This window comes from Oncorhynchus mykiss, chromosome 5 (assembly GCF_057628025.1).
Source record: "Oncorhynchus mykiss isolate SJ-2025 chromosome 5, ASM5762802v1, whole genome shotgun sequence".
Taxonomy (NCBI): Eukaryota; Metazoa; Chordata; class Actinopteri; order Salmoniformes; family Salmonidae; genus Oncorhynchus; species Oncorhynchus mykiss.
Window position 1 is genome coordinate 937,501 of NC_143026.1, and position 502,500 is coordinate 1,440,000.

The window sequence follows — 502,500 nt, forward strand, 5'->3', positions numbered from 1 at the left end:
TGGTGCTCTCGCATTAGTTGAATTATAACATTCAGATGTTTATTATTTTAGTCCAGACTTTTATAATTAACCACATGTCAATGATTTGGAGAAATGAAAACGTTATTGTTGAAATGAAACTGTTCCACAAAAATATGCATATATAAATGTTCAAAACTGGCTTGCCTATTGGTCGAAGTGGAAGGATAAATTGTGAGCTTCAAGCTTGAAACTCATGAGCTGCTGGTCTTACTATTACACTCTTTAAAAACACGTCCAAGTGAGTGCATACAAAAAGGGCCGGCCTATGGAAATCAAATACCCCTCCTACTGATTCCATCTGGTTCTGGAAATCAAATGCTCCTCCAACTGATTCCATCTGGTGCTGGAAATCAAATACCCCTCCAACTGATTCCATCTGGTGCTGGAAATCAAATGCTCCTCCAACTGATTCCATCTGGTGCTGGAAATCAAATACCCCTCCAACTGAATTCATCTGGTGCTGGAAATCATATGCTCCTCCAACTGATTCCATCTGGTGCTGGAAATCAAATACCCCTCCAACTGATTCCATCTGGTGCTGGAAATCGAATGCTCCTCCAACTGATTCCATCTGGTGCTGGAAATCAAATACCCCTCCAACTGATTCCACCTGGTGCTGGAAATCAAATGCCCCCCCAACTGATTCCATCTGGTGCTGGAAATCAAATGCCCCTCCAACTGATTCCATCTGGTGTTGGAAATCAAATGCCCCTCCAACTGAATTCATCTGGTGTTGGAAATCAAATGCTCCTGCAACTGATTCCATCTGGTGCTGGAAATCAAATGCCCCTCCAACTGATTCCATCTGGTGCTGGAAATCAAATGCCCCTCCAACTGATTCCATCTGGTGCTGGAATTCAAATGCCCCTCCAACTGATTCCATCTGGTGCTGGAATTCAAATGCCCCTCCAACTGATTCCATCTGGTGCTGGAAATCAAATGCCCCTCCAACGGATTCCATCTGGTGCTGGAAATCAAATGCCCCTCCAATGGATTCTATCTGGTGCTGGAACTCAAATGCCCCTCCAACTGATACCTTCTGGTGCTGGAAATCAAATGCCCCTCCAACGGATACCTTCTGGTGCTGGAAATCAAATGCCCCCCCCAAAAATACCTTCTGGTTCTGGAAATCAAATGCCCCTCCAACTGATTCCACCTGTTGCTGGAAATCAAATGCCCTCCCAACTGATTCGATCTGGTGCTGAAATCAAATGCCCCTCCAACTGATTCCATCTATTGCTGGAAATCAAATTCCCCTTCAACTGATTCCATCTATTGCTGGAAATCAAATTCCCCTTCAACTGATTCCATCTGGTGCTGGAAATCAAATGCCTATCCACTTGATTCCTTCTGGCTCCGGTTCTGTTTATCATGTTGAATTCTGTCTATTGTACTTTGTCTTAAATGATTATTGATTTGCCTGTTTAAAGTACACATTTATGTGTTCTCCTGATTTGCAGTGGTGTCATCTCATTCTTGACCAAGGGACTGCTTGGAAAATAGTTGTCAAAGGAATTCTCAGTTGTGTGAGTTATTTAGGCCTGTTTACAGGAGTTTTGCCTATATCGTTTTGTATATTGCTCTTTATCTGAACATAACCTACATTTCATTATTTTTCTCTGTTTTTGGACTAAAGCTTTACCTTTTTTTGTAAATATATTCAGCACATATTCACTGCTCTCCATCTTTATGGCACTTACTGCACACCCTCCACATCAGCAATCTTTATGGAATTTAAAAAAAATAAATATTATTTAACCTTTATTTAACAAGGTAGGCCAGTTGAGAACAAGTTTTCATTTACAACTGCTACCTGGTCAAGACTTTTCTGATTTATATTTTTTATTTCACCTTTATTTAAGTAGGCAAGTAAGTTAAGAACAAATTCTTAGTTTCAATGATGGCCTAGGAACAGTGGGTTAACTGCCTTGTTCAGAGGCAGAACAACAGATTTTTACCTTGTCAGCTCGGGGATTCGATCTTGCAACTTTCGGTTACTAGTCCAACACGCTAACCACCTAAGATAAAGCAAATTAGTGTGACAAAAACAACACAGAGTTACACATAAACGAACGTACCATCAATAACACACACAAATAAAAATAGAAAGATCTATGTCCAGTGTGTGCAAATGTAGAAGAGTAACATGGTAGGCCATAAATAGGCCATAGAGGCGAAAACAATTACAATTTAGCATTTACACTGGAGTGATTGATGTGCAGATGATGATGTGCAAGTAGAGATACTGGGGTGCAAAAAAGCAAGAGGGTAAGTAATAATATGGGGATGAGGTAGTCAGGTGTGCTATTTACAGATTGGCTGTGTACAGGTAGAGTGATCGGTAAGCTGCTCAGACAGCTGATTCTTAAAGAGGGAGATATAAGGTTTTTGCAATTCGTTCCAGTCATTGGCAGCAGAGAACTGGAAGGAAAGGCAGCCAAAGGAAGTGTTGATTTTGGGGATGACCAGTGACATATACCCGCTGGAGTGCGTGCTACGGTTGCTATGGTGCTATGGTTGCTATGGTGACCAGTGAGCTACCAGGTACAGGTAAGAGCATGCACTTAGTTTTACTAGCATTTAAGAGCATGTGGAGGCCACGGAAGGAGTGTTGTATGGCGTTGAAGGTCGTTTGAAGGTTTGTTAGCACAGTGTCCAAAGAAGGGCCAGATGTATACAGAATGGTGTCGGCTGCGTAGAGGTGGATCAGAGAATCACCAGCAGCAAGAGCGACATCATTTATATATACAGAGAAAAGAGTCTGTCCGAGAATTGAACCCTGTGGCACCCCCATAGAGACTGCCAGAGGTCCTAACAACAAGCCCTTCGATTTGACACACTGCACTCTATCAGAGAAGTAGTTGGTGAACCAGGTGTGGCAGTCATTTGAGAAGCCAAGGCTATTGAGTCTGCCAGTAAGAATGCGGTGATTGACAGAGTCGAAAGCCTTGGCCAGGTCGATGAAGATGGCTGCACAGTACTGTCTCTTATGGTGGTTATGATATTGTTTATGACCTTGTTCGTGGCTGAGGTGCAGCCATGACCAGCTCGTAAACCAGATTGCATAGTGGAGAAGGTATGGTGGGATTCGAAATGGTCAGTGAACTGTTTTAGAACCTTGGTTGATGCTTCTACTGTGAAGGAGGGGGGAATGGGAGTTAAATGAGTCAGTGGTCTGTCAGAGTGCCACGAGCTGGTCACGCATGTTCACGTGAGAGTCAGCTTGCGTTCCATTGCATTTCTGAAGACAAAGGAATTCTCCAGTTGGAGCATTATTGACGATTTATGATAAAAACATCCTAAGGGTTGATTCTATACATCGTTTCACATGTTTCTATGAACCATAATATGACTTTTCTTCTGAACTTTCGTCTGGGCCTGCCCGCACGTTGTGATTTTGGATTTGTGAACTGAATGTGCTAACAAAAGGAGGTATTTGGACATAAATGATGGACTTTATCAAACAAATCAAACATCTATTGTGGAACTGGGATTCCTGGGAGTGCATTCTGTTGAAGATCATCAAAGGTAAGTGAATATTTATAACGCTATTTCTGACTTCTGTTGACTCCAACATGGCGGATATCTGAATGGTACTCAGATTATTGCATGGTTTGCTTTTTCCGTAAAGTTTTTTTGAAATCTGACACAGTGGTTGCATTAATAAGGAGAAGTATATCTCTAATTCTGTGCATAACACTTGTATCTTATATTAAAGTTTATGATGACTATTTCTGTAAATTGATGTGTCTCTCTGCAAAATCACTGGATGTTTTGGAAGCAAAACATTACTGAAAGTAACGCGCCAATGTAAACTGAGGTTTTTGGATATAAATATGCACTCCTAGGAGTGTCATCTGATGAAGATCATCAAATGTTAGTGATTAATTGTATCTCTATTTCTGCTTTTTGTGACTCCTCTCTTTAGCTGGAAAATGGATGCGTGTTTTTGTGACTAGGCTCTGACCTAACATATGTTATGCAAATGTTCCTTTTGTTCCATAGATTATTTTTTATACCCAAAATACCTCCTTTTGTTGGTCACGTTATGTTGAGAAGGCCACCGGAAATAGCGGTATGAGGTAGCCATTTTTCCTCCCAGGTCCTAGTGAAAAGCCAACTGTCCCGGTTGATATATTATCGAACAGATATTTGAAAAACACCTTGAGGATTGATTATAAAAAACGTTTGCCATGTTTCTGTCGATATTATGGATATAATTTGGAATTTTTGTCTGCGTTGTCGTGACCGCTATTTCCGGTGGATTCCTAGACATAACGCATCAAACTAACGGAGGTATTTGGATATAAAAAATATCTTTATGGAACAAAATAAACATTTGCTGTCTAACTGGGAGTCTCGTGAGTGAAAACATCCAAAGCTCATCAAAAGTAAACGATTAATTTGATTGCTTTTCTGATTTTCGTGACCAGGTTACCTGCCGCTAGGTGTACATAATGTTTTCTTGTATATCGATAAACTTACACAAACACTTGTATTGTTTTCGCTGTAAAGCATAATTACAACATCTGAGAAGACAGGGTGATTAACAAAAGGCTAAGCTGTATTTCGCTATATTTCACTTGTGATTTCATGAATGTGAATATTTTCTAGTAAGATTATTTGACTGTTGCGCTATGCTATTTAGCGTAGTTGATGACAATTATCCCGGATCCGGGATGGGTGGTTCAGGCCGTTTTCCAGAACTTCTTGGACCCACAGAGAGAGAACTGCTGCTTAAAGTAACTAACTTTCCGGATAGCCTGAGTTCACTTATTTCTCATTTGCCTGAACGAGAGTCAGTCAGCCTGAGTATGCGTGTGCCAAGCCTTTGGCCAAATGTAATTCTTGAGGTGGAGTAACTCTGCAAGATCACGGTCGAACCAAGATCACGGGGCTGAACCTGTTATTAGTTCTCATTTTCTTTATTTGGGGGCGTTTGTTAACAATACCACTGAAAATATCAAAAAAGAAGGTCCAAGCATCTTCGACAGAGGGGATCAAGCTGATTTTAGACACTTGTACAGATTGTGTAGGAACTAACTGCACACCCTCTGCATCAGCTATCTTTATGTTCAATGTGATGTTTATGTTTTTCTGTTCCTTGTTTCTTTCTTCTCTGTGCTGCAGTTCTTTTAGCAACTTGATGGTATAGCAGTAGCCTATTCTATCTATCTGACTAAATTTACATGAGACCAGATCACGTGGAGGTGACGATCACCGCGCTGGAATGGTGAATATTGACTAGACCAGCCAGAATACAGCACAAGCTGATTATAGTAACTTGGTATGAACTTTGAACCATTATTCACTAAAGAAGTGATACATCCTAGACGTCGAGATATCAGCTGCACCTGTAAATGTACGTGGAAAGGACAGACAATCTCCTAATAAGAACGAGAGGGTACAATGTATTCGCCATATAACACTATCGAACAGACAGATTCTACAAAAGACAAGGGCGTTCTCTGCTGGGCAAACCAGTCTTCCATCTTCGACCCAGCTATCGAAGCGCAGCTCAGAGGAAATATATATCTTGCCTTTTCCCATTCCGAATGAGTGGTTCTTAGAATGCATAAGATTCTGTATTTACGGTAGCATATCTTCTCAAGGGACCCAATCCCTTTGTCTTCCCGCTCTTTCATTCAAACTAAACCCCCTTCCTTTGTGTCACCAGCCATCATATCGGATTAGTTTCATGACATGATTAGTAATCAATGTATGATCTGTCCTGTGCATATATATATATGTAATTCTGCGTGATTATTTAGGTATTTAGTAAATAAATTATTAAGCCAATTTGTGTATTTCTAACTCAACTTGGTAGCTAAGGTTTGTGTAGATCACCAAGTACTTACGACGATCAGAATGAGATTGATGGAGGTGACGATTAATAATTGACTGCAATTGATATAAAAGATCTTCAGATCTTTAAGAGAATTCAGGAGATAACAGCTCTATATAAATGAATGCATCCGTGGTGCCCCAGGTTATTAATGGTTTAATTGTTGAATGGATAAATCCAATCACGTAATCAATTAAACGTTAGGTAATCGATTTGGTAAAATAGCATGTCATATAATTTAGTCATAGTCAGAGAGACGACCCTTGTTAAAAGTTCATTTATGGAATTTCTTTCCTTCTTAATGCGTTTGAGACAATCAGTTGTGTTGTGAAAAACTAGTTGGCAAAAGACCAAGTCCATATTATGGAACAGCTCAAATAAGTAAAGAGAAATGACAGTCCATCATTACTTTAAGACATGAAGGTCAGTAAATCCAGAACATTTCAAGAACTTTGAAAGTTTCTTCAAGTGCCGTCGCAAAAACCATCGAGCTATGATGAAACTGAACCGCCACAGAAAAGGAAGACCCAGAGCTACCTCTGCTGCATTAGAGTTACCAGCCTCAGAAATTGCAGCCCAAATAAATGCCTCACAGAGTTCAAGTAACAGACACATTTAAACAACTGTTCAGAGACTGCGTGAATTAGGCATTCATGGTTAAATTGCTGCAAAGAAACCACTACTAAATCAAATCAAATGTTATTGGTCACATTCACATGGTTAGCAGATTTTATTGTGGGTGAAGCGAAATGCTTGTGTTCCAGGCTCTGATGGTGCAGTAATATCTAAGAAATTACACAACATATACCCGATACACACAAATCTAAGTGAAGGAATGGAAGTAAGAATATACAAATATATGGACGAGCAATGTCAGAGAGGCATAGACTAAGATAGAGTAGAATAGTATAGAATATAAACATATGATATGAGTAATGCAAGCTAGATAGTGGTTAGCGCTTTGGGCCATCTATAATTCCATGTCTATAACTTGTATTATCATCTACATTTATGATGAGTATTTCTGTTGAAACGATGTGGCTATGCAAAATCACTTTTTGGAATGAGTGAATCTAATGCGCCAATGTAAACTCAGATTTTTTAAATGAACTTTATCAAACAAAACATGCATGTATTGTGTAACATGAAGTCCTATGAGTGTCATCTGATGAAGATAATTCAAGGTTAGTGATTAATTTGATCTATATTTTTGGTTTTTGTGAATGCTATATTTTGCTGGAAAATGGCTGTGCTTATTGTGGTTTGGTGGAGACCAAATCGGACACTTTGGTGGGATTAACAACGAGAATAGCTTTAAAATGATATAAAACACATGTATGTTTTAGGACTTGTAATTATGAGATTTCTGTGGTTTGAATTTGGCGCCCTCTATTTTCACTTGTAGTTGTCATATTGCAGCCATAACAGGTTAAGGCAGCCCCCCACACCTTTCTGATTCAGAAGGGTTGGGTTAAATGCAGAAGAGACATTTCAGTTGAAGGCATTCAGTTGTACAACGGACTAGGTATCCCCCTTTCTCTAAGCTTTATTAAAGTGACAGGTGTTCAATTTATTAAACTGGCCAGTTTAAATCTGTGTATATATGCAGCAACCTCTGTGCTAATGATGGATATGTAACAGTCTGATGGCCTTATGATATAAGCCGTTTTTCAGTCTCTTGGTCCAAGCTTTGATGCACCTGTACTGACCTCGCCTTCTGGATGATGGTTGGGTGAACAGGCAGTGGCTCGGGTGGTTGTTGTGCTTGATGATCTTTATGGCCTTCCTGTGACATTGGGTGTTGTAGGTGTCTTGGAGGGCAGGTAGTTTGCCCCCGGTGATGGAGAGTTGGGCAGACCGCACCAACCTCTGGCAAGCCCTGCGGTTGTGGGTGGTGCAGTTGCCGTATCAGGCGATGATACAGCCCAACAGGATGCTCTCAATTGTGCACCAATTGTGCATCTGTAAAAGTTTGTGAGGGTTTTAGGTGACAAGCCAAATTTCATCAGCCTCCTGAGGTTGAAGAGGTGCTGTTACCACTGCATCGCAGCGCTAGCTGTGCCACCAGAGACTGGGTTTGCGCCCAGGCTCTGTCGCAGCCGGCTGCGACTGGGAGGTCCATGGGGCGACGCACAATTGGCCTAGCGTCTTCCGGGTTAGGGAGGGTGTGGCCGGTAGGGATATCCTTGTCTCATCGCGCACCAGCGACACCAAGGTAGCCAGGTGCACGGTGTTTCCTTCGACACATTGGTGCGGCTGGCTTCCTGGTTGGAGGCGCACTCTGTTAAGGGGTAATACTTTCAGAAGGCACTGTAGCTAGCCTGTATCGTTGGTCTATTCACCCTAGTAGTAGCTAGATAGATCTTTCCCGAACAAGCTAGCTATGTCTGATAGCCGGTATCATTGGTCTACTCACCCTTTTCCAGCTCTGATTTGTCGTCAGCTTTGCTTTAGAAACTGGCAACCAGAATAAAGCTTACAGATTTAGCTACTAGATTTACTTATTTCCTGGTTTGCTTAGTTATACAGAGAACCTTTATCCTAAGAAGGACTATGTATGATTATACACACTCCCATCCATCCCCTGTCCTCTCAGCATTAGCCTGCCACCACTATCCTCCTGTATGTCACTGTGAGCTGATCAGAACAAGATATAGTGAAGTAGATCAATGTGTTAGATTATTTCAGTAGATATATTAAAATATGTTAGATTAAACTGTTGGCATCACTGTTTAAATAAAACTAAGCTTAAATCCCAATGATGTCAGATACAGACTGCACAGTGTTTTGTGTTGGCAGGACAGCCTCACTGTGTTAAAACCACCAATGTTGCTGATGGCTACAGTAACAGCGGCACTAATATAAGAACTACATGACAGCACTAATAACTATATGACATCACTAATAACTACGTGTCTACAATCCACATCTCTAAATAATAGGGGATCACAGTTTGGGCTTCATGCAGTGGTTTGTGTAGCAAATAATCCCCCAAATTCCACTTGATGTGTAATGATGAAATATGATTAAAGAACCATTGATGTGTAATGATGAAATATGATTAAAGAACCATTGATGTCTAATATTGTAATATGATTAAAGAACCAGAGCATTACTGAGAGTACCTGTCTTAATCAGAGCCAGGGATTCGTAGATTTCTCTATGTAGATAAAATGTTTGTTGATTAATAATTGACTGTTTCCCACATGCAGTAGCTACCTGGTGTCATGGTGACCAGATGGGCCCTAACCCTAACACCCTAACCCTAACAAAACCTAACCTAACCCAACCTAACATCTAACCCTAACATAACCTAAGCCAACCTAACCCTAACCCAACCCTAACCTCTAACCCAAACCCCTAACCCCTAAACCAACCCTAACCCCTAACCTCTAACCCTAACCCTAACCCCTAACCCTAACTTCTAACCCAACCCTAACCTCTAACCCTAACCCTAACCTCTAACCCAACCCTAACCTCTAACCCAACACTAACCCAACCCTAACTCTTCATGACCTAATTGGATTTCTCCATGTAGAAGCACAGGACACCCTCAACAGGTCAGTCCCCTAACCTAACCCAACCCTAACCTCTAACCCAACACTAACCCAAGCCTAACCTCTAACCCAACCCTTACTCTTACTGACCTACGTAAGTGGATTTCTCCAGGTAAAAGACACAGCCATGCCTGGAGCATGGGACACCCTTTACTGTCTCAAATAGCTGACCAATCAGCCTGTTGTGACTTTACTTTCATTAATCTGATGACTGTTATTTATTGAATCAACTAACTATGTTTAATTGTTACCCGATTAAATTAATCATGTAACAATTAACTCATTAGGATCTAGGGCACCATGAGACCAACTGATTAAAGGGTTACCATCTCCCGAATTAAACTCTAAAGGTCTTTATCTATCACATCCATAAAACAGTCAACTTGTGAAGCATAAACTCGTATCATATCGTCATTCTGAACAGTCGTAACCTCCTGCATCTGCAAGAACCCCAGCTTTACTTATGATTCAGTACTACACAAATTGGTTTAATTATTTATTTACTAGCTAACTAAATGGTAACACATGATAAACATACACACTTAATACATTAGAACCATATCTCCATAGGACTGACACAACATGGTGGCTGAGAGAGAGAGAGAGAGAGAGAGAGAGAGAGAGAGAGAGAGAGAGAGAGAGAGAGAGAGAGAGAGAGAGAGAGAGAGAGAGAGAGAGAGAGAGAGAGAGAGAGAGAGAGAGAGAGAGAGAGAGAGAGAGAGAGAGAGAGAGAGAGAGAGAGAGAGAGAGAGAGAGAGAGAGAGAGAGAGAGAGAGAGAGAGAGAGAGAGAGAGAGAGAGAGAGAGAGAGAGACTTAATACTTTGTTACATTTAGAAACTACTCTCACAGTAATCATCCTAAACAGAACTACAGAGTTGATTCCCTTCCATTTGATCCTGAAGCTGCGTCTTTGAAGACTTGCTTGCCAGATGGTTCTTGTGGTGGTGATGAGAGTTGCATACCACAGTGATTTGAGTAGCAGAATGGTCCCACTTAAGTTCACTTTTCTAGATACTTTACTTAGGACAGCTAATCAGCCTTACCTGTGATAGTCTGGGAGGTAATGTTATTGTCTCTACCTCGTGTTGAGTTCTAACCACTTTGGACGTGAGCTGCAACTCAACACCTCTCTGGTCTCATATGTTAATTCGTAACCCATCATTATATGCAGTTCTTCAACCCATAACCCATATGGCATGAGTGTTATTTTAGGTCACCTCTGCCCATAATTTTTTCCGTTATTCGCTTTAGAACGTTTTTCGGCGGGAAAATGTTTGTGTTGACAAAGGCACACTCCTGTGTGAAAATTTAAGAGGCATGTTCTCTCCTTGATTTACAACAGGGTGTGAGCTGTCAACCTCCAACCAGTTACCTCCCCCCTCTGTGGCTGTGGGAGTGCAGTGTTTAAAGTCAGAACATCTGCTGTCATATAACCAAGGGTAACCAAAGGTGTACCCCAAAGCTCAATCCTAGGCCCCCATGCTCTTCTCAATTTAAATCAACATAGCTCAGGCAGTAGGAACCTCTCTCATCCATTTATATGAAGATGATACAGTCTTATACTCAACTGGCTCCTCCCCGGATTCTGTGTTAAACACTCTACAACAAAGCTTTCTGGTGTCCAATAAGCTTTCTCTGAACATAACTTCTTATGGTATAGGGGACGTTTGCGTTCCACTTGGCCAAAAGCCAGGGAAAATGCAGCGCGGCAAATTCAAATAAAATTATATAAAAATCTAACTTTCATTAAATCACACATGTAAGATACTAAATTAAAGCTACACTCGTTGTGAATCCAGCCAAAGTGTCAGATTTTAAAAAGGCTTTTCGGCGAAAGCATAAGAAGCTATTATCTGATGATAGCACAACAGTAAACAAAGAGGGTAGCATATTTCAACCCTGCAGGCGCTACACAAAACGCAGAAATAAAATATAAAACATGCCTTACCTTTGACGAGCTACTTTTGATGGCACTCCAATAAGTCCCATAAACATCACAATTGGTCCTTTTGGTCGATTAATTCCGTCCATATATATCCAAAATGTCAATTTATTTGGCGTGTTTGATCCAGAAAAAAACAGCTTCCAAATTGTGCAACGTCACTACAAAATATCTCAAAAGTTGCCTGTAAACTTTGCCAAAACATTTCAAACTACTTTTGTAATACAACTTTAGGTATTTTTAAACGTTAATAATCGATGAAATTGAAGATGGGTCTATCTGTTTTCAATAGAGGACGAGAGGAAACTATCGCTACTTTCAAGTCTTGCGCAACTCTCAACAGTGTTTCCCATTTCCTAGATGGCCGTACTTCTTCATTGCACAAAGGAATAACCTCAACCAAATTCCAAAGACTGGTGACATCCAGTGGAATCGGTAGGAACTGAAAACAAGTGCCTATGAAATATCGTTTCCCAATAGCACTATTTTTATGTTTGGAAAAATAACGTTCCCAATGTAAAAGCCTATTTCTCAGGCCCATATGCTAGAATATGCATATAATTGGCAGATTAGGATATAAAACACTCAAAAGTTTCCAAAACTGTCAAAATATTGTCAGTGAGTATAACAGAACTGATATTGCAGGCGAAACCGGAGGAAAATCAAACCAGGAAGTGGCTTCTATTTTGAAAGCTCCATATTCCATAGCCTTCCTTCGCTCCTTTTAAAGGGATATCAACCAGATTATTTTTCCTATCGCTTCCTCAAGGTGCCAAATACTTGTCATGTAATAAAATGCAAATGATTTACTTAAAAATCATACAATGTGATTTTCTAGATTTTTGTTTTAGATTCTGTCTCTCACAGTCGAAGTGTACCTATGATAAAAAATTACAGACCTCTACATGCTTTGTAAGTAGGAAAACCTGCAAAATCAGCAGTGTATCAAATACTTGTTCTCCCCATTGTATATACATTTCAAAACAAACTACCATGTTGGGCACATATACTACATTTCAAAAGTGTCATTACAATCAAAGGCCCTCCCGCATTTGTAAAGACTCTCAGGTACGCCGTTGGTCCCCTCTGGACAATGGAGATTTATAATGTTGAGCGCATCACTGTGAGCCAATTTGGTGGTTGACACCACAGTAGACTACAGAGAGCAGAGACTCATCTTCAGTGCACTTGCCCTCTCTTCCCTGTCTTCCAATTTGATTGCGTCCATCTATGATATCCCTGTCCATCTGTGTTGTCTCTACCTTCATTGTCCCCCCTGCATTCACAAGAAACAGACCAAGTCAGAAGAAGCTTGTAAGTATATAAGCATGGATTAGTCCACAGGGTTAGAACGGAGCAGAAGGAAACACGATGAGGGCAGGACGTAAAGAATCAAAAAGAGAAGGGCACATCATTTATTTGTCGACTCTTCCTGTGTTCCATACACAAAAAAACACTCAAAACTATACTAGATAAAGAAAATAAAAACATGACATTAAACTTAAAAGGACATTTGGGCTTGAAAAAATTAGTATTATTGGAAGGGATTAAAGTTTAAAGATGCTTTATGGATTGCTACTGTAGGTTAGTCCTACAAGAAAAATGATCAGACTGCAGGTTTTATGTGTAGGATTCCTGTAGGGACAGGAAGAATCTAGCAGGATTGATCCTGCAAGACCGTTCCTGCAGGAATCCTGATGGCTGTCCCACAGGGAAATAATCACTGTGGGATTTCCTGCAGCACTCCATGATATCCAACAAGTAACTGTAAAGAAAAAGACATCACTGTTGCTATGGTTATTCCTTGGCTATCAGCCTGAAAAGAAGTCCCTGTAAAAAATAGTCTCTACAAGGCAGAATGTTGAATAAAATAATATTTACACTTTACTGGTTGTACAAGCTGTTTTGTCCTTTTTGGCGGTAGAAGGTAGAAGGTGGAGATGATGAGATGCGCCCTTTGTGGTGGTGACGATGGCATGTGTTGTTTACCCCTGTCTTTGCAGCGCCGGTAGGTTCTGTCGCTTTTCAATCTGTTGACGCATTGAACGTGATGCACAATATGTAAACAATACCCCAATGTAACCGAACTTAGTCAACCAAAGCACATTTCCTTCCTTGCAATCAGCTTTAAGTGTTTAAGTGTCCATTCAGTCTGTGGCCGCTTAGTCTCGGGCAAATGATAAAGGTGTTTGTCACGTGCTAATTGCACCAGTATTGAAAATAAAAACCGGAGTACAAACCATATACAGATCAGCATATTGATAGTCGGGTTAATAACACTTCTCTGTGGATATTTTGTGTCACATTTCAGGCTCCTGAAGCACAAACTGTACAAACAACCGGTAGAGCAAGTTGAAATAGAATTTTACTCAACATTCTGGCTTGTAAGGAACATTTACAACATGCACACAACCAGTTCATTACATATTACAGCCTGATGAATCAGACTACCTGTGATTCATTTCCTGTTTTGTTGTTAGGGTAGTCATAATAAAGCCCAGGACAGATATCTGGCTCCACCTGCAGGCTATGTAATGGAGCACAGTCCTATACAGACACGTGTGAATTGTTAATTTTCACCTTTGACTGAACTTCTTCTCCTAAAAACGTTGCAGGTTGACCAACACCAGAATATGGATTAAATTCATTAATTAAAGGTTAGACAACACCAGATATGGATTAAATTCATGAGTTATAGGTTAGACAACACCAGAATCTGGATTAAGTTCATGAGTTATAGGTGTGTGTGCTGGAGTGTGAGTGTGTTGGTAGAGTCCAGAGTCAGTACATAGACCCAGTTCAACAGAATGACGACATCAATGAGATGTCCTTTTTAGGGTACGTTAATCTGAAGCTAGGGAGTATTCCAGGTCTTGAAACCAATTCAGGGAACAGAACTGAACAACACATTTTTTCAAGGAACAGAATCAGAACCTTAGACAAAAGTGACCTATGCTATTCCGGAACAGAACCGTTAGATACTGAAAGTGAATGCTTAGACAACACCTTAACTGTTGTAACCATGCCTTAAACAAAGGCACCAAAAGCACAAACACATTTTCTGCTTTGCACTTTGTTTACATTTCTGCAACACCCTTGCAAAACAGTACACACTGTTTCTTACATTAGACACTTTGTCCAAGAATGAAATCTCTTGCAATCTTTGGGAAAACACATCTACTCAAAATGCAAAACATACCTGAACATGGCAACACCCACAGACACACATGAAAACACTTTTACAGCAATTGAACACCAATTAGTCTGATCCTTACCACTACAAATAGACCTCAGGTAAGATCACCTCTCTTGTGAGATTTTTGTAAACATGGAGGCAGTGAGAGCGAGAGAGAAAGAGAGAGAGAGAGAGAGAGCAAGAGAGAGAGAGAGAGAGAGAGAGAGAGAGAGAGAGAGAGAGAGGAGGACAAGAAAAAAGAAGAGGGTCAGGCAATAGACGGAGACATTTTTCCCACGACATTAGGGCCATTTTGGTGGACCATGTCATAAATCATGGCCTGACGATGAGGGAGGCTGGGCAGAGTCGCTACAAGGTAGAATCTATACCACAGACATTTAGACTGGAGAAAAGGTATGTCTTCAACTTTCTACGCTAGACCGTACCTATGTAGTTGTTGCACATCGTTCTGCATCACAGTACAATACAATTTAGTCCTACAATATTATGTCTACGTTCCTCATTGAACAAAACAAATAGGTGTAGTACTGCGAAGTACATGTACTACAGTTTTGATGTTACTGTGTACAGTATGACAGTACAGGATGTCAAAAATTACCTCACCAATGACATCATATTCTTCCATTTTCTACAGAGCTGCCGGAAGACCTCCTGAGGGTGGAAGGCAACGTCTGTTCACCCATGAACAGGAACTGGCCGTCGTCAATCTAGTGTTGGCAAACAACACCATCCGCCTACATCAACTACGAGAGAAAATCATCTCAAATCACACAACATTCCATAATAATCAACCGTTTCAGTATGTCGACAGTCTGCCACATCTTGCGTCAACACCAACTTACGATGAAGCGGCTGTCCAGGGTTCCATTTGAGAGGAACAGAGTTGGAGTCAAAGACCTTCGCTATGACGACGTGTTAGTAAGTGTCACTGTACTATACAGTAATGGCAGTATATTGTGTCCTATTGGCACTGTATAGATACATTCAGACAAAGCAGTATGTGACCCCCATTCTGGGGGGGGGCACCTGCCTTGCCTGTAACTTGTAGTTTTGACTGAATGTGTCTTACCCAACCCACCCCCCACCCCCATCCTTGTGTGAAAATGTAGACATTGTAGTCCTGTGTTTTGAGTTACACCACATTCACAGTACAGTGTGTTTGCATTTTCTGTTCCAGAGAGTCCTGGACTTTGATACAGCTGCACAGCCTCATGAGGTCATTTTCACTGATGAAGTTGGATTCAATTTAAAACCAGGTGTCAGGGCAGGAATGTTATAGGACAAAGAGTCGTTGTGATTGTCCCTGGGCAGCGACGGGGAATGTTATAGGACAGAGAGCCGTTGTGAATGTCCCTGGGCAGGGCGGGGGAATGTTAAAGGACAAAGAGCCGCTGTGATTGTCCCTGGGCAGCGACGGGGAATGTTATAGGACAGAGAGCCGTTGTGAATGTCCCTGGGCAGGGCGGGGGAATGTTATAGGACAAAGAGCTGTTGTGAATATCCCTGGACAGCGAGGGGGAATGTAATAGGACAAAGAGCCATTGTGAATGTCCCTGGGCAGCGCAGGGGAATGTTATAGGACAAAGAGCCGTTGTGAATGTCCCTGGGCAGCGAGGGGGAATGTTATAGGACAAAGAGCCGTTGTGAATGTCCCTGGACAACGAGGGGGAATGTTTTAGGACAATGAGCCGTTGTGAATGTCCCTGGGCAACGAGGGGGAATGTTATAGGACAAAGAGCCGTTGTGAATGTCCCTGGGCAGCGAGGGGGAATGTTATAGGACAAAGAGCCTTTGTGAATGTCCCTGGACATCGAGGGGGAATGTTATAGGACAAAGAGCCGTTGTGAATGTCCCTGGACAGCGAGGGGGAATGTTATAGGACAAAGAGCCGTTGTGAATGTCCCTGGACAGCGAGGGGGAATGTTATAGGACAAAGAGCCGTTGTGAATGTCCATGGGCAGCGAGGGGGAATGTTATAGGACAAAGAGCCGTTGTGAATGTCCCTGGACAGCGAGGGGGAATATTATAGGACAAAGAGCCGTTGTGAATGTCCCTGGGCAGCGAGGGGGAATGTTATCGGACAAAGAGCCATTGTGAATGTCACTGGGCAACGAGGGGGAATGTTATAGGACAAAGAGCCGTTGTGAATGTCCCTGGGCAACGAGGGGGAATGTTATAGGACAAAGAGCCGTTGTGAATGTCCCTGGGCAGCGAGGGGGAATGTTATAGGACAAAGAGCCTTTGTGAATGTCCCTGGACATCGAGGGGAAATGTTATAGGACAAAGAGCCGTTGTGAATGTCCCTGGACAGCGAGGGGGAATGTTATAGGACAAAGAGCCGTTGTGAATGTCCCTGGACAGCGAGGGGGAATGTTATAGGACAAAGAGCCGTTGTGAATGTCCATGGGAAGCGAGGGGGAATGTTATAGGACAAAGAGCCGTTGTGAATGTCCATGGGCAGCGAGGGGGAATGTTATAGGACAAAGAGCCGTTGTGAATGTCCCTGGGCAGCGAGGGGGAATGTTATAGGACAAAGAGCCGTTGTGAATGTCCCTGGGCAACGAGGGGGAATGTTATAGGACAAAGAGCCGTTGTGAATGTCCCTGGACAGCGAGGGGGAATGTTATTGGACAAAGAGCTGTTGTGAATGTCCCTGGGCAGCGAGGGGGAATGTTATAGGACAAAGAGCCGTTGTGAATGTCCCTGGGCAGCGAGTGGGAATGTTAAAGGACAACGAGCCGTTGTGAATGTCCCTGGGCAGCGAGGGGGAATGTTATAGGACAAAGAGCCGTTGTGAATGTCCCTGGACAGCGAGAGGGAATGTTATAGGACAGAGAACCATTGTCAATGTCCCTGGGCAACAAGGGGGAATGTTATAGGACAAGGAGCCGTTGTGAATGTCCCTGGGCAGCGAGGGGGAATGTTATAGGACAAAGAGCCTTTGTGAATGTCCCTGGGCAGCAAGGGGAATGTTATAGGACAAAGAGCCGTTGTGAATGTCCCTGGGCAGCGAGGGGGAATGTTATAGGACAAAGAGCCGTGGTGAATGTCCCTGGGCAGCAAGGGGAATGTTATAGGACAAAGAGCCGTTGTGAATGTCCCTGGGCAGCAAGGGGGAATGTTATAGGACAAAGAGCCTTTGTGAATGTCCCTGGGCAGCAAGGGGAATGTTATAGGACAAAGAGCCGTTGTGAATGTCCCTGGGCAGCAAGGGGAATGTTATAGGACAAAGAGCCGTTGTGAATGTCCCTGGGCAGCAAGGGGAATGTTATAGGACAAAGAGCCGTTGTGAATATCCCAGGGCAGCGAGGGGGAATGTTGCGCCGGGAGGGAAATATCCCCTTATATGCCGCCATTAGTCTGCAAGGAGTTCTCCATCAACATGAAAACCTCGGTCCCCACAATACTGCACATAATCATATTTCTGGAGGCACTACATAATACAGTTGTTCAGGACGGACCAGAGCAGCCCAGGTTTGTTGTCATCTGGGATAATGTTAGTTTCCACCGGGCTGCTCTGGTCAGGGACTGGTTCACCAACCACGATAACTTCACAGTTGTTTACTTGCCCCCTTACTCCCCATTTCTCAATCTGATTGAGGAATAATTTTTGTCTTGGCGTTGGAAAGTGTATTACCGCCAACCTCTTCTGCAAGCAATGCAAGAGGCATGCGGAGACATAGAGGTCAGTCCAGGGTTGGCAATATTTTCCCCGTTGCCTAGCCAGGGATGCTTGTGATGAGGTGATGTAACCTAACATGTGACCCTAACAGAAGGCGGGATCCATGAACCATCCACCCCATCCCTTACAATACTATTTTGTGTTTACCACTGCACTGTAATTTTACTGTAGTTATTTGTTTATGTGAGTTTACAGTAACATATTGTACTGATTACTGTACTGTCCTATTTGCACCTCTGCTACTCTGTTATTATCTATGGCTAGTCACTTTAACTCTACCAACATGTACAAATTACCTCAATTACCTCAACTAACCGGTGGCCTCACACATTGACTCTGTACCGGTACCCCCTGTATATAGCCTCCACATTGACTCTGTACCGGTACCCCCTGTATATAGCCTCCACATTGACTCTGGACCAGTACCCCCTGTATATAGCCTCCACATTGACTCTGTACCGGTACCCCCTGTATATAGCCTCCACATTGACTCTGTACCGTAACACCCTGTATATAGCCTCCACATTGACTCTGTACCGTAATACCGTGTATATAGCCTCCACATTGACTCTGTACCGGTACCCCCTGTATATAGCCTCCACATTGACTCTGTACCGGTACCCCCTGTATATAGCCTCCACATTGACTCTGGACCAGTACCCCCTGTATATAGCCTCCTCATTGACTCTCTACCGGTTCCCCTTGTATATAGCCTCCACATTGACTCTCTACCGGTTCCCCTTGTATATAGCCTCCACGTTGACTCTGTACCGGTACCCCCTGTATATAGCCTCCACATTGACTCTGTACCGGTACCCCCTGTATATAGCCTCCACATTGACTCTGTACCGGTACCCCCTGTATATAGCCTCCACATTGACTCTGTACCGGTACCCCCTGTATATAGCCTCCACATTGACTCTCTACCGGTTCCCCTTGTATATAGCCTTCACATTGACGAGCTATTGTTATTCTACTGCTGCTGTTGAATTATTTGTTACTCTAATATTTTATTTTCTATTTTTCACTTAACATTAATTTTTTCTTCAAATCGTAAAACATTGTTGGTTAAGGGCTTGTAAGTAATCATTTCACTGTAAGGTCTACATCCTTTGAACTCGGCGCACGTGACAAATAAACTTTGACCTGATTTGATTACACAGACGCACAGATATTTCCAAAACAAATCACATTTTGATAAACTCTCATATCTACTGGGTGAAATTCCACAGTGTGCCATCACAGCAGCAAGATTTGTGATCTGTTGCCACAAGAAAAGGGCAACCAGTGAAGAACAAACACCATTGTAAATACAACCCATATGTATGCTTATTTATTTGATCTTGTGTCCTTTAACCATTTGCACATTGTTAAAACACTGTATATATATTATATGACATTTGTAATGTCTTTATTGTTTTGAAACTTCTGTATGTGTAATGTTTACTGTTATTTTTTATTGTTTTTCACTTTATATATTATCTACCTCACTTGCTTTGGCAATGTTAACACATGTTTCCCATGCCAATAAAGCCCTTGAATTGAATTGAATTGAGAGAAACCCTAGCTTCTAGAACAGAGAGAGAGAAACCCTAGCATCTAGAACAGAGAGAAACCCTAGTTTCTAGAACAGAGAGAGAGATAAACCCTAGCTTCTAGAACAGAGAGAGAGAGATAAACCCTAGCTTCTAGAACAGAGAGAGAGAAACCCTAGCTTCTAGAACAGAGAGAGAGAAACCCTAGCTTCTAGAACAGAGAGAGAGAGAAACCCTAGCTTCTAGAACAGAGAGAGAGAAACCCTAGCTTCTAGAACAGAGAGAGAGAATCCCTAGCTGCTAGAATAGAGAGAAACCCTATATTCTAGAACAGAGAGAGAAACTCTAGCTTCTAGAACAGAGAGAAACCCTAGCTTCTAGAACAGAGAGAGAGAAACCCTAGCTTCTAGAACAGATACCGAGAGAAACCCTAGCTTTTAGAACAGAGAGAGAGAAACCCTAGCCTCTAGAACAGAGAGAGAGAAACCCTAGCTTCTAGAACAGAGAGAGAGAGGACCCAAGCGGATAGCACAGAGAGAGAGGGCAAGAGAGAGACCAGTCTCAGTGTGGGATTGTACCGTGTTCAGTAGCTCTGTCTACCTCTGTCAAAACCTAACCCTCTCATCTCCCAAGTTCAGACCCAGACCAGGACCTCTCTCCTCTGATCTCTCCAGTTCAGACCCAGACCTGAACCTCTCTCCTCTGATCTCTCCAGTTCAGGCCCAGACTAAAACCTCTCTCCTCTGATCTCTCCAGTTCAGGCCCAGACTAAAACTTCTCCCCTCTGATCTCTCTAGTTCAGGCCCTGACTAAAATCTCTATTCTCTGATCTCTCCAGTTCAGGCCCAGACTAAAACCTCTCTCCTCTCATTTATCCAGTTCAGGCCAAGATTAGAACCTCTCTCCTTTCTGTGACAATTCAAACCCAGATGAGAGCCTCTCTGTGACAGTTCAGGCACAAACCAGAGCCTCAATCCTCTCTGTTACCACTAGATGGAGGCATGGGACCTGCAACAAACCAGGTGAATCTAAAAAACCTCTGCTGCTGCAAGAACAGCACTAGAGTCTGTCCCAAAGATACAGACCTGATATAAGCCCTGTAGGGAACACTAGAACAACACTAGAGTCTGTCCCATAGATACAGACCTGATATAAGCCCTGTAGGGAACACTAGAACAACACTAGAGTCTGTCCCATAGATACAGACCTGATATAAGCCCCGTAGGGAACACTAGAACAGCACTAGAGTCTGTCCCATAGATACAGACCTGATATAAGCCCTGTAGGGAACACTAGAAAAACACTAGAGTCTGTCCCATAGATACAGACCTGATATAAGCCCTGTAGGGAACACTAGAACAACACTAGAGTCTGTACCGTAGATACAGACCTGATATAAGCCCTGTAGGGAACACTAGAACAACACTAGAGTCTGTCCCATAGATACAGACCTGATATAAGCCCTGTAGGGAACACTAGAACAACACTAGAGTCTGTCCCATAGATACAGACCTGATATAAGCCCTGTAGGGAACACTAGAACAGCACTAGAGTCTGTCCCATAGATACAGACCTGATATAAGCCCTGTAGGGAACACTAGAACAACACTAGAGTCTGTCCCATAGATAGAGACCTGATATAAGCCCTGTAGGGAACACTAGAACAACACTAGAGTCTGTCCCATAGATACAGACCTGATATAAGCCCTGTAGGGAACACTAGTACAACACTAGAGTCTGTCCCATAGATACAGACCTAACATAAGCCCTGTAGGGAACACTTGAACAACACTAGAGTCTGTCCCATAGATACAGACCTGATATAAGCCCTGTAGGGAACACTAGAACAACACTAGAGTCTGTCCCATAGATACAGACCTGATATAAGCCCTGTATGGAACACTAGAACAGCACTAGAGTCTGTCCCATAGATACAGACCTGATATAAGCCCTGTAGGGAACACTAGAACAACACTAGAGTCTGTCCCATAGATACAGACCTGATATAAGCCCTGTAGGGAACACTTGAACAACACTAGAGTCTGTCCCATAGATACAGACCTGATATAAGCCCTGTAGGGAACACTAGAACAACACTAGAGTCTGTCCCATAGATACAGACCTGATATAAGCCCTGTAGGGAACACTAGAACAACACTAGAGTCTGTCCCATAGATACAGACCTGATATAAGCCCTGTAGGGAACACTAGAACAACACTAGAGTCTGTCCCATAGATACAGACCTGATATAAGCCCTGTAGGGAACACTAGAACAACACTAGAGTCTGTCCCATTGATACAGACCTGATATAAGCACTGTAGGGAACACTAGAACAACACTAGAGTCTGTCCCATAGATACAGACCTGATATAAGCCCTGTAGGGAACACTAGAACAACACTAGAGTCTGTCCCATAGATACAGACCTGATATAAGCCCTGTAGGGAACACTAGAACAACACTAGAGTCTGTCCCATAGATACAGACCTGATATAAGCCCTGTAGGGAACACTAGAACAACACTAGAGTCTGTCCCATAGATTCAGACCTGATATAAGCCCTGTAGGGAACACTAGAACAACACTAGAGTCTGTCCCATAGATACAGACCTGATATAAGCCCTGTAGGGAACACTAGAACAGCACTAGAGTCTGTCCCATAGATACAGACCTGATATAAGCCCTGTAGGGAACACTAGAACAACACTAGAGTCTGTCCCATAGATACAGACCTGATATAAGCCCTGTAGGGAACACTAGAACAACACTAGAGTCTGTCCCATAGATACAGACCTGATATAAGCCCTGTAGGGAACACTAGAACAACACTAGAGTCTGTCCCATAGATACAGACCTGATATAAGCCCTGTAGGGAACACTAGAACAACACTAGAGTCTGTCCCATAGATACAGACCTGATATAAGCCCTGTAGGGAACACTAGAACAACACTAGAGTCTGTCCCATAGATACAGACCTGATATAAGCCCTGTATGGAACACTAGAACAGCACTAGAGTCTGTCCCATAGATACAGACCTGATATAAGCCCTGTAGGGAACACTAGAACAACACTAGAGTCTGTCCCATAGATACAGACCCGATATAAGCCCTGTAGGGAACACTTGAACAACACTAGAGTCTGTCCCATAGATACAGACCTGATATAAGCCCTGTAGGGAACACTAGAACAACACTAGAGTCTGTCCCATAGATACAGACCTGATATAAGCCCTGTAGGGAACACTAGAACAACACTAGAGTCTGTCCCATAGATACAGACCTGATATAAGCCCTGTAGGGAACACTAGAACAACACTAGAGTCTGTCCCATAGATACAGACCTGATATAAGCCCTGTAGGGAACACTAGAACAACACTAGAGTCTGTCCCATAGATACAGACCTGATATAAGCCCTGTATGGAACACTAGAACAGCACTAGAGTCTGTCCCATAGATACAGACCTGATATAAGCCCTGTAGGGAACACTAGAACAACACTAGAGTCTGTCCCATAGATACAGACCTGATATAAGCCCTGTAGGGAACACTTGAACAACACTAGAGTCTGTCCCATAGATACAGACCTGATATAAGCCCTGTAGGGAACACTAGAACAACACTAGAGTCTGTCCCATAGATACAGACCTGATATAAGCCCTGTAGGGAACACTAGAACAACACTAGAGTCTGTCCCATAGATACAGACCTGATATAAGCCCTGTAGGGAACACTAGAACAACACTAGAGTCTGTCCCATAGATACAGACCTGATATAAGCCCTGTAGGGAACACTAGAACAACACTAGAGTCTGTCCCATAGATACAGACCTGATATAAGCCCTGTAGGGAACACTTGAACAACACTAGAGTCTGTCCCATAGATACAGACCTGATATAAGCCCTGTAGGGAACACTAGAACAACACTAGAGTCTGTCCCATAGATACAGACCTGATATAAGCCCTGTAGGGAACACTAGAACAACACTAGAGTCTGTCCCATAGATACAGACCTGATATAAGCTCTGTAGGGAACACTAGAACAACACTAGAGTCTGTCCCATAGATACAGACCTGATATAAGCCCTGTAGGGAACACTAGAACAACACTAGAGTCTGTCCCATAGATACAGACCTGATATAAGCCCTGTAGGGAACACTAGAACAGCACTAGAGTCTGTCCCATAGATACAGACCTGATATAAGCCCTGTAGGGAACACTAGAACAACACTAGAGTCTGTCCCATAGATACAGACCTGATATAAGCCCTGTAGGGAACACTAGAACAACACTAGAGTCTGTCCCATAGATACAGACCTGATATAAGCCCTGTAGGGAACACTAGAACAACACTAGAGTCTGTCCCATAGATACAGACCTGATATAAGCCCTGTAGGGAACACTAGAACAACACTAGAGTCTGTCCCATAGATACAGACCTGATATATGCCCTGTATGGAACACTAGAACAGCACTAGAGTCTGTCCCATAGATACAGACCTGATATAAGCCCTGTAGGGAACACTAGAACAACACTAGAGTCTGTCCCATAGATACAGACCTGATATAAGCCCTGTAGGGAACACTTGAACAACACTAGAGTCTGTCCCATAGATACAGACCTGATATAAGCCCTGTAGGGAACACTAGAACAACACTAGAGTCTGTCCCATAGATACAGACCTGATATAAGCCCTGTAGGGAACACTAGAACAACACTAGAGTCTGTCCCATAGATACAGACCTGATATAAGCCCTGTAGGGAAACTAGAACAACACTAGAGTCTGTCCCATAGATACAGACCTGATATAAGCCCTGTAGGGAACACTAGAACAACACTAGAGTCTGTCCCATAGATACAGACCTGATATAAGCTCTGTAGGGAACACTAGAACAACACTAGAGTCTGTCCCATAGATACAGACCTGATATAAGCCCTGTAGGGAACACTAGAACAACACTAGAGTCTGTCCCATAGATACAGACCTGATATAAGCCCTGTAGGGAACACTAGAACAGCACTAGAGTCTGTCCCATAGATACAGACCTGATATAAGCCCTGTAGGGAACACTAGAACAACACTAGAGTCTGTCCCATAGATACAGACCTGATATAAGCCCTGTAGGGAACACTAGAACAACACTAGAGTCTGTCCCATAGATACAGACCTGATATAAGCCCTGTAGGGAACACTAGAACAGCACTAGAGTCTGTCCCATAGATACAGACCTGATATAAGCCCTGTAGGGAACACTAGAACAACACTAGAGTCTGTCCCATAGATACAGACCTGATATAAGCCCTGTAGGGAACACTAGAACAACACTAGAGTCTGTCCCATAGATACAGACCTGATATAAGCCCTGTAGGGAACACTAGAACAACACTAGAGTCTGTCCCATAGATACAGACCTGATATAAGCCCTTTAGGGAACACTAGAACAACACTAGAGTCTGTCCCATAGATACAGACCTGATATAAGCCCTGTAGGGAACACTAGAACAACACTAGAGTCTGTCCCATAGATACAGACCTGATATAAGCCCTGTAGGGAACACTAGAACAACACTAGAGTCTGTCCCATAGATACAGACCTGATATAAGCCCTGTAGGGAACACTAGAACAACACTAGAGTCTGTACCATAGATACAGACCTGATATAAGCCCTGTAGGGAACACTAGAACAACACTAGAGTCTGTCCCATAGATACAGACCTGATATAAGCCCTGTAGGGAACACTAGAACAGCACTAGAGTCTGTCCCATAGATACAGACCTGATATAAGCCCTGTAGGGAACACTAGAACAGCACTAGAGTCTGTCCCATAGATACAGACCTGATATAAGCCCTGTAGGGAACACTAGAACAACACTAGAGTCTGTCCCATAGATACAGACCTGATATAAGCCCTGTAGGGAACACTAGAACAACACTAGAGTCTGTCCAATAGATACAGACCTGATATAAGCCCTGTAGGGAACACTAGAACAACACTAGAGTCTGTCCCATAGATACAGACCTGATATAAGCCCTGTAGGGTACACTAGAACAACACTAGAGTCTGTCCAATAGATACCTGATATAAGCCCTGTAGGGAACACTTGAACAACACTAGAGTCTGTCCCATAGATACAGACCTGATATAAGCCCTGTAGGGAACACTAGAACAACACTAGAGTCTGTCCCATAGATACAGACCTGATATAAGCCCTGTAAGGAACACTAGAAGAGCACTAGAGTCTGTCCCATAGATACAGACCTGATATAAGCCCTGTAGGGAACACTAGAACAACACTAGAGTCTGTCCCATAGATACAGACCTGATATAAGCCCTGTAGGGAACACTAGAACAGCACTAGAGTCTGTCCCATAGATACAGACCTGATATAAGCCCTGTAGGGAACACTAGAACAACACTAGAGTCTGTACCATAGATACAGACCTGATATAAGCCCTGTAGGGAACACTAGAACAACACTAGAGTCTGTACCATAGATACAGACCTGATATAATCCCTGTAGGGAACACTAGAACAGCACTAGAGTCTGTCCCATAGATACAGACCTGATATAAGCCCTGTAGGGAACACTAGAACAACACTAGAGTCTGTCCCATAGATACAGACCTGATATAAGCCCTGTAGGGAACACTAGAACAACACTAGAGTCTGTCCCACAGATACAGACCTGATATAAGCCCTGTAGGGACCACTAGAACAACACTAGAGTCTGTCCCATAGATACAGACCTGATATAAGCCCTGTAGGGAACACTAGAACAACACTAGAGTCTGTCCCATAGATACAGACCTGATATAAGCCCTGTAGGGAACACTAGAACAACACTAGAGTCTGTCCAATAGATACAGACCTGATATAATTCCTGTAGGGAACACTAGAACAACACTAGAGTCTGTCCCATAGATACAGACCTGATATAAGCCCTGTAGGGTACACTAGAACAACACTAGAGTCTGTCCAATAGATACAGACCTGATATAAGCCCTGTAGGGAACACTTGAACAACACTAGAGTCTGTCCCATAGATACAGACCTGATATAAGCCCTGTAGGGAACACTAGAACAACACTAGAGTCTGTCCCATAGATACAGACCTGATATAAGCCCTGTAGGGAACACTAGAACAACACTAGAGTCTGTCCCATAGATACAGACCTGATATAAGCCCTGTAGGGAACACTAGAACAACACTAGAGTCTGTCCCATAGATACAGACCTGATATAAGCCCTGTAGGGAACACTAGAACAACACTAGAGTCTGTCCCATAGATACAGACCTGATATAAGCCCTGTAGGGAACACTAGAACAACACTAGAGTCTGTAACATAGATACAGACCTGATATAAGCCCTGTAGGGAACACTAGAACAACACTAGAGTCTGTCCCATAGATACAGACCTGATATAAGCCCTGTAGGGAACACTAGAACAGCACTAGAGTCTGTCCCATAGATACAGACCTGATATAAGCCCTGTAGGGAACACTAGAACAACACTAGAGTCTGTCCCATAGATACAGACCTGATATAAGCCCTGTAGGGAACACTAGAACAGCACTAGAGTCTGTCCCATAGATAGAGACCTGATATAAGCCCTGTAGGGAACACTAGAACAACACTAGAGTCTGTCCCATAGATACAGACCTGATATAAGCCCTGTAGGGAACACTAGAACAGCACTAGAGTCTGTCCCATAGATACAGACCTGATATAAGCCCTGTAGGGAACACTAGAACAACACTAGAGTCTGTCCCATAGATACAGACCTGATATAAGCCCTGTAGGGAACACTAGAACAACACTAGAGTCTGTACCATAGATACAGACCTGATATAATCCCTGTAGGGAACACTAGAACAGCACTAGAGTCTGTCCAATAGATACAGACCTGATATAAGCCCTGTAGGGAACACTAGAACAACACTAGAGTCTGTCCCATAGATACAGACCTGATATAAGCCCTGTAGGGAACACTAGAACAACACTAGAGTCTGTCCCATAGATACAGACCTTATATAAGCCCTGTAGGGAACACTAGAACAACACTAGAGTCTGTCCCATAGATACAGACCTGATATAAGCCCTGTAGGGTACACTAGAACAACACTAGAGTCTGTCCAATAGATACAGACCTGATATAAGCCCTGTAGGGAACACTTGAACAACACTAGAGTCTGTCCCATAGATACTGACCTGATATAAGCCCTGTAGGGAACACTAGAACAACACTAGAGTCTGTCCCATAGATACAGACCTGATATAAGCCCTGTAGGGAACACTAGAACAACACTAGAGTCTGTCCCATAGATACAGACCTGATATAAGCCCTGTAGGGAACACTAGAACAGCACTAGAGTCTGTCCCATAGATACAGACCTGATATAAGCCCTGTAGGGAACACTAGAACAACACTAGAGTCTGTCCCATAGATACAGACCTGATATAAGCCCTGTAGGGAACACTAGAACAGCACTAGAGTCTGTCCCATAGATACAGACCTGATATAAGCCCTGTAGGGAACACTAGAACAACACTAGAGTCTGTACCATAGATACAGACCTGATATAAGCCCTGTAGGGAACACTAGAACAACACTAGAGTCTGTACCATAGATACAGACCTGATATAATCCCTGTAGGGAACACTAGAACAGCACTAGAGTCTGTCCCATAGATACAGACCTGATATAAGCCCTGTAGGGAACACTAGAACAACACTAGAGTCTGTCCCATAGATACAGACCTGATATAAGCCCTGTAGGGAACACTAGAACAACACTAGAGTCTGTCCCATAGATACAGACCTGATATAAGCCCTGTAGGGACCACTAGAACAACACTAGAGTCTGTCCCATAGATACAGACCTGATATAAGCCCTGTAGGGAACACTAGAACAACACTAGAGTCTGTCCCATAGATACAGACCTGATATAAGCCCTGTAGGGAACACTAGAACAACACTAGAGTCTGTCCAATAGATACAGACCTGATATAATTCCTGTAGGGAACACTAGAACAACACTAGAGTCTGTCCCATAGATACAGACCTGATATAAGCCCTGTAGGGTACACTAGAACAACACTAGAGCCTGTCCAATAGATACAGACCTGATATAATCCCTGTAGGGAACACTTGAACAACACTAGAGTCTGTCCCATAGATACAGACCTGATATAAGCCCTGTAGGGAACACTAGAACAACACTAGAGTCTGTCCCATAGATACAGACCTGATATAAGCCCTGTAGGGAACACTAGAACAACACTAGAGTCTGTCCCATAGATACAGACCTGATATAAGCCCTGTAGGGACCACTAGAACAACACTAGAGTCTGTCCCATAGATACAGACCTGATATAAGCCCTGTAGGGAACACTAGAACAACACTAGAGTCTGTCCCATAGATACAGACCTGATATAAGCCCTGTAGGGAACACTAGAACAACACTAGAGTCTGTAACATAGATACAGACCTGATATAAGCCCTGTAGGGAACACTAGAACAACACTAGAGTCTGTCCCATAGATACAGACCTGATATAAGCCCTGTAGGGAACACTAGAACAGCACTAGAGTCTGTCCCATAGATACAGACCTGATATAAGCCCTGTAGGGAACACTAGAACAACACTAGAGTCTGTCCCATAGATACAGACCTGATATAAGCCCTGTAGGGACCACTAGAACAACACTAGAGTCTGTCCCATAGATACAGACCTGATATAAGCCCTGTAGGGAACACTAGAACAACACTAGAGTCTGTCCCATAGATACAGACCTGATATAAGCCCTGTAGGGAACACTAGAACAACACTAGAGTCTGTAACATAGATACAGACCTGATATAAGCCCTGTAGGGAACACTAGAACAACACTAGAGTCTGTCCCATAGATACAGACCTGATATAAGCCCTGTAGGGAACACTAGAACAGCACTAGAGTCTGTCCCATAGATACAGACCTGATATAAGCCCTGTAGGGAACACTAGAACAACACTAGATTCTGTCCCATAGATACAGACCTGATATAAGCCCTGTAGGGAACACTAGAACAGCACTAGAGTCTGTCCCATAGATACAGACCTGATATAAGCCCTGTAGGGAACACTAGAACAACACTAGAGTCTGTCCCATAGATACAGACCTGATATAAGCCCTGTAGGGAACACTAGAACAGCACTAGAGTCTGTCCCATAGATACAGACCTGATATAAGCCCTGTAGGGAACACTAGAACAACACTAGAGTCTGTCCCATAGATACAGACCTGATATAAGCCCTGTAGGGAACACTAGAACAACACTAGAGTCTGTACCATAGATACAGACCTGATATAATCCCTGTAGGGAACACTAGAACAGCACTAGAGTCTGTCCAATAGATACAGACCTGATATAAGCCCTGTAGGGAACACTAGAACAACACTAGAGTCTGTCCCATAGATACAGACCTGATATAAGCCCTGTAGGGAACACTAGAACAACACTAGAGTCTGTCCAATAGATACTGACCTGATATAAGCCCTGTAGGGAACACTAGAACAACACTAGAGTCTGTACCATAGATACAGACCTGATATAAGCACTGTAGGGAACACTAGAACAACACTAGAGTCTGTCCCATAGATACAGACCTGATATAAGCCGTGTAGGGAACACTAGAACAGCACTAGAGTCTGTCCCATAGATACAGACCTGATATAAGCCCTGTAGGGAACACTAGAACAGCACTAGAGTCTGTCCCATAGATACAGACCTGATATAAGCCCTGTAGGGAACACTAGAACAACACTAGAGTCTGTCCCATAGATACAGACCTGATATAAGCCCTGTAGGGAACACTAGAACAGCACTAGAGTCTGTCCCATAGATACAGACCTGATATAAGCCCTGTAGGGAACACTAGAACAACACTAGAGTCTGTCCCATAGATACAGACCTGATATAAGCCCTGTAGGGAACACTAGAACAGCACTAGAGTCTGTCCCATAGATACAGACCTGATATAAGCCCTGTAGGGAACACTAGAACAACACTAGAGTCTGTACCATAGATACAGACCTGATATAAGCCCTGTAGGGAACACTAGAACAACACTAGAGTCTGTACCATAGATACAGACCTGATATAATCCCTGTAGGGAACACTAGAACAGCACTAGAGTCTGTCCCATAGATACAGACCTGATATAAGCCCTGTAGGGAACACTAGAACAACACTAGAGTCTGTCCCATAGATACAGACCTGATATAAGCCCTGTAGGGAACACTAGAACAACACTAGAGTCTGTCCCATAGATACAGACCTGATATAAGCCCTGTAGGGACCACTAGAACAACACTAGAGTCTGTCCCATAGATACAGACCTGATATAAGCCCTGTAGGGAACACTAGAACAACACTAGAGTCTGTCCCATAGATACAGACCTGATATAAGCCCTGTAGGGAACACTAGAACAACACTAGAGTCTGTCCCATAGATACAGACCTGATATAAGCCCTGTAGGGTACACTAGAACAACACTAGAGTCTGTCCAATAGATACAGACCTGATATAAGCCCTGTAGGGAACACTTGAACAACACTAGAGTCTGTCCCATAGATACAGACCTGATATAAGCCTTGTAGGGAACACTAGAACAACACTAGAGTCTGTCCCATTGATACAGACCTGATATAAGCCCTGTAGGGAACACTAGAACAACACTAGAGTCTGTCCCATAGATACAGACCTGATATAAGCCCTGTAGGGAACACTAGAACAACACTAGAGTCTGTCCCATAGATACAGACCTGATATAAGCCCTGTAGGGAACACTAGAACAACACTAGAGTCTGTCCCATAGATACAGACCTGATATAAGCCCTGTAGGGAACACTAGAACAACACTAGAGTCTGTCCCATAGATACAGACCTGATATAAGCCCTGTAGGGAACACTAGAACAACACTAGAGTTTGTAACATAGATACAGACCTGATATAAGCCCTGTAGGGAACACTAGAACAACACTAGAGTCTGTCCCATAGATACAGACCTGATATAAGCCCTGTAGGGAACACTAGAACAACACTAGAGTCTGTCCCATAGATACAGACCTGATATAAGCCCTGTAGGGAACACTAGAACAGCACTAGAGTCTGTCCCATAGATACAGACCTGATATAAGCCCTGTAGGGAACACTAGAACAACACTAGATTCTGTCCCATAGATACAGACCTGATATAAGCCCTGTAGGGAACACTAGAACAGCACTAGAGTCTGTCCCATAGATACAGACCTGATATAAGCCGTGTAGGGAACACTAGAACAGCACTAGAGTCTGTCCCATAGATACAGACCTGATATAAGCCCTGTAGGGAACACTAGAACAGCACTAGAGTCTGTCCCATAGATACAGACCTGATATAATCCCTGTAGGGAACACTAGAACAACACTAGAGTCTGTCCCATAGATACAGACCTGATATAAGCCCTGTAGGGAACACTAGAACAACACTAGAGTCTGTCCCATAGATACAGACCTGATATAAGCCCTGTAGGGAACACTAGAACAACACTAGAGTCTGTCCCATAGATACAGACCTGATATAAGCCCTGTAGGGAACACTAGAACAACACTAGAGTCTGTCCCATAGATACAGACCTGATATAAGCCCTGTAGGGAACACTAGAACAACACTAGAGTCTGTCCCATAGATACAGACCTGATATAAGCCCTGTAGGGTACACTAGAACAACACTAGAGTCTGTCCAATAGATACAGACCTGATATAAGCCCTGTAGGGAACACTAGAACAACACTAGAGTTTGTAACATAGATACAGACCTGATATAAGCCCTGTAGGGAACACTAGAACAACACTAGAGTCTGTCCCATAGATACAGACCTGATATAAGCCCTGTAGGGAACACTAGAACAGCACTAGAGTCTGTCCCATAGATACAGACCTGATATAAGCCCTGTAGGGAACACTAGAACAACACTAGAGTCTGTCCCATAGATACAGACCTGATATAAGCCCTGTAGGGAACACTAGAACAGCACTAGAGTCTGTCCCATAGATACAGACCTGATATAAGCCCTGTAGGGAACACTAGAACAACACTAGAGTCTGTCCCATAGATACAGACCTGATATAAGCCCTGTAGGGAACACTAGAACAGCACTAGAGTCTGTCCCATAGATACAGACCTGATATAAGCCCTGTAGGGAACACTAGAACAACACTAGAGTCTGTCCCATAGATACAGACCTGATATAAGCCCTGTAGGGAACACTAGAACAGCACTAGAGTCTGTCCCATAGATACAGACCTGATATAAGCCCTGTAGGGAACACTAGAACAACACTAGAGTCTGTCCCATAGATACAGACCTGATATAAGCCCTGTAGGGAACACTAGAACAGCACTAGAGTCTGTCCCATAGATACAGACCTGATATAAGCCCTGTAGGGAACACTAGAACAACACTAGAGTCTGTACCATAGATACAGACCTGATATAAGCCCTGTAGGGAACACTAGAACAACACTAGAGTCTGTACCATAGATACAGACCTGATATAATCCCTGTAGGGAACACTAGAACAGCACTAGAGTCTGTCCCATAGATACAGACCTGATATAAGCCCTGTAGGGAACACTAGAACAACACTAGAGTCTGTCCCATAGATACAGACCTGATATAAGCCCTGTAGGGAACACAAGAACAACACTAGAGTCTGTCCCATAGATACAGACCTGATATAAGCCCTGTAGGGAACACTAGAACAACACTAGAGTCTGTACCATAGATACAGACCTGATATAATCCCTGTAGGGAACACTAGAACAGCACTAGAGTCTGTCCCATAGATACAGACCTGATATAAGCCCTGTAGGGAACACTAGAACAACACTAGAGTCTGTCCCATAGATACAGACCTGATATAAGCCCTGTAGGGAACACTAGAACAACACTAGAGTCTGTCCCATAGATACAGACCTGATATAAGCCCTGTAGGGAACACTAGAACAACACAAGAGTCTGTCCCATAGATACAGACCTGATATAAGCCCTGTAGGGAACACTAGAACAACACTAGAGTCTGTCCCATAGATACAGACCTGATATAAGCCCTGTAGGGAACACTAGAACAACACTAGAGTCTGTCCCATAGATACAGACCTGATATAAGCCCTGTAGGGAACACTAGAACAACACTAGAGTCTGTCCCATAGATACAGACCTTATATAAGCCCTGTAGGGAACACTAGAACAACACTAGAGTCTGTCCCATAGATACAGACCTGATCTAAGCCCTGTAGGGAACACTAGAACAACACTAGAATCTGTCCCATAGATACAGACCTGATATAAAACCTGTAGGGAACACTAGAACAACACCAGAGTCTGTCCCATAGATACAGACCTGATATAAGCCCTGTAGGGAACACTAGAACAACACTAGAGTCTGTCCCATAGATACAGACCTGATATAAGCCCTGTAGGGAACACTAGAACAACACTAGAGTCTGTCCCATAGATACAGACCTGATATAAGCCCTGTATGGAACACTAGAACAGCACTAGAGTCTGTCCCATAGATACAGACCTGATATAAGCCCTGTAGGGAACACTAGAACAACACTAGAGTCTGTCCCATAGATACAGACCTGATATAAGCCCTGTAGGGAACACTAGAACAACACTAGAGTCTGTCCCATAGATACAGACCTGATATAAGCCCTGTAAGGAACACTAGAAGAGCACTAGAGTCTGTCCCATAGATACAGACCTGATATAAGCCCTGTAGGGAACACTAGAACAACACTAGAGTCTGTCCCATAGATACAGACCTGATATAAGCCCTGTAGGGAACACTAGAACAGCACTAGAGTCTGTCCCATAGATACAGACCTGATATAAGCCCTGTAGGGAACACTAGAACAACACTAGAGTCTGTCCCATAGATACAGACCTGATATAAGCCCTGTAGGGAACACTAGAACAACACTAGAGTCTGTCCCATAGATACAGACCTGATATAAGCCCTGTAGGGAACACTAGAACAACACTAGAGTCTGTCCCATAGATACAGACCTGATATAAGCCCTGTAGGGAACACTAGAACAACACTAGAGTCTGTCCCATAGATACAGACCTGATATAAGCCCTGTAGGGAACACTAGAACAACACTAGAGTCTGTCCCATAGATACAGACCTGATATAAGCCCTGTAGGGAACACTAGAACAACACTAGAGTCTGTCCCATAGATACAGACCTGATATGAGCCCTGTAGGGAACACTAGAACAACACTAGAGTCTGTCCCATAGATACAGACCTGATATAAGCCCTGTAGGGAACACTAGAACAACACTAGAGTCTGTCCCATAGATACAGACCTGATATAAGCCCTGTAGGGAACACTAGAACAACACTAGAGTCTGTCCCATAGATACAGACCTGATATAAGCCCTGTAGGGAACACTAGAACAACACTAGAGTCTGTCCCATAGATACAGACCTGATATAAGCCCTGTAGGGAACACTAGAACAACACTAGAGTCTGTCCCATAGATACAGACCTGATATAAGCCCTGTATGGAACACTAGAACAACACTAGAGTCTGTCCCATAGATACAGACCTGATATAAGCCCTGTAGGGAACACTAGAACAACACAAGAGTCTGTCCCATAGATACAGACCTGATATAAGCCCTGTAGGGAACACTAGAACAACACTAGAGTCTGTCCCATAGATACAGACCTGATATAAGCCCTGTAGGGAACACTAGAACAACACTAGAGTCTGTCCCATAGATACAGACCTGATATAAGCCCTGTAGGGAACACTAGAACAACACTAGAGTCTGTCCCATAGATACAGACCTTATATAAGCCCTGTAGGGAACACTAGAACAACACTAGAGTCTGTCCCATAGATACAGACCTGATCTAAGCCCTGTAGGGAACACTAGAACAACACTAGAATCTGTCCCATAGATACAGACCTGATATAAAACCTGTAGGGAACACTAGAACAACACCAGAGTCTGTCCCATAGATACAGACCTGATATAAGCCCTGTAGGGAACACTAGAACAACACTAGAGTCTGTCCCATAGATACAGACCTGATATAAGCCCTGTAGGGAACACTAGAACAACACTAGAGTCTGTCCCATAGATACAGACCTGATATAAGCCCTGTATGGAACACTAGAACAGCACTAGAGTCTGTCCCATAGATACAGACCTGATATAAGCCCTGTAGGGAACACTAGAACAACACTAGAGTCTGTCCCATAGATACAGACCTGATATAAGCCCTGTAGGGAACACTAGAACAACACTAGAGTCTGTCCCATAGATACAGACCTGATATAAGCCCTGTAAGGAACACTAGAAGAGCACTAGAGTCTGTCCCATAGATACAGACCTGATATAAGCCCTGTAGGGAACACTAGAACAACACTAGAGTCTGTCCCATAGATACAGACCTGATATAAGCCCTGTAGGGAACACTAGAACAGCACTAGAGTCTGTCCCATAGATACAGACCTGATATAAGCCCTGTAGGGAACACTAGAACAACACTAGAGTCTGTCCCATAGATACAGACCTGATATAAGCCCTGTAGGGAACACTAGAACAACACTAGAGTCTGTCCCATAGATACAGACCTGATATAAGCCCTGTAGGGAACACTAGAACAACACTAGAGTCTGTCCCATAGATACAGACCTGATATAAGCCCTGTAGGGAACACTAGAACAACACTAGAGTCTGTCCCATAGATACAGACCTGATATAAGCCCTGTAGGGAACACTAGAACAACACTAGAGTCTGTCCCATAGATACAGACCTGATATAATTCCTGTAGGGAACACTAGAACAGCACTAGAGTCTGTCCCATAGATACAGACCTGATATAAGCCCTGTAGGGAACACTAGAACAACACTAGAGTCTGTCCCATAGATACAGACCTGATATAAGCCCTGTAGGGAACACTAGAACAACACTAGAGTCTGTCCCATAGATACAGACCTGATATAAGCCCTGTAGGGAACACTAGAACAACACTAGAGTCTGTCCCATAGATACAGACCTGATATAAGCCCTGTAGGGAACACTAGAACAACACTAGAGTCTGTCCCATAGATACAGACCTGATATAAGCCCTGTAGGGAACACTAGAACAACACTAGAGTCTGTCCCATAGATACAGACCTGATATAATTCCTGTAGGGAACACTAGAACAGCACTAGAGTCTGTCCCATAGATACAGACCTGATATAAGCCCTGTAGGGAACACTAGAACAACACTAGAGTCTGTCCCATAGATACAGACCTGATATAAGCCCTGTAGGGAACACTAGAACAACACTAGAGTCTGTCCCATAGATACAACCCTGATATAAGCCCTGTAGGGAACACTAGAACAACACTAGAGTCTGTCCCATAGATACAGACCTGATATAAGCCCTGTAGGGAACACTAGAACAACACTAGAGTCTGTCCCATAGATACAGACCTGATATGAGCCCTGTAGGGAACACTAGAACAACACTAGAGTCTGTCCCATAGATACAGACCTGATATAAGCGCTGTAGGGAACACTAGAACAACACTAGAGTCTGTCCCATAGATACAGACCTGATATAAGCCCTGTAGGGAACACTAGAACAACACTAGAGTCTGTCCCATAGATACAGACCTGATATAAGCCCTGTAGGGAACACTAGAACAACACTAGAGTCTGTCCCATAGATACAGACCTGATATAAGCCCTGTAGGGAACACTAGAACAACACTAGAGTCTGTCCCATAGATACAGACCTGATATAAGCCCTGTAGGGAACACTAGAACAGCACTAGAGTCTGTCCCATAGATACAGACCTGATATAAGCCCTGTAGGGAACACTAGAACAACACTAGAGTCTGTCCCATAGATACAGACCTGATATAAGCCCTGTAGGGAACACTAGAACAACACTAGAGTCTGTCCCATAGATACAACCCTGATATAAGCCCTGTAGGGAACACTAGAACAACACTAGAGTCTGTCCCATAGATACAGACCTGATATAAGCCCTGTAGGGAACACTAGAACAACACTAGAGTCTGTCCCATAGATACAGACCTGATATGAGCCCTGTAGGGAACACTAGAACAACACTAGAGTCTGTCCCATAGATACAGACCTGATATAAGCCCTGTAGGGAACACTAGAACAACACTAGAGTCTGTCCCATAGATACAGACCTGATATAAGCCCTGTAGGGAACACTAGAACAACACTAGAGTCTGTCCCATAGATACAGACCTGATATAAGCCCTGTAGGGAACACTAGAACAACACTAGAGTCTGTCCCATAGATACAGACCTGATATAAGCCCTGTAGGGAACACTAGAACAACACTAGAGTCTGTCCCATAGATACAGACCTGATATAAGCCCTGTATGGAACACTAGAACAGCACTAGAGTCTGTCCCATAGATACAGACCTGATATAAGCCCTGTAGGGAACACTAGAACAACACTAGAGTCTGTCCCATAGATACAGACCTGATATAAGCCCTGTAGGGAACACTAGAACAACACTAGAGTCTGTCCCATAGATACAGACCTGATATAAGCCCTGTAGGGAACACTAGAACAGCACTAGAGTCTGTCCCATAGATACAGACCTGATATAACCCCTTTAGGGAACACTAGAACAACACTAGAGTCTGTCCCATAGATACAGACCTGATATAAGCCCTGTAGGGAACACTAGAACAACACTAGAGTCTGTCCCATAGATACAACCCTGATATAAGCCCTGTAGGGAACACTAGAACAACACTAGAGTCTGTCCCATAGATACAGACCTGATATAAGCCCTGTAGGGAACACTAGAACAACACTAGAGTCTGTCCCATAGATACAGACCTGATATAAGCCCTGTAGGGAACACTAGAACAACACTAGAGTCTGTCCCATAGATACAGACCTGATATAAGCCCTGTATGGAACACTAGAACAGCACTAGAGTCTGTCCCATAGATACAGACCTGATATAAGCCCTGTATGGAACACTAGAACAGCACTAGAGTCTGTCCCATAGATACAGACCTGATATAAGCCCTGTAGGGAACACTAGAACAACACTAGAGTCTGTCCCATAGATACAGACCTGATATAAGCCCTGTAGGGAACACTAGAACAACACTAGAGTCTGTCCCATAGATACAGACCTGATATAAGCCCTGTAGGGAACACTAGAACAGCACTAGAGTCTGTCCCATAGATACAGACCTGATATAAGCCCTGTAGGGAACACTAGAACAACACTAGAGTCTGTCCCATAGATACAGACCTGATATAAGCCCTGTAGGGAACACTAGAACAACACTAGAGTCTGTCCCATAGATACAACCCTGATATAAGCCCTGTAGGGAACACTAGAACAACACTAGAGTCTGTCCCATAGATACAGACCTGATATAAGCCCTGTAGGGAACACTAGAACAACACTAGAGTCTGTCCCATAGATACAGACCTGAAATGAGCCCTGTAGGGAACACTAGAACAACACTAGAGTCTGTCCCATAGATACAGACCTGATATAAGCCCTGTAGGGAACACTAGAACAACACTAGAGTCTGTCCCATAGATACAGACCTGATATAAGCCCTGTAGGGAACACTAGAACAACACTAGAGTCTGTCCCATAGATACAGACCTGATATAAGCCCTGTAGGGAACACTAGAACAACACTAGAGTCTGTCCCATAGATACAGACCTGATATAAGCCCTGTAGGGAACACTAGAACAACACTAGAGTCTGTCCCATAGATACAGACCTGATATAAGCCCTGTAGGGAACACTAGAACAACACTAGAGTCTGTCCCATAGATACAGACCTGATATAAGCCCTGTAGGGAACACTAGAACAACACTAGAGTCTGTACCATAGATACAGACCTGATATAAGCCCTGTAGGGAACACTAGAACAACACTAGAGTCTGTCCCATAGATACAGACCTGATATAAGCCCTGTAGGGAACACTAGAACAACACTAGAGTCTGTCCCATAGATACAGACCTGATATAAGCCCTGTAGGTGTAACGACGTTCGTCTGTAGGAGGAGAAGCCGACCAAAAAGCAGCATGGTGGTTATTCATGTTCTTTAATGGAAAACTGAACGATACATGAAATAACTCAAATCTACAAAACAACAAACGGAACGTGAAAACCTATACAGCCTATCCTGTGACAACAAACACAGTGACAGGAACAATCACCCACAAACACACAGTGAAACCCAGGCTACCTAAGTATGATTCTCAATCAGAGACAACTAATGACACCTGCCTCTGATTGAGAACCATACTAGGCCGAAAACATAGAATGCCCCAAAACATAGAAAAACAAACAGACTGCCCACCCAACTCACGCCCTGACCATACTAAATAAATACAAAACAACAGAAATAGAGGTCAGAACGTGAAAGTACCCCCCCCCCAAAGGTGCGGACTCTGGCCGCAAAACCTTGACCTATAGGGGAGGGTCTGGGTGGGCGTCTGTCCGCGGTGGCGGCTCTGGCGCGGGACGCGGACCCACTTCACCATTGTCTTAGTCCGCCTTATTGTCCGCCTCCCTGGCTTACTCACCATGGCCACCCCTCTCAATGACCCCACTGGACAGAGGGGCTGCTCGGGACAGAGGGGCAGCTCGGGACAGAGGTGAAGCAGCTGCTCGGGACAGAGGGACAACTGCTCGGGACAGAGGGGCAGCTGCTTGGGACAGAGGGGCGATAGCAGCTCGGGACAGAGGGGCGATAGCAGCTCGGGACAGAGGGGCGATAGCAGCTCGGGACAGAGGGGCGGCAGCTGCTCGGGACAGAGGGGCAGCTGCTCGGGACAGAGGGACAGCTGCTCGGGACAGAGGGACAGCTGCTCGGGACAGAGGGGCAGCTGCTCGGGCGGCCCCTGGCTGACTGACGGCACTGGCGGCCCCTGGCTTACTGGCGGCCCCTGGCTGACTGGCGGCACTGGAGGCCCCTGGCTTACTGGCGGCACTGGCGGCCCCTGGCTGACTGGCGGCACTGGCGGCCCCTGGCTGACTGGCGGCACTGGCGGCCCCTGGCTGACGGGCGGCACTGGTGGCCCCTGGCTGACGGGCGGCACTGGCGGCCCCTGGCTGACGGGCGGCACTGGCGGCCCCTGGCTGACGGGCGGCACTGGCGGCTCCTGGCAGACGGGCGGCACTGGCGGCTCCTGGCAGACGGGCGGCACTGGCGGCTCCTGGCAGACGGGCGGCACTGGCGGCTCCTGGCAGACGGGCGGCACTGGGCAGACGGGCAGCACTGGCGGCGCTGGGCAGACGGGCAGCACTGGCGGCGCTGGGCAGACGGGTAGCACTGGCGGCGCTGGGCAGACGGGCGGCGCTGGGCAGACGGGCGGCACTGGCGGCGCTGGGCAGATGGGCGGCACTGGCGGCGCTGGAGAGGAGGAAGGCTCTGGAACCGCCGGACTGACGGGCGGCACTGGCGGCGCTGGGCAGACGGGCGGCGTTGGCGGCGCTGGGCTGACGAGCGGCACTGGCGGCGCTGGAGAGGAGGAAGGCTCTGGAAGCGCTGGACTGAGTAGCTCTCGTAGCGCCGAACAGGCGGGAGACTCCGGCAGCGCTGGAGAGGAGGAAGGCTCTGGTAGCGCCGGAGAGGCGGGAGACTCCGGCAGCGCTGGAGAGGAGGGAGCCCCTGTAAGGATGGGCCGGAGAGACAGCCTGGTACGGGGGGCTGCCACCGGAGGGCTGGTGCGTGGAGGTGGTGACGGATAGACCGGACCGTGAAGGCGTACTGGAGATCTTGAGGGCAGGGCTGGCACCAACCGCCCTGGCTGGATCTTCACCCTAGCCCGGCAGATGTGGGGAGCTGGGATGTAGCGCACCGGGCTAAGCACGCGTACTGGGGACACCGTGCGCACAACTGCATAACACGGTGCCTGACCAGCACCACGCCCGCCACAGTTAGCACTGCTAGGAGCACCGTAGTGCTGAGATGGCACAGGACGTGCAAGGCTAGGGAGATGCCCAGGAGGCCTGGTGCGTGAGGCTGGCACAGTCTTCACCAGACCCCTCGCTCGTACCTCAGGATGAGTATGGAGAGCTGACCCCGGTGCCATTAAATCCCTGACACGCTCCGTCGGGCGAATGTCGTGCCTCATGCACCAAACCAGCAAGTCCCTCATATCACTCTCCTCCAATTTCCCCATTAACTCCTTCACAGTCTCTGCTTCGCTCACCTCCAACACCAGCTCTGGTTCTGAGCTCCTCCTTGGCTCCTCACGATAAACGGGGGGAGTTGGCTCAGGTCTGACTCCTGACTCTGCCACACTCCCCCTGTGCCCCCCCCCAAGAAAATTTTGGGGCTGACTCTCGGGCTTCCGTCCGCGCCGCCGAGCTAGTTCCTCAGAATGCCGCCTCTCTGCTTTTGCTGCCTCCAGCTCGGCCTTGGGGCGGCAATATTCTCCTGGCTTAGCCCAGGGTCCTCTCCCGTCGAGGATTTCCTCCCATGTCCAGAATTCCTTACTACGTATCTCCTGCTGCCGCTGTTGCTTCTCCTGCTGCTCCTGCCTGTTGACACGCTGCTTGGTCCTGTTGTGGTGGGTGATTCTGTAAGGGCGTTCGTCTGTAGGAGGAGAAGCGGACCAAAAAGCAGCATGGTGGTTATTCATGTTCTTTAATGGAAAACTGAACGATACATGAAATAACTCAAATCTACAAAACAACAAACGGAACGTGAAAACCTATACAGCCTATCCTGTGACAACAAACACAGTGACAGGAACAATCACCCACAAACACACAGTGAAACCCAGGCTACCTAAGTATGATTCTCAATCAGAGACAACTAATGACACCTGCCTCTGATTGAGAACCATACTAGGCCGAAAACATAGAAATGCCCCAAAACATAGAAAAACAAACATAGACTGCCCACCCAACTCACGCCCTGACCATACTAAATAAATACAAAACAACAGAAATAGAGGTCAGAACGTGACAGTAGGGAACACTAGAACAGCACTAGAGTCTGTCCCATAGATACAGACCTGATATAAGCCCTGTAGGGAACACTAGAACAACACTAGAGTCTGTCCCATAGATACAGACCTGATATAAGCCCTGTAGGGAACACTAGAACAACACTAGAGTCTGTCCCATAGATACAGACCTGATATAAGCCCTGTAGGGAACACTAGAACAACACTAGAGTCTGTCCCATAGATACAGACCTGATATAAGCCCTGTAGGGAACACTAGAACAGCACTAGAGTCTGTCCCATAGATACAGACCTGATATAAGCCCTGTAGGGAACACTAGAACAGCACTAGAGTCTGTCCCATAGATACAGACCTTATATAAGCCCTGTAGGGAACACTAGAACAGCACTAGAGTCTGTCCCATAGATACAGACCTGATATAAGCCCTGTAGGGAACACTAGAACAACACTAGAGTCTGTCCCATAGATACAGACCTGATATAAGCCCTGTAGGGAACACTAGAACAACACTAGAGTCTGTCCCATAGATACAGACCTGATATAAGCCCTGTAGGGAACACTAGAACAACACTAGAGTCTGTCCCATAGATACAGACCACCTGATCCAAGCCTTTTACTTTTTTCTCCTGTTGTTGTGTTACAGCCTGATTTTAATATGGATTAAATTGAGATGTTGTGTCACTGGCCTACGCACTTTATTAAGGTCTACAAATTACTAAAATATGAAAAGCTGAATTGTCTCGAGTCAATAACCCTTCTGCTTTCGCAATCCTAAATGAGTTCAGGAGTAAAAATGTTCTTAAAGAGTCACATAATATGTTGCATGGACTCAGTCTATGTGCAATAATAGTGTTTAACTATATGTTTTAATGACTACCTCATCTCTGTACCCGCATATACCATTTTCTGTAAGGTCCCTCAGTCGAGTAGTGAATTTCACAAAGACCAGGGAGGTTTTCCAATACCTCACAAAGAGTGGCACCTATTGGTATATGGGTAAAATGAATCAAAAGAAAGCAGACATTGATTATCCCTTTGAGCAAGGGGGTAAGAGAAAACTGAGGATGGATCAACAACATTGTAGTTACTCCACAATACTAACCTAAATGGCAGAGTGGCAGTTTTCCCAAAGTTTGCAACAGCAAACTTATTCAGTCCAAATGGATCTAAGTCTAATGGACCTTATGGACTCCGTAGCCTCGCTTTAATCCCATGTCTAGAATATGAACTAGGTTTGGACCAAAAAAATGCTAACGACACTAATGCTAACGACCCCGTCAAAAATATGGTATAGTGGTTCTCGTTAATGGCCAAACGGAAAATGGCGAGCGGCGGGAGTGTGTTGTAGATCTCCAATCAAGTTGATTTATCATCAACATCAGTATCACATTGGTTAAGGGAGATTTGAATTTAACATTGAGCTTCAACCAATGACGAGCAGAACTACTATAATATAGTGTACTACTGTTGACCAGGGTCAAAGTAGTGAACTGTGAAGGAAATAAGGTGCCATTGGGGACCCAGGGAATACCCAGAGGTAGTAGGCTGAATGAAGCAGATTATAAACCTATCGTTCTGCTCTAAGAAGCAGATACTTTCATAGAGAAATGAAAGCAGGGCCCTCCACAATAGATAAAGAACACATATCTGACCGAACCAGCTCACAGAGGAGGATATTTACATAGAGAAATGAAAGCAGGGCCCTCCACAATAGATAAAGAACACATATCTGACTGAACCAGCTCACAGAGGAGGATATTTTCATAGAGAAATGAAAGCAGGGCCCTCCACAATAGATAAAGAACACATATCTGACTGAACCAGCTCACAGAGGAGGATATTTTCATAGAGAAATGAAAGCAGGGCCCTCCACAATAGATAAAGAACACATATCTGACTGAACCAGCTCACAGAGGAGGATATTTTCATAGAGAAATGAAAGCAGGGCCCTCCACAATAGATAAAGAACACATATCTGATTGAACCAGCTCACAGAGGAGGATATTTTCATAGAGAAATTAAAGCAGGGCCCTCCACAATAGATAAAGAACACATATCTGACTGAACCGGATCACAGAGCAGAGACCCAAATAAGTGATTGATTGAGTTTTAAAGCTGCAGGGAAATAGAAAGAAAGAAGGGATGACATCCTCAAATGTGTCAAATTCTCAGCGACCCTCCAATGTTCCTCTCTCGCCTGGCCTTGCTTCATATTTACACACAGATAATTTTTTTAGGGATTTCATGCTAGTCTCAGAGGAACATTGTATCTTTCTGATTAAGAGGGTTGGACCATTAAAATCTTCAGGGGTTAACAAACTCCAGTTAATAAAGGCTAATAGAATTCAAAATGAAAAAACTTTTGAGAACAGTCACATTCAGAAGCTTCTGCTGGAGTGAGATCCTCCACACGGGACTGTTAAAAGGGGGACTGTACCCCTCCTCTACTGCTGCTAGTCTTCCTGAATACTGTGGACTGTATCCCTCCTCTACTGCTGCTAGTCTTCCTGAATACTGTGGACTGTATCCCTCCTCTACTGCTGCTAGTCTTCCTGAATACTGTGGACTGTATCCCTCCTCTACTGCTGCTAGTCTTCCTGAATACTGTGGACTGTATCCCTCCTCTACTGCTGCTAGTCTTCCTGAATACTGTGGACTGTATCCCTCCTCTACTGCTGCTAGTCTTCCTGAATACTGTGGACTGTAGCCCTCCTCTACTGCTGCTAGTCTTCCTTAATACTGTGGACTGTATCCCTCCTCTACTGCTGCTAGTCTTCCTGAATACTGTGGACTGTATTCCTCCTCTACTGCTGCTAGTCTTCCTGAATACTGTGGACTGTATCCCTCCTCTACTGCTGCTAGTCTTCCTGAATACTGTGGACTGTATCCCTCCTCTACTGCTGCTAGTCTTCCTGAATACTGTGGACTGTACCCCTCCTCTACTGCTACTACTCCTCTTCCTGAATACTGTGGACTGTAGCCCTCATCTACTGCTGCTAGTCTTCCTGAATACTGTGGACTGTTCCCCTCCTCTACTGCTGCTACACCTCTTCCCGAATACTGTGGACTGTATCCCTCCTCTACTGCTGCAACTCCTCTTCCTGAATACTGTGGACTGTAACCCTCCTCTACTGCTGCTACTCCTCTTCCTGAATACTGTGGACTGTAGCCATCATCTACTGCTGCTAGTCTTCCTGAATACTGTGGACTGTACCCCTCCTCTACTGCTACTACTCCTCTTCCTGAATACTGTGGACTGTACCCCTCCTCTACTGCTGCTAATCTTCGTAACTATTGTGGACTGTACCCCTCCTCTACTGCTGCTACTCCTCTTCCTGAATACTGTGGACTGTACCCCTCCTCTACTGCTGCTAGTCTTCCTGAATACTGTGGACTGTACCCCTCCTCTACTGCTGCTAGTCTTCCTGAATACTGTGGACTGTACCCCTCCTCTACTGCTGCTACTCCTCTTCCTGAACACTGTGGACTGTAGCCCTCATCTACTGCTGCTACTCCTCTTCCTGAATACTGTGGACTGTACCCCTCCTCTACTGCTGCTACTCCTCTTCCTGAATACTGTGGACTGTACCCCTCCTCTACTGCTGCTACTCCTCTTCCTGAATACTGTGGACTGTACCCCTCCTCTACTGCTGCTACTCCTCTTCCTGAATATTGTGGACTGTAGCCCTCATCTACTGCTGCTACTCCTCTTCCTGAATACTGTGGACTGTAGCCCTCATCTACTGCTGCTAGTCTTCCTGAATACTGTGGACTGTTCCCCTCCTCTACTGTTGCTACTCCTCTTCCTGAATACTGTGGACTGTACCCCTCCTCTACTGCTGCTACTCCTCTTCCTGAATACTGTGGACTGTAGCCCTCATCTACTGCTGCTACTCCTCTTCCTGAATACTGTGGACTGTACCCCTCCTCTACTGCTGCTACTCCTCTTCCTGAATACTGTGGACTGTACCCCTCCTCTACTGCTGCTAGTCTTCCTGAATTTTGTGGACTGTACCCCTCCTCTATTGCTGCTACTCCTCTTCCTGAACACCTTGGACTGTTTCCCTACTCTACCGTTACTAGTCTTCCTGAGTACTGTGGACTGTACCCCTCCTCTACAGCTACTCATCTTCCTGAATACTGTGGACTGTACCCCTCCTCTACTGCCGCTACTCCTCTTCCTTAATACTGTGGACTGTATCCCTCCTCTACTGCTGCAACTCCTCTTCCTGAATACTGTGGGCTGTACCCCTTCTCTACTGCTGCTACTCCTCTTCCTGAATACTGTGGACTGTACCACTCCTCTACTGCTGCTACACCTCTTCCTGAATATTGTGGACTGTAGACCTCATCTACTGCTGCTACTCCTCTTCCTGAATACTGTGGACTGTAGCCCTCATCTACTGCTGCTAGTCTTCCTGAATACTGTGGACTGCACCCCTCCTCTACTGTTGCTACTCCTCTTCCTGAATACTGTGGACTGTTCCCCTCCTCTACTGCTGCTACTCCTCTTCCTGAATACTGTGGACTGTAGCCCTCCTCTACTGCTGCTAGTCTTCCTGAATACTGTGGACTGTACCCCTCCTCTACTGCTGCTACTCCTCTTCCTGAATACTGTGGACTGTACCCCTCCTCTACTGCTGCTACTCCTCTTCATGAATACTGTGGACTGTACCCCTCTTCTACTGCTGCTAGTCTTCCTGAATACTGTGGACTGTACCCCTCCTCTACTGCTGCTAGTCTTCCTGAATACTGTGGACTTCACCCCTCCTCTACTGCTGCTAGTCTTCCTGAAAACTGTGGACTGTTCCCCTCTACTGCTGCTATTCTTCCTGAATACTGTGGACTGTACCCCTCCTCTACTGCTGCTACTCCTCTTCCTGAATACTGTGGACTTCACCCCTCCTCTACTGTACCCCTCCTCTACTGCTGCTACTCCTCTTCCTGAATACTGTGGACTGTACACGTCCTCTACTGCTACTACTCATCTTCCTGAATACTGTGGACTGCACCCCTCCACTACTGCTGCTACTCCTCTTCCTGAATACTGTGGACTGTACCCCTCCTCTACTGCTGCTACTCCTCTTCCTGAATACTGTGGACTGTACCCCTCTTCTACTGCTGCTAATCATCCTAAATACTGTGGACAGTACCCCTCCTCTACTGCTGCTACCTCTACTGCTGCTACATCTCTCTCTCTGTCCCAGCCGTCTCTCTATCTGTCTCTGCCAGCTCTCTCTCTGTCCCAGCCACCTCTATCTCTCTCCCAGCCAACTCTCTCTCTGTCCCTGCCACCTCTCTTTCTGTCCCAGCCACCTCTCTCTCTGTCCCAGCCACCTCTCTCTCTCTTTCCCAGCCACCTCTCTCTCTCTGTCCCAGCCACCTCTCTCTCTCTGTCCCAGCCACCTCTCTCTCTCTGTCCCAGCCACCTCTCTATCTCTCTCAGCCACCTCTCTCTCTGTCCCAGCCACCTCTCTCTCTCTCCCAGCCACCCCTCTCTCTGTCCCAGCCACATCTCTCTCTCTTCCAGCCACCTCTCTCTCTGTCCCAGCCACCTTCTCTCTGTCCCAGCCACCTCTCTCTCTGTCCCAGCCACTTTTCTCTCTCTGTCCCAGCCAGCTCTCAACATTTATTCAGCAGTTGTATCCATATAATTTAATTCCAGACCCCAAGCCAGTCATTATGTATCTAGTTTATATTCAGATTATAAAGATAGGCAGTTACTGGTTATTTGTTGACATGAACGGTGAGCCATTTCCCTCCCCAGCTCCGTCTCCAGTCCCATCCCTATCGCTACTCCATCTCCAGTCCCCACTCCATCTCCAGGCCCATCCCTATCGCCACTCAAACTCCAGCCCCAACTCCAGCCCCTTCTCCAGCTCTAGCCCCCACTCCATCTCCAGCCCCCACTCCATCTCCAGTCCCATCCCTATCGCCACTCAAACTCCAGCCCCAACTCCAGCCCCTTCTCCAGCTCTAGCCCCCACTCCATCTCCAGCCCCCACTCCAACTCCAGCCCCCACTCCATCTCCAGCCCCCACTCCAACTCCAGCCCCAGCTCCAGCCCCTTCTCCAGCTCCAGCCCCTTCTCCAGCTCTAACCCCCACTCCATCTCCAGCCCCTTCTCCAGCTCCAGCCCCCACTCCATCTCCAGCCCCCACTCCAACTCCAGCCCCCACTCCAACTCCAGCCCCAGCTCCAGCCCCTTCTCCAGCTCCAGCCCCTTCTCCAGCTCCCACTCCATCTCCAGCCCCCACTCCAACTCCAGCCCCCACTCCAACTCCAGCCCATCTCCAGCTCCAGCCCATCTCCAGCTCCAGCCCATCTCCAGCCATAATCCCATTTCCAGCTCTAATCTCATGTCCAGCTCTAATCCAATGTTCAGCTCTTATCTCATGTCCAGCTCTAATCCCATTTCCAGCTCTAATCTCATGTCCAGCTCCAGCCCCTTCTCTAGCATAATACTCTAGTTGCAGGCTGAGATATATGAATTGGAACCATCTCAAAATTCTCAAAAATATTTCCATTCACTGAGGTTCTCCTAGTGTGTTTACGATAAAACAATGGCTGAGACTGAGTCCTAAGTAGTGGCCTATCCCCTATGAAGTGCATTACTTTTCACCAGGGCCCACAGAGAATACGGTGGCATTTGGGACACTTGTCCCAAACAGACATAGAAAGTAAAAACAGACATAGAAATTTGGACTCTGCAGTTTCGTAATCCCCTGTTCTTAATAAAACAACCCATGTGTCTCTAATAGAGATGGAATATGGTCCTCAATGGAGCCATCTCTGGATACTGTGGTGTGTTTTGGTCCTCAATGGAGCCATCTCTGGATACTGTGGTGTGTTTTGGTCCTCATTGGAGCCATCTCTGGATACTGTGGATGGTTTTGGTCCTCAATGGAGCCATCTCTGGATACTGTGGTGTGTTTTGGGTCTAAATGGAGCCATCTCTGGATACTGTGGTGTGTTTTGGTCCTTAATGGAGCCATCTCTGGATACTGTTGTGTGTTTTTGTCCTAAATGGAGCCATCTCTAGATACTGTGGTGTGTTTTGGTCCCTAATGGAGCCATCTCTGGATACTGTGGTGTGTTTTGGGTCTCAAATGACCATCTCTGGATACTGTGGTGTGTTTTGGTCCTCAATTGAGCCATCTCTGGATACTGTGGTGTGTTTTGGGTCTCAATGGAGCCATCTCTGGATACTGTGGTGTGTTTTGGGTCTCAATGGAGCAATCTCTGGATACTGTGGTGTGTTTTGGGTCTCCATGGAGCCATCTCTGGATACTGTGGTGTGTTTTGGTCCTCAATGGACCATCTCTGGATATTGTGGTGTGTTTTGGGTCTCAATGGAGCCATCTCTGGATACTGTGGTGTGTTTTGGTCCTCAATGGAGCCATCTCTGGATACTGTGGTGTGTTTTGGTCCTCACGGAGCCATCTCTGGATACTGCGGTGTGTTTTGGTCCCTAATGGAGCCATCTTTGGATACTATGATGTGTTTTGGTCCTCAATGGAGCCATCTCTGGATATTGTGGTGTGTTTTGGTCCTCAATGGAGCCATCTCTGGATACTGTGGTGTGTTTTGGTCCTCACGGAGCCATCTCTGGATACTGTGGTGTGTTTTGGTCGCTAATGGAGCCATCTCTGGATACTATTGTGTGTTTTGGTCCTCAATGGAGCTATCTCTGGATACTGTGGTGTGTTTTGGTCCTCATTGGAGCCATCTCTGGATACTGTGGATGGTTTTGGTCCTCAATGGAGCCATCTCTGGATACTGTGGTGTGTTTTGGTACTCAATGGAGCCATCTCTGGATACTGTGGTGTGTTTTGGTCCTCAATGGAGCCATGTCTGGATACTGCGGTGTGTTTTGGTTGTCAATAGAGCCATCTCTGGATACTGTGGTGTGTTTTGGTCCCTAATGGAGCCATCTCTGGATACTGTGGTGTGTTTTGGTCCTCAATGGACCATCTCTGGATATTGTGGTGTGTTTTGGGTCTCAATGGAGCCATCTCTGGATACTGTGGTGTGTTTTGGTCCCTAATGGAGCCATCTCTGGATACTGTGGTGTGTTTTGGTCCTCAATGAAGCCATCTCTGGATACTGTGGTGTGTTTTTGTCCTCACGGAGCAATCTCTGGATACTGCGGTGTGTTTTGGTCCCTAATGGAGCCATCTTTGGATACTATGATGTGTTTTGGTCCTCAATGGAGCCATCTCTGGATACTGTGGTGTGTTTTGGTCCTCAATGGAGCCATCTCTGGATACTGTGGTGTGTTTTGGTCCTCACGGAGCCATCTCTGGATACTGTGGCGTGTTTTGGTCCCTAATGGAGCCATCTCTGGATACTGTGGTGTGTTTTGGTCCTCAATGGAGCCATCTCTGGATACTGTGGTGTGTTTTGGTCCTCACGGAGCCATCTCTGGATACTGCGGTGTGTTTTGGTCCCTAATGGAGCCATCCTTGGATACTATGATGTGTTTTGGTCCTCAATGGAGCCATCTCTGGATACTGTGGTGTGTTTTGGTCCTCAATGGAGCCATCTCTGGATACTGTGGTGTGTTTTGGTCCTCACGGAGCCATCTCTGGATACTGTGGTGTGTTTTGGTCGCTAATGGAGCCATCTCTGGATACTGTGGTGTGTTTTGGGTCTCAATGGAGCAATCTCTGGATACTGTGGTGTGTTTTGGGTCTCCATGGAGCCATCTCTGGATACTGTGGTGTGTTTTGGTCCTCAATGGACCATCTCTGGATATTGTGGTGTGTTTTGGGTCTCAATGGAGCCATCTCTGGATACTGTGGTGTGTTTTGGTCCCTAATGGAGCCATCTCTGGATACTGTGGTGTGTTTTGGTCCTCAATGGAGCCATCTCTGGATACTGTGGTGTGTTTTGGTCCTCACGGAGCCATCTCTGGATACTGCGGTGTGTTTTGGTCCCTAATGGAGCCATCTTTGGATACTATGATGTGTTTTGGTCCTCAATGGAGCCATCTCTGGATACTGTGGTGTGTTTTGGTACTCAATGGAGCCATCTCTGGATACTGTTTTTGTGTTTTGGTCCTCAATGGAGCCATGTCTGGATACTGTGGTGTGTTTTGGTTGTCAATAGAGCCATCTCTGGATACTGTGGTGTGTTTTGGGTCTCAATTGACCATCTCTGTATACTGTGGTGTGTTTTGGGTCTCCATGGAGCCATCTCTGGATACTGTGGTGTGTTTTGGTCCTCAATGGACCATCTCTGGATATTGTGGTGTGTTTTGGGTCTCAATGGAGCCATCTCTGGATACTGTGGTGTGTTTTGGTCCCTAATGGAGCCATCTCTGGATACTGTGGTGTGTTTTGGTCCTCAATGAAGCCATCTCTGGATACTGTGGTGTGTTTTTGTCCTCACGGAGCAATCTCTGGATACTGCGGTGTGTTTTGGTCCCTAATGGAGCCATCTATGGATACTATGATGTGTTTTGGTCCTCAATGGAGCCATCTCTGGATACTGTGGTGTGTTTTGGTCCTCAATGGAGCTATCTCTGGATATTGTGGTGTGTTTTGGGTCTCAATGGAGCCATCTCTGGATACTGTGGTGTGTTTTGGTCCCTAATGGAGCCATCTCTGGATACTGTGGTGTGTTTTGGTCCTCACGGAGCCATCTCTGGATACTGTGGCGTGTTTTGGTCCCTAATCGGGCCATCTCTGGATACTATGGTGTGTTTTGGTCCTCAATGGAGCTATCTCTGGATATTGTGGTGTGTTTTGGGTCTCCATGGAGCCATCTCTGGATACTGTGGTGTGTTTTGGTCCTCAATGGACCATCTCTGGATATTGTGGTGTGTTTTGGGTCTCAATGGAGCCATCTCTGGATACTGTGGTGTGTTTTGGTCCCTAATGGAGCCATCTCTGGATACTGTGGTGTGTTTTGGTCCTCAATGAAGCCATCTCTGGATACTGTGGTGTGTTTTTGTCCTCACGGAGCAATCTCTGGATACTGCGGTGTGTTTTGGTCCCTAATGGAGCCATCTATGGATACTATGATGTGTTTTGGTCCTCAATGGAGCCATCTCTGGATACTGTGGTGTGTTTTGGTCCTCAATGGAGCTATCTCTGGATATTGTGGTGTGTTTTGGGTCTCAATGGAGCCATCTCTGGATACTGTGGTGTGTTTTGGTCCCTAATGGAGCCATCTCTGGATACTGTGGTGTGTTTTGGTCCTCACGGAGCCATCTCTGGATACTGTGGCGTGTTTTGGTCCCTAATCGGGCCATCTCTGGATACTATGGTGTGTTTTGGTCCTCAATGGAGCTATCTCTGGATATTGTGGTGTGTTTTGGGTCTCAATGGAGCCATCTCTGGATACTGTGGTGTGTTTTGGTCCCTAATGGAGCCATCTCTGGATACTGTGGTGTGTTTTGGTCCTCAATGGAGCCATCTCTGGATACTGTGGTGTGTTTTGGTCCTCACGGAGCCATCTCTGGATACTGCGGTGTGTTTTGGTCCCTAATGGAGCCATCTTTGGATACTATGATGTGTTTTGGTCCTCAATGGAGCCATCTCTGGATACTGTGGTGTGTTTTGGTACTCAATGGAGCCATCTCTGGATACTGTGGTGTGTTTTGGTCCTCAATGGAGCCATGTCTGGATACTGCGGTGTGTTTTGGTTGTCAATAGAGCCATCTCTGGATACTGTGGTGTGTTTTGGGTCTCAATTGACCATCTCTGTATACTGTGGTGTGTTTTGGGTCTCCATGGAGCTATCTCTGGATACTGTGGTGTGTTTTGGTCCTCAATGGACCATCTCTGGATATTGTGGTGTGTTTTGGGTCTCAATGGAGCCATCTCTGGATACTGTGGTGTGTTTTGGTCCCTAATGGAGCCATCTCTGGATACTGTGGTGTGTTTTGGTCCTCAATGGAGCCATCTCTGGATACTGTGGTGTGTTTTGGTCCTCATGGAGCCATCTCTGGATACTGCGGTGTGTTTTGGTCCCTAATGGAGCCATCTTTGGATACTATGATGTGTTTTGGTCCTCAATGGAGCCATCTCTGGATACTGTGGTGTGTTTTGGTCCTCAATGGAGCCATCTCTGGATACTGTGGTGTGTTTTGGTCCTCACGGAGCCATCTCTGGATACTGTGGTGTGTTTTGGTCGCTAATGGAGCCATCTCTGGATACTGTGGTGTGTTTTGGGTCTCAATGGAGCAATCTCTGGATACTGTGGTGTGTTTTGGGTCTCCATGGAGCCATCTCTGGATACTGTGGTGTGTTTTGGTCCTCAATGGACCATCTCTGGATATTGTGGTGTGTTTTGGGTCTCAATGGAGCCATCTCTGGATACTGTGGTGTGTTTTGGTCCCTAATGGAGCCATCTCTGGATACTGTGGTGTGTTTTGGTCCTCAATGGAGCCATCTCTGGATACTGTGGTGTGTTTTGGTCCTCACGGAGCCATCTCTGGATACTGCGGTGTGTTTTGGTCCCTAATGGAGCCATCTTTGGATACTATGATGTGTTTTGGTCCTCAATGGAGCCATCTCTGGATACTGTGGTGTGTTTTGGTACTCAATGGAGCCATCTCTGGATACTGTGGTGTGTTTTGGTCCTCAATGGAGCCATGTCTGGATACTGCGGTGTGTTTTGGTTGTCAATAGAGCCATCTCTGGATACTGTGGTGTGTTTTGGGTCTCAATTGACCATCTCTGTATACTGTGGTGTGTTTTGGGTCTCCATGGAGCCATCTCTGGATACTGTGGTGTGTTTTGGTCCCTAATGGAGCCATCTCTGGATACTGTGGTGTGTTTTGGTCCTCAATGAAGCCATCTCTGGATACTGTGGTGTGTTTTTGTCCTCACGGAGCAATCTCTGGATACTGCGGTGTGTTTTGGTCCCTAATGGAGCCATCTTTGGATACTATGATGTGTTTTGGTCCTCAATGGACCATCTCTGGATATTGTGGTGTGTTTTGGGTCTCAATGGAGCCATCTCTGGATACTGTGGTGTGTTTTTGTCCCTAATGGAGCCATCTCTGGATACTGTGGTGTGTTTTGGTCCTCAATGAAGCCATCTCTGGATACTGTGGTGTGTTTTTGTCCTCACGGAGCAATCTCTGGATACTGCGGTGTGTTTTGGTCCCTAATGGAGCCATCTTTGGATACTATGTGTTTTGGTCCTCAATGGAGCCATCTCTGGATACTGTGGTGTGTTTTGGTCCTCAATGGAGCTATCTCTGGATATTGTGGTGTGTTTTGGGTCTCAATGGAGCCATCTCTGGATACTGTGGTGTGTTTTGGTCCTCAATGGAGCCATGTCTGGATACTGCGGTGTGTTTTGGTTGTCAATAGAGCCATCTCTGGATACTGTGGTGTGTTTTGGGTCTCAATTGACCATCTCTGTATACTGTGGTGTGTTTTGGGTCTCCATGGAGCCATCTCTGGATACTGTGGTGTGTTTTGGTCCCTAATGGAGCCATCTCTGGATACTGTGGTGTGTTTTGGTCCTCAATGAAGCCATCTCTGGATACTGTGGTGTGTTTTGGTCCTCACGGAGCCATCTCTGGATACTGCGGTGTGTTTTGGTCCCTAATGGAGCCATCTCTGGATACTGTGGTGTGTTTTGGGTCTCAATGGAGCAATCTCTGGATACTGTGGTGTGTTTTGGGTCTCCATGGAGCCATCTCTGGATACTGTGGTGTGTTTTGGTCCTCAATGGACCATCTCTGGATATTGTGGTGTGTTTTGGGTCTCAATGGAGCCATCTCTGGATACTGTGGTGTGTTTTGGTCCCTAATGGAGCCATCTCTGGATACTGTGGTGTGTTTTGGTCCTCAATGGAGCCATCTCTGGATACTGTGGTGTGTTTTGGTCCTCACGGAGCCATCTCTGGATACTGCGGTGTGTTTTGGTCCCTAATGGAGCCATCTTTGGATACTATGATGTGTTTTGGTCCTCAATGGAGCCATCTCTGGATACTGTGGTGTGTTTTGGTACTCAATGGAGCCATCTCTGGATACTGTTTTTGTGTTTTGGTCCTCAATGGAGCCATGTCTGGATACTGTGGTGTGTTTTGGTTGTCAATAGAGCCATCTCTGGATACTGTGGTGTGTTTTGGGTCTCAATTGACCATCTCTGTATACTGTGGTGTGTTTTGGGTCTCCATGGAGCCATCTCTGGATACTGTGGTGTGTTTTGGTCCTCAATGGACCATCTCTGGATATTGTGGTGTGTTTTGGGTCTCAATGGAGCCATCTCTGGATACTGTGGTGTGTTTTGGTCCCTAATGGAGCCATCTCTGGATACTGTGGTGTGTTTTGGTCCTCAATGAAGCCATCTCTGGATACTGTGGTGTGTTTTTGTCCTCACGGAGCAATCTCTGGATACTGCGGTGTGTTTTGGTCCCTAATGGAGCCATCTATGGATACTATGATGTGTTTTGGTCCTCAATGGAGCCATCTCTGGATACTGTGGTGTGTTTTGGTCCTCAATGGAGCTATCTCTGGATATTGTGGTGTGTTTTGGGTCTCAATGGAGCCATCTCTGGATACTGTGGTGTGTTTTGGTCCCTAATGGAGCCATCTCTGGATACTGTGGTGTGTTTTGGTCCTCACGGAGCCATCTCTGGATACTGTGGCGTGTTTTGGTCCCTAATCGGGCCATCTCTGGATACTATGGTGTGTTTTGGTCCTCAATGGAGCTATCTCTGGATATTGTGGTGTGTTTTGGGTCTCCATGGAGCCATCTCTGGATACTGTGGTGTGTTTTGGTCCTCAATGGACCATCTCTGGATATTGTGGTGTGTTTTGGGTCTCAATGGAGCCATCTCTGGATACTGTGGTGTGTTTTGGTCCCTAATGGAGCCATCTCTGGATACTGTGGTGTGTTTTGGTCCTCAATGAAGCCATCTCTGGATACTGTGGTGTGTTTTTGTCCTCACGGAGCAATCTCTGGATACTGCGGTGTGTTTTGGTCCCTAATGGAGCCATCTATGGATACTATGATGTGTTTTGGTCCTCAATGGAGCCATCTCTGGATACTGTGGTGTGTTTTGGTCCTCAATGGAGCTATCTCTGGATATTGTGGTGTGTTTTGGGTCTCAATGGAGCCATCTCTGGATACTGTGGTGTGTTTTGGTCCCTAATGGAGCCATCTCTGGATACTGTGGTGTGTTTTGGTCCTCACGGAGCCATCTCTGGATACTGTGGCGTGTTTTGGTCCCTAATCGGGCCATCTCTGGATACTATGGTGTGTTTTGGTCCTCAATGGAGCTATCTCTGGATATTGTGGTGTGTTTTGGGTCTCAATGGAGCCATCTCTGGATACTGTGGTGTGTTTTGGTCCCTAATGGAGCCATCTCTGGATACTGTGGTGTGTTTTGGTCCTCAATGGAGCCATCTCTGGATACTGTGGTGTGTTTTGGTCCTCACGGAGCCATCTCTGGATACTGCGGTGTGTTTTGGTCCCTAATGGAGCCATCTTTGGATACTATGATGTGTTTTGGTCCTCAATGGAGCCATCTCTGGATACTGTGGTGTGTTTTGGTACTCAATGGAGCCATCTCTGGATACTGTGGTGTGTTTTGGTCCTCAATGGAGCCATGTCTGGATACTGCGGTGTGTTTTGGTTGTCAATAGAGCCATCTCTGGATACTGTGGTGTGTTTTGGGTCTCAATTGACCATCTCTGTATACTGTGGTGTGTTTTGGGTCTCCATGGAGCTATCTCTGGATACTGTGGTGTGTTTTGGTCCTCAATGGACCATCTCTGGATATTGTGGTGTGTTTTGGGTCTCAATGGAGCCATCTCTGGATACTGTGGTGTGTTTTGGTCCCTAATGGAGCCATCTCTGGATACTGTGGTGTGTTTTGGTCCTCAATGGAGCCATCTCTGGATACTGTGGTGTGTTTTGGTCCTCATGGAGCCATCTCTGGATACTGCGGTGTGTTTTGGTCCCTAATGGAGCCATCTTTGGATACTATGATGTGTTTTGGTCCTCAATGGAGCCATCTCTGGATACTGTGGTGTGTTTTGGTCCTCAATGGAGCCATCTCTGGATACTGTGGTGTGTTTTGGTCCTCACGGAGCCATCTCTGGATACTGTGGTGTGTTTTGGTCGCTAATGGAGCCATCTCTGGATACTGTGGTGTGTTTTGGGTCTCAATGGAGCAATCTCTGGATACTGTGGTGTGTTTTGGGTCTCCATGGAGCCATCTCTGGATACTGTGGTGTGTTTTGGTCCTCAATGGACCATCTCTGGATATTGTGGTGTGTTTTGGGTCTCAATGGAGCCATCTCTGGATACTGTGGTGTGTTTTGGTCCCTAATGGAGCCATCTCTGGATACTGTGGTGTGTTTTGGTCCTCAATGGAGCCATCTCTGGATACTGTGGTGTGTTTTGGTCCTCACGGAGCCATCTCTGGATACTGCGGTGTGTTTTGGTCCCTAATGGAGCCATCTTTGGATACTATGATGTGTTTTGGTCCTCAATGGAGCCATCTCTGGATACTGTGGTGTGTTTTGGTACTCAATGGAGCCATCTCTGGATACTGTGGTGTGTTTTGGTCCTCAATGGAGCCATGTCTGGATACTGCGGTGTGTTTTGGTTGTCAATAGAGCCATCTCTGGATACTGTGGTGTGTTTTGGGTCTCAATTGACCATCTCTGTATACTGTGGTGTGTTTTGGGTCTCCATGGAGCCATCTCTGGATACTGTGGTGTGTTTTGGTCCCTAATGGAGCCATCTCTGGATACTGTGGTGTGTTTTGGTCCTCAATGAAGCCATCTCTGGATACTGTGGTGTGTTTTTGTCCTCACGGAGCAATCTCTGGATACTGCGGTGTGTTTTGGTCCCTAATGGAGCCATCTTTGGATACTATGATGTGTTTTGGTCCTCAATGGACCATCTCTGGATATTGTGGTGTGTTTTGGGTCTCAATGGAGCCATCTCTGGATACTGTGGTGTGTTTTTGTCCCTAATGGAGCCATCTCTGGATACTGTGGTGTGTTTTGGTCCTCAATGAAGCCATCTCTGGATACTGTGGTGTGTTTTTGTCCTCACGGAGCAATCTCTGGATACTGCGGTGTGTTTTGGTCCCTAATGGAGCCATCTTTGGATACTATGTGTTTTGGTCCTCAATGGAGCCATCTCTGGATACTGTGGTGTGTTTTGGTCCTCAATGGAGCTATCTCTGGATATTGTGGTGTGTTTTGGGTCTCAATGGAGCCATCTCTGGATACTGTGGTGTGTTTTGGTCCCTAATGGAGCCATCTCTGGATACTGTGGTGTGTTTTGGTCCTCACGGAGCCATCTCTGGATACTGTGGTGTGTTTTGGTCCCTAATGGAGCCATCTCTGGATACTGTGGTGTGTTTTGGTCGCTAATGGAGCCATCTCTGGATACTGTGGTGTGTTTTGGGTCTCAATGGAGCAATCTCTGGATACTGTGGTGTGTTTTGGGTCTCCATGGAGCCATCTCTGGATACTGTGGTGTGTTTTGGTCCTCAATGGACCATCTCTGGATATTGTGGTGTGTTTTGGGTCTCAATGGAGCCATCTCTGGATACTGTGGTGTGTTTTGGTCCCTAATGGAGCCATCTCTGGATACTGTGGTGTGTTTTGGTCCTCAATGGATCCATCTCTGGATACTGTGGTGTGTTTTGGTCCTCACGGAGCCATCTCTGGATACTGCGGTGTGTTTTGGTCCCTAATGGAGCCATCTTTGGATACTATGATGTGTTTTGGTCCTCAATGGAGCCATCTCTGGATACTGTGGTGTGTTTTGGTACTCAATGGAGCCATCTCTGGATACTGTTTTTGTGTTTTGGTCCTCAATGGAGCCATGTCTGGATACTGTGGTGTGTTTTGGTTGTCAATAGAGCCATCTCTGGATACTGTGGTGTGTTTTGGGTCTCAATTGACCATCTCTGTATACTGTGGTGTGTTTTGGGTCTCCATGGAGCCATCTCTGGATACTGTGGTGTGTTTTGGTCCTCAATGGACCATCTCTGGATATTGTGGTGTGTTTTGGGTCTCAATGGAGCCATCTCTGGATACTGTGGTGTGTTTTGGTCCCTAATGGAGCCATCTCTGGATACTGTGGTGTGTTTTGGTCCTCAATGAAGCCATCTCTGGATACTGTGGTGTGTTTTTGTCCTCACGGAGCAATCTCTGGATACTGCGGTGTGTTTTGGTCCCTAATGGAGCCATCTATGGATACTATGATGTGTTTTGGTCCTCAATGGAGCCATCTCTGGATACTGTGGTGTGTTTTGGTCCTCAATGGAGCTATCTCTGGATATTGTGGTGTGTTTTGGGTCTCAATGGAGCCATCTCTGGATACTGTGGTGTGTTTTGGTCCCTAATGGAGCCATCTCTGGATACTGTGGTGTGTTTTGGTCCTCACGGAGCCATCTCTGGATACTGTGGCGTGTTTTGGTCCTTAATCGGGCCATCTCTGGATACTATGGTGTGTTTTGGTCCTCAATGGAGCTATCTCTGGATATTGTGGTGTGTTTTGGGTCTCAATGGAGCCATCTCTGGATACTGTGGTGTGTTTTGGTCCCTAATGGAGCCATCTCTGGATACTGTGGTGTGTTTTGGTCCTCAATGGAGCCATCTCTGGATACTGTGGTGTGTTTTGGTCCTCACGGAGCCATCTCTGGATACTGCGGTGTGTTTTGGTCCCTAATGGAGCCATCTTTGGATACTATGATGTGTTTTGGTCCTCAATGGAGCCATCTCTGGATACTGTGGTGTGTTTTGGTACTCAATGGAGCCATCTCTGGATACTGTGGTGTGTTTTGGTCCTCAATGGAGCCATGTCTGGATACTGCGGTGTGTTTTGGTTGTCAATAGAGCCATCTCTGGATACTGTGGTGTGTTTTGGGTCTCAATTGACCATCTCTGTATACTGTGGTGTGTTTTGGGTCTCCATGGAGCTATCTCTGGATACTGTGGTGTGTTTTGGTCCTCAATGGACCATCTCTGGATATTGTGGTGTGTTTTGGGTCTCAATGGAGCCATCTCTGGATACTGTGGTGTGTTTTGGTCCCTAATGGAGCCATCTCTGGATACTGTGGTGTGTTTTGGTCCTCAATGGAGCCATCTCTGGATACTGTGGTGTGTTTTGGTCCTCATGGAGCCATCTCTGGATACTGCGGTGTGTTTTGGTCCCTAATGGAGCCATCTTTGGATACTATGATGTGTTTTGGTCCTCAATGGAGCCATCTCTGGATACTGTGGTGTGTTTTGGTCCTCAATGGAGCCATCTCTGGATACTGTGGTGTGTTTTGGTCCTCACGGAGCCATCTCTGGATACTGTGGTGTGTTTTGGTCGCTAATGGAGCCATCTCTGGATACTGTGGTGTGTTTTGGGTCTCAATGGAGCAATCTCTGGATACTGTGGTGTGTTTTGGGTCTCCATGGAGCCATCTCTGGATACTGTGGTGTGTTTTGGTCCTCAATGGACCATCTCTGGATATTGTGGTGTGTTTTGGGTCTCAATGGAGCCATCTCTGGATACTGTGGTGTGTTTTGGTCCCTAATGGAGCCATCTCTGGATACTGTGGTGTGTTTTGGTCCTCAATGGAGCCATCTCTGGATACTGTGGTGTGTTTTGGTCCTCACGGAGCCATCTCTGGATACTGCGGTGTGTTTTGGTCCCTAATGGAGCCATCTTTGGATACTATGATGTGTTTTGGTCCTCAATGGAGCCATCTCTGGATACTGTGGTGTGTTTTGGTACTCAATGGAGCCATCTCTGGATACTGTGGTGTGTTTTGGTCCTCAATGGAGCCATGTCTGGATACTGCGGTGTGTTTTGGTTGTCAATAGAGCCATCTCTGGATACTGTGGTGTGTTTTGGGTCTCAATTGACCATCTCTGTATACTGTGGTGTGTTTTGGGTCTCAATGGAGCCATCTCTGGATACTGTGGTGTGTTTTGGTCCCTAATGGAGCCATCTCTGGATACTGTGGTGTGTTTTGGTCCTCACGGAGCCATCTCTGGATACTGTGGCGTGTTTTGGTCCCTAATCGGGCCATCTCTGGATACTATGGTGTGTTTTGGTCCTCAATGGAGCTATCTCTGGATATTGTGGTGTGTTTTGGGTCTCAATGGAGCCATCTCTGGATACTGTGGTGTGTTTTGGTCCCTAATGGAGCCATCTCTGGATACTGTGGTGTGTTTTGGTCCTCAATGGAGCCATCTCTGGATACTGTGGTGTGTTTTGGTCCTCACGGAGCCATCTCTGGATACTGCGGTGTGTTTTGGTCCCTAATGGAGCCATCTTTGGATACTATGATGTGTTTTGGTCCTCAATGGAGCCATCTCTGGATACTGTGGTGTGTTTTGGTACTCAATGGAGCCATCTCTGGATACTGTGGTGTGTTTTGGTCCTCAATGGAGCCATGTCTGGATACTGCGGTGTGTTTTGGTTGTCAATAGAGCCATCTCTGGATACTGTGGTGTGTTTTGGGTCTCAATTGACCATCTCTGTATACTGTGGTGTGTTTTGGGTCTCCATGGAGCCATCTCTGGATACTGTGGTGTGTTTTGGTCCTCAATGGACCATCTCTGGATATTGTGGTGTGTTTTGGGTCTCAATGGAGCCATCTCTGGATACTGTGGTGTGTTTTGGTCCCTAATGGAGCCATCTCTGGATACTGTGGTGTGTTTTGGTCCTCAATGAAGCCATCTCTGGATACTGTGGTGTGTTTTTGTCCTCACGGAGCAATCTCTGGATACTGCGGTGTGTTTTGGTCCCTAATGGAGCCATCTTTGGATACTATGATGTGTTTTGGTCCTCAATGGAGCCATCTCTGGATACTGTGGTGTGTTTTGGTCCTCAATGGAGCCATCTCTGGATACTGTGGTGTGTTTTGGTCCTCACGGAGCCATCTCTGGATACTGTGGCGTGTTTTGGTCCCTAATCGGGCCATCTCTGGATACTATGGTGTGTTTTGGTCCTCAATGGAGCTATCTCTGGATACTGTGGTGTGTTTTGGTCCTCAATGGAGCCATCTCTGGATACTGTGGTGTGTTTTGGTCCTCACGGAGCCATCTCTGGATACTGCGGTGTGTTTTGGTCCCTAATGGAGCCATCTTTGGATACTGTGGTGTGTTTTGGGTCTCAATGGAGCAATCTCTGGATACTGTGGTGTGTTTTGGGTCTCCATGGAGCCATCTCTGGATACTGTGGTGTGTTTTGGTCCTCAATGGACCATCTCTGGATATTGTGGTGTGTTTTGGGTCTCAATGGAGCCATCTCTGGATACTGTGGTGTGTTTTGGTCCCTAATGGAGCCATCTCTGGATACTGTGGTGTGTTTTGGTCCTCAATGGAGCCATCTCTGGATACTGTGGTGTGTTTTGGTCCTCACGGAGCCATCTCTGGATACTGCGGTGTGTTTTGGTCCCTAATGGAGCCATCTTTGGATACTATGATGTGTTTTGGTCCTCAATGGAGCCATCTCTGGATACTGTGGTGTGTTTTGGTCCTCAATGGAGCCATTTCTGGATACTGTGGTGTGTTTTGGTCCTCACGGAGGCATCTCTGGATACTGTGGTGTGTTTTGGTTGCTAATGGAGCCATCTCTGGATACTATTGTGTGTTTTGGTCCTCAATCGAGCTATCTCTGGATACTGTGGTGTGTTTTGGTCCTCATTGGAGCCATCTCTGGATACTGTGGATGGTTTTGGTCCTCAATGGAGCCATCTCTGGATACTGTGGTGTGTTTTGGTACTCAATGGAGTCATCTCTGGATACTGTGGTGTGTTTTGGTCCTCAATGGAGCCATGTCTGGATACTGCGGTGTGTTTTGGTTGTCAATAGAGCCATCTCTGGATACTGTGGTGTGTTTTGGGTCTCAATTGACCATCTCTGTATACTGTGGTGTGTTTTGGGTCTCCATGGAGCCATCTCTGGATACTGTGGTGTGTTTTGGTCCTCAATGGACCATCTCTGGATATTGTGGTTTGTTTTGGGTCTCAATGGAGCCATCTCTGGATACTGTTGTGTGTTTTGGTCCCTAATGGAGCCATCTCTGGATACTGTGGTGTGTTTTGGTCCTCAATGAAGCCATCTCTGGATTCTGTGGTGTGTTTTGGTCCTCACGGAGCAATCTCTGGATAGTGCGGTGTGTTTTGGTCCCTAATGGAGCCATCTTTGGATACTATGATGTGTTTTGGTCCTCAATGGAGCCATCTCTGGATACTGTGGTGTGTTTTGGTCCTCAATGGAGCCATCTCTGGATACTGTGGTGTGTTTTGGTCCTCACGGAGCCATTTCTGGATACTGTGGTGTGTTTTGGTCCCTAATGGAGCCATCTCTGGATACTATGGTGTGTTTTGGTCCTCAATGGAGCTATCTCTGGATACTGTGGTGTGTTTTGGTCCTCAATGGAGCCATCTCTGGATACTGTGGTGTGTTTTGGTCCTCACGGAGCCATCTCTGGATACTGCGGTGTGTTTTGGTCCCTAATGGAGCCATCTTTGGATACTATGATGTGTTTTGGTCCTCAATGGAGCCATCTCTGGATACTGTGGTGTGTTTTGGTCCTCAATGGAGCCATCTCTGGATACTGTGGTGTGTTTTGGTCCTCACGGAGCCATCTCTGGATACTGTGGTGTGTTTTGGTCGCTAATGAAGCCATCTCTGGATACTATGGTGTGTTTTGGTCCTCAATGGAGCTATCTCTGGATACTGTGGTGTGTGTTGGTCCTCATTGGAGCCATCTCTGGATACTGTGGATGGTTTTGGTCCTCAATGGAGCCATCTCTGGATACTGTGGTGTGTTTTGGTACTCAATGGAGCCATCTCTGGATACTGTGGTGTGTTTTGGTCCTCAATGGAGCCATCTCTGGATACGGTGGTGTGTTTTGGTCCTCAATGGAACCATCTCTGGATACTGTGGTGTGTTTTGGTCCTTAATGGAGCCATCTCTGGATACTGTGGTGTGTTTTGGTCCTCATTGGAGCCATCTCTGGATACTGTGGATGGTTTTGGTCCTCAATGGAGCCATCTCTGGATACTGTGGTGTGTTTTGGGTCTAAATGGAGCCATCTCTGGATACTGTGGTGTGTTTTGGTCCTTAATGGAGCCATCTCTGGATACTGTTGTGTGTTTTTGTCCTAAATGGAGCCATCTCTAGATACTGTGGTGTGTTTTGGTCCCTAATGGAGCCATCTCTGGATACTGTGGTGTGTTTTGGTCGTCAATGGAGCCATCTCTGGATACTGCGGTGTGTTTTGGTCCTCAATGGAGCCATGTCTGGATACTGCGGTGTGTTTTGGTCCTCAATTGAGCCATCTCTGGATACTGTGGTGTGTTTTGGGTCTCAATGGAGCCATCTCTGGATACTGTGGTGTGTTTGGGTCTCAATGGAGCCATCTCTGGATACTGTGGTGTGTTTTGGGTCTCCATGGAGACATCTCTGGATACTGTGGTGTGTTTTGGTCCTCAATGGACCATCTCTGGATATTGTGGTGTGTTTTGGTACTCAATGGAGCCATCTCTGGATACTGTGGTGTGTTTTGGTCCCTAATGGAGCCATCTCTGGATACTATGGTGTGTTTTGGTCCTCAATGGAGCTATCTCTAGATACTGTGGTGTGTTTTGGTCCTCAATGGAGCCATCTCTGGATACTGTGGTGTGTTTTGGTCCTCACGGAGCCATCTCTGGATACTGCGGTGTGTTTTGGTCCCTAATGGAGCCATCTTTGGATACTATGATGTGTTTTGGTCCTCAATGGAGCCATCTCTGGATACTGTGGTGTGTTTTGGTCCTCAATGGAGCCATCTCTGGATACTGTGGTGTGTTTTGGTCCTCACGGAGCCATCTCTGGATACTGTGGTGTGTTTTGGTCGCTAATGAAGCCATCTCTGGATACTATGGTGTGTTTTGGTCCTCAATGGAGCTATCTCTGGATACTGTGGTGTGTTTTGGTCCTCATTGGAGCCATCTCTGGATACTGTGGATGGTTTTGGTCCTCAATGGAGCCATCTCTGGATACTGTGGTGTGTTTTGGTACTCAATGGAGCCATCTCTGGATACTGTGGTGTGTTTTGGTCCTCAATGGAGCCATCTCTGGATACGGTGGTGTGTTTTGGTCCTCAATGGAACCATCTCTGGATACTGTGGTGTGTTTTGGTCCTTAATGGAGCCATCTCTGGATACTGTGGTGTGTTTTGGTCCTCATTGGAGCCATCTCTGGATACTGTGGATGGTTTTGGTCCTCAATGGAGCCATCTCTGGATACTGTGGTGTGTTTTGGGTCTAAATGGAGCCATCTCTGGATACTGTGGTGTGTTTTGGTCCTTAATGGAGCCATCTCTGGATACTGTTGTGTGTTTTTGTCCTAAATGGAGCCATCTCTAGATACTGTGGTGTGTTTTGGTCCCTAATGGAGCCATCTCTGGATACTGTGGTGTGTTTTGGTCGTCAATGGAGCCATCTCTGGATACTGCGGTGTGTTTTGGTCCTCAATGGAGCCATGTCTGGATACTGCGGTGTGTTTTGGTCCTCAATTGAGCCATCTCTGGATACTGTGGTGTGTTTTGGGTATCAATGGAGCCATCTCTGGATACTGTGGTGTGTTTGGGTCTCAATGGAGCCATCTCTGCATACTGTGGTGTGTTTTGGGTCTCCATGGAGACATCTCTGGATACTGTGGTGTGTTTTGGTCCTCAATGGACCATCTCTGGATATTGTGGTGTGTTTTGGTACTCAATGGAGCCATCTCTGGATACTGTGGTGTGTTTTGGTCCCTAATGGAGCCATCTCTGGATACTATGGTGTGTTTTGGTCCTCAATGGAGCTATCTCTGGATACTGTGGTGTGTTTTGGTCCTCAATGGAGCCATCTCTGGATACTGTGGTGTGTTTTGGTCCTCACGGAGCCATCTCTGGATACTGTGGTGTGTTTTGGTCCCTAATGGAGCCATCTTTGGATACTATGATGTGTTTTGGTCCTCAATGGAGCCATCTCTGGATACTGTGGTGTGTTTTGGTCCTCAATGGAGCCATCTCTGGATACTGTGGTGTGTTTTGGTCCTCACGGAGCCATCTCTGGATACTGTGGTGTGTTTTGGTCGCTAATGAAGCCATCTCTGGATACTATGGTGTGTTTTGGTCCTCAATGGAGCTATCTCTGGATACTGTGGTGTGTTTTGGTCCTCATTGGAGCCATCTCTGGATACTGTGGATGGTTTTGGTCCTCAATGGAGCCATCTCTGGATACTGTGGTGTGTTTTGGTACTCAATGGAGCCATCTCTGGATACTGTGGTGTGTTTTGGTCCTCAATGGAGCCATCTCTGGATACGGTGGTGTGTTTTGGTCCTCAATGGAACCATCTCTGGATACTGTGGTGTGTTTTGGTCCTTAATGGAGCCATCTCTGGATACTGTGGTGTGTTTTGGTCCTCATTGGAGCCATCTCTGGATACTGTGGATGGTTTTGGTCCTCAATGCAGCCATCTCTGGATACTGTGGTGTGTTTTGGGTCTAAATGGAGCCATCTCTGGATACTGTGGTGTGTTTTGGTCCTTAATGGAGCCATCTCTGGATACTGTTGTGTGTTTTTGTCCTAAATGGAGCCATCTCTAGATACTGTGGTGTGTTTTGGTCCCTAATGGAGCCATCTCTGGATACTGTGGTGTGTTTTGGTCGTCAATGGAGCCATCTCTGGATACTGCGGTGTGTTTTGGTCCTCAATGTAGCCATGTCTGGATACTGCGGTGTGTTTTGGTCCTCAATTGAGCCATCTCTGGATACTGTGGTGTGTTTTGGGTCTCAATGGAGCCATCTCTGGATACTGTGGTGTGTTTGGGTCTCAATGGAGCCATCTCTGGATACTGTGGTGTGTTTTGGGTCTCCATGGAGACATCTCTGGATACTGTGGTGTGTTTTGGTCCTCAATGGACCATCTCTGGATATTGTGGTGTGTTTTGGTACTCAATGGAGCCATCTCTGGATACTGTGGTGTGTTTTGGTCCTATATGGAGCCATGTCTGGATACTATGGTGTGTTTTGGTTGTCAATAGAGCCATCTCTGGATACTGTGGTGTGTTTTGGGTCTCAATTGACCATCTCTGTATACTGTGGTGTGTTTTGGGTCTCCATGGAGCCATCTCTGGATACTGTGGTGTGTTTTGGTCCTCAATGGACAATCTCTGGATATTGTGGTGTGTTTTGGGTCTCAATGGAGCCATCTCTGGATACTGTGGTGTGTTTTGGTCCCTAATGGAGCCATCTCTGGATACTGTGGTGTGTTTTGGTCCTCAATGGAGCCATCTCTGGATACTGTGGTGTGTTTTGGTCCTCACGGAGCCATCTCTGGATACTGTGGTGTGTTTTGGTCGCTAATGAAGCCATCTCTGGATACTATGGTGTGTTTTGGTCCTCAATGGAGCTATCTCTGGATACTGTGGTGTGTTTTGGTCCTCATTGGAGCCATCTCTGGATACTGTGGATGGTTTTGGTCCTCAATGGAGCCATCTCTGGATACTGTGGTGTGTTTTGGTACTCAATGGAGCCATCTCTGGATACTGTGGTGTGTTTTGGTCCTCAATGGAGCCATCTCTGGATACAGTGGTGTGTTTTGGTCCTCAATGGAACCATCTCTGGATACTGTGGTGTGTTTTGGTCCTTAATGGAGCCATCTCTGGATACTGTGGTGTGTTTTGGTCCTCATTGGAGCCATCTCTGGATACTGTGGATGGTTTTGGTCCTCAATGGAGCCATCTCTGGATACTGTGGTGTGTTTTGGGTCTAAATGGAGCCATCTCTGGATACTGTGGTGTGTTTTGGTCCTTAATGGAGCCATCTCTGGATACTGTTGTGTGTTTTTGTCCTAAATGGAGCCATCTCTAGATACTGTGGTGTGTTTTGGTCCCTAATGGAGCCATCTCTGGATACTGTGGTGTGTTTTAGTCGTCAATGGAGCCATCTCTGGATACTGCGGTGTGTTTTGGTCCTCAATGGAGCCATGTCTGGATACTGCGGTGTGTTTTGGTCCTCAATTGAGCCATCTCTGGATACTGTGGTGTGTTTTGGGTCTCAATGGAGCCATCTCTGGATACTGTGGTGTGTTTGGGTCTCAATGGAGCCATCTCTGGATACTGTGGTGTGTTTTGGGTCTCCATGGAGACATCTCTGGATACTGTGGTGTGTTTTGGTCCTCAATGGACCATCTCTGGATATTGTGGTGTGTTTTGGTACTCAATGGAGCCATCTCTGGATACTGTGGTGTGTTTTGGTCCCTAATGGAGCCATCTCTGGATACTATGGTGTGTTTTGGTCCTCAATGGAGCTATCTCTGGATACTGTGGTGTGTTTTGGTCCTCAATGGAGCCATCTCTGGATACTGTGGTGTGTTTTGGTCCTCACGGAGCCATCTCTGGATACTGCGGTGTGTTTTGGTCCTCAATGGAACCATCTCTGGATACTGTGGTGTGTTTTGGTCCTTAATGGAGCCATCTCTGGATACTGTGGTGTGTTTTGGTCCTCATTGGAGCCATCTCTGGATACTGTGGATGGTTTTGGTCCTCAATGGAGCCATCTCTGGATACTGTGGTGTGTTTTGGGTCTAAATGGAGCCATCTCTGGATACTGTGGTGTGTTTTGGTCCTTAATGGAGCCATCTCTGGATACTGTTGTGTGTTTTTGTCCTAAATGGAGCCATCTCTAGATACTGTGGTGTGTTTTGGTCCCTAATGGAGCCATCTCTGGATACTGTGGTGTGTTTTGGTCATCAATGGAGCCATCTCTGGATACTGCGGTGTGTTTTGGTCCTCAATGGAGCCATGTCTGGATACTGTGGTGTGTTTTGGTCCTCAATGGAGCCATCTCTGGATACTGTGGTGTGTTTTGGTCCTCACGGAGCCTTCTCTGGATACTGTGGTGTGTTTTGGTCGCTAATGAAGCCATCTCTGGATACTATGGTGTGTTTTGGTCCTCAATGGAGCTATCTCTGAAAACTGTGGTGTGTTTTGGTCCTCATTGGAGCCATCTCTGGATACTGTGGATGGTTTTGGTCCTCAATGGAGCCATCTCTGGATACTGTGGTGTGTTTTGGTACTCAATGGAGCCATCTCTGGATACTGTGGTGTGTTTTGGTCCTCAATGGAGCCATCTCTGGATACGGTGGTGTGTTTTGGTCCTCAATGGAACCATCTCTGGATACTGTGGTGTGTTTTGGTCCTTAATGGAGCCATCTCTGGATACTGTGGTGTGTTTTGGTAATCACGGAGCAATCTCTGGATAGTGCGGTGTGTTTTGGTCCCTAATGGAGCCATCTTTGGATACTATGATGTGTGTTGGTCCTCAATGGAGCCATCTCTGGATACTGTGGTGTGTTTTGGTCCTCAATGGAGCCATCTCTGGATACTGTGGTGTGTTTTGGTCCTCACGGAGCCATTTCTGGATACTGTGGTGTGTTTTGGTCCCTAATGGAGCCATCTCTGGATACTATGGTGTGTTTTGGTCCTCAATGGAGCTATCTCTGGATACTGTGGTGTGTTTTGGTCCTCAATGGAGCCATCTCTGGATACTGTGGTGTGTTTTGGTCCTCACGGAGCCATCTCTGGATACTGCGGTGTGTTTTGGTCCCTAATGGAGCCATCTTTGGATACTATGATGTGTTTTGGTCCTCAATGGAGCCATCTCTGGATACTGTGGTGTGTTTTGGTCCTCAATGGAGCCATCTCTGGATACTGTGGTGTGTTTTGGTCCTCACGGAGCCATCTCTGGATACTGTGGTGTGTTTTGGTCGCTAATGAAGCCATCTCTGGATACTATGGTGTGTTTTGGTCCTCAATGGAGCCATCTCTGGATACTGTGGTGTGTTTTGGTCCTCAATGGAGCCATCTCTGGATACTGTGGTGTGTTTTGGTCCTCACGGAGCCATCTCTGGATACTGTGGTGTGTTTTGGTCGCTAATGAAGCCATCTCTGGATACTATGGTGTGTTTTGGTCCTCAATGGAGCTATCTCTGGATACTGTGGTGTGTTTTGGTCCTCATTGGAGCCATCTCTGGATACTGTGGATGGTTTTGGTCCTCAATGGAGCCATCTCTGGATACTGTGGTGTGTTTTGGTACTCAATGGAGCCATCTCTGGATACTGTGGTGTGTTTTGGTCCTCAATGGAGCCATCTCTGGATACGGTGGTGTGTTTTGGTCCTCAATGGAACCATCTCTGGATACTTTGGTGTGTTTTGGTCCTTAATGGAGCCATCTCTGGATACTGTGGTGTGTTTTGGTCCTCACGGAGCAATCTCTGGATAGTGCGGTGTGTTTTGGTCCCTAATGGAGCCATCTTTGGATACTATGATGTGTGTTGGTCCTCAATGGAGCCATCTCTGGATACTGTGGTGTGTTTTGGTCCTCAATGGAGCCATCTCTGGATACTGTGGTGTGTTTTGGTCCTCACGGAGCCATTTCTGGATACTGTGGTGTGTTTTGGTCCCTAATGGAGCCATCTCTGGATACTATGGTGTGTTTTGGTCCTCAATGGAGCTATCTCTGGATACTGTGGTGTGTTTTGGTCCTCAATGGAGCCATCTCTGGATACTGTGGTGTGTTTTGGTCCTCACGGAGCCATCTCTGGATACTGCGGTGTGTTTTGGTCCCTAATGGAGCCATCTTTGGATACTATGATGTGTTTTGGTCCTCAATGGAGCCATCTCTGGATACTGTGGTGTGTTTTGGTCCTCAATGGAGCCATCTCTGGATACTGTGGTGTGTTTTGGTCCTCACGGAGCCATCTCTGGATACTGTGGTGTGTTTTGGTCGCTAATGAAGCCATCTCTGGATACTATGGTGTGTTTTGGTCCTCAATGGAGCCATCTCTGGATACTGTGGTGTGTTTTGGTCCTCATTGGAGCCATCTCTGGATACTGTGGATGGTTTTGGTCCTCAATGGAGCCATCTCTGGATACTGTGGTGTGTTTTGGTACTCAATGGAGCCATCTCTGGATACTGTGGTGTGTTTTGGTCCTCAATGGAGCCATCTCTGGATACGGTGGTGTGTTTTGGTCCTCAATGGAACCATCTCTGGATACTGTGGTGTGTTTTGGTCCTTAATGGAGCCATCTCTGGATACTGTGGTGTGTTTTGGTCCTCATTGGAGCCATCTCTGGATACTGTGGATGGTTTTGGTCCTCAATGGAGCCATCTCTGGATACTGTGGTGTGTTTTGTGTCTAAATGGAGCCATCTCTGGATACTGTGGTGTGTTTTGGTCCTTAATGGAGCCATCTCTGGATACTGTTGTGTGTTTTTGTCCTAAATGGAGCCATCTCTAGATACTGTGGTGTGTTTTGGTCCCTAATGGAGCCATCTCTGGATACTGTGGTGTGTTTTGGTCGTCAATGGAGCCATCTCTGGATACTGCGGTGTTTTTTGGTCCTCAATGGAGCCATGTCTGGATACTGCGGTGTGTTTTGGTCCTCAATTGAGCCATCTCTGGATACTGTGGTGTGTTTTGGGTCTCAATGGAGCCATCTCTGGATACTGTGGTGTGTTTGGGTCTCAATGGAGCCATCTCTGGATACTGTGGTGTGTTTTGGGTCTCCATGGAGACATCTCTGGATACTGTGGTGTGTTTTGGTCCTCAATGGACCATCTCTGGATATTGTGGTGTGTTTTGGTACTCAATGGAGCCATCTCTGGATACTGTGGTGTGTTTTGGTCCCTAATGGAGCCATCTCTGGATACTATGGCGTGTTTTGGTCCTCAATGGAGCTATCTCTGGATACTGTGGTGTGTTTTGGTCCTCAATGGAGCCATCTCTGGATACTGTGGTGTGTTTTGGTCCTCACGGAGCCATCTCTGGATACTGCGGTGTGTTTTGGTCCCTAATGGAGCCATCTTTGGATACTATGATGTGTTTTGGTCCTCAATGGAGCCATCTCTGGATACTGTGGTGTGTTTTGGTCCTCAATGGAGCCATCTCTGGATACTGTGGTGTGTTTTGGTCCTCACGGAGCCATCTCTGGATACTGTGGTGTGTTTTGGTCGCTAATGAAGCCATCTCTGGATACTATGGTGTGTTTTGGTCCTCAATGGAGCTATCTCTGGATACTGTGGTGTGTTTTGGTCCTCATTGGAGCCATCTCTGGATACTGTGGATGGTTTTGGTCCTCAATGGAGCCATCTCTGGATACTGTGGTGTGTTTTGGTACTCAATGGAGCCATCTCTGGATACTGTGGTGTGTTTTGGTCCTCAATGGAGCCATCTCTGGATACGGTGGTGTGTTTTGGTCCTCAATGGAACCATCTCTGGATACTGTGGTGTGTTTTGGTCCGTAATGGAGCCATCTCTGGATACTGTGGTGTGTTTTGGTCCTCATTGGAGCCATCACTGGATACTGTGGTGTGTTTTGGTCCTTAATGGAGCCATCTCTGGATACTGTTGTGTGTTTTTGTCCTAAATGGAGCCATCTCTAGATACTGTGGTGTGTTTTGGTCCCTAATGGAGCCATCTCTGGATACTGTGGTGTGTTTTGGTCGTCAATGGAGCCATCTCTGGATACTGCGGTGTGTTTTGGTCCTCAATGGAGCCATGTCTGGATACTGCGGTGTGTTTTGGTCCTCAATTGAGCCATCTCTGGATACTGTGGTGTGTTTTGGGTCTCAATGGAGCCATCTCTGGATACTGTGGTGTGTTTGGATCTCAATGGAGCCATCTCTGGATACTGTGGTGTGTTTTGGGTCTCCATGGAGACATCTCTGGATACTGTGGTGTGTTTTGGTCCTCAATGGACCATCTCTGGATATTGTGGTGTGTTTTGGTACTCAATGGAGCCATCTCTGGATACTGTGGTGTGTTTTGGTCCCTAATGGAGCCATCTCTGGATACTATGGTGTGTTTTGGTCCTCAATGGAGCTATCTCTGGATACTGTGGTGTGTTTTGGTCCTCAATGGAGCCATCTCTGGATACTGTGGTGTGTTTTGGTCCTCACGGAGCCATCTCTGGATACTGCGGTGTGTTTTGGTCCCTAATGGAGCCATCTTTGGATACTATGATGTGTTTTGGTCCTCAATGGAGCCATCTCTGGATACTGTGGTGTGTTTTGGTCCTCAATGGAGCCATCTCTGGATACTGTGGTGTGTTTTGGTCCTCACGGAGCCATCTCTGGATACTGTGGTGTGTTTTGGTCGCTAATGAAGCCATCTCTGGATACTATGGTGTGTTTTGGTCCTCAATGGAGCTATCTCTGGATACTGTGGTGTGTTTTGGTCCTCATTGGAGCCATCTCTGGATACTGTGGATGGTTTTGGTCCTCAATGGAGCCATCTCTGGATACTGTGGTGTGTTTTGGTACTCAATGGAGCCATCTCTGGATACTGTGGTGTGTTTTGGTCCTCAATGGAGCCATCTCTGGATACGGTGGTGTGTTTTGGTCCTCAATGGAACCATCTCTGGATACTGTGGTGTGTTTTGGTCCTTAATGGAGCCATCTCTGGATACTGTGGTGTGTTTTGGTCCTCATTGGAGCCATCTCTGGATACTGTGGATGGTTTTGGTCCTCAATGCAGCCATCTCTGGATACTGTGGTGTGTTTTGGTCCCTAATGGAGCAATCTCTGGATACTATGGTGTGTTTTGGTCCTCAATGGAGCTATCTCTGGATACTGTGGTGTGTTTTGGTCCTCAATGGAGCCATCTCTGGATACTGTGGTGTGTTTTGGTCCTCACGGAGCCATCTCTGGATACTGTGGTGTGTTTTGGTCCCTAATGGAGCCATCTTTGGATACTATGATGTGTTTTGGTCCTCAATGGAGCCATCTCTGGATACTGTGGTGTGTTTTGGTCCTCAATGGAGCCATCTCTGGATACTGTGGTGTGTTTTGGTCCTCACGGAGCCATCTCTGGATACTGTGGTGTGTTTTGGTCGCTAATGAAGCCATCTCTGGATACTATGGTGTGTTTTGGTCCTCAATGGAGCTATCTCTGGATACTGTGGTGTGTTTTGGTCCTCATTGGAGCCATCTCTGGATACTGTGGATGGTTTTGGTCCTCAATGGAGCCATCTCTGGATACTGTGGTGTGTTTTGGTACTCAATGGAGCCATCTCTGGATACTGTGGTGTGTTTTGGTCCTCAATGGAGCCATCTCTGGATACGGTGGTGTGTTTTGGTCCTCAATGGAACCATCTCTGGATACTGTGGTGTGTTTTGGTCCTTAATGGAGCCATCTCTGGATACTGTGGTGTGTTTTGGTCCTCATTGGAGCCATCTCTGGATACTGTGGATGGTTTTGGTCCTCAATGCAGCCATCTCTGGATACTGTGGTGTGTTTTGGGTCTAAATGGAGCCATCTCTGGATACTGTGGTGTGTTTTGGTCCTTAATGGAGCCATCTCTGGATACTGTTGTGTGTTTTTGTCCTAAATGGAGCCATCTCTAGATACTGTGGTGTGTTTTGGTCCCTAATGGAGCCATCTCTGGATACTGCGGTGTGTTTTGGTCCTCAATGGAGCCATGTGTGGATACTGCGGTGTGTTTTGGTCCTCAATTGAGCCATCTCTGGATACTGTGGTGTGTTTTGGGTCTCAATGGAGCCATCTCTGGATACTGTGGTGTGTTTGGGTCTCAATGGAGCCATCTCTGGATACTGTGGTGTGTTTTGGGTCTCCATGGAGACATCTCTGGATACTGTGGTGTTTTTTGGTCCTCAATGGACCATCTCTGGATATTGTGGTGTGTTTTGGTACTCAATGGAGCCATCTCTGGATACTGTGGTGTGTTTTGGTCCTATATGGAGCCATGTCTGGATACTATGGTGTGTTTTGGTTGTCAATAGAGCCATCTCTGGATACTGTGGTGTGTTTTGGGTCTCAATTGACCATCTCTGTATACTGTGGTGTGTTTTGGGTCTCCATGGAGCCATCTCTGGATACTGTGGTGTGTTTTGGTCCTCAATGGACAATCTCTGGATATTGTGGTGTGTTTTGGGTCTCAATGGAGCCATCTCTGGATACTGTGGTGTGTTTTGGTCCCTAATGGAGCCATCTCTGGATACTGTGGTGTGTTTTGGTCCTCAATGGAGCCATCTCTGGATACTGTGGTGTGTTTTGGTCCTCACGGAGCCATCTCTGGATACTGTGGTGTGTTTTGGTCGCTAATGAAGCCATCTCTGGATACTATGGTGTGTTTTGGTCCTCAATGGAGCTATCTCTGGATACTGTGGTGTGTTTTGGTCCTCATTGGAGCCATCTCTGGATACTGTGGATGGTTTTGGTCCTCAATGGAGCCATCTCTGGATACTGTGGTGTGTTTTGGTACTCAATGGAGCCATCTCTGGATACTGTGGTGTGTTTTGGTCCTCAATGGAGCCATCTCTGGATACGGTGGTGTGTTTTGGTCCTCAATGGAACCATCTCTGGATACTGTGGTGTGTTTTGGTCCTCATTGGAGCCATCTCTGGATACTGTGGATGGTTTTGGTCCTCAATGGAGCCATCTCTGGATACTGTGGTGTGTTTTGGGTCTAAATGGAGCCATCTCTGGATACTGTGGTGTGTTTTGGTCCTTAATGGAGCCATCTCTGGATACTGTTGTGTGTTTTTGTCCTAAATGGAGCCATCTCTAGATATTGTGGTGTGTTTTGGTCCCTAATGGAGCCATCTCTGGATACTGTGGTGTGTTTTGGTCGTCAATGGAGCCATCTCTGGATACTGCGGTTTGTTTTGGTCCTCAATGGAGCCATGTCTGGATACTGCGGTGTGTTTTGGTCCTCAATTGAGCCATCTCTGGATACTGTGGTGTGTTTTGGGTCTCAATGGAGCCATCTCTGGATACTGTGGTGTGTTTGGGTCTCAATGGAGCCATCTCTGGATACTGTGGTGTGTTTTGGGTCTCCATGGAGACATCTCTGGATACTGTGGTGTGTTTTGGTCCTCAATGGACCATCTCTGGATATTGTGGTGTGTTTTGGTACTCAATGGAGCCATCTCTGGATACTGTGGTGTGTTTTGGTCCCTAATGGAGCCATCTCTGGATACTATGGTGTGTTTTGGTCCTCAATGGAGCTATCTCTGGATACGGTGGTGTGTTTTGGTCCTCAATGGAACCATCTCTGGATACTGTGGTGTGTTTTGGTCCTCAATGGAACCATCTCTGGATACTGTGGTGTGTTTTGGTCCTTAATGGAGCCATCTCTGGATACTGTGGTGTGTTTTGGTCCTCATTGGAGCCATCTCTGGATACTGTGGATGGTTTTGGGTCTAAATGGAGCCATCTCTGGATACTGTGGTGTGTTTTGGGTCTAAATGGAGCCATCTCTGGATACTGTGGTGTGTTTTGGTCCTTAATGGAGCCATCTCTGGATACTGTTGTGTGTTTTTGTCCTAAATGGAGCCATCTCTAGATACTGTGGTGTGTTTTGGTCCCTAATGGAGCCATCTCTGGATACTGTGGTGTGTTTTGGTCGTCAATGGAGCCATCTCTGGATACTGCGGTGTGTTTTGGTCCTCAATGGAGCCATGTCTGGATACTGCGGTGTGTTTTGGTCCTCAATTGAGCCATCTCTGGATACTGTGGTGTGTTTTGGGTCTCAATGGAGCCATCTCTGGATACTGTGGTGTGTTTGGGTCTCAATGGAGCCATCTCTGGATACTGTGGTGTGTTTTGGGTCTCCATGGAGACATCTCTGGATACTATGGTGTGTTTTGGTCCTCAATGGACCATCTCTGGATATTGTGGTGTGTTTTGGTACTCAATGGAGCCATCTCTGGATACTGTGGTGTGTTTTGGTCCCTAATGGAGCCATCTCTGGATACTATGGTGTGTTTTGGTCCTCAATGGAGCTATCTCTGGATACTGTGGTGTGTTTTGGTCCTCAATGGAGCCATCTCTGGATACTGTGGTGTGTTTTGGTCCTCACGGAGCCATCTCTGGATACTGCGGTGTGTTTTGGTCCCTAATGGAGCCATCTTTGGATACTATGATGTGTTTTGGTCCTCAATGGAGCTATCTCTGGATACTGTGGTGTGTTTTGGTCCTCAATGGAGCCATCTCTGGATACTGTGGTGTGTTTTGGGTCTCAATGGAGCCATCTCTGAATACTGTGGTGTGTTTTGGTCCCCATTGGACCATCTCTGGATACTGTGGTGTGGTTTGGTCCCCATTGGAGCCATCTCTGGATACTGTGGTGTGTTTTGGTACTCAATGGAGCCATCTCTGGATACGGTGGTGTGTTTTGGTCCCCATTGGAGCCATCTCTGGATACTGTGGTGTGTTTTGGTCCCCATTGGAGCCATCTCTGTATACTGTGGTGTGTTTTGGGTCTCTATGGAGCCATCTCTGGATACTGTGGTGTGTTTTGGCCCTTAATGGAGCCATCTCTGGATACTGTGGTGTGTTTTGGGTCTCAATGGAGCCATCTCTGGATACTGTGGTGTGTTTTGGGTCTCAATGGAGCCATATATGGAGACTGTTTTTTGACCTACTCCTGTTGATTTATATTTCTTGAAGCAGTCATTTATTGGTGCAGGGATTAGTGTGAAATGTCTCATTGTACTGTATTTGTAATCTACACAATGATGCACACACTGCTGCCCTCTTCTGAAATATTTGTTGTAGTGAGTTATTACCAATATTAAAAGAGATACATTATTATAATATTAATATTTCTGCCATTACGCTAACGTAGAAATGGCTAATGTGTTTCCAGTGGGATGTGTGATGTATTGAGGAGGGCAGGGGAGCGGAGTTTAAAGATTGGAGATCAATTGGGCCGTTACCTGGATACAACACATTCAATTACACTAAATATTGTAACACAAGACGTGGAAATAAAAGTAAGCTCAGTACTACAGTCACTCAAACATACACACACATGGCACGCACGCACGCACACGCACACACACACACACACACACATGCACACACGCACACACACACAAGCTTTGTAATATGATATTTTCACATCTTGACATTACTCAGTTTCACAGACAAATGAAACATTTCCTTGCCTACAGTCTGACCTTGTTCATATCAGTAGCAAGGTGCTAAAGCAGCAGACACTTCCCAGTGTTCTCACTCTCAACCAGAATCCTATTAGTGAACACGTTTTTCCCTTTCAGATGCTCTCATATTCACATCACTACAATTAGTAGTACTATAGTACATACAGTGTGTCGTTTCTTTGGCTATGCCGGATTAAGTGATATGACATGCTATTCTATAAAATAATTTCTCTGTAATTAATATTACCTGATTAAGCTAATCGGGTAATGTAATTAACTAGAAAGTCGGGGCACCACGAAATAATGTTTATAGAGCTGTTATCTTCCGAATAAATTCTTAAACATGTAGTAATATTTTACATCTATAGCAGTCAATATTTAATCATCACTTTATTCAGTCTCATCTGAAAGTTGTACATTCTTGGTTATCTTCACAAACCCTGGCTAACAAGTTGAATCAGCAATAAAACAGTGGGTTAAATTATTTATTTACTAAATACCTAAATAATCACATAGAATTACATCTACACAGAATGGATCATACATTGATTACAAATTATGTCATAAAGGAAAACGTCCCTAGTGGACAGAACAGACATGATAGCTAGTTACACAAAGAAAGGTGGTTGGATTTGAATGAAAGAGCGGGAAGACCGAGGAACAAAAATATTTTGTATAGGCAGATATGCTATCGTAAATACAGTATCTTATGCATTCTAAAGAAAAGCCCACTTGAAAAAGGAAAATGCAATAAGTATTTACTCTGAGCTGGGCTTCGGAAGATTGGTTGTAGATAGACGGCTGGGTTGTTCAGCATGGATATCTTGTCCTCTGAAGAATGGCTAGGAGGTATCACTTCTTCAGTGAATAAGAGTTGAAAGTTCATACCAAGTTGTCATACTTTATAGTCGAAATTCATCCTTTCAGCGTGTGGATCGTGACCTTCACATTGAAATTCGGTGCTAATTTCTTTAGGTTCTTGTTGCTCAACCAGAGCTCACGCTGAAGTTGGCTTAGTTCTGTAGGTGACCTTGAAGGTGACCGACCACAAGTCCTCACGTCCTTGGAACAGGAAGTGTAAATTTCATCAACGGGTTTATATAGTGGTGAACGAAGGGCGTGTTTCATAGTTTACAACCAAAGTCTTTTCACTTGGGCCTCTGAGTGAGCAGAGTTTACGCTATGACAACCAATTCTCTCCTTTCACAAATAGTTTAATATTTAAACATTTAACTTCTTGACGCTACCCATCCCTTTAGCGGGATAATTGTCATCAACAACCGCTGAATAGCATACCGCCACATTCACATAATATAACTAAAAAAATTATATTCATGAAATCACAAGTGCAGTATTGCAAAACACAGTTTAGCCTTTTGTTAATCCACCTGTCGTCTCAGATTTTGAAATGATGCTTTACAGCGAAAGCAATCCAAGCGTTTGTCTAAGTTTATCGATCGCATGACAAAACATTAAGTACAGTTAGCATCAGGAAGCTTGGTCACGAAAATCAGAAAAGCAATCAAATTAATTGTTTGATGACCATTGATGATCTTCGGATGTTTCACTCACGAGACTCCCAGTTACACAACAAATGTTCCTTTTGTTCCATAAAGATTATTTTTATCTTATTTTTATATCCAAAATACCTCCGTTTGTTTGGCGCATTATGTTCAAAAATCCACAGGAAAGAGCGGTCCCGACAAAGCAGACGAAAATTCCAAATAATATCTGTAATGTCCACAGAAACATGTCAAACTTTTTTATTAATCAATCCTCAGGTTGTTTTTAAAATATATAATCGATAATATATCAACCGCAAATGTCTTTATCAGTAGGAGAGGGAGAAAACAGTAGCTGTCCAAACTCTGTTGCGTGAGCAAAACTCATGTGACCACCTGACGCCAGAATGCTACCTAATATAATGTTCCCTACATTACTCATCTCATATGTATATGTATATACTGTACTCTATATCATCTACTGCATCCTTATGTAATACATGTATCACTAGCCACTTTAACTATGCCACTTTGTTTACATACTCATCTCATATGTACAGTGCCTTGCGAAAGTATTCGGCCCCCTTGAACTTTGCGACCTTTTGCCACATTTCAGGCTTCAAACATAAAGATATAAAACTGTATTTTTTTGTGAAGAATCAACAACAAATGGGACACAATCATGAAGTGGAACGACATTTATTGGATATTTCAAACTTTTTTAACAAATCAAAAACTGAAAAAATGGGAAAAAATGTCAGTCTCTCGATGTGCAAAACTGTTAGAGACATACCCCAAGCAACTTACAGCTGTAATCGCAGCAAAAGGTGGTGCTACAAAGTATTAACTTAAGGGGGCTGAATAATTTTGCACGCCCAATTTTTCAGTTTGGTGTCTCGTTGCCATGAGAGAGATGGGTTAAGAAAGATGGAAGAGAGAGAGGGAAAAGAGAGGGAAGAGAGACAGGTAAGAGCGGGGAGAGAGAGAGGGAAGAGAGAGGGGAGAGAGAGATAGGGAATAGAGAGGGAAGAGAGAGCGGAGCGAGAAAGGGAAAAGAGAGAGAGGGAAGAGAAATATGGAAGAGAGAGAGGGAAGAGAACGATCGAAGAGAGATAGGGAAGTGAGAGATAGAAGAGAGAGGTGGAAGAGAGAGAGGGAGGAGAAATGGAAGAGAGATGGAAGAGAGAGGGAAGGGAGAGAGGGAAGGGAGAGGGAAGAGAGAGGGGGAAGAGAGATAGGGGAGAGAGAGAAGAGAGAGTGAAGAGAGAGAGGGAAGAGCGAGAGGGGAGAGAAAGAGCGAGAGAGGAGAGAGAGGGAAGAGAGAGAGAGGGAAGAGAGTAGTGTAAGAGAGAGAGAGGGAAGAGAGAGAGGGGAGAGAGAGAGGGAAGAGAATGATGGAAGACAGAGAGGGAGGAGAGAGGGGGGGAAGAGAGAGAGGGAGGAGAGAGAGGGTGGAGAGAGAGGGAAGGGAATTGGAAGAGAGAGAGGGAGGAGAGAGAGGGAAGAGAGGGGGAAGAGAGATAGGAAGAGAGAGAGGGAGGAGAGAGGGGGAAGAGAGAGAGGGAAGAGAGTAGTGTAAGAGAGCGAGAGGGAAGAGAGAGAGGGGAGAGAGAGAGAGGAGAGAATGATGGAAGACAGAGAGGGAGGAGAGAGGGAAGAGAGAGGGAAGAGAGATAGGGGAGAGAGGGAGGAGAGAGAGAGAAGAGAGAGGGAAGAGAGAGAGGGGAGAGAGAGAGGGGGAAGAGAAATTTGGAAGAGAGAGAGGGAAGAGAAAGAGGGAAGAGAGAGAGGGAGGAGAGAGAGGAAAGAGAATGGGGAAAGAGAGAGGGAGGAGAGAGGGAAGAGAGAGGGAAGAGAGAGAGGGGAGAGAGAGAGGGGGAAGAGAAATTTGGAAGAGAGAGAGGGAAGAGAAAGAGGGAAGAGAGAGAGGGAGGAGAGAGAGGAAAGAGAATGGGGAAAGAGAGAGGGAGGAGAGAGGGAAGAGAGAGAAGGAGGAGAGAGAGGGAAGAGAGAGGGAAGAGAGAGAGGGAGGAGAGAGGGGGAGGGAAGAGAGAGGGGGAAGAGAGAGAGGGAGGAGAGAGAGGGAAGAGAGAGAGAGGGAAGAGAGGAGGAAGAGAGAGAGGGAAGAGAGAGGGAGGAGAGCGAGGGATGAGAGAGAGGGAAGAGAAAGATGGAGCGGAATCTATCTGCTCTCCGTGCACTCCATTGTGCTCTACATCATAGTTAAGTGAGGACAGGATCAAAGCCTCCATCTTTGTTTCTCTGTCTCTGTAATGGTCTGTGGCCAGGCAGGCAGAGGAGAGCAGAGACAGAAGTTACAATGGTATTATTGTTGTATCCAGAATAGATTCCTCTATTTGTCCACACAGCAGACTTCACCTGGAATACAGCCAAGGCAGATGTGAGGGGGGAAAACACCCTCTTTCCTTTTATAGTGTACTAAGGTCTAAAGGGCTCTGGTTTAAAGTAGAGCACTATGCAGGGAATACAGTGCCATAAAGGATGCACACAGTGATTTATATAGTTTACAATTGATATACTCTAACACATCCCTAATGGATGTAGTCTAAGCTGATATCACTATACTAAAACACAGCACCATTCCAGCCTTTCTAGGGAGTTTTTCCTAGCCACCGTGTTTCTACATCTGCATTGCTTGCTGTTTGGGGTTTTAGGCTGGGTTTATTTACAGCACTTTGTGACATTGGCTGATGTAAAAAAAAGGCTTTATCAATACATTTGATTGATTACTAATGGATGTGGTCTAAACTGATATTACTATACTTTGACACTTGGTCTTTTTATTTTACCTTTATTTAACTAGGCAAGTCAGTTAAGAACAAATTCTTATTTACAATGAAAGCCTACCAGGGAACAGTGGGTGAATTGCCTTGTTCAGGGGCAGAACGACAGATTTGTACCTTGTCAGCTCAGGGATTTGAACTTGCAACCTTCCGGTTACTAGTTAAACGCTCTAACCACAAGGCTACCCTGCCGCCCAAGGACGTGCTGGACACCAGAGCGTCTCTCCCCCAGCCAACTTAATGGACTCTGTTACAACATGTACCATGCAGCTGGGAGGGGGAGGTCATAGCATCTGGCTAAAGGTAAAGTCTGAAAGACGATGGAGAGAGAAATATGGGAGGTGGTTCTAGTTCATAGTCAGAGAGAGAGAGAGAGAGACTCATTCCAGACTCTTAAATTGGAAGCCGATGCCTCTCTGCTTAATGCATCTCAGCATTAACAAGATACCTTGAGGGACTAGGCTTCTTACTGTGTGTTCTATGTAATAGTAGACATCTTACTGTGTGTTCTATGTAATAGTGGACATCTTACTGTGTGTTCTATGTAATAGTGGACATCTTACTGTGTGTTCTATGTAATAGTAGACATCTTACTGTGTGTTCTATGTAATAGTAGACATCTTACTGTGTGTTCTATGTAATAGTTACATCTTACTGTGTGTTCTATGTAATAGTGACATCTTACTGTGTGTTCTATGTAATAGTTACATCTTACTGTGTGTTCTATGTAATAGTGACATCTTACTGTGTGTTCTATGTAATAGTAGACATCTTACTGTGTGTTCTATGTAATAGTAGACATCTTACTGTGTGTTCTATGTAATAGTAGACATCTTACTGTGTGTTCTATGTAATAGTGACATCTTACTGTGTGTTCTATGTAATAGTTACATCTTACTGTGTGTTCTATGTAATAGTAGACATCTTACTGTGTGTTCTATGTAATAGTGACATCTTACTGTGTGTTCTATGTAATAGTGACATCCTACTGTGTGTTCTATGTAATAGTAGACATCTTACTGTGTGTTCTATGTAATAGTTACATCTTACTGTGTGTTCTATGTACTAGTGACATCGTACTGTGTGTTCTATGTAATAGTGGACATCTTACTGTGTGTTCTATGTAATAGTAGACATCTTACTGTGTGCTCTATGTAATATTGGACATGGCCTCACACCTCACTGCTGGCTCTCTGTGGACTTCTGTGGGCTCAGATGATCAGTGAAGCCCGTGTTTGTGTGTGTGTGTGTGTGTGTGTGTGTGTGTGTGTGTGTGTGAGTGTGTGTTTGAGTGTGTGTGTGTGTGTTTTAGTGTGTGTGTTGTAGTTATGGAAGCGATGTGATTATTTACAAACACATGCTATTCCATAATGACTGTGGTCACCCCTGGCAACTTTGGGGCGGCTGTGTGATGAAGTTTGTTTTTCAGAGCCGTGTGGTCATCTCTCTCTCTCTGAGCTGGAGGATCCAAGATGCACTGTGGTCTGTAGAAACACAAATACACACACACATGCTTCAGTTTGGTGGGCTGTGATTGGTAGGTTGGTATCTGGACCACAGGCAGAGATGAGTGTGTGTGTCCTTATATGCCTTCCAGTGAGACCAAAGCCTTCCAGACCAAAGCCTTCCAGACCAATGCCTTCCAGACCAAAGCCTTCCAGACCAAAGCCTTCCAGACCAAAGCCTTCCAGTGAGAGACCAAAGCCTTCCAGACCAAAGCCTTCCAGACCAATGCCTTCCAGACCAAAGCCTTCCAGACCAATGCCTTCCAGACCAAAGCCTTCCAGACCAAAGCCTTCCAGACCAAAGCCTTCCAGTGAGAGACCAAAGCCTACCAGTGAGAGACCAAAGCCTTCCAGACCAAAGCCTTCCAGTGAGAGACCAAAGCCTTCCAGACCAAAGCCTTCCAACCAAAGCCTTCCAGTGAGAGACCAAAGCCTTCCAGACCAAAGCTTTCCAGACCAAAGCCTTCCACTGAGAGACCAAAGCCTTCCAGACCAAAGCCTTCCAGACCAAAGCCTTCCAGACCAAAGCCTTCCTGACCAGAGTATAAACGCAAATTGCAAAGATTTACTGAGTTATAGTTCATGTAAGGAAATCAATCAATTGACATGAATTCATTAGGCCCTAATCTATGGATTTCACATGACTGGGAATACAGATATGCATCGGTTGGTCACAGTTACCTTAAAGAAAAGGTAGGGGGCGTGGCTCAGAAAACCAGTCAGTAGCTGGTGTGACCACCATTTGCCTCATGCAGCGCGACGCATCTCCTTCACATAGAGTTGATCAGGCTGTTGATTGTGGCCTGTGGAATGTTGTCCCACAATAATTGGGATATTTTCAGCTTCCAGGAATTGTATCCAGATCCTTGCGACATGGGGCTGTGCATTATCATGCTGAAACATGAGGTGATGGATGTGGAGGAATGGCACGACAATGGGCCTCAGGATCTCATCACTGCATACCTGCATATCTGTCCATTCAAATTGCCATTGAAAAAATGTAATTGTGTTCATTGTCCGTAGCTTATACCTGCCCATACCATAACCCCACCGCGACCATGGGGCACTCTGTTCACAACATAGACATCTGTAAACCGTTTGCCCACACAACACCATCTGCCATCTGCCCGGTACAGTTGAAACTGGGATTCATCCGTGAAGAGCACACTTCTCCAGCGTACCAGTGGCCATCGAAGGTGAGCATGTGACCAATGAAGTCGGTTACGACGTGAAACTGCGGTCAGGTCAAGACCCTGGTGAGGATGACGAGCACGCAGACGAGCTTCCCTGAGATGATTTCTGACAGTTGATGCAGAAATGATTTGATTGTTCTAACCCACTGTTTCATCAGCTGTCCGGGTGGCTGGTCTCAGACCATCCCCGAAAGGAGAAGAAGCCAGATGTGGGGGTCGTGTTCTGGCGTGATTACACGTGGTCTGCTTTTGTGAGGCTGGTTGGACGTTCTGCCAAATTCTCAAAAACAACCTAGCATTAAATTCTCAGCATGCCAAATGAACCCTTCCTCAAAACTTGAGACATCTGTGGCATTGGTTTATATATGCCTGTGTTCTACTGTAGTCGGGTCTATACATTCCTCTGTTCTACTGTAGACGGGTCTATACATTCCTCTGTTCTACTGTAGTCAGATCTATACATTCCTCTGTTCTACTGTAGTCGGGTCTATACATTCCTCTGTTCTACTGTAGACAGGTCAATACATTCCTCTGTTCTACTGTAGTCGGGTCTATACATTCCTCTGTTCTACTGTAGTCAGGTCTATACATTCCTCTGTTCTACTGTAGTCAGGTCAATACATTCCTCTGTTCTACTGTAGTCAGATCTATACATTCCTCTGTTCTACTGTAGTCAGATCTATACATTCCTCTGTTCTACTGTAGTCAGGTCAATACATTCCTCTGTTCTACTGTAGTCGGGTCTATACATTCCTCTGTTCTACTGTAGTCAGGTCAATACATTCCTCTGTTCTACTGTAGTCGGGTCTATACATTCCTCTGTTCTACTGTAGTCAGGTCTATACATTCCTCTGTTCTACTGTAGTCAGGTCAATACATTCCTCTGTTCTACTGTAGTCGGGTCTATACATTCCTCTGTTCTACTGTAGTCAGGTCAATACATTCATCTGTTCTACTGTAGTCGGGTCTATTCATTCCTCTGTTCTACTGTAGTCGGGTCTATACATTCCTCTGTTCTACTGTAGTCGGGTCTATACATTCCTCTGTTCTACTGTAGTCAGGTCTATACATTCCTCTGTTCTACTGTAGTCAGGTCTATACATTCCTCTGTTCTACTGTAGTCAGGTCTATACATTCCTCTGTTCTACTGTAGTCGGGTCTATACATTCCTCTGTTCTACTGTAGTCAGGTCTATACATTCCTCTGTTCTACTGTAGTCAGGTCTATACATTCCTCTGTTCTACTGTAGTCAGGTCTATGCATTCCTCTGTTCTACAGTAGTCAGGTCTATACATTCCTCTGTTCTACTGTAGTCAGGTCTATACATTCCTCTTTTCTACTGTAGTCAGGTCTATACATTCCTCTGTTCTACTGTAGTCAGGTCTATACATTCATTCATTCTGTTCTACTGTAGTCGGGTCTATACATTCCTCTTTTCTACTGTAGTCAGGTCTATCCATTCCTCTGTTCTATTGTAGTCAGGTCTATACATTCTTCTGTTCTATTGTAGTCAGGTCTATACATTCCTCTGTTCTACTGTAGTCAGGTCTATACATTCCTCTGTTCTACTGTAGTCAGGTCTATACATTCCTCTGTTCTACTGTAGTCGGGTCTATACATTAATCTGTTCTACTGTAGTCAGGTCTATACATTCCTCTGTTCTACTGTAGTCTGGTCTATACATTCCTCTGTAGTCAGGTCTATACATTCCTCTGTTCTACTGAAGTCAGGTCTATACATTCCTCTGTTCTACTGTAGTCAGGTCTATACATTCCTCTGTTCTACTGTAGTCAGGTCTATACATTCCTCTGTTCTACTGTAGTCAGATCTATACATTCCTCTGTTCTACTGTAGTCAGGTCAATACATTCCTCTGTTCTACTGTAGTCAGGTCTATACATTCCTCTGTTCTTCTGTAGTCAGGTCAATAAATTAATATGTTCTACTGTAGTCAGGTCTATACATTCCTCTGTTCTACTGTAGTCAGGTCTATACATTCCTCTGTTCTACTGTAGTCAGGTCAATACATTCCTCTGTAGTCGGGTCTATACATTCCTCTGTTCTACTGTATTCAGGTCTATACATTCCTCTGTTCTACTGTTGTCAAGTCAATACATTCCTCTGTAGTCGGGTCTATACATTCCTCTGTTCTACTGTAGTCAGGTCTATACATTCCTCTGTTCTAATGTAGTCGGGTCTATACATTCCTCTGTAGTCAAGTCAATACATTCCTCTGTTCTACTGTAGTCAGGTCTATACATTCCTCTGTTCTACTGTAGTCAGGTCAATACATTCCTCTGTTCTACTGTAGTCAGGTCTATACATTCCTCTGTTCTACTGTAGTCAGGTCTATACATTCCTCTGTTCTACTGTAGTCAGGTCTATACATCCCTCTGTTCTACTGTAGTCAGGTCTATACATTCCTCTGTTCTACTGTAGTCAGGTCAATACATTCCTCTGTTCTACTGTAGTCAGGTCAATACATTCCTCTGTTCTACTGTAGTCAGGTCTATACATTCCTCTGTTCTACTGTAGTCTGGTCTATACATTCCTCTGTAGTCAGGTCTATGCATGCCTGTGTTCTACTGTAGTCAGGTCTATATATTCCTCTGTTCTACTGTAGTTGGGTCTATACATTCCTCTGTAGTCAGGTCTATACATGCCTGTGTTCTACTGTAGTCGGGTCTATACATTCCTCTGTTCTACTGTAGTCAGGTCTATACATTCCTCTGTTCTACTGTAGTCGGGTCTAAACATTCCTCTGTAGTCAGGTCAATACATTCCTCTGTTCTACTGTAGTCAGGTCTATACATTCCTCTGTTCTACTGTAGTCTGGTCTATACATTCCTCTGTTCTACTGTAGTCTGGTCTATACATTCCTCTGTTCTACTGTAGTCAGGTCTATACATTCCTCTGTTCTACTGTAGTCAGGTCTATATATTCCTCTGTTCTACTGTAGTCGGGTCTATACATTCCTCTGTAGTCAGGTCAATACATGCCTGTGTTCTACTGTAGTCAGGTCTATACATTCCTCTGTTCTACTGTAGTCAGGTCTATACATTCCTCTGTTCTACTGTAGTCGGGTCTAAACATTCCTCTGTAGTCAGGTCAATACATTCCTCTGTTCTACTGTAGTCAGGTCTATACATTCCTCTGTTCTACTGTAGTCTGGTCTATACATTCCTCTGTTCTACTGTAGTCTGGTCTATACATTCCTCTGTTCTACTGTAGTCAGGTCTATACATTCCTCTGTTCTACTGTAGTCAGGTCTATATATTCCTCTGTAGTCAGGTCTATACATTCCTCTGTTCTACTGTAGTCAGGTCTATACATTCCTCTGTTCTACTGTAGTCGGGTCTAAACATTCCTCTGTAGTCAGGTCAATACATTCCTCTGTTCTACTGTAGTCAGGTCTATACATTCCTCTGTTCTACTGTAGTCTGGTCTATACATTCCTCTGTTCTACTGTAGTCTGGTCTATACATTCCTCTGTTCTACTGTAGTCAGGTCTATACATTCCTCTGTTCTACTGTAGTCAGGTCTATACATTCCTCTGTTCTACTGTAGTCAGGTCTATATATTCCTCTGTTCTACTGTAGTCGGGTCTATACATTCCTCTGTAGTCAGGTCAATACATGCCTGTGTTTTACTGTAGTCAGGTCTATACATTCCTCTGTTCTACTGTAGTCGGGTCTATACATTCCTCTGTTCTACTGTTGTCAGGTCTATACAGTCCTCTGTTCTACTGTAGTCAGGTCTATACAGTCCTCTGTTCTACTGTAGTCAGGTCTATACATTCCTCTGTTCTACTGTAGTCAGGTCTATACAGTCCTCTGTTCTACTGTAGTCAGGTCTATACTTTCCTCTGTTCTACTGTAGTCAGGTCTATACATTCCTCTGTTCTACTGTAGTCGGGTCTATACATACCTCTGTTCTACTGTAGTCAGGTCTATACAGTCCTCTGTTCTACTGTAGTCAGGTCTATACATTCATTCATTGTGTTGTGTGAATTATTATATATATTTTGCACATTTTAGAGTGGCCTTTTATTGTGCCCAGCACAGGGTGCACCTGTGTAATGATCATGCTGTTTAATCAGCTTCTTGATATGTCACACCTGTCAGGTGGATGGATTATCTTGGTAAAGGAGGAATGCTCACTAACAGGAAGGTAAACACATTTGTGCCCATTTCAGAGAAATATGCTTTTTGAGTGTATTTTCTTTCAGCTCATGAAACATGGGACTAACACTTTAAATATTGCGTACATTTTTTTGTTCAGTATATTTGACTATTTTAATTGGTGTGGAAACTATTAAAATATATATAACTGTCTTTTCATAAAAGCATAGCTGTTATGACATGTTTTGCCGCTTCTCGAGGAGTCGACGAGAATTTCAGCTCATTATTTTACCCACTTTGAACAGCGAGAAAACGGGTCCTATAGACTAATATGCAAATGTTCTCCTCGAATCTGAAAATGACCTGTCCTCTGTTTATTTTGTGTTTCACATTCTGTGGTGGTTTGAATGAAACATAAAAACAAGAGAATTATCTAGTCAAACATTACCCTTCGACAAGGTTCTCTAACAGTATGGCTCTAACAGAGTGGCTTTCACTGTTATATCTAACAGTGTGGCTCTAACTGTTATTCTGTTATATCTAACAGTGTGGCTCTAACTGTTATTCTGTTATATCTAACAGAGTGGCTCTAACTGTTATTCTGTTATATCTAACAGTATGTCTCTAACAGAGTGGCTCTAACTGTTATTCTGTTATATCTAACAGTGTGGCTCTAACAGAGTGGCTCTAACTGTTATTCTGTTATATCTAACAGTGTGGCTCTAACTGTTATTCTGTTATATCTAACAGAGTGGCTCTAACTGTTATTCTGTTATATCTAACAGTGTGACTCTAACTGTTATTCTGTTATATCTAACAGTGTTGCTTTAAGGACCCATTTAGGTATCAAAACAAAAACACTACCATTCAAAGGTTTGGGGTCACTTAGAAATGTCCTTGTTTTTACAGAAAAGTACATTTGTTTGTCCATTAAAATCACATCAAATCGATCAGAACTACAGTGTAGACATTGTTAATGTTGTAAATTACTATTGTAGCTGGAAATGGCAGATTTTTAATTTAATATCTACATAGGTGTACAGATGCCCATTATCAGCAACCATCACTCCTGTGTTCCAATGGCACGTTGTGTTAGCTAATCCAAGTTTATAATTTAAAACGATAACTGATCGTTAGAAAACCCTTTTGCAATTATGTTAGCACAGCTGAAAACTGTTGTGCTCATTAAAGAAGCAATACAACTCTCATTCTTTAGACTAGTTGAGCATCTGGAGCATCAGCATTTGTGGGTTCAATTACAGGCTCAAAATGGCCAGAAACAAATACCTTTCCTCTGAAACTTGTCAGTCTATTCTTGTTCTGGGAAATAAAGGCTATTCCATGCGAGAAATTGCCAAGAAACTGAAGATCTCGTACAACGCTGTGTACTACTCCCTTCACAGAACAGTGCAAACTGGCTCTAACCAGAATAGTAAGAGGAGTAAGAGACCCCGGTGCACAACTGAGCAAAAGGACAAGTACATTAGAGTATCTAGTTTGAGAAACAGACGCCTCACAAGTCCTCAACTGGCAGCTTCATTAAATAGTACCCGCAGAACAGCAGTCTCAAAGTCAACAGCGAACAGGCGACTCTGGGATGCTGGCCTTCTAGGCAGAGTTGCAAAGAAAAAGCCATATCTCAGACTTTCCAATAAAAATAAAAGATTAAAATTGGCAAAACACAGACACTGGACAGAGGAACTCTGCCTAGAAGGCCAGCATCCAGGAGTCGCCTCTTCACTGTTGACGTTGAGACTTATGTTTTGCGGGTACCTGATACAGACAACATCTTGGAGTCATTTTACCTTATGATCTGTGAACATTTAGTGATATGACCCATTTTACACATAGACGTTATATGTCATTAACGATTCTCCTTCTTTAGAATTGTACATTCAGCAAATCACCAGCATCAAGTTCCCTTTGAATCCATGTACCATTCAAAGTGGTGGTGCTGATAAAATTGTGTCATATCTTCAGAATTAGCAGAGAGCCCACTGTGGAAATGTGATGTACTTGTAGAGTTGTTTGAGATAATATGTCTTACAATGAACACAATCTAAAAAGGTAGTTTTGAGATGTTCATATTAATAGTTTATGTTGAATAAATGAATGTTTTTCAGAATCTAGACATACTCCATATGTTAAGGTATAAAGTATAAAGTATAAAGTATAAAGTTGAGTGATATGGCATCATTTAGATTTCCTCCTTAAATAGATATACCCAAATGTAATTATTTTTCATGAAATGGACATAAACAATTACTGAGTTTTAGAACGTTCTGGAACATTTTTGTATACATTTCTGACCTGTACTCACTTGAGGACAAACACTCAAGTATGTAATACTGTTAGGGATTTCCTCCTCTTCTTCCGAAGAGGAGAGGTGAAAAGGATCGGAGGACCAATATGCGGCGTGGTAAGTGTCCATGGTTCTTTTAATAAGAAATAGTACACATGAACAACTGAATACCAAAACAATAAGCATGGAAAACCTAAACAGCCTTATCTGGTGCAAACAAACACTGAGACAGGAACAATCACCCACGAAACACTCAAAGAATATGGCTGCCTAAATATGGTTCCCAATCAGAGACAACGATAAACACCTGATAACGATAAACACCAACCGATAAACACTGAAAAACACAAAATACTAAGACCAGGGCGTGACAACTACAAATACTATGACCAAAGGAAAGTTTCTATGAAATTACTTAGTAATGTTGAGAGCTCTAAATCCATCTGAGAATGTCACAGCGAAATGAAACGACTTTTGTTGCATCCGCTATATTCTCCCATTTCATATGTGCAGCTGTGAGTTTTACAGACACAGCAACTCGTTACAAATCTACGGTAGCAGCAACACCTGATCACCAGACGATGATTCAACAAGGTCATGTACTTAACTTATTGAATTAAACAGTAACCAATCAAATGTGTCTTGTGGGTTGGGTTGATGAGGAGATGCAAATGCAACAATGGGAACGTTGGTTTTGCATGGCACGTTGGCCCGGGTGGGTGGAGATTTCACTTAATGTTTTAACAACATCTTAAGGATCGGACCCTTTTTTTTAATGATCACCTAAAATGACATTCCCAAATCTAACTACCTGTAGCTCAGGACCTGGTGCAAGGATATGCATATTCATGATACCATTTGAAAAGGAAACACTTTGAAGTTTGTGGAAATGTGAAAGTAGGAGAATATAACACATTAGATCTGGTAAAAGATGTGAAATGTGAAAGTAATGAAGGAGAATATAACACATTAGATCTAGTAAAAGATAATACATAGAAAAACATTTTTGTACCATCATCTTTGAAATTCAAGAGGAAGGCCATAATGTATTCCAGGCGCAATTTAGATGTTGGCCACTAGTTGACAGCAGTGTATTTGCAAAGTTTTAGATTGATCCAATGAACCATTGCATATCTGTTCAAATGTTGTATCAAGACTGCCCAAATGTGCCTAATTAGTTTGTTAATACATCCTGTCTAGAACCAGCCCTTGACATAAACCAGCCCTTTCAGACATAAACTTCCAACCGGTTCTCCGGTTGTCGAGTCGGAGTCAGAGGCCTTCTCTGGTCTCTACTCCTCCCGTTACGTCTGAGTCTGAGACGCCGAAGCTTCCCACCATTAGCTCTGACAAGTTAAAAACCCTAGTCATTGGCCACTCCATTATCTGCAGTATTAGACTTCAAATGAATCATCCAGCGATCATACACTGTTTACCAGGGGGCAGGGCTACAGATGTTAAGGCTGATCTGAAGATGGTGCTGGCTAAAGCTAAAACTGGCAAGTGTAAAGACTATAGGGATATTGTTATCCACGTCGGCACCAACGATGTTAGGATGAAACAGTCAGAGATCACCAAGCGCAACATAGCTTCAGCGTGTAAATCAGCTAGAAAGATGTGTCTGCATCGAGTAATTGTCTCTGGCCCCCTCCCAGTTAGGGGGAGTGATGAGCTCTACAGCAGAGTCTCTGGCCCCCTCCCAGTTAGGGGGAGTGATGAGCTATACAGCAGAGTCTCTGGCCCCATCCCAGTTAGGGGGAGTGATGAGCTCTACAGCAGAGTCTCACAACTCAATCGCTGGTTGAAAACTGTTTTCTGCCCCTCCCAAAAGATAGAATTTGTAGATAATTTGCCCTCTTTCTAGGACTCACACACAAACAGGACCAAGCATGGACTGCTGAGGAGTGACTGACTCCATCCTAGCTGGAGGGGTGCTCTCATCTTATCTACCAACATAGACAGGGCTCTAACTCCTCTAGCTCCACAATGAAATAGGGTGCAGACCAGGCAGCAGGCTGTTAGCCAGCATGCCAGCATAGTGGAGTCTGCCACTAGAACTGTCAGTGTAGTCAGCTCAGCTATTCCGATTGAGGCCTTGTCTGTGCCTCGATCTAGGTTGGGCAAAACTAAACATGGCGGTGTTCACCTTAGCAATCTCACGAATAAAGACCTCCATTCCTGTCATTATTGAAAGAGATTGTGATATCTCACATCTCAAAATAGGGCTACTTAATGTTAGATCCCTCACTTCCAAGGCAGTTATAGTCAATCAACTAATCACTGATAATAATCTTGATGTGATTGGCCTGACTGAAACATGGCTCAAGCCTGATGAATTTATTGTGTTAAATGAGGCCTCTCCTCCTGGTTACGCTAGTGACCATATCCCCCACGCATCCCGCAAAAGGCTAACATGTTGCTAACATTTATGACAGCAAATTGAAATTTACAAAATAAAAAATGTCTGCGTTTTCATCTTTTGAGCTTTTAGTCATGAAATCTACGCAGCCTACTCAATCACTTTTTACTGTTTACAGGCCTCCTGGGCCATATACACTGAGTTCCCTGAATTCCTATTGGACCTTGTAGTCATGTCAGGAAATATTCAAATTCTTGTTGACTTTAATATTCACATGGAAAAGTCCACAGACCCACTCCAAAAGGCTTTCGGAGCCATCATCAACTCAGTGGGTTTTGTCCAACATGTCTCTGGACCTACTCACTGCCACAGTCATACTCTGGACCTAGTTTTGTCCCCTGGAATAAATATTGTGGATCTAAATGTTTTTCCTCATAATCCTGGACTATTGGACCACCATTTAGTTGCGTTTGCAATCGCAAACAAATAATCTGCTCAGACCCCAACCAAGGATCATCAATAGCCGTGTTATAAATCCTCTGAATACCCAAAGATTCCTAGATGCCTTCCCTCCACCTACACAAGGATGTTGGAGTACAAAATTGGTTAACCACCTACATTTCAAGTGACAAGTTTACATACACCTTAGCCAAATACATTTAAACTCAGTTTTTCACAATTCCTGACATTTAATCCTACTAAAGGTCAGTTAGGATCACCACTTTATTTTAAGAATGTGAAATGTCAGAATAATTGTAGAGAGAGTGATTTATTTCTGCTTTAATTTTTTTCATCTCATTCCCAGTGGGTCAGAAGTTTACATACACTCAATTAGTATTTGGTAGCATTGCCTTTAAATTGTTTAACTTGGGTCAATCGCTTCGGGTAGCCTTCCACAAGCTTCCCACAATAAGTTGGGTGAATTTTGGCCCATTCCTCCTAACAGAGGAGGAACTGTAACTGAGTCAGGTTTGTAGGCCTCCTTGCTCACACACGCTTTTTCAGTTCTGCCCACAATTTTTCCATAGGATTGAGGTCAGGGCTTTGTGATGGCCACTGCAATACCTTGACTTCGTTGTCCTTAATTAAGCCTTTGGAAGTATGCTTGGGGTTATTGTCCATTTGGAAGAACCATTTGCGACCCGCCTACTTTTTATTGTTCTTCCACCGATGCTGCTCTGGTCTTGTTTAAGTTTAGCCGCCGTGTTGGCTCTCCACAGCCGACTGGTGTCTTGAAATGTTGCTTAAAAATATCCACATAATCTATTTTGTGAAGTGCACCAGTCCTTCCTGTTGCAAAGCACCTCCACAACATGATGCTGCCAACCCCGTGCTTCACAGTTGGGATGGTGTTTTTCAGCTTGCAATCCACACCTTTTTTCCTCCAAACATAACGATGGTCATTACGGCCAAACAGTTTTATTTTTGTTTCATCGGACCAAAAAGTACTATCTTTGTCCCCATGTGCAGTTGCAAACAGTAGTCTGGCATTTTATGGTGGTTTTGGAGCAGTGGCTTCTTCCTTGCTGAGCGGCCTTTCAGGTTATGTCGATATAGGACTCATTTTACTGTGGATATAGACACTTTTGTACGGGTTTCCTCCAGCATCTTCACAAGGTCCTTTGCTGTTGTTCTGGGATTGATTTGCACGTCCACCTCTAGTAGACAGAACGTGTCTCCTTCCTGTGCGGTAAGCCGGCTTCGCGGTCCCATGGTGTTTGTACTTGCGTACTATTGTTTTTACAGATGAATGTGGTACCTTCAGGCATTTGGAAATTGCTTCCAAGGATGAACCAGACTTGTGGAGGTCTACAATTATTTTTCTGAGGTCTTGGCTGAGTTCTTTATATTTTCCAATGATGTCAGGCAAAGAGGCACTGTTTGAAGGTAGGCCTTGAAATACATGCACAGGTACACATCCAATTGACTCAAATTATGTCAATTAGCCTGGCAGAAGCTTCTAAAGCATGACATAATTTTCTGGAATATTCCAAGCTGTTTAAAAGCACAGTCAACTTAGTGTATGTAATCTTCTGACCCTCTGGAATTGTGATACAGTGAATTAAAAGTGAAATAATCTGACTGTAAAAAATGGTTGGAAAAGTTACTTGTGTCATGCACCAAGTAGATGTCCTAAACGACTTGCCAAAACTATAGTTTGTTAACAAGGCATTTGTGGAGTTTTAATGACTCCAACCTAAGTGTATGTAAACTTCTGACTTCAACTGTAACTGAAGATCTTAATTTAACCTTGTATAATACCCCAGAGGCAGTCACACCTCTCAAAACAAAACATATTTTTTTCTCCCTGGTATACAGAAAATACCAGATCACTGAAGCTTCCAGAGAACTGGTACAGAAATAACGTTCCACCAAACTGGAAGTCTTCCGACTAGCTTGGAGAGAGTCCCGTGCAGTATCGAAGAGCCCTCACTGCTGCTTGATCATTCTATTTTTCCAACCTAATTGAGGAGAATAAGGAATTTTTGATACGGTCGCAAAGCTACAGTAACTAAAAGCAGTAATCAATAAGAGAGGATATTGTGCTTCCCACTAAGCAGTAATACATGATCATAAGAAAGCAAATTACAGACTCAACTTTAAATCGGCGTATTTCTCCAAAGCTCAGAACGCGACTTATGTTTGGGTGTTGTTGAACGCTGTTCAATGCTGAAACCTGAACTAAAGACCTCGGTTTAAAAGCTGACAGTGTTTTTAAATACTTTATTTTATTTTGGATCCTGCGGTTCTGTTAGGTTAAATTGCTGTGAGCACTGCTATCTGTCCCGGGATCCTGCCAGATTCCGTATAGGGGGAGATACACGAAACCCAGCTAGCTGGCTAAGCGGTCTCAAAATGAGGCCGCTATTGAACGTTTCCAGCACTGAAGGAGCTGTGTTCCGGGACAATGTGGACCGCACTGACTTTCAATGTACCAACTGCTTGCTTACGGAGGACTACAGGAGTGAAGTAGCTACTCTTAGCAAGCAAGTAGCAAACCTTCACAAGCTACTGGGGAACCCACGCCCGCCTACTTTTTATTTTTCTTCCACCCCAGTAGCTGGACGCCGCTCTGGTCTGGAGGAAGTTTAGGCACCGTGTTGGGTCTCCAGAGCCGACTGGCCGGTGCTTGGCTGTTCTACACAGGAGCACGAGTACAGGACATAACAAGGCTGCTTCTGACTGTTCTACCACAGGAGCACGAGTACAGGACATAACAAGGCTGTTTCAGACTGTATTACCACAGGAGCACGAGTACAGGACATAACAAGGCTGCTTCTGACTGTTCTACCACAGATGCAGGGAGCTGACACTGTCGTAGTCCATGTGGGGTCAAACGACAACAGGAGGGCCAGCTCAGAACATTTGAACTGATTTTAGCATTAAAAGACTCCAAAAAATGGCCAATCATTTCAGGTATCATATTTGGTGTGAAAGATTCAGCAGACTGCTGGCATTACATATCTTTATTTCACTTTTATTTAACCAGGTAGGCTAGTTGAGGACAAGTTCTCATTTACAACTGCGACCTGGCCAAGATAAAGCAAAGCCGTGCGACACAAACAACAACACAGAGTTACACATGGAATAAACAAACATACAGTCAATAATACAATAGAGAAAGTCTATATACAGTGTGTGCAAATGAGGTAGGATAAGTGGGGTGAGGCAATAAATAGGACATAGTGGCAAAATGATTACAGTATGGTCAATTAAACAATGGGTGATAGATGTGCAGAAGATGAGTGAGCAATTAGCAGTACTGGGGTGCAAAGGAGCCAAATAAATCAAATATATAACAATATGGTGATGAGGTAGTTGGATGGGCTATTTGCAAAATTAGCTATGTACAGGTGCAGTGATCTGTGAGCTGCTCTGACAGCTGGTGCTTAATGCTAGCGAGGGAGATATGAGTCTCCAGCTTCAGTGATTTTTGCAGTTCGTTACAGTTATTGGCAGCAGAGAACTGGAAGGGAAGGTGGCCGAAGGAGGAATTGGCTTTGGGGGTGACCAGTGAAATATACCTGCTGGAGCGTGTGCTGCAGGTGCTGCTATGGTGACCAGTGAGCCGAGATAGGTGGGGCTTTACCTAGCAACAACTTATGGATGACCTGGAGCCAGTAAGTTTGTCGACGGATATTAAGTGAGGGCCAGCCAACGAGAGCATACAGGTCGCAGTGGTGGGTAGTAGATGGGGCTTTGGTGACGAAAAGGAGGGCACTGTGATAGACTGCATCCAATTTGCTGAGTAGAGTGTTGGAGGCTATTTTGTAAATGACATCACCGAAGTTAAGGATCGGTAGGATAGTCAGTTTTACAAGGGTATGTTTGGCAGCATGAGTGAAAGATGCTTTGTTGCAAAATAGGAAGCCAATTTTAGATTTAATTTCATATTGGAGATGTTTAATGTGAGTCTGGAAGGAGAGTTTACAGTCTAACCAGACACCTAGGTATTTGTAGTTGTCCACATATTCTAGGTCAGAGTAGTATGCTAGACGGGCGAGCTGGAGCAGGTAGCAATCGGTTGAAGAGCATGCATTTAGTTTTACTAGCATTTAAAAGGCCACGAAAGGAGAGTTGTATGGCATTGAAGCTCGTTTGGAGGGTTGTTTATACAGTGACCCCTCAACAATGTGCGAAGAGGTGGATCAGAGAATCGCCCCCAGCAAGAGCGACATCATTGATGTATACAGAGAAAAGAGTTGGCCCGAGATTTGATCCCGGTGGCACCCCCATAGAGACTGCCAGAGGTCCGGACAACATGTCCTCCGATTTGACACACTGAACTTTATCTGAGAAGTAGTTGGTGAACCAGGCGTGGCAGTCTTTTGAGAACCAAGGCTGTTGAGTTTGCCGATAAGAATGCAGGGATTGACAGAGTCGAAAGCCTTGGCCAGGTCGATGAAGACAGCTGCACAGTGCTGTCTTTTATCGATGGCGGTTATGATATTGTTTAGGACCTTGAGCGTGGTTGAGGTGCACCCATGACCAGCTCGGAAACCAGATTGCATAGCGGAGAAGGTACGGTGGGATTTGAAATGGTCGGTGATCTGTTTGTGAGCATATGAATCATGAGCCTATGAACCAGAGTTACACTGTTAGCACTGAGGCAGTGTGTTCTAGTAGGAAGTCCACTTTGTGCAGCTCACCCTGCACTATGAGCTCCAATATAAATAACTTGAGGAAGTCTACTTCTGATAAGCTTCCCAGTAAAGCTTACAAACAATCAAGAAACCCAGAAAAGTGCTAGAAATAGCCCATATTAACATATGCAGCCTGAGAAACAAGTTCCATGAAGTCAATAACAGATTACATTCATATTCTGACTATCGCTGAAGCTCCCTTAGAGAATACCTTTGATGATACAGTGGTAGCAATTCAAGGTTATAACATCGACAGAAAAGACAAATGCCAAAGGGGGTGGTGTTAGTCTATATTCAGAAGCACATTCCTGTAAAGCTTAGAGACGATCTCATGTTGAATACTGTTGACGTAATCAGGCTTTACCTGCCTCACCTGAAGCCCATTCTGGTGGGAAGCTGCTAGGGACCACCAAGTGCTAACAGTCAGTATCTGGATAATATGTGTGAAATGATTGATCATGTTTTTGATATCAACAGAGAAGTATATTTTCTGGGTGATTTAAATATTCACTGGCTCTCATCAAAGGCCCACCATGGCCTTTTTTTTGCCTTTACCTCCCTTATCTCACCTCATTTGCTCACATCGTATATAGACTTGTTTATACTGTATTATTGACTGTATGTTTGTTTAACTTCATGTGTAACTCTGTGTCGTTGCATGTGTCAAACTGCTTTGCTTTATCTTGGCCAGGTCGCAATTGTAAATGAGAACTTGTTCTCAACTTGCCTACCTGGTTAAATAAAGGTGAAATAAATAAAAATAAATTTGAAAAACTGCCCACCCAAGAAAAAACATTAAACTGTAACCAGAGCCTGCAACCTGGTACAGGTTATCAGTCTACCTACCAGGGTAGTTACAAACAGCACAGGAATGAAATCATCAACATGTATTGATCACATCTTTACAAATGCTGCAGAAATTTGCTTTCAAGCAGTATCCAGATCCATAGGATGTAGTGATCACAATATAGTAACCATGTCTAGGAAAACCACAGTTCCAAAGGCTGGGCCTAATATAGTGTATAAGAGGTCATACAATAAGTTTCATAGTGATTAATATGTTGTTGATGTAAATAATATTTGCTGGTCTGTGGTGTGGAATGAGGAGCAACCAGACGCTGCACTTGACACATTTATGAAATTGATTATTCCAGTTACTAATAAGCTCATTAAGAAAATGACTGTAAAAACGGTTAAATCCCCGTGGATTTATGAGGAATTGAGGGCCCTCCGAGAGCGATGTCAGGAAAATAACCTCTCACTCAACTTCAACAAAACAAAGGAGATGATCGTGGACTTCAGGAAACAGCAGAGGGAGCACACCACCACCCTCCATCCAAATCGATGGGACAGTAGTGGAGAAGGTAGAAAGTTTTAAGTTCCTCGGCGTACACGTCACGGACAAATTGAAATTGACAGCATGGTGAAGAAGGCGCAACAGCGCCTCTTCAAACTCACAAGGCTGAAGAAATTTGGCTTGTCATCTAAATCACTCACAAACTTTTACAGATGCACAATCGAGAGGATCCTGTCAGGCTGCATCACAACCTAGTATGGAAACTGCACCACCCTTTACCACAAGGCTTTCCAGAGGGTGGTGTTGGTCTGCACAACGCAAACTACCTGCCCTCCAGGACACCTACATCACCTGATGTCATAGGAAGGCCAAAAAGATCATCAAGGACAACAACCACCCGAGCCACTGCCTGTTCACACCGCTATCATCCAGAAGGCGAGGTCAGTACAGGTGCATCAAAACTGGGACCGAGAGGCTGAAAAACAGCTTTTATCTCAAGGCCATCAGTCTGTTAAACAGCCATCACTAAACATAGAGAGGCTGCTGCCAACATACAGACTCAAATCTCTGGCTACTTTAATAAATGTACTTAATAAAGGTATCACAAGTCACTTTAAATATCTTCACTTTAGTAATGTGTACATATGCTATATTACTCATCTCATTATGTATATACTGTACGCTATACCATCTACTGCATCTTGACTATGCCACATGGCCATCTCTCATTATGTGTACATATTCTTATTCATTCATTTACACTTTTGTGTATAAGGTAATTGTTGTGAATATAATAGGTAGATTTGGATAGAAAACACTCTAAAGTTTCTAAAACGGTTAAAATAATGTCTGTGAGTTTAACAGAACTGATATAGCAGGTGGAAACCTGAGGAGAATCCATCCAGAATATATATTTTTTTGAGCTCACCACTCTTTATAAGGGCTGTCTATGGGAATATAAAAGGAATACCTCCCAGATTTGAGTTCCTAGGGCTTCCACTAGATGTCAACAGTCTTAAGAAAGATTTTCAGGCTGGTTTTTTGAAAAATGAGCTAGAATTTGAAAAAAATGATTCAGAAAAGCTGTGCCATGCTTTTGTCACTTCTAGATTAGGCTACTGCAATGCTCTACTCTCTGGCTACCCAGATAAATCACTAAATAAACTTCAGTTAGTGCTAAACATGGCTGCTAGAATCCTGACTAGATCCCAAAAATGTGATCATATTACTCCAGTGCTAGACTCTCTACATTGGCTTCCTGTTAAGTCTAGCGCAATTTTTTTATGTTTTACTGTTAACTTACAAAGTATTACATGAGCTTGCTCCTACCTATCTCTCAGATTTGGTCCTGCCGTACATACCTATAAGACGCAGGCCTCCTTATTGTCCCCATAATTTCTTTAGGCATGGTTTTCTCCTATACAGCTCTATTTTTATGTAATGGTCTGCCTACCCATGTGAGAGATGCAAACTTGGTCTCTATCTTTAAGTCTTTAGTGAAGACTCATCTCATCAGTAGTCTGGCCCAGGGGTGCGAAAGTGAATGGCAAGGCACTGGAGCGACGAACTGCCCTATCTGTCTCTGCCTGGCTGACTCCCCTCTCTCCACTGGGATTCTTTACCTCTAACCCTGTTACGGGGACTGAGTCACTGGTTTTCTAGTTCTCTTCCTAGCCATCCCTAGGAGGGGTGCATCACTTGAGTGGGTTGAGTCACAGAGGTGATCTTCCTGTCCAGTTTTGCGCCCCCTTGGGCTCATGCAGGGGAGGAGAATGGGGTTATATCCTGCCTGGTTGGCCCTGTATAGCCGGAGGGGGCCACAGTATCCCCCAACCCAACCCATCCCTGTCTCAGTCTCCAGTATCTATGCTGCAATAGTCTATGTGCCGGGGGGCTAGGGTCAGACTGTTATATCTGGTGAAATTCTCTTATCTTGTCTTATCTGGTGTCCTGTGTGAATTTAAGTATGCTCCCTCTAATTTTCTCTCTCTCTCTCTCTCTCTCTCCCTTCCCTCCCGAAGGACCCGAGCCCAAGGGTCATGCCTTGGCATGTACTTTTACTTTACTACATTCCTATTGAAAATGATCTACTTTTTACTCCATACATTTTCCCTGATACCCAGAAGTACATTTTAATAACTTTTAATACGTTTTTTCCTGCCTCTCTGTCTCTCTCAAGTTCCATTTAAGGGCTTTATTGCCATCTGAACCTTTTTTGGAACATCATTATTTTAGTCTTACTGAGATGTACTGTCAGGGCCCAGGTTAGACAGAATCTGTGCAGAATATCTAGGTGCTGCTCTAGGTCCTCCTTTGTTGGGGAAAGAAGCACCAGATCATCACATTTGATTCTAGTAGGGTGAGGCCGGATGCTGCAGGCTGTTCTAGTGCCCTCGCCAATTCGTTGATATATATGTTGAAAAGGGTGGGGCTTAAGCTGCATCCCTGTCTCACCCCACAGCCATGTGAAAGAAATGTGTCTGTTTTTGACCAGTTTAACCACACACTTGTTGTTTGTTTACATGGATTTTATAATGTTGTATGTTTTCCCCCAACACCACTTTCCATCAATTTATATAGCAGATCCTCATGCCAAATTGAGTCAAAAGTGTTTTTGAAATCAACAAAGCATGAGAAGACTTTGCCTTTGTTTTTGGATTGTTTTTCAATTAGGGTGTGCAGGGTGAATACGTGGTCTGTTGTACGGTAATTTCGGAAAAATACATTTGCTCAGTATATTGTTTTCACTGAGGAAATGTACAAGTCTGCTGTTAATGATAATGCAGAGGATTTCCCCAAGGTTGCTGTTGACACATATCCCACAGTAATTCTTGGGGTCAAATTTGTCTCCACTTTTGTTGATTGGGGTGATCAGTCCTTGGTTCCAAATATTGGGGAAGATGACATGGATGATGTTAAAGAGTTTAAGTACAGCTAATTGGAATGTGTGGTATATTTGATCATTTCATTGAGGATCCATCAACACCACAGGCCTTTTTTATTTATTTATTTTATTTATTTTACCTTTATTTAACCAGGTAGGCAAGTTGAGAACAAGTTCTCATTTACAATTGCGACCTGGCCAAGATAAAGCAAAGCAGTTCGACAGATACAACAACACAGAGTTACACATGGAGTAAAACAAACATACAGTCAATAATAAAGTATAAACAAGTCTATATACAATGTGAGCAAATGAGGTGAGAAGGGAGGTAAAGGCAAAAAAGGCCTTGGTGGCAAGGTAAATACAATATAGCAAGTAAAACACTGGAATGGTAGTTTTGCAATGGAAGAATGTGCAAAGTAGAAATAAAAATAATGGGGTGCAAAGGGGTGCAAAGGAGCAAAATAAATAAATAAATTAAATACAGTTGGGAAAGAGGTAGTTGTTTGGGCTAAATTATAGGTGGGCTATGTACAGGTGCAGTAATCTGTGAGCTGCTCTGACAGTTGGTGCTTAAAGCTAGTGAGGGAGATAAGTGTTTCCAGTTTCAGAGATTTTTGTAGTTCGTTCCAGTCATTGGCAGCAGAGAACTGGAAAGAGAGGCGGCCAAAGAAAGAATTGGTTTTGGGGGTGACTAGAGAGATATACCTGCTGGAGCGTGTGCTACAGGTGGGAGATGCTATGGTGACCAGCGAGCTGAGATAAGGGGGGACTTTACCTAGCAGGGTCTTGTAGATGACATGAAGCCAGTGGGTTTGGCGACGAGTATGAAGCGAGGGCCAGCCAACGAGAGCGTACAGGTCGCAATGGTGGGTAGTATATGGGGCTTTGGTGACAAAACGGATTGCACTGTGATAGACTGCATCCAATTTGTTGAGTAGGGTATTGGAGGCTATTTTGTAAATTACATCGCCAAAGTCGAGGATTGGTAGGATGGTCAGTTTTACAAGGGTATGTTTGGCAGCATGAGTGAAGGATGCTTTGTTGCGAAATAGGAAGCCAATTCTAGATTTTACTTTGGATTGGAGATGTTTGATATGGGTCTGGAAGGAGAGTTTACAGTCTAACCAGACACCTAAGTATTTGTAGTTGTCCACGTATTCTAAGTCAGAGCCGTCCAGAGTAGTGATGTTGGACAGGCGGGTAGGTGCAGGTAGCGATCGGTTGAAGAGCATGCATTTAGTTTTACTTGTATTTAAGAGCAATTGGAGGCCACGGAAGGAGAGTTGTATGGCATTGAAGCTTGCCTGGAGGGTTGTTAACACAGTGTCCAAAGAAGGGCCGGAAGTATACAGAATGGTGTCGTCTGCGTAGAGGTGGATCAGAGACTCACCAGCAGCAAGAGCGACCTCATTGATGTATACAGAGAAGAGAGTCGGTCCAAGAATTGAACCCTGTGGCACCCCCATAGAGACTGCCAGAGGTCCGGACAACAGACCCTCCGATTTGACACACTGAACTCTATCAGAGAAGTAGTTGGTGAACCAGGCGAGGCAATCATTTGAGAAACCAAGGCTGTTGAGTCTGCCGATGAGGATGTGGTGATTGACCGAGTCGAAAGCCTTGGCCAGATCAATGAATACGGCTGCACAGTAATTTTTGAGTTAGAGGGTTTGTATTTTGTCCTGTAGATCATTCAATGTAATTGGAGAATCCAGTGGGTTCTGGTAGTCTTTAATAGTGGATTATAAGATTTGTATTTGATCATGTATATGTTTTTGCTATTTGTTCTTTGTTATAGGGCCAATAAGATTGGAGAAATGGTTTACCCATACATCTCCATTTTGGATAGATAACTCTTCGGTATTGTTGTTTGTTTAGTATTTTCCAATGTTCTATAGATTAGTTAATTACATTAAGCTGATTCCTGATGTGCTGTTCCTTCTTTTTCCATAGTGCTTTCCGTCTGTATTGTTTTAGTGATTCACCATCAGCGATGGTGTAGGCTCAGGTTTTCTGGGTCTCTATGTTTTTGGTTGGATAGGATTCTCAATTTCTTTCTTAGGTTTTTGCATTCTTCCTCAAACCATTTGTCATTGTGATACATTTTCTTCAGTTTTGTGTTTGAAATGTTTAGATTTCAAATCAAATCAGAGTTTATTTGTGCGCCGAATACAACAGCTGTAGACCGTAGTGAAATGCTACAGGCCCTAACCAACAGTGCATTTTCTAAGTAAAAAACAATATGTCAGGTGAACAATAGATAAGTAAAGAAATAAAAACAACAGTAAAAAAGACAGTGAAACATAACAGTAGTGATGCTATATAGAGGCGCTGGTTAGTCAGGCTGATTGAGGTAGTATGTACATGTAAGTATGGTTAAAGTGACAATGCATATATGATAAACAGAGAGCAGCAGTAGCGTAAATGAGGGTTTGGTGGGTGGCGGGACACAATGCAGATTGTCCGGGTAGTCAATGTGTGGGGCACCGGTTAGTTAAACAGAGATTTGCAGCAGTGTAATAGAGCGGTTGGGGGAGGTCACATAATGCAAATAGTCAAACCTGTTCAGGAGTCTTATGGCCTGGGGGTAAAAAACTGTTGAGAAGCCTTTTGGTCCTAGACGTGGTGCTCCGGTACCGCTTGCCATGTGGTAGTAGAAAGAACAGTCTATGACTGGGGTCGTTGACAATTTTTAGGGCCTTCCACCACCTGGTGTAGAGGTCCTGGATGGCAGGCAGCTTGGCCCCAGTGATATATTGGGCCTTACGATGTGTTGCTACCTACCCGCACCACATGGGGGTGGCCCGTCAGGAAGTCCAGGATCCAGTTGCAGAGGGAAGTGTTTAGTCCCAGGATCCTTAGCTTAGTGAAGAGCTTTGAGGGTACTATAGTGTTGAACGCTGAGCTGTAGTCAATGAACAGCATTCTCACGTAGGTGTTCCTTTTGTCCAGGTGGGAAAGGGCAGTATGGAGTGCAATAGAGACTGCATCATCTGTGGATCTGTTGGGGCGGTATGCAAATTGGAGTGAGTCTGGGGTTTCTGGGATAATGGTGTTGATGTGAGCCATGACCAGCCTTTCAAAACAGTTCATGGATACAGACGTGAGTTCTACGGGTCTGTAGTCATTTAAGCAGGTTGCATTAGTGTTCTTGGGCACAGGGACTATGGTGGTCTGCTGGAAACATGTTGGTATTACAGACTCAATCAGGGAGAGGTTGAACATGTCAGTGAAGACACCTGCCAGTTGGTCAGCTCATGCCTGGAGTACACGTCCTGGTAATCCGTCTGGTCCCGCAGCCCTGTGAATGTTGACCAGTTTAAAGGTCTTACTCACATCGGCTATGGAGAGCGTGATCACACAGTCATCCAGAACAGCTGATGCTCTCATGCATGCCTCTGATGCTTGCCTCGAAGCGAGCATAGAAGGGATTTAGCTCATCTGGTAGGCTCGTGTCAATGGGAAGCTCTGGTTGCACATTTAACACGTTGATAGACATTAGGTAGAACTGATTTAAGTTTCCCTGCATTAAAGTCTCCAGCAACTAGGAGCGCCGCCACTGGGTGAGTGGTTTCCTGTTTGCTTATTTCCTTATACAGCTGACAGTGCGGTCTTAGTGCCAGCATCCGTCTGTGGTGGTAAATAAACAGCCACGAAAAGTATAGATGAAAACTCTCTTCATAAATAGTGTGGTATGGAGTTTATCATGAGATACTCTACTTCAGGGTAGCAAAATCTAGAGACTTCCTTAGATTTCATGCACCAGCTGATGTTTACAAATATGCACAGACTATCTAGCTGGTGCAGCGTATATCCCGTTAGCTGAATATCCATGTCGTCATTCAGCCACGATTCCGTGAAACATAAGATGTTACAGTTTTTGATGTCACGTTGGTAGGATATTTGTGATCATACCTCGTCTAATTTACTGTCCAATGTTTGCATGTAACATTGTAGGTAAAGGCAGCTTTCCCACTCGCCTTTCTTACGAAGCACCCCGCTCTGTCCCCCTGTACCTGTGTCTCTTCCTCTTGCCAATAACTGGGATGTTGGCCCTGTCGGGTGTTTGTAATATGTCCTGTGCATCCTGCTTGTTGAAGAAAAAATCTCTGTCTAATCCGAGGTGAGTGATCGCTGTCCTGATATCCAGAAGCTCTTTGTCTGATCCGAGGTGAGTGATCGCTGTCCTAATATCCAGAAGCTCTTTGTCTGATCCGAGGTGAGTGATCGCTGTCCTGATATCCAGAAGCTCTTTGTCTGATCTGAGGTGAGTGATCGCTGTCCTGATATCCAGAAGCTCTTTGTCTAATCCGAGGTGAGTGTTCGCTGTCCTGATATCCAGAAGCTCTTTGTCTAATCCGAGGTGAGTGTTCGCTGTCCTGATATCCAGAAGCTCTTTGTCTAATCCGAAGTGAGTGATCGCTGTCCTGATATCCAGAAGCTGTTTGTCTAATCCGAGGTGAGTGTTCGCTGTCCTGATATCCAGAAGCTCTTTGTCTGATCCGAGGTGAGTGATCGCAGTCCTGATATCCAGAAGCTCTTTGTCTGATCTGAGGTGAGTGATCTTTTGCATATGAAACATTATGTACAAAATAAGTTACAAATAAGGAAATGAAACACATAAAAGCACAATTGGTTGGGCGCTGTAAAACTGCTGCCATTTCTTCCACGGCCATTTTATATTTGATAAGGAAGCTGAGAGGTCAAATACACTGTTTAGATTTTCTACTGCCAAGTTTACACATTCACTATTACAGTGGAACGTTATTTCCAGGAAGTTGTCTGAAAAGGATTGAATTTGTTAATGAATGCCTATTTCTTAGTATTATCCAGTTCCTTTCGTTATGATGTCTCATGATTGAATATTGCTATGTTCAGGTAGACTGTGATTTTGCTGTGATCTCATAGGGGTGTCAGTGGGCTGACTGTGAACACTCTGAGAGACTCTGTGTTGAGTTTGGTGATAAAGTACTCTACAGTACTACTTACAAGAGATGAGCTATAGGTGTACCTACCGTAGGAGTCCCCTCAAAGCCTACCATTGACTATATACATACCCAGCATGCGACAGAGATGCAGGAGTTGTGACCCGTTTTTGTTTGTTATGTTGTCATAGTTGTGCCTAGGGGGGCATATGTGGGAGGGAATGTTGTCACCTCGAGGCAGGTGTTTGTCCCCCTGTGTGTTGAGGTTGTAAGGTTCTTGTCCGGTTCTGGCATTTAGGTCTCCACAGACTAGTACATGTCCCTGGGCCTGGAAATGTTTCATTTCCCCCTCCAGGATGGAGATGCTGTCTTCATTAAAGTATCAGGGTTCTAGTGGGGGGATATAGGTAGCTCTCTCTCTCGCCCTCTCTGTTCCTGCAGTAAGGTGAGTGATGGCTAGGGGGTGCTGTGTCCTCACAGAGAGGCAGTGTGAAGCTAATGTTTTCCTGCCTCTCTCTCTCTCTCTCTCTCTCTCTCTCTCTTTCTCTCTCTCTCTCTCTCTCTCTCTGCCGGGGCTTGTCACATGGGGAGTTTTTTAAATGCTTTAGTCTCCTCAGCCAGTACAGAGCCAGACACTGACAGAGAGACACAAAAAGCTCACCTCGTCCTGCTCACACATCAACCAACCTTTTAACCCTACAGCAACTTTCTGGATTGGAGAAACACACAGTGTCATTAATACAGAGGAACGAGGAACAGGATAGCGAGAGTGCACGAGAGGAGAGCGCAAAATATTTAAAGTGAGTACCTGCTTTCATTGGTGTGTGCTTCTGCTGAATCTGTCGGTGTGTTGGAGAATTGACGGAGAAATATGAACGTCTGTCTTCTTCATAATCAGATGACTTGAATAGTTCAGAATGGATGGAAGGACAGTGGATTGCTGCTTGGATCATATGGAACTACTGTTTCTATGCTGTAGCTTTATCTGGGGCTTTCATTCAAACACATACTGATCCTCAGTAATCATCTATGGTCTCATTAATTCAAACACATGCTGACCCTCAGTGATCTATTGAATGTATTCAGATGGAAACAGTTGTGTTGCATCATGGACCTGCTATTAATGAAATGCACTTTGCTCAGCTGCCCACTCGTTCTAAAAAAAACACAGTTCCCTCTCTCTCTCTGGCCACGCTGTTACAAAGTAGATGCTCTGCAAAGGGAGAGAGAGAGAGAGAGGACGGAGCCGGGGTGAGAGCGCTAGGAGATAGAGAGAGGAGGGAGCCGGGGTGAGAGCGCTAGGAGATAGAGAGAGGAGGGAGCCGGGGTGAGAGCGCTAGGAGATAGAGAGAGGAGGGAGCCGGGGTGAGAGCGCTAGGAGATAGAGAGAGGACGGAGCCGGGTGAGAGCGCTAGGAGAGAGAGAGAGAGGAGGGCGCTGGGGTGAGAGCGCTAGGAGATAGAGAGAGGAGGGAGCCGGGGTGAGAGCGCTAGGAGAGAGAGAGAGGAGGGAGCCGGGGTGAGAGCGCTAGAAGAGAGAGAGAGGAGGGAGCCGGGGTGAGAGCGCTAGGAGAGAGAGAGAGGAGGGAGCCGGGGTGAGAGCGCTAGGAGAGAGAGAGAGGAGGGAGCCGGGGTGAGAGCGCTAGGAGAGAGAGAGAGAGAGAGAGAGAGAGGAGGGAGCCGGGGTGAGAGCGCTAGGAGATAGAGAGAGGAGGGAGCCGGGGTGAGAGCGCTAGGAGAGAGAGAGAGGAGGGAGCCGGGGTGAGAGCGAGGAGGGAGCTGGGGTGAGAGTGCTAGGAGAGAGAGAGAGAGAGAGAGGAGGGAGCCGGGGTGAGAGAGAAAGACAGGAATTAGGGAGAGAGTGGAGGGCATTGAAATAAGTGACACTGGACAGACAATTAGCTGAGGATTCCAATGTGTGGCCCATGGCAGAGGTCAGGGGACAGGCTGACCCTTGTAAATGATCCAGCATGGAACCATTATCCTCCTCTGATTGATTAGTTTTAGTAGAAATCAGTTAAGAACAAATTCTTATTTTCAATGACGGCCTAGGAATAGTGGGTTAACTGCCTGTTCAGGGGCAGAATGACAGATTTGTACCTTGTCAGATCAGGGGTTTGAACTTGCAACCTTCTGGTTACTAGTCCAATGCTCTAACCACTAAGCTAATAGAGATGCTACCATCAGATATTGATTAGAGGTGCTACCATCAGATATTGATTAGAGATGCTACCATCAGATATTGAATAGAGATGCTACCATCAGATATTGAATAGAGGTGCCAACATCAGATATTGAATAGAGGTGCTACCATCAGAATTTGAATAGAGATGCTACCATCAGATATTGAATAGAGATGCTACCATCAGATATTGAATAGAGATGCTACCATCAGATATTGAATAGAGATGCTACCATCAGATATTGAATAGAGATGCTACCATCAGATATTGATTAGAGATGCTACCATCAGATATTGATTAGAGATGCTACCATCAGATATTGAATAGATATGCTACCATCAGATATTGATTAGAGATGCTACCATCAGATATTGATTAGAGATGCTACCATCAGATATTTATTAGAGATGCTACCATCAGATATTGATTAGATTCAACCGATCGCTGCCTGCACCCGCATGCCCGCCTAGCATCACCACCCTGGATGGTTCCGACCTAGAATATGTGGACATCTATAAGTACCTAGGTGTCTGGCTAGACTGCAAACTCTCCTTTCAGACTCAAATCAAACATCTCCAATCGAAAATCAAATCAAGAGTCGGCTTTCTATTCCGCAACAAAGCCTCCTTCACTCACGCCGCCAAGCTTACCCTAGTAAAACTGACTATCCTACCGATCCTCGACTTCGGCGATGTCATCTACAAAATGGCTTCCAACACTCTACTCAGCAAACTGGATGCAGTCTATCACAGTGCCATCCGTTTTGTCACTAAAGCACCTTATACCACCCACCACTGCGACTTGTATGCTCTAGTCGGCTGGCCCTCGCTACATATTCGTCGCCAGACCCACTGGCTCCAGGTCATCTACAAGTCCATGCTAGGTAAAGCTCCGCCTTATCTCAGCTCACTGGTCACGTTGGCAACACCCATCCGTAGCACGCGCTCCAGCAGGTGTATCTCACTGATCATCCCTAAAGCCAACACCTCATTTGGCCGCCTTTCGTTCCAGTACTCTGCTGCCTGTGACTGGAACGAATTGCAAAAATCGCTGAAGTTGGAGACTTTTATCTCCCTCACCAACTTCAAACATCAGCTATCTGAGCAGCTAACCGATCGCTGCAGCTGTACATAGTCTATTGGTAAATAGCCCACCCATTTTCACCTACCTCATCCCCAAACTGTTTTTATTTATTTACTTTTCTGCTCTTTTGCACACCAATATCTCTACCTGTACATGACCATCTGATCATTTATCACTCCAGTGTTAATCTGCAAAATTTTAATTATTCGCCTACCTCCTCATGCCTTTTGCACACATTGTATATAGACTCCCCCTTTGTTTTCTACTGTGTTATTGACTTGTTAATTGTTTACTCCATGTGTAACTCTGTGTTGTCTGCTCATACTTCTTGGGCTTTATCTTGGCCAGGTCGCAGTTGTAAATGAGAACTTGTTCTCAACTAGCCTACCTGGTTAAATAAAGGTGAAATAAAAAAATAAAAAAGAGATGCTACCATCAGATATTGATTAGAGATGCTACCATCAGATATTGATTAGAGATGCTACCATCAGATATTTATTAGAGATGCTACCATCAGATATTTATTAGAGATGCTACCATCAGATATTTATTAGAGATGCTACCATCAGATATTTATTAGAGATGCTACCATCAGATATTTATTAGAGATGCTACCATCAGATATTGATTAGAGATGCTACCATCAGATATTTATTAGAGATGCTACCATCAGATATTTATTAGAGATGCTACCATCAGATATTTATTAGAGATGCTACCATCAGATATTGATTAGAGGGTCAACCATCAGATATTGAATAGAGATGCTACCTCCCACCTCCCAACTAAGATGTGATGTGATATCTCCCTTAACATATTTACCCTCTGGATCAACATCCTGAACCAGATGTCAGAGTTAAGATGGATAAGAGAGAGATGAGAGGGGGAGAGAGATAGGAGGGTTCAGAGAGAGAGGAGAGGGTGGGGGGGAGATAGGAGGGATCAGAAAGAGGAGAGAGGGGGGAGAGAGATAGGAGGGATCAGAGAGAGAGGAGAGAGGAGAGAGTTAGGAGGGATCAGAGAGAGAGGAGGGGGGAGAGATAGGAGGGATCAGAGAGAGAGGAGAGAGGGGAGAGAGAGGAGAGGGGGAGAGAGAGAGTTAGGAGTGATCTGAGAGAGAGGAGAGAGAGGAGAGGGGGAGAGGGGAGAGAGATAGAAGGGATCAGAGAGAGAGGAGAGAGGAGAGAGTTAGGAGGGATCAGAGAGAGAGGAGAGGGGGAGAGAGAGTTAGGAGGGATCAGAGAGAGGAGAGAGAGGAGAGGGAGAGAGGGGAGAGAGATAGGAGGGATCAGAGAGAGAGGAGAGAGGGAAGAGAGATAGGAGGGATCAGAGAGAGAGGAGAGGGGGGAGAGATAGGAGGGATCAGAGAGAGAGGAGAGAGGGGAGAGAGAGGAGAGGGGGAGAGAGAGTTAGGAGGGATCAGAGAGAGAGGAGAGGGGGGAGAGATAGGAGGGATCAGAGAGAGAGGAGAGAGGGGAGAGAGAGGAGAGGGGGAGAGAGAGAGTTAGAAGGGATCAGAGAGAGGAGAGGGGGAGAGGGGAGAGAGATAGGAGGGATCAGAGAGAGGAGAGGGTGAGAGGGGGGAGAGATAGGAGGCATCAGAGAGAGAGCAGAGAGGGAGAGGGGAGAGAGATAGGAGGGATCAGAGAGAGAGGAGAGAGGGGAGAGAGAGGAGAGGGGGAGAGAGAGAGTTAGGAGGGTTCAGAGAGAGGAGAGGGGGAGAGGGGAGAGAGATAGGAGGGATCAGAGAGAGGAGAGGGTGAGAGGGGGGAGAGATAGGAGGGATCAGAGAGAGAGGAGAGAGGGGAGAGAGGGGAGAGAGAGGAGAGGGGGAGAGAGAGAGTTAGGAGGGATCAGAGAGAGGAGAGGGGGAGAGGGGAGAGAGATAGGAGGGATCAGAGAGAGGAGAGGGTGAGAGGGGGGAGAGATAGGAGGCATCAGAGAGAGAGGAGAGAGGGAGAGGGGAGAGAGATAGGAGGGATCACAGAGAGGAGAGGGGAAGAGGGGAGAGAGATAGGAGGGATCAGAGAGAGAGGAGAGAGGGGAGAGTGAAAGGAGGGATCAGAGAGAGATGAGAGGGGGAGAGGGGAGCGAGATAGGAGGGATCAGAGAGAGGAGAGGGGGAGATGGGGAGAGAGATAGGAGGTATCGGAGAGAGATGAGAGGGGGAGAGCAGAGAGAGATAGGAGGGATCGGAGAGAGATGAGAGGGGGAGAGGGGAGAGAGATAGGAGGGATCAGAGAGAGGAGAGGGGGAGAGGGGAGAGATAGGAGGGATCAGAGAGAGAGGAGAGAGGGGCGAGTGATAGGAGGGATCAAAGAGAGATGAGAGGGGGAGAGGGGAGAGAGATAGGAGGTATCGGAGAGAGATGAGAGAGGGAGAGGGGAGAGAGATATGAGGGATCAGAGAGAGACGAGAGGGGGAGAGGGGAGAGATAGGAGGGATCAGAGAGAGAGGAGACGGAGGAGAGGGGGAGAGGTGAGAGAGATAGGAGGGATCAGAGAGAGAGGAGAGGGGAGAGAGTTAGGAGTGATCAGAGAGAGAGGAAAGGGGAGAGAGAGAGTTAGGAGTGATCAGAGAGAGAGGAGAGGGGAGAGAGAGAGTTAGGAGTGATCAGAGAGAGGAGAGAGAGGAGAGGGGGAGAGTTAGGAGTGATCAGAGAGAGGAGAGAGAGGAGAGGGGGAGAGGTGAGAGAGTTATGAGGCATCAGAGAGAGAGGAGAGGGGAGAGAGTTAGGAGGGATCAGAGAGAGAGGAGAGAGAGGAGAGAGAGGAGAGGGGGAGAGAGAGAGTTTGGAGGGATCAGCGAGAGGAGAGAGAGGAGAGGGGGAGAGGGGAGAGAGATAGGATGGATCAGAGAGAGAGGAGAGGGGGGAGAGGGGGAGAGAGGCGAGAGATAGGAGGGACCAGAGAGAGAGGAGAGGGGGAGAGGGGAGAGAGATAGGAGGGATCAGAGAGAGATGAGAGGGGGAGAGGGGAGAGAGATAGGAGGGATCAGAGAGAGATGAGAGGGGGAGAGGGGAGAGAGATAGAAGGGATCGGAGAGAGATGAGAGGGGGAGAGGTGAGAGAGATAGGAGGGATCAGAGAGAGGAGAGAGGGGAGAGCGATAGGAGGGATCAGAGAGAGATGAGAGGGGGAGAGGGGAGAGAGATAGGAGGTATCGGAGAGAGATGAGAGGGGGAGAGGGGAGAGAGATAGGAGGGATCAGAGAGAGATGGGAGGGGGAGATGGGAGAGAGATAGGAGGGATCAGAGAGAGAGGAGAGGGGGGAGAGATAGGAGTAATCAGAGAGAGAGGAGAGGGGAGAGAGATAGGAGGGATCAGAGAGAGAGGAGAGAGGGGAGAGAGAGGAGAGGGGGAGAGAGAGAGTTAGGAGGGATCAGAGAGGGGAGAGGGGGAGAGGGGAGAGAGATAGGAGGGATCAGAGAGAGGAGAGGGGGAGAGGGGGGAGAGATAGGAGGGATCAGAGAGAGAGGAGAGAGGGGAGAGAGAGGAGAGGGGGAGAGAGAGAGTTAGGAGGGATCAGAGAGAGGAGAGGGGGAGAGGGGAGAGAGATAGGAGGGATCAGAGAGAGGAGAGGGTGAGAGGGGGGAGAGATAGGAGGCATCAGAGAGAGAGGAGAGGGGAGAGAGATAGGAGGGATCAGAGAGAGAGGAGAGAGGGGAGAGAGAGGAGAGGGGGAGAGAGAGAGTTAGGAGGGATCAGAGAGGGGAGAGGGGGAGAGGGGAGAGAGATAGGAGGGATCAGAGAGAGGAGAGGGGGAGAGGGGGGAGAGATAGGAGGGATCAGAGAGAGAGGAGAGGGGGGAGAGATAGGAGGGATCAGAGAGAGAGGAGAGAGGGGAGAGAGAGGAGAGGGGGAGAGAGAGAGTTAGGAGGGATCAGAGAGGGGAGAGGGGGATCAGAGAGAGAGGAGAGAGAGGAGAGAGGGAGAGGGGAGAGAGATAGGAGGGATCAGAGAGAGAGGAGAGGGGGGAGAAATAGGAGGGATCAGAGAGAGAGGAGAGAGGGGAGAGAGAGGAGAGGGGGAGAGAGAGAGTTAGGAGGGATCAGAGAGGGGAGAGGGGGAGAGGGGAGAGAGATAGGAGGGATCAGAGAGAGGAGAGGGGGAGAGGGGGGAGAGATAGAAGGCATCAGCGAGAGAGGAGAGAGGGAGAGGGGAGAGAGATAGGAGGGATCAGAGAGAGGAGAGGGGAAGAGGGGAGAGAGATAGGAGGGATCAGAGAGATTGGAGAGAGGGGAGAGTGATAGGAGGGATCAGAGAGAGATGAGAGGGGGAGAGGGGAGAGAGATAGGAGGGATCAGAGAGAGATGAGAGGGGGAGAGGGGAGAGAGATAGGAGGGATCGGAGAGAGATGAGAGGGGGAGAGGTGCTAGAGATAGGAGGGATCAGAGAGAGGAGAGAGGGGAGAGCGATAGGAGGGATCAGAGAGAGATGAGAGGGGGAGAGGGGAGAGAGATAGGAGGTATCGGAGAGAGATGAGAGGGGGAGAGGGGAGAGAGATAGGAGGGATCAGAGAGAGATGAGAGGGGGAGAGGGGAGAGATAGGAGGGATCAGAGAGAGAGGAGACGGAGGAGAGGGGGAGAGGTGAGAGAGATAGGAGGGATCAGAGAGAGAGGAGAGGGGAGAGTGTTAGGAGTGATCAGAGAGAGAGGAGAGGGGAGAGAGAGAGTTAGGAGTGATCAGAGAGAGAGGAGAGGAGAGAGAGAGAGTTAGGAGTGATCAGAGAGAGAGGAGAGGGGATAGAGAGAGTTAGGAGTGATCAGAGAGAGAGGAGAGAGAGGAGAGGGGAGAGGTGAGAGAGATGTGAGGCATCAGAGAGAGAGGAGAGGGGAGAGAGTTAGGAGGGATCAGAGAGAGAGGAGAGAGGGGAGAGAGGGGAGAGGGGGAGAGAGAGAGTTTGGAGGGATCAGAGAGAGGAGAGAGAGGAGAGGGGGAGAGGGGAGAGAGATGGGAGGGATCAGAGAGATAGGAGAGGGGGGAGAGGGGGAGAGAGGTGAGAGATAGGAGGGACCAGAGAGAGAGGAGAGGGGGAGAGGGGAGAGAGATAGGAAGGATCAGAGAGAGATGAGAATTGGAGAGGGGAGAGAGATAGGAGGGATCAGAGAGAGATGAGAGGGGGAGAGGGGAGAGAGATAGGAGGGATCAGAGAGAGAGGAGAGAGAGGAGAGGGGGAGAGAGGAGAGAGATAGGAGGGATCAGAGAGAGGAGAGGGGGAGAGAGGAGAGAGATAGGAGGGATCAGAGAGAGATGAGAGGGGAGAGGGGGAGAGAGGAGAGAGATAGCAGGGATCAGAGAGAGATGAGAGGGGAGAGAGATAGGAGGGATCAGAGAGAGATGGGAGGGGAAGATGGGAGAGAGATAGGAGGGATCAGATAGATACTAGAGGGGGAGAGAGAGATAGGAAGGATCAGAGAGAGATGGGAGGGGAAGATGGGAGAGAGATAGGAGGGATCAGATAGATACTAGAGGGGGAGAGAGAGATAGGAAGGATCAGAGAGAGATGAGAATTGGAGAGGGGAGAGAGATAGGAGGGATCAGAGAGAGATGGGAGGGGAAGATGGGAGAGAGATAGGAGGGATCAGATAGATACTAGAGGGGGAGAGAGAGATAGGAAGGATCAGAGAGAGATGAGAATTGGAGAGGGGAGAGAGATAGGAAGGATCAGAGAGAGAGGAGAGAGAGGAGAGGGGGAGAGAGGAGAGAGATAGCAGGGATCAGAGAGAGATGAGAGGGGAGAGAGATAGGAGGGATCAGAGAGAGATGGGAGGGGGAGATGGGAGAGAGATAGGAGGGATCAGATACTAGAGGGGGAGAGAGAGTTAGGAGGGATCAGAGAGAGAGGAGAGAGGGGAGAGGGGGGAGAGATAGGAGGGATCAGAGAGATACGAGAGGTGGAGAGAGATTTATCAGTGATCAGAGAGAGAGGAGAGATTTTGGAGGGATTAGAGAGATACGAGAGGGGGAGAGGGGAGATAGTTAGGAGGAATCAGAGAGAGAGCAGAGGGGAGAGAGTTAGGGGGATCAGAGAGAGAGGAGATAGGGGGGAGAGGGTTAGGAGGGATCAGAGAGAGGAGAGGGGGAGAGGGGGGAGAGATAGGAGGCATCAGAGAGAGGAGAGAGGGAGAGGGGAGAGAGATAGGAGGGATCAGAGAGATTGGAGAGAGGGGAGAGTGATAGGAGGGATCAGAGAGAGATGAGAGGGGGAGAGGGGAGAGAGATAGGAGGGATCAGAGAGAGGAGAGGGGGAGAGGGGAGAGAGATAGGAGGGATCGGAGAGAGATGAGAGGGGGAGAGGGGAGAGAGATAGGAGGGATCAGAGAGAGGAGAGGGGGAGAGGGGAGAGATAGGAGGGATCAGAGAGATACGAGAGGTTTATCAGTGATCAGAGAGAGAGGAGAGATTTTGGAGGGATTAGAGATATACGAGAGGGGGAGAGGGGAGATAGTTAGGGGGATCAGAGAGAAAGGAGAGAGGGGGGAGAGGGTTAGGAGGGATCAAAGAGAGAGGAGAGGGAGGAGAGGGGGAGAGATGAGAGAGATAGGAGGGATCAGAGAGAGAGGAGGGGGAGAGGGGAGAGAGATAGGAGGGATCAGAGAGATACGAGAGGGGGAGAGAGAGTTAGGAGGGATCAGAGAGATACGCGAGGGGGAGAGAGAGTTAGGAGGGATCAGAGCGATACGAGAGGGGGAGAGAGAGTTAGGAGGGATCAGAGAGATACGAGAGGGGGAGAGAGAGTTAGGAGGGATCAGAGAGATACGAGAGGGGGAGAGAGGAGAGAGATAGGAGGGATCAGAGAGAGAGGAGAGAGTGGGGAGAGGGGAGAGAGTTAGGAGTGATCAGAGAGAGAGGAGAGAGGGAGAGGGGAGAGAGATAGGAGGGATCAGAGAGAGGAGTGGGGGAGAGGGGAGAGAGATTTAGGAATGATCAGAGAGAGAGGTGAGAGGGGGGGAGAGATTTAGGAATGATCAGAGAGAGAGGAGAGAGGGGGAGAGATTTAGGAGGGATCAGAGAGATACGAGAGGGGGAGAGGGGAGAGAGATTTAGGAGTGATCAGAGAGAGGAGAGAGGGGGGGAGAGATTTAGTTATGATCAGAGAGAGAGGAGAGAGGGGGGAGAGAGGGGAGAGATTTTGTAGACCAGGACAGCTCAGAGAGAAGAGTTGTGTGTCTTCAATCAGCTGGTTCTGAAAAGAGGCAGAGGAACGGATGCTGAGCTGTGAGTGTGTCTCTGAGTTGTCTCACAAGCTCATGAAGGGACTGGCTCACTCTTCTCTCTCTGCTGTCTGATGACCAACACATTTCTATAGTAGATTTGATCTCCTCTCATATTTCCCCAAGTCTGAGTTAGGCTGTCACTATACATTGTTTAATTGATTTTATTTTATTTAACCTTTATTTAACTAGGCTTAAGAACAACTTCTTATTTACAATGACGGACTACGAAAAAGGCCTACTGGGGGAACGGGGGCTGGGATTAAAAATAAATACATAAAATATAAGTACAGGACAAAACAAGAGAGACAACACAACATAAAGAGAGACCTTAGACAATAATATAGCATGGCAGCAACACAACATGACTACAACATGGTAGCAACACAACATCACAACAACATGGTAGCAACACAACATGACAACAACATGGTAGCAACACAACATCACAACAACATGGTAGCAACACAACATCACAACAACATGGTAGCAACAGAACATGACAACAACATGGTAGCAACACAACATGACAACAACATGGTAGCAACACAACATCACAACAACATGGTAGCAACACAACATCACAACAACATGGTAGCAACACAACATGACAACAACATGGTAGCAACACAACATCACAACAACATGGTAGCAACACAACATGACAACAACATGGTAGCAACACAACATCACAACAACATGGTAGCAACACAACATGACAACAACATGGTAGCAACACAACATCACAACAACATGGTAGCAACACAACATGACAACAACATGGTAGCAACACAACATGACAACAACATGGTAGCAACACAACATGACAACAACATGGTAGCAACAGAACATGACAACAACATGGTAGCAACACTACATGACAACAACATGGTAGCAACACAACATGACAACAACATGGTAGCAACACAACATCAAATCAAATCAAAATCAAATCAAATGTATTTATATAGCCCTTCGTACATCAGCTGATATCTCAAAGTGCTGTACAGAAACATGACAACATCATGGTAGCAACACAACATGGTAGAAGCACAAAACATGGTACAAACATTATTGGGCAGAGACAACAAGACAATGGCAAGAAGGTAGAGACAACAATACATCACACAAAGCAACCACAACTATCAGTAAGAGTGTTCATGATTCTTTGAATGAAGAGATTTTTTAAATATATTTTTTTATTTCACCTTTATTTAACCAGGTAGGCTAGTTGAGAACAAGTTCTCATTTACAACTGCGACCTGGCCAAGATTAAGCATAGCAGTGTGAACAGACAACACAGAGTTACACATGGAGTAAACAATTAACAAGTCAATGACACAGTAGAAAACAAAGAATCTATATACAGTGTGTGCAAAAGGCATGAGGAGGTAAAGCAATAAATAGGCCATAGGAGCAAGAGCGAATTATTACAATTTAGCAGATTAATAACACTGGAGTGATAAATGATCAGATGGTCATGTACAGGTAGAGATACTGGTGTGCAAAAGAGCAGAAAAGTAAATAAATATAAACAGTATGGGGATGAGGTAGGTAAATTGGGTGGGCTATTTACCGATGGACTATGTACAGCTGCAGCGATCGGTTAGCTGCTCAGATAGCAGATGTTTAAAGTTGGTGAGGGAGATAAAGGTCTGCAACTTCAGAGATTTTTGCAATTTGTTCCAGTCGTAGGAAGCAGAGAACTGGAAGGAAAGGCGGCCAAATGAGGTTTTGGCTTTAGGGATGATCAGTGAGATACACCTGCTGGAGCGAGTGCTACGGGTGGGTGTTGCCTTCGTGACCAGTGAACTGATATAAGGCGGAGCTTTACCTAGCATAGACTTATAGTCCTGTAGTCAGTGGGTCTGGCGATGAACATGTAGCGAGGGCCAGCCGACTAGAGCATACAGGTCGCAGTGGTGGGTGGTATATGGTGCTTTAGTAACAAAACGGATGGCACTGTGATAAACTGCATCCAGTTTGCTGAGTAGTGTATTGGAAGCTATTTTGTAGATGACATCGCCGAAGTCGAGGATCGGTAGGATAGTCAGTTTTACTAGGGTAAGTTTTGCGGCGTGAGTGAAGGAGGCTTTGTTGCGAAATAGAGTTTGATATGAGTCTGGAAGGAGAGTTTGCAGTCTAGCCAGACACCTAGGTACTTATAGATGTCCACATATTCTAGGTCGGAACCATCCAGGGTGGTGATGCTAGGCGGGGATGCGGGTGCAGGCAGCGAACGGTTGAAAAGCATGCATTTGGTTTTACTAGCGTTTAAGAGCAGTTGGAGGCCATGAAAGGAGTGCTGTATGGCATTGAAGCTCGTTTGGAGGTTAGATAGCACAGTGTCCAAGGAAGGGCCAGAAGTATACAGAATGGTGTCGTCTGCGTAGAGGTGGATCAGGGAATAGCCCGCAGCAAGAGCAGCATCATTGATATATACAGAGAAAAGAGTCGGCCCGAGAATTTAACCCTGTGGTACCCCCATAGAGACTGCCAGAGGACCGGACAACATGCCCTCCTATTTGACACACTGAACTCTGTCTGCAAAGTAGTTGGTGAACCAGGCAAGGCAGTCATTAGAAAAACCGAGGCTACTGAGTCTGCCGATAAGAATATGGTGATTGACAGAGTCGAAAGCCTTGGCCACGTCGATGAAGACGTCTGCACAGTACTGTATTTTATCGATGGCGGTTATGATATCATTTAGTACCTTGAGCATGGCTGAGGTGCACCCGTGACCGGCTCGGAAACCGGATTGCACAGCGGAGAAGGTACGGTGGGATTTGAGATGGTCAGTGATCTGTTTGTTGACTTGGCTTTCAAAGACCTTAGATAGGCAGGGCAGGATGGATATAGGTCTGTAACAGTTTGGGTCCAGGGTGTCTCCCCCTTTGAAGAGGGGGATGACCACAGCAGCTTTCCAATCCTTGGGGATCTCAGATGATACAAAGGAGAGGTTGAACAGGCTGGTAATAGGGGTTGCGACAATGGCGGCGGACAGTTTCAGAAATAGAGGGTCCAGATTGTCAAGCCCAGCTGATTTGTATGGGTCCACGTTTTGCAGCTCTTTCAGAACATCTGCTACCTGGGGGGGGGGGGGGGTGGTGTTGGCCGAGGTTGGAGTAGCGAGGAGGAAGGCATGGCAAGCCGTTGAAGTTTTCGATTATCATTGATTTATCGGTGGGGACAGTGTTACCTAGCCTCAGTGCAGTGGGCAGGTTTGAGGAGGTGCTCTTTTCTCCATGGACTTTACAGTGTCTCAGAACTTTTTGGAGTTAGAGCAAATTTCTGCTTGAAAAAGCTGGCCTTTGCTTTCCTGCCTGACTGCGTGTATTGGTTCCTGACTTACCTGAACAGTTGCATATCGCGGGGACTATTCGATGCTATTGCAGTCCGCCACAGGATGTTTTTGTGCTGGTCGATGGCAGTCAGGTCTGGAGTGACCCAAGGGCTATATCTGTTCTTAGTTCTGCATTTTTTGAACAGAGCATGCTTGTCTAAGATGGCGAGGAAGTTACTTTGAAAGAAGGACCAGGCATCCTCAACTGACGGGATGAGGTCAATATCCTTCCAGGATACCCAGGCCAGATCGATTAGAAAGGCCTTCTCGCAGAAGTGTTTTAGGGAACGTTTGACAATGATGAGGGGTGGTCACCGTAGCGGATACAGGCAATGAGGCAGTGATCGCTGAGATCCTGATTGAAGACAGCAGAGGTGTATTTGGAGGGCAAGTTGGTTAGGATAATGTCAATTAGGGTGCCCATGTTTACGGATTTAGGGTTGTACCTGGTGCGTTCCTTAGATTGTAGGACTGCCGGGGTGTTAAGCATATCCCAGTTTAGGTCACCTAACAGAACAAACTCTGAAGCTAGATGGGGGGTGATCAATTCACAGCTGGGAACTGAGGGGGGTCGGTAGCAGGCGACAACAGTGAGAGACTTATTTCTGGAGAGATTGATTTTAAAATTAGAATTTCGAACTGTTTGGGCATAGACCTGGAAAGTATGAGAGAACTTTGCAGGCTATCTCTGCAGTAGATTGCAACTCTTCCCCCTTTGGCAGTTCTATCTTGATGGAAAGTGTTATTGTTGGGTATGGAAATCTCAGAATTTTTGGTGGCCTTCCTAAGCCAGGATTCAGACACGGCAAGGACATCAGGGTTGGCAGAGTGTGCTATAACAGTGAGTAAAACAAACTTAGGGGGGAGGCTTCTGATGTTGAGATGCATGAAACCAAGGCTTTTTCGATCACAGAAGTCAACAAATGAGGGTGCCTGGGGACATGCAGGGCCTGGGTTAACCTCCACATCACCCGAGGAATGGAGGAGTAGGATGAGGGTGCGGCTAAAGGCTATCAAAACTGGTCACCTAGAGCGTTGGGGACAAGGAATAAAATGAGCAGATTTCTGGGCGTGGTAGAATAGATTCAGGGCATAATGTGCAGACAGGTATGGTGGTGTGCGGGTTCAGCGGGGGTAAGCCCAGGCACTGGGTGATGATAAGAGAGGCAGTATCTCTGGACATGCTGGTTGTAATGGGTGACCGCATGTGTGGGAGGTGGGACAAAGGAGGTATCAGAGGTGTGAGGAGTGGAACTAGGGGCTCCATTGTAAACTAAAACAATGATAACTAACCTGAACAACAGCATACAAGGCATTTTGATATTTGAGAGAGACATACAGCGAAGCATAAAGTAATCGCAGGTCTTGATTGGGAGAGCTAGCTAAAACAACAGCAGGTAAAATGGCGATGACTAGGCAGAGAGGGTCGGATTAACTACACACAGAGCCTGAGTTTGCGGCTGGGGCCGACAGATTAAAAAATAAATAAACAGAATGGAGTACTGTCACTTAAAACATACACTATACTTGCAGTGAAGTCGCTCAACAACTACAACACATTAGTCATCTAACTGCCTACCATCTAGAGCGACACACAGATGCAACCAGGGTCAATGCCCTGCTCAAGGGCACGTCGACAGATCTCCCACCAGCCCTCCAGGATCCTCCCCACAGTTCCCCAAGAGCTGCCCCTCAACCTTTCAAGACCACCCCCAGGGTCCCGTCCCCCCTGAGAAAAATAAATAAATACAATAATTCCAAGACCCTCCCCATGCACCAACAACCAACAAAATAAACAAAAGAGAAAAAAAGAGAACGACAAAGGAAAATAAGAAAACAACAATGCAAAAAAAAAAGCCATCAAGGAAAATAAAAATCATAACAGCAAGGCCAACTGAATATGTTTATAACAGCAAGGCCAACTGAATATGTTTATAACAGCAAGGCCAACTGAATATGTTTATAACAGCAAGGCCAACTGAATATGTTTATAACAGCAAGGCCAACTGAATATGTTTATAACAGCAAGGCCAACTGAATATGTTTATAACAGCAAGGCCAACTGAATATGTTTATAACAGCAAGGCCAACTGAATATGTTCATAACAGCAAGGCCAACTGAATATGTTTATAACAGCAAGGCCAACTGAATATGTTTATAACAGCAAGGCCAACTGAATATGTTTATAACAGCAAGGCCAACTGAATATGTTCATAACAGCAAGGCCAACTGAATATGTTTATAACAGCAAGGCCAACTGAATATGTTTATAACAGCAAGGCCAACTGAATATGTTCATAACAGCAAGGCCAACTGAATATGTTTATAACAGCAAGGCCAACTGAATATGTTTATAACAGCAAGGCCAACTGAATATGTTTATAACAGCAAGGCCAACTGAATATGTTTATAACAGCAAGGCCAACTGAATATGTTTATAACAGCAAGGCCAACTGAATATGTTTATAACAGCAAGGCCAACTGAATATGTTTATAACAGCAAGGCCAACTGAATATGTTCATAACAGCAAGGCCAACTGAATATGTTTATAACAGCAAGGCCAACTGAATATGTTTATAACAGCAAGGCCAACTGAATATGTTTATAACAGCAAGGCCAACTGAATGTGTTTATAACAGCAAGGCCAACTGAATGTGTTTATAACAGCAAGGCCAACTGAATATGTTTTTTACATGTATTTACTATTTACATGTGTGTGTTTGTGTAGGTGCACATGGGTGCATTTGAATGAGAGTATGTGTATATTGCATGTGTACAAACACCTTGCATGGCCTCAGCCTCAGGCCAACCGGCATTAGCTGTAAAAACTCTCTCATTCAAACTTACTTGTTGTTATGTTATATTTGACTTTATTTTTTATCTTTGACCGTCATTCTATCCCCCGCCCAGCATCTTCACAACCCACTTGCCTCCAATTCCACATCCCAACACTCAGCTTCCCTCAGCCCCTCCCATCTATCTCCAGTTCCACATCCCAACCCTCAGCTTACCTCAGCCCCTCCCACCTATCTCCAGTTCCACATCCCAACCCTCAGCTTCCCTCAGCCCCTCCCATCTATCTCCAGTTCCACATCCCAACCCTCAGCTTACCTCAGCCCCTCCCATCTATCTCCAGTTCCACATCCCAACACTCAGCTTCCCTCAGCCCCTCCCATCTATCTCCAGTTCCACATCCCAACCCTCAGCTTCCCTCAGCCCCTCCCACCTATCTCCAGTTCCACATACCAACACTCAGCTTCCCTCAGCCCCTCCCACCTATCTCCAGTTTCACATCCCAACACTTAGCTTCCCTCAGCCCCTCCCATCTATCTCCAGTTCCACATGCCAACCCTCAGCTTCCCTCAGCCCCTCCCACCTATCTCCAGTTCCACATCCCAACACTTAGCTTCCCTCAGCCCCTCCCATCGATCTCCAGTTCCACATCCCAACCCTCAGCTTCCCTCCGCCCCTCCCATCTATCTCCAGTTCCACATCCCAACATTCAGCTTCCCTCAGCCCCTCCCACCTATCTCCAGTTCCACATGCCAACCCTCAGCTTCCCTCAGCCCCTCCCACCTATCTCCAGTTCCACATCCCAACACTTAGCTTCCCTCAGCCCCTCCCATCGATCTCCAGTTCCACATCCCAACCCTCAGCTTCCCTCCGCCCCTCCCATCGATCTCCAGTTCCACATCCCAACCCTCAGCTTCCCTCCGCCCATCCCATCTATCTCCAGTTCCACATCCCAACCCTCAGCTTCCCTCAGCCCCTCCCATCTATCTCCAGTTCCACATCCCAACATTCAGCTTCCCTCAGTCCCTCCCACCTATCTCCAGTTCCACAAACCAACCCTCAGCTTCCCTCAGCCCCTCCCACCTATCTCTGCTGGCCACCCTCTTCGAATTTCTATGCACCATATATCTTTCAACTATGCTGTGATGTTTAACGTACGTTTTCAATCTATCTAATCGAATAGAATCCATAGATTGCGAGTTGAAGATAAATACTTTTACTAAGAGTATTAGTATATTAGTAATTGACTGACCCGGTCTCTCCAGATCTCCTAACAGTACTATATCTAGGGTCAGTTTTAGATCAATGTTCTGCATTTTCAGCCATTCCTGAACCTGAGACCAGAAACAGGCAACCTGAGGGCAATACCAAAATATTCTATTGATTCTGTCTCCTCACAGCAAAATCTGCAGAGCTTCGATGATTTTATCCCCCAAATATTCAATATTTTGTTGGAGGCAAGAATTCTATATAATAATTTTAGCTGAAAAGCACGAAGTCTTGAATCTTGCGTTGTTTTATTTATCAACTCATACACCCTGTACCATGCAATAGGTACATCAAAAATCTCTTCCCAACTATTTTGCAATCTGTATGGCACAGATGTCGACATCCTGGTCCTCAAATGAAACTGCTATACTTTCCTATTTATGCTATTTATATTCCTCTGACAGTTTTGATCCTTTATATTGGGCAGACAGACCAGTTCCCTCCCTCCTCCCACTGCCACCCTCCTCCTCCAGTTTTGATCCTTTATATTGGGCAGACAGACCAGTTCCCTACCTCCTCCCGCTGACACCTGCCTCCTCCCTTTTTGAAGTAATGCTGTAATCAATTGGTTGTAATATTTTGCTTGAGCAGGCCTTCCCATACAATTCTGATAACTCTATGAAGGACGTAACTCTACCACTCCAATTTACAATATAATTTAAGAACAAAATACCCTTTTCAAACATCTTTCCCATAAATACAGGTATTTTATCAACCAGCACATTGAGTTCAGCCATAATATTTGTTGTGTCTTTTCAGGGGGGTGAAATTGTAAACAGTTCTGCAATGCTTGCTTGAAAAAGTGAGATACTTTGAAAAAAGTGTCATTGTCAATTAATCGAAAATGAGACATGGCAATCTGCACAATGGCAAAAAAGCAATTTTTAAACAATGGATGAGCTTTTCTTAGTAATCTACTTGAGAACCATTTAAGGTTCAAGTAAATATTTTGAATAAGTGAAGCTTTTAGAAAGAGGTTTAGTGCTTTTATATTTAATCATCTCAACCCATCCAATTCATATTCATTATATAGATAGCCTCATTTTATTTTGTCTGGTTTAGCGTCCCAGATAAAGCTAAATATTTTTTTGCTCATGAAAAACTAATCATCAGGAGTAGGCAGCGCCATAAGTAAGTGAGTAAACTGAGAAATGACTAAGGGCTTTCCATAAATAGACAGGTATTTACCTCTCCATGGTTGCAGGGTCTGTTATATTGATTGTTGCAAACAAGGAAATAGAATTATCTTCATCTGTAAAGAAGCATCATTCTCCTGGAGGTTTGAGAAGCAAAGTCTGGCTTAGTTAGTTCATCAATATGCTCAGTTGACCAATCAGAGTTAGTCATTAACAGTAACTCTTTAGCCCATAGAGTTGACCAATCAGAGTTAGTCATTAACAGATCACAAATATTGCTGCTGTGATTGCACACTGTGGTATTTCACCCAATATATATGGGAGTTTATCAAAATTGGTTTTGTTTTCAAATTATTTGTTGATATGTGTGATCTGAGGGAAATATGTGTCTCTAATATGGTCAGACATTGGGCAGGAGGTTAGGAATTGCAGCTCAGTTTCCACCCTATTTAGTGGGCAATGTGTACATAGCCTGTCTTCCCTTGAAAGCCTGGTCTGCCTACCTTTCTCAATAGCAAGGCAATGCTCAAACCTTCCTCAAAGTTCGGGTGGCAGATAGCCTAGTGGTTAGAGCGTTGGGCCAGTAACCGAAAGGTTGGTGGATCGAATCGTAAAACTGACAAGGTAAGAATCTGTCATTCTGACCCTGAACAAGGCAGTTAACCCACTGTTCCTAGGCTGTCATTTTAAATAAGAATTTGTTCTTAACTGACTTGCCTAGTGCCGGGGTGGCAGGGTAGCCTAGTGGTTAGAGTGTTGGACTAGTAACTGAAAGGTTGCAAGTTCAAATCCCCAAGCTGACAAGGTTCAAATCTCTTGTTCTGCCCCTGAACAGGCAGTTAACCCACTGTTCCTAGGCCATCATTGAAAATAAGAATTTGTTCTTAACTGACTTGCCTAGTTAAATAAAGGTTAAAAAAAATGCTCACTGAGTCTGTACATAGTCAAAGCTTCCCTTAAGTTTGGGTCAGTCACAGTGGTCAGGTAGTCTGCCACTGTGTACTCTCTGTTTACGGCCAAATAGCGTTCTAGTTTGCTCTGTTTTTTTGTTAATTCTTTCCAATGTGTCAAGTAATTCTCTTTTTGTTTTCTCATGATTTGGTTGGGTCTAGATGTGTTGCTGTCCTTGGGCTCTGTGGGGTCTGTTTGTGCACAGAACCCCTGGACCAGCTTGCTTAAATGTATTCCACCCTGCATACCACTGCTGGCTTGCTTCTGAAGCTAAGCAAGGTTGGTCCTGGTCAGTCCCTGGATGGGAGACCAGATGCTGCTGGAAGTGGTGTTGGAGGGCCAGTAGGAGGCACTCTTTCCTCTGGTCTATAAAAAAATTATATATATCCCAATGCCCCAGGGCAGTGATTGGGGACATTGCCCTGTGTAGGGTGCCGTCTTTCGGATGGGACGTTAAACGGGTGTCCTGACTCTCTGAGGTCATTAAAGATCCCATGGCACTTATTGTAAGAGTAGGGGTGTTAACCGAGTAGGGGTGTTAACCCCGGTGTCCTGGCTAAATTCCCAATCTGACCCTCAAGCCATCACGGTCACCTAATAATCCCCAGTTTACAATTGGCTCATTCATCCCCCTCCTCTCCCCTGTAACTATTCCCCAGGTCGTTGCTGCAAATGAGAATGTGTTCTCAGTCAACTTACCTGGTAAAATAATGGATAAATACATTTTGTCCTGTAAAACATTTTTTTTTTAACCTTTTTTCAACAAGTCAGTTAAGAACAAATTGTCATTTACAATGACGGCCTAGGAACAGTGGGTTAACTGCCTTGTTCAGGGGCAGAACAACATATTTTTACTTTGTCACCTCGGGGATTCGATCTAGCAACCTATGCTGCCTGGGAATTGAACCTAGGTAAAAATAATGGGAATCTTCCATTATACCACTACACCAGTGGGGACTCTTCTCCAGGTTCATCTCTCTGTAGGGTGTGTTTGTGTTTGTGAACAGAGTCCCAGGACCAGCTAGCTTAGGGGACTCTTCTCCAGGTTCCTCTCTCTGTAGGTGATGGCTTTGTTGTGGAAGGTTTGGGAATCGCTTCCTTTTAGGTGGTTGTAGAATTTAACGGCTCTTTTCTCTATTTTGATCATTTGTGGGAATCGGCCTAATTCTGCTCTGCCTGCATTGTTTGGTGTTTTATGATTTACACAGGGGATATTATTGCAGAATTCTGCATGCAGAGTCTCAATTTGGTGCTTGTCCCGTCTTCTGAATTCTTGGTTAGTGAGTGGACCCCAGACCTCACAACCATAAAGGGCAGGGAAACATGTTAACCATATAAGTGATTCAAGTATTTTTGCCAGATCATAATTGGTATGTTGAATTTTATGTTCCTTTTGAAGAAATAGAAGGCCCTTCTTGCCTTGTCTCTCAGCTCATTCACAGCTTTGTGGAAGTTACATGTGGCGCTGATGTTTAGGCCAAGGTTTTGTGTGATCTAGTGTAATGGTGTCTAGATGGAATTTGTATTTGTGGTCCTGGCGACTGGACCTTTTTTGTAACCCCATTATTTTTGTCTTACTGAGATTTACTGTCAGGGCCCAGGTCTGACAGAATCTGTGCAGAAGATCTAAGTGCTTCTGTAGGCCCTTGTTGGTTGGGGACAGAAGCACCAGATCATCAGGAAACAGTAGACATTTGACTTCAGATTCTAGTAGTGTGAGGCCGGGTGCTGCAGACTGTTCTAGTACCCTCGCCAGTTTGTTGATATTATATTTAGAAGAGGCTTAGGCTGCATCCCTGTCTCATCCCTGTCTCATCCCACGGCCCTGTGGAAAGAAAGGTGTGTGATTTTTGCCAATTTTAACTGCACACTAGTTGTTTGTGTACATAGACTTTATTATGTTTTATGTTTTCCCCCAACACCACTTTCCATCCATTTGTATAGCAGACCCTCATGCCAGATTGAGTCAAAGGCTTTTTTGAAATCAACAAAGCATGAGAAAACTTTGCCTTTGTTTTGGTTTGTTTGTTTGTCAATTGGGGTGTGCAGGGTGAATACATGGTCTATCGTACTGTAATTTGGTAAACATCCAATTTGACATTTGCTCAGTACATTTTTTTCACTGAGGAAATGTACGAGTCTGCTGTTAATGATAAGGCAGAGGATTTTCCCAAGGTTGCTGTTGACGCAGATGCCACGGTAGTTATTGTGGTCAAATGTTTGATCAGTCCTTGGTTCCAAATATTAGGGAAGATGGCAGAGCTGAGAATGTTAAAGACTTTAAGTACAGCCAACTGGAATTTGTTGGCTTCATATTTAATCATTTCATTGAGGATACCATCAACCCCACAGGCCTTTTTGGGGTTTGTATTTTGTCCTGTAGTTCATTCAAGGTAATTGGAGAATCCAGTGGGTTCTGGTAGTCTTTAATGGTTGATTCTAAGATCTGTATTTGATCATGAATATGTTTTTGCTGTTTGTTCTTTGTTATAGGGCCAAAATGATTGGAGAAGTGGTTTACATCTCCGTTTTGGATAGATAACTGTTCCTGTTGTTTGTTTAGTGTTTTCCAATTCTTCAAATACATTGAGCTGATTTCTGACGTGCTGTTCCTTCTTTTTCTGTAGTGTATTTCTGTATTGTTTTAGTGATTCACCATAGTGAAGGCGTAGGCTCAGGTTTTCTGGGTCTCTATATTTTTGGTTGGATAGGTTTCTCAAATTCTTTCATGGGATTTTGCATTCTTCATGTTATTGTTGTTAATTTTCTTTGGTTGTCTGCTTGACATTTTCGATTTGATAGGGAAGCTGATAGGTCAAATATACTGTTTAGGTTTTCTACTTCCAAGTTTACACCTCCACTATTACAGTGGAATGTTTTGTCCAGGAAGTTGTCTAAAAGGGATTGAATTTATTGTTGCCTAATTGTATTTTGGTAGGTTCCACACTACATTCCTTCCTTCTATAGCATTTCTTAATATTATTCAGTTCCTTTGGCTTTGATGCCTCATGATTGAGTATTGCTCTGTTCAAGTAGACTGTGATTTTGTCTGATAGGAGTGTCAGTGGGCTGACTGTGAGCGCTCTGAGAGACTCTGGGTTGAGGTCAGTGATAAAGTAATCTACAGTACTACTGCCAAGAGATGAGCTATAGGTGTACCTACCATAGGAGTCCCCTCGAAGCCTACCATTGACTGTGTACATACCCAGCATGCGACACAGCAGCAGGAGTTGTGACCCATTTTTGTTAGTTATGTTGTCGTAGTTGTGTCTAGGGGGGCATATGGGGGAGGGATTGCTGTCACCTCCAGGTAGGTGTTTGTCCCCCTGTGTCAGGTTCTTGTCCAGTTCTGGCATTTTGGTCGCCAGAGACTAGTACATGTCCCTGGGCCTGGAAAAGATTGATTTTCTCCCCTAGGATGGATAATCAGTCTTCGTTAAAGTATGGGGATTCTAGTGGGGGGGTATATGTAATACACAGGAGGACATTTTTCTCTGTGAAGGTAATTTCCTTTAGAATTTCTAAGCAAATGTAAAATGTTCCTGTTTTGATTAATTTAATAGGGTGAGTCAGGTCTACTCTATACAAAATTAGCATACCCCCTGAGTCAATTCCCTGTTTCACACCTGGTAGTTTGGTGGATGGGACTACCAGCTCTCTGTAACCTAGAGGGCAACCAGTGGGTCCGTCTCCTTTATACCATGTTTCTTGTAGGATGACAATGTCTGTATTTCCGATATCTTTGGTGAAGTTCAGGTTCCTGCTCTTTAGGCCAAAAGCAGATGATCTAAGGCTTGGATATTCCAGGATGAGATAGTGAAGACTTTGTGTTCCATAAAGTGTCCAATGTTGTTAGTCGTGTGGTTTTTCTCTCTCTGTCTCTCAATTCAATGTAATAACGGAGCTGTGAGACGGGAAGCAGGTGAAACGTTTAATAAAACAACAACACCAATAACGAGACATTTACATATAAAGGGGAGGAAATGATGAAGGTAATGAAGCCCAGGTGTGAATCACAATGATGAGTGCCAGGTGTGAATCATAACGATGAGTGCCAGGTGTGAATCATAACGATGAGTGCCAGGTGTGAATCATAACGATGAGTGCCAGGTGTGAATCATAACGATGAGTGCCAGGTGTGAATCATAACGATGAGTGCCAGGTGTGAATCATAACGATGAGTGCCAGGTGTGAATCATAACGATGAGTGCCAGGTTGAATCATGACGATGAGTGCCAGGTTTGAATCATAACGATGAGTGCCAGGTGTGAATCATAACGATGAGTGCCAGGTGTAAATCATAACGATGAGTGCCAGGTATGAATCATAACGATGAGTGCCAGGTATGAATCATAACGATGAGTGCCAGGTATGAATCATAACGATGAGTGCCAGGTGTGAATCATAACGATGAGTGCCAGGTGTGTGTAATGATGAATCACATGACTGGTGGTTAGTATTCTGGCGACGTCGTACGCCAGAGAGGATCGGCAGGAGAATATGTGACTTTCAATTTATTAAGGGACTTTTTTGGTATGGGAGACATATGTTAACATGGCTCTTTACTGGTATGGGAAACATATGTTAACATTGATCTTTATTGGTATGGGAAACATATGTTAACATTGATCTTTATTGGTATGGGAAACATATGTTAACATTGATCTTTATTGGTATGGGAAACATATGTTAACATTGATCTTTACTGGTATGGGAAATTGGTATCTACAAGACCCTGCTAGGTAAAGTCCCCCCTTATCTCAGCTCGCTGGTCACCATAGCATCACCCACCTGTAGCACGCGCTCCAGACGGTATATCTCTCTGGTCACCCCCAAAACCAATTCTTTCTTTGGCCGCCTCTCCTTCCAGTTCTCTGCTGCCAATGACTGGAACGAACTACAAAAATCTCTGAAACTGGAAACACTTATCTCCCTCACTAGCTTAAGCACCAACTGTCAGAGCAGCTCACAGATTACTGCACCTGTACATAGCCCACCTATAATGTAGCCCAAACAACTACCTCTTTCCCTACTGTATGTATTTTATTTTACTTATTTATTTATGTATTTATTTTTGCTCCTTTGCACCCCATTATTTTTATTTCTACTTTGCACATTCTTCCACTACAAATCTACCATTCCAGTGTTTTACTTGCTATATTGTATTTACTTTGCCACCATGGCCTTTTTTTGCCTTTACCTCACTTATCTCACCTCAATTGCTCACTTCGTATATAGACTTGTTTCTACTGTATTATTGACTGTATGTTTGTTTTACTCCATGTGTAACTCTGTGTTGTTGTTTGTGTCGAACTGCTTTGCTTTATCTTGGCCAGGTCACAATTGTAAATGAGAACTTGTTCTCAACTTGCCTACCTGGTTAAATAAAGGTGAAATAAATAAAAAATAAATAAAAATGTACAACTCTGCCTAGAAGGCCAGCATCCCAGAGAGCATCCCATGAGACTGGTGTTTTTGCAGGTACAATTTAATGAAGCTGCCTAGTACTAAAATGCATTTTATGCTCGCTTCGAGGTAAGCAACACTGAAGCATGCACGAGAGCACCAGCTGTTCTGGATGACTGTGTGATAACGCTCTCGGTAGCCGATGTGAACAAAACCTTTAAACAAGTTAACATTCACAAAGCCCCTGGGCCAGAGGGATTACAAGGACGTGTACTCAAAGCATGCGCTGACCAACTGGCAAGTGTCTTAACTGACATTTTCAAGCTCTCACTAACTGAGTCTATAATACCTACATGTTTAAAGCATACCTCCATAGTCCCTGTGCCCAAGGAAGCGAAGGTAACCTACATAAATGATTAGGCTCGGTACTGGTGCCCCCTGTATATAGCCTCGTTATTCTCGTTAGACCAGGACCACAGGGAAGTATTACCTCGTACTAATTATCATCGTACTCTTTATCATATTAGCCACGTACTATTTATCATACCTAGTACTATTTATCATACCTAGTATTATTAGTCATACAACACTCTGCATCCAGAGGCTATTTACCTAGGACTGAAAAGCTGTTGGAAAGAGAAGCACCTCTATTAATTCTACTGAATGCACATGTTTCTATAACAATGTGGGTTCTAAATAACAGATCACTGATTAAATAGTATGGTTACCTTCATCACTGATTAAATGGTATGGTTACCTTGATCACTGATTAAATGGTATGGTTACCTTGATCACTGATTAAATGGTATGGTTACCTTCATCACTGATTAAATGGTATGGTTATCTTCATCACTGATTAAATGGTATGGTTATCTTCATCACTGATTAAATGGAATGGTTAACATGATCACTGATTAAATGGTATGGTTACCTTCATCACTGATTAAATGGTATGGTTAACATGATCACTGATTAAATGGTATGGTTACCTTCATCACTGATTAAATGGTATGGTTACCTTCATCACTGATTAAATGGTATGTTTACCTTCATCACTGATTAAATGGTATGGTTACCTTCATCACTGATTAAATGGTATGGTTACCTTCACCACTGATTAAATGGTATGGTTACCTTCATCACTGATTAAATGGTATGTCTACCTTCATCACTGATTAAATGGTATGGTTACCTTCATTACTGATTAAATGGTATGGTTACCTTCATCACTGATTAAATGGTATGGTTACCTTCATCACTGATTAAATGGTATGGTTACCTTCACCACTGATTAAATGGTATGGTTAACATGATCACTGATTAAATGGTATGGTTACATTCAACACTGATTAAATGGTATGGTTACCTTCATCACTGATTAAATGGTATGGTTACCTTCATCACTGATTAAATGGAATGGTTAACATGATCACTGATTAAATGGTATGGTTACCTTCATCACTGATTAAATGGTATGGTTACCTTCATCACTGATTAAATGGTATGGTTACCTTCATCACTGATTAAATAGTATGGTTACCTTCATCACTGATTAAATGGTATGGTTACCTTCATCACTGATTAAATGGTATGGTTACCTTCATCACTGATTAAATGGTATGGTTACATTCATCACTGATTAAATGGAATGGTTAACATGATCACTGATTAAATGGTATGGTTACCTTCATCACTGATTAAATGGAATGGTTAACATGATCACTGATTAAATGGTATGGTTACCTTCATCACTGATTAAATGGAATGGTTAACATGATCACTGATTAAATGGTATGGTTACCTTCATCACTGATTAAATGGAATGGTTAACATGATCACTGATTAAATGGTATGGTTACCTTCACCACTGATTAAATGGTATGGTTACCTTCATCACTGATTAAATGGTATGGTTACCTTCATCACTGATTAAATGGAATGGTTAACATGATCACTGATTAAATGGTATGGTTACCTTCATCACTGATTAAATTGAATGGTTAACATGATCACTGATTAAATGGTATGGTTACCTTCATCACTGATTAAATGGTATGGTTACCTTGATCACTGATTAAATGGTATGGTTACCTTGATCACTGATTAAATGGTATGGTTACCTTCATCACTGATTAAATGGTATGGTTATCTTCATCACTGATTAAATGGTATGGTTATCTTCATCACTGATTAAATGGAATGGTTAACATGATCACTGATTAAATGGTATGGTTACCTTCATCACTGATTAAATGGTATGGTTAACATGATCACTGATTAAATGGTATGGTTACCTTCATCACTGATTAAATGGTATGGTTACCTTCATCACTGATTAAATGGTATGTTTACCTTCATCACTGATTAAATGGTATGGTTACCTTCATCACTGATTAAATGGTATGGTTACCTTCACCACTGATTAAATGGTATGGTTACCTTCATCACTGATTAAATGGTATGTCTACCTTCATCACTGATTAAATGGTATGGTTACCTTCATTACTGATTAAATGGTATGGTTACCTTCATCACTGATTAAATGGTATGGTTACCTTCATCACTGATTAAATGGTATGGTTACCTTCACCACTGATTAAATGGTATGGTTAACATGATCACTGATTAAATGGTATGGTTACATTCAACACTGATTAAATGGTATGGTTACCTTCATCACTGATTAAATGGTATGGTTACCTTCATCACTGATTAAATGGAATGGTTAACATGATCACTGATTAAATGGTATGGTTACCTTCATCACTGATTAAATGGTATGGTTACCTTCATCACTGATTAAATGGTATGGTTACCTTCATCACTGATTAAATAGTATGGTTACCTTCATCACTGATTAAATGGTATGGTTACCTTCATCACTGATTAAATGGTATGGTTACCTTCATCACTGATTAAATGGTATGGTTACATTCATCACTGATTAAATGGAATGGTTAACATGATCACTGATTAAATGGTATGGTTACCTTCATCACTGATTAAATGGAATGGTTAACATGATCACTGATTAAATGGTATGGTTACCTTCATCACTGATTAAATGGAATGGTTAACATGATCACTGATTAAATGGTATGGTTACCTTCATCACTGATTAAATGGAATGGTTAACATGATCACTGATTAAATGGTATGGTTACCTTCACCACTGATTAAATGGTATGGTTACCTTCATCACTGATTAAATGGTATGGTTACCTTCATCACTGATTAAATGGAATGGTTAACATGATCACTGATTAAATGGTATGGTTACCTTCATCACTGATTAAATTGAATGGTTAACATGATCACTGATTAAATGGTATGGTTACCTTCATCACTGATTAAATGGTATGGTTATCTTCACCACTGATTAAATGGTATGGTTAACATGATCACTGATTAAATGGTATGGTTACCTTCATCACTGATTAAATGGTATGGTTACCTTCATCACTGATTAAATGGAATGGTTAACATGATCACTGATTAAATGGTATGGTTACCTTCATCACTGATTAAATGGTATGGTTACCTTCATCACTGATTAAATGGTATGTTTACCTTCATCACTGATTAAATGGAATGGTTAACATGATCACTGATTAAATGGTATGGTTACCTTCATCACTGATTAAATGGAATGGTTAACATGATCACTGATTAAATGGTATGGTTACCTTGATCACTGATTAAATGGTATGGTTACCTTCATCACTGATTAAATGGTATGGTTACCTTCATCACTGATTAAAAGGTATGGTTACCTTCATCACTGATTAAATGGAATGGTTAACATGATCACTGATTAAATGGTATGGTTACCTTCACCACTGATTAAATGGTATGGTTACCTTCATCACTGATTAAATGGTATGGTTACCTTCATCACTGATTAAATGGAATGGTTAACATGATCACTGATTAAATGGTATGGTTACCTTCATCACTGATTAAATGGTATGGTTAACATGATCACTGATTAAATGGTATGGCTACCTTCATCACTGATTAAATGGTATGGCTACCTTCATCACTGATTAAATGGTATGGTTACCTTCACCACTGATTAAATGGTATGGTTAACATGATCACTGATTAAATGGTATGGCTACCTTCATCACTGATTAAATGGAATGGTTAACATGATCACTGATTAAATGGTATGGTTACCTTCATCACTGATTAAATGGTATGGTTAACATGATCACTGATTAAATGGTATGGCTACCTTCATCACTGATTAAATGGTATGGTTAACATGATCACTGATTAAATGGTATGGTTAACATGATCACTGATTAAATGGTATGTTTACGTGTTAATAATGGCTGCAGGAAACGTAATAGCTGACAGGGAGGCATTCAAGTGTGAGTAATTTCAAGACCAGTGACACTCGCATAGCCTGCTGTGGGAGGTAAAATATAGGCGATCTAGCTGCTGGGTCAGAGAGACAGAGAGAGAGAGAGAGGAAGTCAGAGAGAGATGGAGATAGACACAGATTGCCATTCTGAAATGATGACCAAGGATTTGAACACTCCCTGCATGGTCTCCCCCCCCCCCCCTCCCCCATTTCATTTAAAGAAAAAGAGGAAAGAAAATAGCCCCCCCACTGGTCTGTTGGGAACATTGAGCTCAACGTCTGTGCGTAAGTCAGTCAGTCCCAGGAAACGGCCATGTCAACTCTCGGAGTGCGTCCACAATGGTACCCAGCTCCCTATATAGTGTACCCCATGGTCCTGGTCTAATATAGTGTATTACTGCCCCATGGTCCTGGTCTAATATAGTGTATTACTGCCCCATGGTTCTGGTCTAATATAGTGTAATACTACCCCATGGTCCTGGTCTAATATAGTGCTATGTATAGTGTATTACTGCCCCATGGTCCTGGTCTAATATAGTGCTATGTATAGTGTATTACTGCCCCATGGTCCTGGTCTAATATAGTGCTATGTATAGTGTATTACTGCCCCATGGTCCTGGTCTAATATAGTGCTATGTATAGTGTATTATTACCCCATGGTCCTGGTCTAATATAGTGTATTACTACCCCATGGTCCTGGTCTAATATAGTGTGTTACTGCCCCATGGTCCTGGTCTAATATAGTGTATTACTGCCCCATGGTCCTGGTATAATATAGTGTATTACTACCCCATGGTCCTGGTATAATATAGTGCTATGTATAGTGTATTACTGCCCCATGGTCCTGGTATAATATAGTGCATTACTGCCCCATGGTCCTGGTCTAATATAGTGCTATGTATAGTGTATTACTGCCCCATGGTCCTGGTCTAATATAGTGCTATGTATAGTGTATTACTGCCCCATGATCCTGGTCTAATATAGTGCTATGTATAGTGTATTACTGCCCCATGGTCCTGGTCTAATATAGTGCTATGTATAGTGTATTACTGCCCCATGGTCCTGGTCTAATATAGTGCTATGTATAGTGTATTACTACCCCATGGTTCTGGTCTAATATAGTGTATTACTGCCCCATGGTCCTGGACTAATGTAGTGTATTACTGCCCCATGGTCCTGGACTAATATAGTGTATTACTACCCCATAGTCCTGGTATAATATAGTGTATTACTGCCCCATGGTCCTGGTCTAATATAGTGCTATGTATAGTGTATTACTACCCCATGGTCCTGGTATAATATAGTGTATTACTGCCCCATGGTCCTGGTCTAATATAGTGCTATGTATAGTGTATTACTGCCCCATGGTCCTGGTCTAATATAGTGCTATGTATAGTGTATTACTACCCCATGGTCCTGCTATAATATAGTGTATTACTACCCCATGGTCCGGTTCTAATATAGTGCTATGTGTAGTGTATTACTGCCCCATGGTCCTGGACTAATATAGTGCTATGTATAGTGTATTACTGCGACTAATGTAGTGTATTACTGCCCCATGGTCCTGGTCTAATATAGTGTATTACTGCCCCATGGTCCTGGACTAATGTAGTGTATTACTGCCCCATGGTCCTGGTATAATATAGTGTATTACTGCCCCATGGTCCTGGACTAATGTAGTGTATTACTGCCCCATGGTCCTGGTCTAATGTAGTGTATTACTGCCCCATGGTCCTGGACTAATGTAGTGTATTACTGCCCCATGGTCCTGGTCTAATATAGTGTATTACTGCCCCATGGTCCTGGACTAATGTAGTGTATTACTGCCCCATGGTCCTGGTCTAATATAGTGTATTACTGCCCCATGGTCCTGGACTAATGTAGTGTATTACTACCCCATGGTCCTGGTATAATATAGTGTATTACTACCCCATGGTCCTGGTCTAATATAGTGCTATGTATAGTGTATTACTGCCCCATGGTCCTGGTATAATATAGTGTATTACTGCCCCATGGTCCTTGTCTAATATAGTGCTATGTATACTGTATTACTACCCCATGGTCCTGTTATAATATAGTGTATTACTGCCCCATGGTCCTGGTCTAATATAGTGCTATGTGTAGTGTATTACTGCCCCATGGTCCTGGTCTAATATAGTGCTATGTATAGTGTATTACTGCCCCATGGTCCTGGACTAATGTAGTGCTATGTATAGTGTATTACTGCCCCATGGTCCTGGACTAATGTAGTGCTATGTATACTGTATTACTACCCCATGGTCCTGGTCTAATATAGTGTATTACTACCCCATGGTCCTGGTATAATATAGTGTATTACTGCCCCATGGTCCTGGTCTAATATAGTGTATTACTACCCCATGGTCCTGGTCTAATATAGTGCTATGTATACTGTATTACTGCCCCATGGTCCTGGTCTAATATAGTGCTATGTATACTGTATTACTACCCCATGGTCCTGGTATAATATAGTGTATTACTACCCCATGGTCCTGGTATAATATAGTGTATTACTGCCCCATGGTCCTGGTCTAATATAGTGCTATGTATAGTGTATTACTGCCCCATGGTCCTGGTATAATATAGTGCTATGTATAGTGTATTACTGCCCCATGGTCCTGGTCTAATATAGTGCTATGTATAGTGTATTACTGCCCCATGGTCCTGGTCTAATGTAGTGCTATGTATAGTGTATTACTACCCCATGGTCCTGGTCTAATATAGTGCTATGTATACTGTATTACTACCCCATGGTCCTGGTATAATATAGTGTATTACTACCCCATGGTCCTGGTATAATATAGTGTATTACTGCCCCATGGTCCTGGACTAATGTAGTGCTATGTATAGTGTATTACTACCCCATGGTCCTGGTATAATATAGTGTATTACTGCCCCATGGTCCTGGACTAATGTAGTTTATTACTGCCCCATGGTCCTGGACTAATGTAGTGCTATGTATAGTGTATTACTACCCCATGGTCCTGGACTAATGTAGTGCTATGTATAGTGTATTACTGCCCCATGGTCCTGGACTAATGTAGTGCTATGTATACTGTATTACTACCCCATGGTCCTGGACTAATGTATAGCTATGTATAGTGTATTACTGCCCCATGGTCCTGGACTAATGTAGTGCTATGTATACTGTATTACTACCCCATGGTCCTGGACTAATGTAGTGCTATGTATAGTGTATTACTGCCCCATGGTCCTGGTATAATATAGTGCATTACTGCCCCATGGTCCTGGTCTAATATAGTGCTATGTATAGTGTATTACTGCCCCATGGTCCTGGTCTAATATAGTGCTATGTATAGTGTATTACTGCCCCATGGTCCTGGTCTAATGTAGTGCTATGTATAGTGCATTACTGCCCCATGGTCCTGGTCTAATATAGTGCTATGTATAGTGTATTACTGCCCCATGGTCCTGGTCTAATATAGTGCTATGTATAGTGTATTACTGCCCCATGGTCCTGGTATAATATAGTGCTATGTATAGTGTATTACTGCCCCATGGTCCTGGTCTAATATAGTGCTATGTATAGTGTATTACTACCCCATGGTTCTGGTCTAATATAGTGTATTACTGCCCCATGGTCCTGGACTAATGTAGTGTATTACTGCTCCATGGTCCTGGACTAATATAGTGTATTACTACCCCATAGTCCTGGTATAATATAGTGTATTACTGCCCCATGGTCCTGGTCTAATATAGTGCTATGTATAGTGTATTACTACCCCATGGTCCTGGTATAATATAGTGTATTACTGCCCCATGGTCCTGGTCTAATATAGTGCTATGTATAGTGTATTACTGCCCCATGGTCCTGGTCTAATATAGTGCTATGTATAGTGTATTACTACCCCATGGTCCTGCTATAATATAGTGTATTACTACCCCATGGTCCGGTTCTAATATAGTGCTATGTGTAGTGTATTACTGCCCCATGGTCCTGGACTAATATAGTGCTATGTATAGTGTATTACTGCGACTAATGTAGTGTATTACTGCCCCATGGTCCTGGTCTAATATAGTGTATTACTGCCCCATGGTCCTGGACTAATGTAGTGTATTACTGCCCCATGGTCCTGGTATAATATAGTGTATTACTGCCCCATGGTCCTGGACTAATGTAGTGTATTACTGCCCCATGGTCCTGGTCTAATGTAGTGTATTACTGCCCCATGGTCCTGGACTAATGTAGTGTATTACTGCCCCATGGTCCTGGTCTAATATAGTGCTATGTATAGTGTATTACTGCCCCATGGTCCTGGTATAATATAGTGTATTACTACCCCATGGTCCTGGTATAATATAGTGCTATGTATAGTGTATTACTGCCCCATGGTCCTGGTATAATATAGTGCATTACTGCCCCATGGTCCTGGTCTAATATAGTGCTATGTATAGTGTATTACTGCCCCATGGTCCTGGTCTAATATAGTGCTATGTATAGTGTATTACTACCCCATGGTCCTGCTATAATATAGTGTATTACTACCCCATGGTCCGGTTCTAATATAGTGCTATGTGTAGTGTATTACTGCCCCATGGTCCTGGACTAATATAGTGCTATGTATAGTGTATTACTGCGACTAATGTAGTGTATTACTGCCCCATGGTCCTGGTCTAATATAGTGTATTACTGCCCCATGGTCCTGGACTAATGTAGTGTATTACTGCCCCATGGTCCTGGTATAATATAGTGTATTACTGCCCCATGGTCCTGGACTAATGTAGTGTATTACTGCCCCATGGTCCTGGTCTAATGTAGTGTATTACTGCCCCATGGTCCTGGACTAATGTAGTGTATTACTGCCCCATGGTCCTGGTATAATATAGTGCTATGTATAGTGTATTACTGCCCCATGGTCCTGGTATAATATAGTGCATTACTGCCCCATGGTCCTGGTCTAATATAGTGCTATGTATAGTGTATTACTGCCCCATGGTCCTGGTCTAATATAGTGCTATGTATAGTGTATTACTGCCCCATGGTCCTGGTCTAATATAGTGCTATGTATAGTGTATTACTACCCCATGGTTCTGGTCTAATATAGTGTATTACTGCCCCATGGTCCTGGACTAATGTAGTGTATTACTGCTCCATGGTCCTGGACTAATATAGTGTATTACTACCCCATAGTCCTGGTATAATATAGTGTATTACTGCCCCATGGTCCTGGTCTAATATAGTGCTATGTATAGTGTATTACTACCCCATGGTCCTGGTATAATATAGTGTATTACTGCCCCATGGTCCTGGTCTAATATAGTGCTATGTATAGTGTATTACTGCCCCATGGTCCTGGTCTAATATAGTGCTATGTATAGTGTATTACTACCCCATGGTCCTGCTATAATATAGTGTATTACTACCACATGGTCCGGTTCTAATATAGTGCTATGTGTTGTGTATTACTGCCCCATGGTCCTGGACTAATATAGTGCTATGTATAGTGTATTACTGCGACTAATGTAGTGTATTACTGCCCCATGGTCCTGGTCTAATATAGTGTATTACTGCCCCATGGTCCTGGACTAATGTAGTGTATTACTGCCCCATGGTCCTGGTATAATATAGTGTATTACTGCCCCATGGTCCTGGACTAATGTAGTGTATTACTGCCCCATGGTCCTGGTCTAATGTAGTGTATTACTGCCCCATGGTCCTGGACTAATGTAGTGTATTACTGCCCCATGGTCCTGGTCTAATATAGTGCTATGTATAGTGTATTACTGCCCCATGGTCCTGGTATAATATAGTGTATTACTACCCCATGGTCCTGGTATAATATAGTGCTATGTATAGTGTATTACTGCCCCATGGTCCTGGTATAATATAGTGCATTACTGCCCCATGGTCCTGGTCTAATATAGTGCTATGTATAGTGTATTACTGCCCCATGGTCCTGGTCTAATATAGTGCTATGTATAGTGTATTACTGCCCCATGATCCTGGTCTAATATAGTGCTATGTATAGTGTATTACTGCCCCATGGTCCTGGTCTAATATAGCGCTATGTATAGTGTATTACTGCCCCATGGTCCTGGTCTAATATCGTGCTATGTATAGTGTATTACTACCCCATGGTTCTGGTCTAATATAGTGTATTACTGCCCCATGGTCCTGGACTAATGTAGTGTATTACTGCCCCATGGTCCTGGACTAATATAGTGTATTACTACCCCATAGTCCTGGTATAATATAGTGTATTACTGCCCCATGGTCCTGGTCTAATATAGTGCTATGTATAGTGTATTACTACCCCATGGTCCTGGTATAATATAGTGTATTACTGCCCCATGGTCCTGGTCTAATATAGTGCTATGTATAGTGTATTACTGCCCCATGGTCCTGGTCTAATATAGTGCTATGTATAGTGTATTACTACCCCATGGTCCTGCTATAATATAGTGTATTACTACCCCATGGTCCGGTTCTAATATAGTGCTATGTGTAGTGTATTACTGCCCCATGGTCCTGGACTAATATAGTGCTATGTATAGTGTATTACTGCGACTAATGTAGTGTATTACTGCCCCATGGTCCTGGTCTAATATAGTGTATTACTGCCCCATGGTCCTGGACTAATGTAGTGTATTACTGCCCCATGGTCCTGGTATAATATAGTGTATTACTGCCCCATGGTCCTGGACTAATGTAGTGTATTACTGCCCCATGGTCCTGGTCTAATGTAGTGTATTACTGCCCCATGGTCCTGGACTAATGTAGTGTATTACTGCCCCATGGTCCTGGTCTAATATAGTGCTATGTATAGTGTATTACTGCCCCATGGTCCTGGTATAATATAGTGTATTACTACCCCATGGTCCTGGTATAATATAGTGCTATGTATAGTGTATTACTGCCCCATGGTCCTGGTATAATATAGTGCATTACTGCCCCATGGTCCTGGTCTAATATAGTGCTATGTATAGTGTATTACTGCCCCATGGTCCTGGTCTAATATAGTGCTATGTATAGTGTATTACTGCCCCATGGTCCTGGTCTAATATAGTGCTATGTATAGTGTATTACTACCCCATGGTCCTGCTATAATATAGTGTATTACTACCACATGGTCCGGTTCTAATATAGTGCTATGTGTTGTGTATTACTGCCCCATGGTCCTGGACTAATATAGTGCTATGTATAGTGTATTACTGCGACTAATGTAGTGTATTACTGCCCCATGGTCCTGGTCTAATATAGTGTATTACTGCCCCATGGTCCTGGACTAATGTAGTGTATTACTGCCCCATGGTCCTGGTATAATATAGTGTATTACTGCCCCATGGTCCTGGACTAATGTAGTGTATTACTGCCCCATGGTCCTGGTCTAATGTAGTGTATTACTGCCCCATGGTCCTGGACTAATGTAGTGTATTACTGCCCCATGGTCCTGGTCTAATATAGTGCTATGTATAGTGTATTACTGCCCCATGGTCCTGGTATAATATAGTGTATTACTACCCCATGGTCCTGGTATAATATAGTGCTATGTATAGTGTATTACTGCCCCATGGTCCTGGTATAATATAGTGCATTACTGCCCCATGGTCCTGGTCTAATATAGTGCTATGTATAGTGTATTACTGCCCCATGGTCCTGGTCTAATATAGTGCTATGTATAGTGTATTACTGCCCCATGATCCTGGTCTAATATAGTGCTATGTATAGTGTATTACTGCCCCATGGTCCTGGTCTAATATAGCGCTATGTATAGTGTATTACTGCCCCATGGTCCTGGTCTAATATCGTGCTATGTATAGTGTATTACTACCCCATGGTTCTGGTCTAATATAGTGTATTACTGCCCCATGGTCCTGGACTAATGTAGTGTATTACTGCCCCATGGTCCTGGACTAATATAGTGTATTACTACCCCATAGTCCTGGTATAATATAGTGTATTACTGCCCCATGGTCCTGGTCTAATATAGTGCTATGTATAGTGTATTACTACCCCATGGTCCTGGTATAATATAGTGTATTACTGCCCCATGGTCCTGGTCTAATATAGTGCTATGTATAGTGTATTACTGCCCCATGGTCCTGGTCTAATATAGTGCTATGTATAGTGTATTACTACCCCATGGTCCTGCTATAATATAGTGTATTACTACCCCATGGTCCGGTTCTAATATAGTGCTATGTGTAGTGTATTACTGCCCCATGGTCCTGGACTAATATAGTGCTATGTATAGTGTATTACTGCGACTAATGTAGTGTATTACTGCCCCATGGTCCTGGTCTAATATAGTGTATTACTGCCCCATGGTCCTGGACTAATGTAGTGTATTACTGCCCCATGGTCCTGGTATAATATAGTGTATTACTGCCCCATGGTCCTGGACTAATGTAGTGTATTACTGCCCCATGGTCCTGGTCTAATGTAGTGTATTACTGCCCCATGGTCCTGGACTAATGTAGTGTATTACTGCCCCATGGTCCTGGTCTAATATAGTGCTATGTATAGTGTATTACTGCCCCATGGTCCTGGTATAATATAGTGTATTACTACCCCATGGTCCTGGTATAATATAGTGCTATGTATAGTGTATTACTGCCCCATGGTCCTGGTATAATATAGTGCATTACTGCCCCATGGTCCTGGTCTAATATAGTGCTATGTATAGTGTATTACTGCCCCATGGTCCTGGTCTAATATAGTGCTATGTATAGTGTATTACTGCCCCATGATCCTGGTCTAATATAGTGCTATGTATAGTGTATTACTGCCCCATGGTCCTGGTCTAATATAGCGCTATGTATAGTGTATTACTGCCCCATGGTCCTGGTCTAATATCGTGCTATGTATAGTGTATTACTACCCCATGGTTCTGGTCTAATATAGTGTATTACTGCCCCATGGTCCTGGACTAATGTAGTGTATTACTGCCCCATGGTCCTGGACTAATATAGTGTATTACTACCCCATAGTCCTGGTATAATATAGTGTATTACTGCCCCATGGTCCTGGTCTAATATAGTGCTATGTATAGTGTATTACTACCCCATGGTCCTGGTATAATATAGTGTATTACTGCCCCATGGTCCTGGTCTAATATAGTGCTATGTATAGTGTATTACTGCCCCATGGTCCTGGTCTAATATAGTGCTATGTATAGTGTATTACTACCCCATGGTCCTGCTATAATATAGTGTATTACTACCCCATGGTCCGGTTCTAATATAGTGCTATGTGTAGTGTATTACTGCCCCATGGTCCTGGACTAATATAGTGCTATGTATAGTGTATTACTGCGACTAATGTAGTGTATTACTGCCCCATGGTCCTGGTCTAATATAGTGTATTACTGCCCCATGGTCCTGGACTAATGTAGTGTATTACTGCCCCATGGTCCTGGTATAATATAGTGTATTACTGCCCCATGGTCCTGGACTAATGTAGTGTATTACTGCCCCATGGTCCTGGTCTAATGTAGTGTATTACTGCCCCATGGTCCTGGACTAATGTAGTGTATTACTGCCCCATGGTCCTGGTCTAATATAGTGTATTACTGCCCCATGGTCCTGGACTAATGTAGTGTATTACTGCCCCATGGTCCTGGTCTAATATAGTGTATTACTGCCCCATGGTCCTGGACTAATGTAGTGTATTACTACCCCATGGTCCTGGTATAATATAGTGTATTACTACCCCATGGTCCTGGTCTAATATAGTGCTATGTATAGTGTATTACTGCCCCATGGTCCTGGTATAATATAGTGTATTACTGCCCCATGGTCCTTGTCTAATATAGTGCTATGTATACTGTATTACTACCCCATGGTCCTGTTATAATATAGTGTATTACTGCCCCATGGTCCTGGTCTAATATAGTGCTATGTGTAGTGTATTACTGCCCCATGGTCCTGGTCTAATATAGTGCTATGTATAGTGTATTACTGCCCCATGGTCCTGGACTAATGTAGTGCTATGTATAGTGTATTACTGCCCCATGGTCCTGGACTAATGTAGTGCTATGTATACTGTATTACTACCCCATGGTCCTGGTCTAATATAGTGTATTACTACCCCATGGTCCTGGTATAATATAGTGTATTACTGCCCCATGGTCCTGGTCTAATATAGTGTATTACTACCCCATGGTCCTGGTCTAATATAGTGCTATGTATACTGTATTACTGCCCCATGGTCCTGGTCTAATATAGTGCTATGTATACTGTATTACTACCCCATGGTCCTGGTATAATATAGTGTATTACTACCCCATGGTCCTGGTATAATATAGTGTATTACTGCCCCATGGTCCTGGTCTAATATAGTGCTATGTATAGTGTATTACTGCCCCATGGTCCTGGTATAATATAGTGCTATGTATAGTGTATTACTGCCCCATGGTCCTGGTCTAATATAGTGCTATGTATAGTGTATTACTGCCCCATGGTCCTGGTCTAATGTAGTGCTATGTATAGTGTATTACTACCCCATGGTCCTGGTCTAATATAGTGCTATGTATACTGTATTACTACCCCATGGTCCTGGTATAATATAGTGTATTACTACCCCATGGTCCTGGTATAATATAGTGTATTACTGCCCCATGGTCCTGGACTAATGTAGTGCTATGTATAGTGTATTACTACCCCATGGTCCTGGTATAATATAGTGTATTACTGCCCCATGGTCCTGGACTAATGTAGTTTATTACTGCCCCATGGTCCTGGACTAATGTAGTGCTATGTATAGTGTATTACTACCCCATGGTCCTGGACTAATGTAGTGCTATGTATAGTGTATTACTGCCCCATGGTCCTGGACTAATGTAGTGCTATGTATACTGTATTACTACCCCATGGTCCTGGACTAATGTATAGCTATGTATAGTGTATTACTGCCCCATGGTCCTGGACTAATGTAGTGCTATGTATACTGTATTACTACCCCATGGTCCTGGACTAATGTAGTGCTATGTATAGTGTATTACTACCCCATGGTCCTGGTATAATATAGTGCTATGTATAGTGTATTACTGCCCCATGGTCCTGGTGTAATATAGTGCTATGTATAGTGTATTACTACCCCATGGTCCTGATCTAATATAGTGTATTACTGCCCCATGGTCCTGTACTAATGTAGTGCTATATATAGTGTATTACTGCCCCATGGTCCTGGACTAATGTAGTGTATTACTGCCCCATGGTCCTGGACTAATGTAGTGCTATGTATAGTGTATTACTACCCCATGGTCCTGGTCTAATATAGTGTATTACTGCCCCATGGTCCTGGTCTAATATAGTGTATTACTGCCCCATGGTCCTGGTCTAATATAGTGCTATGTATAGTGTATTACTGCCCCATGGTCCTGGTCTAATATAGTGCTATGTATACTGTATTACTACCCCATGGTCCTGGTATAATATAGTGTATTACTACCCCATGGTCCTGGTCTAATATAGTGTATTACTGCCCCATGGTCCTGGTCTAATATAGTGTATTACTGCCCCATGGTCCTGGTCTAATATAGTGCTATGTATAGTGTATTACTGCCCCATGGTCCTGGTCTAATATAGTGCTATGTATACTGTATTACTACCCCATGGTCCTGGTATAATATAGTGTATTACTACCCCATGGTCCTGGTATAATATAGTGTATTACTAACCCATGGTCCTGGTATAATATAGTGTATTACTGCACCATGGTCCTGGACTAATGTAGTGCTATGTATAGTGTATTACTACCCCATGGTCCTGGTCTAATATAGTGTATTACTGCCCCATGGTCCTGGACTAATGTAGTGCTATGTATAGTGTATTAATGCCCCATGGTCCTGGACTAATGTAGTGTATTACTGCCCCATGGTCCTGGACTAATGTAGTGTATTACTGCCCCATGGTCCTGGTCTAATATAGTGCTATGTATAGTGTATTACTGCCCCATGGTCCTGGTCTAATATAGTGCTATGTATAGTGTATTACTGCCCCATGGTCCTTGTATAATATAGTGTATTACTGCCCCATGGTCCTGGTCTAATATAGTGCTATGTATAGTGTATTACTGCCCCATGGTCCTGGTATAATATAGTGCTATGTATAGTGCATTACTGCCCCATGGTCCTGGTCTAATGTAGTGCTATGTATAGTGTATTACTGCCCCATGGTCCTGGTCTAATGTAGTGCTATGTATAGTGTATTACTGCCCCATGGTCCTGGTCTAATATAGTGCTATGTATAGTGTATTACTGCCCCATGGTCCTGGTATAATATAGTGCTATGTATAGTGTATTGCTACCCCATGGTCCTGGTCTAATGTAGTGCTATGTATAGTGTATTACTACCCCATGGTCCTGGTCTAATATAGTGCTATGTATAGTGTATTACTACCCCATGGTCCTGGTCTAATATAGTGTATTACTGCCCCATGGTCCTGGTCTAATGTAGTGCTATGTATAGTGTATTACTACCCCATGGTCCTGGTCTAATGTAGTGCTATGTATAGTGTATTACTACCCCATGGTCCTGGTCTAATATAGTGCTATGTATAGTGTATTACTACCCCATGGTCCTGGTCTAATATAGTGTATTACTACCCCATGGTCCTGGACTAATATAGTGTATTACTGCCCCATGGTCCTGGACTAATGTAGTGTATTACTGCCCCATGGTCCTGGTCTAATATAGTGTATTACTGCCCCATGGTCCTGGACTAATGTAGTGCTATGTATAGTGTATTACTGCCCCATGGTCCTTGTCTAATATAGTGTATTACTGCCCCATGGTCCTGGTCTAATATAGTGCTATGTATAGTGTATTACTGCCCCATGGTCCTGGTCTAATATAGTGCTATGTATAGTGTATTACTGCCCCATGGTCCTGGTATAATATAGTGCTATGTATAGTGTATTACTGCCCCATGGTCCTGGTCTAATATAGTGCTATGTAAAGTGTATTACTGCCCCATGGTCCTGGACTAATATAGTGCTATGTATAGTGTATTACTGCCCCATGGTCCTGGTCTAATATAGTGCTATGTATAGTGTATTACTACCCCATGGTCCTGGTCTAATGTAGTGCTATGTATAGTGTATTACTACCCCATGGTCCTGGTCTAATGTAGTGCTATGTATAGTGTATTACTACCCCATGGTCCTGGTCTAATGTAGTGCTATGTATAGTGTATTACTACCCCATGGTCCTGGTCTAATATAGTGTATTACTGCCCCATGGTCCTGGTCTAATGTAGTGCTATGTATAGTGTATTACTACCCCATGGTCCTGGTCTAATGTAGTGCTATGTATAGTGTATTACTGCCCCATGGTCCTGGTCTAATATAGTGTATTACTGCCCCATGGTCCTGGTCTAATATAGTGTATTACTACCCCATGGTCCTGGTCTAATGTAGTGCTATGTATAGTGTATTACTGCCCCATGGTCCTGGTCTAATGTAGTGCTATGTATAGTGTATTGCTACCCCATGGTCCTGGTCTAATATAGTGTATTACTGCCCCATGGTCCTGGACTAATGTAGTGTATTACTGCCCCATGGTCCTGGTCTAATATAGTGCTATGTATAGTGTATTACTGCCCCATGGTCCTGGTCTAATATAGTGCTATGTATAGTGTATTACTGCCCCATGGTCCTTGTATAATATAGTGTATTACTGCCCCATGGTCCTGGTCTAATATAGTGCTATGTATAGTGTATTACTGCCCCATGGTCCTGGTATAATATAGTGCTATGTATAGTGCATTACTGCCCCATGGTCCTGGTCTAATGTAGTGCTATGTATAGTGTATTACTGCCCCATGGTCCTGGTCTAATGTAGTGCTATGTATAGTGTATTACTGCCCCATGGTCCTGGTCTAATATAGTGCTATGTATAGTGTATTACTGCCCCATGGTCCTGGTATAATATAGTGCTATGTATAGTGTATTACTGCCCCATGGTCCTGGTCTAATATAGTGCTATGTAAAGTGTATTACTGCCCCATGGTCCTGGACTAATATAGTGCTATGTATAGTGTATTACTGCCCCATGGTCCTGGTCTAATATAGTGCTATGTATAGTGTATTACTACCCCATGGTCCTGGTCTAATGTAGTGCTATGTATAGTGTATTACTACCCCATGGTCCTGGTCTAATGTAGTGCTATGTATAGTGTATTACTACCCCATGGTCCTGGTCTAATGTAGTGCTATGTATAGTGTATTACTACCCCATGGTCCTGGTCTAATATAGTGTATTACTGCCCCATGGTCCTGGTCTAATGTAGTGCTATGTATAGTGTATTACTACCCCATGGTCCTGGTCTAATGTAGTGCTATGTATAGTGTATTACTGCCCCATGGTCCTGGTCTAATATAGTGTATTACTGCCCCATGGTCCTGGTCTAATATAGTGTATTACTACCCCATGGTCCTGGTCTAATGTAGTGCTATGTATAGTGTATTACTGCCCCATGGTCCTGGTCTAATGTAGTGCTATGTATAGTGTATTGCTACCCCATGGTCCTGGTCTAATATAGTGTATTACTGCCCCATGGTCCTGGTCTAATATAGTGTATTACTGCCCCATGGTGCTGGTCTAATATAGTGCTATGTATAGTGTATTACTGCCCCATGGTCCTGGTCTAATATAGTGCTATGTATACTGTATTACTACCCCATGGTCCTGCTATAATATAGTGTATTACTACCCCATGGTCCTGGTCTAATATAGTGTATTACTGCCCCATGGTCCTGGTCTAATATAGTGTATTACTGCCCCATGGTCCTGGTCTAATATAGTGCTATGTATAGTGTATTACTGCCCCATGGTCCTGGTCTAATATAGTGCTATGTATACTGTATTACTACCCCATGGTCCTGGTATAATATAGTGTATTACTACCCCATGGTCCTGGTATAATATAGTGTATTACTAACCCATGGTCCTGGTATAATATAGTGTATTACTGCACCATGGTCCTGGACTAATGTAGTGCTATGTATAGTGTATTACTACCCCATGGTCCTGGTCTAATATAGTGTATTACTGCCCCATGGTCCTGGACTAATGTAGTGCTATGTATAGTGTATTAATGCCCCATGGTCCTGGACTAATGTAGTGTATTACTGCCCCATGGTCCTGGACTAATGTAGTGTATTACTGCCCCATGGTCCTGGTCTAATATAGTGCTATGTATAGTGTATTACTGCCCCATGGTCCTGGTCTAATATAATGCTATGTATAGTGTATTACTGCCCCATGGTCCTGGTATAATATAGTGTATTACTGCCCCATGGTCCTGGTCTAATATAGTGCTATGTATAGTGTATTACTGCCCCATGGTCCTGGTATAATATAGTGCTATGTATAGTGCATTACTGCCCCATGGTCCTGGTCTAATGTAGTGCTATGTATAGTGTATTACTGCCCCATGGTCCTGGTCTAATGTAGTGCTATGTATAGTGTATTACTGCCCCATGGTCCTGGTCTAATATAGTGCTATGTATAGTGTATTACTGCCCCATGGTCCTGGTATAATATAGTGCTATGTATAGTGTATTACTGCCCCATGGTCCTGGTCTAATATAGTGCTATGTATAGTGTATTACTGCCCCATGGTCCTGGACTAATATAGTGCTATGTATAGTGTATTACTGCCCCATGGTCCTGGTCTAATATAGTGCTATGTATAGTGTATTACTACCCCATGGTCCTGGTCTAATGTAGTGCTATGTATAGTGTATTACTACCCCATGGTCCTGGTCTAATGTAGTGCTATGTATAGTGTATTACTACCCCATGGTCCTGGTCTAATGTAGTGCTATGTATAGTGTATTACTACCCCATGGTCCTGGTCTAATATAGTGTATTACTGCCCCATGGTCCTGGTCTAATGTAGTGCTATGTATAGTGTATTACTACCCCATGGTCCTGGTCTAATGTAGTGCTATGTATAGTGTATTACTGCCCCATGGTCCTGGTCTAATATAGTGTATTACTGCCCCATGGTCCTGGTCTAATATAGTGTATTACTACCCCATGGTCCTGGTCTAATGTAGTGCTATGTATAGTGTATTACTGCCCCATGGTCCTGGTCTAATGTAGTGCTATGTATAGTGTATTGCTACCCCATGGTCCTGGTCTAATGTAGTGCTATGTATAGTGTATTACTACCCCATGGTCCTGGTCTAATATAGTGCTATGTATAGTGTATTACTACCCCATGGTCCTGGTCTAATATAGTGTATTACTGCCCCATGGTCCTGGTCTAATGTAGTGCTATGTATAGTGTATTACTACCCCATGGTCCTGGTCTAATGTAGTGCTATGTATAGTGTATTACTACCCCATGGTCCTGGTCTAATATAGTGCTATGTATAGTGTATTACTACCCCATGGTCCTGGTCTAATATAGTGTATTACTACCCCATGGTCCTGGACTAATATAGTGTATTACTGCCCCATGGTCCTGGACTAATGTAGTGTATTACTGCCCCATGGTCCTGGTCTAATATAGTGTATTACTGCCCCATGGTCCTGGACTAATGTAGTGCTATGTATAGTGTATTACTGCCCCATGGTCCTTGTCTAATATAGTGTATTACTGCCCCATGGTCCTGGTCTAATATAGTGCTATGTATAGTGTATTACTGCCCCATGGTCCTGGTCTAATATAGTGCTATGTATAGTGTATTACTGCGACTAATGTAGTGTATTACTGCCCCATGGTCCTGGTCTAATATAGTGTATTACTGCCCCATGGTCCTGGACTAATGTAGTGCTATGTATAGTGTATTACTGCGACTAATGTAGTGTATTACTGCCCCATGGTCCTGGTCTAATGTAGTGCTATGTATAGTGTATTACTACCCCATGGTCCTGGTCTAATATAGTGTATTACTGCCCCATGGTCCTGGTCTAATATAGTGTATTACTGCCCCATGGTCCTGGTCTAATATAGTGCTATGTATAGTGTATTACTGCCCCATGGTCCTGGTCTAATATAGTGCTATGTATAGTGTATTACTGCCCCATGGTCCTGGTCTAATATAGTGTATTACTGCCCCATGGTCCTGGTCTAATGTAGTGCTATGTATAGTGTATTACTACCCCATGGTCCTGGTCTAATGTAGTGCTATGTATAGTGTATTACTGCCCCATGGTCCTGGTCTAATATAGTGTATTACTACCCCATGGTCCTGGTCTAATATAGTGCTATGTATAGTGTATTACTGCCCCATGGTCCTGGTATAATATAGTGCTATGTATAGTGTATTACTGCCCCATGGTCCTGGTCTAATATAGTGCTATGTATAGTGTATTACTGCCCCATGGTCCTGGTCTAATATAGTGCTATGTATAGTGTATTACTGCCCCATGGTCCTGGTCTAATATAGTGCTATGTATAGTGTATTACTGCCCCATGGTCCTGGTATAATATAGTGCTATGTATAGTGTATTACTGCCCCATGGTCCTGGTCTAATATAGTGCTATGTATAGTGTATTACTGCCCCATGGTCCTGGTCTAATGTAGTGCTATGTATAGTGTATTACTGCCCCATGGTCCTGGTCTAATATAGTGCTATGTATAGTGTATTACTGCCCCATGGTCCTGGTATAATATAGTGCTATGTATAGTGTATTACTGCCCCATGGTCCTGGTCTAATATAGTGCTATGTATAGTGTATTACTGCCCCATGGTCCTGGTCTAATATAGTGCTATGTATAGTGTATTACTGCCCCATGGTCCTGGACTAATATAGTGCTATGTGTAGTGTATTACTGCCCCATGGTCCTGGTCTAATATAGTGCTATGTATAGTGTATTACTACCCCATGGTCCTGGTCTAATGTAGTGCTATGTATAGTGTATTACTACCCCATGGTCCTGGTCTAATGTAGTGCTATGTATAGTGTATTACTACCCCATGGTCCTGGTCTAATATAGTGTATTACTGCCCCATGGTCCTGGTCTAATGTAGTGCAATGTATAGTGTATTACTACCCCATGGTCCTGGTCTAATGTAGTGCTATGTATAGTGTATTACTACCCCATGGTCCTGGTCTAATATAGTGCTATGTATAGTGTATTACTACCCCATGGTCCTGGTCTAATATAGTGTATTACTGCCCCATGGTCCTGGTCTAATGTAGTGCTATATATAGTGTATTACTACCCCATGGTCCTGGTCTAATGTAGTGCTATGTATAGTGTATTACTGCCCCATGGTCCTGGTCTAATATAGTGTATTACTACCCCATGGTCCTGGACTAATATAGTGTATTACTGCCCCATGGTCCTGGACTAATGTAGTGTATTACTGCCCCATGGTCCTGGTCTAATGTAGTGCTATGTATAGTGTATTGCTACCCCATGGTCCTGGTCTAATGTAGTGCTATGTATAGTGTATTACTACCCCATGGTCCTGGTCTAATATAGTGCTATGTATAGTGTATTACTACCCCATGGTCCTGGTCTAATATAGTGTATTACTGCCCCATGGTCCTGGTCTAATGTAGTGCTATGTATAGTGTATTACTACCCCATGGTCCTGGTCTAATGTAGTGCTATGTATAGTGTATTACTACCCCATGGTCCTGGTCTAATATAGTGCTATGTATAGTGTATTACTACCCCATGGTCCTGGTCTAATATAGTGTATTACTACCCCATGGTCCTGGACTAATATAGTGTATTACTGCCCCATGGTCCTGGACTAATGTAGTGTATTACTGCCCCATGGTCCTGGTCTAATATAGTGTATTACTGCCCCATGGTCCTGGACTAATGTAGTGCTATGTATAGTGTATTACTGCCCCATGGTCCTTGTCTAATATAGTGTATTACTGCCCCATGGTCCTGGTCTAATATAGTGCTATGTATAGTGTATTACTGCCCCATGGTCCTGGTCTAATATAGTGCTATGTATAGTGTATTACTGCGACTAATGTAGTGTATTACTGCCCCATGGTCCTGGTCTAATATAGTGTATTACTGCCCCATGGTCCTGGACTAATGTAGTGCTATGTATAGTGTATTACTGCGACTAATGTAGTGTATTACTGCCCCATGGTCCTGGTCTAATGTAGTGCTATGTATAGTGTATTACTACCCCATGGTCCTGGTCTAATATAGTGTATTACTGCCCCATGGTCCTGGTCTAATATAGTGTATTACTGCCCCATGGTCCTGGTCTAATATAGTGCTATGTATAGTGTATTACTGCCCCATGGTCCTGGTCTAATATAGTGCTATGTATAGTGTATTACTGCCCCATGGTCCTGGTCTAATATAGTGTATTACTGCCCCATGGTCCTGGTCTAATGTAGTGCTATGTATAGTGTATTACTACCCCATGGTCCTGGTCTAATGTAGTGCTATGTATAGTGTATTACTGCCCCATGGTCCTGGTCTAATATAGTGTATTACTACCCCATGGTCCTGGTCTAATATAGTGCTATGTATAGTGTATTACTGCCCCATGGTCCTGGTATAATATAGTGCTATGTATAGTGTATTACTGCCCCATGGTCCTGGTCTAATATAGTGCTATGTATAGTGTATTACTGCCCCATGGTCCTGGTCTAATATAGTGCTATGTATAGTGTATTACTGCCCCATGGTCCTGGTCTAATATAGTGCTATGTATAGTGTATTACTGCCCCATGGTCCTGGTATAATATAGTGCTATGTATAGTGTATTACTGCCCCATGGTCCTGGTCTAATATAGTGCTATGTATAGTGTATTACTGCCCCATGGTCCTGGTCTAATGTAGTGCTATGTATAGTGTATTACTGCCCCATGGTCCTGGTCTAATATAGTGCTATGTATAGTGTATTACTGCCCCATGGTCCTGGTATAATATAGTGCTATGTATAGTGTATTACTGCCCCATGGTCCTGGTCTAATATAGTGCTATGTATAGTGTATTACTGCCCCATGGTCCTGGTCTAATATAGTGCTATGTATAGTGTATTACTGCCCCATGGTCCTGGACTAATATAGTGCTATGTGTAGTGTATTACTGCCCCATGGTCCTGGTCTAATATAGTGCTATGTATAGTGTATTACTACCCCATGGTCCTGGTCTAATGTAGTGCTATGTATAGTGTATTACTACCCCATGGTCCTGGTCTAATGTAGTGCTATGTATAGTGTATTACTACCCCATGGTCCTGGTCTAATATAGTGTATTACTGCCCCATGGTCCTGGTCTAATGTAGTGCAATGTATAGTGTATTACTACCCCATGGTCCTGGTCTAATGTAGTGCTATGTATAGTGTATTACTACCCCATGGTCCTGGTCTAATATAGTGCTATGTATAGTGTATTACTACCCCATGGTCCTGGTCTAATATAGTGTATTACTGCCCCATGGTCCTGGTCTAATGTAGTGCTATATATAGTGTATTACTACCCCATGGTCCTGGTCTAATGTAGTGCTATGTATAGTGTATTACTGCCCCATGGTCCTGGTCTAATATAGTGTATTACTACCCCATGGTCCTGGACTAATATAGTGTATTACTGCCCCATGGTCCTGGACTAATGTAGTGTATTACTGCCCCATGGTCCTGGTCTAATGTAGTGCTATGTATAGTGTATTGCTACCCCATGGTCCTGGTCTAATGTAGTGCTATGTATAGTGTATTACTACCCCATGGTCCTGGTCTAATATAGTGCTATGTATAGTGTATTACTACCCCATGGTCCTGGTCTAATATAGTGTATTACTGCCCCATGGTCCTGGTCTAATGTAGTGCTATGTATAGTGTATTACTACCCCATGGTCCTGGTCTAATGTAGTGCTATGTATAGTGTATTACTACCCCATGGTCCTGGTCTAATATAGTGCTATGTATAGTGTATTACTACCCCATGGTCCTGGTCTAATATAGTGTATTACTACCCCATGGTCCTGGACTAATATAGTGTATTACTGCCCCATGGTCCTGGACTAATGTAGTGTATTACTGCCCCATGGTCCTGGTCTAATATAGTGTATTACTGCCCCATGGTCCTGGACTAATATAGTGTATTACTGCCCCATGGTCCTGGACTAATGTAGTGCTATGTATAGTGTATTACTGCCCCATGGTCCTGGTCTAATATAGTGTATTACTGCCCCATGGTCCTGGTCTAATATAGTGCTATGTATAGTGTATTACTGCCCCATGGTCCTGGTCTAATATAGTGCTATGTATAGTGTATTACTGTGACTAATGTAGTGTATTACTGCCCCATGGTCCTGGTCTAATATAGTGTATTACTGCCCCATGGTCCTGGACTAATGTAGTGCTATGTATAGTGTATTACTGCGACTAATGTAGTGTATTACTGCCCCATGGTCCTGGACTAATGTTATTGCTATGTATAGTGTATTACTACCCCATGGTCCTGGTCTAATATAGTGTATTACTGCCCCATGGTCCTGGTCTAATATAGTGTATTACTGCCCCATGGTCCTGGTCTAATATAGTGCTATGTATAGTGTATTACTGCCCCATGGTCCTGGTCTAATATAGTGCTATGTATAGTGTATTACTGCCCCATGGTCCTGGTCTAATATAGTGTATTACTACCCCATGGTCCTGGTCTAATATAGTGCTATGTATAGTGTATTACTGCCCCATGGTCCTGGTATAATATAGTGCTATGTATAGTGTATTACTACCCCATGGTCCTGGTCTAATATAGTGCTATGTATAGTGTATTACTGCCCCATGGTCCTGGTCTAATGTAGTGCTATGTATAGTGTATTACTGCCCCATGGTCCTGGTCTAATATCGTGCTATGTATAGTGTATTACTGCCCCATGGTCCTGGTCGAATATAGTGCTATGTATAGTGTATTACTGCCCCATGGTCCTGGTCTAATATAGTGCTATGTATAGTGTATTACTGCCCCATGGTCCTGGTATAATATAGTGCTATGTATAGTGTATTACTGCCCCATGGTCCTGGTCTAATATAGTGCTATGTGTAGTGTATTACTGCCCCATGGTCCTGGTCTAATGTAGTGCTATGTATAGTGTATTACTGCCCCATGGTCCTGGTCTAATATAGTGCTATGTATAGTGTATTACTGCCCCATGGTCCTGGTATAATATAGTGCTATGTATAGTGTATTACTGCCCCATGGTCCTGGTCTAATATAGTGCTATGTATAGTGTATTACTGCCCCATGGTCCTGGACTAATATAGTGCTATGTGTAGTGTATTACTGCCCCATGGTCCTGGTCTAATATAGTGCTATGTATAGTCAATCAAATTCAATCAAATTTATTTTATATAGCCCTTCGTACATCAGCTGATATCTCAAAGTGCTGTACAGAAACCCAGCCTAAAACCCCAAACAGCAAGTAAGTATAGTGTATTACTACCCCATGGTCCTGGTCTAATGTAGTGCTATGTATAGTGTATTACTACCCCATGGTCCTGGTCTAATGTAGTGCTATGTATAGTGTATTACTACCCCATGGTCCTGGTCTAATATAGTGTATTACTGACCCATGGTCCTGGTCTAATGTAGTGCTATGTATAGTGTATTACTACCCCATGGTCCTGGTCTAATATAGTGTATTACTGCCCCATGGTCCTGGTCTAATGTAGTGCTATGTATAGTGTATTACTACCCCATGGTCCTGGTCTAATATAGTGCTATGTATAGTGTATTACTACCCCATGGTCCTGGTCTAATATAGTGTATTACTGCCCCATGGTCCTGGTCTAATGTAGTGCTATGTATAGTGTATTACTACCCCATGGTCCTGGTCTAATGTAGTGCTATGTATAGTGTATTACTGCCCCATGGTCCTGGTCTAATATAGTGTATTACTACCCCATGGTCCTGGACTAATATAGTGTATTACTGCCCCATGGTCCTGGACTAATGTAGTGTATTACTGCCCCATGGTCCTGGTATAATATAGTGTATTACTGCCCCATGGTCCTGGTCTAATATAGTGCTATGTATAGTGTATTACTGCCCCATGGTCCTGGTATAATATAGTGTATTACTGCCCCATGGTCCTGGACTAATGTAGTGCTATGTATAGTGTATTACTGCCCCATGGTCCTGGACTAATGTAGTGCTATGTATAGTGTATTACTGCCCCATGGTCCTGGACTAATGTAGTGCTATGTATAGTGTATTACTGCCCCATGGTCCTGGACTAATGTAGTGCTATGTATAGTGTATTACTACCCCATGGTCCTGGTCTAATATAGTGCTATGTATAGTGTATTACTACCCCATGGTCCTGGTCTAATATAGTGTATTACTACCCCATGGTCCTGGACTAATATAGTGTATTACTGCCCCATGGTCCTGGACTAATGTAGTGTATTACTGCCCCATGGTCCTGGTCTAATATAGTGTATTACTGCCCCATGGTCCTGGACTAATATAGTGTATTACTGCCCCATGGTCCTGGACTAATGTAGTGCTATGTATAGTGTATTACTGCCCCATAGTCCTGGTCTAATATAGTGTATTACTGCCCCATGGTCCTGGTCTAATATAGTGCTATGTATAGTGTATTACTGCCCCATGGTCCTGGTCTAATATAGTGCTATGTATAGTGTATTACTGTGACTAATGTAGTGTATTACTGCCCCATGGTCCTGGTCTAATATAGTGTATTACTGCCCCATGGTCCTGGACTAATGTAGTGCTATGTATAGTGTATTACTGCGACTAATGTAGTGTATTACTGCCCCATGGTCCTGGACTAATGTAGTGCTATGTATAGTGTATTACTACCCCATGTTCCTGGTCTAATATAGTGTATTACTGCCCCATGGTCCTGGTCTAATATAGTGTATTACTGCCCCATGGTCCTGGTCTAATATAGTGCTATGTATAGTGTATTACTGCTCCATGGTCCTGGTCTAATATAGTGCTATGTATAGTGTATTACTGCCCCATGGTCCTGGTCTAATATAGTGTATTACTATCCCATGGTCCTGGTCTAATATAGTGCTATGTATAGTGTATTACTGCTCCATGGTCCTGGTATAATATAGTGCTATGTATAGTGTATTACTGCCCCATGGTCCTGGTCTAATATAGTGCTATGTATAGTGTATTACTGCCCCATGGTCCTGGTCTAATGTAGTGCTATGTATAGTGTATTACTGCCCCATGGTCCTGGTCTAATATAGTGCTATGTATAGTGTATTACTGCCCCATGGTCCTGGACTAATATAGTGCTATGTGTAGTGTATTACTGCCCCATGGTCCTGGTCTAATATAGTGCTATGTATAGTCAATCAAATTCAATCAAATTTATTTTATATAGCCCTTCGTACATCAGCTGATATCTCAAAGTGCTGTACAGAAACCCAGCCTAAAACCCCAAACAGCAAGTAAGTATAGTGTATTACTACCCCATGGTCCTGGTCTAATGTAGTGCTATGTATAGTGTATTACTACCCCATGGTCCTGGTCTAATGTAGTGCTATGTATAGTGTATTACTACCCCATGGTCCTGGTCTAATATAGTGTATTACTGACCCATGGTCCTGGTCTAATGTAGTGCTATGTATAGTGTATTACTACCCCATGGTCCTGGTCTAATATAGTGTATTACTGCCCCATGGTCCTGGTCTAATGTAGTGCTATGTATAGTGTATTACTACCCCATGGTCCTGGTCTAATATAGTGCTATGTTTAGTGTATTACTACCCCATGGTCCTGGTCTAATATAGTGTATTACTGCCCCATGGTCCTGGTCTAATGTAGTGCTATGTATAGTGTATTACTACCCCATGGTCCTGGTCTAATGTAGTGCTATGTATAGTGTATTACTGCCCCATGGTCCTGGTCTAATATAGTGTATTACTACCCCATGGTCCTGGACTAATATAGTGTATTACTGCCCCATGGTCCTGGACTAATGTAGTGTATTACTGCCCCATGGTCCTGGTATAATATAGTGTATTACTGCCCCATGGTCCTGGTCTAATATAGTGCTATGTATAGTGTATTACTGCCCCATGGTCCTGGTATAATATAGTGTATTACTGCCCCATGGTCCTGGACTAATGTAGTGCCATGTATAGTGTATTACTGCCCCATGGTCCTGGACTAATGTAGTGCTATGTATAGTGTATTACTGCCCCATGGTCCTGGACTAATGTAGTGCTATGTATAGTGTATTACTGCCCCATGGTCCTGGACTAATGTAGTGCTATGTATAGTGTATTACTACCCCATGGTCCTGGTCTAATATAGTGCTATGTATAGTGTATTACTACCCCATGGTCCTGGTCTAATATAGTGTATTACTACCCCATGGTCCTGGACTAATATAGTGTATTACTGCCCCATGGTCCTGGACTAATGTAGTGTATTACTGCCCCATGGTCCTGGTCTAATATAGTGTATTACTGCCCCATGGTCCTGGACTAATATAGTGTATTACTGCCCCATGGTCCTGGACTAATGTAGTGCTATGTATAGTGTATTACTGCCCCATGGTCCTGGTCTAATATAGTGTATTACTGCCCCATGGTCCTGGTCTAATATAGTGCTATGTATAGTGTATTACTGCCCCATGGTCCTGGTCTAATATAGTGCTATGTATAGTGTATTACTGTGACTAATGTAGTGTATTACTGCCCCATGGTCCTGGTCTAATATAGTGTATTACTGCCCCATGGTCCTGGACTAATGTAGTGCTATGTATAGTGTATTACTGCGACTAATGTAGTGTATTACTGCCCCATGGTCCTGGACTAATGTAGTGCTATGTATAGTGTATTACTACCCCATGTTCCTGGTCTAATATAGTGTATTACTGCCCCATGGTCCTGGTCTAATATAGTGTATTACTGCCCCATGGTCCTGGTCTAATATAGTGCTATGTATAGTGTATTACTGCCCCATGGTCCTGGTCTAATATAGTGCTATGTATAGTGTATTACTGCCCCATGGTCCTGGTCTAATATAGTGTATTACTATCCCATGGTCCTGGTCTAATATAGTGCTATGTATAGTGTATTACTGCCCCATGGTCCTGGTCTAATATAGTGCTATGTATAGTGTATTACTGCCCCATGGTCCTGGTCTAATATAGTGCTATGTATAGTGTATTACTGCCCCATGGTCCTGGTCTAATATAGTGCTATGTATAGTGTATTACTGCCCCATGGTCCTGGTATAATATAGTGCTATGTATAGTGTATTACTGCCCCATGGTCCTGGTCTAATATAGTGCTATGTATAGTGTATTACTGCCCCATGGTCCTGGTCTAATGTAGTGCTATGTATAGTGTATTACTGCCCCATGGTCCTGGTCTAATATAGTGCTATGTATAGTGTATTACTGCACCATGGTCCTGGTATAATATAGTGCTATGTATAGTGTATTACTGCCCCATGGTCCTGGACTAATATAGTGCTATGTGTAGTGTATTACTGCCCCATGGTCCTGGTCTAATATAGTGCTATGTATAGTGTATTACTACCCCATGTTCCTGGTCTAATGTAGTGCTATGTATAGTGTATTACTACCCCATGGTCCTGGTCTAATGTAGTGCTATGTATAGTGTATTACTACCCCATGGTCCTGGTCTAATATAGTGTATTACTGACCCATGGTCCTGGTCTAATGTAGTGCTATGTATAGTGTAATACTACCCCATGGTCCTGGTCTAATATAGTGTATTACTGCCCCATGGTCCTGGTCTAATGTAGTGCTATGTATAGTGTATTACTACCCCATGGTCCTGGTCTAATATAGTGCTATGTATAGTGTATTACTACCCCATGGTCCTGGTCTAATATAGTGTATTACTGCCCCATGGTCCTGGTCTAATGTAGTGCTATGTATAGTGTATTACTACCCCATGGTCCTGGTCTAATGTAGTGCTATGTATAGTGTATTACTGCCCCATGGTCCTGGTCTAATATAGTGTATTACTACCCCATGGTCCTGGACTAATATAGTGTATTACTGCCCCATGGTCCTGGACTAATGTAGTGTATTACTGCCCCATGGTCCTGGTATAATATAGTGTATTACTGCCCCATGGTCCTGGTCTAATATAGTGCTATGTATTGTGTATTACTGCCCCATGGTCCTGGTATAATATAGTGTATTACTGCCCCATGGTCCTGGACTAATGTAGTGCTATGTATAGTGTATTACTGCCCCATGGTCCTGGACTAATGTAGTGCTATGTATAGTGTATTACTGCCCCATGGTCCTGGACTAATGTAGTGCTATGTATAGTGTATTACTGCCCCATGGTCCTGGACTAATGTAGTGCTATGTATAGTGTATTACTGCCCCATGGTCCTGGTCTAATATAGTGTATTACTGCCCCATGGTCCTGGTCTAATATAGTGCTATGTATAGTGTATTACTGCCCCATGGTCCTGGTCTAATATAGTGTATTACTGCCCCATGGTCCTGGTCTAATATAGTGTATTACTGCCCCATGGTCCTGGTCTAATGTAGTTTATTACTGCCCCATGGTCCTGGACTAATGTAGTGCTATGTATAGTGTATTACTACCCCATGGTCCTGGACTAATATAGTGCTATGTATAGTGTATTACTGCCCCATGGTCCTGGTATAATATAGTGCTATGTATAGTGTATTACTGCCCCATGGTCCTGGTCTAATGTAGTGCTATGTATAGTGTATTAAAACCCCATGGTCCTGGTCTAATATAGTGCTATGTATAGTGTATTACTGCCCCATGGTCCTGGACTAATGTAGTGTATTACTGCCCCATGGTCCTGGACTAATGTAGTGCTATGTATAGTGTATTAAAACCCCATGGTCCTGGTCTAATATAGTGCTATGTATAGTGTATTACTGCCCCATGGTCCTGGACTAATGTAGTGTATTACTGCCCCATGGTCCTGGACTAATGTAGTGCTATGTATAGTGTATTACTACCCCATGGTCCTGGACTAATATAGTGTATTACTGCCCCATGGTCCTGGACTAATGTAGTGCTATGTGTAGTGTATTACTGCCCCATGGTCCTGATCTAATAAAGTGTATTACTGCCCCATGGTTCTGGTCTAATATAGTGTATTACTGCCCCATGGTCCTGGTCTAATATAGTGTATTACTGCCCCATGGTCCTGGTCTGATATAGTGCTATGTAAAGTGTATTACTGCCCCATGGTCCTGGTATAATATAGTGTATTACTGCCCTATGGTCCAGGTATAATATAGTGTATTACTGCCCCATGGTCCTGGTCTAATATAGTGTTATGTATAGTGTATTACTGCCCCATGGTCCTGGTATAATATAGTGTATTACTGCCCCATGGTCCTGGACTAATGTAGTGCTATGTATAGTGTATTACTGCCCCATGGTCCTGGACTAATGTAGTGCTATGTATACCGTATTACTACCCCATGGTCCTGGTCTAATGTAGTGTATTACTGCCCCATGGTCCTGGTCTAATATAGTGTATTACTGCCCCATGGCCCTGGTCTAATATAGTGCTATGTATAGTGTGTTACTGCCCCATGGTCCTGGTATAATATAGTGTATTACTGCCCCATGGTCCTGGTCTAATATAGTGTATTACTGCCCCATGGTCCTGGTATAATATAGTGTTTTACTGCCCCATGGTCCTGGTCTAATATAGTGCTATGTATAGTGTATTACTGCCCCATGGTCCTGGACTAATATAGTGCTATGTATAGTGTATTACTACCCCATGGTCCTGGTATAATATAGTGCTATGTATAGTGTATTACTGCCCCATGGTCCTGGTATAATATAGTGCTATGTATAGTGTATTACTACCCCATGGTCCTGGTATAATATAGTGTATTACTACCCCATGGTCCGGTTCTAATATAGTGTATTACTGCCCCATGGTCCTGGTCTAATATAGTGCTATGTATAGTGTATTACTGCCCCATGGTCCTGGTCTAATATAGTGTATTACTGCCCCATGGTCCTGGTCTAATATAGTGCTATGTATAGTGTGTTACTGCCCCATGGTCCTGGTATAATATAGTGTATTACTGCCCCATGGTCCTGGTCTAATATAGTGTATTACTGCCCCATGGTCCTGGTATAATATTGTGTTTTACTGCCCCATGGTCCTGGTCTAATATAGTGCTATGTATAGTGTATTACTGCCCCATGGTCCTGGTCTAATATAGTGTATTACTGCCCCATGGTCCTGGACTAATGTAGTGCTATGTATAGTGTATTACTGCCCCATGGTCCTGGTCTAATGTAGTGCTATGTATAGTGTATTACTGCCCCATGGTCCTGGACTAATGTAGTGCTATGTATACTGTATTACTACCCCATGGTCCTGGTCTAATGTAGTGTATTACTGCCCCATGGTCCTGGACTAATGTAGTGCTATGTATAGTGTATTACTGCCCCATGGTCCTGTACTAATGTAGTGCTATGTATAGTGTATTACTGCCCCATGGTCCTGGACTAATGTAGTGCTATGTATAGTGTATTACTGCCCCATGGTCCTGGACTAATGTAGTGCTATGTATAGTGTATTACTGCCCCATGGTCCTGGTCTAATGTAGTTTATTACTGCCCCATGGTCCTGGACTAATGTAGTGCTATGTATAGTGTATTACTGCCCCATGGTCCTGGTCTAATATAGTGTATTACTGCCCCATGGTCCTGGTCTAATATAGTGCTATGCATAGTGTATTACTGCCCCATGGTCCTGGTCTAATATAGTGTATTACTGCCCCATGGTCCTGGTCTAATGTAGTTTATTACTGCCCCATGGTCCTGGACTAATGTAGTGCTATGTATAGTGTATTACTACCCCATGGTCCTGGACTAATATAGTGCTATGTATAGTGTATTACTGCCCCATGGTCCTGGTATAATATAGTGTATTACTACCCCATGGTCCTGGTATAATATAGTGCTATGTATAGTGTATTACTGCCCCATGGTCCTGGTATAATATAGTGCTATGTATAGTGTATTACTACCCCATGGTCCTGGTCTAATATAGTGTATTACTGCCCCATGGTCCTGGTCTAATATAGTGCTATGTATAGTGTATTACTGCCCCATGGTCCTGGTCTAATATAGTGCTATGTATAGTGTATTACTGCCCCATGGTCCTGGTCTAATATAGTGCTATGTATAGTGTATTACTGCCCCATGGTCCTGGTCTAATGTAGTGCGATGTATATTGTATTACTACCCCATGGTCCTGGTCTAATGTAGTGCTATGTATAGTGTATTACTGCCCCATGGTCCTGGTATAATATAGTGCTATGTATAGTGTATTACTGCCCCATGGTCCTGGACTAATGTAGTGCTATGTATAGTGTATTACTGCCCCATGGTCCTGGTCTAATATAGTGTATTACTATCCCATGGTCCTGGTCTAATATAGTGCTATGTATAGTGTATTACTGCCCCATGGTCCTGGTCTAATATAGTGTATTACTGCCCCATGGTCCTGGTCTAATATAGTGCTATGTATAGTGTATTACTGCCCCATGGTCCTGGTCTAATATAGTGCTATGTATAGTGTATTACTGCCCCATGGTCCTGGTCTAATATAGTGCTATGTATAGTGTATTACTGCCCCATGGTCCTGGTCTAATGTAGTGCGATGTATATTGTATTACTACCCCATGGTCCTGGTCTAATGTAGTGCTATGTATAGTGTATTACTGCCCCATGGTCCTGGTATAATATAGTGCTATGTATAGTGTATTACTGCCCCATGGTCCTGGACTAATGTAGTGCTATGTATAGTGTATTACTGCCCCATGGTCCTGGTCTAATATAGTGTATTACTATCCCATGGTCCTGGTCTAATATAGTGCTATGTATAGTGTATTACTGCCCCATGGTCCTGGTCTAATATAGTGTATTACTGCCCCATGGTCCTGGTCTAATATAGTGCTATGTATAGTGTATTACTGCCCCATGGTCCTGGTCTAATATAGTGCTATGTATAGTGTATTACTGCCCCATGGTCCTGGTATAATATAGTGCTATGTATAGTGTATTACTACCCCATGGTCCTGGTCTAATATAGTGTATTACTGCCCCATGGTCCTGGTCTAATATAGTGTATTACTACCCCATGGTCCTGGTATAATATAGTGCTATGTATAGTGTATTACTGCCCCATGGTCCTGGTCTAATATAGTGTATTACTGCCCCATGGTCCTGGTATAATATAGTGTATTACTGCCCCATGGTCCTGGTCTAATATAGTGTATTACTGCCCCATGGTCCTGGTATAATATAGTGCTATGTATAGTGAATAGGCTGCCATTAGTCCTGGGCCTTATTTACTTTTTATACAATGACATTTTCTGCCAACTTTTCTGTATCCTCTTCTATATATCTGAATGGTATTGTGGTATCAAAGCCAAAACTTTTATTTCCGACTAATTACCTACTAACAATTTCGTAAAAATTGTGCTTATGTCTTAATATGAAACATAGCCATAATACTGAGGCGGTATTGACACGCACTGCGCTCTTCATCTCTTGATGGTTGCTAGGCAGCACACTTCTGCAATCCTCCTGGCATGTCACTTCACCCATCTCTTCACATAGCCTGTCACATGCACTGTTTTCTAACAGCAGCTGGATGCAGATTTACTGTGGGTATAAATGTCACTGATTTAACAAAATATTTGAATATAGTAGACTGATCCAATTGAAGGCATGTATCAAATTGTTGCTTACTGAAACTCCCATGTTGGTCAACTAGATGATAATTACAACACCGATTTGATTGGGACAGCGCCATCGTACTGTTTTGAGACAAGCGTTGGGACTCTTGATAAATCAATCAATGTCAGATCTATTTTTGGATATTTGTCAGGTTTCAATTAGACTTTGGAAATTTTAGCTAAGTTGTGAGTGAGCAGCACTCTGGGTGGGGTTTCTGAAGGGTTGTAGCTTCAATGGCACGTCCCATTCTGTCACAGACACTTTAATGGTGCAGATATAAAGATGAGTCCTCTATCTACCTCTCTGGAGATATAAAGATGAGTTCTCTATCTATCTCTATGGATTTTCCTCTAAGATTGTCTGCTCCATTCTGATTCTTTTTTTATCCTGAAACTCCCCAGTCCTTAACGATTACAAGCAACAAGCATACCCATAACATGATGCGGCCACCACTATGCTTGAAAATATGAAGAGCGATTACTCAGTAATGGATTTTCCCCAAACACAACACTGTTTTCAGGGACAAAAAGTGAAATGCTTTTATTTCAATATTACTTTAGTGCCTTGTTGCAAACAGGAGGCATGTTTTGGAACATTTGCATTCTGTACTTCTTTTCACTCTGTAATTTAGGTTAGTATTGTGGAGTAACTACAATGTTGTTGATTCATCCTCAGTTCTCTTATCACCCCCTGTAACTGTTTTAAAGTCCCCATTGGCCTCAAGGTGAAATGCCAGAGAGGAAAGTAACTGCTCAGGGAACGGAGCATGTATCTTTGTAGTGACTGGGTGTATTTATTGTTACGGTGCGTGAATGAGGACCCAAAAGCGAATTAACGTAAACAGAGCTTCTTTAATAACAAAACATACGTAGGCTCAGATGGACCGGCAGATTCCGACAGGACAGGACAAGGTTGCAGCAAACATGACGATAGTCTGGTTCAGGCATGAATAACACAAACAAGAATCCGACAAAGACAGAAACAAAAACAGAGAGAGATATAGAGGACTAATCAGAGGGAAAAAGGGAACAGGTGGGAAAAGGGGTGACGAGGTAGTTAGGAGGAGACAAGGAACAGCTGGGGGAAAGAGGGGGAGAAAAGGTAACCTAATAACGACCAGCAGAGGGAGACAGGGTGAAGGGAAAGGACAGAAACAAGACACAACATGACAATACATGACAGTACCCCCCCACTCACCGAGCGCCTCCTGGCGCACTCGAGGAGGAAACCTGGCGGCAACGGAGGAAATCATCGATCAGCGCACGGTCCAGCACGTCCCGAGAGGGAACCCAACTCCTCTCCTCAGGACCGTACCCCTCCCAATCTACTAGGTACTGATGACCACGGCCCCGAGGACGCATGTCCAAAATCCTACGGACCCTGTAGATGGGTGCGCCCTCGACAAGGATGGGGGGGGGGGGGGAAGACGAGCGGGGGCGCGAAGAACGGGCTTGACACAGGAGACATGGAAGACCGGGTGGACGCGACGAAGATATCGCGGAAGAAGAAGTCGAACTGCGACAGGATTAATGATCTGGGAAATACGGAACGGACCAATGAACCGCGGGGTCAACTTGCGAGAAGCGGTCTTAAGGGGAAGGTTCTGAGTGGAGAGCCAAACTCTCTGACCGCAACAATATCTAGGACTCTTAGTTCTACGCTTATTAGCAGCCCTCACAGTCTGCGCCCTATAACGGCAAAGTGCAGACCTGACCCTCTTCCAGGTGCGCTCGCAACGTTGGACAAAAGCCTGAGCGGAGGGGACGCTGGACTCGGCGAACTGAGATGAGAACAGCGGAGGCTGGTACCCGAGGCTACTCTGAAAAGGAGATAGCCCGGTCGCAGACGAAGGAAGCGAGTTGTGGGCGTATTCTGCCCAGGGGAGCTGTTCTGACCAAGACGCAGGGTTGCGAAAAGAAAGACTGCGTAAGATGCGACCAATAGTCTGATTGGCCCGTTCTGCTTGACCGTTAGACTGGGGGTGAAAGCCGGAAGAGAGACTGACGGAAGCCCCAATCAAACGGCAAAACTCCCTCCAAAATTGAGACGTGAATTGCGGACCTCTGTCCGAAACGACGTCTGACGGAAGGCCATGAATTCTGAAAACATTCTCGATGATGATTTGTGCCGTCTCTTTAGCAGAAGGAAGCTTAGCAAGGGGAATAAAATGAGCCGCCTTAGAGAACCTGTCGACAACCGTAAGAATAACAGTCTTCCCCGCTGACGAAGGCAGTCCGGTGACAAAATCTAAGGCGATGTGAGACCACGGTCGAGAGGGAATGGGAAGCGGCCTGAGACGGCCGGCAGGAGGGGAGTTACCGGACTTAGTCTGCGCGCAGACCGAACAAGCAGCCACGAAGCGACGCGTGTCATGCTCCCGGGTGGGCCACCAAAAACGCTGGCGAATGGAAGCAAGCGTACCCCGAACGCCAGGGTGGCCGGCTAACTTGGCAGAGTGAGCCCACTGAAGAACGGCCAGACGAGTAGGAACGGGAACGAAAAGAAGGTTCCTGGGACAAGCGCGCGGCGACGGAGTTTGAGTGAGTGCTTGCTTTACCTGCCTCTCAATTCCCCAGACAGTCAACCCAACAACACGCCCCTCAGGGAGAATCCCCTCGGGGTCAGTGGAGGCTACTGAAGAACTGAAGAGACGAGATAAAGCATCAGGCTTGGTGTTCTTAGAGCCCGGACGATAAGAAATCACGAACTCGAAACGAGCGAAAAACAGCGCCCAGCGCGCCTGACGCGCATTAAGTCGTTTGGCAGAACGGATGTACTCAAGGTTCCTATGGTCAGTCCAAACGACAAAAGGAACGGTCGCCCCCTCCAACCACTGTCGCCATTCGCCTAGGGCTAAGCGGATGGCGAGCAGTTCGCGGTTTCCCACATCATAGTTACGTTCCGACGGCGACAGGCGATGAGAAAAATACGCGCATGGGTGGACCTTGTCGTCAGAGAGGGAGCGCTGAGAAAGAATGGCTCCCACGCCCACCTCTGACGCGTCAACCTCGACAACGAACTGTCTAGAGACGTCAGGTGTAACAAGGATAGGAGCGGATGTAAAACGATTCTTGAGGAGATCAAAAGCTCCCTGGGCGGAAACGGACCACTTAAAGCACGTCTTGACAGAAGTAAGGGCTGTGAGAGGAGCTGCCACCTGACCGAAATTACGGATGAAACGACGATAGAAGTTCGCGAAGCCGAGAAAGCGCTGCAGCTCGACGCGTGACTTAGGGACGGGCCAATCAATGACAGCCTGGACCTTAGCGGGATCCATCTTAATGCCTTCAGCGGAAATAACAGAACCGAGAAATGTGACGGAGGAGGCATGAAAAGTGCACTTCTCAGCCTTCACAAAAAGACAATTCTCTAAAAGGCGCTGGAGGACACGTCGAACGTGCTGAACATGAATCTGGAGTGACGGTGAAAAAATCAGGATATCGTCAAGGTAAACGAAAACAAAGATGTTCAGCATGTCTCTCAGGACATCATTGACTAATGCCTGAAAGACAGCTGGAGCGTTAGCGAGGCCGAAAGGAAGAACCCGGTATTCAAAGTGCCCTAACGGAGTGTTAAACGCCGTCTTCCACTCGTCCCCCTCCCTGATGCGCACGAGATGGTAAGCGTTACGAAGGTCCAACTTAGTGAAAAACCTGGCTCCCTGCAGGATCTCGAAGGCTGAAGACATAAGAGGAAGCGGATAACGATTCTTCACTGTTATGTCATTCAGCCCTCGATAATCTATGCAGGGGCGCAGGGACCCGTCCTTCTTCTTAACAAAAAAAAACCCCGCTCCGGCGGGAGAGGAGGAGGGGACTATGGTACCGGCGGCAAGAGCTACAGACAAATAATCTTCGAGAGCCTTACGTTCGGGAGCCGACAGAGAGTATAGTCTACCCCTGGGGGGAGTGTTTCCCGGAAGGAGATCAATACTACAATCATACGACCGGTGTGGAGGAAGAGAGGTGGCCCTGGACCGACTGAACACCGTGCGCAGATCGTGATATTCCTCCGGCACCCCTGTCAAATCACCAGGCTCCTCCTGTGAAGAAGAGACAGAGGAAACAGGGGGGATAGCAGACATTAAACATTTCACATGACAAGAGACGTTCCAGGAGAGGATAGAATTACTAGACCAATTAATAGAAGGATTATGACAAACTAGCCAGGGATGGCCCAAAACAACAGGTGTAAAAGGTGAACGAAAAATTAAAAAAGAAATGGTTTCGCTATGATTACCAGAGACAGTGAGGGTTAAAGGTAGCGTCTCACGCTGAATCCTGGGGAGAGGACTACCATCCAAGGCGAACAAGGCCGTGGGCTCCCTTAACTGTCTGAGAGGAATGTCATGTTCCCGAGCCCAGGTCTCGTCCATAAAACAGCCCTCCGCCCCAGAGTCTATTAAGGCACTGCAGGAAGCTGACGAACCGGTCCAGCGTAGATGGACCGACAAGGTAGTGCAGGATCTTGAAGGAGAGACAGGAGTAGTAGCGCTCACCAGTAGCCCTCCGCTTACTGATGAGCTCTGGCTTTTACTGGACATGAAGTGACAAAATGACCAGCGGAACCGCAATAGAGACAGAGGCGGTTGGTGATTCTCCGTTCCCTCTCTTTAGTCGAGATGCGGATACCTCCCAGCTGCATAGGCTCAGCACCCGAGCCGGCAGAGGAAGATGGTAGTGATGCGGAGAGGGGGGCAACGGAGAACGCGAGCTCCTTTCCACGAGCTCGGTGACGAAGATCAACCCGTCGCTCAATGCGAATAGCGAGTTCAATCAAGGAATCCACGCTGGAAGGAACCTCCCGGGAGAGAATCTCATCCTTTACCTCTGCGCGGAGACCCTCCAGAAAACGAGCGAGCAAAGCCGGCTCGTTCCAGCCACTGGAGGCAGCAAGAGTGCGAAACTCAATAGAGTAGTCTGTTATGGATCGATTACCTTGACATAGGGAAGACAGGGCCCTGGAAGCCTCCTCCCCAAAAACAGATCGATCAAAAACCCGTATCATCTCCTCCTTAAAGTCCTGATACTGGTTAGTACACTCAGCCCTTGCCTCCCAGATTGCCGTGCCCCACTCACGAGCCCGTCCAGTAAGGAGAGATATGACGTAGGCGATACGAGCAGTGCTTCTGGAGTAAGTGTTGGGCTGGAGAGAAAACACAATATCACACTGGGTGAGGAACGAGCGGCATTCAGTGGGCTCCCCAGAGTAACACGGCGGGTTATTGATTCTGGGCTCCGGAGATTCGAAAGCCCTGGAAGTGGCCGGTGGATCGAGGCGGAGATGGTGAACCTGTTCTGTGAGGTTGGAGACTTGGGTGGCCAGGGTCTCAACGGCATGTCGAGCAGCAGACAATTCCTGCTCGTGTCTGCCTAGCATCGCTCCCTGGATCTCGACGGCTGAGTGGAGAGGATCCGAAGTCGCTGGGTCCATTCTTGGTCGGATTCTTCTGTTACGGTGCGTGAATGAGGACCCAAAAGCGAATTAACGTAAACAGAGCTTCTTTAATAACAAAACATACGTAGGCTCAGATGGACCGGCAGATTCCGACAGGACAGGACAAGGTTGCAGCAAACATGACGATAGTCTGGTTCAGGCATGAATAACACAAACAAGAATCCGACAAAGACAGAAACAAAAACAGAGAGAGATATAGAGGACTAATCAGAGGGAAAAAGGGAACAGGTGGGAAAAGGGGTGACGAGGTAGTTAGGAGGAGACAAGGAACAGCTGGGGGAAAGAGGGGGAGAAAAGGTAACCTAATAACGACCAGCAGAGGGAGACAGGGTGAAGGGAAAGGACAGAAACAAGACACAACATGACAATACATGACATTTATACACCATCCAAAGTGTAATTGATAACTTCACCATGCTCAAAGAAGGTGCCGTTCTTTGCGAGTCATTGGAAAACCTCCCTAGTCTTTGTGGTTGAATGTGTGTTTGAAATTCACTGCTTGATTTTTTTATTTTACTAGGCAAGTCTTACAAGAACAAATTCTTATTTTCAATGACAGCCTAGGAACAGTGGGTTAACTGCCTGTTCAGGGTCAGAATGACAGATTTGTACCTTGTCAGCTTGGTGATTTGAACTTGCAACCTTCCGATTACTAGCCCAACACTCTAACCACTAGGCTACCCTGCCGGGACCTTACAGATAATTGTATATGTGGGCTACAGAGATGAGGTAACCATTAAACAATCATGTTAAACATCTAACTTCTGTGACTTGTTAAGCATGTGTTTACCCCAGAGCTTATTTAGGCTTGCCATAACAAAGGGTTTGAATACTTATTGACTCAAGACATTTTAACTTTGAAATAATTTGTAAAAAAAAATTGAAAAACATAATTCTGCTTGGACATTTTGGGCTAATGTGTCTAGGCCAGTGACACAAATCTCAGTTGAATTCATTTTAAATTCAGACTGTAACACAATGTGGATAAACTCAAGGGGGTGTGAATACTTTCTGAAGGAGGTGTCCTATATTAGACCAGGACCATGGGGTAGTAATACACTATATTAGACCAGGACCATGGGGGAGTAATACACTATATTATACCAGGACCATGGGGTAGAAATACACTCTATTAGACCAGGACCATGGGGTAATAATACACTATATAGAACACTATATTAGACCAGGACCATGGGGTCGTAATACACTATATAGAGCACTATATTAGACCAGGACCATGGGGTCGTAATACACTATATAGAGCACTATATTAGACCAGGATCATGGGGTAGTAATACACTATATTAGACCAGGACCATGGGGTAGTAATACCCTATATTAGACCAATACACTATATTAGACCAGGACCATGGGGTAGTAATACCCTATATTAGACCAATACACTATATTAGACCAGGACCATGGGGCAGTAACACACTATATTAGACCAGTACCATGGGGCAGTAATACACTATATTAGACCAGGACCATGGGGTAGTAATACACTATAATAGACCGGTACTATTGGTGTACGTTGAGCGTCCCCCTTCATGCTCTGTGTAATAGAAAAGGAGTGACAGACAGCCAATAAACACTACGTGTAAATTGGAGAAAGACAAGCCATTGAAGTTGATTATGTTGTAAAATGCACCCTATACCTGCTTTGACGAACCAAGCAGGGTTCTGGTGTATTGTGTTGGTCCAAAGCAAGGAGTGGTAACCAATTTCTCTTGACCATTATGTGTGCTGTTTGGACTTTCATAGGCAGTGAAGTCGGACAGAGGTTCAAAGTTCATGTCAAAGGTCTTCCAGAAAGTGCTACAGCAGTTGGGTGTTACCTATTTCCCCTCTAGTGCCTACCACCCAGAGTCTCAAGGGGCTCTGGAGAGATTTCATCAGACTTTGAAGTCTATGTTGAGAGGTTACGGCTTTGAGTTTGAGAAAGACTGGGATGAAGGAGAGTTATTCAGGAGTCTCTCGGTCTTAGTCCGAATGAGCTCGTGCTTGGACACGTCCTTTGAACTTGCTGATTGAGGTTGTTGCAGGACAACACCTCAAAGAAAAACAAATCTGTTGGAGCACATTAGCACTGATACAGATGACACCGTTCCTGTGTGTAGAAAGTGGAGCAAACCCAAACAGCACAAAACATAAAGGTTCTGTTCAACAAGCTAAAGAACAGGACAACACACATATAAAGGTTCTGTTCAACAAGCTAAAGAACAGGACAACACACAGATAAAGGTTCTGTTCAACTAGCTAACGAACAGGACAACACACAGATAAAGGCTCTGTTCAACAAGCTAAAGAACAGGACAACACACATATAAAGGCTCTGTTCAACAAGCTAAAGAACAGGACAACACACATATAAAGGCTCTGTTCAACAAGCTAAAGAACAGGACAACACACAGATAAAGGCTCTGTTCAACAAGCTAAAGAAGAGGACAACACACAGATAAAGGTTCTGTTCAACAAGCTAAAGAACAGGACAACACACAGATAATGGCTCTGTTCAACAAACTAAAGAACAGGACAACACACATATAAAGGCTCTGTTCAACAAGCTAAAGAACAGGACAACACACAGATAAAGGTTCTGTTCAACAAGCTACAGATCAGGACAACACACAGATAAAGGCTCTGTTCAACAAGCTAAAGAACAGGACAACACACAGATAAAGGTTCTGTTCAACAAGCTAAAGAACAGGACAACACACAGATAAAGGCTCTGTTCAACAAGCTAAAGAACAGGACAACACACATAAAAAGGTTCTGTTTAACAAGCTAAAGAACAGGACAACACACAGATAAAGGCTCTGTTCAACAAGCTAAAGAACAGGACAACACACAGATAAAGGTTCTGTTCAACAAGCTAAAGAACAGGACAACACACAGATAAAGGCTCTGTTCAACAAGCTAAAGAACAGGACAACACACAGATAAAGGTTCTGTTCAACAAGCTAAAGAACAGGACAACACACAGATACAGGTTCTGTTCAACAAGCTAAAGAACAGGACAACACACAGATAAAGGCTCTGTTCAACAAGCTAAAAAACAGGACAACACACAGATAAAGGCTCTGTTCAACAAGCTAAAGAACAGGACAACACACATAAAAAGGTTCTGTTCAACAAGCTAAAGAACAGGACAACACACAGATAAAGGCTCTGTTCAACAAGCTAAAGAACAGGACAACACATATAAAGGCTCTGTTCAACAAGCTAAAGAACAGGACAACACACATATAAAGGCTCTGTTCAACAAGCTAAAGAACAGGACAACACACAGATAAAGGCTCTGTTCAACAAGCTAAAGAACAGGACAACACACATATAAAGGCTCTGTTCAACAAGCTAAAGAACAGGACAACACATAAAGGCTCTGTTCAACAAGCTAAAGAACAGGACAACACACATATAAAGGCTCTGTTCAACAAGCTAAAGAACAGGACAACACACATATAAAGGCTCTGTTCAACAAGCTAAAGAACAGGACAACACACAGATAAAGGCTCTGTTCAACAAGCTAAACATAAGGGTGTAGCTCTTCCACATCTCTTTTTCCAAGCAAAACACTTAGTATCATCTGTGTCAAAACAGGTGAACCACTTTATGACTAACGAGGACAACACATGAAACCATCCTGACCAAAGAAAACCAATCTCAAAAATGAAATAGAGAGACGCACACACACAGACACACACACACTGGGACTGGCCTGTAAATCTGCATTGACAACCTGTTTTCTATTCTAAACCAATGTTTTCTCCCCTACCAATTGGTGTTTGCTGAACCTGTATTTGGTCAGGAGTTGTCTCTGTTTTGCATCTCTGACAGAGGGGAGATGTTCTGCCAATTTGTTTTCTCTTTATACTCAATTCAATTCAATTTAAGGGCTTTATTGGCATGGGAAACAAGTTTACATTGCAAATACAAGTGACAAAGTTAATAAACCAATGTGAAATAAACAATAGCATTTAACTTCTCTGGGATATGTGGGACGCTAGCGTCCTGTCAACAGCCAGTGAAATTGCAGGGCGCCAAATTCAGAACAACAGAAATTTCATAATTAAAATTCCTCAAACATACAAGTATTATACACCATTATAAAGATAAACTTCTTGTTAATCCAGCCACAGTGTCTGATTTCAAAAAGGCTTTACGGTGAAAGCACACCTTGCGATAATGTTAAGTCCGCGCCTAGCAACAGAAAACCATACAGCCATTTTCCAAAGAAGAAGAGGTGTTACTGGTCGTAGAAACATGTCAAACGATGTATAGAATCAATCTTTAGGATGCCTTTAACATAAATCTTCAATAATGTTTCAATCTGACAATTCCTTTGTCTTTGGAAATGAAAAGGAATGCAGCAGACTCTCATGGCCGCACGCGAGACTTAGCTCATGGCATTCTGCCAGACACCTGATTCATTCAGTTCACATTCCCCCCCCCTTCACAGTAGAAGCCTGAAACAAGGTTCTAAAGACTGTTGACATCTAATGGAAGCCTTAGGAAGTGCAATATGACCCCATAGACACTATATATTGGATAGACAAAGACTTGAAAACCTACAAACCTCAGATTTCCCATTTCCTGGTTGGATTTTTCTCAGGTTTGTGCCTGCCATATGTGTTCTGTTATACTCACAGACATAATTCAAACATTTTTAGAAACTTCAGAGTGTTTTCTATCATCATCTACTAATCCTATGCATATTCTAGCTTTTGGGCCTAAGTAGCAGGCAGTTTACTCTGGGCACCTTATTCATCCAAGCTACTCAATACTGCCCCCCAGTCCCATGAAGTTTAACAGTAAATATTACACTCACAAAAGTTCCGAAAGCATAAAGACATTTCAAATGTCATATTGTGTGCAAACAGTTGAAGTACACAAGGGAAGATAAACATAAATATGGGTTGCATTTACAATGGTGTTTGTTCTTCATTGTTTGCCCTTTTCTTGTGGCAACATGTCACAAATCTTGCTGCTGTGATGGCACACTGTGGTATTTAACCCAATAGATATGGGAGTTCATCAAAATTAGGATTGATTCAGAATTATTTGTTGGTCTGTGTAATCTGACGGAAATATGTATATCTCATATGCTCATACATTTGGCAGGAGGTTAGGAAGTGCAGCTCAGTTTCCACCTCATTTTGTGGGCAGTGTGCACATAGCCTGTCTTCTCTTGAGAGCCATGTCTGCCTACGGCAGCCTTTCTCAAAAGCAAGGCTATGCTCACTGAGTCTGTACATAGTCAAAGCTTTCCTTAAGTTTGGGTCAGTCACAGTGGTCAGGTATTCTGCCACTGTGTACTCTTTGTTTATGGCCAAATAGCGTTCTAGTTTGCTCAGTTTTTTTGTTAATTCTTTCCAATGTGTCAAGTAATTATCTTTTAGTTTTCTCAGAATTTTGTTGGGTCTAATTGTGTTGCTGTCCTGGTGGTGTGTTTGTGTTTGTGAACAGAGCCCCAGGACCAGCTTGCTTAGGGGACTCTTCTCCAGGTTCATCTCTCTGTAGGTGATGGCTTTGTTATGGAAGGTCCCTCATCTTATGGCAGGCAGCAGCGTTGTGCGTGATGGAAGGTTCGCTTCCTTTTAGGTGGTTGTAGAATTTAACGTCTCTTTTCTGGATCTCTGTCTCGAATTTAATTCAATTTGCTTTATTGGCATGACATAACAATGTACATATTGCCAAGGCTTACTTTGGAGATTTACAATATTAACATAATTAATAATAATAATCAATATTGTCAACAGGGCAACAGTAACAACAATAACCAAGGGTCAAAATAACCATACATTCAACAATAACAATAAGCATAGAGGACACGTGCAGTTTGTATGGTCTGTCAGACACTGTCCCTCATCTTATGGCAGGCAGCAATGTAGTGCACTGCCAACCCACAGCTCTCTGCGTCCTCCCCCAACAGGACGGGTAGCCTATCCTCATCAGAGAGGCCTTTGAAACCTTGAATAAGGGTTTCAAATTTGGGGAAATGACACTCTCCAATTGTTTTATGTGTTTTTAAATTTGTCTGGAAATGCCGCTCTGTCTCAGGTTCTGCTGTGGTTACACAGCCTTTCCTTTTTGAGGAGCCAGGTGTTCCTGTGTCTACCCTTCTCACTGAGGTGGTGTGTGTTCCTGTGTCTACCCTTCTCACTGAGGTGGTGTGTGTTCCTGTGTCTACCCTTCTCACTGAGAAGGTGGTGTGTGTTCCTGTGTCTACCCTTCTCACTGAGAAGGTGGTGTGTGTTCCTGTGTCTACTCTTCTCACTGAGAAGGTGGTGTGTGTTCCTGTGTAGGACTACAGTTTGATTTGTGCTTGTTTCCCAATAAGTAATGTAGTTTTCTTTGACTGTGTTTGTTTTGATCTGATTGAATGGATGTTCTGGTCCTGAAGCTTCAGTGTGTTAATAGAACAGGTTAGTGAACTCAGTCCCAGGACCAGCTGGATGAGGGTCCTGAGGCTTCAGTGTGTTAGTAGAACAGGTTAGTGAACTCAGTCCCAGGACCAGCTGGATGAGGGGACTGAGGATTCAGTGTGTTAATAGAACAGGGTAGTGAACTCAGTCCCAGGACCAGCTGGATGAGGGGACTGAGGATTCAGTGTGTTAATAGAACAGGTTAGTGAACTCAGTCCCAGGACCAGCTGGATGAGGGGACTGAGGATTCAGTGTGTTAATAGAACAGGTTAGTGAACTCAGTCCCAGAACCAGCTGGATGAGGGTCCTGAGGCTTCAGTGTGTTAGTAGAACAGGTTAGTGAACTCAGTCCCAGGACCAGCTGGATGAGGGTCCTGAAGCTTCAGTGTGTTAATAGAACAGGTTAGTGAACTCAGTCCCAGGACCAGCTGGATGAGGGTCCTGAGGCTTCAGTGTGTTAGTAGAACAGGTTAGTGAACTCAGTCCCAGGACCAGCTGGATGAGGGGACTGAGGATTCAGTGTGTTAATAGAACAGGGTAGTGAACTCAGTCCCAGGACCAGCTGGATGAGGGGACTGAGGATTCAGTGTGTTAATAGAACAGGTTAGTGAACTCAGTCCCAGGACCAGCTGGATGAGGGGACTGAGGATTCAGTGTGTTAATAGAACAGGTTAGTGAACTTAGTCCCAGAACCAGCTGGATGAGGGTCCTGAGGCTTCAGTGTGTTAGTAGAACAGGTTAGTGAACTCAGTCCCAGAACCAGCTGGATGAGGGTCCTGAGGCTTCAGTGTGTTAGTAGAACAGGTTAGTGAACTCAGTACAAGGGCCAGCTGGATGAGGGGACTGAGGCTTCAGTGTGTTAATAGAACAGGTTAGTGAACTCAGTCCCAGGACCAGCTGGATGAGGGGACTGAGGATTCAGTTTGTTAATAGAACAGGTTAGTGAACTCAGCCCCAGGACCAGCTGGATGAGGGTCCTGTGGATTCAGTGTATTAGTAGAACAGGTTAGTGAACTCAGTCCCAAGACCAGCTGGATGAGGGTCCTGAGGATTCAGTGTGTTAGTAGAACAGGTTAGAGAACTCAGTCCCAGGACCAGCTGGATGAGGGGACTGAGGATTCAGTGTGTTAATAGAACAGGTTAGTGAACTCAGTCCCAGGACCAGCTGGATGAGGGTCCTGAGGATTCAGTGTGTTAATAGAACAGGTTAGTGAACTCAGTCCCAGGACCAGCTGGATGAGGGGACTGAGGCTTCAGTGTGTTAGTAGAACAGGTTAGTGAACTCAGTACAAGGGCCAGCTGGATGAGGGGACTGAGGCTTCAGTGTGTTAATAGAACAGGTTAGTGAACTCAGTCACAGGACCAGCTGGATGAGGGTCCTGAGGATTCAGTGTGTTAATAGAACAGGTTAGTGAACTCAGTCCCAGGACCAGCTGGATGAGGGGACTGAGGCTTCAGTGTGTTAATAGAACAGATTAGTGAACTCAGTCCCAGGACCATCTGGATGAGGGGACTGAGGCTTCAGTGTGTTAATAGAACAGGTTAGTGAACTCAGCCCCAGGACCAGCTGGATGAGGGGACTGAGGCTTCAGTGTGTTAGTAAAACAGGTTAGTGAACTCAGCCCCAGGACCAGCTGGATGAGGGGACTGAGGCTTCAGTGTGTTATTAGAACAGGTTAGTGAACTCTGTCCCAGGACCAGCTGGATGAGGGTCCTGAGGATTCAGTGTGTTAGTAGAACAGGTTAGTGAACTCTGGATGAGGGGACTCTTTGCTCAGCTCTTGGTATTGCAGGGTAATTAGATGAGAGGGGTTCACTGTATTGTCCAAGTTTCCAAATCTTAATGGCTTTGATTTTTTATTATTAGTGGATATTGGCCTATTTCTGTCCCGCTTGCATTGTTTCTAGTTTTCCTCTGGACATGTAGGATAATTTCACTTAACTTTGAATGAAGGGTTTCAATGGGGTGTTTGTCCCATTGGTTGAAATCTTGTTTTACAAGTGGACCCCACATCTTGCTGCCATAAAGTGCAATTGGTTCAATGACACAGTCATTAGTTTTAGCCATATTTTAATAGGTATTTCATTTAGAATTAGTTTTTTAATGGCGTAGAATGCCCTGCGTGCTTTCTCTCACAGTTCATTTTCTGCATCATTAAGGTGTCCAGTTGATTTTTAAACCTCAGTAATTGAAGTGTGTGCAGTACTCTATAGTTTATCTCTGTCTCCGTCTCTGTCTCTCAATCAGTCTCTCTCTCTGTTTCTCTCTCTCTCTCTCTCTCTCTCTCTGTCTGTCTCTCTCTCTGTTGTCTCTCTGTCTGTACTTTGTATTTTTTACCTACTGATATTATCCTAATTAAATTATGCCCCTCACCTCCTCTCGTCCTGTTCCTTCTCCTTCGCCCCTCAGTTCACTGGCAGGATGTCCCGTGTCAACAGCAGCATTTCATTCTTCTGAATGTACTGAATGGATTTCAATTAGAGCCACAGTGAAGTGGAATGGTGTGCTGCTGTCCTGAGATGTGGTTGCTCATTTAGAGGAGAGGAGAGGAGAGGAGAGGAGAGGAGAGGAGAGGAGAGGAGAGGAGAGGAGAGGAGAGGTGAGGAGAGGAGAGGAGAGGAGAGGAGAGGGGAGGGAGGGAGAGGAGAGGAGAGGAGAGGGAGGGAGAGGAGAGGAGAGGAGAGGAGAGGAGAGGAGAGGAGAGGAAATGAGAGGAGAGGAGAGGAGAGGAGAGGAGAGGAGAGGAGAGGAGAGGAGAGGAGAGGAGAGGAGAGGAGAGGAGAGGAGAGGAGAGGAGAGGAGAGGAAAGGAGAGGAGAGGAGAGGAGAGGAGAGGAGAGGAGAGGAGAGGAGAGGAGAGGAGAGGAGAGGAGAGGAGAGGAGAGGAGAGGAGGAAAGGAGAAGAGAAGAGAAGAGAAGAGAAGAGGAAAGGAGGGGGAGAGGAAAGGAGGGGGAGAGGAAAGGAGAAGAGAAGAGGAGAGAAGGAGACGGGAGAGAAGAAGAGGAAAGGATGGGGAGAGGAAAGGAGAAGAGAAGAGGAGAGAAGGAGACGGGAGAGGAGAAGAGGAATGGGTACCACCATTTAAAATGCATGCACGCATGACTGTAAGTAGCTTGGATAAAACTGTCTGCTAAATGGCATATGTTATTTTAGGAGGAGAGGAGAGGAGGGGCTATGTATCTCTGTAGACCCAATCTCACACTACAGAGTGATATACTGTGATCTGCTCTATTTCCATATTAATAATGATAAGGAAAGTCCTGGATCCATCATGCAGATCATTCTCTCTCCCATAGTCTGGAAGAAGCTGTTACAGGAGGCTGTCTTAGTTTGTCACTCTGATATAATCAATACAACGATGTCAGGAGGTCTGCTAGCAAGAGGAATGGAACCAGACAGGGAGGGGGGAAGGTAGAGAGGGAGGGTTGAGAGAGAGGGAGGGAGGGAGGGTAGAGAGGGAGGGGGGGTGGAGAGGGAGGGTAGAGAGGGAGGGCGGGAGGGAAGGATGGTAGAGAGGGAATGTAGAGAGGGAGGGTAGAGACGGAGGGAGGGAAGGAGGGGAGGGAGGGAGGGAAGGAGGGTAGAGAGGGAGTGTAGAAAGGGAGGGAGGGAAGGAGGGGAGGGAGGGATGGAGGGAAGGAGGGTAGAGAGGGAGGGTAAGAGAGGGAAGGAGGGTAGAGAGGGAAGGAGGTTAGAGAGGGAGGGAAGGAAGGAGGGTAGAGAGGGAGGGTAGAGAGGGAGGGAGGGAAGGAGGGTAGAGAGGGAGGGTAGAGAGGGAGGGTAGAGAGGGTGGGTAGAGAGGGTGGGTAGAGAGGGAGTATGGTCCCTGTGTTGTGAAGGACAGCTGTAGCTGTATGGTCCCTGTGTTGTGAAGGACAGCTTTAGCTGTATGGTCCCTGTGTTGTGAAGGACAGCTATAGCAGCATGGTCCCTGTGTTGTGAAGGACAGCTGCAGCTGTATGGTCCCTGTGTTGTGAAGGACAGCTGTAGCTGTATGGTCCCTGTGTTGTGAAGGACAGCTATAGCAGTATGGTCCCTGTGTTTTCTAGGATAGCTATAGCTGTATGGTCCCTGTGTTGTTACCAGGATAGACTGGTTGAGGTCATGTTGTTGTGTAGCCTGGATGAGGACATGTAGTTGTGTAGACTGGTTGAGGTCATGTTGTTGTGTAGACTGGTTGAGGTCATGTTGTTGTGTAAACTGGTTGAGTTCATGCTGTTTTATAGTCTGGTTGAATTCATGTTGTGTAGACTGGTTGAGGTCATGTTGTTGTGTAGACCGGGTGAGTTCATGTTGTTGTGTAGTCTGGTTGAGGTCATTTTGTTGTGTAGACTGGTTGAGGTCATGTTGTTGTGTAGACTGGTTGAGGTCATGTTGTTGTGTAGACTGGTTGAGGTCATGTTGTTGTGTAGCCTGGTTGAGGTCATGTTGTTGTGTAGTCTGGTTGAGGTCATGTTGATGTGTAGACTGGTTGAGGTCATGTTGTTGTGTAGCCTGGATGAGGACATGTTGTTGTGTAGACTGGTTGAAGTCATGTTGTTGTGTAGACTGGTTGAGGTCATGTTGTTGTGTAGACTGGTTGAGTTCATGCTGTTTTATAGTCTGGTTGAATTCATGTTGTGTAGACTGGTTGAGGTCATGTTGTTGTGTAGACTGGTTGAGGTCATGTTGTTGTGTAGACCAGTTGAGTTCATGTTGTTGTGTAGTCTGGTTGAGGTCATGTTGTTGTGTTGACTGGTTGAGGTCATGTTGTTGTGTAGACTGGTTGAGGTCATGTTGTGTAGCCTGATTGAGTTCATGCTGTTTTATAGTCTGGTTGAGGTCATGTTGTTGTGTAGTCTGGTTGAGGTCATGTTGTTGTGTAGACAGGTTGAGGTCATGTTGTTGTGTAGACTGGTTGAGGTCATGTTTTTGTGTAGCCTGGTTGAGGACATGTTGTTGTGTAGACTGGTTGAGTTCATGTTGTTGTGTAGACTGGTTGAGGTCATGTTGTTGTGTAGCCTGGTTGAGGACATGTTGTTGTGTGGACTGGTTGAGGTCATGTTGTGTAGCCTGATTGAGTTCATGCTGTTTTATAGTCTGGTTGAGGTCATGCTGTTGTTTAGTCTGGTTGAGGTCATGTTGTTGTGTAAACTGGTTGAGGTCATGTTGTTGTGTAGACTGGTTGAGGTCCTGTTGTTGTGTAGACTGGTCGAGGTCATGTTGTTGTGTAGACTGGTTGAATTCATGTTGTTTTGTAGACTGGTTGAGGTCATGTTGTTGTGTAGCCTGGATGAGGACATGTTGTTGTGTAGACTGGTTGAGGTCATGTTGTTGTGTAGACTGGTTGAGGTCATGTTGTTGTGTAGACTGGTCGAGGTCATGTTGTTGTGTAGACTGGTTGAGTTCATGCTGTTTTATAGTCTGGTTGAATTCATTTTGTGTAGACTGGTTGAGGACATGTTGTTGTGTAGACTGGTTGAGGTTATGTTGTTGTGTAGACTGGTTGAGGTCATGTTGTTGTGTAGACTGGTTGAGTTCATGTTGTTGTGTAGACTGGTTGAGGTCATGTTGTTGTGTAGCCTGGTTGAGGACATGTTGTTGTGTAGACTGGTTGAGGTCATGTTGTGTAGCCTGATTGAGTTCATGCTGTTTTATAGTCTGGTTGAGGTCATGTTGTTGTGTAGTCTGGTTGAGGTCATGTTGTTGTGTAAACTGGTTGAGGTCATGTTGTTGTGTAGACTGGTTGAATTCATGTTGTTTTGTAGACTGGTTGAGGTCATGTTGTTGTGTAGCCTGGATGAGGACATGTAGTTGTGTAGACTGGTTGAGGTCATGTTGTTGTGTAGACTGGTTGAGGTCATGTTGTTGTGTAGACTGGTTGAGTTCATGCTGTTTTATAGTCTGGTTGAATTCATGTTGTGTAGACTGGTTGAGGTCATGTTGTCGTGTAGACCGGGTGAGTTCATGTTGTTGTGTAGTCTGGTTGAGGTCATTTTGTTGTGTAGACTGGTTGAGGTCATGTTGTTGTGTAGACTGGTTGAGGTCATGTTGTTGTGTAGACTGGTTGAGGTCATGTTGTTGTGTAGCCTGGTTGAGGTCATGTTGTTGTGTAGTCTGGTTGAGGTCATGTTGATGTGTAGACTGGTTGAGGTCATGTTGTTGTGTAGCCTGGATGAGGACATGTTGTTGTGTAGACTGGTTGAAGTCATGTTGTTGTGTAGACTGGTTGAGGTCATGTTGTTGTGTAGACTGGTTGAGTTCATGCTGTTTTATAGTCTGGTTGAATTCATGTTGTGTAGACTGGTTGAGGTCATGTTGTTGTGTAGACTGGTTGAGGTCATGTTGTTGTGTAGACCAGTTGAGTTCATGTTGTTGTGTAGTCTGGTTGAGGTCATGTTGTTGTGTTGACTGGTTGAGGTCATGTTGTTGTGTAGACTGGTTAAGGTCATGTTGTTGTGTAGCCTGGTTGAGGTCATGTTGTTGTGTAGTCTGGTTGAGGTCATGTTGTTGTGTAGACTGGTTGAGTTCATGTTGTTGTGTAGACTGGTTGAGGTCATGTTGTTGTGTAGCCTGGATGAGGACATGTTGTTGTGTAGACTGGTTGAGGTCATGTTGTTGTGTAGACTGGTTGAGGTCATGTTGTTGTGTAGTCCGGTTGAGTTCATGTTGTTGTGTAATCTGGTTGAGTTCATGTTGTTGTGTAGACTGGTTGAGGTCATGTTGTTGTGTAGACTGGTTGAGGTCATGTTGTTGTGTAGACTGGTTGAGTTCATGCTATTTTATAGTCTGGTTGAATTCATGTTGTGTAGACTGGTTGAGGTCATGTTGTTGTGTAGACTGGTTGACGTCATGTTGTTGTGTAGTCTGGTTGAGGTCATGTTGATGTGTAGACTGGTTGAGGTCATGTTGTTGTGTAGCCTGGATGAGGGCATGTTGTTGTGTAGACTGGTTGAAGTCATGTTGTTGTGTAGACTGGTTGAGGTCATGTTGTTGTGTAGACTGGTTGAGTTCATGCTGTTTTATAGTCTGGTTGAATTCATGTTGTGTAGACTGGTTGAGGTCATGTTGTTGTGTAGACTGGTTGAGTTCATGTTGTTGTGTAGTCTGGTTGAGGTCATGTTGTTGTGTTGACTGGTTGAGGTCATGTTGTTGTGTAGACTGGTTGAGGTCATGTTGTTGTGTAGACCGGTTGAGTTCATGTTGTTGTGTAGTCTGGTTGAGGTCATGTTGTTGTGTTGACTGGTTGAGGTCATGTTGTTGTGTAGCCTGCTTGAGGTCATGTTGTTGTGTAGCCTGGTTGAGGTCATGTTGTTGTGTAGTCTGGTTGAGGTCATGTTGTTGTGTAGACTGGTTGAGTGAATGTTGTTGTGTAGTCTGGTTGAGTTCATGTTGTTGTGTAGACTGGTTGAGGTCATGTTGTTGTGTAGCCTGGATGAGGACATGTTGTTGTGTAGACTGGTTGAGGTCATGCTGTTGTGTAGACTGGTTGAGGTAATGTTGTTGTGTAGACCGGTTGAGGTCATGTTGTTGTGTAGACTTGTTGAGTTCATGCTATTTTATAGTCTGGTTGAATTCATGTTGTGTAGACTGGTTGAGGTCATGTTGTTGTGTAGACTGGTTGAGGTCATGTTGTTGTGTAGACCGGTTGAGTGAATGTTGTTGTGTAGTCTGGTTGAGGTCATGTTGTTGTGTAGACTGGTTGAGGTCATGTTGTTGTGTAGACTGGTTGAGGTCATGTTGTTGTGTAGACTGGTTGAGGTCATGTTGTTGTGTAGACCGGTTGAGTGAATGTTGTTGTGTAGTCTGGTTGAGGTCATGTTGTTGTGTAGACTGGTTGAGGTCATGTTGTTGTGTAGACTGGTTGAGGTCATGTTGTTGTGTAGACTGGTTGAGGTCATGTTGTTGTGTAGACCGGTTGAGTGAATGTTGTTGTGTAGTCTGGTTGAGGTCATGTTGTTGTGTAGACTGGTTGAGGTCATGTTGTTATGTAGCCTGGTTGAGGTCATGTTGTTGTGTAGTCTGGTTGAGCTCATGTTGTTGTGTAGCCTGGTTGAGGACATGTTGTTGTGTAGACTGGTTGAGGTCATGTTGTGTAGCCTGATTGAGTTCATGCTGTTTTATAGTCTGGTTAAGGTCATGTTGTTGTGTAGTCTGGTTGAGGTCATGTTGTTGTGTAAACTGGTTGAGGTCATGTTGTTGTGTAGACTGGTTGAATTCATGTTGTTTTGTAGACTGGTTGAGGTCATGTTGTTGTGTAGCCTGGATGAGGACATGTAGTTGTGTAGACTGGTTGAGGTCATGTTGTTGTGTAGACTGGTTGAGGTCATGTTGTTGTGTAGACTGGTTAAGTTCATGCTGTTTTATAGTCTGGTTGAATTCATGTTGTGTAGACTGGTTGAGGTCATGTTGTTGTGTAGACTGGTTGAGGTCATGTTGTTGTGTAGACTGGTTGAGGTCATGTTGTTGTGTAGTCCGGTTGAGTTCATGTTGTTGTGTAATCTGGTTGAGTTCATGTTGTTGTGTAGACTGGTTGAGGTCATGTTGTTGTGTAGACTGGTTGAGGTCATGTTGTTGTGTAGACTGGTTGAGTTCATGCTATTTTATAGTCTGGTTGAATTCATGTTGTGTAGACTGGTTGAGGTCATGTTGTTGTGTAGACTGGTTGACGTCATGTTGTTGTGTAGCCTGGTTGAGGTCATGTTGTTGTGTAGTCTGGTTCAGGTCATGTTGTTGTGTAGTCTGGTTCAGGTCATGTTGTTGTGTAGCCTGGATGAGGTCATGTTGTTGTGTAGACTGGTTGAGGTCATGTTGTTGTGTAGACTGGTTGAGTTCATGCTATTTTATAGTCTGGTTGAATTCATGTTGTGTAGACTGGTTGAGGTCATGTTGTTGTGTAGACTGGTTGACGTCATGTTGTTGTGTAGCCTGGTTGAGGTCATGTTGTTGTGTAGTCTGGTTGAGGTCATGTTGTTGTGTAGACTGGTTAAGATCATGTTGTTGTGTAGCCTGGATGAGGTCATGTTGTTGTGTAGACTGTTTGAGTTCATGCTGTTTTATAGTCTGGTTGAATTCATGTTGTGTAGACTGTTTGAGGTCATGTTGTTGTGTAGACTGGTTGAGGTCATGTTGTTGTGTAGACCGGTTGAGTTCATGTTGTTGTGTAGTCTGGTTGAGGTCATGTTGTTGTGTTGACTGGTTGAGTTCATGTTGTTGTGTAGACTGGTTGAGGTCATGTTGTTGTGTAGCCTGGTTGAGGTCATGTTGTTGTGTAGTCTGGTTGAGGTCATGTTGTTGTGTAGACTGGTTGAGTGAATGTTGTTGTGTAGTCTGGTTGAGTTCATGTTGTTGTGTAGACTGGTTGAGGTCATGTTGTTGTGTAGCCTGGATGAGGACATGTTGTTGTGTAGACTGGTTGAGGTCATGCTGTTGTGTAGACTGGTTGAGGTAATGTTGTTGTGTAGACCGGTTGAGGTCATGTTGTTGTGTAGACTGGTTGAGTTCATGCTATTTTATAGTCTGGTTGAATTCATGTTGTGTAGACTGGTTGAGGTCATGTTGTTGTGTAGACTGGTTGAGGTCATGTTGTTGTGTAGACCGGTTGAGTGAATGTTGTTGTGTAGTCTGGTTGAGGTCATGTTGTTGTGTAGACTGGTTGAGGTCATGTTGTTGTGTAGACTGGTTGAGGTCATGTTGTTGTGTAGACTGGTTGAGGTCATGTTGTTGTGTAGACCGGTTGAGTGAATGTTGTTGTGTAGTCTGGTTGAGGTCATGTTGTTGTGTAGACTGGTTGAGGTCATGTTGTTGTGTAGACTGGTTGAGGTCATGTTGTTGTGTAGACTGGTTGAGGTCATGTTGTTGTGTAGACCGGTTGAGTGAATGTTGTTGTGTAGTCTGGTTGAGGTCATGTTGTTGTGTAGACTGGTTGAGGTCATGTTGTTATGTAGCCTGGTTGAGGTCATGTTGTTGTGTAGTCTGGTTGAGCTCATGTTGTTGTGTAGCCTGGTTGAGGACATGTTGTTGTGTAGACTGGTTGAGGTCATGTTGTGTAGCCTGATTGAGTTCATGCTGTTTTATAGTCTGGTTAAGGTCATGTTGTTGTGTAGTCTGGTTGAGGTCATGTTGTTGTGTAAACTGGTTGAGGTCATGTTGTTGTGTAGAATGGTTGAATTCATGTTGTTTTGTAGACTGGTTGAGGTCATGTTGTTGTGTAGCCTGGATGAGGACATGTAGTTGTGTAGACTGGTTGAGGTCATGTTGTTGTGTAGACTGGTTGAGGTCATGTTGTTGTGTAGACTGGTTGAGTTCATGCTGTTTTATAGTCTGGTTGAATTCATGTTGTGTAGACTGGTTGAGGTCATGTTGTTGTGTATACCGGGTGAGTTCATGTTGTTGTGTAGTCTGGTTGAGGTCATGTTGTTGTGTAGACTGGTTGAGGTCATGTTGTTGTGTAGCCTGGTTGAGGTCATGTTGTTGTGTAGTCTGGTTGAGGTCATGTTGATGTGTAGACTGGTTGAGGTCATGTTGTTGTGTAGCCTGGATGAGGACATGTTGTTGTGTAGACTGGTTGAAGTCATGTTGTTGTGTAGACTTGTTGAGGTCATGTTGTTGTGTAGACTGGTTGAGTTCATGCTGTTTTATAGTCTGGTTGAATTCATGTTGTGTAGACTGGTTGAGGTCATGTTGTTGTGTAGACTGGTTGAGGTCATGTTGTTGTGTAGACCAGTTGAGTTCATGTTGTTGTGTAGTCTGGTTGAGGTCATGTTGTTGTTTTGACTGGTTGAGGTCATGTTGTTGTGTAGACTGGTTGAGGTCATGTTGTTGTGTAGCCTGGTTGAGGTCATGTTGTTGTGTAGTCTGGTTGAGGTCATGTTGTTGTGTAGACTGGTTGAGGTCATGTTGTTGTGTAGACTGGTTGAGGTCATGTTGTTGTGTAGCCTGGATGAGGACATGTTGTTGTGTAGACTGGTTGAGGTCATGTTGTTGTGTAGACTGGTTGAGGTCATGTTGTTGTGTAGTCCGGTTGAGTTCATGTTGTTGTGTAATCTCGTTGAGTTCATGTTGTTGTGTAGACTGGTTGAGGTCATGTTGTTGTGTAGACTGGTTGAGGTCATGTTGTTGTGTAGACTGGTTGAGTTCATGCTATTTTATAGTCTGGTTGAATTCATGTTGTGTAGACTGGTTGAGGTCATGTTGTTGTGTAGACTGGTTGACGTCATGTTGTTGTGTAGCCTGGTTGAGGTCATATTGTTGTGTAGTCTGGTTCAGGTCATGTTGTTGTGTTGACTGGTTGAGTTCATGTTGTTGTGTAGCCTGGTTGAGGTCATGTTGTTGTGTAGTCTGGTTGAGGTTATGTTGTTGTGTAGACTGGTTGAGTGAATGTTGTTGTGTAGTCTGGTTGAGTTCATGTTGTTGTGTAGACTGGTTGAGGTCATGTTGTTGTGTAGCCTGGATGAGGACATGTTGTTGTGTAGACTGGTTGAGGTCATGCTGTTGTGTAGACTGGTTGAGGTAATGTTGTTGTGTAGACCGGTTGAGGTCATGTTGTTGTGTAGACTGGTTGAGTTCATGCTATTTTATAGTCTGGTTGAATTCATGTTGTGTAGACTGGTTGAGGTCATGTTGTTGTGTAGACTGGTTGAGGTCATGTTGTTGTGTAGACCGGTTGAGTGAATGTTGTTGTGTAGTCTGGTTGAGGTCATGTTGTTGTGTAGACTGGTTGAGGTCATGTTGTTGTGTAGACTGGTTGAGGTCATGTTGTTGTGTAGACTAGTTGAGGTCATGTTGTTGTGTAGACCGGTTGAGTGAATGTTGTTGTGTAGTCTGTTTGAGGTCATGTTGTTGTGTAGACTGGTTGAGGTCATGTTGTTGTGTAGACTGGTTGAGGTCATGTTGTTGTGTAGACTGGTTGAGGTCATGTTGTTGTGTAGACCTGTTGAGTGAATGTTGTTGTGTAGTCTGGTTGAGGTCATGTTGTTGTGTAGACTGGTTGAGGTCATGTTGTTATGTAGCCTGGTTGAGGTCATGTTGTTGTGTAGTCTGGTTGAGCTCATGTTGTTGTGTAGCCTGGTTGAGGTCATGTTGTTGTGTAGACTGGTTGAGGTCATGTTGTGTAGACTGGTTGAGTTCATGCTGTTTTATAGTCTGGTTGAGGTCATGTTGTGTAGACTGGTTGAGGTCATGTTGTTGTGTAGACCGGTTGAGTTCATGTTGTTGTGTAGACGGGTTGATGTCATGTTGTGTAGCCTGATTGAGTTCATGCTGTTTTATAGTCTGGTTGAGGTCATGTTATTGTGTAGTCTGTTTGAGGTCATGTTGTTGTGTAGACTGGTTGAGGTCATGTTGTTGTGTAGACTGGTTGAGGTCATGTTGTGTAGCCTGATTGAGTTCATGCTGTTTTATAGTCTGGTTGAGGTCATGTTGTTGTGTAGTCTGGTTGAGGTCATGTTGTTGTGTAGACAGGTTGAGGTCATGTTGTTGTGTAGACTGGTTGAGGTCATGTTTTTGTGTAGCCTGGTTGAGGACATGTTGTTGTGTAGACTGGTTGAGTTCATGTTGTTGTGTAGACTGGTTGAGGTCGTGTTGTTGTGTAGCCTGGTTGAGGACATGTTGTTCTGTAGACTGGTTGAGGTCATGTTTTGTAGCCTGATTGAGTTCATGCTGTTTTATAGTCTGGTTGAGGTCATGTTGTTGTTTAGTCTGGTTGAGGTCATGTTGTTGTGTAAAATGGTTGAGGTCATGTTGTTGTGTAGACTGGTTGAGGTCATGTTGTTGTGTAGACTGGTTGAGGTCATGTTGTTGTGTAGACTGGTTGAATTCATGTTGTTTTGTAGACTGGTTGAGGTCATGTTGTTGTGTAGACTGGTTGAGGTCATGTTGTTGTGTAGACTGGTTGAGTTCATGCTATTTTATAGTCTGGTTGAATTCATGTTGTGTAGACTGGTTGAGGTCATGTTGTTGTGTAGACTGGTTGACGTCATGTTGTTGTGTAGCCTGGTTGAGGTCATGTTGTTGTGTAGTCTGGTTCAGGTCATGTTGTTGTGTTGACTGGTTGAGTTCATGTTGTTGTGTAGCCTGGTTGAGGTCATGTTGTTGTGTAGTCTGGTTTAGGTTATGTTGTTGTGTAGACTGGTTGAGTGAATGTTGTTGTGTAGTCTGGTTGAGTTCATGTTGTTGTGTAGACTGGTTGAGGTCATGTTGTTGTGTAGCCTGGATGAGGACATGTTGTTGTGTAGACTGGTTGAGGTCATGCTGTTGTGTAGACTGGTTGAGGTAATGTTGTTGTGTAGACCGGTTGAGGTCATGTTGTTGTGTAGACTGGTTGAGTTCATGCTATTTTATAGTCTGGTTGAATTCATGTTGTGTAGACTGGTTGAGGTCATGTTGTTGTGTAGACTGGTTGAGGTCATGTTGTTGTGTAGACCGGTTGAGGTCATGTTGTTGTGTAGACTGGTTGAGGTCATGTTGTTGTGTAGACTGGTTGAGGTCATGTTGTTGTGTAGACTGGTTGAGGTCATGTTGTTGTGTAGACCGGTTGAGTGAATGTTGTTGTGTAGTCTGGTTGAGGTCATGTTGTTGTGTAGACTGGTTGAGGTCATGTTGTTGTGTAGACTGGTTGAGGTCATGTTGTTGTGTAGACTGGTTGAGGTCATGTTGTTGTGTAGACCGGTTGAGTGAATGTTGTTGTGTAGTCTGGTTGAGGTCATGTTGTTGTGTAGACTGGTTGAGGTCATGTTGTTATGTAGCCTGGTTGAGGTCATGTTGTTGTGTAGTCTGGTTGAGCTCATGTTGTTGTGTAGCCTGGTTGAGGTCATGTTGTTGTGTAGACTGGTTGAGGTCATGTTGTGTAGACTGGTTGAGTTCATGCTGTTTTATAGTCTGGTTGAGGTCATGTTGTGTAGACTGGTTGAGGTCATGTAGTTGTGTAGACTGGTTGAGGTCATGTTGTTGTGTAGACCGGTTGAGTTCATGTTGTTGTGTAGACGGGTTGATGTCATGTTGTGTAGCCTGATTGAGTTCATGCTGTTTTATAGTCTGGTTGAGGTCATGTTATTGTGTAGTCTGTTTGAGGTCATGTTGTTGTGTAGACTGGTTGAGGTCATGTTGTTGTGTAGACTGGTTGAGGTCATGTTGTGTAGCCTGATTGAGTTCATGCTGTTTTATAGTCTGGTTGAGGTCATGTTGTTGTGTAGTCTGGTTGAGGTCATGTTGTTGTGTAGACAGGTTGAGGTCATGTTGTTGTGTAGACTGGTTGAGGTCATGTTTTTGTGTAGCCTGGTTGAGGACATGTTGTTGTGTAGACTGGTTGAGTTCATGTTGTTGTGTAGACTGGTTGAGGTCATGTTGTTGTGTAGACCGGTTGAGGTCATGTTGTTGTGTAGACTGGTTGAGTTCATGCTATTTTATAGTCTGGTTGAATTCATGTTGTGTAGACTGGTTGAGGTCATGTTGTTGTGTAGACTGGTTGAGGTCATGTTGTTGTGTAGACCGGTTGAGTGAATGTTGTTGTGTAGTCTGGTTGAGGTCATGTTGTTGTGTAGACTGGTTGAGGTCATGTTGTTGTGTAGACTGGTTGAGGTCATGTTGTTGTGTAGACTAGTTGAGGTCATGTTGTTGTGTAGACCGGTTGAGTGAATGTTGTTGTGTAGTCTGGTTGAGGTCATGTTGTTGTGTAGACTGGTTGAGGTCATGTTGTTGTGTAGACTGGTTGAGGTCATGTTGTTGTGTAGACTGGTTGAGGTCATGTTGTTGTGTAGACCGGTTGAGTGAATGTTGTTGTGTAGTCTGGTTGAGGTCATGTTGTTGTGTAGACTGGTTGAGGTCATGTTGTTATGTAGCCTGGTTGAGGTCATGTTGTTGTGTAGTCTGGTTGAGCTCATGTTGTTGTGTAGCCTGGTTGAGGTCATGTTGTTGTGTAGACTGGTTGAGGTCATGTTGTGTAGACTGGTTGATTTCATGCTGTTTTATAGTCTGGTTGAGGTCATGTTGTGTAGACTGGTTGAGGTCATGTTGTTGTGTAGACCGGTTGAGTTCATGTTGTTGTGTAGACGGGTTGATGTCATGTTGTGTAGCCTGATTGAGTTCATGCTGTTTTATAGTCTGGTTGAGGTCATGTTATTGTGTAGTCTGTTTGAGGTCATGTTGTTGTGTAGACTGGTTGAGGTCATGTTGTTGTGTAGACTGGTTGAGGTCATGTTGTGTAGCCTGATTGAGTTCATGCTGTTTTATAGTCTGGTTGAGGTCATGTTGTTGTGTAGTCTGGTTGAGGTCATGTTGTAGTGTAGACAGGTTGAGGTCATGTTGTTGTGTAGACTGGTTGAGGTCATGTTTTTGTGTAGCCTGGTTGAGGACATGTTGTTGTGTAGACTGGTTGAGTTCATGTTGTTGTGTAGACTGGTTGAGGTCATGTTGTTGTGTAGCCTGGTTGAGGACATGTTGTTCTGTAGACTGGTTGAGGTCATGTTTTGTAGCCTGATTGAGTTCATGCTGTTTTATAGTCTGGTTGAGGTCATGTTGTTGTTTAGTCTGGTTGAGGTCATGTTGTTGTGTAAAATGGTTGAGGTCATGTTGTTGTGTAGACTGGTTGAGGTCATGTTGTTGTGTAGACTGGTCGAGGTCATGTTGTTGTGTAGACTGGTTGAATTCATGTTGTTTTGTAGACTGGTTGAGGTCATGTTGTTGTGTAGACTGGTTGAGGTCATGTTGTTGTGTAGACTGGTTGAGTTCATGCTATTTTATAGTCTGGTTGAATTCATGTTGTGTAGACTGGTTGAGGTCATGTTGTTGTGTAGACTGGTTGACGTCATGTTGTTGTGTAGCCTGGTTGAGGTCATGTTGTTGTGTAGTCTGGTTCAGGTCATGTTGTTGTGTTGACTGGTTGAGTTCATGTTGATGTGTAGCCTGGTTGAGGTCATGTTGTTGTGTAGTCTGGTTGAGGTTATGTTGTTGTGTAGACTGGTTGAGTGAATGTTGTTGTGTAGTCTGGTTGAGTTCATGTTGTTGTGTAGACTGGTTGAGGTCATGTTGTTGTGTAGCCTGGATGAGGACATGTTGTTGTGTAGACTGGTTGAGGTCATGCTGTTGTGTAGACTGGTTGAGGTAATGTTGTTGTGTAGACCGGTTGAGGTCATGTTGTTGTGTAGACTGGTTGAGTTCATGCTATTTTATAGTCTGGTTGAATTCATGTTGTGTAGACTGGTTGAGGTCATGTTGTTGTGTAGACTGGTTGAGGTCATGTTGTTGTGTAGACCGGTTGAGTGAATGTTGTTGTGTAGTCTGGTTGAGTTCATGTTGTTGTGTAGACTGGTTGAGGTCATGTTGTTGTGTAGCCTGGATGAGGACATGTTGTTGTGTAGACTGGTTGAGGTCATGCTGTTGTGTAGACTGGTTGAGGTAATGTTGTTGTGTAGACCGGTTGAGGTCATGTTGTTGTGTAGACTGGTTGAGTTCATGCTATTTTATAGTCTGGTTGAATTCATGTTGTGTAGACTGGTTGAGGTCATGTTGTTGTGTAGACTGGTTGAGGTCATGTTGTTGTGTAGACCGGTTGAGTGAATGTTGTTGTGTAGTCTGGTTGAGGTCATGTTGTTGTGTAGACTGGTTGAGGTCATGTTGTTGTGTAGACTGGTTGAGGTCATGTTGTTGTGTAGACTAGTTGAGGTCATGTTGTTGTGTAGACCGGTTGAGTGAATGTTGTTGTGTAGTCTGGTTGAGGTCATGTTGTTGTGTAGACTGGTTGAGGTCATGTTGTTGTGTAGACTGGTTGAGGTCATGTTGTTGTGTAGACTGGTTGAGGTCATGTTGTTGTGTAGACCGGTTGAGTGAATGTTGTTGTGTAGTCTGGTTGAGGTCATGTTGTTGTGTAGACTGGTTGAGGTCATGTTGTTATGTAGCCTGGTTGAGGTCATGTTGTTGTGTAGTCTGGTTGAGCTCATGTTGTTGTGTAGCCTGGTTGAGGTCATGTTGTTGTGTAGACTGGTTGAGGTCATGTTGTGTAGACTGGTTGAGTTCATGCTGTTTTATAGTCTGGTTGAGGTCATGTTGTGTAGACTGGTTGAGGTCATGTAGTTGTGTAGACTGGTTGAGGTCATGTTGTTGTGTAGACCGGTTGAGTTCATGTTGTTGTGTAGACGGGTTGATGTCATGTTGTGTAGCCTGATTGAGTTCATGCTGTTTTATAGTCTGGTTGAGGTCATGTTATTGTGTAGTCTGTTTGAGGTCATGTTGTTGTGTAGACTGGTTGAGGTCATGTTGTTGTGTAGACTGGTTGAGGTCATGTTGTGTAGCCTGATTGAGTTCATGCTGTTTTATAGTCTGGTTGAGGTCATGTTGTTGTGTAGACTGGTTGAGGTCATGTTGTTGTGTAGACTGGTTGAGGTCATGTTGTTGTGTAGACCGGTTGAGTGAATGTTGTTGTGTAGTCTGGTTGAGGTCATGTTGTTGTGTAGACTGGTTGAGGTCATGTTGTTATGTAGCCTGGTTGAGGTCATGTTGTTGTGTAGTCTGGTTGAGCTCATGTTGTTGTGTAGCCTGGTTGAGGTCATGTTGTTGTGTAGACTGGTTGAGGTCATGTTGTGTAGACTGGTTGAGTTCATGCTGTTTTATAGTCTGGTTGAGGTCATGTTGTGTAGACTGGTTGAGGTCATGTAGTTGTGTAGACTGGTTGAGGTCATGTTGTTGTGTAGACCGGTTGAGTTCATGTTGTTGTGTAGACGGGTTGATGTCATGTTGTGTAGCCTGATTGAGTTCATGCTGTTTTATAGTCTGGTTGAGGTCATGTTATTGTGTAGTCTGTTTGAGGTCATGTTGTTGTGTAGACTGGTTGAGGTCATGTTGTTGTGTAGACTGGTTGAGGTCATGTTGTGTAGCCTGATTGAGTTCATGCTGTTTTATAGTCTGGTTGAGGTCATGTTGTTGTGTAGTCTGGTTGAGGTCATGTTGTTGTGTAGACAGGTTGAGGTCATGTTGTTGTGTAGACTGGTTGAGGTCATGTTTTTGTGTAGCCTGGTTGAGGACATGTTGTTGTGTAGACTGGTTGAGTTCATGTTGTTGTGTAGACTGGTTGAGGTCATGTTGTTGTGTAGACCGGTTGAGGTCATGTTGTTGTGTAGACTGGTTGAGTTCATGCTATTTTATAGTCTGGTTGAATTCATGTTGTGTAGACTGGTTGAGGTCATGTTGTTGTGTAGACTGGTTGAGGTCATGTTGTTGTGTAGACCGGTTGAGTGAATGTTGTTGTGTAGTCTGGTTGAGGTCATGTTGTTGTGTAGACTGGTTGAGGTCATGTTGTTGTGTAGACTGGTTGAGGTCATGTTGTTGTGTAGACTAGTTGAGGTCATGTTGTTGTGTAGACCGGTTGAGTGAATGTTGTTGTGTAGTCTGGTTGAGGTCATGTTGTTGTGTAGACTGGTTGAGGTCATGTTGTTGTGTAGACTGGTTGAGGTCATGTTGTTGTGTAGACTGGTTGAGGTCATGTTGTTGTGTAGACCGGTTGAGTGAATGTTGTTGTGTAGTCTGGTTGAGGTCATGTTGTTGTGTAGACTGGTTGAGGTCATGTTGTTATGTAGCCTGGTTGAGGTCATGTTGTTGTGTAGTCTGGTTGAGCTCATGTTGTTGTGTAGCCTGGTTGAGGTCATGTTGTTGTGTAGACTGGTTGAGGTCATGTTGTGTAGACTGGTTGAGTTCATGCTGTTTTATAGTCTGGTTGAGGTCATGTTGTGTAGACTGGTTGAGGTCATGTTGTTGTTTAGACCGGTTGAGTTCATGTTGTTGTGTAGACGGGTTGATGTCATGTTGTGTAGCCTGATTGAGTTCATGCTGTTTTATAGTCTGGTTGAGGTCATGTTATTGTGTAGTCTGTTTGAGGTCATGTTGTTGTGTAGACTGGTTGAGGTCATGTTGTTGTGTAGACTGGTTGAGGTCATGTTGTGTAGCCTGATTGAGTTCATGCTGTTTTATAGTCTGGTTGAGGTCATGTTGTTGTGTAGTCTGGTTGAGGTCATGTTGTAGTGTAGACAGGTTGAGGTCATGTTGTTGTGTAGACTGGTTGAGGTCATGTTTTTGTGTAGCCTGGTTGAGGACATGTTGTTGTGTAGACTGGTTGAGTTCATGTTGTTGTGTAGACTGGTTGAGGTCATGTTGTTGTGTAGCCTGGTTGAGGACATGTTGTTCTGTAGACTGGTTGAGGTCATGTTTTGTAGCCTGATTGAGTTCATGCTGTTTTATAGTCTGGTTGAGGTCATGTTGTTGTGTAGACTGGTTGAGGTCATGTTGTTGTGTAGACTGGTTGAGGTCATGTTGTTGTGTAGACTGGTTGAGGTCATGTTGTTGTGTAGACCGGTTGAGTGAATGTTGTTGTGTAGTCTGGTTGAGGTCATGTTGTTGTGTAGACTGGTTGAGGTCATGTTGTTATGTAGCCTGGTTGAGGTCATGTTGTTGTGTAGTCTGGTTGAGCTCATGTTGTTGTGTAGCCTGGTTGAGGTCATGTTGTTGTGTAGACTGGTTGAGGTCATGTTGTGTAGACTGGTTGAGTTCATGCTGTTTTATAGTCTGGTTGAGGTCATGTTGTGTAGACTGGTTGAGGTCATGTTGTTGTGTAGACCGGTTGAGTTCATGTTGTTGTGTAGACGGGTTGATGTCATGTTGTGTAGCCTGATTGAGTTCATGCTGTTTTATAGTCTGGTTGAGGTCATGTTATTGTGTAGTCTGTTTGAGGTCATGTTGTTGTGTAGACTGGTTGAGGTCATGTTGTTGTGTAGACTGGTTGAGGTCATGTTGTGTAGCCTGATTGAGTTCATGCTGTTTTATAGTCTGGTTGAGGTCATGTTGTTGTGTAGTCTGGTTGAGGTCATGTTGTAGTGTAGACAGGTTGAGGTCATGTTGTTGTGTAGACTGGTTGAGGTCATGTTTTTGTGTAGCCTGGTTGAGGACATGTTGTTGTGTAGACTGGTTGAGTTCATGTTGTTGTGTAGACTGGTTGAGGTCATGTTGTTGTGTAGCCTGGTTGAGGACATGTTGTTCTGTAGACTGGTTGAGGTCATGTTTTGTAGCCTGATTGAGTTCATGCTGTTTTATAGTCTGGTTGAGGTCATGTTGTTGTTTAGTCTGGTTGAGGTCATGTTGTTGTGTAAAATGGTTGAGGTCATGTTGTTGTGTAGACTGGTTGAGGTCATGTTGTTGTGTAGACTGGTCGAGGTCATGTTGTTGTGTAGACTGGTTGAATTCATGTTGTTTTGTAGACTGGTTGAGGTCATGTTGTTGTGTAGACTGGTTGAGGTCATGTTGTTGTGTAGACTGGTTGAGTTCATGCTATTTTATAGTCTGGTTGAATTCATGTTGTGTAGACTGGTTGAGGTCATGTTGTTGTGTAGACTGGTTGACGTCATGTTGTTGTGTAGCCTGGTTGAGGTCATGTTGTTGTGTAGTCTGGTTCAGGTCATGTTGTTGTGTTGACTGGTTGAGTTCATGTTGATGTGTAGCCTGGTTGAGGTCATGTTGTTGTGTAGTCTGGTTGAGGTTATGTTGTTGTGTAGACTGGTTGAGTGAATGTTGTTGTGTAGTCTGGTTGAGTTCATGTTGTTGTGTAGACTGGTTGAGGTCATGTTGTTGTGTAGCCTGGATGAGGACATGTTGTTGTGTAGACTGGTTGAGGTCATGCTGTTGTGTAGACTGGTTGAGGTAATGTTGTTGTGTAGACCGGTTGAGGTCATGTTGTTGTGTAGACTGGTTGAGTTCATGCTATTTTATAGTCTGGTTGAATTCATGTTGTGTAGACTGGTTGAGGTCATGTTGTTGTGTAGACTGGTTGAGGTCATGTTGTTGTGTAGACCGGTTGAGTGAATGTTGTTGTGTAGTCTGGTTGAGGTCATGTTGTTGTGTAGACTGGTTGAGGTCATGTTGTTGTGTAGACTGGTTGAGGTCATGTTGTTGTGTAGACTAGTTGAGGTCATGTTGTTGTGTAGACCGGTTGAGTGAATGTTGTTGTGTAGTCTGGTTGAGGTCATGTTGTTGTGTAGACTGGTTGAGGTCATGTTGTTGTGTAGACCGGTTGAGTGAATGTTGTTGTGTAGTCTGGTTGAGGTCATGTTGTTGTGTAGACTGGTTGAGGTCATGTTGTTATATAGCCTGGTTGAGGTCATGTTGTTGTGTAGTCTGGTTGAGCTCATGTTGTTGTGTAGCCTGGTTGAGGTCATGTTGTTGTGTAGACTGGTTGAGGTCATGTTGTTGTGTAGACTGGATGAGTTCATGCTGTTTTATAGTCTGGTTGAATTCATGTTGTGTAGACTGGTTGAGGTCATGTTGTTGTGTAGACCGGTTGAGTTCATGTTGTTGTGTAGACGGGTTGATGTCATGTTGTGTAGCCTGATTGAGTTCATGCTGTTTTATAGTCTGGTTGAGGTCATGTTGTTGTTTAGTCTGGTTGAGGTCATGTTGTTGTGTAAAATGGTTGAGGTCATGTTGTTGTGTAGACTGGTTGAGGTCATGTTGTTGTGTAGACTGGTCGAGGTCATGTTGTTGTGTAGACTGGTTGAATTCATGTTGTTTTGTAGACTGGTTGAGGTCATGTTGTTTTGTAGACTGGTTGAGGTCATGTTGTTGTGTAGCCTGGATGAGGACATGTTGTTGTGTAGACTGGTTGAGGTCATGTTGTTGTGTAGACTGGTTGAGGTCATGTTGTTGTGTAGACTGGTCGAGGTCATGTTGTTGTGTAGACTGGTTGAGTTCATGCTGTTTTATAGTCTGGTTGAATTCATGTTGTGTAGACTGGTTGAGGACATGTTGTTGTGTAGACTGGTTGAGGTTATGTTGTGTAGCCTGATTGAGTTCATGCTGTTTTATAGTCTGGTTGAGGTCATGTTGTTGTGTAGCCTGGTTGAGGACATGTTGTTGTGTAGACTGGTTGAGGTCATGTTGTGTAGCCTGATTGAGTTCATGCTGTTTTATAGTCTGGTTGAGGTCATGTTGTTGTGTAGTCTGATTGAGGTCATGTTGTTGTGTAAACTGGTTGAGGTCATGTTGTTGTGTAGACTGGTTGAATTCATGTTGTTTTGTAGACTGGTTGAGGTCATGTTGTTGTGTAGCCTGGATGAGGACATGTAGTTGTGTAGACTGGTTGAGGTCATGTTGTTGTGTAGACTGGTTGAGGTCATGTTGTTGTGTAGACTGGATGAGTTCATGCTGTTTTATAGTCTGGTTGAATTCATGTTGTGTAGACTTGTTGAGGTCATGTTGTTGTGTAGACCGGGTGAGTTCATGTTGTTGTGTAGTCTGGTTGAGGTCATTTTGTTGTGTAGACTGGTAGAGGTCATGTTGTTGTGTAGACTGGTTGAGGTCATGTTGTTGTGTAGACTGGTTGAGGTCATGTTGTTGTGTAGCCTGGTTGAGGTCATGTTGTTGTGTAGTCTGGTTGAGGTCATGTTGATGTGTAGACTGGTTGAGGTCATGTTGTTGTGTAGCCTGGATGAGGACATGTTGTTGTGTAGACTGGTTGAAGTCATGTTGTTGTGTAGACTGGTTTAGGTCATGTTGTTGTGTAGACTGGTTGAGTTCATGCTGTTTTATAGTCTGGTTGAATTCATGTTGTGTAGACTGGTTGAGGTCATGTTGTTGTGTAGACTGGTTGAGGTCATGTTGTTGTGTAGACCAGTTGAGTTCATGTTGTTGTGTAGTCTGGTTGAGGTCATGTTGTTGTGTTGACTGGTTGAGGTCATATTGTTGTGTAGACAAGTTTAGGTCATGTTGTTGTGTAGCCTGGTTGAGGTCATGTTGTTGTGTAGTCTGGTTGAGTTCATGTTGTTGTGTAGACTGGTTGAGTTCATGTTGTTGTGTAGACTGGTTGAGGTCATGTTGTTGTGTAGCCTGGATGAGGACATGTTGTTGTGTAGACTGGTTGAGGTCATGTTGTTGTGTAGACTGGTTGAGGTCATGTTGTTGTGTAGTCCGGTTGAGTTCATGTTGTTGTGTAATCTGGTTGAGTTCATGTTGTTGTGTAGACTGGTTGAGGTCATGTTGTTGTGTAGACTGGTTGAGGTCATGTTGTTGTGTAGACTGGTTGAGTTCATGCTACTTTATAGTCTGGTTGAATTCATGTTGTGTAGACTGGTTGAGGTCATGTTGTTGTGTAGGCTGGTTGACGTCATGTTGTTGTGTAGCCTGGTTGAGGTCATGTTGTTGTGTAGTCTGGTTGAGGTCATGTTGTTGTGTAGACTGGTTAAGGTCATGTTGTTGTGTAGCCTGGATGAGGTCATGTTGTTGTGTAGACTGTTTGAGTTCATGCTGTTTTATAGTCTGGTTGAATTCATGTTGTGTAGACTGTTTGAGGTCATGTTGTTGTGTAGACTGGTTGAGGTCATGTTGTTGTGTAGACCGGTTGAGTTCATGTTGTTGTGTAGTCTGGTTGAGGTCATGTTGTTGTGTTGACTGGTTGAGTTCATGTTGTTGTGTAGCCTGGATGAGGACATGTAGTTGTGTAGACTGGTTGAGGTCATGTTGTTGTGTAGTCTGGTTGAGGTCATGTTGTTGTGTAGACTGGTTGAGTGAATGTTGTTGTGTAGTCTGGTTGAGTTCATGTTGTTGTGTAGACTGGTTGAGGTCATGTTGTTGTGTAGCCTGGATGAGGACATGTTGTTGTGTAGACTGGTTGAGGTCATGCTGTTGTGTAGACTGGTTGAGGTAATGTTGTTGTGTAGACCGGTTGAGGTCATGTTGTTGTGTAGTCTGGTTGAGGTCATGTTGTTGTGTAGACTGGTTGAGTTCATGTTGTTGTGTAGACTGGTTGAGGTCATGTTGTTGTGTAGACTGATTGAGTTCATGTTATTGCGTAGACTGGTTGAGGTCATGTTATTGTGTAGTCTGTTTGAGGTCATGTTATTGTGTAGACTGGTTGAGGTCATGTTGTTGTGTAGACTGGTTGAGGTCATGTTGGTGTGTAGACTGGTTGCGGTCATGTTGTTGTGTAGACTGGTTGAGGTCATGTTGTTGTGTAGACTGATTGAGTTCATGTTATTGCGTAGACTGGTTGAGGTCATGTTGTTGTGTAGCCTGATTGAGTTCATGCTGTTTTATAGTCTGGTTGAGGTCATGTTATTGTGTAGTCTGTTTGAGGTCATGTTGTTGTGTAGACTGGTTGAGGTCATGTTGTTGTGTAGACTGGTTGAGGTCATGTTGTTGTTTAGACTGGTTGAGGTCATGTTGTTGTGTATCCTGGTTGAGGACATGTTGTTGTGTAGACTGGTTGAGGTCATGTTGTTGTGTAGACCGGTTGAGTTCATGTTGTTGTGCAGACGGGATGATGTCATGTTGTGTAGCCTGATTGAGTTCATGCTGTTTTATAGTCTGGTTGAGGTCATGTTATTGTGTAGTCTGTTTGAGGTCATGTTATTGTGTAGACTGGTTGAGGTCATGTTGTTGTGTAGACTGGTTGAGGTCATGTTGGTGTGTAGACTGGTTGAGGTCATGTTGTTGTGTAGACTGGTTGAGGTCATGTTGTTGTGTAGACTGATTGAGTTCATGTTATTGTGTAGACTGGTTGAGGTCATGTTGTTGTGTAGACTGATTGAGTTCATGTTGTTGTGTAGACTGGTTGAGGTCATGTTGTTGTGTATCCTGGTTGAGGACATGTTGTTGTGTAGACTAGTTGATGTCATGTTGTTGTGTAGACTGGTCGAGGTCATGTTGTTGTGTAGACCGGATGAGTTCATGTTGTTGTGTAGTCTGGTTGAGGACATGTTGTTGTGTAGACTGGTTGAGGTCATGTTGTGTAGCCTGGTTGAGGTCATGTTGTGTAGACTGGTTGAGTTCATGCTGTTTTATAGTCTGGTTGAGGTCATGTTGTGTAGACTGGTTGAGTTCATGTTGTTGTGTAGACTGGTTGAGGACATGTTGTTGTGTAGACTGGTTGAGGTCATGTTGTTGTGTAGACTGGTTGCGGTCATGTTGGTGTGTAGACTGGTTGAGGTCATGTTGTTGTGTAGACTGTTTGAGGCCATGTTGTTGTGTAGACTGGTTGAGATCATGTTGTTTTGTAGACTGGTTGAGGACATGTTGTTGTGCAGTCTGGTTGAGGACATAATGTTGTGCTATTGCAGTTAAAAACATGCTGTTGTTTTTAATGAGATAAAGTTGCTGACTAATCTAAGCAGTCGTTGATGTCCTGCAGAAGGCTTTTCAGCTTTCATGGATTCTGATGGGGTTGGGGGGGGGGGGGGCTTAAAGGTGTGAGACAGATCGTATTACAGCCCTTTATAACCAACACATTAGGCTTCAAGTTGTCTACTCAGCTGTGTCTTCCGTCAAGGATAGACAGGGAAGAGAGAAGACAAGTTCTAGATTATTCTGCCACAGGGTTAGTAGAGAGACAGGAGAGATATTAGAGACTGAGCAAGTGGAGAGAAAAAAGGGGCCCTGTGGAATCAAATGTTGTTGACATTCACAGCTCTGACCCTAGAGAGAAGCGACATTAAGCTAGAATGATAGAAAAACGTTTCACTCTGGGATTTTGTACCTTAGACTAGTGATAATAACATTAAAGCTGTGGTTGTATCTGTGGTTAAGGTAGTTTTAAAGAGAGCGGAGGACCAGCTCAGAGGGAGAGAACTGAGGAGCAGCTCAGAGGGAGAGAACTGAGGAGCTGCTCAGAGGGAGAGAACTGAGGAGCAGCTCAGAGGGAGAGAACTGAGGAGCTGCTCAGAGGGAGAGAACTGAGGAGCTGCTCAGAGGGAGAGAACTGAGGAGCAGCTCAGAGGGAGAGAACTGAGGAGCTGCTCAGAGGACTGAGGAGCTGCTCAGAAGGAGAGAACTGAGGAGCAGCTCAGAGGGAAAGAACTGAGGAGCAGCTCAGAGGGAGAGAACTGAGGAGCTGCTCAGAGGGAGAGAACTGAGGAGCTGCTCAGAGGGAGAGAACTGAGGAGCAGCTCAGAGGGAGATAACTGAGGAGCAGCTCAGAGGGAGAGAACTGAGGAGCTGCTCAGAGGGAGAGAACTGAGGAGCAGCTCAGAGGGAAAGAACTGAGGAGCAGCTCAGAGGGAGAGAACTGAGGAGCTGCTCAGAGGGAGAGAACTGAGGAGCAGCTCAGAGGGAGAGAACTGAGGAGCTGCTCAGAGGGAGAGAACTGAGGAGCTGCTCAGAGGGAGAGAACTGAGGAGCAGCTCAGAGGGAAAGAACTGAGGAGCTGCTCAGAGGGAGAGAACTGAGGAGCAGCTCAGAGGGAAAGAACTGAGGAGCAGCTCAGAGGGAGAGAACTGAGGAGCTGCTCAGAGGGAGAGAACTGAGGAGCAGCTCAGAGGGAGAGAACTGAGGAGCTGCTCAGAGGGAGAGAACTGAGGAGCTGCTCAGAGGGAGAGAACTGGCAGGCAGGCAGGCAGGCAGGCAGGCAGGCAGGCAGGCAGGCAGGCAGGCAGACAGACAGACAGACAGACAGACAGACAGACAGACAGACAGACAGACAGACAGACAGACAGACAGACAGACAGACAGGCAGACAGGCAGGCAGACAGGCAGACAGGCAGACAGGCAGGCAGGCAGGCAGGCAGGCAGGCAGGCATTAGTAAGCGTATAATGGAACAGAGCAGGACAGGGTCTCAGACAGTCTCCATGGCCTGACAGGAAGACAGACAGACATTAGTGAGTTTACACTAGAACAGAGTAAGATAGGGTCTCAGACAGTCTCCATGGCCTGACAGGAAGACAGACAGACATTAGTGAGTTTACACTAGAACAGAGTAGGACAGGGTCTCAGACAGTCTCCATGGCCTCATGTGTGTTGAGATGCGTGTCTTCCCTTGTGTCTGAATGTGGAGAGCAGTAGAATAGAGATAAACTTCCTGTGTCCTACAGGGCCTACCAGCTCTCACAGTCTAATGTCACAATTAGACGTTTTCACATGTTTCTCAAACGTCAAATTTCAAAGTTGTTCTAAACCTCAAATTCCAAAGTGTTTAAGGTTAAGTTTAGTATTTTAACAAAATACATTTTTAGGGTCGTAATTACAAAATGTAATTACGTACCCAACTCACTGAGTTGCTTCGCTACATCACATTTGACATTGTCTGTAAGCTTCAGGTCATTTGCACACAAAAAAATCATACAATGATGGAAAGACCTGTGTGTTGTCCTTGTTAATGCAGACAGAGAAGAGCTCCAACTTCTTAATCACCGCCTCAATTATGCGCGTTACCACTCCCCTATGTCTCCCTGTCGTGGCTTTTGCTCCATCAGTACAGACCCCTTCATGAGCAGCAGCTATGTTTACAGCAGGCCCGTTAGTGGAATTCCCACGAGAGAGTAACGGTTCATGTGATTGGATGTTCATTATTTGACTAGGCTACTTGTATTTGACATTGTGTTGTTATTTCGCTGAACACTAGATGGTTTCATTTTATTTTTGTCAGTGAAACGAGGCTACTCAGATGAGAAAATGACCTCACCCAAATAGCCCTGTTGGAAAACATAAATGGACTGCTTGAAAAGGTGAAGAAAAAAATATGTCAATGTTTAAAAAATAAATGTGAATCACATTTTTTATTGGCATACCCCCGATGGTACTGTGCGTACCCCTGGGGTACATTGGGTCTAGGGTATCTTGGATGATGCTGTTGATGTGAGCCATGACCACCTTTCAATGCACTTCATGGCTACCGACGTGAGTGCTACGGGGTGGTAATCATTTAGGCACGTTACCATCGCTATCTTGGGCACATGGACTATGGTGGTCTGTTTGAAACGTAGGTATTACAGACTCGGTCAGGGAGAGGTTGAAAATATCAGTGAAGACACTTGCCAGTTGGTCCGTGCATGCTTTGCGTACACATCCTGGAAATCTGTCTGGCCCCTTTGTGAATGTTGACCTGTTTAAAGGTCTTGCTCACATCGGCTACCAGCATTTAGCTCGTCTGGTAGGCTCACGTCACTGTGCAGCTCGCGGCCGGGTTTCCCTTTGTAGTCCGTAATAGTTCACATCCAGAGAGCGACAGAGCCGGTGTAGTAGGATTCAATCTCAACCCTGTATTGAATCTTGGCCTGTTTGATGGTTTGTCTGAAGGCGTACCATTATAAGTGTCCGGATTAGTCTCCCGCTCCTTGAAAGCGGCAGCTTTAGCTCATTGTGGACGTTGCCTGTAATCCATGGCTTCTGGTTGGGATATGTACGTACAGTCACTGTGGGGACGACGTCGTCTATGCACTTATTGATGAAGCCGGTGACTGAGGTGATGTACTCCTCAAAGCCATTGGATGAATCCAGGAACATATCTGTGCTAGAAATCCAGTCTGTGCTAGAAAAACAGTCCTGTAGCTTAGCATCTGCTTCATCTGACCACTTTCTTATTTCATCTAGTCACTGGTGCTTCCTGCTTTAATTTTTGCTTTTAAGCAGGAATCAGGAGGATAGAATAATGGTCAGATTTGACAAATGGACGGCGAGGGAGAACTTTGTACGCGTCTCTGTGTGCAGAGTAAAAGTGGTCTAGAAATGTTTTCCCTCTGGTTTCACATGTGACATGCTGGTAGAAATTTAAGTTTGCCTGTATTAAAGTCCCCGGCCACTAGCAGTGAGATTACTACACCATCTGAGTTTTACTGGCTGGATCACTAGACCAGTGAGATGCATTACTATACCAGTGAGATGCATTACTATACCAGTGAGATGCATTGCTATACCAGTGAGATGCAGTGCTATACCAGTGAGATACATTACTATACCAGTGAGATGCATAACTATACCAGTGAGATGCATTACTATACCAGTGAGATGCATTACTATACCAGTGAGATGCATTACTACACCAGTGAGATGCATTACTATACCAGTGAGATGCATTACTATACCAGTGAGATGCATTACTATACCAGTGAGATGCATTACTATACCAGTGAGATGCATTACTATAGCAGTGAGATGCATTACTATACCAGTGAGATGCATTACTATACCAGTGAGATGCATTACTACACCAGTGAGATACACCATGTTGTTGGTGAACAATGTAAACTTTAGTTTCTGGAATGGAAGGATGCATATTTCAACTATTCTTTCTCAAATACAGCTGTGGAAGTAGTTGTGTGGTTGTTGCCAGTAGTGGTCGGTAGCTGTGGTTAGTAGTTGTGTGGTTTTTGTCAGTAGTGGTCAGTAGCTGTGGTCAGTAGCAGTGGTCAGTTGTGGTCAGTAGTTGTGTGGTCAGTAGTTGTGTGGTTGTGGTCAGTTTCTGGAATATAAGGAAGCATATTACAGTTCTGCACGGCAGCTGTGGAAGCATCAAGGCTGAAGCGACGCCCACCTCTCCAAGCCACAAGTGGATCATCTATTTGTCACTAATTATCACTTCACTGATTGGTTTTAAAATCAAAACTGACATCATTCTTACTATAACTCACAAACCACCATTTCTCCTGGTCTTTACTATCGGGAAAAAGTGTGCAACAATGTCTCAAAAGGATGTGAATTGTATACATTGGACCAAAAAACGTTTTGACCTGGTTTCCCGAGTGGAGCAGTGGTCTAAGGTACTGCAGCTCAGTACTAGAGGTGTCACTACAGAGCCGGGTTCGATCCCGGGCTGTGTCACAGCCGGCCGTGACCGGTAGACCCATGAGGTGGCGTACAATTGGCCTAGCGTTGTCTGGGTTAGTAGAGGGTTTGGCCGGCTAGGACGTCCCATTGTGCTCTAGCAACTCCTTATCTTCTTGATGCACCCATTCCGTTAGCGGGATCATTTTCGTCAACATCTGCTGAATTGCAGCGCACCAAAATCAAATTAAATTACTACAAATATTTAATTTTCATGAAATCACAAGTGCAATATAGCAAAACACAGCTTAGCTTGTTGTTAATCCACCTGGTGTGTCAGATTTCAAAAAAGCTTTTCGGCGCAAGCATACCAAGCGTTTATGTAAGGACATCTCTCTCAGTAGACAAAACATTACAAACAGCTAGCAGCCAAGTAGATTGGTCACGAAAGTCAGAAAAGCAATAAAATGAATAGCTTACCTTTGATGACCTTCGGATGTTTGCACTCACGAGACTCCCAGTTACACAATAAATGTTCCTTTTGTTCCATGAAGATGATTTTTATATCCAAAATACCCTCATTTGGTTGGCACGTTATGTTCAGAAATCCACAGGCTCGAGCGGTCATGACATCGCAGATGAAAATTCCAAATAGTATCCGTAATGTTCGTAGAAACATATCAAACATTTTTTATAATCAATCCTCAGGTTGTTTTTGCAATATATAATCGATAATATTTCAACCGGGACTGTAGCTTCTTCAATAGGAGAGAGAAAATGCCTGCTCCAAGCTGTTGCGCACGCCGTGATCTTTCTCACTCATTTTTCAAAATAAAAGCCTGAAACTATGTCTAAAGACTGTTCACACCATGGGGAAGCCATAGGAAAAGGAATCTGGTTGATATCCCTTTAAATGAAGCGAAGGCAGGCTATGGAACAGAGAGCTTTCTGGAAAAACAGCACTTCCGGGTTGGATTTTCCTCATGTTTCCGCCTGCAATATCAGTTCTGTTATACTCACAGACAATATTTTGACAGTTTTGGAAACTTTAGAGTGTTTTCTATCATAATCTGACAATTATATGCATATTCTAGAATCTGGGCCTGAGAAATACGCAGTTTCAGTTTTTCATCCAAACATCAAACAAAATACTGCCCCATACACTCAAGAGGTTATCGGTTGGGCGCATGCCCACTGACTTCGGTCTCCAGCTGTACGATGTTTCCTACAACACATTGGTGTGTCTGGCTTACGGGTCAAGCAAGCAGTGCGGCTTGGTTGGGTTGTGTTTTGGAGGATGCATGGTTCTCGCCCTTTGCCTCTCTTGAGTCCAGCGATGGGACAAAACCAATTGTATATCGTAAAATATTTATCAATGTAAATATATTAATTTTTACATTTTCACCCATGTGTTTATCAAGTTCACATTCTGTATATCGATGGGGATTAAATGCACTGACACGGCAACTACAGGAGAGAGAAGAAAACTGAGAAAACTACTGTAAGTGTACCCTTCAACACTGTTGATAGTCATTTAAACAAAGTTGCCAGTCAGAAAGACACAAAAAAACATGTCTAAATCAATCACGCAACTTTAGATCTTCCCCTAAATAAATACGTATTGGTTCATTCGAGAGCAAAATATTTAGATTTTCATAACAGGTGGTATTATTTTGGTATAAAACATTTCCGCCTTGTGTTTCTTATTGTAGGGAACATCAGTCATGGATAAGTAATGCCATGCGTTTTGGGTAAAAGCCATGGTGAAAGTTTACTGGGGATTGTGAGGTGGTAGTTACAAATTCTCTTTGGGGCAATACCTTAAAAATAGCTGGTTGGATAGAGAGTCATTTCATGCTACTTTATTAAATGTTGCTCATATGTACGTACAGTACCAGTCAAAAGTTTGGACACACCTACTCATTCAAGGGTTTTTCTTTATTTTTACTATTTTCTACATTGTAGAATAATAGTGAAGACATCAAAACTATGAAATAAAAAATATAGAATCATGTGGTAACCAAAAAAGTGTTCAAAAATATTCTTCAAAGTAGCCACCCTTTGCCTTGATGACCGCTTCGCACACTTGGCATTCTCTCAACCAGTTTCACCTGGAATGCTTTTACAACAGTCTTGAAGGAGTTCCCAAATATGCTGAGCACTTGTTGGCTGCTTTTCTTCACTCTGCGGTCCAACTCATCCCAAACCATCTCAAATGGATTAAGGTCAGGTGATTGTCGAGGCCAGGTCATCTGATGCAGCACGCAAAACATATGATAGTTCCACTAAGTGCAAACCAGAATGGTGTTGTAGCCATGCTGGTTAAGTGTGCGTTGAATTCTAAATAAATCAGACAGTGTCACCAGAAAAGCACCCCGACACCATCGCACCTCCTCCTCCATGCTTCACATTGGGAACCACACATGCGGAGATCCTCTGTTCACCTACTCTCTGTCTCACAAAGAAATGGCGGTTGGAACCAAAAATCTCAAATTTGGACTCATCAGACTAAAGGACAGATTTCCAACGGTCTAATGTCCTTTGCTCATGTTTCTTGGCCCAAGAAAGTCTCTTCTTCATATTCGTGTCCTTTGGTAGTGGTTTCTTTGCAGCGATTCACGCTGTGTTTTCTGAGCAACTGATGTTGAGATGTGTCCATTACTTAAACTGTGAAGCAATTATTTGGGCTCCAATTTCTGAGGTTGGTGAATCTAATGAACGTATCCTCTGCAGCATTTGTAACTCTGGGTCTTCCTTTCCTGTGGCAGTCCTCATGAGAGCCAGTTTCACCATAATGCTTTATGTTTTTTTTGACTGCACTTGAAGAATCTTTAAAAGTTCTTGAAATGTTCCTGATTGACTGACCTTCATGTCTTAAAGTAATGACGGACTGTCATTACTCTTTGCTTATTTGAGCTGTTCTTGCCATAATATGAACTTTTACCAAATAGGGCTATTGGCTCAAATAGCTCAAATGCACTTAGAAGGAAATAAATTCCACAAACTGTCTTTTGAAAAGGGACACCTGTTAATTGAAATGCGTTCCAGGTGACCACCTCATGAAGCTGGTTGAGAGAATGCCAAGAGTGTGCAAAGCTGTCATCAAGGCAAAGAGTGGCTACTTTGAAGAATCTCAAATATATTTTAATTTAACACTTTTCTGGTTACTATGTTTTTAATCTTAGATTTATTTAACTAGGCAAGTCAGGTAAGAACAAATTCTTATTTTCAATGACGGCCTAGGAACAGTGGGTTAACTGCCTTGTTCGGAACAACAGTTTTTTACCTTGTCAGCTAAAGGATTTGATTGAGCAACCTTTACGGTTACAAGTCCAACGCTCATATTGGACACACCTTAGGGCGGCAAGACACACCTTGGGCGGCAGGTAGCCTAGTGGTTGGAGTGTTGGAGTGTTGGACTTGTAACTGAAAGGTTGCAAGATCAAATCCCCGAGCTGACAAGGTAACAATCTGTCATTCAGTCAATAATGTATAGATTTGGTAATAGGGTGTCATTAGGGAGAGTTCTACATCCTGTAGGTAATAGGGTGTCATTTGGGAGAGTTCTACATCCTGTGGGTAATAGGGTGTCATTAGGGAGAGTTCTACATCCTGTAGGGAATAGGGTGTCATTAGGGGGAGTACTACATCCTATAGTTAATAGGGTGTCATTAGGGAGAGTTTTACATCCTGTAGGTAATAGGGTGTCATTAGGGAGAGTTCTACATCCTGTAGGGAATAGGGTGTCATTTGGGGGAGTACTACAGCATAGTAGCTTCACTATAAACAATCACATATTGAATCAGGAAAAATCCGTTAGTGGCACTGTGTCAACAACAGAGAAAACAATGTAAGTAATTGTTGATGGAAAACCTCCAAATACTGTTGAACTCATTATAACCACGCTGTGTGTTTAATCAGCAGTGAACAGAACTACAGCCTACAGTGAACAGAACTACATCCTACAGTGAACAGAACTACATCCAACAGTCAACAGAACTACAGCCTACAGTGAACAGAACTACATCCAACAGTCAACAGAACTACAGCCTACAGTGAACAGAACTACAGCCTACAGTGAACAGAACTACAGCCTACAGTGAACAGAACTACATCCAACAGTCAACAGAACTACAGCCTACAGTGAACAGAACTACATCCTACAGTGAACAGAACTACAGCCTACAGTGAACAGAACAACAGCCTACAGTGAACAGAACTACATCCTAGTCAACAGAGCTACATCCAACAGTGAACAGAACAACAGCCTACAGTGAACAGAACTACAGCCTATAGCCAACAGAACTACATCCAACAGTGAACAGAACTACAGCCTACAGAGAATTGAACTACAGCCTTAATTGAACAGAACTACAGCCTTAATTGAACAGAACTACAGCCTACAGCCAACATAACTACATCCTAGTGAACAGAACTACAACCTACAGAATGTTACATTGGTCAATTAGGAGCCATATGGCCATAGAATAGGGATAGAAGATAATTTACCAGCTTCACCGATGTTGTCGTTCCCTGCGTACCCACCTCCTCCATCTGTCTGTCTGTCTGTCTGTCTGTCTGTCTCTCTGTCTCTCTCTCTGTCTGTCTCTCTCTCTCTCTCTCTGTCTGTCTCTCTCTCTGTCTCACTCACTCTCACTCTCTTTTGTATTGGCAGAGGGAACATTGTGTTCATCTGTCCCCCTAACACACTCAGAGCTCTGATGTTGGCTAGCTGGAACAGATGATTCTTTGTGGGTTTGAGCTACAGAACAAGACCATAACTGGTGTCTTAATTACAGTCTCAGATGTTTAGCTTGACAGAGAGGACACTGTCAAACCAGGTCCCTTCAGGAAATGTCTGCATCATTATGGGAGCTGGTCAAAAGTAATGCACTGTAATAGGCAACAGGTCCAAAGTATTTTATTTAACCTTTATTTAACCAGATAAGTACATTTTGAACCAATTCTCAGTTAAAATAAGGACCTGACCAAGAGGCATAACATTAACACAGAGAACACATAGTCACACAATCAACGCTACAGATCCAAGCATATCTGACCAAATTATGAAAGAATTGTACTTTTAAATTCTGTGAAGTCAGTGTGAAAGAGGTGAAAGTATTATTGTTTTCTATCAACAATGACAAGCCACCGGGGTCTGACAATCTGGATGGAAAATTACTGAGGATAATAGCAGACGATATTGCGACTCCTATTTGCCACATCTTCAATTGAAGCCTACTAGAGAGTGTTTGCCCTCAGGTCTGGAGGGAAGCAAAAGTAATTCTGCTACCCAAGAATAGTAAAGCCCCCTTTACTGGCTCAAATAGCCGACCAATCAGCCTGTTACCAGACCTGTGTTTGACCAGATACAATGGCATTTTACAGTCAACAAACTGACAACTGACTTTCATCACGGGAAGGGAAGGACATTCAACAAGCACAGCACTTACACAAATGACTGATGATTGGCTGAGAGAAATTGATGATAACATTATTGTGGGGGCTGTCTTGTTAGACTTCAGTGCAACTTTTGACGTTATTGATCATAGCCTGCTGCTGGAAAAACGTATGTGTTATTGCGCTACACCCACTGCTATAATATGGATAAAGAGTTACCTGTCTAACAGAACACAGAGGGCGTTCTTGTTACGGTTTTCTTGCGGTGAAGGAGAGCCGGACCAAAATGCAGCGTGGTATTCTTGATACATGTTTAATGACGATGAAACACGATCAATACAAAAACAATAAACGTAACATGAAAACCGAACCAGCCTATGCTGGTGCAAAACAAACACAGAGACATGAACAATCACCCACGAAACACTCAAAGAATATGGCTGCCTAAATATGGTTCCCAATCAGAGACAACGATAAACACCTGCCTCTGATTGAGAACCACTCCAGACAGCCATAGACTATGCTAGAAAACCCCACTAGCCACAATCCTAATACCTACGAAAAACCACAAGACAAAACACACCACATAAAAAAAAAACATGTCACACCCTGGACTGTCCAAATAAATAAAGAAAACACAAAATACTAAGACCAGGGCGTGACAGTTCTTTAATGGAAGCCTATCCAACATAATCCAGGTAGAATCAGGAATTCCCCAGGGCAGCTGTTCAGGCCCCTTGCTTTTTTCAGTCTTTACTAATGACATTACACTGGCTTTGAGTAAGTCCAGTGTGTCTATGTATGCCGATTACTCAACACTATACACGTCAGCTACTACAGCGTCTGAAATGGGGATCCATAATAAACCCCAGGAAGAGTAGCTGCTGCCTTGACAGGAACTAATGGGGATCCATAATAAACCCCAGGAAGAGTAGCTGCTGCCTTGACAGGAACTAATGGGGATCCATAATAAACCCCAGGAAGATTAGCTGCTGCCTTGGCAGGAACTAATGGGGATCCATAATAAACCCCAGGAAGAGTAGCTGCTGCCTTGGCAGGAACTAATGGGGATCCATAACAAACATAAGGAAGAGTAGCTTCTGCCTTGGCAGGAACTAATGGGGATCCATAATAAACCCCAGGAAGAATAGCTTCTGCCTTGTCAGGAACTAATGGGGATCCATAAGAAACCCCAGGAAGAGTAGCTGCTGCCTTGGCAGGAACTTATGGGGATCCATAATAAACCCCAGGAAGAGTAGCTGCTGCCTTGGCAGGAACTAATGGGGATCCATAATAAACCCCAGGAAGAGTAGCTGCTGCCTTGGCAGGAACTAATGGGGATCCATAATAAACCCCAGGAAGAGCAGCTGCTGCCTTGGCAGGAACTAATGGGGATCCATAATAAACCCCAGGAAGAGTAGCTGCTGCCTTGGCAGGAACTAATGAGGATCCATAATAAACCCCAGGAAGAGTAGCTGCTGCCTTGACAGGAACTAATGGGGATCCATAATAAACCCCAGGAAGAGTAGCTGCTGCCTTGACAGGAACTAATGGGGATCCATAATAAACCCCAGGAAGAGAAGCTGCTGCCTAGGCAGGAACTAATAGGGATCCATAATAAACCCCAGGAAGAGTAGCTGCTGCCTTGACAGGAACTAATGGGGATCCATAATAAACCCCAGGAAGAGTAGCTGCTGCCTTGGCAGGAACTAATGGGGATCCATAATAAACCCCAGGAAGAGTAGCTGCTGCCTTGGCAGGAACTAATGGGGATCCATAATAAACCCCAGGAAGAGTAGCTGCTGCCTTGACAGGAACTAATGGGGATCCATAATAAACCCTGGGAAGAGTAGCTGCTGCCTTGGCAGGAACTAATGGGGATCCATAATAAACCCCAGGAAGAGTTGCTGCTGCCTTAAAAGGAACTAATGGGGATCCATAATAAACCCCAGGAAGAGAAGCTGCTGCCTTGACAGGAACTAATTGGGATCCATAATAAACCCCAGGAAGAGTAGCTGTTGCCTTGACAGGAACTAATGGGGATCCATAATAAACCCCAGGAAGAGTAGCTGCTGCCTTAAAAGGAACTAATAGGGATCCATAATAAACCACAGGAAGAGTAGTTGCTGCCTTGACAGGAACTAATGGGGATCCATTATAAACCCCAGGAAGAGTAGCTGCTGCCTTAACAGGAACTAACGGAGATCCAAAATAAACGGCAGGAAGAGTAGCTGCTGCCTTGAAAGGAACTAATGGGGATCCATAACAAAACCCAGGAAGAGTAGCTGCTGCCTTGACAGGAACAAATGGGGATCCATAATAAACCCCAGGAATCGTAGCTGCTGCCTTGGCAGGAACTAATGGGGATCCATAATAAACCCCAGGAAGGGTAGCTGCTGCCATGAAAGGAACTAATGGGGATCCATAATAAACCCCAGGAAGAGTAGCTGCTGCCTTGGCAGGAACTAATGGGGATCCATTATAAACATAAGGAAGAGTAGCTGCTGCCTTGGCAGGAACTAAAGGGGATCCATAATAAACATCAGGAAGAGTAGCTGCTGCCTTGGCAGGAACTAATGGGGATCCATAATAAACCCCAGGAAGAGTAGCTGCTGCCTTGACAGGAACTAATGGGGATCCATAATAAACCCCAGGAAGAGTAGCTGCTGCATTGGCAGGAACCAATGGGGATCCATAATAAACCCCAGGAAGAGTTGCTGCTGCCTTAAAAGGAACTAATGGGGATCCATAATAAACCCCAGGAAGAGAAGCTGCTGCCTTGACAGGAACTAATTGGGATCCATAATAAACCCCAGGAAGAGTAGCTGTTGCCTTGACAGGAACTAATGGGGATCCATAATAAACCCCAGGAAGAGTAGCTGCTGCCTTAAAAGGAACTAATAGGGATCCATAATAAACCACAGGAAGAGTAGTTGCTGCCTTGACAGGAACTAATGGGGATCCATTATAAACCCCAGGAAGAGTAGCTGCTGCCTTAACAGGAACTAATGGAGATCCAAAATAAACGCCAGGAAGAGTAGCTGCTGCCTTGAAAGGAACTAATGGGGATCCATAACAAAACCCAGGAAGAGTAGCTGCTGCCTTGACAGGAACTAATGGGGATCCATAATAAACCCCAGGAAGAGTAGCTGCTGCCTTGGCAGGAACTAATTGGGATCCATAATAAACCCCAGGAATCGTAGCTGCTGCCTTGGCAGGAACTAATGGGGATCCATAATAAACCCCAGGAAGAGTAGCTGCTGCCTTGGCAGGAACTAATGGGGATCCATAATAATCCGCAGGAAGAGTAGCTGCTGCCTTGGCAGGAACTAAAGGGGATCCATAATAAACATCAGGAAGAGTAGCTGCTGCCTTGGCAGGAACTAATGGGGATTCATAATAAACCCCAGGAAGGGTAGCTGCTGCCATGAAAGGAACTAATGGGGATCCATAATAAACCCCAGGAAGAGTAGCTGCTGCCTTGGCAGGAACTAATGGGGATCCATTATAAACATAAGGAAGAGTAGCTGCTGCCTTGGCAGGAACTAAAGGGGATCCATAATAAACATCAGGAAGAGTAGCTGCTGCCTTGGCAGGAACTAATGGGGATCCATAATAAACCCCAGGAAGGGTAGCTGCTGCCATGAAAGGAACTAATGGGGATCCATAATAAACCCCAGGAAGAATAGCTTCTGCCTTGGCAGGAACAAATGGGGATCCATAATAAACGCCAGGAATTGTAGCTGCTGCCTTGGCAGGAACTAATGGGGATCCATAATAAACCCCATGAAGAGTAGCTGCTGCCTTGGCAGGAACTAATGGGGATCCATAATAAACCCCAGGAAGAGTAGCTGCTGCCTTGGCAGGAACTAATGGGGATCCATAATAAACATAAGGAAGAGTAGCTGCTGCCTTGGCAGGAACTAATGGGGATCCATAATAAACCCCAGGAAGAATAGCTTCTGCCTTGGCAGGAACTAATGGGGATCCATAATAAACCCCAGGAAGAGTAGCTGCTGCCTTGGCAGGAACTAATGGGGATCCATAATAAACCCCAGGAAGAGTAGCTGCTGCCTTGGCAGGAACTAATGGGGATCCATAATAAACCCCAGGAAGAGTAGCTGCTAGCTTGGCAGGAACAAATGGGGATCCATAATAAAACCCAGGAAGAGTAGCTGCTGCCTTGGCAGGAACTAATGGGGATCGATAATAAACCCCAGGAAGAATTGCTTCTGCCTTGGCAGGAACTAATGGGGATCCATAAGAAACCCCAGGAAGAGTAGCTGCTGCCTTGACAGGATATAATGGTGATCCATAATAAACCCCAGGAAGAGTAGCTGCTGCCTTGACAGGATATAATGGTGATCTATAATAAACCCCAGGAAGAGTAGCTGCTGCCTTGACAGGAACTAATGGGGATCCATAATAAACCCCAGGAAGAGTAGCTGCTGCCTTGACAGGATATAATGGTGATCTATAATAAACCCCAGGAAGAGTAGCTGCTGCCTTGGCAGAAACTAATGGGGATCCATAATAAACCCCAGGAAGAGTAGCTGCTGCCTTGGCAGGAACTAATGGGGATCCATAATAAACCCCAGGAAGAGTAGCTGCTGCCTTGGCAGGAACTAATGGGGATCCATAATAAACATAAGGAAGAGTAGCTGCTGCCTTGGCAGGAACTAAAGGGGATCCATAATAAACATCAGGAAGAGTAGCTGCTGCCTTGGCAGGAACTAATGGGGATCCATAATAAACCCCAGGAAGGGTAGCTGCTGCCATGAAAAGAACTAATGGGGATCCATAATAAACCCCAGGAAGAATAGCTTCTGCCTTGGCAGGAACTAATGGTGATCCATAATAAACCCCAGGAATTGTAGCTGCTGACTTGGCAGGAACTAATGGGGATCCATAATAAACCCCATGAAGAGTAGCTGCTGCCTTGGCAGGAACTAATGGGGATCCATAATAAACCCCAGGAAGAGTAGCTGCTGCCTTGGCAGGAACTAAAGGGGATCCATAATAAACATCAGGAAGAGTAGCTGCTGCCTTGGCAGGAACTAATGGAGATCCATAATAAACCCCAGGAAGAGTAGCTGCTGCCTTGGCAGGAACTAATGGGGATCCATAATAAACCCCAGGAAGAGTAGCTACTGCCTTGGCAGGAACTAATGGGGATCCATAATAAACCCCAGGAAGAGTAGCTGCTGCCTTGACAGGATATAATGGTGATCCATAATAAACCCCAGGAAGAGTAGCTGCTGCCTTGACAGGATATAATGGTGATCTATAATAAACCCCAGGAAGAGTAGCTGCTGCCTTGACAGGAACTAATGGGGATCCATAATAAACCCCAGGAAGAGTAGCTGCTGCCTCGGCAGGAACTAATGGGGATCCATAATAAACCCCAGGAAGAGTAGCTGCTGTCTTGACAGGAACTAAAGGGGATCCATAATAAACATCAGGAAGAGTAGCTGCTGCCTTGGCAGAAACTAATGGGGATCCATAATAAACCCCAGGAAGAGTAGCTGCTGCCTTGGCAGGAACTAATGGGGATCCATAATAAACCCCAGGAAGAGTAGCTGCTGCCTTGGCAGGAACTAATGGGGATCCATAATAAACATAAGGAAGAGTAGCTGCTGCCTTGGCAGGAACTAAAGGGGATCCATAATAAACATCAGGAAGAGTAGCTGCTGCCTTGGCAGGAACTAATGGGGATCCATAATAAACCCCAGGAAGGGTAGCTGCTGCCATGAAAAGAACTAATGGGGATCCATAATAAACCCCAGGAATTGTAGCTGCTGACTTGGCAGGAACTAATGGGGATCGATAATAAACCCCAGGAAGGGTAGCTGCTGCCATGAAAGGAACTAATGGGGATCCATCATAAACCCCAGGAAGAATAGCTTCTGCCTTGGCAGGAACTAATGGGGATCCATAATAAACCCCAAGAATTGTAGCTGCTGCCTTGGCAGGAACTAATGGGGATCCATAATAAACCCCATGAAGAGTAGCTGCTGCCTTGGCAGGAACTAATGGGGATCCATAATAAACCCCAGGAAGAGTAGCTGCTGCCTTGGCAGGAACTAATGGGGATCCATAATAAACATAAGGAAGAGTAGCTGCTGCCTTGGCAGGAACTAATGTGGATCCATAATAAACCCCAGGAAGAATAGCTTCTGCCTTGGCAGGAACTAATGGGGATCCATAATAAACCCCAGGAAGAGTAGCTGCTGCCTTGGCAGGAACTAATGGGGATCCATAATAAACCCCAGGAAGAGTAGCTGCTGCCTTGGCAGGAACTAATGGGGATCCATAATAAACCCCAGGAAGAGTAGCTGATACCTTGGCAGGAACTAATGTGGATCCATAATAAACCCCAGGAAGAGTACCTGCTAGCTTGGCAGGAACAAATGGGGATCCATAATAAAACCCAGGAAGAGTAGCTGCTGCCTTGGCAGGAACTAATGTTGATCCATAATAAACCCCAGGAAGAGAGGCTGCTGCCTTGGCAGGAACTAATGGGGATACATAATAAACCCCAGGAAGAGTAGCTGCTGCCTTGGCAGGAACTAATGGGGATCTATAATAAACCCCAGGAAGAGTAGCTGCTGCCTTGGCAGGAACTAATGGGGATCCATAATAAACATAAGGAAGAGTAGCTGCTGCCTTGGCAGGAACTAATGGGGATCCATAATAAACCCAGGAAGAATAGCTTCTGCCTTGGCAGGAACTAATGGGGATCCATAATAAACCCCAGGAAGAGTAGCTGCTGCCTTGGCAGGAACTAATGGGGATCCATAATAAACCCCAGGAAGAGTAGCTGCTGCCTTGGCAGGAACTAATGGGGATCCATAATAAACCCCAGGAAGAGTAGCTGCTAGCTTGGCAGGAACAAATGGGGATCCATAATAAAACCCAGGAAGAGTAGCTGCTGCCTTGGCAGGAACTAATGGGGATCGATTAATAAACCCCAGGAAGAATTGCTTCTGCCTTGGCAGGAACTAATGGGGATCCATAAGAAACCCCAGGAAGAGTAGCTGCTACCTTGGCAGGAACTAATGGGGATCCATAATAAACCCCAGGAAGAGTAGCTGCTGCCTTGGCAGGAACTAAAGGGGATCCATAATAAACATCAGGAAGAGTAGCTGCTGCCTTGGCAGGAACTAATGGAGATCCATAATAAACATAAGGAAGAGTAGCTGCTGCCTTGGCAGGAACTAATGGGGATCCATAATAAACCCCAGGAAGAGTAGCTGCTGCCTTGGCAGGAACTAATGGGGATCCATAATAAACCCCAGGAAGAGTAGCTGCTGCCTTGACAGGATATAATGGTGATCCATAATAAACCCCAGGAAGAGTAGCTGCTGCCTTGACAGGATATAATGGTGATCTATAATAAACCCCAGGAAGAGTAGCTGCTGCCTTGACAGGAACTAATGGGGATCCATAATAAACCCCAGGAAGAGTAGCTGCTGCCTCGGCAGGAACTAATGGGGATCCATAATAAACCCCAGGAAGAGTAGCTGCTGTCTTGACAGGAACTAAAGGGGATCCATAATAAACATCAGGAAGAGTAGCTGCTGCCTTGGCAGAAACTAATGGGGATCCATAATAAACCCCAGGAAGAGTAGCTGCTGCCTTGGCAGGAACTAATGGGGATCCATAATAAACCCCAGGAAGAGTAGCTGCTGCCTTGGCAGGAACTAATGGGGATCCATAATAAACATAAGGAAGAGTAGCTGCTGCCTTGGCAGGAACTAAAGGGGATCCATAATAAACATCAGGAAGAGTAGCTGCTGCCTTGGCAGGAACTAATGGGGATCCATAATAAACCCCAGGAAGGGTAGCTGCTGCCATGAAAATAACTAATGGGGATCCATAATAAACCCCAGGAAGAATAGCTTCTGCCTTGGCAGGAACTAATGGGGATCCATAATAAACCCCAGGAATTGTAGCTGCTGACTTGGCAGGAACTAATGGGGATCAATAATAAACCCCAGGAAGGGTAGCTGCTGCCATGAAAGGAACTAATGGGGATCCATCATAAACCCCAGGAAGAATAGCTTCTGCCTTGGCAGGAACTAATGGGGATCCATAATAAACCCCAAGAATTGTAGCTGCTGCCTTGGCAGGAACTAATGGGGATCCATAATAAACCCCATGAAGAGTAGCTGCTGCCTTGGCAGGAACTAATGGGGATCCATAATAAACCCCAGGAAGAGTAGCTGCTGCCTTGGCAGGAACTAAAGGGGATCCATAATAAACATCAGGAAGAGTAGCTGCTGCCTTGGCAGGAACTAATGGAGATCCATAATAAACCCCAGGAAGAGTAGCTGCTGCCTTGGCAGGAACTAATGGGGATCCATAATAAACCCCAGGAAGAGTAGCTACTGCCTTGGCAGGAACTAATGGGGATCCATAATAAACCCCAGGAAGAGTAGCTGCTGCCTTGACAGGATATAATGGTGATCCATAATAAACCCCAGGAAGAGTAGCTGCTGCCTTGACAGGATATAATGGTGATCTATAATAAACCCCAGGAAGAGTAGCTGCTGCCTTGACAGGAACTAATGGGGATCCATAATAAACCCCAGGAAGAGTAGCTGCTGCCTCGGCAGGAACTAATGGGGATCCATAATAAACCCCAGGAAGAGTAGCTGCTGTCTTGACAGGAACTAAAGGGGATCCATAATAAACATCAGGAAGAGTAGCTGCTGCCTTGGCAGAAACTAATGGGGATCCATAATAAACCCCAGGAAGAGTAGCTGCTGCCTTGGCAGGAACTAATGGGGATCCATAATAAACCCCAGGAAGAGTAGCTGCTGCCTTGGCAGGAACTAATGGGGATCCATAATAAACATAAGGAAGAGTAGCTGCTGCCTTGGCAGGAACTAAAGGGGATCCATAATAAACATCAGGAAGAGTAGCTGCTGCCTTGGCAGGAACTAATGGGGATCCATAATAAACCCCAGGAAGGGTAGCTGCTGCCATGAAAAGAACTAATGGGGATCCATAATAAACCCCAGGAAGAATAGCTTCTGCCTTGGCAGGAACTAATGGGGATCCATAATAAACCCCAGGAATTGTAGCTGCTGACTTGGCAGGAACTAATGGGGATCGATAATAAACCCCAGGAAGGGTAGCTGCTGCCATGAAAGGAACTAATGGGGATCCATCATAAACCCCAGGAAGAATAGCTTCTGCCTTGGCAGGAACTAATGGGGATCCATAATAAACCCCAAGAATTGTAGCTGCTGCCTTGGCAGGAACTAATGGGGATCCATAATAAACCCCATGAAGAGTAGCTGCTGCCTTGGCAGGAACTAATGGGGATCCATAATAAACCCCAGGAAGAGTAGCTGCTGCCTTGGCAGGAACTAATGGGGATCCATAATAAACATAAGGAAGAGTAGCTGCTGCCTTGGCAGGAACTAATGGGGATCCATAATAAACCCCAGGAAGGGTAGCTGCTGCCATGAAAATAACTAATGGGGATCCATAATAAACCCCAGGAAGAATAGCTTCTGCCTTGGCAGGAACTAATGGGGATCCATAATAAACCCCAGGAATTGTAGCTGCTGACTTGGCAGGAACTAATGGGGATCAATAATAAACCCCAGGAAGGGTAGCTGCTGCCATGAAAGGAACTAATGGGGATCCATCATAAACCCCAGGAAGAATAGCTTCTGCCTTGGCAGGAACTAATGGGGATCCATAATAAACCCCAAGAATTGTAGCTGCTGCCTTGGCAGGAACTAATGGGGATCCATAATAAACCCCATGAAGAGTAGCTGCTGCCTTGGCAGGAACTAATGGGGATCCATAATAAACCCCAGGAAGAGTAGCTGCTGCCTTGGCAGGAACTAAAGGGGATCCATAATAAACATCAGGAAGAGTAGCTGCTGCCTTGGCAGGAACTAATGGAGATCCATAATAAACCCCAGGAAGAGTAGCTGCTGCCTTGGCAGGAACTAATGGGGATCCATAATAAACCCCAGGAAGAGTAGCTACTGCCTTGGCAGGAACTAATGGGGATCCATAATAAACCCCAGGAAGAGTAGCTGCTGCCTTGACAGGATATAATGGTGATCCATAATAAACCCCAGGAAGAGTAGCTGCTGCCTTGACAGGATATAATGGTGATCTATAATAAACCCCAGGAAGAGTAGCTGCTGCCTTGACAGGAACTAATGGGGATCCATAATAAACCCCAGGAAGAGTAGCTGCTGCCTCGGCAGGAACTAATGGGGATCCATAATAAACCCCAGGAAGAGTAGCTGCTGTCTTGACAGGAACTAAAGGGGATCCATAATAAACATCAGGAAGAGTAGCTGCTGCCTTGGCAGAAACTAATGGGGATCCATAATAAACCCCAGGAAGAGTAGCTGCTGCCTTGGCAGGAACTAATGGGGATCCATAATAAACCCCAGGAAGAGTAGCTGCTGCCTTGGCAGGAACTAATGGGGATCCATAATAAACATAAGGAAGAGTAGCTGCTGCCTTGGCAGGAACTAATGGGGATCCATAATAAACCCCAGGAAGAGTAGCTGCTGCCTTGGCAGGAACTAATGGGGATCCATAATAAACATAAGGAAGAGTAGCTGCTGCCTTGGCAGGAACTAATGGGGATCCATAATAAACCCCAGGAAGGGTAGCTGCTGCCATGAAAATAACTAATGGGGATCCATAATAAACCCCAGGAAGAATAGCTTCTGCCTTGGCAGGAACTAATGGGGATCCATAATAAACCCCAGGAATTGTAGCTGCTGACTTGGCAGGAACTAATGGGGATCAATAATAAACCCCAGGAAGGGTAGCTGCTGCCATGAAAGGAACTAATGGGGATCCATCATAAACCCCAGGAAGAATAGCTTCTGCCTTGGCAGGAACTAATGGGGATCCATAATAAACCCCAAGAATTGTAGCTGCTGCCTTGGCAGGAACTAATGGGGATCCATAATAAACCCCATGAAGAGTAGCTGCTGCCTTGGCAGGAACTAATGGGGATCCATAATAAACCCCAGGAAGAGTAGCTGCTGCCTTGGCAGGAACTAAAGGGGATCCATAATAAACATCAGGAAGAGTAGCTGCTGCCTTGGCAGGAACTAATGGAGATCCATAATAAACCCCAGGAAGAGTAGCTGCTGCCTTGGCAGGAACTAATGGGGATCCATAATAAACCCCAGGAAGAGTAGCTACTGCCTTGGCAGGAACTAATGGGGATCCATAATAAACCCCAGGAAGAGTAGCTGCTGCCTTGACAGGATATAATGGTGATCCATAATAAACCCCAGGAAGAGTAGCTGCTGCCTTGACAGGATATAATGGTGATCTATAATAAACCCCAGGAAGAGTAGCTGCTGCCTTGACAGGAACTAATGGGGATCCATAATAAACCCCAGGAAGAGTAGCTGCTGCCTCGGCAGGAACTAATGGGGATCCATAATAAACCCCAGGAAGAGTAGCTGCTGTCTTGACAGGAACTAAAGGGGATCCATAATAAACATCAGGAAGAGTAGCTGCTGCCTTGGCAGAAACTAATGGGGATCCATAATAAACCCCAGGAAGAGTAGCTGCTGCCTTGGCAGGAACTAATGGGGATCCATAATAAACCCCAGGAAGAGTAGCTGCTGCCTTGGCAGGAACTAATGGGGATCCATAATAAACATAAGGAAGAGTAGCTGCTGCCTTGGCAGGAACTAAAGGGGATCCATAATAAACATCAGGAAGAGTAGCTGCTGCCTTGGCAGGAACTAATGGGGATCCATAATAAACCCCAGGAAGGGTAGCTGCTGCCATGAAAAGAACTAATGGGGATCCATAATAAACCCCAGGAAGAATAGCTTCTGCCTTGGCAGGAACTAATGGGGATCCATAATAAACCCCAGGAATTGTAGCTGCTGACTTGGCAGGAACTAATGGGGATCGATAATAAACCCCAGGAAGGGTAGCTGCTGCCATGAAAGGAACTAATGGGGATCCATCATAAACCCCAGGAAGAATAGCTTCTGCCTTGGCAGGAACTAATGGGGATCCATAATAAACCCCAAGAATTGTAGCTGCTGCCTTGGCAGGAACTAATGGGGATCCATAATAAACCCCATGAAGAGTAGCTGCTGCCTTGGCAGGAACTAATGGGGATCCATAATAAACATAAGGAAGAGTAGCTGCTGCCTTGGCAGGAACTAATGGGGATCCATAATAAACCCCAGGAAGAATAGCTTCTGCCTTGGCAGGAACTAATGGGGATCCATAATAAACCCCAGGAAGAGTAGCTGCTGCCTTGGCAGGAACTAAAGGGGATCCATAATAAACATCAGGAAGAGTAGCTGCTGCCTTGGCAGGAACTAATGGAGATCCATAATAAACCCCAGGAAGAGTAGCTGCTGCCTTGGCAGGAACTAATGGGGATCCATAATAAACCCCAGGAAGAGTAGCTACTGCCTTGGCAGGAACTAATGGGGATCCATAATAAACCCCAGGAAGAGTAGCTGCTGCCTTGACAGGATATAATGGTGATCCATAATAAACCCCAGGAAGAGTAGCTGCTGCCTTGACAGGATATAATGGTGATCTATAATAAACCCCAGGAAGAGTAGCTGCTGCCTTGACAGGAACTAATTGGGATCCATAATAAACCCCAGGAAGAGTAGCTGCTGCCTCGGCAGGAACTAATGGGGATCCATAATAAACCCCAGGAAGAGTAGCTGCTGTCTTGACAGGAACTAAAGGGGATCCATAATAAACATCAGGAAGAGTAGCTGCTGCCTTGGCAGAAACTAATGGGGATCCATAATAAACCCCAGGAAGAGTAGCTGCTGCCTTGGCAGGAACTAATGGGGATCCATAATAAACCCCAGGAAGAGTAGCTGCTGCCTTGGCAGGAACTAATGGGGATCCATAATAAACATAAGGAAGAGTAGCTGCTGCCTTGGCAGGAACTAAAGGGGATCCATAATAAACATCAGGAAGAGTAGCTGCTGCCTTGGCAGGAACTAATGGGGATCCATAATAAACCCCAGGAAGGGTAGCTGCTGCCATGAAAAGAACTAATGGGGATCCATAATAAACCCCAGGAAGAATAGCTTCTGCCTTGGCAGGAACTAATGGGGATCCATAATAAACCCCAGGAATTGTAGCTGCTGACTTGGCAGGAACTAATGGGGATCGATAATAAACCCCAGGAAGGGTAGCTGCTGCCATGAAAGGAACTAATGGGGATCCATCATAAACCCCAGGAAGAATAGCTTCTGCCTTGGCAGGAACTAATGGGGATCCATAATAAACCCCAAGAATTGTAGCTGCTGCCTTGGCAGGAACTAATGGGGATCCATAATAAACCCCATGAAGAGTAGCTGCTGCCTTGGCAGGAACTAATGGGGATCCATAATAAACCCCAGGAAGAGTAGCTGCTGCCTTGGCAGGAACTAATGGGGATCCATAATAAACATAAGGAAGAGTAGCTGCTGCCTTGGCAGGAACTAATGGGGATCCATAATAAACCCCAGGAAGAATAGCTTCTGCCTTGGCAGGAACTAATGGGGATCCATAATAAACCCCAGGAAGAGTAGCTGCTGCCTTGGCAGGAACTAATGGGGATCCATAATAAACCCCAGGAAGAGTAGCTGCTGCCTTGGCAGGAACTAATGGGGATCCATAATAAACCCCAGGAAGAGTAGCTGATACCTTGGCAGGAACTAATGTGGATCCATAATAAACCCCAGGAAGAGTAGCTGCTAGCTTGGCAGGAACAAATGGGGATCCATAATAAAACCCAGGAAGAGTAGCTGCTGCCTTGGCAGGAACTAATGGGGATCCATAATAAACCCCAGGAAGAGAGGATGCTGCCTTGGCAGGAACTAATGGGGATCCATAATAAACCCCAGGAAGAGTAGCTGCTGCCTTGGCAGGAACTAATGGGGATCCATAATAAACCCCAGGAAGAGTAGCTGCTGCCTTGGCAGGAACTAATGGGGATCCATAATAAACCCCAAGAATTGTAGCTGCTGCCTTGGCAGGAACTAATGGGGATCCATAATAAACCCCAGGAAGAGTAGCTGCTGCTTTGGCAGGAACTAAAGGGGATCCATAATAAACATCAGGAAGAGTAGCTGCTGCCTTGGCAGGAACTAATGGGGATCCATAATCAACCCCAGGAAGAGTAGCTGCTGCCTTGGCAGGAACTAATGGGGATCCATAATAAACCCCAGGAAGAGTAGCTGCTGCCTTGGCAGGAACTAATGGGGATCCATAATAAACCCCAGGAAGAGTAGCTGCTGCCTTGGCAGGAACTAATGGGGATCCATAATAAACCCCAGGAAGAGTAGCTGCTGCCTTGGCAGGAACTAATGGGGATCCATAATAAACATAAGGAAGAGTAGCTTCTGCCTTGGCAGGAACTAATGGGGATCCATAATAAAACTCAGGAAGAATAGCTTATGCCTTGGCAGGAACTAATGGGGATCCATAATAAACCCCAGGAAGAGTAGCTGCTGCCTCGGCAGGAACTAATGGGAATCCATAATAAACCCCAGGAAGAGTAGCTGCTGCCTTGGCAGGAACTAATGGGGATCCATAATAAACATCAGGAAGAGTAGCTGCTGCCTTGGCAGGAACTGATGCGGATCCATAATAAACCCCAGGAAGAGTAGCTGCTGTCTTGACAGGAACTAAAGGGGATCCATAAAAAACATCAGGAAGAGTAGCTGCTGCCTTGGCAGGAACTAATGGGGATCCATAATAAACCCCAGGAAGAGTAGCTGCTGCCTTGGCAGGAACTAATGGGGATCCATAATAAACCTCCAGGAAGAGTAGCTTCTGCCTTGGGCAGGAACTCATGGGGATCCATAATAAACCCAGGAAGAGTAGCTGCTGCCTTGGCAGGAACTAATGGGGATCCATAATAAACCCCAGGAAGAGTAGCTGCTGCCTTGGCAGGAACTAATGGGGATCCATAATAAACCCCCGGAAGAGTAGCTGCTGCCTTGGCAGGAACTAATGGGGATCCATAATAAACCCCAGGAAGAGTAGCTGCTGCCTTGGCAGGAACTAATGGGGATCCATAACAAACATAAGAAAGAGTAGCTGCTGCCTTGGCTGGAACTAATGGGGATCCATAATAAACATCAGGAAGAGTAGCTGCTGCCTTGGCAGGAACTAATGGGGATCCATAATAAACCCCAGGAAGAGTAGCTGCTGATTTGGCAGGAACTAAAGGGGATCCATAATAAACATCAGGAAGAGTAGCTGCTGCCTTGGCAGGAACTAATGGGGATCCATAATCAACCCCAGGAAGAGTAGCTGCTGCCTTGGCAGGAACTAATGGGGATCCATATTAAACCCCAGGAAGAGTAGCTGCTGCCTTGGCAGGAACTAATGGGGATCCATAATAAACCCCAGGAAGAGTAGCTGCTGCCTTGGCAGGAACTAATGGGGATCCATAATAAACCCCATGAAGAGTAGCTGCTGCCTTGGCAGGAACTAATGGGGATCCATAATAAACCGCAGGAAGAGTAGCTGCTGCCTTGACAGGATATAATGGTGATCCATAATAAACCCCAGGAAGAGTAGCTGCTGCCTTGACAGGATATAATGGTGATCCATAATAAACCCCAGGAAGAGTAGCTGCTGCCTCGACAGGAACTAATGGGGATCCATAATAAACCCCATGAAGAGTAGCTGCTGCCTCGGCAGGAACTAATGGGAATCCATAATAAAACCCCAGGAAGAGTAGCTGCTGCCTTGGCAGGAACTAATGGGGATCCATAATAAACCCCAGGAAGAGTAGCTGCTGCCTTGGCAGGAACTAATGGGGATCCATAATAAACCCCAGGAAGAGTAGCTGCTGCCTTGGCAGGAACTAATGGGGATCCATAATAAACCCCATGAAGAGTAGCTGCTGCCTTGGCAGGAACTAATGGGGATCCATAATAAACCGCAGGAAGAGTAGCTGCTGCCTTGACAGGATATAATGGTGATCCATAATAAACCCCAGGAAGAGTAGCTGCTGCCTTGACAGGATATAATGGTGATCCATAATAAACCCCAGGAAGAGTAGCTGCTGCCTCGACAGGAACTAATGGGGATCCATAATAAACCCCAGGAAGAGTAGCTGCTGCCTCGGCAGGAACTAATGGGAATCCATAATAAACCCCAGGAAGAGTAGCTGCTGCCTTGGCAGGAACTAATGGGGATCCATAATAAACATCAGGAAGAGTAGCTTCTGCCTTGGCAGGAACTGATGCGGATCCATAATAAACCCCAGGAACAGTAGCTGCTGTCTTGACAGGAACTAAAGGGGATCCATAAAAAACATCAGGAAGAGTAGCTGCTGCCTTGGCAGGAACTAATGGGGATCCATAATAAACCCCAGGAAGAGTAGCTGCTGCCTTGGCAGGAACTAATGGGGATCCATAATAAACCCCAGGAAGAGTAGCTGCTGCCTTGGCAGGAACTAATGGGGATCCATAATAAACCCCAGGAAGAGTAGCTGCTGCCTTGGCAGGAACTAATGGGGATCCATAATAAACATAAGAAAGAGTAGCTGCTGCCTTGGCTGGAACTAATGGGGATCCATAATAATCCCCAGGAAGAGTAGCTGCTGCCTTGGCAGGAACTAATGGGGATCCATAATAAACCTCCAGGAAGAGTAGCTTCTGCCTTGGGCAGGAACTAATGGGGATCCATAATAAACCCCAGGAAGAGTAGCTGCTGCCTTGGCAGGAACTAATGGGGATCCATAATAAACCGCAGGAAGAGTAGCTGCTGCCTTGGCAGGAACTAATGGGGATCCATAATAAACCCCAGGAAGAGTAGCTGCTGCCTTGGCAGGAACTAATGGGGATCCATAATAAACCCCAGGAAGAGTAGCTGCTGCCTTGGCAGGAACTAATGGGGATCCATAATAAACCCCAGGAAGAGTAGCTGCTGCCTCGGCAGGAACTAATGGGAATCCATAATAAACCCCAGGAAGAGTAGCTGCTGCCTTGGCAGGAACTAATGGGGATCCATAATAAACATCAGGAAGAGTAGCTTCTGCCTTGGCAGGAACTGATGCGGATCCATAATAAACCCCAGGAACAGTAGCTGCTGTCTTGACAGGAACTAAAGGGGATCCATAAAAAACATCAGGAAGAGTAGCTGCTGCCTTGGCAGGAACTAATGGGGATCCATAATAAACCCCAGGAAGAGTAGCTGCTGCCTTGGCAGGAACTAATGGGGATCCATAATAAACCCCAGGAAGAGTAGCTGCTGCCTTGGCAGGAACTAATGGGGATCCATAATAAACCCCAGGAAGAGTAGCTGCTGCCTTGGCAGGAACTAATGGGGATCCATAATAAACATAAGAAAGAGTAGCTGCTGCCTTGGCTGGAACTAATGGGGATCCATAATAATCCCCAGGAAGAGTAGCTGCTGCCTTGGCAGGAACTAATGGGGATCCATAATAAACCTCCAGGAAGAGTAGCTTCTGCCTTGGGCAGGAACTAATGGGGATCCATAATAAACCCCAGGAAGAGTAGCTGCTGCCTTGGCAGGAACTAATGGGGATCCATAATAAACCCCAGGAAGAGTAGCTGCTGCCTTGGCAGGAACTAATGGGGATCCATAATAAACCCCAGGAAGAGTAGCTGCTGCCTTGGCAGGAACTAATGGGGATCCATAATAAACCCCAGGAAGAGTAGCTGCTGCCTTGGCAGGAACTAATGGGGATCCATAATAAACATAAGAAAGAATAGCTGCTGCCTTGTTAGGAACTAATGGGGATCAATAATAAACCCCAGGAAGAATTGCTTCTGCCTTGGCAGGAACTAATGGGGATCCATAAGAAACCCCAGGAAGAGTAGCTGCTGCCTTGGCAGGAACTAATGGGTATCCATAATAAATCCCAGGAAGAGTAGCTGCTGTCTTGGCAGGAACTGATGCGGATCCATAATAAACCCCAGGAAGAGTAGCTGCTGTCTTGACAGGAACTAAAGGGGATCCATAATAAACCCCAGGAAGAGTAGCTGCTGCCTTGGCAGGAACTAATGGGTATCCATAATAAACCCCAGGAAGAGTAGCTGATACCTTGGCAGGAACTAATGTGAATCCATAATAAACCCCAGGAAGAGTAGCTGCTGCCTTGACAGGAACTAAAGGGGATCCATAATAAACCCCAGGAAGAGAGGCTGCTGCCTTAGCAGGAACTAATGGGGATCCATAATAAACCCCAGGAAGAGTAGCTGATACCTTGGCAGGAACTAATGTGAATCCATAATAAACCCCAGGAAGAGTAGCTGCTGCCTTGGCAGGAACTAATGGGGATCCATAATAAACCCCAGGAAGAGAGGCTGCTGCCTTGGCAGGAACTAATGGGGATCCATAATAAACCCCAGGAAGAGTAGCTGCTGCCTTGGCAGGAACTAATGGGGATCCATAATAAACCCCAGGAAGAGTAGCTGCTGCCTTGGCAGGAACTAAAGGGGATCCATAATAAACATCAGGAAGAGTAGCTGCTGCCTTGGCAGGAACTAATGGGGATCCATAATAAACCCCAGGAAGAGTAGCTGCTGCCTTGGCAGGAACTAATGGGGATCCATAATAAACCCCAGGAAGAGTAGCTGCTGCCTTGGCAGGAACTAATGGGGATCCATAATAAACCCCAGGAAGAGTAGCTGCTGCCTTGGCAGGAACTAATGGGGATCCATAATAAACCCCAGGAAGAGTAGCTGCTGCCTTGGCGGGAACTAATGGGGATCCATAATAAACATAAGGAAGAGTAGCTTCTGCCTTGGCAGGAACTAATGGGGATCCATAAGAAACCCCAGGAAGAGTAGCTGCTGACTTGGCAGGAACTAATGGGGATCCATAATAAACCCCAGGAAGAGTAGCTGCTGTCTTGGCAGGAACTGATGCGGATCCATAATAAACCCCAGGAAGAGTAGCTGCTGTCTTGACAGGAACTAAAGGGGATCCATAATAAACATCAGGAAGAGTAGCTACTGCCTTGGCAGGAACTAATGGGGATCCATAATAAACCCCAGGAAGAGTAGCTTCTGCCTTGGGCAGGAACTCATGGGGATCCATAATAAACCCCAGGAAGAGTAGCTGCTGCCTTGGCAGGAACTAATGGGGATCCATAATAAACCCCAGGAAGAGTAGCTGCTGCCTTGGCAGGAACTAATGGGGATCCATAATAAACCCCAGGAAGAGTAGCTGCTGCCTTGGCAGGAACTAAAGGGGATCCATAATAAACATCAGGAAGAGTAGCTGCTGCCTTGGCAGGAACTAATGGGGATCCATAATAAACCCCAGGAAGAGTAGCTGCTGCCTTGGCAGGAACTAATGGGGATCCATAATAAACCCCAGGAAGAGTAGCTGCTGCCTTGGCAGGAACTAATGGGGATCCATAATAAACCCCAGGAAGAGTAGCTGCTGCCTTGGCAGGAACTAATGGGGATCCATAATAAACCCCAGGAAGAGTAGCTGCTGCCTTGGCGGGAACTAATGGGGATCCATAATAAACATAAGGAAGAGTAGCTTCTGCCTTGGCAGGAACTAATGGGGATCCATAAGAAACCCCAGGAAAAGTAGCTGCTGACTTGGCAGGAACTAATGGGGATCCATAATAAACCCCAGGAAGAGTAGCTGCTGTCTTGGCAGGAACTGATGCGGATCCATAATAAACCCCAGGAAGAGTAGCTGCTGTCTTGACAGGAACTAAAGGGGATCCATAATAAACATCAGGAAGAGTAGCTACTGCCTTGGCAGGAACTAATGGGGATCCATAATAAACCCCAGGAAGAGTAGCTTCTGCCTTGGGCAGGAACTCATGGGGATCCATAATAAACCCCAGGAAGAGTAGCTGCTGCCTTGGCAGGAACTAATGGGGATCCATAATAAACCCCAGGAAGAGTAGCTGCTGCCTTGGCAGGAACTAATGGGGATCCATAATAAACCCCAGGAAGAGTAGCTGCTGCCATGGCAGGAACTAATGGGGATCCATAATAAACCCCAGGAAGAGTAGCTGCTGCCTTGACAGGAACTAATGGGGATCCATAATAAATCACATACAAATTCAAATAGTGGTGCGTTGGTCATATCACTGAGGATGACAAGTCAGTAAAAAATACATGTTACACCCTATGTTGTGATAATTGCGTAGTTGGCTTTATAACCCATTAGTTCATACGCAACCGTGGTATACAATAAGGTTGAGACAACAAAGAGTCAAATCAACTACACAGACGTTTGTTTCATCACAAAACCGGAGAGGAACATCTGTCCGGTGAAGTCCACAGAGCAAATATTGCATGTAACAAACATTTACATGACCTGCTGCATGGTCAAGCAAGTTCATGTTTTCGACAGTTTACTAAACAACTACTGAGTTACCGCAAGTCAGCACAAAGACAACTTCTTCCGCTATTCCAGCACCATTTCAACTTAAACATTTAAAAATCATCAAATCAACAAACCTATATTAAGTGCATTCAGAAAGTATTCAGACCCCTTGACTTTTTCCACATTTTGTTATGTAATGGCCTAATTCTAAAATGGATTAAATTCATTATATTACTCATCAATATACATACAATGACCCATAATTACAAAGGAAAACAAGTTTTCAGAAATTTGATTTATAAAAACAAATTAGATGAATTCCTCATTTACATAAGTATTCAGACCCTTTGCTATGAGACTCTAAATTGAGCTCAGGTGCATCCTGTTTCCATTTATCATCCTTGAGATGTTTCTACAACGTGATTGGAGTCCACCTGTGGTAAATTAAAATGATTGGACATGGTTTGAAAAGGTGTCTAAATAAGGTACACACGTGTCTAAATGAGGTACACACCTGTCTAAACAGTGCATGTCAGAGGAAAAACAAAGCCATGAGGTCAAAGGAATTGTCTGTAGAGAGCCAAAACAGGATTGTGTCGAGGCACAGATCTGGAGAAGGGTAAAAACAATTCCCCAAATACAGGTGTGCCAAGCTTGCAATGACGTTTTGCAAAGGAAGTGATTTGATTGGTCTGGAGCCAAATCCAAACCGGCCTCTCTTGAAAGGTGTTTTGATGTGCAGGGGACAACCCACAGTTGAGCTCAGCTCAACGCTGATGGTCTAATTACTTTATACTTTTTTTATTAAAGGGAGGCCAAATGCTTGTTGGCATCAGTCAATCAAATGCTACGGTGGCAACATGTCACACATTACTCAGGAGGAGTGTGGTGGAATGAATGTGTTAAGTTTGAAGGTCTTTTTCAGTCTTTGGTGGCAGAAAACTGAAATAAATGAAAAGTGGAAGTGTTGGTTTTGGAATGACTAGTGCAATATACAGCCTCTACCAGACTGCAGGTTGGGAGTGGAGACATTGATGAGTGAGCTGAGGTAGAGAGGGAACTGGGAAGTCAATTGGTAAATAATTCGTTCTGGCGTTCTGTGTGTAAGGAAAGCCAGTTGACCAGGTGTAAAGGTCACAGCTCACCAGGTTGTAAAGGTCACAGTGATGAGTGTTGAAGGGGGCACTGGTAACAAAGCAGATGGCAGTGTGGTAAATTACATTTCCCTCACTAACTTTAAACATCAGCTATCTGAGCAGCAAACCGATCGCTGCAGCTGCATAGTCCATCTGTAAATAGCCCATCCAATCTACCTACCTCATCCCCATATTGTTTTTGTTTAATTTTCTGCCCTTTTGCACACCAGTATCACTACTTACACACCATAATCTGCTCATCATCATCTGCTCATCTATCACTCCAGTGTTAATCTGCTAAATTTGGCCTAGTCCCAGAGAGAGGGGAATGATAAAGATTTGGCCTAGTCCCAGAGAGAGGGGAATGAGGGGAATGATAAAGATTTGGCCCAGTCCCAGAGAGAGGGGAATGATAAAGATCTGGCCCAGTCCCAGAGAGAGGGGAATGAGGGGAATGATAAAGATTTGGCCTAGTCCCAGAGAGAGGGGAATGATAAAGATTTGGCCTAGTCCCAGAGAGAGTGAATGATACAGATCTGGCCTAGTCCCAGAGAGAGGGGAATGATAAAGATTTGGCCTAGTCCCAGAGAGAGGGGAATGATAAAGATTTGGCCTAGTCCCAGAGAGAGTGAATTATACAGATTTGGCCTAGTCCCAGAGAGAGGGGAATGATGAAGATCTGGCCTAGTCCCAAAGAGAGGGGAATGATGAAGATTTGGCCCAGTCCCAGAGAGAGGGGAATGAGGAGGTTGAGAAAGACAAAAGGAAATAATAGAGAGAGAGAAAAGAGAATTCATTGTTCCCTGTATATTATTAGCTATTCCCTATATAGTACTAGCTATTCCCTATATAGTACTAGCTATTCCCTATATTACTTGCTATTCCTATATAGTACTAGCTATTCCCTATATAGTACTAGCTATTCCCTATATATTACTAGCTATTCCCTATATATTACTAGCTATTCCCTATATATTACTAGCTATGCCATATATATTACTAGCTATTCCCTATATAGTACTAGCTATTCCCTATGTAGTACTAGCTATTCCTTATATAGTACTAGCTATTCCATATATGGTACTAGCTATTCCTTGTATATTACTAGCTATTCCTAGTATAGTTCTAGCTATTCCCTATATATTACTAGCTATAACCTATATAGTAATAACTATTCCCTATATAGTACTAGCTATTACCTATATAGTACTAGCTATGCCCTATATATTACTAGCTATACCCAATATATTACTAGCTATGCCCTATATATTACTAGCTATACCCAATATATTACTAGCTATTCCCTATATATTACTAGCTATTCCCCATATAGTACTAGCTATTTCCTATATAGTACTAGCTATTTCCTATATAGTACTTGCTATTCCCAGTATAGTTCTAGCTATTCCCTATATAGTACTAGCTATTCCCTATATAGTACTAGCTATTCCCTGTATATTACTAGCTATTCCCCATATAGTACCTGCTATTTCCTATATAGTACTAGCTATTCCTAGTATAGTTCTAGCTATTCCCTATATAGTACTAGCTATTCCCTATATAGTACTAGCTATTCCCTATATATTACTAGCTATTCCCTACATAGTACTAGCTATTCCCTATATAGTAATAGGTATTTCTTAGATTGTACAAGCTATTCCCTATATAGTACTAGCTATTCCCTATATAGTACTAGCTATTTCCTATATAGTACTAGCTATTCCCTATATAGTACTAGCTATTTCCTATATAGTACTAGCTATTCCCAGTATAGATCTAGCTATTCCATGTATATTACTAGCTATTCCCTATATAGTACTAGCTATTCCCTATGTAGTACTAGCTATTCCTTATATAGTACTAGCTATTCCATATATGGTACTAGCTATTCCTTGTATATTACTAGCTATTCCTTATATATTCCTAGCTATGCCATACATATTACTAGCTATTCCCTATATAGTACTAGCTATTCCCTATATAGTTCTAAGTATTCCCTATATAGTACTAGATATTCCCTTTATAGTACTAGCTATACCCTATATCGTACTAGCTATTCCCTATATATTACTAGCTATAACCTATATAGTAATAACTATTCCCTATATAGTACTAGCTATTACATATATAGTACTAGCTATGCCCTATATATTACTAGCTATACCCAATATATTACTAGCTATACCCAATATATTACTAGCTATTCCCTATATATTACTAGCTATTCCCCATATAGTACTAGCTATTCCCTATATAGTACTAGCTATTTCCTATATAGTACTTGCTATTCCCAGTATAGTTCTAGCTATTCCCTATATAGTACTAGCTATTCCCTATATAGTACTAGCTATTCCCTATATATTACTAGCTATTCCCTATATAGTACCTGCTATTTCCTATATAGTACTAGCTATTCCTAGTATAGTTCTAGCTATTCCCTATTTAGTACTAGCTTTTCCCTATATAGTACTAGCTATTCCCTATATATTACTAGCTATTCCCTACATAGTACTAGCTATTCCCTATATAGTAATAGGTATTTCTTAGATTGTACAAGCTATTCCCTATATAGTACTAGCTATTCCCTATATAGTACTAGCTATTTCCTATATAGTACTAGCTATTCCCTATATAGTACTAGCTATTTCCTATATAGTACTAGCTATTCCCAGTATAGATCTAGCTATTCCATGTATATTACTAGCTATTCCTTATATATTCCTAGCTATGCCATACATATTACTAGCTATTCCCTATATAGTACTAGCTATTCCCTATATAGTTCTAAGTATTCCCTATATAGTACTAGATATTCCCTTTATAGTACTAGCTATACCCTATATCGTACTAGCTATTCCCTATATATTACTAGCTATAACCTATATAGTAATAACTATTCCCTATATAGTACTAGCTATTACATATATAGTACTAGCTATGCCCTATATATTACTAGCTATACCCAATATATTACTAGCTATACCCAATATATTACTAGCTATTCCCTATATATTACTAGCTATTCCCCATATAGTACTAGCTATTCCCTATATAGTACTAGCTATTTCCTATATAGTACTTGCTATTCCCAGTATAGTTCTAGCTATTCCCTATATAGTACTAGCTATTCCCTATATAGTACTAGCTATTCCCTATATATTACTAGCTATTCCCTATATAGTACCTGCTATTTCCTATATAGTACTAGCTATTCCTAGTATAGTTCTAGCTATTCCCTATTTAGTACTAGCTTTTCCCTATATAGTACTAGCTATTCCCTATATATTACTAGCTATTCCCTACATAGTACTAGCTATTCCCTATATAGTAATAGGTATTTCTTAGATTGTACAAGCTATTCCCTATATAGTACTAGCTATTCCCTATATAGTACTAGCTATTTCCTATATAGTACTAGCTATTCCCTATATAGTACTAGCTATTTCCTATATAGTACTAGCTATTCCCAGTATAGATCTAGCTATTCCATGTATATTACTAGCTATTCCCTATATAGTACTAGCTATTCCCTATGTAGTACTAGCTATTCCTTATATAGTACTAGCTATTCCATATATGGTACTAGCTATTCCTTGTATATTACTAGCTATTCCTTATATATTCCTAGCTATGCCATACATATTACTAGCTATTCCCTATATAGTACTAGCTATTCCCTATATAGTTCTAAGTATTCCCTATATATTACTAGATATTCCCTTTATAGTACTAGCAATACCCTATATCGTAATAGCTATTCCCTATATATTACTAGCTATAACCTATATAGTAATAACTATTCCCTATATAGTACTAGCTATTACATATATAGTACTAGCTATGCCCTATATATTACTAGCTATACCCAATATATTACTAGCTATGCCCTATATATTACTAGCTATACCCAATATATTACTAGTTATTCCCTGTATATTACTAGCTATTCCCCATATAGTACTAGCTATTCCCTATATAGTACTAGCTATTTCCTATATAGTACTAGCTATTCCCAGTATAGTTCTAGCTATTCCCTATATAGTACTAGCTATTCCCTATATATTACTAGCTATGCCCTATATATTACTAGCTATACCCAATATATTACTAGCTATTCCCTATATATTACTAGCTATTCCCCATATAGTACTAGCTATTCCCTATATAGTACTAGCTATTTCCTATATAGTACTTGCTATTCCCAGTATAGTTCTAGCTATTCCCTATATAGTACTAGCTATTCCCTATATAGTACTAGCTATTCCCTATATATTACTAGCTATTCCCTATATAGTACCTGCTATTTCCTATATAGTACTAGCTATTCCTAGTATAGTTCTAGCTATTCCCTATATAGTACTAGCTATTCCCTATATAGTACTAGCTATTCCCTATATATTACTAGCTATTCCCTACATAGTACTAGCTATTCCCTATATAGTAATAGGTATTTCTTAGATTGTACAAGCTATTCCCTATATAGTACTAGCTATTCCCTATATAGTACTAGCTATTTCCTATATAGTACTAGCTATTCCCTATATAGTACTAGCTATTTCCTATATAGTACTAGCTATTCCCAGTATAGATCTAGCTATTCCATGTATATTACTAGCTATTCCCTATATAGTACTAGCTATTCCCTATGTAGTACTAGCTATTCCTTATATAGTACTAGCTATTCCATATATGGTACTAGCTATTCCTTGTATATTACTAGCTATTCCTTATATATTCCTAGCTATGCCATACATATTACTAGCTATTCCCTATATAGTACTAGCTATTCCCTATATAGTTCTAAGTATTCCCTATATAGTACTAGATATTCCCTTTATAGTACTAGCTATACCCTATATCGTACTAGCTATTCCCTATATATTACTAGCTATAACCTATATAGTAATAACTATTCCCTATATAGTACTAGCTATTACATATATAGTACTAGCTATGCCCTATATATTACTAGCTATACCCAATATATTACTAGCTATACCCAATATATTACTAGCTATTCCCTATATATTACTAGCTATTCCCCATATAGTACTAGCTATTCCCTATATAGTACTAGCTATTTCCTATATAGTACTTGCTATTCCCAGTATAGTTCTAGCTATTCCCTATATAGTACTAGCTATTCCCTATATAGTACTAGCTATTCCCTATATATTACTAGCTATTCCCTATATAGTACCTGCTATTTCCTATATAGTACTAGCTATTCCTAGTATAGTTCTAGCTATTCCCTATTTAGTACTAGCTTTTCCCTATATAGTACTAGCTATTCCCTATATATTACTAGCTATTCCCTACATAGTACTAGCTATTCCCTATATAGTAATAGGTATTTCTTAGATTGTACAAGCTATTCCCTATATAGTACTAGCTATTCCCTATATAGTACTAGCTATTTCCTATATAGTACTAGCTATTCCCTATATAGTACTAGCTATTTCCTATATAGTACTAGCTATTCCCAGTATAGATCTAGCTATTCCATGTATATTACTAGCTATTCCCTATATAGTACTAGCTATTCCCTATGTAGTACTAGCTATTCCTTATATAGTACTAGCTATTCCATATATGGTACTAGCTATTCCTTGTATATTACTAGCTATTCCTTATATATTCCTAGCTATGCCATACATATTACTAGCTATTCCCTATATAGTACTAGCTATTCCCTATATAGTTCTAAGTATTCCCTATATATTACTAGATATTCCCTTTATAGTACTAGCAATACCCTATATCGTAATAGCTATTCCCTATATATTACTAGCTATAACCTATATAGTAATAACTATTCCCTATATAGTACTAGCTATTACATATATAGTACTAGCTATGCCCTATATATTACTAGCTATACCCAATATATTACTAGCTATGCCCTATATATTACTAGCTATACCCAATATATTACTAGTTATTCCCTGTATATTACTAGCTATTCCCCATATAGTACTAGCTATTCCCTATATAGTACTAGCTATTTCCTATATAGTACTAGCTATTCCCAGTATAGTTCTAGCTATTCCCTATATAGTACTAGCTATTCCCTATATATTACTAGCTATGCCCTATATATTACTAGCTATACCCAATATATTACTAGCTATTCCCTATATATTACTAGCTATTCCCCATATAGTACTAGCTATTCCCTATATAGTACTAGCTATTTCCTATATAGTACTTGCTATTCCCAGTATAGTTCTAGCTATTCCCTATATAGTACTAGCTATTCCCTATATAGTACTAGCTATTCCCTATATATTACTAGCTATTCCCTATATAGTACCTGCTATTTCCTATATAGTACTAGCTATTCCTAGTATAGTTCTAGCTATTCCCTATATAGTACTAGCTATTCCCTATATAGTACTAGCTATTCCCTATATATTACTAGCTATTCCCTACATAGTACTAGCTATTCCCTATATAGTAATAGGTATTTCTTAGATTGTACAAGCTATTCCCTATATAGTACTAGCTATTCCCTATATAGTACTAGCTATTTCCTATATAGTACTAGCTATTCCCTATATAGTACTAGCTATTTCCTATATAGTACTAGCTATTCCCAGTATAGATCTAGCTATTCCATGTATATTACTAGCTATTCCCTATATAGTACTAGCTATTCCCTATGTAGTACTAGCTATTCCTTATATAGTACTAGCTATTCCATATATGGTACTAGCTATTCCTTGTATATTACTAGCTATTCCTTATATATTCCTAGCTATGCCATACATATTACTAGCTATTCCCTATATAGTACTAGCTATTCCCTATATAGTTCTAAGTATTCCCTATATAGTACTAGATATTCCCTTTATAGTACTAGCTATACCCTATATCGTACTAGCTATTCCCTATATATTACTAGCTATAACCTATATAGTAATAACTATTCCCTATATAGTACTAGCTATTACATATATAGTACTAGCTATGCCCTATATATTACTAGCTATACCCAATATATTACTAGCTATACCCAATATATTACTAGCTATTCCCTATATATTACTAGCTATTCCCCATATAGTACTAGCTATTCCCTATATAGTACTAGCTATTTCCTATATAGTACTTGCTATTCCCAGTATAGTTCTAGCTATTCCCTATATAGTACTAGCTATTCCCTATATAGTACTAGCTATTCCCTATATATTACTAGCTATTCCCTATATAGTACCTGCTATTTCCTATATAGTACTAGCTATTCCTAGTATAGTTCTAGCTATTCCCTATTTAGTACTAGCTTTTCCCTATATAGTACTAGCTATTCCCTATATATTACTAGCTATTCCCTACATAGTACTAGCTATTCACTATATAGTAATAGGTATTTCTTAGATTGTACAAGCTATTCCCTATATAGTACTAGCTATTCCCTATATAGTACTAGCTATTTCCTGTATAGTACTAGCTATTCCCTATATAGTACTAGCTATTTCCTATATAGTACTAGCTATTCCCAGTATAGATCTAGCTATTCCATGTATATTACTAGCTATTCCCTATATAGTACTAGCTATTCCCTATGTAGTACTAGCTATTCCTTATATAGTACTAGCTATTCCATATATGGTACTGGCTATTCCTTGTATATTACTAGCTATTCCTTATATATTCCTAGCTATGCCATACATATTACTAGCTATTCCCTATATAGTACTAGCTATTCCCTATATAGTTCTAAGTATTCCCTATATAGTACTAGATGTTCCCTTTATAGTACTAGCTATACCCTATATCGTACTAGCTATTCCCTATATATTACTAGCTATAACCTATATAGTAATAACTATTCCCTATATAGTACTAGCTATTACATATATAGTACTAGCTATGCCCTATATATTACTAGCTATACCCAATATATTACTAGCTATGCCCTATATATTACTAGCTATACCCAATATATTACTTGCTATTCCTTATATATTACTAGCTATTCCCCATATAGTTCTAGCTATTCCCTATATAGTACTAGCTATTCCCTATATAGTACTAGCTATTCCCTATTTATTACTAGCTATTCCCTATATAGTTCTAGCTATTCCCTATATAGTACTAGCTATTTCCTATATAGTTCTAGCTATTCCCTATATAGTACTAGCTATTTCCTATATAGTACTAGCTATTCCTAGTATAGTTCTAGCTATTCCCTATATAGTACTAGCTATTCCCTATATAGTACTAGCTATTCCCTATATATTACTAGCTATTCCCTATATAGTACTAGCTATTCCCTATATAGTAATAGGTATTTCTTATATTGTACAAGCTATTCCCTATATAGTACTAGCTATTTCCTATATAGTACTAGCTATTTCCTATATAGTACTAGCTATTCCCAGTATAGTTCTAGCTATTCCCTATATAGTACTAGCTATTTCCTATGTAGTACTAGCTATCCCCTATATAGTACTAGCTATTCCCTATATAGTACTAGCTATTCCCTATATAGTACTAGAAAGGCTGAGCTAATGTTGTGGTGCTGTGTCTTTGGGGAGATGCTAGGCCCCAAATGACATCCTATTTCCTATATAGTGCAATACTTTTGACCAGGGGCTCTAGTAAAAAGTAGTGCACGACGTAAGGAACAGGGTTCCATTAAGGATGCATCCTGACGGACAGTACTGTCTCTGAGTCATCCTCCCTGAATAACATGACTTCCCCTTTCTTCCTTTGGTCTAGTGTATGTCACAACAATAACAATGGCCCATCCATAACACAGTGACAAAAGTGATATCTGGATTTTATTTGTTAAGTTTGACCTAGTGATATTTATAAATGTCAGACAGATTAATGATCCCTGTTTGACGGTGGAAAATAATGTTCCACTGAACATTATGTAAACACACATGCAATTACCAGAGATAATGTACACTGTTACAGGACCAGAGATAATGTAAAATATTACAGGACCAGAGATAATGTAAAATATTACAGGACCCGAGATAATGTAAAATATTACAGGACCCGAGATAATGTAAAATATTACAGAACCAGATATAATGTAAAATATTACAGGACCAAGGATAATGTAAAATATTACAGGACCAGATATAATGTAAAATATTACAGGACCCGAGATAATGTAAAATATTACAGGACCAGATATAATGTAAAATATTACAGGACCCGGGATAATGTTAAATATTACATGCCCAGAGATAATGTAAAATATTACAGGACCTGAGATAATGTAAAATATTACATAACATATACACTAGTACAGGCCCAGAGGTCATGTACACTATTACATGCCCAGAGGTAATGTGCACTATTACATGTCCAGAGATAATGTACGCTATTACATGCCCAGAGGTAATGCACACTATTACATGCCCAGAGATAATGTACACAATTACATGCCCAGAGATAATGTACACTTTACAAGCCCAGAGATAATGTACACTTTTACAAGCCCATAGATAATGTACACTTTTACAAGCCCAGAGATAATGAACACTTTTACAAGCCCAGAGAAAATGTACACTTTTACAAGCCCAGAGATAATGTACACTGTTACAAGCCCAGAGATAATGTACACCTTTACAAGCCCAGAGACCATGCACACTGTTACAGGCCCACAGACCATGTACACTGTTACAAGCCCAGAGACCATGTACACTGTTACAGGCCCAGAGACCATGTACATTGTTACAAGCCCAGAGACCATGTACACTGTTACAAGCCCAGAGACCATGTACACTGTTACAAGCCCAGAGACCATGTACACTGTTACAGGCCCAGATACCATGTACACTGTTACAGGCCCAGAGACCATGTACACTGTTACAAGCCCAGAGATAATGTACACCTTTACAAGCCCAGAGACCATGTACACTGTTACAAGCCCAGAGACCATGTACACTGTTACAAGCCCAGAGACCATGTACACTGTTACAGGCCCAGATACCATGTACACTGTTACAGGCCCAGAGACCATGTACACTGTTACAAGCCCAGAGACCATGTACACTGTTACAAGCCCAGAGACCATGTACAGACTGCCTACGTACAGACTGCCTCCGTACAGACTTGAAATCACTGGCCACTTTAAGAAATGGAACACAAGTCTATGCCACTTTAGTAATGTTTACATATCTTGTATTACTCATCTCATATGTAAATACTGTATTTTATACCATCTATTGCAGCTTCACTATGCTGCTCTGTCATGACTTAGATTTGTGTGTATAAGGTAGTTGTTGTGAAATTGTTAGATTAGTTGTTGGTTATTACTGCACTGTCGAAATTAGAAGCACAAGCGTTTCACTACACTCGCAATAACATCTGCTAACCATGTGTATGTGACCAATAAAATGGGATTTAATTTGATGTAGAGGGCTTGGGCTGTTACATATCAACGTATACAGTTTGATGTCAAGTATGGACCTTCTTGATATACGGATAAGGACATGGCTGATTACAGCGTATTCATGTGTGACACAATGAGAAAAAGTGAATGGGTGGCTATATATGTCAAATCATGTCGCATCATGTTCTCTAAATATGGCAGCCTTTGGTTATAGATGTGGCTTCGGCCAAAATACACATTTTACGCTGAGATTTAAAAAAATATATATATATATACATAAACATTTCCTCTATGAGCTGCATGCCTGACCCTAAATTAGCTCTAAAATAGTTCACATCTATCTTTATATCTCTGGCAGACAAACAAATAAAATCAAATGTTACTGGTCACATACACATGGTTAGCAGATGTTACTGGTCACATGGTTAGCAGATGTTACTGGTCACATGGTTAGCAGATGTTACTGGTCACATGGTTAGCAGATGTTAATGGTCACATGGTTAGCAGGTGTTAATGGTCACATACACATGGTTAGCAGGTGTTAATGGTCACATACACATGGTTAGCAGATGTTAATGGTCACATGGTTAGCAGATGTTAATGGTCACATGGTTAGCAGATGTTAATGGTCACATGGTTAGCAGGTGTTAATGTAAGTGTAGCGAAATGCTTGTGCTTCTAGTTCCGTGAAAGCAGTAATATCTAACAAGTAATCTAACAATTTCACAACGACTCCTCATTCACACAATGTAAAGGAATGAATAAGAATCTGTACATATAAATGTATGGATGAGCGATGGCCGTGCGGCGTAGACAAGATGCAGTAGATGGTGTAGAGTACAGTATATACATATGAGATGAGTCATGTAGGGTATGTAAACAAAGTGGCATAGTTTAAAGTGGCTAGTGATACATGTATTACATAAAGATGCAGTAGATGGTGTAGAGTACAGTATATATATATGATATGAGTAATGTAGGGTATGTAAACATTATTAAAGTGGAGTTATTTAAGGTGACTCGTGATACATGTATTACATAAAGATGCAGTAGATGGTGTAGAGTACAGTATATACATATGATATAAGTAATATAGGTTATGTAAACATTATTAAAGTGGAGTTATTTAAGGTGACTAGTGATACCTTTATTAATAAGTCAATTTATTTGCGTGGCCAGTGATTTGAGTCAGTATGTTGGCAGCAGCCTCTCCATGTTAGTGATGGCTGTTTAACAGTCTGATGGCCTTGAGATAGAAGCTGTTTTTCAGTCTCCCGGTCCCTGCTTTGATGCACCTGTACTGACCTCGCCTTCCGGATGATAGCGGTGTGAACAGGCAGTGGCTCTGGTGGTTGTTGTCCTTCATGATCTTTATGGCCTTCCTGTGACATCGGGTGGTGTAGGTGTCCTGGAGGGCAGGTAGTTTGCTCCCAATGATGTGTTGTGCAGACCTCACTACCCTCTGGAGAGCCTTGCGGTTGAGGGCGGTGCTGTAGCCGTACACAGCCCGACGGGATGCTCTCAATTGTGCATCTGTAGAAGTATATGAGTGCTTTCTGGAGCAAACCGAATTTCTTCAGCCTCCTGAGGTCTTCACCATGCTGTCAGTGTGGGTGGACCAATTCAGTTTGTCCGTGATGTGTACGCCGAGGAACATAAAACTTACTACCCTCTCCACTATTGTTCCGTCGATGTGGATAGGGGGGTGCTCCCTCTGCTGTTTCCTGAAGTCCACAATCATCTCCTTTGTTTTGTTGACATTGAGTGGGAGGTTATTTTCCTGACACCACACTCCGAGGGCCCTCACCTCCTCCCTGTAGGCCGTCTCGTCGTGGTTGGTAATCTTAACACGTGCCAACTATCCAATCACCTTAACATAACTCCTCTATCCAATCACCTTAACACATCTCCTCTATCCAATCACCTTAACACATCTCCTCTATCCAATCACCTTAACACCTTAACACATCTCCTCTATCCAATCACCTTAACACATGCCCTCTATCCAATAACCTTAACATGGGCCCTCATGAGATACTCTAACTCAGGTGAGCAAAACCTAGAGACTTCTTTAGATATTGTGCACCAGCTGTTGTTTACATACGTGTACATGCATAGGCCCCCACCCCGTGTCTTACCAGAGGCTGCTGTTCTGTCCTGCTAATGGAGTGTATAACCCACCAGTTGTATGTTATTAATGTCATCGTTCAGCCACGACTGTGAAACATAAGATATTACAGTGTTTATTGTCGTATTGGTAGGATAAAAGTGCTTTTAGTTCGTTCCATTTATTTTCCAGCGATTGAACGTTAGCTAGCAGGATGGAAGACAAAGGCAGAGTAGACACTCGTCGCCTGATCCTCAAAAAGCACATATTTTTCTGCGAAATCTGTGTTTCCTTCTCCAGCTAATAACAGGGATCTGGGCCTGGTCGGGTGTCTGTATTATATCCCTCCCGTCCGACTCATTGAATAACAGGGATCTGGGCCTGGTCGGGTGTCTGTATTAGATCCCTCCCGTCCGACTCATTGAATAACAGGGATCTGGGCCTGGTCGGGTGTCCGACTCATTGAATAACAGGGATCTGGGCCTGGTCGGGTGTCCGACTCATTGAATAACAGGGATCTGGGCCTGGTCGGGTGTCCGACTCATTGAATAACAGGGATCTTGGCCTGGTCGGGTGTCTGTATTAGATCCCTCCCGTCCGACTCATTGAAAAACAGGGATCTGGGCCTGGTCGGGTGTCTGTATTAGATCCCTCCCGTCCGACTCATTGAATAACAGGGATCTGGGCCTGGTCAGGTGTCCGACTCATTGAATAACAGGGATCTGGGCCTGGTCGGGTGTCTGTATTAAGTCCCTCCCGTCCGACTCATTGAATAACAGGGATCTGGGCCTGGTCGGGTGTCCAACTCATTGAATAACAGGGATCTGGGCCTGGTCGGGTGTCCAACTCATTGAATAACAGGGATCTGGGCCTGGTCGGGTGTCTGTATTAGATCCCTCCCGTCCGACTCATTGAATAACAGGGATCTGGGCCTGGTCGGGTGTCCAACTCATTGAATAACAGGGATCTGGGCCTGGTCGGGTGTCTGACTCATTGAATAACAGGGATCTGGGCCTGGTCGGGTGTCTGACTCATTGAATAACAGGGATCTGGGCCTGGTCGGGTGTCCGACTCATTGAATAACAGGGATCTGGGCCTGGTCGGGTGTCTGACTCATTGAATAACAGGGATCTGGGACTGGTCGGGTGTCCGACTCATTGAATAACAGGGATCTGGGCCTGGTCGGGTGTCTGACTCATTGAATAACAGGGATCTGGGCCTGGTCGGGTGTCCGACTCATTGAATAACAGGGATCTGGGCCTGGTCGGGTGTCCGACTCATTGAATAACAGGGATCTGGGCCTGGTCGGGTGTCTGACTCATTGTATAACAGGGATCTGGGCCTGGTCGGGTGTCTGACTCATTGAATAACAGGGATCTGGGCCTGGTCGGGTGTCTGTATTAGATCCCTCCCGTCCGACTCATTGAATAACAGGGATCTGGGCCTGGTCGGGTGTCCGACTCATTGAATAACAGGGATCTGGGCCTGGTCGGGTGTCTTACTAATTGAATAACAGGGATCTGGGCCTGGTCGGGTGTCCGACTCATTGAATAACAGGGATCTGGGCCTGGTCGGGTGTCTGTATTAGATCCCTCCCGTCCGACAAATTGAATAACAGGGATCTGGGCCTGGTCGGGTGTCTGTATTAGATCCCTCCCGTCCGACTCATTGAATAACAGGGATCTGGGCCTGGTCGGGTGTCCGACTCATTGAATAACAGGGATCTGGGCCTGGTCGGGTGTCCGACTCATTGAATAACAGGGATCTGGGCCTGGTCGGGTGTCCGACTCATTGAATAACAGGGATCTTGGCCTGGTCGGGTGTCTGTATTAGATCCCTCCCGTCCGACTCATTGAAAAACAGGGATCTGGGCCTGGTCGGGTGTCTGTATTAGATCCCTCCCGTCCGACTCATTGAATAACAGGGATCTGGGCCTGGTCAGGTGTCCGACTCATTGAATAACAGGGATCTGGGCCTGGTCGGGTGTCTGTATTAAGTCCCTCCCGTCCGACTCATTGAATAACAGGGATCTGGGCCTGGTCGGGTGTCCAACTCATTGAATAACAGGGATCTGGGCCTGGTCGGGTGTCCAACTCATTGAATAACAGGGATCTGGGCCTGGTCGGGTGTCTGTATTAGATCCCTCCCGTCCGACTCATTGAATAACAGGGATCTGGGCCTGGTCGGGTGTCCAACTCATTGAATAACAGGGATCTGGGCCTGGTCGGGTGTCTGACTCATTGAATAACAGGGATCTGGGCCTGGTCGGGTGTCTGACTCATTGAATAACAGGGATCTGGGCCTGGTCGGGTGTCCGACTCATTGAATAACAGGGATCTGGGCCTGGTCGGGTGTCTGACTCATTGAATAACAGGGATCTGGGACTGGTCGGGTGGCCGACTCATTGAATAACAGGGATCTGGGCCTGGTCGGGTGTCCGACTCATTGAATAACAGGGATCTGGGCCTGGTCGGGTGTCTGTATTAGATCCCTCCCGTCCGACTCATTGAATAACGGGGATCTGGGCCTGGTCGGGTGTCTGTATTAGATCCCTCCCGTCCGACTCATTGAATAACAGGGATCTGGGCCTGGTCGGGTGTCTGACTCATTGAATAACAGGGATCTGGGCCTGGTCGGGTGTCCGACTCATTGAATAACAGGGATCTGGGCCTGGTCGGGTGTCTGACTCATTGTATAACAGGGATCTGGGCCTGGTCGGGTGTCTGACTCATTGAATAACAGGGATCTGGGCCTGCTCGGGTGTCTGTATTAGATCCCTCCCGTCCGACTCATTGAATAACAGGGATCTGGGCCTGGTCGGGTGTCCGACTCATTGAATAACAGGGATCTGGGCCTGGTCGGGTGTCTTACTCATTGAATAACAGGGATCTGGGCCTGGTCGGGTGTCCGACTCATTGAATAACAGGGATCTGGGCCTGGTCGGGTGTCTGTATTAGATCCCTCCCGTCCGACAAATTGAATAACAGGGATCTGGGCCTGGTCGGGTGTCTGTATTAGATCCCTCCCGTCCGACTCATTGAATAACAGGGATCTGGGCCTGGTCGGGTGTCTGACTCATTGAATAACTGGGATCTGGGCCTGGTCGGGTGTCTGACTCATTGAATAACAGGGATCTGGGCCTGGTCGGGTGTCCAACTCATTGAATAACAGGGATCTGGGCCTGGTCGGGTGTCCGACTCATTGAATAACAGGGATCTGGGCCTGGTCGGGTATCCGACTCGTTGAATAACAGTTTTAGGTTATCAATCTCAATTCTGATTACGTACAATTACGTGCAACATTACGTACAAAACAAGTCATGAAACACACAGAATTTGTTTTGTATGGTTGGTTAAGAGCCAATAAGATGGCAGCCTTCCCCTCCGGCGCCATTTTACGTATCATGAAACATGCATCTGAGTGCTAAACAGACTAGCAGATGCTGCCTTTGCTGTCTAAGTGTATAACCCCCTGGAGCTTTGTACTACACCTCCTCCACCTCTCCTTGACTCATGAAATACATCAGGTTGACATCTGCTGTACTCAGCTTCAGTATTCTACTGGTGCTCCATGTCAGACAGTGACACATAATCTAACGTTAGCTAGCTAGGCTAATTAAGGCTCCATTCAGAATATTAAGTAGCAGCCTACCTTTTGGCTCTTGGTCACTGTAGCCCATCCTTCTCCTTTACTTTTTATTTTATCATTCTAATTCCATCTTCCATTGATTAGACATCTCCTAATGTTGAACACATTCTGCCTCTACAAAATCCAGGAGAGGGTTAAACAGTCTATTCTGCCTCTAGGAAATCCAGGAGAGGGTTAAGCAGTCCATTATCTGTACAGAACATCCAGGAGAGGGTTAAACAGTCTATTATCTCTATAGGACATACAGGAGAGGGTTAAACAGTCTATTATCTCTATAGGACATCCAGGAGAGGGTTAAGCAGTCTATTATCTCTATAGGACATACAGGAGAGGGTTAAACAGTCTATTATTTCTATAGGACATCCAGGAGAGGGTTAAACAGTCTATTATTTCTATAGGACATCCAGGAGAGGGTTAAGCAGTCTATTATCTCTATAGGACATCCAGGAGAGGCTTAAACCAACATTAGCAGATATACTGTACATCATCATGTTTCTTTGTGACTGACAAAGCTCTCTGTATTCTTGTCATCTTCCTATTGTGTTGTTGGAGATGATTCATGTATTTTGGTTGTGTCTGGTTGTTGTTGTGCCTCCAACAGACAACATGGTTCAGTGCAGCAATCTGCTGTTACCTGAGATGCTGTTCATTGATCTGAATTTAGACTGTGCTGTGATGCTCAGCATTTGTGCAGGAGGGTGTGGGACATTTCACTTCTTATTTCTGATTGGCTGATCAACGTAGTGATAAATCTATATGTTCCAGGGTTCTGAGGGTTCCGTGCTCAGGCCTTTGAAGATATAAAGTGAGTCAGCTATGAGCCAAGGCGCAAGGCGAGGAGAGAGACTAGCAGATGCAAGGGGAGGAGGGAGGAGAGGGGAGGAGAGGGGAGGAGATTGTAGCGCCAGGCCCCGCCAATCCCTTCTCTCCTCCTCGTGACAAATTCCAGCCGTGGTGTGTGTGTGTGTGTGTGTGTGTGTGTGTGTGTGTGTGTGTGTGTGTGTGTGTGTGTGTGTGTGTGTGTGCGTGTGTGCGTGTGTGCGAGTGTGCGCGTGTGCGTGCGTGCGTGTGCGTCTCACCCATGATGTAGATAAAGATAATGAAGTCGTAGCCCACTGAGTTAGTGTGTGCACCCTAAATGGCACCATATTCCCTACGGAAATCTTTGGGCATAGGTCAAAGTAGTGCTATTACTACTTTATATTACTATTACTATTACTATCCTGTAGAAATATATTACTATTACTATCCTATATAAATATATTACTATTACTATTACTATCCTGTAGAAATATATTACTATTACTATTACTATCCTGTAGAAATATATTACTATTACTATCCTATATAAATATATTACTATTACTATTACTATCCTGTAGAAATATATTACTATTACTATCCTGTAGAAATATATTACTATTACTATCCTGTAGAAATATATTACTATTACCATCCTGTAGAAATATATTACTATTACTATCCTATATAAATATATTACTATTACTATCCTGTAGAAATATATTACTATTACTATCCTGTAGAAATATATTACTATTACTATCCTATATAAATATATTACTATTACTATTACAATCCTGTAGAAATATATTACTATTACTATTACTATCCTGTAGAAATATATTACTATTACTATCCTGTAGAAATATATTACTATTACAATCCTGTAGAAATATATTACTATTACTATTACTATCCTGTAGAAATATATTACTATTACTATCCTGTAGAAATATATTACTATTACTATCCTATATAAATATATTACTATTACTATTACTATCCTGTAGAAATATATTACTATTACTATCCTGTAGAAATATATTACTATTACTATTACTATCCTGTAGAAATATATTACTATTACTATTACTATCCTGTAGAAATATATTACTATTACTATCCTGTAGAAATATATTACTATTACTATCCTATATAAATATATTACTATTACTATCCTGTAGAAATATATTACTATTTCTATCCTATAGAAATATATTACTATTATACTATCCTGTAGAAATATATAACTATTACTATCCTATATAAATATATTACTATTACTATCCTATATAAATATATTACTATTACTATTACTATCCTGTAGAAATATATTACTATTACTATTCTATATAAATATATTACTATTACTATTACCATCCTGTAGAAATATATTACTATTACTATTACTATCCTGTAGAAATATATTACTATTACTATCCTGTAGAAATATATTACTATTACTATCCTGTAGAAATATATTACTATTTCTATCCTGTAGAAATATATTACTATTACTATCCTGTAGAAATATATTACTATTTCTATCCTATAGAAATATATTACTATTACCATCCTATTGAAATATATTACTATTACTATTACTATCCTATAGAAATATATTACTATTACCATCCTATAGAAATATATTACTATTACTATCCTGTAGAAATATATTACTATTACTATCCTGTAGAAATATATTACTATTACTATCCTGTAGAAATATATTACTATTACCATCCCACAGAAATATATTACTATTACTATCCTGTAGAAATATATTACTATTACTATCCTATATAAATATATTACTATTACCATCCTATAGAAATATATTACTATTATTATCCTGTAGAAATATATTACTATTACTATCCTGTAGAAATATATTACTATTACTATCCTATATAAATATATTACTATTACTATCCTATATAAATATATTACTATTACCATCCTATAGAAATATATTACTATTACTATCCTGTAGAAATATATTACTATTACTATCCTATATAAATATATTACTATTACTATCCTATATAAATATATTACTATTACCATCCTATAGAAATATATTACTATTACTATCCTGTAGAAATATATTACTATTACCATCCCACAGAAATATATTACTATTACCATCCCACAGAAATATATTACTATTACTATCCTGTAAAAATATATCACTATTATTATTACCATCCTGTAGAAATACACTGCTCAAAAAAATAAAGGGAACACTTAAACAACACAATGTAACTCTCAAGTCAATCACACTTCAGTTAAATCAAACAGTCCTCTTAGGAAGCAACACTGATTGACAATAAATTTCACATGCTGTTGTGCAAATGGAATAGACAACAGGTGGAAATTATAGGCAATTAGCAAGACACCCCCAATAAAGGAGCGGTTCTGCAGGTGGTGACCACAGACCACTTCTCAGTTCCAATGCTTCCTGGCTAATGTTTTGGTCACTTTTGAATGCTTGCGGTGCTTTCACTCTAGTGGTAGCATGAGACGGAGTCTACAACCCACACAAGTGGCTCAGGTAGTGCAGCTCATCCAGGATGGAACATCAATGCGAGCTGTGGCAGCTGTGGCAGAAGGTTTGCTGTGTCTGTCAGCGTAGTGTCCGGAGCATGGAGGCGCTACCAGGAGACAGGCCAGTACATCAGGAGATGTGGAGGAGGCCGTAGGAGGGCAACAACCCAGCAGCAGGAACGCTACCTCTGCCTTTGTGCAAGGAGGAGCAGGAGGAGCACTGCCAGAGCCCTGCAAAATGACCTCCAGCAGGCCACAAATGTGCATGTGTCTACTCAAACGGTCAGAAACAGACTCCATGAGGGTGGTATTAGGGCCCGACATCCACATGTGTGGGTTGTGCTTACAGCCCAACACCGTGCAGGATGTTTGGCATTTGCCAGAGAACACCAAGATTGGCAAATTTGCCTCTGGCGCCCTGTGCTCTTCACAGATGAAAGCAGGTTCACACTGAGCACATGTGACAGACGTGTCAGAGTCTGCAGACGCCGTGGAGAACGTTCTGCTGCCTGCAACATCCTCCAGCATGACCGGTTTGGCGGTGGGTCAGTCATGGTGTGGGATGGCATTTCTTTGGGGGGCCACACAGCCCTCCATGTGCTTGCCAGAGTTAGCCTGACTGCCATTAGGTACCGAGATGAGATCCTCAAACCCCTTGTGAGACCATATGCTGGTGCGGTTGGCCCTGGGTTCCTCCTAATGCAAGACAATGCTAGACCTCATGTGGCTGGAGTGTGTCAGCAGTTCCCGCAAGAGGAAGGCATTGATGCTATGGACTGGCCCGCCCATTCCCCAGACCCGAATCCAATTAAGCACATCTGGGACATCATGTCTCGCTCCATCCACCAACGTCACGTTTAACCACAGACTGTCCAGGAGTTGGCGGATGCTTTAGTCCAGGTCTGGGAGGAGATCCCTCAGGAGACCATCCGCCACCTCATCAGGAGCATGCCCAGGCGTTGTAGTGAGGTCATACAGGCACGTGGAGACCACACACACTACTGAGCCTCATTTTGACTTGTTTTAAGGACATTACATAAAAGTTGGATCAGCCTGTAGCTTGGTTTTCCACTTTAATTTTGAGTGTGACTCCAAATCCAGACCTCCATGGGTTGATAAATTTGATTTCCATTGATAATTTTTGTGTGATTTTGTTGTTAGCACATTCAACTATGTAAAGAAAAAAGTATTTAATAAGAATATTTCATTCATTCAGATCTAGGATGTGTTATTTTAGTGTTCCCGTTATTTTTTGAGCATTGTATATTACTATCCTGTAGACATATATTACTATTACTATCCTGTAGAAATATATTACTATTACTATCCTGTAGAAATATATTACTATTACTATCCTGTAGAAATATATTACTATTACTATCCTGTAGAAATATATTACTATTACTATTACTATCCTGTAGAAATATATTACTATTACTATCCTGTAGAAATATATTACTATTACTATCCTGTAGAAATATATTACTATTACTATCCTGTAGAAATATATTACTATTATTATCCTGTAGAAATATATTACTATTACTATCCTATATAAATATATTACTATTACTATCCTGTAGAAATATATTACTATTACTATCCTGTAGAAATATATTACTATTACTATCCTGTAGAAATATATTACTATTACTATCCTGTAGAAATATATTACTATTATTATCCTGTAGAAATATATTACTATTACTATCCTGTAGAAATATATTACTATTACTATCCTGTAGAAATATATTACTATTATTATCCTGTAGAAATATATTACTATTACTATCCTATATAAATATATTACTATTACTATCCTGTAGAAATATATTACTATTACTATCCTGCAGAAATATATTACTATTACTATCCTATATAAATATATTACTATTACTATTACAATCCTGCAGAAATATATTACTATTACAATCCTGCAGAAATATATTACTATTACAATCCTGCAGAAATATATTACTATTACAATCCTGCAGAAATATATTACTATTACTATTACTATCCTGTAGAAATATATTACTATTACTATCCTATATAAATATATTACTATTACCATCCTGTAGAAATATATTACTATTACTATTACTATCCTGTAGAAATATATTACTATTACTATCCTGTAGAAATATATTACTATTACTATTACTATCCTGTAGAAATATATTACTATTACTATCCTGTAGAAATGTATTTCTATTACAATCCTGTAGAAACCTAATATTATTACTAGTACATTCCAGGATAAATGTATTACTATTACTGTCATGTAGAAATATCGGCCTGAGAACCTTCTAGATCCACATAACTCACCATGCATTACCGACTGAAGCTCGAGAAACGGTTTATAAAAATTCAGAGCTCTAGGTCTGATGGTTCTTTGATGGTTCGAACGCCGATAACTGTTGCAGTCTCTGTGTGTCTGTAAGCCCCACACCGTGTCACTCCATACTGGCTGTGTGTGTGTGTGTAAGTTCAAAAAATCACAGAAATCACGTAGAGCTCCGAAACCTGCCTTAACGGATTCGCCTTAACACAGCTCAACTAGATCTATAACTTTTTTTAAGCATCAAGAAATGGATGTTGCACTATTTATCGTAAACTACGATAGATAAATGGCTGGTTCTATTTTTTCCTACACAGTAGCTTTATGCACTTTGATGTGAAGCTGTCAAATTAGCACTGTATTACCGCCGGCTAAGTGGTTAGGGTCGGAGGAAAGGGAGACAGAAAAGGAAAGAAAGTAGTGATCATAAAACTGGAGGAGGGTTACAGTGAGATTAGTAGGAAAACAGAGACCTGGAGGGGGTCACAGTGAGATTAATAGGAGAACAGTGACCTGAAGGGGGTCACAGTGAGATTAGTAGGAGAACAGAGACCTGGAGGGGGTCACAGTGAGATTAATAGGAGAACAGAGACTTGGAGGGGGGTTCAGTGAGATTAATAGGAGAACAGAGACCTGGAGGGGGGTTCAGTGAGATTAGTAGGAGAACAGAGACCTGGAGGGGGGTTACAGTGAGATTAGTAGGAGAACAGAGACCTGGAGGGGGGGTGCAGTGAGATTAGTAGGAGAACAGAGACCTGGAGGGGGGTTACAGTGAGATTAGTAGGAGAACAGAGACCTGGAGGGGGGGTGCAGTGAGATTAGTAGGAGAACAGAGACCTGGAGGGGGGTTACAGTGAGATGTGGAGGGGGGTTACAGTGAGATTAATAGGAGAACAGAGACATGGAGGGGGGTTCAGTGAGATTAGTAGGAGAACAGAGACCTGGAGGGGGGTTACAGTGAGATTAGTAGGAGAACAGAGACCTGGAGGGGGGTTACAGTGAGATTAGTAGGAAAACATAGACCTGGAGGGGGTCACAGTGAGATTAATCGGAGAACAGAGACCTGAAGGGGGTCACAGTGAGATTAGTAGGAGAACAGAGACCTGGAGGGGGTCACAGTGAGATTAATAGGAGAACAGAGACTTGGAGGGGGGTTCAGTGAGATTAATAGGAGAACAGAGACCTGGAGGGGGGTTCAGTGAGATTAGTAGGAGAACAGAGACCTGGAGGGGGGTTACAGTGAGATTAGTAGGAGAACAGAGACATGGAGGGGGGGGTGCAGTGAGATTAGTAGGAGAACAGAGACCTGGAGGGGGGTTACAGTGAGATTAGTAGGAGAACAGAGACCTGGAGGGGGGTTACAGTGAGATTAGTAGGAGAACAGAGACCTGGAGGGGGGTTACAGTGAGATTAGTAGGAGAACAGAGACATGGAGGGGGTTACAGTGAGATTAGTAGGAGAACAGAGACCTGGAGGGGGTTATACTGAGATTAGTAGGAGAACAGAGACCTGGAGGGGGTTACAGTGAGATTAGTAGGAGAACAGAGACCTGGAGGGGGTCACAGTGAGATTAGTAGGAGAACAGAGACCTGGAGGGGGGTCCAGTGAGATTAGTAGGAGAACAGAGACATGGAGGGGGGTTATACTGAGATTAGTAGGAGAACAGAGACCTGGAGGGGGGTTACAGTGAGATTCGTAGATGAACAGAGACCTGGAGGGGGGGCACAGTGAGATTAGTAGGAGAACAGAGACCTGGAGGGGAGTCCAGTGAGATTAGTAGGAGAACAGAGACATAGAGGGGGGTTACAGTGAGATTAGTAGGAGAACAGAGACCTGGAGGGGGTTATACTGAGATTAGTAGGAGAACAGAGACCTGGGGGGGGGGGGGGGGGGGGGGGGGGTACTCGTCAAGTTTAAAGAGTGGTGATCCATTGTCAGGAAATTATCTTATCAAGGTGTTAAGCTTGGGTGGACAAGTGACAGTGACCGTACTGAATTCAAATGAGGAGATGGACAGGTGAGAGGGGAGATGGACAGGTGAGAGAGGAGATGGACAGGTGAGAGAGGAGATGGACAGGTGAGAGAAGAGATGGACATGCGGGAATGGAGATGGACAGGTGAGAGAGGAGATGGACAGGTAAGAGAGGAGATGGATAGGTGAGAGGAGATGGACAGGTGAGAGAGGAGATGGACAGGTGAGAGAGAGGAGATGGACAGGTGAGAGAGGAGATGGACAGGTGAGAGAGGAGATGGACAGGTGAGAGAGGAGATAGACAGGTGAGAGAGGAGATGGACAGGTGAGAGAGAGGGAGATGGACAGGTGAGAGAGGAGATGGACAGGTGAGAGAGGAGATGGAGGGGTGAGAATGGAGATGGACAGGTGAGAGAGGAGATGGACAGGTGAGAGGAGATGGACAGGTGAGAGAGAGGGAGATGGACAGGTGAGAGAGGAGATGGACAGGTGAGATTGGAGATGGACAGGTGAGAGAGGGAGAAAAGAGAAAATCTTCAGTTATCAGAAACAAGTAGCCCTGTGCCATCACCGTGACGACCAGACGCTCTCGGAATGCGAGAAAAGGTAATCAGATGAAGAGAGAGCAGCTGGAGCAGCAGAGTTCTCTGGGGTGATCCATGCTTCTGTCTGGAACAAAAAGTCAAGGAACTGAAGGGCAGCATAGACTGAGAAGAACTTGATGTTCTTGATCACAGATGTGCAGTTCCAAACGCCGCCAGAGACCAGGAATTCACATGGGTTGTGCAGGCAGGGTAGACTAAATTAGAATTATTGCAGGCAAGGGCTAGGGAGCGTCTGTAAAGTCGAACTTAAAGTTAGAGGCTGTGGAGCGTCTGTAAAGCCTACATAAAGTTAGTGGCTAGGGAGCGTCTGTAAAGCCTACATAAAGTTAGTGAATGGGGAGCGTCTGTAAAGCCTACATAAAGTTAGCGAATGGGGAGCGTCTGTAAAGCATACATAGAGTTAGTGGTTTGGGAGCGTCTGTAAAGCCTACATAAAGTTAGTGGCTAGGGAGCGTCTGTAAAGCCTACAAAGTTAGTGGCTAGGGAGCGTCTGTAAAGCCTACAAAGTTAGTGGCTAGGGAGCGTCTGTAAAGCATACATAAAGTTAGCAGCTGTGAGCTGAAGGTTGCAACACCATGGTTTAACTCCACAGAAGGTCCTCATACTGTAGATTACGCTCCAGTCTATGTATCTGGCTGTGTGTGTGTGTGTGTGTTCATGTGTGTGTGTGTGTGTGTGTGTGTGTGTGTGTGTGTGTGTGTGTGTGTTCATGTGTGTGTGTTCATGTGTGTGTGTGTGTGTGTGTGTGTGTGTGTGTGTGTTCATGTGTTCATGTGTGTGTGTGTGTGTGTGTGTGTGTGTGTGTGTGTGCGTGCGTGCGTGTTCATGTGTGTGTGTGTGTGTGTGTGTGTGTGTTCATGTGTTCATGTGTTCATGTGTGTGTGTGTGTGTGTGTGTGTGTGTGTGTGGACAGCCACTAGCATGGGTGGATGCTGTACAGAATTGTTAGTCCTGTGCAAACAGTTTTCAATTACACAGAGCCATGGTTTCGACACACATACACACACTCACTGCCACGGTTCATGGCCTCACAGCTCTCTTTCAATGAGTCATTGAGCTGAGCTGTTTACACCCTGACCGTCTGTAAATAAGGTTGTGGTGTGTTTGAGTACAGCAGCTCTCTGTTCTGCTCTTACCTTCAGGAGGTCGCTACTGTACGCTACAGTCTGTAAACCAGGAGGTCTCTAATGGGGGTCTCTGTACGCTACAGTCTGTAAACCAGGAGGTCTGTAATGGGGGTCTCTGTACTCTACAGTCTGTAAACCAGGAGGTCTGTAATGGGGGTCTCTGTACGCTACAGTCTGTAAACCAGGAGGTCTCTAATGGGAGTCTCTGTACGCTACAGTCTGTAATGGGGGTCTCTGTACTCTACAGTCTGTAAACCAGGAGGTCTGTAATGGGGGTCTCTGTACGCTACAGTCTGTAAACCAGGAGGTCTCTAATGGGGGTCTCTGTACGCTACAGTCTGTAATGGGGGTCTCTGTACTCTACAGTCTGTAAACCAGGAGGTCTGTAATGGGGGTCTCTGTACTCTACAGTCTGTAAACCAGGAGGTCTGTAATGGGGGTATCTGTACTCTACAGTCTGTAAACCAGGAGGTCTGTAATGGGGGTCTCTATATGCTACAGTCTGTAAACCAGGAGGTCTGTAATGGGGGTCTCTGTACTCTACAGTCTGTAAACCAGGAGGTCTGTAATGGGGGTCTCTATACGCTACAGTCTGTAAACCAGGAGGTCTGTAATGGGGGTCTCTGTACTCTACAGTCTGTAAACCAGGAGGTCTGTAATGGGGGTCTCTGTACTCTACAGTCTGTAAACCAGGAGGTCTGTAATGGGAGTCTCTGTACGCTACAGTCTGTAAACCAGGAGGTCTGTAATGGGGGTCTCTGTACTCTACAGTCTGTAAACCAGGAGGTCTGTAATGGGGGTCTCTGTACGCTACAGTCTGTAAACCAGGAGGTCTCTAATGGGAGTCTCTGTACGCTACAGTCTGTAATGGGGGTCTCTGTACTCTACAGTCTGTAAACCAGGAGGTCTGTAATGGGGGTCTCTGTACGCTACAGTCTGTAAACCAGGAGGTCTCTAATGGGGGTCTCTGTACGCTACAGTCTGTAATGGGGGTCTCTGTAATCTACAGTCTGTAAACCAGGAGGTCTGTAATGGGGGTCTCTGTACTCTACAGTCTGTAAACCAGGAGGTCTGTAATGGGGGTATCTGTACTCTACAGTCTGTAAACCAGGAGGTCTGTAATGGGGGTCTCTATATGCTACAGTCTGTAAACCAGGAGGTCTGTAATGGGGGTCTCTGTACTCTACAGTCTGTAAACCAGGAGGTCTGTAATGGGGGTCTCTATACGCTACAGTCTGTAAACCAGGAGGTCTGTAATGGGGGTCTCTGTACTCTACAGTCTGTAAACCAGGAGGTCTGTAATGGGGGTCTCTGTACTCTACAGTCTGTAAACCAGGAGGTCTGTAATGGGGGTCTCTGTACTCTACAGTCTGTAAACCAGGAGGTCTGTAATGGGAGTCTCTGTACGCTACAGTCTGTAAACCAGGAGATCTGTAATGGGGGTCTCTGTACACTACAGTCTGTAAACCAAGAGGTCTCTAATGGGGGTCTCTGTACGCTACAGTCTGTAAATCAGGAGGTCTCTAATGGGGGTCTCTGTACGCTACAGTCTGTAAACCACGTCTCTATGACATCATTTACATGGTCTATAGTAGCAGTCCCTAGACTCCACTATGCCATCATTTACATGGTCTAAAAAAGCACCTTAATTTAACTAGTCAAGTCAGTTAAGAACACATTTTTATTTACAATGATGTAAATCGACGAAACCTGGGCGACGCTGGGCAAATTGTGCGCCGCCCTATGGGACTTCAATTACGGCCGGATGTGGTACAGCCTGGATTAGAACCACGGACTGTAGTGACGTCTTTTTGCATTGAGATGCAGTGTCTTATTCCGCTGTGCCACTCGGGAGCCCAAATATACCGTGCATTCAGAAAGTTTTCAGACCCCCTGACTATTTCCGCATTTTGATATACTGCACATGTTTGCTAATTTATAAACATAAAAAAAAAGTAAGACCATATTTACATAAGTATTCAGACCCTTTGCTATGATACTTGAAATTGAGCTCAGGAGCATCCTGTTTCCATTAATGGGAAGTTTACATACACCTTAGCCATATACAGTTTTCAACAATTCCTGACATTTACTCCTAGTAAAGATTCCCTGTCTGAGGTCCGTTAGATCACCACTTTATGTTAAGAATGTGAAAAGTCAGAATATTTGCAGAGAGAATGATTTATTTCAGCTTTTATTTATTTCATCACATTCCCAGTGGGTAAGAAGACTACATACACTCAATTAGTATTTGGTAGCATTGCTTTTAAATTGTTTAATTTGGGTCAAATGTTTTGGGTAGCCTTCCACAAGCTTCCCACAATAAGTTGGGTGAATTTTGGCCCATTCCTCCTGACAGAGCTGGTGTAACTGAGTTGGGTTTATAGGCCTTCTTGCTCGCACACGCTTTTTCAGTTCTTCCCAAAAATGTTCTATGGAATTAAGGTCAGGGCTTTGTGATGGTCACTCCAATATCTTGACTTTGTTGTCCTTAAGCCATTTGCCACAACTTTGGAAGTATGCTTGGGGTCATTGTTAATTTCGAAGACCCATTTGCGACCAAGCTTTAACTTCCTGACTGATGACTTGAATTGTTGCTTTAATGTATCCACATCATTTTGATACCTCATGAAGCCATCTATTTTGTGAAGTGCACCAGTCCCTCCTGCAGCATAGCACCCCCAACATGATGCTGCCACCCCCGTGCTTCACATTTGGATTGTGTTCTTCGGCTTGCAAGCCTCCCCTTTTTCCTCCAAACATAACGATGGTCATTATGGCCAAACAGTTCTATTTTTGTTTCATCAGACCAGAGGACATTTTTCCAAAAAGTACAATCTTTGTCCCCATGTGCAGTTGAAAACCGTAGTCTGGCTTTTTTTATGGCGGTTTTGGAGCAGTGGCATCTTCCTTGCTGAGCGACCTTTCAGGTTATATCGATACAGGACTCGTTTTACTGTGGATATAGATACGTTTGTACCTGTTTCCTCCAGCATCTTCACAAGGGCCTTTGCTGTTGTTCTGGGATTGATTTGCATTTTCGCACCAAAGTATAATTATTTCTAGGAGACAGAACTCATCTCCAACCTGAGCGGTATGATGACTGCGTGGTCCCATGGTGTTTATACTTGCGTACTATTGTTTGTACAGATTAACGTGGTACCTTCAGGCGTTTGGAAATTGCTCCCAAGGATGAACAAGACTGGTGGAGGTCTATAATTTCTTTCTGAGGTCTTGGCTGATTTCTTCTGATTTTCCCATGATGTCAAGCAAAGAGGCACTGAGTTTGAAGGTAGGCCTTGAAATACATCCACAGGTACACCTCCAATTGACTCAAATTATGTAAATTAGCCTATCATAAGCTTCTAAAGCCATGACATCATTTTTAGGGATTTTCCAAGTTGTTTAAAGGCAGAGTCAACTTAGTGTATGTAAACTTCTGACCCACTGGAATTGTGATACAGTGAATTATACGTGAAATAATATGTCTGTAAACAATTGTTGGATCAATTACTTGTGTCATGCACAAAGCCGACTAACCGACTTGCCAAAACAATAGTTTGTTAACAAGAAATTTGTGGAGTGGTTGAAAAATTAGTTTTAATGACTCCAATCTAAGTGTATGTAAACTTCCGACTTCAACTGTAGATTTTATGTAGCCTGGTGTCTAGAGATATATAGATAATATGTTGGCTGGTGTCTATATATATATATATACAGTGGGGGAAAAAAGTATTTAGTCAGCCACCAATTGTGCAAGTTCTCCCACTTAAAAAGATGAGAGAAGCCTGTAATTTTCATCATAGGTACACTTCAAGTATGACAGACAAAATTAGAAAAAAAATCCAGAAAATCACATTGTAGGATTTTTTCTGAATTTATTTGCAAATTATGGTGGAAAATAAGTATTAGTTGAAGTGTACCTATGATGAAAATTACAGGCCTCTCTCATCTTTTTAAGTGGGAGAACTTGCACAACTGTTGGCTGACTAAATACTTTAATGCATCACTGTATATAAATAATGTGTAGCCTGGTGTCTTGAGATATGTATTGTATAGGTTTGGTGTCTAGAGATATATACATATTATGTAGGCTTGTGTCTATATATAAATAAATATTATGTATGCTGGTATCTAGAGATATATATTATATAGGTTTGTGTCTAGAGATATATACCTATTATGTAGGCTGGTGTATATATATAAAGATAGATAGATAGATAGATAGATAGATAGATAGATAGATAGATAGATAGATAGATAGATAGATAGATAGATAGATAGATAGATAGATAGATAGATAGTTTTAACAGCTCTCTATAAACACCACATAATGTGGCTGGACTTCATAACAGACACCACTTCACAGTTCGAGTCACACCAAAGACTCCAGCAATGGAACCCGATTACTCTGTGCTTGGCACTCAGCAGAGATAGTTTGGGGTTAAGGCCCTAATGTCTAAAGTCCTGTCCCGGGGGTGCACTCCTTCAAACTGCCTCTCACTACAGAAACAGGAGATAGACTAGTGTCCTGTCAAGGGGGTGTCCTCTCCTCCTCTCCTGATCGGCTATGAAAAGCCAACTGACATTTACGCCTGAGGTGTTGACCTGTTGCACCCTCGACAACCACTGCGATTATTATTATTTGACCATGCTGGTCATTTATGAACATTTGAACATCTTGGCCATGTACTGTTGTAATCTCCACCCGGCACAGACAGAAGAGGACTGGCCACCCCTCATAGCCTGGTTCCTCTCTAGGTTTCTTCCTAGGTTCTGGCCTTTCTAGGGAGTTTTTCCTAGCCACCTTGCTTCTACACCTGCATTGCTTGCTGTTTGGGGTTTTAGGCTGGGTTTCTGTACAGCAATTTGAGATATCAGCTGATGTAAAAAGGGCTACATAAATACATTTGATTGGATTTTATTTCTACATCAAGCTGTCTCATTACAGAAACAGGAGATAGACTAGTGTCCTGTCCAGGGGGTGTCCTGGTACATCAAGCTGTCTCTCTACAGAAACAGGAGATAGACTAGTGTTCTGTCCAGGGGGTGTACTGTACATCAAGCTGTCTCATTGCAGAAACAGGAGATAGACTTGTGTCCTGTCCAGGGGGTGTACTGTACATCAAGCTGTCTCACTACAGAAACAGGAGATAGACTAGTGTCCTGTCCAGGGGGTGTACTGGTACATCAAGCTGTCTCTCTACAGAAACAGGAGATAGACTAGTGTCCTGTCCAGGGGGTGTCCTGGTACATCAAGCTGTCTCATTACAGAAACAGGAGACAGACTTGTGTCCTGTCCAGGGGGTGTACTGTACATCAAGCTGTCTCACTACAGTAACAGGAGAAAGACTTGTGTCCTGTCCAGGGGGTGTACTGTACATCAAGCTGTCTCACTACAGAAACAGGAGATAGACTAGTGTCCTGTCCAGGGGGTGTACTGGTACATCAAGCTGTCTAACTACAGAAACAGGAGATAGACTAGTGTCCTGTCCAGGGGGTGTCCTGGTACATCAAGCTGTCTCCCTACAGAAACAGGAGATAGACTAGTGTCCTGTCCAGGGGGTGTCCTGGTACATCAAGCTGTCTAACTACAGAAACAGGAGATAGACTAGAGTCCTGTCCAGAGGGTAGACTGGTACATCAAGCTGTCTCACTACAGAAACAGGAGATAGACTAGTGTCCTGTCCAGGGGGTGTCCTGGTACATCAAGCTGTCTAACTACAGAAACAGGAGATAGACTAGTGTCCTGTCCAGAGGGTAGACTGGTACATCAAGCTGTCTCATTACAGAAACAGGAAATAGACTAGTGTCCTGTCCAGGGGGTGTACTGGTACATCAAGCTGTCTCACTATAGATACAGGAAATAGACTAGTGTCCTGGTACATCAAGCTGTCTCCCTACAGAAACAGGAGATAGACTAGTGTCCTGTCCAGGGGGTGTACTGGTACATCAAGCTGTCTCACTACAGAAACAGGAGATAGACTAGTGTCCTGTCCAGGGGGTGTACTGGTACATCAAGCTGTCTCACTACAGAAACAGGAGATAGACTAGTGTCCTGTCCAGTGGGTGTACTGTACATCAAGCTGTCTCATTACAGAAACAGGAAATAGACTAGTGTCCTGGTACATCAAGCTGTCTCCCTACAGAAACAGGAGATAGACTAGTGTCCTGTCCAGGGGGTGTACTGGTACATCAAGCTGTCTCACTACAGAAACAGGAGATAGACTAGTGTCCTGTCCAGGGGGTGTACTGGTACATCAAGCTGTCTCACTACAGAAACAGGAGATAGACTAGTGTCCTGTCCAGTGGGTGTACTGTGCATCAAGCTGTCTCATTACAGAAACAGGAGATAGACTAGTGTCCTGTCCAGGGGGTGTCCTGGTACATCAAGCTGTCTCACTACAGAAACAGGAGATAGACTAGTGTCCTGGTACATCAAGCTGTCTCATTACAGAAACAGGAGATAGACTAGTGTCCTGTCCAGGGGGTGTACTGGTACATCAAGCTGTCTCTCTACAGAAACAGGAGATAGACTAGTGTCCTGTCCAGGGGGTGTTCTGGTACATCAAGCTGTCTCACTACAGAAACAGGAGATAGTCTAGTGTCCTGTCCAGGGGGTGTCCTGGTACATCAAGCTGTCTAACTACAGAAACAGGAGATAGTCTAGTGTCCTGTCCAGGGGGTGTCCTGGTACATCAAGCTGTCTAACTACAGAAACAGGAGATAGACTAGTGTCCTGTCCAGGGGGTGTCCTGGTACATCAAGCTGTCTCACTATAGATACAGGAGATAGTCTAGTGTCCTGTCCAGGGGGTGTACTGTACATCAAGCTGTCTCATTGCAGAAACAGGAGATAGACTTGTGTCCTGTCCAGGGGGTGTACTGTACATCAAGCTGTCTCACTACAGAAACAGGAGATAGACTAGTGTCCTGTCCAGGGGGTGTACTGGTACATCAAGCTGTCTCATTACAGAAACAGGAGATAGACTAGTGTCCTGTCCAGGGGGTGTACTGTACATCAAGCTGTCTCACTACAGAAACAGGAGATAGACTAGTGTCCTGTCCAGAGGGTAGACTGGTACATCAAGCTGTCTCATTACAGAAACAGGAAATAGACTAGTGTCCTGTCCAGGGGGTGTACTGGTACATCAAGCTGTCTCACTACAGAAACAGGAGATAGACTAGTGTCCTGTCCAGGGGGTGTACTGGTACATCAAGCTGTCTCACTACAGAAACAGGAGAGGGACTAGAGTCCTGTCCAGGGGGTGTCCTGGTACATCAAGCTGTCTCATTACAGAAACAGGAGAGGGACTAGTGTCCTGTCCAGGGGGTGTCCTGATACATCAAGCTGTGTAACTACAGAAACAGGAGATAGACTAGTGTCCTGTCCAGGGGGTGTCCTGGTACATCAAGCTGTCTAACTACAGAAACAGGATATAGACTAGTGTCCTGTCCAGGGGGTGTCCTGGTACATCAAGCTGTCTCACTATAGATACAGGAGATAGACTAGTGTCCTGTCCAGGGGGTGTACTGTACATCAAGCTGTCTCACTACAGGTACAGGAGATAGACTAGTGTCCTGTCCAGGGGGTGTACTGTACATCAAGCTACCTCACTACCGAAGCAGGAGGCCCATTCTGGCTTGGACTAGGTTACTTACTTACTGCACAGCTCCTAATACACAGCCATACTGTAGACATTAACATACATCCATTATGAAAGTGTCTTATTTCTGACAGTTGAAGATAGGAAGGAAGGCAGCTTGAACCCGTATCAGAGATTTGCAGACAGAGGAAAAAATGGATTGTTAGTGAATATGTATCCCTCTAATTCTCTCCTCCTCTCCTCCACTCCTCCACTCCTCTTCTCCTCCACGCATCATCTCCTCTTCTCCTCTCCTCCTCTTCTCCGCTCCACCTCTCCTTTCCCATCCACTCCTCCTTTTCTCCTCTCCTCCTCTGATCCTTTCTTCCTCTCCTCCTCCTCTCCTCCTCCTCTCCTCACATTCTCTCCTCTCCTCCTCTCCTCCTCCCATCCTCTCCCCCTCTCATTCTCTCCTCTTCCCATCCTCCCTTCCTCTTATCTTCACATCCTCCCTTGCATTATGTGATGCACCGTACCAAAACATCTCCCTGAAGGATTCACTGGGATTTCCAGCAGGGTGAAACACACCTGCTGGTGCAGGAAATCTAAGGAAGCCTCTAGATTTTGCTTGCCTGAAGTAGAGTATATTGTGATAAATTGCAGGCCACACTACGTGCCTAGAGAGTTTTCAGCTATACCTTTTGTGGCTGGTTATTTACCACCACTGGCACTAAGACCAGACTCAGTCAGCTGTATAAAGAAATAAGCAAACAGGAAACCACTCACTCAGATGGGAGCTCCTAGTGGCCGGAGACTTTAATACAGGGAAACTTAAATCAGTTCTACCTAATTTCCATCAACACGTTAAATGTGCAATCAGAGGGAATAAAACATTCTAGATCAGCTGTACTCCACACATAGAGATGCGTACAAAGCTCTCCCTCGCCCTCCATTTGGTAAATCTGACCACAACTCTATCCTCCTGATTCCTGCTTACAAGCTAAAATTAAAGCAGGAAACACCAGTGACTCGGTCTATAAAACCCCAGGAAGAGTAGCTGCTGCCTTGGCAGGAACTAATGGGGATCCATAATAAACCCCAGGAAGAGTAGCTGCTGTCTTGACAGGAACTCATGGGGATCCATAATAAACCCCAGGAAGAGCAGCTGCTGCCTTGACAAGAACTAATGGGGATCCATAATAAACCCCAGGAAGAGTAGCTGCTGCCTTGACAGGAACTCATGGGGATCCATAATAAACCCCAGGAAGAGTAGCTGCTGCCTTGACAGGAACTAATGGGGATCCATAATAAACCCCAGGAAGAGTAGCTGCTGCCTTGACAGGAACTCATGGGGATCCATAATAAACCCCAGGAAGAGTAGCTGCTGCCTTGACAGGAACTAATGGGGATCCATAATAAACCCCAGGAAGAGTAGCTTCTGCCTTGACAGGAACTAATGGAGATCCAAAGAGGCAATTCCTTCTGCAGACTGGATGAGATCCTGTCATTATAGTATTATGGTAACTGTAGTGATAACTGGAAGTAGTTTCAATCGGTAGAATCTGCCAAACATCAAAATAAAATATAATTTTGAGATATTTTGAAATACTCTTTCTCTATCATTACCATTACAGTTAAAACAACATTTACATGGGGGTTCCTGAGGAGAGGTTTGAGAACCACTGTGTGTGTTGTAATGCTACATACTGAGGAGGGGCCCTTGCTTGGTGGTGTAGGTAATCTGTCTGGGTCAGGGTTGGGGTACGTACCGAGGAGCGGTTCTTGCTCGGTGGTGGAGGTGATCTGTTTGGGTTAGGGTTTTGGTCAGGGTTGGGGTACGTACCGAGGAGCGGCTCCTGCTCGGTGGTGTAGGGGATCTGTTTGGGTCAGGGTTGGGGTACGTACTGAGGAGCGGTTCTTACTCGGTGGTGGAGGGGATCTGTTGGGGTTAGGGTTTGGGTCAGGGTTGGGGTACGTACCGAGGAGCAGTTATTGCTCGGTGGTGGAGGGGATCTGTTTGGGTTAGGGTTTTGGTCAGGGTTGGGGTACGTACCGAGGAGCGGCTCCTGCTCGGTGGTGTAGGGGATCTGTTTGGGTTAGGGTTTTGGTCAGGGTTGGGGTACGTACCGAGGAGCGGCTCCTGCTCGGTGGTGTAGGGGATCTGTTTGGGTCAGGGTTGGGGTACGTACTGAGGAGCAGTTCTTGCTCGGTGGTGTAGGGGATCTGTTTGGGTTAGGGTTTTGGTCAGGGTTGGGGTACGTACCGAGGAGCGGCTCCTGCTCGGTGGTGTAGGGGATCTGTTTGGGTCAGGGTTGGGGCACGTACCGAGGAGCAGTTCTTGCTCGGTGGTGTAGGGGATCTGTTGGGGTTAGGGTTGGGGTCAGGGTTGGGGTACGTACCGAGGAGCAGTTCTTGCTTGGTGGTGGAGGGGATCTGTTTGGGTTAGGGTTTGGGTCAGGGTTGGGGTACGTACCGAGGAGCGGTTCTTGCTCGGTGGTGGAGGGGATCTGTTTGGGTTAGGGTTTGGGTCAGGGTTGGGGTACGTACCGAGGAGCGGTTCCTGCTCGGTGGTGGAGGGGATCTGTTGGGGTTAGGGTTGGGGTAAGGGTTGGGGTACGCACCGAGGAGTGGTTCCTGCTCGGTGGTGGAGGGGATCTGTTGGGGTTAGGGTTGGGGTCAGGGTTGGGGTACGTACCGAGGTGCGGTTCCTGCTCGGTGGTGGAGGGGATCTGTTGGGGTTTGTCCATTCAGGGGGTGGCGTGCACCGCAACGCTCCAGTCACACCAGGTGCCGATCTCCATGTCCTTAGCCGCCACCTGGATGATATACTCCTTCCCTGCGTACGCATCCGTTATGGTGTGGGCCGTACTGTCTGTCAACTCCACCTGAAACACACCAATCAGAGACAAGCACCCTCCGTTATGGTGTGGGACGTACTGTCTGACAACTCCACCTGAAACACACCAATCAGAGAGAAGCACCATCCGTTATGATGTGGGACGTACTGTCTGACAACTCCACCTGAAACACACCAATCAGAGAGAAGCACCACCCGTTATGGTGTGGGCCGTACTGTCTGTCAACTCCCCCTGAAACACACCAATCAGAGAGAAGCACCACCCGTTATTGTGTGGGACGTACTGTATGACAACTCCCCCTGAAACACACCAATCAGAGAGAAGCACCACCCGTTATGGTGTGGGCCGTACTGTCTGACAACTCCACCTGAAACACACCAATCAGAGAGAAGCACCATCCGTTATGGTGTGGGACGTACTGTATGACAACTCCCCCTGAAACACACCAATCAGAGAGAAGCACCACCCGTTATGGTGTGGGCCGTACTGTCTGTCAACTCCCCCTGAAACACACCAATCAGAGAGAAGCACCACCCGTTATGGTGTGTCGGCCGTACTGTACTGCTTTTACATAAACAGCTCAGAAACGTTGGAGAATTCAAGAAAGGTCAGAACAACATTTAATTTTATCTCCATCTCTTTAAAGGTCCAATGCAGCTACTTTTATCTCAAAATCAAATTATTTTCGTCAACAAATAAGTACCTTACGGTAATTGTTTTCAATTAAAATGGTCAAAAAGAAACAAAAATAGCTTCTTAGCAAAGAGAAACTTCTCAAGCAATAATTTAGCTACGAATGTCTGGGGGTGGTCTGAGTGAGGACTGGAGAACTGAAAACTAGCTGTTATTGGCAGAGAGGTTTGGAACTCTCTTTCTTATTGGTCAATGAACAAATTTACCGCCTGGTGTTGTCACCATTCTTGTGGGAAGCTGCTTTAGACCATGCAATGCTAACAGCCAGTATCTGGATGTGAAATGATTGATAATGTATGTGATATTAACAGAGAGGTATATTTTCTAAGTGACCTAAATATTGACTGGCTATCATCAAGCTGACCATTCAAGAAAAAACATTAAACTGTAACCAGAGCCTGCAACCTGGTACAGGTTATCAGTCTACCTACAGCACAGGAACAGCACAGGAATGAAATCATCAACATGTATTGATCACATCTTTACTAACACTGCAGATATTTGCTTTCAAGCAGTATCCAGATCCATAGGATGTAGTGATTATAATATAGTAGCCACATCTAATACAGGGTATAAGAGGTCATACAAGAAGTTTCATAGTGATTAATATGTTGTTGATGTAAAGAATAGTTGCTGGTCTGTGGTGTGGAATGAGGAGCAACCAGACGCTGCACTTGACACATTTATGAAATTGATTATTCCAGTTACTAATAAGCTCATTAAGAAAATGACTGTAAAAACTCTTAAATCCCTGTGGATTTATGAGGAATGGTTGAGAGGTATGGTTGAGAGGGACGAGGCAAAAGGAAAGGCACATAAGTCTGGCTGCACAACCCATTGACACACGTATTTCATATTGAGAAATCAAGGGAACAAACTGAATAAAAAGAATAAACTTCATTATGAAAAAAAATATATATAATATAAAGAATAATCTTTAAAAGCTTTTAACATTTTGGGAAAAAAGGCAAACTCAGCTCCATCATTCATTGAATCAGATGGCTCATTCATCACTAAACTGACTGATATTGCCAACTACTTTAATTATTTTTTTCATTGGCAAGAATAGCGTATTTAGAAATTACATGTCAGCATCAAACACATCCAATAATATCTGACCCAATTATGAAAGACAAGAATTGTAATGTTGAATTCTGTAAAGTGAGTGTGGAAGAGGTGAGAAAGTTATTATTGTCTATCAACAATGACAAGCCACCTGGGTCTGACAACTTGGATGGAAAATAACTGAGGATAATGGCAGACTATATTGCCACTCCTATTTGCCATGTCTTCAATTTAAGCCTACTAGAAAGTGTGTGCCCCCAGGCCTGGAGGGAAGCTAAAGTCATTCCGCTTCCCAAGAATAGTAAAGCCCCTACAGGCCCTAGTTTTGTCGCACCTTGACTACTGTTCAGTCGTGTGGTCAGGTGCCACAAAAAAAAGGACTTCTGAGCCAAATTGCAATTGGCTCAGAACAGGGCAGCACGGCTGGCCCTTGGATGTACACAGAGAGCTAACATTAATAATATGCAGGTCTCTCTTGGCTCAAAGTGGAGGAGAGAATGACTTCATCACTACTTGTATTTCTGAGAGGTATTGACGTTTTGAATGCACCGAGCTGCCTGTCTAAACTACTGGCACACAGCTCAGACACCCATGCATACCCCAGAAGACATGCCACGAGAGGTCTGTTTAAACTACTAACACACAGCTCAGACACCCATGCATACCCTAGAAGACATGCCACAAGAGGTCTGTTTAAACTACTAACACACAGCTCAGACACCCATACATACCCCAGAAGACATGCCACGAGAGGTCTCTTCACAGTCCCCAAGTCCAGACCAGACTATGGAAGGCACAAAGTACTACATAGAGCCATGACTACATGGAACTCTATTCCACAGTACCACATAGAGCCATGACTCCATGGAACTCTATTCCACAGTACTACATAGAGCCATGACTACATGGAACTCTATTCCACAGTACTACATAGAGCCATGACTACATGGAACTCTATTCCACAGTACTACATAGATTCATGGCTACATTGAACTCTATTCCACAGTACTACATAGAGCCATGACTACATCATGGAACTCTATTCCACAGTACTACATAGAGTCATGACTACATGGAACTCTATTCCACAGTACTACATAGAGCCATGACTACATGGAACTCTATTCCACAGTACTACATAGAGCCATGACTACATGGAACTCTTTTCCACAGTACTACATAGATTCATGACTACATGGAACTCTATTCCACAGTACTACATAGAGCCAGGACTACATGGAACTCTATTCCACAGTACTATATAGAGCCATGACTACATGGAACTCTATTCCACAGTAGTACATAGAGCCATGACAACATGGAAGTCTATTCCACAGTACTACATAGAGACATGACTACATGGAACTCTATTTCACAGTACTAAATAGAACCATGACTACATGGAACTCTATTCCACAGTACTACATAGAGCCATGACTACATGGAACTCTATTCCACAGTACTACATAGAGTCATGACTACATGGAACTCTATTCCACAGTACTACATAGAGCCATGACTACATGGAACTCTATTCCACAGTACTACATAGAGCCATGACTACATGGAATTATATTCCACAGTACTACATAGAGCCATGACTACATGGAACTCTATTCCACAGTACTACATAGAGCCATGACTACATGGAACTCTATTCCACAGTACTACATAGAGCCATGACTACATGGAACTCTATTCCACAGTACTACATAGAGCCATGACCACATGGAACTCTATTCCACAGTACTACATAGAGCCATGACTACATGGAACTCTATTCCACAGTACTATATAGAGCCATGACTCCATGGAACTCTATTCCACAGTACTATATAGAGCCATGACTCCATGGAACTCTATTCCACAGTACTACATAGAGCCATGACTACATGGAACTCTATTCCACAATACTACATAGAGCCATGACTACATGGAACTCTATTCCACAGTACTACATAGAGCCATGACTACATGGAACTCTATTCCACAGTACTACATAGAGACATGACTACATGGAACTCTATTCCACAGTACCACATAGAGCCATGACTACATGGAACTCTATTCCACAGTACTACACAGAGCCACGACTACATGGAACTCTATTCCACAGTACTAAATAGAACCATGACTACATGGAACTCTATTTCACAGTACTACATAGAGACATGACTACATGGAACTCTATTCCACAGTACCACATAGAGCCATGACTACATGGAACTCTATTCCACAGTACTACACAGAGCCACGACTACATGGAACTCTATTCCACAGTACTACACAGAACCATGACTACATGGAACTCTATTCCACAGTACTACATAGAGCCACGACTACATGGAACTCTATTCCACAGTACTACATAGAGCCATGACTACATGGAACTCTATTCCACAGTACTACATAGAGCCATGACTACATGGAACTCTATTCCACAGTACTACATAGAGCCATGACTACATGGAACTCTATTCCACAGTACTACATAGAGCCATGACTCCATGGAACTCTATTCCACAGTACTACATAGAGACATGACTACATGGAACTCTATTCCACAGTACTACACAGAACCATGACTACATGGAACTCTATTCCACAGTACTACATAGAGCCATGACTACATGGAACTCTATTCCACAGTACTACATAGAACCATGACTACATGGAACTCTATTTCACAGTACTACATAGAGCCATGACTACATGGAACTCTATTCCACAGTACTACATAGAGCCATGACTACATGGAACTCTATTCCACAGTACTACATAGAGCCATGACTACATGGAACTCTATTCCGCAGTAGTACATAGAACCATGACTACATGGAACTCTATTCCACATCAAGTAACTGACGCAAGCAGTAAAATTTGATTTCAGAAACAGATAAAAATACACCTTATGGAACAACGGTGACTGTGAAGAGACACACAACGGTACAGACACGTGGATTTAGTACTGTAGATATGTGGTAGTGGTGGAGTAAGGGCCTGAGGGGGCACAGTCTGTCAATATATTGTAATGTTTTTAAATTATATTTCTGCCTTAATTTTGCTGAACTCCAGAATAATATTTGCATTGTATTTATTATGGATTCCCGAGGAAGTAGCTACTCTCCCTGGGGTCTGACAAAATTAAGGCACCCGATAATGTGGATCTATAATAAATACAATACAAATGCCGTGGAAGGCCAAAACTCCATCCCAACAAAACAGGTTGAACTTTCAGGCGGCTTATTCAAACAGGTCTTATACTGAAAGGGAATTATCATAACTTTCACAATTTCACAGCGTGGAAATATATATAAAACCCAGGAAATCATGTTTTTGACTGCACTGGGCCTTTAAACTGCTTAGTGTTGTTTTGTTGTCCGACAAGAAGCACCATCCGTTATGGTGTGGGCCGTACTGTCTGACAACTCCACCTGAAACACACCAATCAGAGAGAAGCACCAGACAGCCAATCAGAAAGAAGAGGTAGAAACACAGGAAGTGTGATATTATTGATTAAAACAAAGTGATGTAATAAATGACACAACAACAAGCTAACAATACTGAGGATCACTGCTGATGTGGACCACATGGTCAGCATTAGTAGATGGAGGCACTTCAACCCATTATGGAGAAAACAAATCTCCTTTAGGGAAACACTATTACACTGGAAATAACCAGTTCTACACCTGTCTGTGAGAAGGAAACAACGTGTAGTTTCAACACTCTGCTCTCATACCGTCACCACTTCCCCTGACATGACGAATAGCCTGAACACCTGAACCAAAGGTTTTTCATTTATCAAATAATGGGAAAATGTGGGAATGGAGGATTAAAACCAAACAACAACAAACAATACATATTGAGTGTCACTGAATCCTGCAAGGAAAGGGATGCCAGTGTTCCAACCTAAAGAGAAGAAGAAGAGAGAAATGATTGAAGAACTTCAGAGCTGTTACATCGAGGGACAACTCCTTTAAGGGTCCACTGCAGCCGTCTCAACATCAAAAACAACATTTTACATAGTTGTATAGACACTGAGTGGACAAAACATTAGGAACACCTGCTCTTTCCATGACATAGACTGACCAGGTGAATCCAGGTGATCCCTTATTCAATCCACTTCAATCAGTGTAGATGAAGGGGAGGAGACAGGTTAAATAAGAATGTTTAAGTCTTGAGACAATTGAGACATGGATTGTGTATGTGTGCCAGAGGGTGAAGGGCAAGACAAAATATTTAAGTGCCTTTGAATGGGGTATGGTAGTAGGTGCCAGGCGCATCGGTTAGATTGTGTCAAGAACTGTAACACTGCTAGGTTTTACACACTCAACAGTTTCCTGTGTGTCAAGAATGGTTCACCACCTAAAGGATATCCAGCCAACTTGACACAACTGTGGGAAGCATTGGAGTCAACATGGGCCAGCATCCCTGTGGAACGCTTTCGACACCTTGTACAGTCTATGACCTGATGAATTGCGGCTCCCCTGAGGACAAAAGTGGGTGCAACTCAGTATTAGGAAGGTGTTCTTAATGTTTTGTACACTCAGTGTAAGACCAGTTCCACAGTCAACCCAGCTATGGTTGTGTTTTTCCTACAGTTCTGTATGTATGGTGTGGACATCTCAGCAGTCTATAACTCATAGTAATGGAAAACTAGGAGTCATGGTTGAACATCACTTGAAGACACACAGCTCTATTATTCTTACATGTGTTTATATTCTCTTTCTGTTTTGTGTGTATTCACTGGGGACAAGCAATTCATTTTGCTTTTACTAAATGTCATCTAAATATACAATAAAGAAAGTTAAAATGGAAAATAAAATGGTTATTTAATGTTGTACAACATCCCACCAGTTCGAAAAGCAACTGATCGATACTTCGACCTTCAGATAGAAGGTTGTTACTCGTTCTTTCAAAGCTTCAAAGGATGAACTGATTAAAGAAAGCACTAGGAAATAGTTGTCTTTAAGTAAGAGCTGTGTCTTTATGAAAGAGCTGTGTCTTTATGAAAGAGCTGTGTCTTTATGAAAGCGCTGTGTCTTCATGTAAGCACTGTGTCTTGATGTAAGAGCTGTGTCTTTATATAACCGCTGTGTCTTTATGTGAGAGCTGTGTCTTTATGAGAGAGCTAGGTCTTTATGTAAGATCTGTGTCTTGAAGTAAGGGCTGTGTCTTTATGTAAGCGCTGTGTTTTTATGTAACAGCTGTGTCTTCATGTAAGAGCTGTGTCTTCATGAGAAAGCTGTGTCTTCATGAGAGAGCTGTGTCTTTTTGAGAGAGCTGTGTCTTCATGTGAGAGCTGTGTCTTCGTGAGAGAGCTGTGTCTTCGTGAGAGAGCTGTGTCTTCATGAGAGAGCTGTGTCTTCATGTGAGAGCTGTGTCTTTATGAGAGAGCTGTGTCTTTATGAGAGAGTTGTGTCTTCATGTAAGAGCTGTGTCTTTATGTAAGAGCTGTGTCTTTATGAAAGAGCTGTGTCTATGTAAGCGCTGTGTCTTCATGTAAGCGCTGTGTCTATGTTAGCGCTGTGTCTTCATGTAAGTGCTATGTCTTCATGTAAGCGCTGTGTCTTTATGAAAGAGCTGTGAATTCATGTAAGAGCTGTGTCTTTATGAAAGAGCTGTGTCTTTATGTAAGCGCCGTGTCTTTATGAGAGAGCTGTGTCTTTATGTGAGAGCTGTGTCTTCATGTGAGAGCTGTGTCTTTATGAGAGAGCTGGGTCTTTATGTAAGAGCTGTGTCTTCATGTGAGAGCTGTGTCTTTATGAGAGAGCTGTGTCTTTATGAGAGGCTGTGTCTTCATATAAGAGAGCTGTGTCTTTTTGTAAGAGCTGTGTCTTCATGTGAGAGCTGTGTCTTTATTTGAGAGCTGTGTCTTTATGTAAGAGCTGTGTCTTCATGTATGCGCTGTGTCTTTATGTGAAAGCTGTGTCTTCATAAAGGAGCTGTGTCTTTATGTAAGAGCTGTGTCTTTATGTAAGAGCTGTGTCTTCATGTGAGAGCTGTGTAATTGTGTAAGAGCTGTGTCTTTATGTAAGAGCTGTGTCTTCATGTATGCGCTGTGTCTTTATGTGAAAGCTGTGTCTTCATAAGGAGCTGTGTCTTTATGTAAGAGCTGTGTCTTTATGTAAGAGCTGTGTCTTTATGTAAGAGCTGTGTCTTCATGTGAGAGATGTGTCTTCATGTAAGAGCTGTGTCTTCATGTGAGAGCTGTGTCTTTGTGTAAGAGCTGTGTCTTTATGTAAGAACTGTGTCTTCATAAAGGAGGTGTGTCTTAATGAAAGAGCTGTGTCCTCATTTGAGAGCTGTAACTTTATGTAAGTGCTGTCTTTATATAAGAGCTGTGTCTTCATGTGGGAGCTGTGTCTTCATGTAAGAGCTGTGTCTTTATGTGAGAGCAGTGTCTTTAAATAAGAGCTTTGTCTTCATGTGGGAGCTGTGTCTTCGTGAGAGAGCTGTGTCTTCGTGAGAGAGCTGTGTCTTCATGAGAGAGCTGTGTCTTCATGTGAGAGCTGTGTCTTTATGAGAGAGCTGTGTCTTTATGAGAGAGTTGTGTCTTCATGTAAGAGCTGTGTCTTTATGTAAGAGCTGTATCTTTATGAAAGAGCTGTGTCTATGTAAGCGCTGTGTCTTCATGTAAGCGCTGTGTCTATGTTAGCGCTGTGTCTTCATGTAAGTGCTATGTCTTCATGTAAGCGCTGTGTCTTTATGAAAGAGCTGTGAATTCATGTAAGAGCTGTGTCTTTATGAAAGAGCTGTGTCTTTATGTAAGCGCCGTGTCTTTATGTGAGAGCTGTGTCTTTATGTGAGAGCTGTGTCTTTATGTGAGAGCTGTGTCTTTATGAGAGAGCTGGGTCTTTATGTAAGAGCTGTGTCTTCATGTGAGAGCTGTGTCTTTATGAGAGAGCTGTGTCTTTATGATAGGCTGTGTCTTCATATAAGAGAGCTGTGTCTTTTTGTAAGAGCTGTGTCTTCATGTGAGAGCTGTGTCTTTATTTGAGAGCTGTGTCTTTATGTAAGAGCTGTGTCTTCATGTATGCACTGTGTCTTTATGTGAAAGCTGTGTCTTCATAAAGGAGCTGTGTCTTTATGTAAGAGCTGTGTCTTTATGTAAGAGCTGTGTCTTCATGTGAGAGCTGTGTAATTGTGTAAGAGCTGTGTCTTTATGTAAGAGCTGTGTCTTCATGTATGCGCTGTGTCTTTATGTGAAAGCTGTGTCTTCATAAGGAGCTGTGTATTTATGTAAGAGCTGTGTCTTTATGTAAGAGCTGTGTCTTCATGTGAGAGATGTGTCTTCATGTAAGAGCTGTGTCTTCATGTGAGAGCTGTGTCTTTGTGTAAGAGCTGTGTCTTTATGTAAGAACTGTGTCTTCATAAAGGAGGTGTGTCTTAATGAAAGAGCTGTGTCCTCATTTGAGAGCTGTAACTTTATGTAAGTGCTGTCTTTATATAAGAGCTGTGTCTTCATGTGGGAGCTGTGTCTTCATGTAAGAGCTGTGTCTTTATGTGAGAGCAGTGTCTTTAAATAAGAGCTTTGTCTTCATGTGGGAGCTGTGTCTTCATATAAGAGCTGTGTCTATGTAAGCGCTGTGTCTTTATGTGAGAGCTGTGTCTTTATGTGAGAGCTGTGTCTTTATGTAAGCGCTGTGTCTTCATGTGAGAGCTGTGTCTTCATGAAAGTGCAGTGTCTTTTTGTGAGAGCTGTGTCTTCATGTGAAAGCTGTGTCTTCATAAAGGAGCTGTGTCTTTATGTGAGAGCTGTGTCTTTATGTGAGAGCTGTGTCTTTATGTGAGAGCTGTGTCTTTATGTAAGAGCTGTGTCTTCATGTGAGAGCTGTTTCTTCACTTTAGAGCTCTTTGTTTATGTGAGAGCTGTGTCTTTATGCGAGGGCTGTGTCTTTATGTAAGAGCTGTGTCTATGTAAGCGCTGTGTCTTCATGTAAGCGCTGTGTCTTTATGTAAGCGCTGTGTCTTCATATGAGAGCTGTGTCTTCATGAGAGTGCTGTGTCTTTATGTGAGAGCTGTGTCTTCATCTGAAAGCTGTGTCTTCATAAATGAGCTGTGTCTTTATGTGAGAGCTGTGTCTTTATGTAAGAGCTGTGTCTTCATGTATGCGCTGTGTCTTTATGTGAAAGCTGTGTCTTCATAAAGGAGCTGTGTCTTTATGTAAGAGCTGTGTCTTTATGTAAGAGCTGTGTCTTCATGTGAGAGCTGTGTCTTCATGTGAGAGCTGTGTCTTCATGTGAGAGCTGTGTCTTTGTGTAAGAGCTGTGTCTTTATGTAAGAGCTGTGTCTTCATGTATGCGCTGTGTCTTTATGTGAAAGCTGTGTCTTCATAAGGAGCTGTGTCTTTATGTAAGAGCTGTGTCTTCATGTGAGAGCTGTGTCTTCATGTAAGAGCTGTGTCTTCATGTGAGAGCTGTGTCTTTGTGTAAGAGCTGTGTCTTTATGTAAGAACTGTGTCTTCATAAAGGAGGTGTGTCTTAATGAAAGAGCTGTTTCCTCATTTGAGAGCTGTAACTTTATGTAAGTGCTGTCTTTATATAAGAGCTGTGTCCTCATTTGAGAGCTGTAACTTTATGTAAGTGTTGTCTTTATATAAGAGCTGTGTCTTCATGTGGGCGCTGTGTCTTCATGTAAGAGCTGTGTCTTTATGTGAGAGCAGTGTCTTTAAATAAGAGCTTTGTCTTCATGTGGGAGCTGTGTCTTCATATAAGAGCTGTGTCTATGTAAGCGCTGTGTCTTTATGTGAGAGCTGTGTCTTTATGTGAGAGCTGTGTCTTTATGTAAGCGCTGTGTCTTCATGTGAGAGCTGTGTCTTCATGAAAGTGCAGTGTCTTTTTGTGAGAGCTGTGTCTTCATGTGAAAGCTGTGTCTTCATAAAGGAGCTGTGTCTTTATGTGAGAGCTGTGTCTTTATGTGAGAGCTGTGTCTTTATGTGAGAGCTGTGTCTTTATGTAAGAGCTGTGTCTTCATGTGAGAGCTGTTTCTTCACTTTAGAGCTCTTTGTTTATGTGAGAGCTGTGTCTTTATGCGAGGGCTGTGTCTTTATGTAAGAGCTGTGTCTATGTAAGCGCTGTGTCTTCATGTAAGCGCTGTGTCTTTATGTAAGCGCTGTGTCTTCATATGAGAGCTGTGTCTTCATGAGAGTGCTGTGTCTTTATGTGAGAGCTGTGTCTTCATGTGAAAGCTGTGTCTTCATAAATGAGCTGTGTCTTTATGTGAGAGCTGTGTCTTTATGTAAGAGCTGTGTCTTCATGTATGCGCTGTGTCTTTATGTGAAAGCTGTGTCTTCATAAAGGAGCTGTGTCTTTATGTAAGAGCTGTGTCTTTATGTAAGAGCTGTGTCTTCATGTGAGAGCTGTGTCTTCATGTGAGAGCTGTGTCTTCATGTGAGAGCTGTGTCTTTGTGTAAGAGCTGTGTCTTTATGTAAGAGCTGTGTCTTCATGTATGCGCTGTGTCTTTATGTGAAAGCTGTGTCTTCATAAGGAGCTGTGTCTTTATGTAAGAGCTGTGTCTTCATGTGAGAGCTGTGTCTTCATGTAAGAGCTGTGTCTTCATGTGAGAGCTGTGTCTTTGTGTAAGAGCTGTGTCTTTATGTAAGAACTGTGTCTTCATAAAGGAGGTGTGTCTTAATGAAAGAGCTGTTTCCTCATTTGAGAGCTGTAACTTTATGTAAGTGCTGTCTTTATATAAGAGCTGTGTCTTCATGTGGGAGCTGTGTCTTCATGTAAGAGCTGTGTCTTTATGTGAGAGCAGTGTCTTTATATAAGAGCTTTGTCTTCATGTGGGAGCTGTGTCTTCATGTAAGAGCTGTGTCTATGTAAGCGCTGTGTCTTTATGTGAGAGCTGTGTCTTTATGTGAGAGCTGTGTCTTTATGTAAGCGCTGTGTCTTCATGTGAGAGCTGTGTCTTCATGAGAGTGCAGTGTCTTTTTGTGAGAGCTGTGTCTTCACGTGAAAGCTGTGTCTTCATAAAGGAGCTGTGTCTTTATGTGAGAGCTGTGTCTTTATGTGAGAGCTGTGTCTTTATGTGAGAGCTGTGTCTTTATGTAAGAGCTGTGTCTTTATGTAAGAGCTGTGTCTTCATGTGAGAGCTGTGTCTTCATGTAAGAGCTGTGTCTTCATGTGAGAGCTGTGTCTTTGTGTAAGAGCTGTGTCTTTATGTAAGAACTGTGTCTTCATAAAGGAGGTGTGTCTTAATGAAAGAGCTGTGTCCTCATTTGAGAGCTGTAACTTTATGTAAGTGCTGTCTTTATATAAGAGCTGTGTCTTCATGTGGGAGCTGTGTCTTCATGTAAGAGCTGTGTCTTTATGTGAGAGCAGTGTCTTTATATAAGAGCTTTGTCTTCATGTTGGAGCTGTGTCTTCATGTAAGAGCTGTGTCTATGTAAGCGCTGTGTCTTTATGTGAGAGCTGTGTCTTTATGTGAGAGCTGTGTCTTTATGTAAGCGCTGTGTCTTCATGTGAGAGCTGTGTCTTCATGAGAGTGCTGTGTCTTTATGTGAGAGCTGTGTCTTCATGTGAAAGCTGTGTCTTCATAAAGGAGCTGTGTCTTTATGTGAGAGCTGTGACCTTTATGTGAGGGCTGTGTCTTTATGCGAGGGCTGTGTCTTTATGTGAGAGCTGGGTCTTTATGTGAGAACTGGGCCTTCATATGAGAGCTGTGTCTTCATGTGAGAGCTGTGTCTTTATCCTATTTGGCTAGGCGTCCCGCTAGGACATCTTCCGGTTAAACTGGTCTCAAATAAATAATTTAAAAAATGTGGATATTAGACGTTTAGGTACATAGTGTCTTATATCAGTTGAAAGCTTACATTCTTGTTATTCTATCTGCACTGTCTCTTTTACATTAGCCATTACAACGAAAACATGCCATGCGATTGTTTGAGGATGGCACCCCAATATTTTTCCACCAGCACAGGTTTCATAAATTCACAAATAGCGATTAAATATTCACTTACGTTTGAAAATCTTTCTCTGATTTGTCATCCAAAGTGTCCCAGCTATAACATATAGTGTCGTTTTGTTCGATAAAATCCTTTCTTATATCCCAAAAAGTCAGTTTAGTTGGAGCCATCGATTTGACTAATCCACTCGTTCAACATGCAGAGATAGGAATCTGAAAATCTAACCTTAAACTTCACCTCAACAAGTCCAAATATGTTTCTATTGACTCCCCAGATACCCTAAAATGTAATCAAACTACAATATTTCATACGGAAAGAAGCATGTTAAATAGGAAACCGATTTTAGCAGGTGCGTTCTGTCTTCTTTGCACGCGCATACACACATTTCTAAAACTGTTCTTTGTCATTCATTTTGGAAGTTACAAGCCTGAAACCGTGAACATAGACTCCTGGGAGCTATAATTCATTATTTCCCTATACTTTCCATTGTAATAGCATGGGCTCTCAAAATAATTAAGAATTCCGGTTGGTTTTTCTTTGGATTTTCTCCTACCATATCTATTTTCTTATGGTCTTCTACATTATTTTAACATTTCTACAAACTTCAAAGTGTTATCTTTTCAATGGGACCAAGCATATGCATATCCTGGCTTCAGGGACAGAGCAACAGGCAGTTTACTTTGTGCATGTCAGTCTGGTGGAAATTGAGATAAAGGACCCTAGCCCTAACAAGATTTATGTAAGAGCCAGGAATTAATGTGTGGAGAGGAGATGTGGAGGGGAGATAGGTGGTGTTGTGTGGAGAGGAGATGGGTGGTGTTGTGTGGAGGGGAGATGGGTGGTGTTGTGTGGAGGGGAGATGTGTGGAGGGGAGATGAGTGGTGTTGTGTGGAGAGGAGATGTGTGGAGGGGAGATGGGTGGTGTTGTGTGGAGGGGAGATGGGTGGTGTTGTGTGGAGGGGAGATGTGTGGAGGGGAGATGAGTGGTGTTGTGTGGAGAGGAGATGTGTGGAGGGGAGATGGGTGGTGTTGTGTGGAGGGGAGATGTGTGGAGGGGAGATGGGTGGTGTTGTGTGGAGGGGAGATGTGTGGAGGGGAGATGGGTGGTGTTGTGTGGAGGGGATATGTGTGGAGGGGAGATGGGTGGTGTTGTGTGGAGGGGAGATGGGTGGTGTTGTATGGAGGGGAGATGTGTGGAGGGGAGATGAGTGGTGTTATGTGGAGAGGAGATGGGTGGTGTTGTGTGGAGGGGAGATGGGTGGTGTTGTGTGGAGGGGAGATGTGTGGAGGGGAGATGGGTGGTGTTGTGTGGAGGGGAGATGTGTGGAAGGGAGATGAGTGGTGTTATGTGGAGAGGAGATGGGTGGTGTTGTGTGGAGGGGAGATGGGTGGTGTTGTGTGGAGGGGAGATGTGTGGAGGGGAGATGGGTGGTGTTGTGTGGAGGGGAGATGGGTGGTGTTGTGTGGAGGGGAGATGTGTGGAGGGGAGATGAGTGGTGTTGTGTGGAGAGGAGATGTGTGGAGGGGAGATGGGTGGTGTTGTGTGGAGGGGAGATGTGTGGAGGGGAGATGGGTGGTGTTGTGTGGAGGGGAGATGTGTGGAGGGGAGATGGGTGGTGTTGTGTGGAGGGGAGATGTGTGGAGGGGAGATGGGTGGTGTTGTGTGGAGGGGAGATGTGTGGAGGGGAGATGAGTGATGTTATGTGGAGAGGAGTGTGAGAGCTGTGTCTTTATGTGAGAGCTGTGTCTTTATGTGAGAGCTGTGTCTTTATGTAAGAGCTGTGTCTTCATGTGAGAGCTGTTTCTTCACTTTAGAGCTCTTTGTTTATGTGAGAGCTGTGTCTTTATGCGAGGGCTGTGTCTTTATGTAAGAGCTGTGTCTATGTAAGCGCTGTGTCTTCATGTAAGCGCTGTGTCTTTATGTAAGCGCTGTGTCTTCATATGAGAGCTGTGTCTTCATGAGAGTGCTGTGTCTTTATGTGAGAGCTGTGTCTTCATCTGAAAGCTGTGTCTTCATAAATGAGCTGTGTCTTTATGTGAGAGCTGTGTCTTTATGTAAGAGCTGTGTCTTCATGTATGCGCTGTGTCTTTATGTGAAAGCTGTGTCTTCATAAAGGAGCTGTGTCTTTATGTAAGAGCTGTGTCTTTATGTAAGAGCTGTGTCTTCATGTGAGAGCTGTGTCTTCATGTGAGAGCTGTGTCTTCATGTGAGAGCTGTGTCTTTGTGTAAGAGCTGTGTCTTTATGTAAGAGCTGTGTCTTCATGTATGCGCTGTGTCTTTATGTGAAAGCTGTGTCTTCATAAGGAGCTGTGTCTTTATGTAAGAGCTGTGTCTTCATGTGAGAGCTGTGTCTTCATGTAAGAGCTGTGTCTTCATGTGAGAGCTGTGTCTTTGTGTAAGAGCTGTGTCTTTATGTAAGAACTGTGTCTTCATAAAGGAGGTGTGTCTTAATGAAAGAGCTGTTTCCTCATTTGAGAGCTGTAACTTTATGTAAGTGCTGTCTTTATATAAGAGCTGTGTCCTCATTTGAGAGCTGTAACTTTATGTAAGTGTTGTCTTTATATAAGAGCTGTGTCTTCATGTGGGAGCTGTGTCTTCATGTAAGAGCTGTGTCTTTATGTGAGAGCAGTGTCTTTAAATAAGAGCTTTGTCTTCATGTGGGAGCTGTGTCTTCATATAAGAGCTGTGTCTATGTAAGCGCTGTGTCTTTATGTGAGAGCTGTGTCTTTATGTGAGAGCTGTGTCTTTATGTAAGCGCTGTGTCTTCATGTGAGAGCTGTGTCTTCATGAAAGTGCAGTGTCTTTTTGTGAGAGCTGTGTCTTCATGTGAAAGCTGTGTCTTCATAAAGGAGCTGTGTCTTTATGTGAGAGCTGTGTCTTTATGTGAGAGCTGTGTCTTTATGTGAGAGCTGTGTCTTTATGTAAGAGCTGTGTCTTCATGTGAGAGCTGTTTCTTCACTTTAGAGCTCTTTGTTTATGTGAGAGCTGTGTCTTTATGCGAGGGCTGTGTCTTTATGTAAGAGCTGTGTCTATGTAAGCGCTGTGTCTTCATGTAAGCGCTGTGTCTTTATGTAAGCGCTGTGTCTTCATATGAGAGCTGTGTCTTCATGAGAGTGCTGTGTCTTTATGTGAGAGCTGTGTCTTCATGTGAAAGCTGTGTCTTCATAAATGAGCTGTGTCTTTATGTGAGAGCTGTGTCTTTATGTAAGAGCTGTGTCTTCATGTATGCGCTGTGTCTTTATGTGAAAGCTGTGTCTTCATGTGGGAGCTGTGTCTTCATGTAAGAGCTGTGTCTATGTAAGCGCTGTGTCTTTATGTGAGAGCTGTGTCTTTATGTGAGAGCTGTGTCTTTATGTAAGCGCTGTGTCTTCATGTGAGAGCTGTGTCTTCATGAGAGTGCAGTGTCTTTTTGTGAGAGCTGTGTCTTCACGTGAAAGCTGTGTCTTCATAAAGGAGCTGTGTCTTTATGTGAGAGCTGTGTCTTTATGTGAGAGCTGTGTCTTTATGTGAGAGCTGTGTCTTTATGTAAGAGCTGTGTCTTTATGTAAGAGCTGTGTCTTCATGTGAGAGCTGTGTCTTCATGTAAGAGCTGTGTCTTCATGTGAGAGCTGTGTCTTTGTGTAAGAGCTGTGTCTTTATGTAAGAACTGTGTCTTCATAAAGGAGGTGTGTCTTAATGAAAGAGCTGTGTCCTCATTTGAGAGCTGTAACTTTATGTAAGTGCTGTCTTTATATAAGAGCTGTGTCTTCATGTGGGAGCTGTGTCTTCATGTAAGAGCTGTGTCTTTATGTGAGAGCAGTGTCTTTATATAAGAGCTTTGTCTTCATGTTGGAGCTGTGTCTTCATGTAAGAGCTGTGTCTATGTAAGCGCTGTGTCTTTATGTGAGAGCTGTGTCTTTATGTGAGAGCTGTGTCTTTATGTAAGCGCTGTGTCTTCATGTGAGAGCTGTGTCTTCATGAGAGTGCTGTGTCTTTATGTGAGAGCTGTGTCTTCATGTGAAAGCTGTGTCTTCATAAAGGAGCTGTGTCTTTATGTGAGAGCTGTGACCTTTATGTGAGGGCTGTGTCTTTATGCGAGGGCTGTGTCTTTATGTGAGAGCTGGGTCTTTATGTGAGAACTGGGCCTTCATATGAGAGCTGTGTCTTCATGTGAGAGCTGTGTCTTTATCCTATTTGGCTAGGCGTCCCGCTAGGACATCTTCCGGTTAAACTGGTCTCAAATAAATAATTTAAAAAATGTGGATATTAGACGTTTAGGTACATAGTGTCTTATATCAGTTGAAAGCTTACATTCTTGTTATTCTATCTGCACTGTCTCTTTTACATTAGCCATTACAACGAAAACATGCCATGCGATTGTTTGAGGATGGCACCCCAATATTTTTCCACCAGCACAGGTTTCATAAATTCACAAATAGCGATTAAATATTCACTTACGTTTGAAAATCTTTCTCTGATTTGTCATCCAAAGTGTCCCAGCTATAACATATAGTGTCGTTTTGTTCGATAAAATCCTTTCTTATATCCCAAAAAGTCAGTTTAGTTGGAGCCATCGATTTGACTAATCCACTCGTTCAACATGCAGAGATAGGAATCTGAAAATCTAACCTTAAACTTCACCTCAACAAGTCCAAATATGTTTCTATTGACTCCCCAGATACCCTAAAATGTAATCAAACTACAATATTTCATACGGAAAGAAGCATGTTAAATAGGAAACCGATTTTAGCAGGTGCGTTCTGTCTTCTTTGCACGCGCATACACACATTTCTAAAACTGTTCTTTGTCATTCATTTTGGAAGTTACAAGCCTGAAACCGTGAACATAGACTCCTGGGAGCTATAATTCATTATTTCCCTATACTTTCCATTGTAATAGCATGGGCTCTCAAAATAATTAAGAATTCCGGTTGGTTTTTCTTTGGATTTTCTCCTACCATATCTATTTTCTTATGGTCTTCTACATTATTTTAACATTTCTACAAACTTCAAAGTGTTATCTTTTCAATGGGACCAAGCATATGCATATCCTGGCTTCAGGGACAGAGCAACAGGCAGTTTACTTTGTGCATGTCAGTCTGGTGGAAATTGAGATAAAGGACCCTAGCCCTAACAAGATTTATGTAAGAGCCAGGAATTAATGTGTGGAGAGGAGATGTGGAGGGGAGATAGGTGGTGTTGTGTGGAGAGGAGATGGGTGGTGTTGTGTGGAGGGGAGATGGGTGGTGTTGTGTGGAGGGGAGATGTGTGGAGGGGAGATGAGTGGTGTTGTGTGGAGAGGAGATGTGTGGAGGGGAGATGGGTGGTGTTGTGTGGAGAGGAGATGTGTGGAGGGGAGATGGGTGGTGTTGTGTGGAGGGGAGATGGGTGGTGTTGTGTGGAGGGGAGATGTGTGGAGGGGAGATGGGTGGTGTTGTGTGGAGGGGAGATGTGTGGAGGGGAGATGGGTGGTGTTGTGTGGAGGGGAGATGTGTGGAGGGGAGATGGGTGGTGTTGTGTGGAGGGGAGATGGGTGGTGTTGTGTGGAGGGGAGATGTGTGGAGGGGAGATGAGTGGTGTTATGTGGAGAGGAGATGGGTGGTGTTGTGTGGAGGGGAGATGGGTGGTGTTGTGTGGAGGGGTGATGGGTAGTGTTGTGTGGAGGGGGGATGGGTGGTGTTGTGTGGAGAGGAGATGGGTGGTGTTGTGTGGAGGGGAGATGGGTGGTGTTGTGTGGAGGGGAGATGGGTGGTGTTGTATGGAGATGTGGGGAGGGGAGATGGGAGGTTATGTGGGGTGGAGAGATGGGGGAGATGTGGGGTGGGGAGGTGTATGGTGGGGAGATGTGGGGAGGGGAGATGTGATGTGGAGATGGTGGTGATGTATCGAGACGTGGGGAGGGGAGATGTGAGGTTATGTGGGAGAGGAGATGTGGGGTGGGGAGATGTAGGGTGGGGAAATGTGGGGAGGGGAGATGTGGGGGAGATGTGGGGTGGAGATGTGGGGTGGGGAGGTGTGGGGGGAATGTGGGGGGGGGAGATGTGGGGTGGGGAGGTGTGGGGGGGAGATGTGAGGTGGGGAGATGTGGGGAGGGGGGATGTGGGGGGAAATGTGGGGGGGGAGATGTGGGGTGGAGATGTGGGGTGGGGAGGTGTGGGGGGATGTGGGGGGGAGATGTGGGGAGGTGTGGAGGGGAGATGTGGGGAGGGGAGATGTGGGGTGGGGAGATGTGGGGTGGGGAGGTGTGAGGGGGAGATGTGGGCGAGATGTATGATGGGGAGATGTGGGGTGGTCATCCTCGCTGCGGAATCATTAAACACATTTAAAAAAAATGTTTTAACCTTTTTTAAATAGGCAAGTCAGCTAAAAACTAATTAGTATGTACAGTGACGGCGTACCAATGCCAAATCGGGACGACACTGGGTCAATCAAACTTTTACTTTTGATTCGTAAGTATATTTTAGCAATTACATTAACTTTTATACTTAAGTGTATTTAAAACCAAATACGTTTAGAGTTTTACTCAAGTTATATTTTACTGGGTGACTTTCACTTTTACTTGACTAATTTTCTAGTAAGTTATCTTTACGTTTACTCACGTTTGACAATTGGGTCATTTTTCTACCACCGCCTACAGGCTGCCTGCTGGTCCTTTAAGAGCTGCTGCTGCTTCACCCTGCCTGGGGATGGCCCTCCCACAGATTAGCTGAACAATGCATAGGAAGGAGGACGGACAAACAGCAACGGAGAGAGAGAGATAGGAAAGAGAGAGACAGAGACAGAGAGAGAGAGAGAGAGAGAGAGAGAGAGAGAGAATATAACCTATTTCACTTGCTTTGGCAATGTAAACATATGTTTCCCGTGCCAATAAAGCCCCCTAAATTTAAATTGAATTGAGAGAGAGAGAAGCAGAGAGTGATAGATTGAGTGAGCAACGCAGAGGGGGGAGATAGAGGCAGAGAGATAGTGACTGAGAGAGAGAGTAAGAAAGAGAGAAGCAGATAAAGAGTGATAGTAAAAGGAAACAGAGAGAGAAGGGGAAAGCCTGTGCTTCAGCTCTGAGGCGCTAACCGTCTCCCTCCAGACTGACCGTGCAGTCCCGCCCCTCCCTGACCCAGCAGGACTCTGACATGCTCCTCTGTGTCTCTGTCTCCAGATGGCCAACACCGTAACGTTGCTGTGCTGTGTAGTGCTAGCTGCTGTGGTGGTGGCATACGCGCAGAGACGCAACCAGACAGGTAAGAACCAACACACTCCTACTACAACTACCCATCCTATCTATCTATCTATCTATCTATCTATCTCACTGGTTTTACCCTGCCTGTCTGTCTATTGATGAGATATATATTATATAACAACCTTGTTGCACATGGACTCATTATTGTTGTTGTTGATGTTGTTGTTGTCAGTGTAGTTGTCAGTGGTGTTGTTGTTGTTAGTGTTGTTCTTCTTGTCAGCGCCATTCTTTTTGTTTGTTGTTGTTGTTGTTGGCAGCATTGTTGTTGTCAGTGTTGTTGTTGTTGTTGTCAGTGTTGTTGTTGTTGTTGTCAGTGTTGTTGTTTTTGTCAGTGTAGTTGTCAGTGGTGTTGTTGTTATCAGCGGTGTTGTTTGTGTCAGTGTTGGTGTTGTCAGGGATGTTTTGTTGTCATTGTTGTTGTTGTTGGTGTTGTTGTTGTTGTTGCTGTCAGTACTGTTGTTGTCAGTGTTGTTGTTGTTGTCAGTGTTGTTTGTGTCAGTGCTGTCAGTGTTGTTGTTGTCAGTGTTGTTGTCAGTTGTTGTTGTTGTCAGTGTTTTTGTTGTTGCTGTCAGTTTTGTTGTTGTTAGTGTTGTTCTTCTTGTCAGCGCCATTCTTGTTGCTGTTGTTGGCAGCATTGTTGTTGTTGGTGTTGTCAGTGTTGTTGTCAGTGTTGTTGTTGTTGTCAGTGTTGTTGTTGTTGTCAGTGTTGTTGTTTTTGTCAGTGTAGTTGTCAGTGGTGTTGTTGTTATCAGCGGTGTTGTTTGTGTCAGTGTTGGTGTTGTCAGGGTTGTTTTGTTGTCATTGTTGTTGTTGGTGTGTTGTTGTTGTTGCTGTCAGTACTGTTGTTGTCAGTGTTGTTGTTGTTGTCAGTGTTGTTTGTGTCGGTGTTGTCAGTGTTATTGTTGTCAGTGTTGTTCTTGTCAGTTGTTGTTATTGTCAGTGTTTTTGTTGTTGCTGTCAGTGTTGTTGTTGTTAGTGTTGTTCTTCTTGTCAGCACCATTCTTGTTGTTTGTTGTTGTTGTTGTTGTTGGCAGCATTGTTGTTGTTTGTGTTGTCAGTGTTGTTATTGTTGTCAGTGTTGTTGTTGTTGTCAGTGTTGTTGTTTTTGTCAGTGTAGTTGTCAGTGGTGTTGTTGTTATCAGCGGCGTTGTTTTTGTCAGTGTTGGTGTTGTCAGGGTTGTTTTTGGTGTTGTTGTTGTTGTTGCTGTCAGTACTGTTGTTGTCAGTGTTGTTGTTGTTGTCAGTGTTGTTTGTGTCAGTGTTGTCAGTGTTGTTGTTGTCAGTTGTTGTTGTCAGTGTTTTTGTTGTTGCTGTCAGTGTTGTTGTTGTTGTCAGTGTCATTGTTGTTGTTGTCAGTGTTGTCATTGTTGATGTTGTTAGTGTTGTCGTTGTTGTTGTTGTCAGTGTCATTGTTGTTGTTGTTGTCAGTGTTGTTGTTGTCCCTTCTTCTTTGGTTCTGTCCTTCGGTCGCTGTTTGGATCAGAACATAGTGTATTGTGTTCTCAGAGCTCAGAGCCTGCTCTCTGTCACCTGACTATGGGGTTTGGAGGCTGAGTGAGACCTCAGAGGCCCTCCTCTCTCCCATCCTCCATTCCTCTCTCTTCCCTCCCCTCTGCGCAGCAGAGGACTGTCTCCTCTGTCACAAGTAAATGCAAGTAAAACTAAATGCATGCTTTTCAACCGTTCGCTGCTCGCACCCGCCCGCCCGACTAGCATCAATACTCTGGACTAGAAGTTGACCGATAATGATTTTTCAACGCAGATACCGATACCAATTATTGGAGGACCAAAAAAGCCGATACCGATTAATCGGACGATTTTTATTTATTTATTTGTGATAATGACAATTACAACAATACTGAATGAACACTTATTTTAACTTAATATAATACATCAATAAAATCAATTTAGCCTCATAAATAATGAAACATGTTCAATTTGGTTTAAATAATGCAAAAATAAAGTGTTGGAGAAGAAAGTAAAAGTGCAATATGTGCTATGTAAGAAAGCTAACGTTTCAGTTCCTTGCTCAGAACATGAGAACATATGAAAGCTGGTGGTTACTTTTAACATGAGTCTTCAATATTCCCAGGTAAGAAGTTTTAGGTTGTAGTTATTATAGGACTATTTCCCTCTATACCATTTGTATTTCATTAACCTTTGACTATCGGATGTTCTTATAGGCACTTTAGTATTGCCAGTGTAACAGTATAGCTTCCGTCCCTCTCCTCGCTCCTCCCTGGGCTCGAACCAGCAACACAATGACAACAGCCACCATCGAAGCAGCGTTACCCATGCAGAGCAAGGGGAACAACTACTATAAGGCTCAGAGCGAGTGACGTTTGAAACGCTATTAGCGCGCGCTAACTAGCTCGCCATTTCACTTCGGTTACACCAGCCTCATCTCGGGAGTTCATAGGCTTGAAGTCATAAACAGCGCAATGTTTGACGCACAACAAAGAGCTGCTGGCAAAACGCCCGAAAGTGCTGTTTGAATGAATGTTTATGCGCCTGCTTCTGCCTACCACCGCTCAGTCAGATACTTAGATACTTGTATGCTCGTATGCTCAGTCAGATTATATGTAACGCAGGACACGCTAGATAATATCTAGTAATATCATCAACCATGTGTAGTTAACTAGTGATTATGATTGATTGTTTTTTTGTAAGATAAGTTTAATGCTAGCTAGCAACTTACCTTGGCTTACTGCATTCGCATAACAGGCAGTCTCCTTGTGGAGTGCAACGAGAGAGAGGCAGGTCGCCATTGCGTTGGACCAGTTAACTGTAAGGGTGCAAGAAAATCTCCTTCCAGACTCATATTAAACATCTCCAATCCAAAATAAAATCTATAATCGTCTTTCTATTTTGCAACAAAGACTCCTTCACTCACGCCACCAAACATACCCTAGTAAAACTGACTATCCTACCGATCCTCGACTTAGGCGATGCCATTTACAAAATAGCCTCCAACACTCTACTCAGCAAACTGGATGCAGTCTATCACAGTGCCGTCTGTTTTGTCACCAAAGCCCCATATACCACCCACCACTGCAACCTGTACAGTTGTGGCCGAAAGTTTTCAGAATAACATACATGTTAATTTCCACAAAGTTTGCTGCTTCAGTGTCTTCAGATATTTTTGTCAGATGTTACTATGGAATACTGAAGTATAATTACAAGCATTTCATAAGGCTTTTATTGACAATTACATGAATTTGATGCAGAGTCAGTTTTGACCCTTCTTTGTCAAGACCTCTGCAATCTGCCCTGGCATGCTGTCAATTAACTTCTAGGCCACATCCTGACTGATGGCAGCCCATTCTTGCATAATCAATGCTTGGAGTTTGTCAGAATTTGTGGGTTTTTGTTTGTTCACCCACCTCTTGAGGATTGTCCGTTCTCAATGGGATTAAGGTCTGGGGAGTTTCCTGGCCATGGACCCAAAATATTGATGTTTTTTTCCCGAACCACTTAGTTATCAATTTTGCCTTATGGCAAGGTGCTCCATCATGCTGGAAAAGACATTGTTCGTCACCAAACTGTTCCTGGATGGTTGGGAGAAGTTGCTCTTGGAGGATGTGTTGGTACCATTCTTTATTTATGGCTGTGTCCTTAGGCAAAATTGCGAGTGAGCCCACTCCATTGGCTGAGAAGCAACCCCACACATGAATGGTCTCAGGATTATTTAATGTTGGCATGACACAGGACTGATGGTAGCGCTCACCTTGTCTTCTCCGGACAAGCTTTTTTCCGGATGCCCCAAACAATCGGAATGGGGATTCATCAGAGACAATGACTTTACCCCAGTCCTCAGCAGTTCAATCCCTGTACCTTTTGCAGAATCCGTCCCTGATGTTTTTCCCGGAGAGAAGTGGCTTCTTTGCTGCCCTTCTTGACACCAGGCCATCCTCCAAAAGTCTTCGCCTCACTGTGTCTGCAGATGCACTCACACCTGCCTGCTGCCATTCCTGAGCAAGCTCTGTACTGGTGGTGCCCCGATCCCGCAGCTGAATCAACTATAGGAGATGGTCCTGACGCTTGCTGGACTTTCTTGGGTGCCCTGAAGCCTTCTTCACAACAATTGAACCGCTCTCCTTGAAGTTCTTGATGATCTGATAAATGGTTGATTTAGGTGCAATCTTACTGGCAACAATATCTTTGCCTGTGAAGCCCTTTTTGTGCAAAGTAATGATGATTGCACGTGTTTCCTTGCAGGTAACCATGGTTGACAGAGGAAGAACAATGAACCCAAGCACCACCCTCCTTTTGAAGCTTCCAGCCTTGTCCTCGTCAACACTCACACCTGTGTTAACGAGAGAATCACTGACATGTCCTTTTGTTGCAGAGCTGAAATGCAGTGGTTATGTTTTTGGGGGAATCAGTTCATTTGTGTGGTAAAGAGGGACTTTGCAATTAATTGCAATTCATCTGATCACTCTTCATAACATTCTGAAGTATATGCAAATTGCCATCATACAAACTGAGGCAGCAGACTTTGTGAAAATTATTATTTGTGTCATTCTCAAAACTTTTGGCCACGACTGTATGCTGTAGTCGGCTGGCTCTCGCTATGTATTCGTCGCCAGACCCACTGGCTCCAGGTCATCTATTAGTCTATGCTAGATAAAGCTCTGCCTTATCTCAGCTCACTGGTCACGATAACAACACCCACCCGTAGCACGTGTTTTAGCAGGTATATCTCACTGGTCATCCCCAAAGCCAACACCTCCTTTGGCCGCATTTCCTTCCAGTTCTCTGCTGCCAATGACTGGAACTAATTGCAACAATCGCTGAAGCTGGAGACTTATATTCTCTTCACTAACTTTAAACATCAGCTATTTGAGCAGCTAACCGATCGCTGCAGCTGTACATAGTCCATCTGTAAATCTATCTACCTCATCCCCATATTGTTTTTATGTACTTTTCTGCTCTTTTGCACACCAGCATTTCTACTTGCACATCATCATCTGCTCATGTATCACTCCAGTGTTAATCTGCTAAATTGTAATTACTTGCTACTATGGCCTATTTATTGCTTTACCTCCTCATGCCATTTGCACACACTGTATACAGACTTTCTTTTTTTCTATTGTGTTATTGACTGTACACTTGTTTATTCCATGTGTAACTCTGTGTTGTTGTTTGTGTTGCACTGCTTTGCTTAATCTTGACCAGGTCTCAGTTGTAAATGAGAACTTGTTCTAAACTGGCTTACCTGGTTAAATAAAGGTGTTCTCAACTAGCCTACCTGGTTAAATAAAGGTGTTCTCAACTGGCCTACCTGGTTAAATAAAGGTTAAATAAAAATAAAACAAAAACAAGGTCGTACACAGATATCGGATGAGAGGGGGGAGTAGCAAGGAAGGGAGGGTGGAAGGGAGAGCTTAGACTGCTAGGGTGCTTCTGAGTACTCCAGGCTAGGAGTGTGTGTGTGTCTGTCTGTCTGCCTCTGTGTTGGCAGCTAACTAGAGGTAACACAGCGACAAACAGATGGTGCTACTGTACAGATTGTCACCTGTCTCTGTGTTGGCAGCTACAGTGGCTTGCGAAATTATTCACCCCCTTGGCATTTTTCCAATTTTTTTGCTTTACAACCTGGAATTAAAATGGATTTTTGGGGGCTTTGTATCATTTCATTTACACAACATGCCTACCACTTTGAAGATGCAACATATTTTTTATTGTGAAACAAACAAGAAATAATACAAAAGACTGAAAACTTGAGTCTACATTCACCCCCCCAAAGTCAATACTTTGTAGAGCAACCTTTTGCAGCAAGTCATTACACATATTCTCAATTGGATTGAGGTCTAGGCTTCGACTAGGCCATTCCAAGACATTTCAATATTTCCACATAAACCACTCAAGTGTTGCTTTAGCAGTATGCTTAGGGTTATTGTCCTGCTGGAAGGTGGACCTCCATCCCAGTCTCAAATCTCTGGAAGATTGAAACAGGTTTCTCTCAAGAATTTCACTGTATTTAATGCTGTCCATCATTCCTTCACTTCTGACCAGTTCCCCATTCCCTGCCGAAGAAAAACATCCCCACAGCATGATGCTGCCACCACCATGCTTCACTGTGGGGATGGTGTTCTCTGGGTGATGAGAGGTGTTGGGTTTGCGCAAGATGTAGCGTTTTCCTTGATGGCCAAAAAGCTACATTTCAGTCTCATCTGATCAGAGTACCTTCTTCCATATGTTTGGGGAGTCTCCCACATACCTTTTGGCGAACACCAAATGTGTTTGCTTCTTTTTATCTTTAAGCAATGGCTTTTTTTCTGGCCACTCTTCCATAAAGCCCAGCTCTGTGGAGTGTACGGCTTAAAGGGGTCCTATGGACAGATATTCCAATCTCCGCTGTGGAGCTTTGCAGCTCCTTCAGGGTTATCTTTGGTCTCTTGGTTGCCTCTTTGATTAATGCCCTCCATGCCTGGTCCGTGAGTTTTGGTGGGCGGCCCGCTCTTGGCAGGTTTGTTGTGGTGCCATATTCTTTCAATTTTTTAATAATAGATGTAGTGGTGCCCCGTGGGATGTGAAAAGTTTCTGATATTTTTTTATAACCCAACCCTGATCTGTACTTCTCCACAACTTTGTCCCTGACCTGTTTGGAGAGCTCCTTGGTCTTCATGATGCTGCTTGCTTGGTGGTGCCACTTGCTTAGTGGTGTTGCAGACTCTGGGTCCTTTCAGAACAGGTGTATATTTACTGAGATCACTTAGATTGCACACAGGTGGACTTTATTTAACTTGATATGGCGGCAATCCCAATACCGGGATCGATATGACAACTACCAGTGAAAATAGAGGGAGCCAAATTCAAACCACAGAATTCTCATAATTACAATTCCTAAAACATATAAGTGTTTTATATCATTTTAAAGGTAATCTTGTTGTTAATCCCACCAAAGTGTCTGATTTCAAATAGGCTTTTCAGCGAAAGCACCACAAACGATTATGTTATTCTCCACCAAACCACAATAAGCACAGCCATTTTCCAGTAAATTATAGCATTCACAAAAAGCAGAAATAAAGATAAAATGAATCACTAACCTTGAATTATCTTCATGTTCATGTTACACAATACATGCATGTTTTGTTTGATGAAGTTCATATTTATATGTGTGATTGTAACAGTCAGTCAGCCAGTCATCCTCTATTTCTGTGATTGTAACAGTCAGTCAGTCAGTCAGCCAGTCATCCTCTATTTCTGTGATTGTAACATCCAGTCAATCAGTCAGTCAGTCAGTCAGTCAGTCAGTCAGTCAGTCCGTCTGTCTCTATTTCTGTGATTGTAACATCCAGTCAGTCAGTCTGTCAGTCAGTCAATCAGTCAGTCAGTCAGTCCGTCTGTCTCTATTTCTGTGATTGTAACATCCAGTCAGTCAGTCTGTCAGTCAGTCAGTCAGTCCGTCAGTCAGTCCGTCTGTCTCTATGTCTGTGATTGTAACAGTCAGTCAGCCAGTCAGCCAGTCAGTCAGCCAGTCAGCCAGTCATCCATGAAACAAAATAGTAAAAACGCCAAGTGGGATGATACTTTTGCAAGGCACAGTAACTAGAGGTAACACAGTGACAGACAGATGGTGCTGCTGTACAGATTGTCACCTGTCTCTGTTTTGGCAGCTAATTAGAGAAATGTCCTTGTTCTTGAAAGAAAAGCAAATATTTTGTCCATTAAAATAACATCAAATTGATCAGAAATACAGTGTAGATATTGTTAGTGTTGTAAATGACTATTGTAGCTGGAAATTACAGATTTTTTATGGAATATATTCATAGGTGTACAGAGGCCCATTATCAGCAACCATCAGTCCTGTGTTCCAATGGCACGTTGTGTTAGCTAATCCAAGTTTATAATTTTAAAAGGCTAAATGATCACTAGAAAACCCTTTTGCAAACCCATTTGCAATCATTAATTTCAGCAGAACTGAAAACTGTTAGTTGAGTATCAGGAGCATCAGCATTTGTGGGGTCGATTACAGCCTCAAAATAGCCAGGATAGATAATGGACAGTAACAGCAGTATACTGTAGGTAGGGGTAAAGGATAGATAATAGACAGTAACAGCAGTATACTGTAGGTAGGGGTAAAGGATAGATAATAGACAGTGACAGCAGTATACTGTAGGTAGGGGTAAAGGATAGATAATAGACAGTAACAGCAGTATACTGTAGGTAGGGGTAAAGGACAGATAATAGACAGTAACAGCAGTATACTGTAGGTAGGGGTAAAGGATAGATAATAGAAAGTAGCAGCAGTATACTGTAGGTAGGGGTAAAGGATAGATAATAGACAGTAACAGCAGTATACTGTAGGTAGGGGTAAAGGATAGATAATAGACAGTAACAGCAGTATATTGTAGGTAGGGGTAAAGGATAGATAATAGACAGTAACAGCAGTATACTGTAGGTAGGGGTAAAGGATAGATAATATACAATAACAGCAGTATACTGTAGGTAGGGGTAAAGGATAAATAATAGACAGTAACAGCAGTATACTGTAGGTAGGGGTAAAGGATAGATAATATACAATAACAGCAGTATACTGTAGGTAGGGGTAAAGGATAAATAATAGACAGTAACAGCAGTATACTGTAGGTAGGGGTAAATTATATATAATAGACAGTAACAGCAGTATACTGTAGGTAGGGGTAAAGGATAGATAATAGACAGTAACAGCAGTATACTGTAGGTAGGGGTAAAGGATAGATAATAGACAGTAACAGCAGTATACTGTAGGTAGGGGTAAAGGATAGATAATAGACAGTAACAGCAGTATACTGTAGGTAGGGGTAAAGTGACTAGACAACAGGATAGATAATAGACAGTAACAGCAGTATACTGTAGGTAGGGGTAAATGATAGATAATAGACAGTAACAGCAGTATACTGTAGGTAGGGGTAAAGGATAGATAATAGACAGTAACAGCAGTATACTGTAGGTAGGGGTAAAGGATAGGTAATAGACAGTAACAGCAGTATACTGTAGGTAGGGGTAAAGGATAGATAATAGACAGTAACAGCAGTATACTGTAGGTAGGGGTAAATTATATATAATAGACAGTAACAGCAGTATACTGTAGGTAGGGGTAAATGATAGATAATAGACAGTAACAGCAGTATACTCTAGGTAGGGGTAAAGGATAGATAATAGACAGTAACAGCAGTATACTCTAGGTAGGGGTAAAGGATAGATAATAGACAGTAACAGCAGTATACTGTAGGTAGGGGTAAAGGATAGGTAATAGACAGTAACAGCAGTATACTCTAGGTAGGGGTAAAGGATAGATAATAGACAGTAACAGCAGTATACTCTAGGTAGGGGTAAAGGATAGATAATAGACAGTAACAGCAGTATACTGTAGGTAGGGGTAAAGGATAGGTAATAAACAGTAACAGCAGTATACTGTAGGTAGGGGTAACGGATAGATAATAGACAGTAACAGCAGTATACTGTAGGTAGGGTTAAATGATAGATAATAGACAGTAACAGCAGTATACTGTAGGTAGGGGTAAAGGATAGATAATAGACAGTAACAGCAGTATACTCTAGGTAGGGGTAAAGGATAGATAATAGACAGTAACAGCAGTATACTGTAGGTAGGGGTAAATTATAGATAATAGACAGTAACAGCAGTATACTGTAGGTAGGGGTAAAGGATAGATAATAGACAGTAACAGCAGTATACTCTAGGTAGGGGTAAAGGACAGATAATAGACAGTAACAGCAGTAGACTGTAGGTAGGGGTAAAGGATAGATAATAGACAGTAACAGCAGTATACTGTAGGTAGGGGTAAAGGATAGATAATAGACAGTAGCAGCAGTATACTGTAGGTAGGGGTAAAGGATAGATAATAGACAGTAACAGCAGAGACAGTAACAGCAGAGCTGGGCTTTCCATAAAGCCCAGCTCTGTGGAGTGTACGGCTTAAAGGGGTCCTATGGACAGATATTCCAATCTCCGCTGTGGAGCTTTGCAGCTCCTTCAGGGTTATCTTTGGTCTCTTGGTTGCCTCTTTGATTAATGCCCTCCATGCCTGGTCCGTGAGTTTTGGTGGGCGGCCCGCTCTTGGCAGGTTTGTTGTGGTGCCATATTCTTTCAATTTTTTAATAATAGATGTAGTGGTGCCCCGTGGGATGTGAAAAGTTTCTGATATTTTTTTATAACCCAACCCTGATCTGTACTTCTCCACAACTTTGTCCCTGACCTGTTTGGAGAGCTCCTTGGTCTTCATGATGCTGCTTGCTTGGTGGTGCCACTTGCTTAGTGGTGTTGCAGACTCTGGGTCCTTTCAGAACAGGTGTATATTTACTGAGATCACTTAGATTGCACACAGGTGGACTTTATTTAACTTGATATGGCGGCAATCCCAATACCGGGATCGATATGACAACTACCAGTGAAAATAGAGGGAGCCAAATTCAAACCACAGAATTCTCATAATTACAATTCCTAAAACATATAAGTGTTTTATATCATTTTAAAGGTAATCTTGTTGTTAATCCCACCAAAGTGTCTGATTTCAAATAGGCTTTTCAGCGAAAGCACCACAAACGATTATGTTATTCTCCACCAAACCACAATAAGCACAGCCATTTTCCAGTAAATTATAGCATTCACAAAAAGCAGAAATAAAGATAAAATGAATCACTAACCTTGAATTATCTTCATGTTCATGTTACACAATACATGCATGTTTTGTTTGATGAAGTTCATATTTATATGTGTGATTGTAACAGTCAGTCAGCCAGTCATCCTCTATTTCTGTGATTGTAACAGTCAGTCAGTCAGTCAGCCAGTCATCCTCTATTTCTGTGATTGTAACATCCAGTCAATCAGTCAGTCAGTCAGTCAGTCAGTCAGTCAGTCAGTCCGTCTGTCTCTATTTCTGTGATTGTAACATCCAGTCAGTCAGTCTGTCAGTCAGTCAATCAGTCAGTCAGTCAGTCCGTCTGTCTCTATTTCTGTGATTGTAACATCCAGTCAGTCAGTCTGTCAGTCAGTCAGTCAGTCCGTCAGTCAGTCCGTCTGTCTCTATGTCTGTGATTGTAACAGTCAGTCAGCCAGTCAGCCAGTCAGTCAGCCAGTCAGCCAGTCATCCATGAAACAAAATAGTAAAAACGCCAAGTGGGATGATACTTTTGCAAGGCACAGTAACTAGAGGTAACACAGTGACAGACAGATGGTGCTGCTGTACAGATTGTCACCTGTCTCTGTTTTGGCAGCTAATTAGAGAAATGTCCTTGTTCTTGAAAGAAAAGCAAATATTTTGTCCATTAAAATAACATCAAATTGATCAGAAATACAGTGTAGATATTGTTAGTGTTGTAAATGACTATTGTAGCTGGAAATTACAGATTTTTTATGGAATATATTCATAGGTGTACAGAGGCCCATTATCAGCAACCATCAGTCCTGTGTTCCAATGGCACGTTGTGTTAGCTAATCCAAGTTTATAATTTTAAAAGGCTAAATGATCACTAGAAAACCCTTTTGCAAACCCATTTGCAATCATTAATTTCAGCAGAACTGAAAACTGTTAGTTGAGTATCAGGAGCATCAGCATTTGTGGGGTCGATTACAGCCTCAAAATAGCCAGGATAGATAATGGACAGTAACAGCAGTATACTGTAGGTAGGGGTAAAGGATAGATAATAGACAGTAACAGCAGTATACTGTAGGTAGGGGTAAAGGATAGATAATAGACAGTGACAGCAGTATACTGTAGGTAGGGGTAAAGGATAGATAATAGACAGTAACAGCAGTATACTGTAGGTAGGGGTAAAGGACAGATAATAGACAGTAACAGCAGTATACTGTAGGTAGGGGTAAAGGATAGATAATAGAAAGTAGCAGCAGTATACTGTAGGTAGGGGTAAAGGATAGATAATAGACAGTAACAGCAGTATACTGTAGGTAGGGGTAAAGGATAGATAATAGACAGTAACAGCAGTATATTGTAGGTAGGGGTAAAGGATAGATAATAGACAGTAACAGCAGTATACTGTAGGTAGGGGTAAAGGATAGATAATATACAATAACAGCAGTATACTGTAGGTAGGGGTAAAGGATAAATAATAGACAGTAACAGCAGTATACTGTAGGTAGGGGTAAAGGATAGATAATATACAATAACAGCAGTATACTGTAGGTAGGGGTAAAGGATAAATAATAGACAGTAACAGCAGTATACTGTAGGTAGGGGTAAAGGATAGATAATAGACAGTAACAGCAGTATACTGTAGGTAGGGGTAAAGGATAGATAATTGACAGTAACTGTCACGCCCTGGCCTTAGTATTCTGTGTTTTCTTTATTATTGTGGTTAGGCCAGGGTGTGACATGGGTGATTATGTGTTTGTCTTGTCTAGGGGTTTTGTAGATTGATGGGGTTGTGTTTAGTGTAGTATTCTAGGTAAGTCTATGGTTGCCTTGAGTGGTTCTCAATCAGAGGCAGGTGTTTATCGTTGTCTCTGATTGGGAACCATATTTAGGCAGCCATACTCTTTGGGTATTTCGTGGGTGATTGTTTCCTGTCTATGTGTTTTGCACCAGTTAGGATTGTTTCGGTTTTTCCACGTTTTCTTATTTTGTATAGTGTTCACGATATCATCTTTATTAAAGATGTTCAACCATAACCACGCTGCATTTAGGTCCTCCTCTCCTTAACAGGAAGAACACCGTTACAGTAACAGCAGTATACTGTAGGTAGGGGTAAAGGATAGATAATAGACAGTAACAGCAGTATACTGTAGGTAGGGGTAAAGGATAGATAATAGACAGTAACAGCAGTATACTGTAGGTAGGGGTAAAGGATAGATAATAGACAGTAACAGCAGTATACTGTAGGTAGGGGTAAAGTGACTAGACAACAGGATAGATAATAGACAGTAACAGCAGTATACTGTAGGTAGGGGTAAATGATAGATAATAGACAGTAACAGCAGTATACTGTAGGTAGGGGTAAAGGATAGATAATAGACAGTAACAGCAGTATACTGTAGGTAGGGGTAAAGGATAGGTAATAGACAGTAACAGCAGTATACTGTAGGTAGGGGTAAAGGATAGATAATAGACAGTAACAGCAGTATACTGTAGGTAGGGGTAAATTATATATAATAGACAGTAACAGCAGTATACTGTAGGTAGGGGTAAATGATAGATAATAGACAGTAACAGCAGTATACTCTAGGTAGGGGTAAAGGATAGATAATAGACAGTAACAGCAGTATACTCTAGGTAGGGGTAAAGGATAGATAATAGACAGTAACAGCAGTATACTGTAGGTAGGGGTAAAGGATAGGTAATAGACAGTAACAGCAGTATACTCTAGGTAGGGGTAAAGGATAGATAATAGACAGTAACAGCAGTATACTCTAGGTAGGGGTAAAGGATAGATAATAGACAGTAACAGCAGTATACTGTAGGTAGGGGTAAAGGATAGGTAATAAACAGTAACAGCAGTATACTGTAGGTAGGGGTAACGGATAGATAATAGACAGTAACAGCAGTATACTGTAGGTAGGGTTAAATGATAGATAATAGACAGTAACAGCAGTATACTGTAGGTAGGGGTAAAGGATAGATAATAGACAGTAACAGCAGTATACTCTAGGTAGGGGTAAAGGATAGATAATAGACAGTAACAGCAGTATACTGTAGGTAGGGGTAAATTATAGATAATAGACAGTAACAGCAGTATACTGTAGGTAGGGGTAAAGGATAGATAATAGACAGTAACAGCAGTATACTCTAGGTAGGGGTAAAGGACAGATAATAGACAGTAACAGCAGTAGACTGTAGGTAGGGGTAAAGGATAGATAATAGACAGTAACAGCAGTATACTGTAGGTAGGGGTAAAGGATAGATAATAGACAGTAGCAGCAGTATACTGTAGGTAGGGGTAAAGGATAGATAATAGACAGTAACAGCAGAGACAGTAACAGCAGAGCTGGGCTTTCCATAAAGCCCAGCTCTGTGGAGTGTACGGCTTAAAGGGGTCCTATGGACAGATATTCCAATCTCCGCTGTGGAGCTTTGCAGCTCCTTCAGGGTTATCTTTGGTCTCTTGGTTGCCTCTTTGATTAATGCCCTCCATGCCTGGTCCGTGAGTTTTGGTGGGCGGCCCGCTCTTGGCAGGTTTGTTGTGGTGCCATATTCTTTCAATTTTTTAATAATAGATGTAGTGGTGCCCCGTGGGATGTGAAAAGTTTCTGATATTTTTTTATAACCCAACCCTGATCTGTACTTCTCCACAACTTTGTCCCTGACCTGTTTGGAGAGCTCCTTGGTCTTCATGATGCTGCTTGCTTGGTGGTGCCACTTGCTTAGTGGTGTTGCAGACTCTGGGTCCTTTCAGAACAGGTGTATATTTACTGAGATCACTTAGATTGCACACAGGTGGACTTTATTTAACTTGATATGGCGGCAATCCCAATACCGGGATCGATATGACAACTACCAGTGAAAATAGAGGGAGCCAAATTCAAACCACAGAATTCTCATAATTACAATTCCTAAAACATATAAGTGTTTTATATCATTTTAAAGGTAATCTTGTTGTTAATCCCACCAAAGTGTCTGATTTCAAATAGGCTTTTCAGCGAAAGCACCACAAACGATTATGTTATTCTCCACCAAACCACAATAAGCACAGCCATTTTCCAGTAAATTATAGCATTCACAAAAAGCAGAAATAAAGATAAAATGAATCACTAACCTTGAATTATCTTCATGTTCATGTTACACAATACATGCATGTTTTGTTTGATGAAGTTCATATTTATATGTGTGATTGTAACAGTCAGTCAGCCAGTCATCCTCTATTTCTGTGATTGTAACAGTCAGTCAGTCAGTCAGCCAGTCATCCTCTATTTCTGTGATTGTAACATCCAGTCAATCAGTCAGTCAGTCAGTCAGTCAGTCAGTCAGTCAGTCCGTCTGTCTCTATTTCTGTGATTGTAACATCCAGTCAGTCAGTCTGTCAGTCAGTCAATCAGTCAGTCAGTCAGTCCGTCTGTCTCTATTTCTGTGATTGTAACATCCAGTCAGTCAGTCTGTCAGTCAGTCAGTCAGTCCGTCAGTCAGTCCGTCTGTCTCTATGTCTGTGATTGTAACAGTCAGTCAGCCAGTCAGCCAGTCAGTCAGCCAGTCAGCCAGTCATCCATGAAACAAAATAGTAAAAACGCCAAGTGGGATGATACTTTTGCAAGGCACAGTAACTAGAGGTAACACAGTGACAGACAGATGGTGCTGCTGTACAGATTGTCACCTGTCTCTGTTTTGGCAGCTAATTAGAGAAATGTCCTTGTTCTTGAAAGAAAAGCAAATATTTTGTCCATTAAAATAACATCAAATTGATCAGAAATACAGTGTAGATATTGTTAGTGTTGTAAATGACTATTGTAGCTGGAAATTACAGATTTTTTATGGAATATATTCATAGGTGTACAGAGGCCCATTATCAGCAACCATCAGTCCTGTGTTCCAATGGCACGTTGTGTTAGCTAATCCAAGTTTATAATTTTAAAAGGCTAAATGATCACTAGAAAACCCTTTTGCAAACCCATTTGCAATCATTAATTTCAGCAGAACTGAAAACTGTTAGTTGAGTATCAGGAGCATCAGCATTTGTGGGGTCGATTACAGCCTCAAAATAGCCAGGATAGATAATGGACAGTAACAGCAGTATACTGTAGGTAGGGGTAAAGGATAGATAATAGACAGTAACAGCAGTATACTGTAGGTAGGGGTAAAGGATAGATAATAGACAGTGACAGCAGTATACTGTAGGTAGGGGTAAAGGATAGATAATAGACAGTAACAGCAGTATACTGTAGGTAGGGGTAAAGGACAGATAATAGACAGTAACAGCAGTATACTGTAGGTAGGGGTAAAGGATAGATAATAGAAAGTAGCAGCAGTATACTGTAGGTAGGGGTAAAGGATAGATAATAGACAGTAACAGCAGTATACTGTAGGTAGGGGTAAAGGATAGATAATAGACAGTAACAGCAGTATATTGTAGGTAGGGGTAAAGGATAGATAATAGACAGTAACAGCAGTATACTGTAGGTAGGGGTAAAGGATAGATAATATACAATAACAGCAGTATACTGTAGGTAGGGGTAAAGGATAAATAATAGACAGTAACAGCAGTATACTGTAGGTAGGGGTAAAGGATAGATAATATACAATAACAGCAGTATACTGTAGGTAGGGGTAAAGGATAAATAATAGACAGTAACAGCAGTATACTGTAGGTAGGGGTAAAGGATAGATAATAGACAGTAACAGCAGTATACTGTAGGTAGGGGTAAAGGATAGATAATTGACAGTAACTGTCACGCCCTGGCCTTAGTATTCTGTGTTTTCTTTATTATTGTGGTTAGGCCAGGGTGTGACATGGGTGATTATGTGTTTGTCTTGTCTAGGGGTTTTGTAGATTGATGGGGTTGTGTTTAGTGTAGTATTCTAGGTAAGTCTATGGTTGCCTTGAGTGGTTCTCAATCAGAGGCAGGTGTTTATCGTTGTCTCTGATTGGGAACCATATTTAGGCAGCCATACTCTTTGGGTATTTCGTGGGTGATTGTTTCCTGTCTATGTGTTTTGCACCAGTTAGGATTGTTTCGGTTTTTCCACGTTTTCTTATTTTGTATAGTGTTCACGATATCATCTTTATTAAAGATGTTCAACCATAACCACGCTGCATTTAGGTCCTCCTCTCCTTAACAGGAAGAACACCGTTACAGTAACAGCAGTATACTGTAGGTAGGGGTAAAGGATAGATAATAGACAGTAACAGCAGTATACTGTAGGTAGGGGTAAAGGATAGATAATAGACAGTAACAGCAGTATACTGTAGGTAGGGGTAAAGGATAGATAATAGACAGTAACAGCAGTATACTGTAGGTAGGGGTAAAGTGACTAGACAACAGGATAGATAATAGACAGTAACAGCAGTATACTGTAGGTAGGGGTAAATGATAGATAATAGACAGTAACAGCAGTATACTGTAGGTAGGGGTAAAGGATAGATAATAGACAGTAACAGCAGTATACTGTAGGTAGGGGTAAAGGATAGGTAATAGACAGTAACAGCAGTATACTGTAGGTAGGGGTAAAGGATAGATAATAGACAGTAACAGCAGTATACTGTAGGTAGGGGTAAATTATATATAATAGACAGTAACAGCAGTATACTGTAGGTAGGGGTAAATGATAGATAATAGACAGTAACAGCAGTATACTCTAGGTAGGGGTAAAGGATAGATAATAGACAGTAACAGCAGTATACTCTAGGTAGGGGTAAAGGATAGATAATAGACAGTAACAGCAGTATACTGTAGGTAGGGGTAAAGGATAGGTAATAGACAGTAACAGCAGTATACTCTAGGTAGGGGTAAAGGATAGATAATAGACAGTAACAGCAGTATACTCTAGGTAGGGGTAAAGGATAGATAATAGACAGTAACAGCAGTATACTGTAGGTAGGGGTAAAGGATAGGTAATAAACAGTAACAGCAGTATACTGTAGGTAGGGGTAACGGATAGATAATAGACAGTAACAGCAGTATACTGTAGGTAGGGTTAAATGATAGATAATAGACAGTAACAGCAGTATACTGTAGGTAGGGGTAAAGGATAGATAATAGACAGTAACAGCAGTATACTCTAGGTAGGGGTAAAGGATAGATAATAGACAGTAACAGCAGTATACTGTAGGTAGGGGTAAATTATAGATAATAGACAGTAACAGCAGTATACTGTAGGTAGGGGTAAAGGATAGATAATAGACAGTAACAGCAGTATACTCTAGGTAGGGGTAAAGGACAGATAATAGACAGTAACAGCAGTAGACTGTAGGTAGGGGTAAAGGATAGATAATAGACAGTAACAGCAGTATACTGTAGGTAGGGGTAAAGGATAGATAATAGACAGTAGCAGCAGTATACTGTAGGTAGGGGTAAAGGATAGATAATAGACAGTAACAGCAGTATACTGTAGGTAGGGGTAAAGGATAGATAATAGACAGTAACAGCAGTATACTGTAGGTAGGGGTAAAGTGACTAGACAACAGGATAGATAATAGACAGTAACAGCAGTATACTGTAGGTAGGGGTAAAGGATAGATAATAGACAGTAACAGCAGTATACTGTAGGTAGGGGTAAAGGATAGATAATAGACAGTAACATCAGTATACTGTAGGTAGGGGTAAATTATATATAATAGACAGTAACAGCAGTATACTGTAGGTAGGGGTAAATGATAGATAATAGACAGTAACAGCAGTATACTCTAGGTAGGGGTAAAGGATAGATAAAAGACAGTAACAGCAGTATACTCTAGGTAGGGGTAAAGGCTAGATAATAGACAGTAACAGCAGTATACTGTAGGTAGGGGTAAAGGATAGGTAATAAACAGTAACAGCAGTATACTGTAGGTAGGGGTAACGGATAGATAATAGACAGCAACAGCAGTATACTGTAGGTAGGGGTAAATGATAGATAATAGACAGTAACAGCAGTATACTCTAGGTAGGGGTAAAGGATAGATAATAGACAGTAACAGCAGTATACTGTAGGTAGGGGTAAATGATAGATAATAGACAGTAACAGCAGTATACTGTAGGTAGGGGTAAAGGATAGATAATAGACAGTAACAGCAGTATACTCTAGGTAGGGGTAAAGGACAGATAATAGACAGTAACAGCAGTAGACTGTAGGTAGGGGTAAAGGATAGATAATAGACAGTAACAGCAGTAAACTGTAGGTAGGGGAAAAGGATAGATAAAAGACAGTAACAGCAGTATACTGTAGGTAGGGGTAAAGGATAGATAATAGACAGTAGCAGCAGTATACTGTAGGTAGGGGTAAAGGATAGATAATAGACAGTAACAGCAGTATACTGTAGGTAGGGGTAAAGGATAGATAATAGACAGTAACAGCAGTATACTGTAGGTAGGGGTAAAGGATAGATAATAGACAGTAACAGCAGTATACTGTAGGTAAGGGTAAAGGATAGATAATAGACAGTAACAGCAGTATACTGTAGGTAGGGGTAAATGATAGATAATAGACAGTAACAGCAGTATACTGTAGGTAGGGGTAAAGGATAGATAATAGACAGTAACAGCAGTATACTCTAGGTAGGGGTAAAGGCTAGATAATAGACAGTAACAGCAGTATACTGTAGGTAGGGGTAAAGGATAGATAATAGACAGTAGCATCAGTATACTGTAGGTAGGGGTAAAGGATAGATAATAGACAGTAACAGCAGTATACTGTAGGTACGGGTAAAGGATAGATAATAGACTGTAACAGCAGTACATGTGATGAGTCAAAAGAGTTAGTGCAAAAATGGTCAATGCTGATAGTCCAAGAAGCAATTGGTTAACTGTTTAACTAACTATTTAGCAGGCCCTCCGTATCCCTCCGTATACTGTAGTCCACGAACAGCTCCTTTGTCTTGCTGATATTCAGGGAGAGGTTGTTGTCCTTGCAACACACTGCCAGGTCTCTGACTCTTGTCGTCAGCAAACTTGATTATAGTTTTGGTTCGTGGCCATGCAGTCCTGGGTGAACAGGGATTAAAGCAGGGGGCTAAGCATGCAACCCTGGGGGCCTCCGTGCGGAGGAGTCATCATGGCAGATATGTTGTTGCCTACCTCTACCACCTGGGGGCGGTAAGTGTTTAGTCCCAGGGTCCTTAGCTTAGGGATAAGCTTTGAGTGCACTATGGTGTTGAATTCTGAGCTGTAGTCAATGAACAGCATTCTCACATAGGTGTTCCTCTTGTCCAGGTAGAAAAGGGCAGTGTGGAGTGCTATAAACATTGTATCATCTGTGGATCTGTTGGGGCTTTGTACGAATTGTAGTGGGTCCAGGGTTTATGGGATGGTGGTTTGGATGTGAGCCATGACCTGCCTTTCAAAGAATTTCATGGCTGCAGATGTGAGTGCTATGGGGTGATAGTCATTTAGACAGCTTACCTTAGTGTTCTTGGGCACATGGACTATGGTGGTCTGCTTGAAATATGTTGGTATTACAGACGGGGTCAGAGAGAGGTTGAACATGTCAGAGAAGACACTTGCCAGCTGGTTAGCGCATGGTCTGATTATGTGTCCTGGTATTCCGTCTGGCCCTTGTGAAAGTTAACCTGCTTAAAGGTCTTACTCACATCGGCTACAGAGAGCGTGATCACATGGTCTTCCGGAACAGCTGGTGATCTCATGCATAGTTCAGTATTGCTTGTCTTGAAGCATAGAAGTTATTTAGCTCGTCTGGTAGGCTCGCGTCACTGGACAGCACTTGGCTGGGTTTCCCTTTGCCCTGCGACATCTGACCAGCGTCAGAGACAATGTATTAGGATTCTATCTTAGTCCTGTATCGACGCTTTGCCTGTTTGATTGTTTGTTGGAGGGCGTAGTGGGATTTCTTCTATGCGTCTGGGTTAGTGTCCCGACCCTTGAAAGCTGCTGCTCTAGATGGGATACTGCATTTAAAAAAATATTCAACCAATACAGATGAAGCAAGACAACTGGATGAAGCAAGACAGCTACATAAAGCAAGAGTAGACATTTTATTATATAATTATCAGCTAACTGAATCGTATTAATTTAACTGATTAGTATTGTAGTTAAGCAACAACATCACAAATACAAGGACCCAACCATCTGGTCAATAACAACAAAGACCCAACTTTCTGATGCCACACACTGGGATAAAAAATACTCCGAGTAACTTTTACGATATTTCTCATTCTTAATTATGCTCTGAGTTCATTCTCAGAAGTTATTCTCTTGAGTACGTTCTTATCAGCTAGCTATATGTGAATCACATTAATCTAGCTAGCAAGCTAGTTTTTTTCAAGTAAAGAAAAACACCTAAATCTAGTGTTAGTTTGCAATATAGATGGCCAACATTAGCAACACATTATTAGTGTGTAGCTACTTAGCTACCAATTCGTCATTAGTTAACCTGCGATCTATGACACTGTTGTGGATATTGTAGGATGGTAAACATGCCAGAATTAACACAGTATGTATTTATTAACTTATAAACTATTGTAGTCAGGATATATGAGATGTGAATGTGCACTCGCTACAGGTCAAAACCAGAGCCATTGTTTTCAATACCTTTTGCATCATTTTTTCCGTGTTTGTTTTTCAACAATCCTGGGATGCTTCGAAATGTGCACAAACGAGATACGCATCTGAGAACTTTCCTCTGCGCACCATTTCACTTTCATTTGGACCAGGGGCAGCACCCACACACATTCATACCTCCTCCTCCATGCTTCACGGTGGGAACCATACATGCAGAGATAATCTGTTCACCTTCTCTGCATTTAACAAAGACACAACGGGTGGAACAATAACAATTATTTGGACTCAGACCAATGGACAGATTTACACCGGTCTAATGTCCTTTGCTCTTGTTTGTTGGCCAACGCAAGTCTGTTCTTCTATCAATATAACTCTAACCCTTCTATCAGTATAACTCTAACCCTTCTATCAGTAAAACTCTAACCCTTCTATCAGTATACCTCTAACCCTTCTATCAGTATAACTCTAACCCTTCTATCAGTATAACTCTAACCCTTCTATCAGTATAACTCTAACCCTTCTATCAGTATAACTCGAACCCTTCTATCAGTATAACTCTAACCTTTCTATCAGTATAACTCTAACCCTTCTATCAGTATAACTCTAACCCTTCTATCAGTATACCTCTAACCCTTCTATCAGTATACCTCTAACCCTTCTATCAGTATACCTCTAACACTTCTATCAGTATAACTCTAACCCTTCTATCAGTATAACTCTAACCCTTCTATCAGTATAACTCTAACCCTTCTATCAGTATCACTCTAACCCTTCTATCAGTATAACTCTAACCCTTCTATCAGTATACCTCTAACCCTTCTATCAGTATCACTCTAACCCTTCTATCAGTATAACTCTAACCCTTCTATCAGTATAACTCTAACCCTTCTATCAGTATAACTCTAACCCTTCTATCAGTATAACTCTAACCCTTCTATCAGTATAACTCTAACCCTTCTATCAGTATAACTCTAACCCTTCTATCAGTATAACTCTAACCCTTCTATCAGTATACCTCTAACCCTTCTATCAGTATACCTCTAACCCTTCTATCAGTATAACTCTAACCCTTCTATCAGTATAACTCTAACCCTTCTATCAGTATCACTCTAACCCTTCTATCAGTATCACTCTAACCCTTCTATCAGTATAACTCTAACCCTTCTATCAGTATAACTCTAACCCTTCTATCAGTATAACTCTAACCCTTCTATCAGTATACCTCTAACCCGTCTATCAGTATAACTAACCCTTCTATCAGTATAACTCTGTATTTCTGATCAATTGATGTTGTTTTAATGGAAAAAATGTGCTTTTCTTTCCAAATCAAGGACATTTCTAAGTGACCCCAAACTTTTGAACGGTAGTGTGTGTATATATATATATATACTTTGGACTCTGACATTGCTCGTTCTAATATTTCTATGTTTCCTATTCCATTATTTTACTTTTTATATTTATTTGACTTGTTGTGATTTGTTAGATACTACTGCACTGCTAGGAACACAATAATTTAGTTATGTATTACTGTACTGTAGAAACACAAGCATTTAGTTATGTATTACTGTACTGCTAGAAACACAAGCATTTAGTTATGTATCACTCTACTGTAGAAACACAAGCATTTAGTTATGTATTACTGCACTGCTAGGAACACAAGCATTTAGTTATGTATTACTGCACTGCTAAGAACACAAGCATTTAGGTATGCATTACTCTACTGTAGAAACACAAGCATTTAGTTATGTATTACTGCACTGCTAGGAACACAAGCATTTAGTTATGTATTACTGTACTGTAGGAACACAAGCATTTAGGTATGCATTACTCTACTGTAGAAACACAAGCATTTAGTTATGTATTACTCTACTGTAGAAACACAAGCATTTAGTTATGTATTACTGCACTGTAGGAACACAAGCATTTAGTTATGTATTACTCTACTGTAGAAACACAAGCATTTAGTTATGTATTACTGTACTGTAGAAACACAAGCATTTAGTTATGTATCACTCTACTGTAGGAACACAAGCATTTAGTTATGTATTACTCTACTGTAGAAACACAAGCATTTAGTTATGTATCACTCTACTGTAGAAACACAAGCATTTAGTTATGTATTACTGTACTGTAGAAACACAAGCATTTAGTTATGTATCACTCTACTGTAGGAACACAAGCATTTAGTTATGTGTTACTCTACTGTAGAAACACAAGCATTTAGTTATGTATTACTCTACTGTAGAAACACAAGCATTTAGTTATGTATTACTGTTGGAGCTAGAAACACAAGCATTTAGTTATGTATTACTCTACTGTAGGAACACAAGCATTTAGTTATGTGTTACTGTACTGTAGAAACACAAGCATTTAGTTATGTGTTACTCTACTGTAGGAACACAAGCATTTAGTTATGTATTACTGTACTGTAGGAACACAAGCATTTAGTTATGTATTACTGTTGGAGCTAGAAACACAAGCATTTAGTTATGTATTACTCTACTGTAGGAACACAAGCATTTAGTTATGTGTTACTGTACTGTAGAAACACAAGCATTTAGTTATGTGTTACTCTACTGTAGGAACACAAGCATTTAGTTATGTGTTACTGTACTGTAGAAACACAAGCATTTAGTTATGTGTTACTCTACTGTAGGAACACAAGCATTTAGTTATGTATTACTGTACTGTAGAAACACAAGCATTTAGTTATGTATTACTGTACTGCTAAGAACACAAGCATTTAGTTATGTATTACTGCACTGTAGAGACACAAGCATTTAGTTATGTATTACTGTACTGTAGAAACACAAGCATTTAGTTATGTATTACTGTACTGTAGAAACACAAGCATTTAGTTATGTATTACTGTACTGTTGGAGCTAGAAACACAAGCATTTAGTTATGTGTTACTCTACTGTAGAAACACAAGCATTTAGTTATGTATTACTGCACTGCTAGGAACACAAGCATTTAGTTATGTATTACTGTACTGTAGAAACACAAGCATTTAGTTATGTATTACTGTACTGTAGAAACACAAGCATTTAGTTATGTATTACTGTACTGTAGAAACACAAGCATTTAGTTATGTATTACTGTACTGTAGAAACACAAGCATTTAGTTATGTATTACTGTACCGTAGAAACACAAGCATTTAGTTATGTATTACTGTACCGTAGAAACACAAGCATTTAGTTATGCATTACTCTACTGTAGGAACACAAGCATTTAGTTATGTATTACTGTACTGTAGAAACACAAGCATTTAGTTATGTATCACTCTACTGTAGAAACACAAGCATTTAGTTATGTATTACTGTACTGTAGAAACACAAGCATTTAGTTATGTGTTACTCTACTGTAGGAACACAAGCATTTAGTTATGTATTACTGTAATGTAGAAACACAAGCATTTAGTTATGTGTTACTCTACTGTAGGAACACAAGCATTTAGTTATGTATTACTGTACTGTAGAAACACAAGCATTTAGTTATGTGTTACTCTACTGTAGGAACACAAGCATTTAGTTATGTATTACTGTACTGTAGAAACACAAGCATTTAGTTATGTATCACTCTACTGTAGAAACACAAGCATTTAGTTATGTATTACTGTACTGTAGGAACACAAGCATTTAGTTATGCATTACTCTACTGTAGGAACACAAGCATTTAGTTATGTATTACTGTACCGTAGAAACACAAGCATTTAGTTATGTGTTACTCTACTGTAGGAACACAAGCATTTAGTTATGTATTACTGTACTGTAGAAACACAAGCATTTAGTTATGTGTTACTCTACTGTAGGAACACAAGCATTTAGTTATGTATTACTGTACTGTAGGAACACAAGCATTTAGTTATGCATTACTCTACTGTAGGAACACAAGCATTTAGTTATGTATTACTGTACTGTAGGAACACAAGCATTTAGTTATGTATTACTGTACTGTAGAAACACAAGCATTTAGTTACGTATTACTGTACCGTAGAAACACAAGCATTTAGTTATGTATTACTCTACTGTAGAAACACAAGCATTTAGTTATGTATTACTGTACCGTAGAAACACAAGCATTTAGTTATGTATTACTCTACTGTAGAAACACAAGCATTTAGTTATGTATTACTGTACTGTAGAAACACAAGCATTTAGTTATGTATTACTCTACTGTAGAAACACAAGCATTTAGTTATGTATTACTGTACCGTAGAAACACAAGCATTTAGTTATGTATTACTCTACTGTAGAAACACAAGCATTTAGTTATGTATTACTCTACTGTAGAAACACAAGCATTTAGTTATGTATTACTCTACTGTAGAGACACAAGCATTTAGTTATGTATTACTGTACTGTAGAAACACAAGCATTTAGTTATGTATTACTCTACTGTAGAAACACAAGCATTTAGTTATGCATTACTCTACTGTAGAGACACAAGCATTTAGTTATGTATTACTGTACTGTAGAAACACAAGCATTTAGTTATGTATTACTCTACTGTAGAAACACAAGCATTTAGTTATGTATTACTCTACTGTAGAAACACAAGCATTTAGTTATGTATTACTGTACTGTAGAAACACAAGCATTTAGTTATGTATTACTGCACTGTAGAAACACAAGCATTTAGTTATGTATTACTGTACTGTAGAAACACAAGCATTTAGTTATGTATTACTGTACTGTTGGAGCTAGAAACACAAGCATTTAGTTATGTGTTACTCTACTGTAGAAACACAAGCATTTAGTTATGTATTACTGCACTGTAGAAACACAAGCATTTAGTTATGTATTACTGCACTGCTAGGAACACAAGCATTTAGTTATGTGTTACTCTACTGTAGGAACACAAGCATTTAGTTATGTATTACTGTACTGTAGAAACACAAGCATTTAGTTATGTATTACTGTACTGTAGAAACACAAGCATTTAGTTATGTATTACTGTACTGTAGAAACACAAGCATTTAGTTATGTATTACTGTACTGTAGAAACACAAGCATTTAGTTATGTATCACTCTACTGTAGAAACACAAGCATTTAGTTATGTATTACTGTACTGTAGAAACACAAGCATTTAGTTATGTATTACTGCACTGTAGAAACACAAGCATTTAGTTATGTATTACTGCACTGCTAGGAACACAAGCATTTAGTTATGTGTTACTCTACTGTAGGAACACAAGCATTTAGTTATGTATTACTGTACTGTAGAAACACAAGCATTTAGTTATGTATTACTGCACTGCTAGGAACACAAGCATTTAGTTATGTGTTACTCTACTGTAGGAACACAAGCATTTAGTTATGTATTACTGTACTGTAGAAACACAAGCATTTAGTTATGTATTACTCTACTGTAGAAACACAAGCATTTAGTTATGTGTTACTCTACTGTAGAAACACAAGCATTTAGTTATGTATTACTGTACTGTTGGAGCTAGAAACACAAGCATTTAGTTATGTGTTACTCTACTGTAGGAACACAAGCATTTAGTTATGTATTACTGTACTGTTGGAGCTAGAAACACAAGCATTTAGTTATGTGTTACTCTACTGTAGAAACACAAGCATTTAGTTATGTATTACTGTACTGTAGAAACACAAGCATTTAGTTATGTATTACTCTACTGTAGAAACACAAGCATTTAGTTATGTATTACTGTACTGTAGAAACACAAGCATTTAGTTATGTATCACTCTACTGTAGAAACACAAGCATTTAGTTATGTATTACTGTACTGTAGAAACACAAGCATTTAGTTATGTATTACTGTACTGTAGAAACACAAGCATTTAGTTATGTATTACTGTACTGTAGAAACACAAGCATTTAGTTATGTATTACTCTACTGTAGAAACACAAGCATTTAGTTATGTATTACTGTACTGTAGAAACACAAGCATTTAGTTATGTATTACTCTACTGTAGAAACACAAGCATTTAGTTATGTATTACTGTACTGTAGAAACACAAGCATTTAGTTATGTATTACTCTACTGTAGAAACACAAGCATTTAGTTATGTATTACTGTACTGTAGAAACACAAGCATTTAGTTATGTATTACTGTACTGTAGAAACACAAGCATTTAGTTATGTATTACTCTACTGTAGAAACACAAGCATTTAGTTATGTATTACTCTACTGTAGAAACACAAGCATTTAGTTATGTATCACTCTACTGTAGAAACACAAGCATTTAGTTATGTATTACTCTACTGTAGAAACACAAGCATTTAGTTATGTATTACTCTACTGTAGAAACACAAGCATTTAGTTATGTATTACTCTACTGTAGAAACACAAGCATTTAGTTATGTATTACTGCACTGTAGAAACACAAGCATTTAGTTATGTATTACTGTAATGTTGGAGCTAGAAACACAAGCATTTAGTTATGTGTTACTCTACTGTAGAAACACCAGCATTTAGTTATGTATTACTCTACTGTAGAAACACAAGCATTTAGTTATGTATTACTGTACTGTAGAAACACAAGCATTTAGTTATGTATTACTCTACTGTAGAAACACAAGCATTTAGTTATGTATCACTCTACTGTAGAAACACAAGCATTTAGTTATGTGTTACTCTACTGTAGAAACACAAGCATTTAGTTATGTATTACTCTACTGTAGAAACACAAGCATTTAGTTATGTGTTACTCTACTGTAGAAACACAAGCATTTAGTTATGTATTACTGTACTGTAGAAACACAAGCATTTAGTTATGTATTACTCTACTGTAGAAACACAAGCATTTAGTTATGTATTACTGTACTGTAGAAACACAAGCATTTAGTTATGTATTACTGTACTGTAGAAACACAAGCATTTAGTTACGTATTACTGTACCGTAGAAACACAAGCATTTAGTTATGTATTACTGTACTGCTAAGAACACAAGCATTTAGTTATGTATTACTGTACTGTAGAAACACAAGCATTTAGTTATGTGTTACTCTACTGTAGAAACACAAGCATTTAGTTATGTATTACTGTACTGTAGAAACACAAGCATTTAGTTATGTATTACTCTACTGTAGAAACACAAGCATTTAGTTATGTATTACTCTACTGTAGAAACACAAGCATTTAGTTATGTATTACTGTACTGTAGAAACACAAGCATTTAGTTATGTATTACTGTAATGTTGGAGCTAGAAACACAAGCATTTAGTTATGTATTACTGTACTGCTAAGAACACAAGCATTTAGTTATGTATTACTCTACTGTAGAAACACAAGCATTTAGTTATGTGTTACTGTACTGTAGAAACACAAGCATTTAGTTAGGTGTTACTCTACTGTAGAAACACAAGCATTTAGTTATGTATTACTCTACTGTAGAAACACAAGCATTTAGTTATGTATCACTCTACTGTAGAAACACAAGCATTTAGTTATGTATTACTGTACTGCTAAGAACACAAGCATTTAGTTATGTATTACTCTACTGTAGAAACACAAGCATTTAGTTATGTGTTACTGTACTGTAGAAACACAAGCATTTAGTTAGGTGTTACTCTACTCTAGAAACACAAGCATTTAGTTATGTATCACTCTACTGTAGAAACACAAGCATTTAGTTATGTATTACTGTACTGTAGAAACACAAGCATTTAGTTATGTATTACTGTACTGTAGAAACACAAGCATTTAGTTATGTATTACTGTACTGTTGGAGCTAGAAACACAAGCATTTAGTTATGTGTTACTCTACTGTAGAAACAAAAGCATTTAGTTATGTATTACTGTACTGTAGAAACACAAGCATTTAGTTGTGTGTTACTGTACTGTAGAAACACAAGCATTTAGTTATGTGTTACTCTACTGTAGAAACACAAGCATTTAGTTATGTATTACTGTACTGTAGAAACACAAGCATTTAGTTATGTATTACTCTACTGTAGAAACACAAGCATTTAGTTATGTGTTACTCTACTGTAGAAACACAAGCATTTAGTTATGTATTACTGTACTGTAGAAACACAAGCATTTAGTTATGTGTTACTGTACTGTAGAAACACAAGCATTTAGTTATGTGTTACTGTACTGTAGAAACACAAGCATTTAGTTATGTGTTACTGTACTGTAGAAACACAAGCATTTAGTTATGTGTTACTGTACTGTAGAAACACAAGCATTTAGTTATGTATTACTCTACTGTAGAAACACAAGCATTTAGTTATGTATCACTCTACTGTAGAAACACAAGCATTTAGTTATGTATTACTGTACTGTAGAAACACAAGCATTTAGTTATGTATTACTCTACTGTAGAAACACAAGCATTTAGTTATGTATCACTCTACTGTAGAAACACAAGCATTTAGTTATGTATCACTCTACTGTAGAAACACAAGCATTTAGTTATGTATCACTCTACTGTAGAAACACAAGCATTTAGTTATGTATCACTCTACTGTAGAAACACAAGCATTTAGTTATGTATTACTCTACTGTAGAAACACAAGCATTTAGTTATGTATCACTCTACTGTAGAAACACAAGCATTTAGTTATGTATTACTGTGCTGTTGGAGCTAGAAGGACAGAAGGACAAGAAGAGGGATGGAGGAGGGACATAGGAGGGACGGAAGAGAGATGGAGGAGGGATGGAGGAGGGACGGATGAGGGATTGAGGAGGGACGGAGGAGGGATTTAGGAGGGATGGAGGAGGGATTTAGAATGGATGGAGGAGGGATGGCGGAGGGATGGAGGAGGGACGGAGGAGGGTTGGAAGAGGTATGGGGGAGGGATGTAGGAGGGACGGAGGAGGGATTTAGGAGGGACGGGGGAGGGATGGGGGAGGGATGGAGGAGGGATTGAGGAGGGATGGAGGATGGGACGGAGGAGGGATGGAGGAGGGATGGAGGAGGGACGGAGGAGGGATTTAGGAGGGATGGAGGAGGGATGGAGGAGGGATTTAGGAGGGACGGGGGAGGGACGGAGGAGGGATGGAGGAGGGACTGAGGAGGGATGGAGGATGGAACGGAGAAGGGACGGAGGAGGGATGGAGGAGGGACGGAGGAGGGATTTAGGAGGGATGGAGGAGGGATGGAGGAGGGATTTAGGTGGGCCTTAGGAGGGACGGAGGAGGGATTTAGGAGGGACGGAGGTATGAAAGATGAAATAATAGACAGATTAAATATTAGAATCCGGAGAAAACTGGTTGTAAGAACTGTGTGTCTGTGTGCCGTGTGTGCCGTGTGTGTGTGTGTGTGTGTGTGTGTGTGTGTGTGTGTGTGTGTGTGTGTGTGTGTGTGTGTGTGTGTGTGTGCACCAATACTCTCCGGCCTGGCCCTCTTAACCCTCAGCTCATTCAGAATTCAGCAGCAGGGCCTGTGAGTCTGGAGTGGTGCGGTGGGGTGACACAGAGAAACTTATTCATACATATTGGGGGTACAGCAAGGTGAGCCTGGCCTAATGATAATGTGCTAAAGTATAAATTGATAATTTAACATCTGTTGGCTACAGTCCCAGCCTGCTTCACCCTCTGACCCCTCCTATTATGAGGAGCTGGATCAATCTTTCAGACTGGAACAAGGCTAACAGACTACTGCTGTAGCGAGAACTTAACAGAACACACCAGAGGAGAGGACAGGCTAGGAGAGGAGAGGAGAGGAGAGGAGAGGAGAGGAAAGGAAAGGAGAGGAGAGGAGAGGAGAGGAGAGGAGAGGAGACAACAGTGTAGAAGGGGAGGAGAGGAAAGGAGAGGAGAAGAGGAGACGACAGTGGAGGAGAGGAGAGGACAGGAGAGGACGCTAGAACACTTTAGCCTGTAGGACATTAGTGTCTAGGGTTATGGTCATTGTAGGGCAGGGTTAACCTACAGAGGGTTAACCTACAGAGAGGGTTGTCAGATTTGGCGCATAGCCAGAAAACATAGAGTAGGCCAATTCAGGCCATAAGCAACAAAGAAAATGCTCACCCAGAAGCGGCGCTCCTAGTGGCCGGGGACTTTAATGCAGGCAAACTTAAATCAGTTTTAAAAATCAAATTTTTACCTGCATGTCACATGTGCAACCAGGGAAAAATCTCCACAGTGACGATGCGTACATATCCCAACCAGAAGCCATGGATTACAGGCAGCATCCGCATCGTGCTAAAGGCTGCCGCTTTCAAGGAGCGGGAGACTAATTCAGACGCTTATAACTAATCTTGCTATGCCCTCAGATGAGCCATCCAACAAACAAAGTGTCAATACAGGTTTAAGACTGAATCCTACTACACCGGCTCTGACGCTCGTCGGATGTGGCAGGTTTTGAAAACTATTACGGACTACAATGGGAAACCCAGACGCGAGCTGCCCAGTGACGCGAGCCGACCAGACGAGCTAAATGCCTTTTATGCTCGCTTCGAGGCAAGCAACACAAAATCATGCACGACAGCACCAGCTGTTCTGCTGTTCTGGATGACTATGTGATAATGCTCTCGGTAGTCGATGTGAACAAAACCTTTAAACAGGCCCCCAATGACCTTGACTGGGCTGTATTGGAGTGGGTCGAGAGTTTGAAGTACCTTGGTGTCCACATCACCAACGAACTATCATGGTCCAAGCACACTAAGACAGTCGTGAAGAGGGCACGACAAAACCTTTTCCCCCTCAGGAGACTGAAAATATTTGGCATGGGCCCCCAGATCCTCAAAACGTTCTACAGCTGCACCATCGAGAGAATCCTGACCGGTTGCGCTCGATGGTACGGCAACTGCTCGGCATCTGAACGTAAGGCGCTACAGAAGGTAGTGCGAATAGCCCAGTACATCACTGGAGCCCAGCTTCCTGCCATCCAGGACCTATATAATAGGCGGTGTCAAAGGAAACCCCTTAAAATTGTCATAGACTGTTTTCTCTGCTACTCCATGGCAAGCGGTACCGGAGTGCCAAGTCGTGGACCAAAAGGCTCCTCAACAGCTTCTACCCCCAAGCCATTAGACTGCTGAACAATTCATAAAAATCGCCACTGTGCAATTTACATTGACTACCCCCCCTTTTTCTACACTGCTGCTACTCGCTGTTTGTTTGTTACCTATGCATAGTCACTTCACCCCAACCTACATGTACAGATGACTTAAACTAGCCTGTACCCCCTCACACTGACTCGGTACCGGTGCCCCCTGTATATAGCCTCGCTATTGTTATTCTTATTGTGTTACTTTTTATTATTACTTTTTATTTTAGTCTACTTGGTAAATATTTTCTTCTTCTTCATAAGGGCTTCTAAGTCAGCATTTCCCGGAAAAGTCTACACTTGTTATATTCGGCGCATATGACTAATACAGTATGATTTGATTCATATTCTGTTCTTCTGAAATACATTTTCTTCATATCATAATGTTTCTTTAGACCTGACTAAAATACATCATGGATTTATTGTGATGGTTTATATTAAACAGAATTATTCTACAGCCTTCAGGTTGGTGTCTGTAACTGGAATACCTTCAGGTTGGTGTCTGTAACTGGAATACCTTCAGGTTGGTGTCTGTAACTGGAATACCTTCAGGTTGGTGTCTGTCACTGGAATACCTTCAGGTTGGTGTCTGTAACTGGAATACCTTCAGGTTGGTGTCTGTAACTGGAATACCTTCAGGTTGGTGTCTGTAACTGGAATACCTTCAGGTTGGTGTCTGTCACTGGATTACCTTCAGGTTGGTGTCTGTCACTGGATAAACTTCAATAAGAATAAGAGATAAAAGTAACAAGGAATTAAAGAGGAGCAGTAAAAAATAACAATATATACAGGGGGATGTGGAGGCTATATACAGGGTATTACGGTACAGAGTCAATGTGGAGGCTATTTACAGGTTATTACGGTACAGAGTCAATGTGGAGGCTATATACAGGGTGTTACGGTACAGAGTCAATGTGGAGGCTATGTACAGGGTATTATGGTACAGAGTCAATGTGGAGGCTATATACAGGGTATTACAGTACAGAGTCAATGTGGAGGCTATATACAGGGGGTACTGGTACAGAGTCAATGTGGAGGCTATATACAGGGGGTACCGGTACAGAGTCAATGTGGGGGCTATATACAGGGTGTTACAGTACAGAGTCAATGTGGAGGCTATATACAGGGGGTACTGGTACAGAGTCAATGTGGAGGCTATATACAGGGAGTACCGGTACAGAGTCAATGTGGGGGCTATATACAGGATATTACAGTACAGAGTCAATGTGGAGGCTATATACAGGGTGTTACGGTACAGAATCAATGTGGAGGCTATATACAGGGTATTACGGTACAGAGTCAATGTGGAGGCTATATACAGGGGGTACCGGTACAGAGTCAATGTGGAGGCTATATACGGGGGGTACCGGTACTGAGTCAATGTGGAGGCTATATACAGGGTATTACGGTAGGGAGTCAACGTGGAGGCTACATACAGGGTGTTACGGTACAGAGTTAATGTGGAGACTATATACAGGGGGTACCAGTACAGAGTCAATGTGGAGGCTATATACACGATGTTACAGTACAGAGTTAATGTGGAGGCTATATATCCCGGGTGTTACGGTATAGAGTCAATGTGAAGGCTATATACAGGGGGTACCGGTACAGAGTCAATGTGGAGGCTATATACAGGATATTACGGTACAGAGTCAATGTGAAGGCTATAAACAGGGGGTACCGGTACAGAGTCAATGTGGAGGCTATATACAGGATATTACGGTACAGAGTCAATGTGAAGGCTATAAACAGGGGGTACCGGTACAGAGTCAATGTGAAGGCTATAAACAGGGGATACCGGTACAGAGTCAATGTGCGGGGCCACCGGTTATTTGAGGTAGTATGTACATGTAGGAAGTTAGTTAAAGTGACTATGCACAGATAACAACAGAGAGTGGCAGTGGTGTGGAGAGGGGAGGGGGGGGGGGGGTGTGAATAGTCTGGGTAGCCATTTGACTAGATGTTCAGGAGTCTTTTGGTTGGGGGTAGAAGCTGTTTAGAAGCTTCTTGGACCTAGACTTGGCACTCCGGTACCGTTTGCCGTGTGGTAGCAGAGAGAACAGTCTATGACTAGGTTGGCTGTAGTCTTGGACAATTTTCATTGCCTTCCTCTGACACCACCTGGTATAGAGGTTGTGGGGGGCAGGAAGCTTGGCCCCAGTGATGTACAGGGCTATTTGCACTACCCTCTGTAATGCCTTGCGGTCAGAGGCCGAGCAGTTGCCATACCAGGCAGCGATGCAACCGGTCAGGATGCTCTCGATGCTGTAGCTGTAGAACCTTTTGAGGATCTCAGGACCCATGCCAAATTTTTCAGTCTCTTGAGGGGAAATAGGTTTGTCATGCCCGCTTCATGACATAATGGTGTGCTTGGACCATGTTAGTTTGTTGGTGATGTGGACACCATGGAACTTGAAGCTCTCAACCTGCTCCACTGCAGCCCCGTCAATGAGAATGGGGACGTGCTCGGTCCTGTTTTTCCTGTAGTCCACAATCATCTCCTTTGTCTTGATCACATTGAGGGAGAGGTTGTTGTCCTTGCACCACACGGTCAGGTCTCTGACCTCTTCCCTATAAGCTGTCTCGTTGTTGTCTGTGATCAGTCCTACCACTGTGTCATCGGCAAACTTAATGATGGTGTTGAAGTCGTGCCAGGCTTTGCAGTCATGAGTGAACAGGGAGTACAGGAGGGGACTGCGCAGGGGGGGCCCTGTGTTGAGGATCAACATGCCGGATGTCCTGTTAACTACCCTTACCACCTGGGGGCGGCCCATCAGGAAGTCCAGGAGCCAGTTGCAGAGGGAGGTGTTTAGTCCCAGGGTCCTTAGCTTAGTGATGAGCTTTGAGGGCACTATGGTGTAGAACGCTGAGCTTTAGTCAATGAACAGCATTCTCACATAGGTGTTCCTTCTGTCCAGGTGGCAAAGGGCAGTGTGGAGTGCAATAGAAAATGCATCATCTGTGGATCTGTTAGGGCAGTATGCAATTTGGAGTTGGTCTAGGTTTTTTCTGGGATGATGGTGTTGATGTGAGCCATGAACAGCCTTTCAAAGCACTTCATGGCTACATATGTGAGTCCTACTGGTCGGTAGTCATTTAGGCAGGTTACCTTAGTGTTCTTGGGCACAGGAACTATTGTGTCTGCTTGAAACATGTTGGTGTTACAGACTTGGACAGGGAGAGGTTGAAATGTCAGTGAAGACATTTGCTAGTTGGGCAGCGCATGCTCGCAGGAAAAGTCCTGGTAATCCGTCTGGCCCTGCGGCCTTGTGAATGTTGATTTCAGAGCCGGTGTAGTTCGACTCGATCTTAGTCCTGTAGGATGCTTTGCCTGCTTGAAGGTTCGTTGGAGGTCATAGCATTGGTGCTTCCTGCTTCTGGGATTTCTTATAAGCTCCCGGGTTGACCTGTCTAAATGTCTTACTCATATAGGCTGCGGATAGCGTGATCACACAGTCTTCCGGTACAGCTGGGGCTCTCATGCTTGTTTCAGTGTTATTTGCCTCGAAGCGAACATAGTATTACGACGCGATCTTAGTCCTGTATTGACGCTTTGCCTGTTTGATGGTTCGTCGGAGGGCATAGCAAGATTTCTTATAAGCTTCCGGGTTAGAGTCCAGCTCATTGAAAGCAGCAGCTCTAGCCTTTAGCTCAGTGCGGATGCTGCCTGTAATCCATGGTTTCTGGTTGGGGTATGTACGTACAGTCACTCTGGAGACGACGTCATCGATGTACTTTTTGATGAAGCCAATGACAGATGTGGTGTACTCCTCAATGCCTTTGGAGGAACATATTCCAGTCTGTGGTAGCAAAACAGTCCTGTAGTGTAGCATCTTCTTCATCTGACCACTTTTCTATTGATCGAGTCACTGGTACTTGCTGTTCAAATTGTTGCTTGTAAGCAGGAATCAGGAGGATATAATTATGGTCAGATTTACCGAATGGAGTGCGAGGGAGAGCTTTATATGCCTCTCTGTGTGGAGTATAGGTGGTCCAGAGTTACTTTCCCTCTGGTTGCACATTTAACATATTGATAGAAATTCAGTAAAACTGATTTAAGTTTCCCTGCATTAAAGTCCCCGGCTACTAGAAGAGCCTCCTTTTGGGTCAGCGTTTTCTTTTTTGCTTATGGCGGAATACAGCTCATTTAATGCTATCTTTGGGAAGCATAATAACATTAGCCCCACCAATTAAAGTGGAGGAATAGGGTAGCAAAATCACAGCAGCCCTACTAATTAAAGCTGAGGAATGGGGTAGCAAAATCACAGCAGCCCTACTAATTAAAGCTGAGGAATGGGGTAGCAAAACCACAGCAGCCCTACTAATTAAAGCTGAGGAATGGGGTAGCAAAATCACAGCAGCCCTACTAATTAAAGCTGAGGAATGGGGTAGCAAAACCACAGCAGCCCTACTAATTAAAGCTGGGGAATGGGGTAGCAAAACCACAGCAGCCCTACTAATTAAAGCTGAGGAATGGGGTAGCAAAACCACAGCAGCCCTACTAATTAAAGCTGAGGAATGGGGCAGAAGAAAAGTAACCTCTTTACCCTCTACTCCCTCAAACCTTACCAGGTATCAATTTTCTATCTGAATGTATGTTAACCAACAACAACTAAGTGGCCTGGAACCCAAATGGTCCATATAAACAATCCAGCATGTTTTAGCACGCTTTTGTCAGTAGCATTGTGTCAGGAGTCCCAACTCCAAGGACTACGCTATTTTACTATTGAACTATGACTTCTTTCTTAGGAGTGGAGTACAAAACCCTTCTATTACAAAAGGAGAGGTTTTAGTGATTTGGGGTTGTTAGTGTCCCTCTGTTCCTCCCCAGCTGCTCATTTAACTTTCCCCTCACATTTTACAGAATGGGTTCTATATTATAGTCTGCTATAAACAGGAAAACTGAATTTAATAACAATAATAATCATAATCTATTTTGTAGACCTCTGGGAATCTATTGATTCAAGAGTTGAAAATAATATGCATTCTAAATGAGGGAAACAGATTGTTTAGTCTAATCAGTACAGTTTGTGTTGAGATATGTATGTGTTGTGTGTGCGTGTCTGCGTGTGTGAGTGTGTGTGAGTCACGCTCCTGCTTCTATTTGAATGCCATTGTATAAACAGGCATAGTCTCTGCTAAGTGACCGGAATGCACTATATTAATTCCTGCAAGCTGTCTGTTTGTCTGCCTCGTGATGTGTAAAACAACCAGGTCTCTTAGTGCTGGTAACAGGGACTGACTAACAGAGAGGCTGAGGTATGTCTCTCACCATGTTCATTTTGACATAAAGTCTGTAAACGAATACTTGAGCCGGTGAAAAATATGTCTATGTCGTTGAACAAGATACTTGACCCCTAATCTGCTCCAGGATCTATCATAATACTATAGTAAATCACTACCTATATTACTACTATTTTATACCATGTAAAACATCACATTACACTGCAGCTATCATAATACTATGGCTGACCCTGTATAACAACACCTATCATAATACTATGGCTGACCCTGTATAACAACACCTATCATAATACTATGGCTGACCCTGTATAACAACACCTATCATAATACTATGGCTGACCCTGTATAACAACACCTATCATAATACTATGGCTGACCCTGTATAACAACACCTATCATAATACTATGGCTGACCATGTAAAACAACACCTATCATAATACTATGGCTGACCATGTATAACAACACCTATTATAATACTATGGCTGACCCTGTAAAACAACACCTATCATAATACTATGGCTGACCATGTAAAACAACACCTATCATAATACTATGGCTGACCCTGTAAAACAACACCTATCATACTACTATGGCTGACCATCTAAAACAACACCTATCATACTACTATGGCTGACCCTGTATAACAACACCTATCATAATACTATGGCTGACCATCTAAAACAACACCTATTATACTACTATGACTGACCCTGTAAAACAACACCTATCATAATACTATGGCTGATCCTGTATAACAACACCTATCATAATACTATGGCTGACCATGTAAAACAACACCTATCATAATACTATGGCTGACCATGTATAACAACACCTATTATAATACTATGGCTGACCCTGTAAAACAACACCTATCATAATACTATGGCTGACCCTGTAAAACAACACCTATCATACTACTATGGCTGACCATCTAAAACAACACCTATCATACTACTATGGCTGACCCTGTATAACAACACCTATCATAATACTATGGCTGACCATCTAAAACAACACCTATCATAATACTATGGCTGACCATGTAAAACAACACCTATTATAATACTATGACTGACCCTGTAAAACAACACCTATCATACTACTCTGACTGACCCTGTAAAACAACACCTATCATAATACTATGGCTGACCCTGTATAACAACACCTATCATAATACTATGGCTGACCCTGTATAACAACACCTATCATAATACTATGGCTGACCCTGTATAACAACACCTATCATAATACTAAGACTGACCCTGTATAACAACACCTATCATAATACTATGGCTGACCCTGTATAACAACACCTATCATAATACTATGGCTGACCATGTAAAACAACACCTAACATAATACTATGGCTGACCCTGTAAAACAACACCTATCATAATACTATGGCTGACCATCTAAAACAACACCTATCATAATAGTATGGCTGACCATGTATAACAACACCTATCATAATACTATGGCTGACCCTGTAAAACAACACCTATCATAATACTATGGCTGACCCTGTATAACAACACCTATCATAATACTATGGCTGACCCTGTATAACAACACCTATCATAATAGTATGGCTGACCATGTAAAACAACACCTAACATAATACTATGGCTGACCCTGTAAAACAACAAATTACACTGCAGCTATCATAATACTATGGCTGACCCTGCAAAACAACACATTACACTGCAGCTATCATAATACTATGGCTGACCATGTATAACAACACCTATCATAATACTATGGCTGACCCTGTAAAACAACACATATCATAATACTATGGCTGACCATGTAAAACAACACCTATCATACTACTATGGCTGACCCTGTATAACAACACCTATCATAATACTATGGCTGACCATCTAAAACAACACCTATCATAATACTATGGCTGACCATGTAAAACAACACCTATTATAATACTATGACTGACCCTGTAAAACAACACCTATCATACTACTCTGACTGACCCTGTAAAACAACACCTATCATAATACTATGGCTGACCCTGTATAACAACACCTATCATAATACTATGGCTGACCCTGTATAACAACACCTATCATAATACTATGGCTGACCCTGTATAACAACACCTATCATAATACTAAGACTGACCCTGTATAACAACACCTATCATAATACTATGGCTGACCCTGTATAACAACACCTATCATAATACTATGGCTGACCATGTAAAACAACACCTAACATAATACTATGGCTGACCCTGTAAAACAACACCTATCATAATACTATGGCTGACCCTGTATAACAACACCTATCATAATACTATGGCTGACCCTGTAAAACAACACCTATCATAATACTATGGCTGACCCTGTAAAACAACACCTATCATACTACTATGGCTGACCATCTAAAACAACACCTATCATACTACTATGGCTGACCCTGTATAACAACACCTATCATAATACTATGGCTGACCCTGTAAAACAACACCTATCATACTACTATGGCTGACCATCTAAAACAACACCTATCATACTACTATGGCTGACCCTGTATAACAACACCTATCATACTACTATGGCTGACCCTGTATAACAACACCTATCATAATACTATGGCTGACCATCTAAAACAACACCTATCATAATACTATGGCTGACCATGTAAAACAACACCTATCATAATACTATGGCTGACCCTGTATAACAACACCTATCATAATACTATGGCTGACCCTGTATAACAACACCTATCATACTACTCTGACTGACCCTGTAAAACAACACCTATCATAATACTATGGCTGACCCTGTATAACAACACCTATCATAATACTATGGCTGACCCTGTATAACAACACCTATCATAATACTATGGCTGACCCTGTATAACAACACCTATCATAATACTAAGACTGACCCTGTATAACAACACCTATCATAATACTATGGCTGACCCTGTATAACAACACCTATCATAATACTATGGCTGACCATGTAAAACAACACCTAACATAATACTATGGCTGACCCTGTAAAACAACACCTATCATAATACTATGGCTGACCATCTAAAACAACACCTATCATAATAGTATGGCTGACCATGTATAACAACACCTATCATAATACTATGGCTGACCCTGTAAAACAACACCTATCATAATACTATGGCTGACCCTGTATAACAACACCTATCATAATACTATGGCTGACCCTGTATAGCAACACCTATCATAATAGTATGGCTGACCATGTAAAACAACACCTAACATAATACTATGGCTGACCCTGTAAAACAACAAATTACACTGCAGCTATCATAATACTATGGCTGACCCTGCAAAACAACACATTACACTGCAGCTATCATAATACTATGGCTGACCATGTATAACAACACCTATCATAATACTATGGCTGACCCTGTAAAACAACACATATCATAATACTATGGCTGACCATGTAAAACAACACCTATCATACTACTATGGCTGACCCTGTATAACAACACCTATCATAATACTATGGCTGACCATCTAAAACAACACCTATCATAATACTATGGCTGACCATGTAAAACAACACCTATCATAATACTATGGCTGACCCTGTATAACAACACCTATCATAATACTATGGCTGACCCTGTATAACAACACCTATCATAATACTATGGCTGACCCTGTAAAACAACACCTATCATAATACTATGGCTGACCCTGTATAACAACACCTATCATAATACTATGGCTGACCCTGTATAACAACACCTATCATAATACTATGGCTGACCCTGTATAACAACACCTATCATAATACTAAGACTGACCCTGTATAACAACACCTATCATAATACTATGGCTGACCCTGTATAACAACACCTATCATAATACTATGGCTGACCATGTAAAACAACACCTAACATAATACTATGGCTGACCCTGTAAAACAACACCTATCATAATACTATGGCTGACCCTGTATAACAACACCTATCATAATACTATGGCTGACCATCTAAAACAACACCTATCATAATACTATGGCTGACCCTGTATAACAACACCTATCATAATAGTATGGCTGACCATGTAAAACAACACCTAACATAATACTATGGCTGACCCTGTAAAACAACAAATTACACTGCAGCTATCATAATACTATGGCTGACCCTGCAAAACAACACATTACACTGCAGCTATCATAATACTATGGCTGACCATGTATAACAACACCTATCATAATACTATGGCTGACCATGTATAACAACACCTATCATAATACTATGGCTGACCCTGTATAACAACACCTATCATAATACTATGGCTGACCCTGTAAAACAACACCTATCATAATACTATGGCTGACCATGTAAAACAACACCTATCATAATACTATGGCTGACCCTGTATAACAACACCTATCATAATACTATGGCTGACCATGTAAAACAACACCTATCATAATACTATGGCTGACCATGTATAACAACACCTATCATAATACTATGGCTGACCCTGTATAACAACACCTATCATAATACTATGGCTGACCCTGTAAAACAACACCTATCATAATACTATGGCTGACCCTGTATAACAACACCTATCATAATACTATGGCTGACCCTGTATAACAACACCTATCATAATACTATGGCTGACCCTGTATAACAACACCTATCATAATACTAAGACTGACCCTGTATAACAACACCTATCATAATACTATGGCTGACCCTGTATAACAACACCTATCACAATACTATGGCTGACCCTGTATAACAACACCTATCATAATACTATGGCTGACCCTGTAAAACAACACCTATCATAATACTATGGCTGACCCTGTATAACAACACCTATCATAATACTATGGCTGACCCTGTATAGCAACACCTATCATAATAGTATGGCTGACCATGTAAAACAACACCTAACATAATACTATGGCTGACCCTGTAAAACAACAAATTACACTGCAGCTATCATAATACTATGGCTGACCCTGCAAAACAACACATTACACTGCAGCTATCATAATACTATGGCTGACCATGTATAACAACACCTATCATAATACTATGGCTGACCCTGTAAAACAACACATATCATAATACTATGGCTGACCATGTAAAACAACACCTATCATACTACTATGGCTGACCCTGTATAACAACACCTATCATAATACTATGGCTGACCATCTAAAACAACACCTATCATAATACTATGGCTGACCATGTAAAACAACACCTATCATAATACTATGGCTGACCCTGTATAACAACACCTATCATAATACTATGGCTGACCCTGTATAACAACACCTATCATAATACTATGGCTGACCCTGTAAAACAACACCTATCATAATACTATGGCTGACCCTGTATAACAACACCTATCATAATACTATGGCTGACCCTGTATAACAACACCTATCATAATACTATGGCTGACCCTGTATAACAACACCTATCATAATACTAAGACTGACCCTGTATAACAACACCTATCATAATACTATGGCTGACCCTGTATAACAACACCTATCATAATACTATGGCTGACCATGTAAAACAACACCTAACATAATACTATGGCTGACCCTGTAAAACAACACCTATCATAATACTATGGCTGACCCTGTATAACAACACCTATCATAATACTATGGCTGACCATCTAAAACAACACCTATCATAATACTATGGCTGACCCTGTATAACAACACCTATCATAATAGTATGGCTGACCATGTAAAACAACACCTAACATAATACTATGGCTGACCCTGTAAAACAACAAATTACACTGCAGCTATCATAATACTATGGCTGACCCTGCAAAACAACACATTACACTGCAGCTATCATAATACTATGGCTGACCATGTATAACAACACCTATCATAATACTATGGCTGACCATGTATAACAACACCTATCATAATACTATGGCTGACCCTGTATAACAACACCTATCATAATACTATGGCTGACCCTGTAAAACAACACCTATCATAATACTATGGCTGACCATGTAAAACAACACCTATCATAATACTATGGCTGACCCTGTATAACAACACCTATCATAATACTATGGCTGACCATGTAAAACAACACCTATCATAATACTATGGCTGACCATGTATAACAACACCTATCATAATACTATGGCTGACCCTGTATAACAACACCTATCATAATACTATGGCTGACCCTGTAAAACAACACCTATCATAATACTATGGCTGACCCTGTATAACAACACCTATCATAATACTATGGCTGACCCTGTATAACAACACCTATCATAATACTATGGCTGACCCTGTATAACAACACCTATCATAATACTAAGACTGACCCTGTATAACAACACCTATCATAATACTATGGCTGACCCTGTATAACAACACCTATCACAATACTATGGCTGACCATGTAAAACAACACCTAACATAATACTATGGCTGACCCTGTAAAACAACACCTATCATAATACTATGGCTGACCATCTAAAACAACACCTATCATAATAGTATGGCTGACCATGTATAACAACACCTATCATAATACTATGGCTGACCCTGTAAAACAACACCTATCATAATACTATGGCTGACCCTGTATAACAACACCTATCATAATACTATGGCTGACCATCTAAAACAACACCTATCATAATACTATGGCTGACCCTGTATAACAACACCTATCATAATAGTATGGCTGACCATGTAAAACAACACCTAACATAATACTATGGCTGACCCTGTAAAACAACAAATTACACTGCAGCTATCATAATACTATGGCTGACCCTGCAAAACAACACATTACACTGCAGCTATCATAATACTATGGCTGACCATGTATAACAACACCTATCATAATACTATGGCTGACCATGTATAACAACACCTATCATAATACTATGGCTGACCCTGTATAACAACACCTATCATAATACTATGGCTGACCCTGTAAAACAACACCTATCATAATACTATGGCTGACCATGTAAAACAACACCTATCATAATACTATGGCTGACCCTGTATAACAACACCTATCATAATACTATGGCTGACCATGTAAAACAACACCTATCATAATACTATGGCTGACCATGTAAAACAACACCTATCATAATACTATGGCTGACCCTGTATAACAACACCTATCATAATACTATGGCTGACCCTGTAAAACAACACCTATCATAATACTATGGCTGACCATGTATAACAACACCTATCATAATACTATGGCTGACCCTGTAAAACAACACCTATCATAATACTATGACTGACCCTGTAAAACAACACCTATCATACTACTATGACTGACCCTGCAAAACAACACATTACACTGCAGCTATCATAATACTATGACTGACCACGTAAAACAACACCTATCATAATACTATGACTGACCCTGTAAAACAACACCTATCATAATACTATGGCTGACCCTGTAAAACAACACCTATCATAATACTATGGCTGACCATGTATAACAACACCTATCATAATACTATGGCTGACCCTGTATAACAACACCTATCATAATACTATGACTGACCCTGTAAAACAACACCTATCATAATACTATGGCTGACCCTGTATAACAACACCTATCATAATACTATGGCTGACCCTGTATAACAACACCTATCATACTACTATGACTGACCCTGTAAAACAACACATTACACTGCAGCTATCATAATACTATGGCTGACCATGTAAAACAACACCTATCATAATACTATGGCTGACCATGTAAAACAACTTATTTCACTGCACCTGTTCAGTGTCTAGTGTTTTCCTCCAACTTTATTAATCAGTTTGTTTCTTGCATTAGTTACACACACCTGGGTAGAAGTATTGGAATATTAATCGCTGGGTACTCACCGGCCACCCGACTTCCCAGAATACCCTGGGACGGCAGAACAATGGACTAGCTTTTTCGGTGAGGAGCTGACGTGGCGGGGTCTCAGTGAGATTACTGAGCATACTACTCGTCAATGTTCAATCATTCAAGAACAAACTTGACGAACTCAGGGCGAGGATGGACTAGATCCTATAACATGCTCTGTTTTTCTGAGACTTTCCTCCAACATCCAGATGGATTATATTCAACCAGCGGGTTTTACAGTTTTTCGAGCAGATAGGAAGGAAACTCTCTCTGGCAAGAGCAAAGGTGGTGGGATCTGCTTTATGACCAACACATGGTGCGACAGAGGAAACGTACAAGAACTTCTGTTCCCATGACTTGGTCATCAAATGTTGCCCCTTCCGAGAGAGTTCTCAGGAATTACCTTCCATGGCTGTGTACATCCTGCCACACGCCGACATCGAAAAGGCTCTCAAAGATCTTCAATGGACCCTGGACATTCATTGTTGTGGGGGACTTTTACAAAACTCATTTCAGAACCAAGCTCCCAAATTATTACCAACATATTGACTGTCTAACTCATGGAAATTCTACCCTTGAACACCGCTACACGCCTTTTAGACAGGGTTATGCTGTAAGGCCCTCTCCCATACCCCTTTCGGATAATCTGACCAAGATTCCGTCTTTATTCTCCCCGTTGTTGTGATTTTACTTTCAATAATCTGATGATTGTTATTTCTTTAATCCACTATGTTTAATTGTTACCTGATTAAATTAATCGTGTAACAATTAACTCATTAGGATTCAGGGCACCACAGAAGAGTTTGTTTAAAGAGTTACCATCTCCTGAATTACACTCTATAAGATATATATCTATTACATCTCCTGAATTAAACTCTAGAATATATATCTATTACATCTATAAATTATCTATCACATCCATAAAACAGTCAACGTGTTAATCATAAACTCTTATCAAATCGTCATTCTGAACAGTCGTAACCTCCTGCATCTGCAAAAAACCCAACCTTACTTATGATTCAATACTACACAAATTGGTTTAATTATTCATTTACTAGCTAACAAAATAATAACACAGAATAAACCTACACCCTTTACATGAGAAAAAGGTCCCTATTGGACTGACAAAATATGATGGCTTGTTACAACATAGACGGAGAGGGGGGGGAGAAAAAAGGCACACTTATCATCGAGGACATTTCAGAACTATTCTCACAGTAACATTAATCATAAAGCACACAAACCACCGCACGTTTAGAATAAGAAATCATGAATGTATTTACGTGTGGGTGTCTTTCTCTGTTGTGTAGTCCTGAACAGAACTAGAGTTCACTCTGTTCCATTCGCTCCTGGAGCTGCTTATTTGAAGAAAAGCCATCAGCCATGCCGATGGTTCCAATGGGATGATGAGAGTAGTGTACTGGTTTGAAGAGTTTAAGTTATTTTACTCAGGACAGGTAATCAGCTGATTGTCTGAGAGGGGAGTTTGTAGCCTCTTCCTCCGTGTGTTGATTATTCAGGGTTCAGGATTCAGATTCACTTTGGACATGAGCTGCAGCTCGCCGTCTCTCTGGTCTAAAGGAAGGTTTACTTCTCCACCTTGTGTTGAGGTTCAAAGTTCCAACCCTTTTAAACGTGTAGCTACCCTAATCACATTTCCTGGTCTAATATTAATTTCAAAACCAAGGCTTTTTATGCACTTTGTCCAAAAGGGATGGTTCCGTCAGCCTGACATGCTCTCCGATCTCACTCGGGGCGTGTCTACTTACTTATGCATAGTTTATATTATCTTATATCTCCTAAAATAACTATACAGGGAATATACTTTCCAAGTTTCGTCCATACAGTTTATAATGACATCACAAAATCAAAACCAATGTTACATTCATTTTTTTCATTGAAAAATTGTCTGTGGATAACAGACATTCCTTTGTTTGAAAAGAGAGAAAGAAAGTCCTCTTCTACTTACAGTGGGGCAAAAAAGTATTTAGTCAGCCACCAATTGTGCAAGTTCTCCCATTTAAAAAGATGAGAGAGGCCTGTAATTGTAATACACTTCAACTGTGACAGACAAAATTAGAAAAAAAATCCAGAAAATCACATTGTAGGATTTTTTATGAATTTATTTGCAAATTATGGTGGAAAATAAGTATTTGGTCACCTACAAACAAGCAAGATTTCTGGCTCTCACAGACCTGTAACTTCTTCTTTAAGAGGCTCCTCTGTCCTCCACTCGTTACCTGTATTAATGGCACCTGTTTGAACTTGTTATCAGTATAAAAGACACCTGTCCACAACCTCAAACAGTCACACTCCAAACTCCACTATGGCCAAGACCAAAGAGCTGTCAAAGGACACCAGAAACAAAATTGTAGACCTGCACCAGGCTGGGAAGAGTGAATTTGCAATAGGTAAGCAGCTTGGTTTGAAGAAATCAACTGTGGGAGCAATTATTAGGAAATGGAAGACCTACAAGACCACTGATAATCTCCCTCGATCTGGGGCTCCACGCAAGATCTCACCCCGTGGGGTCAAAATGATCACAAGAACGGTGAGCAAAAATCCCAGAACCACACCCCCCGTGTGGACCTAGTGAATGACCTGCAGAGAGCTGGGACCAAAGTAACAAAGCCTACCATCAGTAACACACTACGTTGCCAGGGACCCAAATCCTGCAGTGCCAGACATGTCCCTCTGCTTAAGCCAGTACATGTCCAGGTCCGTCTAAAGTTTGCTAGAGAGCATTTGGATGATCCAGAAGAAGATTGGGAGAATGTCACATGGTCAGATGAAACCAAAATATAACTTTTTGGTAAAAACTCAACTTGTTGTGTGGAGGACAAAGAATGCTGAGTTGCATCCGAAGAACACCATACCTACTGTGAAGCATGGGGTGGAAACATCATGCCTTGGGGCTGTTTTTCTGCAAAAGGACCAGGACGACTGATCCGTGTAAAGGAAATAATGAATGGGGCCATATATCGTGAGATTTTGAGTGAAAACCTCCTTCCATCAGCAAGGGCATTGAAGATGAAACGTGGCTGGGTCTTTCAGCATGACAATGATCCCAAACACACCGCCCAGGCAACGAAGGAGTCCCACAATGTGATTTTCTAGATATGGGCCGTGGAGACGCGCTGGAGGTCTGGAGCACAGAGTTGGCACAACCCGTCCTGGCTGGATGCTCATGATAACCCGGCAAATGCTGGCACAGGATGCACAGGGCTGTGCAGTCGCACCGGAGACACACCGGAGAGCCGGTGCAGGATATCCTGGACCGAAGAGACTCACTGGAGGCCAGATGCGCTGAGCCGGCACCATCCATCCTTGCTGAATGCCCACTCTAGCTCGACAAATGTGAGGAGCTGGCACAGAGCACACCGGGCTGTGCATGCGCACCGGAGACACACTGCGCAGAACCACATAACATGGTGCCTGACTAGTCACACTCTCCCCACGGTAAGCACGGGGAGTTGGCTCAGGTCTATAACCTGACACCGCCAATCCCCCCCGTGTGCCCCTCCCCAATTTTTTTTTTTGGGGGGGGGGGCTGCCTCTCGTGCATGCTTTGTTGTGCCAACTCCTCGTATCTTCGCCGTTCCGCCTTTGCTGCTTCCATTTCCTCCTTAGGACAGCGATATTATCCAGCCTGCGCCCAGAGTCCCTTGCCTTCCAGTATCTCCTCCCATGTCCACTCCTCCAGAAAACGCTGCTTGGTCTTTTTGTGGTGGGATCTTCTGTGACGTGCGTTGTTTGAAGGAGACCAAGGCGCAGCGTAATTTGTGGTCATCATATTTATTTAAATGAGAACCAGCAACAAAATAACAAAGTGAAACCAAAACGAACGTACCGTTCCATAGGCTACAAGAGCTGTACAAAAACAAGATCCCCAACATAGGTGGGGGAAAAGGCTACCTAAGGATGATTCCCAATCAGAGACAATGATCGACAGCTGCCTCTGATTGGGATCCACACTCGACCAAACACAAAGAAATACAAAACATAGAATGCCCACCCAAATCACACCCTGACCAAACCAAATAGAGACATAAAAAGGCTCTCTAAGGTCAGGGTGTGACAAATATTAGGACTATAGGCTGGCTGGTGTCATGGTATTAACTAACATTAGGACTATAGGCTGGCTAGTGTCATGATATTAACTAACATTAGGACTATAGGCTGGCTAGTGTCATGATATGAACTCTAATATTAGGACTATAGGCTGGCTAGTGTCATGATATGAACTCTAATATTAGGACTATATGTTGGCTAGTGTCATGGTATTAACTAACATTAGGACTATAGGCTGGCTAGTGTCATGATATGAACTCTAACATTAGGACTATATGTTGGCTAGTGTCATGGTATTAACTAACATTAGGACTATAGGCTGGCTAGTGTCATGATATGAACTCTAATATTAGGACTATAGGCTGGCTAGTGTTATGATATGAACTCTAATATTAGGACTATAGGCTGGCTAGTGTCATGATATGAACTCTAACATTAGGACTATAGGCTGGCTAGTGTCATGATATGAACTCTAACATTAGGACTATAGGCTGGCTAGTGTCATGATATTAACTAACATTAGGACTATAGGCTGGCTAGTGTCATGATATTAACTAACATTAGGACTATAGGCTGGCTAGTGTCATGATATGAACTCTAATATTAGGACTATAGGCTGGCTAGTGTCATGGTATTAACTAACATTAGGACTATAGGCTGGCTAGTGTCATGATATGAACTCTAACATTAGGACTATATGTTGGCTAGTGTCATGGTATTAACTAACATTAGGACTATAGGCTGGCTAGTGTCATGATAAATCTCTTAAGGATCGGACCCTTTTTTTTCCATTTTCCCCTAAAATGACAAACCCAAATCGAACTGCCTGTAGCTCAGGACCTGAAGCAAGGATATGCATATTCTTGATACCATTTGAAAGGAAACAGTTTTTGGAAATGTGAAATTAATGTAGGAGAATAATGTCCATATTTGAAATGCGTGAATAAATCAAGTAAATCGGGGTGATTGAGTTATTTGTGTCAGAAGGGTTTGGGCTGGAATCACACCAACACGGTAGGCCTGTATGTGCTGAAGGCAGCAGCCCTAATCGCTAGGCCCCCCCCCCACGATTGAACTCCATTTTGACGTTAGCTATCTCCACTAGGCTACAACATGCATTTTGACCTAAGCTATCGGTCTCCACTAGGCTACAACATAATAGTGCCAATTGTATCCTATCTTGTTTTATTCAGCTATGTAAAATGGTGGTTGTTGATGTGCATTGCTGCATTTCAGATACATTTTCTCCATTTGAATGTTGCAGTAATTGGACCTAACCTAACGTTTGAGCGAGTGAGAGAGATTATTTTTTCCGATAGTACGCCCTGATACCAATGACTCAACAGCCCCAGCACGGAGAGAAAGACAACTGCTATTTTTCAGGGACTCGTAAAGCCCATTTGAATTTCCTGATGCAGCAGGATAATTCTCTGTGACAGGAGAATGATCAAGTTAAGGTCAAACATCTGTATATAGTCATCAAATAGTCATCACAATAGTCTTCACTGTGGTCATCAATATAGTCCTCATGAAAGTCATCAATACAGTCATCATGATAGTCATCAATATAGTGATCAATATAGTCCTCATGATAGTCATCACAGTAGTCCTCATGAATAGTATTCAATATAGTCATCATGATAGTCATCACAGTAGTTATCATGAATAGTCATCAATACAGTCATCATGATAGTCATCAATACAGTCATCATGATTATCATCAATATAGTCATCAACACAGTCATCAATACAGTCATCAATACAGTCATCATGATAGTCATCAATACAGTCATCATGATAGTCATCAATACAGTCATCATGATAATCATCAATACAGTCATCATGATAGGCATCAATACAGTCATCAATACAGTCATCATGATAGTCATCAATACCATCATCATGATAGTCATCAATACAGTCATCATGATAGGCATCAATACAGTAATCAATACAGTCATCATGATAGTCATCAATACAGTCATCAATATAGTCACCAATATAGTAATCAATATGGTCATCAATATAGTAATCAATATGGTCATCAATACAGTCATCAATACAGTCATCAATATAGTCATCAATATAGTCCTCATGATGTTGTTGTGGAGTCTAGTTAGGGTTTGGTTAGTGTTGTGAATTATGTTGTTGTGGAGTCTAGTTAGGGTTTGGTTAGTGTTGTGAATTATGCTGTTGTGGAGTCTAGTTAGGGTTAAGGGTTTGGTTAGTGTTGTGAATTATGTTGTTGTGGAGTCCAGTTAGGGTTAAAGGTTTGGTTAGTGTTGTGAATGATGTTGTTGTGGAGTCTAGTTAGGGTTTGGTTAGTGTTGTGAATTATGTTGTTGTGGAGTCTAGTTAGGGTTTGGTTAGTGTTGTGAATGATGTTGTTGTGGAGTCCAGTTAGGGTTAAAGGTTTGGTTAGTGTTGTGAATGATGTTGTTGTGGAGTCTAGTTAGGGTTAAGGGTTTGGTTAGTGTTACTGATGTTACTGATGTTGTTCTACTATGGACAGATAAACCTAACCCCCGACGCCCCAGAACCCTTCCTAAACCTAACCCCCCGACGCCTCAGAACCCCTCCTAAACCTAACCCCACAACACCCCAGAACCCCTCCTAAACCTAACCCCACAACACCCCAGAACCCTTCATAAACCTAACCCCACAACACCCCAGAACCCCTCCTAAACCTAACCCCACAACACCCCAGAACCCCTCCTAAACCTAACCCCACAACACCCCAGAACCCCTCCTAAACCTAACCCCACAACACCCCAGAACCCTTCATAAACCTAACCCCACAACACCCCAGAACCCTTCATAAACCTAACCCCACAACACCCCAGAACCCTTCCTAAACCTAACCCCCCGATGCCTCAGAACCCCTCCTAAACCTAACCCCACAACACCCCAGAACCCCTCCTAACCCTAACCCCACAACACCCCAGAATGAACCCCTCCTAAACCTAACCCCACAATGCCCCAGAACCCAGATATCTCCCATGTGTGTTTCCCAGACAGACCAGAGCTGAGCTGAGCTGCATATTCCCACATCCCAACATCCCTGCTCAGCTCGTAAAAGTGTATCTCTTCTATGTGAGTTCACCCACTCCCACAGAACAAAACAGAAAGATAGATTGCTGATGGCTATATGAACCCAACCAACTCACTCCTAAATGTAAAGCATCAATTAAAGCTTTACCTCCTTTTCATCTTCATGTCAGACTGGTTTCCCTTCCCTTCCCTAGTTGAATGGAGCCATGGACCCCCTGTGTTTCTGTACTGCCTTCACAGGGCGGGGGAACTTTATGACTGTGTTTATTCTGCCCCCACTGAAAGGGTTTGTGTGTTTGGTTGAATTTCATCTGCAGCATCCCTCTTGTGGCTCAGCCCAGATATAAGGAAAGAGAGGGGGAGGAGAGAGGGAGGAGAGGAAGGAGAGAGGGAGGGAGGGAGAGAGGAGGGAGAAGAGGAAGGAGAGAGGGACAGAGAGAAGGAGGGAGGAGAGGAGGGAGAGAGAGAGGAGGGAGAGAAGGAGACGTGAGGGAGAAGAGGAAAGAGCGAGGGAGGGAGAGAAGGAGGGAGGAGAGGAAGGAGTTAGGGAGGAGAGAGGAAGAAGAGAGGAAGAAAGGAAGAGTATGAGGAGAGAGGAAGGAGAGAAGGAAAGAGGAGGAAGAGAAGGAGAGAGGAAGGGGAGGAGGAGAGAGGAAGGAGAGGAAGAGAGAAGAAGGGGAAAAGGAAAGAGAAGGAGAGAGGAAGAGGAGAAGGAAGAGAGAGGAAGGAGAGAAGAGGAGAATGAAGAGAGAGGAAGGAGAGAAGTAAAGAGGCGAGAGAGATGGCGAGAAGGAAGAGAGAATGAGGAGGACGTTTTGCAGCTGTTTAGAGAGGGAGGGAGGGAGGGAGGGAGGGAGGGAGGGAGGGAGGGAGGGAGAGAGAGAGAGAGAGAGAGAGAGAGAGAGAGAGAGAGAGAGAGAGAGAGAGAGAGAGAGAGAGAGAGAGAGAGAGAGAGAGAGAGAGAGAGAGAGAGAGAGAGAGAGAGAGAGAGAGAGAGAGAGAGAGAGAGAGAGAGAGAGAGAGAGAGAGAGCATGTTAATCAGAGCCCTCACTGGAAACAAGGGATAAAATGAAGGGATTAGAACACAGGAGGTTGGTGGCACCTTAATTGGGGAGGACAGGCTAGTGGCAATGGCTGGAGCAAAATATGTGGAATGGTATCACATGCATCAAACACATGGGCTCCATTCCAGACATTATTATGAGCCGTCCTCCTCCTCACCAGCCTCCACTGGATTAGATGGAGGGCAAAGCAATGATTTTAGAAGAGAGGAGATGTGAAATATGGTGACCCTGTCACAGCTCAGTACATTTTTTTTTTACCTTTATTTTACTAGGCAAGTCAGTTAATTAAGAACGAATTCTTATTTTCAATGACGGCCTAGTGGGTTAATTGCCTGTTCAGGGGCAGAACGACAGATTTTGTACCCTGTCAGCTCGGGGATTTGAACTTGCAACCAATGCTCTAACCACTAGGCTACCCTGCCGCATGACTGTTAAACTGGCAATACTGCAGATATAGTGCAACACAGTGCATACATCTGATGTTAAACCACATTTTATGATCCGTTTGTGCTTCTTATTTCTTTGGCAGATGTTTTATTTCAGATTAAAGGGGAGCGTGTTTAAAGGCATAAGGATCTGACACACATACTAAAACATTTGTCTTGATGAGTTGTGGGATGTCCAGCAGTAAGTACAGTAACAATCAATAGTTTGGACACACATTCAAGGGATCCAAGGGTTTTTCTGTATTTTTCTACATTGTAGAATAACAGTGAAGACATCAACTTTAAAGAACACATATGGAATCATGTAGTAACCAAAAAAGTGGCAAACAAATCAAAATATATTTTAGATTTTAGATTCTTCAAGGTAGCCACCCTTTGTCTTGATGACAGCTTTGCACACTCTTAGCATTACCAAAATCCCCAGTACTCTGTATGCCAGCTACCCAGTACTCTGTATGCAATGGGCTCTCCAACCCTGTTCCTGCAGCTACCCAGTGCTACATTTGGGAAACCAAGTGATATATGCTCAGGAAATAAACGTTTCACTAAGCTGTTGACAGCCACTCTGCACACTCTAGAAAGGAATAAAAACTAGGCTACAAAATCCAATTCAAATTCAATATTATTGTAGGCTAACTCTATAAGCCGCCCTGCACAATCAATGGACCAATAGAATCAATGAACAAACTGCATCAATGAACCAACTGCATCAATGAACCAACTGCATCAATGAACCAACTGCATCAATGAACCAACTGCATCAATGAACCAACTGCATCAATGAACCAACTGCATCAATGAACCAACAGAACCAATGAACCAACTGCATCAATGAACCAACTGCATCAATGAACCAACTGCATCAATGAACCAACTGCATCAATGAACCAACAGAACCAATGAACCAACTGCATCAATGAACCAACTGCATCAATGAAGCAACTGCATCAATGAACCAACTGCATCAATGAAGCAACTGCATCAATGAACCAACTGCATCAATGAACCAACTGCATCAATGAACCAACTGCATCAATGAACCAACTGCATCAATGAACCAACTGCATCAATGAACCAACTGCATCAATGAAGCAACTGCATCAATGAACCAACTGCATCAATGAACCAACAGCATCAATGAACCAACTGCATCAATGAACCAACTGCATCAATGAACCAACTGCATCAATGAAGCAACTGCATCAATGAACCAACTGCATCAATGAACCAATTGCATCAATGAACCAACTGCATCAATGAACCAACAGAACCAATGAACCAACTGCATCAATGAACCAACTGCATCAATGAAGCAACTGCATCAATGAACCAACTGCATCAATGAACCAACTGCATCAATGAACCAACTGCATCAATGAAGCAACTGCATCAATGAACCAACTGCATCAATGAAGCAACTGCATCAATGAACCAACTGCATCAATGAAGCAACTGCATCAATGAACCAACTGCATCAATGAAGCAACTGCATCAATGAACCAACTGCATCAATGAAGCAACTGCATCAATGAAGCAACTGCATCAATGAACCAACTGCATCAATGAAGCAACTGCATCAATGAACCAACTGCATCAATGAAGCAACTGCATCAATGAAGCAACTGCATCAATGAACCAACTGCATCAATGAAGCAACTGCATCAATGAACCAACTGCATCAATGAAGCAACTGCATCAATGAACCAACTGCATCAATGAAGCAACTGCATCAATGAACAAACTGCATCAATGAACCAACTGCATCAATGAGGTGAGTTGAGGAGAGGAGAAGAGAGGAGAGGAGAGGAGAGGAGAGGAGAGGAGAGGAGAGGAGAGGAGAGGAGAGGAGAGGAGAGGAGAGGAGAGGAGAGGGCGATTGGGATCAGTCTGCATAACAGTATTTCTTAATCCTGCTCCTGGGGTCCCAACGGGGAACACATTGTTTGTTTTGGCCTGAGCTCTATACAGCCAATTCAAACCATCCACTTATCATCAAGTGAAGAGGATTTGAATCAGGTGTGCAGTGCTAATTCAAAACCAGCATATCTTCCTCCACTGTCCAACACTGTTCTCAAACCAGTATCTCTTTCTCTACTGTCCCTGTCCCACACTGGTCTCAAACCAGTATATCTTCCTCCACTGTCCCTGTCCCAAACTGGTCTCAAACCAGTATATCTTCCTCCACTGTCCCTGTCCCACACTGGTCTCAAACCAGTATATCTTCCTCTACTGTCCCTGTCCCACACTGGTCTCAAAACGTATATCTTCCTCCACTGTCCCACACTGTTTTCAAACCAGTATATCTCCCTCTACTGTCCCTGTCCCACACTGGTCTCAAACCGTATATCTTCCTCCACTGTCCCACACTGGTCTCAAACCAGTATATCTTCCTCTACTTTCCCACACTGGTCTCAAACCAGTATATCTTCCTCCACTGTCCCATACTGGTCTCAGACCAGTATATCTTCCTCTACTGTCCCACTCTGGTCTCAAACCAGTATATCTTCCTCCACTGTCCCTGTCCCACACTGGTCTCAAAACAGTATATCTTCCTCTACTGTCACTGTCCCATACTGGTCTCATACCATTATATATTCCTCCACTGTCCCTGTCCCACACTGGTCTCAAACCAGTATATCTTCCTCCACTGTCCCTGTCCCACACTGGTCTCAAACCAGTATATCTTCCTCTACTGTCCCACACTGGTCTCAATCCTTTATATCTTCCTCTACTGCCCCACACTGGTCTCAAACCAGTATATCTTCCTCCACTGTCCCTGTCCCAAACCAGTATCTCTTCCTCCACTGTCCCTGTCCCAAACCAGTTTAACTTCCTCCACTGTCCCTGTCCCACACTGGTCTCAAACCATTATATCTTCCTCTACTGTCCCACATTGGTCTCAAACCATTATATCTTCCTCTACTGTCCCACATTGGTCTCAAACCATTATATCTTCCTCTACTGTCTCACACTGATCTCAAACCAGTATATCTTCCTCCACTGTCCCACACTGGTCTCAAACCAGTATAACTTCCTCTACTGTCCCTGTCCCACACTGGTCTCAAACCAGTATATCTTCTTCTACTGTCCCTGTCCCACACTGGTCTCAAACCAGTATATCTTCCTCTACTGTCTCACACTGGTCTCAAACCAGTATATCTTCCTCTACTGTCCCACACTGGTCTCAAACCAGTATATCTTCCTCCACTGTCCCACACTGGTCTCAAACCAGTATATCTTCCTCCATTGTCCCAGACTGGTCTCAAACCAGTATATCTTCCTCTACTGTCTCACACTGATCTCAAAACAGTATATCTTCTTCTACTGTCCCACACTGGTCTCAAACCAGTATATCTTCCTCCACTGTCCCACACTGGTCTCAAACCAGTATATCTTCTTCTACTGTCTCACACTGGTCTCAAACCAGTATATCTTCCTCTACTGTCCCACACTGGTCTCAAACCAGTATATCTTCTTCTACTGTCCCACTCTGGTCTCAAACCAGTATATCTTCTTCTACTGTCTCACACTGGTCTCAAACCAGTATATCTTCTTCTACTGTTTCACACTGGTCTCAAACCAGTATATCTTCTTCTACTCTCTCACACTGGTCTCAAACCAGTATATCTTCTTCTACTGTCTCACACTGGTCTCAAACCAGCATATCTTCTTCTACTCTCTCACACTGGTCTCAAACCACTATATCTTCCTCTGCTGTCCCTGCCCCACACTGGTCTCAAACCAGTATATCTTCCTCCACTGTCTCACACTGGTCTCAAACCAGTATATCTTCCTCTACTGTCCCTGTCCCACACTGGTCTCAAACCAGTATATCTTCCTCCACTGTCTCACACTGGTCTCAAACCAGTATATCTTCTTCTACTGTCCCACACTGGTCTCAAACCAGTATATCTTCTTCTACTGTCTCACACTGGTCTCAAACCAGTATATCTTCTTCTACTGTCTCACACTGGTCTCAAACCAGTATATCTTCTTCTACTGTCTCACACTGGTCTCAAACCAGTATATCTTCTTATAATGTCTCACACTGGTCTCAAACCAGCATATCTTCCTCTACTGTCTCAAACTGGTCTCAAACCAGTATATCTTTTTCTACTGTCTCACACTGGTCTCAAACCAGTATATCTTCTTCTACTGTCTCACACTGGTCTCATACCAGCATATCTTCCTCAACTGTCTCACACTGGTCTCAAACCAGCATATCTTCCTCTACTGTCTCACACTGGTCTCAAACCAGTATATCTTCTTCTACTCTCTCACACTGGTCTCAAACCAGTATATCTTCTTCTACTGTCTCACACTGGTCTCAAACCAGTATATCTTCTTCTACTGTCTCACACTGGTCTCAAACCAGCATATCTTCTTCTACTCTCTCACACTGGTCTCAAACCACTATATCTTCCTCTGCTGTCCCTGTCCCACACTGGTCTCAAACCAGTATATCTTCCTCCACTGTCTCACACTGGTCTCAAACCAGTATATCTTCCTCTACTGTCCCTGTTCCACTCTGGTCTCAAACCAGTATATCTTCCTCCACTGTCTCACACTGGTCTCAAACCAGTATATCTTCTTCTATTGTCTCACACTGGTCTCAAACCAGTATATCTTCTTCGACTGTCTCACACTGGTCTCAAACCAGTATATCTTCTTCTATTGTCTCACACTGGTCTCAAACCAGTATATCTTCCTCTACTGTCCCACACTGGTCTCAAACCAGTATATCTTCTTCCACTGTCCATGTTCTACACTGGTCTCAAACCAGTATATCTTCTTCCACTGTCCCTGTCTCACACTGGTCTCAAACCAGTATATCTTCCTCTACTGTTCTACACTGGTCTCAAACCAGTATATATTCCTCCACTGTCTCACACTGGTCTCAAACCAGTATATCTTCCTCTACTGCTCTACACTGGTCTCAAACCAGTATCTCTTATTCTACTGTCTCACACTGGTCTCAAACCAGTATATCTTCTTCTACTGTCTTACACTGGTCTCAAACCAGTATATCTTCTTCTACTGTCTCACACTGGTCTCAAACCAGTATATCTTCTTCTACTGTCTCACACTGGTCTCAAACCAGTATATTTTCCTTTACTGTCCCACAATGGTCTCAAACCAGTTTTTCTTCCTCCACTGTCCCTGTCCCACACTGGTCTCAAACCACTATATCTTCCTCTACTGTCCCTGTCCCACACTGGTCTCAAACCAGTATATCTTCTTCTACTGTCCCTGTCCCACACTGGTCTCAAAACAGTATATCTTCTTCTACTGTCTCACACTGGTCTCAAACCAGTATATCTTCCTCTACTGTCCCACACTGGTCTCAAACCAGTATATCTTCTTCTACTGTCCCACACTGGTCTCAAACCAGTATATCTTCTTCTACTGTCCCACACTGGTCTCAAACCAGTATACCTTCCTCCACTGTCCCACACTGGTCTCAAACCAGTATATCTTCTTCTACTGTCTCACACTGGTCTCAAACCAGTATATCTTCTTCTACTGTCCCACACTGGTCTCAAACCAGTATATTTCTTCTACTGTCTCACACTGGTCTCAAACCAGTATATCTTCTTCTACTGTCTCACACTGGTCTCAAACCAGTATATCTTCTTCTACTGTCTCACACTGGTCTCAAACCAGTATATCTTCTTCTTCTGTCCCACACTGGTCTCAAACCAGTATATCTTCCTCTACTGTCTCACACTGGTCTCAAACCAGTATATCTTCCTCTAATGTCCCACACTGGTCTCAAACCAGTATATCTTCTTCTACTGTCCCACACTGGTCTCAAACCAGTATATCTTCCTCTACTGTCTCACACTGGTCTCAAACCAGTATATCTTCCTCTACTGTCCCACACTGGTCTCAAACCAGTATATCTTCTTCTACTGTCCCACACTGGTCTCAAACCAGTATATCTTCTTCTACTGTCTCACACTCGTCTCAAATCAGTATATCTTCTTCTACTGTCTCACACTGGTCTCAAACCAGTATATCTTCTTCCACTGTCCATGTTCTACACTGGTCTCAAACCAGTATATCTTCTTCCACTGTCCCTGTCTCACACTGGTCTCAAACCAGTATATCTTCCTCTACTGTTCTACACTGGTCTCAAACCAGTATATATTCCTCCACTGTCTCACACTGGTCTCAAACCAGTATATCTTCCTCTACTGTTCTACACTGGTCTCAAACCAGTATATCTTCTTCTACTGTCTCACACTGGTCTCAAACCAGTATATCTTCTTCTACTGTCTTACACTGGTCTCAAACCAGTATATCTTCTTCTACTGTCTCACACTGGTCTCAAACCAGTATATCTTCTTCTACTGTCTCACACTGGTCTCAAACCAGTATATCTTCCTTTACTGTCCCACAATGGTCTCAAACCAGTTTTTCTTCCTCCACTGTCCCTGTCCCACACTGGTCTCAAACCACTATATCTTCCTCTACTGTCCCTGTCCCACACTGGTCTCAAACCAGTATATCTTCTTCTACTCTCCCTGTCCCACACTGGTCTCAAAACAGTATATCTTCCTCTACTGTCTCACACTGGTCTCAAACCAGTATATCTTCCTCTAATGTCCCACACTGGTCTCAAACCAGTATATCTTCTTCTACTGTCCCACACTGGTCTCAAACCAGTATATCTTCCTCTACTGTCTCACACTGGTCTCAAACCAGTATATCTTCCTCTACTGTCCCACACTGGTCTCAAACCAGTATATCTTCTTCTACTGTCTCACACTGGTCTCAAACCAGTATATCTTCCTTTACTGTCCCACAATGGTCTCAAACCAGTTTTTCTTCCTCCACTGTCCCTGTCCCACACTGGTCTCAAACCACTATATCTTCCTCTACTGTCCCTGTCCCACACTGGTCTCAAACCAGTATATCTTCTTCTACTGTCCCTGTCCCACACTGGTCTCAAAACAGTATATCTTCCTCTACTGTCTCACACTGGTCTCAAACCAGTATATCTTCCTCTAATGTCCCACACTGGTCTCAAACCAGTATATCTTCTTCTACTGTCCCACACTGGTCTCAAACCAGTATATCTTCCTCTACTGTCTCACACTGGTCTCAAACCAGTATATCTTCCTCTACTGTCCCACACTGGTCTCAAACCAGTATATCTTCTTCTACTGTCCCACACTGGTCTCAAACCAGTATATCTTCTTCTACTGTCTCACACTCGTCTCAAATCAGTATATCTTCTTCTACTGTCTCACACTGGTCTCAAACCATTATATCTTCCTCTACTGTCCCACACTGGTCTCAAACCAGTATATCTTCCTCTACTGTCCCACACTGGTCTCAAACCAGTATATCTTCCTCTACTGTCCCTGTCCCACACTGGTCTCAAACCACTATATCTTCCTCTACTCTCTCACACTGGTCTCAAACCACTATATCTTCCTCTACTGTCCCTGTCCCACACTGGTCTCAAACCAGTATATCTTCCTATACTGTCCCACACTGGTCTCAAACCAGTATATCTTCTTCTACTGTCTCACACTGGTCTCAAACCAGTATATCTTCTTCTACTGTCTCAAACTGGTCTCAAACCAGTATATCTTCTTCTACTGTCTCACACTGGTCTCAAACCAGTATATCTTCTTCTACTGTCTCACACTGGTCTCAAACCAGTATATCTTCTTCTACTGTCTCACACTGGTCTCAAACCAGTATATCTTCCTCTACTGTCCCACACTGGTCTCAAACCAGTATATCTTCTTCCACTGTCCCTGTTCTACACTGGTCTCAAACCAGTATATCTCCTTCCACTGTCCCTGTCTCACACTGGTCTCAAACCAGTATATCTTCCTCTGCTGTTCTACACTGGTCTCAAACCAGTATATCTTCCTCTACTATTCTACACTGGTCTCAAACCAGTATATATTCCTCTACTGTCTCAAACTGGTCTCAAACCAGTATATCTTCCTCTACTGTTCTACACTGGTCTCAGACCAGTATATCTTCTTCTACTGTCTCTAACTGGTCTCAAACCAGTATATCTTCTTCTACTGTCTCACACTGGTCTCAAACCAGTATATCTTCTTCTACTGTCTCACACTGGTCTCAAACCAGTATATCTTCCTCTACTGTCCCACACTGGTCTCAAACCAGTATATCTTCCTCTACTGTCCCATACTGGTCTCAAACCAGTATATCTTCTTCCACTGTCCCTGTTCTACACTGGTCTCAAACCAGTATATCTTCTTCCACTGTCCCTGTCTCACACTGGTCTCAAACCAGTATATCTTCTTCCACTGTCCCTGTTCTACACTGGTCTCAAACCAGTATATCTTCTTCCACTGTCCCTGTCTCACACTGGTCTCAAACCAGTATATCTTCTTCCACTGTCCCTGTCTCACACTGGTCTCAAACCAGTATATCTTCTTCCACTGTCCCTGTCTCACACTGGTCTCAAACCAGTATATCTTCTTCCACTGTCCCTGTTCTACACTGGTCTCAAACCAGTATATCTTCTTCCACTGTCCCTGTCTCACACTGGTCTCAAACAAGTATATCTTCTTCCACTGTCCCTGTCTCACACTGGTCTCAAACCAGTATATCTTCTTCCACTGTCCCTGTCTCACACTGGTCTCAAACCAGTATATCTTCTTCCACTGTCCCTGTTCTACACTGGTCTCAAACCAGCGATCCTCATTTTTCACAATAAAACATTTTTGAATTTGAAGTTCAGGTCTGTTTTTCTTTTGAAACCAGAAGGAGGAACATTTATGCCTTTCTAGACTATGGGGATATTTTATATATGAATGATTCTGCTGCAGTGTTTGAGATCAATTGACACCCTTTACCATGGAGCATTGAGATGTATTTTAAACTGCAAAACCCTTACGCACCACTGCCCTTTGTATACCAGGGTTGGCTGGCCTTCTCTAGTCACTCGTAGGCTCAGGCACTGCTATACTTTTATTTACAAAGCCATTTTGGGTTTACTACCTTTTTATTCAGGTACTTTTATTGTTCAGAAATGTGGTGGGTCGTCTCTTCGTTCGCTGGACTTTATCCTGTTAACTGTTCCAAATGTCCGAACTGAATTTGGTAAAAGGGCTTTTATGTACTCTGCACCATCGTCTTGGAACACCTTACAAAATACTTTTAAATTGGAAGAACTTGTCCCGATTGGTGTTTTTAAATCACTGATGAAGGATTTTGAGACTGACTCCCTGACCTGTCAATGTTTTTAATTTGCTGTTTTTTGATTTTGTTATATTCTTGTGAATTCTATGTGAATTGTAGTTTTTCATGTTGTCTGTCTGTAATTGTGTACTGATTTGGTGCTGCCTACCTTGGCGCTCTTCAAAAAGGGAATTCAAATCTCAACGAGCCCTTCCTGGATAAATACAGGTTAAATAAAATAAAAACACGTGACCATCCTCCTTGACAATGTTTGAGCCACTCAAAAGGAACCAATTGGATGGCTCCATTCATGCCATTTCAAGCTAGCTGTGGAGTGAGCTTCCAGCTGTGGAGTGAGCTTCCAGCTGTGGAGTGAGCTTCCAGCTGTGGAGTGAGCTTCCAGCTGTGGAGTGAGCTTCCAGCACGTTCTGAACTCCATTACACTAACCCATGCTCAGATACAAACGTGTATGTCTAAGGTTCCTCTGGTGACCCACCTGCCCTCATGTCTCCTCTCTCTCTCTCTCTTATACCATGGTACTGTACTTGTCAACACTACTCATTCATGTCTCCTCTCTCTTATACCATGGTACTGCTCTTGTACTCCTCAGTCTTGCCTTCGTCGTTCTTCAGTGAGACGAGGTGGTGGCATTGAGGGGTTGTCCTCGGTCTCATTCATCGGAGGCAGGCCTCTCCAGAGGAATACAGAGGGGGGAGAGAGGGATAGATGGGAAGGAGAGAAAGGTATTTATAAATATACATTGAGGAGCCATTGAGCCGTTGAGGAGCTGAGGGGAGGATATTCACATGGACATGGAAGCGACAGGTGGAGTTGACTCCACACATCTCCTAATTGAACATCTCACTGGCATCCCAGCCTTTAGACTAACAGAGAAATACAAGGGCCTGGTGGTTAGTGTCTGTCTCACTGTCCGTCTCACTGTCTGTCTCACTGTGTGTCTCACTGTGTGTCTCACTATGTGTCTCACTGTCTGTCTCACTGTCTGTCACAATGTCTGTCTCACTGTCTGTCACAATGTCTGTCTCACTGTCTATCTCACTGTCTGTTTCCATCTCTGTTGAGAAGTATAGGTAATATAGGGCTCAGGAAGCTGTCTCCATTGCCATCTCTTCTGTCTCACTGTCTGTCTCACTTGCTGTTGAGAAGTATAGGTAATATAGGGCTCAGAAAGCCTTCTCCGTTGCCATCTCTTCTGTCTCACTCTCTGTTGAGAAGTATAGGTAATATAGGGCTCGGGAAGCTGTCTCCGTTGCCATCTCTTCTGTCTCACTGTCTGTCTCCCTCTCTGTTGAGAAGTATAGGTAATATAGGGCTCATGAAGTTGTCTCCGTTGCCATCTCTTCTGTCCCACCGCTACAGCACTGTGCTCCCAGTTCACCCCGACAAGCTGACATAGTAACAGTGCAGTGACAGTGTAGTAACAGTGTAGTAACAGTCTAGTAACAGTGTAGTAACAGTGTAGTAACAGTCTAGTAACAGTCTAGTAACAGTGTAGTAACAGTTTCCTGCTCCTCTCTCCTCTCTAGGGGCCAGTATTCAGTATGAGCGTATGGATGGGGACGTGACCATGAGGTGTGGCTCTCTGGACAGCGATGCCAGCGTGACGTGGAAGGTAAACGGGACGGACGTGAAGGCACACCACCGGGAGGAGGGGTCTAGACTCATACTAATGGAGGTGGACCTCTCAAACAACGGACTTTACAGCTGCTTTCAGAACCCCAATGGAGAACGACGGGACCAGATCAACCTGCGCATCGGAAGTAAGTTCGAATGACCATCATATCCCTCTCTCTTTCTCTGCACATGGGCAGTGAGTTCTAATGCTCTCTCGCTCTCTCCTCCCCTCTCTCCCTTCCGCCATTGGCAGTGAGTTCTAATGCTCTCCTACTCTCTCCCTCCCGCCATTGGCAGTGAGTTGTAGTAATGAGAATCTTCTCTTTTCTCAGTCTCTCTATCTGCTCTAAATAGTGAGAGATGTTCTCTCTCTGACCTGTGGTTGGTCTGTGTTGATCTGTCTATTCTATGATCAGGCATCCTGGCTCTGACACACTCACAGCAGTCTGCCGCTGTTTCACACCTGAACAGCTTGTCTGGATGCACCCAGCTGAGTATTTTCAGACCCTCATTAATAACAATAGATGGCATCTTCTGACACTCCCTCCCACCCTTTCACCCTCCCTCCCATTACCCCTCCCACCCTTTCACCATCCCTCCCATTACCCCTCCCACCCTTTCACCCTCCCTCCCATTACCCCTCCCACCCTTTCACCCTCCCTCCCATTACCCCTCCATCCCTTTCACCCTCCCTCCCATTCTCCCATTACCCCTCCATCCCTTTCACCCTCCCTCCCATTACCCCTCCATCCCTTTCACCCTCCCTCCCATTCTCCCATTACTCCTCCATCCCTTTCACCCTCCCTCCCATTCTCCCATTACCCCTCCATCTCTTTCACCCTCCCTCCCATTACCCCTCCAAACCATTCACCCTCCCTCCCATTCTCCCATTACCCCTCCATCCCTTTCACCCTCCCTCCCGTTCTCCCATTACCCCTCCATCCCTTTCACCCTCCCTCCCATTACCCCTCCATCCCTTTCAGCATCCCTCCCATTCTCCCATTACCCCTCCATCCCTTTCACCCCTCCCTCCCATTCTCCCATTACCACTCCATCCCTTTCACCCCTCCCTCCCATTCTCCCATTACCACTCCATCCCTTTCACCATCCCTCCCATTCTCCCATTACCCCTCCATCCCTTTCACCCTCCCTCCCAACCGTTCTCACTCCCATTCTCCCATTACCCCTCCCACCCTTTCACCCTCCCTACCATTACCCCTCCAAACCTTTCACCCTCCCTCCCATTCTCCCATTACCCCTCCATCCCTTTCACCCTCCCTCCCATTCTCCCATTACCCCTCCATCCCTTTCACCCTCCCTCCCATTACCCCTCCATCCCTTTCACCATTCATCCCATTATCCCATTACCCCACCATCCCTTTCACCCTCCCTCCCATTACCCCTCCATCCCTTTCACCCTCCCTCCCATTCTCCCATTACCACTCCATCCCTTTCACCATCCCTCCCATTCTCCCATTACCCCTCCATCCCTTTCACCCTCCCTCCCAACCGTTCTCGCTCCCATTCTCCCATTACCCCTCCCACCCTTTCACCCTCCCTACCATTACCCCTCCAAACCTTTCACCCTCCCTCCCATTCTCCCATTACCCCTCCATCCCTTTCACCCTCCCTCCCATTCTCCCATTACCCCTCCATCCCTTTCACCCTCCCTCCCATTACCCCTCCATCCCTTTCACCATTCCTCCCATTATCCCATTACCCCTCCATCCCTTTCACCCTCCCTCCCATTCTCCCATTACCCCTCCATCCCTTTCACCCTCCCTCCCATTACCCCTCCATCCCTTTCACCATCCCTCCCATTCTCCCATTACCCCTCCATCCCTTTCACCCCTCCCTCCCATTCTCCCACTACCACTCCATCCCTTTCACCCCTCCCTCCCATTCTCCCATTACCCCTCCATCCCTTTCACCATCGCTCCCATTCTCCCATTACCCCTCCATCCCTTTCACCCTACCTCCCAACCGTTCTCCCTTTCATTCTCCCATTACCCCTCCATCCCTTTCACCCTCCCTCCCAACCTTTCACCCTCCCTCCCATTACCCCTCCATCTCTTTCACCCTCCCTCCCATTACCCCTCCATCCCTTTCACCCCTCCCTCCCATTCTCCCATTACCCCTCCATCCCTTTCAGCCTACCTCCCATTCTCCCATTACCCCTCCATCCCTTTCACCCTCCCTCCCATTCTCCCATTACCCCTTCATCCCTTTCAGCCTCCCTCCCATTACCCCTCCATCCCTTTCACCCCTCGCTCCCATTCTCCCATTACCCCTCCATCCCTTTCACCCTCCCTCCCATTACCCACTCTATCCCTTTCACCCTCGCTCCCATTAGCCCTCCATCCCTTTCACCCTCCCTCCCATTACCCCTCCATCCCTTTCACCCCTCCCTCCCATTCTCCCATTACCCCTCCATCCCTTTCACCCTCCCATTCTCCCATTACCCAGTCTATCCCTTTCACCCTCGCTCCCATTACCCCTCCATCCCTTTCACCCTCCCTCCCATTACCCCTCCATACCTTTCACCCTCCCTCCCATTCTCCCATTACCCCTCCATCCCTTTCACCCTCCCTCCCATTCTCCCATTACCTCTCCATCCCTTTCACCATCCCTCCCATTCTCCCATTACCCCTCCATGCCTTTCACCCTCCCTCCCAACCTTTCACCCTCCATCCCTTTCACCCTCCCTCCCATTCCACATCCCTCCCTTTCTCTATCCCTCAATCCCTTCCCCCTGCCTCCCTTTCCCCCTCAATCCCTTCCCCCTCCCTACCTTTCCGCATTCCTCCCATTCCCCCTTTCTCCATCCCCCCCTTTCCTCCTACCTCCCATTCCCCCTCCCATTCCCCCTCCCCCTTCCCCCCTCACTCCCATTCTCCCCTCCAGGCAACATACTCTCCTAGCTGTGGGTGTGAGGGTTAAGGCCCCCCGTGTAACAGGCTAGTGAGACTGATGGAGGGATGTGGGCTGTTTTAACAGGACAGTGAGACTGATGGAGGGATGTGGGTTGTTTTAACAGGCCAGTGAGACTGATGGAGGGATGTGGGTTGTTTTAACATGACAGTGAGACTGATGGAGGGATGTGGGTTGTTTTAACAGGCCAGTGAGACTGATGGAGGGATGTGGGTTGTTTTAACAGGACAGTGAGACTGATGGAGGGATGTGGGTTGTTTTAACAGGACAGTGAGACTGATGGAGGGATGTGGGTTGTTTTAACAGGACAGTGAGACTGATGGAGGGATGTGGGTTGTTTTAACAGGACAGTGAGACTGATGGAGGGATGTGGGTTGTTTTAACAGGACAGTGAGACTGACGGAGGGATGTGGGTTGCCTTCAGATCAAAAGTTAATATCTATATATATATAGAGAGTATATCTCCATACTTCCATTCATTTGTATGGGTCACCTTCAGATGAAGATTTAATATCTATATATTTCTCCAGTTTAGCTTCTAATTTTAAAAATTAATCTCTCCAGAAATAAGTCTCTCACTGTTGCCTTCTGTTATAGACCCCCCCCCAGCTCCCAGCTCTGCCCTGGACACCATATGTGAATTGATTTCCCCCCATCTGTCTTCAGAGTCCTTTCTACTAGGTGACCTATACTGGGATATGCTTAACACCCCGGGCCGCCCTGCAATCTAAGCTAGATGCCCTCAATCTCACACAAATTATCAAGGAACCCACCAGGTACAACCCTAAATCCGTAAACATTGGCACCCTCATAGATTGACCAACTTACCCTCCAAATACATCTCTGCTGTCTTCAACCAAGATCTCAGCGATCACTGCCTCATTGCCTGCATCCATAATGGGTCCGCAGTCAAACGACCTCCACTCATTACTGTCAAACGCTCCCTGAAACACTTCAGCGAGCAGGCCTTTCTAATCGACCTGGCCGGGGTATCCTGGAAGGATATTGACCTCATCCCATCAGTAGAGGATGTCTGGTTGTTCTTTAAAAGCAATTGCCTCACCATCTTTAATAAGCATGCCCCTTTCAAAAAATGTTGAACTAAGAACAGATGAAGCCATTGGTTCACTCCAGACCTGACTGCCCTCGACCAGCACAAAAACATATTGTGGTATACTGCACTAACATCGAATATTCCCCGCAATATGCAACTTTTCAGGGAAGTCAGGAACCAATACACACAGTCAGGCAGGAAAGCAAAGGCTAGCTTTTCCAAACAGAAATGTGCATCCTGCATGTGCATTTGTGCGTCCAAATGTGCATCAAAAATGTTCTGGAACACTGCAAAGTCCATGGAGAACAAGAGCACCTCCTCCCAGCTGCCCACTGCACTGAAGATAGGAAACACTGTCACCACCGATAAATCCACGATAATCGAGAATTTCAAGAAGCATTTTTCTACTGCTGGCCATGCTTTCCTCCTGGCTACCCCAACCCCGGCCAACAGCTCTGCACCCCCCGCAGCTACTTGCCCAAGCCTCCCCACCTCTGGCAGTCTCTATGGGGGTAACACAGGGTTCAATTCTCGGGCTGACTCTTTTCTCTGTATATATCAATGATTTTGCTCTTGCTGCTGGTGATTCCTTGATCCACCTCCAAGCATACGACACCATACTGTATACATCTGGCCCTTCTATGGACACTAACCTCCAAACGAGCTTCAATGCCATACAACACTCCTTCTGTGGTCTTCAACTGCTCTTAAACGCTAGTAAAACTAAATGCATGCTCTTCATCCGATCGCTGCCTGCACCCACCCGCCGACTAGCATCACTACTCTGGACGGTTCTGACCTAGAATACGTGGACATCTACAAATACGTAGATATCTGGCTAGACTGTAAACTCTCCTTCCAGACTCATATTAAGCACATCCCATCCAAAATGAAATCTAGAATGTGCTTCCTATTTCGCAACAAAGCCTCCTTCACTCACACAGCCAAACATACCCTCGTAAAACTGACTATCCTACCGATCCTCGACTTCGGCGATGTCATTTACAAAATAGCCTCCAACACTCTACTCAGCAAACTGGATGCAGTCTATCACAGTGCCATCCGTTTTGTCACCAACGCCCCATATACTACCCACCACTGCGATCTGTATGCTCTTGTCGGCTGGCCCTGGCTACATATTAATTGCCAAACCCACTGGCGCCAGGTCATCTATAAGTCTTTCCTAGGTAAAGCTCCGCCTTGTCTCAGCTCACTGGTCACCATAACAACACCCACCCGTAGCATGCGCTCCAGCAAGTGTATCTCATTGGTCACCCCCAAAGCCAACACCTACTTTGGCCACCTTTCCTTCCAGTTCTCTGCTGCCATTGACTAGAACAAACTGCAAAAATCGCTGAAGTTGGACTTGTATCTTCCTCACTAACTTCAAACATCAGCTATCTGAGCAGCTTACCGATTGCTGCAGCTGTACATTGCCCATCTGTAAATAGCTCATCCAACTACCTACCTCGTCCCCATTTTGTTTTTATTTACTTTTTGCTCTTTTGCACACCAGTATCTCTACTTGCACATCATCTGCACATCTATCACTCCAGTGTTAATTTGTTAAATTGTAATTAATTTGACACTATGGCCTATTTATTGCCTTACCTCCTTACTCCATTTTCACACATTGTATATAGACTTTTCAATTGTGTTACTGACTGTACGTTTGTTTATGTGTAACTCTTTGTTGTTGTTTTTTGTCGCAATGCTTTGTTTTATCTTGACCAGGTCGCAATTGTAAATGAGAACTTGTTCTCAACTGGTTAAATAAAGGTGAAATAAAATAAAGAAAAAAGTGTATGGGTTACATTCAGATGAAGGTTAATTATCTATATAAATCTCAATTCTTCCATTCATTTGTATGGGTTACCTTCAGCTGAGTCCCATGACAGTTATGCAGGTCGTAGAGCAAAACGGAGAACGCCATCGTGTGAGGTCATATTAGTTTGGACTTTTTGTCTGACAAACAGCGCTGTAGCTTTACAAATTTCCACTGTAAATGCGGAAGGACGACATAGGTAGATTAAACTGCTTAAATTGACAGATTGTGATGGGATTTAAAAAAATATGTTACTTAGATTTGTGCAGGACTGCGTCGGACTCTTAACACTTCATTACTCCCTTTGTGTTTACAAAGCTCTACTGCACTGCTTCTAATTCACCTAACAGCACTATTTTTATTGTCTTTGTTTTACTTTTTACATCACTGTTGAAGCATAACAACATTAGTTACCAAATCTGTTCACTTGGTCAAAAGTAGTTCAATATTAAGGGAATATGGTGCCATTTGTCTGTGTATCTGCGATCGTGAAGTATTTCTTAATGTCTAGCTGGATGTTATGCTATCACTAAACAATGTGTTCAAAGCAGAACTTTTCATTTCTCTGGAAACAAATAGTCAGTAAACACTCACTACATCTACCTAGTGCTGTATTCAAGTACTCAAACATTTAATAAAGAAAATGTACGCCTACAACGCTGCACCTTGGTCCGGGTCATTCTACCACTAATAACGGACGTAGCAGAAGATCCCACCAAAAACGGACCAAGCAGCGTGGCCAGGAGGAGTGGACATTGGAGGACATCCTGGACGGCAAAGGATCCTGGACGTGGGAGGAGATCCTGGACGAAAAGGGATCGCCTCCCATGGGAACAGATGGAAGCAGCGAGGGAGGAACAGCGACGAGACCAGGAGTCACGGCAACGACGTAAGCCCGAGAGACAGCTCCAAAACAAATTTTGGGTGGGCACATGGGGAGATTGGTGGAGTCAGGGTTTAGACCTGAGCCAACTCCCCGTGCTTACCGTGGGGAGAGTCTGACTGGTCAGGCACCGTGTTATGCGGTGATGTCCACGGTGTCTCCAGTGCGCATTCACAGCCCGGTGAGCTCTGTGCCAGCTCCTCGCATTTGCCGTGCTAGAGTGGGCATTCAGCCAGGACGGATTGTGCCGGCTCAGCGCTCCTGGTCTCCGGTGCGTCTCTTTGGCCCAAGATATCCGGCGCCGGCTCTGCACACTGTGTCTCCGGTGCGCCTTCACAGCCCAGTGCATCCTGTGCCAGCATCCTGCATTTGCCGGGCGAAACTAAGCATCTAGCCAGGACGGGTTGTGCCAGCTCTACGCTCGAGACCTCCAGTGCGCATCCACGGCCCAGTGTATCCGGTGCCTGTTCCACGCACCAGGCTTCCAGTGCATCTCCCCAGTCCGGTGAGACCTGTTCCGGTTCCACGTACCAGGCCTCCACTATGTCTCCCCAGCCTGGTAAGCCCTGTGGCAGCTCCACTCACCAGGCTTCCAGTACGTCTCCTCAGTCCGGTGAGACCTGTTCCAGCTCCACGTACGAAGCCTCCAGTGATGATCCATGGCCCGGAGCCTCATGAGATGATCCATGGCCTGGAGCGTGCAGTGATGACCCATGGCCCGGAGCCTGTAGTGACGATCCATGGCACGAAGCCTCCAGCGACGGCCCCCAGTCCAGAGCCTCCAGCGACGGCCCCCAGTCCGGAGCCTCCAGCGGCGGCCCCAAGTCCGGAGCCTCCAGCGGCGGCACCCAGTCCGGAGCCTCCAGCGGCGGTCTGCAGTCCGGAGCCTCCAGCGACGGTCCGCAGTCCGGAGCCTCCAGCGACGGTCCGCAGTCCGGAGCCTCCAGCGACAAGCTGCAGTCCAGAGCCTCCAGCGGGGGTTCCCAGTCCGGAGCCTCCGGCAATAACCCACTGTCCGGTTCCTCCGGCAACGATTCACGGTCCGGTGTCTCCGGAAACGAGTCACGGTCCGGTTCCACAGAAGAGGAGGGATCAGCGTAGGGAGCGGGGGCTACGTCCAGAACCAGAGCCGCCACCGAGGGTAGATGCACACCCGGACCCTCCCCTATAGGGTTTGGTTTGCGGCCGGGAGTCCGCACCTTTGGGATGGGGGGGGGGGGGGGGGCTGACCTTAGAGAGCCACGCCCTGACCTTAGAGAGCCATTTTATTTCTCTATTTGGTTAAGTCAGGGTGAGATTTGGGTGGGCATTCTATGTTGTCAATTTCTTTGTTTTTGGCCGAGTATGGTTCCCAATCAGAGGCAGCTGTCTATCGTTGTCTTTGATTGGGGATCATACTTAGGTAGCCCTTTTCCCACTTTCTGTTGTGGGATCTTGTTTTTGTTAGTTGATGGTCTCGCGTTACTATACTTTGTGTCGCTTATCTTGGTGTTCATTTAATAAATAAAGAGATGGAGCATAAAATAAAGAGGGGAAGAAAGAAAGGAGGGAGGAGAGGATATATAGGGGTGGAGGTGAAGAGAGAGAGACAGAGAGAGATAGATTGAGAGAGAGTCAAAAAGAGACAGAGATAGATAGATAGAGAGACAAAGAGAGAGAGAGAAATAGAGATGTACAGTACACTTAGAAAAAAGGGTTCTTCAGGGTTCTTCAGCTGTCCCCAAAGGAGAACCCCTTTTTGTTCCAGGTAGAACCCTTTTGTATAACCCTCTGTAGGGTTGGTTCCACATGGAGCCCAAAATGGTTCTACCTGGAACCAAAAGGGTTTTTCAAAGGGTTCTCCTATGGGGACAGCCGAAGAACCTTCTAGATAGCACCTTCTTCTCTAAGAGTATAATGTTACTGGGGTCAGCTGTAAATAGTCCACTGGTTGGGTCTGGGTCAGAGCAGAGAGAGAGATCATGACATAAGTGGTGTGGCTAAGAGGCTGATTAATGTTTCATGGTCTCTATCCCACAGAAAGGGAGAGACTGTCACAACCTGCATCAGAGCTACGCTGAACCATGAGGAGGGGAAGGAGGGAGGGAGGGAGGGGGGGAGGGAGGGAGGGAGGGAGGGAGGGAGGGAGGGAGGGGGAGGGAGGGAGGGAGGGAGGGAGGGAGGGAGGGAGGGAGGGAGGGAGGGAGGGAGGGAGGGAAGGATGTGCCAACCGCCCCAACAGACCCACAGATGACACAATCTCTATTGCACTCCACACTGCCCTTTCCCACCTGGAGAAAAGGAACATCTATGTGAGAATGCTATTCATTGACTACAGCTCAGTGTTCAACACCATAGTGCCCTCAAAGCTCATCACTAAGCTAAGGACCCTGGGACTAAACACCTCCCTCTGCAACTGGATCCTGGACTTGATGACGGGATGGTAAGGGTAGGTAGCAACACATCTGCCACGCTGATCCTCAACACGGGGGCCTCTCAGGGGTGCGTGCTCAGTCCCTTCCTGTTCTCCCTGTTCACCTACGACTGCTTGGAACGACTCCAACACCATCATTAAGTTTGCTGACTTCACAACAGCGGTAGGCCTGATCACAGACAGCGATGAGATGGCCAATAGGGAGGAGGGCAGAGACCTGGCAGTGTGGTGCCAGGACACCAACCTGTTCACATTGACAGGGCTGTAGTGAAGCGGGTCGTGAGTTTCAATTTCCTTGGTGTCCACATCACCAACAAATTATCATGGTCCAAACACACCAAGACAGTCGTGAAAAAGGTACGACAACGCCTGTTCCCCCTCAGGAGAGGGAAAATATTTGGCATGGGTCCTCCGATCCTTGAAAAATTATACGGCTGCACTATCGAGAGCATCCTGACGGGTTGCATCACAACCTGGTATGGCAACTTCTAAGCATCCGACTGTAAGGCTCTACAGAGGGTAGTGCTACAGCCCAGTACATCACTGGGGCCATGCTTCCTGGCATCCAGGACCTCTATACTAGGCGGTTTTATATGTAGGCCCAAACAATTGTTAAAGACTCCAGTCAAAGACTGCTATCTCCCTTACAAGGGCATGTAAGTAAGCATTTCACCGTAAGGTCTACACATCTTGTATTTGGCGCATGTGACAAGTAACATTTGATTTGATTTGAAGAAAGAGAGGGAGGGAAGCGCGGTAAGAAACAGAGAAGACGATTCTTTCTAGAAAGTCATTTCTAGAAAGGATGCAGCTTATGTAAAATTGATGTCAAAAGGATAATTTTTTGTCATTTTAGCTAACCTCCTTCTAATCTTAACCTAATTCTCCTAACCTGCATCAAAATTTTTGACATAGAGAAAGCTGTATGAATTGAGGCTGTTCTGAGGGCGATACGTTGTGCAACTCAAAATTAGGAAGGTGTTCTTAACTTGACAGAAGTACATTTTGTACATTCAAAAGTACATTCAAACAGGATACGAGGGAGAAAGAGAGGGAGGAAGGGAGACAGGACAGCGAAGAGAGGGACGGTGGAGAGGAAGAGAGGGAAGAAGAGGGAGGAAGAGAGGGAGGGAAGGGAGGGAGGGAAGAAGTGGGAGGAGAGTGAGTGAAGAGGGAAGAGAGGGAGGAGAGGGAGGGAAGGGAGGGAAGAAGAGGGAGGAAGAGAGGGAGGAGAGGGAGGAAGAGAGGGAGGAGAGGGAGGGAAGGGAGGGAGGGAAGAAGTGGGAGGAAAGTGAGTGAAGAGAGGGAAGAAGAGGGAGGTAGAGAGGGAGGGAATAGAGGGAAGAAGAGGGAGGGGAGGGAAGGAAGAGAGGGAGGAGAGGGTGGGAAGAGAGGGATAGAATAGGGAGGAGAAGGAGGGAAGAGAGGGAAGAAAAGGGAAGAAGAGGGAGGAGAGTGGAGGAGAGCGAGGAGAGGGAGGGAAGAAGAGTTAGAAGAGGGAGGGAAGAGAGGGAAGAAGAGGGAGGAAGAGTGGGAGGGAGGGGTACTGTGTCATTGGAGAATAACAAAAGGTTTTCTTCCATTATAATAAATAATCTATGGTCACATTAAATACTGTAACACTTCAACCTCAAGATCTCATAGCAATAGCACTCAGACGTTCTTCCCTCCAACAAATATCTGAGGTGTGACTTTATTTGTAACTTTAGCGACACAGTTGACTAAACACAGATCAGTCTAAAAATATATCACATTATTTATGTCTGCTACGGTTCAGTAAGTGTTCAAATACTCTATCAGAGCATCTCTGAATGTGAATTCATCATTTCACCTATGATGACTTCTGTGTTGACAGAAAATATTGTGCATGTGTGAATGCATGTGTGCCTGTTGGCATCAAATCAAAACAAATTGTATTTGTCACATGCACCAAATACAACAGTGAAATGCTTCCTTACGAACCCCTAACCAACAATGCAGTTTAAAACAATAGAGATAAGAATAAGAGATAAAAGTAACAAGGAATTAAAGAGGAGCAGTAAAAAATAACAATATATGCAGGGGGATGTGGAGGCTATATACAGGGTATTACGGTACAGAGTCAATGTGGAGGCTATATACAGGGTATTACGGTACAGAGTCAATGTGGAGGCTATATACAGGGTATTACGGTACAGAGTCAATGTGGAAGTTATATACAGGGTATTACGGTACAGAGTCAATGTGGAGGCTATATACAGGGTATTACGGTACAGAGTCAATGTGGAGGCTATATACAGGGTATTACGTTACAGAGTCAATGTGGAGGCTATATACAGGGTATTACGGTACAGAGTCAATGTGGAGGCTATATACAGGGTATTACGGTACAGAGTCAATGTGGAGGCTATATACAGGGTATTACAGTATGGAGTCAATGTGGAGGCTATATACAGGGGGAACCGGTACAGAGTGAATGTGGAGGCTATATACAGGGGGTACCGGTACAGAGTCAATGTGGAGGCTATATACAGGGTATGGCGGTACAGAGTCAATGTGGAGGCTATATACTGGGAGGTGCCGGTACAGAGTCAATGTAAAGACTATATACTGGGTATTACGGTACAGAGTCAATGTGGAGGCTATGTACAGGGGTACCGGTACAGAGTCAATGTGGAGACTATATACAGGGTATTACGGTACAGAGTCAATGTGGAGACTATATACAGGGTATTACGGTACAGAGTCAATGTGGAGACAATGTACAGGGTATTACGGTACAGAACCAATGTGGAGACTATATACAGGGTATTACAGTACGGAGTCAATGAGCAGGCTATATACTGGGAGGTGCTGGTACAGAGTCAATGTGGAGGCTATATACAGGGTATTACGGTACAGAGTCAATGTGGAGGCTATATACAGGGTATTACGGTACAGAGTCAATGTGGAGGCTATATACAGGGGGTACAGGGACGTAGTCAATGTGGAGGCAATGTTCAGGGTATTACGGTACAGAGTCAATGTGGAGGCTATATACAGGGTATTACGGTACAGAGTCAATGTGGAGGCTATATACAGGGTATTACGGTACAGAGTCAATGTGGAGGCTATATACAGGGGGTACAGGGACGTAGTCAATGTGGAGGCAATGTTCAGGGTATTACGGTACAGAGTCAATGTGGAGGCTATATACAGGGTATGACTGTACAGAGTCAATGTGGAGGCTATATCCTGGGAGGTGCTGGTACAGAGTCAATGTGGAGACTATATACAGGGTATTACGGTACAGAGTCAATGTGGAGGCTATGTACAGGGGGTACCGGTACAGAGTCAATGTGGAGACTATATACAGGGTATGACGGTACAGAGTCAATGTGAAGTCTATGTACAGGGGGTACCGGTACAGATTCAATGTGGAGGCTATATACAGGGGGTACCGGTACAGAGTAAATGTGCGGGGGCACTGGTTAGTCGAGGTAATTTAGGTAATATGTACATGTAGGTAGAGGTAAAGTTACTATGCATAAATAATAAACAGAGAGTAGCAGAATCGTAAAAAAGGAGGATGGGGTCAATGCTAATTTTATGGGTAGCCATTTGATTAGGTGTTCAGGTGTTCAGGAGTCTTATGGATATGGGTTAAAAGCTCTTTAGAAGCCTCTTGAACCTAGACTTGGAGCTCCGGTAGGGTTTGCCGTGCAGTAGCAGAGAGAAAAGTCTATGACTGGTGTGGCTGGAGTCTTTGACAATTTTTTGTGGTTTCCTCTGACACCGCCTGGTATAGAGGTCCTGGATGGCAGGAAGCTTGACCCCATTGATGTCCTGGGCCGAACGCACTACACTCTATAGTGCCTTCCATTCAGAGGCCGATCAGTTGCCATACCAGGCAGTGCTCTCGATGGTGCAGCTGTAACTTTTTGAGGATCTGAGGACCCATGCCAAATCTTTTCAGTCTCCTGAAGGGGAAAAGGCATTGTCATGCCCTCTTGACAACTGTGTTGGTGTGTTTGGACCATGAAAGTTTGTTGGTAATGTCGATACCAAGGAACTTGAAGCTCTCAACCTGCTCCACTTTAGCCCCGTCGATGAGAATGGGGGCGTGCTTGGTCCTCCTTTTCCTGTAGTCCACAATCATATCCTTTGTCTTGATCACGTTAAGGGAAATGTTGTTATCCTGCCACCACATGGCCAGGTCTCTGACCTCCTCCCTATAGGCTTTCTCGTCTTTTTCAGTGATCAGGCCTACCACTGTTTTGTCGTGGGCATTACTTAATGATGGTGTTGGAGTCGTGCCTGCCCATGCAGTCATGAGTGAACAAGGAGTACCCCTACCACCTGGGGGAGGCCTGTCAGGAAGTCCAGGATCCAGTTGCAGAGGGAGGTGTTTAGTCCCAGGGTCCTTAGCTTAGTGTTGAGCTTTGAGGGCACTATGGTGTTGAATGCTGACCTGTAGTCAATGAATAGCATTCTCACATAGGTGTTCCTTTTGTCCAGGTGGGAAAGAGCAGTGTGGAGTGCAAATAGAGATTGCATCATATGTGAATCTGTTGGGGCGGTATGCAAATTGGAGTGCGTTTAGAGTTTCTGGGATAATGGTGTTGATGTGATCCATGACCAGCCTTTCAAAGCACTTCATGGCTATAGATGTGAATTAGTGCTATGGGTCGGCAGTCATTTAGGCAGGTTACCTTTGCTTTCTTTGACACGGGGACTATTGTGGTTTGCTTGAAACATTACAGATTCAGTCATGGAGAGGTAGAAAATGTCAGTGAAGACGCTTGCCAGTTGGTCAGCTCAGAGTTCTGGTAATCCATCTGGCCCTGCGTCCTTATGAATGTTGACCTGTTTATTAAAGGGCTTACTCAGATTGGCTACGGAGAGCATGATCACACAGTCATCCGGAACATCTGATGCTCTCATGCATGTTTCAGTGTTATTTGCCTCAAAGCAAGCATAGATGTAATTTAGCTGGTGTGGTAGGCTCGTGTCACTGGGCAGCTCACAGCTGTGCTTCCCTTTGTAGTCTTGACTAGTTTGCAGGCCCTGCCACATCCGATGAGTATCAGAGCCGGTGTAGTACGATTCAATCTTAGTCCTGTATTTATGCTTTGCCTGTTTGATGGTTTGTCGGTGGGCAGCGCAGGATTTCTTATAGGCTTCCAGGTTAGAGTCTCGCTCCTTGAAAGCGGCAGCTCTAGCCTTTAGCTCAGTGTAGATGTTGCCTGTAATCCATGGCTTCCGGTTGGGGTATGTTAGTACAGTCACTGTGGAGACAACATCATGCACTTATTAAAGAAACCAGTGACTGATGTGGTGTACTCCTTAATGCCATCGGAAGAATCCCAGAACATGTTCAAGTCTGTGCTAGCAAAACAGTCCTGTAGCTTATCATCTGCGTCCTCAGACCACTTCTTTATTGACCCGAGTCACTGGTGCTTCTTGCTTTAATTTTTGCTTGTAAGCAGGAATCAGGAGGATAGAATTATGGTCAGATTTGCCAAATGGAGGGCGAGGGAGAGCTTTGTACGCGTCACTGTCTGTGGAGTAAAGGTGGTCTAGAGTTTTTTTCTTCCTTTATTTGCAAATTTAACATGCTATTAGACATTTGTTAAAACGGATTTAAGTTTCCCTGCATTAATAAGTCTCTGGAAGTAAATAGGCAGCCACAAAGAATATAGATGAAAACTCTCTTGGTAAATAGTATGGTCTACATCTAATCATGAGATACTCTTCCTTTGGTGAGCTAAACCTTGAGACTTCCTTAATATTAGATTTCATGCACTGTTGCTAATAGGACTGATGGTAGAGGCAGATGACCCACTCGCTGTCAGATCCTTACAAGGCACCCCGCCTTATGTCCACGATATCTCTGTCTCTTCTTCATTCGAATCACGGGGTTTGGGCCTTGTCGGGTGTCTGAAGTAAATCCTTTGCGTCCGACTCATTAAAGAAAAATCTTTGTCCAGCACGAGGTGAGTAATTGCTGTTCTGATATCAGGAAGCTCTTTTCAGTCGTGAGACAGCGGCAGAAACATTATGTACAAAATAAGTTACAAATATACCGAAAAAACAGAGACCGTAAACCGTAAAAAGGGAGCCATCTCCATTGGTGCCATTATAGTCCGCTCATAGCTACTGTAGATGAAACGGGTTTGTGGGGTTGTTATTATTGCTGGTTAGCTCAATTGGAAATGCTTTATGAAAGATTATGTTAGGCAGTGGCTGGTTGGGTGAATCTGAGATTTCTCAGCGGCTGATTGGGTAAATTGGAGTGCTTACACCAGCAGACTGGGTGAATGGTAGTGCTCACAGCGGATGATTGGGTGAATGGTTGTGCTCACAGCGGCTGACTGGGCGAGGGGGTGCGGAGCAGGAAATGAGTGTTGTCAGTAGTTTCCAGGTGTTGAGGTGTTCTTCCTCTCTGTTAGTGCTGATATCTGAATACAGGCGCTTCGACACACACTCCAATGCAATGCACCTAGCCTCTGAGGAATGCTTTGTTGAAAATGTTAATTAAGCACTGAGGCAATGCCAATGAACAGCAATCTCTCCAGACAGGGATTTGAAACATTTGCTTGTGAAATTGTTTTGCTTGTGTGAAGTGTTGGTCTTTAGGGTCCATCTCAGTACAGACAAGGTGCTGTGCTATTATTTATGTTAATCAGTCAGGAGGGAAAACAAAATGAGAAAAGAGGGAAGTAAATCACCCCTTATTACCTACCTCACCACCTCGGAGGCATACACACTTGCCTACAGGGATCCTTCGCTTTTTAGAGAGAGAGAGATAGAGAGAGGGAGAGAGAGATAGAGAGAGATATGGAGAGAGAGAGACCAGAGCCCTCTGGGAGAGAGAGACTTGAGACCTCTGGGAGAGAGAGACAGAAAGAGACAGCAAGAAGGAGAGAGAGAGACTGTGGGAAGGGCTGGTGTTTGACGTTCAGGCTGCAGGGAGGTAAACAGCCAGGCCTTGATTATAGTGCCGGTCTAGAAGGTGATATTAATACCATAGTGCTGGTCTGGTCTAGAAGGTGATATTAATACCATAGTGCTGGTCTGGTCTAGAAGTTGATATTAATACCATAGTGCTGGTCTGGTCTAGAAGGTGATATTAATATTATAGTGCTGGTCTGGAAGGTGATATTAATACCATAGTGCTGGTCTGGTCTAGAAGTTGATGTTAATACCATAGTGCTGGTCTGGTCTAGAAGGTGATATTAATACCTTAGTGCTGGTCTGGTCTGGAAGGTGAAATTAATATTATAGTGCTGGTCTGGTATGGAATGTGATATTAATATTATAGTGCTGGTCTGGAAGGTGATATTAATATTATAGTGCTGGTCTGGAAGGTGATATTAATATTATAGTGCTGGTCTGGTCTGGAAGGTGATATTAATATTATAGTGCTGGTATGGAAGGTAATATTAATATGATAGTGCTGGTCTGGAAGGTGATATTAATATTATAGTGCTGGTCTGGTCTGGAAGGTGATATTAATATTATAGTGCTGGTCTGGAAGGTGATATTAATATTATAGTGCTGGTCTGGAAGGTAATATTAATATTATAGCGCTGGTCTGTTCTGGAAGGTGATATTAATATCATAGTGCTGGTCTGGTCTGGAAGGTGATATTAATATTATAGTGCTGGTCTGGTCTGGAAGGTGATATTAATATTATAGTGCTGGTCTGGAAGGTGACATTAATATTATAGTGCTGGTCTGGAAGTTAATATTAATATTATAGCGCTGGTCTGTTCTGGAAGGTGATATTAATATCATAGTGCTGGTCTGGTCTGGATGGTGATATTAATATTATAGTGCTGGTCTGGTCTGGAAGGTAATATTAATATTATAGTGCTGGTCTGGTCTGGAAGGTGATATTAATATTATAGTGCTGGTCTGGAAGGTGATATTAATATTATAGTGCTGGTCTGGAAGGTGATATTAATATTATAGTGCTGGTCTGGAAGGTGATAATAATATTATAAAGCTGGTCTGGTCTGGAAGGTAATATTAATATTATAGTGCTGGTCTGGTCTGGTAGGTGATATTAATATTATAGTGCTGGTCTGGAAGGTGATATTAATATTATAGTGCTGGTCTGGAAGGTGATATTAATATTATAGTGCTGGTCTGGAAGGTAATATTAATATTATAGTGCTGGTCTGGTCTGGAAGGTGATATTAATATTATAGTGCTGGTCTTGTCTGGAAGGTAATATTAATATTATAGTGCTGGTCTGGAAGGTGATATTAATATTATAGTGCTGGTCTGGAAGGTGATATTAATATTATAGTGCTGGTCTGGAAGGTGATATTAATATTATAGTGCTGGTCTGGTCTGGAAGGTGATATTAATATTATAGTGCTGGTATGGAAGGTAATATTAATATGATAGTGCTGGTCTGGAAGGTGATATTAATATTATAGTGCTGGTCTGGTCTGGAAGGTGATATTAATATTATAGTGCTGGTCTGGAAGGTGATATTAATATTATAGTGCTGGTCTGGAAGGTAATATTAATATTATAGCGCTGGTCTGTTCTGGAAGGTGATATTAATATCATAGTGCTGGTCTGGTCTGGAAGGTGATATTAATATTATAGTGCTGGTCTGGTCTGGAAGGTGATATTAATATTATAGTGCTGGTCTGGAAGGTGACATTAATATTATAGTGCTGGTCTGGAAGTTAATATTAATATTATAGTGCTGGTCTGGTCTGGAAGTTAATATTAATATTATAGCGCTGGTCTGTTCTGGAAGGTGATATTAATATCATAGTGCTGGTCTGGTCTGGACGGTGATATTAATATTATAGTGCTGGTCTGGTCTGGAAGGTAATATTAATATTATAGTGCTGGTCTGGTCTGGAAGGTGATATTAATATTATAGTGCTGGTCTGGAAGGTGATATTAATATTATAGTGCTGGTCTGGAAGGTGATATTAATATTATAGTGCTGGTCTGGAAGGTGATATTAATATTATAGTGCTGGTCTGGTCTGGAAGGTAATATTAATATTATAGTGCTGGTCTGGTCTGGAAGGTGATATTAATATTATAGTGCTGGTCTAGTCTGGAAGGTAATATTAATATTATAGTGCTGGTCTGGAAGGTGATATTAATATCATAGTGCTGGTCTGGTCTGGAAGGTAATATTAATACCATAGTGCTGGTCTGGTCTGGAAGGTGATATTAATATTATAGTGCTGGTCTGGAAGGTAATATTAATATTATAGTGCTGGTATGGAAGGTGATATTAATATTATAGTGCTGGTCTTGTCTGGAAGGTAATATTAATAGTATAGTGCTGGTCTGGAAGGTAATATTAATATTATAGTGCTGGTCTGGAAGGTGATATTAATATTATAGTGCTGGTCTGGTCTGGAAGGTGATATTAATATTATATTGCTGGTCTGGAAGGTGATATTGATATTATAGTGCTGGTCTGGTCTGGAAGGTAATATTAATATTATAGTGCTGGTCTGGTCTGGAAGGTAATATTAATACCATAGTGCTGGTCTGGTCTGGAAGGTGATATTAATATTATATTGCTGGTCTTGAAGGTGATATTAATATTATAGTGCTGGTCTGGTCCGGAAGGTAATATTAATATTATAGTGCTGGTCTGGTCTGGAAGGTAATATTAATACCATAGTGCTGGTCTGGTCTGGAAGGTGATATTAATATTATATTGCTGGTCTGGAAGGTGATATTAATATTATAGTGCTGGTCTGGAAGGTAATATTAATATTAAGGTAATATTAATATTATAGTGCTGGTCTGGAAGGGGATATTAATATCATAGTGCTGGTCTGGTCTGGGAGGTAATATTAATACCATAGTGCTGGTCTGGTCTGGAAGGTGATATTAATATTATAGTGCTGGTCTGGAAGGTAATATTAATATTATAGTGCTGGTATGGAAGGTGATATTAATATTATAGTGCTGGTCTGGTCTGGAAGGTAATATTAATATTATAGTGCTGGTCTGGAAGGTAATATTAATATTATAGTGCTGGTCTGTCCTGGAAGGTGATATTAATATTATAGTGCTGGTCTAGTCTGGAAGGTAATATTAATATTATAGTGCTGGTCTGGAAGGTGATATTAATATCATAGTGCTGGTCTGGTCTGGAAGGTAATATTAATACCATAGTGCTGGTCTGGTCTGGAAGGTGATATTAATATTATAGTGCTGGTCTGGAAGGTAATATTAATATTATAGTGCTGGTATGGAAGGTGATATTAATATTATAGTGCTGGTCTGGTCTGGAAGGTAATATTAATAGTATAGTGCTGGTCTGGAAGGTAATATTAATATTATAGTGCTGGTCTGGAAGGTGATATTAATATTATAGTGCTGGTCTGGTCTGGAAGGTGATATTAATATTATATTGCTGGTCTGGAAGGTGATATTGATATTATAGTGCTGGTCTGGTCTGGAAGGTAATATTAATATTATAGTGCTGGTCTGGTCTGGAAGGTAATATTAATACCATAGTGCTGGTCTGGTCTGGAAGGTGATATTAATATTATATTGCTGGTCTTGAAGGTGATATTAATATTATAGTGCTGGTCTGGTCCGGAAGGTGATATTAATATCATAGTGCTGGTCTGGAAGGTAATATTAATATTATAGTGCTGGTCTGGTCTGGAAGGTGATATTACTATTATAGTGCTGGTCTGGTCTGGATGGTGATATTAATATCATAGTGCTGGTCTGGAAGGTGGTATTAATATTATAGTGCTGGTCTGGAAGGTAATATTAATATTATATTGCTGGTCTGGTCTGGAAGGTGATATTAATATTATAGTGCTGGTCTGGTCTGGAAGGTAATATTAATATTATAGTGCTGGTCTGGAAGGTAATATTAATATTATAGTGCTGGTCTGTTCTGGAATCAAATCAAATCAAATCTAATTTTATTTGTCACATACACATGGTTAGCAGATGTTAATGCGAGTGTAGCGAAATGCTTGTGCTTCTAGTTCCGACAATGCAGTAATAACAAGTAATCTAACTAACAATTCCAAAACTACTGTCTTGTACACAGTGTAAGGGGATAAAGAATATGTACATAAGGATATATGAATGAGTGATGGTACAGAGCAGTATAGGCAAGATACAGTAGATGGTATCGGGTACAGTATGTACAAATGAGATGAGTATGTAAACAAAGTGGCATAGTATAGTATAACGTGGCTAGTGATACATGTATTACATAAGGATACCGTCGATGATATAGAGTACAGTATATACGTATGCATATGAGATGAATAATGTAGGGTAAGTAACATTTATATAAGGTAGCATTGTTTAAAGTGGCTAGTGATATATTTACATCATTTCCCATCAATTCCCATTATTAAAGTGGCTGGAGTTGAGTCAGTGTCAGTGTGTTGGCAGCAGCCACTCAGTGTTAGTGGTGGCTGTTTAACAGTCTGATGGCCTTGAGATAGAAGCTGTTTTTCAGTCTCTCGGTCCCAGCTTTGATGCACCTGTACTGACCTCGCCTTCTGGATGATAGCGGGGTGAACAGGCAGTGGCTCGGGTGGTTGATGTCCTTGATGATCTTTATGGCCTTCCTGTGACATCGGGTGGTGTAGGTGTCCTGGAGGGCAGGTAATATTAATATTATAGTGCTGGTCTGGAAGGTAATATTAATATTATAGTGCTGGTCTGGTCTGGTAGGTAATATTAATATTATATTGCTGGTCTGGTCTGGAAGGTGATATTAATGTTATAGTGCTGGTCTGGTCTGGAAGGTTATATTAATATTATAGTGCTGGTCTGGTCTGGAAGGTAATATTAATATTATAGTGCTGGTCTGGTCTGGAAGGTGATATTAATATTATAGTGCTGGTCTGGAAGGTGATATTAATATTATAGTGCTGGTATGGAAGGTGATCTTAATATTATAGTGCTGATATGGAAGGTGATATTAATATTATAGTGCTGGTCTGGAAGGTGATATTAATATCATAGTGCTGGTCTGGTCTGGAAGGTGATATTAATATTATAGTACTGGTCTGGTCTGGAAGGTGATATTAATATTATAGTGCTGGTCTGGTCTGGAAGGTGATATTAATATTTTAGTGCTGGTCTAGAAGGTGATATGAATATTATAGTGCTGGTCTGGAAGGTGATATTAATATTATAGTGCTGGTCTGGTCTGGAAGGTGATATTAATATTATAGTGCTGATCTGGTCTGGAAGGTGATATTAATATAATAGTGCTGGTCTGGTCTGGAAGGTAATATTAATATTATAGTGCTGGTCTGGAAGGTGATATTAATATTATAGTGCTGGTCTGGAAGGTGATATTAATATTATAGTGCTGGTCTGGTCTGGAAGGTGATATTAATATTATAGTGCTGATCTGGTCTGGAAGGTGATATTAATATTATAGTGCTGGTCTGGTCTGGAAGGTAACATTAATATTATAGTGCTGGTCTGGTCTGGAAGGTGATATTAATATTATAGTGCTGATCTGTTCTGGAAGGTGATATTAATATTATAGTGCTGGTCTGGTCTGGAAGGTAACATTAATATTATAGTGCTGGTCTGGTCTGGAAGGTGATATTAATATTATAGTGCTGATCTGGTCTGGAAGGTGATATTAATATTATAGTGCTGGTCTGGTCTGGAAGGTAATATTAATATTATAGTGCTGGTCTCGTTAGTTAGCTAGAGCTGTACAGTTTTGGGACAAGGCTAGTTTAGTTAACCTCAGCTGTATTGAATGGGACAAGGCTAGTTTAGTTAACCTCAGCTGTATTGAATGGGACAAGGCTAGTTTAGTTAACTACAGCTGTATAATAGTTTAGTTAACTACAGCTGTAAAGTAGTTTAGTTATTGACAGCTGTATAGTATGGGCCAAGGCTAGTTTAGTGAACTACAGCTGTATAGTATGGGACAAGGATAGTTGAGGAATTTACAGCTGTATAGTATAGGACAATGATAGTTTAGTTAACTACAGCTGTATAGTATAGGACAATGATAGTTTAGTTAGCTACAGCTGTATAGTAGTTTAGATAACTACAGCTGTATAGTATAGGACAAAGATAGTTTAGTTAACTACAGCTGTATAGTATGGGACAAGGATAGTTTAGTTAACTACAGCTGTATAGTAGTTTAGATAACTACAGCTGTATAGTATGGGACAAGGCTAGTTTAGTTAACTACAGCTGTATAGTATAGGACAAGGATAGTTTAGATAACTACAGCTGTATAGTATAGGACAAGGCTAGTTTAGTTAACTACAGCTGTATAGTATGGGACAATGATAGTGTAGTTAACTACAGCTGTATAGTATAGGACAAGGATAATTTAGTTAACTACAGCTGTATAGTATGGGACAAGGATAGTTTAGTTAACTACAGCTGTATAGTAGTTTAGATAACTACAGCTGTATAGTATGGGACAAGGCTAGTTTAGTTAACTACAGCTGTATAGTATAGGACAAGGATAGTTTAGTTAACTACAGCTGTATAGTATAGGACAAGGCTAGTTTAGATAACTACAGCTGTATAGTATGGGACAATGATAGTTTAGTTAACTACAGCTGTATAGTATAGGACAAGGATAGTTTAGTTAACTACAGCTGTATAGTAGTTTAGATAACTACAGCTGTATAGTATGGGACAAGGCTAGTTTAGTTAACTACAGCTGTATAGTATAGGACAAGGATAGTTTAGATAACTACAGCTGTATAGTATAGGACAATGATAGTTTAGTTAACTACAGCTGTATAGTATAGGACAAGGATAGTTTAGTTAACTACAGCTGTATAGTATGGGACAAGGATAGTTTAGATAACTACAGCTGTATAGTATAGGACAATGATAGTTTAGTTAACTACAGCTGTATAGTATAGGACAAGGATAGTTTAGTTAACTACAGCTGTATAGTATAGGACAAGGATAGTTTAGATAACTACAGCTGTATAGTATGGGACAAGGATAGTTTAGTTAACTACAGCTGTATAGTATAGGACAAGGATAGTTTAGATAACTACAGCTGTATAGTATGGGACAAGGATAGTTTAGTTAACTACAGCTGTATAGTATAGGACAAGGATAGTTTAGTTAACTACAGCTGTATAGTATGGGACAAGGCTAGTTTAGTTAACTACAGCTGTATAGTATGGGACAATGATAGTGTAGTTAACTACAGCTGTATAGTATAGGACAAGGATAGTTTAGATAACTACAGCTGTATAGTATAGGACAAGGATAGTTTAGTTAACTACAGCTGTATAGAATTTGTTCTAAACTGACTCACCTAGTTAGATAAAGGTTAAATAAAAAAATGTCATAACACTGTGTTTCTGACTCCTGTGTTACAATATGTTACTCCTTCTCTAGACCTTCTGGCATCAACAGCTAGTCTGTAGATTAGCCTGTCTACCTGAGCCAAACCTCTCTCTCTCTCTATATATATATATATATATATATATATACAGTGCCTTGTGAAAGTATTCGGCCCCCTTGAACTTTGCGACCTTTTGCCACATTTCAGGCTTCAAGCATAAAGATATAAAACTGTCTTTTTTTGTGAAGAATCAACAACAAGTGGGACACAATCATGAAGTGGAACGACATTTATTGGATATTTCAAACTTGTTTAACAAATCAAAAACTGAAAAATTGGGCGTGCAAAATTATTCAGCCCCTTTACTTTCAGTGCAGCAAACTCTCTCCAGAAGTTCATTGAGGATCTCTGAATGATCCAATGTTGACCTAAATGACTAATGATGATAAATACAATCCACCTGTGTGTAATCAAGTCTCCGTATAAATGCACCTGCACTGTGATAGTCTCAGAGGTCCGTTAAAAGCGCAGAGAGCATCATGAAGAACAAGGAACACACCAGGCAGGTCCGAGATACTGTTGTGAAGAAGTTTAAAGCCGGATTTGGATACAAAAAGATTTCCCAAGCTTTAAACATCCCAAGGAGCACTGTGCAAGCGATAATATTGAAATAGAAGGAGTATCAGACCACTGCAAATCTACCAAGACCTGGCCGTCCCTCTAAACTTTCAGCTCATACAAGGAGAAGACTGATCAGAGATGCAGCCAAGAGGCCCATGATCACTCTGGATGAACTGCAGAGATCTACAGCTGAGGTGGGAGACTCTGTCCATAGGACAACAATCAGTCGTATATTGCACAAATCTGGCCTTTATGGAAGAGTGGCAAGAAGAAAGCCATTTCTTAAAGATATCCATAAAAAGTGTCGTTTAAAGTTTGCCACAAGCCACCTGGGAGACACACCAAACATGTGGAAGAAGGTGCTCTGGTCAGATGAAACCAAAATTGAACTTTTTGGCAACAATGCAAAACGTTATGTTTGGTGTAAAAGCAACACAGCTCATCACCCTGAACACACCATCCCCACTGTCAAACATGGTGGTGGCAGCATCATGGTTTGGGCCTGCTTTTCTTCAGCAGGGACAGGGAAGATGGTTAAAATTGATGGGAAGATGGATGGAGCCTAATACAGGACCATTCTGGAAGATAACCTGATGGTGTCTGCAAAAGACCTGAGACTGGGATGGAGATTTGTCTTCCAACAAGACAATGATCCAAAACATAAAGCAAAATCTACACTGGAATGGTTCAAAAATAAACATATCCAGGTGTTAGAATGGCCAAGTCAAAGTCCAGACCTGAATCCAATCGAGAATCTGTGGAAAGAACTGAAAACTGCTGTTCACAAATGCTCTCCATCCAACCTCACTGAGCTCGAGCTTTTTGCAAGGAGGAATGGGAAAAAATGTCAGTCTCTCGATGTGCAAAACTGATAGAGACATACCCCAAGCGACTTACAGCTGTAATCGCAGCAAAAGGTGGCGCTACAAAGTATTAACTTAAGGGGGCTGAATAATTTTGCACGCCCAATTTTTCAGTTTTTGATTTGTTAAAAAAATTTGAAATATCCAATAAATGTCGTTCCACTTCATGATTGTGTCCCACTTGTTGTTGATTCTTCACAAAAAAATACAGTTTTATATCTTTATGTTTGAAGCCTGAAATGTGGCAAAAGGTCGCAAAGTTCAAGGGGGCCGAATACTTTCGCAAGGCACTGTATATAGAGAGAGATAGAGAGAGCGAGAGAGAGAGAGACAGTCTATTCATCTACAACAGTAACATACCTCTATATATAGACAGTCTAATCATGTACTGTTGTATATTAAAGAGCTTTAACAAGGGTTGTGGTCTGTCTGTCTTTGTTTCAATGTTCCAAACAGCTTTAATTGAATTTTCCCCTAAATTCCCCTATATTCCCTTATGTTCCCCTAAATTCCAATTTGTTTCTCTCATTCTGGACATGTGTTCACATGTCAACAAACTGCTCTTGATCTTTTCACGCAAAAAGTAGAGTTGTAAGTGTTGAAAGTGTTGGTGGAAGATTCAGAGTTATAATCACATACAGGTCCTTACCATAACCTAACCCTAAAGAGCAAACTGTAGTCACAGACTCTCACTCTGAGTAGACAGTGAGAGCAGCAGGCATGTGGTTGTACAACACAGGCAGAAATGAAAGGCTCATTGGAGGTCACAGTAGGTATATTAAATACACATTTATAGAGACATTACAGTATATACACAATATATGTGCATTACAGTATAAAGACAATACATAGATATTATGTACATATTATATAGACATTACAGTATATACACATTATAAAGACATTACAGTATATACACATTATAAAGACATTACAGTATATACACATTATAAAGACATTACAGTATATACACAATATATGTGCATTACAGTATAAAGACAATACATAGATATTATGTACATATTATATAGACATTACAGTATATACACATTATAAAGACATTACAGTATATACACATTATAAAGACATTACAGTATATACACAATATATGTGCATTACAGTATAAAGACAATACATAGATATTATGTACATATTATATAGACATTACAGTATATACACATTATAAAGACATTACAGTATATACACATTATAAAGACATTACAGTATATACACATTATAAAGACATTACAGTATATACACATTATAAAGACATTACAGTATATACACATTATAAAGACATTACAGTATATACACATTATAAAGACATTACAGTATATACACATTATAAAGACATTACAGTATATACACATTATAAAGACATTACAGTATATACACATTATAAAGACATTACAGTATATACACATTATAAAGACATTACAGTATATACACATTATAAAGACATTACAGTATATACACATTATAAAGACATTACAGTATATACACATTATAAAGACATTACAGTATATACACATTATAAAGACATTACAGTATATACACATTATAAAGACATTACAGTATACATTTGAAGTCTGAAGTTTACATACACCTTATCCAAATACATTTCAACTCCAGTTTCACAATTCCCGACTTTTAATCCCCGTAAAAAAAATCCATGTCTTGGGTCAGTTAGGATCACCACTTTATTTTAAGAATGTGAAATGTCAGAATAATAGTAGATTTATTTCAGCTTTTATTTATTTCATCACATTCCCAGTGGGTCAGAAGTTTACATACACTCAATTAGTATTTGGTATCATTGCCTATAAATAGTTTAACATGGATCAAACGTTTTGGGTAGCCTTCCACAAGCTTCCCACAATAAGTGGGTCCTCCTGACAGAGCTGGTGTAACTGAGTCAGGTTTGTAGACCTCCTTGCCCGCACACACTGTTTCAGTTCTGCCCACAAATTTTCTTTTTGATTGAGGTCAGGGCTTTGTGATGGTCACTCCAATACCTTGACTTTGTTGTCCTTAAGCCATTATGCCACAACTTTGGAAGTATGCTTGGGGTCAATGTCCATTTGGAAGATCCATTTGCGACCAAGCTTTAACTTCCTGACTGATGTCTTGAGATATTGCTTCAATACAGTGCCTTGCGAAAGTATTCGGCCCCCTTGAACTTTGCGACCTTTTGCCACATTTCAGGCTTCAAACATAAAGATATAAAACTGTATTTTTTTGTGAAGAATCAACAACAAGTGGGACACAATCATGAAGTGGAACGACATTTATTGGATATTTCAACCTTTTTTAACAAATCAAAAACTGAAAAATTGGGCGTGCAAAATTATTCAGCCCCTTTTACTTTCAGTGCAGCAAACTCTCTCCAGAAGTTCAGTGAGGATCTCTGAATGATCCAATGTTGACCTAAATGACTAATGATGATAAATACAATCTACCTGTGTGTAATCAAGTCTCCGTATAAATGCACCTGCACTGTGATAGTCTCAGAGGTCCGTTAAAAGCGCAGAGAGCATCATGAAGAACAAGGAACACACCAGGCAGGTCCGAGATACTGTTGTGAAGAAGTTTAAAGCCGGATTTGGATACAAAAAGATTTCCCAAGCTTTAAACATCCCAAGGAGCACTGTGCAAGCGATAATATTGAAATGGAAGGAGTATCAGACCACTGCAAATCTACCAAGACCTGGCCGTCCCTCTAAACTTTCAGCTCATACAAGGAGAAGACTGATCAGAGATGCAGCCAAGAGGCCCATGATCACTCTGGATGAACTGCAGAGATCTACAGCTGAGGTGGGAGACTCTGTCCGTAGGACAACAATCAGTCGTATATTGCACAAATCTGGCCTTTATGGAAGAGTGGCAAGAAGAAAGCCATTTCTTAAAGATATCCATAAAAAGTGTTGTTTAAAGTTTGCCACAAGCCACCTGGGAGACACACCAAACATGTGGAAGAAGGTGCTCTGGTCAGATGAAACTAAAATTGAACATTTGGCGTAAAAGCAACACAGCTCATCACACTGAACACACAATCCCCACTGTCAAACATGGTGGTGGCAGCATCATGGTTTGGGCCTGCTTTTCTTCAGCAGGGACAGGGAAGATGGTTAAAATTGATGGGAAGATGGATGGAGCCAAATACAGGACCATTCTGGAAGAAAACCTGATAGAGTCTGCAAAAGACCTGAGACTGGGACGGAGATTTGTCTTCCAACAAGACAATGATCCAAAACATAAAGCAAAATCTACAATGGAATGGTTCAAAAATAAACATATCCAGGTGTTAGAATGGCCAAGTCAAAGTCCAGACCTGAATCCAATCGAGAATCTGTGGAAAGAACTGAAAACTGCTGTTCACAAATGCTCTCCATCCAACCTCACTGAGCTCGAGCTGTTTTGCAAGGAGGAATGGGAAAACATTTCAGTCTCTCGATGTGCAAAACTGATAGAGACATACCCCAAGCGACTTACAGCTGTAATCGCAGCAAAAGGTGGCGCTACAAAGTATTAACTTAAGGGGGCTGAATAATTTTGCACGCCCAATTTTTCAGTTTTTGATTTGTTAAAAAAGTTTGAAATATCCAATAAATGTCGTTCCACTTCATGATTGTGTCCCACTTGTTGTTGATTCTTCACAAAAAAATACAGTTTTATATCATTATGTTTGAAGCCTGAAATGTGGCAAAAGGTCGCAAAGTTCAAGGGGGCCGAATACTTTCGCAAGGCACTGTATATCCACATCATTTTCCATCCTGATCATGCCCTCTATTTTGTGAAGTCCACCAGACCCTCCTGCAGCAATGCACCCCAAAACGTGATGTTGCCACCCCCGTGCTTCAGGGTTGGGATGGTGTTCTTCAGGCTTGCAAGCTTCCCCCTTTTTCCTCCAAACATAAAGATGGTCATTATGGCCAAACAGTTCTATTTTTGTTTCATCAGACCAGAGGACATTTCTCCCAAAAGTACGATATTTGTCCTCATGTGCAGTTGCAAACTGTAATCTGGCTTGTTTTTACATATTCAAATTCTGTGGATATATTGAAGCAACATCTCAAGACATCAGTCAAGAAGTTAAAGCTTGGTCGCAAATGGGTCTTCCAAATGGACATTGACCCCAAGCATACTTCCAAAGTTTTGGAGCAATGGCTTCTTCCTTGCTGAGAGACCTGTCAGGTTTTATCGATATAGGACTCATTTTACTGTGGATATAGATACTTTTGTACCTGTTTCCTCCAGCATCTTGACAAGGTCCTTTGCTGTTGTTCTTCGATTGATTTGCACTTTTCGCACCAAAGCACGTTAATCTCTAATTGATCCCGCTCCAGAGTACAGGCCTCGGTGTAACGCTCATTCCTTCGACGATAAGCTCAAATCCGACCATCACCCCTGGTGAGACAAAACCATGACTCGCCAGTGAAGAGCACTTTTTGCCAGTAATGTCTGGTCCAGCAACGGTGGGTTTGTGCCCATAGGCAACATTGTTGCCGGTGATGTCTGGTGAGGACCTGCCTTACAACAGGCCTACAAACCCTCAGTCCAGTCTCTCTCAGCCTATTGCGAACAGTCTAAGCACTGATGGAGGGAATGTGCGTTCCTGGTGTAACTTGGGCAGTTGTTGTTGCCGTCCTGTACCTGTCCCGCAGGTATGATGTTCGGATGTACCGATCCTGTACAGGTGTTGTTACAAGTGGTTTGCCACTGCGAGGATGATCAGCTGTCCATCCTGTTTCCCTGTAGCGCTGTCTTAAGCGTATTGCTCTGGCCACATCTGCAGTCCTCATGCCTCCTTGCAGCATGCCTAAGGAACGCTCACGCAGATGAGCAGGGACCCTGGGGATCTTTCAATTTGAGTCAGAGTCAGTAGAAAGGCCTCTTTAATGTCCTAAGTTTTCATAACTGTGACCTTAATTGCCTGCCGTCTGTAAGTTGTTAGTGTCTTAACGATCGTTCCACAGGTGCATGTTCACAAATTGTTTATGGTTCAGTGAACAAGCATGGGAAACAGTGTTTAAACCCTTTACAATATAGATCTGTGAAGTAATTTGGATTTTTACAAATTATCTTTGAATGACAGGGTCCTGAAAAAGGGACTTTTCTTTTTTTGCTGGGTTTATTACATAGATGTTACCAACTCATCTACCATTGGTTGTCCTGTTGTAGTATACAATCTGTTCTCTGCCTGTCTGCTGCAGACAGACAGACAGCTCTGAACCCGACACCTCTGCTAGATGTTCTGTCTGCCAGGTGCTGCAGAGAACAGACAGACAGCTCTGAACCTGGCAGCTTCTGTCTGACGGAACATCAGGATGTAATGAGGAGAGATGATAGTTGACAGGCTTGATGATGAGTCTTCTCATGGGGTATTAATCAGACAGGATAATCAGATAAACGTAATTTAAAAAAACTGTTGGTTCCTACAGACACATAGTCTTATTGGTTAGACTGGACTAATGATGATTCTAGGTAGGTAAACAGAGGGATCTGGTTAGAATTTCTCTTCCATTGAGTACAATTGACTGCATCCATCTCTTCCTGTTAACTACATGATGTTAGTCCATGGTACTCACACCTGTCACGTTCTGACCTTAGTTCCTTTGTTTTTTTCTGTGTTTTAGTATGGTCAGGGCGTGAGTTGGGGTGGGCAGTCTATGTTTGTTTTTCTATGTTGGTTTTTGAGTACGGCCTAGTATGGTTCTCAATCAGAGGCAGCTGTCAATTGTTGTCCCTGATTGAGAATCATACTTAGGTAGCCTGGGTTTCACTTTTGGTTTGTGGGTGTTTGTTTCCGTGTGAGTGTTTGGGCCACACGGTACTGTTTCGGTTTTGGTAAATTCACGTTGTCATTTATTGTTTAGTGTTCTGAGTTTTAATTAAACATCATCATGAACACTTCCCATGCTGCGCTTTGGTCCTCCTCTCTTTCTCCCGACGACAACCCTTACAATACCAAGGTTTTCAGGAGAGGAATAGGTAACTACACACAGCTATACATAATATATACAGACAACATACTGAGTTTAAAGTAAGCTTCAATATTCACAAAGTCTTTTGTTTAGTTTAGAATAATGTTTTGACGTGGTAGACATCTTAAAGCACATATGATTATTGCAAAGACTGTATCTCAATAATCCAACGAATAAAGCATAACTCCCTGTCCATATCTACAGCTCTGTATTCTAGCTCCCTCCCTTCCATCCCTTCTGGACAAGATAAATTACCATCCAGAAAGCAGAGCAGAGCAGAGAGACTGTTGAAGACAGGGTGCGTCCCAGGTGGCACCTTATTCCCTATGTAGTGCACTACTTTTGACCAGGGCCTATAGGACTACCCATTGAGCTCTGGTCAAAAGTAGTGCACTATATATAGGGAATAGCGTGCCACCTGGGACACGCAAACAGACATCTGCTGCATTTACAGATTGGGAAACCTAATAAATCCCAGAGCCTCTCAATGAGACAATAAATGAAGCTGGACTGCGTCCCAGGTGGCACCTTATTCCCTATGTAGTGCACTACTTTTGACCAGAGACCTATGAGTAGCCCTATGGGCCCTGGCCAAAAGTAGTGCACTACATAGGGAATAGGGTGGTATTTGGATGGTGTGCTGTGAGTGGATATGGCTGGTCCTCTGGAGGGGAAGCACAGTGCTGTTCAGTACACAGGAGATCTGTTTTCATTTAGACCGGAGCTGGCACTGATATAGGCTGAGAGCTGTTGGCCACGCTGCAATGTGTGTGTGGTGTGTGGTGCGTGTGTTTTTGATCAAGACAGAAAGAGCAACATCCTTCAGACATAATGAGGAAGAATGTATTTAGCCGAGACAGACTCGAGCTCTGTACTGTTCCACTGTTGATAGGAGTGATATTATGGCCTTCTACAGTTGATAGGAGTGATATTAGGGCCGTCCACTGTTGATAGGATTGTTATTATGGCCTTCCACTGTTGATAGGAGTGTTATTATGGCCTTCCACTGTTGATAGGAGTGATATTATGGCCTTCTACTGTTGATAGGAGTGTTATTATGGCCTTCCACTGTTGATAGGAGTGTTATTATGGCCTTCTACTGTTGATGGGAGTGATATTATGGCCTTCCACTGTTGATAGGAGTGTTATTATGGCCTTCTACTGTTGATAGGATTGTTATTATGGCCTTCCACTGTTGATAGGAGTGATATTATGGACTTCCACTGTTGATAGGAGTGTTATTATGGCCTCTACTGTTGATGGGAGTGATATTATGGCCTTCCACTGTTGATAGGAGTGATATTATGGCCTTCCACTGTTGATAGGAGTGATATTATGGCCTTCCACTGTTGATAGGAGTGTTATTATGGCCTTCCACTGTCGATAGGAGTGTTATTATGGCCTTCTACTGTTGATGGGAGTGATATTATGGCCTTCTACTGTTGATGGGAGTGATATTATGGCCTTCCACTGTTGATAGGAGTGATATTATGGCATTCCACTGTTGATAGGAGTGATATTTTGGCCTTCCACTGTTGATTGGAGTGATATTATGGCCTTCCACTGTTGATAGGAGTGTTATTATGGCCTTCCACTGTTGATAGGAGTGTTATTATGGCCTTCTACTGTTGATGGGAGTGATATTATGGCCTTCCACTGTTGATAGGAGTGTTATTATGGCCTTCTACTGTTGATAGGATTGTTATTATGGCCTTCCACTGTTGATAGGAGTGATATTATGGACTTCCACTGTTGATAGGAGTGTTATTATGGCCTCTACTGTTGATGGGAGTGATATTATGGCCTTCCACTGTTGATAGGAGTGATATTATGGCCTTCCACTGTTGATAGGAGTGATATTATGGCCTTCCACTGTTGATAGGAGTGTTATTATGGCCTTCCACTGTCGATAGGAGTGTTATTATGGCCTTCTACTGTTGATGGGAGTGATATTATGGCCTTCTACTGTTGATGGGAGTGATATTATGGCCTTCCACTGTTGATAGGAGTGATATTATGGCATTCCACTGTTGATAGGAGTGATATTTTGGCCTTCCACTGTTGATTGGAGTGATATTATGGCCTTCCACTGTTGATAGGAGTGATATTATGGCCTTCTACTGTTGATAGGAGTGATATTATGGCCTTCTACTGTTGATAGGAGTGATATTATGGCCTTCCACTGTTGATAGGAGTGATATTATGGCCTTCTACTGTTGATAGGAGTGATATTATGGCCTTCCACTGTTGATAGGAGTGATATTATGGCCTTCCACTGTTGATAGGAGTGTTATTATGGCCTTCCACTGTCGATAGGAGTGTTATTATGGCCTTCTACTGTTGATGGGAGTGATATTATGGCCTTCTACTGTTGATGGGAGTGATATTATGGCCTTCCACTGTTGATAGGAGTGATATTATGGCATTCCACTGTTGATAGGAGTGATATTTTGGCCTTCCACTGTTGATTGGAGTGATATTATGGCCTTCCACTGTTGATAGGAGTGATATTATGGCCTTCTACTGTTGATAGGAGTGATATTATGGCCTTCTACTGTTGATAGGAGTGATATTATGGCCTTCCACTGTTGATAGGAGTGATATTATGGCCTTCTACTGTTGATAGGAGTGATATTATGGCCTTCCACTGTTGATAGGAGTGATATTATGGCCTTCCACTGTTGATAGGAGTGTTATTATGGCCTTCTACTGTTGATAGGAGTGATATTATGGCCTTCCACTGTTGATAGGAGTGATATTATGGCCTTCTACTGTTGATAGGAGTGTTATTATGGCCTTCCAATGCTGCTGCTATGTGTTGTCGTCCTCAGAGATGCAGTGGTGAGTGTGTGTTTGTGTGATAAAGTAGATGGCGTGTGTGTGGCATCAATGTGGCATCTGGTGTGTGTGTGTGGTGAGGGATGACGTTGGGTGTGTGTGGATAATTATCAGTTTGGTTTAGACATCCTGCGGAGATTGAGGATGAGGAGGGAGGAGAACAAAGAGGAGGAGGAGGAGGGGGACAAAGAGGAGGTGGACAAAGAGGAGGAGGAAGAGGAGGAGGAGGGTCAGACTGTGTGTGTGAGATGCAGATATGTGTTTGGATAGACCACAGCGTTCCCATAATGTATTCCAGTATACCACACCATATCACAAAAATAAATATGCAGACACTCAATGTGGTCGGGGCAGAAAGTCTGCCCTGGGAAAGAGCTAGGCAGGGAAGCAGGGTGTAGTGTTTAGTGTGTAGGGTGTAGTGTTTAGTGTGTAGTGTGTAGGGTGTAGAGTTTAGTGTGTAGTGTGTAGGGTATAGTGTGTAGGGTATAGTGTGTAGGGTGTAGTGAATAGAGTGTACGGTTTAGTGTGTAGAGTTTAGTGTGGAGGGTATAGTGTGTAGGGAAGAGTGTGTAGGGTTTAGTGAATAGGGTTTAGCGTGTAGGGTTTTGTTTGTAGGGTATAGTGTGTAGGGTTTAGTGTGTAGGGTATAGTGTGTAGGGTTTAGTGTGTAGGGTTTAGTGTATAGGGTTTAGTGTGTAGGGTTTAGTCGGTAGGGTGTAGTGAGTAGGGTTTAGTGTGTAGTGAATAGGGTTTAGCATGTAGGGTTTAGCGTGTAGGGTATAGTGTGTAGGGTATAGTGTGTAGGGTTTAGTGTGTAGGGTGTAGTGAATAGGGTTTAGTGAGTAGGGTGTAGTGTGTAGGGTGTAGTGAGTAGGGTTTAGCGTGTAGGGTTTAGTGTGTAGGGTTTAGTCTGTAGGATGTACTGAGTAGGGTTTAGCGTGTAGGGTTAGGTTGTAAGGAATAGTGTGTAGGGTTTAGTGTGTAGGGTTTCATGTGTAGTGTATAGTGTGTAGAGTTTAGCATGTAGGGTTTAGTGAATAGGGTTTAGTGTGTAGGGTGTAGTAAATAGGGTATAGCGTGTAGGGTTTAGAGTTTAGTGTGTAGGGTTTAGTCTGTAGGGTGTAGTGAGTAGGGTTTAGTGTGTAGGGTGTAGTAAATAGGGTATAGCGTGTCGGGTTTAGTGTATAGGGTATAGTGTGTAGGGTTTAGTGTGTAGGGTATAGTGTGTAGGGTTAAGTGTGTAGGGTGTAGTGAATAGGGTTTAGTGAGTAGTGTTTAGTGTGTAAGGTGTAGTGAATAGGGTTTTGCGTGTAGGGTTTAGTCTGTAGGGTATAGTGTGTAGGGTTTAGTGTGTAGGGTTTAGTGTGTAGGGTATAGTGTGTATGGTATAGTGTGTAGGGTTTAGTGTGTAGGGTATAGTGTGTAGGGTTTAGTGAATCGAGCTTAGTGTGTAGGGTGTAGTGTGTAGGGTGTAGTGTTTAGAGTGTAGGGTTTAGTGTGTAGGGTGTATTGTGTATAGGGTGTAGTGTTTAGAGTGTTTAAGCTGCTGTTATCCCCTCTGATGTGATTAGTCCACTCCTCTAGTCCCTAGTGTTTCCTCCAAAGCCTGTCTCAGTGGGCATCTGGAGGATTATTTTACTGTTGTTAAAGAGCCCAGGACAATAAAAACATGAGTTTAGTGTTCTACACCTGCATTGCTTGCTGTTTGAGGTTTTAGGCTGGGTTTCTGTACAGCACTTTGAGATATCAGCTGATGTACGAAGGGCTATATAAATACATTTGATTTGGTTTGATTTGATTTGAGTGTGTAGGGTTGGTCCTGCAAGGTTGGTCCTGTAGGGTTGGTCCTGTGTGGTTGGTCCTGTAGGGTTGGTTCCGCAGGGTTGGTCCTGCGGGGTTGGTCCAGTAGGGTTGGTCCTGCAGGGTTGGTCCTGTGGGGTTGGTCCTGTGGGGTTGGTCCTTTGGGGTTGGTCCTCTAGGGTTGGTTCTGTGGGGTTGGTCCTGTAGGGTTGGTCCTGTAGGGTTGGTCCTGTGGGGTTGGTCCTGTAGGGTTGGTCCTGTAGTTGATCCTGTGGGGTTGGTCCTGTGGGGTTGATTCTATGGGGTTGGTCCTGTGGGGTTGGTCCTGTGGGGTTGGTCCTGCAGGGTTGGTCCTGCGGGGTTCGTCCTGTGGGGTTCGTCCTGTGGGGTTGGTCCTGTGGGGCTGGTCCTGCAGGGTTGGTCCTGTAGGGTTGGTCCTGCAGGGTTGGTCCTAGGGGGTTGGTCCTGTAGGGTTGGTCCTGTAGTTGGTCTTGCAGGGTTGGTCCTGTGGGGTTGGTCCTGCGGGGTTGGTTCTGTGGGGTCGGGCCTGTGGGGTTGGGCCTGTGGGGTTGGTCCTGTGGGGTTGGTCCTGTGGGGTTGGTTCAGCGGCGTTGGTCCTGCAGGGTTTGTCGGTAGTATCGGGCCTGTGGGGTTGGTCCTGCGGGGTTGGTCCTGCAGGGTTTGTCCTGCAGGGTTGGTCCTGCAGGGTCTGTCCTGCAGGGTTGGTCCTGTAGTGTTGGTCCTGTAGTGTTGGTCCTGTAGGGTTGGGCCTGTGGGGTTGGTCCTGTGGGGTTGGTCCTGTGGGGTTGGTCCTGTAGTTGGTCCTGTGGGGTTGGTCCTCTGGGGTTGGTCCTGTGGGGTTGGTCTTGTAGTTGGTCCTGCGGGGTTGGTCATGTGGGCTTGGTCCTGCGGGGATGGTCCTGTGGGGTTGGTCCTGTGGGGTTGGTCCTGCAGGGTTGGTCCTGTGGGGTTGGTCCTGTGGGGTTGGTCCTGTGGGGTTGGTCCTGTGTGGTTGGTCCTGTAGGGTTGGTCCTGTGTGGTTGGTCCTGTAGGGTTGGTCCTGTGTGGTTGGTCCTGTGGGGTTGGTCCTGTGGGGTTGGTCCAGCGGGGTTGGTCCTGCGGGGTTGGTCCTGCGGGTTTGTCGGTAGGATCGGGCCCGTGGGGTTGGTCCTGCGGGGTTGGTCCTGCGGGGTTGGTCCTGTGGTCTTGGTCCTGTAGTGTTGGTCCTGCAGGGTTGGTCCTGCAGGGTTTGTCGGTAGGGTTGGTCCTGTGGGGTTGGTCCTGCGGGGTTGGTCCTGCGGGGTTTGTCCTGCAGGGTTGGTCCTGCAGGGTTTGTCCTGCAGAGTTGGTCCTGTAGTGTTGGGTCTTGTAGGGTTGGCCCTGCAGGGTTGGTCCTGCAGGGTTGGTCCTGTAGGGTTGGTCCTGTAGGGTTGGTCCTGTGGGGTTGGGCCTGCACGGTTGGTCCTGTAGGGTTGGTCCTGTGGGGTTGGTCCTGTGGGGTTGGTCCTGCAGGGTTAGTCCTGTAGGGTTGGTCCTGCAGGGTTGGTCCTGTACTGTTGGTCCTGTAGGGTTGGTCCTGCAGTGTTGGTCCTGTAGGGTTGGTCCTGTAGGGTTGGTCCTGTAGGGTTGGTCCTGCAGGGTTGGTCCTGTAGGGTTGTTCCTGCAGGGTTTGTCGGTATGGTTGGTCCTGTGGGGTTGGTCCTGCTGGGTTGGTCCTGCGGGGTTGGTTCTGTGGGGTTGGGCCTGTGGGGTTGGGCCTGCAGGGTTGGTCCTGTAGGGTTGGGCCTGTGAGGTTGGTCCAGCGGGGTTGGTCCTGCGGGTTTGTCGGTAGGATCGGGCCTGTGGGGTTGGTCCTGCGGGGTTGGTCCTGCAGGGTTTGTCGGTAGGGTTGGTCCTGTGGGGTTGGTCCTGTGGGGTTGGTCCTGCAGGGTTTGTCCTGTAGGGTTGGTCCTGCAGGGTTGGTCCTGTGGGGTTGGTCCTGTAGTGTTGGTCCTGTAGGGTTGGTCCTGTAGGGTTGGTCCTGCAGGGTTGGTCCTACAGGGTTTGTCATTAGGGTTGGTCCTGTGGGGTTGGTCCTGCGGGGTTGGTCCTGTAGGGTTGGTCCTGTAAGGTTGGTCCTGCAGGGTTGGTCCTGTAGGGTTGGTCCTGCAGGGTTTGTCGGTAGGGTTGGTCCTGTGGGGTTGGTCCTGCGGGGTTGGTCCTGCGGGGTTGGTTCTGTGGGGTAGGGCCTGTGGGGTTGGGCCTGCAGGGTTGGTCCTGTAGGGTTGGGCCTGTGGGGTTGGTCCTGTGGGGTTGGTCCTGTGGGGTTGGTCCTGCGGGGTTGGTCCTGCGGGGTTGGTTCTGTGGGGTTGGGCCTGTGGGGTTGGGCCTGCAGGGTTGGTCCTGTAGGGTTGGGCCTGTGGGGTTGGTCCAGTGGGGTTGGTCCTGCTGGGTTGGTCCTGCGGGGTTGGTCCTGTGGTCTTGGTCCTGTAGTGTTGGTCCTGCAGGGTTGGTCCTGCAGGGTTTGTCGGTAGGGTTGGTCCTGTGGGGTTGGTCCTGCGGGGTTGGTCCTGCAGGGTTTGTCCTGTAGGGTTGGTCCTGCAGGGTTGGTCCTGTGGGGTTGGTCCTGTAGTGTTGGTCCTGTAGGGTTGGTCCTGTAGGGTTGGTCCTGCAGGGTTGGTCCTACAGGGTTTGTCATTAGGGTTGGTCCTGTGGGGTTGGTCCTGTAGGGTTGGTCCTGTAGGGTTGGTCCTGCAGGGTTGGTCCTGTAGGGTTGGTCCTGCAGGGTTTGTCGGTAATGTTGGTCCTGTGGGGTTTGTCCTGCGGGGTTGGTCCTGCGGTGTTGGTTCTGTGGGGTTGGGCCTGTGGGGTTGGTCCTGCAGGGTTGGTCCTGTAGGGTTGGGCCTGTGGGGTTGGTCCTGTGGGGTTGGTCCTGTGGGGTTGGTCTAGCGGGGTTGGTCCTGCAGGGTTGGTCCTGCGGGTTCGTCGGTAGGATCGGGCCTGTGAGGTTGGTCCTGCGGGGTTGGTCCTGCGGAGTTGGTCCTGCGGGGTTGGTCCTGCAGGGTTTGTCCTGTAGAGTTGGTCCTGCAGGGTTTGTCCTGTGGGGTTGGTCCTGTAGTGTTGGTCCTGAAGGGTTGGTCCTGTAGGGTTGGTCCTGCAGGGTTGGACCTGCAGGGTTGGTCCTGTAGGGTTGGTCCTGTAGGGTTGGTCCTGTGGGGTTGGGCCTGCAGGGTTGGGCCTGTAGGGTTGGGCCTGTGGGGTTGGTCCTGTGGGGTTGGTCCTTCGGGGTTGTTCCTTCGGGGTTGGTCCTGCAGGGTTTGTCGGTAGGGTCGGGCCTGTGGGGTTGGTCCTCTGGGGTTGGTCCTGCAGGGTTGATCGGTAGGGTTGGGCCTGCAGGGTTGGTCGGTAGGGTTGGGCCTGTGGGGTTGGTCCTGTGGGGTTGGTCCTGTGGTGTTGGGCCTGCAGGGTTGGGCCTGTAGGGTTGGTCCTGTTGGGTTGGTCCTGCAGGGTTGGACCTGCAGGGTTGGTCCTGTAGGGTTGGTCCTGTGGGGTTGGGCCTGCAGAGTTGGTCCTGTAGGGTTGGGCCTGTGGGGTTGGTCCTGTGGGGTTGGTCCTGTGGCGTTGGGCCTGCAGGGTTGGGCCTGCAGGGTTGGTCCAGTGGGGTTGGTAACAATCATGGTTACATGTACCAATCCTGGTTATAGGTACCAATCCTGGTTATAGGTACCAATCCTGGTTATAGGTACTAATCCTGGTTACAGGTACTAATCCTGGTTAAAGGGACCAATCCAGATTTACAGTACCAGTACCAGTACCAGTACCAGTACCAGTACCAGTCAAAAGTGTGGAAAATCAAAGGTTTTTCTTTATTTTTTAACATTTTCTACATTGTAGAATAATATTGAAGACATCAAAACTATGAAATAAAGCATATGGAATCATGTAGTAACCAAAAAAGTGTTAAACAAATCAAAAAAAATATATATATTTTATATTTGAGATTCTTCAAAGTAGAAAATCTTTGCCTTGATGACAGCTTTGCACACCTCCCTCCCCTCTGTCTTTATTACTGATGTGATGACATCTCAGAGGGACAGTCCTCTCTGCCTTCTGTATTTTTTACTGGTGTGATGACATCTCAGAGGGACAGTCCTCCCTCCCTCCCCTGTCTTTATTTCTGATGTAATCAAATCAAATTTCAAATCAAATTTATTTATATAGCCCTTCGTACATCAGCTGATATCTCAAAGTGCTGTACAGAAACCCAGCCTAAAACCCATAACAGCAAGCAATGCAGGTGTAGAAGCACGGTGGCTAGGAAAAACTCCCTAGAAAGGCCAAAACCTAGGAAGAAACCTAGAGAGGAACCAGGCTATGTGGGGTGGCCAGTCCTCTTCTGGCTGTGCCGGGTGGAGATTATGACAGAACATGGCCAAGATGTTAAAATGTTCATAAATGACCAGCATGGTCGAATAATAATAAGGCAGAACAGTTGAAACTGGAGCAGCAGCACGGCCAGGTGGACTGGGGACAGCAAGGAGTCATCATGTCAGGTAGTCCTGGGGTATGGTCCTAGGGCTCAGGTCCTCCGAGAGAGAGAAAGAAAGAGAGAAGGAGAGAATTAGAGAACGCACACTTAGATTCACACAGGACACCGAATAGGACAGGAGAAGTACTCCAGATATAACAAACTGACCCCAGCCCCCCGATACATAAACTACTGCAGCATAAATACTGGAGGCTGAGACAGGAGGGGTCAGGAGACACTCATCTCAGAGGGACAGTCCTCCCTCCCTTCTGTCTTTATTACTGATGTGATGACATCTCAGATGGACAGTACTCCCTCCCTTCTGTCTTAATTACTGATGTGATGACATCTCAGAGGGACAGTCCTCCCTCCCTTCTGTTATTATTACTGATGTGATGACATCCACAGGGACAGTCCTCCCTCCCTTCTGTCTTTATTTCTGATGTGATGACATCTCAGAGGGACAGCACCCTCCCTTCTGTCTTTATTTCTGATGTGATGACATCTCAGAGGGACAGTCCTACCTCGCTTCTGTTATTATTACTGATGTGATGACATCTCAGAGGGACAGTCCTCCCTCCCTTCTGTTATTATTACTGATTTGATGACATCTCACAGGGACAGTCAACCCTCCTCTCTGTCTTTATTACTGATGTGATGACATCTCAGAGAGACAGTCCTCCCTTCTGTCTTTTTACTGGTGTGATGACATCTCAGATACACAGTCCTCCCTCCCATCTGTCTTTATTACTGATGTGATGACATCTCAGAGAGACAGTCCTCCCTCCCTTCTGTCTTTATTTCTGATTTGATGACATCTCAGAGGGACAGTACTCCCTCCCTTCTGTTTTTATTACTGATGTGATGACATCTCAGAGGGACAGTCCTCCCTCCCTTCTGTCTTTATTACTGATGTGATGACATCTCAGAGGGACAGTTGTCCCTCCCTTCTGTCTTTATTTCTGATGTGTTGACATCTCAGAGGGACAGTCCTACCTCCCTTCTGTTATTATTACTGATTTGATGACATCTCACAAGGACAGTACTCCCTCCCCTCTGTCTTTATTACTGATGTGATGACATCTCAGAGACAGTCCTCCCTCCCTTCTGTTATTATTACTGATGTGATGACATCTCACAGGGACAGTCCTCCCTCCCTTCTGTCTTTATTACTGATGTGATGACATCTCACAGGAACAGTCCTCCCTCCCCTCTGTCTTTATTACTGATGTGATGACATCTCAGAGACAGTCCTCCCTCCCTTCTGTTATTATTACTGATGTGATGACATCTCACAGGGACAGTCCTCCCTCCCTTCTGTCTTTATTACTGATGTGATGACATCTCACAGGAACAGTCCTCCCTCCCCTCTGTCTTTATTACTGATGTGATGACATCTCAGAGGGACAGTCCTCCCTCCCTTCTGTTATTATTTCTGAATTGATGACATCAAAGAGGGACAGTCCTCCCTCCCCTCTGTCTTTATTTCTGATGTGATGACAATAGCATTACCTGACAGTCAATAACCTCTATACAATCATTATCAATTCATCCACCTCCTCTCCTCTCCTATGTCTCCATTCCTGTTTCTCCTCCTTCTGCTCTTCCTCTCCTATGTCTCTCTTCCTGTTTCTCCTCCTCCTCCTCTCCTCTCCTATTTCTCTCTTCCTGTTTCTCCTTCTCGTCCTCCTCCTCCTCTTCCTCTCCTATGTCTCTCTTCCTGTTTCTCCTCCTCCTCCTCTCCTATGTCTCTTTTCCTGTTTCTTCTCCTCATCCTCCTCCTCCTCCTCCTCCTCCTTTTCCTCTCTTATGTCTCTCTTCCTGTTTCTTCTCCTCCTCCTCTCCTCTCCTATGTCTCTCTTCCTGTTTCTCCTCCTCCTGCTCTCCTCAGCACATGTCTCTCTTCCTGTTTCTCCTCCTCACCCTCCTCTTCCTCTCCTATGTCTCTTCCTGTTTCTCCTCCTCTTCCTCTCCTCTCCTATGCCTCTCTTCCTGTTTCTCCTCCTCCTCCTCTTCCTCTCATATGTCTCTCTTCCTGTTTTTCCTCCTCCTCCTCCTCTCCTATGTCTCTCTTCCTGTTTCTCCTCCTACTCATCTCCTCTCCTATGTCTCTTTTCCTGTTTCTCCTCCTCGTCCTCCTCGTCCTCTTCCTCTCCTATGTCTCTCTTCCTGTTTCTCCTCCTCCTCCTCTCCTCTCCTATGTCTCGCTTCCTGTTTCTCCTCCTCGTTCTCCTCCTCATCTTCCTCTCCTATATCTCTCTTCCTGTTTCTCCTCCTCCTCCTCTACTATGTCTCTCTTCCTCTTTCTCCTCCTCATCCTCCTCATCCTCTTCCTCTCTCCCCTGTTTCTTCTCCTCTATGCTGTAGGCTGTGACAGCTGTAAGATGTCCCCTCCCAGAGGCAGCGAGGCTTCTGATGTATTGGTCTGTAGTTATGTGCTGGTCTGTAGTTATGGGTCTGATGTATTGGTCTGTAGTTATGTGCTGTGATGGTCTGATGTATTGGTCTGTAGTTATGTGCTGGTCTGTAGTTATGGGTCTGATGTATTGGTCTGTAGTTATGTGCTGTAACGGTCTGATGTATTGGTCTGTAGTTATGTGCTGGTCTGTAGTTATGGGTCGGATGTATTGGTCTGTAGTTATGTGCTGTGATGGTCTGATGTATTGGTCTGTAGTTATGTATTGGTCTGTAGTTATGTGCTGTGATGGTCTGATGTATTGGTCTGTAGTTATGTGCTGTGATGGTCTGATGTATTGGTCTGTAGTTATGTGCTGTGATGGTCTGATGTGTTGGTCTGTAGTTATGTGCTGATCTGTAGTTATGGGTCTGATGTATTGGTCTGTAGTTATGTGCTGGTCTGTAGTTATGTGCTGTGACGGTCTGATGTATTGGTCTGTAGTTATGTGCTGATCTGTAGTTATGGGTCTGATGTATTGGTCTGTAGTTATGTGCTGTGATGGTCTGATGTATTGGTCTGTAGTTATGTGCTGTGATGGTCTGATGTGTTGGTCTGTAGTTATGTGCTGATCTGTAGTTATGGGTCTGATGTATTGGTCTGTAGTTATGTGCTGGTCTGTAGTTATGTGCTGTGACGGTCTGATGTATTGGTCTGTAGTTATGTGCTGTAATGGTCTGATGTATTGGTCTGTAGTTATGTGCTGTGATGGTCTGATGTATTGGTCTGTAGTTATGTGCTGGTCTGTAGTTATGTGCTGTGATGGTCTGATGTATTGGTCTGTAGTTATGTGCTGATCTGTAGTTATGGGTCTGATGTATTGGTCTGTAGTTATGTGCTGGTCTGTAGTTATGTGCTGTGACGGTCTGATGTATTGGTCTGTAGTTATGTGCTGATCTGTAGTTATGGGTCTGATGTATTGGTCTGTAGTTATGTGCTGTGATGGTCTGATGTATTGGTCTGTAGTTATGTGCTGTTCTGTAGTTATGGGTCTGATGTATTGGTCTGTAGTTATGTGCTGGTCTGTAGTTATGGGTCTGATGTATTGGTCTGTAGTTATGTGCTGTGATGGTCTGATGTATTGGTCTGTAGTTATGTGCTGTGATGGTCTGATGTATTGGTCTGTAGTTATGTGCTGGTCTGTAGTTATGTGCTGTGATGGTCTGATGTATTGGTCTGTAGTTATGTATTGGTCTGTAGTTATGTATTGGTCTGTAGTTATGGGTATGTAGTTAATGGGTCTCTGGATGCAGTCTGAACGGCTCCGTATTCCCTAACTAGAGCACGACTTTTGACCAGAGCCCTAAAGCAGTTCACTATTTAGGGAATAGGGTGCCATTTGGGATGGGTTGGACGGTGGACATGGAGAGACTGAGCGGTAGTAGTGGTAGATGGGGGTAGTAGTTGTAGTAGTTGTAGCTGGGGGTAGTAGTGGTAGCTGGGGGTAGTAGTGGTAGCTGGGGGTAGTAGTGGTAGATGGGGTAATCGTGGTAGCTGGGGGTAATCGTGGTAGCTGGGGGTAATCTTGATAGCTGGGGGTGGTCGTGGTAGCTGGGGGTAGTCGTGGTAGATAGTTGGTAGGGGACAGTGAAGGGGGTAGTGGTGGGTGGGGGGTAGTGGTAGGGTGGGGAGGAGTGGGGGACCTTCTGTGAAGTCCATTCATGGGCCGCTGAATCAATGGAATTCTTTCATTCTTTCAGCCAGAGACTCAGAGCCATGGCTAGGCTACATTCAGAGAGACAGATAGACACTGAGAGACAAAGATAGACACAGAGAGACAGAGGGACACATAGAGTCAGAAAGAGAGACACAGAGAGAGACACTGAGAGAGACACAGAGCGACAGAGAAACAGAGCCATAGCTAGGCTGCTTTCAGAGAGACAGGGAGACACACAGACACAGACACAGAGACACAGACACAGAGACACAGACACAGAGAGACAGACACAGAGAGACAGAGAGAGAGAGAGAGAGAGAGACAGAGACAGACAGACACAGAGAGACAGAGAGAGAGAGACAGAGAGAGAGAGAGAGAGACAGAGAGAGAGAGACAGAGACAGACAGACACAGAGTAACAGACAATACAATACGGTAGTCCAATACAATAGTACAGTACAGTGCAGCAGAACATTAGAATACAGTATAACAATACTGTACAGCAGTACAATACAGTGGTACAGTGCAATACAACACAGTATAACAGTACAATAAAATACAGTAGTACATTACAGTACAGTAGACAGTACAGTACAATAACGTAGTACAATACGGTAGACAGTGCAGTACAACACAGTAGTACAACACAATACAGTAATACAGTACAATGCAATACAGTAGTCCAAGACAATACAATACACTAGAGTAGCACAGTACAACAAAGTATTACAGTACAATACAATACTTTATTAGTATTTATATATATTTTTTTCTTCACTACATTCCTAAAGAAACAAATATACTGTAACGCTGGAAGAGTGATGGGTGTGGAGTCAGGCGCAGAGAGCAGAAGATTCGAGGGGAAAACGCTTTAATGTCCAAAAAACAGGAGCGCGTACAATGGGTGATGCCGAACACAGGCGTAAAACACAACCCAAGTATCACTGGTATAAACCGGACAGCAAAAACCCAACAATCATCAATCACCTCTTACATACACAGCAACAAGCCCGCACAAACACCAGCGGGCTAATCGAACGTAAATAACACCAACCCAAAAACCCCAACAAGGAACAGGTGAAAACAATTAGACAAAACCAAACGAAAAGGGAAAGGGATCGGTGGCAGCTAGTAGACTGGCGACGACGACCGCCGAGCGCCACCCGAACGGGAAGGGGAGCCACCTTCGGTGGCAGCTAGTAGAGCGGCGACGACGACCGCCGAGTGCCACCCGAACGGGAAGGGGAGCCACCTTCGGTGATATTCGTGACATATACTTCTTACTCCATACACCCAAAGTATATTTTGAATGTTTAGCAGGACAGGAAAATTGTCAAATGTATATACTTATCAAGAGAACATCCCTGGTCATCCCTACTGTCTCTGATCTGGAGGACTCACTAAACAGAGAACATCCCTGGTCATCGATACTGCCTCTGATCTGGAGGACTCACTAAACAGAGAACATCCCTGGTCATCCAACAAGAGCACCTCCTCCCAGCTGCCCACTGCACTGAGGCTAGGTCACCACCGATAAATCCATGATTATCGAAAACTTCAACAAGCATTTCTCAACGGCTGGCTATGCCTTCCTCCTGGCTACTCCAACCTCGGCCAACACCCCCCCCCCCCCCCCCCCCGCAGCTACTTGCCCAAGCCTCTCCAGGTTCTCCTTTACCCAAAACCAGATAGCAGATGTTCTGAAAGAGCTGCAAAACCTGGACCCGTACAAATCAGCTGGGCTTGACAATCGGGACCCTCTATTTCTGAAACTATCCGCCGCCATTGTCGCAACCCCTATTACCAGCCTGTTCAACCTCTCTTTCATATCGTCTGAGATCCCCAAGGATTGGAAAGCTGCCGCAGTCATCCCCCTCTTCAAAGGGGGAGACACCCTGGACCCAAACTGTTACAGACCTATATCCATCCTGCCCTGCCTATCTAAGGTCTTCGAAAGCCAAGTCAACAAACAGATCACTGACCATCTCGAATCCCGTCGTACATTCTCTGCTGTGCAATCTGGTTTCCGAGCCGGTCACGGGTGCACCTTAGAGACGCTCAAGGTACTAAACGAGATCATAACCACCATCGATAAAAGACAATACTGTGCAGCCGTCTTCATCGACCTGGCCAAGGCGTTCAACTCTGTCAATCACTATATTGTTATCGGCAGACTCAGTAGCCTCGGTTTTTCTGATGACTGCCTTGCCTGGTTCACCAACTACTTTGCAGACAGTTCAGTGTGTCAAATCGGAGGGCATGCTTTCCGGTCCTCTGGCAGTCTCTATGGGGGTGCCACAGGGTTCAATTCTCGGGCCGACTCTTTTCTCTGTATATATCAATGATGTTGCTCTTGCTGCGGGCGATTCCCTGATCCACCTCTTCGTTCCAGTTCTATGCTGCCTGTGACTGGAAAGAATTGCAAAAATCGCTGAAGTTGCAGACTTTTATCTCCCTCACCAACTTCAAACATCTGCTATCTGAGCAGCTAACCGATCGCTGCAGCTGTACATAGTCTATTGGTAAATAGCCCACCCAATTTTACCTACCTCATCCCCATACTGTTTATATTTATTTACTTTTCTGCTCTTTTGCACACCAATATCTCTACCTGTACATGACCATCTGATCATTTATCACTCCAGTGTTAATCTGCAAAATTGTAATTATTCTCCTACCTCCTCATGCCTTTTGCACACAATGTACATAGACTCTCTTTTTTTCTACTGTGTTATTGACTTGTTAATTGTTTACTCTATGTGTAACTCTGTGTTGTCTGTTCACACTGCTATGCTTTATCTTGGCCAGGTCGCAGTTGCAAATGAGAACTTGTTCTCAACTAGCCTACCTGGTTAAATAAAGGTGAAATAAATAAAAAATAAACCCCTACTGGCTCTGATCTGGAGGACTCACTAAACAGAGAACATCCCTGGTCATCCCTACTGCCTCTGATCTGGAGGACTCACTAAACAGAGAACATCCCCGGTCATCCCTACTGCCTCTGATCTGGAGGACTCACTAAACAGAGAACATCCCTGGTCATCCCTACTGGCTCTGATCTGGAGGACTCACTAAACAGAGAACATCCCTGGTCATCCCTACTGCCTCTGATCTGGAGGACTCACTAAACAGAGAACATCCCTGGTCATCCCTACTGGCTCTGATCTGGAGGACTCACTAAACAGAGAACATCCCTGATTATCCCTACTGGCTCTGATCTGGAGGACTCACTAAACAGAGAACATCCCTGGTCATCCCTACTGCCTCTGATCTGGAGGACTCACTAAACAGAGAACATCCCCGGTCATCCCTACTGCCTCTGATCTGGAGGACTCACTAAACAGAGAACATCCCTGGTCATCCCTACTGGCTCTGATCTGGAGGACTCACTAAACAGAGAACATCCCTGGTCATCCCTACTGCCTCTGATCTGGAGGACTCACTAAACAGAGAACATCCCTGGTCATCCCTACTGGCTCTGATCTGGAGGACTCACTAAACAGAGAACATCCCTGATTATCCCTACTGGCACTGATCTGGAGGACTCACTACACAGAGAACATCCCTGGTCATCCCTACTGGCTCTGATATGGAGGACTTACTAAACAGAGAACATCCCTGGTCATCCCTACTGCCTCTGATCTATGGGACTCACTAAACAGAGAACATCCCTGGTCATCTCTACTGCCTCTGATCTGGAGGACTCACTAAACAGAGAACATCCCTGGTCATCCCTACTGGCTCTGATCTGGAGGACTCACTAAACAGAGAACATCCCTGATTATCCCTACTGCCTCTGATCTGGAGGACTCACTACACAGAGAACATCCCTGGTCATCCCTACTGCCTCTGATCTGGAGGACTCACTAAACAGAGAACATCCCTGGTCATCCCTACTGCCTCTGATCTGGAGGACTCACTAAACAGAGAACATCCCTGGTCATCCCTACTGCCTCTGATCTGGAGGACTCACTACACAGAGAACATCCCTGGTCATCCCTACTGCCTCTGATCTGGAGGACTCACTACACAGAGAACATCCCTGGTCATCCCTACTGCCTCTGATCTGGAGGACTCACTAAACAGAAAACATCCCTGGTCATCCCTACTGGCACTGATCTGGAGGACTCACTAAACAGAGAACATCCCTGGTCATCCCTACTGGCTCTGATATGGAGGACTCACTAAACAGAGAACATCCCTGGTCATCACTACTGCCTCTGATCTGGAGGACTCACTACACAGAGAACATCCCTGATTATCCCTACTGGCTCTGATCTGGAGGACTCACTAAACAGAGAACATCCCTGGTCATCCCTACTGGCTCTGATATGGAGGACTCACTAAACAGAGAACATCCCTGGTCATCCCTACTGGCTCTGATATGGAGGACTTACTAAACACACATGATTCATTTGTAAATTATGTTTGAGTGTTGGAGTGCCCCTGGCTATCTGTAATGTTGTCTGAGTGTTGGAGTGTTGCCCCTGGTTATCTGTAATGATGTCTGAGTGTTGGAGTGCCCCTGGCTATCTGTAATGTTGTCTGAGTGTTGGAGTGTTGCCCCTGGTTATCTGTAATGATGTCTGAGTGTTGGAGTGCCCCTGGTTATCTGTAATGATGTCTGAGTGTTGGAGTGTTCCCCTGGCTATCTATCTGTAATGATATCTGAGTGTTGGAGTGTTCCCCTGGCTATCTGTAATGATGTCTGAGTGTTGGAGTGTTCCCCTGGCTATCTATCTGTAATGATGTCTGAGTGTTGGAGTGTTTCCCTGGCTATCTGTAATGATGTCTGAGTGTTGGAGTGTTCCCCTGGCTATCTATCTGTAATGATATCTGAGTGTTGGAGTGTTCCCCTGGCTATCTGTAATGATGTCTGAGTGTTGGAGTGTTCCCCTGGCTATCTATCTGTAATGATGTCTGAGTGTTGGAGTGTTTCCCTGGCTATCTGTAATGATGTCTGAGTGTTGGAGTGTTCCCCTGGCTATCTATCTGTAATGATGTCTGAGTGTTGGAGTGTTTCCCTGGCTATCTGTAATGATGTCTGAGTGTTGGAGTGCCCCTGGCTATCTGTAAATATAAATGAAAAACAAGAAAATAGTGCCAAATATAAATAGGTTCTAATTTGCATAATATTAGGACAAATAATGTTCAATAATGTTTTTGTGTGGCTTCTGAAAGTACAGAATAAAGAGGAATTATTACAATATAGCAATTAAACAATATTACAACGGAGTAACATAATAACACTGCTTTAAAAGATCATGTTGCATCGATGACGTCATGACAAGTAGGAATAAATCCTTTAGAAACAGTAACAGAAGAGCTCCACAAGGTGGCAGGGCAGAGATATGATACACAGGCCATGGTCCTGATGAGACCAGGGCAGAGCTATGATACACAGGCCATGGTCCTGATGAGACCAGGGCAGAGCTATGATACACAGGCCATGGTCCTGATGAGACCAGGGCAGAGCTATGATACACAGGCCATGGTCCTGATGAGACCAGGGCAGAGCTATGATACACAGGCCATGGTCCTGATGAGACCAGGGCAGAGCTATGAAAGGTGTTGGTCACAACATGAGGCATCCCACAAATCGTTCTTCTAACGAAAACGTCTGTAGCGTCTCAAACAGTTTGACAAACTCTTCCCTCTTGAAAAGGAAGACAAAATAAATGGTCTGTTTTGCTCTTCAACCCAAACAAGTGTCACATGACTCGTCTAAAGGCATCCAGTTTTTTTTAAGTACTTGAATGGACGTATGTGCCTACCCAAAAAGGATTTAAATAAGTGTAAAATAAAATATATATATATATTTCCTTTTTTTTACGTCTCCTAGATCTTGTTGCTCAAGATTTCCTTTCTCATTGTATTTTTTGCCATTTCTGAATGTTTCCTGGACTATTGCAGTATTTTTATATATATATATTTTTATACCTAATTGGCTACTAAAAGTCCATATCAAATCGATAAATGATCTAAAATATGACAATTAGTGATAGTAAAACAATTCCATCCACGTCTGCATTGGCTGAACAGCTTTACATTACAATAGGATCAACTAGTCTCACTCTCCTCTCCTCTCCTCTCCTCTCCTCTCCTCTCCTCTCCTCTCCTCTCCTCTCCTCTCCTCTCCTCTCCTCTCCTCTCCTCTCCTCTCCTCTCCTCTCCTCAATCTAATCCATCTCCTCTCATGCACCTCCTCTCCCCTCTCTCCTCTCCTTTCATCTCTCTCCTCCCCCTCTCCTCTCATCCTCTCCTCTCATTCCCCTCTCCTCCCCTTCTCCTCTCCTCTCATTCCCCTCTCCTCCCCTCCCCTCTCATCTCCTCCCCTCTCCTCCCTCTCCTCCCCCTGTCCTCTCATCCTCTCCTCTCATTCCCCTCTCCTCCCCCTTTCCTCTCCTCTCCTCTCATCCCTCTCCTCTCTTCCCACTCTCCTCTCATCCTCCTTCTGATTGGGAGGCAGCCTCTGTGAAGTGGACAGTATATAGACATTAGGGTTCGGATTGGGTGGCAGCCTCTGTGAAGTGGACAATATATAGACAGTAGGGTTCGGATTGGGAGGCAGCCTCTGTGAAGTGGACAGTATTTAGACAGTAGGGTTCTGATTGGGAGGCAGCCTCTGTGAAGTGGACAGTATATAGACAGTAGGGTTCTGATTGGGATCAGAGTAGTATGAAGGGGACTGGGGTCAGAGTAGTATGAAGGGGACTGGGGGTTACAGTAGTATGAAGGGGACTGGGGTCAGAGTAGTATGAAGGGGACTGGGGTCAGAGTAGTATGAAGGGGACTGGGGTCAGAGTAGTATGAAGGGGACTGGGGTCAGAGTAGTATGAAGGGAACTGGGGTTACAGTAGTATGAAGGGGACTGGGGGTTACAGTAGTATGAAGGGGACTGGGGTCAGAGTAGTATGAAGGGGACTGGTGGTTACAGTAGTATGAAGGGGACTGGGGTCAGAGTAGTATGAAGGGGACTGGGGTCAGAGTAGTATGAAGGGGACTGGGGTCAGAGTAGTATGAAGGGGACTGGGGTCAGAGTAGTATGAAGGGGACTGGGGGTCAGAGTAGTATGAAGGGGACTGGGGGTCAGAGTAGTATGAAGGGGACTGGGGTCAGAGTAGTATGAAGGGGACTGGGGTCAGAGTAGTATCAAGGGGACTGGGGGTCAGAGTAGTATGAAGGGGACTGGTGGTTACAGTAGTATGAAGGGGACTGGGGTCAGAGTAGTATGAAGGGGACTGGGGTCAGAGTAGTATGAAGGGGACTGGGGTCAGAGTAGTAAGAAGGGGACTGGGGTCAGAGTAGTATGAAGGGGACTGGGGTCAGAGTAGTATGAAGGGGACTGGGGTCAGAGTAGTATGAAGGGGACTGGGGTCAGAGTAGTATGAAGGGGACTGGGGTCAGAGTAGTATGAAGGGGACTGGGGTCAGAGTAGTATGAAGGGGACTGGGGTCAGAGTAGTATGAAGGGGACTGGGGTCAGAGTAGTATGAAGGGGACTGGGGTCAGAGTAGTATGAAGGGGACTGGGGGTCAGAGTAGTAAGAAGGGGACTGGGGTCAGAGTAGTAAGAAGGGGACTGGGGTCAGAGTAGTATGAAGGGGACTGGGGTCAGAGTAGTATGAAGGGGACTGGGGTCAGAGTAGTATGAAGGGGACTGGGGTCAGAGTAGTATGAAGGGGACTGGGGTCAGAGTAGTATGAAGGGGACTGGGGTCAGAGTAGTATGAAGGGGACTGGGGTCAGAGTAGTATGAAGGGGACTGGGGTCAGAGTAGTATGAAGGGGACTGGGGGTCAGAGTAGTATGAAGGGGACTGAGGTCAGAGTAGTATGAAGGGGACTGGGGTCAGAGTAGTATGAAGGGGACTGGGGTCAGAGTAGTATGAAGGGGACTGGGGTCAGAGTAGTATGAAGGGGACTGGGGTCAGAGTAGTATGAAGGGGACTGGGGTCAGAGTAGTATGAAGGGGACTGGGGGTCAGAGTAGTATGAAGGGGACTGGGGGTCAGAGTAGTATGAAGGGGACTGGGGGTCAGAGTAGTATGAAGGGGACTGGGGGTCAGAGTAGTAAGAAGGGGACTGGGGTCAGAGTAGTATGAAGGGGACTGGGGGTCAGAGTAGTATGAAGGGGACTGGGGGTCAGAGTAGTATGAAGGGGACTGGGGGTCAGAGTAGTATGAAGGGGACTGGGGGTCAGAGTAGTAAGAAGGGGACTGGGGTCAGAGTAGTATGAAGGGGACTGGGGGTCAGAGTAGTAAGAAGGGGACTGGGGTCAGAGTAGTATAAAGGGGACTGGGGTCAGAGTAGTATGAAGGGGACTGGGGTCAGAGTAGTATGAAGGGGACTGGGGTCAGAGTAGTATGAAGGGGACTGGGGTCAGAGTAGTATGAAGGGGACTGGGGTCAGAGTAGTATGAAGGGGACTGGGGTCAGAGTAGTATGAAGGGGACTGGGGGTTACAGTAGTATGAAGGGGACTGGGGTCAGAGTAGTATGAAGGGGACTGGGGTCAGAGTAGTATGAAGGGGACTGGGGTCAGAGTAGTATGAAGGGGACTGGGGTCAGATCAGTATAAAGGGGACTGGGGTCAGAGTAGTATAAAGGGGACTGGGGTCAGAGTAGTATAAAGGGGACTGGGGTCAGAGTAGTATAAAGGGGACTGGGGTCAGAGTAGTAGGAATAATCCCTTTTCTCTCTGTACGAGATCCTCACCGGTGTTGTGCCTTTTTCTCCAGCCTCACCAAGGGAACCCACGGTGACGTGTCGGTCCAACACCTACCCTAAAGGTTTCTACTGTAGCTGGCACCTACAGCACCCCACCTCCATACCCACAGACTTCGACGTCACCGTCCTGTAAGAATCAAAACCTTGTCTCTGAATATCTGTGTCTCTCCGTCTCTTTGTCTGTCTCTCTCTCTGTGTCTCTCCATCTCTCTGTCTGTCTCTGTGTCTCTCAGTCTCTCTGTCTGTCTCTCTCTCTCTCTGTTTCTCTCCGTCTCTCTGTCTTTCTGTCTGTCTCTATCGCTCTCTGTCTCTCTTTGTCTCTCTCTCAATTCAATTCAATTCAAGGGGCTTTATTGGCATGGGAAACGTGTTAACATTGCCAAAGCAAGTGAGGTAGATAATATACAAAAGTGAAATAAACAATAAGAATTAACAGTAAACATTACACATACAGAAGTTCCAAAACAATAAAGACATTACAAATGTCATGTTATATATGTAGATATATATATATATATACAGTGTTGTAACGATGCACAAATGGTTAAGGGTACAAGGGAAAATAAATAAGCATAAATATGGGTTGTATCTACAATGGTGTTTGTTCTTCACTGGTTGTGGCAACAGGTCACAAATCTTGCTGCTGTGATGTCACACTGTGGTATTTCACCCAGTATATATGGGAGTTTATCAAAATTGGGTTTGTTTTAGAATTCTTTGTGCATCTGTGTAATCTGAGGGAAATATGTGTCTCTAATATGGTAATATATTGGCTTTCTCTGTCTCTCTGTCTCTGTCTATCTCTCTCTCTTTCTTTCTCTCTCTCTCTCTCTCTCTCTCTCTCTCTCTCTCTCTCTCTCTCTCTCTCTCTCTCTCTATCTCTCTCTCTTTCTTTCTCTCTCTTTCTTTCTCTCTCTCTCTGTCTCTCTCTCTCTGTCTCTCTCTCTCTGTCTCTCTCTCTGTCTCTCTCTCTGTCTCTCTCTCTCTTTCTCTCTCTCTCTCTCTCTCTCTCTCTCTCTGTCTCTCTGTTCTGTCTGAGTTTGGGGCTACACTTCACCATGCCTCAGACAACTCACTGACACCCTCTCTCAGCAGGTGGTCTCCTAGCAACCTCATTGATGTTGTACAGACAATATTTCACATTAGAATAATCATTTAGAGAACAACTAGGTCCTCTGAACGCTGTTGTTGTCTGAAAGGATATCTCTCCATGAGCCTCATTACCCACCACTACCACCCACTATAATGGCCAATCCACACTGTCAGCCTCATTAATCACCACTATAACCCACTATAATTGCCAATCCACACTGTGAGCCTCATTACCCACCACTACCACCCACTTTAATGGTCAACCCACACTACCACCCTTTATAACAGTCAATTCTGAAATGTTCATCCCTAACTACAACATTTTCAGACAAGATAGAACGGCCAAAGGGGGCGGTGTTGCAATCTACTGCAGAGATAGCCTGCAGAGTTCTGTCTTACTATCCAGGTTTGTACCCAAACAATTTGAACTTCTACTTTTATAAATCCACCTCTCTAAAAACAAGTCTCTCACCTTTGCCGCTTGCTAAAGACCACCCCCAGCCTCCAGCTGTGCTCTGGACTCCATATGTGAACTGATTGCCCCATCTATCTTCAGAGTTCGTGCTGCTAGGTGACCTAAACTGGGACATGCTTAACACTCCAGCAATCCTACAATCTAAACTTGATGCCCTCAATCTCACACAAATTATCAATGAACCTACCAGGTACCACCCCAAAGCCGTAAACACGGGCACCCTCATAGATATCATCCTAACCAACTTGCCCTCTAAATACACCTCTGCTGTTTTCAACCAAGATCTCAGAGATCACTGCCTCATTGCCTGCATCCGTAATGGGTCCGCGGTCAAACGACCTTCACTCATCACTGTCAAACGCTCCCTGAAACACTTCAGCAAGCAGGTCTTTCTAATCGACCTGGCCGGGGTATCCTGGAAGGATATTGACCTCATCCCGTCAGTAGAGGATGCCTGGTTATTCTTTAAAAGTGCATTCCTCACCATGCTCCCTTCAAGAAATGTAGAACCAGGAACAGATATAGCCCGTGGCTCTCTCCAGACCTGACTGCCCTTAACCAACACAAAAACATCCTATGGCGTTCTGCATTTTAGCATCGAACAGCCCCCGTGATATGCAACTTTTCAGGGAAGCTAGAAACCATTATACACAGGCAGTTAGAAAAGCCAAGGCTAACTCTTTCAAGCAGAAATTTGCTTCCTGCAACACAAACTCAAAAAAGTTCTGGGACACTATGAAGTCCATGGAGAATAAGAACACCTCCTCCCAGCTGCCCACTGCATTGAAGATAGGAAACACTGTCACCACCGATAAATCCACTATAATTGAGAATTTCAATAAGCATTTTTCTACAGCTGGCCATGCTTTCCACCTGGCTACCCCTACCCCGGTCAACTGCATTGTACCCCCCAACAGCAACTTGCCCAAACCTCCCCGATTTCTCCTTCACCCAAATCCAGATAGCTGATGTTCTGAAAGAGCTTCAAAATTTGGATCCCTACAATCAGCCGGGCTAGAGAATCTGGACCCTTTCTTTCTAAAATGATCTGTCGAAATTGTTGCAACCCCTATTACTAGCCTGGTCAACTTCTCTTTCGTGTTGTCTGAGATTCCCAAAGATTGGAAAGCAGCTGTGGTCATCCCCCTCTTCAAAGGGGGTGACACTCTAGAACCAAACTGCTACAGACCTATATGCATCCTACCCTGTCTTTCTAAGGTCTTCGAAAGCCAAGTCAACACACAGATTACCGACCATTTCGAATCCCACCATACCTTCTCCGCTATGCAATCTGGTTTCAGAGCTGGTCGTGGGTGCACCTCAGCGATGCTCAAGGTCCTAAACAATATCTTAACCACCATCGATAAGAAACAATACTGTGCAGCCGTATTCATTGACCTGGCCAAGGCTTTCGACTCTGTCAATCCCCACAACCTCATCGGCAGACTCGAGAGCCTTGGTTTCTCAAATGATTGCCTCGCCTGGTTCACCAACTACTTCTCTGATAGAGTTCAGTGTGTCAAATCGGAGGGCCTGTTTTCCGGGCCTCTGTCAGTCTCTATGGGGGTGCCACAGGGTTCAATTCTTGGACCGACTCTCTTCTCTGTATACATCAATGATGTCGCTCTTGCTGCTGGTGAGTCTCTGATCCACCTCAACGCAGACGACACCATTCTGTATACTTCTGGCCATTCTTTGGACACTGTGTTAACAACCCTCCAGGCGAGCTTCAGTGCCATACAACTCTCCTTCCGTGGCCTCCGATTGCTCTTAAATACAAGTAAAACTAAATGCATGCTCTTCAACCGATCGCTGCCTGCACCTGCCCGCCTGTCCAACATCACTACTCTGGACGGCTCTGACTTAGAATATGTGGACAACTACAAATACCTAGGTGTCTGGTTAGACTGTAACCTCTCCTTCAAGACTAACATCAAACATATCCAATCCAAAGTTAAATCTAGAATTGGCTTCATATTTCGCAACAAAGCATCCTTCACTCATGCTGCCAAACATACTCTTGTAAAACTGACCATCCTACCAATCCTCGACTTCGGCGATGTCATTTACAAAATAGCCTTCAATATCCTACTCAATAAATTGGATGCAGTCTATCACAGTGCCATCCATTTTGTCACCAAAGCCCCATATACTACCCACCACTGCGACCTGTACGCTCTCGTTGGCTGGCCCTCGCTTCATACTCGTCGCCAAACCCACTGGCTCCAGGTCATCTACAAGACCCAGCTAGGTAAAGTCCCCCCTTATCTCAGCTCGTTGGTCACCATAGCAGCACCCACCTGTAGCATGCGCTCCAGTAGGTATATCTCTCTGGTCACCCCCAAAACCAATTCTTCCTTTGGCCGCCTCTCCTTCCAATTCTCTGCTGTCAATGACTGGAACGAACTACAAAAATCTCTGAAACTGGAAACATTTTTCTCCCTCACTAGCTTTAAGCACCAACTGTCAGAGCAGCTCACATATTACTGCACCTGTACATAGCCTGTACATCTATAATTTAGCCCAAACAACTACCTCTTTCCCTACTGTATTTATTTATTTATTTTGCTCCTTTGCACCCCATTCTTTCTATCTCTACTTTGCACAGTCTTCCACTGCAAATCAACCATTCCAGTGTTTTACTTGCTATATTGTATTTACTTTGCCACCATGGCCTTTTTTTGCCTTTACCTCCCTTATCTCACCTCATTTGCTCACATCGTATATAGACTTGTTTATACTGTATTATTGACTGTATGTTTGTTTTACTCCATGTGTAACTCTGTGTTGTTGTTTGTGTCGAACTGCTTTGCTTTATCTTGGCCAGGTCGCAATTGTAAATGAGAACTTGTTCTCAACTATCCTACCTGGTTAAATAAAGGTGAAATAAAAAACTTAAATAAAAATAACAACCCACACTACAACCCACACTTTGAGCCTCATTAACGACCACTACCACCCACTATAATGACACAACCTCTGTCTCCTATAGAGATCTCAGAAAGCCCGTCAGCACCCTGGTTCAGAGGCCCTTCGATACTGACAACACCAAAATCACCATGGCTGAATTTTCTTTTGGAAACAGTTGCAGTGTGAAGGAAGTTTGAAAGACTTCAACTCCTTCTGAAATATAAGACATCTCCTTTTGTAACATAATAAGACATCTCCTTCTCCAACATAATAAGACATCTCCTTCTCCAACATAGCAAAGACATCTCCTGCTCCAACATAATAAGACATCCCATTCTCTAACATAATAAGACATCTCCTTCTCTAACAAAATAAGACATCTCCTTCTCTAACATAATAAGACATCCCCTGCTCTAACATAATAAGACATCTCCTGCTCTAACATAATAAGACATCTCCTTCTCTAACATAATAAGACATTTCCTTCTCTAACATAATAAGACAACATCTCCTTCTCCAACATAATAAGACATCTCCTTCTCTAACATAATAAGACATCTCCTTTTGTAACAAAATAAGACATCTCATTCTCTAACATAATAAGACATCTCCTTCTCCAACATAATAAGACATCTCCTTCTCTAACATAATAAGACAACATCTCCTTCCTAACATAAGACAACATCTCCTTCTCCAACATAATAAGACATATCCTTCTCTAACATAAGACAACATCTCCTTCACGAACATAGGACAACATCTCCTTCTCTAACATAGGACACCATCTCCTTTTCTAACATAGGACAACATCTCCTTCTCTAACATAGGACAACATCTCCTTCTCCAACATAAGAAGACATCTCCTTCACTAACAACAGACAACATCTCCTTCTCTAACATAAGACAACATCTCCTTCACTAACATAAGACAACATCTCCTTCACTAACATAAGACAACATCTCCTTCTCCAACATAATAAGACATCTCCTTCTCTAACATAAGACAACATCTCATTCTCTAGCATAAGACAACATCTCCTTCACTAACATAAGACAACATCTCCTTCTCCAACATAATAAGACATATCCTTCTCTAACATAAGACAACATCTCCTTCACGAACATAGGACAACATCTCCTTCACTAACATAATAGGACAATATCTCATTCTCTAACACAAGACAACATCTCCTTCACTAACATAAGACAACATCTCCTTCACTAACATAGGACAACATCTCCTTCTCTAACATAAGACAACATCTCCTTCACTAACATAATACAACATCTCCTTCACTAACATAAGACAACATCTCCTTCTCCAACGTAATAAGACAACATCTCCTTCTCTAACATAAGACAACATCTCCTTCTCCAACATAATAAGACATCTCCTTCTCCAACATAATACGACAACATCTCCTTCTCCAACATAACAAGACACCATCTCCTTCTTTTTATTTTATTTTATTTTATTTCACCTTTATTTAACCTGGTAGGCTAGTTGAGAACAAGTTCTCATTTGCAACTGCGACCTGGCCAAGATAAGGCATAGCAGTGTGAACAGACAACACAGAGTTACACATGGAGTAAACAATTAACAAGTCAATAACACAGTAGAAAAAAGGGGTGTCTATATATACATTGTGTGCAAAAGGCATGAGAAGGTAGGCAAATAATTACAATTATGCAGATTAACACTGGAGTGATAAATGATCAGATGGTTATGTACAGGTAGAGATATTGGTGTGCAAAAGAGCAGAAAAATAAATAAATAAAAACAGTATGGGGATGAGGTAGGTGAAAATGGGTGGGCTATTTACCAATAGACTATGTACAGCTGCAGCGATCGGTTAGCTGCTCAGATAGCAGATGTTTGAAGTTGGTGAGGGAGATAAAAGTCTCCAACTTCAGCGATTTTTGCAATTCGTTCCAGTCACAGACAGCAGAGAACTGGAACGAAAGGCGGCCAAATGAGGTGTTGGCTTTAGGGATGATCAGTGAGATACACCTGCTGGAGCGCGTGCTACGGATGGGTGTTGCCATCGTAACCAGTGAACTGAGATAAGGCGGAGCTTTACCTAGCATGGACTTGTAGATGACCTGGAGCCAGTGGGTCTGGCGACGAATATGTAGCGAGGGCCAGCCGACTAGAGCATACAAGTCGCAGTGGTGGGTGGTATAAGGTGCTTTAGTGACAAAACGGATGGCACTGTGATAAACTGCATCCAGTTTGCTGAGTAGAGTGTTGGAAGCGATTTTGTAGATGACATCGCCGAAGTCGAGGATCGGTAGGATAGTCAGTTTTACTAGGGTAAGTTTGGCGGCGTGAGTGAAGGAGGCTTTGTTGCGGAATAGAAAGCCGACTCTTGATTTGATTTTCGATTGGAAATGTTTGATATGGGTCTGGAAGGAGAGTTTAGAGTCTAGCCAGACACCTAGGTACTTATAGATGTCCACATATTCAAGGTCGGAACCATCCAGGGTGGTGATGCTGGTCAGGCGTGCGGGTGCAGGCAGCGAACGGTTGAAAAGCATGCATTTGGTTTTACTGGCGTTTAAGAGCAGTTGGAGGCCACGGAAGGAGTGCTGTATGGCATTGAAGCTCGTTTGGAGGTTAGATAGCACAGTGTCCAAGGACGGGCCTGAAGTATATAGAATGGTGTCGTCTGCGTAGAGGTGGATCAGGGAATCGCCCGCAGCATGAGAAACATCATTGATATATACAGAGAAAAGAGTCGGCCCGAGAATTGAACCCTGTGGCACCCCCATAGAGACTGCCAGAGGACCGGACAGCATGCCCTCCGATTTGACACAATGAACTCTGTCTGCAAAGTAATTGGTGAACCAGGCAAGGCAGTCATCCGAAAAACCGAGGCTACTGAGTCTGCCGATAAGAATACGGTGATTGACAGAGTCGAAAGCCTTGGCAAGGTCTATGAAGACGGCTGCACAGTACTGTCTTTTATCGATGGCGGTTATGATATCGTTTAGTACCTTGAGCGTGGCTGAGGTACACCCGTGACCGGCTCGGAAACCAGATTGCACAGCGGAGAAGGTACGGTGGGATTCAAGATGGTCAGTGACCTGTTTGTTGACTTGGCTTTCGAAGACCTTAGATAGGCAGGGCAGGAAGGATATAGGTCTGTAACAGTTTGGGTCCAGGGTGTCGCCCCCTTTGAAGAGGGGGATGACTGCGGCAGCTTTCCAATCCTTGGGGATCTCAGACGATATGAAAGAGAGGTTGAACAGGCTGGTAATAGGGGTTGCGACAATGGCGGCGGATAGTTTCAGGAATAGAGGGTCCAGATTGTCAAGCCCAGCTGATTTGTACGGGTCCAGGTTTTGCAGCTCTTTCAGAACATCTGCTATCTGGATTTGGGTAAAGGAGAACCTGGAGAGGCTTGGGCGAGTAGCTGCGGGGGGGGGGGGGAGCTGTTGGCCGAGGTTGGAGTAGCCAGGCGGAAGGGATGGCCAGCCGTTGAGAAATGCTTGTTGAAGTCTTCGATAATCATGGATTTATCGGTGGTGACCGTGTTACCTAGCCTCAGTGCAGTGGGCAGCTGGGAGGAGGTGCTCTTGTTCTCCATGGACTTCACAGTGTCCCAGAACTTTTTGGAGTTGGAGCTACAGGATGCAAACTTCTGCCTGAAGAAGTTGGCTTTAGCTTTCCTGACTGACTGTGTGTATTGGTTCCTGACTTCCCTGAACAGTTGCATATCGCGGGGACTATTCGATGTTAGTGCAGTCCGCCACAGGATGTTTTTGTGCTGGTCGAGGGCAGTCAGGTCTGGAGTGAACCAGGGGCTATATCTGTTCTTAGTTCTGCATTTTTTGAACGGAGCATGCTTATCTAAAATGGTGAGGAAGTTACTTTTAAAGAAAGACCAGGCATAAGACAACATCTCCTTCTCTAACATGATAAGACATCTGCTTCTCCAAAATAATAAGACAACATCTCCTTCTCTAACATAATAAGACACCATCTCTCTGTCATCCTCCCCCTCTCTGTCATTCTCCCCCTCTGTTGTTCTCTCTCGCTCTCTCCTCTCTCTCCTCTCAGACACAACCAGGAGTCCCTAGAAGTAACAAGGGATGTGGTCCATAAGAACCGCTGCCACGTTCTGTTCCCTGAGGTGTTCAGTAGCTACCCCTACAGAGTCAACGTTACAGCTGTCAACGCCCTGGGAAAAGCCTCCACCACCATCACCTTTGAAGAGATCAACATAGGTACGTAGACCATGGTTGTTTTTTGTTGTATCGCTGACTTCTTTTCAACCTTGATGTCAGCTCACCTCACCAGCCAAATATCACTCAGAACAACCTGTCCTATCAGGCTGTGTCAACCTTGATGTCAACTCACCTCACCAGCCAAATATCACTCAGAACAACCTGTCCTATCAGGCTGTGTCAACCTTGATGTCAACTCACCTCACCAGCCAAATATCACTCAGAACAACCTGTCCTATCAGGCTGTGTCAACCTTGATGTCAACTCACCTCACCAGCCAAATATCACTCAGAACATCCTGTCCTATCAGGCTGTGTCAACCTTGATGTCAACTCACCTCACCAGCCAAATATCACTCAGAACAACCTGTCCTATCAGGCTGTGTCAACCTTCACATCACAGCAGTCATAGTTTATTTTATAGCCAACTCTCTACAACAGCAACCTGCAGGCAGCCTAATTATATTTTCTTTAAACTCATTAGGACAGACAACAGAAGTTTGTTAGGACAGACAACATATGTCAGTCATTATTAATAGTCGTTATTCCGTAGGTAAATATTTTCTGAAACCTATAACCTTCAATCCTCTCTGTATTGACACAATGTATGTGTCTCAAATGTCTCCCTATTCCCTATAGTTTGCACTACTTTTGGCAAAGACCCACAGGGAATAGGGATCCATTTGGGACAGACCCAGAGGTCTGGAAGGGATGAGAGAGCCAAGCCTACAGTATGGGGTCGTAGCTTCAACCCCGCAGCACACAAGCACAAACTGATTAATGGACTGGTGAATTAATATTTTTTTTTATCTTGCTCTGTCTGCTCTTTTCAGTATTATGTCTATCTCTGATCAGCTACCCAGGAAAGGGCTGATAACAGCCCATGTTAATATATGTAGCCTTAGAAATAAGGTCCATGAAATGATAATTCCTTTGATGATACATCAGTAGCAATACAAGGATAGAAGCGACAGGAATGCTTATGGGGGAGGTGTTGCTGTATATATTCAGAGCCATATCCCTGTAATGCTTAGAGGAGATCTTATGTCAAGTGTTATTGATGTGTTGTGGTTGCAGGTTCACTTGGCACATCTGAAGGAAACAGATGAATAGAGGGACGTGAAGGAAACAGATGATGAATAGAGGGACATGTGAATGAAGGAAACAGATGATGAATAGAGGGACATGTGAAGGAAGGAAACAGATGAACAGAGGGACATGTGAAGGAAGGAAACAGATGAACAGAGGGACATGTGAAGGAAGGAAACAGACAATGAATAGAGGGACATGTGAAGGAAACAGATGAACAGAGGGACATGTGAAGGAAGGAAACAGATGATGAACAGAGGACCATGTGGCTCTCTGGTACCACTTGCCGTGCGGTAGCAGAGAGAACCATCTGTGGCTAGGGTCGCTGGAGTCTTTGGCCATTTTTATGGCCTTCCTCTGACACCGGCTGGTGTAGAGGTCCTGGATGGCAGAAGGTTGGCCCAGTGATGTAATGGGCCGTACGCATTACCCTCTGTAGCTCCTTGAGGTTGTAGGTCGAGCAATTGCCATACCAGGCAGCATGCTCTCAATTTAAGCTCTCTGCCAACATCAGATATGTCTATGTCCTGGGAAATGTTCGCATTAGCCTACGTTAGCTCAAACTTCACGGATTCACCCCTTTTTTTCAATTGTCGCCTAAAATGACATTCCCAAATCTAACTGCCTGCAGCTCAGGCCCTGAATCAAGGATATGCATATTCTTGGTACAATTTGAAAGGAAACACTTTTAAGTTTGTGGAAATGTGAAAGGAATGTAGGAGAAAATATCACATTAGATCTGGTAAAAGATAATACAAAGAAAAATAAAACGTTATTTTGTATTTGTTTTGTACCATCTTTGAAATGCAAGAGAAAGGCCATAATGTATTATTCCAGACCAGCAATTTAGATTTTGTCCACTAGATGGCAGCAATGTATGTGCAAAGTTTTAGACTGATCCCAATCAACCATTGTATTTCTGTTTAAAAAATTGTATCAAGACTGCCCAAATGTGCCTGATTTGTTTATTAATAACTTTTCATGTTCAAAATGGTGCTCTCTCTCAAACAATAGCATGGCATTATTTCAATGTAATAGCTACTGTAAATTGGATAAGTTTTACTCACATCGGCTACTGCGAGCGTGATCACAGAGTCATCAGGAACAGCTGGTGCTCTCATGCAGCATTTGGAATTTTGCATGAAAAGCATGCCCAAATTCAACTGCCTGCTACTTATCCCCAGAAGATAAGATATGCATATTATTAGTAGATTTGGATAGAAAACACTCTGAAGTTTCTAAAACTGTTTGAATCATGTCTGTGAGTATAACAGAACATGTAGCAGGCGAAACCCCGAGGACAAAGCATTCAGATTTTTTTATTTTTTAGGACACTATTTTCAATGGCGTTTCATTGGGAATCCATATTTCTAAGGGACTTGCTTGCAGTTCCTACCGCTTCCACTGGATATCACCAGTCTTTAGAAATTGGTTGAGGTTTTTCCTTTGTGTAATGAAGAAGTAGCCCTGTTCAAAACGATGGTCACTTCATGTGTATTGTTTGATAGAGGCGCGTGACTAGAAAGCAGTTTGTTTTCTTCCTGTATTGAACACAGAACATCCCATCTTCAATTTTATTGATTATTTACTTTAAAAAATACCTAAAGTTGTATTACAAAAGTAGTTTGAAATATTTTGGCAAAGTTTATAGGTAACTTTTGAGATATCGCGTTGCGCAAGTTGGAACCGGTGTTTTTCTGGATCAAACGCGCCAAATAAACAGACATTGTGGATATATATGAACGGAATTAATCGAACAAAATGACCATTTGTGATGTTAATGGGACATATTGGAGTGCCAACAAAAGAAGCTCGTCACAGGTAAGGCCTGATTTATATTTTTATTTCTGTGTTTTGTGTCGCGCCTTCAGGGTTGAAATATGGTTTCTCTCTTTGTTACAGGGGTGCTATCCTCAGATAATAGCATTGTTTGCTTTCGCCGAAAAGCCTTTTTGAAATCTGACATGTTGGCTGGATTCACAACACGTGTAACTTTAATTTGGTATCTTACATGTGTGATTTCATGATTCAAGTTTGATTCATTTGAATTTGGCGCACTGCATTTTCTCTGGCTTTTATCCCAGAGAGGTTAAATCAGCTTAAAATATATATGACAATACTTAAAAATGGCTGTCTAGCAATGTTCAACAACCAAATTGACAGTGCTTGAAGAATTTAAAAAAGAATAATGTGCAAATATTGTACAATCCAGGTCTGCAAACTCTTAGGGACTTACCCAGAAAGACTCACAGCTGTAATCCAAAGGTGAAATGATCGTCTGTTGAAGAAGGTGTGGACCAAAGCACAGTGTAGTAAACGGTATCCTCTCTAGCTCTGTAACGATCGTCTGTTGAAGAAGGTGAGGACCAAAGCACCGCATAGTAACGGTATCCTCTCTAGCTCTGTAACGATCGTCTGTTGAAGAAGGTGAGGACCAAAGCACAGCACGGTAAACGGTATCCTCTCTAGCCCTGTAACGATGGTCTGTTGAAGAAGGTGAGGACCAAAGCACAGCGTGGTAAACGGTATCCTCTCTAGCTCTGTAACGATCGTCTGTTGAAGAAGGTGAGGACCAAAGCACAGCGTGGTAAACGGTATCCTCTCTAGCTCTGTAACGATCGTCTGTTGAAGAAGATGAGGACCAAAGCACCGCACAGTAACGGTATCCTCTCTAGCTCTGTAACGATGGTCTGTTGTAGAAGGTGAGGACCAAAGCACAGCGTGGTAAACGGTATCCTCTCTAGCTCTGTAACGATGGTCTGTTGAAGAAGGTGTGGACCAAAGCACAGTGTGGTAAACGGTATCCTCTCTAGCTCTGTAACGATCGTCTGTTGAAGAAGGTGTGGACCAAAGCACAGTGTAGTAAACGGTATCCTCTCTAGCTCTGTAACGATCGTCTGTTGAAGAAGGTGTGGACCAAAGCACAGTGTAGTAAACGGTATCCTCTCTAGCTCTGTAACGATCGTCTGTTGAAGAAGGTGTGGACCAAAGCACAGTGTAGTAAACGGTATCCTCTCTAGCTCTGTAACGATCGTCTGTTGAAGAAGGTGAGGACCAAAGCACTGCATAGTAACGATATCCTCTCTAGCTCTGTAACGATCGTCTGTTGAAGAAGGTGTGGACCAAAGCACAGTGTGGTAAACGGTATCCTCTCTAGGTCTGTAACGATCGTCTGTTGAAGAAGGTGAGGACCAAAGCACCGCACGGTAAACGGTCATAATTTTTTTTCAACTGAACACTAAATAACATTAATAACAAAGAGAATGAACGAAAACCAGAACAGTCCTGTCAGGTGCAGAAACACAAAACAGAAAATAACTACCCACAAAAGCCCTGTGGGAAAAATCTACCTAAGTATGGTTCCCAATCAGAGACAACGATAGACAGCTGTCCCTGATTGAGGACCATACCCTGCCAAAACAAAGACATACAAAAACATAGAAAAAGAAACCGAATGCCACCCAAATCACACCCTGACCAAACCAAAATAGAGACATAAAAAGCTCTAAGGTCAGGGCGTGACAAGTAATGACTCAGGGGTGTGAATACTTATGTAAATTAGATGTTTCTGTATTTAAATATATATAAATTACTATATAGTATATAAATTAGCAACATTTTCTAAAAGCATTTTCACTTTGTCATTATGGGGTATTGTGTGTAGATGGGTGAGGAACAAGGTGTTCCTAATGTTTAGTATAATCAGTGTATACTGTAGGTAGGGGTAAAATGACTAGACAACAGGATAAAAAATAGACAGTAACAGCAGTATACTTTTTTTATTTTAACAGGTAAGTTGACTGAATAGTTACAGGGGAGAGGAGGGGGATGAATGAGCCAATTGTAAACTGGGGATTTTTAGGTGACCGTGATGGTTTGGGGAAAGATTGGGAATTTAGCCAGGACACCGGGGTTAACACCCCTACTCTTACAATAAGTGCCATGGGATCTTTAATGACCTCAGAGAGTCAGGACACCTGTTTAATTAACATCCCATCTGAAAGACAGCACCCTACACAGGGCAGTGTCCCCAATCACTGCCATGGGGCATTGGGACATTTTTTTAAATGTATTATTATTATTATTTTTATTTTTTAGACCAGAGGAAAGAGTGCCTCCTACTGGCCCTCCAACACCACTTCCAACAGCATCTAGTCTCCCATCCAGGAACTGACCAGGACCAACCCTGCTTAGCTTCAGAAGCAAGCCAGCAGTGGTATACAGGGTGGTATGCTGCTGGCTACTGTAGGTAGGGGTAAAGGATAGATAATAAACAGTAACGGCAGTATACTGTAGGTAGGGGTAAAGGATAGATAATAAACAGTAACGGCAGTATACTGTAGGTAGGGGTAAAGTGACTAGACAACAGGATAGATAATGGACAGTAACAGCAGTATACTGTAGGTAGGGGTAAAGGATAGATAATAGACAGTAACAGCAGTATACTGTAGGTAGGGGTAAAGGATAGATAATAGACAGTAACAGCAGTATACTGTAGGTAGGGGTAAAGTGACTAGACAACAGGAGATAATAGACAGTAACAGCAGTATACTGTAGGTAGGGGTAAAGGATAGATAATAGACAGCAACAGCAGTATACTGTAGGTAGGGGTAAAGGATAGATAATAGACAGTAACAGCAGTATACTGTAGGTAGGGGTAAAGGATAGATAATAGACAGTAACAGCAGTATACTGTAGGTAGGGGTAAAGTGACTAGACAACAGGATAGATAATAGACAGTAACAGCAGTATACTGTAGGTAGGGGTAAAGGATAGATAATAGACAGTAACAGCAGTAGACTGTAGGTAGGGGTAAAGGATAGATAATAGACAGTAACAGCAGTATACTGTAGGTAGGGGTAAAGGATAGATAATAGACAGTAATAGCAGTATACTGTAGGTAGGGGTAAAGGATAGATAATAGACAGTAACAGCAGTATACTGTAGGTAGGGGTAAAGTGACTAGACAACAGGATAGATAATAGACAGTAACAGCAGTATACTGTAGGTAGGGGTAAAGGATAGATAATAGACAGTAACAGCAGTAGACTGTAGGTAGGGGTAAAGGATAGATAATAGACAGTAACAGCAGTATACTGTAGGTAGGGGTAAAGGATAGATAATAGACAGTAATAGCAGTATACTGTAGGTAGGGGTAAAGGATAGATAATAGACAGAAACAGCAGTATACTGTAGGTAGGGGTAAAGGATAGATAATAGACAGTAACAGCAGTAGACTGTAGGTAGGGGTAAAGGATAGATAATAGACAGTAATAGCAGTATACTGTAGGTAGGGGAAAAGGATAGATAATAGACAGAAACAGCAGTATACTGTAGGTAGGGGTAAAGTGACTAGACAACAGGATAGATAATAGACAGTAACAGCAGTATACTGTAGGTAGGGGTAAAGTGACAAGACAACAGGATAGATAATAGACAGTAACAGCAGTATACTGTAGGTAGGGGTAAAGGATAGATAATAGACAGTAGCAGCAGTATACTGTAGGTAGGGGTAAAGGATAGATAATAGACAGTAACATCAGTAGACTGTAGGTAGGGGTAAAGGATAGATAATAGACAGTAACAGCAGTATACTGTAGGTAGGGGTAAAGGATAGATAATAGACAGTGACAGCAGTATACTGTAGGTAGGGGTAAAGGATAAATAATAGACAGTAACAGCAGTATACTGTAGGTAGGGGTAAAGGATAGATAATAGACAGTAACAGCAGTAGACTGTAGGTAGGGGTAAAGGATAGATAATAGACAGTAACAGCAGTATACTGTAGGTAGGGGTAAAGGATAGATAATAGACAGTAACAGCAATGGGTACTGTAGCAATTTGATTCGTTATTTAGTAGTCTTGTTTTAACAGTCTTATGGCTTGATGGTGAAAGCTGTTCAGGATATTGTTGGTTCCAGACATACTGCACTGGTACTACTTGCTGTGCGGTAGCAGAGAGAACAGTCTGTGACTTGGGTGGCTGGAGTCTGGAGCCTCAGTGAGGACCATGTTATTTCCTTAGCGATGTGTACACCGAGATACTTGAAGCTCTCGTGCCCCTCCGCTTCCCATTGACTCCGTACTGGTACCGTCTGTATACAGACTCGCTGTTGTTATTTTATTGTTTTACTTTTTTTTCTTTAGTTTATTTGGTTAATATGTTTTTAACTGTTCTTAAAGCTGCATTGTTGGTTGCAAGCAAACATTTAAGGTCTACAGCTGCTGTACTTGGAGAACGTGACAAATAAAATGTTCTTTGGTTTAATACGAGGGCAGGGTGGGGTGGACATCATCTGTGGATCTGTTGGGGCAGGGTGGAGTGGACATCATCTGTGGATCTGTTGGGGGAGGGTGGAGTGGACATCATCTGTGGATCTGTTGGGGCAGGGTGGAGTGGACATCATCTGTGGATCTGTTGGGGCAGGGTGGGGTGGACATCATCTGTGGATCTGTTGGGGCAGGGTGGGGTGGACATCATCTGTGGATCTGTTGGGGCAGGGTGGGGTGGACATCATCTGTGGATCTGTTGGGGCAGGGTGGGGTGGAAATCATCTGTGGATCTGTTGGGGCAGGGTGGGGTGGAAATAATCTGTGGATCTGTTGGGGCAGGGTGGAGTGGAAATCATCTGTGGATCTGTTGGGGCAGGGTGGAGTGGAAATCATCTGTGGATCTGTTGGGGCAGGGTGGGGTGGACATCATCTGTGGATCTGTTGGGGCAGGGTGGGGTGGAAATCATCTGTGGATCTGTTGGGGCAGGGTGGGGTGGAAATCATCTGTGGATCTGTTGGGGCAGGGTGGAGTGGAAATCATCTGTGGATCTGTTGGGGCAGGGTGGGGTGGACATCATCTGTGGATCTGTTGGGGCAGGGTGGGGTGGACATCATCTGTGGATCTGTTGGGGCAGGGTGGAGTGGAAATCATCTGTGGATCTGTTGGGGCGGTTTGCACATTGGAGTGGGTCCAGGGTGTCTGGGATAATGGTGTTGATGTTGTTGTCCTCCATTTGTCATATGTATTGTTTGGTCTGATGTCTCTCTCTCTCTCTGTATACAGTTGAAGTCGGAAGTTTACATACACTTAGGTTGTAGTCATTAAAACTTGTTTTTCGAACCACTCCGCAAATTTCTTGTTTACAAACTTTTGTTTTGGCAAGTCGGTTAGGACATCTACTTTGTGCATGACACAAGTCATTTTTACAACAATTGTTTACAGACAGATTATTTCACTTATAATTCACTGTATCACAATTCCAGTAGGTCAGAAGTGTACATACACTAAGTTGACTGTGCATTTAAACAGCTTGGATGTATTTCAAGGCCTACCTTCAAACCCAGTGCCTCTTTGCTTGACATCATGGGAAAATCAAAAGAAATCAGCCTAGACCTCAGAAAATAAAATGTAGTCATACCGCTCAGGAAGGAGACGCATTCTGTCTCCTAGAGATGAAGTGTGAATTCTGTCTCCTACTTTGGTGTGAAAAGTGCAAATCAATCCCAGAACAACAGCAAAGGACCTTGTGAAGATGCTGGAGGAAACAGGCACAAAAGTATCTATATCCACAGTAAAACGAGTCTTATATTGACATAACCTGAAAGGAAGCTCCGCAAGGAAGAAGCCACTGCTCCAAAACCGCCATTAAAAAGCCAGACTACGGTTTGTAACTGCACATGGGGACAAAGATCGTACTTTTTGGAGAAATGTCCTCTGGTCTGATGAAACAATAATAGAACTGTTTGGCCATAATGACCATCGTTTTGTTTGGAGGACACAGGGGGAGGCTTGCAAGCCGAAGAACACCATCCCAACCGTGAAGCATGGGAGTGGCAGCATGTTGTGGGGTGCTTTGGGGCAGAAGGGACTGGTGCACTTCACAAAATAGATGGCATCATGAGGAATAGATGGCATCATGAGGAAATTATGTGGATATATTGAAGCAACATCTCAAGACATCAGTCAGGAAGTTAAAGATTGGTCGCAAAGGGGTCTTCCAAATGGACATTGACCCCAAACATACTTCCAAAGTTGTGGCAAAATGGCTTAAGGACAACAAAGTCAAAGTATTGGAGTGACCATCACAAAGCCCTGACCTCAATCCTATAGAAAGTTTGTGGCAGAACTGAAAAACGTGTGCGAGCAAGGAGGCCTATAAACCTGACTCAGTTATATCAGCTCTGTCAGGAGGAATGGGCCAAAATTCACCCAATTTATTGAGGGAAGCTTGTGGAAGGCTACTCAAAATGTTTGACCCAAGTTAAACAATTTATAGGCAATGCTATAAAATGCTAATTGAGTGTGTTTAAACTTCTGACCTACTGGGAGTGTGAATAAATAAATGAAGCTTAAATAAATCATTGTCTCTACTATTATTCTGACATTTCACTTAAAATATAATGGTAATCCTAATTGACCTAAAACAGGGAATTTTTACAAGGATTAAATGTCAGTAATTGTAAAAAAAAAAAAAAAGAGTTGAAATGTATTTGGCTAAGGTGTGTACATTTCTGACAACTGTATATATTATATTGTGGTGATGTGAACCCCAACCCATTTCTCTCCCTGTAGTGAAACCAGACCCCCCTGAAAGGGTGGTGGCCACTCCCATCCCCAGCAACGTGCGTCGTTTGGAGGTCACCTGGAACAGTCCCTCTACCTGGCCTGATGTAGAGATCTTCCCCCTGAAGTACTTCCTACGATACAGACCCCTCATCAGAGACCAGTGGCAACACGTGAGACAGAGCCTTTCTATCACTACTGTAGTAGCAGGGTGAATGTAGTATCTACACTGCATGTTGAACAATGTGAACAATCACCTTTCCTTTATACAGTCTGCAGTCTCCAATGCATTACCATCCTCTCAATACCAATGCATTACCATTCCTCTCAATACAAATGCATTACCATCCTCTCAATACCAATGCATTACCATTCCTCTCAATACCAATGCATTACCATTCCTCTCAATACCAATGCATTACCATTCCTCTCAATACCAATGCATTACCATTCCTCTCAATACAAATGCATAACCATTCCTCTCAATACCAAAGTATTACCATTCCTCTCAATACCAATGCATTACCATTCCTCTCAATACCAATGCATTACCATTCCTCTCAATGCCAATGCATTACCATTCCTCTCCATACCAATGCATAAACATTTCCTATAGATGAATCCTGCCTAAATTGTACTGAGTTCTGCCATGATGCCCTGATCAGAGGTCAGATTCCCTCCATCACTGGTTTAATGTGTTTGCAGAATGTTAGTGTACGTATTGATTATGCTAGCTATATTACAGAGGACAGGGCTCACATTTCTTCCTCGACAGTAGACTGTATAATTGATATATGAAGTCATGAACTAGGTGGGACGTCGATGGAATATTCTCCAAACCCTCATAAAACCCATGAAATGTGTCTTGAACATGAATATTGTATGTTGCCAACGTTCTGTGTTTGGTCGGACACTACATCCTAATACTGAGTTCCACTCCACCCCCCCCCCCCCCCTTTTGATCTCAGAACAGCCTCAATTCATCAGGTCATAGACTCTACAAGGTGTCGAAAGCGTTCCACAGGGATGCTGGCCCCATGTTGACTCCAATGCTTCCCACAGTTGTGTCAAGTTGGCTGGATATCCTTTAGGTGGTGAAACATTCTTGACACACAGGAAACTGTTGAGTGTGTAAAACCCAGCAGTGTTACAGTTCTTGACACAATCTAACCGATGCGCCTGGCACCTACTACCATACTCCGTTCAAAGGCACTTAAATATTTTGTCTTGCCCTTCACCCTCTGGCACACATACACAATCCATGTCTCAATTGTCTCAAGACTTAAACATTCTTATTTAACCTGTCTCCTCCCCTTCATCTACACTGATTGAAGTGGATTGAATAAGGGATCACCTGGATTCACCTGGTCAGTCTATGTCATGGAAAGAGCAGGTGTTCCTAATGTTTTGTCCACTCAGTGTCTATACAACTATGTAAAATGTTGTTTTTGATGCTGAGACGGCTGCAGTGGACCCTTAAAGGAGTTGTCCCTCGATGGAACAGCTCTGAAGTTCTTCAATCATTTCTCTCTTCTTCTTCTCTTTAGGTTGGAACACTGGCATCCCTTTCCTTGCAGGATTCAGTGACACTCAATATGTATTGTTTGTTGTTGTTTGGTTTTAATCCTTTTTCCCATTATTTGATAAATGAAAAACCTTTGGTTCAGGTGTTCAGGCTATTCGTCATGTCAGGGGAAGTGGTGACGGTATGAGAGCAGAGTGTTGAAACTACACGTTGTTTCCTTCTCACAGACAGGTGTAGAACTGGTTATTTCCAGTGTAATAGTGTTTCCCTAAAGGAGATTTGTTTTCTCCATAATGGGTTGAAGTGCCTCCATCTACTAATGCTGACCATGTGGTCCACATCAGCAGTGATCCTCAGTATTGTTAGCTTGTTGTTGTGTCATTTATTACATCACTTTGTTTTAATCAATAATATCACACTTCCTGTGGTTCTACCTCTTCTTTCTGATTGGCTGTCTGGTGCTTCTCTCTGATTGGTGTGTTTCAGGTGGAGTTGTCAGACAATACGGCCCACACCATAACGGATGGTGCTTCTCTCTGATTGGTGTGTTTCAGGTGGAGTTGACAGACAGTACGGCCCACATCATAACGGATGGTGCTTCTCTCTGATTGGTGTGTTTTAGGTGGAGTTGACAGACAGTACGGCCCACACCATAACGGATGGTGCTTCTCTCTGATTGGTGTGTTTCAGGTGGAGTTGACAGACAGTACGGCCCACATCATAACGGATGGTGCTTCTCTCTGATTGGTGTGTTTCAGGTGGAGTTGACAGACAGTACGGCCCACACCATAACGGATGCGTACGCGGGGAAGGAGTACATCATCCAGGTGGCGGCTAAGGACATGGAGATCGGCACCTGGAGTGACTGGAGCGTCGCGGTGCACGCCACCCCCTGGATGGACAAACCCCAACAGATCCCCTCCACCACCGAGCAGGAACCACTCCTCGGTACGTACCCCAACCCTAACCCCAACCCTAACCCCAACAGATCCCCTCCACCACCGAGCAGGAACCACTCCTCGGTACGTACCCCAACCCTAACCCCAACCCTAACCCCAACAGATCCCCTCCACCACCGAGCAGGAACCGCTCCTCGGTATGTACCCCAACCCTGACCCCAACCCTAACCCAAACAGATCCCCTCCACCACCAAGCAGGAACCGCTCCTCGGTACGTACCCCAACCCTGACCCCAACCCTAACTCCAACAGATCCCCTCCACCACTGAGCAGGAACCACTCCTCGGTACGTACCCCAACCCTAACCCCAACCCTAACCCCAACAGATCCCCTCCACCACCGAGCAGGAACCACTCCTCGGTACGTACCCCAACCCTAACCCCAACCCTAACCCAAACAGATCCCCTCCACCACCGAGCAGGAACCGTTCCTCAGTACGTACCCCAACCCTGACCCCAACCCTAACCCCAACAGATCCCCTCCACCACTGAGCAGGAACCACTCCTCGGTACGTACCCCAAACCTGACCCCAACCCTAACCCCAACAGATCCCCTCCACCACTGAGCAGGAACCACTCCTCGGTACGTACCCCAAACCTGACCCCAACCCTAACCCCAACAGATCCCCTCCACTACTGAGCGGGAACCACTCCTCGGTACGTACCCCAAACCTGACCCCAACCCTAACCCAAACAGATCCCCTCCACCACCGAGCAAGAACCGCTCCTCAGTATGTAGCCATCACAACACACGCTCTTCGGAGGACACATTTTGATATTTTTTCAGCTTTTCTGCTACATACATTTTTACATACATGGTCATTTTACATAAAGAAATCACATAACAATAATACATTAACAAACAAAGCTCTTTAATCCTGCACCTCAGCCTCTCTCAGCCCATCCCACCTATCACCATAGACCTCAGCTCTTAAATCCCACCCCTCAGCCACTCTCAGCCCATCCCACCTATCACCATAGACCTCAGCTCTTTAATCCCACCCCCTCAGCCACTCTCAGTCCATTCCACCTATCACCATAGACCTCAGCGTTATAATCCCACCCATCAGCCTCTCTCATCCCATCCCACCTATCACCATAGACCTCAGGTCTTTAATCCCACCCCTCAGCCACTATCAGCCCATCCCACCTATCTCCATAGACCTCAGCTCTTTAATCCTGCCCCTCAGCCACTCTCAGCAAATCCCACCTATCACCATAGACCTCAGCTCTTTAATCCCACCCCTCAGCCTCTCTCAGCCCATCCCACCTATCACCATAGACCTCAGCTCTTTAATCCCTCCCCCTCAGCCACTCTCAGCCCATCCCACCTATCACCATAGACCTCAGCTCTTTTATCCCACCCCTCAGCCTCTCTCAGCCCCATCCCACCTATCACCATAGACCTCAGCTCTTTAATCCCACCCCTCAGCCTCTCTCAGCCCATCCCACCTATCACCATAGACCTCAGAATCAAGTGTTGTTTTTTGTACCATTTCTTAAACCATGTGTCATGGAATCGGTACATCAAAAATAACTTCCCATTTTTTTGCAAACTGTATGGCTCAGCTGTCAACATTTTGTCCTCAAATGAAAGTGGAATATTTTTCTATGTATGCCAGTTCCTTTCAGCCAATTTGTATCTTTCATATCGGGCAGGCAAACAAGTTCTCTACCTTCTCCCTTTTCCTCCATGTTTGTGGTATTGCTACAATCAGTTGGTTGTAACTTTGGATTGAGCAAACATTCACATATATTTTCGATATATTTTCGACAGCTGCATATGTACGTCCAGTACCAGTCAGTTTGTACACACCTACTGCACACACCTACTGGACACACCTACTGGACACACCTACTGGACACACCTACTCATTCCGAGGTTTTTCATTATTTTTACTATTTTCTACATTGTAGAATAATAGTGAAGACATCAAAACTAAGAAATAACACACATGGAATTAAGCAGTAACCAAAATTATTGGTGTCCTTTAGTAGTTGTTTGTTTGCAGCAATTCGACCATGAACGCCTGATTCACGCAATCTCTGAACAGTGGATGTTGAGATGTGTCTGTTACTTGAACTCTGTGAAGCATTCAATTGGGCTGCAATCTGAGGTGCAGTTAACACTAAGGAATTTTCCTCTGCAGCAGAGGAAACTCTGGGTCCTCCTTTCATGTGGCAGTCACTTATTCATCATAGCGCTGGATGGTTTTTGCGACTTCACTTGAAGAAACTTTCAAAGTTCTTGAAATGTTCCTGATTGACTGACCTTCATGTCTTAAAGTAATGATGGACTGTCATTTCTCTTTGATTATTTGAGTTGTTCTTGCCATAATATGGACTTGGTATTTTACCAAATAGAGCTATCTTCTGTATACCACCTCTACCTTGTCACAACACAACTGATTGGATCAAACGCATTAAGAAGGAATGGAATTCCACAAATGATTTTTTATCAAAGCACACCTGTTAATTGAAATGCATTCCAGGTGACTACCTCATGAAGCTGGTTGAGAGAATGCCAAGAGTGTGCAAAGCTGTCAGTAAGGCAAAGGGTGGCTATTCTGAAGAATCTAAAATCTAAAATATATTTTCATTTATTTAACAATTTTTTGTTTACTACATGATTCCATGTGTGTTATTTCATAGTTTTGATGTCTCCACTATTATTCTACAATATATAAAATAGTCAAAAATAAAGAAAAACCCTTGAATGAGTAGGTGTCCAAACTTTTGACTGTGTGTTGTGCAGAAAAAAAAGTAAATTATGAAATATTTTGTCTTAGTTAAGAAGAAATTGTCATCCAATAGGCTTTGATTAAATTTCCAATATCCCTGTCAACGTGGAAATTCTGTAAGACTTATATGGAGGCCAATAAGATGGTGGTCCAATCGCATTCGGTCTCCTATTAACACTTTTTTTAAAACTTTTGATGCCAACAAGAACAAGACCAGGAATTAATCTTGATTAAGAATCCTCCATGTATATCTCACTAGGTCAGGGTGTTTCAGTCTCCATATATCCACTAGTTCTAATGTATCTATGGTCTTTGTGATCTCCTTAAGTGCTAGAGGGTGATAGTTTGTGGTGTGATTTCCTTTATGGTCCATAGAGGTACTTAAAAACATATTATAATCTCCCACCATAGTAGATGAATTCGTTGCTTGTGAGCTCAATAGATTATTATATCTATATTTGAAGAGGTGTGTATGATAATTTTTTGGCCCATATAGGGTGTGGATCATCCTTATTTGGCCCATATATGGTGTGGATCATCCTTATTTGGCCCATATAGGGTGTGGATCATCATTATTTGGCCCATATAGGGTGTGGATCATCATTGTTTGGCCCATATAGGGTGTGGATCATCATTGTTTGGCCCAAATAGGGTGTGGATCATCATTATTTGGCCCATACAGGTATATCCCCCTTTTTTCAATTTTCCCGAACTGCCTGTAGCTCAGGACCTGAAGCAAGGATATGCATACTCTATTGTACCACTTGAAAGGAAACACTTTGAAGTTTGTGGAAATGAGAAAGGAATGTCGGAGAATATAACACAATAGATCTGGTAAAGTAAATAACAACCATTTATTTTTCACTCTGGTTGTAATTGCGATGGTATCCACAAGATGGCAGCAGTGTTTCAGACGGATAATATGAGCAAACTACATGACATTTAATGTGAAGTCACCCAGGTACATTTGGACAAATCGTGAAGGAGACATTTACATTCACATTACATTTTTCTGCAAGAATATCATCAAATCTTTGTACTTGGACTTTAATTTAGCTTTTCCAGTATTAGTAGCCATATGATAAGATAAACATTTGCAAACACCCAGTTTTCATAACTTCATATTCTTGTAATTTTTGTCCAAAAGGAAAAGGCTGGTTGTCGCACAAGGTTAGCAGCTACATTTTGCGACAGATACGGAATTTCCCGATACCCCCGTAAAGCCCAGCTCATTGGCTATCTAGCTAGCTTTGTTTAACCCCGATTGGTGCTGATTTGACAAAGTTACAGTCAATGAAGTGATGGTCGTCCGCGTCATCGGTGCTCCTTGAAGGCGTCGCTCTCGGACCAAATTTGGTGTCCTGTAGGATATACTCCCCCCTAATGATATAGGGAAGTCTGGTTACATTCTAGGATCTCTGAGGAATCAATACGGACGTCATTTAACTGGTTGAAATAATGTTTAGGGTGAGATTTTCACAGATTCCTTTCTTTGCAAATTGAACGAGTGGAAATACAAAATCGATCGTGTATGCTATATGGACCTTTTTAGGATATGAAAAATTATTTTATCTAACAAAACGACACTTCAAGTTATCTCTGGGACCCTTGGGATGATGAATAAGAGCAAGATTTCAGAATGTAAGCACACATTTCACCTTCAGAGGTGAAGGTATCAAACTTATCGCGGTGAAAAAAGTGTTTTGTTCTTAGGAGCTCTCCTCAAACAATAGCATGGCATTTATTCACAGTAAAAGCTACTATACACTGGACAGTGCATTTATATTAACACGAATTTAAGCTTTCAGACAATATAACACACTCATATGTACCGACACTTGTTGTTGCTCTAAAAATCTGCGATCGAGACACAAGGTGCTGCAGGATTTACAACTGTCCCATTGACGGCACGCCTATCACTAAGACGTTTTTAACAGGGCAGCAGTAATATGAATGTGTACTCAGTACCAGTTCACTTCCTAACTGCATGTATAACAACTATACAACAATATATATTATCTATAACAACTATGTTAATGACAGTTCTTGGAGATTTTAATTGGTCATATTCACATTTAGGCCAGTTTTCTGATAACTAGCTGTAGTAAATGTTCATCCTTCCTTTTAGAAATATCTTGACAGGTGTATTTTGGCTGGACAAGTAGGTTTGGCCCCCTCATGCATGGTTCCTCAGATCTTCAAAAAAGTTATACAGCTGTACCATTGAGAGCATCTTGACTGGCGGCATCACCGCTTGGTATGACAACAACTTGGCATCCAATCACAAGGCGCTACAGAGGATAGTGAGTACGGCCCAGTACATCACTGGGGCCAAGCTTCCTGCCATCCAGGACCTCTACACCAGGCGGAATCAGAGGAAGGCCCTAAAAATTGTCAAAGACTCCAACCACCCAAGTCATAGATTGCAAGTCTGGAACCAACAGGACCCTGAACAGCATCTAACCCCAAGCCATAAGACTGCTAAATAGTTAGTGTGCATTGGCAATTTTTGCACATTCACTGCTGATACTGTTTTTTATCTGTCCTGTTGCTTTACCTCTACCCATACAGAGTGTCCTGTTGCTTTACCTCTACCTGTACAGAGTGTCCTGTTGCTTTACCTGTACAGAGTGTCCTGTTGCTTTACCTCTACCTGTACAGAGTGTCCTGTTGCTTTACCTGTACAGAGTGTCCTGTTGCTTTACCTGTACAGAGTGTCCTGTTGGTTTACCTGTACAGAGTGTCCTGTTGGTTTACCTGTACAGAGTGTCCTGTTGGTTTACCTGTCCAGAGTGTCCTGTTGCTTTACCTGTACATAGTGTCCTGTTGCTTTACCTGTACAGAGTGTCCTGTTGCTTTACCTGTACCTGTACAGAGTGTCCTGTTGCTTTACCTGTACAGTGTCCTGTTGCTTTACCTCTACCTGTACAGAGTGTCCTGTTGCTTTACCTGTACAGAGTGTCCTGTTGCTTTACCTGTACAGAGTGTCCTGTTGATTTACCTGTACCTGTACAGAGTTTCCTGTTGCTTTACCTGTACAGAGTGTCCTGTTGCTCTACCTGTCCAGAGTGTCCTGTTGCTTTACCTGTAGAGAGCCTTTGGCGGCAAAGATCTAGGGAAGGGTACCAAAACATTTCTGCAGCATTGAAGGTCCCCAAGAACACAGTGGCCTCCATCATTTTAAAATGGAATAAGTTTGGAACCACCAAGACTCTTCCTTAAGCTGGCCGCAGGGACAAACTGAACAATCGAGGGAGAAGGGCCTTGGTCAAGAAGGTGACAAAGAACCCGATAGTCACTCTGACAGAGCTTCAGAGTTCCTCTGTGGAGATAGGAGATCCAGAAGGACAACCATCTCTGCAGCACTCCACCAATCAGGCCTTTATGGTACAGTGGCCAGACGAAAGCCGCTCTTCAGTAAAAGGAATGTGACAGCCTGCTTGGAGTTTGCCAAAAGGCACCTAATAGACTCTCAGACCAAGAGAAACAAGATTCTCTGGTCTGATGAAACCAAGATTGAACTCTTTGGCATCACGTTGGGAGGAAACCTGGCACCACCACTACAGGGAAGTATGATGTTGGCGGCATCATTCTGTGGGAATTATTTTCAGAGGCAGGGACTGGGACACTAGTCAGGATCAAGGGAAAGATGAACGGAGCAAAGTACAAAGAGAAACTTGATGAAAACCTGCTCCAGAGCGCTCAGGACCTCAGACTGGGGTGAAGGTTCACCTTCCAACAGGACAACGACCCTAAGCACACAGCCAAGACAAGGCTTTGGGACAAGTCTCTGAATGTTGTTGAGTGGCCCAGCCAGAGCCCGGACTTGAACCCGATCTAACATCTCTGGAGAGACCTAAAATAGCTGTGCAGCAACGCTTCCCATCCAACCTGACAGAGCTTGAGAGGATCTGCAGAGAAGAATTGGAGAAACTCCCCAAATACAGGTGTGCCAAGCTTGTAGCGTCATACCAAAGAAGACTCGAGGCCTGTTTTTGCTTTTTCATTATGCGGTATTGTGTGTAGATTGTTGAGGGGGAAAAGGGAATAAGGGAAAAAACTATTCAATCAAATCAAATGTTTTTTGTCACATACACATGGTTGGCAAATGTTCATGCGAGTGTTGCGAAATGCTTGTGCTTCTAGTTCTGACAATGCAGTAATAACCTAACAATTCCACAACAACTACCTTATACACACAAGTGTAAAGGAATAAAGAATATGTACATAAAGATATATGAATGAGTGATGGTACAGAACGGCATAGGCAAGATGCAGTAGATGGTATCGAGTACAGTATATACATATGAGATGAGTAATTTAGGGTATGTAAACATATAAAAGAAGCATTGTTTAAAGTGGCTAGTGATAAAAAAATTTACATCAATTTTCCATTATTAAAGTGGCTGGAGTTGAGTCAGTATGTTGGCAGCAGCCACTCAATGTTAGAGCAGGTGCCGTATCAGGCGGTGATAGAGCCCGACAGGATGCTCTCGATTGTGCATCTGTAAAAGTTTGTGAGTGCTTTTGGTGACAAGCTAAATTTCTTCAGCCTCCTGAGGTTGAAGAGGCGCTGCTGTCTGTGTGGGTGGACCAATTCAGTTTTTTCGTGATGTGTACGCCGAGGAACTTAAAACTTACTACCCTCTCCACTAAACGCCGGAAGTAGGCCATTTTCCATAATCCATTTTATAATAAGGTTGTAATATAACAAAATGGAGAAAAAGTCAAGGGATCTGAATACTTTCCGAAGGCACTGTAGTCTGTCATTAACTACTGTAACCATTATAGTCTGTCATACTGTAATTAATAATACAGTCTGTCATTATGGACTGTACATATGAAAATATGTGGACACCCCTTCAAATGATTGGATTCACCTATTTCAGCCACAGCCATTGCTGATAGGTCTATCAAATCGAGCACTCATTTCAGCATGACAATGTCCCTGTGTACAAAGCGAGGTCCTTAGAGAATTGGTTTTTCGAGATCGATGTGGAAGAACTTGACTGGCCTGCACAGAGCCCTGACCTGCTATAACAGCCTTCCCAGAAGAGTGGAGGCTGTTGTAGCAGCAAAGGGGGGACCAACTGAATATTAATGCCCATGATTTTGGCCATGAAGTGTATCTACCTCAATTACCTCGTACCCCTGCACATCGACTTATTGTTACTCATTGTGGATTTATTCATTGTTATTTTTCTATGATATCTCAATTTCTTACTCTCTGCATTGTTGGGAAGGGCCCTAAGGAAGCATTTCACTGTTCGTCTCTCTCCATTGTTGGGAAGGACCTTAAGTAAGCATCTACACTTGTTGTTTACCAAGCATGTGACAAATAACACTTGATTTGATTTTAGGTATTGTATGACATTTTGGGGGGTAGCCCTGGCTGGGACTCAAACCCAGCCAGGGTTGGGACTCAAACCCATCATCTTAGCCCTTACGCCAAGAGATCCTAACATCTGAAGAGGTTGCTTGGTGTTGGGCTGAGGTCGCTATCTAGGCTACTCTAAGTTCTGCTCTGGTAGAAGATGTTCTGTCATGTTCTGCTCTGGTTGAAGATGTTCTGCTCTGGTAGAAGATGTCCTGTCATGTTCTGCTCTGGTAGAAGATGTTCTGCTCTGGTAGAAGATGTCCTGTCATGTTCTGCTCTGGTAGAAGATGTTCTGCTCTGGTAGAAGATGTCCTGTCATGTTCTGCTCTGGTAGAAGATGTCATGTTCTGCTCTGGTAGAAGATGTTCTGCTCTGGTTGAAGATGTCCTGTCATGTTCTGCTCTGGTTGAAGATGTTCTGCTCTGGTTGAAGATGTCCTGTCATGTTCTGCTCTGGTTGAAGATGCTCTGCTCTCGTAGAAGATGTTCTCTCATGTTCTGCTCTGGTAGAAGTTGTTCTGTCATGTTCTGTTTTGGTTGAAGATGTCATGTCATGTTCTGCTCTAGTAGAATATGTTCTGTTATATTATGCTCTGGTCGAAGATGTTCTGTTATATTATGCTCTGGTCAAAGATGTTCTGTCATGGTCTACTATGGTAGAAGATGTTCTGCTCTGGTAGAAGATGTCCTGTCATCTTCTGCTCTGGTCAAACATGTCCTGACATCTTCTGCTCTGGTCAAGCATGTCCTGACATCTTCTGCTCTGGTAGAATATGTCCTGTCATGTTCTGCTCTAGTAGAAGATATTCTGTCATGTTCTGCTCTAGTAGAAGATGTCCTGTCATGTTCTGCTCTAGTAGAATATGTCCTGTCGTGTTCTGCTCTAGTAGAATATGTTCTGTCATGTTCTGCTCTAGTAGAATATGTCTTGTCATGTTCTGCTCTAGTAGAATATGTCCTGTCATGTTATGCTCTAGTAGAATATGTCCTGTCATGTTCTGCTCTAGTATAAGATGTTCTGTCATGGTCTACTATGGTAGAAGATGTCTTGGCATGCCCTGCTGTCTTTATTGAGTTTTTGATATGTTGACAAGTGTATAGTGGCTGTAGATATACTGTATGGAGCTATATGTATGTATCTATGTTCTATTCTGACATTGCACTATGGTCAGACATGTCCTGCCATCTCTGTTGCCTTCTTATTGGCTGTGTTTTAACCTGCTATGTTCTGATTGGATATGTGTATCTGACTTGTTACGTTATAATTGGCTGTGTTGTGATTGGCTGTGTTCCAGAGACTACCCCCTCCCCGGCCCCTCCCTCAGCAGAGCCCCATAGGGCAGGTGTCCCAGTGGGCAGAGCTTCATCGTCCCGACACCTCCCCTCACCCCTCCTCTGGTCCTCCTGTCTGCTGCAAGGGGCCCTAACTCTGGCCCTGATATGGTGAGTACATACACACTCCACACTAAACACTACACTACAGTGATGTCTGCTGCAAGGGGCCGTAACTCTGGCCCTGATATGGTGAGTACATACACACTCCACACTAAACACTACACTACAGTGATGTCTGCTGCAAGGGGCCCTAACTCTGGCCCTGATATGGTGAGTACATACACACTCCACACTAAACACTACACTACAGTGATGTCTGCTGCAAGGGGCCCTAACTCTGGCCCTGATATGGTGAGTGCATACACACTCCACACTAAACCCTACACTACAGTGATGTCTGCTGCAAGGGGCCCTAACTCTGGCCCTGATATGGTGAGTACATACACACTCCACACTAAACCCTACACTTCAGTGCTGTCTGCTGCAAGGGGCCCTAACTCTGCCCTCTTGTGTTGAGTAGATAACCCAGACCCGGCGCCAGAACAAATCAGTTGGACGGTAATTTCCATGGATGGGCCCATTTATTTTTTCAGTTTGGTGCCCACAGCCTTAGTTATTGAGATGTAAAAATACAACGGGTGGAGTTGTAGTTTAAATTCCCATTTTTATAAGACATTCCAAACCCGTAAGAAAATGCACAGTGTAGGCCTAAATAAACGGTATGTTCCACTTGTTGACGTGGCCTGCTGGCGATCAGTAGGCTTCCTCATTTACATCCTCGTTGATGGTATATTGATCTATACCTTCCGCAGCTCCGTATATTGATCTATACCTTCAGTAGCTCCGTATATTGATCTATATCTTCAGTAGCTCCGTATATTGATCTATACCTTCAGTAGCTCCGTATATTGATCTATACCTTCAGTAGCTCCGTATATTGATCTATACCTTCAGTAGCTCCGTATATTGATCTATACCTTCAGTAGCTCCGTATATTGATCTATACCTTCAGTAGCTCCGTATATTGATCTATAACTTCAGTAGCTCCGTACATTGATCTATAACTTCAGTAGCTCCGTATATTGATCTATAACTTCAGTAGCTCCGTATATTGATCTATACCTTCAGTAGCTCCGTATATTGATCTATACCTTCAGTAGCTCCGTATATTGATCTATACCTTCAGTAGCTCCGTATATTTCTATCATACATAGCCTACTACATGAAACAGCGAATAGATTTTTATTAATTTGTTTAGGCAGGTCCTAAAATAAAAATCAAAAAATAAGAAAATGTATTTTCAAAGTATAGAATAGCATATTTTGAGTTTAACTCAGTCACTGATCTGTGAAGCCTGGGTTACATGGCTACAGGGTTACATGGCTACAGGGCTACAAGGTTACAGGGCTAAAGGGTTACATGGCTACAGGGTTACAGGGCTACAGGGTTACATGGCTACAGGGCTACAGGGTTACATGGCTACAGGGTTACAGGGCTACAGGGTTACATGGCTACAGGGTTACAGGGCTACAGGGTTACATGGCTACAGGGCTACAGGGCTACAAGGTTACAGGGCTACATGGCTACAGGGTTACAGAGCTACAGGGCTACAGGGTTACATGGCTACAGGGTTACAGGGTTACAGAGCTACAGGGCTACAGGGTTACAGGGCTACATGGTTACAGGGTTACAGAGCTACAGGGCTACAGGGTTACAGGGCTACAGGGTTACAGGGTTACAGAGCTACAGGGCTACAGGGTTACTAAGCTACAGGATTACAGGGCTACAGGGTTACATGGCTACATGGCTCCAGGGCTTCAGGGTTACAGGGCTACAGGCTTACATGGCTACATGGCTACAGGGCCACAGGGTTACAGGGTTTCAGGGTTACATGGCTACATGGCAACAGGGCAACAGGGCTACAGGGCTACAGGGTTACAGGGTTACATGGCTACATGACTACAGGGCTACAGGGTTACAGGGTTACATGGCTACAGGGCTGCAGGGTTACATGGCTACATGACTACAGGGCTACAGGGTTACAGGGTTACATTGGCTACAGGGCTACAGGGCTACAGGTCTACAGGGCTACAGGGCTATAGGGCTACAGGGGTACAGGGCTACAGGGCTACAGGGCTACAGGGTTACAGGGTTACATGGCTACAGGGCTACATGGCTACAGGGTTACATGGCTACAGGGCTACATGGCTACAGGGTTACAGGGCTACAGGGTTACAGGGCTACAGGGCTACAGGGCTACAGGGTAACAGGGTTACAGGGCTACAGGGCTACATGGTTATAGGGTTACAGGGCTACAGGGCTACAGGGGTACAGGGCTACATGGCTACAGGGCTACATGGGTACAGGGCTACAGGGCTACAGGCTAAAACAATACTTGGCCAGATCTGATACCTCTTGTGTTATGATTTTTGCAGGGCTACATGGCTACAAGGCTACATGGCTTCATGGCAACAGCGCTACAGGGTTACATGGCTACAGGTTTACAGGGCTACATGGCTACAGGGCTACAGGGCTACATGGCTACAGGGCTACATGGCTACAGGGCTACAGGCTAAAACAATACTTGGCCAGATCCGATACCTCTTGTGGTATGATTTTGTTTTTCTCGCTTTTTGCAAAAAGTATCATAAAAGCTATCAATAAGTTAATATGAGTTGCCTCTTAGTTAATTATCCTTGTCCTCTACACACCTCATGTAAAAATAATTTCATAGAATTGCATGAAATAACTAATGCATTCCGGAGCTTCCCAGGTCACACTCCCTTTCTTTTCTGTCACCTCCTAATTTCTTTTCCAAATGAAGCACTGGTAAGGGGCCAGGAGAGAGCTGTAGGGTACCGGCCGGTGGTGATGGAGGACGATATCACCCAGCCACAGTCAACAAAGAGCTATTTGAAAGCTTAATGCTTAAAACCAGCAAATCAAATTGTTTGGGGACAGACTTGATAGACAACAGAGCTCTGAATGTGTTCCTTGGTAAAGATTGCCACTCCACCGCCTTTGGAAGATCTGTCTTGTCAAAAAAGGTTATAACCAGAAAGGTTAATATCAGTGTTCAAAACACTCTTCATTAACCACATCTCAGTAATGACCAACACATTTGGATTGAAGCTGTGAACCCACACTTTCAATTGATCCATTTTAGGTAATAAGCTTCTAGTGTTAACATGCAGAAAACCCAGGCTTTTACGAGAACAGAAATCATTGATGCAGAAATCAGAGCACAAGTCAGAATTGGGGCTAGCAACAGTAAATGGGCCAGGGTGTACATGAACATTTCCAGTATCATCATTAGTAATATAATCAGGGCACGGCAGAGGACAGGGAAAGATTTGCAGTGTTGATGTTTTATGACATTTGAATGTGCATCAGATGGTAACAAGATCCTATTGTACAACAATTTAATACTATGCCGATGAGACAGGGTTAGAATAGGATGAGTGGCCAAGAGTCTGTGTAACCAATAGAGAGTCAGAGTGCCGAGTGTGAACAAACATTTTCTGTCCCACGGTCGGGTAACTAGCAAGTTCATGGTCAACAAAGCGCGCAGGAGTCACTGTAAAAAATGTAACAGCTTGGGGCCATTGTAAGAGCGATAACTTCAGAGAACAGCGCTCTATGAGTTCTGTAGACTATAAAAGTATGAAATCAAATAAAAAAAATAGTAGGAATACACTAGTTAAATTAATAAATAGTAGGTCTAAACTAGTTAAATTAATAAATAGTAGGTCTATACTAGTTAAATTAATAAATAGTTGGTCTATACTAGTAAAATTAATAAATAGTAGGTCTATACTAGTTAAATTAATAAATAGTAGGTCTATACTAGTTAAATTAATAAATAGTAGGTCTATACTAGTTAAATTAATAAATAGTAGGTCTATACTAGTAAATTAATAAATAGTAGGTCTATACTAGTTAAATTAATAAATAGTAGGTCTATACTAGTTAAATTAATAAATAGTAGGTCTATACTAGTTAAATTAATAAATAGTAGGTCTATACTAGTTAAATTAATAAATAGTTGGTCTATACTAGTTAAATTAATAAATAGTAGGTCTATACTAGTTAAATGAATAAATAGTAGATATATACTAGTTAAATTAATAAATAGTAGGTCTATACTAGTTAAATTAATAAATAGTAGGTCTATACTAGTTAAATTAATAAATAGTAGGTCTATACTAGTAAAATTAATAAATAGTAGGTCTATACTAGTTAAATTAATAAATAGTAGGTCTATACTAGTTAAATTAATAAATAGTTGGTCTATACTAGTTAAATTAATAAATAGTAGGTCTATACTAGTTAAATTAATAAATAGTAGGTCTATACTAGTTAAATTAATAAATTGTAGGAATACACTAGTTAAATTAATAAATACTTTGTCTACACTAGTTAAATTAATAAATAGTAGGTCTAAACTAGTTAAATTAATAAATAGTAGGCCTACACTAGTTAAATTAATAAATAGTAGGTCTATACTAGTAAAATTAATAAATAGTAGGTCTATACTAGTTAAATTAATAAATAGTAGGTCTATACTAGTTAAATTAATAAATAGTTGGTCTATACTAGTTAAATTAATAAATAGTAGGTCTATACTAGTTAAATTAATAAATAGTAGGTCTATACTAGTTAAATTAATAAATTGTAGGAATACACTAGTTAAATTAATAAATAGTTTGTCTACACTAGTTAATTTAATAAATAGTAGGTCTAAACTAGTTAAATTAATAAATAGTAGGCCTACACTAGTTAACTAAATAAATAGTAAGCCTATACTTGTTAACTAAGTAAATAGTAGGTCTATACTAGTTAACTAAATAAATAGTAGGACTACACTAGTTAACTAAATTAATAGTAGGCATACACTAGTTAAATTAATAGTAGGCCTACACTAGTTAAATAAATAAATAGTAGGCCTACACTAGTTAACTAAATAAATAGTAAGCCTATACTAGTTAACTAAATTTATAGTAGGCATACACAAGTTAAATTAATAGTAGGCCTACACTAGTTAACTAAATAAATAGTAGGCCTACACTTGTTAACTAAATAAATAGTAGGCCTACACTAGTTAACGAAATAAATAGTAAGCCTATACTAGTTAACTAAATATTTAGTAGGCCTATACTAGTTCAATTAATAAATAGAACTAAACAAATAGAGGCCTATACTAATTAAATTAATAAATGGTAGGTTAATACCAGTTAACTAAATAAATAGTCGGCCTGTACTAGTTAAATAAATAGTAGGCCTAAACTAGTTAAATAAATAGTAGGCCTAAACTAGTTAAATAAATAGTAGGCCTAAACTAGTTAAATAAATATTAGACCTACACTAGTTCAATTAATAAATAGCAGGCCTATACTAGTTAACTAAATAGTAGGCCTATGCAAGTTAATTAACGCGCTTCTAAGTAAGCTCACAAAATAAGCTTCTCAAATCAAAACAAATGTTTTTTGTCAAATGCGCCGAATGCAACAGGTGTAGACCTGAAATTATTACTTACAAGCCCTTAAACAACAATGCAGTTTAATGAAAAAATAAGTGTTAAGTAAAAAAACAGATAAGTAAATAATTAAAAATATAAGTAACAAATAATTAAAGAGCAGCAGTGTGGAGGTTATATACAGGGGGTACCGGTACAGAGTCAATGTGGAGACTATATACAGGGTATTACGGTACAGAGTGAATGTGGAGGCTATATACAGGGGGTACCGGTACAGAGTCAATGTTGAGACTATATACAGGGTGTTACGGTACAGAGTCAATGTGGAGACTATATACAGGGTATTACGGTACAGAGTGAATGTGGAGGCTATATACAGGGGGTACCGGTACAGAGTCAATGTTGAGACTATATACAGGGTGTTACGGTACAGAGTCAATGTTGAGACTATATACAGGGTGTTACGGTACAGAGTCAATGTGGAGACTATATACAGGGGGTACCGGTACAGAGTCAATGTGGAGGTTATATACAGGGGGTACCGGTACAGAGTCAATGTTGAGACTATATACAGGGGGTACCGGTACAGAGTCAATGTGGAGACTATATACAGGGGGTACCGGTACAGAGTCAATGTGGAGGTTATATACAGGGGGTACCGGTACAGAGTCAATGTTGAGACTATATACAGGGGGTACCGGTACAGAGTCAATGTGGAGACTATATACAGGGTATTACGGTACAGAGTCAATGTGGAGGCTATATACAGGGGGTACCGGTACAGAGTCAATGTGGAGACTATATACAGGGTATTACGGTACAGAGTGAATGTGGAGGCTATATACAGGGGGTACCGGTACAGAGTGAATGTGGAGGCTATATACAGGGGGTACCGGTACAGAGTCAATGTGGAGGCTATATACAGGGGGTACCGGTACAGAGTCAATGTGGAGGCTATATACAGGGGGTACCGGTACAGAGTCAATGTGGAGGCTATATACAGGGGGTACTGGTACAGAGTCAATGTGGAGGCTATATACAGGGGGTACCGGTACAGAGTGAATGTGGAGGTTATATACAGGGGGTACCGGTACAGAGTGAATGTGGAGGCTATATACAGGGGGTACCGGTACAGAGTCAATGTGGAGCTATATACAGGAGGTACCGGTACAGAGTCAATGTGGAGGCTATATACAGGGTATTACGGTACAGAGTCTATGTGGAGGCTATATACAGGGTGTTACGGTACAGAGTCAATGTGGAGGCTATATACAGGGTGTTACGGTACAGAGTCAATGTGGAGGCTATATACAGGGTGTTACGGTACAGAGTCAATGTGGAGGCTATATACATGGTGTTACGGTACAGAGTCAATGTGGAGGCTATATACAGGGGGTACCGGTACAGAATCAATGTGCGGGGGCACCGGTTAGTCAGGGTAATTGAGGTAATATGTACAGGTAGGTACAGTGCCTTGCGAAAGTATTCGGCCCCCTTGAACTTTGCGACCTTTTGCCACATTTCAGGCTTCAAACATAAAGATATAAAACTGTATTTTTTTGTGAAGAATCAACAACAAGTGGGACACAATCATGAAGTGGAACGACATTTATTGGATATTTCAAACTTTTTTAACAAATCAAAACCTGAAAAATTGGGCGTGCAAAATTATTCAGCCCCCTTAAGTTAATACTTTGTAGCGCCACCTTTTGCTGCGATTACAGCTGTAAGCCGCTTGGGGTATGTCTCTATCAGTTTTGCACATCGAGAGACTGAAATTGTTTCCCATTCCTCCTTGCAAAACAGCTCGAGCTCAGTGAGGTTGGATGGAGAGCATTTGTGAACAGCAGTTTTCAGTTCTTTCCACAGATTCTCGATTGGATTCAGGTCTGGACTTTGACTTAGCCATTCTAACACTTGGATATGTTTATTTTTGAACCATTCCATTGTAGATTTTGCTTTATGTTTTGGATCATTGTCTTGTTGGAAGACAAATCTCCGTCCCAGTCTCAGGTCTTTTGCAGACTCCATCAGGTTTTCTTCCAGAATGGTCCTGTATTTGGCTCCATCCATCTTCCCATCAATTTTAACCATCTTCCCTGTCCCTGCTGAAGAAAAGCAGGCCCAAACCATGATGCTGCCACCACCATGTTTGACAGTGGGGATGGTGTGTTCAGCTGTGTTGCTTTTACGCCAAACATAACGTTTTGCATTGTTGCCAAAAAGTTCAATTTTGGTTTCATCTGACCAGAGCACCTTCTTCCACATGTTTGGTGTGTCTCCCAGGTGGCTTGTGGCAAACTTTAAACAACACTTTTTATGGATATCTTTAAGAAATGGCTTTCTTCTTGCCAATCTTCCATAAAAGCCAGATTTGTGCAATATGCGACTGATTGTTGTCCTATGGACAGAGTCTCCCACCTCAGCTGTGGATCTCTGCAGTTCATCCAGAATGATCATGGGCCTCTTGGCTGCATCTCTGATCAGTCTTCTCCTTGTACGAGCTGAAAGTTTAGAGGGACGGCCAGGTCTTGGTAGATTTGCAGTGGTCTGATACTCCTTCCATTTCAATATTATCACTTGCAAAGTGCTCCTTGGGATGTTTAAAGCTTGGGAAATCTTTTTGTATCCAAATCCGGCTTTAAACTTCTTCACAACAGTATCTCGGACCTGCCTGGTGTGTTCCTTGTTCTTCATGATGCTCTCTGCGCTTTTAACGGACCTCTGAGACTATCACAGTGCAGGTGCATTTATACGGAGACTTGATTACACACAGGTGGATTGTATTTATCATCATTAGTCATTTAGGTCAACATTGGATCATTCAGAGATCCTCACTGAACTTCTGGAGAGAGTTTGCTGCACTGAATGTAAAGGGGCTGAATAATTTTGCACGCCCAATTTTTCAGTTTTTGATTTGTTAAAAAAGTTTGAAATATCCAATAAATGTCGTTCCACTTCATGATTGTGTCCCACTTGTTGTTGATTCTTCACAAAAAAATACAGTTTTATATCTTTATGTTTGAAGCCTGAAATGTGGCAAAAGGTCGCAAAGTTCAAGGGGGCCGAATACTTTCGCAAGGCACTGTAGAGTTAAAGGGACTATGCATTGATAATAAACAGAGAGTAGCAGCAGCGTAAATGAGGGGTCTGGGTAGCCCTTTGATTAACTGTTCAGGAGTCATGGCTTGCTGGTAGAAGCTGTTAAGAAGTCTTTTGGACCTAGACTTGGCGCTCCGGTACCGCTTGCCGTGCAGTAGCAGAGAGAACAGTTTTTGACTAGGGTGGCTGGAGTCTTTGACAATTGGCCCCAGTGATGAACTGGGCCGTACACACTGCCCTCTGTAGTGCAATCGGAGGCCTAGCAGTTGCCATACCAGGCGGTGATGCAACCAGTCAGGATGCTGTCGATGGTGCAGCTGTAGAACAAGTTAATTAGCCTACATAAAATTTTGATCAGTCCAAAGCCTGCAGGATGTGTGTGTATGTGGCTGAGGTACCTGTACCAGACAGGGGGAGACAGGCCAGGGCAGACGGGGAGCAGATCGCTGGGTGGGATCCTTGCAGCAGTGCCGCATGCAGCGGGAGTAGGTGTCACAGCTGCTTGGTAGAAGCTTTTTTTTCGGGAGGTTGAGTAGGAGAGGAGACTTTCAACCAGACAGGTGCAGATAAAAATGTCAGGACCTTACAAAAAACGTTGGGCAAAAAGCAAGACGTCATTAAAAGTTCTACATTTGAGTGCCATTCCCTCACTGGAAAATGAGGCCAATTCCCTCACTGAGGGACACTGGAAAACGAGGGCCATTCCCTCTCCGAAGGTCACTGGAAAACGAGGGCCAGTCCCTCTCCGAAGGACACTGGAAAACGAGGGCCATTCCCTCTCTGGAGGACACTGGAAAACGAGAGCCATTCCCTCTCCGAAGGACACTGGAAAACGAGGGAAATTCCCACTCCGAGGGACACTGGAAAACGAGGGACATTCCCTCACAGAGGGACACTGGAAAACGACGGCCATTCCCTCTCCGAAGGACACTGGAAAACGAGGGACATTCCCTCTCCGAAGGACACTGGAAAACGAGGGCCATTCCCTCTCCGAAGGACAATGGAAAACGAGGGCCATTCCCTCTCCGAAGGACACTGGAAAACGATGGCCATTCCCTCTCCGGAGGACACTGGAAAACGAGAGCCATTCCCTCTCCGAAGGACACTGGAAAACGATGGCCATTCCCTCTCCGAAGGACACTGGAAAACGAGGGACATTCCCTCTCCGAAGGACACTGGAAAACGAGGGCCATTCCCTCTCCGAAGGACACTGGAAAACGAGGGACATTCCCTCTCCGAAGGACACTGGAAAACGAGGGCCATTCCCTCTCCGAAGGACACTGGAAAACGAGGGCCATTCCCTCTCCGAAGGACACTGGAAAACGAGGGCCATTCCCTCTCCGAAGGACACTGGAAAACGATGGCCATTCCCTCTCCGAAGAACACTGGAAAACGAGGGACATTCCCTCACAGAGGGACACTGGAAAACAAGGGCCATTCCCTCACCGAAGGACACTGGAAAATGAGGGACATTCCCTCACAGAGGGACACTGGAAAACGAGGGCCATTCCCTCTCCGAAGAACACTGGAAAACAAGGGGTGATTGAGACAGTGACAGAACATTAACAGATCAGTTTGGCTCTTCTCTGTGTGATGTTTTGGTGTATTACCGTCCTGGGACCTATAAACCCGAGTCGCCCAGTAAAGTACAGGGGATGAGGAGGAGGATGAGGAGGATGAAGAGGAGACGATACAGTAGGAAAACATCTGCTCCAGCTAACAGTTTAAAACAAACACCACATCACAGGAAGCGAGTCAATTGGCTGATCCATAATGGTCCACGTATGATTGGTTGATCCATGGGGGGTTACGTCAAACTGTAAAATATATTTCCTCATACCGCCTCGGGGCAATTTGCTGCTCCTATTTCCTCAAGAGGACTGAGGCAGCATGATATGTCTTTTATGCATGTGAAATGTGACTTCTATCCATAAAGACAGGATAACAATGGCAAGGCCCATTTGGGATGCAGCTCAGGTTAATTTTCAGTGTAAATTACTCCATGCGTAATGAGATGATAAGGCAAGGCAGGGTTTAATATGACTCACCTGCCAGCTCCCTTTCAGGGGCCGCATCTCAAACGGACGCCTCTTTAGCATCTAAGAAATGTGGCTAAAGTCTTATATCTATTTAAGTATTATATCTGTCACTGATCTGGAGAAATGGATGTTTTTATTTCCTCACATCTAGATTACTCTAACTCTTTCTCAGTCAAATATCACTCCATCGTCTACAGTTAGTTCTGCAGCTCGGCTTCTAATATGCACCAGGAAATGTAACTATATCACATCTGTTTTAGCTTCTCTACGCTGGCTACCAGTTACATGTAGAATAGATTTTAACATTGTATTAATCATGTTTAAGACTAGGCTTGGTTTAGCCCCATTCTATATCTCTGACCATTCATCTCCTGACCAGCCTGAGATCCCCCTGCAGGCCACTGTTGACCATTCATCTCCCGACCAGCCTGAGATCCCCCTGCAGGGCACTGTTGACCAATCATCTCCCGACGAGCCAGGACACAGCCTGAGATCCCCCTGCAGGCCACTGTTGACCATTAATCTCCCGACCAGCCTGAGATCCCCCTGCAGGCCACTGTTGACCATTCATCTCCTGACCAGCCTGAGATCCCCCTGCAGGCCACTGTTGACCATTAATCTCCTGACCAGCCTGAGATCCCCCTGCAGGCCACTGTTGACCATTCATCTCCCGACCAGCCTGAGATCCCCCTGCAGGCCACTGTTGACCATTCATCTCCTGACCAGCCTGAGATCCCCTTGCAGGCCACTGTTGACCATTCATCTCCCGACCAGCCTGAGATCCCCCTGCAGGCCACTGTTGACCATTCATCTCCCGACGAGCCAGGACAGCCTGAGATCCTCTTGCAGGCCACTGTTGACCATTCATCTGCCTATGAGCCTGGTCACAGCCTTAGATTGTCTGGCAGTCCACTGTTGACCATTTCAAAGTCTAGATTGAAAATGAAGGAGACTAGACATTTACCATTAGGACCCATAGAATTTGGAATGGTCTGCCAGAGGAGATCAGGCCTGCAGATTCAGGGCCTCTTTTATATCCCTGCTGAAGACACACTTATTTAAGATGCTTTTAATGTAGGATTTCAATGCTTCTAGTCCTTAGATTACTGTGCTCTATGTTGGTTTTTGGTAGCCCATAAAACCGTAAGTGTATTACATACACCCAGGAAGAACTATTGGATATCAGAGAGACGTCAACTTAGCAGCACAACCAGAATTACGATCAGGAATATATTTTTATTTCACCTTTATTTATTTAGGCAAGTTGAGAACAAGTTCTCATTTTCAACTGCGACCTGGCCAAGATAAAGCAAAGCAGTACGACACAAACAATAACACAGAGTTACACATAAACAAACAAACAGTCAAAAACACAATAGAAAAATCTATGTACAGTGTGTGCAAATGTAGAAGAGTAGGGAGGTAAGGCAATAAATAGGACCTAGAGGCGAAATAATTACAATTTATCATTAACACTGATAGAGTGATAGATCAAATCAACGTTTATTTGTCACATGCGCAGGATACAACAGGTGTAGACCTTAGGATGAAATGCTGAATACAACAGGTGTAGACCTCACAGTGAAATGCTTACTTACAGGCTCTAACCAACAGTGCAAAAAAGGTATTAGGTGAACAATGGGTAACTAAAGAAATAAAAACAACAGTAAAAAGACAGTGAAAAACAGCGAGGCTACATACAGTAGAGAGGTTATATACAGACACCGGTTAGTCAGGCTGATTGAGGTAGTATGTACATGTAGATATGGTTAAAGTGACTATGCATATTTGATGAACAGAGAGTAGCAGTAGTGTAAAGAGGGGTTGGGTGGGGGAACACAATGCAAATAGTCCGGGTAGCCATTTGATTACCTGTTCAGGAGGCTTATGACTTGGGGATAAAAACTGTTGAGGAGCCTTTTTGTCCTAGACTTGGCTCTCTGGTACCGCTTAACATGCGGAAGTAGAGAGAACAGTCTATGACTGGGGTGGCTGGGGTCTTTGACAATTTTTAGGGCCTTCTGACACCGCCTGGTGTAGAGGTCCTTGATGACAGGCACAACCCTCTGTAGTGCCTTGCAGTCGGAGGCCGAGCAATTGCCGTACCAGGCAGTGATGCAAAAGTGATGCAATGCTCTTGATGTTGCAGCTGTAGAACCTTTTGAGGATCTCAGGACCCATGCCAAATCATTTTAGTTTCCTGAGTGGGAATAGGCTTTGCCGTGCCCTCTTCGCAACTGTCTTGGTGTGTTTGGACAATTCTAGTTTGCTGTTGATATGGACACCAAGGAGCTTCCCTTTGTAGTCTGTAATAGTTTGCAAGCTCTGCCACATAAGACGAGTGTCAGGGCCGGTGTAGTATGATTCAATCTTAGCCCTGTATTGACGCTTTGCCTGTTTGATGTTTCGTCGCAGGGCATAGCAGGATTTCTTGTAAGCTTCCGGGTTAGAGTCCGTCTGTGGAGGTGAATAAACAGCCATGAAAAGTATAGCTGAAAACTCTTTTGGCACGTAGTGTGGCCTGCAATTTATCATAATATACTCTACTTCAGGTGAGCAAAATCTGGAGACTTCCTCGGATTTCGTGCATCAGCTTTTGTTTACAAATATGCACAGACAGCCCCCCCGTATATCCCACTAACTGAATATTCATGTCGTCATTCAGCCACGTTTCCGTGAAACTTAGGATATTACAGTTTTTGATGTCCTGTTGGTAGAATATTCGTCATCATACCTCGTCTAATTTATTGTCCAATGATTGCACGTTGTCAAGTAATATTGACGGTAAAGGCAGCGTTCACTCTCGATGTGCAGATGATGATGTGCAAGTAGAGATACTAGGGGGAGCAAGAGGATAAGTACAATATGGGGAGTTGGGTGTGCTATTTACAGGTTACAGTGATCGTTAAGCTGCTCTGACAGCTGATGCTTAAATTAGACTTTCCCAAAGCGGATCCTTTGTCTGCACCTCCCTGGGCATTTGAACTGATTCCAGAGGCCGACCCAAAACAACGCAGTCAGAGGAGAGGGTGCCGGTGCGGTCTTCCAATAAGGCTTCAGATGCGTGCACACCACCCACCGCTTCCCAGTATATTACTCGCTGGGACATGTTAGAGTCAGTTCAGCCAACAGCATCGCGCCGACAGGTATAAACATCTCTCCAGTAAGAAGAAGGTCGGGGGTGGTGTATGTTTCATGACTCATGGTGTAATTGTAACAACATACAAGAACTCAAGTCCTTTTGTTCACCTGACCTATAATTCCTCACAATCAAATGCTGACCGTATTATCTCCCAAGATAACTCTCCTCGGTTATCGTCACAGCTGTGTATATCCCCCCGCAAGCGGATACCAAGACGGCCATCAAGGAACTTCACTGGACTTTATGCAAACTGGAAACCATATATCCTAAGGCTGCATTTATTGTAGCTGGGGATTTTCACAAAGCTAATTTGAGAACAAGTCTACCTAAATTCTATCAGCATATCGATTGCAGTACACGAGCGAGTAACACAACTCTAACTTCCGCAATGCCCCCACCACCCTCCTTTTGGCAAATCTGACCATGACTCCAGCTTGTTGTTCCCCTCCTATAGGTAGAAACTAAAACAGGAAGCGCCCGTGCTTAGGTCTATCCAACACAGGTCTGACCAATCAGATTCCACGCTTCAAGATTGCTTCGATCACGTGGACTGGGATATGTTCCGGATAGCCTCAGAGAACAACGCTGACTCTGTGAGCGAGGTTATAAGGAAGTGTATAGGAGATGTTGTACCCACTGTGACAATGGAAAGCTTCCCAAACCAGAAACCATGGATTGATGGCAGCATTCGCGCAAAACTGAAAGGACGAAACATCGCATTTAATCATGGCTAGGCAACTGGGAATATGGTTGAATACAAACAGTGTAGATATTCCTTCCTTAAGGCAATCAAACAAGCAAAGTGTCAGAGACAAAGTGGAGTCGCAATTCAACGGCTCAGTTACGAGACGTATGGGGCAGCTTCTACAGACAATCACGGATTACAAAACAAAAACCAGTCGCGAACATCGACATCTTGCTTTGTGCGCTTTGAGGACAATACACCAACGCGGCCCACTACCAAAGACTTTGGGCTCTCCTTCTCCATGGCCAACGTGAATAAAACATTTAAAAGGCTGCCGGCCCAGACGGTATCCCTAGCCGTGTCCTCAGAACAGAACAAGCAGACCAGCTGGCTGGAGTGTTTATGGACATATTTAATCAATCCCTATCCCAGTCTGCTGTCCCCACATGCTTCAAGATGGCCACCATTATTCCAGTTCCCAAGTAAGCTAAGGTAACTGAACTAAATGACTATCGCCCCGTAGCACTCGCTTCTGTCATCATGAAGTGCTTTGAGAGACTAGTCAAGGACCATATCACCTCCATCTTACCTGTCACCTTAGACCCACTTCAATTTGCTTACCGCTTCAAAAGGTCCACAGATGATGCAATCGCCATCACACTGCACACTGCCCTAACCCATCTGGACAAGAGGAATACCTATATAAGAATGCTGTTCATTGATTATAGCTCAGCATTCAACACCATAGTACCCTTCAAACTCGTCATCAAGCTTGAGACACTGGCTCTCGATCCCGCACTGTGCAACTGTGTCCTGGACGTCCTGACGCGCCGCCCCCAGGTGGTGAAGGTAGGAAACAACATCTCCACTCCGCTGATCCTCAGCACTGGGGCCCCACAAGGGTGCATTCTCAGCCTCGTCCTGTACTCCCTGTTCACCCACTACTGTGTGGCCATGCATACCTCCAACACAAGTATCAAGTTTGCAGACACAACAGTGGTAGGCTTAATTACCGACAATGACGAGACAGTCTACAGGGAGGAGGTGAGGGCCCTCGGATTGTGGTGTCAGGAAAATAACCTCTCACTCAATGTCAGCAAAACAAAAGAGATGATTGTGGACTTCAGGAAACAGTAAAGGGAGCACCCCCCGATCCAAATCGACTGGAAAGCAGTGGAGAAGGTGGAACGTTTTTTAAGTTCCTCGGAGTACACGTCACCGACGAACTGAAATGGTCCCACGCACACAGACAGCGTGGTGAAGAATCACAGAAAACACCCACTAACCTTTACAGATGCACCGTCGAGAGCATCCTGTCGGGCTGTATCACTGCCTGGTAACGCAACTGCACTGCCCTCAACCGTAAGGCTCTCCAGAGGGTGGTGCGGTCTGCATAATGCATCACCGGGGGCAAACTACCTTCCCTCCAGGACACCTACAGCACCTGATGTCACAGGAAGGCCAAAAAAAACCTCAAGGACAACAACCACCCGAGCCAAGACCTGTTCACCCCGCTATTATCCAGAAGGCGAGGTCAGTACAGGTGCATCAAAGCTGGGACCGAGAGAATAAAAAACAGCTTCAGTCTCAAGGCCATCAGACTGTTAAATAGCCATCAGTAGCACAGCGGCCGTTTACCTACAGACTTTAACTTCTTATGGCTGGGGGCAATATTGAGTAGCTTGGATGATTAAGGTGCCCAGAGTAAACTGCCTACTACTCAGGCCCAGTTGCTAATATATACATATTATTAGTAGATTCGGATAGAAAACACTCTGAAGTTTCTAAAACTGCTTGAATGATGTCTGTGAGTATAATATAACTCATATGGCAGGCAAAAACCTGAGAAAAAATCCACCAGGAAGTGGGAAATCTGAGGTTTGTAGTTTTTCAACTCTTTGTCTATCAAATATACAGTGTCTATGTGGTCAAATTGCACTTCCTAAGGCTTCCACTAGATGTCAACAGTCTTTAGAACCTTGTTTGATGCTTCTACTGTGAAGGAGGGGGGAATGGGAGCTGAATGAGTCAGTGGTCTTGCAGAGTGGCATGAGCTGGTTTATTGTGAGTATTTCTGTAAATTGATGTGGCTCTCTGCAAAATCACCGGATGTTTTGGAACTACTCAACATAACGCGCCAAAGTAAAGATGTTTGTATATAAATATGAACAAAACATACATGTGTTGTCTAACATGAAGTCATATGAGTGCTATCTGATGAAGATCATCAAAGGTTAGTTATTACTTTTATCTTTATTTCTGCTTTTTGTGACTCCTCCCTTTGGCTGCAAAAATAGCTGTGTAGACCTAACATAATCGTTTGGTGTGCTTTTGTCGTAAAGCCTTTTTGAAATCGGACACTGTGGTGGGATTAACAACAAGTTTATCTTTAAAATGGTGTAAAATACTTCTATGTTTGAGGAATTTTAATCATGAGATTTCTGTTGTTTTGAATTTGGCGCCCTGCACTTTCACTGGCTGTTGTCATATCGATCCCGTTAGCGGGATTCAAGCCCTTAACCTGTCTCGTCCCCTTCAACTACGCAATTTGAAATGGATTTAACAAGTGACATCAATAAGGGATGATAGCTTTCACCTGGATTCACCTGGCCAGTCTATGTCGTGGAACGAACAGGTTCCTAATGTTTTGTATACTCAGTGTTGGCCCATGTGACAGGTCTATTTCAGACTCAGTGTTGGCCCATGTGACAGGCCTTATCAGACTCAGTGTTGGCCCATGTGACAGGTCTTATCAGACTCATTGTTGGCCCATGTGACAGACCTTATCCGACTCAGTGTGGGCCCATGTGACAGACCTTATCAGACTCAGTGTTGGCCCATGTGACAGGTTTTATCAGACTCATTGCACATTCATAACTATAGTTGTCTTTATACATTCACACCAGTTGATATCGGTAGTTATTATAAAGCAGTTCTTGATGAAAGTCAACCTTTCTCAAACAGGAACAGATTCAAAATTAGACATGTTTATCTGTCTGGTGGTTAGAGGAATGTAAGCGTCTCTCTTACCCTCTTTGGGGACCAGTGAAATGTCAGGTCATTAACCCTGCTTCAACGCATTAACAATTTGGTGCCTGCTCTGTTTCAGAGCACAACCTGATAGATAGGTAGACTCTGATCTACACTGGAACACCCCTGGTAGTTCGGTAGACTCTGATCTACACTGGAACACCCCTGGTAGTTAGGTAGAGTCTGATCTACACTGGAACACCTCTGGTAGTTAGGTAGAATCTGGTAGACTCTGATAGACTCTGATCTACACTGGTACACCCCTGGTAGTTAGGTAGACTCTGATCTACACTGGAACACCTCTGGTAGTTAGGTAGACTCTGATCTACACTGGAACACCTCTGGTAGTTAGGTAGACTCTGATCTACACTGGAACACCTCTGGTTTTTAGGTAGACTCTGATCTACACTGGAACACCCCTGGTAGTTAGGTAGACTCTGATCTACACTGGAACACCCCTGGTAGTTAGGTAGACTCTGGTAGACTCTGATCTGCACTGGAACACCCCTGGTAGTTAGGTAGACTCTAATCTACACTGGAACACCCCTGGTTTTTAGGTAGACTCTGATCTACACTGGAACACCCCTGGTAGTTAGGTAGACTCTGGTAGACTCTGATCTGCACTGGAACACCCCTGGTTTTTAGGTAGACTCTGATCTACACTGGAACACCCCTGGTAGTTAGGTAGACTCTGGTAGACTCTGATCTGCACTGGAACACCACTGGTAGTTAGGTAGACTCTGATCTACACTGGAACACCCCTGGTTTTTAGGTAGACTCTGATCTACACTGGAACACCCCTGGTAGTTAGGTAGACTCTGGTAGACTCTGATAAACTCTGATCTACACTGGAACACCCCTGGTAGTTAGGTAGACTCTGGTAGACTCTGATAAACTCTGATCTACACTGGAACACCCCTGGTAGTTAGGTAGACTCTGATCTACACTGGAACACCTCTGGTAGTTAGGTAGACTCTGATCTACACTGGAACACCTCTGGTAGTTAGGTAGACTCTGATCTACACTGGAACACCCCTGGTAGTTAGGTAGACTCTGATCTACACTGGAACACCTCTGGTAGTTAGGTAGACTCTGATCTACACTGGAACACCTCTGGTAGTTAGGTAGACTCTGATCTACACTGGAACACCTCTGGTAGTTAGGTAGACTCTGATCTACACTGGAACACCTCTGGTTTTTAGGTAGACTCTGATCTACACTGGAACACCCCTGGTAGTTAGGTAGACTCTGATCTACACTGGAACACCCCTGGTAGTTAGGTAGACTCTGGTAGACTCTGATCTGCACTGGAACACCCCTGGTAGTTAGGTAGACTCTAATCTACACTGGAACACCCCTGGTTTTTAGGTAGACTCTGATCTACACTGGAACACCCCTGGTAGTTCGGTAGACTCTGATCTACACTGGAACACCCCTGGTAGTTAGGTAGAGTCTGATCTACACTGGAACACCTCTGGTAGTTAGGTAGAATCTGGTAGACTCTGATAGACTCTGATCTACACTGGTACACCCCTGGTAGTTAGGTAGACTCTGATCTACACTGGAACACCTCTGGTAGTTAGGTAGACTCTGATCTACACTGGAACACCTCTGGTAGTTAGGTAGACTCTGATCTACACTGGAACACCTCTGGTTTTTAGGTAGACTCTGATCTACACTGGAACACCCCTGGTAGTTAGGTAGACTCTGATCTACACTGGAACACCCCTGGTAGTTAGGTAGACTCTGGTAGACTCTGATCTGCACTGGAACACCCCTGGTAGTTAGGTAGACTCTAATCTACACTGGAACACCCCTGGTTTTTAGGTAGACTCTGATCTACACTGGAACACCCCTGGTAGTTAGGTAGACTCTGGTAGACTCTGATCTGCACTGGAACACCCCTGGTTTTTAGGTAGACTCTGATCTACACTGGAACACCCCTGGTAGTTAGGTAGACTCTGGTAGACTCTGATCTGCACTGGAACACCACTGGTAGTTAGGTAGACTCTGATCTACACTGGAACACCCCTGGTTTTTAGGTAGACTCTGATCTACACTGGAACACCCCTGGTAGTTAGGTAGACTCTGGTAGACTCTGATAAACTCTGATCTACACTGGAACACCCCTGGTAGTTAGGTAGACTCTGGTAGACTCTGATAAACTCTGATCTACACTGGAACACCCCTGGTAGTTAGGTAGACTCTGATCTACACTGGAACACCTCTGGTAGTTAGGTAGACTCTGATCTACACTGGAACACCTCTGGTAGTTAGGTAGACTCTGATCTACACTGGAACACCCCTGGTAGTTAGGTAGACTCTGATCTACACTGGAACACCTCTGGTAGTTAGGTAGACTCTGATCTACACTGGAACACCTCTGGTAGTTAGGTAGACTCTGATCTACACTGGAACACCTCTGGTAGTTAGGTAGACTCTGATCTACACTGGAACACCTCTGGTTTTTAGGTAGACTCTGATCTACACTGGAACACCCCTGGTAGTTAGGTAGACTCTGATCTACACTGGAACACCCCTGGTAGTTAGGTAGACTCTGGTAGACTCTGATCTGCACTGGAACACCCCTGGTAGTTAGGTAGACTCTAATCTACACTGGAACACCCCTGGTTTTTAGGTAGACTCTGATCTACACTGGAACACCCCTGGTAGTTAGGTAGACTCTGGTAGACTCTGATCTGCACTGGAACACCCCTGGTTTTTAGGTAGACTCTGATCTACACTGGAACACCCCTGGTAGTTAGGTAGACTCTGGTAGACTCTGATCTGCACTGGAACACCACTGGTAGTTAGGTAGACTCTGATCTACACTGGAACACCCCTGGTTTTTAGGTAGACTCTGATCTACACTGGAACACCCCTGGTAGTTAGGTAGACTCTGGTAGACTCTGATAAACTCTGATCTACACTGGAACACCCCTGGTAGTTAGGTAGACTCTGATCTACACTGGAACACCTCTGGTAGTTAGGTAGACTCTGATCTACACTGGAACACCTCTGGTAGTTAGGTAGACTCTGATCTACACTGGAACACCCCTGGTAGTTAGGTAGACTCTGATCTACACTGGAACACCTCTGGTAGTTAGGTAGACTCTGATCTACACTGGAACACCTCTGGTAGTTAGGTAGACTCTGATCTACACTGGAACACCCCTGGTAGTTAGGTAGACTCTGGTAGACTCTGATCTGCACTGGAACACCACTGGTAGTTAGGTAGACTCTGATCTACACTGGAACACCCTGGTTTTTAGGTAGACTCTGATCTACACTGGAACACCCCTGGTAGTTAGGTAGACTCTGGTAGACTCTGATAAACTCTGATCTACACTGGAACACCCCTGGTAGTTAGGTAGACTCTGGTAGACTCTGATAAACTCTGATCTACACTGGAACACCCCTGGTAGTTAGGTAGACTCTGATCTACACTGGAACACCTCTAGTAGTTAGGTAGACTCTGATCTACACTGGAACACCTCTGGTAGTTAGGTAGACTCTGATCTACACTGGAACACCTCTGGTAGTTAGGTAGACTCTGATCTACACTGGAACACCCCTGGTAGTTAGGTAGACTCTGATCTACACTGGAACACCTCTGGTAGTTAGGTAGACTCTGATCTACACTGGAACACCTCTGGTAGTTAGGTAGACTCTGATCTGCACTGGAACACCTCTGGTAGACTCTGATAGACTCTGATCTACACTGGAACACCCCTGGTAGTTAGGTAGACTCTGATCTACACTGGAACACCTCTGGTAGTTAGGTAGACTCTGATCTACACTGGAACACCCCTGGTAGGTAGACTCTGGTAGACTCTGATCTACACTGGAACACCCCATGGTAGTTAGGTAGACTCTGATAATGTAGAGGAGGGTTAGGTTGGTTCATGTCAGTAACCAATCTAAACACCCGTGTTGGTTTGAATCAGACAGACAGACAATACATAGATACTGTTGTTATAATGCTCTATATGCTAGTACTCTGTTTCTAACTCTGTTCTCTCTATCTCCCTCTCTCAGATGTTTTATTCCTGTGGAAGAAATTGAGGAGTCTTCTTCGTCTATTTTGCACATATTAATGGACATCCTGCATTGATCATTTATTTCAAGTTTCACACAATGTTAAATAGAAAGTGAAGATGTGATGAAGTCAAAGTTAAAAGAAAAGTTTTCTACAGAAAAAAAACCCCATCAACTACTCACAACAACAACAGCAGGTACTAACAGCAGAACTACAGTACTGCACAGAAGCAGACATCATTGATTGGACAACACAGAAGCAGACATCATTGATTGGACAACACAGAAGCAGACATCATTGATTGGACAACACAGAAGCAGACATCATTGATTGGACAGCACAGAAGCAGACATCATTGATTGGACAACACAGAAGCAGACATCATTGATTGGACATCTCAGAAGCAGACATCATTGATTGGACACCTCAGAAGCAGACATCATTGATTGGACAACACAGAAGCAGACATCATTGATTGGACAACACAGAAGCAGACATCATTGATTGGACACCTCAGAAGCAGACATCATTGATTGGACACCTCAGAAGCAGACATCATTGATTGGACACCTCAGAAGCAGACATCATTGATTGGACACCTCAGAAGCAGACATCATTGATTGGACACCTCAGAAGCAGACATCATTGATTGGACAACACAGAAGCAGACATCATTGATTGGACACCACAGAAGCAGACATCATTGATTGGACAACACAGAAGCAGGACTGTGTCTCCATGGAGCTCCAGGCTTGTTAGTGGATCTGAGACTGTTAAGACTTCTCCTCAGCAGCACAGTGGACTGATTCCATTCTCCAAGTAAAAAAACAAAAAACTTTTTCATTCATTATTCAGTGAATTTTGAGACACTTGTAAGAGATCCCAAGATCCCCTTTGTCATCATTTGTGGTGACATACAGCTAACTCATCATGCCAAAGACTTGTCTTGGAGAAGGTTTCCCACAATCCTCTGCTTCCTTAAGCCTGTGCCTGTGTAGAAGGGATGGAACCCAGAGAATTCCAGGATTCTGTATCTGACATCCGACAACCAACATGACATCACGATATAAACAACAACACATGACATAAACAACAACATAACAGAGAACTAAAACACACTTTGGAGAAATCCTGAATGAGAGTTCTATAGCTTTCTATTGCACCCAGCGATCACCAAGAGAGTAGAGCTGTTAAAACACAGTGGATTTGAGAGCAATTCATCTCCATCATCGTCGTCTGTTTGCGACTTTACTATTTGAGGAAGTAGATTACCATACAATACATGACTTTAAAAGAATAAGGGTCTATCAGCAAAAAGTTGATTCTGAGGTAATTGGCTTTAATGTTCCGAAACCTCATTGGTTTGAACGGTGTGATCAATTTTAACGTGTAGTCTTTACCAACATATTTACAGCACTATATAGGTAGACATTGTACAGAACAAAAATATATATTTCAATAACTCAATAACATAAATGCAGATAGAACCATTCAATTCCAAGCTCTCGATTAGGCCCTCAGTCCTCTGGCAGGTGGACTATATACTCTGTAGAAAGACAAGCTCTCGATTAGGCCCTCAGTCCTCTGGCAGGTGGACTATAAAATTTGTAGAAAGACAAGAGTTTAATTTATAGTTCCATTGACTTTTCAAAATGTGTTTTTGCAGTTTACATTTTAATAGCCAATATCACAAGTTCATATTATTACAAGGAATACTGTTGTGCTTTATTACATGTTTAATATTGAATAATAAAATACACACACAGGACCTACACACACACACACACACACACACAGCATCTACACATACACAGGATCTACGCACACACAGGATCTACACACACACAGGATCTACACACACACACAGGACCTACACACACACACACAGCATCTACACATACACAGGATCTACACACACAGGAGCTACACACACACAGGATCTACACACACACACAGGATCTACACACACACACAGGATCTACACACACACACAGGATCTACACACACACAGGACCTACACACACACACACACAGGACCTACACACACACACAGCATCTACACATACACAGGATCTACACACACACAGGATCTACACACACACAGGATCTACACACACACAGGATCTACACACACACACACATGATCTACACACACACACAGGACCTACACACACACACACAGCATCTACACATACACACAGGATCTACACACACACAGGATCTACACACACACACACATGATCTACACACACACACAGGACCTACACACACACACACAGGACCTACACACACACACAGGATCTACACACACACAGGATCTACACACACACAGGATCTACACACACACAGGATCTACACACACACACAGGATCTACACACACACACAGGATCTACACACACACAGGATCTACACACACACATAGGATCTACACACACACACACACACAGGATCTACACACACACACAGGATCTACACACACACATAGGATCTACACACACACACACACAGGATCTACACACACACATAGGAACTACACGCACACACATAGGAACTACACACACACTGGAACTACACACACACAGGATCTACACACACATAGGAACTACACACACACACATAGGAACTACACACACACATAGGAACTACACACACACAGGATCTACACACATAGGATCTACACACACACAGGATCTACACACATAGGATCTACACACAGGATCTACACACACAGGATCTACACACACACACACAGGATCTACACACAGGATCTAGACACACACACATAGGATCTACACACACAGGATCTACACACACACACACAGGATCTACACACACAGGATCTACACACATAGGATCTATACACACAGGATCTACACACACAGGATCTACACACACAGGATCTACAGACACACAGGATCTACACACATAGGATATACACACATAGGATCTACACACACAGGATCTACACACACACAAGATTGTTTTTTCAGACATTCAGAACGGCTTAATTCTCCATGATCATATTTTGTAAAAACTATGATATGTATCTTTAAAATGAAAAGAATGTGTATTATTTAATAATGTATTAGCTTTAGATTCTTGTAACCTGTACGTGGGTTATTTTTATAGATATATATATATATATACAATGAGAGGTTGTTCATTAAATGTGACCATTTCACAATGAGTAGCATCTCTCGGTGTTTTCTTTCTGTCGGTAACTGCATAACACATTCTCATACTGTGCAACATGTACACATATGGCTATGGTAGTGCTGTTTGAGCTGTGCCCATTACAGAAGACATCCCTGTTTGTTTCTATCCGTATTTTAATATCAAAAGTGATCCCTTGATAGTTTGTCAGACAGGGAGAGAGGAAGCCCCTCCAGGTGATGTTTATATCAAATCAAATTGTATTTGTGTCGAATACAAAAGGTGTGGATCTTACCGTAAAATGCTGACTTACAAGCCCTTAACCACCGACGCAGTTCAAGAAATAGAGTAAAGAAATGACTTACTAAATAAACTAAAGTTTTTAAAAAATGAAATAAAATCATAAAAAGTACAATATAAATAGTCTGGGTGGCCATTTGATGAATTGTTCAGCAGTCTTATGGCTTGGGAGTAGAAGCTGTTCAGGAGCCTTTTGGACCTAGACTTGACGCTCTGGTACTGCTTGCCGTGTGGTAGCAGAGAGAACAGTCTCTGACTGGGGTGGCTGGAGTCTTTGACAATTCTTTGGGCCTTCCTCTGACACCGCCTATTATATATTTACTGGATGGCAGGAAGCTTGACCCCAGTGATGTACACTACCCTCTGTAGCGCCTTATGGTAAGAAGCCGAGCAGTTGCTATACCAGGTGGTGATGCAACCGGTCAGGATGCTCTCGATGGTGCAGCTGTAGAACTTTTTGAGGATCTGGGGACCCATGCCAAATCTTTTCAGTCTCCTGAGGGGGAAAAGGTGTTGTCGTGCCCTCTTCAGGACTGTCTTGGTGTATTTGGAACATGTTAGTGTGTTGGTGATGTGGACACCAAGGAACTTGAAACTCTCAACCCGCACCACTACAGCCCCATTGATGAGAATGGGGGCCGGTTCAGTCCTCCTTTTCCTGTAATCCATGATCCGCTCATTTGTCTTGCTCACATTGAGGGAGAGGTTGTTGTCCTGGCACCACACTCTCAGGTCTCTAACCACCTCCCTAAAGGCTGTCTCATCATTGTCGGTGATCAGGCCTACCACTGTTGTGTTGTCAGCAAACTTAATGATGGTGTTGGAGTCGGGCTTGACCACGCAGTCATGGGTGAACAGGAAGTACATGAGGGGACTAAGCACGCATCCCTGCGTTGAGGATCAGCGTGGCGAATGTGTTGTTACCTACCTTTACCAACTTGGGGCTGCCCATCATGAAGTCAAGGATACAGTTGCAGAGGGAGATGTTTAGTCCAAAGAGTCCTGAGGTGTTCCTTTTGTCCAGGTGGGAAAGGGAAGTGTGGAGTGCGGTGTTGATGTGAGTCATGACCAGCCTTTCAAAGCACTTCATGGCTACCGACGTGCTACAGGGTGGTAATCATTTAGGCAGGTTTCCTTCGCTTTCTTGGGCACAGGGAATATGGTATTCTGTTTGAAACGTAGGTATTACAGACTTGGTCAGGGAGAGGTTGAAAATGTCAGTGAAGAAACTTGCCAGTTGGTCCGAGTATACTTCCTGGTCCGCTCATGCTTTGAAAACATGTCCTGGTAATCCATCTGGCCCCGTGGCTTTGTGAATGTTGACCCGTTTAAAGGTCTTACTCACATCGGCTACAGAGAGAGTTATCGCATAGTTGTTAGGAACAGCTGGTGCTCTCATGCATGCTTCAGTGTTGCTTGCCTCGATGTGAGCATGAAAGGCATTTAGCTTGTCTGGTAGGCTCGTGTCTCTGGGCAGCTTGCGGCTGGGTTTCCATTTGTCATTCGTAATAGTTTTCAAGCCCTGCCACATCCAATGAGCGTCAGATCCGGTGTAGTAGGATTCAAGACTTGGTACTTTTTAGTCCAAAAAAGTGAGAGTGAGGAAAGGAGTCTGTAGAAGATCATTGGAATAGAACACTCAGTTATACTTTGGTCTCTTTCTCGACCAATCACATCAGAGTATTGGACACCCAGACTGACCCTGTCCAGTCACAGACAGGCAGAGATAAAAGAGAGACACAGGAAAGAGAGAAAGAGACAGAGATGATAGAGGCGGAGAGGAGAGAGACGGAGAGGAAAGAGGGAGAGTAAAGAGATAGAGGCTGGAAAGAGAGAGAGAGAGAGAGAAGGAGTGGAAAGAGAGAGAAGCCCAAACCACACCACTAACAACATTCGACACTTTATGGAACACAAAGCCTTCACTATTTCATCCTGGAATATCCAAGCCTTAGATCATCTGATTTTGGCCTAATGAGCAGGAACCTGGACTTCAGCAAAGAAATCAGAAAAACAGAAATTGTCATCCTACAAGCAACATTGTATAGAGGTGATGGACCCACTGGTTGCCCTCTAGGTCGCATAGAGCTGGTAGTCCCATCCACCAAACTACCAGGTGTGAAACAGGGAGGGACTCAGGGGGTATGCTACCCATCCCTGTCGCTACCCATCCCTGTCGCGGGATCATTTTCGTCAGCAACCGCTGAATAGCATAGCACAACAGTCAAATAATATTACAAAAAATATTCATATTCATGAAATCACAAGTGCAATATTGCAAAACACAGTTTAGCCTTTTGTTAATCCACCTGTCGTCTCAGATTTTGAAATTATGCCTTACAGCGAAAGCAATCCAAGCGTTTGTGTAAGTTTATCGATAGCCTAGCATAGCATTAGGTACACTTAGCATCAAGAAACTTGGTCACGAAAATCAGAAAAGCAATCAAATTAACCTTTTACCTTTGATAATCTTCGGATGTTTTCACTCACGAGACTTCGAGTTACACAATAAATGTTCCTATTGTTCCATAAAGATTATTTTTATACCCAAAATACCTCTGTTTGTTTGTCGCGTTATGTTCAGAAATACACAGGAAAGAGCGGTCACAACAACGCAGATGGAAATTCCAAATAGTCTCCAAAATGTCCACAGAAACATGGCAAACGTTTTCTATAATCATTGCTCAGGTAGTTTTCTAAATATATATTCGATAATATATCAACCGAGTGTGTAGGTTTTTCAATAACAGCGGGAGAAACAATGGCTGCTTTACTCTGTAGCGCAAAAACTAATTCTGAGAGCCCCCACCTATCCACTTACGCAATGTGATCTTTCACGCTCATTTTTCAAAATAAAAGCCTGGAACTATGTCTAAAGACCGTTGACACCTTAGGGAAGCCAGAGAAAAATGAATTTGGTTGATATCCCTTTAAATGGAGGATAGGCAATGAAAGGAACAGAAGGGTTTCAAAATAAGAGGCACTTCCTGATTGGATTTTCCTCAGGGTTTTGCCTGAAATATCAGTTCTGTTACAGACAATATTTTGACAGTTTTGGAAACTTTAGAGTGTTTTATATCCTAATCTGTCAATTATATGCATATACTAGTATCTGGTCCTGAGAAATAGGCCGTTTACTTTGGGAACATTATTTTTCCAAACATAAAAATAGTGCCCCCTAGCTTCAAGAGGTTTTAAACTGGAACATTTTACGTTTGGCTAGAAATTCAAAAGTAAATTAAAGAAAAATGTCCTCCTTTGTGCTACCCAGATTTTCCATCCTGGAGGGGGGAATCAATCATTTCCAGACACAGGGAGATGTACTAGTCTGTGGCTACTGTTGTGTATTTCATTTTAACTTGATAAGTCAGTTAAGAACAAATTCTGATTTACAATGACAGCCTACCCCGGACAACGCTGGGCCAATTGTGTGCCGGCCTATGGGACTCCCAATCAAGGCCGGTTGGGTTACAGCCTGGATTTGAACCAGGGACTGCAGTGACACCTCTTGCACTGAAAGGCAGTTCTTTAGACCACTGCGCCACTCGGGAGTATTATTGACACCTAGTGGTGCAATTCCAGCAGGGCACTAGGAGTCACATGAGGAACAGAGGGAGGCTTTGCTTGGGGAACCAATAATAAAGTACAAGTAAATGATTCACCTGAGTCTGAGTGAAGTCGATACAATACAACTGCCAACGAGGATGGGACACCATCAGACCGAACTGAAACCTGAGTCTCGTTTCCTGACCACATCATACACCAAGTCCTGAAATGACTGCAGGAGAGGGGGCTCATCCTCAATAGTGACAAATGTGAATTTCCGACTGACGGAGATGGAGTTCATGGGCTATGTTCTCTTGAAGAACAGGAGCAGCACAGTTAAAGCTGGAAGCGGTGGAAAACACACGCAGACCTTAAAATGCTCAATACTCACGATATTCAATACTCAAGATGCCCAATACTCAATACTCACGATATTCAACACCCAAGATGCCCAATACTCAATACTCACAATATTCAATACTCAAGATGCCCAATACTCAATACTCACGATATTCAACACCCAAGATGCCCAATACTCAATACTCACAATATTCAATACTCAAGATGCCCAATACTCAATACTCACAATATTCAATACTCAAGATGCCCAATACTCAATACTCACGATATTCAATACTCAAGATGCTCAATACTCAAGATACTCAACGCTCAATATACTCAGGACACTCAATACTCAAGATACTCATGCTCAATATACTCAATACTCAGGACACTCAAGATGCTCAATACTCAAGATACTCAATACTCGAGATACTCAATATTCAGGATACTATATTTTCAAGATACTCAATTCTCAATATACTCACACTCAAGGTACTCATATGTAAAGAGATATGTTGAAAATAACTGCAATTATCAGTACTCAATTACAGTACTCACTATATTCATATGATATGCATGTGATATATACTATGTATTATATATTGTACCTAATGCAGTTAAATCAGACAGGTGAAGGTACTGCGTCATAGAGGGGAAATGAATGTACTGGGTTATAGAGGGGATATGAATGTACTGGGTTATAGAGGGGATATGAATGTACTGGGTTATAGAGGGGATATGAATATACTGGGTCATAGAGGGGATATGAATGTACTGGGTTATAGAGGGGATATGAATATACTGGGTCATAGAGGGGATATGAATGTACTGGGTCATAGAGGGTATATTAATGTACTGGGTCATAGAGGGGATATGAATGTACTGGGTCATAGAGGGTATATTAATGTACTGGGTCATAGAGGGGATATGAATGTACTGGGTCATAGAGGGTATATTAATGTACTGGGTCATATAGGGATATGAATGTACTGGGTCATAGAGGGGATATGAATGTACTGGGTTATAGAGGGGATATGAATATACTGGGTTATAGAGGGGATATGAATGTACTGGGTCATAGAGGGTATATTAATGTACTGGGTCATATAGGGATATGAATGTACTGGGTCATAGAGGGTATATTAATGTACTGGGTCATATAGGGATATGAATGTACTGGGTCATAGAGGGATATGAATGTACTGACTAATAGTGTAGATTCCTGTAATACCCCCTGTCTCTGTCACATTCATCCACACTGCAGAGTGATGTGATTTGGGAGTTCTGAGTTGCAATAAAAAGAATCTGCTGTCATTTTGACTTTATATTTGCAGAGTGAGGGAGGTTCAAGTGGAGACAGCGGACTCACAAGAATCAATACTGCATTGCTATGGATGTCTGATCCAGTCCTCTTCCACATAGTTTCAGTGTTTGCTCTAGTCTGCCTGGAGTCCCAGATGGGTGGAGCTTGTAGTCATAGTGACTGTTGTATAGGTACTATTATGCTAAACAAGCTTAATCAAACCCAGATGAAGTATTTTAAATTATTTAAAATAGTATTTAAACGCCGGTCTGATTGCAAGGCTCATGCCCTCAGCCCTGTCTAATAATATCCTTGACCTTTCTGAACAGCTAACTATGTAGCTGACAGCTCATCAATACGGGGTCTCTCTCTCTCTCTCTCTCTCTCTCTCTCTCTCTTTCTCTCTCTCTCTCTTTCTCTCTCTCTCTCTCTCTCTCTCTCTCTCTCTGTCTCTCTCTCTCTCTCTGTCTCTCTCTGTCTCTCTCTCTCTGTCTCTCTCTCTCTCTTTCTCTCTCTCTTTCTCTCTCTCTCTGTCTCTCTCTCTCTATCTCTCTCTCTCTCTGTCTCTCTCTGTCTCTCTCTTTCTCTCTCTCTCTCTCTCTCTCTCACTCTCTCTCACTCTCTCCCTGTCGCTCTCTCTCTCACTCTCTCTCTCTCTCTCTCTCTCATCCTGATGTGGAAGATAATCGAACAAATAAACTTTCACTCTGCTCTTTTCTTTTTTTTCTCAGACATTGTCCAATTACTTTTTTTTTCAACATACACACACCAACAACAACACTCCTAACAAAGCATTCATGCTACACACACACACACACACACACACACACACACACACACACACACACACACACACACACACACACACACACACACACACACACACACACACACACACACACACACACACACACACTCACACACCAACAACGCTCCTAACAAAGCATTCATGCTACACACACACACACACACACACACACACACACACACACACACACACACACACACACACATTCCTGAATTATATTGACGCTAAAATGTTTATTCTATTCTACTACCATTTATGTTGGTATTCTTATATTTTATGTCTTACTGTTGTTGTGTTGTCCAGAGAAGCTGCCAGCTAGCATTATTGTTAACATTTCCCATCTGAGTAGAGTGCATGTGTCTCAGAACTTGGCTAAGAAGATGCTGTTTGAAATAACATACAGTAAAATCTTTATCTGGAGCAGTCAGAGTGGTACATCCCAAATAGAACCATATTCTCTGTCTGGAGCTGTCAGAGTGGTACATCCCAAATAGAACCATATTCTCTGTCTGGAGCTGTCAGAGTGGTACATCCCAAATAGAACCATATTCTCTGTCTGGAGCTGTCAGAGTGGTACATCCCAAATATAACCATATTCTCTGTCTGGAGCAGTCAGAGTGGCACATCCCAAATTGAACCATATTCTCTGTCTGGAGCAGTCAGAGTGGTACATCCCTAATAGAACCATATTCTCTGTCTGGAGCAGTCAGAGTGGTACATCCCTAATAGAACCATATTCTCTGTCTGGAGCAGTCAGAGTGGTACATCCCTAATAGAACCATATTCTCTGTCTGGAGCAGTCAGAGTGGTACATCCCTAATAGAACCATATTCTCTGTCTGGAGCAGTCAGAGTGGTACATCCCTAATAGAACCATATTCTCTGTCTGGAGCAGTCAGAGTGGCACATCCCAAATTGAACCATGCTCACTGGTCAAAAGTAGTGAGGGAGGGAGTGTGGCAGTGTGATGCCATTAAAAACACAGAAAATGTCTCTATAACCCAGAGACCCAGAGGAGAGGAATATCATCCTGAATGTTATTCCAGTCAGTTCTCCCAGGAAGTAAAATAAATTAGACAGCGAGAATTCTCTCCCCTAAACAAAGCTGTTACCCAGAATGCAGAATAAATTAGACAGCGAGACTTCTCTCCCCTAATCAAAGCTGTTACCCAGGAAGCAGAATAAATTAGACAGCGAGACGTCTCTCCCTGTCACGCCCTGACCATAGTTTACTTTGTATTTTCTATGTTTTGATTGGTCAGGGTGTGATCTGAGTGGGTATTCTATGTTTCATGTCATGTTTGTCTATTTCTATGTTCAGCCTGATATGGTTCTCAGTCAGAGGCAGGTGTTCGTCATTGTCTCTGATTGGGAACCATATTTAGGTAGCCTGGGTTTCACTGTGTGTTTGTGGGTGATTGTTCCTGTCCTATGTGTCCCTGTGTTCACACTATATAGGCTGTTAGGGTTTCGTTACGTTTTGTTTTGTAGTATTGTATTGGAGATTCGTGTTTCGTATTATTAATAAACATGGATCGTAAACCACACGCTGCATTTTGGTCCGACTCTCCTTCGTATGAAGACGAAGCTCATTACAGAATCACCCACCACCAACGGACCAAGCGGCGTGTCAACAGGCAGCAGCAGCAGCAAAAAGAGGAGTTACGTTGTAAGGATTTCTGGACATGGGAGGAAATCCTCGACGGGAGAGGACCCTGGGCTAAACCAGGGGAGTATAGCCGCACCAAGGTGCAGCCGAAGAAGGAACAGAGGCAGCAGGAGCAGCAGCAGCCGCAGTGGGAGAGAGCGTCATGGGAGTATGAATTAGATAATGGTGGACCATGGGCTCAACCGGGAGAATATCGCCGTCCCAAGGAAGAACTGGAGGCGGCGAAAGCTGAGAGGCGCAAATATGAGGAAGTAGCACGACGGAGCGGATGGAAGCCCGAGAGTAAGCCTCAAAAATTTCTTGGGGGGGGGGGCTAACAGGGAGAATGACTACGCCAGGTCGCAGACCTGAGCCAACTCCCCCTGTTTATCGTGAGGAGCCAAGGAGGAGACCAGAACCGGTGTTGGAGGTAAGCGAAGCAGAGACTGTGAAGGAGTTAATGGGGAAATTGGAGGAGAGTGAAATGAGGGAGTTGCTGTGTTGGTGCTTTAAATATGATATTCGCCCGAAGGAGCGTGTCGGGGATTTATTGGCACCTGGGTCAGTGCTCTCTACTCGTCCTGAGGTGCGTGCTAGTCAGCTGGTGAAGACAGTGCCAGTCTCACGCACCAGGCCTCCTGTGTACCTCCCTAGCCTTGCATGTCCTGTGCCAACACCGCTCTCAAGATCTCCAGTACGCCTTCACGGTCTAACCCATCCTGTGCCACCTCCACACCCCAGCCCTCCGGTAGCAGCTCCCCGCACTAGGCTTCCTGTGCGTGTCCTCGGCCCAGTACCACCAGTGCCAGCACCACGCATCAGGCCTACAGTGCGCCTCGCCTGTTTAGCGCTGTCGGAGCCTTCCTCCTCTCCAGCGCTGTCGGAGTCTCTCACCTGTTCAGCGCTGCCAGAGCCTTCCTCCTCTTCAGCGCTGTTGGAGTCTCCCGCCTGTTTAGCGCTGTCAGAGCTTTCCGCCTCTACAGCGTTGCCGGAGTCTCCCGCCTGTTCGGAGCTGCCAGTCTGCATGGAGCTGCCAGTCTGCATGGAGCTGCAAGTTTGTATAGAGCTGCCAGTCAGCAAGGAGCTGCCAGTATGCATAGAGCTGCCAGTCTGCAAGGAGCTGCCAGTCTGCAAGGAGCCGCCAGAGCTGCCAGTCTGCAGGATGCTGCCAAAGCTGCCAGTCTGCAAGGAGCCGCCAGAGCTGCCAGTTTGTAAGGAGCCGCCGGAGCTGCCAGTTTGTAAGGAGCAGCCAGGGCCGCCAGTTAGCAGGGAGCAGCCAGGGCCGCCAGTTAGCAGGGAGCAGCCAGGGCCGCCAGTCAGCATGGAGCAGCCAGGGCCGCCAGTCAGCATGGAGCAGCCAGAGCAGCCAGGGCCGCCAGTCAGCATGGAGCAGCCAGAGCAGCCAGAGCTGTCAGTCAGCATGGAGCAGCCAGAGCAGCCAGGGCCGCCAGTCAGCATGGAGCAGCCAGAGCTGCCAGTCAGCATGGAGCAGCCAGAGCAGTCTGCCAGCATGGAGCAGCCAGAGCTGTCAGTCAGCATGGAGCAGCCAGAGCAGCCAGTCTGTGTCGACCAGTCTCTTCCAGATCTGCCAGTCGTCCAGACTCTTCCAGATCTGCCAGTCGTCCAGACTCTTCCAGATCTGCCAGTCGTCCAGACTCTTCCAGATCTGCCAGTCGTCCAGACTCTTCCAGATCTGCCAGTCGTCCAGACTCTTCCAGATCTGCCAGTCGACCAGACTCTTCCAGATCTGCCAGTCGACCAGACTCTTCCAGATCTGCCCGTCGTCCAGACTCTTCCAGATCTGCCAGTCGTCCAGACTCTTCCAGATCTGCCAGTCGTCCAGACTCTTCCAGATCTGCCAGTCGTCCAGACTCTTCCAGATCTGCCAGTCGTCCAGACTCTTCCAGATCTGCCAGTCGTCCAGACTCTTCCAGATCTGCCAGTCGACCAGACTCTTCCAGATCTGCCAGTCGACCAGACTCTTCCAGATCTGCCAGTCGACCAGACTCTTCCAGATCTGCCAGTCGACCAGACTCTTCCAGATCTGCCAGTCGACCAGACTCTTCCAGATCTGCCAGTCGACCAGACTCTTCCAGATCTGCCAGTCGTCCAGACTCTTCCAGATCTGCCAGTCGTCCAGACTCTCTCAGATCTGCCAGTCGTCCAGATTCTCCCAGATCTGCCAGTCGACCAGATTCTCCCAGATCCGCCAGTCGACCAGATTCTCCCAGATCCGCCAGTCGACCAGATTCTCCCAGATCCGCCAGTCGACCAGATTCTCCCAGATCCGCCAGTCGACCAGATTCTCCCAGATCCGCCAGTCGACCAGATTCTCCCAGATCCGCCAGTCGACCAGATTCTCCCAGATCCGCCAGTCGACCAGATTCTCCCAGATCCGCCAGTCGACCAGATTCTCCCAGATCCGCCAGTCGACCAGATTCTCCCAGATCCGCCAGTCGACCAGATTCTTCCAGATCCGCCAGTCGACCAGATTCTTCCAGATCTGCTAGTCGACCAGGATCTGCTGAAACCGCCAGCCAGCCAGGTTCTGGTAGTTTCTACTACCTGCCTGGGCTTCCTCTCAGTGCTGAGCTTCTTCTCAGTGCTGAGCTTCCTCTCAGTGCTGAGCTACCCATCTGTCCCGAGTTACCTCTGTCCCGAGCTGTCCCTCTGTCCCATGTTATCATTGTGGTGGGTAACCTATTTAGGGACGTTTAGGAGGGGGATTAAAACTGTCATGGAGTGGGGTCCACGTCCAGCGCCAGAGCCGCCACCGCGGACAGATGCCCACCCAGACCCTCCCCTATAGGTTCAGGTTTTGCGGCCGGAGTCCGCACCTTGGGGGGGGGGGTACTGTCACGCCCTGACCATAGTTTACTTTGTATTTTCTATGTTTTGATTGGTCAGGGTGTGATCTGAGTGGGTATTCTATGTTTCATGTCTTGTTTGTCTATTTCTATGTTCAGCCTGATATGGTTCTCAGTCAGAGGCAGGTGTTCGTCATTGTCTCTGATTGGGAACCATATTTAGGTAGCCTGGGTTTCACTGTGTGTTTGTGGGTGATTGTTCCTGTCCTATGTGTCCCTGTGTTCACACTATATAGGCTGTTAGGGTTTCGTTACGTTTTGTTTTGTAGTATTGTATTGGAGATTCGTGTTTCGTATTATTAATAAACATGGATCGTAAACCACACGCTACATTTTGGTCCGACTCTCCTTCGTATGAAGACGAAACTCATTACACTCCCCTAAACAAAGCTGTTACCCAGGAAGCAGAATAAATTAGACAGGGAGACTTCTCTCCCCTAAACAAAGCTGTCACCCAGGAAGCAGAATAAATTAGACAGCGAGACTTCTCTCCCCTAAACAAAGCTGTCACCCAGGAAGCAGAATAAATTAGACAGCGAGACTTCTCTCCCCTAAACAAAGCTGTCACCCAGGAAGCAGAATAAATTAGACAGCGAGACTTCTCTCCCCTAAACAAAGCTGTTACCCAGGAAGCAGAATAAATTATACAGGGAGACTTCTCTCCCCTAAACAAAGCTGTCACCCAGGAAGTATACAGTGCCTTGCGAAAGTATTCGGCCCCCTTGAACTTTGCGACCTTTTGCCACATTTCAGGCTTCAAACATAAAGATATAAAACTGTATTTTTTTGTGAAGAATCAACAAGTGGGACACAATCATGAAGTGGAACGACATTTATTGGATATTTCAAACTTTTTTAACAAATCCAAAACTGAAAAATTGGGCGTGCAAAATTATTCAGCCCCCTTAAGTTAATACTTTGTAGCGCCACCTTTTGCTGCGATTACAGCTGTAAGTCGCTTGGGGTATGTCTCTATCAGTTTTGCACATCGAGAGACTGAAATTGTTTCCCATTCCTCCTTGCAAAACAGCTCGAGCTCAGTGAGGTTGGATGGAGAGCATTTGTGAACAGCAGTTTTCAGTTCTTTCCACAGATTCTCGATTGGATTCAGGTCTGGACTTTGACTTAGCCATTCTAACACTTGGATATGTTTATTTTTTAACCATTCCATTGTAGATTTTGCTTTATGTTTTGGATCATTGTCTTGTTGGAAGACAAATCTCCGTCCCAGTCTCAGGTCTTTTGCAGACTCCATCAGGTTTTCTTCCAGAATGGTCCTGTATTTGGCTCCATCCATCTTCCCATCAATTTTAACGATCTTCCCTGTCCCTGCTGAAGAAAAGCAGGCCCAAACCATGATGCTGCCACCACCATGTTTGACAGTGGTGATGGTGTGTTCAGGGTGATGAGCTCTGTTGCTTTTACGCCAAACATAACGTTTTGCATTGTTGCCAAAAAGTTCAATTTTGGTTTCATCTGACCAGAGCACCTTCTTCCACATGTTTGGTGTGTCTCCCAGGTGGCTTGTGGCAAACAACACTTTTTATGGATATCTTTAAGAAATGTTTTTCTTCTTGCCACACTTCCATAAAGGCCAGATTTGTGCAATATACGACTGATTGTTGTCCTATGGACAGAGTCTCCCACCTCAGCTGTAGATCTCTGCAGTTCATCCAGAGTGATCATGGGCCTCTTGGCTGCATCTCTGATCAGTCTTCTCCTTGTATGAGATGAAAGTTTAGAGGGACAGCCAGGTCTTGGTAGATTTGCAGTGGTCTGATACTCCTTCCATTTCAATATTATCGCTTGCACAGTGCTCCTTGGGATGTTTAAAGCTTGGGAAATCTTTTTGTATCCAAATCCGGCTTTAAACTTCTTCACAACAGTATCTCGGACCTGCCTGGTGTGTTCCTTGTTCTTCATGATGCTCTCTGCGCTTTTAACGGACCTCTGAGACTATCACAGTGCAGGTGCATATATACGGAGACTTGATTACACACAGGTGGATTGTATTTATCATCATTAGTCATTTAGTTCAACATTGGATCATTCAGAGATCCTCACTGAACTTCTGGAGAGAGTTTGCTGCACTGAAAGTAAAGGGCCTGAATAATTTTGCACGCCCAATTTTTCAGTTTTTGATTTGTTAAAAAAGTTTGAAATATCCAATAAATGTTGTTCCACTTCACGATTGTGTCCCACTTGTTGTTGATTCTTCACAAAAAAATACAGTTTTATATCTTTATGTTTGAAGCCTGAAATGTGGCAAAAGGTCGCAAAGTTCAAGGGGGCCGAATACTTTCGCAAGGCACTGTACATAAGTCAATGTAATTGCTAAAATATAATTACAGTGCATTCGGAAAGTACTCAGACCACATCCTTTTTTCCACATTTTGTTACATCACAGATTATTAGAAAATGTATTAAATAAATGTTTTCCTCTCATCAATCTACAAACAATACCCTATAATTTCAAAGCAAAACAGGTGTTAAGAAATGTTTGCAAATTTACTAAACATAAAAAACTTAAAGATCATATTTACATAAGTATTCAGACCCTTTGCTATGAGACTTGAAATTGAACTCAGGTGCATCCTGTTTCCATTGATAATTATTGATGTTTCTGCAACTTGATTGTAGTCCACCTGTGGTCAATTCAATTGATCGGGCATGATTTGGAAAGGCACACACCTGTCTATATAAGGTTCCACAGTTGACAGTGCAAGTCAGAGCAGAAACCAAGCCATGAGGTCAAAGGAATTGTGCATAGAGCTCTGAGACAGGATTGTGTCGAGGCACAGATCTGGGGAAGGGTACCAAAACATTTCTGCAGCATTGAAGGTCCCCAAGAACACAGTGGCCTCCATCATTCTTAAATGGAAGAAGTTTGGAACCACCAAGACTCTTCCTAGAGCTGGCAACCTGGTGAAACTGAACAATCGGGGAGAAGGGCCTTGGTCAGGGAGGTGACCAAGAACCCCATGGCCACTCTGACAGAGCTCCTAAGTTCCTCTGTGGAGATGGGAGAAACCTCCAGAAGGACAACCATCTCTGCAGCACTCCACCAACCAGGCCTTTATGGTAGAGTGGCCAGGAAGGAAGCACATGACAGCCTGCTTGGAGTTTGCCAAAAGGCACTTAAAGGACCATCAGAAACAATACTCCGGTCTGGTGAAATCAAGATTGAACTCTTTGCCCTGAATGCCAAGCATCACGTCTGGAGGTGTTTTCAGTGGAAAAAGACCCAAACCACACAGCCAAGACAACGCATGAGTGGCTTGGGGAAAGTCTCTGAATGTCCATGAGTGGCCCAGCCAGAGCACTGACTTAAACCCTACACTATTCTATTATAATCTCTTGTAATATACTCTATTCAATTATACACTATTATAATATATTGTAATATACTCTATTCTATTATACTATATTCTCTCATTCTCTATTCTAATATAATGTATTATATTATACTATATTGCATTGTAATCTATTGCAAACTACTCTAGAGGCCTACCTCTTTACAGCTGATAGACTGTGGGCCTACTACTACCCATGGCTGTGTCTTTCTCATGCCACATTAAAGAGTTAAATCTGTTCCAGGTTCTTACCCCCTCTAATCTCTTTATAAACACACACACACACACACCGGGGTCCTGCCCCCCTTTACACAGGAAGTACCGTCTCGGCCTCTTCCTTATTGACGCCCCGTTCCTCCAATGGAATCCGCTCTGGAGCGCATATGTCACCGTGTCACAGCTCCGCTTGTCCAGGAGAAGATTATCTACGGTTCGGAAGGTAAAACTCGACAAAGTTGAAGCCATGGCTCACAACCACTCAAAAATGCCCGTTTAACATTTGAAGATATTGAAGGTAAGGTTTATCCTATTCGAATTCATGTCCACTTATGGTGCGAAAGTTAGAAGTATAGACACAGATGATGAATTTAGACGGCTGAGTTTGAGTGTAGTGATTAAAAACTTATCGGACTGTGTAGCCTACGTAGAACACAAGACATCTCGATATTTCCACTGGGCTGTATCCATTTCCACAGAAGGAAATTAATTTCTCAACCTTGTCTGTTTGGATAAGTGTTGTCGATTTTAATGTATTAATAGTTAAATAATGAATGTTCCAATCTCCAGGCGATCTGCTAATCCTGACGTTTTAATCGTGATAAAATGTATTCAATAAATATCCAGCCACAGTATTGCTCCCTACAATGTTGTGTTTTTTTAGGGTTTAAACCCAACTAAAATTGTAAAGAAAATGAAAACATTTTATTTTTTAAATGCATCGTTGTTATTGTTTATAGAACACGGTATAATAACGTTTAGCAAGTCGAAATGTTCTTGTATCCCTTATAAATCACATTGTATATAATGACTCATCAGATATACAGCGTGGTATAACACCATCATTAACACCATTGATATAGATTAGCAAAAATGACTGTATAAAATAAATCATTCAAATATTGAGCTATATTGTACGCTCTAAAAACATTTGGAAATGTTATTATTTTATACTAACACAATTGCTCAGAGAAAGAGATGTAATTATCTCAAACGGGTAGGGTGAAAACATCATTGACACCCTTGTTTTCAATACCTCACTTTTCGAGGTTAATTGCCTTTTTTGTAAAATGTTTTATGAATTGGAGAACGCATTGGGAGGGATTTTTTATTTAACCTTTATTTAACCAGGTAGGCAAGTTGAGAACAAGTTCTCATTTACAATTGCGACCTGGCCAAGATAAAGCAAAGCAGTTCGACACATGCAACAACACAGAGTTACGCATGGAGTAAAACAAACATACAGTCAATAATACAGTATAAACAAGTCTATATACGATGTGAGCAAATGAGGTGAGATAAGGGAGGTAAAGGCAAAAAAAAAGGTTGCAATGGTGGGTAGTATATGGGGCTTTGGTGACAAAACGGATTGCACTGTGATAGACTGCATCCAATTTGTTGAGTTAGGGTAGGGTAGGATCGTAAACCATTCCTCCATTTGATAACAGAATCTTTCCAGATCCTTGACATCCTTCACCTGTGCTTATGGACTTCCTTCTTCAATTCAAACCACAGGTTTTCAATGGGGTTCAAGTCTTGGAGACAACTGGTTTTATGGCTAAAAAAATATCCTGGTACTGGGAAAAGTTAATGATGCCGTTGACCTTAACAAGGACCCCTGGAAGTAGAATAGGTCCACCAGCATATTTTACAGTAGGGATGGGGCTATTTTCTGCTCATGCATTTTCATTTTGACGCCAAACCCACCACTGCTGTGCGTTGCCAAGGAGCTCTATTTTCATCCAACTAATGTAAATGCCTGGAGTTTGATAAACTCACTGGCACTTCGATTGGAACTGGTGCTTTGATCAGATGACATGAGTCCAAATGAGAAGGCATGAGCAGAAAATAACCCCACGGATTCTGTATGGAGGAATGGTGAACGGATTCTGTTTGGAGGAATGGTGAACGGATTCTGTTTGGAGGAATGGTGAATGGATTCTGTTTGGAGGAATGGTGAATGGATTCTGTTTGGAGGAATGGTGAATGGATTCTGTATGGAGGAATGGTGAATGGATTCTGTATGGAGGAATGGTGAATGGATTCTGTATGGAGGAATGGTGAATGGATTCTGTATGGAGGAATGGTGAAAGGATTCTGTATGGAGGAATGGTGAACGGAATCTGTTTGGAGGAATGGTGAACGGATTCTGTTTGGAGGAATGGTGAATGGATTCTGTATGGAGGAATGGTGAACGGATTCTGTATGGAGGAATGGTGAACGGATTCTGTTTGGAGGAATGGTGAACGGATTCTGTTTGGAGGAATGGTGAATGGATTCTGTATGGAGGAATGGTGAATGGATTCTGAATGGAGGAATGGTGAATGGATTCTGTTTGTAGGAATGGTGAATGGATTCTGTATGGAGGAATGGTGAACGGATTCTGTATGGAGGAATGGTGAACGGATTCTGTATGGAGGAATGGTGAACAGATTCTGTATGGAGGAATGGTGAATGGATTCTGTATGGAGGAATGGTGAATGGATTCTGTATGGAGGAATGGTGAACAGATTCTGTTTGGAGGAATGGTGAACGGAATATGTATGGAGGAATGGTGAACGGATTCTGTATGGAGGAATGGTGAACGGATTCTGTATGGAGGAATGGTGAACGGATTCTGTATGGAGGAATGGTGAACGGATTCTGTATTGAGGAATGGTGAACGGATTCTGTATTGGGTAATGGTGAATGGATTCTGTATTGGGTAATGGTGAATGGATTCTGTTTGGAGGAATGGTGAACGGATTCTGTTTGGAGGAATGGTGAATGGATTCTGTATGGAGGAATGGTGAACGGATTCTGTATGGAGGAATGGTGAACGGATTCTGTTTGGAGGAATGGTGAACGGATTCTGTTTGGAGGAATGGTCAATGTATTCTGTATGGATGAATGGTGAATGGATTCTGAATGGAGGAATGGTGAATGGATTCTGTTTGTAGGAATGGTGAATGGATTCTGTATGGAGGAATGGTGAACGGATTCTGTATGGAGGAATGGTGAACGGATTCTGTATGGAGGAATGGTGAACGGATTCTGTATGGAGGAATGGTGAATGGATTCTGTATGGAGGAATGGTGAATGGATTCTGTATGGAGGAATGGTGAACAGATTCTGTTTGGAGGAATGGTGAACGGAATCTGTATGGAGGGATGGTGAACGGATTCTGTATGGAGGAATGGTGAACGGATTCTGTATGGAGGAATGGTGAACGGATTCTGTATGGAGGAATGGTGAACGGATTCTGTATTGAGGAATGGTGAACGGATTCTGTATTGGGTAATGGTGAATGGATTCTGTATTGGGTAATGGTGAATGGATTCTGTATGGAGGAATGGTGAACGGATTCTGTATTGGTTAATGGTGAACGGATTCTGTATTGGGTAATGGTGAATGGATTCTTTATTGGGTAATGGTGATCGGATTCTGTTTGGAGGAATGGTGAACGGATTCTGTATTGGGTACTGGTGAACGGATTCTGTTTGGAGGAATGGTGAACGGATTCTGTATTGGGTTATGGTGAACGGATACTGTATTGAGGAATGGTGAACGGATTCTGTATTGGGTAATGGTGAATGGATTCTGTATTGGTTAATGGTGAATGGATTCTGTATTGGGTAATGGTGAATGGATTCTGTTTGGAGGAATGGTGAACGGATTCTGTATTGGGTAATGGTGAATGGATTCTGTATGGAGGAATGGTGAACGGATTCTGTATGGAGGAATGGTGAACGGATTCTGTATGGAGGAATTGTGAACGGATTCTGTATTGGGTAATGGTGAACGGATTCTGTATGGAGGAATGGTGAATGGATTCTGTATTGGGCAATGGTGAACAGATTCTGTATTGGGTAATGGTGAATGGATTCTGTATTGGGTAATGGTGGATGGATTCTGTTTGGAGGAATGGTGAATGGATTCTGTATGGAGGAATGGTGAACGGATTCTGTATGGAGGAATGGTGAACGGATTCTGTATTGGGTAATGGTGAACGGATTCTGTATTGGGTAATGGTGAATGGATTCCGTATTGGGTAATGGTGATCGGATTCTGTTTGGAGGAATGGTGAACGGATTCTGTATTGGGTAATGGTGAATGGATTCTGTATGGAAGAATGGTGAACGGATTCTGTATGGAGGAATGGTGAACGGATTCTGTATGGAGGAATTGTGAACGGATTCTGTATTGGGTAATGGTGAACGGATTCTGTATGGAGGAATGGTGAATGGATTCTGTATTGGGCAATGGTGAACAGATTCTGTATTGGGTAATGGTGAATGGATTCTGTATTGGGTAATGGTGGATGGATTCTGTTTGGAGGAATGGTGAATGGATTCTGTATGGAGGAATGGTGAACGGATTCTGTATTGGGTAATGGTGAACGGATTCTGTATTGGGTAATGGTGAATGGATTCTGTATTGGTTAATGGTGAACAGATTCTGTATTGGGTAATGGTGTAAGAACGCACCCAAAGTTTTCCAACTCATTATTTCATTTTTTTAAAGGCTCAGTGCCATTTCCTCGCAAGGTGAGGTGTTGACAGGTATTGAACAAAAATATAAACGCAACATGCAACAATTTTAACGATTTTATTGAGTTACAGTTCAACTGAGTAAATCAGTCAATTTTAGTAAATTAATTTGGTCCTAATCTATGGATCTCACGTGACTGGTCCTGGGAAGGAATAGGCCCACCCACTTGGGAGCCAGGTCTAGCCAATTAGAATTTGTTTTTCCCCACAAAAGGGTATTATCGCAGACAGAAATACTCCTAAGTTTCATCAGCTGTCTTGGTGGCTGGTCTCAGACGATCCCACAGGTGAAGAAGCCGGATGTGGAGGTCCTGGGCTGGAGTGGTTACATGTGGTCTGTGGTTGGAAGCACTGACAAATTCTCTCAACTTATGTTGGAGGAGGCTTATGGTAGAGAAATGAACATTAAATTCTCTGGCAACAGCTCTGGTGGACATTCTTGCAGTCAGCATGCCAATTGCACACTCCCTCAAAACTTCAGACATCTGTTGTATTGTGTTGTGTGACAAAACTGCACATTTTAGAGTGGCATTTTATTGTCACAGGCACAAGGTGCACCTATGTAATGATCATGTTTAATCAGATTCTTGATATTCCACACCTGTCAGGTGGACAAGGCAACAGCTTCTCTTCCTGGGGTCAAACCAGTTAGAACAGTTATACCTCAACAAGGCAGCAGCTACTCTTACTGGGGGACAACCAGGGTTAGAACAGTTATACCTCAACAATGCAGCATCTACTCTTCCTGGGGTCAAAACAGGGTTAGAACAGTTGTACCTCAACAAGGCAGCAGCTACTCTTCCTGGGGTCAAAACAGGGTTAGAACAGTTATACCTCAACAAGGCAGCAGCTACTCTTCCTGGGGGACAACCAGGGTTAGAACAGTTATACCTCAACAAGGCAGCAGCTACTCTTACTGGGGGACAACCAGGGTTAGAACAGTTATACCTCAACAAGGCAGCATCTACTCTTCCTGGGGTCAAAACAGGGTTAGAACAGTTGTACCTCAACAAGGCAGCAGCTACTCTTCCTGGGGGACAACCAGGGTTAGAACAGTTATACCTCAACAAGGCAGCAGCTACTCTTACTGGGGGACAACCAGGGTTAGAACAGTTATACCTCAACAAGGCAGCAGCTACTCTTACTGGGGGACAACCAGGGTTAGAACAGTTATACCTCAACAAGGCAGCAGTTACTCTTCTTGGGGTCAAAACAGGGTTAGAACAGTTATACCTCAACAAGGCAGCAGCTACTCTTACTGGGGGACAACCAGGGTTAGAACAGTTATACCTCAACAAGGCAGCATCTACTCTTCCTGGGGTCAAAACAGGGTTAGAACAGTTGTACCTCAACAAGGCAGCAGCTACTCTTCCTGGGGTCAAAACAGGGTTAGAACAGTTATACCTCAACAAGGCAGCAGCTACTCTTCCTGGGGTCAAAACAGGGTTAGAACAGTTATACCTCAACAAGGCAGCAGTTACTCTTCCTGGGGGACAACCAGGGTTAGAACAGTTATACCTCAACAAGGCAGCAGCTACTCTTCCTGGGGTCAAAACAGGGTTAGAACAGTTATACCTCAACAAGGCAGCAGCTACTCTTCCTGGGGGACAACCAGGGTTAGAACAGTTATACCTCAACAAGGCAGCAGCTATTCTTCCTGGGGTCAAAACAGGGTTAGAACAGTTATACCTCAACAAGGCAGCAGCTACTCTTCCTGGGGGACAACCAGGGTTAGAACAGTTATACCTCAACAAGGCAGCAGCTACTCTTACTGGGGGACAACCAGGGTTAGAACAGTTATACCTCAACAAGGCAGCAGCTACTCTTACTGGGGGACAACCAGGGTTAGAACAGTTATACCTCAACAAGGCAGCAGCTACTCTTCCTGGGGGACAACCAGGGTTAGAACAGTTATACCTCAATAAGGCAGCAGCTACTCTTCCTGGGGGACAACCAGGGTTAGAACAGTTATACCTCAACAAGGCAGCAGCTACTCTTCCTGGGGTCAAAACAGGGTTAGAACAGTTATACCTCAACAAGGCAGCAGCTACTCTTCCTGGGGGACAACCAGGGTTAGAACAGTTATACCTCAACAAGGCAGCAGCTACTCTTCCTGGGGGACAACCAGGGTTAGAACAGTTATACCTCAACAAGGCAGCAGCTACTCTTCCTGGGGTCAAAACAGGGTTAGAACAGTTATACCTCAACAAGGCAGCAGCTACTCTTCCTGGGGGACAACCAGGGTTAGAACAGTTATACCTCAACAAGGCAGCAGCTACTCTTCCTGGGGTCAAAACAGGGTTAGAAATTCATCAATAAAACAATACAATACATTATTGCATTAATACATTATTACATTAATACATTATTACATTAATACATTATTACCATTATTACATTAATACATTATTACATTAATACATTAATACATTATTACCATTATTACATTAATACATTATTACATTAATACATTAATACATTATTATATTAATACCACATCAGTATAAAATTCACAGTACCATGACATTACAATGTGTGCGTGTCTGTGTGTGGACTACTGACCAGTTATATAGTCTGGTGTTAGTTTGATCACCTCGACTACTGACCAGTTATATAGTCTGGTGTTAGTTTGATCACCTGGACTACTAAGTGCTTCTACACCTGCATTGCTTGCTGTTTGGGGTTTTAGGCTGGGTTTCTGTACAGCACTCTGAGATATCAGCTGATGTACGAAGGGCTATATAAATACATTTGATTTGATTTTATTACTAGTGTAATATTGGGATGCAAGGCTCTATAGTAGCCTGGTTCTAGTCTGTACTACTGATGGCTCTATAGTAGCCTGGTTCTAGTCTTTACTACTGATGGCTCTATAGTAGCCTGGTTCTAGTCTGTGCTCCTGATGGCTCTATAGTAGCCTGGTTCTAGTCTGTACTACTGATGGCTCTATAGTAGCCTGGTTCTAGGCTACTACTGATGGCTCTATAGTAGCCTGGTTGTAGTCTGTACTACTGATGGCTCTATAGTAGCCTGGTTCTAGTCTACTACTGATTGCTCTGTAGTAGCCTGGTTCTAGTCTGTACTACTGATGGCTCTATAGTAGCCTGGTTCTAGTCTGTACTACTGATGGCTCTATAGTAGCCTGGTTCTAGTCTACTACTGATGGCTCTATAGTAGCCTGGTTCTAGTCTGTACTACTGATGGCTCTATAGTAGCCTGGTTCTAGTCTGTGCTCCTGATGGCTCAATAGTAGCCTGGTTCTAGTCTGTGCTCCTGATGGCTCAATAGTATCCTGGTTCTAGTCTGTACTACTGATGGCTCTATAGTAGCCTGGTTCTAGTCTGTACTACTGATGGCTCAATAGTAGCCTGGTTCTAGTCTGTACTACTGATGGCTCTATAGTAGCCTGGTTCTAGTCTTCTACTGATGGCCTTATAGTAGCCTGGTTCTAGTCTGTACTACTGATGGCTCTATAGTAGCCTGGTTCTAGTCTGTGCTCCTGATGGCTCAATAGTAGCCTGGTTCTAGTCTGTACTACTGATGGCTCTATAGTAGCCTGGCTCTAGTCTGTGCTCCTGATGGCTCTATAGTAGCCCGGTTACAGTATAGTATCCACCTCACACACATGGTTATGGGCTTAACAGAAAGACAGCTGAACCATGACAGATATAGAGTAGAAATGTATTCAATTTGGAGTTTGCATCCCAATATTACACTTTATGTACTGAAATACAGTGGCAAGACAAATTATCTGAAACCCTTCGGATAGACCCAGATTTCTGCGTAAATTGGTAATAAAATTTGCGGACAGATAGCCTTGCATTCTTCTGCAAAATGTCTTGATAAACTTGGGAATTCATTTTTCCGTCGATGTCCAGACCCTGAGGCAGCAAAGCAACCTCGTATCGTAGACTCGTCAACAGAGATGTTAGCATGTTCCAGAGATTGTTGTAAGTCTTTAGCTGACACTCTAGGATTCTTCTTAACCTCATTGAGCATTCTGCGCTGTGTTCTTGTAGTCATCTTTGCAGGATGGCCACTCCTAGAGAGAGTAGCTACAGTGCTGAACTTTCTTCATTTATAGACAATTTGGCTTACTGTGGACTGATCAACATCAAGGCTTTTAGATATACTTTTCAACCCTTTCCAGCTTTATGCAAGTCAACAATTCTTAATCTTAGGTCTTCTGTGATCTCTTTTGTTCGAGGCAAGGTTCACATCAGTCACTGCTTCTCGTGAATAGCAAACTCACATTTTGTGAGTGTTTTTTAACGGGCTAGGCAGCTCTAACCAACATCTCCAATCTCATCTCATTGATTGGACTCCAGGTTAGCTGACTCCTGACTCCAATTAGCTTTTGGAGAAGTCATTAGCCTAGGGGTTCACATGCTTTTTCCAACCTACACTGTGAATGTTTAAACGATATAGTCAATATAGACAAGAAAAATACAATATTTTGTGTGTTATTAGTTTAAGCACACTGTGTTTGTCTATTGTTGAGACCAATTTATGCAGAATTCCAAGTAATTCCAAAGGGTTCACATACTCTTTCTTGCCACTTTACAACAAAACCATTTGACATAGAAACACCGTATTTTTTTACGCGAAAATAATTATGTTTAATGAATTATGAAATGATGGAAAATATTAGTATCATTCCACCTGTGAGGCCCCTAGGTCATCTGACTGCAGGAAAGGGCTACTTAATGTATTCTGCTTCACGATCTGTTAGAGGAAACCTGCTTTCCCTCAGTGTTGGGTTTAGACTTCAGATCACCTTGATATCCTGTTAGAGGAAACCTGCTTTCCCTCAGTGTTGGGTTTAGACTTCAGATCACCTTAATGTCCTGTTAGAGGAAACCTGCTTTCCCTCAGTGTTGGGTTTAGACTTCAGATCACCTTGATGTCCTGTTAGAGGAAACCTGCTTTCCCTCAGTGTTGGGTTTAGACTTCAGATCACCTTGATGTCCTGTTAGAGGAAACCTGCTTTCCCTCAGTGTTGGGTTTAGACTTCAGATCACCTTGATGTCCTGTTAGAGGAAACCAGCCTTCCCTCAGTGTTGGGTTTAGACTTCAGATCACCTTGATGTCCTGTTAGAGGAAACCTGCTTTCCCTCAGTGTTGGGTTTAGACTTCAGATCACCTTGATGTCCTGTTAGAGGAAACCTGCTTTCCCTCAGTGTTGGGTTTAGACTTCAGATCACCTTGATATCCTGTTAGAGGAAACCTGCTTTCCCTCAGTGTTGGGTTTAGACTTCAGATCACCTTGATGTCCTGTTAGAGGAAACCTGCTTTCCCTCAGTGTTGGGTTTAGACTTCAGATCACCTTGATGTCCTGTTAGAGGAAACCAGCCTTCCCTCAGTGTTGGGTTTAGACTTCAGATCACCTTGATGTCCTGTTAGAGGAAACCTGCTTTCCCTCAGTGTTGGGTTTAGACTTCAGATCACCTTGATATCCTGTTAGAGGAAACCTGCTTTCCCTCAGTGTTGGGTTTAGACTTCAGATCACCTTGATGTCCTGTTAGAGGAAACCTGCTTTCCCTCAGTGTTGGGTTTAGACTTCAGATCACCTTGATATCCTGTTAGAGGAAACCTGCTTTCCCTCAGTGTTGGGTTTAGACTTCAGATCACCTTAATGTCCTGTTAGAGGAAACCTGCTTTCCCTCAGTGTTGGGTTTAGACTTCAGATCACCTTGATGTCCTGTTAGAGGAAACCAGCCTTCCCTCAGTGTTGGGTTTAGACTTCAGATCACCTTGATGTCCTGTTAGAGGAAACCTGCTTTCCCTCAGTGTTGGGTTTAGACTTCAGATCACCTTGATGTCCTGTTAGAGGAAACCTGCTTTCCCTCAGTGTTGGGTTTAGACTTCAGATCACCTTGATGTCCTGTTAGAGGAAACCTGCTTTCCCTCAGTGTTGGGTTTAGACTTCAGATCACCTTGATGTCCTGTTTGCTCTGTGGGTGTAAAGCACAGATTGGGACATTCTAACTTTAGGTGCAGGGATTGACTGCATGACACTGCTTTGGGCTGCTTTGGGCTGCTTTGGGCTGCTTGGTCCTTGATGGTAGTAGTAGTTTTATCTTTAACTTTAGAACGTCCAAGTCCAATAATGTGTGTTATTCTAAAAACACCAAAGCTGTGGTCTTTTTGCCTGAGGCTGTAAAGAACAGGTGGATTTTATACTGTAGGTACAGGGATTGACTGCATGACATTGACTATCAGTCACACAGTTTATGGTACGTCATTGTGTTTCATTGATTTGTGCGGTTTTGTCCTTGATGGTAACGATGTATGTTGATCTTTTTCTTTAGGACTTCCAGTAATATATTTTAAATATCAAAGCTGTGATAAAGTACAGTGTGTCTGTATCAGTATTAAACACAGCAAAACCCAATACATACATATTACAACCTCTGTCCTGCCCTGTATTTAAAGTCTGTCCGTCTGTCTGTCTATTCTCTGCTAAACCAGGGAATGTGTAGCAGCTTGTCAGGTCCACTCTCTCCTCGTGAGTCAGAACGCCTCTCCTGAGTCAGAACGCCTCGCCTCTCCTGAGTCAGAACGCCTCTCCTGAGTCAGAACGCCTCTCCGGTTCTGGAGTCAGAACGCCTCTCCTGAGTCAGAACGCCTCTCCGGTTCTGGAGTCAGAATACCTCTCCTGAGTCAGAACACCTCTCCCGAGTCAGAACGCCTCTCCTGAATCAGAACACCTGTCCGGTTCTGGAGTCAGAACACCTCTCCTGAATCAGAACACCTCTATGGTTCTGGAGTCAGAACACCTCTATGGTTCTGGAGTCAGAACACCTCTATAGTTCTGGAGTCAGAACACCTCTCCTGAGTCAGAACGCCTCTCCTGAGTCAGAACGCCTCTCCTGAATCAGAACACCTCTCCGGTTCTGGAGTCAGAACACCTCTCTGGTTCTGGAGTCAGAACACCTCTATGGTTCTGGAGTCAGAACGCCTCTATGGTTCTGGAGTCAGAACACCTCTATGGTTCTGGAGTCAGAACACCTCTATGGTTTTGGAGTCAGAACACCTCTATGGTTTTGGAGTCAGAACACCTCTATGGTTTTGGAGTCAGAACACCTCTATGGTTTTGGAGTCAGAACACCTATATGGTTCTGTAGTCAGAACACTTCTCCTGAATCAGAACACCTCTATGGTTCTGGAGTCAGAACACCTCTATGGTTCTGGAGTCAGAACACCTCTATGGTTCTGGAGTCAGAACACCTCTCCTGAATCAGAACACCTCTAAGGTTCTGGAGTCAGAACACCTCTATGGTTCTGGAGTCAGAACACCTCTCCTGAGTCAGAACACCTCTCTGGTTCTGGAGTCAGAACACCTCTCCTGAGTCAGAACTTCTCTCCTGAGTCAGAACGCCTCTCTGGTTCTGGAGTCAGAACGCCTCTCCTGAGTCAGAACGCCTCTCCTGAGTCAGATCGCCTCTCCTGAGTCAGAACGCCTCTCCTGAGTCAGATCGCCACTCATTGATTATATATTAATACTAGTTACCCAGTCTCAATCTGAACAGTGAGTATATATTAGTACTAGTTACCCAGTCTCCATCTGAACAGTGAGTATATATTAGTACTAGTTACCCAGTCTCTATCTGAACAGTGAGTATATATTAGTACTAGTTACCCAGTCTCTATCTGAACAGTGAGTATATATTAGTACTAGTTACCCAGTCTCTATCTGAACAGTGAGTATATATTAGTACTAGTTACCCAGTCGCTATCTGAACAGTGAGTATATATTAGTACTAGTTACCCAGTCTCTATCTGAACAGTGAGTATATATTAGTACTAGTTACCCAGTCTCTATCTGAACAGTGAGTATATATTAGTACTAGTTACCCAGTCTCTATCTGAACAGTGAGTATATATTAGTGTAACTCCATTGACTTGTAGTCTATTGACTGAAGCCAGATTACTGAATGTAAGTACATTATTTACCTTCAGAGGTGAATGTATGAAGCCAGTTGCCGTGATACGTGTTTTGTTGTTCTGCACTCTCCTCAAACAATAGCATGGTATTCTTTCACTGTTATAGCTACTGTCAATTAGACAGTGCAGTTAGATGAACAATTATGTAAGCTTTCTGCCCATATAAGACATGTCTATGTCCTGGAAAGTTTGATGTTACTTACGTGCGCTAATGTGATTAGCATGACATTTGAATCTCAACCGATCCCGTAGAGGATTTATTAAATATAACATTTGAAATGTCTATATTCTTTTTGCACATCCTTATAACCATTATATGACATTTGAAATGTCTCTATTCCTTTGGGACTTTGGTGAGTGTAATGTTTACTGTTTTTTAAAAATAAAATAAAAAATCCCTTTTGTTTGTCTATTTCTCTTGCTTTGGCAATGTTAACATGTTTCCCATGCCAATAAAGCCTATTAAATTGATATATAGAGAGAAATAGACAGAGAGAGAGGGGTCTCAGTGGGTAGCTTCAGGAACAGCACCTCAGTGCTGTATGTAGCAGCACCATGTGATATGCCAATAGAAATATTAGTTATTGGTAGATGATGACAACACTTGGCACATTTTTTCCTAGTCTGAGTGCCAGTCATTTTTTTGTTTTGACCTTTGTTTAACTAGGAAACTCAGTTGAGATACAGCCTGGATTTGAACCAGGGTAGTGACGCCTCTTGCACTGAGATGCAGTGCCTTAGACCGCTGCACCAATCGGGATCCCAAGTCCTTGTCACTCATATTGCCATGCCAAACATAGTTTAACATTGAGCAGTGGAGTTGGCCAGAGAACTAACCGATCTGGGACCAGAATGCATTTCTCTGTTAAATGGTATTCTGGCATTCCGATCTTCCTGCTATCCACCACATCTGGGGTCAATTATCAGTTCATCTGACTAGTCTCTCATTGATTTGATTTACTAATTTAATTTACTAATTTGATTTATTTTCAGTATAGTTGTCTAATAGAGGTTGTATTTATTAGGATCCCAATTAGCTGCTGCCAAGTGCATGTAGTCATGGCTCTATGTAGTACTGTGTGTTTCCCAGAGTCTGTTCTGGACTTGGGGACTGTGAAGAGACCTCTGGTGGCATGTCTTGTGGGGTATGTCTGAGCTGTCTGTTAGCTGTTTTGAACAGACAGTTAGATGCATTCAACACATTAATACCTCTGACAAATACAGGTAGTGATGCAGTCACTCTCTTCTCTACTTTGAGCCAGGAGAAATTGATGTGTTATTGATGCCCTTCGTGTATATTTAAGGGTCCAACCGTTCTGCTCTGTTCTGGACCAACTGAAATGTACCTTAATGTTGGTGGTGCATAGTTCTCTGTTTTAATGTTACTCCTTAACCGCTATGAAAAATACAATAGTTTTTCTTGAGTATTCTTTTAACAGAGCTGATATTGTGCAAAGTGTATCAATGCAGGTGAAATCAGTCATTGACCCAGACATGGTGGATAGCAGAAAGATTGGAACGCTGTGAACCAAGAGGTTGTGAGTTCAAATCCCAGGTGAGGACATGTTGAATATAATGGTCTATATAAATGAACATGCGCAATGTAATCGTGTACATTATATATACAAAAGTATGTGGACACCCCTTCAAATGACTGGATTCTGCTGTTTCAGTGACACCTGGGAAGTGTTAGGCCACACAAGTTCACAGAATGGGACTGCTGAAGTGCATAGTGTGTACAAATTGTCTGTCCTCAGTTGAAACACTCACTGCTGAGTTATTAACTGCCTCTGGAAGCAACATCAGCACATTAACTCTTCATTGAGAGATACATGCAATGGGTTTCCATGGTACCTGTCCAAATGCATAGTGTCAACTGTAAAGTTTGGTGGATGAGGATTAATGTTTTTCATGGTTCGGGCCCCTTAGTTCCAGTGAAGGGAAATCTTAACGCTACAGCATACAATGACATTCTAGATGATTCTATGCTTCCAACTTTGTGGCAATAGTTTGGGGAAGGCCCGTTCCTGTTTCAGCATGACAATTCCCCCTTTACACAAAGCGAGATCCATAGAGAAATGGTTTGTCTGTGTAATCAGTTCCACAGCATTTGTGAGGTAAGATGCCCAAATATTATTTATTTTTTGAATGAATATGCTAGAAAATTGTATTCAATTCAGTTCAAAGGGCTTTATTGGCATGTACAACATATATATTTACACATATATTTACATATATCTTTACATTGCCAAAGTGAGTGAAATGGATAATAAACAAAAGTGAAATAAACAATTAAAATGAAAAGTCAACAAAAATAATCAAGACATTTATCTGTTATTTTACCAGGTAAGTTGACTGAGAACACGTTCTTATTTGCAGCAACGACCTGGGGATTAGTTACAGGGGAGAGGAGGGGGATGAATGATTCAATTGTAAACTGGGGATTATTAGGTGACTGTGATGGTTTGAGGAACAGCTTGGGAATTTAGCCAGGACACCGGGGTTAACACCCCTACTCTTACAATAAGTCCCATGGGATCTTTAATGACCTCAGCGAGTCAGGACACCCATTTAACATCCCATCCGAAAGACAGCACCCTACACAGGGCAGTGTCCCCAATCACTGCCATAGGGCATTGGGATATATATTTTTTAAATTATTATTATTATTATTTAGACCAGACAAAAGAATGCCTCCTACTGGCCCTCCAACACCACTTCCAGCAGCATCTGGTCTCCCATCCAGGACAAACCCTGCTTAGCTTCAGAAGCAAGCCAGCAGTGGTATGCAGCGTGGTATGCTGCTGGCCATATATACAGTGTTGTAATGATGTACAAAAGGGAAAATAAATAAATATGGGTTGTATTTACAATGGTGTTTGTTCTTCAATGGTTGCCCTTTTCTTGTGGAAACGGGTCACAAATCTTGCTGCTGTGATGGCACAGTTGTGGTATTTCACCCAGTAGATACAGTAAGGAAGTTTATTAAATTTGGAGTTGTTTTGAAATTCTTTGTGGATCTGTGTAATCTGAGGGAAATATGTGTCTCTAATATGATCATACATTTGCAGCAGGTTAGGAAGTGCAGCTCAGTTTCCACCTCATTTTGTGGGCAGAGTGCACGTATCCTGTCTTCTCTTGAGAGCCAGGTCTGCCTACAGCGGCCTTTCTCAATAGCAAGGCTATGCTCACTGAGTCTGTACATAGTCAAAACATTCCTTAATTTTGAGTCAGTCACAGTGGTCAGTCCTCTCTGTTTATGGCCAAATAACATTCCAGTTTGCTCAGTTTTTTGGTCAATTCTTTATTTTTCTTTCCAATGTGTCTTTTAGTTTTCTCAGGATTTGTTTGGGTCTAATTGTGCTGCTGTCCTGGGGCTCTGTGGGGTATGTTTGTGTTTGTGAACAGAGCCCCAGGACCAGCTTGCTTAGGGGACTCTTCTCCAGGTTCATCTCTCTGTAGGTGATGGCTTTGTTATGGAAGGTTTGGGAATTGCTTCCTTTTAGGTGGTTGTAGAATTTAACGTCTCTTTTCTGGATTTTGATCATTAGCGGTAATTGGCCTAATTCTGCTCTGCATGCATTATTAGGTGTTTTAAGTTGTACACAGAGGATGTTTTTGCAGAGTCTCAATTTGGTGTTTGTCCCATTTTGTGAATTCTTGGTTGGTGAGCGAACCCCAGACCTCACAACCATAAAGGGCAATTGGTTCTATAACTGATTCAAGTATTTTTAGCCAGATCCTGATTGGGATGTCAAATTCTATTTTCCTTTTGATGGCTTAAAAGGCCCTTCTTGCCTTGTCTCTCTGAATTTTTACAGCGTTGTGGAAATATCCTGTGGTGCTGATGTTTAGGCCGTGTAGTTTTTTGTGTGCTCTAGGGCAACGGTGTATAGATGGAATTTGTATTTTTGGTCCTGGCAATTGGACCTTTTTTGGAACACCATTATTTTTTGTCTTACTGAGATTCACTGTCAGGGCCCAGGTCTGTGCATACGATCTAGGTGCTGCTTTAGGCCCTCCTTGGTTGGGCAGAAGCACCAGATCGTCAGCAAACAGTCGACTTTTGACTGCAGATGCTGCAGACTGTTCTAGTGCCCTAGACAATTTGTTGATATACGCATTTTGAAAGTATTCAGACCCCTTGACTTTTTCCACATTTTGTTACATTACAGCCTTATTCTAAAATGGATTAAATTGTTTTTCCCCCTCATCTATCAGGTATAAAGGTAAGACCCAGATCCACGTTGAATAAACAATAGTTTAATATTCCGACAGGGGCAATAGATAGGTCAAGGCAGGCAGAGGTCGGTAATCCAAGCCCTGATGTCCTTGCCATGTCTGAATCCTGGCTTTGGAAGGCCACCAACAATTCTGAGATTTCCATAGCCAGCTACAACATTTTCCGTCAAGATATAACTGCCAAAGGGGGAGGAGTTGCAATCTACTGCAGAGAGAGCCTGCAAAGTTCTGTCATACTTTCCAGGTCTATACCCAAACAGTTTGAACTTCTAATTTTAAAAATCCACCTTTCCAGAAATAAGTCTCTCTGTTGCTGCCTGCTATCGATCCCCCTCCGCTCCCAGCTGTGCCCTGGACACCATTTGTGAATTGATCGCCCCCATCTAGCTTCAGAGTTTGTTCTGTTAGGTGACCTAAACTGGGAAATGCTTAACACTCTGGCAGTCCTACAATCTAAGCTAGATGCCCTCAATGTCACACAAATCATCAAGGAACCCACCAGGTACAACCCTAAATCCATAAACATGGGCACCCTCATAGACATTATCCTGACCAACTTGCCCTCCAAATACACCTCCGCTGATTTCAATCAGGATCTCAGCGATCACTGCCTCGTTGCCTGTATCCGCTATGGGCCCGCAGTCAAACGACCACCCCTATTCACTGTCAAACGCTCCCTAAAACACTTCTGCGAGCAGGCCTTTCTAATCGACCTGGCCCGGGTATCCTGGAAGGATATTGACCTCATCCCGTCAGTAGAGGATGCCTGCTCATTCTTTAAAAGTAATTTCCTCACCATCCTAGATAGTCCATGGCGAACAAGAGCACCTCCTCCCAGCTGCCCACTGCACTGAGGCTAGGTAACACTGTCACCACTGATAATCCATGAAAATGGAAAATTTCAATAAGCATTTCTCAACGGCTGCCTATGCATCCTCCTGGCTACTCCAACCCCGGCCAACAGCCCCCCCCCCACGTTCCAGCAGGTATATCTCACTGATCATCTCCAAAGCCAACACCTCATGTGGCCACATTTCCTTCCAGTTCTCTGCTGCCAGTGACTGGAACGAATTTCAAAAATCGCTGAAGTTGGAGACTTTTATTTCCCTCACCAACTTTAAACATCTGCTATCTGAGCAGCTAACCGATCGCTGCAGCTGTACATAGTCCATCGGTATATAGCCCACCCAATGTACCTACCTCATCCCCATATTGTTTTTATTTACTTTTCTGCTCTTTTGCACACCAGTATCTCTACCTGTACATGACCATCTGATCATTTATCACTCCAGTGTTAATCTACTAAATTGTAATAATTCGCTCCTATGGCCTATTTATTGTCTACCTCCTCATGCCTTTTGCACACACTGTATATAGACTTTCTTTTTTCTACTGTGTCATTGACCTGTTTGTGTTATTGGCTTGTTTATTGTTTATTCCATGTGTAACTGTGTTGTTGTCTGTGTCACACTGCTTTGATTTACCTTGGCCAGGTCGCAGTTGTAAATGAGAACTTGTTCTCAACTGGCCTACATGGTTAGATAAAGGTGAAATAAAATGAAAAAGGATGATCAATGGAAACAGGATGCACTTGAGCTAAATTTCGAATCTCATAAAATAGGGTCTGAATACTTATGTAATGAGATTTCAGAAAATTAGATTTCAGATTTCAGCATACATTTGTAATGTATTTGCAAAACTTTCTAAAATCCTGTATTCACTTTGTCATTATGTGCTATTGTGATTTCATTATGGGGTATTGTGTGTAAATAAATCAGGGAATTAAAACATTATCTATTTTAGAAAAAGGCTGTAATGTAACAAAATGTGGCAAAAGGGGTCTGAATATTTTTGATATTTCTGGGGTTTTTAATACTAACATTCTAAAAGCCTGTTTTTGCTTTGACACTATGGGGTATTGTGATGTCATTATGGGGTATTATGGGGTATCGTGATGTCATTATGGGGTATTGTGATGTCATTATGGGGGTATTGTGTAGATTAATGAGGAAATACATTGATTTAATCTATTTTAGAATAAGGCTGTAACGTAATGTGGAAAAAGTCAAGTGGTCTGAATACTTTCCGAATGCACTTTAGGTAGCACAAAGGAATAAATATTTCTCTGTTGAGATCATTTCCTTATTCATTTCTAGCCAGAACATTACAGGATCAGACCATTACAGTAGGTGAGCAGATCATGTTGAGCATCTGATACATACCTCTTAGGTTGCAGGATGGGGCTTGGGTGGGTGTAATAGAGGGGGTTGGGCCTGTTGCTCTGATCACAGCCTGGGCATATGTCCTGCTGTCATGTTGAGGTCCTTGGCATGGGGGCGGGGCAGAAGGGGCATAGGTCTGATTCGTGGGGGCCTATATAGGATGTGGCCAGGGTTTGCTTGGGGTGGTCTCAGCTAGTTGGGCTGTGGCTGGTGATGCTGGGGTCTGGGTGTAGGTCCTCTTGGCGTGGGTTCTCTCGGTGCAGGTCCTACGGGAGAGGGGGGGGGGGTCTTGCAGGTCTGGGAGAGTGTCTCCGTGGTCTGGGCAGGGTGTCTGTTGCTCTGGGGCTGCGGTTTTATTGTGATAAACCTCAGGGTCCTGGCAAAGGTGGTGATTGATGCCTTGTAGAGGTGCTGTCACGCCTGCTCCCGCTCCCCCTCCCTGGCACTTGAGGGCGCCAGGCTACCCGTCATCATACGCACTGTTACCATCATTACGTGCAGCTGCGCTCAGTGGACTCACCTGGACTCCCTCACTGTGCTGATTGTACCTGTGTATATGTCTGCTCCTCTGGGTTGTTCCCTGTCCTAGCATTGTTTGTAGTGTTTATGTCCAGACGCTGTTTCTGTTCCGTTGCATGTCCATCTATATTAAATGGTTCACTCCCTGTACCTGCTTCTCATCTCCTGTGTTGGGCCTTGCAGGTGGACCTGGTCATAAAGGCTGTTCAGTCCAGGGTGGAGTAGTGGACCAGGTAGACATGTTGCATTCACCCGCTGTATGATGGCAGGGTGGAGAAAACCACTTGCGTGTTGGGGAAAGTGGAAGAAGCTCTCTCTCTTTCCCTCTTTCTCTCTGTCTTTCTCTCTCTCTCTCTGTCTCTCTCACTCTCTCTGTCTCTCTCTCTCTGTGTCTCTGTGTGTCTCTCTCTGTCTCTCTGTAACACTCAGACTCTAACCTGGGCTTCCTTCTCCTATTAAAGTGTCATTAGTGAAATGAGATAATGGTATATTCAATTTGGATTGTTGTAATGAGATAATGATAGGTTCAATCTGGACTGTTAATTCCCAACACCAATCATCATCTCCTCGTTTGGATTGTTGGAGCTGATTTGATTGACAGAGAGCCGCAGTGTTCTTGGTTCTGACAGTAGTGATGTCTCTCTCAGGTTGTCTCTCTGTCTCTCCCCAGATGCCCGGTCTCGTCTCATGTCCTCAGTTTGTCTCTCTGTCTCTCCCCAGATGCCCGGTCTCGTGTCCTGTCCTCAGGTTGTCTCTCTCTCTCCCCAGATGCCCGGTCTCGTCTCATGTCCTCAATTTGTCTCTCTGTCTCTCCCCAGATGCCCGGTCTCGTCTCATGTCCTCAGGTTGTCTCTCTGTCTCTCCCCAGATGCCCGGTCTCGTCTCATGTCCTCAGGTTGTATCTCTGTCTCTCCCCAGATGCCCGGTCTCGTCTCATGTCCTCAGGTTGTCTCTCTGTCTCTCCCCAGATGCCCGGTCTCGTGTCCTCAGGTTGAATCTCTGTCTCTCCCCAGATGCCCGGTCTCGTCTCATGTCCTCAGGTTGTCTCTCTGTCTCTCCCTAGATGCCCGGTCTTGTGTCCTGTCCTCAGGTTGTCTCTCTGTCTCTCCCCAGATGCCCGGTCTCGTCTCATGTCCTCAGTTTGTATCTCTGTCTCTCCCCAGATGCCCGGTCTTGTCTCATGTCCTCAGGTTGTCTCTCTGTCTCTCCCCAGATGCCCGGTCTCGTCTCATGTCCTCAGGTTGTCTCTCTGTCTCTCTCCAGATGCCCGGTCTCGTGTCCTGTCCTCAGGTTGTCTCTCTGTCTCTCCCCAGATGCCCGGTCTCGTGTCCTGTCCTCAGGTTGTCTCTCTCTCTCCCCAGATGCCCGGTCTCGTCTCATGTCCTCAGGTTGTATCTCTGTCTCTCCCCAGATGCTCGGTCTCGTGTCCTGTCCTCAGGTTGTCTCTCTGTCTCTCCCCAGATCCCCAGTCTCGTCTCATGTCCTCAGGTTCTCTCTCTGTCTCTCCCCAGATGCCCGGTCTCGTGTCCTGTCCTCAGGTTGTCGCTCTGTCTCTCCCCAGATGCCCGGTCTCGTGTCCTGTCCCGGTGGTCTGATAGTCATTGGTCTCCTCCTCCTCCATTCCTCCTCCGTGAACACCCTTTCAGAGATATGGACCAATGAAGGTAACGCTAAACTCTGACCCTTGACCCCTAACCCCTACCCTAACCACTACCCATAGCTATTACCCATCCTGCCCTGTCTACCATCAACACCCAATCAGATATATAGACCAATGAGGGTAACCTCAACTCCTGACCCCAACCTCTAACCCATGACCCCTTAATCGAAACTAACATGGATGTAAGCATGTGACTCTGT

General features: G+C 43.7%; 2 protein-coding genes across 14 annotated transcripts in view; both read left to right on the forward strand.

Annotated features, from left to right (window-relative positions):
- Positions 1-109,433: 109,433 nt before the first annotated feature.
- Positions 109,434-466,836, forward strand: LOC118964552 (ciliary neurotrophic factor receptor subunit alpha). Its single transcript, XM_090233563.1, has 9 exons — positions 109,434-109,636; positions 294,228-294,309; positions 358,918-359,151; positions 411,861-411,978; positions 420,390-420,556; positions 430,211-430,374; positions 432,485-432,674; positions 442,096-442,243; positions 463,648-466,836. Coding segments are annotated over exons 2-9 (1,104 nt in total). The 5' UTR covers positions 109,434-109,636; the 3' UTR covers positions 463,649-466,836.
- Positions 466,837-481,348: 14,512 nt separating this feature from the next.
- Positions 481,349-502,500, forward strand: part of LOC110524930 (interleukin-11 receptor subunit alpha) — a 65,033-nt gene continuing 43,881 nt past the window's right edge. For 8 of the 13 annotated variants that reach the window (XR_016495808.1, XR_016495809.1, XR_016495810.1 and 5 more), the window contains exons 1-2: positions 481,349-481,479; positions 502,202-502,304. Coding sequence is in view for 5 of the 13 variants with exons in the window: in XM_036976611.2 (XP_036832506.2) it covers positions 502,202-502,304 (103 nt within the window). In the remaining 8 variants the exon portion in view is untranslated. Of the gene's footprint in view, positions 481,480-502,151; positions 502,305-502,500 lie in introns of all 13 variants that reach the window. The other 5 variants (XR_016495814.1, XR_016495815.1, XM_090233566.1 and 2 more) reach the window with 2 other exon arrangements.

What these genes read in the sequence shown, in the direction of transcription:
- LOC118964552 (XM_090233563.1), top strand. Translation starts at nt 294,228, where the DNA reads ATGGCCAACACCGTAACGTTGCTGTGCTGTGTAGTGCTAGCTGCTGTG. An exon ending in GATCAACCTGCGCATCGGAA is followed by an intron (nt 359,152 to 411,860) that starts GTAAGTTCGAAT and finishes CTTTTTCTCCAG; the next exon opens with CCTCACCAAGGGAACCCACG. An exon ending in CGAGCAGGAACCACTCCTCG is followed by an intron (nt 432,675 to 442,095) that starts GTACGTACCCCA and finishes GCTGTGTTCCAG; the next exon opens with AGACTACCCCCTCCCCGGCC.